Source organism: Trachypithecus francoisi, unplaced genomic scaffold, assembly GCF_009764315.1.
Source record: "Trachypithecus francoisi isolate TF-2019V2 unplaced genomic scaffold, Tfra_2.0 Contig01440, whole genome shotgun sequence".
NCBI lineage: Eukaryota > Metazoa > Chordata > Mammalia > Primates > Cercopithecidae > Trachypithecus > Trachypithecus francoisi.
Window position 1 is genome coordinate 10,066,822 of NW_022681431.1, and position 568,228 is coordinate 10,635,049.

The window sequence follows — 568,228 nt, forward strand, 5'->3', positions numbered from 1 at the left end:
GTGTCAGTATTACTGAAACCAGCTGCGGTAGTAGAAACTGACAAGAGTTGGGCCGGGCGCGGTGGCTCAAGCCTGTAATCCCAGCACTTTGGGAGGCCGAGACGGGCGGATCACGTGGTCAGGAGATCGAGACCATCCTGGCTAACACTGTGAAACCCCGTCTCTACTAAAAATACAAAAACTAGCCGGGCGAGGTGGCGGGCGCCTGTAGTCCCAGCTACTGGGGAGGCTGAGGCAGGAGAATGGCGTAAACCCGGGAGGCGGAGCTTGCAGTGAGCTGAGATCTGGCCACTGCACTCCAGTCCGGGCGACAGAGCGAGACTCCGCCTCAAAAAAAAAAAAAAAAAAAAAAAAAGAAACTGACAAGAGTTCAATGGTCTCCTTGTGAATTGAAGGTCTTGCTAAAGGACATTGGATAAGTGAGGATTTCCTGTCTTCTATATCAGTTACTCTTTAGGTTGAATGGTATTTCAGCCTCCATTAGCATATTTTGAAATGCAAAAAACAAGTGTTCAGATGTAGTTTGTGAATTATTTTCCCTTAGTTTGATTTTCAAGTCACAACCAACTAGTGAAGGAAATTTTGGGGCAACTTAGGCTCCCATTTTGGCCAGCCTCATCTCAGGATCCGTGTCATAATACTCATTGGTCAGCTCTGCAGTGAATGTACATGCCTGAGAACATTACATCAGAGCATGAAACATGCACATTTATGGCATTCCTTAGTGTTATTTGTGATGTGGCTGGCAGTCTAGCACTAAAGCAAGTATTTCAGACAGTAATACGTCATATTGGGAGTTTCCAGGAAACCAGAAAAACAAAGAACAACATAATTTTGGTGTTTTTTTTTTTCCCCCCAAAAAACCATACTTTTCATTAGAAGAATGAAGACTTAGCCCATCTATCTCTGTTTTCCTATACCTTTTTTCTAACAGTTCCTGATTTGTTTATGGCAGAAATCAAAGCACTCTTAGGGATTGGAATCTGCCTGCATGGATTGCTCCGTTAATAAAAAGATAGGAAGGAGATAAAGGATCTCTGAATGGGTTGTGAGTAAAACCTGTGAAAGAAGGGAGACAAAGTCTCTAGTAACTGTCTTTTCCTGATTGTCATTGAACCTAAATTGGTTATTAAGCACCTAGATATCCTTATGTTCCTTTCTCTTCCAATCCTAGGATTAGAAAAGAACTTGTCTTTGGAAATTTCACTGATGAAAGTCATTCCACATGACAGATTTGCAGAGTTGCTAGTACCTTATCCCTTTCTCCTTTTCATTAAGGCTGTTGTTACACATATACAATCCACAGGGAGAAACCACTCTTACAGGCCTCCATCAGCAGGCAGTAGTAGAAATAGTTACTGTAAATCCTTATAAGCAAAAAAGAATAGTTTGTTAGGGATGATTATTTAGGAATGGCTTCACTATTGTCTTAAAAAGCAGAATGATAGAGCAAGTTTCCTTGACAGAAGCATCACAGAATTATATACAGTACTTCACTGGTTCCTTCTGAGCTGTCAAGGAATCAGCCAGAGTAGAGAGGTTATGTGGTCCTGGTTCAAAAAAACCTGAGTGAGTTTTAGAGCAGCACTAACTTTTTTTTTTTTTGGTGAGACGGAGTCTCGCTGTGTCGCCCAGGCTGGAGTGTAGTGGCAATCTCCGCTAACTGCAAGCTCCGCCTCCCGGGTTCCCGCCATTCTCCTGCCTCAGCCTCCCGAGTAGCTGGGACCACAGGTGCCGCCACCACGCCCGGCTCATTTTTGTATTTTTAGTGGAGATGGGGTTTCACCGTGTTAGCCAGGATGGTCTCGATCTCCTGACCTCGTGATCCGCCCGCCTCAGCCTCCCAAAGTGCTGGGATTACAGGCGTGAGCTACCGCGCCCAGCCAGAGCAGCACTCTTAAGAGGAGGCTAGATGTGAAAAGTCTGTTGAATTCTAAAGGTAAAGTTATCCCTTCTGTTCTGTAGCTGTTTTAATGTAAAGAACAGCTTCCAAGGTGGCTGGACCCCTGCCCTGGGTTTGCTCTCAGGCCACTTTTCCTGCCTAGGGCCGTGATTCAACAGACATTTTAACTGCTGTTAAAGCTCTGCAGTCTTGGTGTTTTCAAAGTCTCTTCTGTTTTATTGAATGTTTCCCCCTGTGTGTGCGTAAAGATACTATAAACAGTTTTATTGTGTTCTCCGTCACAGGACCTTCCTTGTGGAAGGCCCATGGGGACCTTCTTTTTCTGCAACTTCTCCCATTTAGGAAAACAAAAACAAACAATTTCCCAGGCATGTCAGGACTCCTTTGTAAACTTTTCTGAAATACCATTTTGAAAATGTTGCTTCACATGGAGCCAGTTTCTCACTTTTGGTGACATACATATCACAGGACATTTAAATCGATCGGATGATTATTTCTTTTAAAAATTTGAAAACTCATCTAATGTAAGTTCAAAACATATATCCCTTTTTGATTTCTGCGTTCTGAATGTTTAGAGCAAAAGCAAAACAAGCCAAGGGTGTGTGTGTGTTTGTGTGTGTGTGTGTGTGTGTGTGTGTGTGTGTGTGTGTGTCTTTAATAGAATGCTGAAACAAAAATAGCCTTCGTTTTCCTTAAAATCTCAAAGTAACACTTTGGTTACAAGTAGAGACATTGCTGATTTGCTGGTCTTTTGTGACTGGATATTGATTGGCAAGGTAAGAATTGCTTATCACACTCTGATGAGCTTGATACTGCTCCTTGCCTAGGAGTAAAAGACTCAGCCTCTCCAGCAACATCAGTATTTTTCACATCTTTCATTGCCTTTTTTGGTTCTTCCATGAACAATTCAGTGAGGCAAGTTTCTATCAATAGCAAAGATGTGCCACTTTAAGTTTAGCTTTCTTTGCTGTCCTGATAACTTAGGGATGATTTCCTGACTGACATTGTTCAAAATAGGAAGAGAGAAACCCTTATTTGTTTTCTCAATAGACTATTGTTGAATGTCATTAAGGAGCAAGGGTAAGATTTTTAAAAACTGGATAACTTTGGGGCCTTTTTAGCCTTTTTGGCATTGTTCCTTAGATCCTCTACCCTCTGAGTGCTTTAAAAACACACAGTTTGAGGTGCAGCTGATCTCTATAGGAAAAATGTAAGCCATGCCTGCATGAGACACAGCTGGGCTTGCTGTTCATGGTCATCACTCAAGAGTCTCTCTAGCCTCAGAATGAGTACGGCTAAAATCTGTTCCCTTTACCCTGCCCTATTTTATGTAAATAAATAAATCTCCAAAATTTTCTACTGTACCTTATCTATAAAGTTTAAGCTCTTAAGAATTTTCATCCAAGCTGGGCACGGTGGCTCACGCCTGTAATCCCAGCACTTTGGGAGGCTGAGGCCAGTGGATCACGACGTCAGGAGATTGAGACCATCCTGGCCAACATGGTGAAACCCTGTCTCTACTAAAAATATAAAAATTAGCTGGATGTGGTGGTGCATGCCTGTAATCCCAGCTACTTGGGAGGCTGAGGCAGGAGAATCACTTGAACCAGGGAGCTGGAGGTTGCAGTGAGCTGAGATCACACTGTTGCACTCCAGCCTGGTAGACAGAGCAAGACTCCATCTCAAAAAAAAAAAAAGAATTTTCATCCTGACCAATCTGGGTGACCAGTTAAATTGGTTTAGGAAGAACTTGCCCTAGATTGGTTGATGCATAATTTTTATTTTTACTAATTATCGGGTTTTTCTCTCTGATCTCTGCATTGAAAATTATTTCCTAAGCCATAAAGATTTGTTGAGGTACCATTCTAGAATCCCCAATATTTATTCTAGTTGTTATAGTAACAGTGGAACCCAAGTTTCTCCTAAAGCATTACTCAGCTTTCCTTGCCCAGGCAGAAAAGATGTCAGAGGGAGGGTGAACCCAGGGCCCATCTGTGGGTATGGGCTCCAATTTCCTAAATTGTTTGCGGTTATAACCATGGCTTCCATCTTGTCTGGCACCCGGTCCACATCTTTTCTGAGATCTGCTAGAAGGTGAGTAAAGGACAGCATAGGAAGGCCCAACAGTGGATTGAGGAGGGTCGGGTTATCTGGAGGACAGGGCCCAAAACTGGCTTCCCACAGTCCCTTTCAGTATTGCTGTGATGAGATGCCCGGAGGAAAGCTGTCAGAAAGAGCAGATGTGTGTAGAGGAAGAAAGTTGTGTAGTGGAAGGACAGTGTTGTTCACTCTTATCTTGAGTGTGAGTAGAGAACTGTATTAACAATAGGGCTTTGTGCCATTGACAGAGTGTGAAAGAGGGAGCCTATATTACATTGGGGCTTGGGACCTGACCTGCCTATATCTAGCCAGCCAGAGTGAATGGGGTCAGTGTTAGCTGCCTTCATCTATGCAGTCACAAAGGTAAAGATGATACTGGAGAGTATATTCCCTCCCAGGAGGCCTTGGCCTCACACCCCTGCCACCTTGGCAAGACCTGCTAAATAACACCTTTGTCTGAGACAGGGTTATGCCTCATCTCCTCTTCTATGCCCTCATGACAAGTCTAGGTGGCTTCAGATCAAGAAGCGAGGACATGGACGCGGACTGTCCCTCTGAGCGGCTCTAAAGTAGGGCCCAGCACACTGCCTTCCAGTAAGTTCTTGCCCACATTCCTTCACTCCCTTGAGGTAGATGTCTCCAAATACTCTTAACATGAAATGCATGTAATGAGGAGCAGGCCTATCATAGATCTTGATTTGGGGCAATAAAGATGTGTTTTTGTCACAGAACTTTTGAGGATGACATTGTAAATCCCTAACTTTTCTTTTCTTGGTGCATGGTGACCCCAGTAGCTGTTTTTTTCCAATAGATCTGTCAACAGACATTTTCCAAGACGGGGTCCCAGTATTCCTTCCTAAATGGTGAGGTGGTCAGACGTCAGACTAACTGGTGGTATGATATTTTTTTCAGGGTTCTTCTGAATGATGGATTTTTTGCTTGTGCTTAAGAGATTGCCTACCTTTTCTTGCTTTCAGCTATGTTGAAGAAAGTGGGGGAAATGTTACTTATTGGCCGAAATCATCTAATGTCTTTTTTGTGAACAAGAAATTAATTTTTTAGGACTTTTGACTATAAATTAGAGGTCATCTTAAGATTTTAAAAAAAGAAGAAAACACCCTTAAAATTAAATGATAACTTTATTGGCTCCCTGTATCTTTATTTCCTATATTTTCTGGTGGAGGTACTTATATTTGGCTTTTACTCATTTAACAATTCCAGAGGCCAGGAGAAAACCTGGCTTTTGATGTCTGGCCTCTGACGATGCCAAGGAATTCCCCTCCCAAGGGAGGGAATCCCATCGCAATAAAAAGGTCCTCTTTCTTTCCTCTCTCCAGCCCTTTAGTTTTAAAGCAGCTATGGTGGTCACAACGTGTTTCTGTTCCTCCCAACTCAGAATCCACTCCCTAACCCTGGCCTCCTCCTTGCTCAAGCCCCAGCCCCCTCTGCAGCTTCTCCAATAGAGGCTGCTACTTGAAGAAAAGGAATAAAGACATCCCAGAAAACATACATTCTTTACCAAGGATAAAAACAGTTTTGTATTCTTGTAATATAATGACCGTGCATGTGATCCTAATAATAGACATGGTGAATTCCATCTTGGAGAAGTTAAGGCAGCCAAAGAGGATTTGAACATGGAGCTGGCCTACCAAGAACGGGAAGTGTCAGACTAGCCTTTTCATTCCTCTGAAAAGTAGAAATATGAGGTGCTGTGGATTCACAAGGATAAACAAACTCCCCTGCGCAAGTGGGGAATTGGGGATACAGAAAGAGCCGGGGCCCTGGAGAGTAAAGTGTGTCAGTGAGGGGACTCTACAGGTTATGGCAGTACAGGTAGAAAGGCTAAATCCAGCACTGCCAGGCCCCAGTGAGATGACTTTTACACTAAATACAGCCACGTTAAGGGCCACAGTGCAGTTTACAGGCCAGAAAACAGGCCCAGGTTTCTAATTTCCAATAAGATGAGTATGCATTGCGTTCTTTGTTATCCCAATGGCATCCTGATGTAGCAATGTCCCTACACCTGAGCTAAACCTTCAGTAAAATTAGGTAAGATTTGCCCATATTTCTGGAATTGTGGAAAGATTTTAAATAGCCTGGAAATGAAGGACTTCAGTGCAAATTCATATTAATCCGTTGTTCCATCTAGATCTGCTCCTTACTTGGTTGCCTCCTGCATGTAATTGCATGGTCTTGCTTTTTTTTTTTTTTAAATTACAGCTTTCAGGCTTTAGAAAGAAAATGTAATTTTGATACAGTGGATGAATAATTTAATGGTAAATGAAGCAGACTTTTTAATGTTGATGCTGTTAAGGAGAAGGTTAATCATAGAATTCAAGGAGGTGGGAATACAAGGTTATTCTTTGTTTGGAGGCCAGAGCCGTACTTTATGGTATCCACTGGGCCAGCAGATCAGCCCTCTTATCCTACCCATCGCAGTCTACCTGAGCTGGGAAAGAAGGCTGATGCAGACCTAATTTCCCAGCTCCTGGGTCTGTGCCCTCCTTTGTGGCTGAGTTGACTTGGCTAGGTTTTCCCTCTGAGGTCATCACTTATTTATCCTTCCCTTATAAAATCTACTTTCTAGAGCTGACAGCCACTTGTTTGTTTCATCTTTCCTGAGAACTAAGAGAGGTTCGCCCAGCTCAGTTCTTCTCAAAGACACCCCATCTGTGCATTGTGCTTATTTTCTCATCCATGAAAAGAGGAAGAGAGAACAGCCGTGGATGTGATGTCAGCATCAAAACTTCCTTGAGGACAGGCGGGATAAATTGGGCAAACGGCTGAGTTATCCCGCAGCCTTTGGGAGACTGGCCCTGAGAACCCAGAATAGATGCCTATTACATCATGCATGTGCTATGGAAAGGTCTGTGCCAGGCAAGCCTGAGAGCCTCATTCTCTATTCCTATGGGGTTCCATGCACCTATCCTGGCTGCCAGACTCCAACACTCACCATACTTGACCTGTATTTTTCCCCCAGATCCCTCACTCTGTATACAGTGACTCTACCAGAAATCTTGAATTCCAGATGAGCCAGGTCATGCCATTGTCAGCATAGAAGGCCCTTTGAAGCCCCAAAATGGGTCATTTGCACTCTCTTCTTCTGCCTGCTCCTGTTCCCATGAGTGGTTGGCATGGAAAGGGCCATCAGTAGAACTTGGCTGGCAACATTTGCAGGAGCAGGAATCAAGAGAGGACCCAGGAGAAAGGAATGGAGCCCAGGGGATGAAGCATAGTCCAGATTCTTGCTGGTGTGTCCATGTGACTTGGTTTCAATTCCTCACCATTGTGTCACTGTGGCCTTCTAGAGAAGTCCAAACTGCTGGAAACGGGCAGTGCTTTCTGTGCTAACCCCTTCTGGTCTAACTGCTCAGCTTAGAGGAAGGAAGAAAACACTCAGAATTCTAAGAGCAAAACCCCCAAAAAAATCTACTCAAAGCACCTGAAGTTCATCCCTGGGGAGGAGAAGAAAGGAAGAGCAGATGCCCGGTATCTCCACAGGGGTACTGAGGCACAGAGCTAGGGCCGCCTAGCTGTCCAGGGTAGATCTCAGAGGGTGACTCATCTGAATTGCGGATTCCAAGCACCAGAGCAAGGTGCTCCTCAAGAACTGAGTCCGGGTTCTTCTGGGACCCCTGGCTTCCCTCTTCCCACTTGAGAACTAAAACTGGGTGTTCTGCCCACCCCGCTCACCCCGCCTTCACTTCAGTGCTCTTTCCCCTCATCTGTCATCCTTGTTGACAAAGGTTGCTTTTCAGAGTGACCCGCATTCCACCACCTTCTCCCCCTCCCTGTGAAGAGCCACATTTACTGGTAGTCCCCTGGCTCATCCTCCCCTGCAGGTGGGGGAGGGGGGGCAGGGGATGTGGACAGACCCCTGTTGACAGTGATGTTGGGGACTACCCACAGAACAAAAGGTGCAGCCTCAAGGGCTTGAGCGGGGGATACTGGTGCCTGGGATCAGGTAGCTGGGAAAACAGGGCAGTTACGTAACTGTGTTTACTGTGGCTCAGGTGGCTCTGAGAAGGCAGAGGCAGCCCCCGACAAAGGGCAGTGCCAGAGGTGGGGAAGCGGCAACTCACAGGGAGGGAGGTCCCTCTTAGGGGAGTTGTGCTTGCAAAGGGGAGAGTGCAGTGGGATTTGGAAAGGAAAGGAATCTGTTCTGTTGTTGACAGCCAGCTGGCCAGCCGCCTTATCTAGGACCATCTTCCCAGCCTTAGCCTCTCCCTAACCATGCCAGCTGTGGAGGTAGCAAGGGGAGCTGAGCTAGAGGGAGGCGTCGGGAAATCTGACACCTGGTTCCTGGCTCAATCTCCAAACCTTGCTACCTTTCCCCCTTAATCTACTTTTCAAAGAGAACAAATTATTCTCTTTAGATAAGGGCAGAAAGGGAGGAATCAGTCAAATTTCCTTATGTTTTCCCTGCTCTGTGGTCCTCTGTCTCCCATCCTCTCGGCTGTGAGGCCAGATGGGCACCACGGAACACGGTGGATTCTGACCTGAGAGAGGTGATAAACCCGGCAGAGCCCAGGCCTAGGTAGACAGGCAGAAATCAAAGCGGCTCAGGAAGAAAGCTCAGGTCTCCCGTAGACCTACCCCGCCTCCTCCTACAAAGCTGTTTACTCAACTCCCGATTCCCATAGAGATGAAACTGGTAGCCAGTCCCCAGCTCCTTGCCCATGGCTGCCACCTCCCTTTGTGAGAAACAGGAAGTGGGGAATTTTGTCAGCTCAGCTGCACCCTCTACACTAAATATTTATCTTGGAGTCCAGGTCAGAGCCCTAGAGAATAAGAGAAGCTTGCTGCTGGTGAGGGGGTATGGCCAGGATTCCTGGAGTTGGAAGAGCTTCAGCTGCACCATCTTGGGAGAAGAAGGAAGAAAGTGAAAGTGATGTGGTCCTTCTTAGTCCCAAGGACCTGGACAGGTGGGAAAAATGCATGTCTAAGAAAATGGGCACCTATTTTATCCCTGAGGGAGGGAAGAGGCTACCTGGGGTGGGTAAGCAGGTATCTAAGCTTCAGGGGAGGGGCAATGCACTGCTGCCTCCCTCAAGAAGTGTCCCAGGGTTCCTCCCCCGCTCAGCTGTCCTCCACAGCAGTGCCCCCGCGATCTTCATCTCTCCGCCTTCCTGGAGAGGCAGGTTCTTGGAAGGAGTCTTGAAGGTCATCTTGTTCAGCTCCCGCTCAGTGCAACAGTTGCCTTTACATAGATGCCCCAGGATTGGCAGACCCAGAACCCCTGGAATCATGTAAAAATGTTTCCTGGGAAGCCTTGGACCTGCTTCCCTATGATGTGTTCCCCAATGGTCCCACTGCTGCTGGTGCGGCTGTCGGTGTCTACATGGCAGCCCCTCAGGCGCAAGAGGCCAGCAGGCCCATCTGAAGCTTCTCAACCCAAACCGCTCCTCCAGCTTTCACGTGTGAAGTCGTTTCAAGGCAACTGGGGAGAGCTCCTTTACCTGAAGGAGGGAGAAGATAAGACTAAAGCAGTAATGGTGGTAGGGACTGAAAATCTCTTAGTCTTTTCTCCACTCTCTTTCCTTCCAATCTTTGAGTTGAGCGGTGAGTTTGGAAGACACTCCAAAGCTCTTGGTGGCCTCTGGCACCAGTCTGACACCCAGTAGGAATGCAGGAGATGACATTAGTTTTCATAATTTAGCATTGATCACACCCAGCTCCTATCTAAAGTTGATCAGTAACTATTTGCTGGTTGGTTGGTTTGGGGCTTGGGGATCCCTGAGCCAACCCAAGGGCTAGAAAGGATTCCAGAGTGTTTCCAAGCCGGTCAATGCTCCTCAAGCATTCCCACTTTCTGAAGCAGGCCCTGTGCCACACAGAGGCTTGGGGCAGAGACAGGGAGAGGGGATGGCCAGAGTGGATGGGGAGCAAGAGGGCCAGGGCTCTAGGGACCCAGCTCAGAGCAGCGGGAACAGCGGAAAAGCAGGCAGATCAAAACAAACACAATGTCTGGGAACACCAAGACCCTCCTAATCCCATCCCCGAAAAAGGGACCCCACCCTTATCCTCTTTAGGGGCGCGGCACGCCCAGGGGGGCCGCTCCCTTGGGCTGATTTCCTCCCTGTGCCTGCACGTGTGTGAGCGTCCCCACGTTTGCAGTGCACGCGCGCCTGTTTGTTTGCACACGCCGGGCCGCGCGCCGCCGCAGGCACACCCTCTCCCCCAGCGCCGAGGGGCGGCGGGGCCTTCCCCTGGTCAACTCTGCCACTCTGCCCGCGGGGCGCCCTCATCTTGCTCCCGGCCTGTCCACCTCCCCTGGCTTGCCCAGTTCACCACTCCTGCCCCCTTGTCCGGGCTCCGCCCGGTTCACCACTCCTGCCCCCTGTCCTGGCTCCGCCGCGCGGCCGCTCGCTTCCCACACTCTGGAAATGTCGCTGGAAACTCTGAGTGGCCCGCGTCGGGCCGCCCGACCCCTCCCAGACGCCAGCCCCGCGGTAGGGGCCGGGATGGCTGCTGGGAAACCAGAGAGAGCTCCCCGGGGACCCTCGGCGGCCCCTCCCGGCGCCGCCTCCCCGCCGGCCCGGCCTCCTCTGCAGGGGACCAGTGTCCCCGCGCGCGCCCCGACGGACGGAGGGCACTCGCACGCCCCTCCTCTCCGGCCCAGCCCCGGCCCGCAGTCCAGATCCGAGACCCAAACTCCGCCCGCCCCGCCGCGCGACTCTCACGGTCCTGCCTCCAGCGCGCGCCCCCTCGGCCTCCCTCTTCCTCCTCGGGCGCCCAGCCTGGCCCGGCCCGTCCTGACCCGGTCACGAGGGCCGCGACGGCCCGCGCTTCTCCCTGCCCTTCTTCCCCGAGCGCCCGCGCCAGGCAGCAGCCGGGCAGGGATGCTCCTGCGCTCCCGGACGGCCTCCGGCCCAGCCACCTGCTCGCCAGGGAAGGTAGGTCCGCGGAAGGAGGGGCGGGGAGCAGGTGAGGCCGCGGGAGGGACCCATGCCCAACCCCAGGGGACCTCACCGAGTCCCTCCCCGGGGTCCGCGTCCCAAACTCTGGGAAGAGGTGGGAAGTGCCCCCCATCAGCCCTCATACCAGAAAAAGCGAAATTCAAGAAATCTGTCCTTGTACACGTGGCCTTGTGGCTGAGAAATACCTGGGTAAGTACTTAGGGCCAGGCCCGCAAGACCAGGGCAGTGTTCAGAGCAGGAAGGCCGGTGTCCACCCCAGCAGAGCTGCCTCCCCTCTGCCGCTCCCGGGACCTCGCCCGCTCCCGGGGCTGGCTGCCTGCGTGGAGGGGCGGCCTGAATTGTGGGAGGACCCCTCCGCTGTCTGCTACATAGGGGACCAGTCCCCAGATGCTGCCCTCTTCCTTGGAAATCCTCCCTAAGTCTCCTGACCAGGCTGCCAAGAGAAGAACTCGGACCACCCTTCCCTGGAGGTTCGGGGGCGGGGGGGGGGTGTCACAGGGAGCAGGGTTGAGAAGGGGCAGATGGAGGCACCAAGGGTCAGCAACCTCTGACTACAGGTCGTGGGGGACCTCCTGCCCTGCCCATCCTTCAAGAGAGCAGTTCTCACTGAGCACGAGGTGGGCGGGGAGGTCAGGGAAGGAAGGCGCTGTCAGCTGATGGCCCAGGCAGCGGCTGCTGACCGGCAACTTGGCCCGAAGCAGTCAGCTGGGCAGGGAGGGGCGCTGCGAGGAGCCAGCCTGCTCCAGGCCTCCTGAGTTTCCACCCCACCCTGCCTCAACTTCCCCCCGCAAGGGGAGGTGGAGTGTGGGGACTGGGGTGTGTCTGCATGTTTTGCTTTGGTGGGAGTCCTAATTGGACCCAGCTGGGGAGCTGCTCCTCCTCCAGCCTCAGCCCTCCACTTCCCGCAGTCAGGCATGGGCACAGAAGAGCTGTGTCGCAGCAACTCGAATGTCAGAAGTCCCCACAAACTCAAACCAGAGACAGGGAGCTGCCCCCAGCCTTGGCTGCACCCCCGCCAACCCTGGGCAGGAGCTGGGTCCAGGGGATGAGTCATCTCAGCCTTATTCTACCTTCATCCCCTCCGGGCCCCCCAACTCTTACACTGCTCATATGACTGCACCTCCCACCACTGTTCAGCTGACACCCCTCTGTACCCACAACCCCCGTGCAGCTCATGTGGTCTGCCCAGTAGCCCCCCCAGAAGTCATATTCACAGCTCTGCACCCAGATTCCAACACACACATACACACACAGCTCCTCCTGATGCATTTGCAGCCCTCCCTGAGAGCCCCCAAGGACCCCACAGGCACAGGCAAATCTAATTCCATCCAGTCCTGGGCAGTGGCAGAGCTTGGCTGTTTCTGGTCCAGTCTAGCAGCCAAGATGAGGAGGGATGGACACCATAGCACAGCGCTCTGGGTCAAAAAGCGCACTCGGACACCCCAAACTGGGAGCCCCTTTTTGTCCTCTTGCACCCACCCTTCTGAGCTCCCCTCTTGCCCCTCCATTCCCTGGGTGCCTGGGGCTCCCTTCCGCTTCCCCAGCCTTGGCATGAAGGCAGCCTTGGCAGAAGAAGCTGGCTGCGGGCAGGCATGGTGCTGTCAGGGAAGACCCTCCACTCACAAAACAGCCTGGAGTGGCGGGAGAAAGTGGAGCCAGGGTGCAGCGTGTATGTGCGTACACACGTGGTCACATGCAGAACACCCCAGGGCACTCAGCACCACCTCTCCGTGGGCATGAGCAGGTCCAGCTTTGCCCTCACCCACCGCTTCTCTCTACACCCACCCAGAGCCCTCTGAGTCCTCATTCTGTGAAGAAGGCCAAAGAAGGGCCCCATGCTCCCTGTGACCTCGCAAGAGTGGGTCTTCCTGCCTGGAAATGCCCCCCCGATGCTCCCCGTGGCCCTGTCGGGCTTAAGGCCCTGCTGGCTGCTTCCTAGAGGGCAGTGGGCGGGTGGCTGAGTAATCCCTTGTGCCTGCAGGCAAGAGATGCCCACACAGGGCCTGGGGGAGGCAGAGGGAACTGAAACAAAGTCCTGTGTGCCCAGGCCCCCGCTCTGCCAGCTGCCCCAGTTCCCCTGCGCCTTCCCTCCAGGGGAGTGGGGAAGCCGGCTGCACCCGTGCAGGAGAGCCCCACGGGCTCCTGGCCAGCCCCTCCCCTCCTCCTTACCCAAGCTCCCCCTCCCCCACTCCCACCCAGAGCTCCTGCCCTGGGCCTAACAAGTGGCCCATTGTGCCTCTGGGAGCCGGCAGGCACGGGCAGCCTGCAGGCGGGTGCCTGGCGTGGCCTCTTTCCTGGGTCCTTGAGCTCCCACCCAGCTGATCCTGACCCCCTCCCACAGCCAGCCCCTCCTCCCCTACCCCAGGGTCGAGCCAAGAGGGCATGGGCAGCCCGGCCTAGCAGGGCTTTCCCTTCCTTCCTCCTTCTCCACAGAGGACACGCAGAGGAGCAGCTGGCTCGCCCTGAGTCCTCCAACCTTAACCCAAGCATGCAGGGACCACCCCGAAGCCTCCCCGCTGGGCTCAGCCTGGACGACTTCATCCCTGGCCACCTCCAGTCCCACATAGGGTCTTCCTCCTGGGGGACACGGGTGAGTGAGTCAGTAGGAAGGAGGGTGTCTTGGGGGCCCAGAGTTGGTTGGGACGCTAGCTATTCAGGTGGGGGCAGGAGGATGAAAGGGATGGAGGGAGGGCTGAAGAGAGTTCTGGGGGGCCTCGCTGGTTTCCCACAAAATCGTCAGGTGGGCCTGGGACTGTCACTGAGGGGTATGGGCTGTGCCTAGTAGCCATCCCTCCCTCCCACCCTGCTGGGCCCTGAGCTGCCGCTCCTGGCCCCTCCCCACAGGTGCCCGTGATCCGGAATGGTGGCTCCAACACCCTTAATTTCCAGTTCCATGACCCCGCGCCCAGGACTGTGTGCAATGGCTGCTACACACCAAGACAAGATGCTTCCCGGCACCCGGGTAGGTCTGCTCAGGAGCCTCATGCCGGAGATGGAGGGTCAGGGCCCTGCCATCTGGCACTGCCTTGTATCAAGCGAGAGCGGCAGCAGCGGGAGATGGGGTTCTTGAGGCCATGAGGAGGTTCCTCAGAGGCCTCTGGGCTCACTACGAGTCCCTCCCTGCGGAGCCTGCTGACTCTGCAAGAGACATCATCCGCTTGGGGAGAGCAGGCTGATGCATCCCTTCCCCTGCCCTCCAGCCCGGTGCCAGGGAAAGGAAGTGTGCCGGAGCCCTGGGCGCAGGGGGACCTCCTGCAGGGACTGGAGATGGAAGGGTGGAGGTGATGTGGGTATCTGTTGGCTTGGGAAGGGGTGGAGACTGTCCCATTCAGGCCCAACAGGCTGCCCAGCAGGAGGTTAGAGAGGCAGCTCTAGGTCCCGGCCCAGAGGTCCTGGGAACTCCTGGGTGCAGGCCAGCCCTGAATATGTCTCTCCTAAAGTGACATCTTTTATGCAGCATTCCCCTGAGACAGGTGCTGTGTAAAGGAATTTATTCATTTAACAAAGTATCCAGCCTGGGCAATATAGCAAGACCCTGTCTCTATCAGTCTGGGTGACACAGCAAGACCCTGTCACTTAAAACACACACACACTGGGAGGCCGAGGTGGGTGGATCACCTGAGGTCAGGAGTTCGAGACCACCCTGGCCAACGTGGCGGAACCCTGTCTCTACTAAAAATACAAAAATTAGCTGGGTGTGGTGGTGTGCGCCTGAAATCCCAGCTATTTGGGAAGTTGAGGCAGTAGAATCGCTTGAACCTGGGAGGTAGAGGTTGCAGTGAGCTAGGATCATGCCACTGCATTCCAGCCTGGGCAACAAGAGCAAAACTCTGTCTCAAAAACAAACAAACAAAAAACACCCACACAATTATGGAACACCCAGAGCATGCTGGACACTGTAAAAACCCTTTACAAGGCTCACCTCATTTAACCCCTTGATATCCTGACAAAGTAGTGGTGATGATGACTGATAGCATCCCAGTAAGGAGTCCCGCCCACAGAGACGTTCAGCCACAGAGGCTGAGCTGCAATTCACACCCTTGTCCATCTGGTCTCAAAGCCTTTATGCTGCTGCCCTAGCTACTTAGAGGCTAAGAGTTATGGCTAAGTTGAGGACTCAGTCACAACCATGTCTAGGGAATGGGTTTCTGACCTTCACTGAGAGCCTCTTGACTGTGGGTCAGGCACTGTGCTGGGTACAGTCACACACACTAGTTGTCACTGAATCCTTGTCACGATGACCCTTGTTTTACAGAAGTGGAAACTGAGACACTGCGAGGGTGACTGCTGTGCCCCAGGCCTTGGCAGCCAGTAGGTGGCAGAGCTGGGGTCTGAATTCAAGTCTGTCCCCTCCAAGCCCAGCATCTTTACTGCCACACCCCAGCTGGGATGTCCCCTGCATTCTCTACAAGTAATGATTTCCAGACCTTATTCTGAAAGCACTTAGGATAGTCCCAAGAAAGAAGGATGGGGGTAGGGCCAGGCACAGCATTCTCAAAATCCATTTAAATTCACTTAAACAAACAAACTGAGTCATCCACTCAAACAAACGACGTGATGTTGAAACTTTGAACCCACAGAGATCCATGCTCTGAGGAGCTAAGGGACACACAGGTTCAGGTGGAGACCACTGCCTTTCACTAATGCTCTCCTGCACGCACCCGACAGACCCCATGTGTTATCAGACCTGGCCAGGCCCTGGGAGCAAGCCCTCTGCAAGCACAAAGATCCCTGCCTCCCAGCATGCCCAGAACTGGTCAGCCACGTGGACCAAGGACAGCAAGCGTCAGGACAAGCGCTGGGTCAAGTACGAGGGAATCGGGCCCGTGGATGAGAGCGGAATGCCTATTGCCCCGCGATCCGTGAGTCCAGGGCTGGGGGCCACAGAGAGATGGGGCCCAGGGATCTAAGGAAGCTCGACTTGTGTGCATTAAAGTGGGGGTGGGGCAATAAAGGCCACACCCAAACCATCCCAGACGAAGCAGGGGTTCAACCGTGGTGGGGTTCAGGGGCCGTAAACCTCATGAAGCTACGGACACCCTCATGTGCCTGAGTTACTCAAGTGGTTTGTGCAGGGTACAGATCTAGAACTCCCATCAGTGTCTCAAAGGTAGAGAACCCTGCTGTAAGGGATGAGGCTGCGGGGCACCCTCTCTTACTTTCATATCCCCAGGGCCTGTCACGACACTCATGAAATGGTTGCTCAATGAATGACTGACTGGCTGAATGAATGAGTCTTGTCTGAGAAGATCTCTCACTGTGGCAAGAGTGGAAGGATCTGGGGGTCCAATTAGGACTGGGGATACCCTTCCCTTTTCCATCCACTTTCGTGTCTTGACTTAGCTCTATTTTCTTTCTTTTGTTTTTTTTTTTTCTGAGACGGAGTCTTGCTCTGTCGCCCAGGCTGGAGTGCAGTGGCACAATCTCGGCCCACTGCAAACTCTACCTCCCAGGTTCACGCCATTCTCCTGCCTCAGCCTCCCAAGTAGCTGGGACTATAGGCGCACACCACCACGCCCGGCTAATTTTTTGTATATTTAGTAGAGACGGAGTTTCACCATGTTAGCCAGGATGGTCTCGATCTCCTGACCTGTGATCCACCCGCCACAGCCTCCCAAAGTGCTGGGATTACAAGCGTGAGCCACCGCACCCAGCGGCCAGCTCCATCTTCTCATCTGGAAATTGGAGATGGTAACATACCCTTCCTGCCTCCCAGGGCTGTTTTGAGGCTTGAATGAAGCAGGTGATGGGAAACACGCATCTCACTCCTACGTTATTACTGTCAATTTTGGCCCAGGTGCAGTGACTCACGCCTGTAATTCCAGCACTTTGGGAGGTCAAGGCAGGAGGATCACTTGAAACCAAAAGTTCCAGACCAGCCTGGGCAACAGAGTGAGACCCTGTCTCTACAGAAAATAAAATAAAATTAGTTAGGCAAGGTGGTGCACACCTCTAGTTCCAACTACTCAGGAGGCTAAGGCAGGACGATTGCTTGAGCCTAGGAATTGGAGGCTGCAGTGAGCTATGATCATGCCACTTCACTCCAGCCTGTGTGACACAGTGAGACCCTGTGTCCCCCAAAAAGAAAAATGTTCTTTGTAGAAACACTGGACATAAAGAAAAGCAAAGAGAAAAAATGTAAATTACCCCAAATCTCGTAACATCATTATTGCGTACACTTCGATGGACATCTTGCCATATATCTTACTTATATAGGATGTGTTACATGAAGCTATTGTTATTAAAGAGATCACAAGAGAAGCATTCCCCAGCTCGCCTATCGGGGGTTCAGGGGTGGCCAGAGAAAGGACTCATTAGGGAAAAACTTTTGTGGCTTGCTATTGGGAGGGTGAATAAGCAGGGACGACTGACTTTGCATTTTCTGATCCCAGAGTGTTGACAGCCCCAGAGACTGGTACCGGAGAATGTTCCAGCAGATTCACCGGAAAATGCCAGGTAAGATACCCTTCCAGGGTCCTCGCCCTGCCAAAGTGGATTCTGGCCCCTGGGGCTTGGAGAGACAGGGAAAGAAAAGGGGACTTAGCTGCTCAACGGGTTCCTCTCCACCTCCCCCGAGGCTCTAATGGGTAGTCCTGAAACTAGGCTATCCCCTCCCTGTACTCGGAGCCAGCAGCGCTCTCTAGAGCATCCCCAGAAGGACACTGACCAGTCACTGTCCCCCAGCGTCCTCTGAGGGGACTGAGAAACCATTCCTTTCCTGAAGTCCCTCTCTGATTTCCCTGCCAGGCTGGAATGCCACTGTTAGTGGTCATTTCCTTACTGGAGGCATTGTTTTCTTCCACAACTCAAAATGCAGCCAACCCTGGGGGTGCCTGTGAGCTGGCTCTGAGGTCACCCATTCATTCAGCGAGTCCTTGACCATCTATTGAGCTTGGACCACGTGCTGAGCACTATTCTAGGTGCCAAAGATCAAAGGAAGTCACACATTAAACACACACCTTTGACATGGCAGATGGTGGAAAGGGCTAGGGAAAAATAAAGCCAAACCAGAGGAATGCCCCAAGCAGGGAGGCTGCTACTTCACCCAGGAGGGGCCAGGAAGGCCACTTGTAAGTGGTGTTTGATCAGACCACGGAGGGAGTGAAGGAGTCGGCCTGGCAGAGCTGGGGGGAGGATTCCAGCAAAGGGAGCTCCGAAGACCCAGAGGTAGAAGCATGTTCTGGACTGGCAAGGAGAGCCTGGCCTGGAGCCAGGAGCATGTGGTGGGAGATGGAGTTAGAGAGGTGGTGGGGTCAGGGCATGTGGGGCCTCGTGGGCCATTACAAGGACTTCAGCTTTTACGGTGCAAATGAGGAGGAGCCACTGAACGGAAGAGTGCCATGCTTTGACAGGTAATGGCTGAAAAGGCTGTGCTTGGCTGAGGGGTGGGGAAGGAATGGTGGAAGCAGGGTGACCAGTTCCCTTGCCTGGTAAGGGCTAGGGAGAAAAGGCCACCTTTACAACTTTGCTTTAATCCAGGCAAGAGGTAATCGTGTGTTAGACCAGGGTGGTAGCAGTGGCCCTGGTGGGACAGGGTGAGACTATGAATACATTGCAGTCACTGGAATTTGCTGATGGATTGGACGTGGCATGGAAGAGACAGTCAAGGATGGTTTTAAACCTCAGCAAGTTGAAGACTGGAGTTGCCATTGGTCAAAACAGGAAAGCCTATAGGAGGAGCAGGTTTAAGAGGCATTCACAGGCTGGGCGCGGTGGCTCACGCCTGTAATCCTAGCACTTTGGGAGGCTGAGGTGGGTGGATGGCCTGAGTTCAGGAGTTCGAGACCAGCCTGAGCAACACAGTGAAACCCTGTCTCTACTAAAAAAAAAAACACAAAAAATTAGCTGGGTGTGGCGGCATGCACCTGTAATCCCAGCTACTCGGGAAGCTGAGGCAGGAGAATTGCTTGAACCTGGGAGGCGGAGGTTGCAGTGAGCTGAGACCATGCCACTTCACTCCAGCCTGGGCGATAGAGCAAGACTCTGTCTCAAAAAAAAGAAAAAAAGAAAAGAGGTGTTCAGTTTTAGACACGTGTTCCCTCTGAGTGAAGACATTGAGTGAGCGGATGAATATCCAAGTCTAGTTCATGGGACAAGGTCTAAAACTGCAGATGAAAATACCTGGGACTCACTCAAAAGAGATTTTGGGACCAGCCTGGCCAACATGGCAAAACCCTGTCTCTATCAAAAATACCAAAATTAGCCGGGAGTGGTGGTGTGCACCTGTAATCCTAGCCACTCCGGAGGCTAAGGCAGGATAATTGCTTGAACCTGGGAGGCAGAGGTTGCAGTGAGCTGAGATCATCCCACTGCACTCCAGCATGGGCGCCTCAGTCTCAAAAAAAAAAAAAAAAAAAGAGAGATTTTGATTTAAAGTTTCCCCAGTAATTCTAGTGTGCAGCCAAGATTGTGAATCATGGGAATAGATGGTGTTTAAAAGCCTTAAGACTAGCTGGGTGCGGTGGCACACAGCTATGGTCTCAGCTATTTGGGAGGCTAAGGAATTCAATTCAATTCCTGGGAGCCCAGGAATTCAAGTCCACCTTGGGCAACATAGCATGATCCCCATCTCTGGAAAACAACAATCCATAAGACTAGACAAGATCACCTAGGGAGATAGCGAGACAAACAGACCCCAGGACTGAGCCCCCATGCCCCTGGATGCTTAGAAGTTTGAGAAATGAGGCGGAACCAATAAGGCAACTGAGAAGGTAGAGCCAGGGAGGTAGGAGGAAAACGGAGAGATCTCCCCGGGGCCAAGTGGAAAAGGAATTCCAAAAGGAGTATGTGACCAGTGATGACAAATGCAGCTGATGGGTTGAGTAAGATGAAGACTTAGAATTGACCGTCAGATTTGGCAACGTGGAGGTCACCAGCATCCTTGATAAGAGTGGGTGGATGGGCAGTGGTGAGCAGAAGCCTGTTTAGGGAGATGGGGAGTAGGGGGATTGGAGATGGTGAGGTCTTTATGGTCACTGGTTACAGTTTGCTATGGGGGAAAGCAGACAAATCCAGGAGTCGGAGGAGGGTGTGGGGTCCAGTGAGGGGTGATGTGGCTGGTGTTTAGGCAGGTGCCATTGTAGCGTGTGTGTGTGTGTGTGTGTGTGTGTGTGCGCGCGCGCGCGTGCGTGCGCAGTGGGGAGCAGTGGGTCAGTAGTTCTTCCCAGGAAGAAATTCCCAGGCACCTTGAGGAGCTAGGAGTGGGTCTGGGCAAATGGGAAAGGAAAGCATGTGGAAGAGGGTGCAAGTCGAGGTTCCCCAGCCTGAGTGGTGAGGGCAAGTCCACAAAGGTCAGGAGAGGGTGTGTGTGGGAACGGGGAGGGAGGAGCAGGAGGGCTTGGGCAAGGCGGCTGCCCTCTTGGCTCGCTTAGGCCCCAAGCCTGCCAGAGGCATTTCAAGCCCTCCAGAGAGCTGCCCTCCTAATTCCTTCCCTCCCTTGGGACATTCTTCAGGCCCTGACTCAGTCCTTGGCCCCCTGCTCTAGGGATGTTGGGAGTGGCTGTGGTTGCCTCCCAGGGCACCCTGCCTTCGCTTTCTGCCCCGTCCCATGACCTGGTCCCTTTTGCTCCTGCAGACCTGCAGCTGGACTGGACCTTCGAGGAGCCACCCAGAGGTGAGTGGATGCGGGCCCACCTGCCTGCCATAGCTCTGCACCTGTGTCCATCCCTCCCTGGGGCTGGGACCTGCAGCGCCGCCTGGCTTTGGGGCTCTCCAGTTGGCTCGGTTCAACTGGAGAGGTTTTTATAGCTCATTTCCAGAGCACTTCAAATCCCCCAGTAGGTGGTAGTTAACAGCCTCAGCTTGTAGGGGGAATGGGCGCCTTGCCACTCCCTAGCTGGGATTTCTCCGGGCCTCCCTTTCCTCATCTATAAGATGAGATCATCACCTACCCGGAGTTGCTTTGAAGATTTAGTAAACGTTGTAAAGCTCTGGGGGCAACGCCCACGTTCAGTGTCCCTGAGCACCAACCACCCTGTCCCCGCCATCCACCCAGGAGCAAGGGGGTGGTGCTGAAACCCTAAATAATCACCCAGGCACCCTCAGCCCCAGTCCTGGCCTGTCTCCTCCCACCTTCAGTGGTTTCCTCGTGTACCTCCTCTGCAGACCCCAGGCATCTAGGAGCCCAGCAAAGACCTGCCCACAGGCCCGGCCCGGCAGCATCTTCCAGTGGGTGAGCATAGTGGGGAGGGGCCGAGGGCTGCCGAGAGGCGCGGCTCGTGAGACCCCATGGGATGGGCGCCCCCTCGTGGCCACAGCCGACACAGCCTCGGAGCAGCAGCCGACAGTGGGGTCTGACTTTCCTGTCCCTCTGGCCTCTGTCCCAACTCTGGGTCTCCACCACCCCCATAGACTCTTTTCCCTACAGGGCCAAAGGGGACGGGAGGGCAGGTGTGGCCCTGGCACTCGCTCCTGGCCAGGAACACCTGTGATGCGTTTGTGGTCAGCAGCAGGAACTCTTGCCCCAAAGATCCCACCAGTCTTGTGAGACAGGGAGCAGGGCGGCCATGGCAGCCATGGATAGAACTGTTAAGGGGAACTTGGACCTGGGGCTGTCCACTTTGAAACCTGAGAGAAAACAAGGGATGTGGAAGAACCCAAGTTCCTGCCTGATAGCACAGAGAGAGGAGCCCCTTGGAGGGACAAGGATGACATTCCTTTCCTCTGTACAAACCACAGCCCCCCCCCGGGGCTGCTGGGGCCCTGGCGGGGTCAGCACCACCGTGGGAATCAGGATCTTTGCTCTCAGAGTTAAATCCTTGAGTTTCTTATTCCCTTGCAGGGAGGGACTCATCTCATTAGCATGGCTGAAACTGGCCTGTGGCTCTGGGCAACGCTGATAAGGTTCAGAGGCAAAGGGCTCAAGATTTGGACACTGAGTTCTGGGTTTAAGCCTGTGCACTGCCACTAGCCATGTGACTGTGGGCACCTCTCTCAATCTGAGCCTCTGTGTCCCCATCTTTTAAGTGGTGATGCCCAGAGGGTTCAGTGTGATCATGTATGTATCACGCATCATGTTTTGCACATAGCAAGTCTGCACAACATTAGTAATATACAGGCTTAATTATGGTTACAGCTTCCTTAGGTTAGGAATGACACATTCCATTCTTACTGTCACTTTTATTATTACCAAAATCAGAATGGAGTCATAATTACAGCCAACAAATCCCAACCCTTGGTCAGACATTGCATTATTTGATAAGCCGATGCAGCAGTTCCTCTCGGTGGAAACTTTCAAACAGAGACTGGAACATTCCATGTAAGCCAGCCAGGAATGGGGCCCTGGAGGGGAGCTAAGGCAGATGTGACCATGCTGTACTGCAGGAGCTGCGGTGGTCTCACAGATGGAGTCACTGAATCTAGCACCCTCATGGAACTAAGCCCAGCGAGCAGAAATAACTTGCCCAGAGCTGCAGGGCAGGGCTGCCTCTGGCTTTCCTTGCCGTGGGTGTACGATCACTCAGCCACAGCACCCAGAAAGACCAGCTTCTTCAAAGCGGAACAGATGCACATAGCCACAGCCATGGGGCCAGACCAAACACACATGCAGGATTTAGCAAAATGGCCCGCAGGAGAGGGTCGGGCCACACCTGGAGCAAATATATGTGTGAGGCCTTCTCCCGGGCACCTCACACATGTTCTCTCACCAAATCATTTCTATATTACAGGTTCTGAGCCTGAGGCTCTGAGGGATCAGTAACTTGTTCAAAGGTCACACATCCACTAAACAATGGAGCTAGAATTTAAGCTTGGAGCTCACACACTTCCACAGTTTAACCTTGCTTCCAGAGTAAGGGCAAGGGAGTCAGAGGCAGAGTAGACCCCACAGCAGGGACAAGGGCAGGGCGAGAGGGCTGTGTGCTGGCTTCTGCCTCAGTCTCCCTAAAAGTAAGCTGAAGAGATGTCCTTCCCTTTCTTCAGAAGAAGCTGGGACCACTCTGAAGAGTTACCTAGAAGCACCTTCAGCTACAGACCTGGAGCATTCTCCACTGTGCTGCAGCCCCCAAATCAGGTAGCCCACCCAGCATGTTCCCTGGTCAGCCCCGGCTGTATGCTGTATGGCCAAGCCCCTGTGCCACAATGTCCTTTCAGCTGGAATCCCTTGGAGGACACCATGGGCCCACGGGAAGGGCAGGGGCCTGCAAGCCTGCATTTTGAGCCTGGCCAGTGTCCCAGTAGCCCTCTTCACAAGCTGACGCCCACCCACCTCCACGCAGGTGCCCAGACGCCGAGAAAAAGTAGACAATGTTTGGACAGAAGAGTCCTGGAACCAGTTTCTGCAGGAACTAGAGAGTGGGCAGAGGGTGAGTGCTGGCTGGCTCTCGGGGTGTGCACGCACCCTCAGCTGATACATTTTGGAAAGTGAGCTCACCTGCTCTGACACACCCTTCCTACCCTTCAGCCCAAGAAACCGCTGGTGGACGACCCTGGTGAGAAGCCCTCCCAGCCCATTGAGGTGAGTGCTGCAGGGTGCTGGGGACAGCAGCCTGATAAACCAGGGAGATTAGGGTTTTGGGGGCCCCAGTGACCATGGGCATAGGCCACGAACTAAGAGCTCTCTCTCCAGTCCCACATGGTTTATTTCTGTAATGCCAGCACTCGGGACAGTGGCTGGCATACAGGAAGTGCTCAGTAAACATAAATAAATGTATTATTTAACTCAGTTAAATAAATGTGTTGGCCAAAGCAGGAGCAGAGAAGGGAGTGGTCAGTGTGCACTGGGATTATCAGGAAATATTCTTGGAGGTGGAGCTGGACCCTTGAGAAGCTCTGAGGGCCTGATCTCGCGGAGACCCATAGCAGAGGCTGGCAGGAAGCAGCGTGAGGGTGGGGGCGCCAGTCCCTGGGGTGGCGGGGGAACCTGGATGGGCACAGTGAAGCCAGGCCTTGGAGGGCGGGAGAAGATGGGAGAGGAAATGGGGAGCCCCACTGGTGCTGGAAGAGAGACATAACTTGGCAGAAACTGGTAGAGCTGCGGAATCGCGGGATCAGGAAGCGCGAAGGCACTCCGGGGGCTTGCAGGGCAGGTGAGAAGCCGCGGCGGGGATGCCCTCTTGGCACCCCGGGCCACATCTCCCGGCAGGAGCCCGGCCCGTGCGCTGAGGCCTGTCCTTACGCCGGCCCAGTGCGCCGGCCTTGCTTCTCACAGCCGACCTTTGACCGCTGCCCCCACCCCCACCGTGCGCTGCCCCTCACTGCCCAGCCTCTCCCCGCCCCCAGGTGCTGCTGGAGAGAGAGCTGGCCAAGCTGAGCGCCGAGCTGGACAAGGACCTGCGGGCAATTGAGACCCGACTGCCGTCCCCCAAGGTGCCAGCCCCCTGGGTTCACCCGCGGGGCACCCCGTTGACCGCACGGTCGGGGCGGGCCCGGAGCCTTGGCGGCTGGGCTGGGCGGAGGACAGGCAGACGAGGTCAGGCCTCCAGCGGCGCGCACAGGCCTCGGGCCCTCCTGGGCGCTGGCGGGCTCGCTCCTCCATAAATAAAATACAGGGCGTCAACTTTCGCAAGTGACCCCGAGGAGCCTTTCTAAGCGGACTCCACGTCAGCCCGACGCCCGGGCTCCCGCCCCGTCCCGCCCCCGGGCCGCAGGCTCGGGGACCCCCGCCCCTTCCCCAGTTCCCGCCCCGCTCCCGGATCGGCCGCGCGGGCGCCTCTAGGACCCCGCGTCCCGCCCGCTCTCCTCCCCTCCCGAGCCGCGAACTTTTCCGGAGGCGGCGGCCTCGACTGCCTCTGGGTCCCGGGGTCGCGGGCCCTGATTGCGCCGTCTCCCCGCACAGAGCTCGCCTGCGCCCCGGCGGGCCCCGGAGCAGCGGCCCCCGGCCGGGTGAGTGGGAGACGCGGGAGGAGGAAGGGGGCTGTCCCGGGCCCGGCGGGAGGGAACGTGGCGCGGCCGGGCGGGGCGGACGGGGGCGATCGCGGGGCCCAGTCGGGGGAGGAGGGAACCGCAGAGCCCAGTGTCCGGGAGGGACCGCAGCGCCACTCTCTGCGGGACGCCGTTCCCGCGCCACCGAGGGCAGCTAACCCCGAGTGGAGGGCGAGGGTCGCGGCCGCTGGGGGCGCAGCGCGGTTGGGGCGGCCCCGCCACGGCCCAGGCACTCCCGCTGGGCCCTGCCGGGCCTCACCCTTCCCGGCGCAGCGACTCGGAAAGTAGGACATCCTGTGGAGAGCCCAGGACCCGGGAGACGCCCTGGGAGGAGGCGGCAGGGATGGGGGCGATGGGGGTCGGAGCGGTCTAGGGGTGACCAAGGTGGGGCACGGAGCGCCAGGCTGGAGGCTCAGTCTCTGTGCCCCGTGCAGCCCGGCCTCAGCCTGGAGCTCCAGCTCCCCGAATGCACCTTACCTGGGTTCCGCCCGGTCCCTGAGCCCCCGCAGAATGGCTGATGGAGGAAGCCCCTTTCTAGGTCGGAGGGACTTTGTCTACCCTTCCTCAACCCGAGGTAAGGACCCAGCCCTGCTCTGTTTCTTACGGAGATGCCCACCCAGCAGGCATGCTGGTGCCCCAGGGGTGGCAGGTCATAGAGCCCCTTGCTTCTGCCAGTGCCTGCCCTAGGTGGGGGTGCAGCCCCATTCCAACCCCATCCGCCGGGTTGGCCTCCCCAAACTGAGGTTGTGCTTCTCCACAGACCCTAGTGCCTCTGACGGAGGGATCAGCCCAGCCAGAAGGGAAGAGAAGAAGGTAAGGATGGGACCAGGGTGTGGGGGACCTGGAGTGGTCCCAAGGCTACCATCCTGGATCTGCCACCCGCCCAACTGAGGTAGCCCACTCTGTCCTCTCCCCTGCCTAGAGGAAGGCCGCCAGGCTCAAGTTTGACTTCCAGGCGCAGTCCCCCAAGTAAGTGCCCTCCTCCCTCTCCGCTTCCACCCAAGGCAGTCTCTGCCATCCCAGAGCGGGATGGGGAGGGGGACTGGGCTGCAGTGGGCATCCCCAAGCGGTGAGAGGAATAAGGTGTACTGGGAAGGGTCTGAAGGGAAGGAGGCTTGGGAGGGCCTCAGCTTACCATGCGGTCCTCACCTGCAGGGAGCTGACTCTGCAGAAGGGTGACATTGTCTACATCCACAAGGAGGTGGACAAGAACTGGCTGGAGGGAGAGCACCATGGCCGCCTAGGCATCTTCCCTGCTAATTATGTGGAGGTGAGCAGGAGGGACAAGAGCAAGAAGAGGTTGGGAGAGACTTGGTGCAAACCTTGGGTTTCCTAAGGCAAAAAACTGTGAGGGGCTGGGCCATGTCTCAGGATTGTCCTTGGCTCCCACAGGGCCTGGCCCAATGCTCTTCATGACCCCAGGAAATGTTTGCTAAATGAGGGTGGAGCCCAGCCAAGGGGAGGACCCAGCAGCCAGCTCCTCAACCCTCTGTGTCCCAGACTTTCACCATTCAGATCCATCTTTCTAAAGCTATCTTTGGGAATCATCCTAATGGCAACTAGCAAGAGTGGGAAGTATGCAACAGTTTATAAATCACATATACACACATAACCTCTTTCAGGTGTATTACTGCCCTGGTTCCTCTCACTGCCCAGAGAGTGAAAGTTTCTCTCTGTTTTACAGATAGAGATGCCAAGGTTCAGTGACAAGTTATTAGGTAAAAGATCTAGAATCTGAATCCAGGTCTTTTGATTCCAGAGACAGGTTCTGGGCTTGACAGATAAAGGGCAATAGGTGACTTTTAAGATATGTCAAGTTATCCAAATTACTGGCATAAAGATGTCCATTATAGTCTCTTACTATCGTTTTAATGTCAGTAAAATATGTAGTGATGTCTTCTCTTTCTTTCGTTTTTTGTTTTGTTTTGTTTTGTTTTTTTTGAGAGATGGAGTCTTGCTCTCGCCCAGGCTGGAGTGCAGTGGTGGGATCTTGGTGCACTGCAACCTCCACCTCCCGGGTTTGAGTGATTCTCCTGCCTCAGCTTCCCAAGTAGCTGGGACTACAGGCGTGCACCACCACGCCCAGATAATTTTTGTAATTTTTTTTTAGTAGAGATGAGGTTTCACTATATGTTGGCCAGGCTGGTCTTGAACTCCTGACATCAGGTGTTCCACCCACCTCAGCCTCCCAAAGTGCTGGGATTACAGGCGTGAGCCACCGTGCCTGGCCGATATGTTCTCTTTCATTCCTGATGTTGGCAATTTGTGTCTTCTCTTATTCTGGCTAGAGCTTTATTAATTTACTTGATCTATGGATTTTATTGATGTTTTTGTCTCGTTTTTGTTTTCAATTTCATTGATTTCTGCTTCTTTATTATTTCCTTATTTTTGCTTGCTTTAGGTTTAATTTGTTCTTTTTCTAAGTTTCTTAGGGTAAAAGTTTAGACTATTCATTTGAAACTTATTTTTCCCTAATGTAAGAATGTCAATGCTGTACATTTCCCTCAGAATGCTGCTTTAGCTGCATCTCACACATGTTAATTTTTCGTCAACTCTGACTGTTTTCTCATCTCCTTTGTGACTTCCTTTTTGACCCATGGGTTGGGTTGTTGTTTAATTCAGGCTCTTGATTTGATAGATATCATTAGGCCTCCCTTGCCTGCCCAATAATCCACTTGGTCCTGAAATTTCACAAAGTATATACAGTATTTCACTCCACCAGTCATTTCTGTCTTTGTGTGAAATAGTTGATTGGCTGCTTGATTTTTATGGGCAGAGTGAAGCAAAGAGGACATGAGGATTCTGGGCTCCTGCTGGGGTGGATGGGGAGGAGGAACCAAGACACTGGAACCCAGTGATACCCGGTTCTTGGCAGTGAGAAGAGGATGAATCCTCAGTTTTGGAACAGTTCCCCAAGTTCTCCCTGCTGCTTGGAATGCCTCATTTTCTTCTGTGGTCCAACTTAAACTCTCTAATCGGACTGGCTTCTATCTTTTCTCTTGGAGTTTTTCATTCAGTAGTGCCCACTCCACATACCCCTGTGGAAAATTTTTCTTCCAGGGAGCCTTCCCAGACTCCTCCCCATCCTCCAGCTGCCCTTGGCTGTACTCACCCCTGGCTGTCCTCAGGGCTTGTTTCTGGTGTTTATATCTTTTCTCTGCCTAGGGGCAGGCCCACCTTCTCTTTGCTGTCTCACAGGAACCCCCAGTCTGTGCTATGTTGATGCCCAGGCCAAATCTTTCGCATGACCTTTCTTCATGCAGGTGCTGCCTGCAGATGAGATCCCCAAGCCCATCAAGCCCCCGACCTACCAGGTGCTGGAGTATGGAGAGGCTGTGGCCCAGTACGCCTTCAAGGGAGACCTGGAGGTGGAGCTGTCCTTCCGCAAGGTGGGCCAGGCAGGAGATGGTGGGGTGGGTCCGGGCAGGCGAAGATGTAGGTAAATATGTGCACTAAAAACACTGTTTTTTGTCTTTCTGAGACAGAGTCTCCCTCTGTCGCCAGGCTGGAGTGCAGTGGCGCCATCTCGGCTCACTACAACCTCTGCCTCCCGGGTTCAAGCAATTCTCCCACCTCAGCCTCCAGAGTAGCTGGGACTACAGGCGCCCGCCACCACGCCCGGCTAATTTTTGTATTTTTAGTAGAGATGGGGTTTCACCATGTTGGCCAGGATGGTCTCAATCTCTTGACCTCATAATTCACCCACCTTGGCCTCCTAAAGTGTTGGGATTACAGGCATGAGCCACTGCATCTGGCCTAAAAACACTTTTTAAAAAAAGAGTCCGATGTACCTAGCTTCACCCAGGATTTCAAAATTTTCCCCAGTCTCTTTCATTATGCTTCCTTTAGTGTAGTCTTTTTTTTCTTCTTCTGCATTTTTTTTGAGACAGAGTCTCACTGTGTTGCCCGGGCTGGCCTTGAACTCCTGGGCTCAGGCGATCCTCCTGCCCCTGCCCCTATCCCAGTCTCCCAAGTAATTTTGGTCCATTTTTAAAAGATCATCGTAAACTTCTAGAGTTATATGTATTTTAAACTGCAGGTTGCAGGGGATCATAGTCAGCATTTTTAAAGGTATAGACAGAAACGTTAGCGTGCGTCACGGGCAGAAAGAGCACTTTATCCTACTGTAGGCAGTTCTGTGTACACACATATGTATGTATTCTGGGCTGTTATTAAAACGTTTTTAACTGTGGAGTGTGGTGAAACAAGTTTGCAAAACGCTGTTCTGGAAAGCAGAGAAGTGGTCTGCCTTTGGTTGATTTGGGGAGCAGCGACTATGCTTCCAAAATCAGCCAAAGACAGACCATAGTGAATGCTACCCAGAAGAGCTGGCCCCAGGGACAGAGGGGGAAGAAGGTGGCTGGATGGAGAGAGGTGAGGGCAGGAGAGAGCAGGGGAAGGCAAGGGCTGGAGGCCACCCTCCCAGGGAGTGGCTCTACCTAATGTCAGCCAGCCTGTGGCCTTGAGGACTCCCTGCCTGTCCTGGGGAGTGTGTTTTTGACACACCTATGACAGGATCCCCCAGCGTGAGGCAGGAACAGGACCCAGGCAGGGCAGTAGTGGTAGCACCTGTCCCGTGTGCCTAAGGAGTGGACTATTGATCTCGTTCACACCTCATAGTGACAGTATGGTTATTTTCACTTAACGGAGGAGAAAACAAGGCTCAGAGAGACAGAGCAGCCTGCCTGAGGCCACACAGCTTGACCTGGCGGAGCTGGGTTTGGATCTGCATTATTAGCCACGGGCTCACCTGTGATTGAAGCTCTGAGGGGGGACCTTGCTATGCATCCCAGATAAGGCACCCGTGGGTGCATGGCACCAGGAAAGCCCCACAGACACTGACTTTCCCCCCTCAGGGAGAGCACATCTGCCTGATCCGCAAGGTGAATGAGAACTGGTACGAGGGGCGCATCACGGGCACGGGGCGCCAAGGCATATTCCCCGCCAGCTACGTGCAGGTGTCTCGTGAACCCCGGCTCCGGCTCTGTGACGACGGCCCCCAGCTCCCCGCATCTCCCCGCCTGACCACTGCCACCCGTTCAGCCCATCACCCCAGCTCCCCCTCAGCCCTGCGCAGCCCAGCTGACCCCACCGACTGGGGAGGGCAGACCTCCCCCCGCCGCACTGGCTTATCCTTCTCCACCCAGGAGCCTAGACCCCAGACCCAGGTGAGGTAGCCTGCCTCCACCAGAGAGCCGAATTCCTCCCCACCCCCCATCCCCCACCCCAGTGACTCGTCCACACTTGGGAATCCGTCCCAGACAGCCCTGGGACAGACAAGTGGGGTGATAGGGCAGAAGCTAGTATGGCAGCCCCACCCTGGCCTGGGGAACCTCAGCCTACCGAGCTCTAGCCCAGGGAACTCTAGATGGAATCCCAAAGCCAGCCCAGGCTCCTCGGTGTTCTTGGTTCATCCATCATCTTCCTGCCTCTGACATCCCTTTCCTCCTGTCAATCCTCAGAATCTTGGCACCCCTGGTCCAGCTCTGTCCCACCCTCGAGGTCCCAGCCATCCCCTGGACCTGGGGACCTCTTCTCCTAACGCCTCTCAGATACACTGGACCCCGTGAGTACCATCTGAGGGCTTGATCAGACGTGGGGAGGGGTCACTGGCAGGCAGTGCCCCATATTCCACCCTCCCCCAAGTCCCCACCTGTGGATTTGGGAAACTTGTACCAGGTAGCCCTTGTCCTCGAAGAGCTTATGGTGATTTGGTGCAGGGAGGAGGCGCTGGTCTGTGATGTTCCCAATCCCTCCTGGCAGCTACGTGGTCTTGTAACCTTGGTCTCCTCATTGGGTTTCTAGCCCTGAGGTCAGTGCATGTATAATTGAAGTGTGGAACCGGTAGAATGGACAGGAAGGCACCAGGTGCTCAGAGGAGGCGAGGGTTCAGTGGCTTAGGGCCCAGAGGGCAGAAGGCAGGCCTGGGAAAGACTGCACTGAGCACAGGCAGAGTCGCTCCGAGGAGCTGGGGCAGCGGCTAGTGAGAGCGTGAAGGGACCCTGGGGCATTCACAGGAAGTGGCAACACTTGCGTTAGAGCCTCTGGGCCCGTTCTCCGGTGGCCATGATGATGCTTCTCGTAGGTACCGGGCGATGTACCAGTACAGGCCCCGGAACGAAGACGAGCTGGAGCTGCGCGAGGGGGACAGGGTGGATGTCATGCAGCAGTGTGACGATGGCTGGTTTGTGGGTACGTGGGCAGGCCGGGAGGAGGCATCTCAGGGCCCCAGGGGCTGTGGGTAGGCTGCTGCTGCCTGCCAGTGCTACTTCAGCAAAGATGCATGGCCGACCACCCCCCACTCAGCTTCCAACCGGGCTACTGGGGAGGGCCTGGCACCTGATGCTTCCCCAAAGCCAGCACTTCTGTTGGCTGCCTTCCTTCATGCCCTGAAGAGGCCGAGGCCCAGGAGGAAACTGGCACCAGTCCAGGGTCACCGATGGAGTCACTGGGGACCCAGGCCAGGGTTCTCGACCTCCAGAGCCCTGCCCCTTCCTCCTGCCTCTGGAGCAGCCCTCGGGGAAAGGACCTGGTGGAAAGGACCAGGACTGACACTTGTGTATCCTCCAACCCCTAGCTGGCTCCTCCAGCCTGGGAGGAAAAGGGAGTGGAGCAAGGTCCCAGCCCCTCAGGGCTGGCCCAAGGGCAGCTCTGACCAAGGACAAACGCAGGAAGCCTCAGGTTGGCCTTGGCCTGAATCAAGGTGACAAACCTACCAGGCTTCACATGGCCTCTTTCCCCAGAGTGGGCTGGCCCTGTGCAGGTCTCATCTTCAGAGGATGGGCCGTCCCCAGAGACAAGAGAGTGGCCAGAAGCCCCCTGCCCCTCCCCAAGCAGGTTTTGAGGCCTGAGGGGTTGGGGGGCTGCTTGGGCAGCCCCTTGACCTGGCAGCCCACCCTTCCTGATCTGATCCCTGTACAGCTGCCAGCCAGTCTCCTGACCCACCCAGGACCTTAAGCACTACCCTGTGAATGGCCCCTACCTTCTGGTGGGGGAGGGAGGCGGTGCTTAGAGATGTATTCAAATTTACTCGATATACTTTTGCTTTGGAATTTTTTTTTTACAACTACTAATAAAGTTTTGCAAATCTATGCAGACAAGAAGAGAAAGTACCACTTTTGTGTTATGAGCCACAAGTGCTTTGAGAGGAATGGGTGAGACTTGTGCCCTCTCTGGTATGGCAGCCACCAGCTGCATGCAGCTGTTGAAATGTAGCTCAAATGAAATAAACTAAAAATCCAGTTCCTCCGTTGCATGGGCCAATCTCAAGTGCCCAACAGCCACACGTGGCTAGTGGTGACGATTTTAGTTAGCACAGGTCAGGGAAGGCTTCCTAAAGGAAATGAGGGAGCTGGGCCTGGAAGGGCAGGGGAAGGATTTTGGGAGGCGGAGAGGAAAGGGAGGTACTCAGGGCAGAGGATGAGGGTGGGGGTGGGATGAGCATGGGCTGCCCCCAAGGAAGTCAGGGTGCCAGCCTTGAAGGGGAGGCTCAGGATCATCCATTCACCCAAGGTCAGGAGTGACGTTCATTTGAGTTTATATTCCTATTTTTCTATATATAGGAATATAATAATATTTATTACATATCTGTATTTCTATATTTCTCCATTCCCTCTTCCTCCCAGGCTGGAAGAACCAGCTGGGGGGTGTGGGGATACACAGGTGTGAGCTCTGGGCCTTTCCACCGGGAACTCTCCCCAAGTGCTGCTCCAGAGGCAGGGGTGTGCAGGGGAAAGGTGCAGGGCTCCGAAGGTCGGCAACCCTGCCCTGGGTCCACAGTGACTCCATTGGTGACCCTGGGCTGGTGCCAGTTTCCTCCAGGGCGTCACTCTCTTCAGGGCATGAAGGAAGGCAGCCAACAGAAGTGCTGGCTTTGGGGAAGCATCGGGTGCCAGGCCCCCCAGATGCTTTGCCCGCTGGGGTTCCCCCTCCTCCTCTTCAAGACATGAGTTTCTGTGGGGCTGTAGACCAGAGGCTTGGATCTGTGTCCCAAGCTTGCTCCTAAGCATCGGGATACTCTCAGGCAATTCATTCAGCCTTCTCTTAGGCCTTCCCACCCATCTCTAAGTGAGGGTGCCGTATTAGACCAGGGATGTTTCTCCCGATTTCAGTTCTGTGGTTCCTCCTCCTGCGTCCCCACTTTGCGGAGGAGGTGGGGAGTGACTGCGCGCTGTGTACAGTGTGATGCGCCTTTGTTGATGGCTCAGATTCTTTGGTTGTTGAGTGTGGGAAGTGTAGCTTTGCCCATCTAAGCTTCTGCCGCTAGGGGGCAGGAAGGAGGAGAGCAAATCCAACTCCCTCCCTGGGCTCCCCTACAGAACTCCCCTACAGTTCTGGGCACTGCCGGCAGGGGGCAGGCCCTCACCCTTGCATCCCTGTTGAAGAAGGGAGTGGGGAACGCTCTTCCTGCCTTTCCTCTTTCAGGTGTCTCCCGGAGGACCCAGAAATTCGGAACATTCCCTGGAAATTACGTTGCCCCGGTGTGAGTGGTCTCCATGGCAACTTGGAGCCAGCCAGGATGGGGTGGGGAGCGGTGGCACTCGTGGGAGGGACATGACCCCTGCCCACATCCTCCTTCCCCAGGACCTGAGCTCCCGGCATCTGCAGACGACCCCCGCAGCCTTTCCCTCGGACCCCCCTCGAAGCCCCCTGGACTGATTCCCACCCACGACTCACAGACATTCCTCCCACAGCCCTTTCATTTCCTCCCCACCCCACTCCCCAAAGACAGAGGTCCGCTTTGAAGTGGAGACCATTTCCAGGCCTTATTGAGACCAGACCCCAAGTCCCCCACCCCCATCCTGCTCCAGCGTTTCCTCTAACAGGGACCAGCGCTCCGCTTTGCCCCCAGGGGGTTCCTCTAACCAGGACCAGCTTCCTAGCCTCCTAGAGACCAAAGGCTGCCCCCGCCTGCTGGGGTTCCTCCCACCACCCCAGATTGCTGGCTGCCCACTTTGCCTTCTGGCCTCCAGCTGGGCATGGGGGGGCCGAGCAAGGCGGGGGACAGCAGCACCTTCTTAGCGATCCAGGCCTGGCAAGAGCTCTGGCCCCAAGGCTACCTCTTCCCAGGGGCTGCCAAGTCCTGGGCCTGGCCCTGGAATATCACCCCGCACTGTGGGGCCGGGCACCACTAGCCTGGCTCACATGTTCCCCAGGGAGACTGCTGTGTGCTGCCCACCTGCCTGCTGGCTCTCCCCCAGCCCCACGTCCCCTCTGGAAGAGAATGTAAAATAAACCTGGACACAAGGGACTTTGTCTCTGAGGCCTTTTCCTTGGGGTAGGAGATGCCTTCTTCTGTCTGGGAAGATGGGAATTCCTTCTGCTGGGGGCTGTGCTGGGAGACAGGTGGGACAGGTGTGTGTGTAAGGGAAGGATGGAAAAACACCGTTATTACCTCCAAAGATCTCTGCCCTTGGGTGTCAGGCAGGCTGGGATAGCCCCCACGATGGGGCAGCTGTGTGGCAAGAAGTGCTGGGAGAATGAACAGTGCCAGGCCCTGGTAGCAGGGAGACATCAGAGATGGGGGACTGAATGTGGCCTTGTTTGCAGACTGTTTTGATTGTGGAGCTGCCACCGTGGGGTTGCTGGGCTAGATGACATTTCTAACTGTTGTGCTGTTTTCCTTCTGTGTGCTCCATTTCCACACCGAAGCCCTTGGATGTGTGTTTATCCTCCTCTTCGGGCTCAGGCGTTTGAGCAGTCCTTTGTGGGAAGCTGGGAGTGGTGAGGCACAGCCAGCCAAAACTGCTCTTGAACAAGGGTTTTTTTTTTTTTTTTTTTTGTGAGATGGGGTCTCTTTCTTTCGCCCGGGCTGGAGTGCAGTGGCCCAATCTCGGCTCACTGCAGCCTCTGCCTCCCGGTTTCAAGCAATTTTCCCACCTCAGCCTCCTGGGTAGCTAGGATTACAGGGTTGCAGCACCATGCCCAGCTCATTTTTGTAGTTTTAGTAGAGACAGGGTTTCACCACGTTGGCCAGGCTGGTCTTGAACTCCTGACATTGGGTGATCCACCCACCTCGGCCTCCCAAAGTGGTGGGATTACATGTGTGAGCCATTGCGCCCGACCTTCAACAAGGTTTTATAGTCCTGGAGCTTGCGGGTCCCTGTGGGATGAGAGTGGTGGCATAGTCCAGGCAGAGTCCAGCCACTCTGCCAAGAAAGGCAGCTCGGTGTCTCAGCTGCTGCTGAGAGGTGAGCAGGGCACCAGGGCCTCTCTGTGTGTTACCTAACTTGAGCCTCACCATGGCAGGTTATGATTCCATTTTACAGAGGGAGAGACCCAGGCTCTGAGAAATTAAGCTTTCTAGGTCACATAATTATTCAATGCTGAAGTCAGGTCCACCTCACTTCCTGAAATCTACCAAATGCCCAGGCAGCCCTCGCCCAGGGGCCCTTGGAGAAGGAAGGCCATGTGTGAGGTCAGGGACTTCTCTAGGGCGGTCCAGGGTTGGGCCGCTTTTATGTTCTTCCTGGCAATCCTGTCTTCTAGGCCTGTCACCTAAGGCAGGTGTGAAGAGGTGGTGGCTGGAGTGAAAGGTGGTGGTGCCCAGTTCTGTCAGGATAGAGGGGAGGGGCTCGTGGTTGACAGGGCAGTGGCCTAGCCCTGGCTGGTTTCTTGAACTTGGGTGCGGCCTGACCCAGCAGGGGTTAAACAGCGGCTGGAAGAACGAGTCCTCCATCCACCTCCATTCTCACCCTGGTCTGGTTCTAAATGGGCAGGTCCAGCCCATCCTGGCCTGGAAACGACCATTCTTCAGAACCCACTGGCCAGGTTGCCGTTCCCCCATCCCAGCTCTTTTTTCATGAACTCCCTGATGCCCTCATAAAACATATCAGGGCTGAGGCCTCCTCTCCCTGGGACAGAGACCAACTCCACGCCCTCTCTTTGATGGAGCGCTGGCACCTCCCGCAGCTAACAAACCCTCCGACCCTGGCTGTCTGCACCACAGTCCTGCCTGAAAGATGCTTCTGTGTCTCGACCTGGCCTGAGTGGGGCGGGGGGGGGGGGGGGGGGGGGGGAGGGTGGTGGTGAAGGGAGGATCAGAGGCTGCTAGGGATGGCTCACTCATGAGAGGGGAGGGCGGTGACATGGCTTACCCAGGGCCACAGAGAGGCTACGAGCAGGACGTGTCCCTTCTGTGCCAGAGTTGTGCCCTGCCTGCATTCGCTGGCTTGTCTTTGTGGTGGGTTTTGTGAATTCACAACCCACCCATCAGAAAGCCCTGCCAGATGAACCTGGGGCTGTTTGTAGAGTCTGTCCAAGGCATGCAGGAGGGGCTCTCTGAGGAAATGATTGGCTTTTGTTTGGTTCACTCTCCATTCCCAGAGGCAAGCACGGTGCCTGGTGCTCAGTACTCACTGGTGCTCAGTACTCACTGAATGAATGCTGTTAGAATGATTGCATGGAAGAACTGAATGGATGAATTTCCCTTCCTTTGGGTCCCTTCCCAGGAGTCCCCTCCCCATGTGAGGCAGGGACTCTGTTTGACACCTCTGTGCCATCCTTGGCTTTTGTCCATGGCCAAGCAATTTTTACAACAGGAGGGTAAGCGGCACATTATCCCCATTTTCCACATGGGGAAACTGAGGCCTGGAGGAGCTGAGGAAGTTGCTGAAGGTCACACAGCCAGTGAGACACAGCTGTGCACTTGGGGGCTCGTGTGTGCCCCCGGGGCTGTGCTCACCCTGCCTGTAGTTGCCTCTTCCCTCAAGAGGCTTCCAGTCTAGTCAGGAAGGTAGAACAGGTGCAATCAGGCCAGGTGGTCATGCCAGGAGGCTGGAAACCAGCCAATGGGAGAGGAGTTTGCACACCCAGGACAGAGGCTGTGGGAGGAGAGAGGCCGAACTGTGAATGCAGGGAGGCTGAGAAGAGGGCACGGGCAGGTGAGGGGCGTGGGGAGGCCACTCTTCACAGAGCGAGCATGGAGGGAATGACTCACACCTGAGGCAGGCGAGGCACAGCTGCGCCCACAGGTGTGATCCCCTGAAAACACAGCAGCTTGGCAGCCAGAGGCTAAGTGGAGACCCAAGGAGAGGCGGCTCTGTGGCCCTGAGGTCCCCGGGGAAAGGGTTGTCAGGTACAGCTCCTCCTCCCTAAGTTGGCACCTGGGTCCCCTCCTTGGCTGCCCTCTCCTCATCCTTACAGCCTGAGCTCCAGATGCTTGAAAGAGGACGGGGGAGGGGGCAGGAAGCGGGGTGAAGGCCTGCAGAGAGGGTGAGGTGAGGGCCCACGGGAACGGGAAGGTACCAGCCTAGGGGTGGGGGTGTCCAGTGAACCCCCAGCCAGGAGGCTCTCTCTCCATCTCCTAGGGCCCCTGCGGGTCCCCTTTCCAGGCAGAGAAGTTCCAGGCAGAGAAGTTCTGCGCTGGCGAGAAACCAGCGCTCAGGAAGGGAGTTGGCGGGAGGAGGGTGGCCTTGGTTTGGGATTTGTGTGTGTCAAGGCCGCATCTGCGCCAGCTTCCGAGCCTGGAGTAGGTGGAGGAGCCAGACGGACCGCAGACGCACCCAGGCAGCCCACCCTGCCCAGGACTTGGGGATGCGGAGCGGGAGAGCGCGGCCGGCGTAGGAAAGCTTTATGGGGCTGCCCCCTCGGCCGTCTGCGAACTGGGGCGCGGGGCCGTCACTGGACCGGCTCCGCTGTGCCCCGGGCGGTCGGGGGTGTACGGGCGCTCCGGGGAGGATGCGGGCGCCACCGGCTGGACGGCTGCAGCCTGCAGGGGGCCCTGGGGACAGCCTGCCCCATCCCCCCGGCGGGCTCGGGCCAGGTGGCAGCGCCTGGGCTCGCCGCGCGGAGGCGGCGGCTTCCCGGGCCAGGGGCGGCGGCAGGGGCGGCCCCGGGATCACATGGGCGGAGGCAGGTCCCGGAGCCCCGGGCGGGCTCTCCCCGGAGTCGGGCAGACGGCAGCGGGAGCTGCGGCGTCTCCTCGCCCTCTCTCCCTCCCGGGCCTGGGCGCCCAGCCCGACAGGTGAGCGGCAGCCAGGTGAGCGTGCCCACCTGCGCCCCTCCGCGCGGCCCGCCATCCCCGGCGCCCGGTTCCTCTCCGCGCCCCTCTCGGCGCGGGACCCTGGCCTCGTCCCCGGCCCGGCTCCTTGCAGCCTCGCATCGGCGGGGGCGCCCCCGCGGGTTGCACTCTCCCCGGCCGGCGCGCTCCTCCTCCAGCCCCCGGCCCGCAGGGTACTTTGCCCTCAGAGCGAAGGAGGCACCAGAACTGGGAGAGCCGGGCCATCCAGCTGGGCACCTCCCCGCGGCGCCCGCAGCGCGGAGTCCACTGACCGGCTCAAAGGTCTGGGAATCTCAGGGCGGCCGCCGAGTCGCCAGAGCCGGCCTCGAGGACTGGGGTGGTGGCGGTGCGGGGTACAAAGGCCAGGCCTGGGCCCAAGGGGAAGGCAGCTGGGGATGGAGCGGACAGACCGCTGGTGCTCTTGATAGATTCTCACAGCGCTTGTGTCCCCGGGGCAGCCCCAGGATGGGTGCTGGGCAGGGTGGTGCCCAGCCGGGTACCGCGGCTTCCTGCCTGGGTTGGCTCCTGGTTCCAGAGCTAGAGGCTCAGGAAATCCCACAAGGGTCTGTCTGCAGGGGCACTTCCTTGCCCAGCACAGGGGCTGTGGATGGGAGGCCTGTCACCACGGCTGTCTGTTGGGCAGCATCAGGAATCTAGGGTGGGTGTGCCCAGTTTGACAGATGAACCCTGGCCTCCTTGCCCTGGCAGCAGGCCCCTGGGGGAGGTGGGGAGCCTGGTCTTGCCCGTGTGAGCCACTTTGCCAAGAACGAGGTGGGCAGCTAGGAGGCCCATGTGAAGACCCAGCCTCACCCCACCAGCCCCTCACCTGGCCAGTGACTTCCACAGTCTGTACCGGTGCCAGCCTGTTCCTCCCGCTTCCTGAGCCCTCCTCTCCCTAGGCCACTCACCAGCCCTCCCCAAGAGTGGAGAGGAAGTACCGTGCGCTGTGGGTTTTGGGGACAGGAAGCAAGGGCTAGTGGGACTGAGCCCTGATGGTGGAGGAGGGGAGATGGAGGCGGTGCTGGCATCTCCTCCACTTGCCAGCCCCTGCCCCCCATGCTCCAATAAGCCCCCCACCTGGCAGCCTGGGCCGCCCCCTCCTGGGAGTCGCTCCCTGGGCTGAAGCCTAAGGAAGGGAGAACACAGAGGCATGGCTTCCCAGGGTGGGGGGAAGTGAAACGGGGTGAGGGAGGGAGTTAACCACTTCCTCTATCCACCCCAAAGACCCTGAGTAACTGCTCCGGGAGCTGTCGTGCCCTCTCCTTCTCCCTTTGGCCCCTCTCCTGCTGCCTTACAGTACCCCCAGAGCCGGGTGGGGGCACGGACTTCACCTCCTGGTCCTGTCTTCCTCAGGTATGGTGCTCACAGTGGATGTGGCCGGGCCGGCGCCCTGGGGCTTCCGTATCACAGGGGGCAGGGATTTCCACACGCCCATCATGGTGACCAAGGTAAGGATGGTGGCTCCAAGAGGTGAGGGGGTCCTGCCAGAAGTGAGGTCAGCCATGTTCACCCCACTCTGCACAGAAGGCTTGCTTTTTCTGTTTTGGAGCCAGGGACCTGCTGCTGCCTGGCGTCCTGGCTGCAAGGGAGCCGTGGCCCTTTGCCACGGGGATGTGGTGGCCACTTCAGGAACAGACCTTGGGACTGAAAAGGAACTGGGCCGAGGACAGGGCCTGCTCTTGCCTCCCCAGTTGCCATCCCCACACCTGCAGGCAGCCATTTTGGGTGGTTACTAGAACAAGAGCCCCGGAGTTCTTGGCAGTCTCCTCTTGACCCGGGCCGGGCTGGGAGCATTCGCAGGAGGGCTGTGCAGGCAGTCACCTGCAAGGTGTGATTTGCACGGGCAAGGCTCTCTATCCAAAAGTATTTCCAAGCACAGTTCCTGAAATTCTGCCACTGCACATTCTTTGGGAGGCTCATTAGAATGCCAATGTGGGGGGACAGCTGATCAGTTGGGTGTCATGAGCAGGCAGAGGGACGTGTAGGAGGGTGCAGGCAGGCCTGGGTCAAGCCAGCCTCTGTGTTTCTTGGGTAGCAGAGTGGGAAGTCCCTTCCCCAGGTGGGCCACGATCTGAGCATGCCAGCTTCTCATGCCTACAGGTGGCTGAGCGGGGCAAAGCCAAGGACGCTGACCTCCGACCTGGAGACATAATTGTAGCCATCAACGGGGAAAGCGCGGAGGGCATGCTGCATGTGGAGGCCCAGAGCAAGATCCGCCAGAGCCCCTCGCCTCTGCGGCTGCAGCTGGACCGGTAGGGCCTCCAGCTCTGCAGAGCCTGTGGCATTCCCCTTCCCCCCGCCACCCCACGGAGCAGCCCTTGCTCCTGCCCATGGCCTAGAGCTCAGCCCTAAAGCGGCCTTCTTGGGCCCTCTCTGCACCTTGGTGAGAAGGTCCTGGGCTCTGCTTCCTGCAGCAGGGTGGGCTGAGGGGTGTTCCCGTGCCTGGTTGGGTAAAGGTGGGCGCCAGGCTGGGCGTGCAGTCACAGGCTGGGCAGGGCGAGCTGGCACCAGCCACCTGGAAGCCCGGGTTTGACTGGTTCCCAAGAGTGTGCAGGGCACAGGGCGTGGGCATGAAGTGGGTTGAAGAGGGGAAACTTCTGGGCTAGGTATGCCCGAGGCTGGTCCCCAGGACTCCTGCCTCCAACAGAGTATGGCCTTTGTTTAGTTCCCAGCTGGAAGTGAGGACGTGGGGGGCTCATTCCTCAGAGCCTGTCTGTTCCTCCCCATCATGGCTCTGGGCCCTGCTGGTGAAGTTGGATTCCCCATCCTGGGCCTTACTCCTAGGCTTTTGAGCCTATAAGCCAAGGTGGGGCCAGGGTGGGGCCTGGAGGCCAAGCTATAGGGGGAACAGGTGGCTCCGTGGGGTGGGGCTTCGCAGTGAGTCACAGATCAGGAATGCCAGGAGATTCCCAAGTCAGGAGAGCCCTCTACACAGGCCTGGAACATGAGTCAGACACCTCTTGCGTCCTGGCCACCCCCACATTGTCCTGCTCTCTTCAGCCCTACCAAGCCCCTCCTTCTCCAACTGCCCTGCCCTGTGGTGTGGCAGAAGCTGACTCCCTTCATGTCGCTCAGGTCCCTGGGTGTTTGCAGCAGTGGGACCCCGAGAAGGAGGGTAGAGAGCACCTCATGGTTTCTGGGAATAAGACGACACCGTCTCTTCCTCTGGGGTTCTCTGGAGGGTTCCGGGCTCCAGGAAGGTAGGTAGGCCTGGGCTGTAAGTCAGGCCTCTGGTTCTGCACCAGGCAAGCCCAGACTCCAGTCTTTTAACTTTTTTTTTTTTTTTTGAGACAGAATCTTGTTGCCAGGCTGGAGTGCAGAGGCGTGATCTCGGCTCACTGCCACCTCTGCCTCCTGAGTTCAAGCGTTTCTCCTGACTCAGCCTCCCGAGTACTTGGGACTACAGGCACGTGTCACCACACCCAGCTAATTTTTGTATTTTTAGTAGAGATGGGGTTTCACCACGTTGGCCAGGATGGTCTCGATCTCCTGACCTCGTGATCCACCCGCCTCGGCCTCCCAAAGTGCTGGGATTACAGGTATGAGCCACCGCGCCTGGCCCAGTCTCTTAACTTTTGCTGACGTGCCCCTCACATCTCCGGCCTCCTACCCTCCCAGGTGGCCTTTCTAGCATCAGAAGCCCTGGGGCAGGAAGCAGGGCTCCAGGCTGGAGCCAGAGCCTGCGCTCCCGTCACTCTGATCCCATGGCTCTCCCAGGAAGCTGAGGGTCCTGTTGCCCTACATCTCTAGAAGTAGAAGCAGCCTCACAGCCAGGAATGTGTGGCAGGATGGGACGAGGCAGGCTGTCCCCTAGCCCTGACTTCAGTTACCTCCCACTCAAGGCTCCAGCTGGGTTCCACTTTGGAAGAGGGTACCCAGGGAGCCGGGAGGGGGGAGCCCCTCTCACTGGTGGGGAGCTGGGCCTGCTTGTCTGGAAGGAGGCAGGTGAGTCTTACCCTTTGTTTAGCTGGGGAGACCCCCGAGGAAGGGATCAGGAGTGACGCTCTCAAAGGCACCCTGGCCTCCAGTGGGCAGGGTGCGCAGCTGGCCCAGTCACCATGGCCTCTAGAACTGGAGGCAGCTCACTTTCCCTCTCTGGGCTTCAGTTTCTCCATGGGTTAAAATATAAAGGAGTATTTCTATGAAATCAGTCATCGGGCCGGGCATGGTGGCTCACACCTGTAATCCCAACATTTTGGGAGGCCAAGGTGGGCAGATCACCTGAGGTCAGGAGTTCAAGACCAGCCTGGCCAATGTGGCAAAATCCCGTCTCTACTAAAAACACAAAAATGAGTCAGGTGTGCCGGCGGACACCTATAATCCCAGCTACTTGGGGGGCTGAGGCAGGGAGAATTGCTTGAACCCAGGAGGCAGAGGTTGCAGTGAGTCATGACTGCGCCATTGCACTCCAGCCTGGGAGACAGAGTGAAACTCCATCTCAAAAAAAAAAAAATGTAATCTTCCCCCATATCAATCTACAAACCCGAGGCTGAGCGATATCAGTGACAAAGTCCAGAGTGCAGGATAATGTGAGGACTCTAATAAAATGGAATGTTTGAACTTTCTGATGAAGTTATCTACATTCTACTTTTTAGAACCAAACTATCCTTTCTTTTTGGGGAGTGGGTTTTGTTGTTGTTGTTTGAGATGGAGTCTCTGTTGCCCAGGTTGGAGTGCAGTGGTACAATTTTGGCTCACTGTAACCTCTGTCTCCCAGGGACAGGCAGTTCTCCTGCCTCAGCCTCCCAAGTAGCTGGGATTACAGGCATACGTCACTATGGCCTGGCTAACCTTTTTTTTTTTTTTTTTTTTTTTTTTTTTTTTTAAAGTATAGACGGGGTTTCACCTTGTTGACCAAGCTGGTCTTGAACTCCTGACTTCAAGAGATCCACCCTCCTCAGCCTCCCAAAGTGCTGGGATTATAGGCGTGAGCCACTGTGCCTCGCCTTGGTGTTTTTTGAGACAGAGTCTCGCTGTGTTGCCCAGGCTGGAGTGCAGTGGGGCAATCATGGCTCACTACAACCTCCGCCTCCTGGGCTCAAGTGATCCCCCCACCTCAACCTCCCAAGTAGCTGGGACTACAGGCATGCTCCACTATGTCCAGCTACTTTAAAAAAAATTTTAGTAGTGACGAGGTCTTCCTATGTTGCCCAGGATGGTCTTGAACTCCTGGGCTCGAGGGATCCTCCTGCCTTGGCTTCCCACAGCGTTGGGATGACAGGCGTGGGCCACTGTGCCTGGCCAACTGTCCTTTCTTTTAAGAAACCATGGTGGTCATTGATGATAGTTGTTTGTCTTGAGTTTGAGAAAGTTAAAAGTTGACAACCTGATGTCCAAATTTTCTGTAGCTTTTACTGGTGTTGAGAAGCAGATCTGGGAACAGTTTTGGCCTCTTTTGGGGATTGTTGGGTGCAGGGCCCCGGTGTCACTACGTCCCTCTGTTGCCTCCTCAGGTCTCAGGCTGCGTCTCCAGGACAGACCAATGGGGACAGCTCCTTGGAAGTGCTGGCGACTCGCTTTCAGGTAAGCTGGTGCCCTCCCCTGGAAGCCTCAGCACCCTGATCGCTGGTGCATGAGAGTGAGGCCCGAGGGCAGGGCGGCCTTGGTGGGGCAGCCCTGCCTTTCTTGACATGGCCACTCTCTCCACAGGGCTCCGTGAGGACACACACTGAGAGTCATTCCTCCCTAAGGTCCTCCTACTCTAGCCCAACCTCCCTCAGCCCGAGGGCTGGCAGCCCCTTCTCACCACCACCCTTCAGTAGCCCCCTCGCTGGAGAGGCGGCCATCAGCCGCAGGTGAGCACGCCCGTGGGTGGGCATCTTGGTCGCCTGGGCTGCCAGCTCCAGGCTGGCTTTTTGGAGTTGCAGGAGCTCTGCTCAGAGGAGCCTGGGGCAGCATCCTCCCTGGGCAAGCTGGGGGTGGCCCCAGCACACACTGTCCCTTTCCCACTTTCAGTTTCCAGAGTCTGGCGTGTTCCCCGGGCCTCCCTGCTGCTGATCGCCTGTCCTACTCAGGCCGCCCCGGAAGCCGACAGGTGAGGCTCTGTAGGGGAGGACAGGCTGGAGGAACAGAAGCACCTCCTGTTCCTGTGGGTTGCCAGTGCCCCGGGACTGCAGGCAGCCAGGCCCACCTGGGCAGCCAGGGCCTCCTTCGCCTGGCGTCAGGCATGCTCTGCTCCTGAGCCAGGGAGGCCACGCTTCTGGTTGTGGGCCACATGTGCTGTGCCCAAGACCTGCCTGGCAGTGCCCAGTGGCCTGTCCATCTCCTGCACCCCTCTGACCACCCCTCTCCTCTCCCCTTCCCTCATCCCCCTCCCCTCATCCCCCTCCCCTCCCATCCTGCTGACTTCCTCCTGCCTGTGTGTTTCTCTTGGGCTGCGGCTGAAATAGTTTCGCTGCTGTTGTTGGGATGATTCCCTTTAGGCTCTGGCTGCATCTCTCGAATACATTCCTCCCCATTCCAAGACCCGGGACTGCCCGACTCCCACCCACACCCTCCTTTCCTCCTCTGACTCAGCCCAGAGATGCCCCAGTGGGACTGCAGTTCTGCCTGGAGCTGCTCTTGGCTGGTTCTGTCTCCTCCTCCCCCCACCCCTAATCCGACCAGCTCCCCTGGACTCTCTTCCAGCCAGGTCTCAGTGGCCACTGGTGACAGCCTAACCCCCTTCCTGGGTGGTATTTCTCCTCTTCAACAGTGGGGGATGGTGAGGGAGTGAGGCAGCCAACAGCCGTGGGCCGCAGCTGCTGGGGACGGCATCGGGGGCACGTCCAGCCTTTGGGGTGATGGGGATACAGCCCAGCTGCTGAGCCCTACCTTTGGGTTGATTCTGCATTACAGAAAGCAGAGCCTTTGAGGGTGGCCAGGGAGGGCACTAGAACCCAGGGGCTCCGGAGGAGGAAGGAGCAGGATCTTTCTGGCGTGGGGAGTTGGGGGGCTTCCGAAGAGGGGCTCCCTGGTGACCTGCTGCATGCCCACCCAGGGGCAGTCTGGCGTTGTGGTCATAGAGATGTATTCCATGGGTCCCCTTTGTTAAGGAATTGAAGATGCAGTTGTGGAGATAAGGCAAACTTGCAAAACAATTTTGGAGCAATTAGGCACTAAGCAGTGTGGTATTTTTTTTTTTTTTTTTTTTTTTGAGACGGAGTCTCACTCTGTCGCCAGGGCTGGAGTGCAGTGGCCAGATCTCAGCTCACTGCAAGCTCCGCCTCCCGGGTTCACGCCATTCTCCTGCCTCAGCCTCCCAAGTAGCTGGGACTACAGGCGTCCGCCACCTCGCCCGGCTAGTTTTTTTTATTTTTTAGTAGAGACGGGGTTTCACAGTGTTAGCCAGGATGGTCTCGATCTCCTGACCTCGTGATCCGCCCGTCTCGGCCTCCCAAAGTGCTGGGATTACAGGCTTGAGCCACCACGCCCGGCCAGCAGTGTGGTATTAATTACAAAAGCAGGAGGCATTCTGGTGGGGGAGTTGGGGAAGGAAGGCTGTGTGACGAGTATTGCTGGACATTGGAGGTGGCGGCAGGAGGGTTTAGGGAAGGATGAGCAGGAGGCCCGACACGCTGGGAGATGGGGAAACAGTGGTCCAGGCGAGGCCTGGTATACTGGGGCTGGGGGATTTTTTAGGGAGAAGCTTTGTTCTGAGACAAGCCAGGAATGAGCTTGTCTCAGGGCTAGTCAGTGTTAGTCCTGGCTCCTTTCCGCAAAGTCTCTGGCGAGCTGTGGTCTCAGCAGGACCACATGCTCAAGGGCAAGCCTTCCTGAGCTTCCCCCTCGTGTTGTCCCCAGTCCAGGAAAATGAACGGTGTGGAAGGTACAGAGGCATGGATCCCAAACCAGCGGCAACACCTGAGAACTTGTTGGAAATGCAACTTCCCAGGCTCCAGCCTATACCCGCTGAGTTGGGCATGGGGCTTGCGGGTCACGTGTCCAGAGCTGGATGTGGGGAGACCCACCTGGGTTGGTCCCACCTCTGCCATGACGACTTGGACCAGTCCCTCTTCCTCTCCCTGGGCCTCAGGTCAGACTAGACGCTCTGAGTTCCCTTCTCTGACCTTGATGACTCTGCTCATTCCTTCAGCAAATATTTGTCGAGCAGCTGCTTCATGTCAGACACTCATCTGGGCTCTGGGGACGCAATCGTGGAAAAACAGAGTGACACCTCTGACCTTATGGAGCTGACGTTCTAGTCTACAAATGACGCTGTGGTCCCACAGCTGCCTCTTGAGAATCACTGTGTAGCTGGGTGCTGTAACATGCGCCTGGAGTCCCAGCTACTCAGGAGGCTGGGGCGGGAGGACTGCTTGAGCCCAGGAATCCAGACCCAGTTTGGGCAACATAGTGAAACCCCATCTCTTTAAAAAAAAAAAAAAAAAAAAAAAGTCACTTACACTCAAGAGTCTTAAAAGTTCTAAGAAGTCCCATGGGAAAGAAACCCACTTAATTTTTCTTTAGATCCTAAACTTGTTGAACAGCAAAATTTCTCTTCTGTGAAGGCAAGGGTCCCTAACCCCTAACCACCTGGGAGGAAGGGAGGGAGGAGAAAGGCATTGCCTCTCTCAGTGGGGGAGCTAGGCTCCTTCTCTGGGCCGGGCAGTCTGGTGGGAGTGTATGGGAGGAATGCTGTGAGCTAGAGAGGCAGGAGTGCTGTGTCCTTGTGGCCTCCTGACATGGCCAAGGCTGCAGAGAGCCGGAGGCCCAGGACGCCCTTATGGTGCCTCTGGAAATGACAAGTTCCCTTTGCTGGTAATCACATGCCTTGGTGAACAGGGGCCAAGTGGAAAAAGCCCCTCTCCCTCTGGCTGGGAATGGGGACTTGCCTCATGGAGGGATCCTGGGCCGGTGCCCCAGGCAGGGCCCATGTGGTCTGTCTGGAGATGTGCTGTGGCTCTTGAGTACCTGCAGAAACTATCTCTAGGTCCTTCAGGTGACCGCACAGCCCCGGGCAGTTGCCCTGCAGCCCAGGTGTGGAGTCCCAGCCCTGCCTCTGATGCTTCAGGTGGCTTAGACCAGCCACTTTGCCCTTCTGACCTGCAGTCTCCTTACCTATAGAATGTTTTACTGAAGAACCCTGAGAGCAGAGGCATGTGAGGGGAACTGCTGGTGGGGCGAGGGTCTAGGGCTGTTTGCTTAAGATCCAGAAGTTTTTGCTTTAGCTTAAAGATTTATGCAATTTTCCATCTAGCTTCATAATTCATCCATGACTTTGAATTTTAAAATGGAGAGAAGTTGGCTTCCCAGGAAACGGTGCCCCTGGCCCTGGGCACCAGCCTGCCTGGCTGTCTCCAAGGCTCTCCTTCCCAGTGGCTGGTGCAGGCTTCTGGAGCTCAGTTGAGTCCCATTGGGGTGGCAATGGAAAGGGAGCAGGGGAGCGGGGAGTACAGAGATGCAGGCTGGAAATCGGCCTCCAGGAACAACGGTGAGGTTGAAGGTGAGATTTCCAGGTTGGGAGCACATGTAAGAGCCCCAGATAGACAGGGCACACCTGGAGATGGGCATTGCTGCCAGGGTGTGGCCCAGGGAGGGCTCGGCTGCCCAAGCTCCATGGGGCAGGCCCAGACCTCCCAGCAGAGCAGGGACAGGCTGGTCAGCCTAGACCCCCGCCTCTCGGGAGAGGAACCAGCTCTCCTTGGGAAGACAGCCTCTGCCCCCGCTGGCCCTGGTTCCCAGGGGACCTCGACCCCTTACTTCATCCCTTTATGTTTCCATCTCCTCAGTGTAAAAGGGCAGCATGCTTCCTCTCTGCTGGTTCTGTGGGATCGGAGCCAGGCCCCAGTGTGCAATGTCTTTGCACACAGATAATAGCGTGTGTGACAGAGGACTCTGCTTAGCTGTCGCCTGCTGCCTTCCTGCTGCCTGGTCCCCGGCAGAACCCACATGCCTCCCTCACCCTCTGGACCCTGGCAGTCTCTGTGCCCTCGCTCCAAGGGAAGGGGCAGGGGTCTTCTGGTCGGTGAGGGCCGGGGGCCCCCTGGTGTCGGGCCTGGGAACAGTCGGGCTAGGCCCTCCTGGGTGTGTTGGTCCAAGGCTCCGGCCCTGACTCCTCCCCGACTGCCTCCTCCCCGACTGCCTCCTCCCCACAGGCTGGCCTCGGCCGAGCTGGCGACTCGGCGGTGCTGGTGCTGCCACCTTCCCCAGGCCCTCGTTCCTCTAGGCCCAGGTACCAGCAGGCCCAGAGGGGCGGGTGGGGTCTTGGAAGGCTGGGAGGGGCAGGAGGGAGATGGGTTTTCCCGAGAGGGATGGGGTCCCCCAGCCCCAGTTGGTTCCTCCACCTCCCAGATTCCTCCCCTCCCCCACTCTCTTCTCCTGTCCTCCACCCCCTTGCTTGCCTAAGCCCCGACAAGGGACCCTCATTCCTGGCTGCCACCCACCCAACAGCGTGGACTTGGAAGGGGGAAGCCTCCTCCTGGACGAGGACTCGGAAGTCTTCAAGATGCTCCAGGAAAATCGCGAGGGACGGGCGGCCCCCCGACAGTCCAGCTCCTTTCGGCTCTTGCAGGAAGCCCTGGAGGCTGAGGAGAGAGGTGAGGGCCACAGGGGCTGGGGAGGGGAAGGAGATTCCCTCTTGTATCCCAGGCCCTGACTGGATGGGTCAGTGAACCAGTGTTCTTAAGTGCCTGTGAGGCGCTCACCACGGGACTAGGCATGGAGCCCAGAAGGGTGCGAAGCCCCAGACCCTGCCCTTAAGGAGCTGAAGGTCTGGGAGGGTCACCAGCGTGCTCCCAGACAGTAGTGGGCAGTAGCTGGCTGGGATGGGAAAGTGTCATTAGAGTGATAAAAACGGTGGCGGGGCCTGAGGCTGGGCCTCCAGGGAGGGCTTCTTGGAGGAAGAGGGATTTGACTTGGCCTCTTGGCCTCAGAAAAAAACATCAAGACTTAAACAGCATTAAGATGTTGGCAGGAAGCACTGTGGAAGGTGGAGGCTGGCGGCCAGAGGGCTTTGGGGTGTGGGAGCGAGAGAATGGGGGCCTGATAGCATGGCAGGGCACCAGTGGAGGCCAAGCCCCTGCAGTGAGGGCCCTCAGGAACCAGGCTGAGGAGTGCCCTGACCCAGGAGAGCCATTAAATACAGATGCCAGGCGAGCAAGACATACGGAGGCTTGCCAGAGTTCAGTTATTCATGTGACAGACACTGACTGTGTCCATCCGAGGGATCAGATGTGTGCAGAGTGTGGGGATGGAAGGTGGCCGTGACCCCACTCCTGCCCTTGGGGAGCTCCGTTCACTGGGGCAGACAGGCCTGGCCAGCTCCCATGGAAGTGGGCGCTGCTGTGGGGGTTCCTATAGACGCTCAGCACCAATGCCCTTTAGAACAGCAGGGAGAAGGGGAGGGAGGCAACAGGACAGGCAGGAGAGTGACCAGAGAGGCTGCATAACTCATCCATGACTTTGAATTTTAAAATGGAGAGAAGTTGGCTTCCCAGGAAATGGTGCCCCTGGCCCTGGGCACCGGCCCACCTGGCTGTCTCCAAGGCTTTCCTTCCCAGTGGCTGGTGTGGGCTCCTGGAGCTCAGCTGAGTTCCATTGGGGTGGCAATGGAAAGGGAGCAGGGGAGTGGGGAGTACAGAGATGCAGGCTGGAAATTGGCCTCCAGGAACAACGGTGAGGTTGAAGGTGAGATTTACAGGTTGGGAGCACATGTAAGAGCCCATGTGGACAGGGTACACCTGGATGTGGGCAGGTAGCTGGTTCTAATGCTGATGTTTAGCTCCAAGGGGCATTTGCAGAGGCATGGGGGTGGGGTGAGGTTTGGAGCAAATCTTGTCTGTTTTGACCCTGAGGCCTCAGAAGGTCCCAGGAGGCAGCACAGGGAGAGGGCAGTGCCTTTGCCAAGGGAGCCTCAGTGTCCTTAGCTGCAGGCAGGGGTGACAGCTGCCCCATAGCCCTGGGCTTCATCTTCGTGTGGCTTGAGAACTCACATGCGATAATGCATGGAAAAGCCCTTTGAAAGCCACACCGAGGCATTGCACTCCTGTTGCCATCTCGGGTTATTATCTATTTATTTTTATTTTATTTTATTTTATTTTTTGAGACGGAGTCTCGCTCTGTCGCCCAGGCTGGAGTGCAGTGGCGTGATCTCCGCTCACTGCAAACTCCGCCTCCCGGGTTCCCGCCATTCTCCCGCCTCAGCCTCCGAGTAGCTGGGACTACAGGCGCCCGCCACCTCGCCCGGCTAGTTTTTTGTATTTTTAGTAGAGACGGGGTTTCACTGTGTTAGCCAGGAGGGTCTCGATCTCCTGACCTCGTGATCCACCCGCCTCAGCCTCCCAAAGTGCTGGGATTACAGGCTTGAGCCACCGCGCCCGGCTCTCAGGTTATTATCTAATCACACTGTCACTACTGGGTCACTAGAGAAGGGAGCGCCTGCTTCACCTGACATGTCACACACTGAGCACAGACGGCCCCAGGTGGGCAAACTAGGCCTTGTACTTGCCTTCTTCGTGCCCTTGCCCAGCCTCAGCCATGGGTCTGGCAATATCACCTTCCTCCTTACCCAGTGCCACCGTCAGCGTGACTTTAGGGGTCCTCTTCTAAGGGTGCTTTCCAAGACCACCACCTTAGAGCATCTTTGGGAGGTTGCTGTGGTTGGTGGGCTCTCACCATGTGTCTATCTGCCCTGCCCTCAGGTGGCACACCAGCCTTCCTGCCCAGCTCACTGAGCCCCCAGTCCTCTCTGCCCGCCTCCAGGGCCCTGGCCACACCTCCCAAGCTCCACACTTGTGAGAAGTGCAGTACCAGCATCGCGTGAGTGTGGAGGAGGGTGGGGGACCTGAGCCTTGGCAGGGGAGTTGGGAGGGGGACAGGGCACTGGATGCTTTCAGGAAGGGCCGGGCCCATCGGGCTAGCACTGGGCACCCAGTCAGGGACCCTAGGGGAAGCAGTGTCCCACAGCTTTGAGGGCGTTAGTTACAGGCTTCTTAGGAGCCTGTGCTAGCTGCTTCCGGCTGCGTCTCCTCTGTCTCCCTCTCCTCCTTTTCCAATCCCTTTTGATTTCTCTTCGATAATTTCAAAGCCTCTGGAGATCTACCTGGAGGTACAGCACATCCTCCTGGAAAATCTTGATTTTTTTTTCCCCCTTCCTCCCCCTTTGGAGCAGGCAATGTGGCCTCATTTTTCTTGTTTTTCTTTTCCTTTTTTTTTTTTTTGAGACAGTGTCTCATTATGTTGCCCAGGCAGGAGTGCAGTTGTGCAATTTCGGCTATCTGCAACCTCCGCCTCCCAGGTTCAAGCTATTCTCGTGTTTCAGCCTCTCGAGTAGCTGGGACTACAGGCGCCTGCCACCACGCCCAGTTAATTTTTGTATTTTTAGTAGAGACGGGTTTTCCCCATGTTGGCCAAGCTGGTCTCGAAATCTTGACCTCAGGTGATCCTCCTGCCTCGGCCTCCCAAAGTACTGGGATTACAGCTGAGCCACCGTTCCCGGCTGAGGTGGGCTCATTTTTCTCATTGGGTGGCATTTATAATGCAACCACATTCTCTGGAAGGTTGCTGAACACCCTCCCGTCCCCCTCCCCCAACCCCTCTCTGGTAAATTTCTGAAGTGTATAGCATGGGAGGGGCAGGTGATTGACTTTAGGCAAATCCCTTAAACTTTCTGGGCTTTAGTGTTTTCATCTACAGAGTGGGAGAATATCCAGTTCCCCTGCTGTGCACAGATAGGGAAAAAGCATGTTTTCCATCCTGGTTCTCAAAGGTGTATGTGTCGTGTCCCTTGGAGGATTTGTTAAATGCCGATGGCTGGGCCCACCCCAGAGCCTCCACTCCAGGAGGCCAGCAGGCCTGAGAATGTGCATTTCTTATGAATTCCCCAGTGATGCCGATGCTGCTGGCTGTGGGACCCAGGACCACACTGAGAATCACTGCTCTGTGAAAAATCCAGGCAATGTGGGACAGACTCATTGGTCTTTGTGTGGGAGGAACAACTTTTTTAAAAAAACTTTAATATTTTTAATAGAGTTTCACTCTGTTGCTCAGGCTGGAGTGCAGTGACGCCGTCATGGCTCACTGCAGCCCTGAACTCTTGGGCTCAAGCGGTCCTCCCATCTCAGCCTCCTGAGTAGCTGGGACTACAGGCGTGTGCCACCATACCTGGCTAATTTTAAAATTTTTTGTAGAGATAAGGTCTTGCTGTGTTGCCCAGTTTGGTTTCAAACTCCTGGCCTTAAGTGATCTGGCCATCTGGGATCCCAGGCGTGGATTACAGGCGTGAGCTACTGGGCCTGGCTTTTTTTTTTAAAATTAGGTGTCCCAGCAGTGGCAGCGGTGGTGGGGGTATGTGTGTGTTAGGGGGTTCATCACAGTGAGATTCCTGTGTGCAGCTTCAAGAGTCAAGTCTCGGGCCGGGTGCGGTGGCTCACGCCTGTAATCCCAGCACTCTGGGAAGCTGAGGAGGGTGGATTATCTGAGGTCGGGAGAGCAAGACCATCCTGGCTAACACGGTGAAACCCCGTCTCTACTAAAAATACAAAAAATTAGCCAGGTGTGGTGGCACATGCCTGTCATCCCAGCTACTCGGGAGGCTGAGGCAGGAGAATCGCTTGAACCTGGGAGGTGGAGGTTGCTGTGAGTTGAGATCACGCCATTGCACTCCAGCCTGGGCAACAAGAGGAAAACTCCGTCTGAAAAAAAAAAAAAAATATCAAGTCTCTGAGAAGGCTTTGGGCTCTATCCAGATCCTGACGCTACAGTGGGGACCAGGGCCCCTGGGCGTGGTGGCCTCCTGCTTGGTGCTGCGGCTCTGAGCTAAAGCCTCTCCCTCCCCTGCAGGAACCAGGCTGTGCGCATCCAGGAGGGCCGGTATCGCCACCCCGGCTGCTACACCTGCGCCGACTGTGGGCTGAACCTGAAGATGCGTGGGCACTTCTGGGTGGGTGACGAGCTGTACTGTGAGAAGCATGCCCGCCAGCGCTACTCCGCACCTGCCGCCCCCAGCTCTCGGGCTTGAGCCCGCCATGCCCTCAGCCTGCCTCCCTGCTGGGCCAGGGTCATGCCTATATAAGTTGGCATGGCAGGGACAATGGTGGGCAGTTGCTCTTACATGAGCTAAGTTTGGAGACCTGAGGCCCCTTTGTCCTCACTGGATGGGCCAAGGTCTGGGACCTGTTGGACTGTGGGTGTCTTACCCTCACCTTGCCAGGCCTCTCCCCTGCAGGACTGGTATTGCACTAGTCTGAGGTGGCCACTGCCTTTGATCAACCTTTGTGTACAGTGGTCTAAGCAGGGTCAAACACAGAAGTGGAAAGGAGAGAGGTGGGCCAGGGGATAATGGTGTCACTGTATAAAGTTTTTGACTTATGAGCTGTATAAATGTATGAATATGGACAAAATAAAGTGGACGTCCCTTCCTTCTCTTTGCTACCGCCAGCCCTGGGTATGACCTGCTCCCACCACTGGGTGGAGGGTCTTTATTTATGAAATGTACATTTCTTCTTATTTTCCCTCCCTCAAATCCTACCCCTGCCAATTGCCTGCACCTCCCATTTCCCATGGAACGGCCTTGCCTCTTTTAGGTTGGGGGTCATGGTGTTCCTTAATCTTTTGGTAAAGATGCCTGTTGTACAGGAGGACCCTTGTGCTATGGAGGGAATGAGGTTGTCACTGGAAGCTTTGGAGGGGATGGTGGAGGGTGCCAAGCAGAGGGACAGGAGGAAGACCAGGAGACCCATCCAGCCAAGCTGGTGAGACAACCTGTGACCCTGAGGGCCGGCCACCCACCAAGGGTTGGGCCCCCAGGGCCATGTTGATCTACTGATGCCCTTCCACTTCTTTCCTGGGAGACTCTGCTGGCTTCATTGGTGATTGATTTAGAGGGGGAAAAGAAAGGGCAGGGTGGCTCAGGCTGTAGCCACAGGTACTGGGGAGGCCTGAGGAGCCCTTGAGCTCAGGAGGTTGAGGCTGCCTTAAGCTATGATCATGCCACTGCATTCCAACCTGGGAGAGAGAGAGACCTGTCTCCTGAAAAAAACAGGAAAACGAAAGCATGTGGCCAGTGCCAGGTGAACTGCCCTGGGGTGCACTTGAGTTGAGGCAGGGGACAGTGGTCCCCCCTGCCAGCCTAGGATTTTGGGCCTGATTCACCCACTACCCCTAGTGCTAGTCCCAGAGGCTGCTGTGGAGGGGGCAGCCCCAGCTTTCTTTTCAGAGATCAAAGCTGGGCTTCCCAGGGTGCCTGGCTGGTCCCTGCCGGCAGCTTTGTGCTCTCTGGCTCTGGTGGAAGGAATCTTGGCGCAGATGTTTGTGTTGCCTCCTCAGGCACCTGTAGATATAATTTACACCATGATATCATCGTCTCACCTATTGCCTGGATGGCTGCCTGAGAAAGGTCTTTATTTTTACAGAAAAGATCAAGGCTGTCTGGCTCAGGAACCTATGGGTCCCGGGCTGGTCAGAAACGGGGTAGCCTCTTTGGCGCCACCTAGTGTCTAGTGCAGCCCATGGCGGGGCCCATTCACGGGGCAACACTGGGCTTCTGGGCACAGTGGGAGTACGGAAGGATACAGCACTCCTCATGCCTTCCTGGAGGTAGAAGGCCAGTGGCAGCGACTGAGATGGCATGAATGAATAAGGGGACGTGGTAGTGAGCGCTAAGGGCTACCTTGGAAAGCACGGAGGAGCGTCCCGTGAGTTCAAAGCAGTGGCCATGATGCAAAAGGAGGGCTGGGTCTTGGAGAGGTGGAGAAGAGGAATGCTGAGGGATGGGGTGGCTGCTGGAGGGCTGCTTAGCTCAGAGCAGTGGCCGATGGGAACACTGAGATAAGATTGGAGGGGAGCTGACAATGCCAGAAGTGGTTTGAACTTCCCCTTGAGGCACTAGGGACACTTCATTTTGAGACAGGGTGTTGCTTTATTGCCTAGGCTGGAGTGTAGTGGTGCAATCTTAGCTCACTGCAGCCTCCACCTCCCATGCTCAAGAGATCCTCCTACAGCCTCCCAAGTAGCTGGGGCTACAGGAAGGTACCACCACACCCAGCTAATTTTTAAGTTTTTTTTTTTTTTTTTTTTTTAAGAGATGGGGTCTCGCTATATTGCTCAGGCTCGTCTCGAACTTCTGGCCTCAAGTCATCCCCCCACCTTGGCCTTCCAAAGTGTTGGGATTACAGGCATGAGCTAACCTCGCCCAGCCTCTGGGAACACTTGGAAGGTTGTAAGCAGAGAAGTGACAGGTTGGAAAAGATGGTTTGGATTACTGCTATGGATAGATTCCCAACTGTATGTAGCATGCCATACTGGGCCAGCAGTGTCATGGGAGTGGAGGGGGAGAAGTGGGGAGTGGGGACATGTGAAATGATGTGGTATTCTGTGAGGTGTCGAATGCCTTCCAAAGGCTTTGTAGGTTCCAGCTCACATCCCCCTCTGGCCCTTGTTCTTTGGTGTGGCAGCCAGCTCTCCTTCCAGGGGTCCTGAGTATTTCAGCACCAGGTTTTTCTGCAGCCACACAATCAGCCTGGGCTTGGGAGCAAACTCCCCTGGAAGAACGGAGTTATGAGTTGGTCAGCAGAGGAGGCTGGGGACAGGCAGTCTTTGGTCTTTTACCTCTGACCTTGTCCCCACCCTAAGCCAGCTAGCTGCATGCTCCCACTCCCTCTGCCACACACTGCCTGTGTTCCCTGGACTTTGTCCAGTGCGGTGCCCTCTTCCCTTCTTGCATTGTGGAGATTAACTGAAGTGACAGGTTAGAGTTAGAAGTGGCCCAAAGGAGCATCTGATACAACCCCCTTTGGTTAGAGAAGGGAAAGTGGCTTTTCCAAAGCTGCACAGCTAGACAGTCATAATGGCTAAGTTCTGGGGGTGCTTTTGATGTGTTAGGGATATTTTCAATGCTTTAACTCACTTAACCCTCACAACCCGAGATAGGTACTGTTATCATCCTCTCTGCAGATGAGGAAACCGAGGACCAGGAGGTTCAGTAAATGGTCCAAGTACTCCTAGCTAGTAAGGAATGGATCTACAGCCTGCTTCCCGGATTTCTGGCTTGTGGGGGGCAGAGTTTGTCCCTTTGTCATCAGAGGCAGCCTTCCGGGCACAGCTCTAGCCACCTCTGGTCACAACTGGAGGTCACCACAGCCCTTCCCAGCCCTCTCTAGGCTCTCAGCTTTGTACTTCCTCCTACAGGGACTAGCTCCAGCTGAGTTTGCAGGAAACCCACTTCCTGAAGCCAGGACTTCCCCATGGGAAGTGCAGGGGCCGCTGGACACCAGTGACCTCTGCCTGAGGGCTGACTCTGCTCTGGACACTGTGTCTCAGGAACTCAGGGCAGTGGCTTACCTTGTCAGGAGCGTGCGGAGGGGCTGCCCCTCCCATTCCTTCAAGCATCACTCAGTCCTGGCCTGGTTCTAGGCTTGGGGCTGTGGCTGCCACAGGAAGGGGGGTACCCCCCTACTTTGGGTGTTGGGTCAGATCCTGCCCCCGCGCCTCACAGGGCTCAGGTTCCTCTGAGCTGATCCTGGGCTAGGACGTATCTGCGTGGGGAGGGGGGAGGGGTGCGCCATGGCCTGGAGGGGAGTGTGTTGGGGTGTGTGTGTGTGTGTGGAGGTTCTTTTGAGTCACACACAAAGCATTGTGCTGAAACACTGCATTCCTGCTGGCTGGGCTTCCTGTTTCCAAATGCATTCCTGCCCCAGAGTCACCACAGAGACTGTTTGGAATCCTGCCCCACATTCTCCAAATTCAGGGCGCGATCTGGCAAAGGCTCCCTCCCCCACCCTCTTACTTTGGAGGGAGTCTGGGCTCCCTCCTAACCAGGGAGGGCTGGCAGGGCTCTGGTACGGCAGGGAGTGTGATGCCACACATCTTCGTGGGCTTGTATAAGGCAGTTCCTGGAGGCCCACCACTCTGGTTCTCTCTGCCTGTGGGAAGCAGAATGGGTACTGTCTAGGAGGACTGGGCTGGGAGGGGGCAACCCAGAGGACCCATGGCTAGCAGGGAAGGGCCTGGGCTTGAACATGACTCTGTCGAGACATGGCCAGCAATTCCAGCACTTGGCTGTCATTCAGCCGGCCTGCGCAGGGCTTGGCCGTAGGCCTCAGTTTCCCCATTTTATAAAGTTTTAAAATCTGATAGTTTGTGGCTATCTGATAAAGGCTCCTGCAGTGGGTGTTTGGGGACTGGTTCCAGAAAAGAGCAAAGGGAAGGGGATGCACAGACGGTCTTACACCTCCCAGTTAACAGCCACTTCCTTCCAGTGGCTCTGGCTCCAGCCTCCCCCCTCCCCTAGAGCTCCAGGTGCAAGTCTGCACGTCCGCCAGCTCCCTTATCTGCCTCCGGGGGATTTGGGTCCTGCTGGGATTTTTCCAGTCCTGTCCCCTCCCTCTAAAGGAGGTGCCTTCCTTAGAGGCCACCAGCCCCAGTCTGGTCACCAGGCTCTCTCTCATCTCGCTTGGGTTCCTTTTAGGATGGGGAGGGGTGGAATCCACGGGCCAAAGGCGGGGTGAGGTGGGAACAGGGGGACATTTACACTTTGGCCCAGTCTCCAGTCGGCTACCGGCTGGCTCGCGTCTTTCCAGACCCTGAGACCTAACCAGTCCCCAGCTTTAGGAAGCCAGGGACGAGAAAGAGGCACGGGACCGGGAGGGGGTTCAGATCTAGCCGAGGACACACGCATGTTCTGCAGTTGTAAAGGATTCCCCGGTGGGCAGGAATCCTTTCCCCTCCCATCGCCCAAGTTTCCGTGCGGCCAAGGGACTGGCCCCAAGCCACATGGCTGGGGAGCACCAGGTGCCCTCGTCCTGGTCAGGGCTCTTCCCACCGCCGGCACGTGGGGTTCCCATTTCCTTCCGGGCTCTTGTCCGGTCCTCCAGCCAGCCTCGGCTGTAAGTCCGCGGTAGGAAGACAGACCCTGCTTGTGAACCTGGGGGGCCGTGTGGCCCGGCACCCCGAGCCAGACGGCGTCCCCAGGCCGGGGCCGGGTCCTCGCAGAACAGCGGATCGGGACCCTTATTTTGGCTCCAGCCACAGTTGGGGGCGCCACCCAGTCCGGGCCTTCGAGGTGCTGGCCGATTATGCCCATTCTAGGCGACCCCGCCACCTGCAACCCCCACCTGGTGCCCTTCCCATCCCTCGCCTCGCCCCTCCTCTCTCTCTCCCTCGTTCCTCCCCTTCCTTCCCTCGCCTCGCCCCCTCCCTCGCCTCGCCCCCATCCCTCGCCTCGCCCCTCCCCTCCCTCGCCTCACCCCACCCTTCCTCCTCTCGCCCCTCCCCTTGCCCCTCCCTCTCCCTCCCTCCCTGTCCTCGCCCCCCCCCCTTCCTTGCCTCGAGTCTCTCCTCGGCTTCACTTCTCCCCTCCTTCTCCTCGCCCCTCTCCTCCTTTTCCTCTCCCATCCCCCTTCCCCTCTCCCCTCGTCCCTTCCATCCCTCGTCTTGCCCCACCCCCTCTCCTCGCCCCTCCCCTCCCTGGTCTCGCCCCTCCCCTCCCTGGTCTCGCCCCTCCCCTCCCTCGTCTCGCCCCTCCCCTCCCTCGTCTCGCCCCTCCCCTCTCTCTCCTCGTCCCTCCCTTCCTCGTCTCGCTCTCTCTTCTTCCTCTCCCCTCCCCCTAGGCCACGCCCCCCACCGTACCGCCCTCCGCCCCCCAGCCCCGCTGGGAGTGTCCGGGGGCCGCGCCCAGCTGGGTCGGGACGCGTGCCCTGAGCTGCCCGCGCTCCGCGGGGACTCGGGCCGGGATCCTCGGGAGGCTGCAGCGGCCGGGGCCGGGAGCGGGCCATGATGGGCCGGCGGCGCGCCTTCGCCGTGGACGGCCGGGGTGAGTCGCCCACTCCTAGGCTGGCCGGGCCCCCCCGCCCCGGGGCCGCCTCCCGCCCCCAAGCCGGGCAGCCTCGCTCAGCTCCTCGCCCAGCCCCGCGCACCCGGTCGGCGGCGCCCTGGAGAGGCGGTCATCAGGGGACGCCGTGCAGGCTGGAGCCCCTCTGGACTCAGGCGTTAAACCAGCCACCGCCTCCGCCCCACTTCCTCCGGCTCCGCTTCCCTCACCTTCCCGCTCCGTCTGAGGATGTGGGAATCCGCCTGCGCCCCCTCCGTGGCTGCGGACCCCTCTCCCACCCAGTGACCTCCTGGCCCACTTCCTTGCCCAGAGGGGCCTGGGTTGGCATCCGGCTCCCGCGTGCCCCGCAGGTCGTCCCCGCTCCCCCCGGCCTGTTTCCCGTACCGTTCATTCCGCCAGGACGCCTCGTCGCGAGAGGGCCTGGCGGAGGTGACGGTGAGGGGGTGCTAATGCTGCCCCTTCGTCCCTTTCACTTCAGTTCTTTAATTTTAAACTTCTCATAAAATCTTCACTATTCCTCACTTACAACAGAAACCCAAATCGGTGAGAGCGGTGATTTTTATCATTCTCCCTGTGAGCTGCAGGAGAGGCTCCCCCAGGGAGCAGATGGGATCCCAGGCTTTCCTCTCTGTCCCCTCCCCTCTCCCTGAAGCGGGACACAGTCCTACTCCCGCTTGGGGAGCAGCGGAAGAGCCTGTGGCTCCCCACTTCTGACTTGGGAGATGGTGGGCTGATCCTAGGTGGGAAGCGCAGGCGCAGGCCGTCTAAGGGATTGATGGATGTGGCCGACCAGGGCTTTAGGCCTACCACAGAGCTCAGAGCACGGGTTCCCTGTCGCTAACAACTGTTGTGAAGGGAATCCCATCCACACATCTCCCAAATAGCTGGGGCCATATCCGGGCGGCCCGTGGCTGTCCAGTCACCACCCTTTCTCACTGGTCAGGGACACTCCTCCCTGGGGCAGTGCTGCCAGCTGTCAGGAATGCTGGGGGGTGTTGGGGGTGGCCTGCCCAACCTGACACTGACTCTCCATGCAGATGGGCCTGGCGAGGGCCTGGCACGGGGCTGCATAGTGCCTGGAGTCACCAGCACCTACAGACGGATCCCAGACGCTGCCCACGGGTGCTCATCCTGGGAGAGAGGTGACAAGCTCAGAGGTGTCAGCAGGGAGGCGCTGTTTCTCAAACTGGCTTCCCGGGACTCAGGAGTGGAGATGGCAGTTGGGGACAGCCCCCTGGCCGCCTTACCGGGCCTTTCTCAGGACTCCCTGGACTTTGAATCCTCAGGGAGTCCCGAGCCCCCGGCCCATGTAGACCAGCTCCTGGCCAGCCAGAAGCTGGGGCAGGTGCTGGAGCGTTCCCACCGGCACCCAACAGCTCCCGCTAGCTTGTCAGGACAACACCGCTGCCTGCGGCCGCCCAGCAAGTGCGAGCGTGAAGTGCCCCTTTTTGGAGCAGGGGAACAGGAGTCCATGGAGGCAGACACAGACCTAGAGGCAGGCCTGGAAGAAGAGGCGGTGAGTGCTCACTCTCAGGCTGGGTTTAAGAGTGGGATGGACATCCTAGCTCCTCTGGTTCTCCCTGGAGCTCTCTCGGGGTGCGGCACTCTCTGCCCCTAATTGCTGGGTTGTGCCATAGATTCTTGCTGCACCCCACTTCCATTTGTGCGCGGCCACCTCCGCAGAGGAGCTGGGCAGCTACGGGCCCTGCCTGGCACCATGCCCCGCTGGGCAGTGGGGAAGCTGGCTGCGTGTGTTCCTCTTCAGGGCCCACTCCGCTCCTATCTGCTGGCTGAGCCCAGCCTGGCTGCTTGGGGTAGGGAAGGAGCCTGACTGAAATCTCCCCTATCTCACAATGTCCCACAGGTGGGGGGCCTGGGGCCTGGAGCCTGGGCCTGCCTCCCTGGGCAGGGTCTTCGCTATCTGGAACACCTGTGCCTAGTGCTGGAGCAGATGGCAAGGCTCCAGCAGCTCTACCTGCAGCTGCGGATCCAGAGGCCCCCAGGAGTGAGTGAGAGTCGAGTGGGGGTAGTCAGACCAGCCAGTGGGGTAGGGAGAGGACAGATGGGACCCCGGGAACCGTGGCTGCCCTCAGAACAGCCTCACCCCTCTAACCAGGCCCTGATCACCTGTCTCTCCTGTGCACAGGATCCCGGTGAGGAGGAGTCGGCCCGAGCCCCTTTACCATCCTCCTTACACACCCCAGGTAATGGAGGGCAGCGGCCATGGGAGCTGCTAAGCCAGACAGAGCAGACAGGTGAGGGGCCATTGTGTCTCCCTTTGTCCTGCATGCCTGGGGTCCCACTAGCAGGTCCTCTGAGCCGAAGCTTGATGGGGTGTCTTCTGGCCCTGGCCAACCTGATTCTTTTTCTGAAGGGGCAAAGTCTGCTTCACCCCCAAAGGTGGAGGTGCCCAGTGCCAACCCTCCCAGGCTGCCAGAAACCCCAGTGGAGCCAGCGTACCACTTGCCATCCTCCCAGGGACACAAGGTAGGGGACGGGTGTATGTGGGGCAGGTGGTGGGCTGGGGTGGGGGGAGGGGAGGTGGGGATGCATGGGCACCCTGGGGGCCAGCAACTCTGGGAAAATGACAGGATTGATTCCTGTTTGGAGCAGGCGACTCATCCTGGCTGTGGTGACAGCTGTCTTTGGGAGCTTGGTCGGGGGTCTGAGTGTGGGGAGGGCTCTTGGTGACCCCTCCTCCTCTGCTCAGCGGGATTTCTCCCACTGGGACAAGGTCAAGGTCCTGCTCAACCGGATCTGCCGGAGAAGCCACCACCACCCTGAGCCCCCTGCCCCTCCTGATGGCTCTGACCCCAGGTGAGCCCCGTGCCCAGCCCAGGTTAGGGCACGGAGAGGAGACTGATGAGCCAGGATGCAGAGATTGTCATGCCAGTTGTCAGTATTGTCCTCGCGAAACTTGAGAGGCAGTCTGGGAGGGGCTGCTAGAAGAAACAGTAGTTAAAACACCCTATTTGCAGATAAGGAGCCTGGGTTCTGAGTGCAGCTGGGGGTAGTTGCTTTTCCAAAGCCGCACGTCAGTGACAGCAAGGACCAGAATGTGGGAAATCTGCCTACCCTAGCTCGGCAACCCCTCACCCTCCATGCTGACATTTAGGCCACCTCCCAGGTTTGTGGGGAGAGCAAGGTGGAGCACAAAGGATTTCACAGTGGGTGAAGGCCATCATGCCTCGGGGCTTGTACCGAATAGTTCTCCAGGGGTAAGAAGTACCAAGTCATTTAACAGCCCCAGGTCACACCCCCACCCTGCTACCTGCCAGTAGATGAATCATGTTCTCTCAACTCTAGGGCCATTGTTAGTTTTATTTTCTCGTCCTAGCCTAATGTCTTCTTTTTATTCCACAGGATCGAGTCCAGGGACCTCCCTGAAAGGCCTCAGTGCCGCCCCCACCGGAAAACCTTGATGCCATCATTAGTGGTTAAGAAACAACGAGCACAAAACCTTTCTGTAGGCTGAGACCTCTCGGTGCACCTGGTGACCCTGGGTGGAGGGGACTTGCTGTGAAGTCTTCCTCGCCCTTTGCCCTGTTGCTGCTTCTCCACATTGCCAGGAAAAGCTGCTGACGCCTGCTCTCCTCTCTTGAGTGGAGGGTGAATCTTGCTCCTCTAAGCAGTCTGGTCAGGAGCCTGGTTTCTTGAGAGGCCCCCAAGATGCAGCAGCTCTAGGGCTGCTCCTCCTCACCAGAAATCCCTGGGCTTCCACAATGTGAACTCATTCATTATCAGGTGTCCGTGGAGTGTTTCTGGCACGGTGACCTGTCTGGGCCCGGCATGTTGCAGATGTGTATTTATGCACAATGGTATGCATATCTCTGTGTGACTGTCAGTGTTGCAAGCTGGCTGGATCCAACCATCTCTTCTGAAATAATGCATCCAAAGGGTTGATATTCTGGGGGAGGTCACTGCAGAAGGATGGAACTGACCTTTATTCCTCAGTGGGCAGTTACTGAGCTTTCTGCCTCAGAGCCGTGCTGGCAGCCCTGGGACAGAGAACAGCGTGGCTTTGACTGCCTCTGCATGGAGTCTTGCCCCAGACTCCTGAAGACTGCACCAGAAATGAGGAAGATCAGGAACAACCTGGGAACAGAAGAATAACTTTCAAAGCCAGTGCTCAGCTTCTCTCCCCTGTACTAGCATTTACAGGCCCTAACTCAAACCAGATGCCTGTACTAGTTTTTAGACCCTAAATCAACCTTTCTGAGCCACAATTTCCAGCTGGGAATAATGATGCCTGCCCTACCTACCTCACAGACTTGTTTTGAGGATAAAGTGAGATTAAACTGCCTCAAAGTGCTTTGTAAACGTTAAGTGAATAGGGACGGGGAGGGATGAAGGGGAGGTCGGAGGATAAGGGGGGCATGGGATTGCTAATGGGGACTAAAATGGCCGGTCTCTGGCAAGATTTTGAGGAGGCCTCTTAGATTTCATATTTGAGAATTAGGGCACTGATTCTTGACTGGCTATAGGCATGGGGGTCACTGGCTTGAGTCAGACACAGGAATGTCTCTTAGAAATGGCCACTGATAGGCATCCTCCTCCTCCAGTCGGGAGGGGCTGGTTCCCTTATCTGTTGCAGTCCCGACTGCCAGAGGGAGGCGGGCGTGGTAAGCAGTCGGGGATTCCTCGTGTTTCGGGGAGCCGGCTACCGCCGTCTTTGATCCCGGAACCAACGATCCGAAGCCTTCTTTTCTGATGGGATTCTTTAGCGAGGACACTACCGAGGCGCGACTTCCTGACGCGCATCCGATCCGGGAAGGCGCACTTCCGCTCCCCAGTTGCCGCGGGATAGCAGGCCGGCGTGGGGGAAGGGAGAGGTCGGCGGAGACGAGGGAGGGACCATATCCGGGAGAGTGGCAGCTTCCGACCAGTGGTCGCGCTTCCGGAGAGGCGCTTCCGGTGGCGGCGGCAGCAGCGGTTGTGGTGGTTCCGGGTGTCTTTGTCCCCCCGGTGTCGCTGCCCTGGCCCGCAGGTGGGTTGGGGGCCCCGTCGCCGCCCCTCTGCCCCTTCGCCCCTCCGTCCCTCCGCTGACTGAGGGACTGCGAGGCCCGGGCGGCGAAGATGCGTGGGGCGCGGAAGGGGCCGAGCCCCTCTTTGGACCGCAAGTCCCGTCTCCCTGGCAACGGCCTCGGCCTTGGGGGCGGGCGGGAGGAGGAGAAACCGCGCGCCTCAGTCCTCCCTCGGTGGCCTCGCCGCGGCCCTGTCGGGAGACCTGGCGCTGGCGGCTGCTGAGGCCGGAGCGGAGGGCCCGGGAGCGTGGGAGCAGGAGGGTGGCGCGCAGCCGGTTTCGCGTTCGGTCGACCAGGGAGCTGCCTTCCCACTAGCCGGTCGAGGAAACAACGGGCCGGGCTTCCGGGGAGAGGGCTCACACCATCTCCTCTCCGGCACCGACCTCCATTTTTCCGGGCCCTGCGTGGAGGGTTTTGGCGGATGTTTTTGAATGAAGGAATGTCATCGGGGCTCTCTCCAGCCCCTCACCCCGCCAACTACTCTGGGGGTGGCATGGCATAGTGAGAGGAGCGCTAAGTTGTTGGGTGGCCTGGGTGTGAGTACCAGTTTTGTCACTACCTGATTATGTGGCCCCGGGCAAGTCTCTTGATCGCTCTGAGCACCAGTTTCCTTGTCTGTAAAACAACATGACAATATGAGCCACCACTAGGTTATTGTGAGGACAAACTGAAACAATGTAATTTATTGTTTCATTTATTATCTCTCTATATTCTCTCCATCCATTGCCTTCATTCATTCTCATTACCCACCTCCCTGTTTTCATTAATATCCTTACTTAAGATTCTCCACTTTTCCGGGTATAGATGGAAATTTCCCGTGTGAGCTGTTAACTTCTTTCTTTTTGGATTGAAGGCTTTTCCCCACGACTCTGAAAGAGGACAGCGTTCCCAATGTCCCAGTTTAAGCGCCAGCGGATCAACCCACTTCCAGGGGGACGCAACTTCTCAGGTGATCACTTTTCTCCCTACCTGGCCTCATCCTGGAAAGTATGTGCTGTGAAGTTAGTTTGGGGTTTCCCTGGTGGAGAGCAATTTGCTGCTGATGTTCCTCTGGAAAATAGGAGATTCCCATCGTGGTTGCCAGTGAAAGTCCTGTGGAGGAGCTGGCTGGAGCTGTAGCCTTTGGATTTACCACATCCTTTGGTTGACTCTAGTGCTTAAGGTGGTAGGGGCGGTTCCTGGAGATTACTTCTCTTTCCCCATAGGCACAGCTTCCACATCTCTTCTGGGCCCTCCTCCTGGTTTGCTCACTCCTCCTGTGGCCACAGAACTGTCCCAGAATGCCAGGCACCTTCAGGTAGGTTGGGCATCCCTTGTAGTTTCAGCCCTTGGGACTGGATGCATGGAGGCCTGGTGCTCTTCATCTCTTACATAATAGTGTTTATCATTCCTGACCCCTCTCCTGGTAGTGGGCTAATATGGGGTTTCCCAGATAGCCTTCAGACTGGGGCATCTTCATTTTTCGCTCCAGGGAAATCTTTAGCATACGTCTTGGAATTAATGAACTGGAAGTCCTAGAAGAAGCTTGTGGGTCAAGAACCAGCTCAAACATGCCCCGACCCTTAATGATGGAGTATGCCCACCACACACCTGTACTTCACTCTGTGTGAACTCTTGATGCAGTACGCTGAGCAGGGGTGTGGGTTGAGATGAGACCTTCATGGCAGAGTGTGATTTTGTCCAGCTTCCTTTCTTTTACTTTTCAACTGCTCCCTTTTCTTACAGGGTGGGGAGAAACAGCGGGTCTTCACTGGTATTGTTACCAGCTTGCATGACTACTTTGGGGTTGTGGATGAAGAGGTCTTTTTTCAGCTAAGGTAGGCTTGAGGTTGGTCCCCTACTGGAAGTGCTTATTGGATTCAGTTCTGTCACCGTGCTGGTATTGCCCGCCCCCCTCCCCAAAGCCATTGCTTTGCTGTTTTTGTGCAAGGTGGGGGAAATCTTGATGGGAAAGGCCTCATAGGGGCAGTCAGGGTGGCTTGGCCGGGGTCCCTCTCCTAACGGGGCCTCCTGGCTTGTGTGCTGGCAGTGTGGTGAAGGGCCGGCTGCCCCAGCTGGGTGAGAAGGTGCTGGTGAAGGCTGCATACAACCCAGGCCAGGCAGTGCCCTGGAATGCTGTCAAGGTGCAAACGCTCTCCAACCAGGTATTCATCTCTCCTTAGCATGTGCATTGGAAAGGGGAGGGATGGAAGCCCCTGTGCCCTGACAGCTGGGCAAAACTCTGACTTTTCTCAAGGGGGTGGGACTGCATCTTTCCAAGGTAGTGAGTGCTTCAACCATGGGGTCCCCTGAATTTCCTGGCTCCTGTTCTGCAGCCCCTACTGAAGTCCCCAGCACCTCCCCTTCTGCATGTAGCAGCCCTGGGCCAGAAGCAAGGGATCCTGGGAGCTCAGCCTCAGTTGATCTTCCAGCCTCACCGGATTCCCCCACTGTTTCCTCAGAAGCGTGAGTACGAGTGGCACTATTGTTCAGTGTGGCTTTATGGGGTAGTCTGGATCAATGGACTTTCAGGTTGTTGCTGAAAGTCCATTAGCGTAGAGGTGGGTACTTCTGTGTACTGGAAGAAAGGTGGGTGATCTGGATAGGTGTTTAGGATTTTTTTTTTTTTTTTTTTGATGGAGTCTCGCTCTGTTGCCCAGGCTGGAGTGCAATGACCCAATCTTGGCTCATTGCAACCTCCGCCTCCTGGGTTCAAGCCATTCTCCTGCCTCAGCCTCCTGAGTAGCTGGGACTACAGACATCCACCACCTCGCCTGGCTAATTTTTTGTATTTCTAGTAGAGACGGGGTTTCACCATGTTTGCCAGGCTAGTCTTGAACTCCTGACTTCAAGTGATCCATCCGCATTATCCTCCCAAAGCGCTGGGATTACAGACGTGAGCTACTGTGCCCGGCTGGTTTTTAGGGTTTTTGAGTCACCAGTCATTTCCTTTCTGCAGCTCTGAGTCTCTTCCAGACATCCCACACACTTCACCTGAGCCACCTGAACAGATTTCCTGCCCGGGGCCCTCATGGACGGTTGGATCAGGGCCGAAGGTAAGAGGATGATGTCCCTTTTTTGGCCACTTGTTGACACTAACATTCTCTTTATTTTATTATTATTATTTTTTTGCCTTGGCCAGGAAGTGAACCCAGGTCAACTGCTTGGAAGGTGGCTATGCTTACCACTAACATTCTCTGCCTGCAGCTAGATCCTAGTCCCTTTTCTCTGAAGTATGTAGACACACTGAAATGTATATAAAAACATTGGAATTTTATACAGTGGTTTAGCAAGCAGGGAGCTGATACAGTTCATCTTTCAAAATGTCATGTTGAGATATTTCTTAAATGCTCTTTTGTTTCTAGTCCCTAAGTTGAGATGACAGGAATAGAAACTCGATAGTAACATGTCAAAAGTAACACTGCAGTATCTCTTTTAGTTGTTTAAAACGTTCCTTTATAGACACCATTCTCATAAGTATGCTTACGTTAGAAGGTGTATATTGTACTCTGCCTTGGACATGCAGGTAGCTTTCTCAGCCATGTGTGGAACAGGCATGGCTGATTAGGGCCTTTAGGGTATCCTGGTGATCCTGTCTCATCTGTAGCATTGGGGACCACCAGGAGCATGCTGTCCCATCCTCTCTCCAGTTCACATGTTCTTTCTTCAGTCTCACTCTCCCTGAGTGTTTTGCTTGTACCTCTAAAAGTTAAGCTCTAGCCTGATTTAAGACTTGTTCTAGTTCTGTCTTCATTTTAAACTTGTCATAGTGGAGAATTTTAGTATATGCAGGGTAAACAGAAAGGTATGAGGAACCTTATACCCATTACCCAGCTGCTTCAAGTATCAGCTACCATTCTTTTTCATCTCTACCTCCATCTACTCACTGCTCCCACTTGATTTTGTTAAGGTAAAAAAATTTAAGGTGGAACTTACGTAGATTGAAATGCACAAATCTTGACAATTTTGACAAATGAGAAATCTCATGCAACCCTTAATCCTATTTTTTTTTTTTTTTGAGACAAGGTCTTGCTCTGTCACGCAGGGTGGAGTGTGGTGGCGTGATCATGGCTCATTGCAGCCTTGATCTCTCTGGCACAAGCCATCCTCCTGCTTCAGCCTCCAGAGTAGCTGGGACTGCAGGTGTGCACCACCATGATTGACTAATTTTTTAAAACGTTTTTTGTAAGGCTGGGTGCAGTGGCTCATGCCTATAAATCCCAATGCTTTGGGAACCTATCTCTACAAAAAAATAAGTAAATATTTATTATTTTTGTGGGGGGCAGATAAAGGGTTTTGCCGTGTTGCCCAGGCTGGTTTCAAACTCCTGGGCTTGAGTGATCCTCCCACCTCAGCCTCCCAAAGCGCTGGGATTACAGGTGTGGGAATTCACCTTTGTGAATTCTAACTAGGGGGAAGCTTTGGGATTGTTTGCCATGGGGTTTCCACTACTTGAAACCCTGTGTCCATTCTCCATTGTAGACACCATATTCATAAGTATATAAGTATATCCAGTGGCTGGTATATGTTTTGCATTTACCCACTTCTCTTGTCCTGTGCATCTTACTGGTCCTCAGTTTCCAAGGACCTTCTACCTCTCACATTGTGTGAGTTTATTAAAGGCTTCATTACAAAATCACAGCAGGTGCCTTCTGAGACAGCGTAGCCTGGGTGAAACTCTGTGACTGCTGTGGACTTTCTGCTTTAGGGTTAATTTCAGGCTTTCTCTAGTCAGTTGAATTTGATTGTCCTGGATGTGCTGAGACCCATGCAAGGTCTGTTGTATTACTTTGGCCATTATGCTTCAGTGTCACAGCTTCTACAGAAAGGATGTACAGGTTGAGCATCCTAAATCCTAAAACCCAAAATACTCTCAAATTCAGAACTTTTTGAGTGCTGACATGGCACTCAAAGGAAATGTTTAATGAGCATTTCAGATTTGGAGTTTTGGATTTGGGATGCTTAGCCAGTAGGTATAATGCAAATATTGCAAAATCTGAAAAACATTCCAAACCCAGGACGCTTCTGGTCCTAAGCATTTCAGGTAAGGGATACTCAACCTATACCACCATTGGGAGGGAGATATTATATTAACATCAGTCAGTAGAGAGAATGTGCAGAGTGGGGCCCAGGGTGGTACAAAGGAGGTCATTCTGGGGCAACTTTTATTTATTTAGTTTTGCAACTTTTATGAAGGACTGAACCACATTAATGTTTTGCATGGAAGCCAAGCTTTATTTTGAGTTCCTGGCTTTGGGATGCAGAGAACAATGTCTTTATTGAGCAGCTACTGCTGAGCTGCGGTTTTAGACAGGTGTACCCTGGTGGGCTCTGCTGCTGTGGGTCCTGAGAGGTCAGCCCCTGGTGCTGCCTTATGACCTCCTGACAGTGTACAGGAAGGGGAGGAAAGTGACCACACAGTGTACAGCGTGGAGTGGATCATAACAGTTTAGCTAGGGGATCATAACAGTGTAGACATTACTGTGAGCTGGAAAGTTGTCACAGGGGCTTTGGCATGGGTCTTCTATTAGACACACGGGCTACTGACATCCCATCGGGGCTTGAGAATAAGGCCACTTTAGGATGCAGATGATCATGCACATGGAAGTGACCCAGGCCAACAGAAAAGAACAGGCCTCATGATAATCTGTTCAGCTTAGTCACTGGGGTGTGATGAATAGGGAAATGACCCAGGCAGGTCTAAAAGGCAGAACAGAAACCTTCCGGTAAATACAATCAGCTCAGTTACCGAGGCACAGATAAATGACAGTTGATTTTATTTCTCTCATGTGACATGGGGGGTTTTCCCCTTATCAGTCTGGCACTTTATAATGAATGGTCTAAAGGTTTTTTTCTTCTCAACTATTTTTATTTATTGTACCCATATCTATTGCATTTACAATGTAGTTATAGTGTAATACTGTAGTGACTTATAAAAATCTGTAAAGCAGTACATGCTATTATATAAAATTAAAATAATAGGAATATGTAGGCCAGGTGCGGTGGCTCACACCTGTAATCCTAGCACTTTGGGAGCCTGAGGGAGGCGGATCACTTGAGGTCAGGAGTTCAAAACCAGCCTGGCCAAGATAGTGAAACCCCATTTCTACTAAAAATACAAAAATTAGCCGGGCATGGTGGTGGGTACCTGTATTCCCAGCTACTCGGGAGGCTGAGGCAGGGAGAATTGCTTGAACCCGGGAGGCGGAAGTTGCAGTGAGCTGACATCGCGCTACTGCACTCCTGCCTGGGCAACAGAGGGAGACTGTCTCAAAAAAAGAAAAAAAAGTATATATACATACATATATATAAATATGTATGGTTTCTACCTTTTCTCTTTAACTGTTATTAACAGATAGGTATTAAAGAATTTCAGAAAATAAGTTTGAAAAGGAAAATCTCTTGCCACTCTTTTCTCCTGTGTTCTAGTTTAAATCTATACATGTGCATACTTTTTGCAATTTTAATCTTAGAGTTCAAATTATTTTTGTGTATTTATAAACAGTTTTCCATATTGCAGCATAATCCTGAGTGTTTTAATGGCTGCGTGATTGTTTTTATTTACTATAAAAATTTGGGTATTTGGTTTATGTATTTGGTTTTTTACTCTCAGTTTATGCTGCTTCCTATTTTTCCACTATGTGTAGCCTTTCTTCTTCTTTTGAATTAACTTTCTTGGGACAAATTTTCAAGAGCGGAATTATTGGAGCAAATGGTTTGAGTGTTTTTATGACTTTAATGTGTATTATTAAGGATTTGTAGCTGTCACTTTTTTTTTTTTTGGAGACAGAGCCTCGCTGTGTTGCCCAGGCTGGAGTGCAATGGCGTGATTTCGGCTCACTGCCACTTCCACCTCCCAGGTTCAAGTGATTCTCCTCTCTCAGCCTCCTGAGTAGCTAGGACTACAGACATGTGCAACCACACTTGGCTACTTTTTTGTATTTTTAGTAGAGACAGGGCTTCACCATGTTGGCCAGGCTGGTCTCGAACTCCTGACCTCAAGTGATCCGCCCACCTCGGCCTACCTAAGTGCTGGGATTACAGGCACCTTGTAACTGTCTCTTCTAATAAACTTTATAGAACGCATAGCATGGATTCATATAAAGTCCCTTGTTTTTAAAAGAGAAATCAGTTTTTTTCTCATTTCAAAAAAACATGTTAACTATAATTTATGAAGTGCAGAAAAATAGAAAATTATTTGTAAGCTTACTGGAGGCTTCCACCATTAATATTTTATTTCCTTTCAGTCTTCTAAAGTTGTTTTTGCAGTAGCTCAGGCCTACTGTGTATACAATGTTGCAGAGTGTGCTTTTTGCTTAACAGGAATGTTTTTCTGTGTTATTAAAAGAGTGTAAATATCCATTTTAATATCTTTGTAACATTCTGTCATATGGCTGTTAGCATGGCTTATTTTTCCATGTATTGAATGTGAGGGATTGCGCTTGTTTCCAGTTCTTTTGGTTCAGTGTGTATTGAATACATATAACAATGTGATTTCTTACTGTTGGTGATGGGTCAACCTCTAGCGATGACTATGACTCCAAGAAACGCAAACAGCGGGCTGCTGGAGAGCCCTGGGGTGCTAAGAAGCCAAGGCATGACCTGCCTCCTTACCGGGTCCACCTCACTCCCTACACTGTGGACAGGTGAGCGGCGAGGCTGAGGTGGGCTGAGACTTGCTGCTGGTAATAGTTTCTCATGTAAATGAGATGGGGTCTATGCAAGTGCACATGTGTGTTCTCACAGCCTTTTCTTACAAAACAAAAAACACATGGAAACCTGTTGTACATACTGTTTGGTGGTTTGCCTTTTCACTGAATGTACGTTAGATTTTATTTCATATGAACATTTATTAGATCCAGTTTTGTTTTTTTTTTTTTTGGCAACTACACAGTATTCACTGAATGGATGAACATGATTTATTTAACCAGTTCTCCATTAGCACTCTATCCTAAATTTTCTTGGAATGAACATCCTTCTACCTACACCTGTGTGTTTGTTGAGATCAGTTCCTAGAAATGGAGCAGCTGGCTCAAAGGCTTTGCTTTAAGCTTCCATAACTATTGCCAGTTCTCCCGAAGAGGCTGTGCCCATTCTGCTGTCACCAGTGGGGTGTGGAATCCTTATTTCCCCATGCCTTTGCCAACACTGTTAGCTGACTTTTTCATCTTTGTCTAGTTGGTGACACATGATAATGTGATTTGCATTTCTTTAATTATAAGTGAGACTGAGCATATTTTCATGGGCTTTTAATTCTTACGTATTTCTCTTAAGAACCTATTGATGTCAATTTTCTGTTTTAGGCTTTTGAACTTTTTGTTACTGATTTGTAAGTTCTTTTATATTAAGGCAATGACCCATTTCTTTGTCCTGTATTATAAGTGTTTTCTTTTTTCCCTTTCCTAGTTTGACTTTTGCCATCTAGAGGTTGTAAGTTAAGTGGTCAGATCTGATCTAGCTTCCTTGAGAGGTGCCTTACTTGAAAAGTTCTTTCTCAGACTAAAAAAAATTTGCCCATTTTTAAAACTCTTTGATGGTTTCATTTGTAATGTTTTAGTGTTTGCTCAGTCTGGATTTGGATTCCCTTGTTGTCTTCCTGTAGCCCCGTCTGTGACTTCCTAGAACTCCAGCGTCGCTACCGCAGCCTCCTAGTCCCCTCAGATTTTCTGTCCGTGCATCTGAGTTGGCTGTCAGCCTTCCCTCTGAGCCAGCCCTTTTCCCTCCATCACCCGAGCCGGATCCAGGTCTCTTCCGAAAAGGAGGCAGCTCCAGATGCTGGTGCTGAGCCCATCCCTGCAGACAGTGACCCCGCTTATAGTTCCAAGGTAAGCTGACAGGTGTCTGTCACTTAACCTGATTTCTGGAGGCTGAAGGCAGCTCTGAGTGTCTCCTCCTGCACAGGTACTACTGCTCTCTTCCCCGGGGTTGGAGGAATTGTATCGTTGTTGCATGCTCTTTGTGGATGACATGGCTGAGCCAAGGGAGACGCCAGAGCATCCTCTGAAGCAGATTAAGGTAAGAGCTGGGGGGCAGGAGGAGATGCATTCACTGGTAATGTCCAGAACCTGTCATGTTTTGAGTGCGCAACTCCTGTTCCTGAATGCACAGAAACGAGGCATCTCGGAGCCGAATGCCCCTCATTTCACCCAGGACGAAGGTGCAGCTCAGAGCTGTTCTGACTAGTCAGAGCTAGGTGGCTGGCTCATGTTAGCAGATAGAGACCTCACTGTGTGATGGACTTCCCCACTTCCTGCTCCCTTCATCCTGATGGGTGGCAGCCTTGCCCTGTAGTGGGAGACCCAGGTAACGGAGTTTTTTGCTTCGTATCCCTGATCTCTTTTTGCAGTTTTTGCTGGGCAGAAAAGAAGAAGAGGCAGTGCTGGTTGGGGGTGAATGGTCTCCTTCCCTGGATGGCCTCGACCCCCAGGCTGACCCACAGGTGCTGGTGCGCACCGCCATCCGCTGTGCACAGGCCCAGACCGGCATTGACTTGAGTGGCTGCACCAAGTGGTGAGTGGGCTTCCTGAGCCTCGGTTGCACCAACCCAGCAGGTTGGGGAGGTTTTGTTGGGGAGGCACAGTCCCTGCCCCTTTCTGCTGGTTAGCTCTCTTCTGCCCCCTAGTCCCGCTCCTGCCCCCTCTGCTGCCTCAGGCTAGCGTGGGGTGTATGCCAAAAGCCAGCTGAGCCCCAGGCTGCACTTGAGACTTCCTCGAGTTGTCCTCACACCTTGTAGGGTGCTTGTACGGTTGCGGCCTCCCCACTGACCATTTCTTGAGGACTTGGTCTGTAGCTTTGCTGTTGTGTTTTCAAAGCTTGGCTCACAGTATGTGCTTATTGAGTGCTGACTGGAAACTGAAGCCCTTGCCTGTGAATGTGGTGTCTGCGTGGAGTTGTCACTAAGGAAGTTAGTACTTCCTTTTGCTATGTGCAGGTGGCGCTTTGCCGAGTTTCAGTATCTGCAGCCGGGACCCCCCCGGCGGCTCCAGACAGTGGTGGTGTACTTGCCGGACGTCTGGACCATCATGCCTACTTTGGAGGAGTGGGAGGCCCTGTGCCAGCAGAAAGCTGCAGAGGCAGCTCCTCCGACCCAGGAGGTACCAGGGGTAAGGCTGTGCCTTAGCCAGCAGCGGGAGATATAGGTGGCCTGATCCTGGGACCCAGAGGGTCTCATCTTGGCTGTTGTCACAGGAAATGGAGCCTACTGAACAGGCACCGGACGCCTTGGAGCAAGCAGCAGACACTTCTAGACGGAATGCAGAAACTTCAGAGGCCAGCACACAGCAGGAAACAGACACTGATCTCCCAGAGGCCCCTCCACCGCCACTAGAACCTGCTGTCATCGCACGCCCTGGCTGTGTGAACCTGTCCCTCCATGGGATTGTGGAGGATCGGAGGCCAAAAGAAAGGATCTCTTTTGAGGCAGGTGTCAGAGCCTTGGGGAGGCTATGGGCTGGGATCTGTGGGCCTTGAGCAGTCTTTCTTCCTGATGCTCATGGACCCTGCCACCTCCCCGTCAGGTGATGGTGCTGGCCGAGCTGTTTCTGGAGATGCTCCAGAGGGATTTTGGCTATAGGGTTTATAAGATGCTGCTGAGCCTTCCTGAAAAGGTCGTGTGCCCACCTGAACCTGAGAAGGAGGAGGCGGCCAAGGAGGAAGCCACCAAGGAGGAAGAAGCCATCAAAGAGGAGGTGGTCAAGGAGCCCAAGGATGAGGCACAGAATGAGGGCTCGGCTGCCGAGTCAGAGCCCCCACTGGTGAGTACCCTGCCACCTCAGGCTGTCGTAGTGCTTACCGTGACCGTGCATCTTCACCCTGGGCTCTGAGTGCTTCCTGCACCCTAGCTCATTCCCCACTCCCTTGCTCAGCACGCACTGAGGCCGCACAGCTAGTAAGTGGCACACCTAGTGGAAGGGAAGGTGGCGCAGAGGAGTGCAGGGAGCATAGCTGAGCAGCCTGACAGCATAGAAACCCCAGTCACTGAGAATGCTTAGCAGAGTCGGGTGCTGTGATTGCCTGATGGTTAACTAGAAAATTTTGTAGGCGGGGTGTAATCCCAGCACTTTGGGAGGCCGAGGCGGGCAGATCACGAGGTCAGGAGTTTGAGACCAGCCTGGCCAATATGGTAAAACCCTGTCTCTACTAAAAATACAGAAATTAGCTGGGCGTGGTGGTGCATGTCTGTATTAGCTACTCAGGAGCCTGAGGCAGGAGAATCCTTGAACCAAGGGAGGTGGAGGTTGCAGTGAGCCGAGGTCGTGCCACTGCATTCCACCCTGGGTGAGAGAGCAAGACTCTCTCGAAAAAAAATAAAAAATAAAATTTGTAAACCTTTTCTAAAATACTGGTCTTTTTTTTTTTTTTTGAGATGGAGTCTTGCTCTGTCGCCCAGGCTGGAGTGCAGTGGTGCAACCTCGGCTCACTGCAACCTCTGCCTCCCCGGTTCAAGCGGTTCTCCTGCCTCAGCCTCTCGAGTAGCTGGGATTATAGGCACCCACCACCATGCCTGGCTAAGTTTTGTATTTTTGTAGAGATGGGGTTTCACTATGTTGGCCTGGCTGGTCTTGAACTCCTGACCTCAGGAGTGCTGGGATTACAGGCGTGAGCCACTGTGCCCAGCTGCTTTTTGTTTAAATACTATCAAATAAATGTAGTTTCTTCTGGGACCAAGATCAACTTCTGAGGAAAAAAGCCCAGGTGTCTGGTGATGCCCTGGCATGCTCTGAATTCCACTTAATGAAATTAAATACATGAAATGAGATGGTGTCTAGAGCCCTCCATACAGTGCCTGGGGCACAGTTATTACTCACGTGGCAGCCATGATTACTATTGGTAATTACGGTAACTGCCTGCCTTCTAATCACCTTCGTCTGCCTCCCTAGAAGGAGGATGGGCTTTTGCCCAAACCACCCTCTTCTGGGGGAGAGGAAGAAGAAAAACCCCGGGGCGAGGCTTCCGAGGACCTGTGTGAGATGGCCCTGGACCCAGAACTGTTGCTTCTGAGGGATGATGGAGAGGAGGAGTTTGGTATGTTGAGTGGTGAGAGGGGAGCTCACAGGCTCGGGATGTGGCTTTCCACCTGTGGCCAAGCTGGTTTTCATTTTCGGACTGTGGAGTTGGGTGGGCCCTGCTCTCCATTTATCTTGGGCTTTCTGTAGCAGGAGCAAAGCTGGAGGATTCGGAGGTCCGGTCCGTTGCCTCAAACCAGTCAGAGATGGAGTTCTCTTCACTTCAGGACATGGTGAGGCCTCTTCTCCACCTCTCTGGGCCTCAGTGGTGGTGAGGCTTGGCAAGGCCTCCGGCACACTCCTGGGAAAAGAATGCTTACCAGTGATTTCCTTTCTTGATGGACCCGACACACAGTGTGGTCCTTGGCTTATGGAAGGGCACGTTCATAGGCTCCAGGAGAACATTTCAGTGTCTATCGGGGTGAATGGGAGAGAGGTATTTGATCCTCTGCTGAGAGAGGAGCACAGGAGCTTTTGTGAAAGTGCCCCAGAGAGGAAGGCTGGCTTGGGCGTGATGAACATCAGTCAGGCTGCTTGATGTTTTGTGTTTTAGAGACGGGGTCTCGCTATGTTGCCCAGGCTGGAGCACAGTGGTTGACAGGCATGAACATAGTGCACTGCAGCTTCGAACTCCTGGGTTCAAGTGATTCTCCTGCCTTAGCCTCCCCAGTAGCAGGGACTTTAGGCATGCATCACTGCATGTGACCTGAGCTGCATGTGGCCCAAGCCACTGGATTCTGAACAGGCTGAATCCTGGGCGATAGAGCCACTGAGGGAACTATTTGAAAATCCTGCTCATCTTTGTTTTCTTTGCAGCCCAAGGAGCTGGATCCCTCTGCTGTGCTCCCCTTGGACTGTCTGCTTGCTTTTGTGTTCTTTGATGCCAACTGGTGTGGCTACTTGCACCGGCGAGACTTGGAGAGGATCCTCCTTACCCTTGGGATCCGGCTCAGTGCAGAGCAGGTACCTTCTTTCTTCTGCCGCAGGACATGGGCACAGGCCTGTACTTACTCCTGCTCCAGGTTCCTGCCCACGGCCAGGGTCGGGGACTGAGCCTTCTGGTCAGCAGGTGTCTGGGGGTGTGTTTTCTGCAGGCCAAGCAGCTGGTCAGCAGGGTGGTGACCCAGAACATCTGCCAGTACCGGAGCCTTCAGTACAGCCGCCAGGAGGGCCTGGACGGTGGCCTTCCCGAGGAGGTGCTCTTCGGTATGTCCTGAGCCCTGCAGCCTTCCTGGGGCACGGGTAGGGCAGGTTGCCCTCTCCGGAAACCCCATCCTGCAATCTTTTTCATGGTTCCCTCTAGGAAACCTGGACCTGCTGCCCCCTTCTGGGAAGAGCACGAAGCCAGGTGCCGCCCCTACGGAACACAAAGCCTTGGTGTCCCACAATGGCAGCCTGATCAACGTGGGGAGCCTGCTGCAGCGCGCGGAGCAGCAGGACAGCGGCCGGCTCTACCTAGAGAACAAGATCCACACACTGGAGCTGAAGCTGGGTGAGGGCCTGGGCTGCGTCCACCACGGGGGCACGCGCAGACCAGTAGGGAACCCGTTGCTTAGGCTCAGGCGCTGCCCTGTGCTCTGGGCCTTGATGGAGCAGCCGTCCCTCTGTTTCCTCCTCCACCTCGCAGAGGAGAGCCATAACCGTTTCTCAGCCACTGAAGTAACGAATAAGACGCTGGCGGCAGAGATGCAGGAGCTGCGAGCCCGGCTGGCGGAGGCTGAGGAGACCACCCGGACGGCGGAGCGACAGAAGAGCCAGCTCCAGCGGCTGCTGCAGGAGCTTCGCAGGCGCCTGACCCCCCTGCAGCTGGAGATCCAACGGGTGGTGGAAAAGGTAAGGTGGGGGTGGACCAGGAGGCAGCACAGCTCCTTTCCCTGAGCTCCAGAAACCCCCAGAAGGGTGCTTGCCCCTATGTCGGGAGTGACCAGAGAGGGCCAGCAGGCACCAGCTTCTTCCTTCCGTCGCTTGCCAGGCTGTGTGCCCCTGGTTGCAGGTTCTCTGGGAATTGAGCAGTCAGCAACGTGCAGCGGGAGCTTCCCAGCAGGAGACAGTCCGCAGTCCTCAGATCGCCTTGCCAGGCCTGATTCTGGGTACATCTGTTTCAAACAGGCTGACAGCTGGGTGGAGAAAGAGGAGCCAGCACCTAGCAACTGACGGCCTCACACGGAACTGCCATCCTGTGAGGGCAGCGGTGGCGCTCGGCAAAGTTGGAGCCCTTGCGGTACCAGAAAGCAGCGGGAGCGAGACCTGGGAGCCAGGGCAGGGGTGACTGACCCCATGCTCAGCCTCTAGGGGACGGCAGGCCATCAGGCTGGGGGCTGTGCTATGTGGGATGGATGTGTGAGGAACCCCGGTTCCAGTTACAACTAAATACAACATCTTTTGCACCCCTAGAATGTCATATTGCCCTCAACCTTGGTATTTCTCCTGGGGCCCTTTTAGTCTTGTGCTGACTTTCTCCTGTCCTTTTCCAGTTTAGAATAAGACAGGGGAGAAAAAGGCTTTTCAAGTGTGTGACAAGGTCTGATGTCAGTGAACTGAACTGAAGAGACAGACGTGGAGCCTGGCTGGGGCTAAGCACCCCCTCCTCCGGATGGCACAGGCTCTGCTAGGTTCCAGATGCAGGCTCCTGGGGGAAGGGTCTCCCTTGGCCATCACAGGATTGGAGTCCATGCTAGAAAGTGCTCAGTGTTGGGCTGGGTTTGCCAATAGAACACTGTGTTCCAGTCACCCCAGATTTGCCAGAAGAAACCAGCACCTCTTTCCCGTGGCTCCTGTGTTCAGAATGTGGTATTGGCTCTGGCCCAGCCTTCTCCCCTGTTACCCATAATTCTTGCCTCTTTCCATAATCCGTGGTTTCAGTTTGACTTTGTATATAAAGTTGGGTTTTTTTTTTTTTTTTGGCTTGTTTTTTAAATAAACCAAAGTCAAAAACAAACCGAGCGTGTCCTCCACAGCTCTTCCTACTCCTCTCCTAGGCTTGCCTGCGTGCCCTCCCGCCCAGCATCTCTGCTGGACCACAGTGCAGTTCACTCCTAAAGGTGGGGCAGGGCCGGGGAGGCACACACAGACCCCTGCGTGCTGGGCTGCCTGCTGGAGGGTGCTGCTGCTCAGCGGAGGGCAGCAGGCCCTGGAAGTTTCCCCTGCTCACCCTAAGTTACAACACAATACCATGTGGACATTTCATTGAAAACTTTACTTGAAAAAATAAAATTCCAAATACTCAGGTGAGACACAAACCCACTGTTTTTGCTTTGAGACCTGTGAATTCTTGTGGGACATTCTGTGTGGTGGGACAGTTCCACTGACAGTTTGAGGTCCCGAGGTAACAGTTCTCAGTGACCTCGGGAACCCCAACAACTTGGGTCCCAAAGTCACGAGGGTAGCTTTTGTCTTGCTGGGAAGCTGGCTGAGGGCCTGCCAGGGCTGGAGGACCAGCTCTCCTGGGCAGGGTTCAGGGCCTCTCCCAGAAAAAAGAGACTTAAGTGAAAAGGCAACGAGGGGCCAGAGGGCTCCCCAGGATGGGTCTTTTGGAGGTAGATTTGATGCCCACAATGCATGCAGGGCTAAGACCCCCAACTGAGCCGACGAAGCCCATGGCTTCAGAAGGGCTGCAGCTTGCTCAGGCCCTGGGCCAGGATGCATGCTGGACGGTTCTCCAAATAAAAAAGCCCCAAGGGTTTGTCTACACTGCTTACCTGCTGGGGCTGTGAGTGGGGAGACGGCGGCCTGTCTAGGGATCCTGGTGCGGGGCTCAGGAAGAGTCACTCATTGCAAAGGGCCGGCAAGTGAACCAGGGCCACCTCGGTCCCCAGCCTGTGAGAGGAGCAGCTAGCCCTGAGAAGGGCAAGGACGAGCGAGGCTGACCGTGTCACAGGAGTCGTCCAAGAGTGACGGGGATTCAGTCATCGGCCACAATGGAGAGGGCCCGGAGCTCACTGAGTTTGGCCTCGTTCTCCCGCTCCCGCTGCTCATCGGAGTGGCCTGGCTGGTCAAGCTGCTGGGTCAGGTCTCCAAAGATCTTGTGCATTTCCGAGTAGTACACAACCTGGGGGAGGCGGCGGGTTGGCACATGCTGGCTCCAGGGAACCATGTGCTTCAGGGGGTGAGAGGCTCACACTCCTCTGCTACCCCCTGCCCTCACCCACCTGGAGCTGTGTAGCAGCATGCCTTTGGGAATGTACAGGGCACGGAAAGGCTCTAAGACTGAACCAAAAGGAGCCGGGGAGCAACAGGGCCTCAGTGGCTGGAGGTGGAGGTGCCCCTGCTTTGGGCGCCTGGTTTCCCCAGCAGCAGGTGCAGGAAGGCATGGGCCTTCTAGGGCAACTGTGGGATGATGGGCACCATGACTGGAGTTTTACTGCTTTTTGTAAGCTAGGGGAGAACCCATGGCTTTTGTCTATGGCAGAAAGAGGGCATGGTAGACTGGTGGCTGGCTCCTAAAGCCCTAAGCCAGCTTTAGAAGCACAGGCGAGAAAGGGGATGCCCGTCTAGCCTTCCATTCCCTCCCAACTTGCATCCCACCCTTGCTCATGGCCCAAGCTGCGTGGCCAGGGGGACAGCTCAGAGGCCAGGTTCACTGCCAGGGTCCCTCTAGGGAGGCACCAGAACCGGGGTGGGAAAGGACGCAGGGATGAGGGTGGGGCAGGTGGAGGAATGGGGAGGCCTGTCAGTTCTCACACATGGCTGAGGACCAGGGGCTTCTCCACAGACAACAGGGGCCACTTCTGCCTCAGTTTCTATCTCACGACCCAGTGAACACATGCAGTTTCCTGAAAGCTTCCACGCTTTGCACTCTAGACACAAGGAGGAGCTCTAGACACTAAGGGGACCTTGTGGGAAATGCCAGGTGGGGCAGGGACCCACGGCTGACACTCCTGAGGCAAGATTTCTGCCGGCCGACGGGGAGCTAAAGTGAGCTGGTCTCAACACTGCTGTCACCTCTGGGCTGGGGGTGGGCTGTCCTACCCGCCCCTCCCTGCCCAAGCCACTGCGCACTGAGTCACCGGGGATGCTCACTTCTCCATGACTAATGGCAGCCGGGCGGGCGAGGGGGAGGCTGGGGCCCAGGAGGCAGTCAACAGCCCCCAGCAATGCTGCCTGGTTACAGGGCATCCCTGGCCTCCCATCTGCTCCAACCTGGGCATGCAGGAGCCTGGCACCCTGTGGCTTCCTCCTGTGAGCAACAGGAGGGAGGGTGTAGGGAAGCACCTAGGTGACAGTAAGGAAGGGGCAGGCCCAGGTCTCCCGTGAACCTGATGGGGCGGCTGAAGGGAGCCCTCACTGCAGGAGCAAGCGTCGGGAGAAGTCCCCACCCTCCTGCAGAAGGTTCTAGGTGTCACTGCTGCCTACAGATGGCACAGGACCAAGGACGTGGGTCACTGACAAGGCCCAGCCCTAGCATGAACCCTGCTCAGGCGTCCTGATTGGGGTGGGTGGCCACCCTGACTCTGGCCCGGCAGGGTGGGTGTGCGGGCCAGGGCTTTGTGGCTGTGACTGCGGGGCCTGCAGAGAATGGCCACTGGAGGGCGCCAGATGCCCACCCAGGCAGCGCAGCTCAGGGACCTGGCGCCCATGGCTGCCAAGGGTGTTGGGGTACTGAGGCTGTCGCTGAGTGTGAGCCATCAACAGGGTCCTGTGTGGAAGGGACCCGCTTCTGGCATGGGTGCCCACCCTTTTCTATTTTGCCAGTTGGGGGAACAATCTTTGCTAAAGGCTTGAAGATGGAGGAGGGTGAGGAGCGTGGGAGCCACAGGTGCTGCCACTCCGTGTCCTCCCATCCCCGAGTGGAAGGGGACACTGGGGCCTGGCCCGTGTCTGACCCCAGGGCCCTAGCAGCAGCCCTGAGTGTGGCTCTCCCCAGGGCTCTGGCACCCCTTCCCTAGTGGCTCCAAGGCAAAACTCCTGCCGTTTTCTGCTAAAAAGAAGACTGGCTCGGGGTGGGTAGGGGAGGGGAGCTGAGTCCTCAGAATAGGCCTCCACTCTCCAGATCCCTTTCTCCTCAGCACCACCCTGGGTCAAGAACCTGCACACCTGAGGGTGTGGGGCAGAGGGGCTACTTAGTGAAACGCAGAGAGATCCAGGGAGGAACTGCCGGACACAAGGGAACCTCGGCCATGCCTGGTCTGGGATTCACCAGAGCAACGTGAGGACTCTAGCAGCAGACAGGGCTCCCAAGTCACCGAGCCGGGGACTCTGGTACTAGAATGAATTCCTTTGGGGCTGTGCCTGGGGTGGGTGCCCTGTCTTTGTGGAGAATGGCTAAGCCACTCTTCCAGCGTGGGTAACAGGGAGTGGCATGAGCTATGTCCACCCAGGGGAAGAGCGCCTGGGCCTCACCTGTGCTCGGATGAGGGACTCAAAGCTGGGCTGGAAGTAGTCGAGGCGGCTGCCGTAGAAGCGCGGCATCTCCTCTAGCAGCTGCCTGTTCTTGGCTTCGAAGTCCTCCCGCACAGGCCGCAGCTCCTCGCGCGCCTAGGGAACAAGACCCTGGGTGTCAAAACGCTGTCTCACTGCTGGGTGTGGGATATGGGATGGGTGGGGTGGGGATGGCTGGTGTCTTGGTCCTGGTGCCCCCAGGTGAAGGGAGGGACTTACCACAGGTGACCACGATGGCCCATCTGTCCAGCCCCTGCCTGCCTGTCTCCCCCGGTACCTGGTGGAGCTTGGCCAGCACTGGCCCCGTCTTTTCCTTTTCCTCATACTTCTCCACCTTGGCCTGCAGCCTCCTGTAGTCCTGCAAGGCCTGTTCTCGCCGCTTCACCGCCATGTTGAGGCTCGGGAAGACGCTGCCGAACCTGTGGGACAAGCTGGCTGGAGATGGGCCTGCTCTTGGAGGGGCAGCCTGGTCAGCACTCACTTTTCCAAAAATGTGCCCTGAGCACCTACTAAGTGCCAGACCCTGCTCTAGGTCTTGGGGAGTTCACCGTGAACAAGACAGATGAGGCCCTGTCCCCCGGAGCTTGTGCGAAAGCGGACAATGTCGTGGGGTGAGGGCAGATGAGAGGGGGCAGGGCTGTGGGCCAGGTCCCGGCAGCACAAGGTGGCCCAGGAATGAAGGGTGCCCTGACCCCCACCTCCTGTGAGCTTTATCACACAATGGACTAGAGGATTGTGGGGAAAGTGCCTTTGAAGTCATCTGGCCAAGACCTCACTTTTAAAAAGGAGAGAAACTGAGGACAGAGAGATGACCTATGACTCATCCAAGGTCACCATTAGGCAGAGAAGGTCTAGAAGACAACACAGGTGTCCATGTTCTCTGTCTGGCACCCTTTCCAGCCCTCACAGTGGCACTGGCAGGTGGCAGAACTGAAATCTGAACTCAGTCCTGGCCCAGGGCACCTTCTCCTTCAAGGGCTCCTTGGCAACACGAAAGCAGCAGAAATCCTACAGTTCTGCCACTGGAACAGCCAAAGTGCCAACCAGCTGCTTCAGGAAAATGGCCTGAGGACCTCCTACGACCCCACCATGACTAGAAGGGACCGCATGGGAGACTCAGAAGAGGGGCCCCAGAGAGAGCAGCGGTGGATGTCGTGGTGCTGCAGGTCCACACGGGCCTCATCTTTGTGACCCATGTGGCCTCTAGTGACCAGCAGCAATGCTCTCCTAAGGCCCTCGCTGCTGCTGCTGCTGCTGGAGGGCTGGCCCTCGGCACGATGGCAGGGGGCGTCTACCAGGCAAGCCAGAGACCTTGAGCGCCCGGGATCTGGCTGTGCAGCCCAGGGAGCTCGTGACTCTGTGGCCATTCGGAGGTGACCCAGGACCAGAAGAGTTGGTTCCTCCTGGAGGTTTTTATGGGAACCCAGAGAGGAAGAAAGGCGAGGGCAGGAGGCAGTCACTGAAGCTTGGGTCAGCCGCTCACAGACTCACTGTCAGCTTCCAGGAGCTCAGACACCATGCGGAGCAGGACTTCCCAGATCGGCCTCTCAAAGGGCATGACCCAGAATCTGGTTTAGAGACAGAGTCTTGCTCTCTCACCCAGGCTGGACTGCAGTGGTGTGTGTGATCTCTGCTCACTGCAGCCTCTGCCTCCCGGGTTCCAGTGATTCTCACGCCTCAGCCTCCCAAGGAGCTGGGATTACAGGCGTGCACCACTATGCCCAGCTAATTTTTGTATTTTTAGGAGAGATGGGGTTTCACCATGTTGGCCAGGCTGGTCTTTAACTCCTGACCTTGAGTGATCCACCCCGCCTCAGCCTCCCAAAGTGCTGGGATTACAGGCATAAGCCATCGCGGCCGGCCTGGTTTTAAAAAGCCTCACAGGCCGGGCGCGGTGGCTCAAGCCTGTAATCCCAGCACTTTGGGAGGCCGAGACGGGCGGATCACGAGGTCAGGAGATCGAGACCATCCTGGCAAACACGGTGAAACCCCGTCTCTACTAAAAAAAAATACAAAAAATTAGCCGGGCGAGATGGCGGGCGCCTGTAGTCCCAGCTACTCGGGAGGCTGAGGCGAGAGAATGGCGTAAACCCGGAGGCGGAGCTTGCAGTGAGCTGAGATCCGGCCACTGCACTCCAGCCTGGGCGACAGAGCGAAACTCCGTCTCAAAAAAAAAAAAAAAAAAAAAGCCTCACAAATCAGGTGTCTATTTGAGGTAACAGTTTTGCCAGAGAATAAGAGGATATAAACTTTACCAAAGCATTAAATGCCCCAAACTAAGTCACAGACCCAGGGAGTAGATGTTGATGAAACGAAGGGCTTATCCCCAAGACAGGCTACTAACATGAATCCTCTACCTCAACAGTGTCCACAACTAACTCCCTGTCTAACAAGGTGCTAAGTGGGTGAAGCCACCAAAGCACCCTGAATTCTCACCCGTGCCCTTAGACAGTAATCAAACCAGCATCTGACCGACTTGCTGGGCAGAAGCCATGGGCCTCCCAGCACTGTGCAGAGAACGCAGGCCCCTCAGCGCTACGGAACTGAGGGTGGGAAGCAGACACCACCAGGACGCATGGTCACCCATAGCGTGGGCTGGAGTGAGACCACTGGGAGGAGCTAGGCTTCATGCTTTTGCCCAGGGCAGCTGCGTGGTGGAGCTGCAGCTGCTGGGGAGCCCCGCCCCCTTCCTGGGCAGCTGAGAGGCACATGCTCTGGCAGCAGGTGCAGCTGGGCCAGAGAGGATACCAGGCCGCCTCTCCCACCACCCCAAATGGCCAAGGGACCACCAGCAGCCACCCTGGTCCTCACCCTATCCTTGTGTTAGAAGCCAACTGCTGCTTGGATGGTCCCAGTGCCTGGGCCTTGTGGGTGCCTGGGAGCTGCCGGGTGGGTGCAGGCACTGGGACAGGGCATGGATGAGAGGCAGGCAGGAGGCAGCAGGTGGAGAGCTCTCTGGCCCTGGCCTCAAGCCCACCACCCTGAGCTCACATCCTCAGGAAGGAGGGCATCACAGTGTCAAGCCATGTGTGCGCAAGGCGCCTTCCACAGCGCGGGATGGGAGGAGCCCCATGCTCGTTGCTCCAGCAGCCTGACCCCCCACATCCCCTGTGGCACCCTCATAGCCTCCTTCCCACAGCTATCGGCTGGGGCTTATTTCCTGGGCCAGAGTCAGAGCCACCAGGAGCACTGACTACAGGGGAGTGCCGAGCAGGGGTGAGGGGGGCGGGAGGGGTGAGGGGGGCTGGGTTACAGAGCTTCTCGGGGAATGGGGCGGTGGTGTCTCCAGGTAGCCACCTGGCTGCATGGGCTCCTGCCAGCCCCCTGGAACCAAGACCATCTGCCTCTGCAGGAGATGTGGCTGCAGGCCACCTGCATTGTCCGCTTTCGCACAAGCTCCAGGGGACAGGGCCTCATCTGTCTTGTTCCTACCCCTGTGGGAAGAGCATGTCTTCACCATGAAAACCTGTTTCCCATGACAGCACCCCTCAGTCACCAAGAGGCTCTGCCTGCTCAGGCCACTGGAGGCGACTGCTGATAAATGACCACTGTGGTGTGGCGGAGGTTGGGTCCTGGGATTGGGATTCCCTAGGGGTAGGGACAAGTGTCACACCTTTCTACATTCAGGGGGAACTCACATCAGTCAGGGCGGGGCGCAGCTTGTGCCGAGGTGGCTGAAGAGTGGGGGACCAGGACTCTGTCACATCTGCCCTGGTCACCGACCCACTGAGGCCCCATCTCCCTGTTTTCTACTTCTTAGCAACAGAACAGACTTTGCCAAAGCCTCAGGGTGGACAGTGGACGTGCGATGGTGCTGTGTGGGATCTCAGGTCAGGGCTCAGGGTGCTGGCAGGGGAAGTGGAGACATGCACAGGCTGGGCCCCTGTGCCAGCCCCTCCCAGATATGCCCCTGGGACCCCACAGAGGCCCTGCTGACTCTACCCAACGACATCGGGGGCGGGGGGGCCTCTCCCCAGGCGTGAAGCCAGGACCCAGGCTCCACTCTGCTGTCCCAGCGCACTTCACCCCTCCTCTCTCCCTGCCCACCTCAGCCCACCAAAACCTCTCCTGCTCCTAGGCGCTGACTGTCCCATTCTGAGAAGTCAGTTTGGCTCTCTCCTTCCACATGTGAGGAAATAGCCTCTGAGGCCTGCTGGGGGCAGGTGGGACAGCCCACTCAGCATGCCCTGCTCCATGGTCGTGCACCATGCCTGGCCGCTGACCCGAGAACACGCCGTGGCTTTCCACTAGACTGTAAGCTACTGAAGTCTGTTTTACATTTATCCTCAAAGAAGGGGGCCAGGCTAGGCCCAGGCCAGTGATCAAAGAATTACCCATGATCACTGCCCAATTCTTGTCTGTCCTAAGGCTCAATATCAAACTCACTCCCCTGGGGATGGGAGGGGCGAAGAGGAGCAGGAGAGGGAAGGGGAGCAAGGCCGGCTGGGAGGTGGGCTGGGCGCAGCCAGCACTGGTGGGGAATGCCTGCCATGCCTTGGTCTGTGCCCACGCAGCCGGGAGCTTCCACCCACCAGGAAAGGGAAATTGAAAGCATCCCCATCCGACATGTGAATGCGGCCCAGAGACTGGGGATTAGAGGCCGAGCCCCTGCAGGGAGGCCGGGGGCGGTGGGGTGGCCATGTGGCCATGATCTTCATCAGAGGACAGGAAAGCTGGAGTTTCCTGTTTCCGGTGCTGGGGTCCCTGGGAGCTTCTCTTCTGGCAAGAGGAAGCCAATGGGAGGAGGCTGTAGGCTGCGCAGTTTTATGTGGTTGGGGGAGATCATATGTCAGCTGTGGGGACGCAGGGAGAAGCCAGCCAGGCAGGCCTGAGGGCTCACGCAGAGGTCAGCGGATCTGCTGCGGAGATGTGCGCCCCCTCTGCCACGCCCCCACCTTCCTGGCAGGTGGTGGGCCACCAGGGTGGTGGGAAGTGGCCCGGGTTTCTCTCCATTTGGGCTTTAGAAGCCAGGAATCAGATTTCAAGGGCGCCTTGTTGATACTGAAATTGAGGTGGGAGTCAGTTCCCCAGTTCTCTGAGTCCCTGCCTCACTCTGCTAGCCATGGGTGCCTGTAGCAGCCTCTGTGTCCGTCTCTGGGACCCGTGTGGCCCTGGCACAGAAAAGTCCTCTGTGGGCAGGGTCTGCTCAGCCTGCGTCCTTCCCAACCAGCCCTGAACAGTCTGTCCTGAAGCCCAGGACCAACACCCACAGCCACGGAGCTCTTTCTGCACCCCAGCTCCCTATGCAACCCTGTGGCTTGGGGCTGCACCGTTACCAGTAGGCAGGGGGTGGTGGATGCCCACTCTGGGGAGGCTGGGGGGCCAGGGCCGGAGCAGGAGGCACAGTCCCTTCCCACCCTGCCTTCTCTGAGCCTCCATGGTCCTGGCGTAGAAACAAGAGCTTGCTAGGGTCAGGCGGGCCTTTTCCTAATCCCAAACTTCAGGTCTGCACAGTCAACGAACAGCTCAGCAATCCCAAACACCAGGGGCTGCAGGATCAAAAACTGCTCCCCTCACTGCCCTCTGGGCCCTGGGCCAGGCCAGTGATAATTAGGCAGAGCCTCATTACCCGGCCCTGGCAAGTCACTGCCCGGGACCACCGCAGAAGAGGCAACAAAGCGCAGCTGGGCGAGCAGGAGCTTTCTAGGTCACAGCCTGCTCGCGAGAGGCCAGGGAAGATGAAGTGATTCCGGGCTTCAAGGCACGGCTCTGCCTGTTCCCCGCCCCGGGGACCGAGGGAATAGGCCTGTCTGATCGCTGACCAAGGCCTGCCCAACTGAAGATGAGTCTCACAGAAGCATTCCTGACCCCAACAGGTCACAAGCTAGGGGACCTTCCCGGGCCAGACCCCGCTCCAACAGGCCACAAGCCAGGGGACCTTCCCGGGCCAGACCCCGCTGCCACGCCCTCCCCGTGTGCGGCCACCCCCACATTTCCAAAGCCGAGCGCTGCAGGCAGCTGCTCTCCCAATCCAGCGGGGCAAGATGAAAGGCCTTGCTCATGTCCACTGAGGGCTGGCCAAGGTCTCTGTTAGCTCCATTCAGCAAGCCCTGGCCCCAGTGGCTCTCAATCAGGAGGAAGCGGTCAAATGACCAGCAGAGCAGCGGCGGTTGCTGGGCGGGGTGGGGGGCGCGGGGCGGTGGCAGGGTCCCCTGAGCTCGCCTGGGCCATGCGGGTGCTCTGGAGCCCCCAGGAGCATGGGCGCTTAGGCCACAGGTCACAGAGCTGACATCCCCACTGAGTTTCCCGTCAGGCCCCATGGGAATCTGGGGACAGGCAGCTAGAAATCCTGTTCAGTCCCCAAGTGGTCATTGACCTGCCTCTCCCATACGTGCCCCGAGGCTCCCAGGTGACATTTACTCACTTTTTTAAGGGCTCGATCACAGTCTTCTGGATCTGGTTCACCTGTCAAAGAAAAACCCGAAGACATTAAAACTGATAGGGAGGGGAGGACGACAGGCAAGGCAGGGCCCCTAATTACCGCTGGGCTAGGAAGTCTGAAGGGCCACAGGGTGCTGTCCTTGTCCTGGGCCTGGCCTTGCTCAGGGTGGATGGCTGGGTGGGCGGCCACAGAAGGCTCAGGGGCTGGGGCAAACAGGACTGCCGTCGGCGACCCAAGCTCGTGGAGCCTCAAGAATCAGGTAGAGCCAAGGCAGAACAGTCTGGAAAGAGCCCCGTGGGCTTGCAGCACATTGCAGCACACGAGGCCAGAGGGCTCAGAACCCCGAGAGCAGAGGGAGCGCACTCGGGCCTCCCCGCACAGTCCACCCAGAGGCCCAGACATGGGGTGGAAGTCATGCTTGCCCACCCCAGACCAAGACCTAGTCACCTTTTCCTGGTTGAAGGCGTCCATCCGCTTCATGGCCGTGTCCAGGGCCGTCACCATGCTCAGAAGGTCCTGGTCTTGCTCGCAGAGGGGGTTGGAGAGTAAGTCCAAGGATATCTTCACGGCAGATTTTGACATGGCTGTGAGAAGCCAAAGCTCAGTGAGCCTTCTACGAAGGGGCAGGTTTCACGGCCTTCTCTCCAGGACCCCGTCCTCCTAAGCCAGGGGCCTGCACCCTGAAGACCTCTTCCCACGGCCACGGCCGTCAGAATGGCGAAGTACCACACAGCCACAAGCTGCTGATCCCCATGCTTTAATGCTCATTCCCGACCCTAACACTGCTCTGGACAATTCTTTTGAGCGGCTTTACCTGTTCTCCAAACCCTGGGTTAGAAAAGGACCATCTGCATGGGAGGCTATAAAATATGTTTCTGGCTCCGAAGATTCTAATTCAGTAAACCTGATACCCAATATGCATTTAAAACCACCTCTCCAGGTGGTTTGGACGTGACACTTGGTTTGGGACTCCCAGAGGGACAAGAATAACAGTACTCCAGTTTACACATGCTTTTACTACAAAGGGCCCAACAGTAAGTATATCAGGCTTTGAGGGCTGCACGATTTCTGTTGCAACTTCTCAACTCTGCCGTGTGCTGTGAAAACTGGCAGCGACAGCACATAAAAAATGGATGTGGCTGTTTCAATAAAACTTTATTGACAAAACTGGGTCAGATTAGGCCAGCAGCTGTAGCTTGTCAACCCCTGGTTTCCCCGACATCCAGTAGGAAGAGATACACTGGAAACTGTGTTTTCCCCCGAGACTCACCCAGACACATTCTGCAGCTGGTACAGGCGACACTGGGACAGCAGGGCCCTCCTTCAGGGTCTCTTCCTGCTCCTCCAGAATTTTGTTTGTAAATAATGGAAACCTGGCAACTTGTATGGGACAAAGAGCTCCAAAGCTGCCAGCAGGTCCCCATCTTGGGGTTCTACCACTGCTAAATGAGAGTCCCAAGCACTCTCATTTAGGGCTCAAACAACCCAGGGGATGTCTAGCGGAAATGTATTTTGGTTCCATTTTAGAGAGGAGGCAGATCAGGTGCAAAAGGGTTCGTAATGCCTCCATGGTCAAACTGCTGAGCGTGCCAGCTGGGCCCTGACCCTTGACCCTGGGCAGCTGCTTCCCTGTTCACTGCTCTCCTTATGATGATCTGGCCTGGAGGAAGCCAGTGGACAGGTCCATCAAGCTCTGTCTATCAGGTGTCCACTGATGTTTTTCAAGGCACCCTGGTACCCAATCCCCACGAATGTGCCACCCACCCCTCTGTGCTCCTCCCTCCTGTGTTGACATTCCCTGCTGGGCAGATGGGAAGCCTGGGAGTCACAGGCGGCTCAGAGGCGGGCTGGAGACCTGCTGGCAGCTTTGGAGCTCCTGGTCCTGAACGTGTTTTCAGGCCTCCATTATTTCTAGATTCTAGAAACAAAATTCTAGAGGGGCAGGAAGCGGACCTGGAGAAGGGCCATGCTGGCCTGATGCTGTCTGTACCAGTGTCAGAGTGCGTCTGGGGCAGGTCTCAGGAGAGAAGACACATTGCAAATGCATTTCTTACCATATACATGTTACTGAATTTAAGATGCTCTTCATTGTAAGTCATTTATTGTATAAACTACTAAGAGAGAAAAAACTGTTGTCAATCAAACCAGGCTACACTTTTAGTACTTTCATTTCAGAGATGGTAACTGTGGAAAAAGTGTCTTAGGACCCGTGACATAAGGTCTGCCTCCCAGTTAATTACAGATGTGGCCTCGCCTAGCACTCCATGGCATGAACCTGACCCCTGACCCTGCGCTCCCCAGGGAAGGGTCTGCCTCCCCCAGGCCCCTTCACCAGCCAGCAAAGCAGTGCTGAGCGGACTAGCCCGTCAGGAGCACCCTCCTGGGGTTTTCTGGAATCTGGGAGAGTGCTACAGTCACCCAGCAAAAGGGCAAACTGTGGGAGAAGGCTGGAAATGTAAACTTTCCAGAAATGTTGAAGCAACGGAGGGAAAAACACCTCTTAAATTCTGTGGAGTGACCCTGTAGGTTTAGGAACAAACGTTATGTGTAACTTGATTTGATTATGAAATGATCACATACAGCATAATAAAAAGATAATAAAATTCTGGATAAAGCTGGAAATGTTTCCAAAAAATATCTTCTGCTATTTCTTAAAAAAAAAAAATCTGAGGAAAACAACCCAAAAAGCCAGAGGAGCAAGGAGACGTTCTTCCCACTTTCCCTTTTTTGTTTTTGATACGGAGTTTCGCTCTTGTGGCCCAGGCTGGAGCGCAATGGCATGATCTCGGCTCACTGCATCCTCCACCTCCTGGCTTCAAGTGATTCTCCTGCCTCAGCCTCCCAAGTAGCTGGGATTACAGGCACCTGCCACTACACCCACCTAATTTTTGTATTTTTAGTAGAGACGGGGTTTCACCATGTTGGCCAGGCTGGTCTTGAACTCCCAACCTCAGGTGATCTACCTGCCTTGGCCTCCCAAAGTGCTGGGATTACAGGCGTGAGCCACTGTGCCCGGCCCAGCCCCATTTTCTCCTTTCTTTCCCAAAGCTCTTGCATTGTCAGGAAGTCAAGGAACTGAGTGGGCTCAGTGGCCAGCCCTGGGCAGAACTGGGCCTGGAATCTCCGCCCAGTGATGCCCCCGCTTCTTGTGTGCAGAGCAGAGCTGGGATAGATGACACCAAGAACACCATGGCCTTGGCTGGGCGTGGCAGCTCATGCCTGTAATCCCTGTGCTTTGGGAAGCTGAAGCACGAGGATCCCTTGAGCCCAGGAGTTCGAGACCAGCCTGGATGACATAGCGAGACTCCGTTCTCCCTCAACAAAAATAAAGAACAGCAGGTCTCCATGCCCCTCTGGACCTGTGGTCCCTGCCCCAGCCCATACCTCTCATTGTTTCCTATAGGGTCTGGGAGAGGGGCACAGTCAGCCCGGCCCATACCAGGAGGCTGGTGGTCTTTGAACCTTAGAGAAAGTGAGGGTCTTGGACCCCACCTGGGTCTCTGGAGTCCTGATGCAGCCTCTGGAATGTAAGAGTCAAAGGTTCACCAGAGCACTCTGAAAGTAACATGAGTTTCTGAAAGAAAGGTCATCTTTTTTAGAATAACTAGGGATTTTCCACCTTGCTGGGGAGCTTAGGAAATTCCACGCTCAGGAAAGGCATCCTTCCATTCCCCTCAACTGTCCAGATCAGTGGTGCTCACAGTGCGGGCCTCAGCGTCACCTGGGAACTCCAGGGACACACATCTTCAGGTCTCGCCCAGCCCATGAGTTAGTTGGAGGCTGGAGGTGGGGCCTGGCGGCCTGCAGCACAGCAAGCCCGCCCACAACGCTGATGCCCTGTACGTGAGACTGACGTGGCCGTCAGGCTCACCTCAGCCCCATGACCAGCACCGTGGCTCTTCAGAGGCACTGTCTCTGCCCACATCCATTCCTGAGGATAGCAGTGCTAGGCTTCTGCAGTCACCCATCAAACTCTGGTTTCTCTGCTGGAAAACTAAAGCTTTCCACAGCCACAGACAGTGCATCACAGACCCCTGATGCCCTCCTTGGTTCCGGAGCAAGCCACTGTGAACACAGCACACCCTGGCTTCATTTATGCTCTGACAGTGCAGCTGTCTGCAGAAGCAGGAAGGAAAGGAAGCAACGGGTCACAGCAGCTCCCGAACTGGAAAGGCAGTGGGGACTGATCAAGAAAAATGTGACCCAAGTAACTCAGACCTGAAATAACTACAAAACAAACAACTGCACACAAACTCCCAAATCCAGTCCTTGGCTTGTGACACACATAGTTTGGCAACGCTAGAGGCCAGGAGCAAGGTGCATGTTCAGACCAGCCCACGGCCCAGGAATTAGCACTGGCATGAGAATTCACGGCACAGACCAAGATGGCCACAGTCCCTGCACCGGTAGTCAGTGCTCACCAGGGCATGGTGGTGGCAGTGGTGGTGACGGTGGCTTCCAGGGAAGGAATGTTTTCCTTTTGTGACAGTGCTTTGTAGGAAAGGGGTGTTTACACATCAGTTACTGGCTGAGACTTAGGAGCTGGCATAAAATGGGAACAAATTCAAATCACTGCCTCTATTAGGGACATTTCAAGGGTTTTTCTCTTAATTGCAGTACCAAGTAGGAGCAGGCTGGTCCTCAAATCCCACCCTTAGGTGCCCACTGCCCTGTGGCCCTTTGAATGGTGTCAGGAGACAGTGATGCTGCCATTTGCATAGGCTCATAGACAGCCAAGCCAAGAGTGGATGGGCCAGGGTTCCGGAGCAGGGCCTGTTTCAGTCGCCTTCTAGTGTGGCGGTGGGGGTGGGCAAAGGAAAGAGTGGGGCATGGGCAGCCTTCACTGGGGAGACAAGGCCCTGAACTTGGAGAAGAGAAGCTGAACTCTTCCTCCTTTATCAAATGGACATGCCCGCTTATAAAATGGGTGTGTCATGTGCCCCACCAATCTCAAGGTCAGAAGAGCTCAGGTAGGTGAAATTTCTTCACAGCCGTAACAGGGCATTATTCAGCAGCTGGAGTGGCTGAGGGGACTGAAGATGGCCTCTCCACTCTCCTGCTGCCTCTCCTGCATCTCTGGTCAGTGTGCACGGCCTCTGGGCCTCCGTGCTTGCTGTCTGTTTCAGGCCCTCTTCCCTTGGCTCTACTTGTGTGGGTTACTCATTCCTTCAGGACTCTGCCCAGAGAACACTTTCCCAGGAAGGCCTCCCTTGACCCTGTCACTCTTTACCTCCTTAGTTTTCTTGACCCAACACACCATGACATGTCATTTTAATACCGATCCACTTGTGGACCTCTTGCAGGGCTTCCTCCTAGAACATAAGCTCCCAACTTGTCTTGCTGTTGAGTCTCTAGTGCTGACAGTGCCTGGTACACGTGGGTTCTCAGTCAGTATCTGCTGAGTGAGAGGAAGTGGGCAGTCTTGGCCATACCCAAGTCTCTTTCAGGTCCCCGTCCCAGTGTGGTATATGGACACAGCCCTCCCAAAGGACCCAGGGAAGGAGCTGCAGAGGTCCACCCAGTCAGAGAGCCTTGCCGCCGACAACGATGACAGTGATGACAGGAGTGGACGCCCCGAGAGCTGACCCTTGCCAGGCTCTGTTCTCAGCGCTTTGCGTTGCTCATCCGACTTTATGTTCAACATGAGCCTATGCCACTCGGACTGGCACTACCTGTGCTTCTCGGGTGAGGGAATTGAGGTAGAGCTAAGTCGGCTGTCCAGAGTTGTGCAGGGAGTGCTGAAGCTATTGATCAACCTTTGGTCAAGTGATTGCTGCTCTGGGGTGGGAAAGTCAAGGCCTTGGAGAAAGAATCTCAAGGAATGGTCTCCATCTCTCCCAGTTGCTCGTTGCCTCCTTCCTGGGACATGGCCTGTGGCAAGGGCTCTGGACGCTCCCTTATTCCAGACCTGCCTGTGTCTCTAGGCTCTTGGGCCTAGTTCCTCCTTGTTTCAAACAAGAACTCTCCAGCCAAGAAACCTCCCCAAGGGCCCTGGCTGTTTCCCAGCACCTGCTGGTCCCCACTTCCCACGGGCCTCCCAGTGCCCTTTGTCAGACAGAATTATCTGGGGTATTTTTGGCCTTACACTTTAACCCAAGCTGTTTAAACACACAACAGCTTCCATTCTTGTTGCCACTGGAGCGCTCATCCCAGCAGGACAGGGAGTTTCGTTTCTGCAGGAGGAAACGTGCTTCCCTTTCCCTCTGGACAGCCTGAGCCGGCGGCCAGGATTATGAAGCAGTGGAGGCATCTGATGGCAGAAGCTTCCACCAGCTGCAGTACTGCCCTGACTGGAGTCCCAGGAGAGTCTTGCCCCAACACCCACATCCAGAGTGGGGCGGTGTGAGCTCTGTGCAAAGTGGGATCTGACTGGTGAGGGGTGACTGTCCTCAGGCTGCTTCTCAGGACACTGGGCACATGTTCTCTGAGTGCAGTGACATCAGAGCCCTTAGGGGGCTGAGGGAGGAGGGTGCCCACCTCTGCCCCACCTGCCCAAGCCAGTGGTGCCGGTGGAAAGTCACCTACCCAGGTCAGCGTCGGTGCTCTTCTTCATGTCTTTCTGCAGCTTCCGGGTCTGCTCTTCCAGCCTGCAAGGCAGGGGACAGGCTGCTTGGGGTCTCCTTCCTTCCCCCTACCTGAGCGAAGTCCAGGTGCTCTGGAGGGCCTGCCACGGAGAAGGAGAAGGGGATCTTCTCCGTGGGGACTTTTCCCACTGACAGAAGTGCCACTACATCCAAAAGCTACGAGTGAACGACTCTTGCGTGGCCATTGCTGGGGAACAGTTCTGGCAGCCTGGTGACCTGAACTGCCCTCGGCTTCCAGGGTACTCACGGGGCAGAGGGGCAGCCCAGGGAAGGGCACTGGGCAGACAAGTGAGACCTGGCAGGGGGCCCTTGTCCTTCCCTACCTCCCACCTCATCTTTCTGGGGTTGACACTCACTGCTGAAGTTTTCCATACTCCCTTTCAAAGTCTCTCTCCACCTGCAACGAGAGAGATAACTCAATTATTGGAGAAATGACAACACGGTGGAAAAAACCTTCCAGCCTCCTGAAACTCTCTCCACACCCAGCCCCAGTCCGCAGAAAACAACACGGTCCAGTTCACACAAGCACTGACAGATCGCTCCTGACACGGTATTCCTGTGTTCCCAAGTTAATTAAGTGTTTGATTTACGGAGGAAGGCTCCCCTCCCAGAGGGGCCAGCCAGGCAGGTGTCAGCGGACCGTGGATCTGCTCTTCCCAGCCTGGAGCAAGGCACTCGCTACGTGCCCTCCTCACCCCAGGCTGGAGGTGGTCACGGTGCTCACAACATGACTTGATTCTATCCAGGGAGGCAGCAGGGTGCAGAGGAGAGGGCAGGTCTGGAGTTGGGGGCTGTCTCTGCCTTTTCCTAGTTTCCAGGTCCATGCAGGGCACCTCCCCCCCTACCCTGCCCTCCACTCAGGACCACCTGCCCCTGCTGGGCTCAGGGTGGGTTAGGAACAAGCATGCACTTGTGCTTTGTGATTGGGATGCATCAAACATAGACACTATGACTACTGACTCAGGCCAGGCTCTCTCCATTCCTGACTGGATATCAACTCTCTCGAGAGCCAGCAACACTGAAACCAAATGGGTGAGTTCTGAACCCGGGGTTGCCCTTGTTGCAGAAGATGAAGTCTAGTACTTTCTTCTGGTGCCTAGACTTCACTATTTGTAAAACGGAGCCTCACGATTGGTCTCTTATGGGCGTAGAATGGGAAATAAATGACATCGAGAGGCAAAGAAGGAGAATAAGCTAGAGGCCAGTCCTTCCTGCTCTCCCTGGCCAGAGCTGCAGCTGTCAGGGGCCAGCTTCAGTCTTCACGCTCTGAGAAGTCCAAACCGCTAACTCACTTTCACAGAGCCCTCACTGTGTGCTTTACAAGAATGGGGTTCTCTGAACTCATCTCCAAGGCAGGTGTGACTATCAGACGATGGTACTGAGGAGGTCACAGAGAACCAGGTTATGTACCCTGGCCAAGGTCACCCCACTGATGAGGGGTAGGGTTGAGCACAGTGCGAATGGAACCCAGGCAGCCTGGCTCCACAGCCTGTGTTCATAACCATCATTCTCCTGGAAGGCATTTGCTGATAAATGAAAGCCCTGACCTAAGAAAGAAGCCTTCCTGGCTGCTCCCCGGAAATCCTGTCCCCAAGAGCCCTTGAGGGCTCTGAGGGTCAGCGAGTACATATCTGCAGAAACTGTCAAAGCCACGCTATTCCCACCACTGCCTTCCAGCAACGCTGACCTGATGAGAACATTCTAAGCCCATCAACCTTAGCATTCCACGTTTGGATTTAGATTAATTCAACATAGCCCTGGAATGACAAAACAGCATTCTTGTTACAAATGAGGAGCCTGAAGCCCAGAGGCAGGAGTAACTTCCCTAAGGACGCAGGACATTCCGGTGGCAATGCAAGGCTAGAATCCAGAGTCCTGGTTCAGGTCTTTTTGTTTCAAATTTCAACAACATTCATTCCTACGAACATGTATTGAGCACCTATTAAGTGCGATGCATTCTGCCAGGTTCTGGGGATGCCGTGGTGATTCAAACAGACATGGGCCCTGGTGGTGGAGATAAACAACAGCCACATACAAATCTATGTGCTGACTCTAATGGGCCTTTTGGACAGCAAGGATGAGGCCAGAGAGAGTTAGAGAGTCTGCTTAGCTCTGGCTCTCCAGGCACGACAACAGACTCCTTGCATAGAGATAGCTTATCTTCCTCATTTCAACTGTAAAATCCAGAAGCAGGAAAAAAATGCTCTTTTCCTTACTTTATGATCCTAGCATCTAGAATCTTCCACAAAACTGTGAAGTAAAATCCACCATTGGTGCCCCCACCTCCCATCCTACAATCTCTCTTCCTCTTTTTTTTTTTTTTTTTTGAGACAGAGTCTTGCTATGTCACCCAGGCTGGAGTGCAGTGGCCGGACCTCAGCTCACTGCAAGCTCCGCCTCCCGGGTTTACGCCATTCTCCTGCCTCAGCCTCCCGAGTGGCTGGGACTACAGGTGCCTGCCACCTCGCCCGGCTAGTTTTTTGTATTTTTTTAGTAGAGACGGGGTTTCACCGTGTTAGCCAGGATGGTCTCGATCTCCTGACCTGGTGATCCGCCCGTCTCGGCCTCCCAAAGTGCTGGAATTACAGGCTTGAGCCACCGCGCCCGGCCCTCTTCCTCTTTTCAACAGACTCTTTCTCCATCCAGGAACCCAATATTTTTATCATTACTTTCCTTAGGATCTAGCAAAAGCTACTCATAAGAAAAAAATTCAAAATTCACTCCCACTAGTGCACAAATGCTTGATGAGCATTTAAAGTGTTGCCTGTCCCAGGGGATTTGCAAGTTTGCAGGAACCAAAGTCTTAGTTAGCTAAAGGAATGGAAAGGCTGGTGTGACTGCAGGTGGGAAATTTGCTTTGGTGTGAAGGAGCCTTGTCGGGGCCCTTGAAAGTCTGTACTTTGGTGTCAGCCTAGTTTTCTGCAGCGGGGCAAGAAGAATGCAGTTTAGAGGCATGAGCAGAGACAGGTAAGATATGAACTCTGATACTAGTTGTGGAGCCTTGATAGTACTGAGCATTTTTTTTTTTTTTTTTGAGACAGAGTTTTGCTCTGTTGCCCAGGCTGGAATGCAGTGGTGGCATCATGGCTCACTGTAGCCTTGACCTTCTAGGCTCAAGGAATACTCCTGTCTCAGCCTCCTGCATAGCTGGGACTATAGGCATATGCCATTATGCCTGGCTAATTTTTTAAAATTTTTGTGGAGATGGGATTTTGCCATGTTGCCTAGGCTGGTCTTGAACTTCTGGCCTCAAGTGATCCTCTTGCATTGGCCTCTCAAAGTGCTGGGATTACAGGTGTAAGCCACCTCACTCAGCCAACTTTAGGTGGCTTACAAGGAAATAGCTGATAATATCTACCTTAGTGGTTCCTTTTGAGGATTAGGAGGCAGTGCGTGCAGAACAGACTGCAAGGCGCCTGGCCCACGGCAGTGTTCACTAATGTTAGTTTCTGTGTTTTTCTCCTGCTCACTGGGGTGTTGGGAAGACCAGAGCAATCTGGGGCTGCAGGCTGGGCTATAAACCTGTTCGCAGAGAGGAGGAGCTGCTCCAAGCACACAGGAAACCGGCAGCCAGGGAAACCCTGATGTTGGCTAAGGGTAGAGCCCCATGCTTGGGTGCTGTGACCGTGCCCTAGCCTCTTTACTAGACACACATTTTTATTTTTTATTTTTTTATTTTTTTGAGATGGAGTTCCGCTCTTGTCACCCAGGTTGGAGTGCAATAGTGCCATCTTGGCTCACTGCAACCTCTGCCTCCCGGGTTCAAGCGATTCTCCTGCCTCAGCCTCCCGAGTAGCTGGGATTACAGGCATGTGCCACCATGCCCAGCTAATCTTTGTGTTTTTAGTAGAGACGGGGTTTCTCCATGTTGGTCAGGCTGGCCTCGAACTCCTGACCTCAGGTGATCATCCCCCGTGTCTTGGCCTCTCAAAGTGCTGGGATTACAGGTGTGAGCCACTGTGCCCAGCCTGCTAGACACATCCTTTTATTCTTTTTTTTTTTTTTTTTTGAGACAGAGTCTCACTCTGTCGCTCAGACTGGAGTACGGTGACACAACCTCTGCTCACTGCAACCTCTGCCTCCCAGGCCCAAGCAATTCTCATGCCTCAGCCTCCTGAGTAGCTGGGACTATACGAGTGAACCACCACACCCGGCTGTTTGAATTTTTTTTTTTTTTTTTTGGTAGAGATGGGGTCACCATGTTACCTGGGCTAGTCTTGAACTCCTGGCCTCAAGTGATCTGCCTGCCTTGGCCTCCCAAAGTGCTGGGATTACAGGCATAAGCCACTGCGCCTGGCCCACATCTTTCTTCTAACTTTGCAGGATATGACAGCTGAGCAGCATCTTTACTTACTAAAAGTATTTATTTCCAGATAGAGAAAATTAAAACTAAGCACTACTTAGCCCAAACCAAACTCTTCTAGAGATCCAGAACACACAGGGGTGCTCTTTGGGAGGGGTGCTGAGTGTCAGCTGTAACCTGGGGCCCCAGCCTTTGGCTCCCTTCCTCTCTTTTGCAATCCCCCAAGTGTGCCGATGTGTGTGGGATGTCAGAGAACACCTGGTCTCCCTGGCTGGGGACTGTTTGGACTTGTATCGGGAGGGACTTCACGTTTTCAGCTAGGTTGGATCATTCTGGAAGCTGAGGAACTCGAGGTCTCACAATGAAGCCGAGGAGCAGGTTGGGGGCGGAAGTGCGTTTTCTACTTGGTGCCGCTCAAGGCCATCTGACAGCCTGAGAGGAGTTCGGACACATTTCACCTCCCCGCTTCCAGCAGCCCGGGTGGGTTGCTTCTCTAGCTCGCTGGTCCGAGAGCTCTCTCCTTCACTGGGGAAAGATGCACGGGGACACTGCCAGAATTCTAGCCTCTCAGATAATGGCTAAGGGACTAAAGGGACACACTGGAGCCTCATTCTGAGGAAAAGAGCCAGACAGAAAAGATCTGAACATCTTTGAATGCTTGATGCCTTTGCCAAAAAGGCAATTGGACCCCAGTCAACAATGCAAGTATAAACACATGTGCACGGACCGTCAGGGGATCAGGGCAAGCTGGGCCAGGCTGGCGAGGTTAGTGCAGGGAGAACCAAGCCCCAGACACTACCTTTGGCCACTCCCTGCATTCATTCTTCAAGGCCCACGGTGGGAGGAAGGGGTTTTGCTGTTCTCTGCTCTATTGGCAGTGCACAGGTCATGCCCTGGCACAGAGTGGGAACTCAGTATTAAGTGAATGAACAGGCCGAGTTCCCACCCAAACTTATGCTCATGGTGAAGTGAAAAAGGAAACTGGCAGGCAGGGCTGGGGCTCTGATCCCAGGGCTGAGGTGCATCTGATCGCAGTCTGAGAAGCCCAGAATCCTCAGCACTCTGGGAAGCCCTCTCCTTCAAGGGATGCTCTGGGTGGAAAGTAGGCTCCCTGTAGGTGTGTTCTAGCAGGATTAATGAGGCTAAGGGCCCTGTCACCTGGCAGGTGAAAATCCTTCTCCAGTGGAGGCTGCATGTGGCCAGACTCTCTTCGCCCTCACTTTGCAGCGCACCCACCAGGCTAGGAACCTTGGAGTGCATGTTCCTTGTTGTGCAAGACTCACAGTAACCCTTGTTTCAGGCGGACACAAAGAGCAAAGCTTAGAAGGGCTCTTCCATCTTCCCAGGTTATGCAGGAAGGTGCGGCAGCTTCTTTCTATGCTAAGATGCTCCAGCCACTTTATGGGACCTGGGGAGCGGGAGGGGACTGGGTGGAAGGTGAGGATCGGGATTGGGGGAGCTTTTGTTCCTCCATCTCAGTTCTAATGGTCAGCCCCAGCAGTAACAAGTCATTCTAGCCAAAGCCTTGACAATGATGGAATTCGTGTTAATAACCTGGGCACAGGAGAACAGTGAGGGTAGGGACACAATGCTGTCTTTGTGCCTGACAGTTGGGTGCCCTGAGCCAAAAACCTCCTGAAACTCCCTGAAGATAACATGAGCATTTCTTCCCATGACAGGGGCTCCATGACTTCCAGTAACCCAGGCAGCCACAGCTGCTCCCCTCCCTGAAAGTGCCTGGGCAAGAACAACAGAGTGCGTCACTGCTGTCCGAGGGCAGCTGCCAGAGATGCTGAGACAGCCGCACAGCCCAGGCCTGTTTCGGGGGCCGGGAGGGGGTGGTGGGTGGGGAACGAGACTGAAGAGGCAGGGTCTTGCTACTTCTACTTTAGTGCCTCTGGGGAGTGGAGGGGTCTAGGCCAGGGAAGCAAATAACTACTCCCAAGTTGTAGCTCAGCTGTGATTCCTTGTGAGAGATCAAAGGCCTAGCCGACTTTGTTGCACTGGGAAATCTAGCTGCCTGGGACAGGCTGAGTCCCTGATGGTTCGCAAAGAGGGTCAAATCAACCAGCTTCCTGTGATGTAGTTAATAGTAACTGGGGACTTATTTTGTGCCAGACACTGTGTTAGGTGCCTTCAATGTATTACCTTGTGTGAGCCTCAAAGTAACATCTGTGACACACGTACTGTCATCATCCTCATTTTATAAATGAGAAAACAAAGGCTCTAGAGGTTAAGAAACTTGCCCAAGGTCACAGACAGCATGTGGCAGAGCCAGGATGTGGACCCAGGGCGCCAGCCTCCCAAACCTGGCTTCTTAACCCCTACCTGACCCCCAGTCTATCAAGAGAGCAGATGCCATAATCAGAGGACCACAATTCCATCTCCAGCAAGACAGATGTGAGGAAGGGAAGAGAGACGCCCTGTGTGCATCTGCCCTCACTGTGAGTCCTTGCCACTCCTTAGATGAACGGAGCCAGAGATCTTGCCACCAACACACTGGCAAAGCAGCTGGTTTGCCTACACTTTCTGTGGAGAACAAAGTTCATTGTGATAAAGATTGGGGTGCTGGGAAGGTTTTCGTTTGTAGTGAGCATTCAGAGTAAAATACCCCTCTTGAAACCACTTCTCTTTCAGATCTGTCATGGATTAAACTCTGGAGACTCAAAGCCACACCTTCCCACTTCCTGCAGCCGGCTAGAGCCCAACATATGCACACCCAGATTCTTTGGACTTCAGCTGAGAGCCTCTACAGATGGTCAGCCTCTGCATGAGAGGTCATCGCTGAGTTGGTCAGCAATCTGCCTCTGCATGAAGCAGAGAGAGGCCCCCCTCCCCAGCTTTTTTTTCTTTTTTTAACAGACAGGGTCTCAGTCTATTACCTAGGGTGGAGTGCAGTGGTGCAATCAGAGCTCACTGTGGCCTTGAACTCCTGTGCTCAAGCAATCCTCCTGCTTTAGCCTCCCAAGTAGCTGGGACTACAGGCGTGCATTTTTTTTTTTGTAGAGTTGGGGTCTCTCTTTGTTGCCCAGGCTGGTCTCAAAATTCTTGCTTGAAATGATCCCCCCACCTAGGCCTTCCAAAGTGTTGGGATTACAGGCATAAGCCACTGTACCCTGTCAGGGTGCTTTTAACTTGGGCCTGTGTCCTCTCAAGTGATCTTACTTTGGATTTGCTAGAGATGGAGCCATTGGTCAGATGTGTGCCAAACTTCTCACCAGACTGAAGCAATCTCTTTCCTATGCTTTTGAGAGCTCTGCCAAGGAGGGGAGAAGCTAGTAAGACAAGAACTGTCAGGGGCTGGGATGACAGACGAGGGCCTCTGCCACCAGCACAGCACTGGACTTTCTGTAGCTGTCACATCAGAGAGGCTCTACAGTTGTGGTCTCCCACATTAAAACCAAGAGACCTACTCAGATTTGTGGGTCAGGAGGTTGAAAAGGCCATTTTGCACTGGGATTCCAAAACAATGGGAGGGCTTCACAGCCCAGGGAAGCATCAGGCAATGGAAAGAGTATCGGCCAGGGGCTCACGCCTGAGTTCTAACTCTAGCTTTGCCAGTGTGGGGTTTTTATAACTTGAGAAAGTCGCTGCAACTTTCCATGGGTCTCATTTTCTTCATCAAGAAAAATCAGGAGGTTGGACTAGATGATCTCTACGAGCTTCCAGCTCTAACTTCCCAAGAATCTATGATTCTCTTCCTTTCCCATTCTGGAGATAACATTCTAGGGATAAAAACTGTGGGCTTAAAGGGGGGTGAGATTCAACCTTCCCTTCCTGCTGAGTGACTCTGGGTCATGGCCAAGAATGCATTTGGAAGTTGGGACAAACAGGCTGAGGCCACTGGGAAAAGCTTCCTGGACTTTTCTGCAGCTGAGGTAACAGAAATAAACGCCTGGGCAATATCTTTGGTGGGGGCCTCTGTTTCAGGAACACTCTTAGGAAAAGTGTAGACTGCAAGCCAGTCCCTAGAGGTGGACTGTTCTAAAGCAATATCTTTCTCTACATTTTTGTAATCCACCTCTTCCACCTGCCCAAGGACGATAAAGAGCCCAGGCTAACCTTTCCTAGGGGAAATGTCCCAGGACAGGAGGCCCCTCTAAGCCCCAGTCTGTGTGAGGTTCTAGATCCGCATAAGCGGGAATAAGGCCCAGGCTGCCGTCTTCCCAGCCCCAAGATGTGTTGATTCAAAGCTTTGGTTCTACGCAAAGGCCATGTGATACAGAACTGAATCTCACAGCACAACAATCGAGTTACTCACTGTTTTGGGCACAATCTGTTTCTTGGGCTGCCCAATCTTAAAAGGAATCCTATAAGAGAAAGAGACAAAGAGGGATATTGTGAGAAGTGGGGAAGGATGCAGCTGAAAGTATCAGTACAGTACATGCCACTTTCCTCCAGGAGGGTGAGGAAGCGTGGCCATGGCTTGCTACTTGGTACTTGGACCATGTGCCCTGTTGGGCATACAACCACTGGCATCTAGGCTTGGTTAGAGAGAGGTCCTCCCACCTACAGTGTCAGACACAGATTGTTCTGCCCCAGAACATCTTTGCTACTGATAGTCTGTCATTTAAAGACAATGAAAAGGTGAGGACAAGAAGTCTGAGGCTGTAGTGAGCTATAATTGCACCACTGTACACTAGCCTAAGTGACAGAGCAAGACCCTATCTCAAAAAAAAAAAAAAAAAAAAAAAAATTCAGTTTGGTATGGCAGCTCATACCTGTAATCCCAGCACTTTGGGAGGCCCAGGTGGAGGACTGCTTGAACCAGGAGTTCAAGACTAGACTGGGCAATATAGCAAGATCCTATCTCAAAACAACCACCACCACCACCACCAAAAATCAGCCGGGTGTGGTGGCACATGCGTGTAGTCCCAGTCACTTGAGAGGCTGAAACAGTGGGATCACTGAAGCCCAGGAGTTCGAGGCTGGAGTGAATTATGATCATACCACTGCACCCTAGCCTGGGCAACAGAAGGAGACCCTGTCTCTTAAAGAGATAAAGGAAGGGAACAGAAGGGAAGAAAGAGGAGGAGGAGGGGAGGGGTAGGAAAGGAAAGGAAAGGTGAGAAGGGCAGGAAAGGGGAGACACCCTGTGAATAACAATAAGACCTTGTGTCTTGAGGAGTTGCAAACTCAGAAATTACAGACTCACTGCAGACTCACTATAATAGCTATCCTTGAAATCACGAACCACTATGGTCTATATTAGGTCCTTCGCTGCTTCTCTATAGAGGGGCAAACTGTGGATCTGTAAACCTTCTTGGGAGACTGGGGAGAGGTAATAAATAACAGAGGCATTAATGATTGGCCAGGCTGGATTCTTTCCCTGGGAAAACTCACAAAATCAAAAAGCTGCTAGCTTGGAAAAGAATCTGAAATCCAGCCCAAGTCTGCCTTGGACTTGCTATGAAGAGCTGCCCCTCAGATTCCCTACTTTACAGCATGGTACAGCAGAAAGAGGATCATGGGTCTAGGAGTCTCAACCTGAGCATTAGCTTGGCCTCTGCTTCCACTGAGCAGGCTGCCCTTTGGCAGGTGACAGCTGCACTGGGCACTAGGACTCCATTTCCTGCTCCATAAAATGAATAGATTAAAGTAGGTAATTTAGGAGCTTCCTTGAGGCACTGAGCATTCTATGATTCTCTGATTCCAGGAAGAAAAGCGGCCAGGCTAGAAAGTGCATCCCAGTGGCTATGGAAAGGGTAGGCTCTCGACCCCAGGTAGGAAGTGAGTCAAGAATCCCTGGGATCAGCTCTGGCAGAGGGCTCTCAGCCAGCCATGCTCATCCCTCTCCTTTTGGCTCTTCCATTCAAACCTCCCGCTTCCACAATGCACCAGACCCGCTCCACCAGGCCCAGGTCCCACCCTTCCCTCCACAACCCCTTCTCCCTGAGCCTGCTTTCCTTTGGCCCAAACTGACCAACACACTGTTGCTAAACCCAAGGGTGTAATTAACCACCGATAATGACCCCAAGCAGCGATCCAGTGGAGGGGATGGGCCAGCCTGAGTCACAGCAGTTTAAATTTAATTTCTGGAGGACATCCTGTTTATTGTTAACCCAGCCCCATAATTTGGGAGTGTTAACCCTTCAGGGGCTGGCTGATTCGCATCTTCTGTAAACAAATAATTTCTGGCTACATAATAACCAAGGAGGAAAGGTAAGGTCTGGAAATGAAAGGGAAAGAAAAAATGAAATTGTTTCCTTTCTCAGACCTAAAGAGGAAAGGTTCACAGGGAGATGGGTCCCTTCCCTGCACCCTGGTTACTTTTCCCATTCTCAGGGATTAGAGCTGACAGACATGATGGTTTTTGGACAGCGAGCAATTGCCCTCAAGGACCACTCTGGAGACAGTGCAAATGAGGTCCTGGTGGCATTGTAAAAAGACAGCCCATATTCTGTGGGAAGCATGCTGCAGGTGAAAGCGCTCTAGACCTGATATAAGAAAACCTGGCCTCTGCCTCCGACTCATTTTGTGATTTGAACAAATCTCAATCTCTCTGGAGCCCAGTTTCTTAAACTATGAAACAAAGGAGTTGGAATCCCTTCAGCTTATCTAAAACTGGAATTCTAAACTGAATCTCCACTCCAAGAATATGGGGAGTAGGATGAGAATTCTAAAGAAGTCTCAGAGTGGTCTTCAAAACGATTCTTGGAGTTTAGTACTGTAGACAATGGACCAAGAAATCAGAAACGTAGATTCCATTATTTGTGGTGCTACAGCCTCCCTCTAAACCTTAATTTAGTATCATGGTATTTTTAGAACTGTAAGTTACCATAGAAATTTTTTCCCCAGTTCAACCCTCTCCTTTTATAGATGAGGAAGCAGATCCAGAGAGGTTCAGTGACAAGCCCAGGGTCACTCTGCTGGCTCACAAGAGAACCAGGAAGAAGCAACCAGGACCCCTGCTGTCCAGCCCAGTTTTCTCTCTGCTACCCACAGTTCAATACTCTTTTCATATGAATTTGTTATAAGTATGTAATGAAAATACCTAGTCTTAAAGTCCTGTGGAATTCCAAGGGGCTCATTGTTCTTAAGGGTCTGGAAATGAACGGGAGGAAGTTTGTGCTGAACTGGGTGCTCTGGCACAATAAGGGGTGATGTACACCACACAGACAGAACAGGTCTCTCGTATTTTCACCACAGTTACTGACGATCACAGAGACCTATCATACTGTTCTAATTATTTTTCAACTCACCTGCTCGAAAGCCCTATGAGAACACTTTAAAAAAATCCTTCACATTGAAAAAGTTTTAGATTTAAAGAAAAATTGTGAAGGAAGTACGTAATTCCTATGTTGCCCACCCTCAGTTTCCCTTTTTATTAACATCCGATATTGGTGTGGTACATTGGTCACAATCAGTGAACCAACACAGACAGGGTCAAGACTATCCTTTCTTTAGACCTCCTCAGTTTTCTCCATGTCGTTTCTCAGTTCCAGCATCCCACCCAGGTCACCACGTCACCTTCAGTTGCTATGTGCCCCGAGGCTCTGCTTGGCTGTGACAGTTTCTAAATCTCTCCCTGCTTTTGATGACCATGTCAGTTTTAAGAAGTGCTGGTCAGGCATTTATAGAATGCCAACTTGGATTTGTCTGGTGCTTTTCTCCTGACTAGACTGGAGTTACGGCTTTCGGGGTAGATCACAGAGCAGAAGAGTCATCCTCACTACAACATGCCCAGGGTCCACGATGTCAACATGCCTTACCCTGCTGATGCGAACCTTGATCACCAGGCTGATCAGGGTCATCTTTCCCAGCTTCCTACTGTGAAGTTACTCCCCCTTCTCCCTTTCCCTACTGCACTCCTTGGGAGGAAAGCATCATGCAGAGTCCTATTTCTTATTTATTCAACCATTCAATATCAGCATGGACTCATAGATATTTAGCTTATATTTTGGGTTATAATCCAATACATTATTTTGATGCTCAAACTGTTCCAGCTTTCACCACTGGCAGCTCTTTCAGTTGGCCTGTGTCCCTTTGACATATCCACATCAACATAGGTATGTATGTATGTATGTACGTATGTGTGTGTGTTTAGTATTTCCTTACTTTCTGGCACTACAACACGTACCAAGCGCATCTTGTACATTTCCTGCCTCAGCCCTAGAATCAGTGGAGGAACTTACATTAGTATTCAACAGGCTTCTGTAATATGGTCTCAATCTTACTTTTAATTTCTTTCCTATTCACTCAGTACAACTGCCATGATTCAGCCAAGTGGCTGTTCATTAATCTCCCAAATCTAGACTCCTTATAATTTCCTGTCTCAAACCAGGACATTTTGGAGTACATGTCATCAGAACAACTTGGACTGCCCAGGGCAACCAGGACAAATGGCTACCCCACCTCTATGGAATGCTTTCTCTGCTCCCAGGAAAACTTCTTACCTTCTTCTTCTTTTTTATTTTTTTGAGACAGAGTCTCGCTCTGCCCCCAGGCTGGAGTGCAGTGGCGCGATCTCAGCTCACTGCAAGCTCCGCCTCCCGGGTTCACGCCATTCTCCTGCCTCAGCCTCCCGAGTAGCTGGGACTACAGGCGCCCGCCACCTCGCCCGGCTAATTTTTTTGTATTTTTAGTAGAGACGGGGTTTCACCGTGTTAGCCAGGATGGTTTCGATCTCCTGACCTCGTGATCCGCCCGTCTCGGCCTCCCAAAGTGCTGGGATTACAGGCTTGAGCCACCGCGCCCGGCCACCTTCTTCTAAATGTCTAAGACTTATTTGGCATTTAAAAAATTCTACCCTTCACAGTTAATTACAGTTCATCTCCTCAAAAAGTATTCACATGAGAAACAGTAACTTTAAAACAATTATATAGAAAAACATGCTCATTGCAGAAAACTTGAGAAATAAAAGGGGATGGGGTGGGTGGGGGGGATAAGGGAGGAAAAGAAGAGGGAGAAAAACCCAGCCATGATTTCAGATCTAAAATATGGCCAAGGTTAATGTTTTAGTGTTGTTATTTATATTTTTAAAATTTACAGAAAGAAAAACTGAAGCAAATATGCCAAATGTTGGTAGTGGCTAATTCTGGGTGGTGAGAATATGATTACTGTTTTCTTCTTTGCACTTTCCACATTTTTTTCAAATAAACCAAAAAAACCCTGTTTTTTTTCTTGACTACAAAAATAGCACCTGATCAGTGTTAAAAACTTGGAAGACACAGAAAACGCAAAGGAAAAAATGCATGCACACACTCACACACAACCCCAAAGGAAAACATTAATACCCTGACTCACACAGTGTGTACATGTGTGTGCATGTGTATATGTAAATATTCATGTAAGTTTTAAATTAAAAAGTGAAAGAAATATATATCACGAATGGTTTTAAGAGAATATATTATTTTCACTCTCCTGATTTTTAAGAGCTACAGAAGTAAAACGAGTGGTTCAGGTATACAATGGAAGTGTACCACTCGTTTTATTTCCGTAACCTCATCACTTACTGCTGGTCATTTCAACTGTTTCACATTTTTCTATTATGAACAAAAACTCTAATAGCTAAATCTTGGTGTGCACCAAGAGTCATACAGGATCAATTCTGTATTTGACAAACTGCCCTAGAGACAGATTGAAACATTTAATATTTTTGAAAAGATTGAAACAATTTACATTTTACTAACCACCCTTTGCTTTGTATAGCAGGACTTTTTCCCCCGGATCAGTGTTTGCCTTTCACTTCTGTACATGTTTGTGTTCAATGTACATAAGTTTTTGATGAGTATGAAATCAAATCTATTAAATCTGCCTTTTCTTTTGTGATTTCTTCTTCTGGTATCAAAATGAGGATGACCCGCTTCCTCCACTCCATCAACTTGCAACTATTCACCTATGTTTACTTACTTTTATGGCTTCCCTTTGTTAATCTAAACTATTTATTAGTATCAAAGTTATAGTGTGCATAGTCTAATAAGGCAACAAGATTTCTTAAGGAAAACCTTAGCTCCCAGGACTCCCTAATCTCATTTGCCAGAAACAACCACTTTCAACTCAACTGAATTTCTAGTATTTACCTTTGCACATCTAAAGATAAATGCTTATATTGCTACCTCTAGATTGTTAGGATTTTAGGCGCTAAAAAGCTACTTTAGCTATTGACTTTTTACTTTGGAAGATGAGGATTTAATTAAAATATTTTTGGGTACCCATCCCCACTTCATGAAGCCACACTTGCAGCTCTTCTTCTCAATATAGTTACAGTATAACTTGGTTAGCTCAATATTAAGTCAACTATTAGGAGGATATTGTGATTTTTCTTTCATCCTGCCCTTGGGAGCCAGCAGATTGTTCAGCCTCAGTTAAAGCTTTAGGGCACTGCAGTTGCAGCCGATGTACTGAGTAACAAACTCATGAGTTTCCAAGTCAAAGCTCGAGCTATGCCACTCCCAAATTCCTGACCAACAGAAACTATTTATTGTTGTTTCCAGCCACTAAGTTGTGGGATGTGTCATGCAGCAGTAATACATAATAACATGCATACTTTTTTTTTTACTTTCCCTAAAATTGGTAATTGTCACGTTTCTTTCATTTGGTTAATTGTCTACGTACTTATCCCCAATTCAATCTGTGGTCTAACTCTGGTTTCAATACATTCATCATATCAGGTGCTCTCTGTCTTGTATCTTCTGGAGAGTCTGCTCTGCAACTGCTGCCTGGCTCCAGCCTGGACTGGCTGCCTGCTCCCCAGCTGTGAGGCTCTCAGCCCCAGTTCTCCCTTCACCAATCTTTCTGGGATTCCTTTGACTTCTCTCTCATGAGTTTTCCCTGGTCCTCCTCTGGTTTACCCCTTATTTTGGTGGGAACAAAGTATGTGTGGGAGGTCATTTTTGAGACTTTGCACATCTTAAAACCTTTTGCTTCTACCTGCAGGCTAGTTTGGGCATAGAATTGAAGGCTGGACATAATTTCTGACAGAATTTCAAAGGCACTGCTCCCATCTTCTAACTTCCCAGTACTGCTGCTGTGGGAAAGTCTGAAGCCATTCTGAGTCTCATCCTCTGTAGATAACCCGCTTTTTATTTTCTTACACAATAAGAAAATATTGTGTTGGCCACGGTGTTGTATAATTTTACAACGATGTGGGTCTATTTCCATCCACTGTGCTAGGTACTCACAGGACTGTTTCAATTTGGCAATTTATAATCTTCAGTTCTGGGATTTAAAAATTTTGTTGTTGATTTCTTCTGTCTTCTGTTTCCTACTTCTGAAACTTACAATTTCGATGCTGACCCTCCTTGACTGGTCCTCTAATTTCTGTTTCTCAATTTTATCTTCTAACGCTTCTAGGAAGGTTTTTTTTTGTTTTTTTCTTTTCTGTGATCAGATTTTTAATTTCTAAGAGCTCTTTTACATTTTCCAGATGTGCTTTTAAAATGGTATCTTGTTTTTATTTCATGGATGCCTTATCTCTCTGAGGATCTTAACAGCTTTAATTAAAAAGTTGCTTCTTCCCTTTATAGTTTCAGTTTTCCTCCAAGTTGCTTTTTTTCTTTTTGTTGAGTCTTTATGTTTCATACTAAGTGCTTTGCTTGGATGTGTGGTAATTCTTGGTTGCCTACTCTCATATATGACTGGGAGACAAAAAGAGTTGACAAGAAGCTCTGAGCACAAGAACCATTGTTTAACTACTGGGTAGGGCAATCTGCAACCTGGCTGCACAGTTTTGTGGGGAACTCCCTGATGTCACTATCTTTCTAGTCTTTTCTCTTGGGCGGGTAAAATTCCTTAGAGAAGATTCTTCCAATCTCCTGCCATTCTGGGAACTCGGCAATGGAAGAGCTTGTGTGTGCATGTATGTGTGCACATGTGTGTCTGTGTGGTGGGGAGGGGAAGGGGTGTGCCTTGGCACTCTGAGGGCGTGCATTCACTTCATCCTCCTGACTTCACTAGGGCAGTCCCACCCTCAGCTGTGCTGGCTGCCCTCTCAGAGGCGGGTTTGAAGTTTATACAATTTTGTATGCCCCATTTAAAGAAAATTACAAATATACAACTAGGCATGAAAGTGAATATTTAGGCAGAGAAAAGAGCATAACAAATGCCAAGTTTTAAAAGCGAATACATGACATAAACATCAGAAAAGAATGTAGTATTTTTATGAATCATCTGCCTAACACACCTCTGTCTTTGTCTCCCTACATTTCTGGGCTGCTTAGGGTTTGGTTGCTTCTTCATGTGACACAGAGTTGGTAGCATCACTTTCTTAGAGTAAAAAAGATAATTCCCTCTTTCCTCTGGTATGGGTGTTTGAAATTTGTTTTCTACTACTGATGGTTTAGAAAAGCCTTTTTTCAGCTTACTGGTAATATCTAAATTTTAGGATTGCTGTAAAATTTAGAAAAATCTCATGTTTCCTCTGCAAATACACGAAGATGTCAGGGCACATTTCAAGGTTTCTTGTATAGTGACTAATCTTAAATGTTCTTTGAATTAATGAGTGACCAGTTTGTCATTAATGTCTTTGTAGGAGAGCATATTTTGAATTTTGTTATCTTCATTATGTCTTTCATGTTAAATCTGCTGGAAGTTTAAATGTTTTATCAATGTGTTCCTCTGATTTGTTCCTCCTCTTCGTTAACCGAGTTATCTAACAATCATCGCTCCTATTTAAAATGGATCTTGTTCTCTTAATGGATTACTCACTTTTGGTACAATTGGAAAATGTTTTATTATGCTTTGATTTCAGAATGATTTCTATATATTTAAGCACTCATCTTATCATTTTTGTTTTCCATTATTTTTAAATCCAATTTTCTCTTTAGTTAGGTAAATTTAAAATTGACCACAAAAGGTAACCTTTACACATTTCCAACTCAGGAGTCTGTGATTTCTTGTTTTATTAACAATTTCCAAAGATGTCTTTACAAAGTACAGTTAAAACAGTATACTCCCAATTCACCCTTCCCTAGTTCCATCCACCAAAAAAGCCTAGGCTACTCCAGGACTGCCTGACATGAGGGGTAGTATGAAGAAGTAAAAGCAGGAATGAAGATAGAGGTTTGCCAAACTCATTGCAATATAAATACTTTATGTTTCAGTTTACCACAACATAGGTACGCCTAGGGTTCCTTCTAGGGTCTTGGAAAAAGTTCATTTAAGTTGGGGCCCTGAGGCTTAACCTTTACAAGTTTTACACCTTAAATCCACCTTTGTGTCCCCTGGTACAGAATTCTTTGGAGGTGGGGGTTGGGGTGGAGGACTCTTCATTCTTCTGCTAGGGTGGGGTGGGAACAGTCTCCCAGTGATAAGGAGTTAGGGAGATGTTAGGGCTCTAAACTATTTATAGTTTTCAACCAGTCACCCTGATCTCAGCCCTTGGCTTCACCCAACTTCTAGAGGTACTTAGTACCAACTCCCAAACCTTTGAGAATTCTGTAAGGTGGGATAACTCTTGGTTTTCTCAAATGCCAGTTTGGGATTTGACTTTCTTGGAACTAAGTCAGTTACCTCATGTAACTGCACTCTAATTCCCGAATTTCGTTGTTAATGTCTCTTCTATTCTCCCTGAACTATGGATTTATGCCTTAAAAAAATTGCTTTACTGTGCTTTTTGTAGGATTTGTGAGGGAGATAAATTAGATGTATGTATTCAATCTGTCGTCTTTACTCAGAATCTGGTTTATTTTTACATAACATACCATAACATTCACCCTTTTAAAGTGTACAATTTGGGGTTTTTAGTATATTCCCAGAATCATGCAAAAATCACTGCTATCTAATTTCAGAACATTTTCATCACACCAAAAAGAAACCCCACACCTATTAGCAAGCAACTCCCCTCCCCCAGCTCTGGCACCCATTACTCTGCTTTGTCTCTATGAATTTGCCTTTTCTGGACAATGCACAGAAATAGAATTATATTTGTATGTGGCCTTTTGTGTCAGCCTCCTTCACTTAGCAAAATGTTTTTGAAGGTCATCCATGTTGTAGCATATATCAGTACTCCATCCTTTTATTTTTTTAATCACTGAATACTAGTTCAGGGTATGGATTTACATTTTGTTTATCCACTTATATGATGGACAGTTGGGTTGTTTCCTTTTTTGGGTATTAATGAATGCTGTGACAAACATTTATGTTCAAGATTTTGTGTGGATATGTTTTTATTTCTCTTGGGCATATATCTAGGAGCAAAACTGCTGGGTCATATGGTCACTCTGTTTAACCTTTTGAGGATGTGCCAGACTGTTTTCCAAAGTAATTGTATCATTTTACATTCCCACCAGTGGTATATAAGGGTTCCAATTTCTCCACATCCTGGCCAACACTTACTGTCTTTTTCATTTCAGTCATCCTAGTGGGTATCAGGTAGTGTTTCTGATGTGCATTTCTCTAATGACTAATGACGTTGAGCATATTTTCATGTGTTCATTTGTATATCTTTGGAGAAACATCTATTCAAATCCTTTGCTCATTCTAAAACTGTTTTATCATTATTGTTCTAAGAGTTCTTTGTATATTCTGGGTATTAGCCCGTAATCAGAAATATTTTCTCTCATCCATGGGTTGGGTTTCTACTTTCTTAATGGTGTCCTTTGAAGCACAAAGTTCTACATTTTGATGAAGTCCAATTTACCTGTTTTTTCTTTTGTCGCTCATGTTTTTGGTGTCATATATAAGAATCCTTTGACAAATCCAAGGTCATGAAGATTTACTCCTGTCTTTTCTTCTAAGACTTTTATAGTTTAGCTCTTACATTTACGTCTTTGATCCATTTTGAGTTAATTTTTAAATATGGTGTGAGGTAGGGGTCCAACTTCATTCCTTGGCAAGAGGCTATCCATTTGTCCCAGCACTGTTTGTTGAAGATTATTCTTTTTCCACTGAACTGTTCTGGTATCCTTGTTACAAATCAACTGTCCATATATGTAAGGGTTTATTTCTAGACTCTCAGTTCTATTCCATTCATCTACATGTCTATCTCGATGACAGCACCACACAACCTTCATTACTGTAGCTTTGTAGTATTAAGACCGGGGAGTGTGAGTTCTCCAGCTTTGTTCTTTGTCAAGATCATTTTGACTATTCTGTGTCCCTTGCATTTCCACGTGAATTTTAGTGGTTTATTTTTTATATTTAAATCTTTGCTGTATTTAGAGTTTGAGTGTATGACTAGTTAGGTGTTTTAACATAGTTTTAAAAAATTCCATCTTTGAAAAATTATTTTATCAACATTAAATGCATCTACTATTCCCTATCACAGAGTAATCTACTCTTTTGCCAATAACAGATTTATTAAGATGTATCAAAGTTCCTGATACTTAGCAAAGCAAATCCCTTATCATTAAATTTTTTTTCAGATAATTTCTTGGCTGTTTTAATTATTCAAGATAAATTTCACTAGCTGTATGCTCTCACTCCTACACCTAAAAACCCCTGATAAGGATATTACCAGAAGTGCAATACATTTATAGATTAACTTTTGAAGATCCTAGTTTTGGTTTGCTCATTCAGAGCCATATTTCTTTTCATTCATCCAAGTCTTTTTATCTCTCTTGGTCTTAAGGTTTTTTTGTCGTATCCATCCTCTACATATACTTTGTTAAATATTAAGATCCCAAAGTAACACATGTGAAGTTTTAGCTCTATACATGTCTTAGGTTCATTCCATGGAATTTTATATTTTTGGTTACACTGTAAATGGGATTCTCTTTTTCAATTTATCTTCCTGGCACATTTACTCTGTAGCCAGTCACCATACCTACATACTTAATTTATACAGCCTAAGAAATTCAATTGGAAAAGAAGAAAAATAACTAATTAGGCTTTCCAGGTAGACAGTCTTAGAGTATGATAATATGATAAAATTCATCTTTTCCCCCAATATTTATACGCATTTCTTGCCTTATGTTATTGTATTAGCTTGAAGTTATAGAAAATTTTTTTTTTTTTTGAGACGGAGTCTCGCTCTAGCCCGGGCTGGAGTGCAGTGGCCGGATCTCAGCTCACTGCAAGCTCCGCCTCCCGGGTTTACGCCATTCTCCTGCCTCAGCCTCCGGAGTAGCTGGGACTACAGGCGCCCGCCACCTCGCCCGGCTAGTTTTTTGTATTTTTTAGTAGAGACGGGGTTTCACCGTGTTAGCCAGGATGGTCTCGATCTCCTGACCTCGTGATCCGCCCGTCTCGGCCTCCCAAAGTGCTGGGATTACAGGCTTGAGCCACCGCGCCCAGCCAGAAAAATGTTTTAGACTTTGGTAAAAATGCTTTACATCTGATTCCTCACTATCAAATACGAAGGCAGCTCTTCTTGATTTCAGCCAGGAAGGTTCCTAATTGTAAGAAAATATCTTTCTGTTCCTAGTTTACTAAAAGTTACAAAGATTAGGTTTTTGATTTCCACCAATGCCTTTCACCATGCATTTAGATGACCAGTTTGTTCTCCTATGACCTATTATTGTGTTGAACTGTGTAAACATATTTCCTAATATTGAGCCATCCTTTCATTACTTAAGTAAACTCTGCATGGTAAAGGGTACAGGCTAATTAACTCTGATGTGTGAATGTCCTGCTTTCGGATTATGACACATAGCACCTCAAGGGCAAGGACTGTATGCCATGCTTCTTGGCAACCCCTGTTAAGTACCGTACTAGGCACAGTGCTATTTTCAACTTTTCATTGAATGAGGAAACATTTGTTAAGGGCCACCTTTGTTCCAAATACTATGCTAGGTTCTAGGGATATCAGGATGAACGAGGCAGATTCCTTCTAAGATCTCATGCAGCTTATAGTCTAGTTCGGAGCACACAGTAAGCACTGGATGAATAATGAAATGAATGACTAAAATAAGCACATTGCCCAAGGGGCCTGGAAAATAACATGCTCTGATTTAAGGTTTCTGAAGAAAGCTATGCTTAGGTAATGCTACATAAAGAACAAAGAAAGGTAGTATCATCGTCTTTGGGCGCCCAATCCTTACGTAACTAAAAAACAAAACAAAACACAAACAAAAGACCCCAAAAACCAAAAACTAAAAAGAATACCCACCAGTGCTGGAGTCCAGCAACAGTACATTCAGTGGAGACCAAGAAAATGGATTGGGCCCTTGGCCTTGAGAGCAAAGCCTGACGAAGTTATTGGAGTACGATGCGTTAAGGGAAAATACTTTACAGAGCCTGAGAGGATATATGAAAGGAGAAGAGCCTCCTGGGTTTATTCCGAGGCTGCCAAATGGCAGATGTGAGCCCACTCTGCCAGAGAAGTGGGCAAAAAACTGGGCAGGTGCCCTGATGGAAGGATCAGATTCTCCCTGCACTGAAACGGAGCATTCCTGCAGAAAGCAGTGAAAGGTGGCAAGGAAGGGAGAAAGGAACGGCAACACAACTGCACTTCAGCAGACTCTTGTGCCTCTTCTCCCCTTGATTTCCCATTTCATCCCCGTGGCTCTCCCACTGCAGGCACAGGGGACTTCCTTAGGAGAAGCAGCTGCTTTGGAGGGCATGGGGCAAGAGCGATAGTGCCACAGCCTGAGAGCAGCGGCCTTGGTACTGCCAGGTCACAGCAGCCCAGGGTTGGCAGTGCTCCACGGCAGGAGGCCCAACTGGGCTTCGGGACTCTCCTCCCTCCTCCTCACACTTGCCTCAATGCTCCCCTTGGAATCAGGGATGTGAGCAGAGAGCCAGAGTGAAGACAGGGCTTCCTCCCCAGGGCGTCTCTGAGTTCTGGAAGAAATTAAGAGGGTTCTGAGCTCTCTGCCTCTGGAGTAGGAGTCCTAGCTTGATTCTGCTTCCCATTCCATAAATATGAGCACCAGAGGGCAGGAGAAGAGATATTTTAGTCTCAGCAACAAAATGGAGAAAACATTTCTTTCAACCCTCCTCTTCTCCAACCCCCAACTGCCCCACCTCAAAAAAGAAAAAAAGTTCTGTGTGTACGGAGGGCAAAGGGGGGAAAGATTCTATTTTCTTTCATAATAAAGAAAAAGTCAACAGGATGTTCTCCAAAGCTACAAATATACTTTTTCAAACAGTAAATATCTCTATTAGCAGCATGATGCCAGTTGGCTAATTCTGTCTGTCTCAGTAAAACCTTTCCAAAAAAGCCCCTGCTCTTGTGTAATGTCTATTTACAAAAACAGCTCTTTTGCATTTTCAATTTGCTAGGTTTCTCTATCTTTTGTTTCCTCACCCGCTCTGCAGAGGCAGAGATAAAAGGCAGGCCCAGATGGCAGTTGGGTGGGGATCCCCTGGTCACCCCAGCAGAGCTCTTGTCCCTGCTTTCTTTGGAGAGTCCCACTTTCATGACAAAGAGTGGAAAGAGGCTGAACCCTAAACCTGCTTCCTGGGTCTTTGCTTGGCCTCCAGAATCCTACTAAATGTGAATAAGCCTCAGTCTGGCTTGGGGGTGGAAAGAACTCTGGAGTGATTCAGTCTGCCCCACCCCGTATCTTTCTGCTATCTCTAGCTGGGCAAGAGACCCACAGTTTTGGGGGCGAGGGAGGTAAGGGAGGTGAGAATGGAGGGAGGGCTGAGCAAAGAGTAGGCGGTGGTGGTTGATAGTGGCTGAAATCCTGGCTCCCCGGGGAGTGGTCTGGGCCTGAGTCACTGTCTCGGCAAGAGCAGGAAGGTGGGCGAGAGGCAGCAGCTCCAGCAGGCTGGAAGGACAAGCCCCTCCCCCCCGGGCCTTCTGTTACTCTATCCTTGGTTTGCTGCCTGCTCTGGCCTGAGGCCCCACAAGGCCACCACCACCTTAATGGTGGGAGAGAAACAGAGGGCCAGAGTCGGGGCAGGGCTTATCGAGAGCCATCTAGGTCCGGCAGAACAGCTGCTGGTTGGATGCCATCTTCTCTGTCTGATGGGCCAGCTGGCCACAATGCCAAAGGCCAAGGAAAGTTCAACCCAAGCAAGGCGGAGACCCCAGCAGAGAGGGACATGAACTAAGCTGGAAATCAGTCCTTTCCCCAGTGCTTATGACCACAGCCTCCAGCCCCACCTCAATCCTTTCTCTAAATTAGCTTGATCCAAAACCAGAACACACATAACTTGACCCCAACCTGCCATCAGTCCGAGGAGGTATGTGTGTGTTTAAAAATAAAAGGGATGACTGTGACTTGGCGGTTTGTGACTTGGACCAGAACAGTCTTCCAGCTCAGCTGTGATCCCTTCTTCCCCACTGCTCCACAGGCTGACCTCTGAAAAGTAAAGACAGGATGAAGCACCTAACATTAAGTCGCATGAGAGCTGGGAGATCATCTCAACAAAGCAACCATTTATTGAGCATCTACTATTGCCGGACTCTGCAGAGGCACTGCTGATACATCAGTTTATTTGAAGTGTCCACTCCTGCACTTCATGGGAGAGACAGCACATGAGATCAGGGGATGAGCGCAAGAGATCGGGGATGGACCCTGGAGCCAGACAGCTGGGGTTCAAATTCTCACTCTGCCTATTACCAGTTGTGAGACTCTGGGCAAGTGACCTCACCTCCCTGTGTCTCCGTCTCTTTATCTATAAAATAGGATGGATAATAATTTACTCATCCTCTAGGGTCGCTATGAAGGTTAAACGAGTTTAATGCTTAAAACAGATCTTGACACACAGTAAGCAGTCTGTTTTATTGCAGAGAAGGTGGTGGTGATATTTTGAAGATGATGACCAGCCAAGTCCAGAAGGGGTGACTTATAAGAAGTTACAGAGATAAGTAGATTCACCCCCGCCAAGAATGGTTAGGAAACCTGAAATTATTTGTTTGTTTTGGGGGCAAGCAGCTGACCCATACCATGATGCACCACCACCAGGCCCAAGTGATAAGTCTGCCTAAATTTGAGTGGCGACTTCCCCCTAAATAGTGAAAGGATTTTGACAAAAGTGTGGAGGCTGATGGAGCACCTAAGAGAGGAAGGCAGGCAACTCAAGGAGGCAGTTTGGATTTTTCTTTGCAGCCCCTTAAGAAGATCCTAATATCTGACAGACAAGTAATCACCTATTCTCATTCTAATCTGTAACATAAGAAGGGGTAGAATATGGGTTTGCATTTGGAGGTGAAAGGCTTGTCCTGCGGACTCCACAAGCTGAGAGAACCTCCACTGGTCTAATCTCCATTCCGATGGGCTGACAGTGGCTTAGACTCTGACAGCATCACACCGTCTGTTTAGCTTCTGAGGTACCATCTTTAATCTCATTTCGCTCCTGTCTCCTACCAATCAGCAATTATAAAGAGCTCTCACACTACCTTTTTCCTCTTCTCTGCTGAAAGTTTGGCCCCTAAAAAGCAAGAGGTAGAAGGAAGACGGCTGGATGGAAACTGACTTCTAGGCTCCCTCCCTAGATTGTCCCCACCCTGGGGTTGGGGGTTGGGGGAGCGCAGGCAAACATTCTCTTGCTATAGAAAGTGAGGTCTGCCCCAGCAATGATTTAAAAATTAAAAAAATATGAAATATTGTAAATACACACAAAAATACAGGGAATACAGAATAAATACTATGTGTCCACCACCTGGCTTTGTCAAATTCTAACGAAGCCATGCTTCCTTTAGATATTATTATTTAGGCAACAAAACAGTACAGATACTATTGAAGCTCCCTGAGTATCACACCCTGAGATTGTATTTCTTTCTTTTTTTTTACTTAGTTTTTTTGAGACAGGGTCTCTGTACCCAGGCTGAGGTGCAGTGGTGTGATCACAGCTTGCTGCAACCTTGAATTCCTGGGCTCTAGCAGTCCACCTGCCTCAGCCTGCCAAGGGGCTGGGATTACAGGCTTGCACCACCACCCCTGGCTAATTTTTAATTTTTTTTGTAGAGAGTCTCACTACACTGCCCAGGTTAGTCTCCAACTGCTGGACTCAAGCAATCCTCCTGCCTTGGTCTCTCAAAGTGCTGGGATTATAGGTGTGAGCCACCTCGGCTGGCCCCTGAGATTCCATTTCCTTCTCTCCTTCCTTGTTATCCTAGTGTAACCACTATTCTGAATTTAATACTATTCCCATACATTTACTGTGTAAGTCCATATGCAAAATATAGTATTGCTTTATAGGTCTAATGTTTATATAAATAGTGCAATGTTGAATGTATCATTCTTTTTTTTTTTGAGATGGAGTCTCGCTCTATCACCCAGGCTGGAGCGCAGCAGCGTGATCTTGGCTCACTGAAACCTCCGCCTCCTGGGCTCAAGTGATTCTCCTGCCTCAGCCTCCCTAGTAGCTGGGGATTACAGGCGTGCACCACCACACATGGCTAATCTTTGTATTTTTAGTAGAGATGGGGTTTCACCATGTTGGTCAGGCTGGTCTCGAACTCCTGACCTCAAGTGATTTGCCTGCCTTGGCCTCCCAAAGTGTTGGGATTACAGGCATCAGCCACTGTGACCGGCCTGCAATGTTGAGTATATCATTCTTATTTATTTGAATGTATCATTCTGAAGCTAGCTTTTTACATTCAGCATTAGATTCTTGAGATTTGCCTGCAATGGTACACAAAGCTCTATTTTACCCATTTTAACTACTACATTTTTTTTGTTGCCCATAATATTTCATCATGTAAGGACATCACAATTTATTTCCCCATTCTCCAGAGGCTGGGCATCTGGACATGACGATGCCCCTCACACTCCCGCATGTGTCCCCTGCTGCATGGAGGCACGGGAGTTTCTCTGGGGTAGGGGACAGCTACTGTTCCAACTGCAAAATCTCCAATTTACACCCCCTCCTACAGTGTATGTGAGTTCCTACTGTTCCTCACCCTCAGATACTTGGCATTGTCAGGCTTTAAAATTTCTGCCAGTCTGATGGCTGTGAAACGGCATCTCATTGTTGGTTTAATCTGTTTTTCCTGATTACTAATAGGACCAAACATCTTCGTATGAGCTTTTGTTCACTTGGGTTTTCTTTTCTGGAAAGCAATTGACAGTTTTCAAATCTATGGAATAAGTTCTTAGAAATAGCCAGTGTTCTTTACAGCTGCCCCTTCTGTAATTCTTATTAACCCAGTGAAACAACCAAATATACAAGCAACCCTATCTTCAGTTGCTGGAGTTAAAGATGTTAGCTTATAGTCTATTTGTAATGATATTCTTAGATAGGTGGTTTTCAAACTTGAGGTCTTTGTAGAACATCTATCACTCAAAGATCATTTAAACTGCTACACAGTCTTCCGTTGTACACATAGATCAAAATCAGTCATGAAATTAAAAAAATCATATGCACTCACCTCAGGAAGAAGGAAAAAAAAAAAGTCAACTGAGGTGGGTCATTCTTTAAAAAAACAAACAAGGTTGGCCGCAGTGGCTCATGCTTGTAATCCTAGCACTGAGGCGGGTAGATTACTCGAATCCAGAAGTTTGAAACCAGCCTGGTCAACCTAGCGAAACCCAGTCTCTACTAACAAATGGTGGTGCATGCTTGTAATCCCAGCTACCTGGGAGGCTGAGGCATGAGAACCGCTTCAACCCGGGAAGTAGAGGTTGCAGTGAGCTGAGATGGTGCCACTGCACTCCAGCCTGGGCAATAGGGCGAGAGCCTGTCTCAAAAAACAAAAACCACGAACAAGAACATAATAGAAAATATCAGAGTGCATTGCACACATACTGTGTGAAACTTTTATTTCAAGTATAAGAGTGTGTGTGTGAGTTGTGATATCAAAGATATTTCTAACTGTGAGTTGTGTTCAAAAAATTGTGGAAACTAGTCCAGGTGTGGTGGCTAACACGTATAGTCCCAGGTACTCAGGAGGCTAAGGCAGGAGGATCGCTTGGGCCCAGGAGTTTGAGACTGTGGTGAGCTGTAATTGCACCACTGCACTCCAGTCTGGGCAACTGTGAGATCCCCCATTGGAAAAAAAAAAAAAAAAAAGGAAACTATTGTCCAAGTTAGCGTCCTTGGCTCCATTCTTTCTCTTCTGAGTTATCCTGCAGGCCACTGCCAAAATAATCTGACTAAATCATTGCTTTGGCCATGCCACTTCCCTGCTCAAAAGCCTTCAATTTTCAAAAGCCTAGGCTCAATTTCAAGTCCTCAGCATGGCACTGAAAGCACTGTATAAGGTGGCTCTGAGGTGGAGTGCCAATTCTCCCCAACGCAGCCTCTACCCAAACCACTATTTACCACCTCCAAGCTGGCCTCCTGACAGTCCACACAAACACTCCTGACACATTCTGACTCCACACACCTTTTTCATACCATACTTCTAACCTGGATCCTTCTCTCACTCCCACTGAAACAGCACGTATTTGCTAAGTCAAGGTTCAGTTAAAATTACATCTCCTGCTTCAAGTCTTTCTTGATGATGCCACGCTGACATTTAGTGATCGGTTGTCCTTTTGAATCCCTAGCACTTTCCATACTCTAGTTGAAGACAGAGACTGACTCATGCAAGTCTTTTAAATGTTCCTCAACATTTAGCACAGACTTTTGCACATTATAAATGTTGAACAAGCATTAAATCAACAAATATTTGTTGAGTACCATGTATGTGCATCGCACTATACTGGGCCCTATTTGATGGATTAGCCACCAAAATCATGAGTTTGGGAAAACAACTCTAATAGGTTAACAGCTGACTCTAAAGACTACCCCAGCAGATTTCCTTAAACAGTATAATACATATAACACCTCTGACTAAGTAGCTATGGGACTCAAGACACTTGACTCTTTCTGACTGCTCCAAGATCTGGGAGACATCCTTCTCCTCTCATTAAACATCTGAAATAAGAGCAAGCTCACATACAGAATCTCACAGACATTTTATAGGGCCCCTGTCTTCAAGGCATTACTATGCTCTCCAGAGAGGAAGAAAAGCTTGGTGTGTCCAAAGTCACAGAGGACATGACTGGTGAGGCTGCCCCAGGCAGGGGCCCCATAGGTAGAAGAAGCTAAGCCAGTTACAGGACACCTAGAGGTCTGTATGGCACAAGGACTTCCTCTATCACTTGTGTGTGAAGACTGACAACTCCCTGTGATTCATTACCAACCTGCTAGTGTCAACACACCCCAGCAAAGCGAAATTCCATGATCCAGTCAGCTTGGGAATGGTCTGCCACTCTTCTAATATTCCTGATCACGGGGACAGAATACTCAGGAGATACAGGTTTTAGTTCCAGTTCTGCCAGGTATTGGCTGAGTGAATTCTAGTAAGTTGCCAAGGGGGATAATAAGACTGCACTGCTTGCCCAGACGTAAGCATGAAGTCAGACAAAGGATGGGAAAGCCATCTGAAAAGTTACAAGCACTCTACACATGTGAGATAGCAATGGTAATCATAGGGGAAAGGACTTGAATAATGGTTCTGTTTGACCCAGAAGTTTACCCTTCTTTCTTTACATTCCATTAATTTAACAATTACCTGTTAGATATCCACTATGTGCATGATACCCACTATGCGTACATAAAGATGAAGAAGCTGCATGTCACTCCTGTTCTCATGGGGTTGGTGTGGAAGGGAGGTGCGTGTCTGTGACACCTAGAAGGATGCAGAAACGCTATAGTAGAAGCACTATGGAAGTACAGAAGAAACCCAGTAAAGCAGTTTGGAGTGGAGGATCAGAGAGGAGTGGGGAGGAGAAACCACAGGCAGCCTGACCTGGAAGCCACTTGTGTCAGTCAATTTAACAACAGTACTTTCAGAGGCTCTTCATTTTAGGAAGTGGTTTGTAGGTTCTGCACGTTTTTATCTTAACATTTTTCCTGAGCTGAGGCAAGTCAGGAAAAGGGAAAAAAGGCCCCATTCATACATTTAATGAACACTTCCTGACTGCCAGGAACAGTGCTAGGGAATAGCGATGACCACAAGACAGTCCCCATGCTCAAGAACTCACAGACAAGTAAACCAGCCAACGGAGTACAGATGCTGATGAAGGTCAGAAGAGAAGGTCAGAGAGGCAGCACCCAGTGCAGCATGGCAGAGTGTGGGGGGCCATTCAGGGAAGACCCTCAGAGGAGGTGAAGCGTGGCCTGACGCTTGAAGGATGAGTGGATGCTGGCCTGGTGGACAGGGTGCGAGTGAAGGAGAAGCATTTCAGGCAGAAGGCACAGTTATCCAGAGGCACAAGGGCATGAGAGAGCAGGACAAGCTTGGAGGATGGCACACACACAGTGAAGACGGGCAGCCAGGCCCAGAGAGCCTCAGAAGCCCTGGCCCAGAGTTGGGCCTCTATCCTGAAGATGATGGCAAGGGAATACAGGGTGAGAACAGGAAAGAAACAAAAAGGATCAAGCGTGAGGAACACCAAAGTGCAAAGGGCAGACAGTGGCAGAAGACCCTAGAAGAGTCAGAAAAATATCATCACTCCACTCATTTCACAGCAGGCTCAGGTGGCAAACTGTTAGCGGGAATGGACGCTCCATGCCACATGGAGAAACCAAGACAGAGAACGGTTCAATGCTTGACCAAGCTGCACTGTGAGTGGCTGAGCCAGAACCTGAACACAGCACTCTAACTCCTACTCACACTTAGCTGCTCTGCCTCTAATTTCCTTCCTTCTCGTCAAACTACTGGACCCCTAGGTATAGGGAGATTTCTTCCAGTACTCCCTTTTCCTCATCGTTTAAGCCTAAAATCATCAAGGTGTGTGGTTCAACGGGAGGCTACAATTCCTGGAGCCAGCTTAGATTAAGATCCCTATTCTTAATTCTACTTAATTCTCCCTCCATACCATAATAAAGCCACCTGAGTATATGCTGGAAAACAGGAAAGAGAGAGACAGGAAGGGAGAAAGGGAGACAAGAGGGAGACAGAAATAGGGAGGGAGGGGATGAGTGGAGAGGAGAGAGAGAGAGAGAGAAAGTGGGGAGGGGGGCAAATGTGGGAAGGAGGTGGGGCAGAGAGAGGGAAAGAGAGCGAGCGAGCGAGAAGCATTTGGCTTGAGGCCAAGAAGTGAATCTGTGACGTGAGCTGTGAATATCAAATGCCTTCTTCCTAGTAGGACAGACCACTGGGTCACTCTGCTGAAAGGCAGATGGGTGTATGGGTGGTGGCTGAGTGGATGGGTAGATGGTGCAGGAAGACAGCAGGTACCCACTAAACAAACAGGGGGTGGGCGGGTTGCCTGCAGAGCAAGCAGGGAACAAAGGCCTCTCACTCTTCATGCAAAGTCCACAGTGTGCAAAGGGCATCAATATTGGACATTTCTCACTGTGACATTTTGAAAGCTCAGCCTAGCCCAGAACAATGGTTACCCTCTGGAGACCATGGGCCATGTGCCCCTGGGCCTTATTTAATGATGGCTTGGCACAGCCCATGTACTTGGTGAACTTGACCTTGGGCATCAGCCTCCCATGATGGCTCTACGTCACTCTGGTCTCTTCCCCTAATGAGAATTCCAGTCTCACATGAATGGATGGATTCATTCTGGGGGCAGGAAAACTGCTCAGGGAGTGAATCAGAAGAACCCAGCCCTGGTCTCCTTGCCAGCCATTGAGCTAGGAACTGAGTGTGATTGTGTGCCCAGGCGCCGGTGCTGTTCCTCTCTTTGAGAGGGTCAGGGTCCACGCAAGAGATGACGTAGAAGTCCTTTAAGGGGGAAGAGAAAGGAATCTCAGCTTTGAGGGACAAAGGCACCCTTCTGGTTGTGACTCTCAGTCTGAGGAGGTACCAAGATGTGCATGTACTGGTAAATTAAAGCTACTAGATGAAAATCTCAGCTCTTGTTAGACAGTTGTCAATTTCAATTCTCTCCAACCTGACAGGCTAACCTTTAAGGAATGGGCTACAATTTTTTTCAGAAGGGAAACGTTCTGTGAGACAGGTGAAAACAACCTGTTTCAGATCACCCAGAGAATCATTTACCTTTATTAGTTTCTGCTCTGCTCTTCTCCCAACTTGTGAAGCAAAGACAGTAAATGTCAATCTAGGCAATATAAAGCACCTGTACTGCCTGCTTTTCGCTTTGAAAAATTAGGCAAGAACACTCTAAAGATTCAAGACACAGCAGCCAAGAGGACATCTATATCCCAAGACTGGGGGCCCAGAATTACACTGAAAGGACGCAATTCCTCCAGGAAAGGGAACTGAAGAACTGCCGCTTTGCCCACCACTAACTAGGTTATCACAAGACAGGAAAGGTAGCTTTTTAAGGCTCCAGCCCCCTATTGGCCTCCTGGAGCAAATGGTGGAGGTAGAAGCAGCAGCTCCTGTGGGGGCTTATTAGGGCATTGCTTCGGGCTTCCCTCACGTGCTAGCGGTGATTGTCTCACATTTGTCCATCAATCTTGGTCTAAGAAACAGGTGGGGGAGGGGACAGATGGTTCGCATTTTACTTTAGAGCGCTATTCCTGACACTGACTGACATCAGCTGCTTGCGATCTCCACTGATGGCCAAAAGTTAAACTGCAAAAGTCTTCCTGAAGGATATTCTACCATTTTCATTCATTCGTAACTGGTTATCATGCACTTCGCATAAACAAGCACACTAGACTCTGAGGACAGAGTGGCAAATATGTTCCCTATGCCCATGGGCTGATTAATCTTGTACATCTCTGGGGGTCAATTTATTCACACATTATAGTTGAATCCCCTGAGTTCCAGGGTTGTGGCTACACAGGTCCTTGGGCCTGGCGGTAAGGTAAGGTCCTGCATATGAGTATCCTCTAAGAAAGCCCCAGGAAGGCAGGCAAGTCACAATTCTCTCTTGTGAACATAAATATTCGAGAGCAACAAATGGGGATTGCCTTTTGGGCAAACTGAGTCTTACAAAATAAATACACCATTATGAAGTGTCTACTATGACCCAAGTATCACATCATTCTGCAGCAACTGCAATTGTGACTCTAAGACTCCCTGGCTTCTTTTCTTATGGCATGATAGTTCCCATAAGTTTAAACTTAACCATGCCTATTTAGAGGCCAGGCAGTGAGTAACAGCCCTGGAATGATTAAAACCAGTCCAATCCCACAGTGGGAGGGTGTGTGCGGGGTGTAATTCTGGCCCCTTTAAGAAGAGAAGCAAGTTTTCCTTGTCTTTTGAAGACTGTTAAGTCGTGCAACGGGTAGTTACCCAAAAGGGAGTGGGTTTTGATTAGTGAACTGGGTCCAGGCTGCCACAGAGAGGGCCACAGCTCTGGAGGGATTGGCGCGGGGCAGAGATGCCCACAGGGGAGAGAGGCGACACTGACTCCACCTCAATGGGTGTTTAAAAAAGGAGGGAACAAGGAAGTCCCTCACTTCAAGGAGCTACGAAGACACGAGTCCGGCAAAACAGGGGTCAGACGCGGAGTCCCAGGCTAAGAGGATCCTCCGCCACTCTCCCAGGGAGTCCTGCTGAGAGATGGCGACTCCGGGAAAGCACCGAGGGAACGACCCTAGGGCAGGGGCTATCGGACCTTGCTCTGGGGTGGAGGGGTCGCGCGGGACCGGGGAGAGCCGGGACGCGGCACTGAAGCAGGGCCAGGGGCCTCGCGGGTCCCCGGGTCCAGCAGCTCCCGCCGCCCGGGCCTCACTCACCAGCTCATGGTCCCGAACCTGGGCCTGCCGCCGGGGTCCTCAGCCACAACTCGTTCCTCTGGGATCACTTCCGGATTCAGCCAGTCTCCAGGAAGTGACGTGAGCCCGCCCCTCTGCCCGGAAGAGGCGGTTGGGAGGCGGAGCCCGGCGCGTTAACCCTTCTGCTGCAGCGTGCTCGCTGCGGGGTTTCGCTTGCCGGCGACCCTCTGTGTCTGGCCTAGAACTTAAGAGACTCAGGCTGCAACGGGGGATGAGGGGGACCTCTGGGGCCGTTTTCTGCCTTCAACACTGACTCCTAAAGATCTCTTCACCGGACCACACGGGGCCCTTAGCTGGCCTGTTCTGTCAAGTGGTTTCTAATCCAGATACAGTGGCAGCAATTGTCTATGGGAGAATAAGCCATTGGGGATGGAGAAGGTGGAAAACTTATATTTTCTGAATGCTGTTTCCTATCTTTTACAGTTTGTACACCGCACATGCATTACCTGTTGCAAACAAATGGATGTTTCCCCTCCAAGGTGGCACAGGGCTCTGAATGTCAATACATAGATCCTTTTCAGGTTGGAATGTTCTGTAGATTTATTCAACACGAGAAGATGCAGAGTATGGGTTGCTCCCTGCCATTCAGCCCTTCCCTTCGGTCTCCTCTACAGGACTCAAATGATGTAAATTGCCCCATTCTTTCTATTCCTTCATTTAACTAATATTAGTTGTACTAATATTAGTGTCAGGTACTGAGCCAATCTTAGGATATAACCATCTCAAGGAAGTATCTGCCCTGCCCTTGTTCCTTCCCAGAGCTACTTTCCTGGAGGGAGAGACGAGCAGGCAATTACAGTATGCTATTTGATGGGATAGAATGAGGTGTGGTGGCAGCCTGGAAAGGGACCCTGAGGCAGCACGTGGAGTTTTAGGGAAGACTTCCAGGAGAAGCCAGTGTGTAAGCCAAGCCCTGAAGGCAGAATCAGGGCTAGCCAGGTGAATCTGAGATGAGGGGTGAGGAGGCTCCAGGCAGAGGGAACTTACCATGGCTAAGACACAGGTCCAACAAGCAGCTGACTTGCCTTGGGTCTCCTAAAGTCAGAATTCAGGGCCTTGTGGCTCACAAGTTGCCTGGGATTCTGGGCTGACTTGGTTTCCTCACCCCTAAGTACCTCCCCGCCTTAGAAGAGAGACAAGAAGGCAGTGAGGCCCATGCAGGTGCTGCTGGGCCCCCAGTGACCTTCTCTCTAGGAATTCTCCTTCCTAATATGGACCAGGAGTGCTTCAGGGACTGCTTAGGGAGTTGCTAATCAATGACCTAGAGCAAAAGTAGTGTATGATTTGTTCTGACCTCCTAGGGTGGAGTAGAGGGCTTGAGCAGGAGGGGTAGGAGGGTGGGCTACAGGATGCAGTCTCTCATTTGTGTTTTCTGTTTCCATTCTTGAGAGTCCATAGTTCGACTCAAAGTTTCCAATGGAGGTTGGGTCCCCAAGCACATCATGCAGATCAGCTTCATTACCATGTTGTTCCTCAGGAAACAGGTCAAAATGAGAACAAGAGCAGCCTTGAAGAGTAAGGAGGATGAGGAGAAGTCACCAAAGGGCAGCCTGGGCAGAGAGTATGGGTGAAGGGAGAGAGAGAGTCCTTGCTGCTTTGCAGAGTGTGATGGATGGAAGGGCTGTTGTGGGTTTAGGAGACTCCTGGCATTTAGCACCTGTGAATAGTTTTCCCACTTGCTTCCTCCCTTCCCCATGTTCTGCCTCCCTCGGTTATGCCCCACAGGGATAATTATTTCCAAATTTTAGCCTAGGTAACTGCCATATCCTAGGAGAAGCCTGTTTCAGGGCTGGAGGACAGCAGACACATCTTAGAGGTCTAGAATGGATAAGTTCTGGACTACAAGTCTGGAGGAGTCTGGGGCTCTATTTCCAGTTCTACCTTTGACACTGTAACTGACCTCAGATAAATCACATCCCCTTTGTGGCCTTGGTCCCCTCATCTATAAGATGGAGTGGGTAGATCACATCCCCAAAGTCTCCAACATTGCAAGGTTCCAAGTCAGCTGTCCTGTTGACTCTAGAGACCCTGGGGAAATAGGAGAATGGGAAAGGCAGGTGAACAGAGGGGCAAGCCCAGAGAATTGGGCAGGTCTGAGGAACTGGCGATATCTTGGATAAAGCTAAATATGAATTTTTCTGGGGCTGTGCAGTTGACAGGTCACCTCAAATCTTTAATGCCACCAGCAGGATCTTTGAGGTTACTAAAAAGAATGGTGTCCTCCCAGGAGTCTGTCTGGAATGTGCCTGCTTGGTCTCCTTACCTGTGGCTCATTCACTCAGCTAGAGGGGCACGGGGCTGAGGAGGGACAGTGAGGCATCCTGCTGTCCTGAGCCTGCTGTGCCATGAGGCATTGATCCCTGGGGAGCTGAACACGGAGACACACAAACACTTCCCACTGTTGTGAAAAACTCAGCCTACAGGGTCGGGAGCTATGTCTTTCTTATTTATAACCAAAGGGACAGCATGATACAGATTGATCCTGCCCCTGCAGGGAAGGAATGGAAAAGAGAAAATTGGGTTTCTAAGTAGAAGCTGAGAGTGGAGGCGCTTTGAGTAGAGGTGGATGCTCCTGGTTTCAAGCCTTGTAAATACTGATTCTTCCCCAGAAGTCTGAGCCTAAAGTTTAAGAGTGTTCAGGTGGTAGAGGTCTGCTCCTGGGCAAAGCTGTTTATGGGAGGAAAAGCAACAGCAGAACCTGCTCCGCCATCAGCCCCCAACTTTTCCTTGGAGTTTTTTACTCAGAAGTTGGTAAGCAGGTACTTCCCCCTCCCTGACCCTCATCTCTGGGATTGTCATGTCCTGTCCTCTCCCAGCCTTTCCCACACAGAAGTCTAGGGCTGGCCCCTGAGTCTTTCACCATGCCAACTCTCATTAGTAAAGAGTGAACATTCCCAGAACCTGGACTGGGCTGTCAGGGGCTTCATTAGAGCACCGGGCTAAGGCTGAGAAACTGAATGTGACAGGGCCAAATTGGTGGGCTCAGCTCTCTTGGAGCCCTAAAGGTCTTGATTCCTCAGGGAGGCTCCTGCAGATATTCAGACACAGGCCTCAGGTTTCTATACGGCCTCACTGCCCCACTTCTCCCTGCTCTGCACCTGCTCAGTAGGATGTCTCAGAATAATAGCTTTCCAGGGCCTTTGGGGGACAAGGACATAGGAGGAGCAAGCGTGGGAGAAGATGGAAGAAATCAGGTGAGATTTCCAGTGGCAGGAAGGCCACACAGACTGCTCAAAGGTCAGGGTGAAGTGACACATCAGAAGCCAGGCCAGCAAGAAGCGGGCAGAACCAGGAACGCCTGTCTGGCCTGTGGCTCTGCCTCCAAGTGGCTTGAGGGAGTCTTGTCCCTCCTCTGGACCTCATTTTCCTTAACTGCAACGGGAAAGGTCCAGGTTAGATCTGGGATGGTGAATGGATATCATCCCATATGCCTGCTCTGATTGTCTGCCTGGAATGCAGTGTTGAGGATTCTGGGGAATCTGCCATCAGTGGGGAAGTTCTGTGATTGATTAGTCATGTCTGCCTTGGACAAGAAAGGGCGCTGAGATGGTTTATATTCCACTTAATTGTTATTATTTTTATTATAAGTCAATAATAATTGAGCACTCATGACATGACAGGCACTATTCTCTGCAGTTCACATTTAATCCTTGCCACAACCCTGTGAGGTGGATACTACCATTATTACCATTTCACAGATGATGGAGCTGAAGTATAGCCATGAAGCTATAGTATAGCTTCATGAAGCACTGAAATGGGGTTTCTGACCTGAGTACCCTAGCTTTGATCCGTATGCTTTTGTCACTACAGTTTGCCATTTGACCTCCAACAACCTATGGTTCTGTCAAGGCACAGTCAGGTCAGAAGCCAGCAGGCAGATGGAACCAGGAGAAACACCGCTACTAAATAGCCAGGTTGTGGGTGGAGGGAGTACCACCCTACGACCAGGGTGCCAAGCTGGGCCTCATCCTGGGAGCTTTTATATGCTTCCTCCAGCACGGAGAGCGCCAGGCCAGCAGGTGGCAGCACCGGGCAGGGTGAGAGGAAAGGGCAGCCCCTGACATGGCATGGATGTCCTTCAGGGATCAGAAGGCCCAGATGTTGGGGAAAGCAAGAACAAATGCGGGTGTGGAGGAAGGATACCCAAGGGCCCAGAGGAGGAGGAGCCCTGGCCTCTGACCCGCAGGAGCTGCCACAGCCAATGCTTTGGTTCCACCCAGCAGTGCAGGCCTCTCAGCTTGCATCTCGTGGTGCCTGCTGTGGGCTTTTTTTTTTTTTTCCTCCACTCTGGGAGAATGACTAACTTTAAGGACTAAAAAAAAAAAGTGTTTTGATTACACTGCCTTTTTACCAACTGGGAGCATTAGTCACCGTGGATTGCTGCAGATAACGGGGAAGGCAAGCAGCACCCCCTCCTCCCCCTCCTTCTCTCTGATTAGCTCACAGAACCCAAGAGGAGACTCGAGTGAGGGAGAGTGCACCAGCAGGGAAAACAATCCCCCCAGAATGATATGTTCCCTGGGCATCAGGCCAAGGGTTGTCCAGGCTGGGCAGCCCCCTGACAGGTAGGCTCTAAGATGCCCCCAGACCCACAATAGGAGGTGCCCACTGGAGAGAACTGGCAGGAGGACCACTGAGTCCAAGGCTCCTGAGATTCTGAGTTGGGTCTGGATGGCCTGTTCCTCCAGGTAGCTCCAGGGTACACCCAGAAAGGGAAGTCAGAGGAAATCACTGAAGACATGGCTCCTGAGGTGGGGCTCAGGATGGCTGTGATGTGGGGCTCATGCCAGGCTGTGGTGTGGCTAAGGCTGCTGCCTTGAGCTGGGGCCCTCATGGCTCTAGCTGGGGTTGAGACATTCCTGGGAGGTGAGGTTGGTGCTCATGCCCCACTCCCCACCCTTTGGCCTTCTCCCTTCTTCTCCATCTCCATGGGGCAGTATCTAGTACTTTTGACTGATGTTCCTACCCAATGCGGCCCTGTTTGCTCCCACCTTGGCACTGGTGAGGCTGGAGAGCTAAGGTTCTGGTCTAGCCTGTTGGTGCAAGGTGTCAGAAGTGGGAGCTCTGGGCCCTGCTGGGGAAGGCGCTGAAGCAGGGAGAAAATGGTGCTGGGTTGCTTGGTTGTTTTGGGGGCAGGCTGACCTTGTCAGTCCTAGTCTTTTGGCCCAGCCCCTCAGCCCGTTCACCACCCACCCCCAAATGCTTCACTTTGGAAAGCAGACATTTATTTATCTGAGTGGCCTTTCAAGTGACAGGGCCATGAATATTTGTGTAAAGAACTTTAAGCATTAGGACAAATAACCTTTTTACTATAACAGGAAAGGAAGAGACAGAAACATAATTCGATTTCTGCATCTCTCAAGATCTGAGTATTTCATCTGGATGTAGCTCCTGCTGACTTTCTCTTTGCAAAATAAAGTATTCACAGGTATTTGGTGTGCTCTGGCCTCAAAAAGCTTATATGGCACCACGTTACAGGAAATGAGGTCAAAAGAGTGGGAGTGAGTGCTCCTAGATGGAGAAGGTCTGTGAGATGCCCCACCACAGCCTCCAGGATCTTAGCTGCAATAGAGAATGTCCAGCCCTGGGGCTGCCTGTGGTTTGTTCCCTCAGCCCCGCTTTGCTTTTCTGGGCATCCTAGAGCTGGCGTATGGATGCTCCCAACCCCCATTCTCTGCCCTTTGCAGCTCCCAATAATAATACCCACCATTGTAGAGTCTCGTTGGCACTGGGCGAAGCATTTTACATGTATTAGATCATGTATTCTGCAGTAACTTGGTGAGGCAGCTCCTCTGATCATCTTTTTACAGATGAGGAAACCGAGGCTGAACTAATTGCCCAAGGTCACAGAGTTGGCTAAGTGAAAAGGACAGGCATTTAAACCCAGGCTGCCTTGGAGCAGAAAATAATGTAGCAAAAAGGGAGGAAGCTAGCATTTATAGTAGACTCACTTTCACAGTCATCTCATTAGCCATTGCCACCTCCCTGAGGGAAGATGATGAGGCCTGGTGAACTGAAGGTCAAATCCAAGTCCCTCTTGATTTGGCTGTTGCTCTGTCCAGAGGTCAGCAGCCAGGGGATATCCCCTGACCTCGGAAGGCAGTATGGGAGAACAGGGTTTGGGCTGACTGTGGGTGCATAGAGTAGCCTCAGGACTTTTGTCCCCTGGCTGGGATAGCCATCCGCCTCCAGCTGAAGCCACAGAGTGTCCCAGGTGAGCATAGCTTGTAGGAACGCATGGCTTTGCTAGGGAATCCTTGCAAGTCCCATGCGTGAGCAGCAGGCTCGGGGAGAGGGCAGGACTGCCCCAGCCTGACCTTGCTGCAGGCCTGGCTGCCCAGTGTCCACCCCCTGCTGCTGTGGTGGAGACAGCCCCCAGACACCGGCAGGGCAGGTGGTAATTATCCACGGGCACTGATTACACCACAAGGCCGGCAGTGCCCCAAATAGCCCAGGAGCTCAGCCTGGGGGAGGAGAAGGGTCCCGCTGGGGAGGAAGAGGCAGAACCAAGGGATGCATAGTGTGTATGTGTCAGGAAGGACTACGGGGCTGGGGGAGGATTTCATACTAAGGCCTGCACCTTTGGGGCAAGCCAGGACCCTCAAAGAAAGGGATGAGGTCCCACTGCAGCAGCCTGGCCTAGAGAAATTAGATGGGGCACATGCCAAATCTGGTCACAGTGAAAAAGTAGTAACTAGCATGAGGGGCATACGGAGAAGGCCTCACTGATGAATAGGAGGAGACAGTGGTGCCACTGAGGCCAGGCCAGCTGCCACCCTTCAGCCCTGGCCTGCTGTACCTCTGGACTAATCAGGAAGGAATTCCCAAAGAAAGCACACAGCAGGAGGGAAGAGAGGCTAAACAAGCGCAGGAAGGCTCCCGTGGGCACCAACGCCCTCTGCCAGGAAGGTCAGGACAAGCAACTTTAGTCCGTGGTCCCCTTTTCCAGCCTCAGCCATCCTTTTCTTTTCATGGAACTGCAACTGGCCAGGCCCCAGGGATGGCAGCACCAGCAGAGGGGCCCTCCCCCGGGGTCCTCTTCAACCAGAAACAAGTCAGGCAGTGGTGGGCTTCACAGGTTGAAGGCCTGTGGCAAGGGGCCTCATGAAAGAACCATCCTCAGGGCAGGGAGGCCTGCGTTGCTGCCCCCTTTATTTCTTTCTTTTGTTTTTCTTTGTTATCTTTTTTTTTTTTTTGAGACAGAGTCTTGCTCTGTCGCCCAGGCTAGGGTGCAGTGGCTGGATCTCAGCTCACTGCAAGCTCCGCCTCCCGGGTTTACGCCATTCTCCTGCCTCAGCCTCCCGAGTAGCTGGGACTACAGGCACCCACCACCTCGCCCGGCTAGTTTTTTGTATTTTTTAGTAGAGACAGGGTTTCACCGCGTTAGCCAGGATGGTCTTGATCTTTTGACCTCGTGATCCGCCCGTCTCGGCCTCCCAAAGTGCTGGGATTACAGGCTTGAGCCACTGCGCCCAGCCTTCTTTTTTATCTTTTTGAGACAGAGTGTTGCTCTTTACCCAGGCTATAGTGCAGTGGCGTGATCATAGCTTACTGCAGCCTCGACCTCCTGGCCTCAGCGATCCTCCCCCCTCGGGCTCCCAAAGTGTTGGGATTACAGGGAAGCTCAGTTTCTCAAGCAAGTGGTGGAGTTCGGTGGGCTGTGCCCTGTAGGCCCTTGGGTGGCATAAGAGGCAGGCTCCTTTGGGGGTCTCTCTGACTGTCCCCAACACTGAAGCTGGATCTTTTTGAGGTTGCTTCTCAGCGAGCAGCGTGAAGGCCTGGAACAGCTGCGTGGGAGGAGGCATTGGATACAAACAAAGGGAGAAGAGAGGCACCCCTTCTCACCATGCACCCCATTTTTCTTCTTGTATAAGCACCAGTTCTTCTGTATTGGTCCCCTTCCCACATAGAGAGCCTGTATCCTTTGCATCTTCTCCACCTGTCAGCCAAGGGAGGGGGCTGAGCTGCTGCTCCCCCATTCCAGAAAAGTTACAGAGAGAAAGCCAGGCCTGAGGTTGTTCCTGATATTTACCAATGTGGGCACAAGGCAGGCTCACACCTGGTTTCCCAGGGGTCTCTGATTGAGGAGGTCATGGTGACCCCAGGGTGCCCAGTGCCTGTACTCCTTCTTGCCACCCCAGAGGACGCAGCACCCATCTGGCAGTGCCCACTCCAAAGCCACCTGTGAGTTCCCTGGACCCAGGTCAGGGAAGGAGGCTGTCAGCGGCTCCAAACCACCTCTTGCAGCAACTCTGCTAATCCAAATAAGATAGGGAAAAGGCAGTGGGAGGAAATGATAGTTTCATGGTTATTTTCAGAAAGGAAACAAAAAAAAAAAAAAATGCAAACAGGAGCACACCCTGCATTTTGGTACAAAATCTAGGAGTCTCAGGGAAAAGAACCCACAGTTCTTCCTTCTTCTTGTCCTCTCACCAGATGCTGGGGAGGGCCTGCCCGGGCTGTGGGGGCCTTGGGCTGCTTTTGCCTGTAGAGAAAGGGAGGTGAGGGGCTGCAAGAAGCCAGCAAAGACTCTTCCCACAAGGGCAGGCCTGGAGAAGCTGAGGCATCTTAGTCTTGTGGGCAGACAGGGCCCACCCTTTGCGGGTGGAGGAGTTTGAGAGATGGAGTGGAGGGAGCAAGCAGGGAACTGGGAGATTCTTGAGCTGATGCTTGTAAAGCGCAGTGGCGTGTGTAGGATTGGTGGGCTGGGAGGGTGTGTTCTGGGAGCACAGCTCAGAGAGAGAAATAGAGAAGGGGGAGGGAGAGCAGGAGAGCGTGTGCTCGTGGGAGAATTGAGTAGGGCTGCTGCCTGCATGTGTGTGCAGGGCGTGCACAAAGATGGGAGCCACAGAGCCCAGGTTGTATACAAAGGATCATCCTGGGCCCTGCCAGCTCCAGAATGCTGTGCGAACCAAGGACAGAGCCTGGCTTCTTGTCCCCAGAGGGAATCTGGACCTTGCTGTGTAACCTCTGGGTTTCCCTGGACAGTGTGGGCTGGAGCAAGGAAGGAAGACGTGGCCTGAACTTCTAGGCGCTTTGTCTGCAGTTCCTGTTTGGTGGCTGTCACCAAACCAAGACCCCAAGCGTGGGAGGATGTGGATAGGAGAGAGGTAGGAGCCAAGGACAGAGCCGGTGGCACAGAGACTAGGCTGCATAGTGACCTAAGAATCCTAAGTGCTTGCAGATGAGGTGTTCTAAGAGTAAGGGAGAGGGAGGGAGCTGAGATGAGCAGCCTAGGGGAGCTGGAGGAGGACCATGGGATAGTAGCAGCTCCGCATCCTCCCCTGGGGCGGGAGAGGTATCATTATCCCCCATTTCACTGATGTGTCATCTGAGGCCCAGAGAGCTTCATTGCTGTGTCCAAGTTTCCATGACTGGTCACAGAAGGAGCTGGTGTGGGGAGACGGGCAGTGAGCAAACTCAGGTGGGTGATTGGGTGGTCTAATTGGTGACAGAGGGTGTTCCGGGAAAGAAAAAGTTAGGCTCAATACCAGGAAAATCCTGGTCCCAGGAGGCTGCCTCCATGGAAGAGATGGAGGCTTCCCTCCCAGCCTGCTAAACCAGCCCAATTCCTGAGACCTGGGAGGGTTGGGAGGAGATGGAGGTAATGACTCAACTCATCCAACACAGGCTTGACCTAGGGGAGGTTGGGTAACTCAGCAGACGCTCCAGTGGGGTGAGGATTGGAATAAATGGGTGATGCTGGAGATAAGGGCAAGAGGGCGTGCTGGCAGGGAGGGGCTGCTGGTTCCGGGCAGAGTTTGGGAGGAGGATAGGGTGGGGCACACTTGGGCTTTGTGGATGAAAAGAGGGATGAGCTTCTAGGACCACTGGGTCCTTTCCTGAGATGAAGGAGGGACCTGTGATGGTGATCTGGGAGGAGAAACCCAGCAGGTAGGGCAGCGGTTCAGATGGTAGATTTAAGGCTGAAATCCCAAAATGGGAGACTCCCAGCAGCAGGAATTCTCAGGAGGGCCCCAAAGACAGAGACTCTGAGCCTTCTGGGGCCCCTGCTGCTCCCTCACTAGAGCAGAAGCTGCATTCAGGAGCCTATCAGTCCATGGAGCTTTCCAGTCCTCAGAGAGGAAGTGATCCGAGTACCGCAAACCACTGTGAAGCATTTTTGGCATTGGGTTGAATGGGATCCCAAACCAGAGGATTGCGTTGTATATCAGTTTCTAAATATTTTTCAGGCAAATATGAGAGAAAATGGGTTTAAAAACACAATCCAAGATACAAATGCAGTCACAGAACATTGCCCCATTGGCTCAGGCCAGAAGAAACTGGAGTCAGGGAAAGAGGCCGGCAGACTCAGAGCCCCAGGAAGCCAATAGCGCCTTGGAGGCTCTTGGGGCGGGGGGGGGGGGGGGAGGGAGAGGGAGAGAGAGAGAGAGAGAGAGAGGGTGCTTTGAGGCAATGGGAAGCAGGATCTTTTCATTTGAGTCTCATGCTAGCATTGCTGAGCCGTGGCTCAGTCCCCAGCTGTGACATGGGGGTGGGTCTTGCACAGAGTGACAGTCTTGGGACTTCTGCCCTTTAGGACTGAAGGTATCATATGGATTCTCCAGTGGGACCACTTGATTTTCTAACAGGGACTTCAAGGCCCAGAGAAGAGCTGTGACTTTGCAGATGTCATAGAGCTTTGCTCTCATGTTAGAGCCAGGACTAGAAGCCAGCTCTCCTGATGCCTGATGCAGTGCAGTGCAGAGGGTGTATATCTGTTCAATGATCTACATCCTCATTGGATGGAGATTTCCATGTCTTAAGACCCAAAAAATACAGTTTCTAACAGTGAAGCAGGGATTATTCCTGAGCTTGTCACCTCTGAGCCATCTGAATCCTGTGTGGTCTTCTCACTTGATCTAGTAAGAATAGTGACTGAGTTCAGACGGGGCTTCTAGCTCCACCTAGAAATGTCTCCCCGTAGTATATTCACCTGTCGAAGGAGAAGAGCATCGCCCACCTCCTCCTCCAGCAGTCTTCTTTTGGCTTTTTGGAAAGGACAGCTCTTTTTCATAATTTACATTCCAGTGGATCCTCTCAACAACTCTGTGGAGAAGGGTATTATCCCCACTGTCAGATGGGAAAATAGAGGCTCAGCCAAGTTAAGAAACTGACTCAGGGTCTGATGCACAGAGAGAGGCAGTGCTGGAACTGGAGCCACAGCTTGGTCTTTTATCTGATCTCTTCAACCAACAGCACAGGAGAAGCAGGTGGATGGGCTGAGAGGGGGGAAGGTGGAGGTTGGCCATGCTTGGAACTGTGGAACCTGACTCTAAGCACCCCGGGAAGAAAAGCACGTCTGGTGCGTTTCCTCCCAGCTCACCACCTCAGGTCCTGGGCTGCGAGCTAGCGCCTACAGAGCCATGGTAGGTGGAGGTCACCTGGAGGGATGTTGTACCTGTATCCAAAGAATCCAAAGATGGAGGCTTATCCTTCCCCAAACTCCAGAAAACTCTGCTCTGTAGCAAGGAGAAGGAGCCAGAATGTAACACAGGGACATGTCATCTGGGTTGGACAACTTCCACTAAGCCAGCTGGGCATACTCCAGAGATGCCAAGCTGCTCTGTTGTTTCCTGGGGCCTGTGGGCCACTGGGATTTTCTCTTCCTCCTCCAGGAAAAGGACAGAGTGAACAGCCCCACAGGTTACCTGGTGAGCACCCTGGGGTAGTTCTACTCTACCTAGAGTCCAATGGGATAATACATGTCCAACCTTTAGCACAGCACTTGGTGCATAGGAAGTCCTCAGCAGCTTAGTGGTTTTGTTATTGATGTGGGACTTGAAAGAAGACTGAGAGCCTCCAGGAAGCTTCCCTACCCCACCCTATCCTTCCCACTTATCCCCAAACTCTGATTTAGGTGCCTTCCTGTCAGCATGAACCATTATCATGACATCAGTCCCAGTGCATTGAAATCATCTGTTTATCTGTCTGCTTCCCTGACAGAGTGTAAGATCTTCAAGGACTGTGTGTTGTTCATCTTTGGACTGTGACCACCCCACCCCCATGCTGAACATTACCTGGCTTAATAGTTTTGCTAAATTCATGGATGAATGAATGAGATGTGAAGAAGCTCTGGATGATGCCAAGTTGCAAGGGAAAGCCAAGAACTGAGGGGAACTTTTGGGAGGCATGAAATGGAAGACCAAAAAAGGTGGGGAGAGGGAGGAAGAAATGTTTTTTTCTCAGGCACGAAACTGCCTAGACTAGGTTACAGAAATGATGCTACTAGATGGAGATTTGCCAGAATCCAGGGAAAAAGAGAGGATGTGGCAAGTGGCATTGTGGATCAAGCGATTTTTGGGGTACCATCTTGCCTGCTCAGGGCCTATGGGTGAGAATGTGACCGTATTGGAAGAACCTGACCATCCACCAGCTTTCTGCCAAGGGAGGGAACATGGTCAATCTAGTTACAGACAAAAGAGGGAGCTGGCTTTGCAGGAGCGATTTCTGAGAGATGAGGCCAAGGGAGATTCCCACTCCTAGGCTGGGCAGCAGGAAGAGTCATTCATCTCATTAGGAACTTGGTACCAAGGCACATGTCAACAGGAAGAGAGAAGGCTCTCGGTTACAGTTCTCAAAGGAGGCACTTCTGTCTCTCCTTGGCCAGGCTGGAGTTTAGGAATCATTGGTGGTCTTTGACATCTCAGATGTGAAAGAAAGGCTAAGGAGCTGGCAGTCAGGGGATGACAGAGCCAAGCAGAGGAATGGGGGCATTGAGGGTTGAAAGGACAGGGTGCCCGCAGCCCAGGGCTGGCCTGGCAGTTCAGTTAGTACAGGTTGGGGCTCTGCTCAGGGGTCGTGGGGCCTTTCCCTCACCATTAGCCTTCAGCGTTTGTTTGCTTCTTTTGGACACATTCATTTCCTTTAAAGCGTTCCTGTGACCTGGTCCCATACTGTCTCTCCGACTTCATCTCCTATTGTCAGCTCCCTTCCTTTCCAGCCACTCTGCCTCCATGTTACTCCTCGAACTTCCAAGAACACCATCATCCCCTGAGGACCTTTGCACCTGGACAGCTCTTCCTCAGATGGCCATGTGGTCCATCCTGTCACTTCCCGGGCCTGTGCTGAAAGACCCCTCCCTGTGAAGTCGTCCCAGATCACCCGTATGTGATTGTAATCCCCTTCTCCCAATGCTAGCCATTCTCCTTCCTCTGTTGTATTTTTCTCCATATCACAATGGGACACAACACATATTTGCTTCTTTGTTTTTCATCTGTTTCTACCCTGGAGAAGGTAAGCTGTGACAATGCAGGACTTTTTGTTCACTGCTATAACCCCGGTGCCTAGAACATGTTGCACATGGCAGGCCCTTGACACATATTTAAATAAATAAACGAAGCAATTAACCTTTCTGCAGGACCTTCCACGGATCGGCGGGATCTGAATTCTCAGCTCTGCCCTTCCTCGAGGTATGAGCTTGGACAAGTCACGAACCTCTTTAGGCCTCTGTTTCCTTATCCGAAAGGGAGACAGTTGGACTAAATGGCATCTTAAGGTCTCTTATGACTAAAATTTAGGGGGAATCACCCAAGGAGGTGGGACCTTGAGGTAAGGGCCCTGATGTCCATGATTCTCTCACAGAATTAAAGCCCTGCATCCCATTAAAGCCCTGCATGTCAACTCTGCCCCCAGACCAGGCCTGGGCAGAAGCAGGGCCACCAGCCCTGCAGCTGGAAGCTAAGAACTAGCCAGAAGACTGAGATCAAGGACTGATGACTAAGATGAAGGGAAAGAGATGGACGGGGCAGAACTGGGGCTGCTGCGTTTTATTTAAATCCCTGATAAGGATCAGGAAGCAGGCAACAGCCCGATGACACATTAATTAACTTTGCAGATGATACTGGATCAGGAAGGTGTCCCATCCACCCATCTCAGCGAGAGAGATGGGACAAAAGGACCTGAGGAGGGGTCAGGAATTAGGCCAGGAAATGACAACAATGAACTTTGGCTGTGGCCAAGAGGGAAAAGGACTCATGTTCTCTCGAGTGGATTAGCGGGTAGGGTGGAGAGGATCTATTTTCAGAACACAGATATGCAGTGGATGGTAGGGGCTGGGAGTGGTGGCAGGGACGGCGAGGTCCCCTGGCTGTTTGAATTGATGTACTGATCCCCAGTGGAGACAGAGCCTGTTTTCTTGCCACTCTGTTTGGAGGATGGGGACAGGGGTAAGGGACCTGGAAGATAAATGACATTGATGGAGCACCCACCATGAACCAGGCACCATACACAGTATCTCATTTAAACTCTGCAACAGCGATGATAAGACAAGAGGAAATAATGGATCAGATAGACTAAGAACTTGCTGAGAGTCACACTGCCAGAAAGTGGCAGAGTTGAGATTCAGATGTAGGAGGGAGGTGATGGTCCCAAAGTGGGTTAAGGGCCCCAGGAGAAAAACTACAGTAGCTGCTGGGTTATCAAACTGCCTCTTTATTTTTAGGACTGAAACCTAACTAAGTAACAAGTACCCAAAAGAAGGCTTTCATTAGTACCCTGGGGTTCCATGGGTACTGGAAGTTTTCTTCTGTCCTTCCTGCTGGACCAACCTGACCTTCCTAAGCAGTGCAGAGAAAGGAATGGGGAGGAATGGAAGACTGTCAGGCATCTGGACAATGTGGAAGGGTGACGCTAAGGTAAAAAGTGTGAGAGCTCTTGCAGCCTGTTGTGGAAAAGATACCAAAGGACCCAAAGCCTCAGTTCTGTTCTGGCCACTAACCTCTCTCTCTTTGGTGAGAACAGGGTACTGACAGATTCTAGGTGAGTGAATGGCCACCCCTGGGGTGAGCCATTTCAAGGAATACAGGCCCACAGACAAGGGTAACTTCCACTGAAGAGGGCTTGGGGTGTCCCTAGACTCAAGGGTGACAGACATCTCTATTCCTCCAGGGAGCTGAGAGCTGGAGGCATTCCTGAGACTCTAGCTAGGAACTCAGTGGGTGACCCAAAAGGGAATCCCAAGCAACAAATCTATCATTGAGCAGTCTGTTTCTGGTTGGGTCATGATGCCACAACAAAAGACCCAAGCAGAGAAGGCCACAGGCCGTGGGCAGGTCTGGTGGAAAGGGCCAACCCAAAGGACAGCCATCATGTTCCAAGCAGCATGAGCAGGGCTCAGCTCAGGGGCACCATCAGAGCAAAGATAGGATTGGAGGGTGTGGAACCCCAGAGTTCCCCTGGAATGGGATGAAGGAGGGGTTGATAGGAGTAGCACGGGGTACCTAGGGGCCTGAGAAAGCACTTCTGAGGCCCAGAGGAAGGGCCTTCCTCATCCAGGGACCTTGGGTCTCGGTAAACCAGAGAAGCCACACATGTCCTGAGAGAATGCACTGGGGGCCTCCCTGGAGGAGGCAAGACCCAGAAGCAGGTAGGCAGTATGAAAGAAGCTGTATGGAATCACAGTCTGGCGCCCACCCAGCCTAGAAGTTAGAACATTTTTGTTGACATTCTTCTTGTTTGCAGCTCTGTAGCCATGTTCTGTTTGCATTAGCTCCCTGGTAAAATTGCTCAGAAAACATCCTTCTAGGCATCTGTGTGTTTGCTAGAGGGGAAGAAATAGTGTTCCCAGCCTGGGGTCAGAGGCTGGTGGAAGCCAGGAGAGGTGGTGGCAGGAACTGCCCCAATTCCAGGCTAGAGAGGAACCAGCTGTGACGGGGATGGGGACTCTTCTGGAGCAGGAATAGTCAGGGCCTGGTCCTATCCTGCCTGGGCATGGACACGTCAGAGGCTTTACTGCAAACTGGGGAAAGCTTCATGACACTATCTCCCACCCTGGCCTACTCCTGCTCACATGGGGCTGTGAAAATGATCAATTTTAAAAAATATTAGAGATGGAGTTGATGGAAACATTCAAGTCAAAAGAATAGTGACACTCCAGAGCTGACATGCTGGGAGAAGGCTGCAGGGCCAGGGGCTCTCCTGGCCTCTGCGGATGTCTGACCAGTGAGTGAGACTGTGTGGTCCATGGGGCTGAACCAGGGACTGCTCTGATCAAGGGCCTTCTTCCCTTTCCTCTGGAGAACGCTCTCCTCTCCGCACAAAGAATGGTTATTCTGGAAAGAACCCCTTGGGATAGATCTGAGACTATGACCTATTTTTAAAACTCCATGGCACCTTTTAGACAGTCAGTTATTTCCCCTTTGTCCTTAAGATTTTGCCAGTATGATTTCTAGCTCTTGGGACACACAGAAGCCTCCTGCTTTCCCCAGGCTTATTGTTCCAGAACACCAGGTAAGCCAATCAGGGGCAGGAGAAGGCAGCTCACAACCCCCTCATCTATGACAAGCAAATTATGGATTAGCAAAAGGAGATCAATAACAACTGACCATGAGCTATTACTTTCATTCACCAGAATCCACCTTGCTATTCTTTTTGATATGCTTGTGAATACAGACACACTTGCACACTCGCCACTACCACTTCCACCACACACCACACAAAAACATATACCATGCCTTGCCCCATGTTCTATCCAAGTAATTCACTTACACTCAACCCCAGTTCACCAAGTACAATTTTGCAAAGAGTCATCGCTTTCAGTACACCACTCCCAAGGTGTGTGTGTGCACGTGCACGCACGCGCGTGTGTGGGGCATCCTTTCATTCATCCCCAAACACCCCAGGGGTTCTTGGAAGGAGCTATGCCTCTAACCCTTCCATACTTTGATGCCTGATTTTGCCCCAGGGCCCAGGGCCTGTTCATTGCAAAGCATCTACTAATTCCCTCCCATGATAGCCCCATCTAGGCCTTCCCTCCACCTTCTCCCTACTTCATCCCTGAGTTTCAGGGTTGAGTCTCCTCTCCCCATATTTACAAAACCCAGGCGGGTTGGGTAGCTGGTGTGATGCTATCTGGGACAGTCTTATCTAGCTACAAAGTGTGAATCAGTGATTACACCACACAGGGTTGGTGCCAGCCAGGCGGACTGCCATATTGCCAAGTAACCCAGTGGTTGAACCAGGTTGGGTTGAGTAATATCCACCAATGGATAGTGAGTTTGTTAATCATGCAGCATAGTACACTGTTGATGAAAGTGTAACACCGAAGGCCTGGTTTGATTGGAGAAGGTGCAGGTGGGGCTGGATGCTGACTATGAAGACACTCAGGGACAGTATCTTCCTCCCATACTACTCACTTGAGAAACACATAGAAATCTGGAAGGAAACATCTAGTTTAGCAAAGAGATGGACTATATGCTCAATTGTCAGGACCTTTCTGCCATCTTGGATTCCCTCTGTTAAAAAGGAAGGATACTTCTATGAGGCTATTGAAGCCTCAGTCTGAAATTTAAGTTTCATGAAGTAAGAGAAGGGAATTCATGATGGCAGCCGGTGACCTAAAATTGTGTGGGTGGGAAAATTTAAGATTCCATACTGCATTCTCCTTCTTCATCTCTCACTTCAAAAACATTCTTTTCTAGGGCCACAGCCTACCTCCTCCACCCAGGTCTGGCCTCAACTTCTTGGTAACTATAGCCAACCAGAAATACCACCCATATTTTTCTCTGTGGTGGGCCTGCCTTGGGGGTGCCGAAGAGCAGTTTCTGAGCAGGGACACGGCATTTCTGTTGCTTTGTGGCTGACCTGGTTTGCACCTCAGGGTCTGAGACACAGACCCCAGTCACAATCTGGTGGAGCATTTACATAGCGCAGCATTATACACCAGGCCCCTAAACCTGGATGAGGCAGATCATATGTGAAATGAACTGCAGAGGAACCCAGGTGAGTTTTTTTTTTTAGAGGGCAGGCAGGAAGAAGGGGAGGCAGCAGGGAATGACTTGTCCAAAGACAGCTCTAGAATAAGCCTCAAGGGATAAAGTCTTCTGAGGACTATGGGGAACAAGGTGAGGGGTGCAAAATAGAGATGCAGACACAAGAAGGAAGTGGAGGATACATTTTCCTCAAGAGAAATGGAGACAGCTCTAGGGCTGGCAAATAAACTAAGTTAAGGAGGAGGAATGTTCTAGAAAGACAGCTTGGAGGACAGGAGAAGCATTGCTTTTATGGGAGGTAGAAATCATAAGGTACGGCAGTTTGAGGCTATGCAAACATTCCCCGTGTGTTCTCCAAATCCCAAATATTCTTTCTTCCTTTCAAGGCATTGGATCCCTGGGTCATTCATAGGAGCTGGTTTTCAGCGAGGTTCACCTTTACCAGGCAGCTCCAAATAGTGAGGCCTAGAGGAATCCAGTCCAAGCGGGATTAAAGTTGTAGAAGTTTAAAATCTGATTTTTTCCAGTGATCTGACCACAGAAGAGCTGCCAATCTCTCTGGTCATCTTGCCAACCCTGAAGAACCTTGGTCAAGTCTCCACCTGTTTTTCAGGCTTCGAAAGCTTTGGCAAGAGAACTACTCAGTGTGGCTGACAGGCCCTCCACTGTCCTGTTCTGGCGTTCCCTAGGACTGTCTCTAGAGCAACTGTTAATAAACCAGGAGATCTCCTCCTTTCTACCCCCAAATATCCATTGGAAACTGGAAAGAAGGTTCTAGAAGATTCCCAGTCACCAGCCCTGACTCCCATGAATTTACCTAACCCGTCCGCCTAACCCCTCTGGCAGTGTGAGGTTTACAGAAGGGTGGAGGGAAAGCCTATTTTCCTGGTACCACAGTAAACACTAAAAACTATTTGAAACACCAGAACCTTGCACAAAATTCTGACCTGCTTCCAATAACACCAAGTTCCACATTTCCACTTTGAGAGTTTTCAGAGGAAGAATGGCACAACCAGGCATAACAACCTATCAAACAAATCACCAGCCAAAAACAAACCAAGACAAAAACCAGGCCAAACTAAAGCTTTATGCTATAAAAACAAGAAATAAAATAAGGAGATTTATAGGCCGGCTGATTGTCAGCAAACACAATATATTTACTGTATTAGCATTTGCTCACAGTGCAAATGGTACAACATTACACCATTTCAATATTTCGGTTTTTAAAAATGCTGTTTTCATTAACTATATTATATTGGCATTACAATATGACAAAGGAGCAAATGAAATGTTGGTGAAGAATTTCACCTTTTCACAATATCAAGCATATTTTTTTTAACCTTAGTATAAGGTACTATAAATCCAAGAAATAAAAACATCCACAAAATATATTACATCTGGTTTGTCTTTTTTCTAAGTACTCAACTTTATACAAAAGTCTTTCAAAAAATATCATTCCCCATAGGTTTTCCTGTTTAAAACCTGATTTTTTTCTCTCAGTTCACATAAGTTAGAGTGCATTTTCTTTTGTTGCTTTTTTTTTTTTTAAACATGCAGACATATAAAAAATCTGGATAGCACAACCTTTTGGCAACAAAGTTATTTTTCTCTTAGTTTAGCTTAATGTCTGAGAACAGTTTTATTAAAACAAAGGAAAACTCAATTATCATGCAGTGACATGCATATACCAGAAGGAGCGAGGAAAAAATATTAAAGGGTATCTGATTCCTCCTTCTAGCTTGGAAGTGACCAAAATTTTTGCTTTTTTAATAATCATCACATTATAAAAAGTATTCAGCAAAATACTGTCTCTGCAAAGAAAGATTTTACCCTTCAGCTGAAAAAATATGGGCCCTCCTGGCAAACTTCATCTTCTTCTCTCTCCTTCTACAAAAAGTCCAAGTACCTGGATATTCACAACCCCCTGCTCTTCGATTTCCCCCCTTTTCACTAGAGTCCTTTTAGTATTATTTATCCACCACCAAAAATCAAAACAAAACAAAACAAAAATGGTACTTCTTTTCCTTAAAAAAAAAAAAAAAAACAGTGGAAAACGCATAAAGTGACTTTAAAAACAGACATTCTGTAAACTCCAGACCTTTGTTCCTTCTCTCTGGGCAGCTTACTGACCACAGGAGAAATAACGCTAACAGGAACAGTACATTCAGTCAAGACCGCGCTGGAAGCTGTGGCAGAGAGCAACCTTCCCTACTACTCCACTTCTAAGGAGCCACCCTGTGCGAGAAGGGTTGGCAGGACAGCTGGGAAAGAGGGGTGCCTGAGAAGAGGTGAGGTAGGGTGGGGAGAAGGTGAGACTGGGTATGGAAAGGAGACACCTCATTCATCAACATGGATTCATGAAAAAATCCTCATATCTTTGAGGAAATTTTGGACAGAGATGTGTATATGTGTATACACACATATCCGTACATATATGTGTATATGTGTACACATGTACACTCATGTATATGTACGGATATGTGTGTATCTACATCCACACACATAACACACGTATGTAGATATAATCTCATCAGTTAACATTTTCATAAAAAATAAATCATTTAAAGCTGTATACGCCTACAAATTCTCTTTATTCCGGTGCACTGCACTGGATAACCAAGTACCTTAGAGATTTTATTTTGCTAGGAATACATATTGTGTGTATGTTATGTATATGTATGCATGTGCATTTTTATACACATGCATGCATATACATACACATACATAAACACACACACCATATACATATATTTAAATTCTATCTGTTGTGTTGGTGATGACAAAGGGCAAAAGCAGAGCCAGCTTCCCCATGATGGTGGGAAGGAGAAATTGCTATGTAATTGAGAGAAGACACAAAGCTGGAGTGGCTGGTTGAAGCCTGCCTTTCTGGGAAAAGATTTTGAAAGAGATGGGAGAAGGTTTAGAGGGGAGAAGGGGAAGAAGGGGGAGGGCAGAGGGCAAACTCAGGAACGTGGATTTCTTAGAGTGGGGCTAGGGAAATACACATATATTTTAAAAGGCAGATTCAGCGATGGCTGCTCTTTCTCCCCACAGATCAAACTGCCCTGAGGCCTAAGAGGGAAGCGCTCAGAAAAGGAGGGGTTCTGAGGGGCCAAACCCGAAGCGGCGGCAGCAGCACCGCGTTGGCGGCATCCGAGGCATTTCTCTAAGAAACATGATTTCAGAGCGGATGGAAGACCACCTCTTCCAGCCACGTGCGGACCCCCAGCCTGGGACATCTTCCAGCGGCTTGGGGACCCGAGGTGGGGAAGAGTTTGGGGTAAACACAGCCCAGTTCAGCTCAAGAGTCTTACACACACACGCTTGCGCGCGCACACACACTCACACACACACATACACACACACGCGAGCACGCACACACTCGCGCGCAACCCCGCACGCAGGCGCGCGTGCGTGCGGCGGGCAGCAAGCTCTGCGCTTTGGTGCGCTCCTTACCCCCTCCCCCTCTCGAGTCTTCGAGGGGGTACAGAGGGAGACGTGGGGGAAACAATGAGGTGTTTGGGTCGGGCGAGGGTTGGATGGGCTCCGCCTTCAGTCCCTTGCAGGTCCTTGGCGCGGCCCGGCGGCCCCTGGATCAAGGCGATCCGAACTGAACAAAGCGGGCTAGACGCCACCTTTCCGCCCCCAAGCCTTGGCTCAGTGGGGGACCGCGAGGGGAAGGCGCGTCCAGCCCTGGCCCCTGACCGCTGGCCGGCGTGAAAGGTTGGGAACCGAGGGCATCGAAGGGGAGCAAGGGGCCGCACGTCCATGGAGAGGCCAGGGCGCGGCCCCTGCGCCTCCGTGGCTGGCTTTCCCGCTGCTTTCAGGCTAGCAGCCGGGAGGCACTGGAGGGGAAAAGTGGGGATCTGGGGGCCCGATCCTCAGGCGCAGGTGGTGACCACTGGGGCCAGCGACACCGGGGGCGCTGAGGATGCAGAGGGTGCACCGCCCTTCTCCGCCTTCTTCTCCTTTTGCTTGAGGTGGATCTTGGCGTGGCGCTTGCGCTCGTCACTGCGCGCAAACTTGCGACCGCAGAACTCGCAGGCAAAGGGCTTCTCGCCCGTATGAGTGCGGATGTGAGTGGTGAGGTGGTCGCTGCGGCTGAAGCTCCGCATGCAGATCCGGCACTGGAAAGGCTTGTGGCCAGTGTGGATGCGCAGGTGCCGGGTCAGCTCGTCCGAACGGCTGAAACGGCGGTCGCAGCCCTCGGCCGGGCACGCGTGGGGCCGTTCGTGGAGCGGGGTCTTGCTAGGCCGGTTGGGGTACTTGCGGGGCCTGATGGGCTTGAGGGTGAGCGGCGGCTGGGGCAGGCTGCCAAAGCCCGGGTGGATCTGCTTGTCTTTGAATGCCTTGATGGTCTCCAGAGGGGTAATAGGGGGCGGGTTGACCCGGATGGGGTCCATACCCTGGAAGGGCTTGTGCTCCGGAATAGAGCCCATGTCGTTGGGGTGGTGGTACAGGTTGTAGTCAGGAATCATGGGGAAAAGATTGCTGTCCAACGCCGGCTTGGCCGATTGGTAATCCTGGGGGGAATAGGCGAGCCCGGGGTTGCCCTGCGGATCGTGGAAAGACACGGGCTCTGAGTAGAGGTCGCCGCAGTTGGAGTAGGGGGGTAGCGCCGGATACATGGCCTCCACGTCACCCTGCGGTGGCTGCACCATGCTGGCAGTGGACGTCTGCGTGCTGAGCGCCCCTGAAGCCGGGGGCACCCCCAAGATGCCGGCGCTCATGAGGCTAATGATGTTGTCCTGGCACCAGTTAGAAGGGGAGTCGAAGGCGAACTTTCCCAAGTAGGTCACGGTCTTGTTGCCGGGGGCTGGCTGGAAGGAGCCGGAGTAAGAGAGTTCCGGGTTGGGCTTCTCGTTGGTCAGACCGATGTCCATTACATTCTCTGCGGAGAGCGGGGGAGAGAGGGGAGGGGTGAGTGAAGCCGAGCCGGCTCCGGGCCACGGGGCCCAGGTCCTTGCCCAGGTGCGGAGGGTGCGGCCGGGTGGAGTGCGTAGCGCATGGGGTAAGAGGAACGCTGAGCCCGGCGCAAAGCGGGCGGTGCCGCGCTCCTGGGAGCAACCTGGATATAGCAAAATACTACGGATCCGGGTGTGGAGTGGCTGCTGCACACACACCGCACAAGCCGCGCACACACTCACGTACCACACACACACGCGCGCGCGCGCGAGAAGCATTGTTGTTCTTCCCGAGGTGGGGCGGGCAGGTAGCTGCAGCTACAGGTAGTTTCAGACCCGGAGCGCGCTGGGCTCTCGCTCTCCACCGCACACAACTCGGCCTCTTCCCTTGGCCCTGTCCGCTCCAGGACGCCGCACCTTTCCCTCCCCGGCGATGCCCCCCACGCGCGCTGCTCCCGGGTCGCGGACCCAGAGCGCTCCGACGCTTTGTCCTCGGAGCGTAGAAGGGTGCCGCCCTCAAAGGGAGCTCTCCCTTCACCTACCCCAGCCCCAGCCTCCTCGGCATGAAGGAGCTTTAGGCTCTTGCTGAAGGGGAAAAGCCTAGCCCCAGCTAGGGAGGGTGGAGAGCGACGGAAAACCGGCCGGTGTCTCCATGGCGGGAGCGGCCGCCCTTCCCCAGCTCCCCGGCCCCGAGATCATTCCCCGTGGCAGGCCCTCACCCCGCGGGTGAGCCCCCTCCTTTTCCCCGCCGTCCCCACACCCCCACGGCTTTGCTGAACGCCCCGGAAAGGCAGCGTCGCAGTACCTCTCCCACCGCGGGGACTCCACGCCGCACATGGCTCCATCCCGGGTGGGAGGCTGAGGGAGTAAGGGGGGAGAGCGCGGGTGAAAAAGACGCCGAGCTCCTCCCGGGAAGGGGGCGACAGCACCACGCCTTGCGCGTAGCCCGGCGATCGGGCCCCCTGCGTGGTGAGGGAGAACACCAGAGCCGCTCGCACCTACCTCCCTCCGGTCGGCGGCTGCCCCCACCCGGGAGAACCGAAGCCTCTACCGTGGCGTCGCCAACCTAGCCTTCTCGATCGAGGAGGGCGGGAGGAGTGGGTGGGAAAAGCAACTCGCCCCCCGCAAAATTCTCAGCGCGCCCCCATCTCTCCATCCATTTATCCATCCATCCATCCATCCATCCATCCATCCATCCATCACCAGGTCGTCCCCTCCTCCTCTTCCTTTCCCCTTCCTTCCTCGCTGCCTCGCCGCCTCCCCGCCGCCCTTACCTGTAGCCATCTGATTGTAATGGACTACCGAGTCGCTGCTGCCGGAGAAGAGGTTGAGCGCGCTGGGGATCTCCTCGGGGTACAGATTGTCAGGCAGTTGGTTTAGCAAACTGCTCATGGTCACCGGCAGCTTCTCGGCGAGTTTGCCGGTCATAGCACTCCCGAGCTGCCGCCGCCACCGCCGCCACCGCCACCGCCGCCGCTCGCTCCTAACGCAGCTTCCAGGCAAGCGGCATCCGAGAGGCGATCCGTGGTGCAGGGGAAAAGCATGCGAGAGGGAAAGTTCGGGGGGAGGGGGGAGGGAAGAAGGGAAGGGATGGGCCAGGAGAGGGGATCTTCTCTTTTTTGGGGGGCGGGAGGGGGCCCAGGGGGTAATCCTCTTGGGTGCCTCAGCTGGTGCGGTAAGAGGCTGGGTCGTGGGGGGGGGGGGGGCGTGTGCGAGGGGTGGGGTGGGGGCTGGGCTGAGGGGATCTCGGCTCAAGGGGGTCGGACGCGGCCTCAGTATTGATCTCGCAAACAGACACGCGCCCGCCGCCCCCCCGCCCCCCGATCTGCCACCGCCACCGCCACCGCCGCCGCCGCCGCCTCTGCCGCCGCTGCCGCCGCCGCTACCACCACCACCAGCCCCGCCGCTTCCTAGCAAGCTCACTGCTGCCCAAAAGCTCCCGGCCAGGGAACTCCACCAGCCTATTTATCTGAGCCCCGGGAAAGCTCCGTGACGTAGCTGCCCATATATGGACAGACAAAGCCCAGCCGAAGGGGCGCGACGTCACAATGGAAGCTCCTCACAATGGAACATTAGAAAGCAGGAAGCGGGCCGCAGCCAACGTGCGGCGCCCGCACCGCTCGCGGCTCTTGAAAAAAAGAAAGGGAGAAGAAAGAAGAAGAATGCGAGAGAGAGGAAAGAAGGTTACAGCTGCATGCAAAGCGCAAAGCTAGTAGCGTGGAGTCGAAACGCCAGTAACTCATTGTGTGTGTTTATTTGAGGTTTGCATTAGGAGAGCGCATTGGGGGATGGTGGGCGATGGGGTGGGGTTGTTTGCAAGTGGTCTCCAACACCCTAGCAGTTAGAAAGAGAGTTGAAAACACCTGGCAAAGTCCCTTTGCAGCCCGGGAACTGCTGGGGAACCCGGAAGGCGTGCGTTGCGCCACTGCTACCGCAGCGGCTCCAGCGTTCGGGATCCTATCCGAGATTAAGAGAAAGGGAGTGCTTCCCTTTGTGGGGGGAAGGAGGGCTGCGCGCAGGGTTGGGGGGGTGTTCCAACGTGTCAGAATTCCTTGGTCCAATATCCCAAGAACTTCTGTGCCAACTTCACTCTGATTCGCCGCCTCTGCCCCTCCCTGGGCCCCTGACCCGGCGCTGACTCCAGGCTGAGCGCAGTGGTGAGGAGATTCGGAGCACCCCAGCAGTTGCGCCAAAGAGCCCCATCCATCTGGGGTCGAGAATGTGCGGTTTTGGTGGTGAAGAGGAAATAATGAAGTTGAAGGGATAAACACGTGCACTGAATCCCCAGTAAATTCCCTAACGGTTCCATGCAGCCTCTGTGGCCACAGGATGGCAGGAGGGCCCAGCAGGCCCGGGCGCAGTCGCTGTCTACTGCTGCCTGCGAAGGGCCCGCCACTGAGTGCCAGCAGGAGGACGCCGAACCCACAGTCTCTGAGCCACTGGCGGTCTCCCCTAGTCTCTGCCCTCCTCCTCGCCTTCCACAGGGCTGTCCCCATTGCTGCCTGCCGGCGCTCCGCAGTCAGGGGCGGCCTGTGTGCCGACCCGGAGCGCTGTCACCTCCCGGAGCGGCAGCAGATCCCGGGGGCGGCTGCTGTGCTCCCTGGGGCCTGCTCCCAAGGCGCGCACAGCCGGCCCGCGGGCGAGGGGGAGGAGAGGGCGGGAGCATGGGGGTGCGACCCCAAATCACATCGGCTTGGCGGGGGAGGATTCCCTCCTCGGTGGCCGCGTGGGCGCGGTGAATCCCTCGTCCCCTGCTGGGGAGTCGGGGTTGGGGGAACGTGCATTGCTCGGGGGGAGTGGGAGTGTTGACAAGGAGGAAGAGAGGATCCCCGGGCCGCACGCAGTGGGAGGGCCACGCGGGCCGGGGACGAGTGGGAGGAACTCCCGAGCTGCACGTTGTGGTGGAGGTGGATGACAACCTCTCTCCCCTCCCCTCCTCTCCCCTCTACTCGGTGTAGGGCTGGGGACAGGAGGGCCCGGCCTCCCCCCATCTTCTCTAGTTCTTAGGAAAGGAGGGATTCCCGCCTCCCGCGAGCCCCCTTTCTCCACCCCCGCCGCCTCTCCCGCCAGGCTCCCCACTCCTATACTAGGGAGCCACAGCGCCCCCGGGCTCTCCTCCGCCCGCGCGGCTCGGGGAGGGAGCGCGCTGCAGCGGTCCCGCGCTCCGGTCAGAATCAGGGCAGGCTGCGCCTCCCGCCCCCGGTTCCCTCCCGGGGGGGGGGCGCGAGGCCGGTCGGGGGGCGTGGGCGGCGGTGTGAGCCGGGCTAGGTGCGGGAGGGGCCCGGGCGGCTGCAGGGAGGGTCGCGGGGCGGCGGGCCAAGCCGGGAAGAGCCATACAAGGAGCGGATCCGGTGACGCGCCGGCCGCGCCCCTTCTCCTTCTCGATTTGGCTGCAGATTCCGGTCCCAAGATTTGCATATTTTGGCATCCAGTGGAAAAGGAAAGAAGAACGGAACCCGCAGCCTTTAAAGGAACCGCACAGGCTGTAGCGTCACCCAGCGAGGCGGTGGGGGTGGGGGTGGGGGCGTGAAAAATTAGCCAGCGGCTCTGGCCTCTGGCCGTAGAGCCAGGCAGTAGGAGAGGGCCGGGGAGGGGCGGCGACCAGCGAGCTTCGGGCGCGCCAGTCCCAGACCTGGCCCCTCTAGGATGATTCCTGCTGCGCGTGCACCCGGAGGTTGCGGAGGGTCTCCACGGGTTCCTGCCTGGGGCCGGGAGACACTGTGGGGTCCGCGGTCCTGGGCGAGCTGCAGGCCCGAAGCCTGCAGTGCCCATGTCTCCCCGCGCGAGGCAGAGCTCAGCCTGCGGGGGTGGTGGGAAGGAAGTGAGAGGCCTCCGGGCCGCCCAGCTCAACTCCGGAGGACCCCACCGTGATGCACCCACTTTCCACCTGTCAGGATCTCTCCCTAGGAGGGGCTGCAGAGTGAGGAGCTAGAAGCCCTCATCCTGTTCGATTGGGGCCTGCGTTGGGAAAGGCAGAGGAAGTGGAAGCATTTGGGATCCTAAGCTTCCAGGGCCCCAGAGGCGGTGGAGTGCAGCCACTCCCAACTGGAGGAGATGGCTGCTCTCCCGACACCTTTCGGCTCGCTGGACTTGTTGCTCCCAAGTAGAAGAACATGGGGCAAGATTTGCCGACCTGCACCAGGACTTGCTTACCCGTCAGCAAGATTGGATAGGAGTCTGGGGACACGATTCCTTCCTTCTCCTTTCTACTAGTTCTTTGCATAAAACGGGAGCCTTTAATTAAAATCTTCATTAAAGCTTCACTGTGACCTTGGGCAAATGTCTGTATTTTTTTTTTTTCCTCAGCCTCAGTTTCCTTGTCTGTAAATTGGGATAATACCAGTATCTACCCCTTAGGAAGAATTAAATTAGATAATCCTCATAGAGTACTTGCCAATCCCTTAAGCAAGCACCCAATCAACTGCAATTGCTGTTAAACTATTCTTCCCCACCCTGCCATGTCACAGATATGCCCTTCCCTCTCGTGTGTGGCAGGAGTAAATTTAGATGATATAGGTGGTAAAAAAGGCCAGGTATGGAACTCCATCACAGACCAGCGTGATCATATGCAAGAAGTATTAATAATGTTGATTATTTAGGGGGAAAAGGAAATTCCTATCTGTGTGCCTAGTATCTCCTGGGTACTGCCCCAGTCTAGGGATGGTTAAGGAATGGCCCCCGGTCTGAAGGAGCCCAGACACCAACTGAGCTGAGCCCTCAACATCTGATGGTGACACAAGGCAGGGTTCGAAGAAGTCACTCAGTTGCTCTCTAACACTCTAGAGCAGCCTTTCAGACATTTTTCGGGGGGTGGTGTGGCTCCCGGGGTGGGAGAGAGCCTTTTCTCCTCTGCTGGAAGGAACCATGCTGGTGAAGTCCTGTCCTACAAGGTTAGGCCCTCAGTGCCCAGTGCCTGCTCAGGTTGCAGCCTGCACAGATGTCCCCTGTCATCCTCGATGATGGTGGCAGATGGAGTCCAGGGTTCTGTGGCAGGAGGGGACAACCCTGGGTGTGGGGCAGGAGTGGGGTGTTGGAGTGGCTGCTTTGTAAATGAATCCTCCCTTCTGGTTGCCAAGTCTTAGAATAGAAAAAAGTTTTCCTCCTTCCCTTCCTCCCTGTTGGTTTCCTCTCTCCCTCCTGAACAGGAGCTGAAGGTGTTTGTCTGTTTTATTGGCGGGCTCAGGTGAGACTGCCAAGGGCCTAATTACCTGAACTCTAAGCCCTGAACTTGCTGGGAAGCGAGTAGGCACTGGTTCAGGGCGTCCTCGTCCTGGAGATGGTGAAAGCAGGCCAGCTGCTCTGCAGCATAGCCAGGGCTGCCTGCCCCTGGCCGCTGTCTCCTACAGAGTCCAACTCATCAGCTGCACTTACGAGGACTGCTGCTACTTGTTGTGGGCATGGGCGTGTTTGTCTTGATTAAGGACAAAGGAGGGAGCAGATGTGGTCCCTGAAATCCACTGAAGAAAAATGCAAAGTTACAGCTGTCTTGGTCCTTTTTCTATAGTCACCTCTGCCCTCTGAACTTTAGCTGCTCTGTTTGCTAAAGATACCTAGTCCTTCTCTGCTATCTTACAATAAAGAACTCCCCATACCCTGAATTAATTCAATCTGCGGTGTGAGCAATCTAATTACTGCATTGCCCTTCTCAGAGGGTGTTTGCATTTTAAAAGAAAACACTTAGGGGTGGTAATATATAATCCAGAGGAATCAAGCCCAATACTCAGCATGGTGCCTGGAAAGTGGTAGGTGCTCATGAATCCTGGTGAAATGGCATCTGGTTGTGGCATATCAGAGACAAGGAGTGGGAGACTTGGGGTGCAGAGAGCGTCTGGGTTCCTCCACTCATACCAAGCACCTGTGTACGGAACCCACCCTGGTAGGACTGCTCCTGAATGGCAGTTATCTTGAGGGTCCTCAGTTGTTTTCCATTTTGGGGTGTGCCACAGGGCTTCATAGGTGACAAACAAGTCACAGTGGAATCCTCCTGGCCAGTCCTGCCTGGCGTTCTAGAGGTCATTGTCATTTCTTGGATAATGACAGCCAACTCAGAGACTAGGCTGGTTTTGCCTACAAGTTTTAGGAAGGGAATGTTGTTGGCAGCCCTACAGATTCCCACAGGCTTCATGAAGACCTTGAGGCTGCTGCTTCTGGTGGAGTCGGAGCTGAGCCCAGTCCCGGGAGCTGCAGGAGCTTCCGGGCTGTAGCCATGGAAGATGGGGCGACTGATATCTGATGCCTGCCTTGGCCAGGCCTTGTGGACACATTTCATTTTCTTCAGTTTTCTTTCTTTCTTTTTTAAATAGGGTCTTGTTCTGTTGTCCAGGCTGGAGCACAATGGCATGATCATGGCTCACTGCAGCCTTAATCTCGTTGACTCAAGCAATCCTCCTGCCTTAGCCTCCTGAGTAGCTGGGACTACAGGTGGGTATCACTATGCCCAGCTAGTTAAAAACACTTTTTTTTTTTTTTTAGTAGAGATGGGGTCTTGATATGTTGCTCAGGCTGGTCTCCAACTCCTGGCCTCAAGTGATACTCCTGCTTCAGCCTCCCAAAGTGTTGGGATTATAGGCATGAGCCACCATTCCAGGCCCTAATTTTCTTCATTCTTTACAACAATCCTGTGAGAGGAAGCCTTTAGGGTTGTCCTTTCAAGTCTTAAGAGTTCAAGTAGCTTACTGGAGGCTACGTGGCTGGTCTGACATTTGAATTCATCTGTGTGACTTTAAAATGAATGCTCTTAACTCCGTCCTTTGTCCCCATTATGACTGTCAAGGGAAAGAAACAGGGTAGTAGAAATGGGTAAGAGGAGGAATCAGGATGAAGCCTGTAGAGAAATCAATGTGTGGGAGAAAGGCAAGCTTGAATGGTGTTACCCCAGCACCCCCTTGGACCCAGCATGGAGGCAGGGGAGGAGCCATAGCCCAGGGGAGAGTAAGGGTACTCACCATTCCCATGGGAATCAGGGAGGAACTGTTTCCACCAGGGCCTCTCAGTAGGTGCAATGGCCACTGTGCCACTCTACACCTGGCTACCCCTTTCCTAGGCTGTCTCAGGGGCCACGGGATCCTCTCCAAGCCAATTACATACTTCTCTTCTAAACAACTGTTTGTGCCTAAATTCAAACTAATGCATAATAATGATGTTGAAACAAGAGTGTTTTTGATTACACTTTAAGCAATTTCAGGTAGAGTCCAGTGACCAAAGAGAAAATGTCTTGTTACACAGTAACATTTACTGAAGGGATGAGGTGGCTCATGCCTGTAATCCCAGCACCTTGGGAGGCCAAGGTGGGAGGATCACTTGAGGTCAGGAGTTTGAGACCAGCCTGGCCAACATGGTGAAACCCCATATCTACTAAAAATACAAAAATTAGCTGGGCATGGTGGCTTACTACTGTAGTCACGGCTACTTGGGAGGCTGAGGCAGGAGAATCATTTAAATCTGGGAGGCAGGGGCTGCAGTGAGTCGAAATTGTGCCATTGTACTACAGCCTCGGCAACAGAGCAAGACCTTGTCTTAAAAAAAAAAAAAAAAGAAAGAAAAGAAAAAAAAAGAAAAAGTAATTTTGTTTTTAGATGACGTCTCACTCTTGTCCCCCAGACTGTAGTGTGATGGCGCGATCTCAGCTCACTGCAACCTTTTGCCTTCTGGGTTCAAGTGGTTCTCCTGCCTCAGCCTCCCAAGTAGCTGGGATTACAGGCGCCCACCACCATGCCCAGCTTTTTTTTTTCTGAAACAGAGTCTCATTCTGTCACCCAGGCTGGAGTGCAGTGGCATGATCTTGGCTCACTGCAACCTCCGCCTCCCAGGTTCAAGCAATTCTCCTGCCTCAGCATCCTGAGTAGCTGGGACTACAGGTGCATGCCACCAAGCCCGGCTAATTTTTGTATTTTTAGTAGAGACAGGGTGTCCACCATATTGGCCAGGCTGATCTCGAACTCCTGATCTCGTGATCTGCCCACCTTGGCCTCCCAAAGTGCTGGGATTACAGATGTTAGCCACCGCGCCTTGCCAATTTTTTTTGTATTTTTAGTAGAGACAGTGTTTCACCATGTTGGCCAGGCTGGTCTTGAACTCGTGACCTCAGGTGATCTGCCTCCCTTGGCCTCCCAAAGTGCTGGGATTACAGGTGTGAGCCACCGCGCCTTGCCAATTTTTTTGTATTTTTAGTAGAGATAGTGTTTCACCATGTTGGCCAGGCTGGTCTTGAACTCGTGACCTCAGGTGATCTGCCTCCCTTGGCCTCCCAAAGTGCTGGTATTACAGGCGTGAGCCACCGCGTCTGGCCAGAAAAAGTACCATTTACTGAAAAGTACCATTTACTGAGAGAGACAGGTGCCCAAAGTGGGTTGTCCTGGAGACCTCTTCCAAGATACAAGTCAGTCGCTGCCTGGGGTAGTCCAGAGGTCCAGAGATAAGAGTTTGGGGCTGGCTGGGCTAGGGTGGGGAAGGAAGGAAGATCTTAGAAGGTGAGACTTGTGCAAAGTGTGGTGTGTGGGTAAATGTCAGATGTTAGCCCTGGCCTGCAAATCAGGAGTTCTGGGTTCTGCTATGAATTAGCTACGATTTTAGGCCAAGGCCTTCTTTTTTTTTTTTTTTTTTTTTTTTTTTTTTTTTTTTGAGACGGAGTCTAGCTCTGTCGCCCAGGCTGGAGTGCAGTGGCGCGATCTCGGCTCACTGCAAGCTCCGCCTCCTGGGTTTACGCCATTCTCCTGCCTCAGCCTCCCAAGTAGCTGGGACTACAGGAGCCCGCCACGTCGCCCGGCTAGTTTTTTGTATTTTTTTAGTAGAGACGGGGTTTCACCGTGTTAGCCAGGATGGTCTCGATCTCCTGACCTCGTGATCCGCCCGTCTCGGCCTCCCAAAGTGCTGGGATTACAGGCTTGAGCCACCGCGCCCGGCCAGGCCAAGGCCTTCTTATTCCTGGTCTTTAGTTAGGGGTTGGACTGTGATAAACTTCCTCTAAGTTCCTCCCAGCTTTGTTAATCCATGAGTTTCTGGTTCTATTGCAGAAGGGTTGAGAGGAGATATCTGTTAGAGTTCCTAATCAAATTTAGGGGCTCTGTAGGGCTTGGGCTGGGGTCTTCAGGGAGAAGGAGGAGGGATGAGTGCTTGTAGTGGGAACTTCACTGTCTTAGCTCAGGGGTTCAGGGAGGGTAAGTGGGGTCATGTGCTCCGAAGGGCCTGATCATTCCCCCTGGGGGCCACTGGGACAGCCCCTTCTCAGCCAGCAGGGACGGGTGTCTTTACAGAAAGGACTCTCTGGGGATGGGGCTTTTTGGAAAGAGGAACTTTGTGATTTGAAATGAACCAGAAAAGGCGTGAGTGTAGGGGGACGGTGCGGGAGGCAGTCAGGGGAAGCAAAGAGGGAGTGAGAGAGAAGAGGGAGGGTTAGAGAGGAAAGAGATGAGAGCACGTTCTCACCTCCATTGTTTACCACATAGCTGGCTTCTTGCTGGATGAAGGCTTTGCCCATGGGACAGGTGCTGAGTCCAAAGGCTGGCAGATTCCTCTTCTCCCTGCCCTGTGAGAAAAAGCTTCAGGAAACCAGAGAGAGTTGTAAACCCTAGATCATTGTCTCTTATCAGCTCTCAACCTTAGGAGCCTCCTCAGCCTAAAACAATTAGGTGTTGGCCTCATCCACCCAGGTGAAGAATTGGATGGAGGCTGACTTTTGGTTTCTTCTTTGCTGTTCTGTGCAGTCAAAACTCTGGGATCCAGGGAACAGCAGTTAATGACTCTTTGGGACCCAGAATTGGAGCTCCTTTGTGGCATTTGCAACCTCTTTCACCAGGTGGCTTAGGCAGGGCTTCCCGACCTTTGTCATGCTGCAGTTCTCATAGAAAATAAAACTCTTTACAGCCACTGCAGTAAAAAACCAAGACTGCCTCTGGCCCCTGAGGCCAATATTGGCCCAACTGGAACCCACTGGAGGGCTGCACGTTGGCTAGGAAGCTCTGACTGATGGCGTGGGCTTCCCTGTCAGGGCTCATGGTGCATAGGTGAAGGAAGAGGGGTATGATCTCTCTCAGACACTGAGAATTATTTGGGTTGCTCCGAATTACTTGGCCTATGGTCACCCAGAAAGTTACTGAAGACAAGAGACGGTATCCAAGCTCCCCGATGGCAGGGACTGAATCTCACTCATCTTTGTCTCCCCAGTGCCTGGCACCGTGCCCGGCCCCAGTCAGTACTCAGTAAGAACTTGTGGACCCAATTCAAGTGTCCTAGTTGATGATTCTGAAGGATGGTTGAACCTAGTCCTTTTACTTCTATCCCCACATCCCCTGACTCTCCTAACCCTCACAGCATAGGATGGGGGGCCTCTTGACCACTAGAATTCCATTTTGGGGTGCGTACGGGGTTCCCGGGTCTGGGCCTTAGCGCTCTCATTTCAATGAGGGCAACATCTACAGAGAACTCCTGTGCATTCTTGGTGGAAGGAAGCAAACTTGAGACTTGGAATCTGCTGCCAGGGAGCAGGCAGTTTAATGAGAAGTGTGGAATGAGGCTCAGTGGAAATATCACATATGAGACATGATATGTGTCCAGAGGAGGTACAAGCAGGAAATTCTAGTTGGTAAGGGCCACTGCAGGCTTGGAGGAGAGGGATGTTCAGGGCAAGGGGAAAGCCCTATAGAAGAAGGGGCTCGTGACCAAGACCTTGAGGAGGGGCTGAGGCCATTAGAAGGGGAGAGGAGAGGAAGGGTGGGGGTTGTTCACGTAAGGCACTGTGATCATTTCCCCTCCTCTTTATGTTAACTTTGTTGTTTTCATCTCTGAAACTAGAACCCATTAGCATTGTCCACCCAGGACTGTGGTGCTTGGCCTAGGTCTGCCCATCGTTTGTCTGAATGAGGAACCCTGGGGGGAGAGGTGGAAGGCAGAAGGAAGCCCTTGACATACACCAGATCCCACTTAGACATTTGGGCACCTACCAGAAGGTGAGCTCCAGGAAGGCAAGGGCTTGGGTCTGTGACCTTCACTGCCCTGCCCCAGCATCTAGCCTCTGGCTTTGCCGGGAGCTCAACAATACTTGTTGAAGACTGAATGTGGCAGACACTCTTCCAGCACTGGAGAGTACTGGCAGGAACAGGAAAGGGGCTAACTCTATGTATGAAATCCAGGAGAAAGAAGGAGCCTGCAGGAGTCCAAGGAAGGGGCATCAGGGGGCAACACGGATCCATGGCAGGGGGCAGGGGGCAGATTAATCAGACCTAAACTCCAGTGGTAACAGCTCCATTAATTGAGTGGTAATGATCCTTGGTATTTTTCATCTTCAAAGCCAGGAACAAACTGTGATGAATACTCTCGCCACCCAGGGGCAGGGTGCGGAGGGTGGTGTGGAGAATCTTATGCTACTGGTACTCAGTTGGGGAAACTGAGGCACTGGCAGAAAGATGGTCCTTAGGAGAGCGGATGTGAAGCCCAGCAGAGCTTGGAATCTTCAGGGGTGTCTTGAACACACCAGAGAGAGGCCTCTCCCAAATCCAGGCGCCTGGGGAGCCCAGGCCATGAGTAGGGAGGAAGGTAGTGCTGGAACCCCTTGCAGGCCTGGTTAAAAGTTGCAACGGAGAACTCTGTCTGCAGGAGGCTTGGCTGGTGTGCGCCGGGTTTCCCAGGGTGGGTCGGGGTGCCCGGGGCGTAGACCCCGCGGCCCTGCAGCACGCAGCCGCGCTCTTCGCGTTCCAGCGGCGGCGCGGGAGTGGCGCGCAGTTGGGAGGGCACCCGGGCGTCCTTTGCGCCCTGCGCAGGCCGGCGCGCAGCACACTCACTGTGACTCACCGGCGGCTCCGAGATGCCTCCCGGTTTCCTCATCACAGTCTGGCTGCCCTGAGCCCCGAGGGCGTTTTTCATTAGGGTGATTACCCTGCTGTCATTAAAAGCCGGTAAATAGCACCCAGGGACGAGGCCGCGCGGCCGCGTCTGAACTGCAGCCCGGGTTCACAGGCCCCCGGCCGCGGGCGGCGCCGCTCGGCCTCCCTGGCGACTAGTTCGAATCCCTTGTGTCCGGGTGCCAGGGGGAGGCACTCCCCGACGCACCCGGCACCACGCGGTGCCAGGTAGGGGCCGGGGCCTTCACAGAGTCAAACCCCAAGCATCCGTCAATCTCCGCACACGGAAAAGCCTTCCCGGTGTACCCTCTTCCAGGTGTTACCCCAAATATCTCTCCTAGGTTGCCCGAAATCCTCCCTAGTTACCTTTCGATATTTACTTGTGAATCCTTTGATAAATGTCTGTCTCACCCTCCTCCCCCAAACGTTTGTTCCACAAGGGCCAGAGCGCCTGATTTTGTATTGAATTGCCCATCATACCCCCCAACTCTCCCCTCTGGAGCCCCATTGCACCCTGATAATGGCACCAGAGGCTAGGGTAGAGCCGCCGAAGCAGTTTTGAATTTACAAGTCACATGAGACAAGAGAACTTTCTGATGACCTCTCTTTCTCCCATTTTTTCCTAACATTTGAGAACTGTTTATTGTGCACCTACTGTGTGGTCAGCCACTGGGGATATGGCACTGATGAAAGCCAAGTCCAAGTCCTTCCAGTGGGGAAAGTCCAGGTCTAATGTGTGTTCAGGGTGGACACAGACAAACATACATATGTGAGGGCTGATAAGTGGTGTGAAGATAAATAAATCGGGATGAGGGCACAGAGGGTGATGGGGAGTACAAGCTGAGATCCTGTAATTCTTCTGCAATCCTTGCATTTTGGAGCTAGCATTGATAGTCATTAAATGACTGAGTCTGAATATGTGGGTCTGTGTTTTGGTCCAGCTATGGCCTCATTTACTGCGTGCTCTTTGAAAAATTCTATGAAAAGATAATTAAAAAAAAAAAAAGCATCAAAGTTCACAAGGGAAAGTCTGGTCTCTGAAGGCAAAGTCACCTGTGACATGTCCCTTTCCCCCGGCATCAGCCCCTCTTCCCCTGGGTGGGCTTTGCCACCCTGCCACCAGGTGGCCCGAGATGAAATTCTGACAGTGCGAGGACAGGGTTGTTTTCAGAGGCCACCTGTTGGGGAGAGATGGCAGCGGAAGAAGGGTGACTGCCTCGCTGCGGGTTCCCCCAGCCCCAAATCTCAGAGCGGCACTCCCCTCTCACACAAACACTCTCTCCAAGCAGTAGGAAAGCTGCTTCTAGACCCCAAACGAAAGAAAAAGTACACCGCAATGGAAACTCGAACTAATCTTCCCCTCTTGCCCCACTTCCCTCCCGCGGTCACACTTCCGGCGGCCACCACAGGGTATTTTAGGTTCGAAAACAAAGCGTCAGATCTATTTGAGCAACTTTTGTTCCATTGGAGTAGAAGACCAGGGGCCTGTGGCTGCCCTGGGCTCGGTCACTTCCCCAGGGAACTGACGCGTTTCCCCTTCTCTGCCAAGGTCCAATTTAGCAACTCAGACTGGCCACTTTTAGCTTCTCCTTTCCCTGGCCTGGCAGCAGGCAAGGGGCCAGAGGTAGGGCTGCTGTGGAGAAGGGCATGTGTCTGGGTGCCTTCCTGGTGGACTTCAGGGAAGGCCTTGTTCCCTTCTTCTGCCAGAACCTCCCCTTTACCTCCACCAAACTCCTCCCAGTCTCCCCCTCCATGAAACCTCCACTGCCGCTGTCAAAAATCCACTCGCTGCATCAGAAGATGTAAAGTGATGGTTGTGGTTAGGCCGTGCCTAGTCCTCAGTCTAATCCACACAGAGGTGTGTCTCTGTATCAGTGGTGGGCTGGGGTGTGTACAGGTTGTGAATGAAGTGGGTGTGCATATATGGAGATCACATGTGCATGCAAATTCCATGTCAGTATTTGTGGATGATGAGCAATGCATGTGTACACAGCCTGCATGGATGTCTAGAGAGAGCTTGGCAGAGTTGATTTCCTGGAGTGTCTAGCGGGTGCATACACCATGTGATTTTGTGTGGGCTGTTGTATTTACAGTAAGCATGTGCAAGTTTCATAGAGTAGAGGTGTGTGTCAATGTGTGCACGCACACTTGTCTATGTGTGGACAGGCAAGGCTTGCCTCTCAAGGGGTGATGAAGGAAGACAGGTAGGCTCTGGACAATGGTGACTGGGGCCCATGTGAGCAAATACTGGGCTGTAGGTGCCCTCAGCAGATCAGGGCTTGAGGGCAGGTTAGTGAACTGCAGCTATGAGCCTGGGGCCAGCAACTCTTTTGTCCTTTATTTTAGGCCTCTCTCTTCAAGCTCCCTTCCCCCTCAATAGGCTGCTACATCCCCTCCCGTCCCCTCCCATCTTGCAATGCTCCCTCCTCCCTTGTTAGCCAGCCTTCCTATCCCTCTCTTTTGGCACTTACCTCTTGCACAGGCGTCACCGTCAACACAACTCTTGGCCACCTCTGGGTCTGTCCATCTTCTCTCCTACCACACTGGAAGAGCAGAAAAGCTTCCAGAAGGCAGAGACCTAGTTTCTTTCTTTTCTTTTCTTTTTTTTTTTTTGAGACGGAGTCTCGCTGTATCGCCCAGGCTAGAGTGCAATGGTGTGATCTCTGCAAACTCCATCTCTCGGGTTCAAGAGATTCTCCTGCCTTAGCCTCTCAAGTAGCTGGGATTACAGGTGCCTGCCACCATGCTGATTTTTATGTTTTTAGTAGAGGCGGGGTTTCACTATGTTGGCCAGGCCAGTCTCAAACTCTGAATCTCAAGTGATCCACCCATCTTGGCCTCCCAAAGTGCTGGGATTGCAGGTGTGAGTCACTGCACTTGGCCAAGAAGGCAGAGACCTAAGTTTTTTTTTTTGTGGTGCATTCAATTCTTGGCTCATAGCTGAGCCTCCCTAAGTCCTGCAGAAGGGCTGACTGTGCGCTGGCTTCACAGCCACAGCATGTGTGCGACGTATTGGTTTCTTTACAGTGATTTGAAGGTGCATGTCCAGCTGTTCTGGCATGCTGGTGGGTGTGGGGGGTCGTGGGGGTAGGGGAAGGGTGTTAAAACTTCCAGGGTGCTTCCCAGGCCCCTATGGCCAAGTCCCTAAGGGAAGCACACTTCGCTGCTCTCTTACTTCCATCATGGGACTGGAAAGCAAGGTTAGGACTCAGTGGCCTTGCTGCTCCTCCTTCATGACACAGTCAGCCTCTTCCCTTTTACCCACGCCTCTCTGCCCAGCTGACTTACACCAATGGTGTGAAGCCCAGCTCATGAGGAATACAGGGTGTGCTCCTGCATCCTGCTCTCCATCTCTGCGTACAGACCCATGCCTATGCACTCCTCCATCCTCCCTCCAAGAGGTGCTGAGAGTCTCTGAATGGGTTTTCTCTGGCCTGGGTTTGGGGGAGACTGGCCCGTCTGCTGCTGCTGGGAACTCCCAGGGTCTTCAGCTCCCACATCTGTAAACTTCTTTTAACCTGGGCCTCCCACTAGGGAGGGCTTTCTGGCTCCTGTAGCCAAATACACTTGGCTCTCTTTCATTCTGGATTCTGGAAAAGGTCATTCTATCTGTTCTAGTGGGTTCCACTCACTCTCTGCCTCAGCGAGTGGTCATAGCTTTCTCTTCCACTCCCCATATAGAATCGCAGAACATTCAGCTAGAGGAGGTGTCAGAGAATACCTGTCCCAAATTATTTTATCAGTGAGGAAACTGAGACCCAGAGAGGGTGGCTGACTAACCCGGGCTCACACAACAGTAAATGGTGAAGGTGGCACTGGAATCAGATCTTGACTCATGGTCAGTGGTTCTTTTCAGGCTAGACAGTCATGTTTTTCTTTTCTATTTCCTTCTGTTTCCCACTCTTGCTCGAACTTTCCTTTACTATTAAAACATTTCCTTTTTTTTTCTTTAAAATGTTCTGTGTTAAGCAGGACAATTTGTGCCTGGAGGCTCTGAGGTGGCCCTTGGCACTGAGACCACTGTCCCAGTATGGGTTTCCTTGGTCCTTGTAAAAGCCCTTTGTTGTCTTTCATCCCCTAAGATACCTTGGGACCCTGTCCTTCCTTCTCCCTGAACCATCGTTTTCAACTCTCATCTCTCTTTCCAAATACCAGGGAGGCAGCAGACAGAACCCCTCAAAAAATGGGCTCCTTTCACTAACCATACTTTTCTGATCTTTCAAATGGAGAGTCTCAGAAGGAAAATATGGGCATTCGTGTGTGTGTGTGTGCGTGTGTGCGTGTGTATGTGTGCATGTGTGTGTATCTCACGTGTCTCCCAGGAGCTCCTGGGGGTAAGTGGAAAAATTAATTAGCACCAGGATGAAAGGTGTTCTGGGATAATTGCAGGTAATATCAGGACAGCCAGGAGGGTGAGGCAAGAGGCCTCTAGATGTCCTGGGGACTTGGATAGGCCCCCAGCCCCACTCCTGCAAAGCAGATCAGACACCTGGGGAGGCTAGGGGGAGGGAGCATCCTGAGTGAAGGGTCTTTGTCTTTACAGGGAAATTCTTGTTAGTTGCTAAGGAACTGGGTTGTCTTTCCTGATCCAAGCCTCCCAGTGTTTTGCTTAGCTTGGGAGGGGGATGCTGGGCTGAGGCTTGAGGCTTCCTTGGCAGTTGGTCCTTTCCCTGGGGCTGCCGAACCTCTGATGGGTCCCTGGGAAAGGACTCTCTTCTGGGAGACATGCTTCTTTCTCAGTATCCTAAGTCTCACTGCTTGCTCCAGCCAAGCTGAGAACAGGTGAAGTGGAGGCAGGGAAAGAGAGGAACATGCACATTTACTGAACAGCCTGCATGCCAGGCATTGTGCTCAGATGACTTCCCTGTTATCTCATTTAACCATTGCAACACATCTTTGGAGGAAGGCACTTGTTTTCATTTATTTTCATTATACTGCTTTTTTTTTTTTCAGTTGAAACACAGGTCTGGAGCAGTTGCCAAGGTCACGGAGCTATCAATGGTAAAAATTCTATGTGAATTTAGATCTGCTCAGTAAGAAAACTTGTGTTTTTAAATGGCATCACTGAATGCATGTACTAGGCTTTCTTCCTATCCCATGACTGCTGAGTGCTGACACCTGGACCCATTGCTGTTACCATTATCATCACCATCACCATGATCATCACCATTACCATCACCGTGATCATTATTACCATCACCTCATCATCACCAATACCATCACCATCACCATGATCATCATCAACATCACCATCATCTCATCATCTCATCATCACCATTACCATCACAATGATCATCATGATCACCATCACTTCATCGTCAGCATTACCATCCCCCATCACTATGATCATCATCGCCACCATCACCATCACCTCATCACCACCATCACCGTGATCATCATCACCATCACCATGATTATCATCATCACCATTACCATCACCTTATCATCACCATCATATCACCGTGATCAACACCATCACCATCACAATCACCATGATCATCATCATCACCACCACTATCACCATCACTATCACCATTGCCATCACCATCACCATCACTTCATTATCACCATCACCATAATTATCATCATCACCATCATCTCATCACCATCACCATCATCAGCATCATCACCCATTACCATCATCATCACCTTCATCAATATCATCACCCTGGAGCCTTTCTAGGTGACTTTCCCTTCTTTTCTACCTTTCTTCCTTACCTAAGAGCAGTTATCACACAGGAATGATGGGGAGGGAGAGGGGTCATTCCATGGACTAAGGATGGTAAACTGTTGGGGTAGTGGCTGTGGGCAGGTGGGGAGGGATGGTAATGGCCTTGGGCTGGGCCAGGCTATTACCTTGAGTATCCAGGAACCCTAGCCATCCCTACAAATCACACACGGTCCAGGATGGCTTAACCTGGAGTAAGGAAAGACACTTGGAGAAGAGTCCCCTTAATTTCTTCTGGAACTTCCAGCCCTCTCTCTTTGTCCCACTCCAGATCCTGATCTGGCCTCTATCTTATATAGCCAAGAGAGTAAAATTAGAGTACAGTTTTCCTCTAAATACTACACCTGAGGAGGCTTGAGTTAACACCAGATTCCACCATGACTAGTTAGGGAATAGGGAGTATGTTCCTTAACTTATGGGAATGTCAGTTTCCTCATCTCTAAAATAAGAATAACACCCACTTTATTAGCGTGTTGTGACAATCAAATGAGAGAACATATATGAAGGCCCCCAGAAGGCCATGAAGTAGCATGGGGATGCATTCAGTGAGATACCATACATTAGACATTTTGTGTAGTACCTGGTATGCAGAAAGTGCTTAATAAATGCATCTGATTACAATGATGATAATAATTATGTCAGTTCTCTTTATCCTGGTAAAGGAGTCACTAATGCTCCCTTATATTTTTCTTAGCTGCTTCGTTGGAGATCTCAAAGCAATTTAGATGTTCATCTTGTTTCTTCCTGGAGGAGGTGGTGCAAAGAAAAGGGATGAGAGGCCCAAAGTGTTCTGCAGACAGAAAGCGCCATCAAGGCTGGGTTTTCCCCAAGGTCCCCGTGGCCTCCAGGTTTCCCCTCTCCACAACTGGGACCTCCTTCTCTGTGGTTTCCAGGGATCGCCTGGCCAGGGCTGGTTTCAGCCTAGAGCCTAGGCCAGCTTTGTTCTTTTTTCACGTTTTGGGGCCAGGAGGGTGGGGGTCTCTCCAGCAGCTAAACTCAAAGCCCAAAACGTCAAGTCAAAAGGAAGGAGGGGGTTGGGGGAAGGAAAGAAAGCAAGCCGATAATTTCCTCGAAGGATAAACATCCGATTTTTTTTCCTCACCCAAAATAAACATGCTAGCCACAATGAATTAAAAGCAGAAGAGGGGAGGATGTGTCTCGATTTGGGGCTGCTCTAGGAAGCTGACCTTCTATTTATCCTGGCCCTGGGCACCAACCGGAGCTGCCAATTACATTCTGAGTATTGTGGGGTGGGGGCTGTGGGGAGAAGGTCCCAGGGATTTGGGGACCCAGAAAGTCCCTTGCGAGGCTGCCTTCCATGGCACTGCAAATGGACACTTCCTTTTGCTTCTTATTTTAGGTCAGCTTGCAGGCTTGCCTGGTGGGGTAGAAGGAAGTGGGGAGGCTCCACAATTTCTACTGCCCAGGTTTCCTTTTACCTTGGGCTGGCATAAAATGCCCTTCTGGAGCATCAGAATTTGGTGCCCTTTACCTGGGCAGGGAGCTGAATCTATCAATAAAGGGGGGATCATTCAATTCTCTCCCATTCATAAACTCAACCTTCAGCCCCACTGTATTCTTCAGATCCCCACCACTAAAATTGTTCCACTAGTTAAAAGCGTGCTCAGCTGGGCCAAGGGTTCATCTAGGGCCCTCTGCCTTCCGGCTAGCGAGGGGCAGGACTCTAAGAGGGTAAGAACCCTGTACCCAGGTGCAGCTTGTTCTTTTCATCTGGGGATCTCAAAGCACTTTGCACACATGAGTTACCAATGTCGCTGCATGCTAGCCAAGGAGAGGTGGTTATTAACTCTTTGAGGGAAAACGAACTGAAGAGGGTGTTAGGGGTGCTGAAAGGACTGGAGTGGTGGTGGGGAGGTGAGGGGCCTCCAAAACTTTAGGCTGGGAATGAGACTGTAGCAGGGAGGGGTCCCCAGGGGTCCTTGGATGGGGAAGTCAAGAGGCCTGCAGAGAAAGCCCAGGGAAGTTAGATGGCAAAAGTCCTTTCCTTGCAGATACCAAAGAATTTATTCACGGCTTTCTTTTCTTTTTTTCTTTTTCTTTCTTTCTTTTTTTTTTTTTTTTGAGATGGAGTCTCACTTTGTCACCCAGCCTGGAGTGCAGTGGTGTGATCTCGGCTCACTGCAACCTTTGCCTCCAGGGTTCAAGTGATTCTCCTGCTTCAGCCTCCCAAGTAGCTGGGATTACAGGCGCCCACCATTACGCTCGGCTAATTTTTGTATTTTTAGTAGAGACAGGGTTTCACCATGTTAGTTAGACTGGTCTCAAACTCCTGACCTCAGGTGATTTGCCCACCTCGGCCTCCCAAAGTTTTGAGATTATAGGTGTGTGCCACCGCACCTGGCCTTATTCACCGCTTTCTAAAAGCATACATCTGATTATGCCATCTGCCCCTCCAATCTATTTTTATTTTATTTTATTAATTTTTTAGAGATGAGGTCTTGCTCGGTTGCCCAGGCTGGAGGGCAGTGGTGCAATCATAGATTCACAGATAACTGCAGTCTCGAACTTCTGGGTGCAGGTGATTCTCCTATGCCAGCCTCCTGACAAGCTGGGACTACAGGCATCCACCACCATACCTGGCTAATTTTTTATTCTTATTTTTGGTGGGATGGGGAGGGGGGTCTCCCTATGCCGCCCAGGCTGGTCTTGAACTCCTGGCTTCAAGCAATCCTCTGGCCTTGGCCTCCCAAAGCACTGGGATTATAGACACAAGCCACCATGCCTGGCCCAATCTACTTATCATTTAATGATTTCCCATTGCTTTTTGGATACAATCCAGAGCTTTAACATGGCAACAAGGCCTGGCATGGTCTGGCCTTTGCCCACCCGTCATGCTGTTCTTGCCCTTTCATACTTGGCGGTAGCCACACCACGGGCCTTTCATTTCCTGGAAGATGCCATGCGTGCCCCTGCCAGCCACAAGAGCTCGGAGGAGCTTTGGAATGTTCTCTATTCCTGTCTCCACTCACCTGGTAACCCCTAGCCCACTTTTCAGCCCTGAAGTTAAACATCAGGGCTCTGCCTGAGTCTTCAACCCTTCCTCTCCATCAGAAATCAGGCCCCCTTTGCACCCTCAACATACTTATCACAGTTTATCATTTGTTGGGGATATTTTCATCTGCTGCTAGACTGGAAGCTCCATGAGGTGAGCACCACGCTGTGTCTGCCCTATCTACCCATGCATGGGGATGAGGCAGGCATGCATCCCCAGTGCCTGGAGGAAGGCCAGGTGCATCCCACATGCAACAATAGTTGCTGAATGAATGTTATCAAATGTCAGACCTGGAAAGGCCCATGGTAATAAACCAACCACCCTCTCCCGCTTCTTCCTACCTCCGTGTCACAGCCAAGGGAGCAGAACTTTGGGGAGGGTAAGAGGTTTCCCTGAGGTCCCACAGTGACTCAGTGACAGTTCGGGTATAGGGATCACTATATCCTGCCTGTCCGTCTATTTTCCCCACTCCCCACCCAACCCCTTGCATTTACAGGAAAGCCTCAGTCCCCAGTGCTGAATATTGACCGATTTCCTCTTGTTGCTTTTCAAATGAATACAAGTTAGGAAGCAAAGCACCAAGCCCTGGATGGTTTTTTTTTAATTTGGAAAAGAAGGGGTTCTGTATCTAGAGGGGCTTCCATACCCACATCGTCGGTGGCCACGTGCCTGGACGGCGAAGCCTGCCATCTAGCAGGCGGCTATCTCCACCTGGTTTTGTGTTTGGGCTTGCTGGCCCCTCCTCTGGGAGCCTGGAGGGTTGGTGAGTCCTGGTAGTTCTGGGTCATGAACTGGGTGCTTGCTTCAGGTTCACCCAGGTGGAAGCGGTTCAGAAATATGTCCATTTTCCAAGAGCCTGGAAGGACAAACAGACCATAGGGAGGCAGTGAGAAAGAGCCATGGACTTGACAGCTAGCAGGGGCCTGGGAGGGAGGCCGGCTCAGGGGAGCGGAGGCAGCAGGTGATGTGATGGCCATGGAGCGTAGTGGCTGTAGGAGTTTCTGGCTCCTGTCGCAGAGGCAGTCCCCAGATGTTAGCAGAGCTTCTGAACAGCAGCAGAGCTGCCTGCTCTCCAGAAGGCAATGGGGACTGAGAGCCCAGCCCAAGTCAAGGATGCCTGAGTCTCCTTCCCCAGCGCCTCTGTTTAGCAAAGCTACCTTCTCACTCTCGGGCAGAAAGGAAGCCCAGTCATGTGGGCTGCCCACTTCCTCCACTCACGCCCTCTCCCTGCAGGCTCCCCTGACCCTAGGATGGGAGGTTTCACCACTGCTTTCCTTCACACCTGCTCACCCCTGCTGCAGGGGCTGAGATTGGGGCTGAGATTGGCGGAAGTATCAGTGCTCTTCTTTCAATCTTCTCCACTAAACCCCACCAACCTCCTCCTCTCTGTCCTAGGACAGGGCGTGCACCAGGGTGCCTTCCCTGTGGCAGAGGTGGAGGGGCAGCTCCTGGACCCTGGTGGGGGAGCTGGGCTTGCAGAAGCCCAGACAGTGCCCAGGTCAGAGGGGTTCCTCCTCAGGGCGGGAAAACACAAGTGTGTACAGGGAGGCGCATCTTCTGGGGCGAGTGTGAACAGGCCTCATGGCAGGGCGAGGAGGGCACAGCCCGGGGCATGGAGTGAGGCTGAGGGAAGTGGGCAGAGGCATATGCCCATGTTCTTGTTTCCCAAACCCTGGGTGTCAGGCACTCTGGGCAGATGCTTGCCAAGAAAAGGCAGGAAGTAGTTCAATTTGAATCTCAGATAAATAGCAAATCGTTTGTTGGTGTGAGTGTGTCCCACATTCTGCATGGAGCATACTTAACACGAATTTTTTTTTTTCGTTGTTTATCTGGAATTCAAATTTTACTGGGCATCCTACTTTTTTTGTTGTTGTTTTTTGCTAAATGCAGCAACCTCCCTGGGTGGAGACAGAGTGCCTGGGGAAGACCCTGTCTGGAGCAGAGCTAGGCAGTGGCCGATATACAATGGATTAATGGGGACCAGTCACCTCTGATACCCAGACAGAAGAAGGCAAGGGGCTGGCAGCTCTCAGAGCCTCACCTGAGGCTCACGGGCCACCCACCCTCTCACCTACCTGTCTCCTTGGTCAGCACCCACCACCCTTTTCATAGCAATTAAGATAGCAAGCCCATTGAAGCGTTCCTACCTCCCAGAGGCTGCTGACATTTCAAAGATGTTTTCAAGGAGAGGATAATTTTTAATCCAAAACCCAAAATAACAATAACAATAATGCAAATAATAATAGCAGTAACACCCCAATTTCTGTGCTTCCTATGTGTTGGTACTACTCTAAGAGCTTGACACATAATTCGCTTAATCCTCACACCAATCCTAAAAAGGGAGGACTGTTCCCATTCCCAGTTCACAGATGGGATGACTGAGGCACAAAGTGGGGTACTGGCAAGGAAGCTTCGCAGGGGAAGGGATGGGGGAAAGGCCTTTGCAGATTCCCTCAAATCCTATCCGACTCAGTGACTGCATGCTCAGATGGGGCCCAGAGGGGCTGGAAAGCAAGGGGTTCCAGGAGTTCTTTTGCAGAAAGTGTGGCCAAGGTGCTGAGAAAGCCTCTCCCGCTGGAGGTGTACTGACTGCAGCCGGGTTCTCCTAGGAGTCTCAGTGTTACCTGAGTGTTCTTTCAGAGGGGCTGTGCCTGAGCCTCTGCACCCCAGGAGCCCAGCTGGCTGGAAGGAAAGGAATTATGGTATTACGACCCTGGGAACGAGTGTGTACACACACATGTGTATGTGTGGGTGCATGTGTGTATATGTGTGTATGCTGGTGTGTGTGCACGCCAGGGTAATAAGGGCTTATGGGTGAATTGGTGTGTGACAGGAACAGGGACGAGGGGGCCTTCCCCACCGTAGGGCAGGAAGGAACCCGCATGGCAGGAAGGGAATTGAAACCCATCACGAGGCCAGGGCAAGCTGTGGGGAAGAAATCCCCTGCGTCCAGAGCGAGAGCTGGCTCCCTTCGATAATTCGGAAGCCTCTGAGCCTTCAGTGCCCTGGGGACCTCGTGGTTCCTTTCCAGTCCCAAGTCGACAGCCCTGTGGTTCTCGGGCTCCCTGGCCAGCTCCTGAAACCCAGTCCCCGTGCCGGCTAGCCTCTTGCTGCCTCCTTTCCTGGCTCGCCCGCAACTCCTTACACCCCCTGTTTCCTGCCACACAGGACAAGTTCTAGAAGGCAGAGGGGGTGAGTCAGGCCCTTGGGGTGTGTGGGGAGAGCTGGAGAGCTAGGAGACTGTGGCTTCTGTGGTCACCACTCAGAGGAAAGCCCCTTCCTGTATGGCACTGCTGTCCCTGAGAGGCAGAGAGTCCGCGGCCAGGCAGGAAGAGGGCAGCGCTGCTGTCTGTGCTTGGGCCACTCCACTGTATCATGGACGCACCCAGGCCAGGCTCTTCCTGGGATGAGGGCAGGGGCAGTGCAGGCACTTCAGAGGCCTCTGTGGTGGGAGGCCTTGGCTAAAGGGAGAAAGGAGGAGGAAGCTGTCTGATGCCTGTCTCATGAGCCACCTGCCCTGTGACTGGGACACAGAGGCCTGGGTGTTTCAGGACAGGGCTGCCGCATATGAAGTACAGGTTGATCCCTGCACAACCATAGGGGGTACCGTTCTCATCCTGCATAGCCAGAGGCAGCGGCCCTGGAACTCTCACTTACTGGTCAGTGCTGATAGGAAAGATGTTAGTGATGAGAGATGTTAGATTTCAGCATTGTTCCAGATGGGGGCCAAGGGGAGAGTCTGATAACCTTATCTAAAGCCACCAGGGGGTTTCTGGGCCACCACTCTGTGCCTGGTCTCCTATTAGGCTCTAGGGGGAAAGATGTCCCCTGTCTTCAGCAGCTGGGGAAGGGTCTCCTCCTTGGAGCTTTAGTCCTAGGGACTGTGATGATGGCAGGAATGTTTGGGAATGGCCCTGGGGCAGGTCTTGACAGTCACTCTCTCCACGCCAAGCTTCCCAAATCTGTAGGGCTGGCTTTCCACCATTTGGGAGTGGTTTGTTACATGCATCTGGACGGCTCCATTGGGCCAGTCAGGGCTAAGCAGGCATCCGAGAAACTGAGAGGTGCTCCACCAAGTCCAGCTGACCCTGGCCCCCTTGCAGGACTTGGAAGAATGAGGGGTCTGCTCCCCTGCCAGAAGTGCAAGCTCTTAGATGAGGTCAGACCCCAGAGCCCCTTTAACACTGGCAGCCATCACCCTCGTCCTCTGCCAGGCATGGGGTCAGCGGAGCTGCCTCGTTTCACCTCCCGCCCTCGGCGAGTTTCTAATATAATACAAGTAATACTAAACTAATCACGGTCTGGTCCTTCAAAGAGTGGCCTTGGCCAGCAGTAGAACTTTGTAGTCTGGGTCCCTAGCAGACAAGTTCCCCACCCCCAGTGACACCCCTGGCTTCCTGTCAGCAGGCCCATTCTCTAGGCTGGGGTGCAGTGGCACTTTCACTGATCATTACAGCCTTGACCTCCCAGGCTCAGGTGATCCTCTTGCCTCAGCCTCCTGAGTAGCTGGAGCCACAGTTGTGTGCTACCACACCTGGCTAATTAAAAAAAAATTGTTTGTAGAGACAGGATCTCTTTATGTTGCCCAGGCTGATCTCAAACTCCTGGCCCAAGTGATCTTCCTGCCTGGGCCTCCCAAAGTGCTGGGATTACAGGTGTGAGCCACCGAGCCCAGCCAGGCCCACTCTTAAGACTTCCCAACAGCCGAGGACAGCACTTCCTGGGTGACCCTGCTGTAGCCAAGGGACGTTTCCCACCTGACTGGTCACTTGGTCCTCAGTATTTCCATCCTGATGAATTTCCCTCTTAGCCTGGGAAGTGGGGTAGGGAAGCTCCTCACCCCAGTTCCATTCTCCCATGGGCCCCTGTTCGGGTGGACTGGAGAATAGGGAGTGGGTTGCTGAGCCCCCGAGGTTGGAGCTGCGGCAGCATCTTGTCCCAGGGCAGTCTCTGTAAGGACAGGGCCCACTGGCTCTGGCTCTGAACAGCCCTGTTCCTTCAGCTGGTGATCTGTATCTACCCAAGGTGGTCACCCTCTTTCCTGGCCTGCCTGCCTTTCCCGTTAGGTAAGGGTACCACTGCTTCTTGTTGGGGGATGGTGGCCCTGAAGAAAAAAACAAAAACTCAACTCTAGCCTAATAACCGCCCCACAGAGAGCCCGGCTCAGGTCTGTAATTTGTCTGGCTCATCACGAGACCAGCCACATTGATAGAAGCGCTGATACCTTTCTGCCAAGATTAATGATGTCCTGGCGGTGGTAGGCGGGAGGCCTGAGCCTTTTATTTTTTGTGCCATTAAATGACATCCAGAGACTTCTACTCAGGACCTGAAAAGCCCTCGTTCCATCACATCCAATTACTCCTGGAGGAGATTTGCTGAGTGGCTGATCCTGCGGGCTCGAGAGGCTTTGGGGTAGTGGGGGGCACTGTGACTTTGGCAGGAGGGAGAGGGTGGGGATGCCAGGGGAGTTTTGGGGTGGTGAGGGGACCCACATCTCCTTTGGAGAGAGGACCCAGGAGGGCTGAAGAGTAGAAGCTGGTTCTAATTATCCAGCCAGTGCATCTCCTAGGCCTCCTCCGCCCTTCTGCAGCTGAGGGTGGGACACGAAAGGTATCAGGAGGATGGGAGACTCCAGGCTGCCAGTTTAGCTCCCAGTGATAAATTCCAATATTTGGTAGTGGTGACAGTTGGCTGGCATTTTGGGTAGAATCTGGGGGCTTATCTGTGGTTTCTTCATGATGTGTTCAATATTGCTCGGGACGGCTGATGTTTGGCTGGACTGGGACTTGCTTCTTGAGGAGGTCCACCTGGGGCTCATGGAGATTTCAGGTGGTTCCCAGCCTGGGCGCCTGTCTGAGTGTTGCCCGGGATGGCCCCAGCTGGGTGGCTGCCAGGCCCCCAGTTCTACCTGCTTGGCCAGGTGGGTGGGGCCCTTTGGAGGAAGAGCGCCTCCTGCCACAAGCCCACACAGTGATCAGGGGCTGGGCCCTGGGGGATGCTGGGGCTGGGCCAGGTGAACCACCATGGGAGGTCACGGGGGTGGGCTGAGTGTGTTTGTGTCTGTCTGTGTGTGCGCTGGTGGGGGGCAGTCTGAGGGCGGGGGCTGCTCTCCAGGCAGGGCCTCCTTTCCTCTCAGACCTCTTCCCTCCATGCTTCCTGACACCATGAGCTGCTGTGTTCTGCTACCAGGCTGGTGGATTTCCTCCCAGCCTTATCCCTCTGCGGCAACACCGCCTACCCTTGAAGCTGCGTGGGGCTCTGCTGCCCTTGGCCCCAAGATTCCCCTTCTTTCTCATGCACCGAGGCCTGCATGCCTTCAGATGCCACAAGCAAGACTTCAGCCCCCTGTGTGGCAAGTCCCTGCCTGTCTCTCCTCTCTGACCCCTGTGGGTGGGTGGCTCCACCTCTGAGCTGCTGAATTTGGGTGCCTGTGGTGCTAGGGAGTGGTTTATGGCTGCCTGGTCCAGGACTTCCATTTTGCAGTGAACAAGTTTCCCCTCTGAAGGCCCTGAGGGCTGCTCTGGAGGTGGTGACCAGAGCCGCTCTTGTCTGTTAGTTTCCAGCACGGTGACACCATCCTGGGCACTTGGCTTTGGAGTGGCTTCTGGAGCAAGCTGTGGCATGTCCTCTCGTGGGGCAGAGAGGGGATTTCCCCTGCTCGCTTGCAAGAGGAGTGTGAGACTGGCTGGTGACACCTCTGGGTGAGGTGACTGAGGTGTGGTGTGGCACAGACCATAGCTCCCCAGGAGTCTGAGGCTCAGCCACAGCCAGGGAGGGGGCATGTGCATGGACCATTCTGGGCAGCTGCTGCTGGCCAAGGAGGCCCGGGACAGCAGGATGCAAATGCACTCTGTCTGTATCCCCAATGGGGCTCAGAAGTCTGGTGGTCTGGGTCAGGAGAACGGGGATGTAGGCAAGACGGTGGCAGGTGCAAACAGCCCTTCCCTGGAAGTCAGAAGAAAGTCAAATGGCTCTTAACTGTGGATGCTCTTGGTAAGTCATGCCACTCACTGTTTCAGGCTTTGCTTTCCTCATTTGTCCCGGGGTAGGGGTGATGGCCACTGTCCTGCTCCCTTGACATGGTTGGCAAGGGGAAGGCCAGGGAGGGTCAGGGAGGCTGGTGGAGAGGCGGGACAGGGAGAACATGGATCAGTGCAGAGACTGTCACTTGTGGGCATGGTCCTCACAGAGGTGGCTGCCTTCTCAGGTGCTGAGGGAAGCTGATGTGTGTTTGTGAATGTGGGGGTGTGAGAACGTGTGTGAATGGCTTGTGGATGTGCATACGTGGGTGTGTCCCACACACAGACACACTCATTGACTGAAAGCCTACAGTGGGTTGGGCACAGGGACAGGTGGGAGAAGGGAAAGAAGGCAGAGGTGAGCACTTCTCTTAAGGAACTGATAGTCTCATGGTGGAAGGGGGGCCGCCTCCAGCGGCAGGTGATTTAGGAATACAGAAGAGATCAAAGCAGATGTCTGGGGAGGCACGACAAATGCTGTGCGAGTAGAGAAGACGATAGAGACTAGAGATGCCAACAGCAGGCGGGAGGAAGCCTGGCTGAGCGGATCAGCTCTGTAGGGTTGTTCCAGAGGGCGTGATGGAGGGCCAGTAGGGGATACTGATGCTTGGAAGGTGGGCAAGGCATTGCGGGTCTGGGAAGGGGAGAACAAGGTGCCCAGATGGGCAGTGGTGGGCCGGCAGATGTGAGCAAAGAAGTAGTTCAGGGATGTTCTGGCAGTGTGCTGCACACAAGGGCAATGGTACAAGGTGCAAATGAAATCTGCCTGGAAGGGAAGATGTCCCCCTCAGAGGGGTGTTCACTTAGAATCAGAGGGAGAAAGCCTAGCATGTCACAGGCCTGAGATAATGGTGACTGCAAATCTGGAAAGGTAAAGTGTGGCCTTTGGGACATGCGTCGCACAGCTGTCCTGTGATGCTGGCCAGCCAGCCCTTGTCAGAGGCACCAGTTAAGGCTGTTTAGAGTTCAGAGTCTGTGCTCCTCCCGCACTGGGGACCAGTTATGCTTGTGCTGTTTGAATATCTTCCCTAACTGTCTCAGTGAGCACCGCCTATCCACAGAGCTACACCAGGGTGACTCCACACATGCATGAGAGCAGGGACACCATCACGTGGTGACTTCTTACAGCACCCAAAACAGTGCCAAGCACACACTAGGCGTCTGGCATCAGCTGAGCGAATGCAGAAGGCATTACTCAGTTACGCCAAGCGTGGTTCGAAAGTGGCCAGAGAGGAAGGAGCTGTGCAAAGGTAGGAGGAGTGGGATAGCAGGGCAGGGTTTCATCAGCTAGAAGCAGGGTAGCTCTAAGCCCCTCTGGGGCCCTTGCTGTGCTCCTGGCCTCCTGGGGTCTGATGGAAGACCTCTACTAGGAAATGTCAGGGTTGGCCGGGAGAGTCGAGCCTCATCAGCTGGTCCCTGCATTTATTTGGGAGAACAGAGAGGTAAGGACAGCCCAGGAAGCTGGGAGCAAATCAATTTCAGGTCATTCAGTTGCAGATCAACTAGTCCAACCCCTTATCTTGATGAAGTCAAAATCAAGGCATAGGGAGGGGAGGTCACCCAGCCAACATCAAACAATCAGAGTCGGGATGTCAAGATCTCATTTGCTGACCACATGTACATTGTCCTGGAGTCACAGTAAAAAAAAAAGGAATTCTGGGAAGGGTTTCACCTCCTTGGGTCTGACCAATGCCATCCCTACACCCCTCAACATAGTCATGACAGGCTCTACTAGAATCATCTCAAGCTCTCTTCTTCACCCTAAGCCTGTCATTCACCCATAAGATCCAGGGAGGGAAGAGGCCTGAATAGGATGGGGTTCAGGGGCCCATCTGCCATAGACACCCCTCTACCTGGTTCCTGTAGGCTGACCTTTCCCCTCAAGTCTCTAGAAGCTTTTCCTGCCTGTTCACCCGGGGGACACAAGCAGCTGGTTACACCACACTGCCCCCACCGCCACCCCGCCCAACCCCTGGCATCCCACTTCCTCCACGGATTCTCTCCCATGGAGAGAAATCTAGATCAATGCAAGTCCTGGGGCCTGTGTTCATTGGCAGGGCCCCATGCTCTGGCCTCCCAAGCACTGGTCCAGCCCTGGGCTCCATAAGTCCCCAGGCACTGTCCAGGTGCTTCAGAGAGCACCAGACCCTGAGTGTTTCAACACTGTGCAAGGACCTGGGGTTTCTGCTTTTGCAATCACCCCTGGGTTCATCCACACCTCACTGTCTCATGTCTCGACCCCTCTGGTGGGGTCCTGTCCTCTCATTCTCCTCAGTTCTGCCTGTCCCTCCAGGTTCATCATCTCCAAAGAGTGACTTTTGAGTGTTGCTTCTCCGGTAAATAATCTTGAATGGCTTCCCAGAGTCGACCCACAAAAGCCACTCCTCTGCCAGACTTTTGAGAACCTTGTTTTCCCCCTTCCCCTCCATTTTCTCACTGAAACACACACACACACACACACACACACACACACACCACACACACACACACACGATTTCTCCAACCCAGAGCTCCCTCTTCCTTCACTCAAGGATTCAGCTCTCCTCCTTCTCTAGGGCCCAGCCCTGCTCCAACCTCCTCCCCATGGCCTCAGGGCCAGAGAAATTTGTAGATCACCTGGAGCCAACCCCTCATTTTCTAGATGAGGAAACCGAGGCCCAGCAAGGTTCATTCATTGACCTCAAAGTGAAATCACTAACTAGAGAGAGGGGAGTCCAGATTGCCTCACTCTACAATAAAACACCTTTATACCCTCTCTGGCTGGAGAGGGCACAGTGTTCTGGAGGGAAGGGCATAGTAGGAAGGGAAGAGATCTATTCCTGAGTCCACAGACTTCCAATTGTCCTTACAGTTAGAATCACACAATTAAGTGTTTAATTACAACCTGCTCTGCATTGTTATTTAATTATTTCCAAAGCAGACTGTAAGCCGCTTGAGGGCAGGGAAAATTTCTGGTGCCCTTGATTGTGTCTTCTCTGAAGTTCCCAGCACAGCGCTGGGCACATGGAAGGCATCCTATGGCAAGACTGGGACCTTGGCTGGGGCTTTCATCTGGGAGGGCCATTTTAAACCCTGTCCAGATGCAAGTCCAGTTTCTAAGTTCCCCATGGACGAAAGGTGGGTCAAGGGGTGGGGTGGGGAAGTACACAAGACCAAACAATGGGTTTCAGGCCCAGTGTGTTTTGGCTTCCTTGCCTGGTCACCAACATCCTGGGAGGGGTGGGTCAGGCCTTTGCTGGTACCTCAGGCCACTGTGGTTTCTGGAAGACAGGCTGCCGTCGAGCCTCAGGAGCCCCAGCACACAGAGTAGGGAAGCGTCTTTGGTGTACGCACCTCTCTTATTCCCTTGTCTGTCCCTCCTCATGGCATCTCCTGATGCTCTATCCTTGCCTCCATCCTGCCTTCAGAAGGCACTTACCCCACGAGAGGCTCCTGCCCTGGGCATAGGCATGGTAACCCCAGAGTCTCATGGTGGGACTCAGAGGCAGTGCCTCATTTTATGAGAACCCCATGGGTGGGGGAATGTCATAGGCTGAGGTCCTGACATCTTTGGTGAGACTGGTAGCCAGGGTGCTGGAGACAGTTTTTCTTGGTCTGGGCAAGATACATAATTGTGTTTCCTTCTCTCTGCATCAAAACTTAAAAGTGTGTCTTTGGCAAAGCCATTTAAACAGATTCATGGATTGGCAAGGCGCTGAGGGCACCTGGGGAAGGTTCACCGGTGGAAAGTTTGCACCAGCTCCACTCCCGGGGTGGCCTGGAGCCCTCTGTGATTGGTAGGCCCTGCTCAGCACATCTGAAAGGCCCAGTCGCTCAACCTGTGCCTTTCTGGGCTCCATGTTCCTCTCCTCTGGGGCCTCCGGCATTGCAGCTGTAGCAATACCTGTGTCGGCTTCCCAGTGGGTGGATGTTTGGTCAAGGTCACTGGGTGAGAGGCAATGGCTGATGACACCCACCCTCCCAGTTGCCTTCCTGCCAGCCTGGGGGACATGCTCCTTGCACTCTCAGATGGCATTTGTGCAGTCTCTATTGTCTTCCCTTCCCTAAAATTGGGGAGATGATAGAGTGCAGGGGTGGCTTTATTTCCCATTTTCTGGAAGAGAAATCTAAGGTTCAGATGGCGGGAGGGGGAGTGGGGGGCATGGCTCACACTGGGTCAGGTGAGTCACTTGTGGCATGTTGCAGTGGCCAAGTGGCCACCGCTCCTGCTCCCTGGCCCTGGTGGCGGGAGGACCGAGGCCAAGCAGGCAGGGTTCACCATTAGGAGGCTATACGGAGTTGGTCTGCTCCAGAAGCCAAGGAGGGCTGCTCAGAGAAGCTAGTGGAGGGGGGATGGTGGGGGACATCTTCACCTCATCACTAAGATGGCACAGCCGACCCAGTAATTAGCAAACCGTGAGGATAGACCGGCAGGGTGGCATTCCAGTGCCCTCTTGCCCAGATCAGACTCAATTACAGAGCACAGTGACTTGCCAAAGTTCAGCGGCAGCTGTCTGCACATGCCATGCAAAGTTTCGGGGCACTCTTCTCCCTGGCTCCAGTCACCCACTTTGAGACCCTGCCTTACATAGCAACCCACTCAGCTAGAGCCTCCACATTAGTCTGTGGGGCTTACTTCTCAAGGGAGACCACATCTGATGCCAACATCTTTAAGGAACTCCTTCCAGTTTGCTCCCAAGAAACACCAGCCTTTGACACCAGTCTCCAAGGCTAATGAGTGGGGGTCAAGGCCGTAAATTCCCCATAAATGCATGAAGCATTGGTTCCACCCCAGAATTCACCCTGGAGGTGGATGGAAGGATGGGAAGGTCTTACCTCGAGTTTTGTTTTCCTTGGGAAGGAGAGAGATGACTTTTCCTTCCTGAAGATAGACAAAGAACTGGTAGCGATGGAAGCCACTGTGTGGTGGTGGGGAGGGAGCCTGGTAGGCTACAGGTAGAAGAAGGAGAGAGGTGGGCATCAGCATCCCATATTACCCAGGGCAGATCTCTCTGTCTTCCCATGGTCCTGCTGATCTCCCTGGGGCCCCAGATCGGGACTCACCCATGCAAACCATTAGGATTTGTATGTGGCGGGATCTCAGCTTCAGTATCTTCATTTAAGAAGTACATATTTTGGTGGGGGTGAGAGTGGGGGAGGAGGTGGTCCGAGAGGAAACACCCTGAGCTGGCTTGAAGGCCTTGGGTGCTGGCGTGGCTCCCAGGCCTTTATGGGCCGGTGGGTGTTAGCATTGTCCTGTTTTTGCTTTAGTCTATCCTGATGGATTTCCTGCCTCAAGAGAAGCCCATTTTCCTCTGCGAGTGTGTTTGGCAGAGGATTTTTATTTATTTTTTCGGCATTTGCTTATGAACTCAATCCCCAAAGAAGCCAATTTCTTGGCTGCGTCTGGAGGATCTGGAAGTGGTTACAAGGGTGGGTGGGACTGGGTTCAAAGGTTTGATCATGGGAGCTGTAGGAGCTGGGCGCTTGGGGCACCGGGAAGAAGGCCCCTCTCCCACTCCTTCCCTCTTCCTCCAGGAGGCTGGGCTTTTTCTTGGTGGGGGGAAAGTGGGGTGGGGACATCCCTCATTCTTTCCCCAAGTACATGCAGAAAGACAAGATCTTGCTGGCCTGGCCTGGGTCTTTCAAGGTGGGCCTCTTTCCCAGCATACTTCAACCCTTCCCACTCCCCTTCCCTCTCTCCATTTTCCTTTCCATGGAGGAGAGCCAGGCTGGAGCCAAGAATCTTCCTGGGTGGGTGGGAAAGAAGCATTTGCAATGAGGATGTTGGTGGGAGGGTGTATTGGTCCTTTATGGCCATCTCCCCTTCTTTTGTCTCCCGATCATTAAACAAAAGCACGACTTGCTGCTTGGAGCATTGGAAGAGTCCCTCACTGTGTACTTCCGGCCACTGGTGGCTTCCAGCATGCCAACAGCCGGGGAATTCCTGACGATTCATCTTTCCCTGCATTTTTGGATCGCAGATCAGATGTGTGTGTGTGTGTGTGTGCGCACGCGTGCGCACTCAGAGTGAGAGCAGAGCTGGATGTGCTTGGAGCCATGTGAGTGTGTGTGGTTGGAGGTCTCCACTTGGGGTGGGTGTGTGCACACGAAAAGCCAGTGTGCAAACACCCTGAGGCTGTTTTGGAGGCCCTGTTAGTGTGTGTGTAAATGCAGGTAGGGAGCATTTTTCCTCAACACCACCAGTGCTGAGAAAGTCTTCTGAGCACAGGTGGGTGCCAGGGAGTCTCCTCGTGCGCAAGTCAGTGTGGGCGAGGTGGGTGGGTATGTGGGCTGTGGAGTGCACTGCACCGTGGGCACACTTGACGCTGCCCAAAACTGGTGACCTCGGTTCTGTGCAGACAAGTCTGAAGTGAGAACTCACTGGATCTGTGCAATGGAGAATTTATCCGCAAGGGAGATAGAGACTAATGCCTCTCACTAGGGCTTTCCTCAAGAATCCCCCATGCAAAACCTCCAAAGGCAGAGAATTGAGGCATGAGGAGGAGGGGAAAGGGTTCACACATGCTAGACTACTTCTCCGAGCCAGGCCCTGGGCTGTAGGCCTTCACTTATGACATCTCCTCCATCTTCCCATTTCCTGGAGACTTGAGAGGTGAAGCCAGGCCAACAGTGAGTGGTGGGGCTGGGATTTGAATCCAGACCTGATTGGTGCCAAAGCCCGCGCTGCTTCATGGAACTGCAAGGCTAAGTTTGGTGCCCAGTCCTGTGCCAGAGGCCAGCCCACTACCTGAGCATCCCTTTCAAGGTAGGTTGGGGGCACCATCCTGGGGCAGGGATCTGAGAGAGGGGAGCTGGGGGTAGGATGGGGGTGGACAGGCATTGCAAACAGCCTCCAGTCAGATGGCCCCCTGCACTGTGACGCTGGCTGCATTCCTTACTAGCTGTTCACATGGCACAGGATGGTCTGTGCCTCAGTGTTATCCTCTTTAAAATGGGGACACTGATGGCAGTGACCATGAAAGGCAGTTGTGGAGATGAAATCAGGGCATCCAAGAAAACTCTTAGGCTGGTGCTAGCACACGACAAAGCAGCACCACGAGGTTTTGATTCCTGTGATCGTCACTGATGCCCTGGCTGGGGGAAGGGGTCCCTAGGGTCTTACTCACCCGATAACTCCTGGCCCTGAATCTTCCCTTTCTTCAGGTTGGTGCCCTGAAAGAAGAGACAAGCAGGGCTGTAGGTTATGCCTTGGGCACACTTCAGGCCACGTGGGCTCTGTGGGATTGCTTCTTTCTCTGCAGGAGGTGGATGGGAGAGGAAGGAAGATGGGAGAGGAAGGAGGATGGGAGAGGAAGGAGGATGGGAGAGGAAGGAGGATGGGAGAGGAAGGAGGATGGGAGAGGAAGGAGGATGGAAGAGGAAGGAGGATGAGAGAGGAAGGAAGATGGGAGAGGAAGGAGGATGGGAGAGGAAGGAGGATGGGAGAGGAAGGAGGATAGGAGAAGAGGAAGATGGGAGAGGAGGAGGATGTATGGTTGCTTTTGGGAGACAGGGCAGTGAGTGGGGTTTTGGAATGGGTACCTCAAGGGATCCAGGGAGAGAGGACAGACACAGGTGTTGCTGAGGGTGGCAAATGGACACCTTCCCTCTAGAGAAGCCCTGTAGGACACTTCCCAAAGAGCTGTTCCATGATCCCCATCGGTGCCTGAGACTGGGTGCTCGACATCACCTGCAGGGTCTGGTCAGATCTAAGGGAAGCGCTTAGATCTGCAGTTCTCTGGATCTTGCTAAGGAGCCCATCTTCTCTGGAGGGAGGATTCTGCTCCCTTTGGAACCTTTAGAATATTAAGCAATGGGCTCTGAGCAACCAGTGGGGGAAGGGAAGGCGGGAGGAGGCTACACTGCCTGATTCTGTGGTAGCTTCTCCCCACCCTCAGTTAACTTAGCCCACAACTCTGGGGCAGTTTCTTTGGCCACTGGGACAGCCTCAGTTTCCCTCCTCTCTTTCCCTCCCTCCTCCCCTCCACTTGGTGTCTGTGGGATAATGAGGTGACCCTGGGGGTGGGTGCTAATTACTGTTTGTGCAGGACCAGGAGATGCTCAGATGAAAGAGACTGGAGCCGGGCCCCTGGTTCTGTGCCATGGCTCATGGCCCCCAAGCCATGCCAGGGAGCCCCGAGGCCCCTAGGTGTGGGGTTTTATAGCCTTAATGAAGGTGATTAGCGTGACTCTTAATTGAGTCTGCCGACACCTAACTGTGCCCTGGCTACCTTTTCACCAAGCCTAGAAGAGGGGCTCATGGGTTGCTGGGAGGATGGGGGAGAGGTGGGAGGCCCTGCTTGAGGTGGGGGCAGGGGTAGGTGAGATCCAATCCCCTAGCTTGTGGTTTACCTTTTATAGAACTAAAGTCCTACTTGCCCAGTCCAGAACCCACCAGATCTCCTCCCCTTTGAACTGCAGCTTCTCTATTACTGTCCTCACTTTGGGCCTCTTGGTCAGATATCCCTCTTCCAAGGCTGGTTCCCATAGACCTAGGTCTCATTTGGTTGGAAGAAGGAGCAGGAGACTGTGGAAGGATCGACCCTTCACCCATGAGCCCCTTGTACTTTGTCTTCTTCACCTGATGCAGGTGAGATCCCCTTCCTTCCTTTCTTCCTTCCTTCCTTCTTTCTTCCTTCCTTCCTTCTTTCTTTTTCTTCTCTTCTCTTCTCTTCTCTTCTCTTCTCTTTTTTCTTTTCTTTTCTTTTCTTTTCTTTTCTTTTCTTTGGAGTCTCGCTCTGTCATCCAGGCTGGAATGCAGTGGTGCGATCTTGGCTCACTGCAACCTCCGCCTCCTGGGTTCAAGTGATTCTCCTGCCTCAACTTCCTGAGTAGCTGGGATTATAGGTGCCCACCACCAGGCCTGGCTAATTTTTGTATTTTTAGTAGAGTCGGAGTTTCACATGTTGGTCAGGCTGGTTTCGAACTCCTGACCTCCAGTGATCCACCCGCCTCAGGCTCCCAAAGTGCTGGGATTACAGGCATGAGCCACCATGCTCAGCCAAGATCTTTCTCCTTTAACTTCCTTCCACTCTCCCTGATCCTGTTCTTTTCTGCTCAGCAGAATCTGGGCAGCCTTCAACGTCAGGTCCCACCCATACGGTCATGCACAGTCCAGCTCTGTCTCACTCCCCTTTCAGTGCGGTCCCCCAACTCCCCATATTTTGGGCCTGGCATTATCCGGGGCTGGCATTATCCAGGCCCAGGTGTGGCCAAAGGGCTGCGGCCCACAAGGCTAAGGGATTGGAGAATGGAAACCTATCTCCTTGACGCCCATCTCTTCCAGGAGAGGAGGGAAGGCCTTGACAGATGCCCAGCAGCCACTCTCCCTGCAGAGCTCTTCTGCCACCCTAGCAAGATGGAGAGTTCTGGGGCTGAGCTCAGGGAAGACCCGCCCAGCCTGACTTATTCCTTTCCAAGTCAGTCCAGCCAGCGGATTGTTTAAACAAAACAACAGCAACCTAAGCTGGCTGTTTCTTTTCAATTCCCCCCAGGCTTGGGTCCCACTCAGAGTGAGGCCAGGGAGCGGGTAAGGGTGGGGGCTGGGGCCGGTCAGATCAGGGAGCTGGTTTGTGCAGAGCCGCAGCGGGTGGAAAGGCTGATCTGGCGCCTTGATGGGGTGGGAAGGCTCCCTTTCTTCATCCTTTCACTCTGGGGAGCTTTCCTTATCAACCGGGGCCAGCATAGGCAAAGGCTCTGCAAATCCTTACGCTGGGTTTGCTGAGGCAAGCCACTGGCCCTTCCTAGTCACTCAGCAGACCCTGTGCTTGACTGGGGCACTGATGGCAAATGGACTGTTCAGGTCCCCCCCCCCGGAGCTGGTCCCACAGACAGGTGCTGGTCCTCACTGGCAGAAAGAACGGGGGAGGACCTGGTGGCAGAAGGGCCCCCACGTGGTGTGGGGTCAGAAGCTGTGATTGACTTGGATTGTCTTAAGAATTGCCTAAATTCCCTTTGGCCATAAACCTTCCCTCATTGGTCAGTCCTAGAGGGGCTACAATTTCTACCATGGAATCAACACCTGGTAGGGGCCTTAGGAAACTAAATTCTAAAAGGTGAGAGAGTTGGGCTCCAGAGAGGGAAAACCCCGGAATGTTCAAGGAGAATGAGACCTTGGACCTTAGGCCCTTCAACATCAGCTGACTCAAGGTCTCATGCCTTTTGACCTCAGTGCCATCCTGTGCTCTTTCTGTGACACCATGACAATCCCAGCATTTCTATGGGAGGCATCATTTTCCAAAGACCATGATTAAAATACGGAGATATTATCAGGAGGGCTGGGGCTGCGGTGAAAATGGGGACCCTGCCACCTGACTTTAGATCTTCTAAAAGATCTTCATGATGGCCAAGTGCAATGGCTCACACCTGTAATCCCAGCACTTTGGGAGGCTGAGGTGGGCAGATTGCTTGAGCCAAGGATTTTGAGACCAGCTGAGGCAACATAGCAAAACCTCATCTCTACAAAAAAATGCAAAAATTATCTGGGCATGATAGTCTACACCTGTAGTCTCAGTTACTTAGGGGACAAAGCTGGGAGGATCACCAGAGCCCAGGGAGCTGATCCTGAGCCAAGGTGGTGCCACTGTACTTCAGCCTGGATGACAGAGTGAGACCCTATCTCAAAACAAATATATGGATTAGAATGTCACTTCTAGCCTGTGATCACACTAGAAAGCTGAAACTCTTTACGGATGGATGAGATTCAAGGAAGTTTCAGGAGGTAAGAGGGAGAAACCTGTAGTTTTGAGCACTGCTCAGGGCTGCTGGGCTAGGAAAGTGCCCAGGGAGGAGGGAGTACCAGCCCAGCGTTTGAGGAATACAGCCACCAGTCCTGTCATGTCTGAGAAGAGACAGGCTTTGGAAGGAGACCCTGAAGGAGGCTGAAAGTTGAGCTTTCTCACCTTTTAGAATTTAGTCTCCAAAGGCCCCTACTAGGTATTGATTCTATGGTAGAAATTGTAGCCCCTCCAGGACTGACCAAGGAGGGAAGGTTTATGGCTGAACCTGCAGGGTCTGCTAAGAGCTCCCCCACACCTTGGGCCTCCTCACTTTGACCCTGCTGCCTCCCCCAGCCCAGACTCCAGATGTGCTCTTGCCTCTTGAAGATGGGCTGAGCACAGACCAAATCTCCTTTCCCTTCCTATAGCTAAGACAGGCTGACATTTTCAAAAGGAACTTGTTTAAATGCTAAGGTTAAAAAAAAGAAATATAGTTGACCCTTGAACAACATGGGTTTGATTTGTGTCAAATCAAAACCTATAAACAGAAGTTTTTTCAACAAAAGTTACAGTGAGTGTGCCTGCCTCTCCTGCCTCCCCTTCCATCTCCTCTACCTCTTCCACCTCTTCAGCCTTGGCCACCCCAAGACAGCAAGACCAACCCCTCCTCTTCTTCCTCCTCCTCAGCCCACTCAGTGTGAAGACGATGAGGACAGAGACCTTTATGATGATCCACTTCCACTTAACAAGTAGGAAATATATTTTCTCTTCCTTAGAATTTTTAAAATACCGTTTTCTTTTCTCTAGCTTACCTCATTTTAAGACTACAGTATAGAATACATATAACATATGAAACATGTTAATTGACTGTTTAGGTTATTGGCTTCCAGTCAATAGTAGGCTATTAGTAGTTAAATTCTGGGAGAATCCAGTTATACTTGGATTTTTGACTTTGTTGGGAGTGGCACCTATACCCCCTCATTGTTTAAGGGTGAACTGTAATTATAGAAATTATAGACAACATAGATGTAGTTCAGTTTCTCATCCTCAAGAATGCTGAAAAGTCCAGGATGGGTTTTTCAAGCGAGAAGGCCAGGAACACCGAGGTATTTGGGTAGTGTGCCTAGGAGGACATTCTGGGCCTTTCTAAGTCTGGGACTGGAGGGCCTGGGGAAGGCAATTCTTCCTCATCAGCATCCTCTGGAGATGGGGAGTCTAAAATACCCATGAGTCTCCTAGCAAGGGAAGGGAGGAGGAGGTGAATTCCTTAGAAGGACTCTTAAATGCTCAGGGTATAAGAAAAATAGTAGTCATCACATGTTCTCACTTATAAGTGGGAGCTGAACAATGAGAACACATGGACATAGGGAGGGGAACAACACACACTAGGCCCCATGGTGGGGGCAGGGGGAGGGAGAACATCAGGATAAACAGCTAATGCATACGGGGCTTAATACCTAGGTGATGAGTTGATAGGGGTAGCAAACCACCATGGCACACGTTTACCTATGTAATAAACCTGCACATCCTGCACATGTTCCCCGGGACTTAAATAAAATAAAATTTCAAGAAAAGAAAAGAAAAAGAATAGCAGTCACTCCTTTTTCCAAGAAGCTGGCCCCAGTTGTGTGTGTGTGTGTGTGTGTGTGTGTGTGTGTGTGTGTATGCATGTGCACATGTATGTGAGTGTAGGGTACTGGGTTTGTTCATGACTGCTTGGCACAGAACTAGGTGCAAATTATTCTAACTGCAGAGAAGGGGGCTCAACACTGTGAACACTTTGGAGGTGCTTCTGGGTTCCTAGAACATGAGATTTCCTTTCTAGCTCTCTCCCACCTCAGAGCCCACTGCTTCTCTGGCAAGCTAGCCTGGAACTGGCAAGTAAGATACTCAGGGAAAGTTGTGGCTCGACTGAGAGTCATAGCAACCCCATTCTCAGTCCAGGGTGATGCAGACTGTCTTCCCAGACTTGTCCCATCTGGGTCAGGTAAAGAGCGTGGTGCTGGAAGCCAGGGGTCTATCCCCACTGCTATTACCTTGCATTTGTAACAGGCTTTCAGCCTTATTCTCCAGGCAACCATCCAACCGATTGGTCTCACAACATCCCATTCAGGGGAAGGGCAGAGATCTTTAGCCCCACTGGACAGGAGAGAAACCACAGAAACTTCAGCTCCTCAAGGGTGGGGACTACACCCTTCCCATCTTTGTGACCCATAAGATGCTCTGCACATGGTGGGTATAGTCAAAGTCCGTGGGTGCCCCGGCCCAGCGCCCAGCCCTTGCAACTTGAACCATCCCTACTTAACAAACTTTATCCTTTGGGTGTCCCCATAGGGACAGAGAGCTGCATTTTCTGAGGCCTTTCATAGACTTGCGGGTCCAGCGACACTCCTCCCTCACCTGGGGAACCCCTTACATAAAGGCTCTGGCTGGATTTGGTGTGTAAGGTCTGCAGTGTGGGGAAGGGGTATGGCTCAGTGCTGGTCTCAGCAAGGATGCTGGCCCAGTTCCCTCATTCCCCTTCAATTACCTGTAGGCAGCGGCCCACCCACCGGGGCGTTTGTGAAGGCCACGAAGGCTCATGGTCCCTCAGAGCAAAGGGTCAGTCGCACATATCCTCGAGTGAGGGAGATGATTTAATCTCTTTTCCCACCTCTTCCCATTTGCACAGGAGGATTCAGTCTTCTTCTGCCTGGGTGCAAACCCCCGTCAGAGTGGGAAGTTTTGCTTTTTGATCTCTAGGTGAAAGGTGGGAGTGGGGATGGGGGGATTGGGGAGGGTGGGGATGGGGGAATTGGGGAGGGTGGGGATGGGGGGACAGGCATCAGAAGAGTCCCTAACTTGAAAAGTGAGGCACAGAAAGGTGTCATGGAGATAAAGGAGAGTAGACAGAGAAGTTAGCAAAACAGAGCATTTGAGGGTGGGGAGGAAGAAATGAGAAAAAAAGGGAAAATGAAAACAGAGTTCCAAGCTCTCTGACACTGGCACCAAACAAGAAAGCTCCTTGCTGTTTTGCACAGCTGCCTGCAGGCTGCCAAGTGGCAAGGGATCCAGGAAAAGGCACAGAACTGGAGAGCGCTACCCAGCAATCTGTATATTCTGCAATTCACAAAGGGTAAGTGAGCAGAAGGCACTGACAGCTCCCAGGCTCTGAGGTCCCCAGGGACCACCTAACACCAGCCTAGAGAAGACCCAGCTCTGGAGACTACTGCCTGCTGCCAGGGAGAGGCTTCCAGTCAATTAATCCCACGGCCTTCTCTTTTGCCCTGGGGTTGGGGAGAGGAAGGATGGCCACTGAGGTGGGTGGAATGAAGCCCGTGGGAAGTGGAAGAAGGAGGCGCAGATCTAAGCCCTCCTAGGAGCTGAGTACTTCTGGACTCCAGGGTGTAGGATGGCCAATTATTTTGTGGACCACTTTCCTTCCAGAAATGTCCATACCAAAGACTTGGTAGGCCTTTTCCTGGCGCCTTCATGGGCAGTGGGGACAGCTTGGTGAATATCATCTTAGGAGATGCCAATGGGTGCATGGCAGATCCTAGTATCTTGGCGCAGACTGGCGATGGGACTCCTGGGTTTTGATTCCTAGTTTGGCTTCAAATCTGGAATTGGTTACTTCTCTGGATCTCCAGATGCCAAAGTGGGGTTGGGCACTATTGAAAGGAGGCTAGATTTTGGGGCCTTGAAGGATGTGTAGGAGCTTTTCAGTTCTCCAGTGGACAAGATAAGGGAGGGGAAGGGCAGCTTAAGTGGAGAAAGCTGTCTAAGCCATGGATCAATGTGCGGTTGAGGGAGAATGATCTGCTTCTTGGAGTAAGGAGCTTTTGAGGTTGAACCCAGGATGGGAGGCGCTTCACCCAGAGTGTCATCATCCTCCATGACACCAGGTTAAGAGACAAGATTTCCCAAGGCCCAGGATGTCTGAGTCTTGAAAAGTACAGGCTTTCCAGGCCCTTTGTTCTGGGTCGTATGGTTGCCAAAAATGTCACACCGTCTTGCAGCTGTGTGTGTGTGTGTGAGATAGTATCTAGCACAAAGCTGGCCCTGAGGAATAACAATGACAGGCCTAAATAATTGAGGCCTAGAAGCCATGCTTGGGGAGCAGAGAAGAAGAGATAACTGCTTGGGGGTAGCGATCAGAGAAAGTTATTGAAAGGAGGCTAGATATGGGGACTTGAAGGATGTGTAGGAGTTTTCCAGTTCTCCAGTAGACAAGATAAAGGAGGGGAAGGGCAGCTTAGGTTGAGAAAGCTGCCTAAGCAATGTATAAATGTGTGCATGAGATATGAGAACATTTCAAATGACCTCGCTGTCCGTTGAAGCCAGAACCAGCATGTGTGTCTTCAAGAATCTCAAGAGAAGGCTGGAAATGCAGGATGGGGTTAAGACTGGAATGGCAGGCAATGCCTCTGATTTCTGAGACTCAAAGCTCTCAGCAACCTAAACTCTGGGTCCACAGATCCCAGGCAAGGCTTCTTCTCTTCTCCAAATGATCAGTAACTGTGTCCCAGGAGGACCACCACAGCTGGCTGGCTGAGCTGCCTAAACCCCGTCTCTACTAAAAAATACAAAAAAACTAGCCGGGCGAGGTGGCGGGCGCCTGTAGTCCCAGCTACTCGGGAGGCTGAGGCAGGAGAATGGTGTGAACCCGGGAGGCGGAGCTTGCAGTGAGCTGAGATCCGGCCACTGCACTCCAGCCCCGGCGACAAAGTGAGACTCCGTCTCAAAAAAAAAAAAAAAAAAAGAAAGGACATGGGTGGTCCCTGCCTTGGGGACACTGCCCACGTGGCGGGTCAGAGCAGGATGCGGCTGAATTTTGTCATCAATGGCCTCACTCAGAGCAGGTAACTCTTGGACCCCCAAACCCAAACACCTCCCTTTTACAAACAGTAATTTTTGTTTCAGGTTGTAAAAGGGCTACACGTTCCTTGTAGAAAAATTGTAAAACACACAAAGGCACTAGAAAGAAAAAGCATTCCCTGGATCCTACCACATAGAGACAATTGCCCTGAGAACATCCTTCTTTTCTTTGCATTTTGGTTCCAAAGCTTCTTGTCACACAGATGGCAGCTTCAAGCCCCTGGTCCCTCTGGGGCCTGTACTGGCTGGGACTCCCAACTGTCTGCCCTCGGGGAACTTCTGCTTGGGGAAACTTGCCCAAGTTACTTTCAGTCCCTGATACTCAGAGAGCAGGCTGAGCCATAGGAAATTGTGGAGCCACCTCCTTTTGACCCTTGCCTGTCATGGGTCACTCATTCTCTGGATGGGGTTCAGGGGTGGGGTTAAGAATAAGGAAAGAGATAAAGAACACAATATATGGTCTTATTAAGCCTGTTCCTCTTAGAAATAGACAAGAATCGGGGTGCAGTTTCTCATGCCTGTAATCCTAGCAGTTTGGGAGGCTGAGGCAGGAGGATTGCTTGGGGCCAGGAGTTCCAGACCAGCCTGGGCAGCATAGTGAGACCCCATTTCTACAAAACATTAAAAAAATTAACCAGACGAGGTGGTGTGTTCCTGTAGTCCTGGCTACTTGGGAGGCGGAGGTGGGAGAATCACTTGAGCCTGGAATTCGAGGCTGTAGTGAGCTATATTGTCTCACCACTGCATTCCAGCCTGGGTGACAGAGTGGGAGTCTCAAAAAAAAAAAAAAAAAAAAAGTAGACAGAAATATTAAGTTGAAAGCAAATATCAGGAGTTTGTTGCTAAATATGATTACTATGCACTGATATCACTTTAAACTGAAGACTGCCCTTTCTAGACAACTCAGAACAAAAGTAGCTTTTGATATCAACCTCAGGTTGCCAGGATGCCTCAGTTATCTGAAGTCATATAGGGAATTGGGTATTCCTCATAAAAACATTTCCCTGATATCTCAAATCTTATATTTTTGCTCCCCAACTCCTTTTCTCTTACCTATTTTGGATAGCCATCTTATTAGAACACTAGTTCTTGTCTTCTTATGTGATTTTAAATACCATTGTGGTTGTCACCGTGGATGCCAACTTTGCACCCAACTACGGCATGAGATCGCAAAGCTGAGAAGCAAATAAAGGCCGGGCGTGGTGACTCACACCTGTAATTGCAGCACTTTGGGAGGCTGAGGCAGGCGGATCACTTGAAGTCAGGAGTTCGAGACCAGCCTGGCCAACTTGGCGAAACCCAGTCTCTATTAAAAATACAAAAATTAGCCAGGCATGGTGGCAGGTGCCTGTAGTCCCAGCTACTTGGGAGGCTGAGGCAGGGGAACTGCTTGAACCAGGGAGGCAGAGTTGCAGTGAGGCCAGATCGTGCCATTCCACTCCAGCCTGGGCAATAGAGTGAGACTCTGTCTCAAAAAAAAAAAAAACAAGTAGAATGGGCCATTCAGCTTTCCACCTGCCCCAGCCTCCTTAGGAGCCAATAATTGAATGTTTATGTAATGACCATCAGGCAAAGAAAGGGGAACCACCTCTCGTGGAGTGCCCGTGGTGTGCGGGCATCTCGCCAGGGTCTTTACGTGAGCTCGCTCATTCAGATCCCCGCCCTCCAGGAAATTCCCCGCTAAGGTGCAGGATCCCCCCACTCTCCACGCCTTGGAGAGCAAAGGCTTGCTGCCCTGCTTTGCTGATTTCTGGCAGCCACAAGAACGATGGAAATGGAGCCATCCAGTCAAAGCAGCCTCAGTCAATGAGCAACTCAGCGTCTAATACAGCCATTCTCCTACAGGGCAGCCTGGGCTTCAGTCCAATGTCATTACCAATTAGCTTTGAGCAAGACATTTAATTTCACAGCGTCTCAGTTTCCGTACCTACAAAGTGGCGATGATAACGATACCTGCCCTGGTTTCTTCACAGAGCTGTTGTGAAGGTACAATTAGGAAATGGAATATTCTAAAGTCCCGCAGTGCTGTCCAAGTGTAAGGGTCATTGCTGGGCTGAGCTCCTGGCTGGACCCTGGAGGGAAAGGCTCGGTGGCTGCCGGGGAATAGATGGTGTGGGGGCTGAGGATGGGGATGCTGCCTCCGTCCACCCTTGGAGCCCTGGGAATCCATCCTGTGAAGTCTCCTGGCAGGGCCAGCCTCCTGAGGCTGATGGCTGTGCCGTGGGCTTGGAGGTTACTCAGCTGTGAATATCGGGCCTGCCCCGCTGGGCCTGTACTCAGCCAGGGTGTGCAGAGCGAGTGGCACATCATGTTTATTAATAACCCTTGATGAGGGGCATTAATAGCTCCTAATGACACCATCTGAGCCCGGCCTCCTTCCTTCTCTCACTCCTCACTCCTTCCTCTTTCCCTCCATCCCTTGGAGATGCATGATCCCACATACAGACAGACACAGGCAGGCTCAGCTCAGGAGAGAGAGTCAGAGATGTTGTCCAGCAGGTGGGGCCTCTGGAGAGGGGTCTGGCCTTGGGGGTCAGACAGAGGATCCTGGCTAGAGAGCAAGTAGGATACTGCTGGCTCTGCGGTCAAGTGGAAACTTGGCCAGAACCTGCTCGGTGATGGGAGCAAGGGAAGCGCAGCAGTGGGAAGAATTTTCCAGAACTGGTGGGAATGGGAGTGGCAGGGTGTGAGATGGGAGAAGCTGGAGCTGGGACCAGAATAAAGCCAAGGGGGCTTAGGGGCAACCTCAGGCTGGGTCCGAGAGGGCCAGAGACAGGAGAGCACAAGTCACACACACGCACACACTTGCACACTCATGATATACTCACAAGGCACATGCTCACATCTACACACTCACATATACACACATTCACACGCTTACACTCCCAACACACTCATACTTGTAGCATGCTCACACACCCACACATGCATGCTCTTGCATGCTCACACTCACATGCTATCACACATGGACACACAGAGGCACAAGCTCACATACATGCTCGTATATCCACGTGTACACACAGACACACACATGCTCACACACACATGCACTCACACACTCCTCTCCTAGACTGCCTTTCACTGGGTATGCCTGGGGATGGGCATGGTGGGGAGGACCAGAAGAAGGGGGCATTTGGGAAGGGGTTGGCGGCCAGGCTGAAGCTGGGACCATGCAATTAGGAAAAGTGAGTGTGGGAATCTCCAGGCCCCGGGCAGGGGGCCAGGACAAACAGATGACTGATTAGCACTGAGGTCTGTGAGTGAGACCTAAGCTGGTCTGTTACCCACCCAGGGACTGAGAACCAGTGGAGCTGGGCTGCATCCAAGCAGAGGTGGGAGAGGAGGCAGTCAACCAGGAGGCAGGGCGGGGGGCACCCCCAGGTGCTGCCCTCCTCCCGTGCTGCATGTAGGAGGCTGCAGGTCACCTTGCCTGCCCTGCCGCAGCAGAACAATTAGGAAATGGGTACAGTTAATCCCTAAGACAAACAGGGCTTGGGAAACTGCAACCCAACTGGAGAGGAGAGAGCTGTAGGGCTAACTCCTCAGCCCGACTCTTATCACTCCCCATCTCTCATCCAGCACCCAGTCTTTCCGGCTGGGTGGCTGCACCTCCAAGAGGGAGAGGAGGAGGAAGTGGGGGGACCAATACACTGGGAGGAAGTGACCTGACCAGACCTTTGCTCCCTAACTCTGGCTGGAGAGAGGCAGCCCAGCAGCCCCCTAGCATCCATCTGGCCTGGGGAGTGGTACCCCAGGGCTTATGAGTGAGCTGGAACCCCATGCCTTGGGCTGTGACTGCTGAGTGATGCCCCCACTCCCTGCCGCAGTTCTGGAGAGTGGTTCAGCATTCTCCCCCAGCTCCAGCCCTAGCAGTCCTCCTGTCTCCCCTCTATTTGGGTAAGAAGGGCCCCTCAGCCCCCAACCCTGACCCATCCTGTTCTCTACTGCCAACCAGAAGACGGGTACTGTCTTGGCTTACTCTGCCCTCCTCATGTGCCACCTATGAGATGAGGTGTCCTTGGGAACCCAGGCCACAAAGGCTGGGCTGGGGGGATGGAGGGGGAGGGAGTGCCCAACAGCCAAGAGCCTCAACTGTGGCTCTTTGGGGAAGGCTGGTAGCAGCAGGTGGGAGTCAGATTCCTCGTTCTGTTCTCTGCTTTGTCTCCCTCCGTTGCCCTATTTTAGGTTTCCATACTTGGCTCTGGTGGGAAGAGAAAACATCATCTACCCTTTGGAGCCTCTTCTCTCCCTCCCCACCAATGGGCCCAGGCCTGGGGCTGCCTTGTGAACAGAAGGGAAGAAAGGAAGGAAGGATGGATGGAAGGAAAAAGAGACAGAGGGACTCCGGAAGAAAGGTCAGGAATTTCTAGCAAGAAAAGATGCTGGTGAGATTTGGAAGCTCTAAGAAATGCTATGCTCATTAGAAAGTGTGACAAGAAGCAGAAGCATTCTACGTCTTATTCAAATCACGGCTTGCTCTTTTTCAAGGGACTGATGGTGAACTTGGCCCCAGTTCCCCAGCCCCTCAGAGCAGCAGCAATGTGTCCTGGGAGCTTGTCAGAAATGTAGAATCTCTCTCAGGCTCAACCCTAGACCTAGTGAACCAGAAGCTTCCTCTTAACAAGAACCTGAGGCGATTTCTATGCACACTAAAGTCTGTCAAACCCCGCAGTGCCACCACAGCAACTTCCTGCTCTCCGAACCTTCCTGCCTGATTCCCCAGGGCAGGGAAGGGGACTCCTCATCAGACCTGTGGTGGCAGCTGTGGTGGGAACCATCTGAGCCCCAGTTCCTGATGGTGCCTCCTTTCCTGTTCCTTCTGGAGGCCCCGCCCCAGGGCTCCCCTTTCCTCTGTGGCCTCAGCTCTCAAGTCAGACCCTTCAGACCGGTTGGGCTCCTGGGTGTTCAGAGGGCCTGGGCCAGACCTGAGAAGGCAGGAGGCACAGCCCTTTTCCTTCGCCCCTGCTTAGAGCCAGGGAAAGCGGCCCCAGGTTAGCGACTCTGGGTGTGCTATTCTGAGCCTCGAAGTTCCTGGGGAGAAGGGCAAGGGCTGGGCACACAGAGATGTTTGTTAGCTCCTTTCCCCAGATCACGCTCCCCGCACCTACCCTATGTGAGGAGGGAGGGTTGCTTGTCCTCCAGGCATTCAGGGACCTCAGGGTCTGGGAAGAGACAGACGGGATGGAAGAGGCGAGAGAACAGTGGTTCTTCCGTGTTGCCTACAGACCAGAGGAGGGCACGGGGCAGCCCAGGTTTGCAGGTCAGGATCAATTCTAGGGCCCTGGCCCCAGCAGGAGGCCAGCAGTCAGGTGACTTCCTTGGGTCTCCCTCCTCCGAGGTGCCCAAGCCAGCTGCCATCTCTGCTGAGCTGCCGTTCTCACGTGCCTTGGTCATGCCAAGGCCTGTGTGGTGGGCCTTCGTGTCCCTGCCTGCCTGTGTTAACCCAGATTCATTTGTCTGAGCCAACGGAACAATGAATGTGGCCCACCAGGGCCTGCCGGCGTCCAGGGCCCTGCCGCTGTCTGCCAGGCCTGGGGACTGTTCTCTTTCTGTTGTGGCACTTTTACAGTGCCCAGCAGGCAAATGCCAATCTGGGGAGCTTGGCAATCACAGCAAAAATCTCTGAGCCTGTGCTCAGTGAAATCTACCTGGAGCCCACAGTTGGTCCCATGTTCCGGGAATGCTTTGGGTACTGACTGAGCCCCAGGAGAGGAAGGGAGGACCACGGCTCTCTCAGGTAAGGCCAGTGGAACCTGGGCCACTGTGCCACTCCACCAGTGGGCGGCTGTCTGTTAAGGGCCGCTCAGCTGAGTCCCTTGGGGGCAGGAAGGTTTGTGTGCAGAGGAGGAACCCTGACCATCTCGGAAGCCAGTGCCACTGTCTCCCCGGCAGTCAGGAGAGCAGGGCTGGGGGCAGCCCATACTGCCTGGCTTCAAGTCCCCATGGGGAACATCGTCCGTCTCAGAGTGTGTTGAAATGAGTCTTTGCACAACCATGACGGGGGCCCAGCTGTTCATGGTGACAGTGCCCAGGGACACGAAGAGATGGGAGGAAAGGGAACAGGGTCACAGCAGAGGGAGGGACCCAAAGAAGATCAAGGGACAGCTGCTGACTCTCCAGGCTGCCCCATCCGGGGCTCCCCTGCCTCCTTCCAATCAAAGCCCACCGTGCTGTAGGTCGAGGGCAGGGCCTCACCCTCGAAGCTAGGCCTTCAGAGGCCTTCCCCTGAGGAGTCTGGGATTCTAGGACACCAGGCCTATCCCTAGGCTGTGCTGGGGGGAGCTGAGAGAAACTTCTCCCCAAAACTTTTTGCTGTGAGCAGTTAATTGCCCTGGCATCTGAGGCTGCTGTGCACACAAGCAAGGGGCCTTTAATGAATGCAAACGACAGTTGATTAATCTGCCAGCTCTTGCGCCCCTGGTCCTCACTGTGGGGTCTGGCTACGCTCTATTCAGCCTCGATGGCCTGCACCAGCAGGGTGGGCTCCAACCTATTACCAGTGGTGCTGCCAGCCCTAATGGGAAAGAGGGTGAGCCCCCGCCCCTCCTCTGCCCCCATCGGCCTGCGGTCCTGTCAAACAGGAGAGGCTCTTGGGACTGGCCCTGGAAGTGTGGGCTTGACCCTGCTGGGCTTTGTCACCGGGTGTTTCCTATAGTGATGTGGTCACCCTCTGGGGACAGAAAGGGGCTGATGACAAGGGGAGACCTGTCTAGCTGCTCAGTGGGATTCATGTGAAGGGATTAAATTTAGGAGGTAAGGGGGCGCTGCCTAGACAGTGGCAGAGGATTTATTTTTCAGTCACTCGCCGACTGTGGCCTTGAGAAAGCAGCCAGGCCATCTGATCATCACCTTGTGGAAAAACACACAGAGAGAGGAGTTGAGGCTAGGAGAGAGTCCCCTTTTTCCACCCCAGTTCATACATCCTACCCTGGTTCCTGGCTGATGTCAACTCAGCCCACCCCTATGGAGTTCCTGCTACGTGCCAAGCGTGGTGTCCCTGTGTGGGGTGGCTTACAGTCTGGCAGGACACAAGAGTCAAGAGATCATTACAGCTGTGATGAACACTAGGAAGAGGAGGTGCAGAGAGCCTTAGGGGAGCCGGGAGGGCTTCCTGGAGGAGGCTGCATAGGCTCTCTACCAGCTACTGGTGCTCGGTTGGGGTAGGGGGTGAAGGGCTGTGTGCTGGCGAGCCAATGCTCTTACGCCAGACTCCAGTGCCCAGGCCTCTTATGCCTGCCTCCTGTCCCCAAGAAGCCCCAGGCCCTTATCAGCACTTCCTTGGGCTACCTGACCTCCCTTTGGGCTGCCCAGCTGCTGGGGCTGGGGAGTGAGCAAGGGCAGTGAGAGTCAGGCCTGCCTGAGAGTGGAGGCTACTGACCTTCTCCTGGGCGGGACCTCCTTCCCGGAAGCAGAACCGAGCTCCCTTTGGGGGAGAAACCCCCTCAGTTTCTACTGTAATAAAGAAGGGGCCTGAGCTCTTGCTGGAGCCTCTAATGACGGGGTTGAGGTGTAATGAATATCTGTGTACTCATAAAACAGGCTAATGACGGCTCTCGGCCCTCATTTCATGGACGCCTTTCATCCTTACTTGTTCCCAAACCAGAAGGGACCATCCTGGGGTGTGAGCCAGGAGCCTGCTGGCAGCCCCAGACCACAACTGTGTGGAGTGGGGGCTAATTGGTTCCTGAGCCCGAAGCCCCTTGGAGCTGCCTTTTCCTCCTCCATCCCTTATCTGGTTGAGACAACCTGAGGAATTTAGGTCAATGGCTGACAACAACCAGCCTTAGGAAATGGGCAGGGGACAGGGAGGGAGGAAGTGCATCCACCCTGATTCTTAAGAAACAACACTTGTCACACATGGAGGCCAGAAAGAGCATTCAGCCCCTGCTGGTGGCACCACGCCCCTTTCCTCTGCCCAGGTACTGATAGGAGCTCCCTGAATCATCCCAGTTGCAATTCCAACACCTGAGCAGAACTAGACTCCGTAGAGGGTGGGGCTGGCCTGCTGAATCACCAGCAACACCTGTGTTTTGCTTGGGAGGTCTCCCTGCTCACTCGGGGACCAGCCAAGCCTGACCCTGTTTGGCTTCTCGGAGCTTGGTGAGATCACAGCCTGGGGGTTGTGGCTGCAGGCCAGTGTGACCTGCTGTGCAGGGAGTATTTTTAAAGAGATACTTGCCCTGTGTTCCCAGGACCAGCTTCCTGAGAGACTCAAGTTGTTCTTTGAATTCTGCCTCCCTCTCCCAATTTGATTGTAGACATTGGTCAGGGGAACATAAAATCACTTGGGATAAAGTGTGTAGTGGAAATCAACATGCAATCTTCTAGCCATAAACAAGCCCCTGGTGGGTGCCCAGGGAGTCTTGGTGACTGGTAGCGCCTGAGGGAGGTGGGATGGGCAGAATCACACTCCCTAATCCCCTTGAGGATGAAGAGATGGACCCACCTGCTTTCCCCAGAATTCTAGAACTGCTTAACTGTGGTCTTCCGGTCAGAGCCTGGAAAGGATCCACAGGCCACCATGACAGGGTCTGCTGGTGGAAAGAGACTCATGTATGAGTCAGTCTTCAGCCTCGGTTCCCAGCCAGGCGCGGGCCCAGCCCTGCCTACAGGCCAGCTGCCGATAATTGGGGTCAGTGGAGGGCAGAGAAGCCCAAGCATGCAGGTTCCTTGTGCCCCTAACCAAGCTCCCCGTTTCATGTCCTCTCTTCTTGCAGACATCGCCTTCTTACAATGCAGAACAGACAATGCACTGTCCCAGGTCACTCTTAGCCTCCTATGGGGGCACGACAGAAGGGGAGGAACATTTAGAGAGGTACAGCTCCTACATCCTTGGATGGGGATACTGGAGAACAAACAGGCCAGGTGAGTCACCTGGGGGTTGTGCCATGGTTGTTAGATGGTAACAACAGTCCTGGACCCGTATCCAGCACTCTCCACTCCAGGGGTTTCAGGCCCTTGTGCACTGCTGTATCACTTAACCCTCCTTCACCGGGAGGCAGAGAGGGTAGCATTTGCAGATGGGGACACAAGCTCTGGAGAGGTTAATGACTTGCCCGAGATGGGAGTTCCAGTCGGCAGCAGATCAGCAAATGGAATGCAGGTGTCCTGGCCCATGATCTAAGTCTCCTGATTCATAGTCTAATGCTCTTTTGTCTACACCTCAGAACAAAGAGGGGCTGTGTTCAGAAAATCGATTCTGAAGGGAAGGGAATATTTTTTTCCCTTTGCTGGAATTTCTCTGGAGACTTTGGACTTGCTCAAGTTGGATAGAAGAGCCCGTCTAGATCTTCCCAGCTCTCTCCTGGGTTATGCCCGGGCCTAGGGGCAGAAAGCTTTTGAGACAGGGACAGGCCACGTTCTCCAGCACCCTCTTGACTTAGGGGACCCTGTGCACTGTGGGGGGGAGGGCTGAGAGTGGTATGATGAGTCACCAAGTCCCCAGCCTTGGGTCCCACAGAGGCATTGGGGGATTGAGCCCTGCAGGGATATGGGGTAGCCCTGGTGATTCAGGGCAGGGGCAGAGGCTGGGGCCCCGTGGCTAAAGGTTTCACGGATCCCAGGCTGAGACCTCTCTCCAGAGCCCCTGTCTAGCTCAACTGAGAAGAGCTGATGAAGTTCCTTGTGAGCTTGGCTCATGGATGGTCTCAGTCTCAAGAGCACTACTCTGATTCTCTTTATCTTTCCAGTCCAGTTCACACTTCTTTCCTCTGTGAAGCCTTCCTTCTCCCACTGTTCCCTCCCCTCACCCTACTGTGCTGTGGCCGCCACTCGGCCTGGGACCACAGCCATTTGTCCTTCTGCCTCTCCTCTGCCTGAGAGCAATGTGAGAGGATCCCTTTCCTGTTCTCCATATCTTGCCCATAACACAAGAGAAAGACACACAGGATGTATTTGGGGAACAAGGGGAGGAACTCACATCCCTAGAGCCCGCCTTACCCATGAGCTCTCCTTCCGCCACAACAGCCTGCAAGGCAGGAAACTGAGGCTCAGGGAGGCAGCGCCTTGTCTAAATCATTAGGTGGCAGAACTGGAATTTAACCCAAGTATTTCTGACTTCATAGGTGATGCTCTTTGCCAAGACCAATGATGCTGCTCAAATGTTTGCTTAGAAGAATATGGGAGAAAGTGACAAATGGACTGCTCATGTGTCTGTGGAATTGAATCAAAGTATTGTCCTGTGGTCTGAAAAATGCACCCATCTCGTGGCAGGAGAAGCCTTTTCATATTACTATATTCAACTTTCTTTTTTTCTCCTGCAAGAGACATTTTTGCTGAAGTGAATATGAAAAGGACCACAGGGTCCTCCCTGTTAGATCTGCCCCGCCCCCAGAGGAACAGAGCAAGGAGTGTCTCTCTGTGAATCCAGGTGCTGAAGTGTGGAGACCACCCTGGGGGTAGAGAGAGCTCTGGGTACAAGGGCTGATCAGTTTCACTTTGGGTCTGGAAAGCCACCAGGTGCCGTCTCTTTGGCCCCTGACTGATTGCGGTATCTGTGATTCTGGGCCCTGGCCTTCTGGACTAGGATGGAGCGTGGGGTGGGGAGAGTGTTAGTCTCCCCCGGTTCAGTCTGATCTCTGCCAGAGCTGTGTCCTCTCTCCTTCCCTTCACCACCTTCCCCTTCTCTCCGATTCCAGCCTCTTCCTCCCTGTCCGCTCTCTTCTCTCTGGCCTCTCCCCGTCCCCTCCTTTGTTCTGCCCTCTCCTCCTCTTCTCCCTCCCCTCTCTCCTCCTCTCCTCCCTCCTCTCTTTCCTCTTTCCTTCACAGAGGACCTCAGCCTTCCATTAGAGAACAGATTTCTTCTGACCATCCGATCCCCAATCTGCCTCCCTCCAGATTGGCGCTGTCCAATGCGACATTCTGTGATGGTGGAGATGTCCTCTCTTTGTGGTGTACTGTAGAGTAGCTGCCAGCTGCCTGTGGTCATCAAAGTTGGGAGGAATGGAGTTGTAAAAAGAATTATTTAACTCTCGTTCTGTCGCCCAGGCTGGAGTGCAGTGGCATAATTACGGCTCACTGCAGCTTCAACCTCCGGGCTCAAGTGATCTTCCCATGTCAGCCTCCCAAGTAGCTGGGACTATGGGTCTGCATCACCACACCCAGCTAATATTTATAATTTTAAAATTTTTTTAGCGATAGGGGTCTCACCATGTTGCTCAGGCTGGTCTTGAACTCCCAGGTGATCCTCCTGCCTTGGCCTCCCAAAGTGCTGGGATTATAGGCATGAGCTACCACACCTGGAATTATTTATTATTTATCATGGGCTGCCACATGTGAAATTATTTAATTTGAATTAATTTAAATTGAAATAGCCACAGGCAGTTAAGTGGCTACTGTAGTAGATGTCAAAGCTCTGGGTGATAATAAGTGCTGGACTCCTGGGAAGTCCCTGGGGGTGCCCCCACTTTGTTCAGGCTCTGTCCCTTCCTCAAGTGCCACTGTGTGGATCCAGGGTCTCTGCTGTTCCCAGCCTCCTGTACAGCGCCCGTGAGAGGCCACAGACTCCAGGGTTCTGGACTTGAACCTGGGTGACCTTGGGCAAGTCACCTGATCTGTGGGTCTCTGTGGCCTCTTCGGTAAAATAATGAAGATGATTTCTTGCAAGCCTCAAGGTTTGTGCTTCTTTGGGCAGGAGCCTACTGTGATCAGAGCTGGGTGAGCCAGTGTGAGCAGCAGGGCGAGTGGGGCGTGCATGGGTGTGCATGCACATGGGGGCAGGGCTTGAGGGGCGGCAGGGGGACCCCAGGGGATGTTGCTTTTCAACCTGGCCCTGCCTCACTGAGCAGCTTGAGACTAGGAAAAGGGTTAAAGGATTCGCAGTGGGAAGGTTGCAGCCTGACTCCACTCCTGGCCGGCGTTTGCCCGCTGCCTGGCCCTGGCTGTTCCAACGATGGACTTCCTTCCTCTTTGGCCATAAAAGTCTCCCGGAAAGCCTTCCCACAGAGGCCCCAGGGGCTTTCTCAGGGAATGTGTGAGTGTGTGCTCACACAAGCACTGTGGAGCAGGAGCCCGGGGCCGCGTGCAGGCTCTCCCACAGAGCTGTGGGTCCTGGCGCTGGAGGAGAGGTTTGTCCCAGCCTGGGTGGAGAGTGGAGGAAAGGCTGGCCCTTGCCTGGACTTGGGCCCTGGCTTATGCAATGCTCAGACTCTTAGTCAACTTGAGCAACTGGGGCACATCCACATGCGTGTGCACACACATGCAGGCACACACCCAGGCAGGGAGGTGTGAAGAAGGCAGACCAATAAGCCTGTGCCAAGCTCTGCTTACAGATCTCCCCAGATCTGGAGAGAAAAGGGGAGCCCTTCTCCAAGAGGGGGCTGCACTTAGGCTGCTTGGGTGCGATGATGGCTCCAAGCCTATGGGTGAGGTTGGATGGACCATTGAGAGGAGCCCTCCAGGGTGAGGGGACAGAAGTCCATCAGTCTGTATTGATGGAATGTGGCTGCAATGTGGAGAGAAGAGGACACTTTCTCTTCCTGCCCCAGAAGGTGCCCAAGCCTCTGGGAGGCTGGGTCACAGAACCCGCCTGGCAGAGAGTTGCATCAGAGCGAAACTGCATACTAGATACCTGGGGGGGAGAGGGCACTGAGGGCTTGTGATTCTAATTTCCCAACCTTCAGCTGCTCAGGGTCAAGTCCTTGGGCTCCACTTGCTCTTCTCCCCATCCCCAGCATTCTTCTGTACTGGATTGCACATGATGGGGGTGGTCTGGGGGGAGAACAAGGAGGGGGTGTGACTCAGAGTTCACCAGACTGTCAGTAGTCCTGAGTCAGAGGGAGGGTGGGGAGGTGGGTGGAACAGCTTCTGGTAGTCTTGGGGTTCCCTGTAAGCAAGAGCATCCCAGAAAAAGAGAGCCCCCCTGGAAGCTACGAGGCTCCCACATGCAGGGTAGGCCTTTTCTCGGCCACCACTACACACCCCAGGAGGACAGGAGAGGCCTCCATGAGTCCTGGATGATTTAGGCGCAGACTTGCCTGGGGGAAGGGTGTTGGCCCAGAGGACCCCTTGGGTACCTCTGAACTCTGGGATTCTGCAGAGAGGCCTCACCACATCAATGCTTTTTGCTCTGTGTACCCAGATGGGTCTGCGGAGAATTTAGGTGGTGCCACTGCTGGGACTGGGGAGATGACAGTCCTGGTTCAGGGGACTGGGGTGGGTGTGCGATGTGGGAACAGGAGGGGTGTCCCATAGCACTCATGGAGTTTCTGCATCTGCTCCAGGGCTCTTGTTTTCCTGGAAGTAGGAAGGAGAGTGGCGACGGCTGGAAAGTTCTGAAAATTGCTTTTTGCTTATGTGTATGGTCTTGGCAAGGAAGCTGTGGGGTGTGTTCCTCCTTTATCATAGCTGGCAGCCCTGACTTCCCATAATACAATGATTGGGAGGCCAAGGCCTGGTTACTTGGTGCTTCCTCCATGTGTCTCTGTGGACCTCTCTGCGGCTCTTCTTGTTTTAGCTCTGTAGGCAAGACATCCCATCGATGTAATGTCAGCCTAGGAGTACAACTGTCTTCCCGGGCTCACGGCCTCCACCTACCCAGCTAGAGCTGGAGAGCCACGCCCACCCCAGGCCCTGCATCTCCTCCCTCCCTGGACAGGGGTGTCAGCACCAAGGGTACGCCCACCAAACACAGCATGTGGATCAACTCTCTGAGATGGCCTTCGTTTGCTCACTGTCTGAACAGAGCGTTTCCTTTTCTTCCCTTCCTGTGAGGCGATTCCCCATCCAGGTGGGTAGCTGCGGCCAGCTGTGCAGGCACCAATGAGCTGCAAGGGATGTCAGCCACCCTTTAGCCAGGTCCACCCCCTGCCTTTTACAGAGGAGCAAATTCAGGGCCACGGCATCCACAGGACCAGTCACGGGCAGTGGTATGGATCTGGAACCTGCATCTCCTGATTCTCAGTTTGTGATTCTTGATGATAAATTAATGCTTTCATTTTCCCAAGAGCTTGGATGTGCATGGGGCTGGAATTGGGAAACATTTATCTGGGCAGAAATTTTTCTTCTTCCAAAATCAAGGTGGATGGTTCTGGGCACATGGCTGGTGCTCTGTAGGTACTTGTTGACCTGCCCATCGGGGTGACTCCTGTTTCACCTTCTATGGGAAGGAAGGGAATACCCCGTGGGAGCTTGGTTTTGTCCTTCACTGTTCTCATCCTTGTGATTGTGTTCTGGCTGGGCAGTTAGAAAGGAGGGGGTCAGAAGGGCCACTCCCCCATCCCTAGGGTCAAGCTTCACTCTCTCAGTTACCCTTGGAACTAAGACCTGAGCAAAGGGGTCGGTCTGTGCAGTGCAGCCACCCTGACTGACTTAGAGAAATAAACAAGATGTTATTGTGCCGAGGGGAGAAGAGTTACATCAAAAGTATCTCAGAGAGGAAGAAAGCCAAATTTCTTTTTATATGAGATGCATGGATAGGGGGAGAGAGAGAGAAAAAAATGCCTGGGTAATTAACTTAATAGGTTTCTTAAAGAATGCCCTTGTGAGTGATGTTCAACACATTCAAGTGTTGACAAGAAGGCATTGAACTTGACGCCCACGCAGCGGGCAGAAGCATGCTCTCGGCTCCAACACACCTTCTTTGTCTGAAACTTGTGGTAAAACTCAGTGCTGGGTTGTGAAATCTGTCCCAGGGAATCCATGCTGCAGGAGCTCCAAGGTCAAGCCCTATGCTTCTGGGTAGGGTTGGGGCTGGCAAGCGTGACCACTCGGAACTAAGATTCCACAAGTAGGAGAGCAGAGGAAGAGACCCTCAAGTCAGACGCCTAGAGATGCTGCCATGCCTGGGAGAGACCTGTGAGCTCTAGGGCTCCCACGACAACCTGCCACTCTTGGGGCTGGTGGGAACAAACCCCTGCTTCTTCTGTGCAAATCCCAGTTGCCTTGGGAAACTTGGGTCTGACGTCCAGGAACATGTGTGAGATCTTAGGTCTTCCCTATCTTAATGAACTAGGGGAGGAATCCAGGTGAATGTGTGAATGTGGATTTTCCCTTTCTCCTAAATCTGCGGTAGATAGAGAGGCCCCAAATCATTGCTGGGCTGCTGAAACAGGAGGCTGTGACTTGGAGAAGGAGGAGTGTGTGTGTCTGTGTGTGAGTGTCTGTGTGTGTGTTGTGCATCTATATATTTGTATTGACAGAACATTTTGGGTTGCTCTTGATTGAAACCACAAGAAGCATAAATCACTGTTCCTAAAACAAAGCCGTCTCCTCTGCCAGGCAGCCTGCCTCAGAGGCCCCAGATGTGGATGGGGCCCTTGGCCTCTTTGCCTGTTGCTGGCAGATCAGCCTGCCTTCCTGCTGTCTGTCACCCACTCCTCTCATCACCAGCCATCCACTCAACCATCCTCTCTTTCTTATTGTTTCTTTTTTGAGACAGGGTCTCATTTTGACACCGAGGCTGGAGTGCAGTGGTATGATCATAGCTCACTACAGCCTTGAACTGCTGGGCTCAAGTGATCTTCCCACCTCAGCCTCCCGAGTAGCTAGGACTACAGGCACACACCACCATGCCTGGCTAATTTTTTTAAAAATTTTATGTTTTATAGAGTTGGAGTCTTGCTGTTTCTCAGGTTGGTCTCAAACTCCTGGCCTCAAGCAATCCTCCTACCCTGGCCTCCCAAAGTGCTGGGATCACAGATGTGAGCCACCCTGTCTGGTCCTGTGCTCCCTGTCTGTTACATTAGGCTCAGGCTTATCAGGAGATGGGGGTTTTCAGGCTGGGACCTGAATCTCAGGGACTCTGTCACAACCATAGTGGCCAGATTTGTAAAATGGAAAAAAAGGTGACAAGAACGCCTTTGTGAAAGAACTTTTCTTTCTTAGACACTTTACCAAATAAAGCAACCTAAGTCTACAGTTGCCTGGCCATAGACCCTGTGGAAGCTCACTTTAAGGGAGCAATCCAAAAGGCCTGAATCCATACCCTTGGTTAATGGGTTTCCAGCCTGGGAGAAGGACCTGCACTGCCTCTCACCCAAAGTCGTATATCAAGACTGTGTGTGTCTGTGTATGCAGCGGGGAGAGTGGGGTGAACTAGAATCATTTACAATCAGTGGTCACAGAAGGGAACCTCCTCTTGCAACCAGAAAGTCTGGGCTAGCTCTCTGCTCCTGTTATTGGCCCCAGCCCTTGCTCTGGGGGCTCATTTCTGCCTGCAGAAGCTGGTTCCCACCAAGGCAATGCCATTATTCTGGAGATACAGGATTGCAGAGTTTGCAAGTCCTCCTGGGGCATTTCTGTTTCTAGGAAAAGGGAAGAGGTTGTCATCTTTCTGCCTAACTCCCCATGCATTAGGACATGACATTTAAGAAAAGACTGTGGGTTTAGCTGGGGATGCCCGTTAATTTTACAGTCCAATTTCTCCTTCCTTCACCACCCCATCCCTTCTCCAGGCTAGAGACGTATTCCTGCTTTGTCTCCTCTTTTCCCCATTGCCCAAGTTGAGTCTCCTAAGGGCAAATGGAGAGGGTTAATCAGATACCTCACTTGCCTGTTTGGCCCGGGTGTGTGGTCAGGGAAGTATCCTGGTACCTTAGTTCAGTGCACATTTATCAAGTGCCTACCATGTACAGAGCCAGGGCTGGGTGCTACAGGGGATACAAAAATTAATAGTCTCACTATTAATAGTTCCTGCCTTTAAGGAGTATTCATTCCATGGGAACCACACAGCTGCCTGCACCATCTCTATATTCCTAGAGAATAGATGCTCCCTGCTCAGGAGCCAGGAGGGAGCTGTGAGCATCCCAGAGACAAGCAGATTTCCAGAAACTATCTCTCAGCAATGCAGAACCCACCTTCCAGCATCAAAACTGGGGGCCACATGGATTCTGACAAGGAGACAACAATCAAGGTGGGACAGCTTTGTGCCTCAAACTCTCTTGAAAATATAATTTTCTTCCCTTGGATACATCTGGCTCGAGTGAAGCAGCCTTCTTTTAATTTTGACAAAATAATGAAATCAGATCAGTGATATTGGCGTGTGTCATGTGGACACATGGCGCTGGGAGAACTTCAGAGCTAGGCAGCTCTCACGACTGCCAAGAGACTGAAGCTGAACTTCAAGGCAGAGTCCTCCAGAGTGGCCTAGGCAAACTCTCCACCTTGTTGAAGGCCTTCCCGGGCCACCACTCCTTGTGGGGGAGTGGGGAGGGCGGGAGCCAGCGTCCGGGGCTTTGCCGGGCTAGTGGCAGCCTCAACATTGGCTTTAGGATGAATCTCAGGACCAGACTTCCCCACCCCTGCGTGGGAGGTGTGAGGGGCTGGAGCTGGGAGGCAGGAAGTGAGCGCAGATGGGCTGCCGCCGGACAGCTGTGCGGGGAACAGAGCACATCTGTCTGGGCATGAGTGGGGCCCCTCCCCACAACCTCTGCTGATTCTACATGTTTTATAGGGTGTGGGCTGAGGGTATGGGCTGAGGGTCCCAAATGGGGAAGAAGATGGGAAAGTCTGATGATAGAGCAGGAACGAGGGGCTGCTGACGGGGTATGTTCAGATGGAGGGAGGGGAGGGATGAAGATAAAGTAGAAAATGAAAGCAAATAGATCAAATTGTATCTTTCTCAGGATGGGCTCTGGGCTTTCAGAGGCTCTCCAAGCCTCAGGGTCTGATGTCTGTATCTCTGGGAAGCTGCCCTAGACCCCTGGCCGCCCCACCCACAGGGTTCTCCCTTTTGGTGCTTCCAGTATCTTACATCGTAGCTATGAGAGTCCCTGGGATAACTGCTGATTTTTCTACCTTACCTACTGGACTGCGGGTGTATTTAGATCAGAGACCTTATCTCTGTGACTGAATCCTCACTCTGTTGACGTGTGTTGAGTGAATGAATGATTTTTATGGCCTTAACCAACACAAATTTTTCTATTTAATTCCTTAATTTTTCTCTAATTGGCTTTCAATATTGCTGGGAAAGCTTATGCCAAGTAGATGCCCAGGAGATCTTTGGGAGTTAGAAGCTGGAGTAGACTTCTCATCAGAAATTTGCCAGCAGGCCTAGGAGTGAGTGAGCCTTTTGCTCTTTTCAGGGAGCAAAGCAGAGAGGAAAGGCTCTTCTAGAAACTGCACACCCTGACTTGGCTCCATGGCCATTTGTGTGGCCTCCTTGGGGCGGCTGGCCTCCCTCCACGTGAAGCTGTCATCTGCCTGATAGTGAGCCAGCTAAGCAGGGAGTATGGATCCCACAGACCTCTGCAGGCTCAGGAGGCGGATAGTTTCCCCACATTCGTCCCCTCCCTCACGTCTCTCTGGTTTTCACAGTGTAATAAAAGGATGTGGGAGTTTGAGACCCATCTCTGCTGTGTGGCCCTGGGTGAGTCAGTTCTCCTCTTCGGGTTTCAGCGTTCTCATCTATAGAATGGGAGGGCTGGACTGAGACTCCTTCCGGCTCTTAACTACCATGAATCTGGTAGGCTAATGAGGAGGCAATATGGCCCTTGGTGGTTATTACTGTCTCCTGAGAGCCTGGGCTGGGGCTTTCCCTCAGGCATGGGAAAGGGAGGAAGGGCCCAAGAGGCTGTCACCCCACTCCTGGATTTCGAACTCACTCCTGAGTTCACCTGCTGCTATAACGGTGACTCTTCTTGGATGATTCAGTTGAGTCCTGCCTGGAGTCCGAAGATCTGCTTGAGTGATTCTTAAATGTTTCTCAAGCTTCTGCTCCTGGCTTTCTATTGTCTAGTGGAGTGTCAGAAATGCCAATAGGCAGGAAGGAAGAGCTGAAGTTCCCGGGGCTTTGGGCCAGAATCGTATACTCATTTCTCTCTCTTTTTTTTTTGTTTTGAGACGGAGTCATGCTCTGTCACCCAGGCTGGTGTGCAGTGGTGCGATCTCAGCTCATTGCAACCTCTGCTTTCTGGGTTCAAGTGATTCTCCTGCCTCAGCCTCCTGAGTAGCTGGGATTACAGGCACCCACCACCACACCCAGCTAATTTTTGTATTTTTAGTAGAGATGGGGTTCCACCATGTTGGCCAGGCTGGTCTCGAGCTCCTGACCTCAAGTGATCCATTCGCCTTGGCCTCCCAAAGTGGTGGGATTACAGGCATGAGCCACTGTGCTGGGGCAAAATTGTATACTCTTTTCTAACATCATTTTTGTCATTATCATCACCATCCATTACTGATGTTAGACATTTATTGTTCTTTTTTTTCAGCCATGTGCAGTGGGTAAGTACATCAGCAAGGAATCTGGCCTCAAGAATCCCACCCTATCCTGGGCATCTGGGGTTGAGGCTGGCTGTGCCAACTTTTACATAGGGTTTCAATCTGACCTCAAGCGGAAAACGGAGCCACCTGCTTAGAGTTCCTCTCTCTGAACACGCTCTTGCCTCTGGAGGAAAAGCATTGCAATCCCAAGCTCCTGCTGCTGCCGTACATCTGCATCTTATTCATCTTTGTAGCTCCTACAATGCCTCCAACGGGGCCACAACTAAAGATGCTTGCTAAATACTTATTGATAATAATCATTATAATGATGTATCATAATAGATTCAGTGGGGAAGTGGGCTACTGAGCTGCCCTGAGCTGAGATCCATATTTAACTCCTTGTCTGAGCATCTTCTGTGCTCAGGCCAGAGAGACAGCCTTGCGAGGCTAGCGTGGGATGGTCTGGAGACAAGGTGGCAAGACTCAGGCAGGAGCTGAACAGCTGGCGCCTCCTTCTGGCCTCGCAGGGCTGGAGCAGGACTGGGGAGGGCAGGCTTGTGCGAGAACCTTTGCCCCTGGGCTCCCAGGATGTGACCCTCCCTGCTAGAGACCCTTAACCCCGGAGAGCCCCAGCTCAGGAGAGCTAACAGCAGAGCGAGGGAGGCTGTTATGTAACCGACTGAACTCGTCAACACTGGTGACTAATTCCGACAGTCTCGTCCAGTTGTGGCTGATTCTCACACCCTCTGCTGGATGCATCTCTCCGCTTCCTCCCTGGCCTTGGCCCCGGCCCCACCAACCTCCACCACTGTCCCATGCTCCTCCGCACGTGGACTGGGGATGATTGGGGAAGCAAGCCTTTTCTAGATGCGTCCAGCCCCCAATCTTTGCATCCCTTCCTGTCTTAAAAAGATGCCAGGAGCAGATTGTCCGTTTCTGTCTGTACAAAATCCCAGTCGCCTGGGGGCTCACTGAGGCCCTTCTTTTGCTCCTGGGTAAGGGAGAAGAAAGTGGTTGCTGGCAGGCTGGGAGTTTCGGTTTGCCAAGGCTGGGACTGTTGAGTTCAGAAATTGTGGTGACCAAACTCTACCACTTACCAGGGGAAAGGGACCCGGGGAGTACCTGACCTCCCCCAGTCTCTGGACCTAGGACCCCTGGCCCTGTGGGTCACAGGTTCCCTGGGTGATGCTGGGGAAAAGGCCTGTGTTCATTGCCTCAGTTCTAATTTTTCTTTTTCAAAAGGAAGTGCTCAGAATGCCCAGCTATCCCCACTGCAGAAGGCGCTCCCTGGAAGGGCACAGGTGGAGGATGTTTGCATTTATCTGGAGATAGTTCATGGAGAAACACAAAGAGGTGTCCTGACAGGACACCAGGTCCACAGCAGTCGTCATAATGAGCCCTCGCCTATGCCAGGGATCATCTTTTCAAATCCTTAGCCAAACAACCAAACTGTGGTTGGGATTATTCTCTTTTTATAGGTGAGAAAACTGAGGCCGAAAGCGACTGGGTTGTTTGCCAAAGTTGGGAAGTAGCTGAGCTGGGGTTTGTACTCACACTGTGGTGACTCGGAAGCCCAAGCCGGTTCTGACACACTGCCTTCCCGTGACATTCCCACGACGGGTTCCCGAGGTCGTTGGAATGCTTACACATTTCAGCAACTTCATGGCAACTGCCCAGCTCAACCCAGAAGATAATACTACCTTGTACTCCCCCTGCCGCTTCCTTCCGCCAGGCAGCCCACAGACATGACCTCATTCCCTCTCCCAGAGTCCCATAGGGGTGAAGGACGAGGTGGGGATAGTTCACTCTGCTACTAGGGAGGGAAGGGAGGCTCAGAGAGGGATTCTGGCCCACCCTGGATCATCCAGCCAGCTAGTGGGAGAGCTGCAACTGGAAATCAGGCTTCCCTGCCCTGGGGGACAGTTATTTAGCCTGCTGGATGTGAGCTAGAATCACCCCTGAGATGCAGCAATTGGGGTACTCCTCTTAGGGTACTGGGACTCAGTGGCTGAAACAGCTCCAAGAGAGTTGGGCCTGTGCTGAAAACAGAAATCTGAGATGCATATAAATTCAATCCGTATGAAAAGAGCAGGGTGGCCTGGGAGGCGCGGTCACTGCAGTGGCTCCGCCTTCTGCCCAGCCGCCCACAGCCCTGCCTGGGTTGCTCTTGGTCTCTCTGTGCCCAGCTTCTCTGGCCGGATGCCCTGGGGGCCAGAGCAGCCGCCGTGTGATGGAAAGAACACTGGCCTTGAGGTCATGGGACCTGGGGGGGATATTCACCAGGGACCCCTAAGTTAGTCATTTTAGCTCTCAGCTTTTCCATGTTTCATTCAAAAAATGGGGACTCTAACTCCGTGAAAGAGACATTGTGTGTGAAATATTTCATCATAAGCTGTGAAGCCTGCAAAGAGAGAAACTCCTGGTGTTCTCTGTAGCCTGATTTCATCACTACTAGACACTATTTTGAAAATGGTTTTGAAGCTGGTGGGTCACATAGAAGGATGGCCTGAGCGTCCTTCCATCTTCCCTCTGGTGACCGTTTCAGTTCGTGTCTGTGATACCCAGTGCCTGGTACTGAATGTTCCTGGGTGGCCCTGTGGTACGGCAAACTTTCTGGAAAGGCCCAGGTAGTAAATATTTGACGCCTGGTGGGCCACATACGGTTTTGGTCACATGTTCTTTGTTTGTTTCTTTTCTTATAACCCTTTGAAAATACAAAAACCATTCTCAGTTCACAGGCCCTACAAAAACAGGTTGATCTGGCCTGTGGGCTATAGTTTGCAGGGGGCCGGTTTACCTGGTGGAAAGTGGGTGGTGGGAGTTTGGAAATGGACAGAAAAGCCTGCAGCCCAGTTTTGCACTTGCCTGGCTGTATGCCGTTAGACCACTCACTTGGCCTGCCCCAGATTTAGTTTAATGGTCTGCCTATGATTCTAATGATGCCTACTTCAGGGGCTATCATGAGAATAACACATACCCCATAGCAGGCTCTCAGCAGATGGGAGCTGATATCATTGCTTCTGTCCAACAAGCATGAGAATGCAGGGTCCAGGGCTTGTCCACCCTGTCTGCGGTGTGGTGGGGTGGACAGTGCTTTCCCAGGGCTTGGGATATTTTGTTAGGGAGCCAATGTCTTGCCTTGGATGAGAGAGGTCCCCAGGCTGGGGTTTCATGATGGAAAGAGGAGTGAAGTCCGGGGCTTATGGCAGGAGCTGGTCAGTGCACACTGGGGGAGCATGGACAAGTGGAAGCCAGGGGAGGGGAGGACCGTCTGTAGGGACGGTGTGAGGGTGGGAAGAGAGCTGTGGGAAACAGCTGTCTACCTGTTTTAGGCAGCTGTGATGGGCTCTGCTGGCCTTGGGGGAGCAATCCCAGGTGGCTGGAGTGGCCACAGCAGTCTGGTGGGCTCAGGGAAAGGTGGGGGTGGATGTGAGGTGCTGGAGAACTGGGCCCCAACATGGACTTTGTTGTTGTCAGGGGTGGGAGCTGGGAGTCTTTGAGGCTAGAAGAGACCCTGCATAGACGGAAGCCCAGGGCTTTGCCAAGAGAGGATACCCAGGGAATACCCAGTCCTCTCGAGTCCTGGCTTCTTGTCAAGTGAAACATTAGACAATGACAGCCCCCTTTTATTTTTCCTGAACAAAGGGTGGACTGGAGTAACTTCTCCCCATAATAATGAAAGCAACCATGTCCAGAGTGCCTTCTGTGTAGCGGGCGCTGTGCTGGACCTTTGTGCACCTTGGTGCCCCTCCTCTCAACCAGCCTCTGCCACCATGAGGGGTGGAGGTGCCCGCTCCATGTCAGGGCTGTGGGGCTGCAGCTGGGGTGAGAACTGGCTGGAGTCAGTGGTCCTGCCTTCTCTGTGCCCCACCACCTCCCTGGGAGCCTAGCTCTGCCACGGGTTCAAGTTGCAGTAGGATACCCAGGCCGAGGGGGTTTGCAATCGTGATTCCTTTCTTTTTGAGAAATACAGAGAGCAGCAACTAGTTCCTCGAGAAGACCCCATCACCACCCAGCCATGGAGACCGCTCCCTTCCGCGTACCTGTGCTGTCTCATGGCTGGTTCTGAAGGGCTCAACTGGGAACAGCCTCCCAGGCTGTAGCACAGCAGTGTGAGATGGAACTCAAGGCAATGTCTCAGTGGTTTACTCATTTCTGCACCCCCTGGCATCTGTGTGTGCCCTTCCTCTATCTAGACAGCACTTCTGTCACTTCTCTCCTGGTAAACTTCTATTTGGTCCTTTAAAACAGAGCTCAGATGTTACCTCTTCTGGGAAGCCTTCCAAGACCAACTAGGCACAGTTAGTACTTCCCTCTTCTACCTTCAGACATTTTGATTGTGCTCCTATCGTTGCATTATTTTCAGGGACACACATTGGTTGAGCACTTATTACACCCTAAGCTTTGTGCTAGGCACCTCACTGCATTATCTCATTGAATACTTACGAAACTATGAGGTGGATATTCTCACCCCCATTTTATAGACAAGGAACCTGAGGCTTAGAGCAGTTAAAACACCTGCCCAAGGTCACCTAGCTGTTGAGTGGTAAGACTGGGAAGTGAACACAGGCAGTTTGACTCCAGAAGAACTCCCTCCTAACCACTAAATTATATTGCCTCCCTTACATGACTTAAAATTGCCCCAAACTGTAATTATACGTTTATGGACCTGGTAAATGCCTCACAAGCAGAGACCATGACTTATTTATCTTAGCTGCCCTAGAACATAACACATAGTACAATGCATACAGTAGGTGCTTGGTGGATGCTTATGGGATGCACAGTGAATGAAGAGGCTATGGGCGTTAAGGCTGCTGATGGAAGGTGGGGTGACTGAGGCCAGGGAAAGGAAGATGGCAGGGGGGCAGTTGAGTGGACAACATGTGTGTGCGGTGGGTGCAGGGAGAAGGCTCCAGAGGCCTGGGAAGGTGGTTCCTACAGGGCCTGTGCCATGCCATTTTGGAATCACCAGTCTACTACTTAGTAAGCGTCTTCAATAGGCTAGGAAGTACTTCAGACATGGGCATTCTAAGTCCACAATAAAAGAAGGCTTGTTCAAACCCCAGACAACTAACTCACACAGGAAGAGCCTAGACCTCAGTCCTTGCAGGATGAACTCTGGCAAAGGTTCCCCTGAACGCGAAGTCTGGACCAGGTGACCTTGAACATGACTCTGAGCCTTGCTGGCATTCTTTGGGTCTAGGCTGTTCAAACAGGTTTCGTGCACACCAATTCCCCTGTGCATTTGTCCACTCTTGCACCATGTGACTCTGTCATAGCAGCCTGGCTTCCCAGAGGGAGCAAGCTCTAGGGCCAGCGGGGAGGCAGGCATCAGATCTCCATCTCCTCCTGGCCCCCTCTGCCCATGGCCCACAGGAGGTGGGCCCCTGCCAGGCCCCAAAGCCCAGAGCCTCCCCAGCAAGCACAGGTGGGCTGTGAGGTCATGCTTCTCAGACCTGAAAGGAGACAGCTGTCACATCTTGCAGGTGGGCCTGCCCTGGGGAGCTGTGGGGTGGTGTGTGTGTGAACACCTCTAGCCTTATTCACAGTCCCCTCTGGGGCCAGGGGCGCCCCTTGATGCCAACCGGAAAGCACTTATCTTGCCCGGAAGAGGTCCAAAGCTTGTGTGGCTGCTGACATGGCGAGGGGAGGCTGGGAGGAGGCGGGGGAGGCGGAGAGAGAGAGAAGACCCCCCTGCAAGCCGTGTTCATACAAAATGCATTTCCCAACGTATCCCTCTGGCCTGTCGGAGCCCCTTCTGCTCACTGCTCTGTTTATACATGATAGACAACTAATTAACATCCAAACCTCTTGAAAGGTCTTTTCAGAGGTAATGTTCTGACAGATTATGTCAGCAAGGAGCACTGATTTGTCTAAGCATGGATCACATTGTTTCAGATTGAATGAGGTGAATATTAAACTGCTTTAAATGTACTCTTCATAAAGTACTAATTACACACTCCCAAGGGAGAACAGCCAAGGAATACTAAACAGTAGAGAAGTCAACAGAGGGTTCTTTTTATAGTATGTTGCTGGGCTCTGTGTTTTTCTGTCTCCTTCTTTCTCGCTCTCTCTCTCTTTCTTTTTTTTTTTTTTACAGTAAAATCACAGCACGCTAAAGAATACACATTTATAGCACAATGCTTCTCATCTAATTATATGGCAATCATTAGTTTTAAGCTGGATGCATTATATTTTCTTTGATATATTATGCCTAAGGCATAACTCTGCATTTATTGTTGCTACTGGCAGATTTTAGTTCCCCGCCAAAGCCCCCTTTTCCAAACCCCAACTCCTCTCTACCCCCCACCTTTTAACAAATTATTTAACCCCTATGTTAGTTTGCTTATTGTCCCAGAAAAAAAAAATCACAATTTAAATTGGCAAAAAAATGGGGAAACAATACACCCTTCATTAATTTAAAGAAGAGAAATTGCATGTGTTCTGGGGAGCTGTGCAATTTTTATTAACCAGGTGATGTCCTGAATACACAATTTCTACCTCCTACCCCAGTGAATTTCCTTTGCAACAAATTCTACCAGATCACACTGAATTCCCTCTTGGCTGAGACTCCTTGTCCCTCAGGGAAAGAGATATTTATATGTATATAAATATATATCTAGAAAAGCAACACAGGGTGGAAAACCATGTGCCAAAGAGCATTCCTTGAAAACGCCTATCCACAGATGTAGCCAGAATTCTGCTCCATCAGTTTTTCTGGGTCTTTCTGACATTAGCTTTTGCCCATGGTTGAGAAAAAGCAGGGTCAATTTTGAGGTGCCCTAGACTCTCAGATTCTCAGTCCTGAAGAAAGGAAAAGGCCAAGTTCCCTGGGGATGGATGATATTGACCCATCTGGTTTCTTCTCGGTCAGGCTTCCAATTCCCATGCCATTGCAGATAAAAGAGACTGCAAGTCTCCGAGAGGTAGAATTACTTCTCCATAAGTGGCAAAGTGGGGCCACGTTCTCCTGCACTGTGACTTTCTCTTTCCTTCCCCACTCCAAATCAAAGAACTGTGGAGTCTTGGGGTTGAAGGCATCAGAGATTTCCTTTGCTCGTTGTGTTACATCCAGGGAATCCTGGCTGAAAGGGGTTTTGCGTGTCCCCTAATATCACAGAGCTGCCTGCAGTCAGGACTGGACTCCAGGTTCCTGACTCCTAGACCAGTGTCCACTTCAGACAGAGAAGTTCCAAGCAACTCTTCCTACACAAGAACAACCAAGGGTCAAGGAGTACAATGACAGCAGCATCTTTTCTGTGGGCTGAAAGAAGTCTTTTTTTTTTTTTTTTTTGAAATGGAGTCTTGCTCTGTCTCCCAGGCTGGAGTGCAGTGGCATGATCTTGGTTCACTGCAACCTCCGCCTCCCGTGTTCAAGCGATTCTCTAACCTCAGCCTCCTCAGTAGCTGGGATTACAGGCGTATGCCACCACACCCAGCTAAGTTTTGTATTTTTAGTAGAGATGGGGTTTTGCCATGTTGGCCAGGCTGGTCTCGAACTCCTGACCTCAGGTGATCTGCCCACCTTAGCCTCCCAAAGCGCTGGGATTACAGGTGTGAGCCACGGTTTCCCGCCGGAAGAGGTCTTAAACCCCTTGGGTTGCTTCTTGAATCCCACTCCACAATGTCCCCAACCAAAGACTTGTTCATGCTTGGCTCTGGGCACTGCCCCCAACCCCCCATAGTTGTCAGATCATCACTATGTAGCTCTCATGGTTTAAAGTAAGTGTTTAAGAGCAGTGAATGCTGGCCCTAGAGTGTGCAGCTTCGAAGCTTGCACTGCCACTCCCTGGACTTCTGACCTTGGCTAAGAGACTTAGCATTTCTTTGCCTCTGTTTCCCCTGTATCTATAAAATGGGAACAACACAAGTGTCTGCCTCACAGGGTGTTTTGAGGATGAGACTAGGTAATGTATATGTAAGAGGTGCCCAGCCTACTAGGCTAATTAAGGTTAGCTATCATTATTGTTAGAAAGTTCACCTTCTCAACCAAGCTCTTTCTCCCCAAAATGACTACCATGAAAGAACTATCTCACCTCCAAGAACTTACCATGGTTGTAAGTCTGCCTGGCGCCCCATGGAACAAGATGAAGTTTTCTCCTACCTGACTGCTTTCAACTGTTTCATTCATTCATTTCACAGCTTTTGCTAGGTGGCCCCTGCATGCCAAGTGCGCAATGCCAGGTGTGGAGAGAGCCATGAGGAAGACCTGGTCCCTACTCTCAAGAGCCCATACTCCAGAAGGACGTGTAATTTGTCTTCGGAGCTTCTCTTCCCCAGGGGAAACGCTCATCAGTTTCTTCACATATTCCTCACTTAACATGATGTCAAGCCTTTCCTGGCCCATGTTCCTTATGTGAAATGATCCAAAGACATTGACCAAGGATGAAGAAAAAATGGCAGCGAATCTGGGCTTCCATTACCCAAACATACTCTATAGCACCCATTACTCAGGAGATTGGGATTCTATTGGGCTGGAGTGGTCCCAAGTATGTTGTTTTTTTAAAAAGCTCCGCACACTTGAATCTAATACACACACACACACACCCTCCATCCTGAATAAATGGAGAACGATACACTTTTATCTCCCAATGCTGATCTCCACCTCCTCCAGGGTCTCTTTTCAAGTCCAGGTTACTCTCTGTGGAGGTGTTATTTGATATGTGAAGGTGTGAGTTGCTGATCTGTGAACGCTTCAGGGTGCACTAAGTTAGCTGGCAGTCCCACTGCCCACCCCGTATGCCAACCAAAATCCAGGGACCAGAGCTGGCTTTGTGGGCATGTGACCAGTGTAGTTGCCCAGTGCCCTGTGCTTTGAAGGCCTTTATATTTTTAATTTAATGCCCCGTGTTTGCTGCCGAGTTCCTAGTAATTTCATCTTTGAATGTGTGTTTGGTAAGTGAAGTATGATGGGACTATGGAGCGTGTGGTGGGGATGTGGAGCCTCAGCTGGCTGACCCATGGCCCTACTCTGAGGCTGCTACTGCCTTCTGCTGTCTGTGGGAGCCTGGGTGCAGGTGCAGAGTGGGGATCAGGCATACACCCCATGGCATCTTAGAGTGGGACAAACATTGGCCGCTCCTGTCCCCAAATGGCAACATTCAATGGATGATTTGGCAGAGGCCTCTCACCCACTCCCTATCCAGGTTCCAAGCACATCTGGGCATAGAGGTTGCAATCCTTGGGGATTCCCCTGGCCATGAGGACCAGTGCGGCACAGAGAGGAGGGGATGGACTTCCCCTGTCCCAGGCAGGGCACCACATTTCCAAATTGCCCTGGGTCCTGCAAATCACGGTTCTGCCAGAGAACGAGCCAAGCTCTCCCTCTCTCACACCTCTTCCCATCCCATCATCACTGGGTCCTCAGTTTCTTTTTCCTTTGTTTTTTTTTTTAATCTGAGACAGCGTCTTGATGCAATGTCCAGACAGGAGTGCAATGGTGCAATCTCGGCTCACTGCAACCTCTGCTTCCCATGTTCAAGTGATTCTCCTGCCTCAGCCTCCCGAGTAGCTGAGACTACAGGTATGCACCACCACACCCAGCTAATTTTTGTATTTTTAGTAGAAATGGAGTTTCACCACATTGGTCAGGCTGGTCTCGAACTCCTGACCTCAAGTGATCTGCCCACCTTAGCCTCCCAAAGTGCTGGGATTACAGGTGTGAGCTGCCGTGCCTAGCCCGGGTCCTCAGTTCCTTAGGAACACCTCCTCTTAGGGACGAACATTGTCCCTCACGAACCCATGCCTGGATGACTGGAATCACCGTGGAGGAACCCCCTGCTTCTGTTCTCTCATCCCTCCCATCACGGATGCTGCTAAAGCTAGCACAATAGAAAACAAATCCAACTTTTTCATTCTCCTGATAAAACCCTGTCCACAAGATTCCCCATCTACTCCAGGATAACATACTGTGTATGTCAGTGCATAGGTTCTAAGCACCTAAACAGATGTTCGCTCCATGCTGTGGGTGGGCTCTCTCCACACAGCCTGTGGATCACCGCCATTCGTGGGCTTTACACATCTCCATTTCTACATTCTGACACCATGAGTGTATTTTATTCATTTGTTAAATGCACAGCCTGACACAGTGCCTGACACAGTGTGGGTCTCTGATACCAAGTTTGGTGAATTGCCACGCAAGCATTGACACTCAGCATTTAAGACCAAGGGAGTAAACATGTCACAGTGGAATCTGGGCAGTGAGGATGCTATTTTCGAGGAAGAGCTCTTGCCTCACACCTGTAGACAGAGGTAGCCAGCTCCTTGGCCTAAATTGATGGACTCCCTAAACACCTCCTCTTCCTTACCAAGCCTGTGTCTCCTTCCTCACCCTCACGCCACAGTCCTGGCCAGTCTTGTCACGGTGAGGCCATCAGGTGATGAGGATGTGGTATGGAGGATGTGCGTTTCAGGATCGGGCGGACCCAGCCATTCACGCCTGTGGGACTGTGGGTGGTGAAAGCCCACCGACAGGTCACAAGTATCAGGGAAATGCCAAACAAAGTGGAAGAAGCTGGCCTTGGGTGATGACCAGTTCATAGATGGCCTCTGACCTCACGGAGCCTGCAGCCCCTTGGCGATAACATAACCCTCTGAGCACTGGCTTTCACATTTGCAAAAGGAGACTCTTTCCTCAGACTGAAATAATGCACAGAAGCTGCATGGTATGAAATTTCTGAAGGGGTATTCTTCCACAGCCCAAGAGGTGTATCAGGAAGCTGGCCCTTCAGGGACAGGAACACCTGTGCACCATATCGCTGCGCTGATGCAGCCTGCTGCCTGTGACACATCCCTGCACCTGGCTGTGGAGGTAACCAAAAACAGAGGGGTGGGAGCCAGTGGAGGGCATGCCAGTATCTCAGAGGCAGCAGCACCCAGGACGGCGGTGGGGAGAATGGAATCCAATATGAAGATGGGTCTTTTCTTTCTCTAACCCTTTACTTCATGCCCTGTCACTTTTCTCAGCATGGCTTCTCCCTGCACTCCTTGCTTGCAAATGCTCAGTACTTCCTGTCCACCCAGGTGGGTCGCAGCACAAGCTTTGGAGGAAGCCAACTAAGCTGGGTTGGAATAATTGCCCTCTGCAAGCTAACAGCCATGTGGCCTTAGGTGAGTTATGGGACCTCCCCATGCCTCAGTTTCCTCATGGACAAAGTGGGGGATGAGAGTATCATCCTCCTTACCTCACCGTGGGGGTCTACAGTGTGCTGCAAAAGTGCCTGGGTGAGACCTGCTTCCAGTTTCTCTTTAAGCCACACAAAGGGGCATTCTAGATTTCACCGATTCTCACGTCAGGTGTACTTGCATTTTCAAAGATGACCCTGGGGCTGCTTCATACAGCACAATAAATTGACTGGGGCGAAGCTCTGGGGGGAAGCAGTGGGGTAGACGAAAGATATTTTGGGGGCAGGAAATGACCTTCCTTTACTTCCCAAATCATACCACTTAGACTAGCAGTTCTCAGCCTCAAAGCTGTGACACGCTGGTGTGGGACCAGCAGTTGTGAGACGTATCACAAGCAAATATGCTGCCAATAACAAAGTGCTGTGGTTTTCGAATAATCCCCCCCACCAAATTTTTCTTTGTAAATCAGAGGGAATTCAAGATTATCCCTATAATGTTGTCATGTCCACTGTCATTCCTATGTGATTTCTCGAGTGGGAAAGAAGAGTGAGCAGGAACCACTGCCTTCTGCAACAACACAGGCGATTTCTACGATAGAATACTATGATTCCATTTACATGATGCTCAAGAACACGCCTGATTGACAGTGATAGGAGTCCAAATAATCTCACCTTGCCGGCGATATATGGATGGGGAGGAGGTGTGTGGGAGACTCTTGGGGTGTTGGAAATATTTGCTATCTTGATCTTGGCGGTGGTTACTAGGGTAAATAACCATTAAATTTTATGCTTAAGACCTATGTACTTGATGTATATACTTGTAACTGCATAGTTTTTCATTCTCCTGATTCTCCTGCCTCAGCCTCCTGAGTATCTGGGATTACAGGCGCTGCCACTATGCCCAGCTAATTTTTGTATTTTTAGTAGAGATGGGATTTCTCCAGGTCAGGCTGGTCTCGAACTCCTGACCTCAGGTGATCCACCCACCCCGGCCTCCCAAAGTGCTGGGATTACAGGCATGAGCCACTGTGCCCAGCCTATAAATGTTTTTTGAAAAGTATCTTGGAATTCCAGGCAAACACCTACAAAGGGTTTTCCTATGGTGCCTGTTGGAAATTCCCTAAATGCTCTACGGTCTTGGGCAAAGACAGTGGGGTGACAGCATTAATGCAGGAGTCTGGGAGCACTGGGGTCCCTAGCAGGCTGTTTCCCCTGAAGTGACTGCCCACAAACACTTCTTGTGCCCCTTTGCCCCCTGGTAGATGCCTTTTTGGGGCTGAAATCTCAGCCTTATTAGTGCCAGTGCTTGCAGAGACAGGACCCTCTTTGGATGTCTTATGTCTCCTGGCCACACAGCCCCTAGCACAGTAAGAGCATGCATACTACCATGACATGTTGTGAAGCATTTATTGCCTGGTGTGGTTTGGGGTGCTCATGGGAGCCCCCCAGGACAGCCTCAGTGAATGAAGCCAAGCAGACCCTGCTATCCCCTGCCAATCCAAGGCCCTACGATGCTGAGGTGACAGTTCCCGGGCCTCCGGTGTGGAGCTCATTTTGTTTGCTTTGTGTATTACTTTTCACCCAGCCCTTCAGTTGCCAAGGAAACAGTGACGCAGCCTCGGGTGGGGCCTCGGCCCAGTCAATACGGAGCCTTTTGAGGCAATGGTTCAGGGAGGCCAGCCGGGTGCTGGGGAGGGTGGCAAGGAGGTAGGGGGTGGGTCAGGGCAGATTGGGGAGGGGAGTGGGGGTGGGCTTGTTGTTGGCCCGCAGATGGTGCTATCAGGAGGCAGCGTTCCACTTGCAGCCTCCGGAGACCCACCCTTGGCTGTGTCACTGGCAGATGCAAGGCAGAAGGTTCTAGAGGCTGAAGGAAGCGCCCTTTCCTATCCTGGTGTTTGTGTGGCCTGGGACAGTTGCCTCCCGGGCTCCCCCAGATGTCAGGCCTCTGCAGAACTCAGTCACACCAGGAGCTGGGTAGAGTGGGTTTCTGGGGGCTGAGAGCATTTGTGGACATTTGGGGAGTGGGGGTCAGCTGGAAACTAAGATGCAGGTGGATCCTTTTGATGTGAGAAGCAGCTCCTGTGTCCCCCAGGGATGATCTCCCTCCCTCTCCACCCTCACGTTGCCACCACCAGTGACATGGGACCCTTGGGAGCTCCCAGACAGCTTGGTCTCAGTGCCGCCTCAGCGCCCCTCAGCCTCACACTCCCTGGGCACGCTATTGAGGGTCACTCCTGGGTTCCTGCCTTCCTCAGGCCCATGCTCTTGGCGCCAACCAAGCAGCCCAAGTTTACAGGCCGGGAGGTTACCTGAGGGTCCGGCCCTCTGGGGCTTATCTCACAGCCTCTGTTTTAAAGACTCCTCCAGAGAGGCAGGGCCCCGTTATTATGCTTGGTCCTGTCTCAGCGGCTCTGGATGCAGCCTTTCGGTAAAGATAGTCTGAGTTCTGTTCTCAACCCTAAGCTGCCCTGCAGCCTGGTAAGTGAGCAAAGACCCTCCCTGCTATGTGCCTCAGTTTCCTTTCTGAGACCCTTCCTTTCCTGCTGCGTGGATGCTCTCCCATGTCTTGCCTGCAGCCTAGAGAGGAATAGAACAGGGCATTTTCCCAGGCCCCGCCTCCCCGCCCGAATGCCTGTTCTCTGTCATCTCCCCATCACCCAGCCTCTTTCTCCTTTATCACCCTTCCCCAGTCACTTATCAAATTCTGTCAGCTCTTCCTTCAAAATGTCACCAGCATATGTCCCTTCCTTTTTTAAAAAATAAATTCCATTGTTTTTCTTCGTATGAAAGAGAAATATGCTCAGTGTAGAAAATTCAGAAAATACCAATAACCAAAGAGAAAAAAGAAAAGACAGCCACCCATCCTTCCTCCCGCCATCACTACAGTCATTATTTTGAGACACACAAGTCAGTCCCGGCCTGTGCTCACGAACCTGCACCTCCTCTTTGTTTTGTGACTCCCTGTTCCTGTCACTCTGCTGCCCTCAGGGTCCCCTGACTCTCTCCTCTTGTCCACCCCGCCACCTTTGCCACTCTAACCTTCTCAAACTCTGCCTTCAAAATGCTTCAGTTTCCTACACGTCAAATCCTGGGCAGCCATCGGCTCCCAGGAAGCAGGCGCCCCTCTGGGTTGAAGCCCACAGGGTAGCAGGTCTACGGCGGGCACCTTTGTGTGGATGAGAAGGAAGGCTCCTCTTCCTTGGGGCGGAGGAAGCTCTGGGACTGGGTCAGTGGCTTGGTGGGCAGACAGCAGCTAGTTGGCAGCCCCTACCTGCTTCTGCAGCAGGAGCAGTCAACAGCTGTGGGAAGTAGCCCTGGTGAAACCTGCTGTCTGCCACACGGTTGTCAAAGCCTCCCTTATCAATCGTAGCCCCCCTTCCAAAGCGCCTATCCTCCCTCACTGCCAGGCCAGCCTAGTCCCTGCTTCTCAAATGCTGTGTGTTTGATATCCCTCCGGCCTTGGCCGAAGCTGCACCCTGTCCCCTCTCTCCCCACCCTCCCACTGCGCATCCTTGGAGGCCCAGCCCAGGGGTCCAGGCAGGTCTCCTGAGTGAATCTGTGGGTAGGGTGGGGTCTGGGGTGAACGGGAGAGGGCCTCAGCTGGCCCGATCTTCCTCCAGGTTATTCATTGTGACTGTGTGATTTTTCAATGTCGTCTTCTCATTCAGCTCTTAAAGACACCCTGCCCAGGCTGAGGGAAGTTGTTCCATTTGTCCTCTGAAGATTTCTATGCCTCCATCCCATCTCTCCTTGATCAGCCCTGCTCCTCACATAGAGAAGCATGATCTTCACATTGGCAGTTCGGGCTGTGTGGTTTAATGGAAAGCACACGTATCCATGCATCCGCTCAACATGTATTTATTGAGTGCCTTCACAGGTTTTGCAGTAAAAAATATCTGGGCTTAGCTGCTGATTCCACCACTTTCTTGAGCAAATCACCTAAATTTTCCAAGCCTCATTTGCCCACCCATAAAATAGGATTAAAGTTACTTCTCAACTCACTCACTCGTGAGAAGGCATTGAAATCAGATATGTGAAAGCATTTTGTAAACTGTGAAGCTTGGGAAAATGCGATGAGCATCCCATCACCTTTGTTCAGGGTGTGCTAGTCACACTGAATAGTGTAAGCTAACCCCCACAGTACTGAACACATACCAGGCATTTGATAAATACTTGCAGATTAGTTAATAAAATGCATTGATTTTATTAGAAGGTACCATATCTACCTTCTTCAGTAGAGAATTTGTTGGCTGGGTGCAGTGGCTCACACCACTGAGCACTTTGGGAAGCCGAGGCGGGTGGATCACTTGAAGTCATGAGTTCGAGACCAGCCTGGCCAACATGGTGAAGCCCTGTTTCTACTAAAAATACAAAAATCAGTCCGGCATGGTGGCGCATGCCTGTAGTCCCAGCTACTCGGGAGGCAGAGGCAGGAGAATCACTCAAACCTGGGAGGCAGGGGTTGCAGTGAGCTGAGATCGTGCCATTGCACAACAGCCTGGTTGACAGAGTGAGATTCCATGTCAAAAAAAAAAAAAAAAAAAAGAAAATTTGTATAGATGATAACAAAACCATATGTGATGAAATAATAATAATATTGACAACGCTAAGTAATCATTGGATGGAACTCTGACTCCATGCTTGGCACCATTCAGGCAGAAGGTGAGACTTGACTCCAGACGCGGGGCTTAGACACTGGACCAAATTGAGGACTAGCTAAAACAGGGATGGGGTGGAAGCTGCTTTCCATGAGACACGCCCAGCAGCATACCATGTCAGTTTACCATTGCCATGGCAACATCCAGGCATTACCGCCCCTTTCCATGGCAATGGCCCAGCCACCCAAAAGCTACCACCCTTTCCCTAGAAATTTCTGCAGGAACTGCCCCTTAATCTGTGTGTAATTAGAATAGGTATAAATATGACTGCAAAACTGCCCTGAGCTGCTATGATCAGCACAGTGCCTATGGGGTAGCCCTGCTCTGCAGGAGCAATCACGGAGCTGTAATGCTGCCAGAGTTGTGACACTGCCACTTCAATAAAGCTGTTTTCTTCTGCCCTACCACTGGTTCGCCCTTGAAGTCTTTCCAGGGTGAAGCCAAGAACCCTCACAGGCTAAGCCCCACATTAGGGTTCACCTGCCCTGCATTACTGTGATAAGAGCCTTTGTAATCATTGTCTAATTTAACCCTTCACAATACATCTACAAAGAAGGTACTGGTGTTACCCCTATGACATAGATGAGAAAACTGAGGCTTAGTGCAATTAAGTAACTTCTCCAGGGTTGTCTAGCTGGTGAGAGGTCTGGGCAGGAGAGGGAACAGGGAAATAATTGGACGCAGTGCATCAAGGCTTTGGGCTGAGGTAATTCTGCATACACAAAGGCATCTAGAAGAGTCCCAGGCAAACTGTAAGCACTCAGTAACTCATACTAATTATTCCTGGGTTCCAAGCCCATTATATACCTTATTTTATTTAATTAAATCCTCACAACAACCTTGATGGGCAGGGCAGGTATTCTCTCTCTCTCTCTCTCTTTTTTTTTTTTTTTAGACAGGGTCTTGCTCTGTCATCCAGGCTGGAGTGCAGTGGTGTGATTGTAGTTCATTGCAGCCTCCAACTCCTGGCCTCAATTGATCCTCCTGTCTTGGCCTCCCAAAGTAGGTATTCTTATGTCCATTTTCCAAACGAGGAAACCAGCTATTAGAGCGATTCAGGGCCTCTGCACAGGCCATAGAGCTATGAACTGAGAGGCTGGTCTGGGACCCAGGCCCTACTGTAACCTCTACCTGAAGGTAAGCTATCTGAGGCCCACAGACCTTTTCTTAGACAAATAGGAAAGATTCTGCTTCCCGTGACATTGCTGGCCTTACTTCGGTGAGCCTCTTAGCTGGAAGGTCCTTGTGAAGGCCTTCAAGGCAGCCTCCACCAGAACCCACCTGCCTCTGAAATACCTGCACAGTCTTGGCTGCTGTGAGCTGGGCTCTCAGAGCTAACAGGGGCCCTCTCTTTAAACTTCAAAGGAACAAAGACTTAGAAACCCATCTTGGCCTTCCCCACCCCCTACCCCTCTTTCCCCCCACCCAAAGAAAAATGAAAGAATCTGATAATTACTTCTATCTACCACCCAACTGTACTAATTACCAACCTATTTCTTCACAGTATGACAGACACCAGCTCTGGAAAACACATAGAGATAAATTAGCACTAATTGGTTTTCCTCTGGCTGTTTGAATTAGTATTTAAAGCTCCAATTACAAAGCAGAATAATTGCTATTAATGTCCTATCGCAGCACAAAAGGCAGTTCGCTCAAGCACCAGCCCAGGTGTATTATTACTCTGATTACAGCATATTTAACCTGGCTCGTTAAGAGGGAGACACAGGGGACAGTTTCAATATGGCGGACAGGCCACTTCCTGCAGGGCACAAAGCTGGAGGAGACCTGTGACCCCAGGGAAGAAAGGCGGGGAGGGAGGCAGGGAGATGAGGGGATGAGGAAGCTGGGCCTGGAAGCCTGTGGGATTTCTCAGCAAGCTCCTGGGGTCTCTTCCTGCGGCTCTCACTGTCTCCTGGGGACCTTTTCCTGGGTCGGCCTACCCCTCTCCCTATAGAACAGCTGCCTGTTCATACTCCAAGCCAGCAAAGTCATCGACAGGCCTTCCTGGCCTCTGAGAGGGTGCTCAGGAGGGAGGCTGCTGCCAGAAGGACCTGTGGGATGTTCCCAATGTTGGCATCAGGCTTGTCACTAGGGAGTGGGTGGGGGCTCTGCCCTCCAGCCACACCTCTGTTCCCTCGGGGGCCTCAGTGGGGGGATTTAGGATGCAGGGTTGCTCGCTGTTCGCACTGTGGGGGTCCTCGCTTTACTTCCTCCACCCTTTTCTATCTTGTTCCTCTACCAGGGACCTTCCCTGTTCTGACCAGAGGACGGTAGGAGAGCTGGGGCGAAGGTGAACTCCGTGCAGTCCCCTAACGGGTGCTGTACACAGCGGGTAGGGTAGAGAGCCCTGGCTGTCCCACTCACAGGCTAGATGGCAAGTCCTCCAACCTCCGAGATACTCAGGTCTCTTCAACTATAAAATGGGCACCACAGCCTCCCTCTTGCTGGCTTCACGGAGCTGTGAGATTCAAGCCAGGATGGAGGAAAGTGCTCCGTCTATCACAGTGTGTGCTCCTGAAGGAAGGAGGCCATGGCTTGAACTGGATCTGCCTCTTGACACTCCTTTCTTTGCTCTCATCTTCCCTTTCAATCACTTTCCTTCCTCTTCTTTGTCTCTTTCTCTGCTTCCACTTCCTCCCTTCCTTTTGGGCTTCGGCATCTCACTGTCTCCCCATTCACGCTAGGATGTTAAGGACTCAATGAGTTACCCTTTCCTAGAGCAGCTGCGTTTAAGAAGGGAGGGCTATGTTTAACCCAAAGAAATGAGTCACTAATGGTGAACTTTCAGGCAAACTGAGATGATATTTTGTGGGGGAGAGGGAGGATGTCACAGTACTCTTCAGAGCCCCATAGGCAGCTGTCTACTCACTGACACACAGGTTTGGCGCCAGCCTGTGCCAGGCTCAATTTTAGCCAGAGAGGGAAGGAGGCCCCGCAGGGAGGAGGCAGCAAGACGAAAATCACTGATAGGGGGTGGGGGCCGAGGCCCGCCCACCCGGCAAACCCAGCTGAAGTTGTTGACCCTGGATGTCGAGGTCATGATATGAGGCTTCAGGGACTCTCCTTCTGGAGGTGCAGACAGGGAGCCACTCTGGCCCAGCTGTCCCCACCAGGATCGGCTGCTAAGTCCTGGCCATCCCCGAGGCTGTCCTGAGTTCAGCCTCCTCTTGTCTGTCAGCGCCTCTGCCTCTTGTCCTATTTCCTTCTGTTGCCATATGGAAAGAAAGTAATCTGACCTTCCCCTATGGTCTTCTCAGTCTGTTTCATCCCTTTTAGGTCCCTTGTCCTCCCGTGCCCTCCAGTCTCTCCCTGGCTCTTCCCCAGGAGCCCGTCTTTCCTTGGTCCTGCCAGCTCCTGGGTGCCACCATCCTGGAGAGATGCCACAGGACAAGGGGCAAAGTGGCATCTATGGAGCCGAGACCCAGCTTCAGTGCAGCTCTGCAATAAGTTAGCCATGTGATACATTTTCCTTCACCTCTCTGGCCTCAGTTTCCCCACCTGTACCATAAAGGACAGGCCCTAAGTTCTCTTCTAAGGTCATGTTCTAGGTTTTAGGGCTCCCCACTCTTCCTTCTCGATATCAACCGGCCCCTTATACCCGAGAAGCCTGCCTCTCTCAGCAGCATCCTCCAGGAACCCGGAAGCCCTGAGCGTCTGGCAAGGAGGTTCCTGAGGTGGGCAATGGGAAGGCCGTCAGGGCCCGTCTGCCAGGGAGAAGCCTCTGGGTGGTCTCTGCTGGGTGGGCCCAGCTGTCGAGGCCCAGGCAAGGAGCGGCCTTGCCAACCAATCCCTCCTTTACAACCATGCTGGGAGGGGTGTGCAGGGGCCCGTGGGTGGTGTTCACGTATGGAGGGGGGGGATTTCTTTTTAAGAGACAAGGTGGGTGGAATGGGGGAAGCCAGCTGGCTGTGGGCTCTATTTCTACTGACAAGGCTTTACCCTGTAGGTGTGAGGAATTCCAATTAAATATGCAGCCTATTTGTCTGTGTGTGGGAGAGGGTTTGCTGGGAAGGAGGGGGACGGAGGCAGCGTCTCTGCGGCATACCAGCAAACCAGAAATTAGCTCCGTTCATCACAGGCACACGGGGCTTCCCTCAGCCCTCCTGTGCACTCACAGGAGGCTCGAGGAGACAGACAGAGGAAGCGAGAGAGAGGTTGGGGAGGCGGGTTCTCCAGGCTGGAAGGGCTTCCGGAATCTCTGAGTGGGCAGGAAGGATTGCCCGACTCCTTGGCTCTTGGGGGGGTTTCCCGTTCTGGAGGCGCCGGCAGTGAGCTTCTCCGGGCCATCTGTCCCTACCAGGGATGGCCAGGGTGGTCTGGGCTCACCCCTGGAATAATGGGGGCTGCAGATGCACACAGAGGAGTGTCTCCAACCAGAGAGGCAGGTGTGTCTGTGGCCGGGGCTGCCCGGGGCAGGCAACATTACCTCTGCAGGGCCCTGGGGACCACTGGGACCCTCCCCTTCTTCATCTCTATGCCAAAGTAATACTCAGAAAGCTTTGTGAGGGGCAGCGGCTTCTTTGAAGAACAGAATCCTGAGATGCTGACGCTAGTGCTCACATCCTTCCTAGCAGAGAGATTATGCCAAGGTTTTGGTGCATGCATGGGTCTCCAGAAGTCATTGCAAACCCTTTCCTTTCCCCTTTCTTCATTTGTCTTTTTACCGATAGATGAGATTTGGTAGAAAACATGAAAGTTCTCCGGGGCACAGAGGCCAATCTATGTTGACGCTGATAGATTTAGTCTTTCAACAGTAAAATTATGTGGTTTGAGGGAGCTTTCCGTGGTGCCCGGCATATGAGTCCCTTTGAACCTCCGTGTTGATGATTGCAGGGTCTGTGGGCCTCCTGGTTACCCCATTGGTCTTGCTCTCAGCCTTCAAACCACTGGTCTTTCATTCCGGCTGCCACTATCTTCTTACATCCTCCTCCCACGGGTTTCTCCATCAGCTGAGTCCTCTCTGCATTTTTGCTTATCTTTTCTTGATGCTGTCTCTCTCCCTATCTGCAAACACTGATTCCTCCCTATCTCTAATTTCACCATCTATTCCCCAACTGACTAAAACATAATCACTCGTTGACTTAAGGAGCTAAGTGGCTTGATATGGATGTGAGAAGGAGAATGGTTGGTTAGCCATTTTTTTCTGATCGAGGCATCCCAGATATCGGTCAATGAATCCCATGCCAGCTGACTCCTCCTCCTCAGAGCAGCCCCGAAGTGAGGCCTGCGGAGCTGGGAGGTGGTTGGCACATGGCCTGATATCATTAGCCAGACTGGCCTGAAGGTTGGCATTGGGGTACAACCAGGGCAGCATGTGATGGGTCCTGGGGGGGCAGGCTTGGGTGGGGACATGGGAAGGGCACTGGTCAGAATGGTGGGTTGGGGCAGAAAAACACCAGCTGAGGTCCAGAGGGAGGGCGCTACAAAGGAGGTGAGTGTGCAGAGAAGCAGGTGGTGTGGGCCAGAGAAAACAAGTGAGAAACTGGGAAAGACATGCAGCAGTGATCTGCTCATGGAGGAGGAAGGGTGCTGGCCCCTTCCTCATTTTCCCTGATTTCCCTCTTTCCTTATGCTTCCCCTCAGGGCCCCCCCGGTTCCCCCTCCTCTACTCTTCCACTCCCCTCACTTCCTCCATCGGCATCATCTCTCACATTTACAGTGTGGAAGAGGAGGGTGTGGCTACCCCAAGAGAACTTTCTGGGATGGAGAGGACAAGACCACAGTGGGCAGGCTGTTGGGTGGGGCCCTTCTAGGCTGTGAGAGTGACCTGGGCTGGAGCCCAGGGTGGGCCTGGCCTGGAGCATAAGAGTGGCAGTGGGGACGGGGAGATGCAGCCCTGGAACCCTGGGGAGAGGCAGGCCCTGAAGGAGATGAGCAGGCTTCAGCTGAGGCCACATTGACAGGACCTCTGGGTGACAGCCTGAGATGGCCAGGACACTCACCCCCTGGCTGCCAGCCTGCCCTAGCTCCACTGGGTGCAGGGTTCTCTTCTCACTCACCCTGCACAGCACTTCTGTTGCCCCAGAGCAGGGAGTGGTGGCTGGGGCACCGGGAAATGTTATGAATGGCAGCGTTGCTCCGAGCCCCCAGCCTTCCTCTTGAGGGGGAGGAGAGAATCCGACCATGAGGTATTTTCCTGGCGCTAAGGATAACCTTGTAGGAGGCAGAGGGAATCCAATTAGACATGCAAGGCTGGGGAGGCTGAGGGAGTGTGGGAGAAGGCTGCTTTTCACTTTCTGGCTTCCCCGCGCCCTCAATGAGAAATTATAGCTTGGCTCCTTCGTTACAGCCCCCTCCGCTCTCCTCTTTCCTTTCCCAGGACCGTCATCACACTCTGCTTTCCCCACCACCAGCCCCTGCACAGAGAGGGAAACAGAGTCCCACAGTGATGGGACCCGCGAGGCAGCAGCACTCCCGGGCAGTGCCACCACGATTCCCTTCCTCTCTCTAGTTGCCCCTGGAATTTGGGGGAGGTTGCCTCCTGTACCCCTGGAGTTGGCTGCCCATCTACACCTGTCTCTCCTGCTTGTCCTGAGCTTATCTGAGCTCTGCAGTGATTGTCCATCTCACCCCTCTCTGCCTGGGCTCGGCACATGTAAAGCAGCAAATGACCTCATTCCTCCCAGATCCAAAGTCCCCAGCTGCCCACAGTGGACAGATTCACGAGCTTCCATGCGAGACTGGATCCTGTTGCCTGGAAGACGCCCCACTTAGTCCTCTTTAGAGGCAGTTATGGGGAGACAGTGTGAACTTTTTTTTTTTTTTTTGAGATGGAGTTTCGCTCGTGTTGCCCAGGCTGGAGTGCAGTGGCGCGGTCTCAGCTCACAGCAACCTCCGCCTCCCGGGTTCGAGTGATAACTTGGACAGGCTCCTGGGCCTTCTTGGGCCCTCACCAAGCACGCCCACTGATAGCAACTGCTCCACCCAAGATGCTTTTCCTGCCTTCCTGTTGTCCTTGTTTCCCTCGCCTGTGATCCGGGGATGGGAACCAGGCTTCTGCTGATGGAGCGGGCCTGGGGCCACCCTGTGGACTGGGACACAGAGGCCTGAGTGGAGAGCTCCCCAGCAAAGCCTCCTGGGAGAAGGTTCTGGGTGTGCTGTCTTGTGGATGCTGGGCTCCTGGATGGCTCCCAGACTTCCTTCTGGTCCTATCCTGGCCTTGTCTCCTTGCTCTGCTGAGGCTGTCTGAAGGGGGCTTTTTCAGGGAAAGCAAAATCCTCTCAGCCAGTTTTAGTGCCCTAGTCAGTCAGGGGCTGCGGCCACCAGGGCGGGCTCCTCTGTCATGTTGTCGGAGGCTGTCCTTGGAGGTGTGAGGAACTCCAATTAAGCACTCAGCCCGTCTGCCTGCGTGGGGGGCACGGGCTGCATGGGAGGCGGTGACTAATCCTCACAGCACTGATCAGAGGTGGTGGGAAGGTGGGCGGGGGAGGTGGGGGAGGAGGGGGGTGGGGTTTCCTCACCAAGTCATCTGGCTCCCAGCTCCACGCGTGCGATGGTGCCCAGAGGAGGGTTTGGGATCCTGAGAAGGAAAAGCCATGGGGACCCTGGCTCCCCATAGAATGATCCAGTCCTCGTGGGGTTCAAGGTACCCCATATTTGGATTCACCTCATATTTTCCAAAAACCTCTGATGAACCAGGCACGCATGCTCCCCACAACCCTGATGCGGCTATTATTGGCCTCAATTTACAAATAAAGAATCTGAGCTGCAGAGAAATAAGTGACTTGTCAAAGGTCACCAGGCTAGGAGGTGGTCAAGGAAGAGGTCCCACACCAAGGCCAGTGGGTTTTTTATGACGTCATGGAGGTCGCCAGACAAAGAGCTCTAAGGGTCTTTAGCAGAGCATCTGGGTCCCAGGTCACAAATGTCCCCACCCATACCCCCATTATATGGAGAGACAGAAAAGCACAGGGAGAGAGCTGGGCTGGTGCCATGGTCCCCCAACCCTGTGTTCCACTAACAAGAAGAGTCCTTTGGAAGGCTGGGTGGTGTCTCCACTGGGAATGTTCATTCATTTGGCAAATATCTATGAACCACTGATATGGTGCCCTTAGCACTGTGTTTAGCATCGGGGAGGGTGAAGAAAGTCAGGTCTGGAAGAGGAGACACTCAGCAGGGCTTCGAGTATACGCATGTAGAAAGCGATTGGCTATTTTTATTTCCCAAGAACAAATGGGAGGAAACAGGGCAGAAATCATCACATGGGCGACTTAGATTGGACATGTAAACACTTTGGAGGGGACGACTGCTCAGTAGTTCGCCAGGGAAAGTTAAAAGCAGCATGGATTCCCAGGCATCTTATTGTTTTAGAATCTCTCTCTCTCTTTTTTTTTTTTTGAGACAGGGTCTCACTTTGTCACCCAAGGTGGAGTGCAGTGGCATGATCATGGCTCAGTGCAACCTCTGCCTCCCTGGCTCAGGTGATCCTCCCACCTCAGCCCCCAAAGTAGCTGGGACCACAGGCATGCACTATCACAGCCAGCTAATTTTTGTATTTTTTGTAGAGATAGTGTTCACCATGTTGCTCAGGCAGGTCTCAAACTCCTAAGCTCAAGCAATCTGCCCACCTTGGCCTCCCAAAGTGCTGGGATTACAGGTGTGAGCCACTGTGCCTGGCCCTTTTAAAAATCTTGAGGCAAGAGAGGAATTACACGTTCTTTCCTCATTCAGGCCTGGGTTGATTTCACTGGTGACCGAGGTTGTTGTTTCTCTATCTTTTCAATAGCTTTCTGAGGCTTGGAGTAGTTCGTACCTTGAGGTTCATTTTTCCAGGGCACCCTACCTGGTCCTCTCCCCTCCTTAAGCACAGACAGTAGGGAGAACCTCCCTGGGGAGCCATTTGCATTTCTGCCTTAACCACAGATGAAGGTTTTGTGGGCTATGACCTTGCATGGATCCTTTGAGGTTCCACTCAAAGGCTGCTCTGGGCTGCTCACTAGAGGATGCCTCCTGGGAAACTAGAAGAAAACCTGCAGTGGGAGTTGTAAGGCCTGAAGGCATTCACTCCTCTGCCACGCATCCACCAGGAAGTAAAGGGGTCTGGATCAATGGACCTTCGGCAGCTGGAAGGATGTGGACAGAGGGCACTAAAGTGATGGCCGGACTCCTCCAATCCTGAAGGCATCTAATGCTCAGCCTCAGGTCTTCCCTTCTGTAAAAGGACGAGACGGTCTCTAGGGTTGCTTTTGGCTAAGGGGAGGGGAAACAAACATGCCCTGAGTGCTTCCCACATGTCGCCCTGTGCCCTGAACTGCACACAGGTTGTCTTTCTTAGTGAATCACTCCAACAGCCTTGTGGAGTAGACACTATCTCCCATCTCCAGCTGAGGAAACTGGCTCAAAGAGACTCCGTAACTCGTGAAGACAGCAGAGTTAGCAAGCAGCAGCCTCGGGGTTCAGATCTGAAACTCTTTGTCTCTGAAGAGGATGGTGCCAATTGTGAGATGGCAAATGACCCTTTGCCCCCTGCTGGACTGACCCCAGGTGTCCTGTTCAGAGCAGAGGTGACAGAACCTTTGGGGACAGGCCCCAGCATCTCCTTGTTGGTACCCTGTCCTGCCCACCATGTTTGGATGCCCTTGGCAGTGAAAGCCCTGCTTGGGCCCAGCCCCACTGCCTCGCAGTCCTGTGGAGGAGTAGGGAGTTCCGGGAGAGCCGGAGGGGGAAGGGGCTGGTGGAAACTCCCAAGGCAGCAGGCACCGGGGCTGGGAGTGGGGAGGAGGGACACGGGGGTGGGCTCCAGGCTTTTCCCCACACTTCCTCAGGGATCGCTTTACATAACCAGGGCTGCTTAGTCACCGCTTTTTACTTTTTTTTTGGAAACAATTTTCTCAGCATCACAGCTCCCGTCTCCATCCCTTACTAGTCACCAGTGCTAGGGAAGTCCCTTTTCTTCCGTTCCCTAGGCAACCCAGCACATTTGCCTTTCAAATGATCCAAGGCCTGGGCGGGGGTAGGAGTTCCCTCCCCCTGTACCCGGGCCTCCCACACAGCCACTCCTGCCTCAGTTGGCTATGTCATGTGGCCCAGCCACCCGAAGACATCTGGGAAAACCAGACTCCTTGCCTGGCCTCTGCCCCCACCCCAGACCCTCACATGTTTGGTCTTTGTGTTTGGCTCAGGTTCAGGGACCCCAGCTCATGGGTGGAGGGGCCCATGTTGGACTTCAGATATGGCAGGCTCTCCCCCTTCCTCCCTGGGGAAGAAGGGGAGCCGACCAGGCATCTTCTGCAGGTGACAGAGCTGGGCCTCTCTCAGCAAGACCCAGGAAACCCGGGGGGCTGAAGCCACCCACTCTGCCACCACTCCCCAGGAACAGACCTGCCGACCTCAGCTCCCCCTCTTTAATCTCAGCAGCTATAGTGGACGAGAGGATCTGAGATTCCGTCTTGTTCTTTCAGTCGCTCTGTGGCTTTCTCACTATTGTTCATGTCAGCCTTGACTGGACAGAGGTGTTTCAGTGCTTGGGAAACTGAGACTTGAGATGGGAGTGAGGGTGGTTGGGGAAGAGGTCTCTCAGGCTGGGTGCCAGAAACACTGCACAGAGACTGGATGGGCCCTAATACACTCCCCTTTAAAAGGCCATAATGTTGATCTTAGTGATACAAGGCGCCTTACCAGTGGGCTTGATAACTATGAATTAAGAGCAATCATGTGAGCTATAAAAATAGAGTAGTGCAAACTCACAGAGCACGTGGGAACCTCTCCCTCATTCATTCAACACACACTGTCGAGCACCTACTCTGTGCTAAGCATGGTGCGAGTCCTTGAGAAACCATCAGATCCAGACCTCTGCCTTTGGGGGTGTGAAAATACCCGACCCATCCATCAGAGAGCTTCAGGGAACTGACATTTTTAGAAGGTCAATGGACCACATACAGAAAGAGAAAGTCTCATCTGGGCACCAGGGAGTGCTAATTAAGAAAAAAGTCTCTTAGAATGTCTTCTTCAAGCAAGAGTTCTTAACCTAGGACTCATGAATAGTCTTCGAGGGGTCTGCAGATGACCACAAATTGCAAAATTGTACACCTTTGTATATGCTTGCATGTATATTTCCCTAGGGAGAGCCCAACCACTTTCACCTGACTGGCATCTCTGATCCTCCAGGAGGTTAAGGACCCTTTCATTAGCAGCTGGCCCAGCTTTGGAGGCAGCACGGTTTAGGGTATCCTGAGAGTGACAGCCCACATACACATCACACCTGGAGGTTAATGTCCTCAGTGGTAATTGAGTAACCAACCTTCCAGGACTCCTGGCATTTGCTTCTGCCAGAGTCATAGGGACGACCACCAGGTCCCTCAGCCTTCCTGCCTAGACCCATAATGGGGAGCAGCAATCCCGGGAGGTTCCAGCTGTCAGCAACCACAGGTTCCACCTCAGCCAGAGGGTACTGGCCAGGCACCTGCTCCATGCAGAAGCAGCGCACCTGGCTGGGTAGGGCTCCTGAGGTTTGGGTAGGGGTACATGGGCTGGGTCTTACACTTCCCTGGGGGAGGGTTGGGGCAACCCAGGACTTCTCAGGGCTCTATCTCCCCCATTCCAACCTAACTTTTATTTTGTTTCTATATTTAGATCCTTTCTCAGTCCTTTCTTGAGAATAAGTGAGTGATGCTTAGCAATGTTCTTTGTGCTTTCATTCTGCGTTCCCTCTGGGGAAGGATGGGCATGGCTGTCTAATGTGGATGGCAGATGTCTATGGATGAACGCCTCCTGGGATTTCTGTGTGACCAGCTTTCTCTTGCCTTTAGCTCAAGGCTCGACTTCCTCACTGGATGCTGGTGCCCGGAACTGCCCTGTAGGGATGAGGCCCTCCAAAGGCAGTGGCCCAGCTGCTCCTGTGGGTACTCAGTGGCTTTCTTATGGTGGTGGTCAGGTGCTCAGTGAGAGGCCTAAGGTTCTGGGTGGAACCAGATTCCAGGATTCAGTTAGGATCCAACTAGGGTCGTTGTTTTCAGCGAGATCTCACAGCAGCGACCATCGTGATGACAGTAATGAATAATGCCTCCCTAACACATGCTGTGGTGGGTTTTTTTGTTTGTTTGTTTTTTGAGACAGGGTCTTACTTGTTACCTAACCTCTCATGCTCAAGTCATCCTCCTGCCCCAGACAGGCAAGTAACTGGGACCACAGGCACATGCCAGCTAATTTTTTTGTGTGTTTTTGGTAGAGATGGAGTTTTGCCATGTTACTCAGGCTGGTCCTGAGCTCAAGTGATCTGCCCACCTTGGCCTCCCAAAGTACTGGGATTACAGGAGTGGGCCACCACGCTTGCCTGGCTGACACATGCTATTTTCAGGCACTTCCTGCCCACCAGGATGGGAGAGAGCACCAGCTTTGAAGTTATAGCAGGAGGTTGAACCCCTGAGTGACTCTCTTTGGTCCAGTGACCTTGGGAAGGTCACGCAACCTCTCTGGGCCTCAATGTCTACATATGTAGTAGGAGGCTGGGGACACCTGACTGCAGGCGTTGTGGGGATTATGGACACAGCCCCTGACCCACAGCAGGTGCCCCATCTTTGTTGGTGTTCTTCTGTCCCTGTTACCAGCACCCCTGCAACCTGCTACCAAACTGAGTAGATGATGATATGTAAGTGGAGAGGGTGTCAGGGTTGAAGGAAGCTCTGAAGGTTTTATGGAAGAGGTGGAGCTTGCGTCGAACAGCAACAGCAATAAACACACACAGCACACTTGGAGTGGGGGATAGGGTCAGGAATCAAAGACAAGAACAAGAACCAGAGAAGGAAGGAAGGGAAGGGACAGAGTGTGGTTATCTTGGAGTTGCTTTTAAAATTTGTCATTGATGCCTTGATTTGAAGGAAACTGAGGCAGTGGAGTGGCTGAGACAGGCCTCCTAGTCTTTAATTCTGGCCCTGCTGCTAGCGACTGGATGTGACCCTGTAGCCAACCTCCCGACCTCCCGTCCCGGGAGATGTGCCAGGCTTGGGTGCTGCCAGCCGGGAGCCTGATTTAGCGTACGCCTTGTTAGGAGAAGCTAATTAACAAACCTGCATTTAAATAAGCAGCCGCCCGGGTGTTTGTAACCACCGCCTTATTGAATTGTGACAAGTTATTAGCCCTTGCATGTTAAATGAAACAGAAGCATCCAGGAAAAACCCCTAAATCCAATCTGCATAAAGCAGATTCCTGCTGAGAAAATGACGGCAGCAAAAACTGATTCACTCACCGCTTTGGGGAGAACTCCAGGCCTCCCTTCCTTCGAGGTTACATAACCCTCTGTCAACAGCGACATCAGGAGAAAGGCAGCGAGCTGGAGCGGGGACCGTCAGGGACGCTCTGGGCTCCATCTGGGCGTCACCTTTTGTGGGTGCTGGGGACACGGTTTGCGTGAAGGAACAGGAACAGGCCACGTGTGCACAGTTTGTGCATGTGAGCTGTGTCCGGGCCTGCTCCTCAGACCCCAGTGTGTCCAGAACACTTTGCTGCCCACTCTGTCCCCACTTTTCCCAGGCCTAGGTGCTGCTCCCATGGCAGTGGGATGACAGGGCAGCTCAGCACAGACCCACGGGGGCCCGGCAACTTCTCTCTGCATTTCCTCAAATGAGGAGAAGCTAGGAGCAAGGTCAGCATGTGGTGCCCTGACAATTCTTTTTTGGAGGAAAAAAGCTGTTGGCCCTCAACTGTCTTCAACCAAGGATACTGGAACCGGAATTGAGTGCTGCTGTGTCCTCAGTTAAATTCCTGTCCTCCTGGGGACACCTATGGGAATCTGGCCCAGGTGCCCCTCAGCATTTCCTGCCCAGTGCCGAGGACAGAACCACAGCCATATCGAGACCCCAGATGTCCTCCAACGTGTCCTCTCGGAGACGCCCTATCTCTGGAATGGGGTAAGGCTCTAAAAGGCACATTGAGGTCGGTGGTCTGGTTTGGAATAGATCCGCCATGTGCTCCCTGGCCACAGATCCTGCTCCTGCTCCCTGAGAGAGGAGGATTGAGACACAAGTCCAGAGAGGGAGGCAGGGGTGATCGGGGTGTGAAGGAGTCAGATGGGCTCTGCCACCTGCTAGCAGCATGGCCTGGGAAAGTCACTGATCCTCCCTAAGCCTGAGTCCTCATTCAAAACAGGAGCAACAGCGACCATGCCAGGTCCTCGGAGAGGCTACGGCAGTCTGACATTGAGGAAGCTGTCAATGACTGTGAATAGAGGAGGAAAAGAGCAGACCGACAGGCAAACGTGGAGCTGCATTTTCTGGGCTTTGCTGCTGTTCCTCCTGGAGACAACGGGGCTACTCTAAAGAACGTAGGTTTAAAATCTCAGCTCTGCTCCTTACTACCTTCTGTAACCCTGGATAGGTCGATTCATTTCTTTGAACCACAGCCTTCTTGTACGTCAAGTAGGGTCAGTGCTTATTTCGCAGTGTTATAGTGGGAATGAAATTGATAAGCATGTTTAGAAAGTGCCCAGCGTGGAGTAGAAACTGAACACATCCTGGCTCTCTTTCCCTTCCTCCTACCCCCTTCATCCGGCTTTTTGTCTCCCAGCGATAGAAACACTAAACCGTTCGTTCTGGAGGGGCTCTGGATTAGTGGTACCAAGGAAAGAACATTCTAATACATTATAGTATTCTGGGGCATGTGCTCCTTTGAGTTAGGATGGGACCTCTGGTAAGAGGCTAGGTATATTTCTTTTTCTGTTTTTTGAGACAGGGTCTTGCTCTGCTGCCCAGGCTAGAGTGCAGTGGTGTGACAGCTCACTACAGCCTCGACCTCCTGGGTTCAAGCAATTCTCCGGCCTCAGCCTCCTGAGTAGCTGGGACTACAGTTACACGCCACCATGTCTGGCAATTTTTTTAGTTTTTGTAGAGATGGTGGCCTTGTCATGTTGCCCAGGCTGGTCTCGAGCTCCTGGCCTCAAGCAATCCTCCCACTTCGGCCTCCCAAAGTGCTGGGATTATAGGCATGAGCCACCATGCTTGGCCCCTCTGGATTTTGAAACCCTGTCTATTAGTGGCTTTTTAAAAAGTTGCTAGGGCAGCAGCTTGGGGGAGCAAAAAGGAAGCCATCTCTTTCTCCTCAGTCCTTCTAACAGTCATCAAATCTTCATTTGAGTGATCGAAGCTTGTTCACCAGAGCACACTTCATACAAAGCTCCATGCCAGGGACTGAGGGATTGTCAATACCGAGGGACTCCTATGCAGGAAAGAGGGCTGGCCCCCACTCCCACTTTTTTTTTTTTTTTTTTTTTTGAGACAGGGTCTTGCTCTTTCACCCAGGCTAAAGTGCAGTGGTGTCATCACGGCTCACTGCAGCCTCAACCTCCCAGGCCCAAGTGATCCTCCCACCTCAGCCTCCCTAGTAGCTGGGACCACAGGTGTGTATCACCATTCCTGGCTAATTAAAAAAATTTTTGTAGAGACAAGGTCTCTCTGTGTTGCCCAGGCTGGTCTTGAACTCCTGGGTGCAAGCAATCCTCCTGCCTTGGCTTCCCAAGGGTGCTGGGATTACAGGCGTAAGCCACTGTGCCCGGCTGAAGGCTGGTCCCTTCTAATAGGGATTCTGATGTTTGGGCAGGAGAGGAGTCTGCAGGGGTAGGTTCCTCTAGGAACACTATCTTGGAGGGTGGTAGGATTTGCACAGGTGAGGAGAGGGGTCGTATTTTTCTAAAAGAATGAAATATAATGACTGGAGTTGAAGAGTTGGGGTCTGCCTTTAGATACACCAGCCAGGTTAGCATAAAGAGTTTGTTCTGGAGAAGTGGTCAGAGGGCAAGAATTACCTTGAGTATTAAAATCTCAAACTGATCTGGCCTTGAGAATGTTCCTTCCATCAGGTCTGGAAATTGGCAGAGGCGGGGGAGGGGGAATACCAACATTTTGATGGGTGAGTTTTGTCCCATGGCACCCATACCCTCTCCTTGTAGTCAGAAATGACTCAGTACAGATTTCCAGTTGGCTGGTGATGGCAAAGAGAAAAGAGGAGTTACCTTCTAAGGATAATACTTGCTCCTCTCTGCCACTGCTTATTCAGTCAACAAACAGTTGTTGGGGGTAAGGCCAATTAAACATGGCCTCTACTCTCAAGTACTTGAGTCTGGTTGGGGAGTCAGAGAAATAAACCACCACTACTACTCCTACGGCTACGACTATGAGTAATTGCATGACGGTGCTAAGTTCCCTGATGGGGAATGTGGGAGTTTCCTAGACGAGAGGGGGCTCAGTGCTGCCCCAAAGAAGCTGGGTCACAGGAGGGCCTTGTGAAGGGTGAAAAGTTTCAGCTCAGCCTTAAAAGAAGATCTAGGTAGATGAGGGGGTCGAGGTGAGGGCTGGGGAAGGGAAGGGTTTATGTTTCATTGCTAACGCATTGTGAATGGGCCTGTGGAGCGTGCAGCGGGAGGTGTGCAATGGGCCCGCAGGCTTGGAGCTCTGGCAGAGGAAAAGTGGGTGTGGCTGGAGACTTCAGGGATGCATGGGCTCATCCTGGGAACATATGAACGGAAGGGGGATGCTGGGAGAACCGGGAGCATCAGGCAGGAAGCCAGGTAGAGGGAGGGAACCTGGGAAGGATGTTGAGAAGAACTGGCCGAAAGGGCAGGTGGCAGTGGGATCCAGGTAGCTGAAAAGGGGGGGCATTCAAAATGGGAGAGGGCTTCTAACTATCACAGAGAAACCCCTGGGACAAGAACTGCACACTTCCATCAGAAGCGGCTGCCAGGGGGACAAAGAAGGAGCAGGGAAAGACAAATGGGAAGAGAAGAGGGAGAAATGGCAAGTGCAGCCTGCTCTTAGGAGGAAGCCATGTGGCTGTGAGGGCCCATGAGAGGTGACACAGGGAGGGAAGGCTTTAGAAGCCCTGAGTTATGGCAGTGGGGACCGAGGTTGGCAGACCAGGGCACAAGCAGGGTCCTGGCAGTGTTCAGAGTCTCACCCATACTGTGAGGAGTGCCCAGGACAAATACCTACGCACCTCCCAGCCTGGGCCTCAGTTTCCTCACCTGTAAACTGGAGGGGATGGACCACAGCCTTGCTAGGTCTCTTTTTAACTCTAAAATATGACTGTCCTGATGGTTATTCATATGCTATGAATTCTAAATTGATACAAGGATTCTACATTGATAGAAATTCTAAATTCTGGATGGCATTTTAGTAACATGTACCAAAAAGCCTTTGAATATGCAAAACCTTTGACCTCTGAGAATTTATTCTCAGAAAGTCACCACAGAGGTGAATGAAGAGTTATGTATTCACAACTTTGTTCATTGTAGCGTTGGTGATAATATAAAAAAAATAGATACAACCTAATGTCCAATAGTAGAGGATTGGCTGAGTAAATTATAGTACATCCATATGGTAAACTACTTCTGCACTAAAAATCATGGTTTAGAAGATTATGTGTTGACATGGGAAAATGTTAATGATATATTGCTAAGTAAGAAAGCAGGCTACATTGCAGAATGTACAGTATGATACATTCATTTTCAAAATTTTTGATTAGGACACAGACCAAATCTTTAATTAATGTCATTTTTTTTTCTTTTCTTGGCAAGCAAGAAGAGTATTATCTAGAATAATGTAACTAAAAAATGAAACAGAAAGACAGTTATACACTAAGTGTGTTCACAGGAATTTTTAAGTCATTAGGATGGAGAGTAGGCTGTCAGTGAGTCAAGGAAGCGGAGAAATTCTGGAACTATAGAATTTTAGAAGCGGAAATCACCCCTAGAGATCGTCGGGCCCAACCTCACTTTTTTCAAGACGAAGAAATTCAAGCTCCTAGGGAAGTCTAGACAGTGACTAGTCAGAGATGGGGGTGGGTGCCAGCCTCGAACTGGAGTATTCCAACCTCCAGTTTATGCTGATGTGTTTGCCACCCCTCAGAAAGACCCCGTTGATACTTAAGAGGTGACTCTATTCCTAAGCCGCCGAGGTGGGGCTGTGGGCCCCTCTCTTCCTCCCAGCCCCTGAAGACCTATGCAGCTCAAAGCTGCTCCAGGCCATAGGAAGGTACCTGGGCCCACTGCAGAGCTCTGGAGCAATGTCTCCAGCAGCATGGGGGTCCTCTGCGAGCTGATCCAGTGCCCCAGAGGGAAATCAGTCTCTGGGTGACCCAGAGCTAGGTTTCACTGCCTTCCCAAGAAATGGATGCTCACCTTGTCAAACACTTTGTGACAGACATGATTCTCCTTCCTCCAAAAAAGATTCCTCTCTGCCTCCCACTCTGCTAACCCTCCAATGCAAAGACAGCACTTCATTTTCACTGAGCTCAACTTTCGGGGGACAGGTGCAACGGCAGATGCCCTGTAGTCCATGTTGATTTGGTAATTCTGTAGCATGCTTTCCCATGCAAGAGAGAGGGTGTTGGGCCTGGCCTTCCAGGATGGGGAGTCCACTGCCTCTTCTCTGGTCCCATGGCCTGCTCACCCCCATGGCCGCTCCGTCATCCCTCTCCCAGGCCACTGCATAGCCTGCTAGCAGATCTCCCTGCTTCTCCCTGTCAACCCTCTCTAAGTCTCAGCTCCAGAGCTGTGGTCTTTATTTCATAGGCCTGTTAACTCCCTTTTGTCATCCTTCAACCATTGCATGGGCTGTTTGATGATTCCTTCCTTCCTTCCTTCCTTCCTTCCTTCCTTCCTTCCTTCCCTCCCTCCCTCCCTCCCTCCCTTCCTTCCTTCCCTCATTCATTTATCCATCACACATGCAGGCAGAGAGCTAGGTGCAGTTTTGCCCTTAAGGAGGTCACAGCCCAGAGTGGGGGCAGAGACCTATAGAACTTCTTATCCTCAGGCCATGTGGAAGCACCTCTTAAGGGGGTAGATACAGGAATTCAAGGGATGAGGAGAGCCTTGATGGCTGAGGTAGACCAGGAAGCCTGCGTATATCGGTGGGATTTGAACCGCGCCTTGACATACGGTTGGGGGAAGAGGGGCATGGAGGAGGAAGACATCCCTGGCAAGGCCCCCAAGCATGGCAACAGCTTAGCAGGGGCAGAACACACCAGGGATAACTCGGGGTTGCTGGGGCTGGTTGGGATGATGGGATTACGTGGGGTCGAGGCAGAAATAAAAGCTGGGCTGGGGCCTGACCTTGAAGGGTCTTGTGGCTACCTTTGAAGGCTCAGTGTTCTAGTTCCGAATTTGTACATTTTACAGGCTTCTGGAGAAATGAAGAGTTGGCTCCTTTCTCAGCAAACAGACGGGGTTTAATTGCTGTTACTGTCAGTGTAGTTGCAAATATCATATAAAAAGGGCTTTTTGGCTAATTGTTTTTAGAAGAAAAATTCAAGAACTATGTATAGATATTATGCATCCAGGGTACTTTAAAGATCAAACTGTTTATATTACCCTTAAATACAGTCTTTAGCAGGCGGCACTGGGCTCTGTGAGTAACTGGGACACACGATGACCCCCCAGGGCTTAAGATGCTGGAACAATATGACAGCAGTTACTTTACTTCTGAGGGGAGGTGGGGGTGGTCAGCCAGTACCCTTTGATTGGCCAGAGGACCACAGGAATAGAGATCTAAGCTGGGTAATGTTGCTGCACCATTGCCCTAAAGGGCTGCCTCTTCACGCAGACAATCAACCTCCCCACCCCATACACACACAGAAAGAGCCGGATTCCACAGGCTTCTGGGGGTGCAAGGGGAAGGGGCTGCCATATCTAGTGGGCTCCTGGAGAAGCTCGGGCTGAGGAGCAGAGAAGGGAGCAGCCTCAGAGCTTCTCATCTTGTCTCCGGTCCTGCAGTCTTCTTTCCTCACCCGCAAATGGTACAGAGAGGAGTTCTGAGCCGTACAAATAAAGCAAATTCATATCTGCTCGTTGCCATCCTGTCCTCATGCTCAACCCTCTCTCAAATTTTAATTTGGGAGCTTTTAGAAAGGCAAATTTATTTGTGACACCATCCAAATTCTATTTTATTGGAATCCTCTTCTCCAAGGGTGCGATTGACTACCGAGAAAGCTGTGGGCTTCTCCTTTTGATATTTTCCCAAGCTCTCTGTGCGTTTGCGCGTGCTTGTGTGTGTGCGCGCACACGAGTGCACATTCATTTTAGGGTCCTCTACATATTTGACGTACAAACACATAATGCATATTCACAAGGCAGCCACAGAAGTGTATATATATTCATCACATGTATGTGTAACTCAGTGCAGACTCCTGGAAGCCAATATTTAAGTTATCGTATTTAATTTATTCAACAAACATTTAATAAGCACTTACTCTTCATTAAACACTGTCCTAGGCCCTGGTTGTACAGCAATAAACAAGTCAGACAAAGCCCTTGCCTTAAGGGGCTAACATTTGAAAGCACTGTTTTCTTTTTAGACAGGGTCTCACTCGGTCTCCCAGGCTGGACTGCAGTGGTGTGATCATGGCTCACTGCAGCCTTGAATTCCTAGACTCAAGTGATCTTCTCGCCTCAGCCTCTGGAGTAGCTGGGACTACAGGTACATGCCACCACACCTAGTTGATTCAAAGAACTTTTTTTTTTTGGGTAGTGACAGGGTCTCACTATGTTGCCCACACTGGTCTGGAATTCCTGAGCTCAAGGGATCCACCTGCCTCAGCCTCCCAAAGTGCTGGGATCATAGGGATGAGCCACAGCACCCAGCTTGGATTTTTAGTACAAGGTTTCCAAACACATGTGAGGGAATCTGTGTGAACAGTCACAGAAGGAGCTGGCTAGGTCAATAGATCAGCACTCCCTTAATCCAGGAGACAGCCATTTGGGTGCAACAGTCCAAACAAAGGTGGCATTCGGGTTCCCTGCCGCAGGTGATGTCTCAGGGCTGTGGGGCCTTACCCCTATAGAACACTTCCCAGTGCTTGTAAGGTGGAGATGAAAGAGCTGGGGACGAGGGTTGGTGGGTCCCCTGCTTTGTGGCCTGGCCTTGGATATTTACCCTACAGTGATATCAGGCCTTGTCCTTGGTCATATCCTTTCCATGATTCCAGGGGATTTTCAATGCCTTCCTCTTCCATAGAGCCTTCCCTGCTCATCTCAGTCATAACCAAAAATGCCTTCTTATGAGCTCATCCTACCTACTGTCTGATTCACCCAGCACTTCACATGTGCTGCCTTATTTTGATAGGTAGCAAATTTTGTTCTAAGTATATGTTGCTCTTTCAAGGGACACTCATGGAACTTCTATCGACGTGGAGAGGAAGGACCCTGGCTTCTGCCCATAGGAGCTGTTGGCCTAGTAGGGAGACCAGCAAGCTAATCTGTAATCGCAAGCAGAGAGCCAGGTATATGTCAGCGGTGTGTATAGGGTGCTATAGGGGCATTGTGGTGGGTGGTGGGGGCAGGTGATGCTCAAATGCTCCCAAAAGAAACCACAGATTCCTTGGAGTGGGGCCCTTACTTAATTCTTTTTATATTCCCCACCATGATTGTAATAATCAAATTATCTTGCCCAGCAATTTAATTTTTAAGGACAATTTTAAAATTGGATTACAAAATGATATATATTATAGAAAATTTGGAAAAACAGCTAAGCCCAAAGAATATAAAAATCACTCATAATCGTACTATCCAGACCTAACTATTATCAACATTTCGGTGCATACACTTTCCAGTTTCTTTTCTCCATACGACGAAAATGAATTGTGCCCTAATTATTTTTCATTCGCTTTTTCTTTTCGTGTAAAAAAATGGCACAAATATTTTTGTCATGTCCTTCTATATTCATCTTCAACCATTTTAATGGCTGCATAATATTCTGTTTTCTTTTGTTTTGAGACAGAGTCTCATTCCGTCACCCATGCTGGAGTGCAGTGGCATGATCTCAGCTCACTGCAACCTCTGCCTCCTGGGTTCAAGTGATTCTTCTGCCTCAGCCTCCTATGTAGCTGGGATTACAGGCATGCACTACCACACCCAGCTAATTTTTGTGTGTGTGTGTATTTTTAGTAGAGGTGGGGTTTTTAGTAGAGGTGGGGTTTCACCATGTTGGTCAGGCTGGTCTCGAACTCCTGACCTCAAGTGATCTGCCTACCTCAGCCTCCCAAAGTGCTGAGATTTATAGACACGAGCCATTGCACCTGGTTGGTTGCATAATAGCCTATATAGTGCAATTTATTTGCCAACTGTGTCTTGTTGGACAAATTGGTCATTTCTAATATTTTGTTATTATAAGTAACACAGGGATGAGTAGCATTGTGGATGAATTTTTGCTCACATCCATCACAATTTCCTTAATAATTATCTAATACATAACATGTCCTGCCTTATTTTGATAGGTATCATTCTTTATATAAATTTAGTGTAAATTTCTAGAAGGAGATTGTTGGGCTGAAAGCTATACACATTTTAAAGGTGTTTGAAGTTCAATACACACAGTCAAATAACACTGCAAAAGGGTTTTTAACAATTTACACTCTCACCAGCACTCTATGAGAAGACATTGGATGGCATTTTATTAATTAATTTTTTAAAAAAACAAAACAAAACTCAAGCATTGCCAATTGAATGGCCACAGTTGGGGAGGGGTAGGGAGAGGTGGTGGTGATTTCTTGTTTTTGTTTGCATTTCCAACTGCCAGCGTAGATTTTCATTTTTCATATCTTTATATTGTATGTCTTTTGAAAAAATTTCCTATTCACGTCATTTGCTCATTTTTTTACTTACTATTTTTCTATTGGTCAAAAACAAATAACAGCAAACATTTACTGAGTGCCTACTGTATGCTAGGTATTGTCCTATGCACTTTATAGACTGCCTTATTTCTTCTTTCAACAACCCTGTGAGAGGTACGTACAATTTTTCTTTTTTCTTTTTTTTTGAGACAGGGTCTTGCTCTGCTGCCCAAGTTGGAATGCAGTAGCTCGATCTCGGATCACTGCAACCTCTGCCTCCCGGGTTCAAGCAATGCCTCAGCTTCCCCAGTAGCTGGGACCTATGCCAGCTAATTTTTGTATTTTTAGTAGAGACAGGGTTTTGCCATGTTGACCACCCTGGTCTCGAATTCCTGGCCTCAAGTAATACACTCGCCTCAGCCTCCCAAAGTGCTGGGATGACAAGTGTGAGCCACCACACCCAGCTGACCACACAACTATTATCTTACTGATTTGTAAGAGCCTTACGTGTTGAAGACAATAATCCTCATTGTATATTTCACATTTTTTTCAATATGCTTGCTGCTTTTTAATTTTACCTTGAGAGGTTTTTACTTACAGAAGTTTTGAAGGTTTTATGAGCTCAGATTGGTCAATTATTTCACTTCTGCTTTTGCAGGTACATGTGAAGTGGTATTTTCCTATATTGAGATCAGAGAAATATTAATGTCTGTTCTCTTCTGATTCTATTATGGTTTAACTTCAAACATTTAAATAGCTAATCCATTTACTTACTTTGATTATGGTCTGAGAAAAAGTGTCAACATTTATTTATTTATTTCCCAAATGGATAGTCAATCATCCCTAAACCATTTGTGGAATAATCAGTCCTTTCTTTTCAGTTTTTCATGGCTTCTTTATTATACTCTCAATATATATTTTAATCTATTTCAGATCTTTCTATTCAATGATATGTCTGTGTATTCTCTCACCAGCGCCTACTTTTAAATTATTATATATATATGTGTATATATATACGTGTGTGTGTGTGTGTGTGTGTATTTTTTTTTGAGATGGAGTCTTGCTCTGTCATCCAGGCTGGAGTGCAGTGGCACGATCTTGGCTCACTGCAACCTCCACCTCTTGGGTTCAAGCGATTCTCCTGCCTCAGCCTCCCAAGTAGCTGGGATTACAGGCACGTGCCACCACACCTGGCTAATTTTTTGTATTTGTAGCAGAGACGGGGTTTCACCGTGTTAACCAGGATGGTATTGATCTCCTGACCTCGTTATCTGCCCACTTTGGCCTCCCAAAGTGCTGGGATTACAGGCTTGAGCCACCACACCTGGCCTAATTATTATATTTTTATAACAAGAAGTGCAAGTGTTCTATTCTACCCTTCTCTTATTAGTCTTCTTTTAGAACATTTTCTCAAATATTCTTTATGGGTTTTCCCCATCCCGTGTGAGCTTTAGAATCACCTTAAGTTCCAATAAAAATCATTTTGTCAAGTTACAATAAAAATTCCTTTTTTGTCAATAAGGAGCACATGTGAAAATTAATTTGGGGAATGTTGATTTGTGAACTTATGATGTATCTCTCCAAATATTCAAGTCTTTCACATTCTACATGAAAGATTTTTTATCCATTTAAATGCTTCACATTTATTGGGTAATATTTTAATGATATTGTATGCCACTTGTTAGTATAAAACATAATGAATTTACCTTATTTTCTGAACCAAAAAATCAACACACACGGATAAGATTTTTTGTGTGTGCGTCTAAGTGTCAAAGACATTTTAGGAGCTGTGTTTGTATGCTGAAATGTGAGAATTTCTGAGCATTTCCGTGGTTAAGAGGTTGATAAGGTGGGAATGTTTACAATTGGAATGGTATTGAACAAATCCCAAAGGTATGCTCTCCAAGCCCAAAGTGGCCAGCACAGAGTCCTCCAACATGGTGGACACTCAATACTTACAGGTGGCCTCACACTGCTGTGTTGGCAGACACTTAGAGTCTAATGTTGGCAAATCCAAAATAAGGGATTAAAAGCAGTGACTCACACTGGTACAAATATCAGACTCTTGAACCTACAGATTTGTCCAGTTTTCTCAGCAATTCTCAAATGTGTGTGTGTGTGTGTGTGTGTGTGTGTATGCGTGTACGTATAATTCATTTCCCCACTGGGTTTTGAGTTCCTTGAAGTCAGGAATTTAATCCTACCCTTCTAGAGCCCCATAAAGTGCCCAGCAGAGTGCTGAACTCAGAAGGTGTGCTCAGTAAATCATAGTTAAGTTGAGCGGAATTGTCTCTGTTATTACTGTTGACAGTGCAGTCAGTAATCAGCAGCTGGGAAGACTTCCTCCGGGCAGCCCTCTGGGCTGGCTCTCAGGGAAAGATATGCCAGGCTCAAAAGCCCTATTCTCTGCCTGCATGCTGCCTAAGAAGAAGCCCTTGCCGCACACCAAGGAAGTGCCCTATAGACAAAGTCAGCACCTAACATGGTTAGAGCCAAAAGGGGCCTAGATTATCCTAAGTGAAATGACTCAAACAAAAAGTGAAAAACCACATGTTCTCACTTATAAGTGAGAGCTAAACAATGGCTCCTCATGGACATACAAAGAATAATGGACACCGTAGACTCTAACAGTGGGAAGGAGGGAGGCAGGAGAGGGATGAAATACTGCCTATCGGATACGATGTACACCGTTTGGGTGATGGGTACACTAAAAGAACAGACTTCACCATTACACAATAGATCCAGGCAACATAACTGCACTTGTACCCCTAAATCTATAAAAATAAAAATTTAAAACACTTGTACCTGTAAACCTATAAAAATAAAATTTTTTTAAAAACCCAAATTGGCCGGGCACTGTGGTTCATGCCTGTAATCCCAGCACTTTGGGAGGCCAAGGCAGGTGGATCACCTGAGGTAGGGAGCTCGAGACCAGCCTGACCAACATACAGAAACCCGGTCTCTAATAAAAATACAAAATCAGCCAGGCGTGGTGGCACATACCTGTAATCCCAACTACTTGGGAGGCTGAGGCAGGAGAATCGCTTGACCCGGGAGGCAGAGGTAGTGGTGAGCTGAATTGCGCCATTGCACTCCAGCCTGGGCAACAAGAGGGAAACTCCGTCTCGAAAACAAACAAACAAACAAACAAAAAAAACAAAAGGAAAGAAAAACAAACCCAAATCAGAATATCCGAGTGCAAAAACAAACGAACAAAACCCACCACCAACAAAAGGGACCCAGGTGATCACGCAGGCCAGCTCTTCTCTTTACCTGGGAGGACACCGAGGCCCAAAGGAGATGAACAACTTGACTCCAAGTCAGTGAACTCATTGGCAGAGGGGATCAGGGCAGTTCTGAAGGTGATGTGGTGGCCTTTAAGCAGGGTTGGGAAGTCGTGAATAACTTTGTTTTGGGAGAGAAGGGAAAGGATATTCGGGGAAGGGGATGATAAGTGAAGAGGTTTGGAGGTAGGAGTAAGTAAGTTGCTGATAGTGAGCAGCAGTGGGAGGTCCGTTGGTGGAGGGTGTATATTTGTTGGAGGAGGCTACTGGCAGACCCCTGCAGGGTCCATGTGATCAGAAGGAACTGGGGGAGGAGAGTCTTGTTGCTGTCCATCACAGGAGCAATGATGCATTGTATCATGACAGTCCACCGACTTTGAGTCAAATTGTTAATCTCCCTGGTTCTCAGTGTCCTGATAAGAGGATGAAAAGTCAGGTGGTCAGAGTGAGTGCCCTGACCAGGATGGTGGCCGGAAAGGGCTAGCGCCAACACCAATGGCAATGCTCTGGGTACAGGGCTGGTTGTGCACGGGCGCAGGAGGGAGGCGAGGAGAGTCTTCCCTGGAGGCTGGGAAACTAGGGCAAGTGCTCTGGGACAACTAGGAAGCAAGGCAGCGTGGAATCAGGTGCTAAATTGTGCGGCACAGACTAAGTGCTAAGAGGGAGGCCAGAGAAGGAGAAAGGGTTTGGAGTCATGGAGTCATCAGGAAGGTATCCTGAATGAAGAGTATTTTGAGCAGAACTTTCAAAACAGAGCGGCACTCAGGTAGGAGGGGGTCCTAGGTATATTCATCATGCTTTTTATTTTCTGGGTTTTATGATGCTTTCACATCCTGGCACCTTGCTAATACTGGAAAGAATGCTCTTTCCAGGGCTAGCAAATTCCTAGAGAAAGATAGTAAACAACTTGCCGGCGAACACACTTTCTGTACACAAACTAACCAATCCAGAGCCCATTCCACCAACCACCTCCTTTATCTACTCTCACACTCCAAACCAATATTCCCCCTGCCCTAAATCACCCCAGGGCCAGCTACCAGACAGCTAGGGATCACTCCTATGGCACAGAGCCTGCTGACATTATGCAAACAAGCCAGTCCTAAGCTGTTCAAACTTGCTCACCTGCATGCCCATTCCTTCCTGCGGAACCCACAATAAAGGCTCCGGGCCATGCTTTCCTCTTCCTGATGACCCTGGTGTTTCCCCACAGAGCCCTCTGTGGCATGGCCCGGCGTGCCTCCTCTTGGGAACTGTGAGTAATAAACTTTCTTGAATGGCATTGATCTCCCTGTGTCATCACTCGGTCATGTCTATAAATTTTTTTTTCTTTTTTCTTTTTTTTTTGAGATGGAGTCTTACTCTGTCACCCAGGCTGGAGTGCAGTGGTGTGATCTCGGCTCACTGCAACCTCTGCCTTCCAGGTTCGAGTGATTCTCCTGCCTCAGCCTCCCAAGTAGCTGGGATTACAGTTGCTCGACACCATGCCCGGTTAATTTGTGTATTTTTAGTATAGACGGGGTTTCACCATGTTGGCCAGGCTGGTCTCGAACTCCTGACCTCAAGTGATCTGCCCATCTCAGCCTCCCAAAGCCCTGGGATTACAGGAGTTAGCCACTGTGCCCAGCCATATCTATGAATTAAGACCTGAATACAAGAAAAATAGTGGGAAAGGGAGCAGCCTCCTGTTTTGGAGCAGCTGGTGCAGAGGAATGTGCATGGACTTTGCAGGGAGACACAGTGAAAGGGAGATCCCCTCCTTTCCTTTGACCTCCCCCTCCTACCGTCCTCCCTTCCATGTCTCTCACTTTCTGCCATTGTATGGTGGCTTCCTGCTCTGTTTTCCTTTGAGTGGCCCAGCCAAAAGTCCGATGTTGTCTACTGTTGCTTGGAGTTTGGGGCTTAAGCCAGTCCATGAACTCTCCCCCTGTGACTAGCCCTTTCCAGCCTTATTCTCTATGGTATAAAGCTTTTCCTGCTATTAAGAAATTTTAGGCATCTCTAAAGCCAATGGGGAAGATAATTTGGGAGCTGGGGTTGGGTAGATTGGGATAACTTTTCTGAAACTTCTAAAATTGCAGTCATCGGCAGGGGCCAAGTAAGGCTCACAAAATGCCAAATTTTGCTTTTATTATTTATTTATTTTATTACACTTTAAGTTCTAGGGTACATGTGCACAATGTGCAGGCTTGTTACATATGTATACATGTGCCATGTTGGTGTGCTGCACCCATTAACTCGTCAATTACATTAGGTATATCTCCTAATGCTATCCCTCCCCACTCCCCCCACCCCATGACAGGCCCCAGTGTGTGGTGTTCCCCACCCTGTGTCCAAGTGTTCTCATTGTTCAATTCCCACCTATGAGTGAGCACATGCAGTGTAAGGATCTAGAACTAGAAATACCATTTGACCCAGCCATCCCATTACTGGGTATATACCCAAAGGATTATAAATCATGCTGCTATAAAGACACATGCACACGTATGTTTATTGCGGCACTATTCACAATAGCAAAGACTTGGAACCAACCCAAATGTCCATCAGTGATAGACTGGATTAAGAAAATGTGGCACGGCTGGGCACGGTGGCTCAAGCCTGTAATCCCAGCACTTTGGGAAGCCGAGACAGGTGGATCACGAGGTCAGGAGATCAAGACCATCCTGGTTAACACAGTGAAACCCCGTCTCTACTAAAAAAAAAAATACAAAAAAAAAAAAAAACTAGCTGGGCAAGGTGGTGGGCGCCTGTAGTCTCAGCTACTCCGGAGGCTGAGGCAGGAGAATAGCGTGAACCCGGGAGGCAGAGCTTGCAGTGAGCTGAGATCCGGCCACTGCACTCCAGCCTGGGCGACAGAGCGAGACTCCGTCTCAAAAAAAAAAAAAAAAAAGAAAACGTGGCACATATACACCATGGAATACTATGCAGCCATAAAAAAGGATGAGTTCATGTCCTTTGTAGAGACATGGATGAAGCTGGAAACCATCATTCTGAGCAAACTATCTCAAGGACAAATTTGCTTTTAAAAGAGAGGGGTGAGAGCTGAGCAGCCCAGGGTAAACTTTTGCTTTCTTCTTTGTTGTAGTCTGACCTAAACAATGCTTGTGGTGTCTCAGTACACCTGGAGTCTTGGTTAATCACCCAGGGACTGCCCTGGGCCTGCTAACCAGAGGCTGGATGGGGCAGGAGACAGAAGGAGGAATAGTATTAAGAGTTGGGACACCTCGATTTCGGTCCACACTGTGCACTGATAAGCTTCTATGACCCTGGGCTTCAGTTTCTTCATCCATAAAACAGAAGGGTAGAACTAGATGGATTCAAGGGCTTTTCTAGCTCTACAGTCTAGAAATCTATGATGCAGAGAAGTGTCCCTCATCTGTGCCATCAGCCCTGTCCCCACTTCAGGCATGTGTCCTGACTCTTTACTCCTCATGGCAAAGGGAAATAAATGTCCCCTCATTGCTGTGCCCACCCTGGCATAGTCCCTGGGCAGGCTGGCTCCGTCTTGTCTCCCTGGGCAAACTGTACCTCAGACTGCAGGGACTCCATTGCAGAGCCTCAGGACAGTTCCTCAGAGCCCCTGGGATAAGAGTCTCGGTTTATTCCCTGGGATTACAGCAGGACTGGGGCAGGTGGCATGATACCTGGAGCTGAGTGTCCTGCCCAGGGAGGGGCTGCAGAGGGCAGCAGACGTGCTTCTTGGAGCCAGGGCATACAACTCCCAGATACTGTGGGAGAACGCCAGTTTTTTTTCTTACATAACCTTTCGTAACCTAGGAACCGTTCAGATTTTGGTTGCCTTTGCCTCAAGAGATGAATATATGCCCCCCTTTTCTTGGACACTTTCCTCCCTGCCTATCCCAATCCTACCCACCTTCGAGGCCCCACCCAACTCTGCCACTCCACACCCTCCCTGCCCACCCAACCTCCCCAAGGTCAGGCTCTTAATCCTAACCTTCTTCTATACCTCCCCCAGGACCTAGCAGAGCACAGAACTCATGGAGAGTAGAAATCTGTTGACCAATGAGATCATGCTGGGGAAAGATTAACGCTGTGGTTGATTAACAACCTTTTTGCAGTCACAGCTGTGCCTGAGAAGAGTGAGCCCCTAGTCACAGCGGGGAGGGTTGGGGAGAGACTTCAGGTCGACGTGCATGATCTCACTGGAGCCTCACATCAGCCTTATGGGGTGCAGGGTGTCTTTTATAGACTGGGGCTCACAGAGGCAGGTGACAGCTTCGGAGTCACAGAGCAGTCGTATGGACCCAGGTCCACCTGGTGTCAATATCCCTGCACCTACCACTGCACCACACCACCTCCTGGAGCAAAGAGATCCCTGCTTCCTGGCTGCCAGGTCCTCAGGGAGGTACCTGTTCCTGATGTGAAGCAGACAGGAAGATGCATGCAGAAATGGAGGGGAAGGTAGTTGGGGAAAGGGTGAGGGGTAGCGTCAGGGATCCTGGCCTCTACTGCCTTAAGGCTGGTTCCCAAAGAGATCAAGGATATATTTGGGGAGGGGGGGAAATGTGTATTTATTAGGGAAAAGGCAGAACCTGAGCTTATCCCTTGGGAAATGGTTTTGCAAAAGCACACATAGATGGACATCTACACACACGCAATGCACACATGCATGCACACACATATGCCTCCACACCCAGAGCCACAGCAGCCCGACTCCCAGCCACCGTGGCCCTCCCCCACCAAACTCCGCTCTCCCTCCTACCCTATATGTGCAATCTTGTGAAAACTCCACCACTCTTAAGGTTAATAAGGCTCATTTGCTTAAGATAGCACCTGTTTCTATGGTGACTCCTGCCACCCAGAATCTGTTCATCAACTGAGACAAGAAAACAGTGACTTCCACCCTCTTTGAAAGGAAAAAGCCAATTCTTAGTCAAGGGCTTGATGGGCCAGCAGCTCGGGGAGGTCTGGGCATCTGTCCTTCTACCCTGTTGAAGTCCCTCCCTGCTGCCCCTTCCCCCACCTCCCAGCATCTCCAGATTCTTCCCAAGTGCTCTGGACGGTGGGTTCCTCCTCCTTGTCTCTCTGCGATGCAACAGAACCCACTGCAGGAAGAGGGTGTTGCTGTCTCCTGACTCTGGGCCACTGGCTAATTTGCCCCTCAGTCTCTGATCTCTCCACACCAGCTCCACTGTGGTCTTTCAGGGTGGAGGTTGGCAGGGGAGTCCCAAGAAGCCCCTGGGCCTTCCCACCCATCCCCACTACTCCCGTGCCAAGCCTGTCTCTCACCTGGCACGGCACGCCTGGATTCCTGTAGCCACCCCCAACACGTGTCCTTCTCCAGTTTCTGCAGAAAGCTGCTAGCTGACTCCTTCTCCTAAAATGAGAGCTGTTCAGGCCTCACCCCTGCTCACTGGCCCACTCTGGTCTTCTGTGGTCTGTAGCTGAGCTTTGCAACACTGACCTGACACTCATTCCAACCACAGGTCACAAATCACTAGAGAAGTAGATTTCCAGGGAGGTGTTGCTAATAGTAAAGCTCCAGTGAGTGATTTACCTTCAAAAATAAATGAGAGTGGCTTCCACGTTCTCCCTCTAATAACGCCACCCTCATCAGTGTTCCAAGACACTTTGCTACTGGGAGAGCAAGCACGTAGGGAATCGTGGGGAACTTGGAGCTTGTTTTATGTGTTCTGAGGCCCAGGGGAGTGTGTTGTGCATGTGAACATTTTGGCAGAAAGAAAAGTCGAGGGCTGCTTAGTGGAGGATCAAGTATGGAATTATAAACTATCAGAGCCTGGCATTATCACCAAAATCTACCTCCCTGTTTCTGTTTGTAGGTGGGGTAATAGAGACCCACAGAACGGCAGAGACTGGAGCAGCATCGCCAGCTAGCAAGTGGCCCAGCATACATGTCTTCCCCATTCTGGCTCCAGGCTTTTTTTTGAATATCACTCAGTCTCCTGCTCAGTAGAGCAAATCCCTCATGGCCTCCGAGGCCCTGTATCGTGAGACCTCCCTGCCTCTCCTCACTCTCCTCCCAGGATGGTGCTCTGTTCTAGGTGGGCTGGGGTTAAGCTTGTTTATAACGTCGCAGCACCTGGGGGCCAATCTAATCCGACCTCTTGCCCAATCCCTGGCAGACTACTTCTCCTTGAATATCTCCAGACACAATACACAGCCCCTGAAGAGACAGCAGCCCTGTGGCTGCAAATACCACGTTCGTATCCCAAAGCCAGGCCACCCGTCTTGGTCTCTCCTGGGAGTTCCAGGCTCATTTCAATCTCTCACTTAAAATCTAAAAGGCACCTCTGGCCGGGCACCGTGACTCACACCTGTAATCTTTGTCTGTAAAGTGCTGTAATCCCAGCACTTTGGGAGGCTGAGGCGGGTGGATCACAAGGTCAGGGGAGATCGAGACCATCCTGGCTAACATGGTGAAACCCCATCTCTACTAAAAATACAAAAAATTGGCCAGGCATGGTGGCGGGTGCCTGTAGTCCCAGCTACTCAGGAGGCTGAGGCAGGAGAATGGCATGAACCCGGGAGGTGGAGCTTGCAGTGAGCTGAGATCGCGCCACTGCACTCCAGCCTGGGCGACAGAGCAAGACTCCATCTCAAAAAAAAAAAAGTGCAAGACAGGGTCTGGGTGCAGTGGCTCATGTCTGCAATCCCAGCACTTTGGGAGGCCGACGTGGGAGGATTGCTTGAGGCCAATGGTTCAAGAGCGACCTGGGCAACATAATGAGGCCCTATATCTATAAAAAATAAAAGTAAATAGTCAGGCCTGGTGGTGTGCACCTGTAGTCCTAGCTACTTAGGAGGCTGAGGCAGGAGGATGAATTGGGCCTAGGAGTTGGAGGCTGCAGTGAGCTATGATTGCACCACTGCACTCCACCCTGGGCAACAGAATGAGACCCTGTCTCCTGAAAGCAACAACAAAAATGCAAGAGAGTTTTTACCCCCTGCTGAAAGTCTTCCCATAGGCTGTGTGCCAGACTCCTCGTCCAGGCCTGGATAAAGACCCGACATTGGTGGTTCTCAACCCCAGATGCATATTTTTTCTTTCTTTCTTTTCCCTTCCTTCCTTCCTTCCTTCCTTCCTTCCTTCCTTCCTTCCTTCCTTCCTTCCTTCCTTCCTTCCTTCCTTCCTTCCTTCCCTCCCTCCCTCCCTTCCTTTCTTCCTTCCTTCCTTCCTTCCTTCTTTCCTTCCTTCTTTCTTTCTTTCATTGTGATAAGGTCACTCAACATGAGATCCACCCTCTTTACAGTTTTTAAGTGTACAGTATGGTACTACTAACTATAGGCACCATGTTGTACAGCAGATCTCCATGACTTCATCATCTTGCATTACTGAAACTTTACACCCGTTGAACAGCAACGCCCCATTTCCTCCTCCCTTAGCCCAGATGCATGTTCACATCCCCTGAGGAGCCTTAAAAATAAGGATGCCTGTGCTCCATCCCCAGAGATTCTGATTTAACTGGTCTGGGCACAGTTAAACCAGGTGGATGGGTTAGAACCACCATCCTTCCTGGTCTCCCCTGCTGCCTCATGACCTCATCTCCTCCATGCTGTCCCGTGACCACCCTGCTCCAGCCACACCAGTCCCCATCTGATTCTGGAACACGTCAGCTCCTTCCTGCTATTCCCTTGGTCCGGGTGCCCTGTCCTCACGGGATTTCCTGGTGAATTTCCACAGTGCTCACAGGTTTCCTTCTCTGGGGAATTTTCCCCCTGCCCTCCTTCTCATCTCCATGGTTCTCAGGACTCAACTCCATCCTAACACTCCCCACTCTGTAATGGAGTCATGGATTTTTCTCCTCTGCTCCCCTCACCAGACAGGGAGCTCCTTCACGGAAAGGATGTCATTATATACAGGTCAGCACAGAGGACTTTTAGGGCAGGTCAGCTGCTCTGCATGGTACTATCATGGTGGGTACATGTCATTATGCATTTGTCCAAACCTATACAACATACAACATCAAGAGTGAACCCTAATGTAAACTATGGATTTTGGGTGATCATGATGTAGGTTCATGGATTGTTAGCGATCGCCAGTGTTTTGTTTTGTTTTGTTTTGAGACCGATTTTTGCTCTTGTTGCCCAGGCTGGAGTGCAATGGCACGATCTTGGCTCACCACACCCTCTGTCTCCCAGGTGCAAGTGATTCTCCTGCCTCAGCCTCCCAAGTAGGTGGGATTACAGGCATGTGCCACCATGCCCGTATAATTTTGTAGTTTTAATAGAGACAAAGTTTCTCCATGTTGGTCAGGCTGGTCTTAAACCCCCAACCTCAGGTGATCCTCCCATCTCGGCCTCCCAAAGTGCTGGGATTACAGGCATGAGCCACCATGCCCAGCCATGATCGTCAGTGTTAAGTTCATCAGTTATAACAAACATACCACTCTGGTGCCAGATGTTGATAGTGGAGGAGACTTGGGGCAGGCAGCAAGTATACGGAAATGCTCTGTACTCTGCTGTCTTTTGCTATGAATGTAAAATGCTCCAAAAAATAAAACCTTTTTTTTTTTTTTAGTAAAAAAAAAAAAAAAAAGGGATTTGATTGTATAAACTTTTTGATCTGCACTGCCTGAATGAAACCTATTGCCTAAAATGTGCTAAGCACATGCTGAATGAATGAATGAATGAATGATCTCACAGATGCACAGAAAGGAGAGGTATAACTCTTCAATGGTCTAAAGCCTTTACTTTTATTGATGTGGCTTAAGATGATATTAACTGTCTTAACTCTCACACTGTGGCTTGACATTCTATTATTAGCTTAAAATTTAGATTAAAATTAGCTTCAAAACTAGCTAAAACTCCTCTTGATCTTTTCCCCTCATGAACCTCTGACATGCCAGATCTTCCCCCTTCTGTATGTGTGCAACTGATTTAGAACCTAAATATAGAACTTTAGATTAATCCCTATTAAATTTAAATTTCTCAATGCAGGCACATCCTTTTGATTTGCCAAAATTAACTGTTTTGTGTTACCCATCAAATTAGCTATTCCTTGAAACTTTGACCTAAAATTTGGTGAGCATGCTATCCATAAAGATATTGAACAAGCTAACCGGGTGTGGTGGCTTGCACCTGTAATCCCAACACTTTGGGAGGCCGAGGCAGGCAGATCACCTGAGGTCAGGAGTTCGAGATCAGCCTGGCCAATATGGTGAAACCCTGTCTCTACACAAAATACAAAAATTAGCCAGGTGTGGTGGCATGCACCTGTAATCCCAGCTACTCAGGAGGCTGAGGCAGGAGAATCACTTGAAGCCAGGAGGCGGAGGTTGCAATGAGCCAAGATCATGCCACCGCACTCCAGCCTGGGTGATAGAGCAAGACTCTGTCTCAAAAAAAAAAAAAAAAAAAAAAAAAGATATAAACAAGATGAGGCACTCAGGCCAGAATCTTGTGGCATGTCACCAGGGACCAACTTTAGATTGGTACTAATTCATTTGTCACCTCTTCAGGAATGATTTCTTAACAAGTCACAAACCCCCAACTAACACAACAGTCATTGAAGCAACATCTCTCCCCCTTGGCCAAAAGGTTACAATTGACTTGTTCTAATGCCTGGCTCAACCAAGCTGTACTGTGCTTACTGACAGCATCTTCCTGGTCCAAGGGGTCAGTGCATTTCCCAACAAAGAAATCTGAGTGGTCAGGCATGATTTGTTTCCGGTGAATCTATGCTGACTCCTAATGTGCACTGTTTTCTTTGCTATATTGTCTCAGACCATCTGCTTATTAAACTGTTTTTGAATTTCGATGTTTTGATGAGGACTGATATTACACTTACCAGCCTAAATTTGGGAATCCACATTTTCCTTCCCTATTTCTGGAAATGATTTCGTGATTGCAAATCTAAGCTCTTTCTGGACCTTGGAGGTGTAATTTATCTAGCAAACTCCACTCATTTAAAGCAACGGCCTGTTTATGGATTGCAGAAGGGTTTTTGTAAGAAGGGGCAGAGCAAGTAATAGTCCACAGAGGCCTACAAGGTCTGAGCAGGTCTGAGACACTACAAGCAGATCAGCAGGAGACCATGAGGGCTATGGGGGCAGGCAGGGCCCAGAGCCTCAAAGGCCTTGAATAACACACTGGGGAGAGGGGTCTCTGTCCTGAGATACTGGGGAATCACTGCAGGGCTTCAAATAGGAAAACAATATGATCCTATTTAGATTTTAGAAAAATCATCCCATGAAGGAAAGATTCACATTTTTGTAGGCGGTGAGATTATAAGAGGGGAACCTGTTAGTAGATGTTTGCAATAACAACCTAGAGACATCTATAACAATCAAGGGCCTCACTTAACTCACCTATCTTGGCTTTTAATTTATGTTTATGATTCTTTTTTTCTACACCATTAAAATGTTGAGCTTTTAATTACGCTCTTCCTTTCCTGAAATGCAATTGCTTGTATCCTCTGGCTTTTCCAGGGCTGCTCATAATTTCAAGGCCCAGGTCAAGTCTTATCTATATGGTTAAGATAAGAGTTGATAAGAGTTGATAAGAGATGGGGTGGCATCACTCTGTCCACCTACCAAACCTCCACTTCCATCCATTCATCCATCCATCCATCCACCTACCCAATCTCTATCCATCCATCCATCATCCATCTACCCACCCACCCAACCTCTGTCCACCTATCCATTCATCTACCTACTCGACCTCTATCCCTTCATTCATCCATCCATCTATCCATTCACCTAAACAATGTCTATCTATCCATCCATCCACCTACCTACCTAACCTTTATCCATCCATTCATCCATTCATGCATCCATCCACCTACCCAACCTCTATCCATTCATTCATCCATCTATCCACCCACCTACCCAACTTCCACCCATTCATCACTCCATCCATCTATCCATGCATCTGTCCATCCACCTATCCAACTTCCATCCCTCCACCCACCCATCTACCCAATCTCCATCCATCCATCCATCCATCCATCCCTCCCTCCATCTATCTATTCATCCATCCATCCACCACCCACCCACCTATTCAACCTCCATCTATCCCTCTATCCATTCACCTACTCACCTCTATTCACCCATTCACCCATCTCTTCCTTCATTCTTTATTCATTCATGCATTTCTTCATGCCTTTATTAATTCTACATTTACTGAGGGCCCTTAATGTTCTGGGCTCAGTGCTGAGAATATAAGAAGACACATTTCTGCTCTCCAGGAACTCATAGTCTAAGAGGGAAAAGAGACTCATAAATAATAATGAGGGCACTAATTGAGGTTTGACTGAGTGTGGCAGCAGCATGGCAGGACTGACTAAGTCAGTCTGGGGGTGGTAGAGCAAGCCTTTAGGCAGAGGTGACATCTGAGTTGGGCCTTGAAGTAGGAGGAGTTGCCTCACTGAGAAGAGGAGGGTGCTCCCAATTTCCACAGCAATTTGAGTCTAAAAAGCCCACTTGGAGTTGACAAAACCATTGAGTACTGCTCTCTCATTATTTCCTATATGTTGGCCCTGTCTTTCCAACTGGGCAGCAGAAAAACCACATTTTAAATCCCTAACATGTACTCATCAGATTTGATTTGATTTGATTTTTATTTATTGTATTTCATTAGTAGCCACAGTGCTGAGAGCAGTGCGGGTCAAACAGTCAATCCTAACAGCTCCCTGTTAAGTCTGATGCCCACTGGTGGCTTTTCTCCTTCAAGGTCTTTGAAGCGATAACCACACAGGCAGCTCATTCTCCTGGCCAGGCCCTGTCCTACCTCTTGGGAGTGACATATGTTTTGTACCATCGAAGGCTCGACTTTCTAAGCTTCCTATGGAGGATTGAGGGTGCTAAAGGATGGAAGGAGGAGAGAGCCAGCATATACATAGCAACTACTAAGCGCCAGGTGCTACGTGCTGGGTGTTTCACAAATGTTATCTTGTTAAATCCTCAACATTCCTGTGAGGTCGACGTTAGTTTCCTCTTATACAGACAAGGAAACAGATTTAGGGAGGTAAACAATTTGCTCATAGTAAGTCAGAGAATCAATCTCCTGCGTCCACACTGCACTTGGAGCCCCGGTCCAGGGCTATGCATGGCTGAAGCAGGTGTGGCTAGAGGTAGAGGGGCCACCAGTCTCAAACCAAACTGCTTACACCAGCACCACCACCTCTTAGCCCCCACACATGGCCCCAATATCAGCTGTCACCTGGGCAGGGCCTAGGTAGTGGGTGTGGAACCCACTTAGACTCTGGAGTAGTAATATGGCCTCATGAGTAGGCATGTAGGTTTTGGGCTCCAATCTCAGGCAACCACTTGCTAGCTGTGACACCTTGGGCAAGTTGCTTACCCACTCTGGGCCTCAATTTCTTATCTCCATTACCTCCCTCTTTTATGAGGACTACATGAGGTGCTTATGTAAAGCACAGCACTTGGCATTACTTGCCAAGTGCATCAATGATGTTTTTTCTTATTTTCCTTCTTCTTCTTCCCTCTCTCCTTTTCCTCCTCCTTTTAATTCTCTCTTCATTAGTTATTGTTGTTGTTAATATGTTCTACGGATATGAGCTATAGGAAGAGTGTCTGTGGCCAGGAGAGACAATATGGCAGGTGGAGACACTGTTGGAGATGCCAAGGGGCACACCTTACAGTCACCTGCACCAGCCTTCTACCCAGTGTGAAAATTCTCTGGGTCACCCATGGATAATTACTGTCATTCACAAAAGCCTGCTCCTCAGTGGAATATATGCGCAGTTCTTGAGCAGTTCAAATTCTTAGAAAGTTCTATCTCATAAGGGACCAAAATGTGCTTCCCTGGAAACTTCCCCCACTGGTCCTGATTCGGCCTAGTGAAGTCCGGCAAGATCTCTTCTGTTTTCCAATGAGATTTCCTTAACTCTTTAAAGGCCATTCCTTCTCATGCGTCTGTAGTTGTTCCAATAGGCTAGCCTTTCCTACTTCTTTCCACTGCTGCTGACCTGAGGTGGTTTCTACCAAACCTGACCATTCAGGTTGCTTTCCTATGCTGGTCACTATCCCTCTTAAATTACTGCAGCCAGAACAGAAGACATTATTCCAGTGTGGCATAAACAATGCAAACAGATAGAACTTTCTAAGACCAAGGAAGGATCATCATGCTTCAAAGATGCTGCCTGCCCTCGCCCTCTCCTCTCCCCGCTCCCCAACCCCATCGCTTCCTAAGAGCATCTGTTCAGGGGTGAGTGTCTGAGGCCCAGAGGACAGTGACAAGCCCAGGTTCCTCATGTCAGGGCAAGGGTGGATTTGGGTTTCTGGTCTTATACATTTTCTGGGTTTGCCCATGAAGGAGTGCCAGGAGCCACCAGCTACCCCCTCAGAGCTGAGTTCAGAGTTGGGTGAGCAAGACACCCTTTGGGGTGTCTCGTGGAGGTCTGGTGTGTGTGTGTGTGTGTGTGTGTGTGTGTGTGTGTGTGTCAGAGAGAGAGAGAGAGAGACAGACACACACAGAGAGAGAAAGAAAAAGAGAAAGAAAGAGTGAGTTTTCTGCCTGATCCAGGAATTCTCCTGGATGGCAGAATTGGTTTCCATAACGACTTTCTGATATAAACATATTTGATAAAAATAAGTTAACAGCGGAGCTGTGGTGGAGCACAGAATCTCAGAGTGCTGAGAGAGAGAGAGAGAGAGAGAGAGAGAGAAAGAAACCTCCTAGAAGAACAGCATTTTCTTTCTCTTTCACCCCACCTAGTCAGCCTCTCTATACACGCTTGCCATAAACCAACGAAAAAGCTTTGTTTACAATATTCCTGTAAATACTGGCTCCCTTCCTGCATGTATACCTTATTCATATCCACAGTCTCTCTTTCTCTCTCTCTCTCTCTTTCTCCTTAGTTACCTGAAGCACTACAGTATGTATGGGATAATATGATAAATTCATTTCCAATTCACTGCATTATCCCTTGAATATTTTAATGACTCATTGAATGAAGTGAAAAAAAGCTATTTCAAATGAACAATTATGCTGCATTAGTCTAAGGGCTGATTATATTTAAACACTGCTCACATGGATAACAGGACACAGCGACCTCAGCATACGAGAGCTAATTTGGCTCTTATCTCCAAATAATTTCACATCGCAAATTACCATGAAAACCTAAAGGGCTTTAAAAACATTCATCAAAAGATAATATTCCACTTTGTAGCAACATTTTATTTAAATTATTTTGAATGGGAGCAAAAGCATCTCTGGGGCGGGACAATGACAGCAGAGTAGGACTGTGAGTGATAAGGAGATGGCAGGGGCACTGGCTTCTGTTAAAAATAGAGGTGGGAAGTGTTAGAGAGGAAGGGGCTGCAGCCCCAAATGTGGGCAGTGCACCATAGGCCTGGCTGTCACTTGCAGCCCAGCATCACACCTGGGCTGTGGCCTGGGATGACTCCAGGGAGCCTGCTCTGGTCCAGGAGATCACAGGAGATCCCTGGAGATGGAATGATGGGACTGACTGAACCCTTCCAGGCCCCAACATGCTTTGGTTTCCACAAAAGCCAGCTGGGGTCGTGTTAGGTCCTCCAGGCTGGGCCTGGACTCATCTAGTTTCAAAGGGCAAAAGGATGAGCTGTGTTGGGCACTGTCTAGAATCTTTACTTTGCAAAATATGAGTCCAATTGTCTAAGGGAATTTGCTAAATCATAAGTAGCTGCTATGGTCAGATGTCAAAGTTGGGGGTTGTTGGGGAGATAATTACATTTACCAAGGTCCTACTATTCTGTGTTAGAAGGCTTAATCTCATTGAACGCTGGGAAATAGATATTATTAACATGCCCATTTTAATGATGAAGAAACTGAGCCTCAGAGGCTTCTCCTCTTTGCATATGTAATTTCCTTTTTCCTTGTCTCCACTCTGAAGAGTGAGGATTTCTGTCAGGTTCACAGAGGCGAAGTTGCACTCTCAGAGAGGTCAAACAACTAGCACAGTGGTGGAACCGATCACTCAGGCACAAGTGTCCTGGCACGTGCTACCCACATAACTAGAAAGCAGGGAGCTGTAGTTCTTGCCCTGTTTATTGGATTTCCCATTATCTCATTTACCTAATGCACTTAGAGGTCCTTCCCATCTGGAAGTGGCAGAGCCTGGAACCTCCTCTCGTTCATCTGACCTAAAGTCCAAGCTCTTTCCCTTTCCCTTCAGGGTGGCCACATACAAGTCTGGTTAATAACCACCTGGTTTATGGCCACCTCTGTGCTGTCTCCATCAGCAAGCACTCTTTATGGCCCATAGATCTGAACATATGTGTTAGGGAGCCTAAGCCATGCCTTTTAGCTGCTTATTACTTAAAATGGATCCTCACAGTGCAGGTCAAAGCATGCATGGAAATTACACAAATATCAGTGGCAAAACTGCAAATACAGCTCTAAAGAAAGAAGTCATTATTAATCCCATTTCCTTGGTTTGACCTCTTCATCTGAACTTGCAGGCCTGATAAAGATTGTTTATTCTGTTTATTATCATTAGCGGGCTTCTGGATATATAGAAAATGAGATTATATCATTATTTTTATATCGATATATTTAAATTTCTACAGACTCTGCCGCTCCATTGATTAGGAACAAGGATACACGTGCCGCTTCCTATAGTGCCTCTCTCTAGGGAGGCTTCTCCTCTTTGCATATGTAATTTCCTTTTTCCTTGTCTCCACCCTGAAGAGTGAGGATTTCTGTCAGTTTCACAGAGGCGAAGTTGCAGTCTCCGAGAGGGCAAATAACTCTCTCAGCAGTGGAACCGATCACTCAAGCACAAGTGTCCTGCCACGAGCTACCCACATAACTAGAAAGCAGGGAGCTATAATTCTTGCCCTGTTTATTGGATTTCCCATTATCTTATTCACCTAATGCACTCAGAAGCCCTTAGGAAAAAAACCTCTAATTATGGAAAAATTTAACCCTACAGAAAAGTAGACAAAATAATGACCCTTTAGAGACCCTTTTAATTCAACCCAGAAATGGTTGCATTTACAGTTGCCAAAGGTTGAGGGCACTGAATGAAAGGGAACCATGAACTTGCCAGTTTCCTTTTCTTTCTTAAAACAAAAAAGATATTCAGGGCAAATTTTAGAATCATTGACGGTTTCTAGGAAGATTTTCTTTTTTGGAAGTAAAAAGGTACTCTTGTCTCCTTAATTGTTCTTAGTGTTCTTTGTCACCAGTCACGATATTCTTTGTGGAAAGTATTAATATACCATCTTCCTGTGTTCAATATTCCCATTAACAATAAAAAGTCTAATGAAAATATCTGCATGAAAAGCCCTGAACACTAATTTCAGAGACAAATAAAAGATGAACCAATAAGTGTTTCTTTGAAAATGAATGATGCAAATTAATTGATATCTTAATGAGCTTTCAGCATGACGATTATTAGTTAGATGGAATCAGAACTGGAAATCATCTTTAAGGAAACGCTAAGGACACTGCAGTCGAGGAGAAAGATGTTATCTGTCAATGCTCAGTTAGAAATCTCTCTTGCTCAATGAGAACCTTTCAAAGAGGGAGCCAAGTGGGACAGCATGTCTTATGTATCCGTGTCTGCCTGTCCTAGCCTGGCCAGGTTTGGAGACTGGAGCCTAGTCCTGTTCCGGAGTTGATGGAAACCCACAGGTATAGGAAGTTCCACCCTAAGCCAGCCTCTGGGGGCCTCGTAATACCACCACTGAGTTGTGGATTCCTTCCTTGGTCTCTAGAATAGAAGCCCTGTGAGGGCAGAGCCTTCCTCAATTTTCTTTGCGTTTGTGACACCAGTGCTAGCCTAGCTACCTGATTTAGAGCAATAATAAGAATATAACAGCAAGTAACAATGTAGAGCTTACTGTGTTCTGGGTATTGCTCTGAGCACTTTCCTTAAAATAACGCGCTTAAGCTTCATAGCAACAGTGTGAGGTGGGCATACTACTATCTCCAGCTTATGAGTGAGTATATTGAGACACAGAGAGGTTGAGCAACTTGCCCAAGATCACACAGCTAATAATGGTAGATTAGGAATTCAAACCACAGCAGTCTGGCTCTGGAGTCTTCGCTGTTAACCACTGTGCTATACTGAATAGTGTTCTATATCTATTTCTTGAATTAAATGAACAAAGGGGTACTATGAATGGATGCCTTGTCCCTATTGCCAGGCATCTAACTTTTAGTTTTTATTTAAGTTATCCAAAGTCCCAGAGCTTTATCCTACGCTATACTAAACCCTGCCAGCCCCTCTTTGGAATGGAGGTTGGGGGGTGCCACAGATCTTTCTTGTATTCCTAAAAACTAGTTGCTGTCCTGTTTCAACCCAGATAGGCTATCAAAAAATTGTCCCTACTGAAGGGCTCCTATGGCCATGGCCTGATGTACCATCCAGTTTGACCTGGCCCCCTAATATCAGGGTCAGCTGAAGTTCCACCAAGTCTGATTCTGTGGTCATTGTGAACCACAGGGCCATGGCCACTCTCTGTCTGCAGAGACTTTATGGCAGGCTTTCCTACTGAGGCTGCTTGGGTAATGATGGTGCTTAGGGTGTAGCATTGTGGGGTCCAAAACACTTACCTAGCGTGTTCTATTTAACAAGATAGTATTCCCTGGGGACAGTTCCCTGGAAGCATCTAGTCAGAAAAAGAACTCTGGGAGTGAGCCGGGGGGTGGTGGAGGGAACCACAGCGATGATGCCTTCCACGTTACAGAGAGGGGATAGTGGCTCCTTGTCCTTGTGGAGTTGATGGGAGAGATGTGGTTTGAACTCAGGCCACATGGTACGGCAGGAAAGGCGTGTGACTTGGGGTTAAGGGGTGTGGATTAAAGACTCACTTCTCTAACCCACTAGCTAAGAGACAGCATCATTCAACCTCTCTGGGCTCTGCTTTCCCCATCTATAAAATGAAGATTATGTCTATTTCACAAAGTGGTGTTGAGCTTCAAGAGTTTTAAAAGTGCTTTTCACTTGAAATTGCTCCACAAATGAGTGATGTTAGGAACGACCAAGGCATCCCAGCTCTACAGTCTTCCTTCAATCTGCTCAATCCCTCTGGATGCTTGTTAAGCCGGAATGCCATGTTCTCCCCAGACCGACGGAAGGGGCGGTTCTGCAGGTGGGGTAGTGCCTGGGCAGCTGCATTTTAACAAGCTCGTCTGCCAATTCGAACGCACTCAACTGTTTGAGACCCACTTAGCAGAGGCGAACACCAACACAAAGGAAGTACTCTGGGTTTGATCACAGCCTTCGCTTCCTCTGGTCGAGGTCTAGAACCTAAGACCTAAATGAATTTGGTTGACACCGTCTCTGTGGTTGGCGGAATTTTGGGGAAGGTGGGCGGGGCCAAGTGGATATTGCTGCCGCTTCCTGCTGAACACTCATGAGGGAAGCGGTGCAAATGTGACGGAAACCCAAGCCTCCTCCGGCCTGAGCGGGAAGGCCGAGGGCCGCACCCGGGCAGGTGGCACTGGTAAGCTCTGTGGCTTAGCAGCCTTGCCGGACAGCTGCCACCTGTCACCTGCCACCTCTTCTACTTCTAAGCTGGGCTGCCGAGGCTAAACTCATGTTTGGTGCACAGAGCTCCTGTGAGATGTGCCTTATGAGTATGGGGGTGAGGGGAGTGGAGGAGTGGGGGGTCTTCAGGCTTGGAAGAGAGGCAGCCTCATGGTCCCAAGTCGTCTCAATTCTGAAGTCATCCCATCCCTAGCTGCTTTCGCACTTCGGCCTCAGGACTGCCGAGCAGAGCTCCCTAACAGGAAGCCCTGTGTGCCTGGAGTGGCTGTGAATGTGACCTTCAGAGCAATACTTCTCTCTTGGGTGTTTCACCCCTGAGACTGCTGGGGAGGCCTAAGTTCAGAAAATGACAATGCTCTAGCTTTGGGGGGTGAAGGGGAGATACCAGATCTTTCTCTTTCATGCTCACCGCTCTCCTCCCCCTTCCTGATAGCTCAAACCTCCCAGCTCTGTCCGTTTGTGTGCTTATGGTGTTTGGCCAGGGAAGTGTGTGGAGTAACAGAGGTGGCTCCAGCACTGCCCACGAAGCTGCTGCTCGGGTCTCCCTTGAGGAAGCCCCTTCCAGGGCCATAGGCAGGGCTGCCTCTAAGGATGGCTGTCCATCCGAGCTCCCTGGGAGGGGCCCTGGTCACTGGGCCACCAGCTGGTTGCAAGGGTAACTCCCCTGTCACCTCCCTACTCCCACCCAGTGGCTGTGAGAACCCTGCCTTGCTCAGAATGGTCAGAAGCTAGTTCAGATTTCAACCCCTTCCTCTACCCACAGTTCTAGAAGGAAAAACACAAACCCCTCATAGTTGCAGAATTGTCTGTTTTCCAAAGTGCTATCGTAAGTCATTGGCTCATCACGACAATCACAGCAAGTCAGCAGCACGTTTCCGATATTACAGAGCAAGATGAAATGTCCAGAGGAGCCGACAGAGGTCACTGAGTTGGTAGCCAGCCAAGGTCCAAATCACATCCAAACTTTGTTTTTCTAGTTCTCAGTTCCCACTATCTTACAGGGTTGATGCCTTTGTACACTCTTTGCAAAGCCCATCTGCAGGTGTTCTAGGCACAGATTCGTGACTGTTTGAGGCTAGTGTGGACTTCCCCAAGAGTACTGCCAGGCACTCATGAACAAAAAGATTCAATAATCAAATGTAATTGGGAAATCAGTGTATATGATATAGTGCATATTAGGCTAGTAAAATCTCCAAAAGCCCTTCAGTTAGAAACAGAATGAGTTCAGTTCAACCCAGAGTATCCAAAACTTGTTTGGCAACACAGCCTTTCCCTCCCACATAATGGCACAAACAAGCCACCAGATTTGAGGACCCTCCCTGAAGAGGGTGAGCCAGGCTCCTTCACAATTATCATGATGACAAAGACACAAAGATGAGAGGCGGCCACTTGTTTCTGTACACAAAGAAAAGGAAGTTGCTGTGCCTCTCTCATGCCCCGTGCCCCATCACAGGGAGGAGCTCCAGGACTTCCTTGGCCGGTTCTGCCACCTGCACGTCTCAGAATCCCCTCAGTGCCCCCAAATCCAGTGGTGTGCTGAAGCCAATTGTTAACGTTTCAGAAACAGTGTGAGTCAGTTGTTAAATCATCAGGAGCTTGAAATTAAATCACCACTCCTGTGGTGGGAGTATTTATTTATACCATAAAAATCAGCAAACACTAGAAATCAGGGCTCCCCCTCCACTTCCAGAAGGCTGGGTTACCAGCATACCACTGGCCCTGGGACACTTTTTGAAATTGTTGGAAAACTTGGGAGGGCTCTGACAGCTGAGTACTGGGGGAGAGGGGACATAGAAGTCCTCGCTCCAACCCTCCTGGATGAGAGGTGGAAATGGCACTGAATAATAATCTTCCAGCTACAACCCCAAATGAGTCAGAGAGTGCCTCCTGGCCTGCTTACCTCAATATCTGTTACCAGCCAATGTCTCCAGAATTTCTGTGTGGGTTCTGCTCTGCTTGGGGCATCTGGATCCACCATCACCAGGATATAGGTTGCGCCCTGTAACACATGTACCAAAAAGTAATGTAGCGTCATAGCTGAAATAGGAAAATACCACGGGGCAGACCTCCTGTTCCCGCCATTCCAACTGAGAATGGCTGAGTAGCCCCTGTGGCATCCTATCCAATTTATCCTTGCTCTCATGACATCCCTCTCACATCACATTTATTCTCAGAGAAATGGCATCTGTGAAGCAGACAGCAGGACTCTTGGCTTCCCCTTTGTGAGGAAGAATAAATCCAACAAGATATATGTACCAAGCACCTGGGAGTTCCGAGCGCTGTGCTGGGTGCCGTGGAGGAATTAAGGAAACCTAAAACAGGTCTCTGATCCTCAAGAAGCATCCAGTGTAATTGGAGTGACTTGCTTATCAATTCAACAAATATATGAGGACTTATTGTGTGCCAAGAACGGCACCCATCATGAAGAATACCAGGATTCATTCATCCCTTCAACAAGCCTTTGTTGAACACCTACTATGTACCAGGAGCTGCTCCAGATGCCAGGAGGGCAACAGAGCACAAGACAGTAAGGTTCATACTTTCAGGAAACTTCTATTCTAGGTAAAAGACATAGATAATAAAAATAAATAAATAAGCAAGGGAACATGTGAGTACTGCTATGATGAAAATAAAACAGGGTGGGATGAGAGGTGGGAAGTGTTCTGGAAGGAAAAAAATAGCTGCTATGAAGGTCTTCAGGTGGGAAAAAAAAGTAGGCTTTGAGGAGCAAGGAAGAGCACCACTGTGGCCAGGGACAAGCCGGGGGAGGGTGGTCATGGCAGGTGGGGGAGGGAGCAGAAGCCAGGCCACAAGGGGCTCTCTAGGCCTGGGTAGGGAGTGGGGTTTTGTTCAAGGTGCAACACAGAACTGCTTCAGGGTTTTAGGTAGGACAGTGATATGCTCTGATTTATGTTTTTAGAGGATTCTTTTGGCTGCTGAATAGAAAATGAATGATCTCCAAAGGCCAGAGAGGAGGCCAGGAGGCCAGTTAAGAGACTCGCAGTAGCATGTGAAGGATGATGGCATCTTGGACTAGGACGGCAGCAATGGAGACAGAAACAAATAAATGGGTTGGGTGAGTATTTTTAGGTAAAATCGGCAGGGTTTGCTGATGGATTCAATGGCAGGGCAGTAAGGAGGGGGATGGAGAAAGAGAAATTGAGGATGAATCCTGGGTTTCTGGCTTGAGCAACTGGGCCACTTAATGGCACAGATAAGACTTGGAGAGGAAGCTGTTTGAAGGTGAACATTCAGAGTTCTGGTTTAGACATCTTGAGTCTGAAATGCCTCTCAGAAGACAATCAGGTATGCATGTCAGAGTCTGTAGTTCAGAGGAGAGATCAGGATTGGGTGAACAAATTCGGTAGTCATTGATATAGAGATGGTCTTTAAATCAGTAGAGCAGACACAGAGAAGAAAAGAGGTCTCATGGCTGAACTGCAAAACATGCTAACATTGAGAAGAGGGGAGAATCAGGGAAAGGGGACTTTGGAGCCAAAAAGGTAGGGGGAATACCTGGAGAGCAGGTGTTACAAAAGCCAGGATAGAAAGCGTCTCAAGGAAGAGAAAGTGATCAGCTGTATCAAATGCTGCTAAAAGGTAGGGCCAGATGAGGACACAGATGTGACAATCCGATTTGACAACTTGGATATCACTGTTATCATGATAAGACCGGTTTCAGTGGAGTAGAAAGGACTGATGCTTGGTTGGAACAGGCTGAGCTGAGACGGGAGATGAGGAATTAGAGATAGCTATTAAAGATGATCATAAAAAGGAAGTTTTGGTAGGAAGGACAGCTGAGACATGGAGTGGCTGTAACTAAAGAGGAAAGAAAAGTCAAGATATTTTTTAGAGAGAGGGATGATGTTTGTAGACCAATGCAAATGGTCCAGTATAGAAAGGGAAATAGGGATGACAGAGAGGAGGAAGGGGATCGTCACAAGAGTGGACTTTGAGAAGTGGGGAGGGGACAGGATCCAGAGTGAAAGTGAAGGGCTAGGTCTTGGGTAGAAGCAGAGGATGTGGGTTCTGATGCAAGAGAGTTGGAAGGTGAGATAGTGAGGAATGAGAAAATTGTCTTCCAATTGCTTCTATTTTTCAATGAGTTAGAGGCAAGTTCATCAGGGGAAGAGGGACTGTAGGAAGTTTGTGGACACAGAAAAAGGTGTGAGATCATCATTTAAGAGAATGAGAAAATGAATATACCATAGATGTGTAGTAGGTTACTAGATAGTATTACATTTCATAGTTGTGTGCTTTTTAACTGTTCAAGTACACGTGCTGAATATGTGGTAGTTGGGTTTAACTTGGATAGGGACTTAGGTGTGAGTATGATGGAAGAGAGGGAATTGAGAGAGAAAGAAGTGAGTAAGATGAATGGAGTAAATGGAGAAGGGTCCTGGCCCTCCCCTTAACAGGGAGAGGCAGGTACACCCTGTTGTTCTAAATGCTTTCTGGCGTTCTAAATGCTTAAGTAGAGGAGCATTTATCAAGCATGTACGGGACAGGGAAAAGGGAGATTAAATCTCTCTACCCCAGTAGTCCAGGAAGGCTGCAGAGTTGTCTTTTGAGCTTAATCTCAAAGGCTGAGCAGGTAAAGTATCAGGAAAAGCACTCACTAGGTACAGGTAAGGGTGTGTGCAAAGGCAGTGGGGGGTGTTTGGGGAATGGCTGGGCCATAAGGCATCTGGAAAGAAATAGTAGGTGACAAAACTGAAATGGGTATTGGGACCAGGTAACAGAAAGCTCTGCATGTCATAAGTTGCTTAGAATTTATTATGCAACAGGACCCACTGAAATTGTTTGAACAGGCAACTCATATCATCAAACGTGTGCTTTGGGGCTGGCCATGGTGGCTCATATCTGTCATCCCAACACTTTGGGAGGCTGAGATGGACTGATCACTTGAACCCAGGAGTTCAAGACCCACCTGGGCAACTGGCAAAACCTTGTCTCTACAAAAAATACGAACACTAGCCAGGCATGGTAGCCCATGCCTATGGTTCCAGCTACTAGGGAGGCTGAAGTGGAAGGATTTCTTGAGCCCAGGAGGCTGCAGTGAGCTATGACTGCACCACTGTACTCCAGCTTGGATGACAGAGTGAGACGCCGTCTCAACAAACAAAAAATAACACATGGGCTTTGGGAAGGCACATGATGAGACATGGTGAGGATAGAATAAAGGATGAAAAGCAGAGCAAAAAATCCAAACAAACCCTGAAAACTGCAATACTCTGGAGAAAGACCACAGGGATTTCCATTCAAATAGTAGTAATAGAAAGGAGAGACATGTGTACTGCAAAACTCACAGCGTGAGGTGACCAGGTAAGGCAGATGTGGGAGAGGAAGAAGCCAGGATGACTCTGAGATTCCGTCTTGGGCAGCTTGGTGATAATGGAGCCATGGATATTAGGGGTAGCAAAGTCAGGGGACAGTGAGGCAGTGAGTTTGGTGTTGAAACCTACAGGGAGAGATGCCCTTTAAATGAGGTTGGAGCTCTCTCAAGACTTGGCAGATGGGCTGCGGACATGGAGAGGGACAAATCTATAGATTCATGGATTGTCCAGGAAGAATATGTAGAGTGAAAATGAAAGAAAGACTGTGGTGGAACTTCAGTACTCAAAGGGGGACAAAGAAGGGAGAAAGAAGCTGAGGAGAAGAGAGTTCGGCAGAGAGCCAGGGGAGTTAGTGTCATGGATGCCAAGAGAGAAATGAAGGAAGGGATAAAGGTTGTGTCAGTATCACAGTCATCAGGGCAGATGAGGGCCACAAAGTGACTGTTGGTTGTGACAATGAGGGGATCGTGGACACCTTAAGATGAGTAGTTAGAGGTAAAAATATTGACTGTTGGATTTTAAGACCTAGAAGAAGCCATAAACCACATACTAGAGGCTACAGGAACCTAAATCAGAGAATGAGAAGATAAACCCAAGAAAATCTCCAAGGACTCAAAAGAAAAGAAAATAGTAAGTGAAAAAAAGGAATATATACTAAAGTGTGTGTGTCTGTAAAATCCCAATAGAATCCCATCAAGAGAAAACTGTACATAGTATCTGATACATCCAAGAAAGTAATAAGAAAATAAAAAGAAATGAAGTGTAAATATGGTAAAAGAAGAAATGAAGAAATAAATAAAGTCATATACCCTCTCTCTTTTCCTTTCTTATTCTTGTTTTTGTTTTGTTTTGCAAATGACATGATTGTCTACATGAGAAATTAAAAAAAAATCAACTGGAAACAAAAGCAATATTCTGTAAACTATTACAAATTGTACACAAAACTAGTACTTTCTACATATTAATAATAGTCCTAAAGTACACATTTAAGATCCCATTAACAATGGTAACAAAACATGTAAAATAAGTAAGAATGAACTTGATGGCAAATGCAAGATTATACAAAGAAAACAAAAACATTATTGATGCACATAAGAAGGAAACTTGAATAGGTAGAAAAAGAAATACAATGCTTTTAAATTGAAATAATCATTTTGCAAAAATGTCAATAAACCTTCAATTAATTTTTTAATCTAGCACAATTCCAATCAAAGTCCTAAATATTCTGTGAACATCACAGAATAATTCTAAAGGTCATAATAATGTAAAAAACAAGTAAATACAAGAAAAATAATTATCCAAGGCAATATTGTAAAAGATAAAATAGGGATGGTATTAATTTTGGAGATATTAACGTATCTTATTAAGCTACAATAATTAGGACAATATGGTGTTGATTAATAAAGTAAAGGAATCAAAATAGAAAATCCAGAGAGAAAGTCAAGTTTTCAATATATGTATATTTACTATATGATAGTTATCATTTAAAATGTTATTTAATATATGACATAGTTATTTCAGATCAGTGGGGGAAAATAGATTATTTTATAAATGTTATTGGGAAAACTGGCTCACTATGTGGAATAAATAAACTTAGGTCCCTATTTCTTTCAGACACCAGAAAACTTCCTTATTTAAATATGAAAATGAAAAACAAGCTTTAAAACTGGTTTAATAACATAATATTAAATTTATGCAATAGAACACTCTGTTAGAATTAGATCCTTATATACTCATATAAGAAATTATCTAAAATATACTAGTATGTGAAATAAGTAAGTTACAGAATAATGTGCATGATGTCTCAAATGTGCAGGAAAACTTTATATATCTAACTATATATATATATCTTTATAGATATATTTGCATATGCATAGAAAATGTCTGAAAAAATACACACCAAACTGTTAACAGTAAATGTCATGAAGGGAAGATTGATATATCTAACTAGATATAATTTCGACTCTTTTATATGGCAAAAAAAGTCCAAAATAAAATTCAAAGGCAATAAACTGAGGGCAAATATTTGCAATATCTATGAAAAAATGTGAATATCTTTAATATACAAAGTACTCTTTAAATCCATAAGAAAAAGACTAATAACTCAATAGAAAAATGGATGAACAGCATGAGTAGGTAACACATAAAATAAAAAACACAAATGATCAAAAGCCATTTGAACAAGTTTACTAGTCATGAAAGGTAAGCAAAGAATAAAATAAGATCCAATCTTTGACCATAAAATTAACAAAAGTTTTAATATTCATCTCCAGAGTTTTTAAGGTATGTAGAAACAATGGGTAGATTGCCAAATCCTGTGAATTCTATGTCATCGTCTATTTTTTAAAAAAGGAGAGAAGACCAAAACCACATATTGTACACATGTATGTGACTCTATGGAAAGAAAACTAGAAAAATAGAAAGTTAAATGCTGACTGATGATCTCTAAATGATGGGATAATGAGGAACTTTATTTTCTTCTTTGTGATTTTTTGCATTTCCCGAAGTTTCTGCAATAAAATGCATTGCTTTTATACTTAGACAAAAAGATTTGCACTCAAGGAAAAAAAAGTCACGGTGAGAAGTCCCAGAACCCTCATTCTTCTCCTATTTGAACAATAGCCAGGGGAAGTCTTCTCAGTGGCAGACGGCTCTCCCTTGCTGCTCTGATATTCCCTGTGGCCCCTCCTGTCCCTAACCCTACACTGCTGCCTGATTCTTTAGGACAGCACTCCCCAACCTTTTTGGCACCAGGAACTGGTTTCGTGGGACAATTTTTCCACAGATGAGGGTGGGGGGGGGGGATAGTTTCAGGATGATTCAAGCACATTACATTTATTGTACACTTTATTTTTATTATTACATTATAATCGATAATGAAATAATCATAAACTCACTGTAATGTTGAATCAGTGGGACCCCTGAGCTTGTTTTCCTGCAACTAGATGGTCCCCATCTGTGGGTGATAGGAGACAGTGACAGATCATCAGGCATTAGATTCTCATAAGGAGCATGCCACCTAGATTCCTTGCATGTGCAGTTCACAGTAGGGTTTGTGCTCATGTGAGACTCTAATGCCACAGCCAAACTGACAGGAGGTGGAGCCCAGGTGGTAACAGGAACAATGGGGAGTGGCTGTAACTAGAGATAGAGACTGTTTTATACTTCTGTAGGGGTATAGACCTAGTAAAATGCTATCCTTTAATAGGTGCCCATGAATTCTTATTATACCATGGATTGGTGGGTCTTAGCTAAGTCCTCTTTTCTGGCTTTCTCCTAAAAGATGTGGGTGCTGAGCCAGGTAATCTACTTGCCCTCGGCTTCTAACATCTATTTGGTGGATTCTGAGCTATCTAGACACACTGTAAAAATAAGACTGCTTATATGATCCAGCAATCACACTTTGGGGGATAGAAATCCGAGTGTTACTGCAGCACTATTCATAATAGCCAGGATGAGGAAACAACAGGATGTCTATCAACAGATGAATAGATAAAGAAAATGTAGTATATCCATACAAAGGAACACTATTCAGCTTTAAAAAGGAAATACTGCAGTTGGTGACAACATGGATAAACCTCGAGGTTATTATGCTAAGTGAAACGCGCCAGTCACTGAAGGACAAATATTGTGTGATTCCACTTACATGATGTATCTAAAATAGTCAAACCCACAGGAGCAGAGAGGAATGGTGGTTGCCAGGGATAGAGTGGGATGGGGAGGGGCATGGGGAGTTGCTAATTGATGAGTATAGACTTTCAGTAATGAAAGAAATTCTAGAAAGCTTGGTGTACAATATTGTGTCCATAGTGAACAATATCATATTGTACACTCAAAAATCTTTTGAATAGATCTCAAGGTAAGTGCTCTTATTGCAATAAACCAAAATGAAAATAAACTAATCCCACTTGAAGAAGGCAGGATGAAATCCGAGTTCTTTCCAAAGACACTGCACATCTAGAAGCATGACCGCACACTCTGCTGGCAAGGCTGCGGGGAAACTGAGGCTGCATGCATTGCTATAGGAATGCACAATATGAGTGATATGCCTTTTGACTCAGTGATCCCATTTCTGTGATTTTTCCCCCTAAAGATATCTGCACACTTATGAAATGACTTGTATATAAGGTTATTCATTTCAGCCCTGTCTGTCACCGTAGAAACTAAGTGAAAATTGTTGGAAATAACTCAAGTGTCCATCAGCTGGGGATTGGTTGATAAATAATGATAAGTACTCACAGTGGAAAACTTCGTAACTGTAAAAAACAATGATGATCTCTAAGATCTGATATGAAAAGCTCTCCAGGATAACTTTAGTGTAAAAAGCAAGGTACAGAACAGCATATCTATTACTTTACTTTTATATAAGAAGGAGAAAATAAGATATTTATTCACATTTGCTTGTATTTACATAAGCAAACTCTCGAAGGGTGCTTAAAAAACTAACAGAGGCTGTGGGTGGTGGTATTGATATGGGTAGATGAGATAGATACATCTATATGTGTGCTCTATCATACTGATTTTTAAAGCCATGTGAATACATATTACCTGATAAAAATAAACCAAACTTATAAAATAATGTGGAATGTGCAGCAGTCACATAATATTTTGGAGGTGTATCATCGTTATCCTGGAGATATCAGTCTCTAGTGCGCTTTCACTGATGCTGAGAGGTAAAGAGGGATGGCCTTGTCCCTTTGCAGCAAGGAGAGCTCGGGGAATCCTCATTCCACTTTTGAAGGTTATTTGGGGGAAGGGCAACTGCTGGAATAGGACCCTGGGCACTATGGAGCAGGGCATGAGCAAGGTGCAGGAAGCCACACTAACAAATCAAAGTACTTTGGGATGATGATGATGACATAGAAGCAGAATTAGATCTGGATTTGTCTAGATAAAGTTTTAAAAAACAGCTATACGGAGGCATAGTTTACATATAATAAACTTCACTCCTTTTAGGTATACATTTCAATGATTTTTAAAAAAATTTACAAAGTTGTGCCACTGTCACCATAATCTAAATTTAGAACATTTTTATCACCCCAGAAAGGAATCTTGTACCATGTGTGCAGTCATTCCCTATTGCCCCCGCCAGCTCCAGGCAACCATGAATCTACTTCCTGTCTCTGTAATCTCCTTTTTGCCCTTCCTGGACATTTAATATAAATGGAATCATAATGCTTGTGTTTTTTTGTGTGCTGGCATCTTTTACTCAGCATAATGTTTCTGAGGTTCATCCATGCTGTACATGTATCAGTACTTCATTCCTTTTTATTGTTGAATAATATTTCATTGTATGGAGAGAGACCACATTTGTTTATCCAGTTGATGGACATTTGGTTTATTTCCACTTTGGCTATTGTGAATGATGCTGCTGTGAACATTTGCTGTAAGTCTCTGTGCAAATACTTGTTTTCAATTCTCTTGGTTAGATGTCTAGAGTGGAACTGCTGGGTCATACTGTAAATTTATGTTTAATATTTTAAGAAACTACCAAACTGTTTTTCAAAGCAGTTGCCCCATTTTACAATCCCACCAGCGGTGTATGAAGGTTCTAGTTTCTCCACATCTTTGTCAACACTTATAATTGTCTGTCTTTTGATTGTGGCCATGCTAGCGGGTGTAAACTGGTATCTCATGTTTTTAATTTGCATTTCCCTAAGGACTAGTGATGTTGAGTTTCTTTTTGTGTCCTTATTGACTATTTGTATATCTTTGGTGAAATGTCTATGTCAGTTTCTTGCCCATTTACAAATTGGATTATGTATCTTCTAAAATTGGATTATTTATCCAGAAATAATTTTAATAGGTGTGTCCCAACTGGGAGTAAGGGAAAATGGAGGCAGCAGGGTGAGTGGAAAGCAAGATGGCAGCAAATATTTCCATAGATGGGAGAGGGGCTACCCAGTTAGAACTCTGCTCTTATCAGCTGTCAGGGCTGGACTTGCCTCATTCTTGAACTTCTGGTTTGCAGCCTCAATCCCCATCTGTACATGGGGTTGTACAAAGCCTTTTCCACTCCTGCCTTCCCAGCCATCAGTCCTCAACCACATCATTGTGCCTGAAATGTTCTTTTCTTCTTTGTCTCTGAGCCAGTCCTATTTTCCTCCTCTACCTCTAAGCCCTTCCGTTCTTTGCTCTGGAGCTGCCACTGACAACAAGCCATCTCCCCTCCATCCTCTCTCTCCAACAATTGCTCTCTACCTCTTTGTGTTCTCCTGGCTTTCCCCTGAAGATCCCTTTCCCCTCACTGCTCTCTTGTGGTATGAGTTCTCTCACATCCCATAAAATCCAGGGTCAGGAGGTTGGGTAGACGCCATTGCACCCTGCTGCCTTCTCTGTGACACAGGCCATTAGTTGAATACATCCTCTTTCTGTCTTGGTTGCTGTCACCTATGACTTCTTGGTTGCTACATTCGCCAAAGACAGTGGCACCTGCTCCCAGTCTCCTTCTTGTCCTTGAGTCTTGCTCTTACTCTGGTGAGTTTAGTAAACATGTGGAACACCCATCCAACACCATGGCCTCTCTGGTTCCTGGGTCTTTCAATCTCAGGCAATCTTTCCCTCTCTATCTCAACTATCAACTTCCACAGCCACACCCTGAAGCTGCTTGTCATCCCCCAAACTGTTCCACCTCCACAACTCACTAATTCCAGCCATAACCCCCTCTCTCTCCAGGTTTCTTCTTCAACTAAGTCTACTGGGAGTAGTCTTCAACCTCAATGAGGACCTCCAGGCCACTGATAACTCCTTTCTCAAAGCCCATCAGTGGGAGCGAATAATTTTGCATGGCAGTGATTTTCTTCACTTGTGTCCTAATCAACTTAAATGGCCAGAACCTAAATTCCCTTGTCCTCTGTCATTTGAACATTTTCCTGACAAAACCCCAAAGCTGGGTAAATCCAGCTTTCCTTTACTTCCGTGTATGACCTGAGCAGTGAGTGCTGCAGGAGAAAGTCACATCACAGAAGAGATCGGCCCCACCCTATAGTTTTGGCTACCAGCTTCATTACAGGCCCTGAGTGCCACTCCAAATTTCTCTGGTCAACTTGCCCTCCCACCCTTACTCATGACTTTCCAATATTTCAAACCTTCTCCAATATCCCTAAATCTCCAACCTGCAATCTCCCCTAACTCCCCTGACCCCTCTTTTATCAGGTAACATTCTCATTGATGACTTCTCAGAGGAAATTGAAGCCATCAAATAGTAAGTCCTTCAAGATCTTCTTCAAGGTTTGCAACCCCCCAGTGCATCTGCCCCCAACCTCTTCTTCTCCTCTCCCATTGTCTTAGAGAAGCTGAGTGGCTCAAGCCCCAAGAAGGAGGAGATCGCTTCCTCTGTCATGCTTTGGATCCTCTCCCCATCATCAGCAATACCTTCTCTCTGTTGAATATTCCATTTTCCTTTTCCTCCTCATCATTAAAACATGACCAAGTCTCTTTCATCTTTAAAGACATCTTCCTTGGCCCCATATCCTCCCCTGCTTTTCCCCTATCCTTGTCTCCTCCCTGCTTCACAGACAAAATCCACGCAAGAACTGTCAACACCCTCAGCCTCTGTTTCCTTACTTCCCACTAACTCCTTAATCCAATCTGCCCCCATCGCTTCTGCTGCAGCCCTTGCTAAGATCACCACCAAATGTCACCAAATCCAATGGATGTTTTCCAATCCTCATCACACTTGGCATCTCAGCTGCAGTTGACATGGCAGCCCACCCCTTCTTTATAGGAATACCTTCTTCCCATGACTTCTGTGCTTCCCTCCCATTCTTCTTCAACAAGCCTTGTTTTCCCCACTGCTGGGTCCTGGGCTGTCTTTAAAAAATTTTTTTTTTTTTAAACAGAGTTTCACTCTTGCTGCCAGGCTGGAGTGCAGTGGTGCAATCTCAGCTCACTGCAATCTCCACCCCCCAGGTTTGAGTGATTCCCCTGCCTCAGCCTCCCAAGTAGCTAGGATTACAGGCACGCACCACCATGCCTGGCTATTTTTTTTTTTTTTTGTATTTTAGTAGAGATGGGGTTTCACCATGTTGGCCAGGATGGTCTCAATCTCCTGACCTCGTGATTCACCCGCCTCGGCTTCCCAAAGTGCTGGGATTACAGGCATGAGCCACTGTACCTGGTCAGCTATCTTCGTTTATCACCCTAACCTCCGTCTCAGGAACATAAACCCACAGCCACATTTATTTCTCTAAACCAGAGCTCTCCTCTGAGATCCAGACCCTATGTCCAATGACCCACTTTCCATCTTCCTTTGGCTGTTTCAGAGCACCTCACGCTCATTATGTCCAACAACATTGTCTGGTATTTCAGAGTTTCCTATCTTGGCAAATAAAGGCACCCCCTATCTGGAAATGCAAACTAGAAACCAGGGCACCATCTTTGCCATGCTCCTCCCTCTTTTCCTCCTCTTCCAATCCACCACCAATTCTTGTCAATTCAGCCTTTCAAACAGCTCTCAAATCCACCCATTTCCCCCGCATCACCACTACCACCACATCAACCATCATCTTTTGTCTTAGCTACTGGAATAGCCTCCTAACTGGTCTCTTTGAAACCCTAAGCAATTTTCTACCCTGATCCAGAGTGTTTTTTTTCAAAACACAAATAGATCATGTGATCCTGCTCCTTAAAATCCTTCTCTGGCTTCCCTTGGATCCTTAATGTGTTCTACAAGGTGTTGCACAATTTGACCCTGCAATCAGCCCACTGTCCTTGTCATCTTGTACACATTCTCCTGCACTCTGTATTCCAGTTTCATGGGCCTTTCTATTTCTAGGGTTCACTCTGCTCCCTCCCCACTCATCACCTTTGCATATGTTTTCTCTATGTCTAAAAACTCCATCCCTGGAACTAGTTAACTTTCTCATTCATACCTCAGAATTCAGTTCAAGGTCATTTCTCTGGAAAAGTGTTCCTGAGCCCCATTCTAGGTTATGCTCCTTTGTTAATCATCCTTGCATTTCTTTCACTCTGATGCTCATCTCAGTTTATAGTCAATAATACATTAATCAGCATAGTGTTTGATTAATGTCAGTGTCCCCCACAAGAGTATGACCCCCTTGAAAGCAGGGATGGCATCTATTTCTGCTTGCCATTATATTCCCAGTAGAGCACAGTGTCTGCACACAGTAGACACTCAATAAATATTTTTGAACAGATAAATTATGTATTGTGTGTGGCCCAGGTAGTTCCATTGTTCGTTCGTTCATTCATTCATTCATTCACTCAACAAGCATTGACTGAGCCCTTTTCATATACTAAGCACCATGCTAGGGGTTTGGCATAAGAGATGAGAGAGGCACAGCCTCTGCCTTTGAAGACATAGTAGCCTACTGGGGGAGTTGGATATGTGTGCAGAGGGTCCAAGGACCCTCTGTGCTGTAACCAGGCATATATCTAGCACTGGAGAAGCAAACCTAAGGAAGTGATGAACCCTGCTCATGGTGACCAAATAAAGACCTGCAGAGGATGCTACCACTGAGCTGAGCTGGTCCTGTGGAGTGGAGTGTGCCCAGGAGGGAAGGCCATGCCCGGCAAAGGAAGCAGCACATTCACAGGCAGGGAGCAGCATGTTGTGTTGTGTGTCTGGAGGGTGGAATTCACAAGGCCGAGAGGTGAAGTGGAGTGGCAGTGGATGAGCCCAGCAAGATTGATGAGGGCAGATGAGCATGTGCCAGGGGAGGTTTATAGATGCAGGGGGTGGGGGCAGGGGACGAGTAGGGGGTGACATGATCAAGGCTGGATTGTAGAGACAGAATTCCTGCATATGATGCAGTGGGGGTGGATAAGAATGGGCAAATAAAGGCCAGTGGGGGCTACCAGACCAATTCGTATGAGGGATGGGTCAGCATGGCACAAAAGTGGTCATTCCTGGAGGCAGACCAGCGTGCCACACCCTCTGTAGTGCAGCAATGCTGACAGGGGCTGCATGTTTGCATCTCCAAAAATGCATATGTGGAAGCCCTACCTCCCAAGGTGATGGTAGTCAGACGTGGGGTCTCTGGGAGGTAGTGATAAGGGTGGAACCCTTGTGATGGGATAGGTGCCTTCATAAGAAGAGATGCTAGATAACTCACTGCCTCCCTCTCTCTCTGCTCTCCACCAAGTGCACACACAGTGAGAAGGCTAACTACAAAGCAGCAAGCAGGCCCTTGTCAGACACTGAATCTGCTGGCACACTGGTTTTGGACTTCCCAGCCCCTAGAACTGTGAGAATAAGTGTGTGTTGTTTAAGCCACCCAGTCTATGGTATTTTTGTTATAGCAACCTGAGCTAAGATGCTTAGGGAGAGGGGCTTTCCTGACACAGAAAGAAAAATCTCTGGGGCCCTCTCCTGCCTTGCCATTGGGGAGTCTTTGTGTGTCTGCCTTCCCCAAGAGGAGAAATGAAAAGTATCCTTAAGATGGAATGTGATCAGATTTCAGCAGACATTGAGATAGTCCTGAGTCCTAAAAGCACTGGCAAGGTGGGGACTGTTTTTATTTTCTGATGCTGTGACACCTGGAGCCTTGCTGACCTAGCGAGACTGCTCTTCCCAGGGCTAATTCCTAGAGATAGCAAACACCTACCCCAGAGCACATTCTTCAAATGCCAGCCACCCACTCAGAGCCCCCACCCTCACCCATCTCCTTTATCAGGCTGGGTCACTGTCCCTAGTCCCAATCATCCCTTGACCAGACACCGGACAACAAGAGGCAGACCTTGTGCCCCAAAGCCCACCAGAATTATTCAGACCAGCCAATCCTAAACCTATCTACCCTGCTTACCCTGTCTCATCCATGCCTTCTGGCAAAAACCACAATAAAGGTTCTTGCACACACTTCCCCTTTATTCCCTCTGCCTCCTGACTGACCCTGGTATTTCCCCACGTGGCCCTGTGTGGTGTGCTGTGCCTGCTGTTTCTAGACATCTGTGAGTATAAACTTCCTTCATCACCATCATGTCCCTCTGTGTGTCTTACCATATCCAACAAGAAGAAAGTCCCATTATGTTTTAAAACAGGGCCCTTGACTCCTTAAGACTCAGATATCCATCAAGCCTGTCTGGAGCCTACAGGAAGCTGAGGACTGTCTAGCACATCATGATCCCTCTTCCTGTTTTGTTTTGTTTTGTTTGAGATAGGGTCTTGTTCTATCACGCAGGCTGGAATGCAGTGGCGTGATCTCTGCTTACTGCAACCTCCACCTCACGGGTTCAAGCTATTCTTCTGCCTCGGTCTCCCAAGTAGCTGGGATTACAGGTGCACGCCACCACACCTGGCTAACTTTTGTATTTTTGGTAGAGATGGGGTTTCACCATCTTGGCCAGGCTAGCCTCAAACTCCTGACCTCAAGTGATTCGCCTGCCTCGGCCTCTCAAAGTGCTGGGACTACAGGCTGTGATGTGATTTTGAATGTGGGTTATTGTCTCCAGCACTCTCTTGTCCTTGAATAGGAGACTGAGCTGACCTGGCTAGGTTAAGGTTCACAGTCATGATTAGTGGAGAGCCATTTTCTCCAAGGCAATGGTCTCACCCCTGCCTGAATGTGAGAATCACCAGAGGAACTCTTCAAGCTACCAAGGCTGGGCCCCACTGGGTGGAGGTTTTGATTGATTGAAGGAGTCTGGAGTGGGGCCGAGGTGTTGCTGTTGCTTTATAAGTTTCCCAGGTGTTTTAATGTAGAGTTAAGGACCAGAATGACAACCCTAAAGTCTAATTCCCCCAAAGTCCATAGCCAAATCTATCACTGACTACAACCCGGATTTCTCCCCTCCTCATCAGTGAGCTCAGTTCAGTTCAGAAGAAGACTATGTGTCTTCTTCATAAAGAGGACAATCTTTCCCTGACCTTGGCTGGGGACCCTTGTGTCCTGGGTCCTGGAGATGAAGGGGCTTGAGCATCCAATTGAGAAACTGAAGTCACAAACACAAGTCGCCCTGCGCTCCCACTATTCGTGATGATGTTGGTTGCCATACAAATTTAGCCCATAGTGGGCTGGTTGTGTTTGAGCCTCCCCCACCAAGTTCTGTATGGGAAATCTAGTTAAGAGCCTTCTTCCTGGGGGAGGTTGAGTGTAACAGCTGCTCTTCGCCAGGGCTGATGGGCCCGCCAGGATGCAAGCCGGGTGCTGCCCCTAGAGCCGAAAGCCTTTCATCCCCAAGGACGGGTTCAAATTTCAGGCTGGTGTCCAGCAGCCAGTCTTCCTCTCCACAGCTGTGCACAGAGACACATCCTAGGCTATGAGGACAGAGGCACCTCCACCCAGGAGCTGGGGTTTGCAGCATGCTCTGCCACACTGAGAATGAGGTATTGTGTACTTGCTGTGGATGAGGGATCCTCCTCCCTTGCTTGCCTCCATTCTAGAAGCTGAAAACACTGGATTTCCCAGCCTCTACTGCACTGAGAGGCAGCCATATTCTGTCCCAGAACATGGAGGAGAAATCCCTAGGGAGGGATCTCTTCCTGAATAAAGGCAAAGTCTCACTTGGAGAAGAAAATCCTTGGTGTCTTTTGTCCCCTCACCCATTTCCTTCTTCTTGCCTGGAATGTGAATGTGATGTTGGTGTATTGCAGCCGTCCTGTGACTGAGAGGGGACAAGTGTGTGGCTGAAGACCTATGTGCTAAAGATGATAAAGCAAAAAGATGGGAAGAGCCCAGTCCTTGAGGCTGAAACAGCCCAGGATTCAGCCCCTAGACTTCTTGTTGCATGACACAAACCAATCTCTTAGTCTCCTATGATAGGGATTTTTCTCCCTTGTACCCAAACACATTTTTATTAACACCTAGGTCACTTCTGACAAGTGGGTGCCAGAGGCTGGTCTTCAGAAAGGCAACCTAACATTGTGAAGAGGTTATTCAACTAAATAAGTAAATGCTGGGGGCTGTGGATTCCAGCCCCAGTTCTACATAGAGGCTGTGGCTTGGGGAGTTATTTACTCTTACTAAGGTGTAGTTTACTGATCTCCAAAATGGCAGTACTACCTGTCTCACACAGCAGGGTTATTGTAAAAATAAAATGAGTTAAAAGCATGGAAGTATTTTTAAGACTGTGAAGCAATGTCTGTGGGTCAGGTTTTGTTATTGTGAACAAATGGCATCAGCAATTCTTCCCACTGGTCCCTGGAGCAGCAATGACCTTGAGAGCTGGAAGACTTCCTCCAAATGGTCTATCTCCAGCTGCCTGGAGCCAGAGAGACTGAGCTTCCCAGCCTCTCTGGTGGGGCTAGAAAGAAGTGGCCCGCGAACACTGGTGCACACGGAGACACAGCATCTCACAGGCAGCCCTCTGGTCCTCTCCCTGTCCCCAGGGTGGACTAAGCTCACCTGGGAATGGGACTATTACAGAATCCTGGAACACTGGAAGGAATAGGGGTCATGTTGCCTTTATGGTAAACCTAGCAGGAACCATCCAGGATCTTCCACGGCCTCCCAGCAATGGGTCCCCCACTATCCTGGGAATGCAGCTCATTCTGGTACAGCTCAGATTGTTAGAAAGCGCTATGTCCCCTGGAGCCCCAGAATGCCTTCTTCAAACTCACACTGTCTCCAAGAATGACATTAGAACAGGCCCTGTCCTGCTCGCGCATGGCAGCCCCTCAGATAGTTGAAAGCCGTTATCACAGCTTTCAATGATCTGCTCTTCAAGCAAAAGGTTCCAGGTTCTTCACTAGTTCAGCTCCTTGGGGCTCCAACCTACATCCTGCCTCGAGTGGCTCACAGTTACTGAGGGAGACAGACGTGTAAACATCAGTAGTCTGATGCTAGGAAAAAGGGGCCACTGCAGGGAAAATCATCTAAACAGACACTATCATTCTGAGTCTATAAATGGAAAAATGGAGGCTCAGAGGGATCAGGGTATCTGTCCAAGGCAGTGAACTTCAGACATGAATCCTACTCAGCTGCTGTGCAGCCTTAGGCAAACTGCCTAAACTCTCTGGGCCTCAGGTTCATTATGTATAAGATGGAGATAATAATCATAGTGCTTTTCTCTCAGACTGCATGCATACTAAGTGAATACACGGCTCAGAATAATGCCTGACATATGTGAAGTGATCAACAAAAGTAAGACAAGTGAATGGCTTCACTGGGGTTCAAAATCATATCCCTTGTCTCCAAATTCCACTCTCTTCCCCCTGCTCAGAGGGTAGAGGGACAGATTTGGAGCTGACTTTTACCCACAACAATATGGTATTTATTTTTGTGTTGCAAATTCCTGCACACCTAGGTCTCTGGACACTTGTGCAATTTAAAACATCCATGCTACAAACATATACTTGTTGGCAACATGTTCCAGCGTCTCCGAATCAAGTGCCTTCTGCCACTGTGCTGCCCAGTCCTCTGGGGAAGACAGTCCCTCTAGAGCATCTGCCCACTCAAGATGGCTGGGGAAGGAACGCTCTCGCCTGGCTCACATGGCTCTGGCTGTGTGCCAAGGGGTGTGGGCCAGCCGGGTGGCGAGTTCAAATCCTCATTGTACTCTGTCCCCTCTTCAAAGCCTGTGCTGTGTTCCCTGGGTCACTGCAACTTTTTTGTCTTAACAAAGCTGAGAAACGTATGTAAATTTCAAAGCTTCATCCGCAGCCAAGCAGGCAGCAAAAATCACTACATGTCAAATGATGAATTAAGATATTATCCATACTGCATGAAAGGGAGAGAGAAGAGGAAACTGATGGAAAAGAAAGAAAAAAAGAGCTCCTAAGCAACAAAGGGTGTGGATGGTTTCTTTAGTAAATTAGCAATCAGACAAATATCTCTATCTCCCAAGCTACATTCATATCCACCATCCTAACCAGTTCCTCCTCAGACTTAACCTGTTTCTATGAATGGCACTACCATTTTGTCAAATTCAAAGTATGAATCATCTTTCAACTCTTCCCTCTCAAAGTCACACCCAGTTCTTACAGATTTCTGAGTTTACAGTCTCTGGATTCTATCCTCACCTTTCCCCATCCTTTCTGATACCCTTGAGCACGGTCTGTGCCAGCTCTTGCCTCTATCTCGATAGCATCCTGACTGGCCTTCTAACCTCTAAACCTCTCTTCCTATTCACTGCGTGCTTGCTTACCATCGGAGTAAGCTAGTGGTGTTTTGGTAAACTGACTCTCTGGGGAAAAAAAAGAAAAATCAGGCTCTGACTTGTAGCACTTGTTCATTTCCACAGGTGATATTCACACCATGGTCTGTCCAAGCTACCAACGTGAGGTGAGTGGATGCAGAGTTGGAAAGATGCAGAATTGGCATTTGCAATCTCATTGCTGCCCGATAATCTTCCTAAAGAACAGCTCGCTACAGACTTAGGCCCTAAATATAAACTTCATAACCTGGCATCTGTGGCCCTGCACCTCTAGCTGTCAGTCAGCCTGCCCAGGGGACCCATCATAGCCATACACGTGCCCACGCAGATGGAGGATGTTTCTGATCTCCAGCGTGATTGTTACTTCCCCACCTCTGTGCCTTTGTGTAGTCTCTCTGCCCATCAGAAAATCCTTCTCCTTCCTCAAGACTCATCTCATCTATGAATACTTCTTTGAAGTATTGGACCAGAGAAGCCGTCCTCATTCTTTGAACCCCAATAGCATTTTGCTTGCACCTTTGCTGGGGCACCTTCCATATTCTGCTATGTATTTGGTTCTGTGTGGGCTTTTTTTGGCCTCTCTTATTAGATTATTTCATATATATATATATAATTTTTTTTTTGAGACAGGGTCTTGCTCTGTTGCCCAAGCTGGAGTGCAGTGGTGTGATCTCGGCTCACTGCAACCTCCATCTCCTGGGCTCAAGCAATCTTCCAACCTCAGCCCCCTGAGTAGCTGGGGCTACAGGCATACACCACCACACCTGGCTAATTTTTTACTATTTTTTGTAGAGACGGGGTCTCCCTGTGTTGTCCAGGCTGATCTCAAACTCCTGGGCTCCAGCGATCCTCTCACTTTGGCCTCCCAAAGTACTGGGGTAATACGTGTGAGCCACCTGCCTGGCCTTCAATTATTATATTCTTGACAAAAGGACTATTATTTCTTTCTTGCTCCTGGAGTGCCTAGCACATTTTCTTGCAAATAGTAGGTGCTTAAGACATGTTTGTTGAAATGAATTGTACCCATTTTCTCTGTTAGGAAACAGCTTTTTTTTTTTTTTTTTTTAATGTTCTAGAAAGGGAAAGAGATTTTTGGCCACAGAGCTGGATGAGCCCATTGGACTGCTGGCCCTGACACTGTGTTGCTTGCTAAGGAGCCTGCACCTTGGCTTGGGAGACCCAAAGCCTCTGGCCCTTCACTTACTCCCTCATGCATGACACTGCCTTCAGGGAGTCAAGACCAGCTCAGCAGACCTAACACTCCCTCCCAAGAGCAGCCATAGAAAGCACTGGTGGGGTTGGCTCCTGGCTAGGGCTGGCAAGTTCAGCGTTTGCCTAAAAGCTAGACCTGGGCCTCAGCGGACCCAGGAAGCCTCAGCGGTGGAGCCAAAGCCGGGGTGATGCCGCCAGGCCTGGCGCTGAGCTGCGGCCCGGCCTCCTCTGCTCTCGGCCTAAGCCGCCGCAGTCGCCAGGGCCCCTAGTGTGAAGGAATTTGAGTTCTAACTTTAGGTGGCTACGTGGCTGATGGCTGTGTTTGTGAATATCTCATTCCTACTTTGGTTGCCCAGCTGGTGGGAACAGAACGGGTAGTCATGGGACTGTCATCGTGTGCTGTCCAGGTTAACATGTAGCATTTCTATTACTATTAACAGACTTTCTGCTCCTCACTCCATCTGTTCTCTGAAATAATTGCAGTTGTACAGACCATGCCTTCGCTACAGGCAAGCTCTGGGGAAGAGGATAGTGCTTTTATGAGAAAAAAAAAAGTGTTAAAAAATAACAGCAAACATGAGAAGAGAGTGGGGATGGAGCTAGCAGCAGGTTTCCAATTTCTTTCAGATTCCGGCCTGCAAAGGTGGCGTTTTTCACACTTGTTGGGGATGACCAAGCCCAGATAGATGGGGGTGAGAGGCTGGGCTGGCGGCTCAGTCTTTAGGACGTGGTGTTGGTTGTCACGGGATTCGGCCCCAGTTGAAGTGGGTGGACCCTTGGTTGGGCTACCCAGCTGGGAGGGGCGGGGCTCTTAGGAAGAGGCGGGGGCTTTGGGGGTGGCATGGTGGTGCCCTGCTCAAAGGAGCTAGATGGGCTCAAGGCCTGGGGGAAAGGCTGGTGGATCAGGAAGGGCTGGTGGGGAGGCAGAGGTTGGAACTAAATGACTGGTCCTGTCTTGGCCTCTGATTCCCCACATGCAAAATGGGAGAGGTTCATCTCAATATCTTGCTTTCTTGAAGGGCTGTTAGGAGAATGAATGGGTTACTACAACATAGTGAGGGTTCTTCTGGCGAAAAGGACTACAAGGGATGATGAAGACTTGGTATATGAAATACAATAGCTACTGGCGGCACAAAACAAACACTTGCAGGGTTGAAGCCTCTGGTTTCTAAGCCTAGTGTGTGTGGGTTTCTGTCTTCTCATAGGGTGCTAAACAAGGCATAACTGAGAACCACAACCTGACAGACCCTCGTGATTTGTTCTGGTTCCTTCCCTCCCACTGCCAGCTCTTCCGCGTGAGGGGCCCATCTCATCCTTTGAGGCTGAAAATGGTGATTTTACCCCCTCGCCCAAACCCCAATTGGAATGGCTGAGGAGGGAGGCAATGTTGAGCTTTTTAGGAGTGAACTTGTTGGGGAAAGAAAGAAACGAATTAAGGGAAGACAGCCATGAGATTTCTAAGTCTTCTTCCAATTTCAAGGAAGTGTTTTCATTTAAAAGAAATCCACAGAATGTGACCGGTCTGCTGTAAATAAGACATTTGTTGGGGAAATTTTTTTCTGTGTGTGGGACACTATACTATTCTCCATACCCATCAGAAGATTTTATAAGATTCCAGAAAGGCTCAGAGAATCAGATGAATGATATCTAACCATGATCACAGTGTAAAACATTGTTCAGGTTTCGGGTAGATTTTGCCTGTCTTCTTTACATCATATTACCCTCTAAACTGATCAGCGTGGCCTAGATCTTCCTTGAAACTAGGTTCAGTGGAGACTGGTGGGCCTTTAACAATTAATTTTTTTTTAACACACAGGTGTGGATGAAAATGTGACCCTGTTGGCTAGGGTGTCCCAAAAGAACATGGTTCTTTTCTTAAAATTTTTTTTCTTCTTTTAATTAATTTTCTTTTAAAGATGGAGTCTTACCATCTTGCCTAAGCTGGTCTGTAACTCCTTGGACCCAAGCAATCCTCCCGCCTCGACCTCCCAAAGTGCTGGAATTAGACATAAGCTACCGCGCCCAGCCCTGGTTCTTTTGTTAGGGAATTGGAAGGGGGAGAATTTTGAGTAATTCCTGCCTATTGACAAATTTTCAGAGTTACCTTGGGAACATCCACACGTTCTCCTTGGGTCAAAGACTTCGTTGGAAGAATGTGGGAAAATGTGAATCAGTTGCTGGAGAGAATGTCTGTGTTAAGGGCGAGTTACATCGCACTGGCTTTTGGTGTGTTTGCTCCCATCACCACCTTGTGATCTCTGCCAGGGACTGGTGGCTGGCTCTTAGTGTCCTCTGCTGAGTACTGTGGCCCAGTGCCTGACACACATGAGATAAACAATAAATGTGCATGCTGAGTGCAAGAACAAAATACAGGAAATATAGAACTAACGGTACCAATTGCTAAGTAGTTTACCACCAAGTAAGTGCCTTTTCCATGAAAAGCAAACCCTGGATGTATAAATTGATGTAATCAGCAATAAAAGATTCTCGAAGAAATAATAGCTACCATTAGTCAAGTCCTTTTCTACTACATGCCAAACCCCTCATATCCCTTGACGCATTTAATTCTGCAGCCAACACACCAGCTCAGCACTATCATCTCCATTTTAAAGAAGAGAAAACTGAGGCTTAGGGAGAAGATTGAGTAACTTGCCCAAAGGCACATCATGAGTAAGCGGCAAAGGCAAAAATCAAACCCAGCTCTGTCTGACTGTGAAGCAGTGGCTCTTAGCCACTCTCTTCTGCGGCCCTTTGAGGGGGTGGAAGCAGGATTTCTGTAAAGTACAATCATTCCTCCTTCATCTGTCAGAGTTCTTTAGGGGGTAAATAACTTAGTGGGAAAGGCAATTGTATTTAGTTTTTCAAAAGCTTTTGACAAGGTTACTTTCAAAATTAAGAACCTTTGGTGCCAAATACTTTGTCACTGATAGGGAACAGCTTAGAGACAGCAACTAACAAAACAGCAAACGGGTCCCTTCTCTGTTCACTTCTAGGTTGCATTCTTTTGGGTTCAACTCTAGGCCTATTTATTCTACACCTTCACAGAAGAGGAAGTGTGCAATGAGGCCCCCAGGTAATCGGAGGATCAGGGAGGCCCTCCGCATGTGCAAATGCCACCTGGTGCAGATAAATCCAGGCTGACGCCAAGAGGCTATGTGAGAACAGAGAAACTTGGTAGCCCTGTGCTAGAATGAACCCTGCATGTAGTTCTGGGAGGACAACTTGGAAAAGGATAAGAATGGCTACAGACTGTTCCCTAAAGACACTAGCCCAAAGGACCACTGAAACCTGAAAAGACAATGAAAGGTCAGGCTTCACTGAGAAGGAAACATGCAGATACTGGTGCACTGCCGTCACAGAGAACCACTGTAGGCCTGCCTAGAGGTGCTGTCTTTGGTTTCCAGTGCTGCTGCAGAAAAGGCCACTCAATGGCCAAATATAAGAAATGAGCGAGAGAGAGGGAGAGGCCACGTAAGGACAGAAGAAGGAGACGAGGTATGTTCAAAGTATTTCAAGTTACTAGGAGTATAAATGTTCAAACACAGTCTTGATTATCAAACCCTGGAAGGCAGAACTAGAGCAAACTCTTGACACTTGAAAAGGAAGCAGTTAGTACAGATAAAAGGAACTGCTAACTTACACAGTGGGTAGTCAACTCGTCTAATTCATTATCCCCAAGAGGTGAGACAGGTTGAAAATACAAATTGTTCTTTAAAACGTTTGGAGAAACTGGCGGGTGGTCGATTCACAATGGATTCTTGGGTAGATCGTGACTTTTAGGAGGGGATCCGTAAGGACTGAGAGCAGAGAGGAGAACTGTGGTCATTAAAAGTCTGGGTACTGTGGCCAGAGGCAGCATTCCCAGCCGCATGGAAAATGGTTCATTTGGACCCAGGGTGCCAATTCTGATGCTCCTGTGGGACTGAAGGAGGTAGGAAATATTATGTGCATATTCTGAGTAGAGTGAATATGGCTTACAAAAAGTAATTCCTGCTCCCTACAAAAACATGAGTCGTGTCATCAGGGAGAACCTAAAAAATCTGAGGTTAAAATCCATGGTGCTTTGGAACACTCTTGCGATGAAATGGAAGGAGCATGACTGTCATGAGACCAGGATCCCAACAGGCCTACACTGCTGTAGGAAGGGTGTCCAGGCCCATTCCTACTGCCATGAGACACAGGGCTGGCTTCACGTGTGTGCAGCCTCTGTAGCTGTACAGGCCCTACACTTAGAAGGGCAGCTACTTGGTTTAATGCTCTGCTGTTGCCATCTTGAAATTCTTGATACTTTTTGAACTACAGGCCCTGCATTTTTATTTTTATTTTTATTTTTTGAGATAGAGTCTCGCTCTGTTGCCCAGGCTGGAGTGCAGTGACGCTATCTCTGCTCACTGCAATCTCCGCCTCCCAGGTTCAAGCGATTCTCATGCCTCCACCTTCTGAGTAGCTGCAATTACAGGTACGCACCACCACACCTGGCTAATTTTTGTATTTTTAGTGGAGATAGGGTTTCACCATGTTGGCCAGGCTGGTCTTGAACTCCTGACCTCAGGTTATCCTTCTGCCTCGGCCTCCCAAAGTGCTGGGATTACAGGCGTGTGCCATCATGCCCAGCTACTTTTTTGTATTTTTAGTAGAGACACGGTTTCTCTGTGTTGGACAGGCTGGTCTCGAACTCCTGACTTCAGGTGATGCACCTGCCTCAGTCTCCCAAAGTGCTGGGATTACAGGTGTAAGCCACTGCACCTGGCCAGGCCCTGCAGTTCTATTTTGTTCTGGGCCCCACAAATTATGTTGCTGGTTTGGTTAGGAACTACTCGGTTGATCTCATAGTGGAGGGGCCAGAGAAGGACCAAGGAAGAAGGCCAATCAAGGCAGCTGGATCCAAATGATACCAGGAAGTAGGACATGTATAGAACGAACAGTTTCCTAGGAAACGGGTTGCTCCATCTAAGTGTCATACACAGGCTTTGCTGAAAACATTTCCTAATGTCAGGGAATCAACCAAGAGAAACCAGGCCCGGGAGAACCTGGGGTGTACTTGATGGTGCTCGACCACCTGCTGCATGGCCACACCATGAATGGAATCATCTAGGAAATTCCTACATCATCTAGCAAAGAGAGAGAAAAAAAATTAGCCTTATTGGGCCTGGTCTTGAATGGATGTTTGGAAGTTGAATGGCAGCCTTGCCCCAGACACGTGTGTTTTTCAGAAATATTCTTAAGCCTATGACAAGGGCCACTCCTGAGTTATCTGGCAAGCTCGAAGAGCCTGGATTCTGGATCAAGGGTGAAGACGATGAAAGAGGGAAAACAAAGACACTCACAGGAGTGAGGCGATGCCCCTCCGCTCCTCTCACCTCTCCTCTGACGGCTCTGAAGCGATATTTCTAACAAGCACTTCGCTCTTGGGGACTTGGCTTTTCCATCTTCAGGGAAGTCAACTCAAATCCTCCTTAGAAAGCACAAAAGTGCCGATTCGGTTGGAAAAGGGGGGAAAAAACACCACTACTGAAATAATTAACTGGAGTGCTCATATTGTCACAAAATAATTACAGAAGAAACACTAAGATGGGGCCCTGGAAATTCTCCAAAGACGCTCCTGCCTCTATAAACCGGCATTTTCCAGCTGACAGAGAACGAAGTTGCTATAAATTAGGATGAGACCGTACTAAAGGAAATCCTGGATTGCAAGGCTGTACCTGGTCAGGACATTTCTTTCTTTCTTCTTCTTTTCTTTTGAGACGGAGTGTCACTCTTGTTCCCTAGGCTGGAGTGCAAAGGCGGGATCTCAGCTCACCACAACCTCTGCCTCCTGGGTTCAAGCGATCCTCCTGCCTCAGCCTCCTGAGTAGCTGGGATTACAGGCATGCACCATCACACCTGGCTAATTTTGTATTTTTAGTAGAGACGGGGTTTCTCCATGTTGGTCAGGCTGGTCTTGAGCTCCCGACCTCAGGTGATCCTCCCACCTCAGCCTCCCAAAGTGCTGGGATTACAATAGGCATGAGCCACCGCACCCAGCCAAAAATTTCAAGTATCTCAATAAGGGGTCCCCTGCGATTTTCTTCCCTTTCACTTACTGTATTCTCTTTTCTCTCTCTCTCTTTTGTTTTGTTTTGTTGTGTTTCTGTGCAGAAAATTGGTTCTGTTGGGGATATATTCCTCCAGGAGTACAAGGAGAGACCACTCCTTCCTGGCCAAGGGCTTCAGAGGTGTGCCTTGGCCCACTGGTGGGGTTGCTGCTTTGCCCCCAGCCAGAAGCCAATGTATCTGGGATCTGACTCTGACTCCTCTCCCTGCTCAAAGTTATTGGTCCTTAGTTGATTGGACCATGGTGGGCACTTGACCTGGGGCAGCCAACCCGTAGCCAGCCAGTATATGCCCTGGCACAAGGAAAGCCAGGCTACTGTCAGCCCTATGAACCAGGGCCCATTAGCAGGCGGTGGGAGAAATCAGGGTCATGGCAAACTAAAGCCCCATGCAGGCAGGGCCCCCAGGAGCCAAATTACCCAGGATGCAAGGGGGAGAGCAGCGGTATAGAGGAGAATCAGTTTCCTGGACCGCCTGAGGCCTGCCAGCTCTCCATTCTCCGTCTGGTCCTCACGCATCCCCTATATCAGCTTTCTAGTCCTTGAAGGATGAAGGAAGACCTTTCAAGAGTCAGCGCTGAGCAGCCCTGAAATGGGCTGCATGGGAATGAGGGTGGGGTTAGGGAGGAAAGTAAATCCATCATCAGACCAGACGCAGTGGCTCAGGCCTGTAACCCCAACACTTTGGGAGGCCAAGGCAGGAGGATCACTTAAGGCCAGGAGTTTGAGACCAGCCCTGACAACACAGGGGGACGCATCTCTAAACAACAACAACAACAACAAAACAAACAAACAAACAAACAAAAATTGCTGGGTGTGGTGGTATGTGTCTATAGTCCTAGCTACTCAGGAGGCTGAGGCGGAAGCATCACTTGAGCCTGGGAGGTTGAGGCTGCAGTGAGCCATGGGTGCACCAGGGCACTCTAGCCTGGGCAGCAGAGAGAGACCTGTCTCAAAAATAAGTGAATAAATCCAGCAGCACATGGTAGAGATGTTGTAGGGAAGCTTCAGGGCCTCCTCTGATCTTGACATTCCATGAGTCTGTGTATTTTGGGAGGCTGGTCAGCTCTACATCCATCTCTGTGGCCTGCTGGGGGAAAACGCCTTGCCATTCTTCAGGTTGAGAAATCTATTTTCAATACCACAGGTATTCCACCCACAGTCATTCTGCCCTCATGCCCCATAAGGTGCCTCTCACCTCCTTAAGCCACTATCAGGCATTATTGGTTTAGAAATCTGTCCTCTGATCAGACCACAGGCTCATCTGGGCAAGCTGCTCAGCTCCTCTCAGGACCTGGTACAGGCCTGACCTGGCACAGAATGAATGCGTGAAATAACTGGCATGGTCAGCCAGGTCCTACTTGTTGGGGTTGGGCCCGCCTAGGGTATAGCTTGGATGACAGAGACTGGGACAGCTTCTAAGTTGGGGTGCATCTAAAAGAGCTAGAGATGCCAGGAGAAATGTCCTTCTCCTATGTGAACCTCCACCTTTGGGCTGGTGCTGGTGGGTTCTTCCTCCTATCAGTGTCCTCAGAATGCCACCCCACATGCACCGTGTGCAGAGATCAGGGCATCTGGCTCCCTCCCATGGTCAGTGGCCTCTCCCAGGCATAAGGGGAGGCTGCACACGGGGAGGCAGATTAGGAGAAGCAACAGCCTGGGGAGTCCTGGGCCCCAGAGTTCTGGTCCCGCATGACCAGGGCTGGCCCCTACCCCTCCCTGTGCCACCTTCTTCCGAGTGGAAAAAGGGAAATGCTCCTACTTAGTAGTAGGAGCTCTTGCTTGTAAAGGCACTAAACCCTGGACTGGGAGAGAATCTGGTGGCCTTCATCAAGCTATCATGGGATCCTCATGACTCCATTCTGAGAAATTGCATCAGGGTCCCCCGCCCCACCCTAAACTCATCTTTTCACTTGGCTGCTGTGCCCGTGGTGACTGAAGTGTCACCACTGCGATGCCCACAGTTCTTCTCTAGGAGAGGAGAAGGCCAGGGTGACGGGGAGTCTAGGTTAGCACCCCAAGCCAAGTAAGAGGTTGTGTCACTGATCCCCAAAGCATCTCAACTCCACTCCCTCATGAAGGTGGACCCACTGGGCGTGGGGTCTCCAGTTCCCTGCCCACATCTACTACAGCCTCACAGTGGCCAACACTGGTGAGTTGCAGAAAGGGGACTGAATACAAACGTCACCAAAAACTTGTAGTGTTTGGGTTTGGGCCAAATAGAGATTGCCTGTGTTGGGACAGTGGAGGGTCATAAAGGTAACATAACCAAGAGGGTACTGGCAGGGCACGATGGCTCATACTTCTGATCCCAGCACTTTGATAGGCCAAGGTGGGAGGATCGCTTGAGCCCAGGAGTTCAAGACCAACCTGGGCAACCCAAGGAGACCGCGCCTCTACAAAAAAATTTTAAAAAATAAAAAAAGGGGATCCTGGTAAATTGGTCCTCAAGAGAAAGATGACATCACTTCCATCACTGTGAATGATGTGCATGTCCAATCTACACCCCCACAAAAAGTCATTTTTCTTTACGTTATTCCTTGACTCCGCAGAAGGTGGGTTGGCTGGGCCCAACCCTCTGAGGCGGAGAAAGGAAGTAGGGGAATGTCAGCAAGTCCTGTTCAAAGGTCAGGGGTCCTGGGGCAGTCGGGTCAGAGCTGGAATTCAGATCTGTCATCCTCTCCCGTCCTACCCTGGCACACAGCCCTTCAAGGTGTTGCTTCTGCTTTACAGATCTCTACATTTAAAGTATGTCCTTGGAAAAGAGTCTTCTACTCTACCTCCATGTTTTCCTCTGCTCTCTTGAAATCTCCATTTTCTTGAAGATTTTATGAAGCCTGTCTAGTTGGACATTCAGAACACCATCATGGGGTGGGAGGAAGACCCCCAAGGGACAGGAGACCCTGGCTGCAGTTCTGGTTTTGTCCCTAACTAGCTGGGTGACTTCGGGTCTTCTCCTTGATAAGATGACAGGCTAGGTCCCCCTCTGCTTCTCATAGGCTTTACTTTGAAGGCTAACGCGGCCTGGGTTTCATGAGGCAAGAGAGAGGCAACAGCCAGCCCCAGGCAGCAGGTCCATGGGGCAGGAGGGTAACCCCTAGCCCCTGTCCCCTTCCCTACAAAGATGGTTGTTACCCCTAGGAACAGCATCAGGGAAAACTGGGTGACTGGAGGAAGCTGAGGATGGTCTGAGTTCTACATGCCCCCTTGAGCAACACTGCTCAACCCCAGCCCCCAAAATGCTCCAGGAAAGATGCCTGGACCTCAGGTGGCTTCAAGAGAATGCTTGGAACCTGAGCCTGCCACTCTCAGTGGGGGTAATCGCTGAACTCTGTGAGCCAAACACCTAGGAAGAGCTGAAATGACTTTAAATGCCTAAACATTTTAAAACAAACCTTACAACACAAGGCTTTTATTTTTTTTTCTTTTGCCCCAGTGCTAAAGCACTCTCTCTCTCTGTCGCTTTCTCTTTTGGGGGGAATTCAAAAGCCGTTTTATGCCTCATTACCTGCACACTGTGAGTGATGTCTGTCGGTCCATGTGCTGTAAATACCTTAAATCATGCTTCATTAAGAATATCTATGGTGCTATTAAAGAGCTATAATAGACAACGAGTTAACAGATGATTAAAGATGAATTCCATTTGTGTCAGTCACCAGCCAGAGAGAGACGAGAGGCTGTAAGTTCTCAACTCATTATCCAAGGGAGTGCAGCTCTTCCTGGATTTGTGAGGAGTAGGCAGGCAGGGGAGGGCTGTCTGCCTGCCGGGAGTGGAGTATGGGGCGGGCAGGGTGGTGGCGATGTGGGCTGTGCCAGGGGAGGATAAGTGTGTGGGACCAGCTGAGGGGGATAGGAGAGAGGAAATCCTGTGTAGGCTCAGAGAAGGGGAAGTGTGTGTGTGTGTGTGTGTGTGTGTGTGTGCGCGCTCACTCCTGTGCAGGTGTGTCAGGAGCTGTGCTGTCTGACAGTGCTATCAGCCCTGCCTGGCTGTTTCTATGCACATGGTCAAATTCCACATGGAACCATAAGAAACAGATCAATTTTTGGTAGCCAGAGAAAAATAGGCAGGAAGGAGGAGAGAGAGTTGCAAAGGTGGAGACAGGACTCTTAGTAGTAGCTGTGGCAAGGAGGAAGGACGGAGAAATTTCCTTTCTTTTACTGCATTTTCAGGGAAGAGATGATGATGAGTGTCATCAAGAAGAAAGGCAGCTGAGGCAAAAGGCGGACTGCTGAAGGAGCAGAATTGTTTCCCTTTGAAGAACCATCCGATAAAGACAAACATACACTGTCTAGTCTCTAAACTCATCTCAGAAGCACTAGCCACCATCATTCAAACAGATATCCTTACACCATTTTCTCCTACTAGAGTCCAGTGGCAGGAATCTCGAAAGCAGCAAGTACCAGCTCCAGGCAGCATGTCCATGGAGCAAGAGGGCAACCCCCAGCCTCTGTCCCCTTGAGATCTTAAAGTGCTTGGGACTGTCAGTTCTGTATTTGGGATCCTAAAGACTGTAGCAAGAATGGCTGGGTAAGGTCCCAATTGGAAATGAAGATGAACATAAAGCAGTTCTAATAGATGACTTCAGCATTCTCCATGGCTATTAAACTTTTTCTTATTCATCCTTTAGAAGGTATTGTAATTATTCTCCCATTTTACAAATGGAGAAGCTTTAGAAGGTATTGTAATTTTTTTTCTTATTCATCCTTTAGAAGGTATTGTAATTATTCTCCCATTTTACAAATGGAGAAGCTGAGGCACTGAGTAAAAATAGATTATGGCTATCAATAAGTTAATAGATATTAGGTGCCTTCTACTGGGAGATGCGTTTCTGGCATCTAAGACCTGGTTCTTGCCTTCAAGGTGCTTTACAGCGTAGATAGGAAGTGGGATGTCCCACCGCACAGGCAGGGAAAGGAAAGCTACTAGCCTGAGGTCAGTTAGAGGGCAGAAAGAGGGGGTGGAAGACACGGCAACTTGGTATTAGCAGCCTTGGTTGAATCTGTCTGTTACTTTGCTAATGATAACACACTAGCTCTTCTTGGCATCTTCTGACCCAGACGGTGTTTCCGTGCCCACTGCCAAGTTATCCTGGCTCTGCTGGCAACGCTGATGTGTGGCATTATGTGATTCACGTCCCCAGTGCTGCTGTCACGTTCTCTGACATCCTAGGTGTTACCTGCCACGCTGTCTTGAATATGCTACTTGGCCTGGGGTGTTACTACAACTCTTCACTCTTCACATCTACTTTATATGAAAAAAAAGGTTAAAGATGTCAAAATCTGATGCTTCTGATTCCATTCACATAGAGTCAACCCAAGACGTTCACATGTCCATGGCTTTAATCTGTCATTTGTTGCTGTGGAATGCAACTGGTTTGTGAGTGGGGATGGGAGAGAGGACCTGAGTGTACTCCATGAAGGAGGCAGCACATGTGGGCATTTGGTAAATGCTGGGTGGAAAGAAATAGTGATCAAATTAGGGTGGGGGCAGTGAGCACAGAAGAGCTTGTGTATGACTTGTGTTTTACAGTTCACCAAGTATGTCCACACATAAGGACTCCTGGATCCCCCAGGAGCCCTGTGATAGAGGAAGATGCCATCCTACCCTTTAAGAAAAAAAAAAAAAAATCTGTGGCTTAGAAGAAATAAATAGTGGGCTTGAGGACTTGCCCAGTGAGTGATTGAGCTGGGATAATTATTGTTCTTCTTCTTACTGCAACATCTCCCCTGGTTTAGGGTCTGAGTTTATGGGACCCTCCTGAAAACAATGGAGAAGGTGAACAGGCAAGAGTGAATGGGATGAATCCTTGCTGGCCAGCATCTTGAATCAGGACAACCTGACAAAAGGGACTGCCTGATGGTGGGAAGGGACTGAAGAGGGACTGGAAAAGGAAGAAAGCCAGGGGCTTCCTGGAGCAAGCTGATCTTCTGGGAGAACTGGGAAGTCAGAGAGCAAAGTCATGTCCAAACAGCCAGGTGAGGTGTGAGCTGTGATAGGGCTGGGCAGCGCCACTAAGAGGGGTTGTTGTTGGTCTGAAAACATCTCCATGGCAAGCGTGTGTGTGTGTGTGTGTGTGTGTGTGTGTGTGTGTGATGCTAGAAAGAGCAGGGGCTGTGAGCCTAGCTCTGGCTGTGTAACCTGCCATTTGTGACGTCTAGTCTTAGTTCTTCATTTATCTGATGGAGATACTCATCCTTCCTCCCAACATGGTTTGAAGATAAAATGAAATCCGGATGTACAGAGCTATGTCTAGGCTCATAAGCAGGAAGACTGCTGCATATAGTCAGTGCTACTAACAGCCACAGCCTCCCAGGACCTCTGGGAGGGGTAGGAGGAAGGGCCTCTCATTGCAATGTGATCCAAGTTTAGAAAGGAGTTGGAATAGACTTGGGTTCAGACACGGCTTCATGCCATGTCCCACTTCCAGGAAAAGAAACGGGCTTGTTGGAAAAAGAAAACAGACTCAAAAAGCATCTTGGGCATCCAACAGTTCTTAGGAAACAGCATTTGGGCAAACATCATTGAATCAGCAACACTTGGATCCAGTTTCCATTGACAGCCTCACAAACTGAAGATCGAGAGGCGGGGGACCTGGAAAGGCAGCCTCTTCGGGACAACGTCCAAATGGATCTTGCCCCGGGTGACAGTCTCCACTCCCTTCCTCCCCTCCATATTTGGCTTGCATGGTGCCTCTAGTAAGTTCTAACATGCCGGACTCCACTGAGAGTCCTGGGCTTCTGGAAGAAGGAGGTGAAAGACCCGGAGCCCAAAGCCGGAACATCTGGCTTGAGTTCCAGGCGCACCAGTTATTGGGGCACTGAGTGGCCTTTGTGACTTTGCGTTCCAGTTCCTTCTGAGTCGATTCTTGAGAATGAATATACTCCCATCAAGGAAGTGCTTTGGGGCCCTCAGTGAAGCCCACTTAAGGTAGACACTTGGGATTTTGGAACTAGACGATGAGACCCAGAGATCATCTGGTATAACTTTATTACAGGACAGAGGAGGAAACTGAGCTCAGGAAAGCTAAGCAACTTGCCCAACCACAGCAAAAGCAGGGTCTTCTAACTCACACTGTGGTGCTCTCCCAGGGCACCACCCATTGCACATTAGAGTTACTCAGGTCCTCACACTAAAGCTGACAACGAGCAGAAAAATCCTCTCTCTTGCTTATCAGAATCCCATTACCCATAGTTGCTGGGAAAAGGGGGCATCAAACAGCTCCCCAGAAAGCACAAGTGAGGACTTGGGGGGAAGAGGGAGCATGCATCGGCCCTGATAATTGAATCTCGGTGCAAAGAGACAGCCGGATGCACTGCAATTAAGTGGAAAATGGCATTTTCGTATTGTTAGGAGCCTTCTCAGTCCAAGGCCCTGATCATTTACTCCGAGCACCTGGTGGTCTTGCACATCTGACCCAAGCGCCCAGCTGAGCCACGGGCCAGGTGGGATCAGCTGCGTGGGGCAGGGAAAGAAATTAATTTTCAATCCTTGGGGACTGCAGTTGGTAGCTCAGCAGCCAAGGATTATATAGACCTGGAGAGAATAGGGCATCATCCCTCTGGGGGAGTTGTTGAACTCCCAAGCGCTGGTGGGGAGGCGGCAGAGGAAAAAGGGAGAGGGGTTGAAACAGTCTTTACTGGGAATTCCATCACTGAGATTTAATGGACATTCTGTTGCTGGAGATTTGGTCTCTTGCCGATTTCTCTTCCGAATATTTAATTTCAAACTCCTGCCCTCCACCTCCAAAGTCTCAACCCCTAGAGTATAGAAGAAGTGAGTTTCTTGTTCTTCTTTTTTTCCCTACCTGTTGTAGTGAGGCAAGAAGTTGCTTTGGCAGAATGAGCATGCTCTGATTACATGAACACATTTGCAGATTCCGGCACCCTCCCATCTTCAACGACCGTCTCAGGAGCACAAACCTCCCATTTCTTTCCTGAACCCATGTAAAAAGGAGCAAGCCCGGGTCTCCTTTCCCTCCGAGCCCACCTTTTCTAGTCGTTGGTAAATGAACAGCAGCGAGAAACACACCACAAGAGCGTCCAACCAGAAAGAGCCTAGAAAAAATCTGTTTCCCAACACAAACTTGGTTCCAACGGAGTCTTTTGTGAGTGTGAAGAAAATATGAATTATAGTTCCTGGCCGTGCAAAGTCCTCACTAAAAAGAAAAAAAAAATAAGAAAGAAAGAAAATGCTACATCTGTTTCCATTTCAGTTGCTCACATGTTTAAATACATCGATGAGGCATCCGTCTAAATTTACCAGGTCCTGAGCAATTAACAATTAAAAAAAAAGACTAAAAGATGATGGCAACGTTTGAAAAATGCAAAATGCTAAGATGCGTGTGTTCATGTGTTCATTTCTATCACACTGCATTCCTTTGCAATCCTGGCACTCCAGGAGAACTGGAGCAAGGCCTCTAAAAAGGAACAGGGCATCATTAGCACAGCCAGATCCCTATCTTAGCCTGCAGCAATTACCATCCTTCCAAGCCAGATACGAAGCGCTTTCATTACTGGGGGACTGAGGGGTCCCTCACCTGCAGCCCCCATCTTGGGCTAAAACAAGCATTTTCCAAACTAAGCATTCCAGTTTCATTTCAATCTGTAATTGCTTTGATTTCGGTATGTGTGGCACACGGAGGCTTCATGACTAAGAATTTTATTAGTCAATAAGTTTGCTACTTTGATGAATCATTAGCCCTCGTTTTACTCCTTTCCCATACTGGCCTGAACCAGTGTGACAGATTTCTTTTGTCCTCCTGTGGGGACCAGCGAAAACACCCTGCAAGACCACCTGTTCCAGGGATAATTGGTTTCTCCAGGTCACAGAGGTGGGATAAAATCAGTGGATGTAAACCTGGGGCATTATTTCTGCTTTCATACTAAAGGAAGTCAATGCTGGACACTGGAGTTTATTGCAGAGTTCTTACATTTATTTAAAGTTTTAATATTTTCAAGCTCCTTAATATCTATTAGCTCAAAGCCCTGTGAAGTAGGTAGGAAGGTGCCCTTCTTTTCAGAGAGAGGGTCAAAAAGCTGCTGATCAGAGTTAGGTAGGAACAGAGGGAGCCAGGGCTTCCTACCTCAGTTCTGACGTTCTTTCAATTCTACAACTTGCCTCACAGCAAATTCCCTTCACGGGAGGAAATCCAGAAGGTGAGCCATTAGGGAAACAGAGCTCAAATCCTGGACTCTACTATTGCCTCCTGGAAGCCCAGCGCTCCTTCTTTGGGCCTAATAAATGACGGCCTGAGTCCGTGGAGGGTTCTGACCAGGAACTTGTCAGGACAAAGGCAAAGAAACGTTTCCTCCAGGCCTTAGGAGGACTTGGGATCCGCAGATGAACAGATCACAGGAGATGCATCTTGGTGGGGACAACAATTATGCCAACTGCTTATTGTTTTTGATAAACTGGCCACAGATCGTAATTAGCAAGAACGACAAACCTCACCAACACCAGAATCCAGAGACCATAAGACCAAAAAAAGAAATTCATATAAGAGAAAAAAAAGATCCATCCCCAATATAATCAGTGCCTGCAATGCTGCACACAGATAGGTGCTCTCACAGCCTCACTGCTTAAGAATCTCAGTGCATGACTCCAGGTGCTAGAGGACTGGACATGGCTCTACCCTTCAGGAATCGACCAAGTTACAAAGTCGCTTTGAGATTGGCAGTAGCCTCTAGGTAAGTGAGGAGCTTTGCTGGTATTTATTTTAACTCCAATTTCCATAGGAGATGAAACCTGACTGGCGACTTCCTTTGTATTTCCCTACGCCTCCCAGGACAAATCTTTTTGCAGAGGGCCCGACCAAAATATGTATATGCACTACATATCTGCTTCTGGGACACTATCAGGTTTGGCACCCACTCCTCCTACACAACATGCATACACAATAGTATTATAGGGGGAACGATAAAAATAAGTAGTCTTGCCGTAGGGACCAGTCTCAGGAACGTGTCTGATGGAAATGAATGTAATCGTGCCTTGATAACAGCTAGGAATACAAACCACCTCCACGACTGCCAGTAAAGGACAGAGAGATAAGCAGGGGCTGGGGCAATGAGGGAGCAAAGGAGTTAATGTCTTTTCTCCCCGTCTTCACTTAGGGAATTTGAATTCTTGATCAAGCGATTTGTCAGGATTGTTGTGTATTTACTGTAATTACAGAACATCAAATGTGCATTGACGTAATTACCATAAATATGTGTAAAGACATTATAACGTGTAATTATGTCATATAATTCTTTAATAAAGCATGCAGAAGAAAAATTACTCTGCACATGCGCAATGCATATCTTCTCCTGACTCTTTCTACTGAAGGTTTTATTTGCTCCCTCCCCCTCCCTCTTTTCAAATTACAGAGACAGTTTCTCCCATTTAGGATTAACTAGCAGAAGGGTGAGATTAGAACGTGTGTGTGTGTGCATGCAAGCTTGTCCAAATGAGCATGTATGTGTGTGTTCACACCATGTCTGTTCACACCATGTTCACACCATGGTCCAGGTGTGAACAGCATACCAGTCTTGCAGTCAGTGTTCCCATGACTGATACAGAAGAATTTTGTGACCCAGGATCAACTCATCCTCTCTCTCTGCAATTCTCCCACCTATAATTGCCTGGGTGACCTGTGCCCTGCATGGGGTCACACCGTGTAGTGACACTGAGAGCTCCTGGGAGAGGGGTGCTTGGGAAGATGTTGACATTATCCTGAACCCAGGGAACTTTTGTAAAGATCTGAACAAAAAGTAAAATCCCCCAGATGAGATCGTTAGGGGTGTTCAAGTGGAGCCCAGATTGTCCCCAAGACTAGAAGAGATTTAAAGTCCTTCCCCAGCCCTCAGAGAGTCTATTAGATGTGGGGTCTGTGTCATGATCTGCATTTTCACATTCCTTCCTCTGGCCCTGCAGACAATTTGGAGGCTGTGCACCCCTGAGGTTAAGGCTTCTGTAGAGAAAATTGCTGGAAGTATTATGTTTCTAGAACTCAGCATTAAATCAAATGAGAAAGAATGCCCTTATGAGTGCAGAAGACCTTCCCAATGATGATACCAAAACCAAAATTATAAAGGAAAATGACTGATTAGACTATGCAAAAAGGTACAATTCCTCTACATACAAATACCATAAATATAGTAAAAGGCAGCTAGGCATGATAGCTCACGCCTGTAATCCCGGCACTTTAGGAGGCTAAAGGGAAGGATTGTGTGGGCCTAGCAATTTGAAACCAGCCTAGACAACAAAGTGAGACCCCATTTCTACAAAAAAATTTAAAATTAGCCAGGTATGGTGGCACACGCCTGTATTGCCAATTACTTAGGAGGCTGAGGCAGGAGGAGGATGGCTTGAGCCTAGGAGGTTGAGGCTGCAGTGAACCATATTTGCATCACTGCACTCCAGCCTGGGCGAGGGTGAGACGCTGTCTCAAAAAAAAAAAAAAAAAAGAAAAGAAAAGAAAAGAAACCTAATATAATAAAAAGCAAACAAAAGACCAAGAAAATATTGGCAAATATATGATGAAGGGGATAATACACCTAATGTACTAAAAAGCTCTGACCAATCAGTAAGAAAAAAGTCTAAATAGAAAAAATGGGCAACAATGGATAGAAAAATCACAAAATAAATACACACCGCCAAAAAGCACCTGAAAAAATAACCGGCCTAATTTATAATCAATTAGAGTACTATTTTTTCTTGTCAAATTGGTAATTATTTTAACAAATTAAAAAAATACAGTGTTGATGAAATGTTGACAGTATGATAATAGAAATTGGGTCTTCTTGGGACAAGTTTGGCAATGAATATCAAAAACCTTGAAAAGGGCTGAAAGAGGTGGCTCACACCTGTAATCCCAGCACTTTGGGAGGCCGAGGCAGGCGGATTACTTGAGGCCAGGAGTTCGAGACCAGCCAGGCCAACATGGCGAAACCTTGTCTCTACTAAAAACACAAAAATTAGCCAGGCGTAGAGGTGCATGCCTATAATCTCAGCTGCTGGGGAGGCTGAGGCACGAGAATTGCTTAAGCCCAGAAGAAGAGGTTTTTGTGAACCGAGATTGCCTCATTACACTCTAGCCTGGGCAATAGAGGGAAACTGTCTCTCAAATAAATAAATACATACAAACATAAAAATCCTTGAAAAGGTGCATACCCTTTGATCTGTTAGTTCCTCTTCTAGAATCTTACCCTCAGAAATTAAAAATAAAGTCAAAGATTTAGTCTAAGTTTCCCTGACACCAAATTATTTATAATAGTGAAAGAAAAACGTCCCCAGAAACAACCCAATGTCCAACAAAGGAGAACTGGGTAAATGAAGTAAGAGTCTGAACTCCACAGAACATAATTCAGCCATTAAAAATGATAAGTGAGTGTCTGATGACATGAACTGATGACAACTGATTATTATGTTAAAAAAACACAAAATTATAAGTCAGTATGTGAAGTAAGATACAATTGATAGGTATAAAAACATAGAGGAATTTATACCATGATATTAATACTGGCTTATCTTGTAGTGTGGGAGTAGAGACATTTAATTTTTTCACTTTCTTTAAAAAAAAAAATCTGGGTAGTCCAAATTTTTATAGTGAACATTTGGGCTACCTTAACAAATGGAATCTACACACGCACACGCACATACAAACACACAGTTACTCACTCACACATTTTGGTTTAATACCCTGAGGCAGTTTACAGACAAAGCATCTATACCATATGGGGCTCCATCGCCTACCAAAGGCTATTTGCTTCTCTCAGCCTCTTGCTCCCCATCACACATTCCAGAAACATTTGTGGCCAGAGCCAAGTTCTTGAAGGACCGGCAGGAGTGGAAGAGTCAGTGCACAGTATATGCTAACTTTTAAGCGGCGAGTGAGATTCACAGCAAGCAAACAGCAGAACTGGAATTGGAAGCTAAGATGACTGCAGGCCAGGAGCTGGCCTGGGTTGGTAGAGTCCTTGAACCCAGAACTGATGTGAGGAGTCTTTCATCTGAAGTCACAGGAGAACCTGAAGTTGGGGGAGCAAGGAGAGTTGATTCTAGTGGGATGCAGAGTCCAAGATCAAAGAGGGAGGTGGAAGTGGGTTACTAAACAGAAAAGCCAGAAGCCAGTATCAAATACCGAAGCATTCCTCATAAGCTTTTCTCTCTATCTATCTCACTTTGTACATGACATGGTTAAGGCAGCATACCGAGTTAGGGAGCAGTGAGCCGTGGAGATGAGCAGGGGGCAAGGGATGGGGAGCAAGAGGACAGCTGTCCATGAGAACTACCTGCAATAGTAGGAATTGTCCGTCTCCTGACTTACATGCCCCTGGGGTGCATGGTGTGTTAGGAGATGCTTCATGGACCATCCACAGGGCAAACTCTTTGTTGCTATCCCAAACATCTCCTCCACCATTTTTCAGAGTGTGGAGACCATGGGGTAGAATTCTTCTAGGTGCAAGGGCTGAGGCATTTTGTTCTTGCTGCTGTTATAACTAAGGTGGGGTCCTCTCCATGTCCCAGTGAGAAGGGGTAGCTTCAGTAGCAGCCACAGACCCAGCTAGTCAAAGAGGGATAGTGTGGGTGTTGAAATGGTAAAAGGAATCATCCATCTTCCTGCATTTCTTCTTAAGTTCCTTTCTCAGATGTTGGGCAGCAAAATAGTGAGGGCATCTGAGGAGTGTAGCTGTTTTTAGCAATGTGGCTTAAGAAAGGAGATAACATGACCTCATTGTTAACCCTTATCGTCAATCTCAGAATGAGAATTTCCTTCTTCTCATTTTGGTAAACGCAGAGATAAGGAGCATACAGAGTATATCCTTACTGTCAAATGCTTGACCGCAGCATCCTGGGAGAATGCAGAGTATTAAGTATCTCATCCTGTTATTCAGATTTCAAAGTATGGCATCTGCTCTACCCCATTCATGTTCTCAATATCCTTAGAAAGCAAGAAAGGGATAATTAGACTCATCTTAGAGATTAAGAAACTGAGACTTTGAGATGACAACTGAAGCCTAAAAGTCTCATGTTAAATAAATAACAGAGGCTGGGTGTGGTAGTTCACGCCTGTAATCCCAACACTTTGGGAGGCCGAGGCAGGTGGATCACTTGAGGCCAGGAGTGCAAGATCAGCCTGGCCAACATGGTGAAACCCCATCTTTACTAAAAATACAAACATTAGCTGGGCATGGTGGCAGGTGCCTGTAGTCCCAGCTACTTGGGAGGCTGAGGCAGGAGAATCACTTGAACCTGAGAGGCAGAGGTTGCAGTGAGCCAAGATTGCACCACTGCACTCCAGCCTGGGTGACAGAGCGAGACTCTGTCTCAAGCAGCAACAACAACAACAACAACAACAACACAGAACTACATAGAAGGGACTACCTGTGGTCATCTGGTTTGGACTCCATTTAGAAGTCAGCATGGCATGGGTGTCCCCGTAACACCCAAACATTTCAAAAAACCCAACATGCTGAACTCATTTCTACTTTCAATAAGTAAACTTTTGTCTTAGGCTGAGAGAAACCCAGCCTATAAAGCAAACTACAGCAGCAGCACCTATCTACCAGGGAACACTATCACATGGTCATCAGACTCCCCTGTGGAGCCTGCACCCCAGGAGAAAGTCAAAGATGGAAAATCCAAGTAGTTTCTGAGGCAGAGCCAGCAATTCGCCAAGTGGTGAGCTTACAGCACTGAGGTTGCTTACAACTATTCATTTGGAAAAAAGTCAGGCTCATCAGGCTGGAATCTCATTAGTTTTCCCTTAGTGAGCTGGAGCTTGAATACTCCAGAGGGGTCAGTCTAAAACAAAGCCAGCAGAGAAAGCAGCCAGAAGTGTCCAGGTGCAATGGGCCATCTCTGGCCCAGGTGAGATGAGCCTCGAGACCTATTTAGCAGAAGAGGTTGGGTTGGGATAGAACTGAGACAGCAGCTTGGCACACTGGTCCACAGAGTACCTATGACAGCTGTCTAGTAGCCAAGATTGAGCATATTAGAAGACCCACTTCAGCAATGTATGGAATCAAAGCCTAAATTTTAAACTCCACACTCCTTGACATGGCATTCGAGGCCCATCTGGTGTCCATCCTGCCTCATCTCCTATAATGTCCCTCCCTGTACTTTAAGTTTGAGCCCTATCAGTCCAGCATCCTTTCCTTGAATACAACCTACACGCTTATGCCTCTCTATCTTGCCTTACATCTTTGTTTTTGTAGATCCCTTCCCTATCTTTTTTAAAAAAATATTGTCTTTGGGAGGTTGAGGAAGGAGAATTGCTTGAGCCCAGGAGTTGTCTGTCCCTGGGCAACATAGGGAGACCCCATCTCTACAAAAAATTTAAAAATTAACTGGGCATGATGGTGCACGTAGTAGTCTCAGCTATTCTGGAGGCTGAGGTGAGAGGACCGCTTGAGCCCAGCAGTCAAGGCTGCAATGAGCTATGATCATGTCACTGTGCTCCAGCCTGGGTGACAGAGTGAGACTCTGTCTCATAAAAGAGAAAAAGAAAGAAAGAAAGAAAAAAAAAAAATATATATATATATGGTACCAGAATACACATATCATACAATTTGCCATCCTAGCCATTTTCCAGTGTCCAATTCGGGACATTCACATGGATATGCAACTGATCTCTAGAATGCTTTCCATTTTGCAAAACTGAAACTCTTTACCCATTAAACAACGCCCTCTTCCCTGTCCCCCCAGCTCCTGGCAACAACCATTCTGCTTTCTGTCTATGAATTTGACTCCTCTAGGTATCTTGCCTAAGTGGAATGGTACAGTACCTGTCTTTCTGTGACTGGCTTATTTCACTTAGCATAATGTCCTCAAGTTCCATCCATGTGGTAGTATGGACCACAATTCCCTTCCTCTTTAAGGCTGAATAATCTTCCACTGTGTGGATATACCACGTTGTGTTTATGCATTCCCATCTTTTTTGCCCTCTCAAAATCTGACTCTATCTTTGAAGCTTAAAACCCAGGATACGTACTCCATGGACATTTCCTCAAGACCCTCCATTACAAGCCAGTCACATACAAACATCTTTTGAACATCTGTTCCATGCCAGGCAACAGGGACACAAGAATAAGTAGCCACAGTCTCCCTGCATGGTCCATCCAAGCCCAGCTTACTGAGCACACTGCAGGTGACTCAGTGACAGCCCTGACTCTCCATGTTCACGACACACTGTGCTGCCAGGAGGTCTACTTAATGGTTTCTGTATTAGTCATCTCATTTGGAAGCTCTTGAGGACCCGGGCTACATTTGATCTCAGTATCCCCAGTGCCCAGCACAGTGTATTGAACATAGAAAATGCTCAATAAATATTTGTTAAAATAGAATTAAATTTGTACTCCTTGGAATGTAGGGATTCTTGACTTCTAAGTGACTGGCCAGTTGACACAATAAGCTGGAAGTCAGTGCCCACGTATTGCCAGAGCTGCTACCTGGTTCTTGTCCAGGGCCTCAGGTTTTGATTCGAAGCCCTCACCAGTGGAGTGGAGAACTTTATAGAAGAATTTCACTTTAGCCTACTGAAGTCAGCAGAGGGAGAAGTGGAGGTTCAATGTGCCCTATTACAGCTAATAATAATAGCTCAGCGTTTCATGCTGTTTCCATGTACCAGACTTTCCAAGGGCTTTCCATAGACTAATTGAATCCTCACAACAAGCCTAAGAGATAGGTTTTTAGCTAGGATAGATAAATATCGACTACTATCCCCATTTCGCAAATGATACAACTGAGGCCCGGAGAGGCTACACACCTTACCTGCTGAATACAGAGGAAATTAAGTCATATGGCCAGAATGCAAATGCAGGCGGGCAAACTCTCAATCCTGAGCTTTTCTCCTGGACTTTCTGTGGCAAGATTTGACAGAGATTACATTTAGCAGCACTCCTTGGAGAATCTCTTTAAAACATTAAAAGGGGGCTTGACCAGGGCTCTGAGATGTCAGGGATCTATTTTCTGTTTTGGCTCTCATTCTGAGTCTTGCAGCCCTTCTGGATTCTGAATTTCCTTAGGTCCAAAGGATGTCAACTTGATTAAAGAGAAATAGCAAGAACTAAGAACTTCTCTTGACAGAGAGGTGTGGGGTAGGGGTGGTGGACAGGAGAAAATGAAAAGAAACAGAGACAAAATGGGTTCAGTTGCCACTTTTAATAACCTAGACTCAATCTTGTGCTTTAGCGATAATATCTTAGGAGCAATTTGTGAGGAGGGTTTGAGCAGCATACTGGTTGGATCGGGAGCATGAAGTCATTCTCTCTCTCCCCACTAAGTCTGAACCCTGAATTAATTTCTCCTGCATGTTTAGCTAGCACCAAGTGAGTGATGCCAATACAAAAGTGGCCACTTCATCAGGAGTAATGATGGGGAGAAGAGAAAGAAAAGATCAAAAGCACTCCAGCTGAACTGAAGGTATGGGGTGACAGCAGATCCCAGGGAAAGCTGGTAGCATTGTTCAGGAGGCCACAGGAGTTGGAGGCCTGGGATCCATCCTCAATCTTCCCCTAACCACACAAGTAACTCAATCTCTGGATCTCAGAAAATTTCAAGCCGGAATTAGTACCCCCGTGATGTCTTCCAGCTATAACATTCTATGATTCCATAGCCTAGCCAATTATCTACAGGAGTATCTCATCTGCATAAAAAATGGAATGGTTCTCCTAAATGAAGTATGTTTTCCTGCCCCAGAAGAGTGATTCAGCGATTAATGACAGGGTCACTGATTCCCTCCCTAAGTATCTAAGACTTAAGGGAAGGGACTAAGGGAAGATTTCACAGGATCCGAAAACAGCAACTTGTGTAGATCAGCCCGGAGAGGAGCTGGAAGTACAGTCATAACAAGTATAGGATAGAAGGCTCTGGCAGTATTCAGAGCAATTACTATTTATTGAGCATTTACTAGGTACCTGACACCATTCTAAATGCTTAAACACAAACTCTTTTAAGCTTCGCAAGGACTCTCATATATATTCAATCTATAGGTGAGAAAACTGAGGTTTCAAAAGGCTGAATAAGTCACAACCTCTCTATGGCCAGACAGCTAGCAGGAGTGTAGGTACTGGGGTGCAAACCTAGACCAGGGCCCACCCTCATAACCTTTTTTTCTTTTTTTTTTTTTTTTGAGATGGAGTCTCATTCTGTCACCCAGGCTGGAGTGCAGTGGCATGATCTCGGCTCACTGCAAGCTCTGCCTCCCAGGTTCACGCCATTCTCTTGCCTCAGCCTCCCAAGTAGCTGGGACTACAGGCGCCCGCCACCACGCCTGGCTATTTTTTTGTATTTTTAGTAGAGACGGGTTTCACCATGTTAGCCAGGATGTTCTCGATCTCCTGACCTTGTGATCCGCCCACCTCAGCCTCCCAAAGTGCTGGGATTACAGTAACCTCTTCCTTTATTGTCACAACAGACTGGGATTTAATACTGGAAAGATGACCCTGGATGCTATTGGCAGTGAAAGATGGCTGTGAAAATGTCCAGGCACAATAATAACAGCATGGAGAATGAGATGCACAAAGACCCCACATTCCTACTGCCCCAGTAGACAAAGCTGCTGAATGCAGGGGAGTCCCTCATGCTCCCTTCCTCTCTGTGTGTCCTAAGGGCCATTATCCAAGCCCACCTTCTGCACAGCTGGCTCCAACTGGAACACAATTCAGGTGTTCAAAAAATGACACTGTAATTTTTTGGTTGGAAAGCAGGGCCTGAAACTGGTAAGGAGGCTTCCTACAGCTTCTGAAGCCTCAGTCATAGATAGTTGGCAGCATTTTCTGATTTATGGTGAAGGGCGTGGAGGGAGGGTTAGCTTCCGGCTGAAGTACGCACAGGGCTTTTGATGAAGATGAACAGTGGTTACGGTCCTGCCTCCCTGCATCCTTCTATCTCTATACGCCTCAGATACCAGAAGAGTACTCCCCACCCCTTCTCATTGCTCTGATCTGTTCAACGCACATTCATTCATAAGCTCAGACAGGCACTGTGTGCATCGGTGGTAGTTGCCATGGCAGAGACAGAGGGTGGGTCTCTGCCCTCCAGGAGTACCAAGTGTCCAGCACAAAAGAAAAAAGAGTTCCATCTACGCGGTGATACCCTGGCTGAAGGACTAGGGAGATGTTAGGCCTGCCTAACAGCATGCTACAGGAGAAAAGAAGGATGTGTCACTCTGGATCTCCAGTTAAGGAACTGTCAAATGTTTCTCAAATGTACACTGTCCTCTCCAAGACACTTCTCCACGACGTCTGGTCTGGACTTTTATCATCTCTTGCCCCGACTACTGTAAGGGCTTCCTAACCCATCAAGCCTACCCTCCTCACAGCCACCAGAATGATCTACTTAAAACTCCAGTCTGACCAGATCCTCTCCAACCCCGCCTCCCTCCTGGGCACACAGAACATCTTCACCTCCAACTTCATACTGCTTTTTTCTGAACATCGCGCTTTTGTTCATAAACTGCCCTCAGGCCCCCTGCTTTGTGCGTGATTAATTCCAATTTCAATTATAGTCTCAGCTCAGGTGTCACCTAGGACGCCTTACTTGATTATAAACAGGACAAACACAGGACCAGCCCCTTCCCTCCCCTGCCCAGGGGAGAGTTCTGGCCCTTACGACATCGTGGGCAGAAACAGCTCTGTTGGGCCACCTATTTGTATTGTGATGGTATGCTGCTAGGCTCACCTCTTCAGCTCTTTGAGGACAGGGACTGTGTGATCTCTGAACCTAACCCAGGACCCAGCACTGACTGAAGAGGAGTGAGAAGGCTCTGGTGAAGATAGAACCACCAATAGGCCACAGCAGACAAGGGGTTCTCTCCCAGCTGGATCCCATCCGCATACTCTAACCCCATGCCTCAACTTCCTCCAGGAGAAAGTGTGGGGGAGGGGTGAGGAGGAGCAGTAGGAATCGAAGTGACTCGGAGGAAGCGGCTTCCATTCATTAGCATTTGTAAAGGGCTCTGAGCGCTGCAGATGGAAGCTGCTCCGCCAGGCAGCTTGTTAGGACTAAAAATAGAGTTGTGTAGCACCTTCTCGGCAGAGAGCTCAGGAAAGGGTGGAAGGGGTGAGAAAATAGGTAGCCAGAGGTGGAAGTAGGTGACCAAGTGCTAGCGGGTAGTGCGAACCACAGTAAACCACCACGGGGGCCGCCGGGCACCGCCGAGCGCCAGGCTGGTGAACTGACCCCGAGCGCGCACCATCTGTGTGGGAAAGTCGAGGCAGGGGACCCAGGGCAGGACGGTGGTGCCGGACCCTGATGAGGCCCCTTCACAGCCACCAGGGGGCAGGGGTGCGGGGCAGGTAGCGTGAGGGGGCAGGCGGCGGGGCCAAGGGGTAGGTCACCAGGCGGGGACCTGCGGGGACAGACGCGGAGCCCTGGTTGCGGGGTCGGGGTAGACAGAAGGGCTGGGGCGGCCCGGGGAAGAAAGAACCAGTGCTGGACGGGGCTGGGGGCCCACGTTCTCCTGTGACTCAGGTCTGACTCAATGCCATTTCTGAAACAGCCTGGGGGGCGGCGGGGAGGGAGAGGGAAGGTGTTTTTGCGAAAATGACAAAACAACTCCTTGCTCAGGGCAGCCCAGGAAGAGCGGCGGGCGGATGGGAATCACCCCGGGTCCCCCTGCGGCGTCTCCCGCTGCCCACCCACGGGCGGTGACGGTGGCGGTGGCGGCGGCGGCGGCGGCAGCAGGACCCGGGGCCTGGCTGCGCGCTTCACCTGCGCCTCCCGGGCGCGGGGCGGGGGCCGCACTTTACCCGCCGCGAGGTGGAGCGCGCCGCCGCCCCCCGGCTGCGCCGCAAGAAGGAGCCTCGGGGAAGAGCTAAAAAAGGCAAGGCGCTGCTGCCGGTGCCGGTGCAGCAGCCGCCGGGGAAGGAATTCCCTCCGCCCGGGCGCACGCGGCCCCCCGCCCCCGCCCCATCCTGCTCAGAAAAGCTTCGGATGCTGCCCGGGAGGAGGAGGCAAAGGAAGACTCCGTTCCAGCCACCTCCCGCCGCCCGGATCCCACAGGAAAGGGGAGAGGAATCTCCCCACCGGATCTGGTGGGCGGAAGACGGGCCACGCGGGAAGGAGATCGGCGGCCACTTCCCGGGGCGCGAGCGGCGGCGCCTAGAGGGCCCCGCACCCCGGGCTCGAACTCCAGCCAAGAATGAGCACAGGGCGCACCCCGGCTGTCCCAGCTCGGGCACCCCAAGCCCACAGCTCCCACTCAGGACACGCGCCCCTAGGTGTGGCCCGGTGCCGGGCGGTGCTGCCGGGAGAGCGCGCAGCCCCAAGCCGGCCGCGCCAGCGCTGCGCCCACTCTATTCTCTCCCAAACCCGGGGCATCATCGACTCCAGGCCTGTCCCCTTCAGAGCCACAGACAAGCCCCAGGAAATCAGTAAATAACGTCACTTGCCAAATTTTAGTTTTCAGAGCAGGTCCACGACATCGTCTTGGTTGCCTCACAGTCACCCTGGCGTCTCCATTTGACAAATGAAGAAATGGAAGCCTAAGAAAACTTAATTATCGACCTGCGTTAGCTAATATATGTAAGACACAAGGCCACGTAGGCCAATCTTGGGTCCTGTGGTTCAGGAACTTTCATCTGGTCCTTTTCTCTGAGTATCATTCTCCGGGGTCTTTTCAAGCATTTAACATTTTGGGGATGCCTGTTATGTACCCAGCAAGACGCTGAGGACAGAGAGATGAACAACAGCCACTCTCTGACCTCAAGGAACTCTCAGTCCGGTGAGAAAGAGAGAAAACAAAATTACAGATTAAAATATGCTGTAAACCACACTGTTCTAAACACGGAAACAGATTCAGTAACTTGCCTAGGTCTCAGTATTGTAGTGGTGCCACCAGGATTTGAACCCAGACAGTCTGACTCCAGAGGCCACCCACACATAACCACTATACTAAACTGCCTCTTTTGTGCTTAACTATATAGCCTCAGGTGGGGGCGGGGGTGGGGGGAAAAACAAATCACAAAACAGTATGTACAGTATGCTCCCAATTAAAATACATATAAACATACAGAAAAAAAAACATGTCAAAATGATGAGTGATTTTTGTTTTCTTCTTTTTTTTTTTTATAAGCGCCTTATTTTTCTTCACGGAACATGAATTTTATAAGAAAAAAAGCAATGAATGTTATTAAAATACAGCTTGAATGCAAAGCTTTCAAAAGGTGGTGATGTGTGAGTTTGCCCTAGTGGAAGTGGAGGAGCTGGTCCGGCTGGGAGATGGGGAAGGGGACCCCAGGAAGGAGAACTTTGTACCCCAGCTGTGCAAATGAAAGGCAGGAGCATAGAGGCGGGTTGAAGAAATTGCAAGTAAATCTGTGTGATAGGAATGAAGAGGGGAAAGGGTGCAGGAGATGAGGCCTCAAATCCCATTTCTGGGGAAGGCGCTCGAGTAGGTAATTCCAGATCCCTAATATTATCTTAAAATCTGCCCTTTCTCTTGAGGACCTAAGAGAGCCATCCTGGAGTGGGTTGAGATTCCTGAAAGTTATTATTGTGTTATAAATCTTTTTCTATCTTTGGAGGTGAAAAAGCTGGATGTAGGACATTAGACTCCGTCAACATATTTGGGTCAGAAGGTGCCAAAGTGCTGGGTGGAGATCATTGAGGATGGGCTGTTACCATGCACATTTTCATTAATCGGGCCCGCTTCATAACTCAGGTTTACTCTTTCTCAGATTCGAGCTTGCAAAGACGTCGTGTCAATAACCCCCCAGCCTTTGTGCCGTTCTGCCCGTCTCACGGAGGTCTCCTTAGCACACCAGCTTATTAAAGCACTAGATTTTCAGGTTGCAGAAGGCAGATCTTGTCCTCCACACCTGGTCCAGCTTCTCAAATTGCCCTGGTTCCCCCTTTCCATGCTGGGGAACCTGGACAAAGGCCAGTTCACTGCCCTTCCCCATCCTGGCTCCAGCCTTCTGGAAGCAAGCCCGACCCCTCCTCCAACCCCACCCCAAGAGTTGCAGCATTCAGTGCACAGAATGCAGACTAGCAGCTTCTCCGCAGATTCCGAGTTCCAAGCTGGAAATAGAGGGGCCTTTGCTCACGTCATTGCATGAAATTCACCATCTGCCACTTCAACGAGAGACTCAGGGATGTTGAATGTGAAAACTCGGCTCTTGCTTGGGCAGTTGACTGGATTTCAGGGTGAGGACCACATCTGGCACGTTAACCCTGGGACCTGGGTTACCAATATTAGACATTTGGCCTGATACTGGTCCAATAGGTGATGATCCCATAGTTACAGATCACCTTTTAAACAGACACCTCTGTGCATGCAGAGACCACAGGTAACAGGACCTAGCCCAGCCTGGCTGGCAGGAGTCCAGGGTAAATTTGGCTGCTTGATAAGTGACTGCGGACAGAGTTGAAGCCACTGCCCCAGACATTGGGGGTGGGTCCCCCTCTGTTTAGCTGCCTTGTCAGTGGAGAGGGAAGACAGACAGACCATGAGGAGCCATTGTGATCATCTTTGCAAGTAGGAAATGTCTATGCTCTTGCTGCTGGAGAAGGGAAGACACCTCCCTGGTTTTCTCCTCTTACTGCTTTTTAGCAGTGAGCAATCAAGGTGTTTGGGGATTTGTCTTTGTGATTGTCTCTTTAGTGTGATTTTTGGTAGCCTGGATTTGTTCGTCTGCTTTCAAGCCTCCAGGGAGTCTCAGAAAAGCTGCTTTCCTCTGGGTGTGCCTGGTGTGTGTGCTGCCTGCCTGCATTCTCTCCAACTCCCCCCAAGTAAGTCCTGGGTAGAGGTAGGGGTGGGAGGAATTGGGTTTTATTTTTCTGTTTTATTCCCCACAGAACTCAACCTAATTTCATATACACAAACAACCCTGAACTCTAAACCCATCTGCCCAACATCTGTGTGCCTGACTTCTCCAGCAGGATGTCAAACAGTGTAAACAAAACATGTCCCCCTGACCCCTAAACCTGCTCCTATCCATCTCAGCTAATGACAACTCCATCCTTCCAGTGGTTCAGGTCAAAAATTTTGGCATCATCTGGGATTCCTCTTTCTCTCACCCCCATATTGAATCTAGCAGGAAATCCCATTGGCTTGACATCTGACCATGTCTCACCGACTTCACCTCCTCTGTCATCTCCTACCTTCATTATTACACTGGCCTCCTTCCTTCCATTTGGGCATCCTGGGCAGCCTGTTTTCAACATGGTAGCCAGAGAAGTAGTGTTCAAACCTAAGTGAAGTCATCTCGCTCCTCTACTCAAATCCTTCCCATGGCTCCTCATTTCTCTCTGAGCAAAAGCCACCAGACCCTACAGGATCTGCATATACCACCCCCAAATCATCCTACATCTTTCTCCTCCATGCTACTCATTCCAGCCACACTGGCCTCCTTGCAGTTCCTCAAACACACCAGGCACTCCCCTGCCTCGTGGCCTTTGTACTTGCTGGCCCCTCTGCCTTCTTTCTCTGCCTTCTTGGCTCCATCTTCATCCACTTTGCTTAAATATCCCTTTCTCAGTGAAGCCCACTGTGCCATCCTATTCATGTTGTAAATGTCCCCTGTGCCAGGGCCTCTTGTCTCGCTTTTCTTGCTCTTACGCTGGACTGGGTTCCAGATTGCTGTACAGTATACTTGTGTATGTTTTTCCCTATATGTCTCTATGTTTGTTTATTTATTGTTGTATATGTCTCCCCTACCAGAAAGTTATCTCCACAAGACTTGGGGCTTTGACTCTTTCCTTCACAGATGCATCCTCAGGACTTAGTGCCGGGCACAGTGCAACTGTTTAAAGAATAAACAAATGTGGGTTCAAAGTGAAAGGTGGACACAGACTCATGGACTCTCCCCAGGAAGCCACGCTCCCCCACAGCTGCTCTTGTTTTTGGCACCTCTTTCATAAGGAGCTGTGAATCTGCTGGACACACAGGAAGAGGGAACAAAATTGAATGGGGCCACAGACTGGGAGAAAATACCCACGGAGAAAGACAGACTTGATAAAGGACTGGAATCTGAAACATACAAAGAACTCTGAAAACACAACCATAGGAAAATGAATAACCCAATTAAAAAATGGGCAAAAGATCTGAACAGACACTTCACAAAGAAGATATACAGGTCCCAAAGAAGCATATGAAAAGGTGCTCATGATATGTCACTAAGGAATTGCAAATTAAAACAACAATGACATACCACTACACACCTATTGGAATGGCCCAAATCCAGAACACTGACAACATTAAATGCTGGTGAGGATGTAGAGCCCCAGGAACTCTCATTCATTGCTGGTGGGAATGCAAGATGAGATATCTGCTTTCAAAGACAGTTTGGCAGTTTCTCACAAAACTAAGGATACTCTTACCATACAATTCAGCAGTCATGCTCCTTGATATTTACCTAAAGGACTTGAAAACTTTGGTTTCAAGACACAAAACCTGCACTAGCCAGCCTGGAACAAATCCAGGTTTCATACAAAAACCTGCACACAGATGTTTATTCATAATTGCTAAAACTTGGAAGCAACCAAGATGTCAATGAATGGTTAAATGCACCATGGCACATCCTTGCAATGAAATATTATTCAGCACTGAAAAGCGATGAGCTATCAAGCCATGAAAAGACACAGAGAAATCTTAAATGCATACTACTAAGTGAAAGAAGCCAATTTAAAAAGGTTACATGTGGTAGGATCCTAATTATACAACATTCTCAAAAAGGCAAAACTGTGGAGATACTAAAAGATCAGCGGTCACCAGGGGTCAAGAGTGAGGGAGGGGATGACTAGGTGGAGCACAGAGGATTTTTAGACAGTGAAATTGCTCTGTATGATATTACAATGGTGGAGACTCGTCATTATACATTTATCTAAACCCATAGAATGTACAACACCAAGAGTGTAACCTAATGTAAACTATGGGCGTTGGGTGAAAATGACGTGTCAATGTAGGTTCATCAGTTGTAACAAATGCACCCCTCTGGTGGGGGATGTTGATAGTGAGTGGTGGGGAGCGGGGGAATGGGAGAAGTCAGGGGTGTATGTGGGAACTTTCTGCAGCTTCTGCTCAGTTTTGCTGGGTACCAAAAACTGCTCTAAAAAGTAAAGTCTGTTGAGAAAAAGTTGAATGAGACATAGGTCTTTTCAAACAGTAGATCTTCAGGCTCTAAATGGCTACTTCTCACCTATCCAGAGAAGCCCTTGGGGCCTCTGCCAGAGAAGGGGTTTTGTTCTGGAACAACCTTCATCTCAAGATTCTCAGGATCAAAGACGGCCCTAGATGAAGGTGGAAAGGGAACGTTCTGGAGGATCCTCTGCAGATGCACTTGGACTTCTTTCCTGCTCAACCCAGGAAAATAAAAGAAAGACTTCCTGTTGCTACCCCTGACCCCCAATCCCAAAGTCAGGTAAAGCAGGATCCTTTAATCCATTGAAATGCTGCTAGGCCCTGGGGTGTGAGGGGTCGGGGCTGGGTAGAAAGAGAAGCAGGAAGAGCTGGGATAGGTGACCCCAGAAAGCAGGAGCAAAAGTCCAGCCTCTGTCTAGAAGTCAACGTCAAGCAACCTACTGGTTTCTCTCTGACAGCAGTTCTGTCCTAAAGACAGTTCCTCTCCAGGCTTGGGCCCACATTTTGTACCCCCATCACTGCTGTAGGAAATGTAGTTTCATTTCTGCCCATGGGCACTAAAGGACCTCGGAAGACCTCTCTGGAATAGTAATAGTCACTACAGATTTAGCTCCTCGTCCTGTACTAAGCGATTTACATATATCATCATAATTAGTCCCCATAACATTCTTTTTTTTCATTTTTATTTTTATTTAAATAGGATTTGGGGTACAGGTGGTTTTTGGTTACACAGATAAGTTCTTTAGTAGTGATTTCTGGGATTTTTGTTTTTTTAATTTTTGAGATGAAGTCTCACTCTGTTGCTGGGCTGGAGTGCAGTGGTGCGATCTTGGCTCACTGCAACCTTCAACTCCCAGGTTCAAGCTATTCTCCTGCTTCAGCCTCCTGAGTAGCTGGGACTACAGGCACATGCCACCATGCCCAGCTAATTTTTGTATTTTTAGTAGAGATGGGTTTCACTATGTTGACCAGGATGGTGTTGATCTCCTGACCTGATCCACCTGCCTCGGCCTCCCAAAGGGCTGGAATTACAGGCGCGAGCCACCGCACCCGGCCTGATTTCTGGGATTTTAGTGCACCTGTCACCCGAGTGGTGTACGCTGTACCCCGTATGTAGTCTTTTATCCCTCACTCCCAACCTCCCCCGGCAAGTCCCCAAAATCCATTATATCACTCTTATGCCTTTGCATCCTCATAGTTTAGCTCCCACTTATAAATGAAAACATATGATATTTGGTTTTCCATTCCTGAGTTATTTCACTTAGAATAATGGCCTTTAGCTCCATCCAAGTTGCTGTGAAAGACATTACTTCATTCCTTTCCATGGCTGGTTAGTATCCCGTGGTATATATATACCATATTTTGTTTATCTGCTCACTGGCCTATAACATTCTTATAAGTATGACATATGTATGAAATCAAGTAGCTTAAGGCAACACAGCTAGAAAATGATGGAGTCAGGATTTGGACCTGGGTCTTTTTAACTCTACCATCTACTGTCAGTAAAGTCATGCGTGTACTACACAGTGGCCCTCGGGCAAGAGGGTGACTAAAATCCAGCCCCTGTCCCCCTTGCCAAGCCATGCCTCCTGGCCTAGGGATGAATCAGGTCAAGAGGCAGGACCCTTTTTTGCAGTTTGCACAAAGGTGCTGAGGATGCTGGCTGCAGCCCTGTGCAGTGGAGCCTGCTCTCTGGGACTTGTTGGGGCCATGTGTACCTTTCCTGTTAGGACAAGGGAAAGGGAAAGAAACTTAGAGTCTTTTGTTCAGTACCTGGAAAAATGAAGAGGCAGAAAAGTATTCTTTCCAATGCTGTAAATGACAAAGGCATTGCCTTCAACGATTTTAAGTTTTCCTGACTGTTTACTCTTAGCTACTTTGATTTTCTAACTAAAACTTTAAAATTTTTGTTTTTGAGACAGACTCTTGCTCTGTCACCCAGGCTGGAGTGCAGTGGCACGATCTGGGCTCACTGCAACTTCTGCCTCCTGGCTTAAAGTGATTCTCCTGCCTCAGCCTCCTGAGTAGCTGGGACTACAGGCATGTGCCACCACACCCGACTACTTTTTGTATTTTTAGTAGAGACGGGGTTTCCCCATATTGGCCAGGCTGGTCTCGAACTCCTGACATCAAGTTATCCGCCCGCCTGGGCCTCCCAAAGTGCTGGGATTACAGGTGTGAGCCACTACGCCCAGCCTACATTTTGATTCCTGACTTCCAGGGTATTTTTACTAGATCAGGGAAGATTAGACATAGAAAAGAGAGTATTCTTATAGGTGAAGTTAAATTACAGCCTAAACTGAGTAAGTTCTCACCAAAATCATTCTTCCCTGGGTGAGTATAAAGAGAAAGGGGCTGGAGAATCTCCCGAAGCTGGTACAGTTATTGGCAAGACTGCACCTGTATTGGTGTTTTTAAACCCATTGCAGTCTTAGTTATATTTTTCTTCTTTGTCTTCATTGTCAGCCATGGAGGAAAGGACACGATGAAAAGATGTCTTAGGAGACAACTTTATATTTTTCCATTCAAGTTAAGTGCACCAAGATAACATTTAAAGTAACCCTGCTGGCCAGGCACAGTGGCTCATGCCTGTAACCCCAGTACTTTGGGAGCTCAAGGCAAGGAGGATTGCTTGAAGCCAAGAGACCAGCCTGGGCAACATGCTGAGATACTATCTGTACAAAAAATTAAAAAAAAAAATTAGCTGGGCTTCATGGCACAGGCTTGTAGTCCCAGCTACTCAGGGGGGCTGAAGTGGGAGGATCGCTCAAGCCCAGGTGTTCAAAGCTGCAGTGAGCCGTGGTTGCGTCACTGCACTCCAGCCTGGGCGACAGAGTGAGACTGTCTCAAAAATAAACAAACAATAGAACAAAGTAACCCTGTGAATTGAGCTGTGGATTAAACATACTATATTCATTGTAACATCATCATTGCCTGCTTGAGAAATTCATGCTGTCCTTAAGATACTGATACTCATTTTAATTCCTGGGGAGATTACTTGCAGCTTGATGGGTACATGTGGAACATGGGTCGGGGTGTAGTGGGGAGTCCTAGATCTTGACCTTGGAGGTGTTGGGGAGATTTCAGAGTTCCCCTAGTGTGTAAACTTCAGGATTTGTAGGATTGGGGCCCCTCCCTGTTCCTCTGGCTTCCCTCAGCTGGCTGGTTAACCCATTTGTCCCTAGCTCTAGGGGCAATCAGTTTGCTAAGCAAATGGAAGTGAAAAACCCAGCAAAAACATTCCAGGTCTTGACATCTTGGTCTTCCTAACTAGCTCTGTGTGTGTGGAGCCCATCCCACAGCAGCTGTGGCCTTGGGGAAAGTGTGCAGGCCCCCAGAACACAGATGCCAGAAGCCCTGACTTGTGGAGCTCAAAAGCCTGAGGAACTTCAGTTAAAAGAAAATAAGGTTAGAATAGTAGAAAGGGAAAGAAGTCGAAAGCTCCTATTTAAGTACCTGGGAAAATGAAGAGGAAAAAAAATTATTATTTCAATTACTATGAAAATGTATTTTATTAGAAGATGGGGATTCATCATTGACACTCAAAAGCCCGAAAAGCAATATCCCGCACTATAATACCCCTGTCTCCATGCAGGGAGAATGAGTTATTAAATTGGAAGATGAATGTTTTGCAGTTCAGTTAACTGCATCTGTTAAAAAAAGAAATAGTTATAAACTTGCTGTGGGCCCCCAAACCCTCCCCACTAAAGCTGTCTTTTGCCATCCCCCAACCCTCTGTATCTTCAAGGATTTTGACATGACGCCCCTTTCACATTTCTATGGCGTATGAAAATTCAGGAGTAAGAAAGAAAAAAAGTCAGCAAATTAAATGCAAACCAGAGGTTTTTATTATTATTATTTTAAAAAACCAGTTGCATATGGTTCAATTGTGGCAAAGTGCGACAATGTAAATGCAGTGCATTCTTATGTATAACAGCTTTTCCTCCGCTCCCATGGCAGCCTCAATAACGCAGCGCTTCTGTTCTGCATGAATAAATATGTATAAAATGTAATGCTGCAAAGAAATAAAATCCGATAACTGAAAGATACCATTGCTTAGATTCCGGGAGCAACATGAGGCATCAGCTTTTCTGATTCTTTGGTATTTATGTGAGGAGCCATTGAAATGATAATTTGGAATTTATTATTTTTTTTCAGGGGCAAGTAATTTCCAGCTGTCCATTGGGGCTTTAAGAAATGGAGGTTCTGGTGGTCTACCTGCCCATCCTGTTTTCTGGGTGGGGTCTGTGGCTTCTTCTCTGCTTCTCCATTCAGCCCATATACTCACAGCCTGACCATCCTCTTCCTTCGCCACCTCAGGAGTCAGCCTCGTTAGTGAAATAATGAATTTAGCCCTCTGAGCCAGCTGTGCTTTCTCACCCCTGAGACTCATGTGCCTGATGAGTTGCAAGCTCAACACAATTCCCTGCTCACAAAAGGGGAACTCCACTCTTTCCTCTCTCTAGTCTGGAAATCATATAGGATAGTATTTTAGTAATAAGGGATATGGGAGCCCCTTTTATTTTCTTTTTCCCCTTTCTTCTTTTTTTAACTTTTATTTTAGGTTCAGGGGCACAAGTGAAGGTTTGTTACATAGGTAAACTTGTGTCATGGGAGCTTGTTGTGCAGATTACTTCATCGCTCAGCTATTAAACCCAGTACCCTATCTTTTCTGCTCCTCTCCCTCCTCCTACCTTCCCCCTCAAACAGACTCCAGTGTCTGTTGTTCTGAGCCCCCCCCCCAACCTTTTTTTACTAAAAGAGGAAACTGCGTACAAACTTTGGCACTTCTTGTCCCTAACATTAATACTTGGGACCCTGCTTCCCAGTTAGTCTTGACTTAGTTCCCCGTCATCTGTGAAGGTTGAAGCTGGGAATTATTAGGGTCCAGGTTGTCTAGTTCCAGTCCCCAAGGCTTTCACAAACTGGCCCCAGCCTACCCTTCCTGCCTGTCACCCAGCACGTCACCCACCCGCACTGTCCAGAAACCCTGCGAAGTCTCAAGCTACACCTCTACTTGCACCCTGGGCTTTCCAGATCAGGGGATTGCATTGCGGCTTCCTTCTACTAGCAACGCTTTTTCTAGATTTAGAGTTTTTAGCCTTCAAGATTCGGCTCAGATGTCACCTGTTCTTTTTTTTTTTTTTTTTTTTTTTTTTTAGGCAGACTCTCACTCCGTCGCCCAGGCTGAAGTGCAGTAGTGCGATCTTGGCTCACTGCAACCTTAGCCTCCCGAGTTCAAGTGATTCTTGTGCTTCAGCCACTGGAGTAGCTGGGATTACAGGTATGTGCCACCATGCACGACTCATTTTGGTACTTTTAATAGAAATGGGGTTTCGCCATGTTGCCCAGGCTGGTCTAGAACTCTGGGCCTCAAGTGATCCACTTGCCTCGGCATCCCAAACTGCTGGGATGACAGGTGTGAGCCACTGTGCCTGGCCGACAGATGTCACCTGTTTTGCAACCACTTCTTCCCTTATTACCGCAGCTGCTAATGCATCCCATGCATACAACAGTGGTGTGTCTACTGGCTCTCTCTGCCAGCCTCCTCTAAGGCGGAGATCAGATCTCAACACTTTTCGCATCACCAGTGCATAGGGTCCATGGTGAAATTAACAACATCCAGTGTGTGTTGAAGGACTGAAAGGATGAACCACCCAGAACAGACAGTATCCAGCGTATTCTTCCAGTGCTAAGGACTTTCCTTTCGGCCTCATTCCAGGAGAGGGTTGCCAGGACAATACTTGGGAGCACTTGAAAAGCAAGCAACTCAGGAGAGAGGTTACCATCCAATGATGAAGGTACTACCAATGATGCCATGTCCTGTCTCTAACTCAACTTGCAGCCCGGGGGCACCTCACAATCGTGCTTCATCGATGACAGTGTGTGTTTATAGCGCTTGTGTTGTGAAAATAAACAGCCCTTGAAGTGTAAAATTAGAAGTAAATAAATGAGTTAGGAATTATTTTCTCCACTGTTTAAACAAAGCTACTTCTCAGGTGGGACGTTAGCTGCCTTGGAGCAAAGCCAAAATCTGGCTTGGTTAGCCAGAAAATGTAAACACATTTCTGTTAATGTTCAGAGTAGAAAGGAAAACTCCAAGTTTTAAGGAGAAGCTCTCCTTTAACTGCTGCGTGAGGCTGGACTAGTTATTCAACCTCTCTGGGCCTTGGACCCTTATGTTTAAAATGAGGCTAATAGTGCCTCCTTCATTAAGTCTTGGCCAGGACTGAAATATATGCATTTCATAGCATGATGCTTGGATGAGAAAAGCACTCCATCCATATATATTAGTTATTTGAATTATGATTTGGGTTTCAGGGAGTTTATTCCGCCCTTATAAACATATCAAGTGGACACCATGTTTTGGTCTTTTCTCTCCTCCTTAAACCAGGCTGTGCTACATGGGAATCCTCAAACTGAGCCCTCAGCCTCAGGGATAAGGTGTCCCAGCCATTTCCTCCGTATGGGCGGCTCAGAGCCCTTTTTGTCCACTCTCTCCCTGTCCTCAGTTGTCCGGGTGAGGACAGCTGACTTTGGAATAGAAAGATGATGGGGCTACATGTCCTTATTGTGAATCAAAACCTGGGGTCCGTGTTTTGATTCTGAGGTCAGAATCAAACCAGCCTGCTGGGTTGGTTGGCAGGTCCTTAGGACTTTCATGCCTTGCAAATGTCAGGTTCTTTGCCCTGACTCCAGTAGCCCAGCACGACCCAAGTACTACACTCCTGGGCAGGGCCAGCCAGAGCCAGGAGGCACTGACTGTGTCTCTCCGTAGCCAAAAAACTAGCCGGGAGGAGAGGAGGTAAGGCCAGCAGCTTGTGAACACTCGGCTCACTGGTGGCAGCGGGGAGGAGGCTCCTGGGCTGGGCCGAGACCAGCCGCCCTCACCCCAGGGGCCCACCACCCCACCTCCCCCTCTTGTTATGAAACCCACGGGGACAACCACACATGTGGGCAGCCGGGGGCTTTCCTCAAATTGACAACAGCTTCTCGCTGTCGCTCGGCAGAACATGAGCTGCTTATATAAACACTGCCTCAGAGACACCTGCAGTGTGGGACGCAGGGAGTCGGAGGAGGGTGGAGGGAGAGGCAGAAAGCTGCAGGGTGAGAGAACGGCTCCGCACCCCACCATGGAGGGGCCGTCTGTGCATCCATACACTGCACGCGCGCGCGCGCGCGCACACACACACACACACACACACACACACACGAGGTTGGTTACCTTCTCATCTGTAACCAGGAGGCAGGGAAGAAGGCAATGCAGTCCTCCTTTAGAGACTCAACCTGTGTCCCCAGCCCTCCCCATCTCCTCCCACACCCCCCTCCAAACTCAGCTTGGCTGGGAAAGGAAACTCCCCATTCTGCTGTGTTCCTGCAAGCTGAGTGTTTGCAGGTGAATCTACTCCAGGTACAGGAGCAGCTCCTGGGAGAAAGTGGGTGGAGGGTAAGCATGGAGAGGGAGGGAGGGAGGGAGGGGCGGAATCCCTGGAATTTAAGGTTAGAGAATATAGTAGGGGACTGGCATGGTAAGACGGTATTTGGGGGCCTCTATGGAAAACACATCCTGCAGGTCAGACCAGCATGGGCTCTGTGGGAGAGGGTGGAGGGTCAGTGCATGCTCAGGGAGAGGGCTGTGAGAGGGGGCAGGACCCGGCCAGCCGTGTGGCAGTGGCCTCGGGTTTCCAGGTGGCACTTTCTCACTTTTCTATCTGTCCGTTTACCTGACTTACCAAGTGAGCGAGATTGCTGCCTGCGAGTTACCCCGCTGCTCACATCTAATCACAAAGCGCAGACAGGTGGGGAGGGCTTCCCTCTCCAGGCCTGACACCTCTGGGTTCGGGTCCCCTGACCTCCTTCCTCTGGGCTGCTCACTCGGGCTCTTTGCTCCTGGCCAGCCTGAGCAAGTCAGCAGAGCACAGGATCTCCAAACAGGGGTGCATTCCCTGGCTTCATCAGAGAGGAGGCTTGGAGCTCAGGGAACAGAGAGCAAACTGAATGTCCAGGCCAAGCTGGATGCCGAGGGGAAAACAGCCCTCCTTTTGAAAGTATTCTTGCATTTTAACTGTCATCACAGTTAAGCCACCATGGGCAGACCCTGGAGGCTGGAAGAGGGCATCCAGAATGATGTTGGGCTGGTTTCTTATCACAGAGCACCGGGTAGGGGGATGAGCTAAAAGTTATAGTTCTTGTTCCCAGCTTAGTGTGGCTATGGGGCCGGTGGTATCTCCTCTGTGTTCCTCCATGTCTTTTGAGGCAGAAAGAGAGGACAAGCCCTTCCCTACGGGAAACGCTTTACTATGTTCTAACGTAATCTTACTCTCAGAGCCCACTCACAGCGAATAGATCTCAGCTAGGAGGGGAAGCAGACATCCCCAGGTGACAATAAAGACCAGACGCAGAGGTTTAACTGATGTGTGTGAGGTCACAGAGTGAGAGCGTGGCCTCCGCGATCTCAATGTTGAGAGAATGGCATTCAACATATTGTATTGTGACATGTCTGCTTCTGGGCCGCCTATCCCACCAGGCCGTGAGTGCCCCAGAGGTAGGAACTGTATCTTAGTCACCCTTGTACTTTCAAGCCTCACAATGGGGCCTTGAACGTCTCGTGAACACATGAATTGGTGAGTAGCAGAGATGAGATTTCAAGCCAGTGGGGAGAGATGAACACCCTCAAAAGGAATGTTGACTCCAAGAAACATCAAAAGAGGGACAGAACCTTGAGATTTTCCAATTCCAGCTCTTCAATCTACAGAAGCAACTGAGGTCCAGATAGGCTAGATCACAGGCTCATTCCCACATAGCGAATTCGAGGCAGAGCCAGGACTACCACCTGGCTATTCTCACCACGTTATGCCACAAGCGTCGGGGAGGACAGGGGGCCTCACACTGGGGGAGATGTGATTTCAGGCCTTGAGGCACACACACGCTTGAAAACACAACTGCATGATTCAACAAACATCTGCAGAAGCAATGCAATTATCTCTGAGATCTAAGCGTTGATCGATGGGAGTTTTAATTACCAAAATTTCTTCATCCTCTTCCACAGAAGAAAAAAATTTTCTGATGTGTTTATTTCATGGCAAAATATGGTACGATTCTACAGCACACAGAGGGGTACGTTGCATTTGGGAAAAGGGTGTTAAGCACCATTTTTGCTGTGGTGGTTGTCTCTGCAGCTGAAAATATTGTTCCTTTTGATCTCTCAGACTGAAAAGCAGATTGCCACATGCATCCAAGTTTGGCTTCAAGTGGGAATAGCTCTACCCAAAGTCGGGCCTGAGCAAGGGGATGGGGAGGAGTGAGTAGCCTGGGGCTCTGCCTGGGGCCAGGACCCTGAAGGCGGTGGATGATGGGGAGGGGTAACAAAGCACAGGCACTCGAGTCTGGGAAAGACTTAGCTAGAAGATGAGACATCAGCCCTGAGTGGGCCCCACCTCTTCAATGGGTGCCCATGTGACCTTAGCCACCTCAACTACGGTCCCTGCCATTTACTTCACAGGGCTTTTGTGAGGGTCAAATGACATTAGAACTTGCTTTGAGAAGCTCAAAGGGCTCTATAAATGTGACATATTATTATTTCAGCAGGAACATGCAGGTGGGGGCTGTAGATGGCCGCCCTGGGGTTTTAAAGGAAAAACTTGTTCAAAACTGCTCCCGAGGCAGCAATCACCTGCTTTACATTCACATTGACTTCTCTTTCAGGGCAGCTGTTGGTGTATGTGTTTTGTTTCTGATGCTAAGGCCCTTCCTGAACTGGATCTCCATCCCTTCATTGAGCAGGTGCCTGCTGTGTGGCAGGTCCCTGTGGGCTCTGGGGACAGCTCCAGGTTGCCTGTGCCCTCCTCCCCGCCAGGTGCTCTCCCTACTTGCCCTTCCCTATACCTTCCTCCCCATTCTTCAGTTTTCTTTTGGCCATGCAGAGATGGACATGGAGTGGCCCAGGTGGACCAGTGAGGGTGGGGAGGGGCCACTGGTACTCTAGCAGGGGCAGCCTAGACCCAAACTCTGCTTAAAGCCACTGGTTCTCCTGCCCACCAGGAGTTTCTATAGACCTCAAGACCTTGATGCAGTCCCCAAACAAGGGGAGGCATGGGGCCAGGGCTGGGGCCTGGGCCCGCTTGCCCTCGCCAGGTCCCATAGCCCTTCCTGCTTTGCTCTGCTCCGCCTAGGGGAGGGTGGGGACTGACCCCCATGGCTGCACTTCCCAGGCTTCCCGGGTCCTCTGGATTTAGTTTGAGTTGAGCCATCTAGAGGCATTGGTGGGAAATTAAAGGGCAGGAGGGAGGAAGAAGCTGGGATAGTCCTACCTCTCCCTCTTGGCGTCCAACAGTGACTGTGGCCTTGACTGTGTGCATGGGGCCCCACAGGGCTCCAGTGTCCCCAGGGATGCCCCAGCTTCTGGACTCTCCAAACCCCACATCCTCCCTTTCTCCATCCAGCCTAAGGGCAGTAGTTGCTCATTTTGGGGTGCCTCTCACCCTCTTTTTTTGACTTCTGAGACCTTCCTATCACCTACAAGGACTTGTGCCTTTGCAAGTGTCCAAGGTTGGCCAACTTGCAGACCTGGATGCAGACAGGGCAGAGCCCCTCAGACTCGGGCTTCCTGCAGCTACTATATTTATCTGTTCACTTTTCTCATGTCTGTCCTGCTCCACTAGGCTGAAAACTTCCTGAGTGCAGGACTGGGACCATCTCATTCACAGTTGTATGTCCCCAGTGCCTAGAGCCATGCCAACTATCTAATAGACAGAAAATACTTGTTAAAAGAAGAAATTAGTGGAAACCACTTAAGTTCCAAATAGCGTTCTCCCCATGGGGCAATGCTTCTCCTTTGGGGGTCACCCTCCCTCTTTGGAAAAACTCCTCCTGGGATGAATCTCTGTTGCGGCCTGGATCACACTCAAGCCATTCAGTCCTATGTGGATGATCCTGCCTGCGACAGAGGGAGGCAGTAGCGTACAGCAATTAGGGATGAAACTGTGGGGTGGGAGGCCAGGCTCCACTACTACTTGTGTGGCCGTGAGCAAGTGGGGACTATTGACTTAACCTCTCCACACCTCAGTTTCCCCAGCAGTAAAATGGTGCTGAGAGTGGCGACTCTGTCCTTGGGCTGTTGTAAGAATTACACGAGGTAACAAGCGTGGAAGCCTGGCTACTTCGTAGGCGCTGAATCACTGCCGTCCCTGAGAGCGTCTTGGCTCAATGGGGCGGATGAGGAAGGGGTTGTCAATGAGACCTGGGAGGCTTCTCCAACATGTGGTCATCACTGGTTTTCTGTAAAGATTAGAGAAGCCCCCGGCCCTCCATCTCATTCACCTTTTTCTTGCTTCTCCCTATCCTTTCCCCAATTTTTCAGAGAAAATAAGCATTTAGAACTGGGATCCATCCTATCACTTTTCAGGGAAGGAAATGGGGATACAGGAAATCACAGCAACCTTGCCAAGGCCCACAGCCTGTTATTGGCAGAACTGGGGACATGGGGCATCTTAGTCAAACTCTAGGAAAGCGTAAATCATCAGCACCAGTGACCCAGGCAGTGCTGGCCACACCCAGGCAGCCTTGGACTGAGCAGAGGTGGGAGGAGCCAGCAGGGGGTCCCAGTTGAAGGGAGGTGGGTGCTTTTCCCTCTTGACCTCACAGATCCAGGATTTGGGGTGGTGTGGAGAATGTACCATGACTTTCTGTCATGCACACATGGTGATGCTACCATGCCCTATTTTGATCTTGAACAGAGGGAGGTCTCAAACTGGCAGAAAAGGGACCACAGCTCTAGGAAAGAAAGCAGCTGCAGATGTGAAACTATGAAGGGGTATTCATCGTGTCTTTTTCTTCTGTAATGTTTGTGCTTTGACATTTTGGGGCCTCGCTGATCCTGGGGCCACTGCCCCTCCCAGGGCTAATTCCTAGAGATGGTAAACTCCTCTGAGCACCATTTGCTTATGAAAACCAACCAGTCCAGTGCCCATACTACCAACCACCTCTTCTATCAGATTTTTACACTCCAGGCCACTATCCACCTGCCCAAACCATCCCAGGGTGGGTACTAGACAACTGGGAACAGTCCTTATACCCAGAGCCTGTTGAAGTGATTCACACTAGCCAACCCTAAGCCTGCTCACCCTACCCCACCTGTTCCTCCCACAATCAAGACTCCTACTCGGGTTTTCCCCTGGTTCTCTCTGCCTCCCAACCGAGCCTGGGGCATCCCCCATGTGGCCTTGCAAGCCATACCCCCCGCCTCTAGGGATCTGCGAGTATAAAACTTCCTCCTTCTTGAGAGCCATTTCTGTGTCTGCATGTCTTCCCACACCTGATTAAAACAAATCCCAGACACCATCAAAACAATAGGGGCATCTATACAAAGCAGATATTATGATGCTTGTTTAAAGGTTCAGAAATTCGGACCTGGAAGGACGCTTATCACAATTATCCTTCATTATATCCTTGATCCAAACACTTTCTGATGTGAGAACAGTCCCAAGGAGTCAGCAGAAAGTCCCATCAGTTTCTCACGCTGAGATCAACCTAAATAGTGCTTACCACATCACCACTGCTTTGCATCACCTATTAACACACTCAGATCACTCTCCCAATACTCAAACCCACTTAAAAACCCACACCAGGGATCTGACCTCCCTGTGCCTCAAGGGGCTCTGGCCAGATCTCAACCTCCCACCCCCACATCCCTCTCCAGAGAAGGTTGTGTCCGCACACTTAAAAAAAAAAAAAAAAGTTGAGCTGAAGATGGCACAAAATTAGTTCCTTCGACAGACAAATTTGCTCCTGAAACACTCTGCCAACCTGCTAATGAGTCGTCTTGAACCTTGCGTGGTGTTACCTCTAATTTTGCAGCCTGCTAGGATTTGAGTTCTGTGGACAGCCTCACATTTGCTTTGGAATTATAGGCTGAGTTGCTGCTCACTCCTATTATTGTGCTGTCAATCTTGTATTAGCGCATTATAATATGGTACACTGAATGCATCTGTTCTGTGTATCACAGGGCCTCATTGTCATTTGTTGAATCATTTTGTCTTATATGATTGTTAAGCAATTATTTCATCTCAAGTGGCTTAAATTTTGATTACTGTATACTACTTGCGGGGGATACAAAAAGAGTGGGGTACAACTCCACCATCAGCTAATTTCACCAATTCTCCACTCCAGGGTTCACACATATTTATGTTGGAGTGCAAAGGCTTCTGATGCCCGGACATGTGTCCCCCAATCTGAGAAGGGAGCCAGGAAAGGGGCTGGAGTTGATGCATCTTGACTTAAGGGCTGAAGAGTTGGCGATTTTGGAGGCCAGTGAAGAGCCACATAGAAAATGTCCCGCTGCCTGCCATCGCCAGCAGCTCCTCTTGCTCCTGTCCTGCAGAGAGGGTTCCCACACAGATGGCAGACACAGGGCCCTCTTTAAAATGAAGATGAAGTGCACCTGGTTCTACCACCTAGTTAGAAGCAGTTATGAAGGTTGAAGAGCTGTTATCTGAGATTTATAGCCCCAAATCTGTGAGATAGACTCTCCTAATTAATAAGACAAGGAAGACTAGAAAGTTGCGAAAACTACCTGGCAGGGCTTGGAGCCTGCTGTCACCACCACGATGATAGCACTGTCTTCGCTTCTGAGCCTATTAGAATGTCAGGATGTGCTTTATCCTCTCCTAGTGGGATGGCAGGGTTCACTGGCTATTACGGAGAAGCAAGTGCAGATCACGACTTAATGCTCCAGGAGGAGAGTTAATCAGGGAAGAGCTGGTTAACAAGACTCACTCAGCACATGACTTGAGAACACCAGGAGGCGGAAAGGGAGAAGAAAGAACCTCTTCCAAAGGCAGCATCCACACCCTTGACAAAGGGCCATTTCCCCCAGCCTGGGTTGCTTTCTGACTTCATCCCACCTGAGCATTCGCTTCCTTGTCTCCAGCCTTCACCTGATAAGTTCAATTGACATCCTCTCTCTCTTCTCCCAAGGTCCTCTCCTTAATTTCGCTGCATCCTTCAATGTGAATGTTTGCCTCCCAGTCTGGGATCTGTCTTATTCCCTTTATCTCACCTGAAAAAGCTTTCTCCTTTAATCTCTGCTCATTCAAGTCCCGCCCATCCTTCAAAGTATGGCCAAGCTCACCTCTTCCAGAAAGCCTCACCCTGTGGTGTTATCTCCATCCTGAATCACAGCAGCACTTACTGTGAGATAACTATCCACTTACATCTAACAGAGTTCACTGCACTCTCCCCAAATGAACTGGACACCTGTAGGCAGTAAGAAGAGAATCTTTTTGACCCAGTGGTGCATTCAGTGCAATGCAAGGAAAGACTATGATAATACTGGAAAATGAGTATTACCCAGCCCCAGGAGATGGACACTGTCCTTGCTTGATGCCAGTTCACAAAGAGAGCTCTTGTTTATTGAAAGCTTATGAGTGCCAAGGAATTCACATAAATCATCTCATCTAAATTCTCCAACATTCATGAGATGGTTTCTCTTATTTCCTCCTTTTACGCATGAAGAAACTGAGGCTCAGGAGGTTAGATGACTTGCTCAGAGTCACACAGATAGTACAGGGCTGACCCAGAATTCAAGCCCAGGTCTGGCTGACTCCAGCACCCGCCCTTTCCCTCCACGACCAAGCACAAGAAACAGGCTGGCACTGGCCTTTCCCTGCCATGACTGCCAAGCTGGGTTACACCTGCTGCTGGTCCCCAACACCAGGCACACGACGCAACTGTGAGTCCTCTGGAGTCTGTGAGGGAGCTGGCACTCGCCTTCTGCCTGAAGCAAAGGAGCTGTGCTCTTCAGTTTCAGTGTGAAAAAGCCTCAGAAGATGCCCAGCTTAGATGGACACAGGAGACAGTCTATGGACATCGTCTCCACTCCCTGGCTTCCTCAGCACCGTTGCTAGTGAAGCTACTCTACCCAAGGTCTCCAGTGAACTTCTGAAAGAAGTCAGGACTTCTGCATACAGATGAATACGCCTCGTGGGTATTCACTGGGTCCTCTTGGGAAGCCAGCTCTGTGTCCCAGGCACACCATCTGTGTGCAAGAGTAGGGGAACACCTGAGTTTGGGAATTGCTTTCATACCAGCTTACAGGCCACTCCAAGAACCGGCCTCCTGCTTCATAGTCACAGACTGCCTGCAGGGTTGACTTATGCATCCTTTTGCAGGAGACAGGCTCACTTCTCTCCTGTGACTAACATGGAATTACAGGTTAAGGAGGGAAGTCGTACTCACCTGTTGATTCATTTATTCACTCACTTGCTCACTCATCAATCATTTCTTCAACAATGAAACCCTTACTAGACAAATACTGACTCCCTGCTCCAGAATAACTCTCTGTTCGGTGCTAGGACTGTCAAATGAGTAAGCATTTCTTCCCACAGGCGTTCAGGGTCTATTTCTGCACTTTACAGACAGGCAAGACAGAAGTGATCAGAAGCGGCCACCAACCATGGAGTTCAGAAACACGGCACATTTCTGGAAGAGGCAAAAGGCAACTCTTCCATCCACATTGGTCAAGAGGAAATTCAACACAGCTCACAGCCGTTGAATCTGACCCGGCAGCGTGTGATACATCCCATCGTCTTGTCAGTTAGCAGCTGTGGGACCTTGAGAGCTTCTTAAATTCCCGAGTCTAGACTTTCTTATCTTTAAAATGCAGCTGAAAACAATGCCTGTCTCATGCAGGCGTGGGTTAAATGGAATCGTATATAAAGCATTCAGCACATGTCAAGTCCAGGTCAAGGCCGGCGTGCAGAGGCAGGGAGAGGTGTAACCTCCTTCAATTTGGAGCCATGCAGTACCCTGCCATTTGCAGCCCTTCGGGGTAAGGCTGTAGCCCCCAAACAGCCTGCTGCCCCAGAGCAGTGGCCCAGCAGGTGCGCTGACAGCTCTGGTGCACCTGGCATGCCCCCACTCCTCACACGGCAGCAACAGGGACAGTGACAGGGACCTGAGATGGGGTGGCCCACCTGGCTGGCAGCTGGCACTGGGCACATTGCCCAGAAGGTGGAGAGTTCTCAGTGAGGGGCAGAGGTGGGTGGTTGAGGGAGCAGTTAGCAGCACTGTCTACTGTGGCAGGGGTCTCCTGGGTAAGGTCAGAGGGATTTGAGGAGGCCCAGGGATCACCCCAGGGTGGGGCGGGAGGCTGACGCTGCTGAAGTCAGAAAGTGAAGTTGCAGGATGTAGGGGAGGGGGTGGGACTGTTAGTCTAATTGTGACTCATCTCTCCTTATTTTTCTCCTTATCACTTGTACTTAATTTTTTTTAATCCTCCTAAGTTACTGGGCCTTGAGGACACTCCTAGTGTGTGTGTGTGTGTGTGTGTGTGTGTGTGTGTCTGTGTGTGTATTTCTATACATGTAATTTTTTTTTGAGACAGAGTTTCACTCTTGTTGCTCAGGTGGAGTACAATGGAGCGATCTCAGCTCACTACATCCTGCACCTCCCGGGTTCAAGCGATTCTCCTGCCTCAGCCTCCTGAGTAGCTGGGATTACAGGTGCCCGCCACCACGCCCAGCTAATTTTTGTAATTTTAGTAGAGATGGGGTTTCACCATGTTGGCCAGGCTGGTCTCAAACTCCTGTCCTCAGGTGATCCGCCCACCTCGGCCTCCCAAAATGCTGGGATTACAGGCATAAGCCACCACGCCCAGCCACTCCTAGCATATTTTTATAATATTGAGCAAATAAGATGGGGTGGTGGTCCATGCCTGTAATCCCAGCACTTTAGAAGGCCAACGTGGGAAGATCGCTTGAGCCCAGGAGTTTGAGACCAGCCTGGGCAACATGGAAAAACTCCATCTCTATAAAACCTTTAAACATTAGCCGTGTGTGGTGGTATGCGCCTGTAGTCCCAGCTACTAGAGAGGCTGAGGCAGGAGGATCACTTGAGCCCAGAAGGTCGAGGCTGCAGTGAGCCATGATCGCATTTGCCAGCCTTGGTGACAGAGCAAGACCATCTCAAAGAACGTATTTACCAAATGAAGTTTTATGATGTTCTCTAGCACTTTTTAGTTTATTCTCTTTAAAAAGAAACCCTCTGAAGTGTCTCTGGAGAAGACAAACGCATGTGCGCGCGCACACACGCTGGGAACAGGAGCTGCTTCGGTAGATAACAGTGGGAGGAGGTTAGCTTTTCACTGTGACCCTTATCTGTACACCTGCTAACTCAAAATAATTTAATAACAACAACAATGACAATAAAAGGGGAGTGAGTGCTCTCATTTTAATTGCTTTCTATTTATTTCCAGTTAATTGTCTTCCCTGTGGTGGCCTGCAGGGGACTCCACACATCTTCTTTAGGACATAACTTTAGGTTGCAGGACCGACCTAGATGTTTGGCCAACCCACCCACTTCTTCTTCTTTTTTTTTTTTTTGAGACAGTCTCTGTTGCCCAGGCTGGAGTGCAGTGGTGTGATCTCAGTTCACCGCAACCTCCACATCCCAGGTTCAAGCAATTCTCCTACCTCAGCTTTCTGAGTAGCTGGAATTACAGGCGCATGCTACCAAGCCCAGCTAATTTTTGTATTTTTAGTAGAGATGGGGTTTTAGCATGTTTGCCAGGCTGGTCTCAAACTCCTGACCTCAGGTGATCTGCCTGCCTCGGCCTCCCAAAGTGTTGGGATTACAGGCGTGAGCCACCGTGCCTGGCCCCAACCCATCCAGTTCTAAAAGGACCGGCCACAGGAGAACCTTCAGTCTTGGCCTCTGCTATGAGGGTGGGGCTTGTAAGTGAGGTGGCCATGGCTTCTGCCTGTCTCTGGCCAGACTCCTGGAGCCCTCCTGGGCTGGACCACACCGGTTTGCTCAGGGGCACTGGTACCACGTCCCCAGATTTCCAACCAGGATCTCATACATCACTATGATATCATCTTCCTAAACCATTAATTTCATGCTATTCCTGTGCCCAGAAAACTGCAATGCCTCGCTCTGTTCCGATCAAATCTCAGCGTTCTGGGCCTCTGCCACCAAGCCTTTGTGTCCAGCTGGCTGGTTCCTCACTTCTGTCCAGCATGCCACCAGGCCTCCTCTTACTCCATGTCAGGAAGTGCTGGGCTCAGGATTCTTACACCTTATTCCCCATGCTGGGAGCTCCCGTCTCTCCCCTTTCCCGGCTAACCCAGGGCTAATCCCGGCCACAGGCTTACTCCTCCAGGAAGCCTTCCGGGCTTTGTAAAACTCCCATATGCTCAGTCACTATGTGATTTAACCACTGAGAAGTAGTTTATTCAAAAGTATGTTCATTTTGTCTTTCTCAAGTGGATCATAAGCTCTCTGCATTCCCATAGCACCAGGCTTACTGCCAGGCACAATCTTCAAACCTCGAAAACGACTTGATTTGATTTGGAGTCAAAAGACCTGGGTTTGACTTCTGACAGCCTGAGTTTGCACAGTTATAAAATGGGGATAATTTTCCTACCACACAGGATTTGTTGAAATAAGAGCTCGGGAGCGGGAGACGAGCTCCATTTTGGAGCTGAGAAAAGGAGGAAAAGACGACCATGGGGGTGAGAAACAGCAGGAGGCAGAGGCTGGGCCATCTGAGCGCCCTCAAAATCCAGACCAATGCAGGGGCTGAGAAGAGGATGGTGGAAGCTGAGCTTTGCGAAGAGACCCCAGTCTCCATCGGAAGATGCTACCCTGTTCTCCTTTTTGTTGTAAGGCTCCGGGGAGCTCAGAGTTTAGGGAGATGGTACATGGGAGAGAAAAATTAAAGGCAAGAGAAGTCTAAGGAAGTCGTCAAAGCACAGCCAGGCAAACAGAACCCTTAAAGGAGGTAAAAGGTAATGCCATAAATTACAGCTTAAAAGCCTCGTTTTGGGCAAATTGCTTTTTAAGAAGCAGACAAACTCTATCAATAGCATCTACCGTATGTTTTTATAAAGTGCAGAAATATGTTTTTAAAAGGCCAGTAAATAAAGTTCCTATCGATTTGAACTCAAGTGTAATCTGTTTTTCTGTCTGCCACCAACACTGGTAATAAAGCAGAATCATGTAATACGGTATTTCAGCTAATGTGACTATACATCACTGCAGGGATGCCCTGTGACCATCTATCATTTTCTATTGGTATTGCTTAGCTGCAGAATTTATAAACTTGCTCCAAATTGATGCAATGTTCAATTTTCTTTTCCAATTTATTTTTGGTTGAGCCAAGCGATATTGAGGTTTCTGAGCAAGCCGCTGAGCACCACCAGATGTTACCTGGAAGACCTCACACTTCTTCATAGGAGTGAGGAGAACATGAGCCAGTACTTGCCACTCTCAGCAGGCACAGAGACGGAGGGCCCTGGAAGGAGATAGGTGATGGAGAAGAGGTAGCTTCCTCCCCTGAGGACCCAGCAACGATTGTGCTCCAGGAAATCCAGGGGCTGAAGGTGAAAGGCAAGAGAACATCCAAGAGAGAAACTGCAGTAATGAACACTCAAGAGTCTGGGACTTTCACTAAGGTACAGACATCAGTTCAGTAGGTCTCGATGGGGCCTGCAGTGGCACATCTCTAACAAGTGGTCAGGGAATACTGATGCTGCTGGTCCATGGACCTCACTTTGGGCAGCAGTTCTCTCGAATTTTAGGAACTTTATGTCAATAAGCAACCTCAAGTCATAGACTTACAAATTTCAGAGCTGGAAAGATCCCAAGGTGAAATCTGGTGCATTCTCCGTTGTTTACATGGGGAAGGTATTATTAGCCCTATCTTTCAAACTCCCAGCTTCCCCTCTCTGTGCCCCAGTAGCACTGTGGGGCACACCTTTGTAGTGGCACTTGCCACATCATACTGTGTTGTCCACCAGACAGAGAGTGTCTAGAGGTCACTATGTTCGGAGGCCGCCTGGCAGGTGGCAGGTAGCAGGGCAGTGTGGTGGACAGAGTTTGAAATAAGACAACATGGGTTTGAATCCTGACATTTACTGGCAAGCATGCTTGATCGTAGGCAAGTTACTTTACCTTCTTGAACCTCACTAGTAACTTGGGAATAAAGTTCTTTCCTCAATATCTTCCTTTTTTTTTTTTTTTTTTTTTGAGACAGGGTCTCACCCTGTCACCCAGGCTGGAATGTAATGGAGCAATCTCAGCTCACTGCAACCTCTGCCTCCCGGGGTTCAAGTGATTCTCCTGCCTCAGCCTCCTGAGTAGCTGAGATTACAGGCCTGCACCACCACATCCGGCTAAATTTTTGTATCTTTAGTAGACATGGGGTTTCACCATGTTGGCCAGGCTGGTCTTGAACCCCTGACCTCATGATCTGCCCGCCTCAGCCTCCCAAAGTGCTGGGATTACAGGTGTGAGCCACCACTCCTGGCCCTTCCCATCTTATTAAATAGGATAACATATGCAGCAAAATGACCTTGACAAATTACCAGATGTCCAACAAAAGTCAGCTGTTTATATATTTCTTCAGTATGCACTTGCCAGATGAATGAATGAATGAATGAATAGTTACATGGCAGCTGAGGCAAAGAAAGTATAAGTGGCTCACACATAGGAAGAGGCCAGGGAAGAAGGTGGGGTGGAAGCCATGGAGCCAGGCTCCTCCTGCCCTCTGTCCTACCTCGCCTGCTGTCTCCCACATCCTCACTTCCCTCCAGTGAAACCCAAGTAACAAATCCAAAACGTGCTAATTTTGGCCTCTTGGGCTGGTGTGATTCATCCCACCCAGAAGGTAAAGCTGTTTAGGGGAAGGAGGAGTCTGGGTGTGGGGATGACAATATGGGATAGTACTGTCTCTAGCACACAACGGGAAGCTTCTGATGCAACATTCAGGGTCCTTTGGGCAAATGTTCCATTTATTTATGGAGAAGTCTCAGAGAGATAGCTTAAGCCCTTAGTGAGGCCCACTTAGGTGGGCCCGCCTCAGACAGCAGAGGAGGAATGGAGCTGGGATTATAACCGGGTCTTCTGACCCTTCCTCATCATCCTCCCACCATGGGCCACAGCCTCTTTCTCAGCTTAAGAAACCAGGGAAGGAGGAAGTAGAGGGACTAAGAGTCACACTTCATTGAGCCAAGTTGTGAGAAATAAAACTTCAGTAGTCAGCCTATTTCATGCTGAAATATCTGAATAGTTTTCTAAGTAATATCTTTTCTAAATTATTTTTAAATGGCATGTATGAATTGTTTTAAAAATCATGGCATAATATACATAATTTAAAATCTACCATCTTAACCGTTTTTAAGTGTATAATTCAGTAGTGCGAAGTCCACTCACACTGTTGTGTGACGTCACCACTATCCATCTCCATAATGCTTTTCATCTTGCAAAACTAAAACGCCATACATACCTCTGGTAGGCGAGTTTGTTGACTCCATTCGTGGTGGAATAATTCCTGGAGGCCTAAGCTACAGCACACTTCTCAGCCCATCTAACAATTTTCTATATTAACTAGTTTTCTGCTTTAAAAAAAGCTAGAGTATCATTTCCATTTTCTCCAAGTAAACACGGACTGACATCATGTTTTGGAACTAGAAGAGGTTGTAGGCTACAGAGCCTCATGTTTGGGGTTGGTTATCTGTCTGTTTGGGTTTGAAGACAGGTAAAGATTTTCTGGTTCCAGCCAAGATAGAACATCAGGAACCAGATTCACTCTACCACCCGAAACAATGAAAACACTGAACAAAATATGTGAAATAATGGTTTCCAGATTTTGAACTTCAGGCAGTGTGGGGCAGTAATCAGCAAAAGAGGGAAAACAAACGAGGAAGATCTTATAATCACCCCAACTTACTTCCTGATGGAGTTTCTAGGCAGCAGTACAGAGAGAGAGGGAACCCAGGGAACCTGGCAGTCACCCTGAGTTGAGGAGATAGATCTCAAGTCAAAGGAGGTTAAGGTGCTCACAATTCACAGAGTAGAGACAGCTGTGCAGGGACAGAACTGTGGAAATTGCAGAAGGTCCTCCTTGAGTCTTCAGTTGAGTACAGATCAGCATGTGCATGTGAGGAAACTGAGAGCAAGGAAATAATTTCCCGAAAGAAACAGAGAGTAAAGTCTATAGGGCTCACACAAGGCTGAGAATAAACTTGTATTTTCACCAGGCACAGTAAAAAAGCTTCAGAATTCCTGGGGCAGCAGCGAGCGTATTCAGCAGTGGGGCAAAATCACCCCTAGAAAAAGGCTGCTCGTGTCCTGTTTACCAAAGTTTAAAAGCAAGCTTGAGAAGGATCAGACTGCTTTCAATGAACCTAACCATATGCCAGATCACAGCTCAAAAATATTTATGAGATTATAATGACATTTCACACCTAATGAAGTAAAAATTCACAATGTCTGGCACCTAAAAAAAATTACTAGACATGTAAAGAAGCAGGAAAATAGAAACCATAACAAGGACAAAAGGCAATCAATTGAAATAGACTGGGAAATGATACAGATAATAGAATTCATACACAAACATATTAAAACAGTTATTATAACTATATTGCGTATGTTCAAGAGGGTAGGGGAAGGCTTACATATTCCCAGAGACATAGAAAATATTTTTAAAGACCCAATTCAGATTTGAAGAGATAACAATTTCATTGTCTATGATGAAGAACACACTGGATGAGATTTAACAGAAGGTTAACTATACAGAATAATATATTAGCAAACTTGAAGACACAGCAATAGAAACTATTCAAAGTAAAACACACAGAGAAAAGACTGAAAAAAATCCCACTAGAATAGCATATCAGTGAGCTGTGGGACATCTTCAAGTAGCCAAATACACATGCAATTGGAGTCCCTAAAATTCCCTTTGAGGGAATATTAGAAAAATTATTAGAAGAAATAATGGCTGAAAAATATCTAAATTTGATGAAAACTGTAAACCCACAGATCTCAGAAGCCCAACCAAAGAAATGCCAAGCACAAGAGACATGAGGAAACTACACCAAACACATCACAACCAAATTGCTTAAAACCAGTGAAGATGAGAGCACAGGTTACCATTAGCAAATGTGTCACCGGCAGCCTGTGGCATATAGTAGCAAAATAATCTTGATTATCAAGTGTGATTACCTAGAACGAAGTCCCCATTGAAGAGAAGAGTTTGGTGGAGTTGCACGATAGATGATTATGTCAGAATGATGAATACAAAGATGTTGGAATAAGATGACTTCTTCTGCCAGAAGTGGGAAAAGTAAATAAAAATAGTTAGAAGCTTGAGGTTTAAATTCTTGGCACAGCCAGGCATAGTGGCTCACATCTATAATCCCAGCACTTTGGGAAGCCAAGGCAGATGGATGGCTTCAGCCCAGGAGTTCGAGACCAGCCTAGGCAACATGACAAGACCCCGTCTCTACAAAGAAAAAAAAAAAGCAAAGCACAGTGGCATGTGCCTGTAGTCCCAGCTACTCAGGAGGCTGAGGTGGAAGGATTGCTTGATTCCAGGAGGTCAAGCCTGCAGTGAACCATAATAGTGCCACTGCACTCCAGCTTGGGCAACAGAGTGAGACCCTGTCTCCAAAATAAAATAAAATGAAATAATAAAATAAAATAAGTAAAAATTCTTGTCTCAAGCCTCAATCAGAAGAGCAGGGAACAGTTAGGACTATCCTGAAAGAATCTCCTATGGTTTGTAGTTTCAGGGCCAACAAAACTGAAATCAGAAGTGGAGTCTGACTCAGCAGGTTGTTGAATTACAACCTAAGTTAAGTTCACAGCCTCATCAGGTCTCTTATGGGAGAGGGTTTTGACTGGGAAAGATGGAACCCTGTGAACTGGGATGCTGAATTCAGATAACTGAGACTTAGACCCTGCTGAGCCTCCCTTTCCAGCAGAAGCTGCCCCTTCTCCCCAGGTCCTGTCTTGCAAGAGAATCCTGATTCTTCCTGATGTCCACATTTACCACGCCTGGCTGCTCCTGACCTGTTCTAGAATCAGGTTTCAGCACAGCCAAGGGAGACAAGCACGAACTCTGATTCTGAAACAGTGGACTTTCACACCAAAGTAGGTGCCATTTGTTTTTAAATATTTATTGGCAGAAATCTGAGAAATATATAGTAAGGTGCTGATCACAGAGGAAAGAAGATCATTTTCAATTGGGCCTTATTGATCAATATGGATTCTGGATCCAAGGTACTGGCTGGATCATCTGGGTATGGTTCTGTTTGCTCAGTGGGTTATCTGAAATGAAACCTGAACTCAATGGCATCCTATACTAAATAAAGCTAAGGTGACAGAAATTCCTTGATATAAAGCAAGGAATCTTAATACCTGGAGAGGTATAATAATGTTGGGATGGGCTTACACATGTGTTCCCCACATGCCCTCCTTCACTCTGTCCCATAAGAACATAGTTCCTTCATGAGCATTTAGACACGTTTTTGGTGAGGGGGATGCCAGCATTCTTTTTTCCTTGGTTTTCTTCAGAGTTTATCTTTGGTTTTTAGCAGTTTGATCATGATATATCTGGTCAGATTTTTAAAAAAATTCTGATTAAGGTTCTCTGAGTATCTTGGATCTGTGGTATGTTGCCTTTCTTTAAGATGTTCTTGGCCATTATCTCTTCAAATAGTTCTTCTACTCTGCTCTCTTTTCTTAATGAGATCCCAACTATACATATGTTAGACCATTTTATGTTGTCCCACGGTTCTTGGGTGCTCTGTTTTGTCCCCCAGCCTTCTTTTCTCTCTTTATATTTCTTTAGATAATTTCTGTTGCTCTATCTTCAAGTTCACTGATTTTTCCAGTTTACATCTGTTATGTCTGATTTTCTGAGAAGCTTAAGTTCCTGTTTCAGTAACCTGTCTAGTTTTCCAAGTTTGTTAGAAGTTCTGCTTTTTGGGGCACATTACCTCCAAGGGGATGAGACCCATCCTTGAACCCAGCCTAGGTAGCATTGGCCCTGCTTCCCATGGGCAGGTTTCTTCATGCCAGTCTCTCTCTGCCTGTGCTCCCAGTTACTCCCTACCTAGTGCCCCCCCTGCCATGGGGCAGATTTGCTGTGTGGTATCAGACAGTTGCCTGAAAGTTGCTGGTAATGTGGTTGGAGAGATGAGATATGTTCCCAAATCCCACATCCTGGCATCAAGGGAGACAAGTGCCACTGAAACTTAGAATGACGTGGGAACCCAGAAGAAGATGTGCTAATCTGGGAGGAGAGACAGGGAGTGGAGCTTGGACAATCACTGTCATAGCTGGAGTATGATCTGATGAAGATCTGAACTAGAGCAATACATAGGCCAGGGTAATACCAATTAATCAGGAATGACTGAGTTTTGCTCCTGCTGACCTATCAACTCTTACTCCAATGGCTCCTTTAACCGATGGCTGCAGTGTTCAGTGAGGGTATTATCCAGGCTCCAACCTGCTTGCTCAGAGCCATCCTCAGGCTAAGGGGAGTCTTCTCTGATCTCCCCTCTTCATCCCAATAATGGGGTTTCTCCCATCCCTCCTGCTAGGGGTTTCTTGGGGCTCACTCAGGCACACTCCTACTCTCACTTTCCTGACATCTTGTGTTTCTGGTTCAGTGTTTTCTGGTTCTGGGTACCTGGAGAACCACGTTATCTATTTCTCATTTCCCCCACCAGTCCTTGGCCTCTTTATTATTGTTCAAACTGAGGCTCAGGAGTGACACAGACTCTCCCAATGCCTCATTCAGTCCTTAGTAGAACCAGCATTACAAAGAGATTGCAAGGTGACAACTTATGATAAGGCAGAATTTTGAAGGTGTCAGGTGCCTCAACTATGTCACCACCTGTTATATGATGCCTTAAAATCCACAATTAGTGTCTCTTCCCTGTAACTCACTAGTTCTCAATGTGTATTGATGTACATGATAGTTTCTCTCTTCATCTCTAATATATATGATATATATGGTATATTTGGATATTTTTATATATAACATATTTAGATATATATAGCTAAATCTAAAATGGATAATATACCTATACCTATCTATATATATTTGTGTGTTATATATATACACATATATATGTATGTATGTGTATATATATAATCCAAATATACTACGGCTTAGTGTAGACATTGAGATGTGGGAAAGATTTTTTGAAGCATAGGAGAAACGTTCAAAATTCAGTAAAAACCTGCTTTTTCTGCTAATTGAGAAAATACAGCCCCTTTTCTTCTCCTCCTCTTCCATCTTCTTTAAGTTTAAGACTGTTCAGACTCTTATCATGCCAAGTCCCTGGGGACAGATCACATTGTAAGCTGCTATCAGTCACTGCACTGCAACGGGATGTGATGTATTCAGAAGCACAGACATGGATGGAGGAGGGGAGGTAGAGGAGAATGAAGATACTGCCTGTCGAAGGGGAAGAGAGCTGTGGGAAAGGACACACTATTAGAGTATTGAGGCACCAAAAACAAACGCTTTCATAGCCTTACTCAGGCTTATCTCTGCCATTTGACTCTTAAGACCTAGCTCTCTGGTTTTAGTATGTGTAAAACCACCACTGAGTATTTTTGCTTTCCTTATTCAAGCCTTACAACAAACGTATGAGATGGGTATTACTAATTCCATTTTATAGTTGAGTAAACTGGCTTGGAGAGGTGAGTTTCAAAACCATTTCTATCTCCAGCCCAGATGTTTCCTTTAAACATCAAACTCATTTAAAAATACTTAACATCTCTCCCTGGACTCACACACTCACCATGTCCAGATCAGAGGCCCTGAGCTCTTGTACTCATCTCCTAAACTTGCTCTTCCCTCGGCCTTTCCCATGTGCTATGAAATGAACTGTGTCTCCCAGAATGCTCTGTTGAAGTCCTAACCCCCATTGTGATGGTATTTGGAGGTGGGGCCTCTGGAGGTGATTGGGTCATGAGGGTGGGACCTTCATGATGGGATCACTAAACCTATAAGAAAAGACCCCAGAGAGCTCACTCTCAACCTCCACCATGTCAGGACACAGTGAGAAGGTAGCCATTTTCAAGCCATGGAGGGAGCCCTCATCAAAAACTGAATCTTCTGGCACCTTGATTTCATAATTCCAGCTTCCAGAAGAGTGAGAAAATAAACATCTGTTGTTAAAGCCACCCAGTCGGCCGGGCGAGGTGGCTCACGCCTGTAATCCCAGCACTTTGGGAAGCTGAGGCGGGTGGATCACCTGAGGCCAGGAGTTTAAGACTGGCTTGGCCAACATGGTGAAACCCTGTTTCAACTAAAAATACAAAAATTAGCCAGGCATGGTGGTGGATGCCTGTAATCCCAGCTACTTGCAAGGCTGAGGTGGGAGAATCGCTTGGACCTGGAAGGCGGAGGTTGCAGTGAGCCTAGATCACGTCGCTGCACTCCAGCCTGGGCGACAGAGGGAGACTCCACCTCAAACAAACAAACAAAAAAAGCCATCCAGTCTATGGTATTTTGTTATGGAAGCCCAAGCTAAGACACCATGACAGAAAATGGTCACTCAATCCTCCCAGCCAGCCATCAGTGGCTCAATCTAATCTGCCGTCAGTGGCAGGTTCTCAATCAAAGTGCTCCAAGCTCTGGTTTGCAGTAAGTTTAGAAAGATAACCACAGACATTCATGCCCAAGGGAATGTTCCCCTCACGCCCTGCACCCCTAGGTGAAAGCTAGAGGTGGCCCCTTGGCTGTTAGCTCCTCTTTGTCCCTTTCTTTATCCTCTGTACGTCCTTCTCGATGGTCTGGCATAGCGGAGATGCTGCTTATAACAGAAAATATGTGGTTGAAATCCAGGCTGAGGGGCTAGACAGGTCGTGGGATAATAAAGGGGTGAATTTGGAGGGGCTGGGCCCTGGGGAGGCCCCCTTACTGCCCGAGACGGAGAAGTTCAGGAAGGCAGAGAGGGACGGGCCCCATCCTGTAAACTAGGCCTGGCAAGGAAACTGAGTCTCAGTATCCCTTTGCTAGTCCCTGCTGTGGAGAGCTCCAAGGAGGTGTGGCTTGGCTAAATAAAGTCCATTGTCCCAGACAGGCGGTACAGCACAGTGGTTCATTCACAGCCTCTGAAGTTCGAGAGCTAGGACCCAGGGCAAGCTACACATACCTGCTTCCTCATCTGGAAAATGGGGGAAGTAGTGGTACCTACCTCAAAGCATTGTTGGAAAGATTAAATGATGATGATACATAAAGAATATAGCCCTGCTAGCCCAGCTCTCTGGAGGTAGAAAAGCTGCCCTATGCAGGCTGCACACAGACTCAGGGAGCCAAGGGCTGCCGGGAGCATTTGGCCATCATTGCCCCTTTCCCAACCCAAGGCTCTGCAGGCAAGTGCCAGCTCCTGTCTGTGGAGCCTTGGCCCATGGAAAGGCAGAGAGAATGGCTCTCGTGTCCCTGAGGGTCCCAAAGAGCTTCCATGAGGGAGATGAGCCTTCAAAATCATTAATTCTGAAAAGCCACACATGACAAGGAACCTGCTTTTGCAGGGGAAAAAGAAGTGTGTTTGTTAGCATTCTGTTCTGGGAGGTTCTTTAGGTGCACCCTGCTTCTCAAGCCTGATCCTGGGCTTCTGGAACCTGCAACTCACCCCGTTACCATGGTGTCTGCTGAGCAGCACCTGGCAGTGGTGCCTCTCATCTCAGCAAAGTGGCTATGACTACTGGCTACTTTTCCCCTAGCCAGGGTGAGGAGACGAGAGAAGAGGGTGCAAGGCATCTCATCTGCTCAGTGCTAGAAAGGGAATTAAAATATTGCAGAGAAATCGCAGAATTCGTGAGTGCACTGCTTTTCATTTTTCAAAGAGCTTTTGTGGGCATTATATCACCTGAGCCATCTAAGAACCCTGGGACAGCAGGGATGACCAGGAATGTTTAATTTGCCCATGTTATGCATGAGGAGATCAAGAACGTGGAGAGGTTAACCTTCTCACCCGTGGTCAAAGTTAGTGACAATGGGAGGAGCATAGCACAGAGAAATCTCAAAAACAAGAAGGAGACCTGGCTTGTGGTTTGGGCTCTATCACCACCTGCCTGCATGACCTCGGGCAAGAGCCTTATCTATGCTTCAACTTTCTTGTCTGCAAACTGAGGAGCAGGAGACCTGCTGCACCAAGCCCACAGGACTACCATGAGACAAAGCTAAGGGGTCGGAAACAAGTAACAGGCTCTCTAAATGTAAGGCATGGTAAGAATGACTTACCAGGAGGTCATGCATCCCACAGCACAGCTGAGAATGGGGAGGGGTCAGGGAGGGGTGTGAGACGACTTTAGTGAGCGCCTACTACAGAAAGAGCTCCATGTATGCTAATTGGTTCCTTCAAGTACTTTTTCTCCCTTGATCCTCTTGGTACCCCATTACAAAGATATTATCTCGACCGAGCGTAGTGGCTCACACCTGTAATCCCAGCACTTTGGGAGGCTGAGGTGGGTGGATCACTTGAGGCCAGGGGTTTGAGAGCAGCCCGGCCAACATGGTGAAACCCTGCCTCTACTAAAAATACAAAAATTAGGCAGGCATGGTGGTGGGCACCTGTAATCCCAGCTACTTGGGAGGCTGAGGCATCAGAATCACTTGAGCCCAGGAGATGGAGGTTGCAATGAGCCAAAATCACGCCACGGTACTCCAGACTGGGTAATGGAGGGAGACTCTGTCTCTGTCTCAAAAAAAAAAAAAAAAAAAAAAAAGATATTATCTTATTTACTTTTACAGATGAAAGAACTAAGCCTAAGAGGTTGAGAAACTTAAGCTAGATGGATACAGAACTCAGATCTGAACTCACATCTGTCTATCCTATGCTGATTTCCTGGTCCCACCTCTGAAAAATACACCAGAAGCCATTTTATATGTGTCACAGGGCTCACAGGCTACAGCTCAGGCACTTGCCTCACATCCTCATTCTAAGCCTATTTACTCTTAGTTTAGACATAATTCTGACATACTCAGCTCTCAGGTTGCCCACACCACCACACATCAGAAGGACCATAAGGACACTAGTCATCCTTGACAGCAGCAAGAAGTGACAGATGACAGGAGGATGATAAAGTGCTTAAAAATAATTTTAGCAGTTTGGTGTGGTTTTGTGTAAGAGCAAATAGCCCTACACATTTCCTTGATCCTCACAGATATCACTGCGCATTATCTAAGAAAAGTTCTGCCTTCCTTATGAACATAAAACAAAACCTATATTCCACGGGCAGGCCTGGCTCCAGAAGAAGAATCTTCACATTGGGTGGGGCGGCTGGTGAAATGACAGAGGCAACACGTATTCACTGAAGACTTGCAGGCAGCAAGATGGAAGCAAGAGAAGACAGTGACATGAAATAGATGATCTGGTGTAAAATCGCCATTGACTTATTATAGACATGACCAATGAAGATGGATCGGGACTCTTTCTTGTGTCAGCACAGTCCTAGGCCTCGGGGATTCAGTTATGAGGTTGACTCTCTCTGCTGTCTTGGAACTACCTAGGGTCGGTCCTGCAGGGAGTGTGTCATGTTGATCTTCAGCTTCTAACCTCTGGGGAGGGACGTAGCCCCTCCTGGTCCACCTAAAGTCATCTTTAATACTGCCCACCCACTCTCCACACTGTGCAGTTTGACTAACGCAACCTCCAGAGTTCTAATTCCCTGTCATAGATGATTGAGAACTAGGGCAACCTCCTCTCCAGGGCAAGGCCAAACCTGCTCAAAGGATCCCGGGCTGGGGGCGTTGCAGGCTGTGTAGGAGCACAACAACAGAACCCCAGTGAGGATACAAGTCAACAACTCTGGCCACTGCTGAAAAGAATTGCTTGTACTTAGCGACAGATGTTCTGTGACAGATGTTTACAATGATGACACTGCATCATTTAACAAAGGTTAAATCACGTTCACTAGACTCTGTTTAAGAAGCCATGGCCATGCGTCCTGTTTTAGAAAGACTGCCATTACAAATGATTCAAATAAGAAGATTGAGTACATGAATGAGCCAGGGTCAGCTATCCAGAAGATGAGCTTAGAAAGAACAGCTCATTCTCAAGTGTGGCATTACTGCATTGCCATTTTTAATTTTAAAAACCTATGCAAATTTTAGCTGGGCGCGGTGGCTCACGCCTGTAATCCCAGCACTTTGGGAGGCTGAGGCAGGTGGATCACCTGAAGTCAGGAGCTTGAGACCAGCCTGACCAACATGGAGAAACCCCGTCTCTACTAAAAAATACAAAAATTAGCCAGGCATGGTGGCACATGTCTGAAATCCCAGCTACTTGGGAGGCTGAGGCAGGAGAACTGCTTGGACCTGGGAGCCGAGAACTCACCATCACACTCCAGCCTGGGCGACAAGAGCGAAACTCCATCTCAAAAAACAAAACAAAACAAAACAAAAACAACCTATGTAAATTTAAAAAACCTACATCCTAACTCCAACCCCCATGTCATTTCCATCATAGACCACACCAAGTTCCCCGGATGCCCTGGTAGCCTTATGGCATGAGGCAGATAGAGTGCTCTCATGTGTCCATGAGACCTTGGTGAGGATATGACAAGCCCCATGTTGCTTCATGTAGGATGTGATGCCTGGTTAGCCTCTCCCCAGGAGACCTCTTCCTCCTGCACAGTCTGCGTGGCCTCAACACCTGGACTCTAGCCTCAGCTCTGTCATCAGCCCCAGGCCCAGTGAATGCTGAGATCTCAGCTCTGGTCTCTGTCCAGCTCCTGTCTCTGCAAACTTCCCCAGGGTCAGAAACAGCTTCTGCCCAGGACGAGTTACGTTTCCAACATGTCACAGAGGATCAGAGAACCCTGAGGGTTCTGCTACATAAATAATCAAGGGAGTTTGTCAAAAGGCAGGTCCCAGGAGCCCTACTAGAGGGCAAATGCATTGGATACACCAGGAACTTTTCCAGAACAGAAGCTCCAAACTCGGAGATCCCAGATCCTGCAGTATAGCTTTGCGTTCCCACACGCTGTAGGGGTGGGGGAGTGGGGTGGAGGTGGGCATTGAACCTTGGACCTTTCTCATTACACCACTGGGACCTCATAAATAGGAAGGCCTTGTAATAGCCTGATGGCCCTGAAAAGATGGCAGTGGTATTTCAGGTGCAACCTGAAACTTGGATTCCATCTCGCTCTGATAGCCTTCTACTCCCATAGCTTAAGCAAGAAGAATCACCCTGGAAATCCCGAAATGTTGAGAGCAGGACTCATTTACCTGTTATCTGAGAGCCAACCATGATGTTGTGATTAAATCTGGGAAACAGACAGCTGGTGTTCAAATCCTGGCTTCAACACTCACGAACCGTGTGACCTTGAGCAAGTTGCTTAACCTACGTGTGCCTCAGTTTTCTCATCTATAAAACGGGGATAATGATGGCTGTGAAGAGTAAATGAGCTAATATTTCTAAAGCACTTAGAACAGTGTCTGGCACACGTCAGTGTGTGCTAAATAAAACAAAATAATTGGGCAAAGGCGGGGGATCGAAAGATGCGGCATTTCTAAGAAACGCAGCTGAGGTTCAAATGCGTGGAGTCTGTCTCCTCACCCCCAGAGGCAGCAGTTCCTGAATGCGGCTGCAGGGGAGGGAGTGCGTGAAGGGTTAAACCCCCAAGTGTGCAGAAAAACAAGTTCCATCTGGTCCCTGGGACAAAGCAACAGCCTGCAAAGCCCCCAGCCCGGGCTCCTGCTCAAAGGACACATTGCTTTTTAAAATTCCAACTTGTAGCTGCCTCGATCTATAAATCAACCCGTTCTCTACACCCTAGAGCTCCGAGCAGCATTCACAAATGGCAGCAAGATATCCATGCTCCCAGAATAGCCATAGGAAAGTGCCCTTGCAACTCGGCCAGGATTACCTGGTACCCAGCCTCTCTGCTTCCAGGGCTTCCTCCTTGACCTCCTTCAAGGCAGGTGTTGCTCTCCCATGGCAAAGAGCAGGCAGGCAAGACAGAGCCAATGGTCAAGGTTCCAGCTGGGAGTGGGACTTTTGCTTAGATGCCCAACTTCAGTGAGCTGCCCCTGGACTCAGTTGAGTTCCTGTCTTTGTTCATCGTCACAAAAAGAAAGCTAAAGCTGCTTGCCCTGCCTCCCGACACTGTGACTGAGACCCTATTTTTAGATACCAGGCTGAGAGTGGGGCAAGGTTGATTAATGAGAAACATGAAATACTCCACAGAGGCTGGGGGAACCTTACTTAGAGAAGCCACAGGCTGCTTCCCGGCTCCCTGGCTGATCTGCACACGGGGCAGCTTGTGCTCATACCTGCTGTGGGACCCCGGCGCTCTCCGTACCCAGAAGAGGAGAAGGAGCCAGGATAAGGCTGAGGGGGCTTCCTCGTGGACCTTGGCTAGAAGCAGAGTCCTTCAGTTTTTATCACCCCTAGACCTGTGCCCACGCCTGGATGATGCTGAATCCAGCACCAGCATTAACCCTGCAGGGCAGGAAAGTAATTCACAAAAAGTTGGGCAATTCAAAGTTACAGTTTCCACAGCAACCAGCACTCAGACCATTTGGGTAGCTGAAGCCTTTTCCTCTTAGCATTCGCCGCCCCCCCCCTTCTCCCATAGCATTTTTTCCTTCTTATTAAAGTAATACACATTCATTGGAGAACATATGGAAATTACAGACAAGTGTAAAGGAGAAAATAAAAATCACCCTTAGTCTCAACCCTCAAGGAGATCCAATGTTAACATTTTGATATATTCTCCATTCGCCTTGTTTTTTATTTTTGCATGCATAAAAGATACAATTTTTGAAAATTGGAACTATTGTTAAATGACTATTTTATCATTTGGCTTCCTTCGCTTAAAAATATATTGTGAGATTTTCCAATAGCCTTAAATATTCTTCGAGAACATGCTTTTTAATGGCTATATGGTACTTTTCATATGGATAGAGCACATTTTATTTAACCAATCTATTGTTGAACATTTAAGACGATTTTCTTTTCTTTCCTGCTATTTTAAATAACACTACAATGAACATCCTTTTACATAAATTTTTGTGTGTTTCTCTGATTAAGTAATCAGATTAGAATAAATTCCTAGAACTAAAATTACTGCTCAAACACAATGGACATGCTAATGACTTTGATAGGCATTATTGAATCATCAGATTCATCTAGAAAAGTTGAAGCAATTTGTACTTTTGCCTGCAGTGTATACTCTTTTAAGAAAAGAACACAAACTGTCATTTAGTTGGTTTCGGAATGAAACTTCCCCCATATTTTTAATGAACGTTTTTCTTTCTATAATCACCCATTAACATCCTTTTATTTGTTTTAAAAAAAATAGGGTATTCATCTTTTTCTTGCTAATTTATAAGAGCCCTTTATGCATAAAGATAATAATGCGTTGCTTATTTGTGGCACATATGTTCTCTCAGTTTGTCATGGGGTTTTCATTTTATTTATGGCAATTAAAGTGCAGCAGTTTCAAATGTTGTTGTAATTCACATCCCTCTTTCTTTTTATCACTTTGTCCTTTGATTTTATACCTAGGCAGACCTTTTCTCTCCTGAGATCAGCTATGTATCTACTTGAATGTTGTTGTTCTAGTTATTTTGTGGCTGTGTGAGTTTGGTTTTCTGTCCGCTGCTCTAAGCCACATAGGCTTCAGGTAGAGGCAAGGACTGGCCTTCACTTCTCTAGGGGTCCGGAGGTAGGAGCTCACCTGGACAGGTCAGAGGCAGTGGCCAAAGAGACGCAGGACCCGACCTGCCTGCTGCTCCCACCTCACAGGTCTCAGCCTGGCAGGCACCTCTCCATGAGGCCCTGGGATGTTGCTGGTGAATGGAAAAGATGAACGAGGAGGAGGAAATAGCTGTTCCACGATTACATACTGAAAAAGGTACACCTCACGTGGCCCTATTTCCCATCTGAGGTGGGGGCGGTGGAGGATGGGAGCGCCAGATGTATGGAAAGCTGGCAAGTTGCTTCACTCTTAGCACGTTAGAAATCAAGGAATCCAATTCCAAACCTGAAATTAACCATCACGCTATTTGCAAGATGAAGAGTATGAGGCACTTGCTGACATTGCATATCCCCAAATACCAGGTTTTCATCTAGGAGAAATGCTAACCTCGGGCTCTCCAGAGATGCAGGTCTTCACTTCAGCCTCCCCCCAACCCTCACTCTCCAGGGACCCTAGACACAGCAAGTACCAGGTGGGAGGGGGTGATGCTGAACAGAAGGTGTTACCTCAGGACACCATCCAGGCAGAGGACACTGTAGGCTGCCTCCTCTGTCCAGCCTCGGGAGAGTGTGCCTTCCCGCATCCCTATTTCAATCCAGCCTTCAAACTTTTCATCAAGGCTGCCTGTCAAGTTTGCCAAGTCAGTTCTGCAAGGGATTTGTGCATTCACCCCACAGGTTTACTGAGCATCTACTATCCGCATAGCCCTGTGTCCAGCCTTGTAATTTATTCCTCTTCAACCAGGGATAAAGTATTTCCTGCAAATCTCCCTCTCCCCTTTGTCTCTCCTTAAATCCTTAAATAAATAAATAAACCCTCTGTCTTGAGTTCTGCATCCACTGGCCACTGCCTTGCCTCGACTGTCATGTTGCAAGGCTGCAGTAGTCACCCGGGTGGCCGAGACGACTGTCCATCACCATCACCACCATCATCCTCATCTACCGAATGCTTCCGGAGTTTAGCATTGACAGGTTAATATACATGATCTCTTGTCATCTTCATCTAATAACATTTTTTCAACAAATATTTACTAAGTGCCTACCATGTGACTGAGACTGTTCCAATGCTTGGTGTGCACCAGCGAATAAACCAGACAAAGATTCCTGCCCTCATGGAGCTTACATTCTAGCTGTGGGGTGGGGGTGAGAATAGATAAAATGAACAAGCAAAAAATATTTTAAAAAATGAAAAAATGATATAGAGGTTAGAAGGCGGTAAAGGAAAGTGGTGAAGGTTAGAAGGTGAACACGAAGGAAAGAAGTTAAGAGGGATAAGAGGTCTCTGGGCTGTCAACGCTGGGGGATCTGGAAGGCCTCCTTGGAAGGTAACTTTCAAGCAAAGACTTGAAGGAGAGGAAGACATGAGTTATGAAGCTATGAGCGGGACCAGGGGAGGCAGGCAGATACTATCCTAGTGCAAAGGCCCTATAGAGCGTGCCCTAAGCAGTCAAGAAACAGAAAGGAGGCTGGGCACAACAGCTCATGCCTGTAATCCCAGCACTTTGGGAGGCCAAGGCGGGCAGATCACTTGAGGCCAGGAGTTCAAGACCAGCCTGACCAACATGGCGAAATCCTGTCTTTATTAAAATACAAAAATTAGCCAGGTGTGGTGGTGCACACCTGTAGTTCCTGCTACTTGGGAGGTTGAGACAAAAGAATCGCTTGAACCCGGGAGGCAGAAGTTGCAGTGAGTCGAGATCGTGCCACTGCACTCCAGCCTGGGTGAAAGAATGAGACTCCATCTCAAAAGAAAGAAAAAAGAGAGAAAGAGAGAGAGAGAGAAAGGAAGGAACGAGGTAAGCAAGGGAGGTGATGAGCAGTTAGTAGGTGAGGTCGGAGAAGTGAAGAGGTGATGGGCTGGCTCACATCAGGTCTGGGAAGCCACTGTCAGCACTTTGGCTCTTACTCTTGTGAAATGGGGAGGAATTGAAGGATTTTGAGCAGAGCTGATCTGACCTGCAGATGTAAAGGCTCACTCTGACTGCCTGGCTGAGAGTATGCTGGGCGTTGAGGCAGGCAGAGGTGGTGGCAGGGAGATGGGTTAGGAGGCTGTTGCAATGACCCGGGTCGGAAGGATGGTGACCCTGGCCAGGGTGCTGACAGTGAATGAGAGAGGTGGTCAGCTCTGGATATAGTTTCCTGGTGCATTGGCTGCATGGTGAGAGAGAAAGAAAGTTCCAGTGAGCCAAGATTGTGCCACTGCACTCCTGCATGGGTGACAGAGTGGGACCCTGTGTCAAAAAAAAAAAAAAAAAGAGAGAGAGAGATACTGATGACTCCAACATGTCCAGCCTGCACAGCTAGAAGATTGGAGTTGCTCTTGACCAAGATGGGGCAAGACTGAAGATGGAGCAGGTTGGGGCAGGTTGGGGTTGGGAGTGATGACTGGGTGCTTGGGGCTGGACATGTTTCATTTGAGGGGCTTATCAGACACCCCAGATGCATGTGAGCAGGAAATTGTTGTTATGTGGGTGAAATTTAAAGTCATGACATTGGATGAGACCACCCAGCAGAGGAAGTTGGGAACAAGAAAGGAGAAAAGGAGACACTGAAGTGAGAGCCAGAAAGAGTGAAAGTCAGTCCAGAGAGTGTGGGTCATGGAGGCCAAGGGAAAAAAAAAAAAAAAAACTGTCTAGGAGGACGCAGTGACCCACTCAGTGAAATCCCGCTAATGGGTCAAGAAAGATAAGGACTGAGGATTGACCACTGGCTCTCACCCCTGAAATGGATATTCCACCCATTTTAAGGTGAGGAAAAGGAATCTCAGAGTGAGGAAGTAACTTGCCCAAGGTCACAAGCTGCAAGCAACAGCGCTAGGATTTAAACTCAGGTCTGTGCAAAGCCAGGGGCCTTGGCGCTTCTCAAACTCACCCCTTGGGCTCCAAGTATTCCATGGACCAAGGAAGGCAGCACTGAGAGGCAACAATTCGTGTTCCTGCTAGGTATTCGTACTCAGGAAGCCTGAGGGGAGGGGAAACTGCAGGTGAATAGGGGACTGACTGTTAGTGCAATTTTTAAAATCTTTTCAATCCAGGGAGAGGTGTGAGAGGCACGCTCAGTGCTGGGCCTTCTTTTCTTGCAAATGACCATCCCACCCAGCTAACTAGGGGCTTGACCCTGGAAGGCACTTCCAGTTAGCGGCTGAGGTTTAAAGCATTGCATCCCAGGGATATTTGCATTTTAACGGCAGAAGGGCATTTCCACAACCAAGTGACAAAGAGAGACGGGGCAGGGGTTGCAGAGACAGGTGAACCCACCCGACCCAAATCAGGCATCCTCTATTTTTTCACTCCTTGGTGACCTGCCCTCTGCAATGCCTTCCTGCATCGGTGGCCCCAGCCATTCAGCCAGCTCTCAGGTTCCTGGGGCGGATGACGGTCACCTATCTCCCCCTGGTGTCTGCTCTTTCCATTGCAGCCCCAGGAGACAGAGGGCAATCTCCGCCTACCCGCCAGCGAGGCCTGGGGAGCCACACCTAAGACGCTGGTCCAGGGTCCTCCTCCCTACCCCACCCTCTGCGGCTCTACACTGGGCCATGGCACAAACCCTCCACATTGCCAGCACCTGGGAGTTCAAATGTGTAATGGCTTCTTCTCACTCAGTCTCAGGTTAGCAGTGCAGAACTAACCCGCAGTAAAGAAATGAGGGTCCCTGATTTGCACACACCACTATACCCCCACATCATTCCCTCGGCTCAATCACTTGATGTTGCTGGGCCACCATTAGCCCTTTTGTAAAGGGAGGTGACAGAACCAGAAAAGTCTCACAACCCACTCCCCTTCTCTGTACCGACTTAGGGGGCTGGCTTCTTCCCTGGGCCTGGAGTAGTCCCTGGAAACACCTCAGGACGTTTGGGGTGTACTGCAGGTTGCTCTCTACCCACTGAGAAGCAGTACTGTGGAGTGGTTAGGGGCAGGAGCTTTGGAGGCTGCACAGACCTGGGTTCAAATCCTGACTTTATTGCTCATGAGCAGTGGGAATTTTTCTGTGCCTCAGTTTCCTCATCTGTGAAATGAGGGCATTCATGCCTTCTGTGCTAGGTGGCTGCAAGGCTTAAGTGTGATACTGTTCATAAAGTGCTTAGCACAGAGCCTGGCCACGTGGTGAATGGCCAGCAAATGTCGTCGTGTAGTAAACATTGGGGACCAGAGTGCTAGAGTAGCTGGGGAAAGGGCTAGAGCCAGGGGATCCAGGCTCTAGTCTCATCACTCCACACAATACATCTGTACTTTAAAGCAAACTAATGTCTGGCAGGTTGTAATGAGGCTCAAATGAGGTACTGAGGCAGGACGCCGATGGGTGCCAGGTTCGGAGCCAGCCCAGCTACACTCTCCTGCTGATCTTGGAAGAGTGGCTTTATCTCTAAGGGCCTTGGGTTTCTCATCACAGACAAGGATTAACACCCGCCTGACCCACCTCTCAGGACTAATTGGAGATAAGGAGTGTGAAATGACAGCACGGACATGCTACAAATAAAACGGACTGTCATGATAGGGAAAGTGTTTTGAAAATTGTACAGCTTACCCCATTGTTAGCAAGAGACCAAGCCCCCAGCCTCCTGCACTCGCTCCATATCACGGCACGCATCTCCCTGCATGGGATCTGCCTATTTTCTTGCTGGTCTCCCAAGCATACAGAGGTCTCTGCCCTCAAGGAGTTTATGTTCTCATTGGAGAGACAAACAAGAAAATGAATGGTGAGAACCCAGAACCAGGGGCAGAGGTAGGCAGTTCTCCATCCACCTGGAAGCCTTGCTAGAAACACCCAGTGAAGGAAGAACAATTCTCAGAAGGAAAGCTTAGCCCCAGGGCAACTGCCCAATGGCTTGGCAAAAATGGACAGGGTTACAGAACCCTTGTATAGCGAAGAAGGTGCTGGAATGGAAGTCAGGAGGCCTGGGTGGTAGTCTTGGCTCTCTATTAATTTGAAAAGACTCCATATTGTATGATTCCAACTTTATGACATTCTGGAGAAGGCAAAACTACAGAGACAGTGAAAAGACCAGTGGTTGCCAGAGGTCGGAGGGAGGCATGAACAGGCGGAGCACGGAAGATTTTCAAGGCAATGAAACTACTCTGTATGATACTATAATGCCATCACGCATTTGTAGAAGCCCACAGGATGTGCAGCACCAAGAGTAAGCCCTAATGTGAGCTATGGATTTGGGTGATAGTGATGTGTCAGTGTAAGTTCGTGGAGTAGAACAAATGCACCGCTCTGGTGGAGGGTGCTGAGGGTGGGGGAGGCTGTGCCTGTGTGGGGGCAGGGGTACATGGGAACTCTCGGTACCATCTGTTCAATTTTGCTGTGAACCTAACACTGCTCTAAAACATAAAGTCTATTAAAAATAAACAAATAATTTTCCCTGATCTGTTGTTTCCTCACCTGTAAAACAGAGACACTAATACTTGCTCTGCCCACCATGACACCCACATGGCCACAATTGGGGTCTAGTGGACTTTGTGAGCATGAGACCAACATGTCACGGGTGTGCTGGTCCCTGGAAGAATGAGAGGTGCCCTCAAAGTCGGGATCCTATGACAACTGCCCCTGCCAGCGCAACTCCCAGTAGCTGCTGCAGCCCCCTCCTCGGGCAGTTGTCACCTCCCCGCCAGGCAGTGAGGGTTTTGGACTGCAGTGGGCACCTCCTCCCAGCAGCAGCTCCCCACTGCAGTGCTGGGAGCTCCACCCACCTCCTTCTCTCCGCCCCTCACCCACAAGCCTGCAAGTTTTAACAGATAACACAGGATGTTGCTCTTCTAAAAATCTGCAAAACCTTTCTAAAAACTCCCTTTTAGGCCACCACCTTCTTTCCCCGGTGAGAGCAGGCAACAAGTCCCTGTAGCATTCAAAATGCTCTTCCTTGTAAATGGCTCCGACAAAGGCCGGCAGCTATTTTAAAATCCAAGAAGCCTTTGCTGACACTCCCAACATACCGCTGTGAACAGATCCCAAACATGTGAAGAGCCCTACACAGACGCTTGTTCAATGCCTTTAAAACAAACAAAAAACAAACCAAAAAACCCAGGATGCAAATCCATTGAGTGCTCTTTTCAGGTCCCATGTGCCCCCTTGGTAGATCAGCCCACACAGTTTTTTCAAAGAAACAGTATTTGATCTGAGAAACATCTGGAACCTGTTTCCCCAGCACTTGACTGGGAACTTTCAGTGGACGTCAGCTGCCCAGTCGCTGAGCGTGCACCCTGCCCGCCTGAGCTGCCGGCAGGATCCTTCAGATTGGGGGCGGCGGGTTGGGTGAGGGAGGGTGCTGTTTGATTAAAAGCTGCTGGGGGCAGGCTCAGGTCTGACCAGAAGTTCTAGAATGACAGAGAAGGCCACGAGGATAACAAGCCCTGGGAGTGAAGATCAAGACTGGGAGTCCTGCTAATGGAGCTGCCCTGAGTAAGACGGTCGCCGGAGCACGTGGCCGTTCTGTTACAGTTTCCCTCAACCATTAAGTGTGTAACAGACAAGTAATAACAACAACAATGAACATTCTCACTATTGCAAGATGCCCATCACAGGCAGGGCAGGGATGCGTTCTGTGTGTATCTCTCACTCCCGGAACAGTATCTAGCAGAGGGGCAGAGAGTGGAGCTCCATCCAGATCTCCTCCAGCGAATACATGAATGAATGAATGACATCCCCTGTCCACTGTCAACATTACAGGCCTGTTTTCAGAAATCAGGGGATTCTGGAGGCAAAATTACTTAGGTGAAAGGGTAGCTGACTGCAGACCAGGGAATCTGCCATCCAGGGCTGGTTCTCCCATTTCCCAGTTTCGTCAAGCGTGACCTTGGGCAGCACCCCCATCTGTCATCAAGGGGATAATTCCCCCTCTGTCCATCTCCCCATGTTGCTAGGAGGATCGGTCCTGTGAAGTCCTGCAGAGCAAGTGTCTTTACCACCTGAACATCTAACTGCAAAGGTTAGAAATGCTGACAATCCTCACTCCCCTTTCACCCAGTCCATTTGTACCCAGAGGAGCCCCGGATGACCTGGCTGGGGACCTGGGCTAGAGTGGGACAGAGCTGAGTGATTTTAGCACTTTGACTACTTGCACTGAAGCAGCCAGGGACAAAGGAAAAAATGACCTGATGCGTCCTTGACTGGGTGCTGGGCGCCCTCCTCACCTGCCTTCCCAGACCTGGCTCCACCTGTTACCACCTGAGCCCTTCATTGACAAGCTCAGCGGCCTCCTGTCCCCTGTGCCTCTGGGTCTCAAACACATACAGGTCTCCTAGAACCTCGGGAAGTCCAACTCTTCTTCTGTGTCTTCTGCCCTTCAGACTACAAACCCATCTCTTTTTATGGTAGTGACAACTGATCCCATCCGTGAAACTCCAGTTAGGTGCTCGGCACCAGATACGGTGGAATCTCATGAATTCTTCCCTAAACCCTCACTTGATGCACTGGTGATCTCCCCAGGGTGGCCCCTTACCCTGTCCTGACTTTACCTTCTGCTCCCAGCCCACAGTCCTGGAACAATCCAGATCCAGTGGCTCTTCCCCAGCCTGGCCCCATGGCAGCCTCTTCCAGCAGTGGAGCCTGGTGACTCCCGCTCCCCATTCCTGCCTCTTCCCTTCACCTCTTCTACAATGCCCATGACATCAGCATTCCCCACGCTCTGCCCCAAAGTCCTTTCATGCTGCAATTTCATGACATTGCCTCTTCCCTCTGCAGTAGGGGCTCGGCTGGCTGAGCTCCAGCTCCCAGGGCAAGCACAGGGCAGCCCCCTCCAGCCCCTGCTGCCGTGCCTGCACCCCTCCTGCCCACTATCCCCTTCCTCCTCCTCTTCCCTCAGAAGCATCTCCTGCACCTCCCACCCCTGACTTCCAGTCAGTGGCCAGGTCCCATCGGTTCCAAAGGAGGTGGACAACCTTTGAAATCTCCTCCTCTCTAACCCCCACCATCCATGCTGTTTATCACCTAGGAATGAGCATTGCCAGTCGACACCTCAACCCCTCCTTCTGCTACATTTTAACATTGCCCTTTTATTGGCTCCTTCCTGCCAGAGTTTACTTATTTATTTAGAGTTGGGGTCTTGCTCTGTTGCCCAGGCTGGAGTGCAGTGGCACAATCATAACTCCTTAGCTTACTGCAGCCTTGAACCCCTGGGTTCAAGTGATTTTCCCACCTTAGGCTCCCCAGTACCTAAGACTACAGGCCTGGCTTTTTTTTTTTTTTTTTTTTTGAGACAGAGTCTTGCTCTGTCACCCAGGCTGGAGTACAGTGGCGCGATCTAGGCTCACTGCAACCTCTGCCTCCTGGGTTCAAGTGATTCTCCTGTCTCAGCCTCCCGAGTACCTGGGATTACAGGCATGAGCCACCACACCCAGCTAAGTTTTGTATTTTTAGCAGAAATGGGGTTTCACCATGTTGGCTAGGCTGGTCTTAAACCCCTGACTTCAAGTGATCTGCCCACCTCAGCCTCCTAAAGTGCTGGGATCACAGGCATCAGCCACCACGAGGCCTGGCTAACTTTTTCATTTTTTGTAGAGATGGGTTCTCTAACTCCTGACCTCAAGCAATCCTCCTGCCTTGGGCTCCCAAAGTGCTGAGATTAGAGACGTGAGTCACTGTACCCAGCCCCTGCCAGCATTTAAATATTCCCAGGCATCTCTTCTCCCCTGGCAAAGCGGTGGGGTGAGTAGCCCATTCCACGGGATCCACTCCTCATTCACTCCTCGGTCCCCTCACGCGGGTAACCAGTGGCTTGCGGGGGTAAGGCAGTGTGTGCGTTTCCTGTGGGCTAACCCGACCTCTCTAGCTAGCTGCTCTTGAGCATGGCAGAGCCTCCCCTCAGGTAAGCCTGTCCTCCTCTCAGAGTCCACCCCTGCTGGAATGCTGAGGATGCAGACCCAGGCGCCCAGCCCTGCCTCTCAGGCGGCTACCTCTGGATGCTACAGCCTCCTCAGACTCCATGGGTCTCTGTGCAGAAGTTGTGCCAATGGCAGCCATCCCTGTAAACCCAGTGTTTCTATGCGTCCCCTTCTTGGTGAAGGCACCATTATTAGAGTTAACATATACCCCAGCTTGCCAGTGCCATGCCCAATGACACCCATTGTCCTGGCATAACTATTAACAGCACCCCCCTTCACTCTCAAAAGGGTCCTGTCTTAGATGAGAAAGTATATACTCAGTCTCACTGTTACCCACTTGCCTGCCCATCACAGAAACCTGAGGGTCATCTGGACTCTCCCCCTCCCCAATATCCCCACAGTCCCCAAGCTCTATGGGTTCCACATCCTTAATATCTTTTAAACCCACCCCATGGTCCATGCCATCACCTAGTTTGCAGGGTGGAATCTTACCTTTCTTTCATCCACCTGCTGCTGGAGTGACCTTCCCAAATTGCAAATCTGATCACATCTACCAGCCTAAAAATCAAATGGCAACCCACCTCCCTGAGCCACCAGCCAAGCTTCAAGATAAACTCTAAACTCCACACCAAGGCCAGGAAGTTCTTGGCGCCTCACTACGGATGTGCCCCTGCCCTGCCCGCCCCGACCCCCAACCCCACCACAAGCCTCATCCCTCACTCCACCATCCTGGCTCCCATCTGTCCCTTGCTGGGTCCTGGCTCACTGACACCCTGTGTCCCCATGCTTGCCTGCTACCTTTCTGTCTCCCCATCTATACTGCAAGCTCCGTGATAGTGTCTGTCGTCTCTGAATCAAGAGCACTAACATGGTGCCTGATGCACAGTGTGTGTTCAATATTTACGAAGCGAATCAGTTCACATCCTTAACACCAAATAGTCCACGGTGGCTGCAGTCCCCTGAGCCAGTGGGCCTGCACTTGACCGTCTCCACGTGTAGGCACACGTGTGTCTACTGGAAATGCCTGCCTGTTGGCCTCTCTTTACTCAGACAAACGTCTCTGCTCCATCCATTAGGGGCTGTTCTTCTAGAATTGCTGTGGGTGTTGGGAGCCCTGTGTCCTTTCTTGGCTAATCATTTTGTGACTGCAGCAGCCTGCATTTTTCTGCTCTGTGTATACAGAGAAGGGTTGGTGGGGGCGGTGGACCTGTGAGTTCCGAGGTCTGTTGCAGAGAGGAGAGTTCCAGGCCTCTAGAAAATTTGTGTTGAAACTTGTGTCTCCACTATGGGCCAATGAAGGCAAGAAGGTGCTCCCTGGGAGACTGCGACTAGAGGCCCGGGCTGGCACGAAATGTGCTGGCCCAGGTGGGTAGGGCACTCAGGGCCACCTGCTTTGTGAGGAGAAGAAATAGGGCCTGTGCCAAGCCTGATTGGAAACTCGAGGGACAGCGGGACAGAACGAGGCAGCCTTTTGTTCCCTCCCTGTAATGCAATGCACATTCCCCACTTAAAGGCAATTTCTGCACTTCAAAAGGATTCCAGCTGGCGAAATTTAAGGTGGAGAATAAGCCCCCAGTCAAGAAGCTTCTCAGGGGCCTTTCAGTTTTCCTTGGCTTGAGAACGGGATGCATTTTTAAACGTTTGCCTCTTCATGTTTGTCAGAGCGCCAGGGGAGAAACGCTTCCTCTTACTTCCACACCTCTCTCGCTCAGTCATAGCTGGCACGGGAGCCAGCCACGTTTTCCTGTGCTACTTTGCCTTCTCATGAACCTGCCTGACTTCCTCTCTTTCTCTGCCTGCTTCCTCACCCACCCCCCAGCTCACACCTCACCCCTTGGGGGAGGAGAGAGTCCTGCCGCCCCGAGTCCACTAGGCTTTCCTCCAACAGATGCTGAAAGGGCCAACAGTTAGGCTGACACACCTCATAGCTGACACTCCAGGACATGCTCTCCCAACCTGCCATTCATTCATTCATTCATGCATGCATGCATGCATGCATTCACCTGTTCACTCTCTCACCTGTCATCCAGTCAGCCAGCATAGGATCTGAGGTGCTGGGGGGCCCGCAGGTGACTCAAAATCAACACACAGTCTTTCTCTCCTAGCTTACAAAGTGCCTGAAGCTTTGAGAGATAGGAATGAGCAACTACAGCACAAGACAGAGGAAAGTCAAAACCCAGTTTAGAGGGTAGGGACATTTTAAAAGCACAGAGAAAGAAGAGATCAGCCAGGGATGTAGGTGGAGCCCAGACGGAGGCAGTCAGGGAAGGCTTCCTAGAGGAGGAAGCACTGTGACGGGAGCAGGGTCTAAAGATGCCAAGGCTGGGGAAGTGGCCAGTGCCAGAATATGGAGGTGGGAAGCTCTCTGCTGGGCACAGAGGCACAGCTACACCCCTCTTTCCAGGGCTTTGGAGTTTGCTGGGAGGTGGGGGGGCTTCCTGGGCATGTCCACTGGCAGTCACCGCTTTCGTGGCATTGCTTCAGTCACCTTGGAAGCAGCGCGCCATCCCCACATAGCAGTCACCAACTCGTGCCCTTCTCCATCGGGCCCAGAGGAAATACCTCCATGCTCTTCTCTGTCCTAAACACTCAGGCTCCCTGCACCCTTTTCTTGAGGGATCCAGATAGCACTTGCTCCTCCAGCCTCACCAGTCATGCCCTATCCCTTAAGCAAAGCTCCAACTACCACCTTCCCTAACAAGGACTATCCTTCCTGCCCACCCCCTTCCATTCTAACCGGGGAAACTTCCCTTTGGCCAGCCCACCCCTGCCTGTGCCAGCACCCCCTGGTGTCTCCCTTAGAGCCCCTGCCAGTGGTCCACTGGCCACTGTGGAGTTGGGCAGACCTGGCTTTGACCCTGGCTCTGGAACCTTTCAGCTCTGTACTTGGCCAGATTACTCACTTCCACAGGACCTGCCCTGGCATTTCCTACCTAACATCCTTTCACCCTTATCTGATCAATCACACTTTGACTCGCATTCAGGGCAACCATCCTCCTCTGCTCTCAGTCCTCGTAGATTAAGGGGAGCTGTAGAGGGTCACTGCTAGGTTCAGGGATAGGCACGAGACCAAAGCGAGACCAATCCTGTGACTTTTGGTGGATGGAAATTCCTATTTCCACTGGGATTGACAAACTGGTCAAACACAAACCTAAGGCTGTTCGGGCCATCTTTGTCACCACAAGGAAAGAGTCTATTTACAAATAAAAATAGCACAGAAAAAAACAGTCAAGAGACAGATTCCTGGTGACACAAGCACCTGGATCCAGCCTTGCCTGAAGTTATCCCTGGAGTTTTCAGTTTTGTGAGCCAATAAGTTTCCCCCGCTCTTTCGGCTCACACCGATTTGAGATGACTTTTTGTCACATGCCACTAACAGTCTTGATGAAAGAAATACTTAATTTGGAGACTTAATAACAGAATTAAATGAAAGGCCCAAGCAGTGCCCAGGAATAAGGTGGCACTCAATGACCACTTTTGGCAACTCTCTCTGAATCTGCCTTCTCATAGGTCTGTTACATTTCCATAAACTATCGTTCCATAGTAGTAGAATACATGTTTTTCTTCTTCCCACAGCTTCGATCAAATCTTCCTTTGTAAAATCTTTGCCCTCCCTGACTTTCTTGACCACAGCTCTGTGTCCCTCATAAATCTCTATGTTTCACATCCGTTTTCCCCCCACCCCACCCCTGGGCTGAGACAGGATGGGTTTAACAGTGCAAGACTTCAGGATGTGGCAGGGGTGATGTCGTCTTTGTGTTATGTGCTGATAACCCAGGGCGACAAAACCAAATCAAACCAAAGACTTTCCCAACAGGCTTCAAATCCCTGCTCTGAAGGACACCAGGTGCTCAGAAAAGTCTACACTGCCATCTAGTGGATGTCTGCAGCATCATCAGAATGCAGAAGGGAGCCCTTTGGGAGAATCCCCTTGGGGTTGTCTCTGGCCTGTGAAAGCATCTGACTGACCCTCACTATATAAGGGACAAACCCCAAGAGAAGTGAATGGATGGTGAAGCCGGGAGTCCTGTCCTGCAGAGTGGCATATACTCCTGTAAGAGACTGGGTTACTGCCCAGCCTCTGTGGCCCTCTACCTCCCATCCCAGGAGTTAGAATCAGCAGCCTTCCTTTCTCTGCTCCTCTTGGCTGTTCACAGGTATGTCCAGTCCAGGGGTTTCCAGGGAGGAGGGCTGATGTTGTGTGCACATGTGTGTGCATGCAAATGTGTGTGTACATGTGTACACATGTACATGTGTGTGCTTTATTGCTTGTCTTCCCAAAGGAAAGGGTGTTTATCATGTTGGCAAACAAGACAACCTATCAAAGCTTCATGCTAGCAGCCTCTTAACTTGTGAGCTATATCACAATCTATTTGCTCTCTGATAGTGAAAAATGCTTCAAGGAAGAGAAGAGTCTATCCCCCGCATTGGAGTAGCCTGTGTGCTGCCGCCCTCCGGAGCGTATTGTTCTACTGGGCTTAGCTGACTGCGTGAGGCCTAACCAAGGCAGCACTGAGGGGAAGGTAAAACCCCTTATGGCCCCTCTCTGCCACCCTGCTCAGAAGGGACCAGAAGGTCAGCCTTGATGTGTGTACTTGGTCACATCCCAGCCATGACCCTTCCATCTCCACACATTTGTGACCCGAGTCCTGCCTAGATTGGCACCAGCACCTCCTTCTAAAACACAGCAGAAAAGAGGCCAGTCTCCATCATTGACACTCTGGGGGCTCAGTCTGGCCCAGGAGTCAAGAAATAAAGAAGCGGAGACCAGAAGGCCAGATCAGCTCCCCAAAACACACTCCGCAGACCCATTTCTGTGACTCTTCTGTGACTCTTCCCCAGGCTTCCCAGACCCCACAAGGAAAGCTTCCAGAATAGTACTAATCACTGCCCACTAAAATAGTTTTTCCCAATTCTTAAAATGCTTTGTTCTTCTTTTACACAACTTTGGGCAAAAGAAGAGCATGTCTCATGTTGCAACAACAAAGTGTCAGGATGCACTGACCTCTGCCTGTCCTGGTAAATACCAGCTTCTCTCCAGCCCAGAAGTCATCTGAAGACCCAGACACCCCGCATCTTGGGCGAGGACTCCTCCCATACCACCCCTTCTTCCACTTATCTGCCAACTCCAAAGCACACACCAGCTGGTCTCCACCAGGCTTGGGGGCCCAGATCTCAGGGGCAGCCAAGGAACTCCCAGAGCAGGGGAGTAGGAGGAGACCTGGGCAAGTGGCCTCAATCATCACAAGTTTCCAGTCTGCAGCCCTCCCACTGGCCCCCAGCCTTCTCCTTAAGTCCACTCGAAGGAAGGCACAACTTTATGTCAACAGCCACCTGCTGCCACCAGACCCAACCCAGATGGCTCTGCACGCAGCTTCAAGTCACCCAGATGAGCAAGCCTGGAGGAACATTAAGACCCCCAACTCTCCCCCGCCCTGCTTTAACACAGCCCTGCTCACTCACTTCCACGGCCCCCAGGAACTTGACTGTCGGCTCCCTCCAGGAGGTGATCTTCTGTCTGTAGTTGTTACAATCAGGAACAACCTTGCAGCCAATGTTCCCCAACTCTGGGTAGAAAACTTCAAGGCCCCTATGAAGAGAAGAAGGTGGTTGCCCTGTGTCAGGGTTTTAGGGGAGCCTGGGGTTCCCAAGGCTTCAGTCTAGCACTATTGGGAATGTAAAGTGAAATGGGATTAAATCCTAAACCTGCCACTAACTAGTTGTGTGGCCCAAGAGTTACTTGACCTCCTTGTGCCTCAGTTTCCTCATCTGTAAACTGAGAACAGTAATAATTCCTCCCTCATGGAGTCAGTGTGAGGAGTAAAGTGGCGGTCAATGGTCAGAAGAGAACCTGGCATGTTGTAAGTCATCAGAAAGTGTAATATTAATTATCATCAGTGTTTACTTCCTTAGAAGAATAGATATCCTCAGGCAAACTTAGTGTCTTTAAAGTAGGATTGAGTTTATAAAAACAGTACCTATAGATTGCTTTTTCAGGAACATTCTTATTACAGAAAGAAAGGCTTAGCAAGTCAGCATACCTTCCTTCAAAGGCATAGACGTTCTCTCTCCCCTAAACAATCAAGAGCTCCCCATGCCTGAAATCCTGCCATCAGGTGAAGAATTCGCTTCTTCGGGTTAAGCATTGACCATAGCCTAGGTTCTCTTTCAAAATGCAAACATCCCTCGGGGGTAAAACATTGGCTCACTAAGACTGTAAGTATGAATGAACTGGTTCATCTATTTGCTCCCTGAGAAGAATGGCCCGAACAGCACCAGCGTTCTGAGAATGTGGCTTCCTGGAAGGGAAGAAAATATGATACAGAGCAAGGTGACAGTCTGCAGGGCGGGGCACGCCGGGCCGGGCCACGACTGCATCAGGCTGGCCTTAAGTGCATCTTATATTTGAAACTCAGAAACGTAGGTAACATTTTTCAAAGACATTTTTAAAAACTGTTTTTTCTTGCTCTTCTATTACATTTTATCTCCACGACCCAAGGCCTCTGTAGGGTTAATGTGGGTTAAGACATCACTGAGAAGGGGTGTGGGTATGGAGTGGGTGTTGCAGGTCCCCAGCCTTTCCTAACAGCCTTGCATGGCTAAGCTGCTCTACAGCCTGCCAGTAGCCACCCACAGCTGTCCACAGTGCCTTGCTGCAGGTGATGCCTCAGGGGACCCTGTGAGGATTTAATGTGGAGAACAGTTCTGGAGGGAGAGCTCCCTGAAGCTGGGGCCTGGGAGTGGGCCAAGAGCAGCTTCCTGGTGGGGAGCCCTGCATTCCCCCTCCCGCCTTCTACCTCCTACTCTTCCAGTGGCTCCTGAATTCCAGCCTTAAGCAAAAGGCCGCTGAGCCCCCAGCACCTGGCAGCTGAGGACCAGGACACTTCGGTGGGCCAGCATCCCCAATGCCAGAAGTCAGGTGCTCTGGTCTCAGAGGGTGGAAGCAGGATGAGTCAAGGTCTTGCTGAGCAAATTTGTGTCTTCTAACTCTTTGGACATTTACAGCAATTCTTGATGGATGGCAAGATTTTCACAGCTTTTGGGGAAGTTTTAGGGGACCAGTTTTATTTTCCTAGCATCATCTTAACGACTGTTTGGTTTGTTTCTGCTGCAACTCCTTGCTGCTGCAGCTAGCGCGATGCGAGGCAGAGAGGGGACTCTCCAAGGGCAGAGAGACAGAGAGCAAGCAGAACAGCACGGGAAAACGAGAGGCACGGAGGAGGGAAACTGAGGGTGGAGGGACGCCCTCATGCCCACAACCCCTCACCCCTTTTTATCAGAGTGGAATTGTTGTAAATATCAAAAGAATCAAAGAAACAAAATCAGCAAATCGTTATTTGGTGAGGGGAGTGCAGAGCCACAGAGAGTGCCCTGAAGGACACGGCACATGCCAGCGAACCAGGGATTGGGTCGTGTCCCTGCCCCTCTCTTCACACCCATAGGGCACTGCCAGGCCAGCGTTTGAAGATAGCATATTGCTCCGCTTAGGATGACAGGAAAGGGGGCATGTGCAGGCCTCTGCCCGGCTCAGCTGCTTTAGCAAAGGCTTGGAGAAGGACACAGAGAGAAATTTATTTGATCTGCAGATGGCACAGAGCTGGTGACCAACAATTCTGATTATCAAATCGAGTTACAAGATGATCTGGACAAACCTGAGGTGAGCTGAATCAAAAATTAAAGTTAGTGAGAAAATATACTTTAAAATTTGCATTCAAGGCCAGGCACGGTGGCTCATGCCTATAATCTCAGCCCTTTGAGAGGCTGGGGTGGGAGCATGGCTTGAGCCCAGGAATTTGAAATCAGCCAAGGTAGCATAGTGAGACCCTGTTTCCACCAAAAATTAAAAAAAAAAAAACCAAGCAGGGTGGTGCATGCCTATAGTCCCTGTTACTTGGGAGGCTGAAGTGGAAGGATCACTTGAGTCCAGGAAGTAGAGGCTGCAGTGAGCCATGACTGCATCACTGCACTCCAGCCTGGGGACAGGGCAAGACTCTATCTCAAAAACAAACAACTTGCATTCAAGCCAGAAAACCTCACAGGTGCCACCTTCCTGTGTGCCCTTGCTGCTTGTGGTTTACCTGACATGGAATTCATTCTAATTTCCATCCAGAGTTTGGGGATCTCCTGATCTCCATGACAAGACTTGGAGGCACCCTGGGGAGTGGAGTGAAAAGATCAGGGGCCCTGGCCCGAGCTTTGCCATGAACTAATGCTACATAAGGGACTGGGGACGAAGGGCATGACTTTTACTGGGCCACCCCAATAGATCAGGGACATCACATATGTAGGATTTAATTTCATGCAACCATATCTTGAGGCAGCTCTTAACACTATTCCCATCTCCAGATGAGTAACTGAGAAACTGCAGGACAACACCTATTTGCAGCTGCTACGTGTTGGAGTGATCTGTTGTGTACAACAGAGAACGCGTCCAGTAGGCTTGGCTGCACTTTCTTCCCTGCACCACACATTTTCCCTAGTGAGCTGTTTCATTCCTCCAGGCTTCAGTTTGAGCTAGGTGGTCATGTGAGTCTCTGTCATGGCAAGAATTAGATCACAAGGGCTGGTCGTGGTGGCTCAAGCCTGTAATCCCAGCACTTTGGGAGGCTGAGGTGAGATGATCACTTGAGCCCAGGAGTTAACAGACCAGTGTGGGCAATGTAGTGAGATCCTGTCTCTATAAAACATAGAAAAAATTAGCCAAGTGTGGTGGTACGCATCTGTAGTCCCAGCTATATGGGAGGCTGAGGTGGGAGGATTGCTTGAGTCTGGGAGGTCAAGATTGCAGTGAGCCATGATCCTGCTAAGGATCAGCCATGATCCTGATTCCAGCCTGGGTGACAGAGGGTGACAGAGTGAGACCCTGTCTCTAAAAACATGGCTTCTCAGCTGTGCCTGTATGAAGGGCTTCGAATTTCAGCTGCCCCTCAGTGAGTGCTATTGCCTGAGCGTTGGTGTCTCCTCAAAATGTATATGCTGGAATTTAATCCTCAATGTGATGATATTAACAAGCAGGACCCTTATAAAATGCACTCTCATAAAAGAGGCTGAAGGGAGCTACCCTTCCCTTCCACCAGGTGAAGTTGCAGCAAGAAGGCGCCGTCTTTGAAGCAGAGAGCAAGCTCGCACCACGCACTGAATCCAGTAGCACCTTGATTTTGGCGCTTCTCAGCCTCCAGAGTTGTGAGTAATATATTCCTGCTGTTTAGAAATGACCTAGTCTAAGGTATTTTGTTACAGTAGCTGAACAGACGAAGACAGTGAGGATGACAAAAAGACACATGGGATATGAGGCTGCCTTGAAGAGGGGCTCACTGTGAAAGTGTGGGTCACCCCACTTGAAAAACAGCAAGCTAGTTTTTAAACTGTTTTGTAGAGATGGAGTCTCTCTTTGTTGCCCAGGCTGGTCTCAAACTCCTAGGCTCAAGTGATCCTCCACCTTGGCCTCCCAAAGTGCTGGGATTACACACGTGAGCCACTGTATCCAGCAGTGCATGCCTGTAATCCCAGCATTCTGGGAGGCTGAGGTGGCAGGATTGCTTGAGCCCAGGAGTTTGAGACAGCCTGGACAACATAGGGAGACTCTCAACTCTATGAAAAATAAGAAACTTAGCCAGTTGTGGTGGCATGCACCTGTAGTCCCAGCTACTCAGGACATTGAGGCAGGAGGATTGCTCGAGCCCAGGTGTTCAAGGCTGCAGTGAGCTATGATCAGGCCACTGCACTCCAGCCTAAGTGACAGAGCAAGACTCTGTCTCTGAAAGAAATGTATTTAAAGAGAAGAGTAACCAAGGGCCCTGAGAGAGACTGAAGGACTGGGTGGGGATGACTGCCCAGGTTGGGGGGAGCTGGGGATGAAGGGGCAGGGCATGGCATCTGTCACCACACACATGAATGACCACAAAGAAGATGAGAAACTAGACTAGTTTGTGCACCTCCTGGATCTGCACTGGAAAAGGTGGGTTGATGTTCAAGAAGAGCAACAGGGCCTTGGGATAAGAATACATTTTCTGAAGAATGGAGCTTTTCAACACCAAAAGGCAGGACGCTTTGAGCAGCAGCTCCCATCCTCAGGAGAGCTCGCAGGGCTGACTGGATGGCAGCAGCAGGAGGGGTGTGTTGAGTGGATTCACCTCCCAGCTGCAGGGCTGGAGGATCACAATTCTTTCAATTCTGCAACTGAGCCCAGTGTTGGGACTCTCGGTGGTTTTGCTGGTCTGGTCTAGGGTATCTCAGAAGCAGGGAAGGTCTGATTCCCGAGAAGATTTTCTCTTAACAACGTCTCACTGCTTGTCACAGTACATAAAATTCCTCCCTTACAGATGAATACTTTTAGGCATTAAGTCCAATCTTTAAGAGTTCCCTGGTAGACTCTAAATGCCCACGAGAGGAGTGCCTTCTCTGGGGGATCTCTTGCCAAGGTCAGAGCCTGAGCTGAGTGGGGATCTTGAGGAGGGCGTCAGTGCAGGAGGTCCTGCTGTCTCCTCAGGGGTCCTATCTGTCCTTGACATATTTTCATTTCATCATCATTCATGATGATCTCTTCCAAACAAAAATCTTCTGTGGCAATAAAGACAAATCTCCTCTTTTGCGATGATGGCTTGAAATCAAAAGACATCTTCCTGGCATGCAACCTTAGGGTCATAAATCTGTTTCTCAAACTGGGGACGTGCTGGCATATTCCGGGAGTCCTGAGAATGGCTCCCCTTGACTCGAGTCTGGGAGCCCTGGACCCGGGGTGAAGGGCGTCAGTAGAAGCAGATAGGGAAAGAGCATGAGTGTGGAGTCAGACAAGGGCACTAGATCTTGGCTCTGCTACTTTTAAGCTATGTAAACACCGTGGGCAGATTTCTTAATCTCTGGGGACTCTTCATCTGCAAAATGGGGGTGCTAACATAGACTCTGTAGGTTCATCACTGACAGTGAGAGAAGTCAAGGAGTCCAAGCACCAGCAGAGCACCTGGGACACAGAAGGTGCCCTGGGACTTCCCACGTGTGCCCCCATGCATGGGTCACCAGGGCACCAAGATGTGATCTTGGCAGGGCAGAGCCTAGGGCAACCAGAGCCTCAGGCTGGTCACCTCCAGCAACCCTACAGACATCCTAATTTCCCACAGTGTGGGAAACACCAGGAACCGCGGAGGTCCTCCTTAAGGGGCCATTATCACAGCCCAGGCCTGCTGTACCCTGGCTCAGCTGACCTCCCCTGCTTATGAGGGCGGTGACCTTGCACTGCTCAGAGTGAGAAGCCTGCCAGCCCCTCGACTCACTCAGCAGAGCACCTAGAAAACTGGATCCCACTTGTGAGAGGCAACCATGTTTCTCTTCCTCCTTCCACATGAAAACTTCACCCAGAACTGTTTGTTTTTTGAGACAGAGTCTTGATCTGTTGCCCAGGCTACAGTGCAGTGGCACAATCTTGACTCACTGCTACCTCCGCCTCCCAGGTTCAAGGGATTCTTCTGCCTCAGCCTCCTGGGTAGCTGGGATTACAGGCGTGCACCACTATGCCCGGCTAATTTTTTTATTTTTAGTACAGATGGGGTTTCACTGTGTCGGTCAGACTGGTCTCAAACTCCTGACCTCGTGATCTGCCTGCCTCAGCCTCCCAAAGTGCTGGGATTACAGGCGTGAGCCACCGTGTCCAGTCTACACCCAGAACTGTTTAACGAGATTTTTCAAAATGTACTGACATGAGCAAAGTTTGTTACTTTTTTTTTTTTTTTTTTTTTTTTTTGAGGCAGAGTCTGGCTCTGTTGCCCAGGCTGGAATGCAGTGGTGTAATCATGGCTCAGAACAGCCTTGACCTCCTGAGTTTAAGCGATCCTCCCACCTCAACCTCTTGAGTAGCTGGGACTACAGGTGTGCATCACCATGCTTGGCTAGTTTTTAAACTGTTTTGTAGAGACAGAGTCTCTCTATGTTGCCTAGGCTAGTCTCAAACTCCTAGGCTCAAGTGATCCTCCACCTTGGCTTCCCAAAGTGCTGGGATTACACACGTGAGCCACTGAATCCAACCAAAATGTTACTTTTTAAGAAGGCTTCAACTACATAACTTTAAGAGAAGACATGTATTTATGGTTCTAAAAGTCATGTTTGTCAAAAATGTTTTAAATAAAAAAAAAGAAAAACAAACATATTTTCATGAACAGTAATGTTTGTGCAAATTCAAAGGTACAGAAGAGAGTAGGTCGTCAAAGTTCTTTTTCCTCCTGCACCATTTCTCACACATGGGCTCAGCGGGGTGTCTCCCTCCTCAGTCACTAAACTGGCAGGGAGGTTTGGCATCAATTTGGCCTGGGGAGTCCTCAGGATGACCCACAAGTCCAGATAAATGAAGGCTTGCTTTCCAACCAGCAAAGTCGATGAGGAGAGAGCCGAACGCCAGGCTTTCCAGCTTACCCAAAGTAGAAGCAGCTTGTGCCCTTGGAAGGGAAGAAGCCAGCCTCATCACCCAACTCCACCCAGTGCCATGATCCCTAAAGGGCCCCTACACAAACACTCCTGGGTCCCATCATTGAAAAACACCTCTCACACAGGAAGGGTCTAATCACACACCTTTTTTCATTAAAATGCCTCTTGGTCGGGGTTCTGGGGAGAGGGGCATTCAGGCTATAGGGAGGGACGGTCTCTCTCTGGGTCTCTCTCTGAGGGTCTCAGCCTCCTGCCCCTGCCAAGACCCCTCAGGTTTGGAGGGCCCAAGCAGAGCCGACCATGTACACAGCCCTCCTGGTCCTGGGAGAGGTGCATTCTGGAAGGCAGGAAGGAGTCTGTTTCTAAGTCCCTTTCTCAGCGCCATCCTCCATCAAGGTGGTCTCCAGACCTGACATGTGTTCTGTCTTCCCCCATAAAATCAGGCTCAGGAGATGGTGCTCCTTGGTTCTGGAAATACCCCTCCCTGCGATCTACCTGCCTGGCAGCCTCTGTGCCTCCCGCCTCCAAGCCTGCCCTGACTTACTGGCACACAAGGGCGTCCTCGTCCAAGAGGGCTTCTTGGGCACACGAGTTGTTCTCGTCCTCGTCTCCAGTGATCACCATCACAAGACCCAGTAACAGGGCTGCTGTGACCAGCCTCATTGTCCAACCCATGGGCACCTGGAACAGAAGGAGCTTTAGAGCAGCTGGATCCCCTGCAGGGGATTTCCTGCCAACTACCTGTGCCCCCCACCCCAGGGGCCCACTTGGCAGGATAGAGACCTCTGGTTAAGCACAGGGAGAAAGGCAGGCAGCTTCCAGGGCTCCGCAGCTAATCCAGTCCACCACCCGGACACAAGTACTTTGGGAGGACCTGGGCCTCCTCCAAGTTGGACTCAATGTACATTCCTGGCAGAGGCCCCTCCCCCTGGCAAGACACAGCTTTGTTGTCACTCTTGTCCTGGCTGCCAGGGCAGATAGCAGGCTGCGAAGTAGAAGTGCTTATATAAGCTTCTCAGTGCAGCTCCTCATCCAGTCCCTGCTCTTGGCCTGGGGATGGTCAGCTGGCCAAAGGCCAGCCTGCCCCTTGGCTGTAAGGCAAGCCCGGGGAACCGGTTAACCCAAGGTTCAGGGCTAGGAGTTGTGCTGTGCCCCTCAGACCGGCTCTGCCTCTCCTAGCCCCCATTCCTCCACCTGTCTCCACAGCCTGTGAGCTTCCCCAAGGTGGAGGTGGTTGGACACAGTAACCCTGTGTAGGAGGGACTGCTGCAGTGGGTGGGGGCAGGCGCACCCCAGCCCGAGGCCAGCTCCGAAGGGCCAGCTGAGGACAGAAGGGTGCGTCTGGCTGCACCTTGCAGCTGTGCTGAACTCAGCACTCTCCCAAAATAATCGTCTCTGGAGAAGGAGGTCTGGGGAGCTGCTTGGGGCTCAGAAAGGGGTGGCCTGCCCCAGCGCTGCACCGGGAAGAAGGGGAGCTGGGGACTGTCGCCTGCATTCCCTTAAGGAACAGTCCTGCCACCAGGTGCACGTGGGACTCTGGTTAGAGCCTGAGTGGGCAAGGAGAAGAACAAAGGCGGCTTGCCACAGCCTCTCCAATAGCTCTGCTCTCTGCTCTCTGTTTCTCAGAGGCGGGGGTGGGAGAGACATGCCAGCAACTCAGGACTCCTGGCTTCTGCTCTGAGCTCTCTCTGGATGCTGGGGAGGCCACTGCATCTCCCTAGAACGCACCACTTTTCCTTTTCACAAACAAGTAAAATAATTCCTGTCACCGTGGTGCCTTGCTAAGGAATATGAGATCATCGCTGTAAAGTACACGCAGCTAGATCTTTAGAGAAACTACTTTCAGCATAGTCTGCTTTCTGGCTTAATTCCTGCCTCCAGGATCCCAACCTGTAGCAAAAAGCCCCTCTTTGGGGCTACATATTAAACACATTTCTCTATCATTAGGCTCCCTGAAATACAACCAGGACTCCCCTTGCCCCCAACCAGAAAACGTATTCCCAAGATCTCCCCTACTGGACAGAGTCTAATAGTAGCCTCCTTACAAGATCATTGTGAGAATGAAATCAACCAGGTTAAGCCCTCAGTAAGGTGCCTGGAACATAGTAAATGCTCAATAATTTATGAATAGTCTAAGTATTCTCTCACAGATCCATCCATTCATTCATTCCTTTGCAACCCACTTCACTTATAGGCATTAAGCACCTCCCATGTGCCTGCCCCATGTTGGGCCCTGGGGTATAGGTTGAGCATGGCCTTGTCTGCATGCAGCTCACAGGACAGCCACAGTCAAGGAGATGCTGCCAGAAGGGCTGCCCAAGACCAAGAAACTCATCTTACAAATGGCATCCACTAGAGAAGCCTCAACTTTCCTGGGTGTCAACTCTTTTAGCACAGTGATGGTGGCCTGGAGGCAGGGAGAGCCCACAGTGCAGGTTGCTGCTGTTGAGCCCACTTCCAGTGGCAGTTCTTCCTTATTCCACGTGCCAGGCACTTTTGTCTCCAAATCCTCATGCCAATCCTTGGAAATAGGCACTATTATCACCCCATCTTATGGAGGAGGAGATGGCACAGCGACATTAGCTAAAACCTGATCTTGTTCACCAGGAAGTGGCAGACCTGGAATTTAAACCCCAGGCTCTGGTTGAACCTGTTGAAACTGGGTTGAGTCCATTGAGTCCATGCTTTTTTTTTTGAGACAGGGTCTCACTCTCATCTCCCAGGCTGGAATGCAATGGGGTGATGCCGGCTCCTGCAACTTCTGCCTTCTGGGCTTCAAGGGATTCTCCTGCCACAGTTTCTCAAGTGGCTGGGACTACAGGCACACCACGGCTCTGGCTAATTTTTGTATTTTTTGTAGAGACAGGGTCTTGCATTGTTGCCCAGGCTGGTCTCGAACTCCCAGGCTCAAGTGATCCACCTGTGTGCTCCCAAAGTGCTGGGATTACAGGCATGAGCCACCACACCCAGCCCAGAGTCCACGCTCATAACCACCTGGCTCCACTGCACTCTATAGCTGCTCCATTGCCTCTTACTCACTCTCTCTACATTCCTTTTGTTCTTGGGAGAAGGACCCCCAGAGTCCTCCACATGGACCACAATGCCCTGCGAGATCAGACTTTTCCTGTCTCTCTAGCTGACTTCCTCCTCCTCTCACATGTTACCTCTGGCGGGTTCCTCAAGCTCCTTTCTATCCCAGGGCTGTGATAGGCACCGACCCCACTTCCTACCTTCATTAGGGGGGTGGGTAGCTGAAATGTCATTTCCTGAGAGAAAGTTGCTCTGATCCCTAGCATCCATCAGATTCCTTCTATAAACAATCAGAGCACCTCACTGCTTTCTTCATTATTCTTATATAGTTGTAATAAATTATTTTGTAGTTATTTGCTTAGTGATCGTTTCTCCCTCAATCCCCCAGCCTATAAGCTTCTGGGAGGCAGCACGGAGACTGTCGAGCATTCTGAGCACCTTACGTGGAGTATCTAGAGGTTTAATAAAATTCTTGTTTAAGTGCATAACACATGCCACTTCCGTTTCTGATCATCCTTATTTTCACTTAACAGCTCATAACTCTGTGTAAACATCAGTAGGAAACTAATCACTCAGGTTGGCCCTCAGCCCTGGATGCCTTTTGCTTATTTATCTAACCTTCTGTGGCTTGTTTTTTTGCAGAGAGATCTGGCAGAATGCAGTGGTTCTCGGGATTTTCAAACCCGATCTTTCTCTTGGGGATTTTCAGGACTTTGATTCATATGTGAAATCTAAGATCTGAAAGCCGTGTTCAAGCTTGCGGAGTGACCATTCTCCCTCCCCATCACCAGCTGGTTTTGCTTAATTCTCTCACCCTGGAAAGTCCCATTGCTAGATTTCTTGGTGCCACCCTTGAAGTCCCCCTCTCTTCCTTCAGTTACCTGGGCTGGGACCACCTCCAGACACCACCATTCAAGCCAAACCTGTGGCTTCCAGAGACACATTGGTCCCTCCAGCTACTGAGATCTGTTGAACCACTGCTGCTGAAACTCTCCTTCTTACCCCTCCAGGCCTCCTGTGCCTGACACCCTCCAATCATTGCCCAGGCCTCACCTCCTTTTTCTACCCAGACACAGACTCTTGTTCTTTCTCTCCCTCCTAAACCTTTCCACGTAGGCCCTCTGGAATCTCTGAACTATAGTGAACAAATCCCCCTGAATTTTTTCATTGATTCCTAATAAAAAATTAATTGAGATATAATTCACACATAAAATTCACCCTTTTTTTTTTTTTTTTTTTTTTTTGAGGTGGAGTCTCGCTCTGTCGCCCGGGCTGGAGTGCAGTGGCCGGATCTCAGCTCACTGCAAGCTCCGCCTTCCGGGTTCTCGCCATTCTCCTGCCTCAGCCTCCCGAGTAGCTGGGACTATAGGCGCCCGCCACGTCGCCCGCTAGTTTTTTGTATTTTTTTTTTAGTAGAGACGGGGTTTCACAGTGTTAGCCAGGATGGTCTCGATCTGCTGACCTCGTGATCCGCCCGTCTCGGCCTCCCAAAGTGCTGGGATTACAGGCTTGAGCCACCGCGCCCGGCCAAAATTCACCCTTTTAATATGTACAATTCAGTGGGTTTTCGTATGTTCACAAGCTTGTGCAACCATCACCACTACCAAAGTACAGAGCGTTTTCATCAACCTAAAAGAAGTCCTGTACTTATTAGCAGTAACGCCCCATTCCTCCCTCACCCCGGCCCCTGACAGCCCTAATCTATTTTCTATCTCTATGAATTTGCCTATTTTGGACACCTCTACCAACGTTTTCCCCTCCCTCCTTTCCAACCTCCCTTCCCATGGCCACTTTCTTGGACACTGTCATCACTACAAATATTAAATCCCTAAAATATTAAATTCAAGCAGTTTTTTTTTTTTTTGAGACGGAGTCTCTGTCGCCCAGGCTAGAATGCAGTGGCATGATCTCAGCTCACTGCAGCCTCTGCCTCCTAGGTTCCAGTGATTCTCCCGCCTTAGCCTTCCAAGTAGCTGGGATTACAGGCACGCACCACTATGCCCAGCTGATTTCAAGTAGCTCTTCTGATCACCATCTCTTCTCCTTCCTCTACCCTCTTGTTACTTCTCTGCACTTAGTCTTTCATTTGATTCTAAACTCTGGTCCCTTGACCATTCTCCTTTTTCCTTACCTATTCTGACTACCTTCCCTTTGGTACCTGGGTCTTGCAAACCTTTGTACTATTCACTTGCTAACATCTTCAATTTCTTCCCCCTTATCTTCGCATTGCAGCTGTTGGGTGCAACTTCAAATTTGGACCAGTCCAGTGATCTGGCTACTCCGTCATGCAATCCTGCTCCCACTCTACTCTTAGTATCCTGTGCCTTCTACAGAGCCCAGGGTGGGGGCCCAGGCAGCATGGGGGAAAACATTGTGCTAAGTGAAAACAGCCAGTCGCAAAAGAGGACATATTGTACGATTCCATTTATATGAAATGTCCAGAATAGGCAAATATATAGGGACAGAAAGTAGACTAGTGGTTGCTAAGGCTGGATGTGGAGGTGGGGTAAGATGGGAATGAGAGGTATGGGATGATAGCTAAAGGGTATGAGGTTTCTTTTAAAGGTCATGAAAATGTTCTGAAATTGACTATGTGATGGTTGCACTTATCTATACATATACTAAAAACCACTGAATTATACACTTCAAAATTCATGAATTGTGAGATATATGAAGCATATAGCAATAAAGCTGTTTTAAAAAATCATCCTGGGGATGTCAGCAAAATGGATGACTAGGAAGCTCCAAGCTCTTTTTCCCTCATGGAAAGCTAAACAGACACAGAGAGAGAGAGAGAGAGAGAGAGGGAGGGAGGGAGGGGGGGAGAGAGAGAGAGAGAGAGAGAGAGAGAGAGAGAGAGAGAGAGAGAGAGGGAGGGGGGGAGAGAGAGAGAGAGAGAGAGGGAGGGAGGGGGGGAGAGAGGAGAGAGAGAGGAGAGAGAGAGAGAGAGAGAGAGAGAGAGAGAGAGAGAACTGGCTGAACTAACTTTATAGGAGCTCTGGAAAACAGCCAAAGGTTAGAGCAGCCAAGTAATGCCCAGTCAAGGAAAGCCTCCTTAACTGCACCCTGGGTGAGAAATGGAGACCCTGTCTCAAAATTTTTTCAAAAGCCTCCTTCAAAATAATAAGAATTTTTCCAGACACAGTGGCTCATGCCTGTAATCCCAGCACTTTGGGAGGCTGAGGTGAGCAGATCACCTGAGGTCAGGAGTTCAAGACCAGCCTGTCCAGTATGGTGAAACCCCATCTCTACTAAAAATACAAAAATTAGCCAGGCATGGTGGCAGGCACCTGTAATTCCAGCTATTTGGGAGGCTAAGGCAGAAGAATCACTTGAACCCAGGAGGTGGAGATTGCAGTGAGCCAAGATCGCACTTGTCAGGTCTCTGAGCCCAAGCCAAGCCACCGCATCCCCTGTGACTTACACTTCTTTGTCCAGATGGCCTGAAGTAACTAAAGAATCACAAAAGAAGTGAAAATGCCCTGCCCCTGCCTTAACTGATGATATTCCACCACAAAAGAAGCGAAAATGTCTGGTCCTTGCCTTAAGTGATGACATTACCTTGTGAAATTCCTTTTCCTGGCTCATTCTGGCTCAAAAAGCTCCCCGACTGAGCACCTTGTGACCCCCCTACTCCCGCCTGCCAGAGAACAACCCCCTTTGGCTGTAATTTTTCTTTACCTACCCAAATCCTATAAAACTGCCCCACCCTTATCTCCCTTCGCTGACTCTCTTTTCGTACTCAGCCTGCCTGCACCCAGGTGATTAAAAAGCTTTACTGCTCACACAAAGCCTGTTTGGTGGTCTCTTCACACGGAGTGCATGACAGCACTACTGCACTCCAGCCTGGGTAAGAGAGCAAGACTCCGTCTCCAGAAAAAGGTTGGAAATTTCATTTTCTTTCTACCTTGTTCCACCTCCACTGCCAGCAGTATTGGTCTGGAGATGGTAGCTCAAGCCCTAGTTCTCTCCCTTAAACTTAAAGAAGCAGAGCTAGACTCATCATGTGCAATGCTCTAATCTGTCTGGGGTCTGCCTACAGGACTAGTCTTGCTTTGCCTAAGGGAAAAGGGGCAGCATTGCTCATTAAAACAGCAGAGCAACTACAGACCTTCAGACACTGAAGACAAAGATTACAGATTGAGACATACAATAGACCATCTAAGGCCCCAAGAAGCTCAAGGAATTTCGAGTAAAATAAACTCAAAGAGACCTACACTGAGACACATTAGAATCAAACTGTTGGAAGTCAAAGACAAAGAGAGAATTTTGAAAGCAATAAGAGAGAAGACTCATCATGTACAGAGATCCTCAATAAAATTATCAGTCAATTTATCAGCAGAAACTTTGAAGCCCAGGGGGCATTGGGACAATATAAAGTACTGAAAGAAGAAAAGTTGTCAATTAAGAATTCTATGTCCAGCAAAAATATCTTCCAAAATATTAATAAGAGAGAAATTAAGAAAGTCCCAGATAAACAAAAGCTTAGAGAGTTGATTACCATTAGCGCTGCCCTGCAAGAAATACTGAAACTAGACCTTGAGGTTGAAATGAAAAGCTGTGGTAAGTTGAAACTAGGTGAAGACATATATCAAGACCTTTGTTTGAGGTAAACACACAGACAAATAAAAAAGCCAGTATTATTGTAATTTTGGTTTGTAATTCCACTTTTAAATACAGGATGTCTTAGTCCATTTAGTGTTGTTATAAATGAACACCTGGGGCTGGACAATTGATAAAGAGGTTTATTTGGCTCACAGTTCTGCTGGCTGGAAGACTGGGCAGAAGAAAAAAGCCTTGGCCTTTTCTCATTTTAGAAGGGAAAGGAAAGCTGGAGTGTGCAGAAATCACACAGTGAAATAGAAAGCAGGAATGAGAAATGGGAGGTGCCAGGCTCTTTTTAACAACCAGTTCTCATGGAACTAATAACGTTGGAATGCACTCCCCTGGAAATGCATTCTACTCATGAAAGATCTGCCCCCATGACCCAAACACCACCCATTGGGTCCCACCTCCAACACTGGGGATCAAATTTCAACATGAGATTTGCAGGGCACAAATATCTAAACTATAGCACAGAATTTAAAGACAACGAATAAAATAATTATAAATCTATTAGTGGGTATATAATATATAACAATGTAAACTGTAACATCGGTAACACAAAATGGGGGGGCATGGAGCTGTATAAGTAAAATCTTTGTATGCAATTGAAGTTAAGTTAGTATCAATTCAAATTAGATCATTATAACTTTAGGATGTTGTATGTAATTCCCATGGTAACCACAAAATGTATTTATAGAATATACACAAAAGGAAATGAGAAGTGAATAAAACATGTCACTACAAAAAAATCAACTAGATGTAAAGAAAGGTAGAAATGGAGGAAATGAGGGACACAAAAAGCTGAAAAGCAGCCAGATACAGTGGCACATGCCTGTAGTTCCAGCTGCTTGGGAGGCTGAGGTGAGAGGATCATTTGAGCCTAGGAGTTTGAGGCCAGCCTGGGCCACATAGTGAGACCCCATCTCTTAAGAAAGCAAGCAAGCAAGCAAGAAGAGCTAAAACATACAGAAAACAAATAACAAAATGGCAAAATAAGTCACTGAGTCATTGTCTATCAGTAAATGCATTCAAATTTAAATTTAATTGGGTTCAATGCCTCAGTCAAAAGTTATAAATTGGCAGATTAGATTTTTTAAAAATGATCCAATTATATACTGTCCACAATAGACTTGCTCTAGCTCTAAGGACACAAACAGATTGAAAGAGAAAGGATTTTAAAAGATATCCTATGTACACAGTAACAAAAAGAGAACAGGGATGGCTATATTAATATCAGACAAAACAGATTTTAAAGTCTAGTTCTACAACAAGAGACAAAGAAGGGCATTGTATATTGATAAGAATCAATTCACCAAAAAGATATAACAGTTGTAAACCTATATACACCAAACATCAGGGATCCAAAATATATAAGCAAACAAGGATAGAATTGAAGGGAAAAATAGGTAGCTTAACAACAGTAATTGGAGATTTCAGTACTCCACTTTTAATAATGAATAGAACAACTAGGCAGAAGACCAATTAAAGAAATGGGAGACTGGCTGGGCGTGGTGGCTCACACCTGTAATCCCAGCACTTTGGGAGGCCGAGGTGGGCGGATCACTTGAGGTCAGGAGTTCAAGACCAGCCTGGCCATGGAGAAACCCTGTCTCTACTAAAAATACAAAAATTAGCTGGGCATGGTGGCGGGCACCTGTAGTCCCATCCCAGCTACTTGGGAGGCTGAGGCAGGAGAATTGCTTGAACCCAGGAGGTGGAGGTTACAGTGAGCTGAGATCACTCCACTGCAGTCCAGCCTCGGTGGCAGAGTGAAATTGTCTCCAAAACAAAAATCACAATACATCCCAAGCCAAAAATTTGAATTCTAAAATGCTTCAAAATTCAAACTTTGAAGGCCTATGGAATACCACAAGTGAAAAATCCTACACCTGACCTCATGTGATGGGTCACAGTCAAAACTTTGTTTTATGTACAACATTATTAACAATATTGTATAAAATTACCTTTAGGCTGTGTATAAGGTGTATATAAGCATAAATAAATTTCATGTTTAGACTTAGGTCCCATCTCTAAAATATCTCATATATGCAAATATTCTAAAATCTGAAAAATTTGAAATTTGAAATACTTCTTGTCCCAAGTGTTTTCGATAAGGGAAACTCAACCTGTATACCAAGATGTATGGGATGCAGTGAACTCTGTATATGCTGTAAAATAGCTATAAAAGCTTACATTGAGAAGTTGTAAATGTTTACATTAAAAAAGAAGAAGGATCTCAAATCAACAACCTAAATTTACACCTTAAGGAGGTAGAAAAAAAAAAAAAAAAACAAGATAACCCAAAGCTAGCAGAAAGAAACACTAAAGATTGCAACAGACATAAAATAGAGAACAGAAAAACAGAAAATCAACAAAACCAAAAGTTGGTTCTTTGAAAAACATCAGTAAAACTAACACTTTCAGCCAGATTAATTAAAAAACAGAGAAGACTCAAATTACTAAAATAAGAAATGAAGGTGAGGAGATTACTCTAAAATTTATAAAAACAAAAATATAAATAAATAGTATTTTACAGAAATAAAAAGGGCGACAAAAGATTAATATAAACAATGGGTAAGGTTGTTGGTTATGTAATAAATTTGATAACCCAGAAGAAATGGACAAATTCCTGGAAACATAAAACCTACCAAGACTGAAGCAGTAATCAAAAATACTCCAGTGAAGAAAAGTCCTGAACCTGATAGTTTTACTGGTGATTTCTACCAAACATTTAAAGAAGAATGAACACTAATCCTTCTCAAACATTGGAGAGAATACTCCCTGATTCACTCTGTGAAGCCAGCATTACTATGATACCAAAGCCTACCTTCTAACCAAAGTTAAAACCACAAAGCAACATCCCTTAGAAACTCTGATGCAAAAGTCCCCAACAAAAGATTAGCATAGATCATTTCAACACTGAAAGGATTGTACAACATAACCAAGTGAGATTTATTTCTGGAATGCAAGCATGATTCAACACATAAAAACCAATCAACATAATAACACCATATTAATAGAATGAAGGAAAAATACTACATGGTCATCTCAATTGATGCAAAAAAAGCATTTGACAAAACTCAACACACTTCCAAGATAAAAACAAACTATGAAGGGAAAGAAGCTTCCTCAATATGATAAAGGCCGTATACAAAAAGCCCACAGATAACAACATACTTAATGGTGACAGACTTCAAGTTTTCCTCTAAGATCAGGAACAAAACAAGGATGCATGCATTTGCCACTCTTATTCATCATATATAGAAAGTTCTAGCCAGAACAATTACGCAAGAAAAAGAAGTAAAAGCCATCCAAATTAGAAAGGAAGAAGTACAATTATCTGTTTGCAGATGACAATCTTACATACAGAAAACTTTAATTTCTTAAAAAAGAAAAACTGTTAGAGCTAATAAGCAAATTCAGTAAAGTTGTAATTTACAAAATCAACCAACAAAATTCAAATGTATTTCTTTACTCTAAAAATGAAGAATTCAAATAGGAAATTAGGAAAACAACTCTATTTATGATTACATAAAGCAGAATAAAGTAGGAATAAACTTAACCAAGGAGGTGGAAGGCTTGTACACTGAAACTACAAAATTTTGCTAAAATAAACAAATGTAAAGACATTCAATGCTCATGGAGTGGAAGACTTAATTTTGTTAAGATGACAAAGTTACTCAAAGTGATCTACAGATTCATTGCAATCCCTATCAAAATGCCAAAATTTTTTTTACAGAAATAGAAAAATCCATCCTAAAATTTATATATAATCTCATGGGACCCCAAATAGTCAAAACAATCTTGAAAAGAACATCGTTGAAGGACTCATACTTTCTGATTTCAAAACTAACTACAAAGCTACAGTAATCCAAATAGTTTGGTACTGGCATAAAGACAGATAAATAGGCCAACAGAATAGAGAGCCTAGAAATAAACCTTCATATGTGTGTATGTGTGTATGTGTGTGTGTGTGTATGTGTATGTGTGTATGGGTGTGTGTGTGTGTATGTGTGTGTGTGTGTGTGTATGTGTGTATGTGTGTGTGTGTGTGTGTGTATGTGTGTATGTGTGTGTGTGTATGTGTGTGTGTGTATGTGTATGTGTGTATGTGTGTGTGTGTGTGTATGTGTGTGTGTGTGTATGTGTGTATGTGTGCGTGTGTATGTGTATGTATGTGCGTGTGCTCAAATGATTTTCAGCAAGGGTGCTGAAAATGATTCTGGGACAAGTGGATAGCCACATGCAAAAGAATGAAGTTGGATCCTTGCTTTACACCAATGAGGTTGGAACCTTGCTTTAATTCAAAATGGATCAAAGATCTAAATGTAAGAGCTGAAACCACAAAACTCTTAGCTAAAACACAGGGGAAAAGCTTCATGACATTGTATTTGGCATTGATGTACATGAGACACCAAAAGCAGTGGCAGCAAAAGTAGACCGACAAATTGAACTCCATGAAAACGGAAAACTTTTGGGCATCAAAGGACACTATCAAAACAGTGAAAAGACAACCTGTAGAATGAGAGAGAAAAAAATCCCAGAAACTAGTGTTCTCTAGAGCCCCCTTTGGCAACACTGGCCACTTCATCCTCCTCACTGTGTAGACCTCTTGTTCAGCCTGTGTGGACTACTGTCCATTTTCCCAATCAGCCATGCTCTCTCCCACCTCTAGGCCTTTTTGCACAAGCCGTTCTGTCTATAAGGGGTGCCTTTGTCTCCTGCCCCATGACCCACCTGGCTTACTTTTGCTCACCTTCATGTGCTATTTAAACATCACTTCCTTTAGGGTACCTTCCTGGGTATCGTCATATCTGCAGACAGCCTCTGCAGGACTTCCACCAGGATAGAATAATATCTGGCCATTTTTGTTTATTTACTTGTATTTCTCTGTCACTAGGCTGTTACCTTCGTGGAGGAGAGACCCCAGGTAGCCTAGGAATTGCTGTGTCTGCCACCAGCACAGTGCCTGGGACCAGGCGGTGCTCCATCACACCTCGGGGGTTGGGGAAGGGAGAAAATCAGAGAGGGAGGGGTGGATATTGAATTCCTAAAGGTCATGCTTCCCCGCCATGATAGATCTGGGTCTCACTGAAGCTCCAGGAGCAGAGCTGCTCCTCCCACCTCCCATTCATTGATTTCTGCCTTCTGCTCTACTTTTCTGTGCACATATTTCATCCTGTGAGGGACCCATTTGTCTCTGCACTCCCCACAGCACTATGAACATAGCAGATGCTTAATAAATCGTTACATAAATAAGCACGCACATGTAAAAACCGTATGTCATAAAGGAACTATTCTGACCTTTGATTATCCTATTTAAAGACAGGGAAAGAATTCCAAAGTCACCCAATGTGCACTTGGGCCATCTTTTGTTATCAACTCTTGGTTGCTTTTCATGCGCCTTTCATTTCAGATGACCAATCTGAAAATTGTCCTGAAATGCAAAAGTATAAAAATATAACTTCCTTTTTTTTTTCTCGGGGAGGGGGGCTTATTCTAAATGAACAATGATAAGAATTACATCAAACTTCCCATCAGAAAGCAAGTGAGAAGAGAGTGAAATAGTTTTAAAAAGTTAAAACTTCCATCAACCTAGAATCTGTTTCCAGCGGAATTTTTCTTCAAAAGTGGAGAGGATATGAAGACAAAGAAAAACTGAGAGAAGATTTTGCCAGTACACCTGCCTTGCATGAAATGTGAAAAGAAACCCTTCAGTGAAGAGGAAAGTGAAACCTTGGCTCTACATGAAGAAGGGAAGAATATCGATGATGGACTAAATGGAGGTAAAGAAAAATATTTTATTTTTATTATTCTTAATTGGCCTTACAGATAACTGTTTCTTTAAAATAGTTAAGAACAAGAATGCCTCAAGTGATTATGGCTGATCGTTAAGTGCATGAATGCTAGCAATGTCTAAGAAACAGAAGGAAGGAATGGGGAATGCTCTGTTACAGGATGTCTGCACTTGCTCTGTTTTAAGAGATGTTGCTTTCCTTCTATCAAACAGAAGACAGAGGAAGTCATAGTGGCAATGATGGGGCTGGCAAAGCGAGCTCCAGGGCTGGATTTTCCCAACAATTATATTCCCCAGGAGTCAGGAGAGTGACCCTTTCCCTCACCCCTCCATTTATCCAAAGGTCCTGCTAGACCTCGGGCCAGAGGCTGGGGGCCAGGATATTTCCACTCTAGGGATATAAGTTCCTCTTTTAGGTAGCCCCAGCTTGTTGGTCTCAGCAACCAACGGTTGACTTAATAAACCCATTTCATTAACAGGTGCACATTGCATCTATTAATGAATCACTTCACCCATGGAATGGCAGGCTCCAGAGGGGCTATGAAATGGTGGTGCCTCACGCATTCACCTGCCGTCATGTCACCCTTGAAAGGTTGAACGTTTTGTCCATCTAGTGGAGGTGAGAATTGAACTTGGAGCCTACTGAAGCTATGTATTTACCTCGTCTCTCTTTGCAGGGACAGTCAGTCTCTGGTTCCCTCTAAATTTCTCAGGATAGGAGGAAATGGGGATCCTTCTTCCTATATCATGAAAGGGGGAATGAGGACCTCACAAAGGAAAGAAACTCACTAAATCTGTCAGAAGTAAGGCCTGCCTGAAATCAGTGAGGCTCATCACAGCCCAAAACTCAGGCAGTGAGAAATTCACCAAAGTGGCCTTTCTGAGGAGAATTAGAGAAATGTTTGAGGCTCACAGACAGGCACCTAGAAACACCACAAACAATGTCACAAATAATGCCTCAAATGATGTGCTCAAATCACACTAGAGTGAAAAAATCGGAAACACCACTTTTACCACGAATTTCTTTCTTTCTTGGCTCACGGCAAGCTCCACCTTCCAGGTTCACCCCATTCTCCTGCCTCAGCCTCCCGAGTAGCTGGGACTACAGACACCGCCACCACACCCAGCTAATTTTTTTGTATTTTCAGTAGAGACGGGGTTTTACCATGTTAGCCAAGATGGTCTCAATCTCCTGACCTCATGATCTGCCCGCCTCGGTCTCCCAAAGTGCTGGGATTACAGGCGTGAGCCACCGTATCCAGCCCACGAATTTCTTTTTTTTTTTTTTTTTTTTTTTTTTTGAGACGGAGTCTCGCTCTGTCGCCCAGGCTGGAGTGCAGTGGCCGGATCTCAGCTCACTGCAAGCTCCGCCTCCGGGTTTACGCCATTCTCTCGCCTCAGCCTCCCGAGTAGCTGGGACTACAGGCGCCCGCCATCTCGCCGGCTAATTTTTTTGTATATTTTAGTAGAGACGGGGTTTCACCGTGTTAGCCAGGATGGTCTCGATCTCCTGACCTCGTGATCCGCCCGTCTCGGCCTCCCAAAGTGCTGGGATTACAGGCTTGAGCCACCGCGCCCGGCCCCAGCCCACGAATTTCTAACAGCTGCCTAGGCCAAGGTGTTTTTTCTCTCTCCTCTCTTAGTAAATTCCTACTTCACACAAACAGGGGAGAAGAGCCCCTGTCACTTGCCCAGAACAGTGTGGGAGCTGTTGGGTGCTGGCTGCAGGAAAGTACATACCTTGACAGGTTTCTGGCCTGGAGAACGTGGGTAGAAAATTCCCTCCAGGGTGCCCCTCAGTTTGGGCCCTTAAGGTAATCAGAGCCTGCGGATGTTGAGAGTTCGAGAGGTTCAGGAAGTTTCCTGGAGCCACAGGAGAGGAGGCAGCCGTTGGCGGTTGGGGAGACAGTTGGAGAAAGTTCCAGGGGAGTTCCAGGGAGGAGCTGATATGTAGGGCAGGAGAGAATAGGAAAAGAAGAATGGGTGGGTTTGCCAGCATTCCTCCTTCCAAGGATTCTAAGGAAAAGAGTGGAAACTGTGGAGACAATTATCTTACCATTTCTCCTGCCTTTCAAGATGCAGAGAGTCAGGCAGAAGGGACACTAGAGATGCAGAAAAAGAAGGCTGCAGAGACAGGTGCAGAAGGTTGGAGGGAGGAACCACTGAGACCAGCGTCCAGGGAAAGATGTCCAACATTTGACCACAGAGAGCAACAGGCCCTCAGCCACAGACAGGAGAGAGACTGGGACTGACAACTATCTTCAGAGCTCCCAGCTGGGGCACATTGATTAAGGCGGAGTTTAACTCTTGTTGCCCAGGTTAGAGTGCAATGGCGTGATCTGGGCTCACTGCAACCTCTGCCTCCCGGGTTCAAGCAATTCTTGTGCCTCAGCCTCCTGAATAGCTGGAATTACAGGCACCCACCACCACGCCCAGCTAATTATTATTATTTTTTTTTTTTGTAGTTTTAGTAGAGATGGGGTTTCACCACGTTGGCCAGGTTGGTCTCAAACCCCTGACCTCAGGTGATCCACCCGCCTTAGCTTCTCAAAGTGCTGGGATTGTAGGCGTGAGTCACCCACCGCACCTGGCCACTGGGGGGGGATTTAGAATCGTCCCCTTCCCCAACAAGTGTGGCCTGGAGCCTGCAGAATAATGGAGACCACCACCACCTGGTTCAGACCCACGTCTTCCAGGCTGGCTCACACTTGGGTAAGGTTCTACCAATCAGGTAACTAAGCCCAGGGCAAGTACTTGGTTTTTAGGTCCTGGGTTTCCTGCTGTGTTTTAAATGACCACACCTGGAACCATCCCCTTACTTTCTTTCTAGAGAATTCCTCACAGGAAAATCAACAAATCAATGGGAAGTCAAACACTTACCCAGTGGTTCTACACAGTAGACCACCTGAGGAACTCCTGAAAATCACCAGTGCCTGGCCCCACCCCAGGTGAATTAGACCAGAATCTCGGAAGGTGAAGCCTAGACATGGAGGGTTTCAAATGCTTCCCAGATGATTCTCATATGCAGCCAGGCTGGAGAGTCCTTGTATTCAATCTAGACAAATAGCAGGCACATGGCAGGTGCTGAAGGTATAAAGATGAACAAGGTGAGGATCCCGCTCTTGATAAGCTCACAGCTTAGGAAGGGAGATGAGCATCCAAAGAAACAGACAGCCAGGTGTGGTGGTTCACACCTGTAAGCCCAGCACAATGGGAGGCTGAGGCGGGAGGATTGCTTGAATTAAGGGGTTCAAGACCAGCCTGGGCAACATAGTGAGACCACTGTCTCTACAAAAAAAAAAAAAAAAGGAAGGGAGGAAGAAAGAAAGGAAAGTTAACCATGTGTGGTAGTGCACACCTTGAGGCCGAGGAGGGAGGAATGCTTGAGCCTGGGAGGTAGAGGCTACAGTGAGCCATGTTTGTGCCACTGCACTTCAGCCTAGAGTGAGACTCTGTCTAAACAAAACAAAACAAAACAAAAAAACACAGCAAACAAAATCACCAACTGTGGGCCGGATGCAGTGGCTCATGCCTGTAATCCTAACACTTTGGGAGTCCATGGCGGGCGGATCAGTTGAGGTCAGGAGTTTGAAACCAGCCTAGCCAACGTGGTGAAAACCCATCTCTACTAAAATTTCAAAGAAATTAGCCAGGTGTGGTGGCACATGCCTATAATCCCAGCTGCTTGGGAGGCTGAGGCAGGGGAATCGCTTGAACCTGGGAGGCGGAGGTTGCAGTGAGCCGAGATCACACCGTTGCACTCCAGCCTCGGTGACAGAAGGAGACTCCATCTCAAAAAAAAAAAAATCACCAACTGTGTGCTGAGTTCAGTCATAGAAGCACTCTCAGATTAAAGAGGAGGGTGTGTTAATCATGTTTTTTTAAAATTTTTTTTGGAGGATAGGATCTTACTCTGTTGCCAAGGCTGGAGTGCAGTGGTGCAATCTTAGCTCACTTCAGCCTTGAACTCCTGGACTCCAGGGATCTTTCCACATAGTTAGGACTACAGTCTGCACACCACCATGTCCAGCTGATTTTTTTAATTTTTGCAGAGATGGGAGTCTTGCTATGTTACCCAGGCTGGTCTCGAACTCCTGGACTGAAGCAATCCTCCTGCCTTGGCCTCCCAAAGCACTGGGATTAGAAGTATGAGCCCCTGTGCCCAGCCAATCATGTTTTGTTTTGTTTCACTCTTATTGCCCAGACTGGAGTGCAACGGCACGATCTCGGCTCACCACAACCTCTGCCTCCAGGGTTCAAGCGATTCTCCTGCCTCAGCCTCCTGAGTAGCTGGGATTACAGGCATGTGCCACCACCCTGGTTAATTTTGTATTTTTAGTAGAGACGGGGTTTCTCCATGTTGGTTAGGCTGGTCTTGAACTCCTGACCTCAGGTGATCCGCCTGTCTTGGCCTCCCAAAGTGCTGGGATTACAGGCATGAGCCACCATGCGTGGCTATATTTTTAATTTTCTGTATTTTATGATGGTTTGACATCTTGGGGGCCCTGCTGGCCTGGAAGAGACTGTCCCTCCCAGGGCTAGCTAATTCCTAGAGATAGTACATAACTTCTGTGAACTTGCCTTTCATGTGCACGTCAGCCAATTCATTCCCCAACCCCCTACCACTTCCTTTATCTACTGTCACACCAAGCCAATACTCCCACTGCCCTGAATCACCCCAGACCACGAACATCATGCAAAGCAGCCAATCTTAAACCAGCTCAGCCACTCAACCTGCCCTTTCCTCCCTTCCTTCCCATAGGAAACACAATCAGGGCCCTACTTTGTCCCGGCTCCTCCCGCCTCCTGACCTACCAGCTGCTTCCCCATGTAGTCCTGCAGGATGTGGTGTGTCCCTTTCTCTTGGAAACTATACATAATAAATACTTTCAGTGGCATTGGCCTCTTCGTGTTGTCACTTGGTAACCTCTGTCGGTTAAAATCCCACCAATACAATCAAGACAGAGGGTATGATTCTCTTACGGAGTGAGGATCAGAAAAGGCTTTGCAAGAGGGACAGGAGGCGGTGCGAAGGCACTGGGGCAGAAGGGCAAGGAGGCTGGTGGACGAAGAGCAGGATGGGATTGTTAGAGAGCACAAAACACAAGGGACCAAGAGAGGTGGGGTGGGGACTGCGTGCAAGTCTTAGACTGGATGGGGGAACCCCGGGGCAGCATGGGATGCCCCTCTTTGGTATTGTCACTCAGCCTTACAACATCTCCAAAAGCTGGATAGAAGACAGGAGACTATTCCACAGATGGGAAACTGGGGCATGCTGCAGAGTTCATTGTTCCTTAAATAAGAGCTGACTTACGCACTTGTCTTCTCTCCAGCAAGTCCTCCAAACTAACCCATTTCTCAGTGTGGGTTTCTGTGAGGTTAACAAGGTCATAGTGGAGAGCCTTCAGGCTGGCACCAACATTCCTGGCCAAAAACTATGGGAAGAGAGCCTATACTGGCAAAACTCCTTTTTCAGAGAGAAGACATGTGCTTTGGGCATGGACCTACCACTGCAAGCTTGTGCCTTAGTTAAGCTTCCTATTCTTTCTATTCCTGTTTCCTCATCTTTAGAGTGGGTGTACTAACCCATGGGTCATGCAGACGAGGAGGGGAAAGGGTGAGCACAGTATTTGACACATAGTATGTTTGATTCCATCTTCTCCCTCTTATTTCTTTATTGATACAGGATCCTGCTGTGTTGCCCAGGCTGGAGTGCAGTGATGCGATCACAGCTCACTGCAGCCTTCAACCCTCCAGGCTCAGGCAATCCTCCCACCTCAGCCTCCTGGGTAGCTGGCACTATAGGCACATGCCACCACACCTGGGTAATTTTTTTTTTTTTTGGAAAGAGGGGGTTTTGCCATGTGGCCCAGGCTGGTCTCGAACCTCTGGGCTCAAGCAATCCTCTCAGCTTGGCCTCCTAAAGTGCTGGGATTATAGGCATCACCCACAGTGCCCGGCCTTATCTTTTCCCTCTTAAACCAGGAAAAATTCTAACCCTGATGAGAACAAAAAAAAAGGGGATCCATCAAAACTGCAAGACAGCAGCTCAGGAGGTGCCAAGGGATGATAGTTCAGTAAGGGCGTCTCTTCCAGGCAATCAGTGCCATAAGGTACTCCTTGGGGCTGACGATCTGCGGAGGAACCACAGGATCTGCTCAGCTAGCCAATATCAGCTTCCGTCATCTTGCTGTGCTAAATAAGGCCTGTCACTTGCCTGGAGAGCCTCCAGAGAAAACTGCAGGGCAAACAGATGTTGCAATAGGCCCAAGGAGCTCAGATACCCGCCTGTCCTGTTTCCTGAGCTTCTCTGTAGAAAAGCAAGGCTGGGGATAGTCTTTTCCATCCCCACTCTGCCTCCAGGTCCTTTGCTCCACGTGGATGCTTTGTGCCCCTAGAGCTGTTCTGATGACAACAACAGCTTTTATTGACTGAGCACTCACCGTGTGCAAAGGAGTATGTGAGCACGCATAACCAGCACCCTTCCATTTCCTCCTCCCACAGCCCTGTGGTGTGGGGACTCTTATCCCGCTTTACAGCTGAAGCTTGATGGGACTGAAAACTTTATCCAAGATCACACAGCTAGTGAACGGAAGAGCTGGATCCCAACCCAGATCTGCCTGAATCCAAAGCCTGTATGCTTCCTCCCTGCACGAGGGTGTCCTGGGCCACTTGCTTTTTCCAGCCTCAGTCCAAAGGCCTGTGGTCAATGAACCTTTGTTGTGCAGGCTGCTTTGATTCAGTTCACCCAAACTGTGACACTTTGGATCTTCCCTCTTTGATACCTCTCCTGCATCTCATCTTATTAATTCATGCATGCATCTAATCAACAGACTCCCACTAGGGTCCTCTGCAGGCCAGGTGCCGAGTACCTGTGAGGCTGCATGGCCCCTTCCCACTATACCAGTGTGCAATTAGAGAAAAAAAAGAAGTGGTTTCAGCTGGGTCTAGAATGGAGTTTAGCTGATCCCTTCTGAGAAAGGTGAGTAGAGTAGCTGCCCATGCAATTTAAATATCTATGGGCCAACTGGGCAAGGTGGCGCACATATATAATCCCAGCAGATTGCCTGAGCTCAGGAGTTCAAGACCAGCCTGGGCAACACGGCGAAACACCGGTCTCTACTGAAACACAAAAAATTAGCTGGGCGTGGCAGCAGGCGCCTGTAGTCCCAGCTACTCAGGAGGCTGAGGCACTAGAATTGCTTGAACCCGGGAGGTGGAGGTTGCAGTGAGCCGAGATCATGCCTCTGCACTCCAGCCTGGGCAACAGAATGAGATTCCATCTCATTAAAAAAAAAAAAAAATCCTTTCATAGCCACGTACAATGCAATGTCCTAAGCTCTGGGGTTTAATACCACAATAAATGCCACACAATATTCACTTCCACAGTTTAATGGGAAAGACAAACATTTATGTAACCAACAGCAAAACAAAACAGCCTGTGATAAGGCTACAATAAAGGGGTAAACTAGGAGGGAAACTTGTGAGAACAGAATTGAGGAAGACTTCACCATAGAGAAGATATTTTGCAATGAGTCTTGGAGGCTGTTTACTGTGAGCTCATCTTTTCCTCTGTGAGGGGGACTAGAACTTTTGCATCGAATGCTTCAAGGCCTGAGTCCCAAGCTCTGACATCTGATTCTGTATTGCTGCAGAGTCTCATTAGAGCGGCCCTGGCTCTGAAGCACCTCTTCAATGAGTCCTCGCATCAATAGCAGCCTTCAGTTTGAGAACTGATGGTTGTCACACTGCCCGGTGGAGGAGTGAAGGCAGCCAAGTCATTAAGCCCGAAGCCACCGACAGCAAGTGTGCGCTGGGAGCTGTGAGAGGCTTGGCCTGTGTGTCAGAACATTTGCAGACACCAGCCAAGGAATAAAGACCAGGCCTGGGACAAGGCCAGGTTCTTGCTCTTCACTGGGAAAGTCATTTGAGAACTCAGGAAACACAAGACCGGCTTTCCTGAGCCTTTTGACCTTCCTTCCTCGTTACCCTGGCCTTATCCATGATGCTTGCCTACCTGGGAGGGAGCTTTTTTAGGAAGGTAACTGCTAAGGTCAGGGTGGGCTGTTGTGGAGCTCACTTTGTCTTTTTTTTTTTTTTTTTTTAAAGACACAGTCTCACTCTGTCACCCAGGCTGGAGTATAGTTGTGTGATCTTGGCTCACTACAACCTCCACCTCTGCAACCTCCACCTCCGGGTTTCAAGCCATTCTTGTACCTCAGCCTCCCAAGTAGCTAGGTTTACAGGGGCCTGCCACCACACCCAGCTAATTTTTGTATTTTCAGTAGAGACAGGGTTTCGCCATGTGATCAGGTTGATCTCGAACTCCTGACTTCAAGTCATCCACCTGCCTCGGCCTCCCAAAGGGCTGGGATTACAGGCATGAGCCACCATGCCTGGCCAACTGTTTTCCTTTTATATGTAGCAATCATCTCCCAAAGCAACGCCAGATGGGTGCAGGTGGAAGGGTTGAGGGAAGCCTAGTCCTCTGTAGCTCCAGAGGGGAAATGGATGAGGCTACCCAGAGGCAGGTTTCTGCCCAGCATCAGGTCAGCCACCACTGATGAGATGACTGGTCCCTTGCAGGACCACCTGGGAAACCATAAGGGACCCATCAACAAACTGTTTAGATACTGCCCAGGGTGGGGAGAAATGGCAGGAGCCAGCCTAGGGGAGTGTGAGGAGCTTGGGTTTTCACTATCCCTGGCAGAGGAAACAGCTCAGCCCCAAGCTCTGTCACAGATGGCAGAAAGGAGCTGGCATCCTTCCAGCAGCTCCGTGCTCCCAACACGATCATCTGGGAGGGTTCTGGTGGGTGTGAATATCTGGCTTTCCTACAGAGAGCCCTCCTTGAAGGGGCCCTCTGCGGGTGCTATGTCCTGCCAGGAGCATTGCTGAAGGGATCCCACTCTTGAGAATAGGATGCATTTGGAGCAGTGATTTTTCCATCTGTGCTCTAGGGCGGTGCTTCAAGAACCATTTTGGATGCAAAGTGTGGGGAGGGAAAGCTGACTGGTTAGAGCTTGGGCCTGTACAAGCTATTCTCCAGTAATGTTCTGTTTGGGGTATATTTTAAAGAATAAGGCTGGGTGCGGTGGCTCATGCCTGTAATCCTGGCGCTTTGGGAGGCTGAGGTGGATGGATCGCTTGAGGCCAGGAGGTCGAGACCAACCTGACCAACATGGTAAAACCTTGTCTCTACTAAAAAAAATACAAAAATTAGCCAGGTGTGGTGGCACATGCAGGTAATCCCAGCTATTCAGGAGGCTGAGGCAGGAGAATTTCTTGAACTCGGGAGGCAGAGGTTGCAGTGAGCCGAGATCACGACACTGAACTCCAGCCTGGGTGACAGACATTCCACCGGGGCAAACACCTACCCGGGAGTGCTCTCAGGATCCGCTTGCTCAAGCTGGCCAGAGTCCCCCGCAGGGATGCTCTACAGGGCAGGCATAAGCTGCCTAAGGGACTGCCTCGACCCTCCATTAATCACCTCGTTTCCCGGTCAGGGAACCAAGAAATGTAGCAGGATGAGCCGCAGACAAAACTCCTTAGACACCGGATTAAAGAAGGAAGAGGTTTTTATTCAGCAAGGAGCCTCAGCAGACTTGTGTCTTAAGAGCCGAGCTCCCCGAAAAAGAAATTCCTAGCTCTTTTAAGGGCTTGCAACTCTTAAGGGGTCCACGTGAAAGGGTGGTGACAGATCAAGTAAGCGTGAGGAACGTGACCAGGGGCTACATACATCAGCTAACAGAATGAAAAGTTTTACAGTGCTTTCTCATACAATGTCTGGAATTTATAGATAACACAAGTAGTTTTGCTCAGGGGTTAATATTATTATTATTTTAACTACCAGGGCCAGGTGGTGGCTCCAAGGTCATCTAGCTATTTATCTTACTTCTGTTTCTTTCCAAGTTTTTGCTTTCTCCATTTTCTCCTGTCTTATAAACTAGGGAAAAGGGGAGGTAGGAGAGAAGCTGGGAAGGACAGCAGGAGAAGTGGTGGTCTCATTCCGTAGCAACACTGGATGAATGCCCCTGAGTTGACTTCACGGCCGATCCCGCTTCCCAAGTCCTGTGTGTCTCGCTTCGGAAGTGCAATCCCGTGGGGCAGGAAAGCAATCTGATGGAGGGAAGGGGACTTCCCCAAAGGCCGGCCTGCGGCCCAGCCTGGGCATATGTGCAGCCTGGGTATTTCTCCATCGATGTGAATGGGAAAGGCTTCTGAAGTGAGTGGCCTTGGGGGGACTTCCTAGGCTGGTTGTCTAGGGAGTAATAACATTCCTGAACAATCAGGCTGTCCCCAGTGCCCTGTCTCTGGGCCTCCTCTAGCTCCCTACCCCACTGTCTGGGGCCTGCCTTGGGAATGCTGTCTACCCCCGTTACCCGGCTACCAAATCCCACACCACCTAGAATGCCCAACTCTGGCCCGGTGCCTTCTTCAAGCTTTCCTAATGTTCCCCTGGGCCAGCATCACTCAGGCTGAGACATCATTATAGACAACCCCCCGGTTACAATGCTTTATGATTTTTCAACTTTATCATGGTGCAAAGGCAACACGCATTCAGCGGAAACCATACTTCGCATTGTGAATTTCGATCTTTTCCTGGGCTAGCAGTATGTGGTGGCATACTGTCCTGTGATGCTGGGCAGTGCAGAGAGTGCAGCTCCCATTCAGCCAGACAATCATGCGGGTGAACAACCTGATGCCACACGCTGCTGTGTCCTGCATGCGTAAGTTACATGAGAGAGACAACACTTTGTTATAAAATGGGCTTTGTGCCAGATGATTCTGCCCAACTCTAGGCTGATGTAGGTGTTCTGAGCACGTTTAAGGTAGGCTAAGCTGTGATGCTCAGTGGGTTAGGGGTATTAGCTGCATTTTCGACTTATAATATTTTCCATTCATGATGGACTTATCAGAATGTAACCCCTTCATAAGTCAAGGGGCATCTGCACCTGACTTTCTACCTGTGCAGATCTTGTCTTCTCGAGTAGGTCATATATTTCTTTTTTTTTTTTTTTTTTTGGGGTGGAGTCTCGCTCTGTGGCCCGGACTGGAGTGCAGTGGCCGGATCTCAGCTCACTGCAAGCTCCGTCTCCCAGGTTTACGCCATTCTCCTGCCTCAGCCTCCCGAGTAGCTGGGACTACAGGCGCCCGCCACCTCGCCCGGCTAGTTTTTGTATTTTTAGTAGAGACGGGGTTTCACCGTATTAGCCAGGATGGTCTCGATCTCCTGACCTCGTGATCCGCCCGTCTCGGCCTCCCAAAGTGCTGGGATTACAGGCTTGAGCCACCGCGCCCAGCCGGTCATATATTTCTTGATGGCAGCTTCTCTGTCTTGGTATTGGCAGGGGTCCTTGGGAAAACTTTTTTTTGAGGGACTTGGGCTTCCCAAGAAAATATCACTTGACAATGAGACCTTCTCCCTTTGGTCACCAGGTTGCCTACTAAATTAATAGAGTCCACAGGCCTTGAATTATAAACAGACGATGCCATGGCTTCCCCTGACGGGGTCCCTTGGAGGAAGGTTTTTCTGGAGGACCCACCAGAACCCTCCCAGATGATCATGTTGGAAGCATGGGGCTGCTGGAAGAATGCCAGCCCCTTTCAGCCGGCTGTGACAATGTGCCCCTGCCTGTAATGTTGAGGACAGAAGCTCTTCACTCTCTTCAGGGTTGGGCTCCCCCCATTTCTCCCCACCCCTATCTAAGATGGGCAGCAACACTGCAACTTGCTGTTGGCCCACTCTATCTAGTGAATATATTCTCTCTCTTAAGTTGTGTCATTTCATGATACTGAAGCGGCAACATTGTCTGGCGTAAATACCCAAGGTTTGTCGTCTCATGCCAAGAAGGTTAAGGACACAGACACACACCAGGAGGGAACTTAGGAGTGGAGGTTTAATAGGCAAAAGCTTTCTCTCTTGCCACAGAGACAGGGGCCGCCACGGGAATTCCGGCCTGCGCTTGAGTGCATCGGATTTTATAGACTGGCTTGAGGAGGTGGTGCCTGATTTACACAGGGCCCACGGATTGGTTGAACCAGGTGTGACATTAACATAACACGCAGGGTAGGCTGGCTACCCTATTCTAATCTTATTATGCAAAGGGCTTTCCACTTGGTCGGTGCTATGTTGTCTGCTTCTTACTGTACACATGGCTGGCAAAGAGAAGGGAACACAGAGCCGCCATTTTGAACATGCCTAGCTCCAGGTAGCCTTTTCCTATTGGCACAACTGCCGGCATTCACCTGTGCAAGCTTCTAGCTTACTTATCTATGTCTGCAGCTTGATTTTATAGGCTGCTCTTTATTAGAAAAGAAAATGATTTGGGGGCTGCTTTTCATTAAAAGAAAAACCTTACCAAGGACTTCCTTACCCTCACTATCTGCCTAAAATAATTTCTTAACTCTGACATCAATACTGTAACATAGCCTATCCTATCATGATGTAACTGAGTACCTCCAGTTTTCTAAGAGAGAAAGGTTTTAAATTTTTTTCCCTCTCTTCTTTTTTCTTTCCTTTTCACCATGTTCTATTTAGTTTTTTGTTGTTGTTGTTGTTGTTTTTTGAGACGGAGTCTCGCTCTGTCACCCAGGCTGGAGTGCAGTGGCGCGATCTCAGCTCACTGCAAGCTCCGCCTTCTGGGTTCAAGCGATTCTCCAACCCCAGCCTCCCGAGTATCCCGCACGTCTGTGTGAAGAGACCACAAAGCAGGCTTTCTGTGAGCAACAAGGCTGTTTATTTCACCTGGTTGCAGGTGGGCTGAGTCCAAAAACAGAGTCAGCAAAGGGTGGTGGGATTATCATTAGTTCTTACAGGTTTTGGGGTAGGCAGTGGAGTTAGGAGCAATGTTTTGCAGGCAGGGAGTGGATCTCACCAAGTATATTCTCAAGGGTGGGGAGAATTACAAAGAACTTTCTTAAGGGTGGGGGAGATTACAAAGTACATTGGTCAGTTAGGGTGGGGCAGAAACAAGTCACAGTGGTGGAATGTCATCAGTTAAGGCTATTTTCACTTCTTTTGTGGATCTTCAGTTGCTTCAGACCATCTGGATGTCTACGTGCAGGTCACAGGGGATAGGATGGCTTAGCTTGGGCTCAGAGACCTGACACTGAGTAGCTAGGATTACAGGCATGCGCCACCAAGCCTTGCTAATTTTTGTATTTTTAGTAGAGACAGAGTTTCACCATGTTGGCCAAGTTAGTCTCAAACTCCTGACCTCAAGTGATCCGCCTGCCTCTACCTCTCAAAGCGCTGGGATTACAGGCATGAGCCACCATGTCTGGCCTCTACTTAGCCTTTTAGAAATGTAATCATAACCTTTACATTCCCTTCACCAGGCATTCCCTACAGGGCAAGCTTATCTAACTACGTGCTTACTTAGAAGCTCCAGAGCCAGAACGCTGACCCACTGGGAGAGACAACAGTCAATTTACCATCTGAAGTATATGCCCTTGACCCAACTCTGTCCCACCTGGAGAGCATCTTGAGACAATAGCCATTGTACTAAGGGAGGAGACCACCCCTCATATTGTCTTATGCCCAATTTCTGCCTCCAAAGAAAGAAGAAGTAAAAACTAAAAGGCAGAAATGAAATCCACCGGCAGACAGCCCGGCACCACACCCTGGGCCTGGTAGTTAAAGATGGACCCCGGACCTAATTGGTTCTGTTATCTATAGATTACAGACATTGTATAGAAATGCACTGTGAAAATCGCTATCTTGTTTTGTTCCGATCTAATTACCGGTGCAAACACCCCCTGTCACGTACCCCCTGCTTGCTCAATCAGTCACGACCTTCTCACACGTACCCCCTTAGAGTTGTGAGCCCTTAAAAGGGACAGGAATTGGTTACTCCTGGAGCTCGGCTCTTGAGACTGAAGTCTTGCCGATGCCCCTGGCCGAATAAACCCCTTCCTCCTTCTGTAACTCGGTGTCTGAGGAGTTTTCTCTGCCGCTCATCCTGCTACAGTACAACCTAGTTCTGCTTGTGGTGGCACCAGCTGAACCACCTGGTAGGTAAGGCACCGAAGTGAGTCATGCAGACCTCCACCTGCTCACTCCCTCCTCTGCATGCCATGCATGGATGCCAAGTCCCCCTTTAAAAGCCCCTGATTTCTGCCACAAAAGCAAAGCGGTACCCCTAAAGGCAGGAGTCTGTACTTCTTCCCCTAAGCTAAGTCTTGGAATAAAGGCACTTTCTTTATGGTGAATCCATAAGGGTCTGCAGCAACCTAACTTCTTGCCTCCTTAGAAGAAATTTACCTGAAGTACATAAGGCAGAGTGACAGACCAAGACAAGTTTTAGAGCAGGAGTGAAAGTGTATTCAAAAGCTTTTGAGGCCAGTTGCGGTGGCTCATGCCTGTAATCCCAGCACTTTGGGAGGCCGAGACAGGTGGATTACCTGAGGTCAGGAGTTCGAGACCAACCTGATCAATATGGTGAAATCCCATTTCTATTAAATACGAAAAATTCGCCGGGCATAGTGGTGCATGCCCGCAATCCAGCTACATGGGAGGCTGAGGCAGGAGAATTGCTTGAACCCAGAGATTGCAGTGAGCTGAGATTGCACCAATGTACTCCAGCCTGGGCAGCAAGAGCAAAACTCCATCTCAAAAAAAAAAAAAAAATTTCAAGCAGGAACAAAAGGAAGTAAAGTGCACTTGGAAGAGCACCAAGCCAGCTACTTGAGAGATCAAGTGCATGGTATGGCCTTTGACTTGGGGTCTTATACGTTGCCATGTTTCTGGGGAATTGCATCCCTTCTCCCCTGATTTTTCCCTTGGGGTGGGCTGTCCACATGCGCAGTGGCCTGCCAGCGCTTCGGAGGAACCACATGTGCAGTGTGTTTACTGGAGTAACACACACGCTCATTTGAGGCACTTTTCCCTTACCAATTGAGTGTTTCTAGAGGAACGTCATGAACCAGTTACACTCCGCCATTTTGCCCCATAGAGCGCATGCTTGAGCTCACTCTCCCAGCTCCTGAGACCTTATAGGGAAGTTGCCCATCACCTGCTTCAGGTGTTTCTATCTGTTGAGAGACTGCCTTTCCCTAGTGCAGGCTGCTACCAATTATTATTTTAGAGAGACAACTAACAACTGCCTGATCATCACTTGATGACCAGCTGACATTCTTGGGGTGGGGTTGGGGTGGGGGGACCCTCTCCTGCCCTGCTCATGTCTGCCTGACAATACTAGCCTTGTACTTGTTCATTGCATTCTGCAAGTGATGAGTGACTGAACTTGCATTTTGGTTGCAATGGTAACCCGTAACCTATCTTTCAGTGTAGGGTCCATGTCGTTCTTCCTTTTGAAATTAGGAAATTAATTTCAATCAGATCGAAAAGACTTATTTATTTCCCTACTGCATTTTAGCACTGAGTGCTGGACATCATAGGCACTCAGTAAACATTTGTTGAGTTGAGTGGGTGGAGTATGGAGGTCCGGGAAAGTTCACGACTTCTGCTCTGTTCAGTCAGGCTCCTTAATCCCAGATGTTCAGAGTCGATTATGCAATCCTCACGATGTTGAAAAGCTTCCTGTAATGTGATGATACACAGAAGAATACGAATGGTTTGTTTCCCTGGCCTGTCAGAGCACTGCCAGATGTACAAGGCTGCCTTTGTACTCAGGGCTTGGCTGCTGATAAAATGGTCTAAACATTTGTAAATTGGATCCTATTGTCATGTAGGAAGAGCTTATATAAGTGAATAATCGCTATCTAATTGATCCCTTTGTGTTTGCTTCAAGCTATATGCCATTGATATGTGACTGTTAAAGGGTGATTTCAAAAAGGGTGAAATCATCACTCTCATACAGACATAAAATGAACACAGGGTAGATTTATTTTTTTATTTTTTTATTTTTTTTGAGACAGAGTCTCGCTCTGTCACCCAGGCTGGAGTGCAGTGGCATGATCTTGGCTCACTGCAAGCTCCATCTCCCGGGTTCACGCCATTTTCCTGCCTCAGCCTCCTGAGTAGCTGGGACTGCAGGTGCCTGCCACCACGCCCGGCTAATTTTTTGTATTTTAATAGAGACAGGGCTTCACTGTGTTAGCCAGGATGGTCTCGATCTCCTGACCTCGTGATCCACCCACCTCGGCCTCCCAAAGTGCTGGGATTACAGGCGTGAGCCACCGCGCCTGGCCGGTAGATTTTTTATTTAACTCATCATTAATGAGGGAACTGGTAAGCTCTTACAGGGGCAATCCAAGGAATGGACACATTGATAGATCTGAGATATTGACATGAACATGAAAATGGCAGCAAAACTAACTGGCTTCTTCCACAGCAGGAAAGGGAATCTCAATTGAAGCTCCACCAGAAATTTTTTTTTTTTTTTTAAAGTATGTATAGACAAAAATCAATCTTTTGGCTACTAGTTATCTACAATGTATAAAGTTGTAAAATAGCTTAATCCAATGAATCACAGAACCTGGAAGAATGAGCTCTAAGCTATGTATCATTTTCTATTGCAGAAACTTAATCTTTTTTGCTTATTACAAGCTTCCTTGGCAGAGGTGACATTTCAAGTCAATGGGGAAAAGGACACAGTATCCAACAAATAGTGTTGAGACAACTGAACTCACTACGAAAAAATAAAATCATGTTCTGATGCCATACTTTACACGGAATAAATTTCAGGTGGATTAAAAAATGAAATACTAAAATAGAAACTTTTAAATCTTTAGAATAATATGCAGGAGAATATCTTTAGTACCTTAAGGTAGGGAAGGAAATATGACAGAAAAAAAAAAAAAAAAAAACACTGTACCAAGGAAACCATAGATTTGACTATATCTAGAACAAAAACCTTTTCTTTTATCACGATACACCAGATGGCTGGGTGCGGTCCAGCACTTTGGGAGGCTGAGGTGGGTAGATCACTTGAGGTCAGGAGTTTGAGACCAGCATAGCCAACATGGTGAAACCCAGTCCTACTAAAAATACAAAAATTAGCTGGGCATAGTGGCCCACACCTGTAATCCCAGCTACTTGAGGGGCTGAGGCACGAGAATTGCTTGAACCAGGGAGGCACAGGTTGCAGTAAGCCCAGATTGCACCACTGCACTCCAGCCTGGGTGACAGAGTGAGACTCTGTCTTAAAACAAACAAACAAGCAAACAAAAGATACCCCAGATAAAAAATATTGCATTGCATATGGCCAATAAAGGATCCACTTTCCCAGAATGTATAAAGAGCTCCTACAAATCAAATCAGAAAAAAACCTAACAACCCACAAAAGAGAGGAAGCTCTAGGAAGAGACTGTGAGTACAAATGACTCTGCATTCCAGCAGCCCCTGCGCCGCCTCTCGGAAGAGCACTTGCATCCCAAACCATTAAAAGGAACCTACTGGGACAACTGTGGCCCTAGAGGTTTACCCAATGCCAAGTTTATCCCCATTCTGGCTCCATGTCCTCCAGGACTCTAGACCGATGCACAGACTTTAACAATTGCAGTTGCTCTGAAGATTCTCATTGTGGAGGTCAATTCTGCTTCCATTGTGGAAACCAGAATCTCATCCATCCATCAAGTCATTCAATAAGTCTTTTTCTCTCTTTTTTTTTTTTTTTTTTTTTGAGACAAGGTCTCTCTCTGTCATCCAGGCTGGAGTACAGTGGCATGATCATGGCTCATTGCAGCCTTGACCTCCCAGGCTGAAAGGATCCTCCCACCTCAGCTTCCCGAATAGCTGGGACTACAGGTGTGCGCCACCAGGACTCACTGATTTGTGAATTATTTGTAGAGATGGGGTCTCATTACATTGGCCAGGCTGGTCTCAAACTCCTGGGTTCAATCAGGCCTCCCAAAGTGCTGGGATTACAGGCATGAGCCACTGTACCCAGCCACTCAACAAATCTTTAGTGCCCACTCTGTGCTGGGTACAGAGGATATGGAAGGATGCCACCTCCTGGAGCTTCCCCCCAAAGGGGGATGAAGAAGTTAAATCCCAAATGGAGATGGGCACTAAGGAAGGGCTCTTTCTCCCTTCTTTAGGAAGGGACCCTACCTATGGTCACCTTTGGTTTGCCCCCCAACCCACCCCTGTGAGTTAATGGGGTGTATTTTCTCCAGTTGATTTCATACTTTCAGAGAAGTTACAGAAACAGCACAGAGAATTTCCTATATACCTTACAACCAACTTCACCCAGTGATAGCTAATGTCTGGCATAACTATAGAACAGTTACCAAAGCTAGGACATTAGCCTTGGTTTTATACTATTCATGAAACCACAGAATTTATTCAGTGCTCACAAGTGTTCCCACTATTGTCTTTTTCTGTTTCAGGTTTTGATATGGTTTGGATTATGTCCCCACCCAAAATTTCATGTTGAACTATAATCCCCAAAGTTGGAGGTGGGGCCTGGTGGGAGGTGATTGGATCATGGGACCAGTTTCTTAGGAAAGGTTTAGTACCATCACCTCAGTGCTGTTCTCGTGATAGTGAGTTCTCATGAGACCTGGTTGTTTAAAAGTGTGTAGCCCCTTCCCCTCTTCCTCCTGGTCCAGCCATGTGAAGTGCTCACTTCCCCTTTGCCTTCTGCCACAATTGTAAGTCTCTTGAGGCTTCCCTAGAAACCACGCAGATGCCAGCATCATGCTTCCTGTACAGCCTGTGGAATCATGAGCCAACTAAACTTCAGTTAAACCTTTCTCAATTACTCAGTCTCGGTTTTTTTTTTTCTTTTTTTTTTTTTTTGAGACGGAGTTTTGCCCTTGTTGCTCAAGCTGGAGTGTAATGGTGTAATCTCGACTCACAGCAAACTCCGCCTCCTGGATTCAAGCGACTCTCCTGCAACTCTCCTGCCTCAGCCTCCCGAGTAGCTGGATTATAGGCATGCACCACCATGCCCAGCTAATTTTATATTTTTAGTAGAGACGGGGTATCTCCATGTTGGTTAGGCTGGTCTTGAACTCCTGACCTCAGGTGATCCACCCGCCTCGGCCTCCCAAAGTGCTGGAATTACAAGCTTGAGCTATTGTGCCCAGCCTCAGGTATTTCTTTATAGCAATGTGAGAACGAATTAATACAGGTTCCAATCCTGGATCCACACTGTAGTCAATGTTACACGTCCTTAGTCAGCATTAGTCTCTTCAGTCTTTCCTTGACATTTTGAAGGGTACTGGCTAGATACTTTGCAGAACTCTTCCTTTAGGAAGAGTTTGAGGTTGAGGCGATATATTATTGCAGTGGACACCACAGAGGTGACGAGCTCTTCTCGGTGCTTCAGATCAGAAGGGTGTGGGATGCCGACGTGTATTCCTGGTGAGGCGACCTTCACCGCTTGGTTAAGGTGGTGTCTGCCAGGATCTTCTACTGTAAGCTCACTATTTTTGTCTTTTGTGATCACTCAATATTTGAAAGGAAATACTCTGAGATCATGCAAATATCCTCTTTCTGCTGAAGTTTTGCTTTGGGCTGTTTTTTCTTTTTCTTTTTTTTTTTTTTTGAGACGGAGTCTCGCTCTGTCGCCCAGGCTGGAGTGCAGTGGCCAGATCTCAGCTCACTGCAAGCTCCGCCTCCCGGGTTTACGCCATTCTCCTGCCTCAGCCTCCCGAATAGCTGGGACTACAGGCGCCCACCACCTCGCCCGGCTAGTTTTTTGTATTTTTTAGTAGAGACAGGGTTTCACCATGTTAGCCAGGATGGTCTCGATCTCCTGACCTCGTGATCCGCCCGTCTCGGCCTCCCAAAGTGCTGGGATTACAGGCTTGAGCCACCGCGCCCGGCCCTGTTTTTTCAAACACATCTCTGGTTTGGGCTTCATAAGCCTAATTATCCCTGACAGCCAGCCCTTCTCGGCTACTCAGCTGAGAAAGGGCACTTGCCGCCCCTTCCTTTTGTCCCCTGCCCACGGCCACAAAGGAGCCACACTGTTCCCGCCTGGGGCAGCATGTGCGTTCCTGCACCAAACTGAGGTTTGGGCTGCTTATTCTTGTGGCCCAATAACGAAATGCAGATGAACTGGGAAAAGACGGAGTTTATTTCTGTAACTGGGCACAGGAAGAAGGCTTGGAAAATATCGTCAGACCGACTCAAAATTACAAAGTTTTCCAAAGTTTATATACCTCCTAAGCTATATGTCTATGTGTAAGAGTACATTCATCTAAAGACATAAGTGATTAACTTTTTTTTAAATCTATAACTAAGATCTGAGCCCTGAAGACCTTCCTCTGGTGCCTCAGTAAATTTACATAATCGAAATGGATCCAGGTGCTGGGCTGATTATCCTTATCTTGTCTCCTGCTAAGCCATGGAGGTTTGGGGAGTTTCTTCAGACCCCTAATAAATGTGTTTAATTCTAAACGGATCCTGTTAAGAATTTCTTCATTATCTTGTCTTGCTTTAAGGCCCAGGAAAGGCCTAGGCAAAACTGAGTTTGTGGGCTTTTATTACATCCCAGTCTTTGTAGACATGCAATGGTTCTTTCAGCCTCTAATATTTAACTTCACCACTCAGCCAGTGCTGAAACAGTTGTGATGGAGGCCTGTCTGTTCAGCCGTTAGGGAGACCTGGCCTGGCACAGGTGGGTGCTCTCCCCTCTCCAAAGATGTGGGAATACTCCAAATGCCTAGAAACAAGACAGCCTGCATGACAAGGAGCTGGGAAGAAATTTCAAATGAAGATGAACTACATAAGTTAGTCTTTTGCAACGTGGATAAGTGAAGACTGGAGGGGGTATAACAGGGTAAACACGAACTTTTGTTTGTTTCTTTAAGTGCTGGCAAACTGGGGCATAGTGTGGAGTAAGGAGAGCTTGAAGCTTGAAGGAACTTGTTTTAAATATCAAGGCAAAAACCTGGACTCTCTAGCATGGGAAAGACACATATGAAATTAGTTACTCAAGAAGCTAAACAGCCAGGTGCAGTGGCTCATGCCTGTAATCACAGCACTTTGGGAAGTTGAGGCGGGAGGATCACTTGAGCCCAGGTGTTCAAGACTAGCCTGAGCAACATAGCGAGACCCTGTCTCTACAAAAAAATTTAAAAAATTAGCTGGGCCTGGTGGTGCACACCTGTGGTTCCGGCTACACGGGAGGCTGAGGTGGGAGGATTGCTTGATGCCAGGAGGTGGAGGCTGCAGTGAGCTGTATTTGTACCACTGCACTCCAGCCTGGGTGACAAGAGTGAGACCCTCTCTGAAAAAAAAAAAAGAGGTTGAATATCTGAAGTATGCTCTGAGGCTATGGGTACACATCTGAATGGGACCCAGAATGGGTTAAGCCAGCATCACACAAACACAGTAGCCATACTCTCTGGCCGCAACTGGGGCCACTATGTATACTAAACATGTGTGTGGCCTGGAAAGTCTAAGGCTCCAGGGTAGACCAGCAGTCCTCAAGCTTTTGTATGAAAATGATTGGGACTCTGCTAGTCTTCCAGGTTTGAAAATACATTGTTCACTCTCCTTAATCCCCTTAGGGGACGTATCAGAGGCAACAACATGTGCCTCCTTGGTCTTTGCACTGTATGTAGCCTGCCATAGCATTCTCCCACCACCCCACTACCCCAGCCACAGGCCCATCCAACCACATCCTCGATACCCTTTTTAATCTTTCTTTTTTTTTTTATTTTTGAGACTGAGTCTTGCTGTATGGCCCAGGCTGGAGTGCAGTGGTGTGATCTTGGCTCACTGCAACCTCCGCTTCCCAGGTTCAAGCTATTCTCATGCCTCAGGCTCCTGAGTAGCTGGGATTACAGGTGCATGCCACCATGCCAGCTAATTTTTTTCTTTTTTTTAAGTGGAGATGGGATTTCACTGTGCTGGTCAGGCTGGTCTCGAATTCCTGACCTCAACTGATCTGCCCACCTCAGCCTCGCAAAGTGCTGGGATTACAGCCATGAATCACCATGCCTGGACTCTTTCTAGGACTGAATTCAATTGCGACTTTCCCAGGAAGAAATAATTCTATCTCAAGATCGGGTTCAGTCTGGAATCTGCTTCCTGTTATCAGCTCCTAGTTATCCCCAAACTCTTTGGGTTTTAGGCACTTTGACCACCAAAATCTCATGGTCTGTCCCAGCTCTGCTCTGACCCCCTCTGGTTACCTTGTCAATCAAAATTAAGGCTGTGGAGGCAGAAAGAGTTTGATAAAGGTTTATTGGACGCCAAATATGAGGACTGACCAGGGAAGACTCACCCACAGATTTGGACATATTCTAGAGTTTGTTACAAGTTGAAATGCTGACTGGGCGTGGTGGCTCACGCTGGTAATCCCAGCACATTGAGAGGCTGAGGCGAGCAGACCACTTGAGGTCAGGAGTTCCAGACCAGCCTGACCAACATGGTGAAGCCCCATCTCTACTAAAAAAAAAAAAAAGCACAAAAAAACCTAGCCAGGCATGGTGGCGCACATCTGTAATCCCAGCTAATTGGGAAGCTGAGGCAGGAGAATCACTTGAACTTGGGAAGTGGAGGTTGCAATGAGCTGAGATCATGGCACTGCACTGTAGCCTGGGTGACAGAGTGAGACTCCATCTAAAAAAAAAAACAAGAACAAACAAACAACAACAAAAAAAAAACAAGTTGAAATGCTTTTATAAGAAAGTTTAGAAGGAAGAGGAACCCTTTATATCTGAGTTGTCTTTTTTCTTGTCTTGTCTTTTTTTTTTTTTTTTTTTTTGAGACGGGGTCTCACTCTGTCACCCAGGCTGGAGTGCAGTGGCCGGATCTCAGCTCACTGCAAGCTCCGCCTCCCGGGTTTACGCCATTCTCCTGCCTCAGCCTCCCGAATAGCTGGGACTACAGGCGCCTGCCACCTCACCCGGCTAGTTTTTTGTATTTTTTAGTAGAGACGAGGTTTCACCGTGTTAGCCAGAATGGTCTCGATCTCCTGACCTCGTGATCCACCCATCTCGGCCTCCCAAAGTGCTGGGATTACAGGCTTGAGCCACCGCGCCCGGCCTTGTCTTTTCTTTTGTTTTGAGATGGAGTCTTACTCTGTTGCTCAGGCTGGAGTGCAGTGGTGCAATCTCAGCTCACTACAACCTCTACCTCCTGGGTTCAAGCGATTCTCCTGCCTCAGCCTCCTGAGTAGCTGGGATTACAGATGTGTGCCGCCACGCCAGTTAATTTTTGTATTTTTAGTGGAGGTGGGGTTTCACCATGTTGGCCAGGCTGGTCACGAACTCCTGACCTCGAATGATCCACTCACCTTAGCCTCCCAGAGCACTGGGATTACAGGCATGCGCCACGCCCGGCCCCTGAATTGTCTTTCTTCATTGGAGGGTACAATCGTTGGCTACAGATCACAGTGCACAGCTAAAATGTTCTACGTGCAAGACAATCGGTAAAACTTTGTGATTCCAAAACAAATCAGTGTCATTTTTAGTGTCAGCAGGTTACACATGAATTAGTATATCTTATGGAACTCATGATAAAATTTCAGGGACTCACAGTCATTTTCTTTACTCAGGGACAGATTGTAAGCCATGAATTGTAAGACCTTCCCTGGGCGGTTCATTGGGAAGCCTGCCAAATGTGACCTGTAGGTTATCAGCTTCAAATCTGAGAAGTTATTTCTAGCCCTGATCCCCTACTTGTTAGCCTGCTTGTAACCATGGAGATCATAGATTCTGTTAAATTAATCTAAATTTGGCCTAAGAATGCTTCAGTACCTGAGTCCTTACTGAAGGAACTGCAACCTAACTTTTTTAAATTAATTTTTTGTAGAATTGGGGGGGGGGCTTCTCCCTCTATTGCCCAGGCTAGTCTTGAACTCCTGGCCTCAAGCAAGTCTCCTGCCTCAGCCTCCCAACGTAATAAGATTATAGGAGGGAGCCACTAAGTCAGGCCCTGTAACCTTAGTAGTAAACTACCTGAAACTCTAATACAGGAATATACTTTTATAACAAATAGCCCAGTCCCAACCAATCACAGCCTCTGAGCTCCAGTCAATCACAAGCAGCCAACTAATCAGACCATGTTCAAATGAGGCAAACCTGGAGCTGTAACTGATCAAGCTGTTTCTGTCCCTCTCTCCTATTTTCCTTTTATAAATGCCGCCTGCCTGCCTGCCTTGGGGAATGGAGTTATCTGAACCTCTGCTGGCTCTGAGGGCTGCCTGACTCTCGAGCCCTTCTTTGCTCAGTTAAACTCTGCTAAATTTAATTTGCCTAAAGTTTTTATTTTTAATAACTCATTGGTCTTTGTTTGTGTCCTACCTCATAGTGTACAAAGAGCTAAAAGGTGCGTGGGGAGGGGAGAAGTGAACACACAAGGACTCCCTGTGTGTCCACAGCGGCTCTGAGGTTGTCTTTGAGAGCTCAGCTTTGCGTCTCTCTCTTCAGACTTCCCAACAATTCTGTAAGTTATTTACTGCACCGACATGATTTCCTTTCTACTTACACCAGTTATGGGGACTCCTTTTCTGCAACCGAAGCTTGACAAATGCAATTGAAAGAGGGAAATGAGCAACAATGTAAGGAAAAGTATACGGTCATAGACAAAAAGGCATTTAAAAATGGTGAATAAAATGCATAACGCTATGCTGATACATTTGAAAAAAAAATGGATACATCTGATAGTTTCTCAGAATATATAAGTTTTCCAGATTTACAAAAAAACCAAGCGTGGTTGCTGGTGCCTGTACTCGCAACTACTCAGGAGGCCAAGGTGAGAGGATCACTTGAGTCCAGGGGTTGAAGGCTACAGTGAGCTGTGATGGTGCCACTGCACTCCAGCCTGGGCCACAGAGTAAGGTTGTCTCTAAAAACAACAACAAATTTACAAAAAAAAAGGGGGGGGGGAAGAAACCCACAAAGAGACAAATTAAAATGAAAAAAAGAAAGCTATGAAAGAATTATCTTCTGGATATCTACTAGGCCCAGGTGATTTTACGAGAAAATGATTTCAAAAATGGGATATTTTATTTTACATTAACTGATGTACTTTCCATTAAAATAACTCTTACTTTCTCTTAGTTGCCCGGCAGCTCATTGTTCTTAACTCAAAGGCATTCACCACTTTGAGGATGTGGCAGTTCCAAGAACAAGAAGATGTTGCTAAACTTTGGGTTTCAAAGTGGGTTTTACTTTACGGGAGAGAGAAAGCCTGAATGCCAAAAACACTTGATTTTCAAGAGTCAGATATCTGAGAAAGAAGTTATTTTTATTTTATTTTGCATTCTAAAAAACTTGACTTTACAATTAAAGGCTGAATGAAGCCTCTCAGATGAAGCCGCTGAGAACATAGAGTGCGTGATCATATAAGAAAAGGACAGTTTTGGTGACATAGAGAGACATCAGACAGAGAGACTCTGAGAGTGCTCAGCACCCTGACTTCCTCCTGGTGGATACTGAAGAGCAGGATGAGAAAAACCCAGATCGTTTTAGTGCATCCCAGAGCAGAGCCATAGGCTGGTTTCCGTAGCCCAGCAAGCCTCAGAGGACACAGAACAAGGGTGGTAAAAGCAAAATGGTCGAGTGGACCACCTGGGTGGATGGAAGCCTCGTTTGCTCCCATGCACCCCTGGGCAGGTGAGGGAAAACAGCCAAGCACTAGTGGCCACAGAAGTGGTGAGTAGAGAGGTAGACAAATTCAAAAGGTCCTGTCATCAGGACAAAGATATGCAGTGCTCCTGGGCCCATTGCCCACTAGAGACTATAGCAGGGCTGGGCACCTCTGCTTCAGCACCAGCATTTGGCAACAGGAGCCAAAGGACGTGACGCCAGGACCAGATAACCCACCCTATGCTAGAAAGATGAGGAAGCCTACTGGAATTAAGATCACCATGGGAAAGAAGAGGGGAAAGGGAGACAAATGACTTAAAGTTTATACTCTGAATTGATACACATCAAAAGCAGCTAAGATTTATAAAAGTAAGTTTTCTCTCATCAGCAGAAGTGGGCTATCCTGAACTAAGTATCTGTTACAGAGAAATGAAGGCACATATTTATATCTCTAAGCCTGTGTACAATTCACACCTGCTATACAAATGAAATAGGTAAAGATATTTCCCTTGCTACAAAATATAATTTCACATTAGAGAAAAGCACAGGAAGTTTCTCAATACAGTTTACAAAGCTAATGCAAGTGTAATACCAAAACTTAACAAAGTGGAAAAAAGAGAGGAATTACCAACTGTATTAGTCCGTTCTCATGCCGCTGATAAAGATACACCCGAGACTGAGCAATTTACAATAGAAAGAGGTTTCATTGGGCTTACAGTTCACAAAGCTGGGGAAGCCTCACAATCATGGTGGAAGGCAAGGAGGAGCCAAAGTCACGTCTTATGTGGATGGTGACAGGCAAAAAATGAGAGTGCTTGTGCAGGGAAACTCTTATTTAATTCATTAATTTATTTTTATTATTATTATTTTTTTAAGAGGAGTTTTGCTCTTGTTGCCCAGGCTGGAGTGCAATGGTGTGATCTCGGCTCACCGCAACCTCCACCTCCCAGGTCCAAGTGATTCTCCTGCCTCAGCCTCCCAAGTAGCTGGGATTACAGGCATGCATCACCATGCCCAGCTAATTTTGTATTTTTAGTAGAGATGGGGTTTCTCCATGTTGGTAAGGTTGGTCTCAGACTCCCGACCTCAGGTGATCCACCCACTTGGCCTCCCAAAGTGCTGCGATTACAGGCATGAGCCACCACGCCCAGCCTCCTGGTTTTTTTTGTTTTGTTTTTTTGTTTTGTTTTTACTATCACATCTCATGAGACTCATTCATTATTGCAAGAACAGTGCAGGAAAGACCTGCCGCCAGAATTCAATCACCTCCCACCGGGTTCCTCCCACAACACAAGGGAATTGTGGGAGTTACAATTCAAGATGAGGTTTGGGTGGGGACACAGCCAAACCATATCATGTTTCTTATGAAAATAAAAGCATTCCAACATTCATTCCTAATATTAAAAACACATCTGAATGGAGTTCATAAGTAAGCAGACCATATTCTGTGGGGCAAAGGTGTTCCATGTAGCAATCAGAAAAATATACAGTGACAATCTTGTTTTCTGCAAACAAAAAAGACCGTTTATTGTGCTATTGATAAATCAGCTTTCTGTCCTGCTCAGTGGGCATTTTCAGCACCTGCTCCTATACCAGTCCTCCTGTTAGAAAAGACCAGTGCCATGGTGATGCCATCTGTGATTGTCCCCCAGCACCAGTGAACCCTCAGGGGACTCACATGAAGGCTCCAAGGCATCATACAATCATGTATGGTCAGTGAAGATCTGTTAGTTGGTTTTGGGTGAGCAATACCTTTATTATATGAGTTGTTGTAGCATCTTAAGAATTATACATGTATTTGAAATACCGGAACTAAGCTACACTGCTAGTAGTTAGCTTAATTTTATTTATTTATTTATTTAATTTATTTATTGAGATGGAATCTCGCTCTGTCACACAGGCTGGAGTGCAATGGCGCAGTCTCAACTCACTGCAACCTCCACCTCCTGGGTTCAAGTGATTCTCCTGCCTCAGCTTCCCGAGTAGCTGGGATTACAGGCGCCCACCACCATGCCTGGCTAATTTTTGTATTTTTAGTAGAGACAGGGTTTCACCATGTTGGCCAGGCTGGTCTCGAACTCCTGACCTCAGGTGATCTGCTCACCTCAGCCTTCCAAAGTGTTCGGATTACAAGTGTGAGCCACCACACTCAGCCTAGTAATTAGCTTTAGAATCTCATTTCTAGGCTGAATTTGAATCCATTTTTATTGTCTTTTGTATCTTGGAAATTAGAGACTTGCTACAGACTAACCCAAATATTTGTCAACATCATAGCTGACTTTAAAAATAATGGTAATACAATTAAGCTATTTGATTCAAAAAGAAAATCTAAGTGGAAAGACATCTTTTGTTCATAGATTGGAAGCCTTAATGTTGCTAAGATGTCAATACTATCCAAAGCAATTTAATGATTTAATGCAATCCCTATCAAAATCCCAATGATGCTTTTTTGCAGAAATAGAAAAAAAATTGTAAAATTCATATAGAATCTCAAGGGACCCCCAAATAGCCACTACAATCTTGAAAAAGCAGAACAAAGTTAGAAGACTCATACTTCCTGATGTCTAAACTTACTAAAAAGCTGCAGTAATCAAAACAGTGTGTCACTGACATAAAGACAGAACACCAACCAGTGGAATAGAGAAAAAGCCCAGAAATAAACCCTTGCATATATGGTCAAAGGATTTTTGACAAGGTTGCCAAGACCAGTCAATGAGGAAAGGATAGTCTTTTTAACAAATGGTATTAGAAAAACTGGATATCTACATTAAAAAGGATGACATTTTTGTCTTTTACCAAATATAAAATTAACTCAAAATGGATTAAAGGTCTAATTGTTAGAACTAAAACTATAAAGCTCTTAGAAGAAAACATAGAGGGAAAGCTTTATGGCACTGGATTTGGCAATGATTTATTGGATATGACATCAAAAAGACAGACAACAATAAAAATAAACTGGACTCCATGAAAGTTAGAAACTTCTGCACATCAAAGAACACTATCAACAGATTAAAAAGGCAACTCACAGAATGGGAGAAAATATGTGTAAATCACATACCTAATAATGGATTAATACTCAGAATATATAGAAAATTTATAAAACTCAGCCAGGTGCAGTGGCTCATGCCTGTAATCCCAGCACTTTGGGAGGCCAAGGTGGGCAGATCACTTGAGGTCAGGAGTTCAAGACCAGCATGGCCAACATAGTGAAACCTTATTTCTACTAAAAAAAACACAAAAATTAGCTGGACGTGGTGGTGTGCGCCTGTAGTCTCAGCAACTTGGGAGGCTGAGGCAGGAGAATTGCTTGAACTCAGGAGGTGGAGACTGCACTAAGCCGAGCTGGCACCACTGCACTTCTGTCTGAGTGACAGAGTAAGACTCTGTCTCAAAAAAAAAAAAAAAAAAGAAAAGAAAAGAAAAAAAAAAGAAAACTTATGAAACCCAACAACGAAAAAACAAAACACCCAAGTAAAAAATGGGTAAACGACTTCAACAGATTTCCTAAAGACATACAAATGGCCAATAAGTACCTGAAAAGATGCTCAACATCAGGCCGGGTGTGGTGACTCATGCCTGTAATCCCAGCACTTTGGGAAGCTGGGGTGGGAGAATTGAGCCCAGGAATTCAAGACAAGCCTAGGCAACATAGCAAAACCTTACCTCCATGAAAGGAGGAGGGGGGAAGGAAAAAACATCAACAAAAATGCTCAATATTATTAATCATTAAGGAAATGCAAATAAAAATTACAATGAGATATCACTCTATATCCTATAGCTATAGTAATTAGCTTTAGAATCTTGTTTTTCCTAATGTTATCCCTAATATTAAAAACACATCTGAATGGAGCTCATAATAAGTAAGCAGACCATCCTCTGTGGGGCAAAGATGTTCCATGTAGCACTCTATGATGTCTACTACATATATTTTTAATACCAGAAAATAACAAGTGTTTAGAAGGGTGTAGAGACATTAAAATACTCTGCACTACTGATGGGGATGGAAAGTGATGTAGCTGCTATGCAAACCAGTATGGTAGTTTCTCAAAACATTAAAAAATAGAATTACCATAAAATCTAGCAATTCCTCCTCTGGGTATATATTCAAAAGAATTTAAAGCAGGGTCTTAGAGAGATGTTTGTAGCAGCATCATCCCATTGACTTGAAGCAGCCCGAGTGTCCATCAACCATCATCATATGTATGTATCCATTCAGTGAATGAATGGATAAATAAAATGTCATATATACGTATAGTGGAATATTATTTAGTCTTAAAAAGGAAGAAAATTCAGACATGCTGTAACATGAATGGGACTTGAAGGTATTATTATGGTAAGGGAAATAAGCCAGTCATAAATGGGTAAACATTGGCCAGGCACGGTGGCTCACGCTTGCAATCCCAGCACTTTGGGAGGCTGAGGTGGGTGGATCACCTGAGGTCAGGAGTTCAAGACCAGACTGGCCAACATGGTGAAACCCTGTCTCTACTAAAAATACAAAAAAAATTAGCTGGGTGTGGTGGCGGACGCCTGTAATCCCAGCTACTTTGGGAGGCTGAGGCAGAAGAATTGCTTGAACCCAGGAGGCAGAGGTTGCAGTGAGCCGAGATCACGCTACTGCACCACAGCCTGGGCGACAATAGCAAAACTTTGTCAAAAAAAAAAAAAAGGGTAAATACTATCTCACTCATATGAGGTACTTAGAATAGTCAAATTTATAGACACAGAAAGTAGAATGGTAGATGCCAGGGGCTGTGGAGAGGGCAGAATGGAGAGTTATTGTTAAAGGAGTATAGAGTTGTAGTTTCACAAGATAAAAAAGTTCTGGAGACAGATGGTGAGGATGGTGGCACAACAATGAGAATGCATAGTACTTAATGTCAGTGAGCTGTTCACTTAAAAATGGTTAAAATGGGGCTGGGTGCCATGGCTCACACCTGTAATCCCAGCACTTTGGGAGGCTGAGGCAGGAGAATCACTTGAGTCCAGGAGTTCAAGAGCAGTCTGGGAAACATGGTAAAACCCCACATCTACAAAAAATTACAAAAAACAGCCAGGCATAGTGGTGTGCACCTGTAGTCTCAGCTACTCAGGAGGCTGAGTTGGGAGGATGGCTTGATCCTGGAAGGTTGAGGTTGCAGTGAGCTATGATCAAACCACTATACTCCAGCCTGGGTGACAGGGTGAGACCTTGTCTCGAAAAAAAAAAATTTTGTTAAAATGTTAAGTTTTATGTTATGAATATTTTTCACAATTAAATAAAATTTTAAAACACTAAAAAACAATTTAAAAAATCTTAGTTAACCTAAAATGGAAGTATTTTTCTTAACAAATTAAATAAAGTATATATGAAATAATAAATATATATGGAGAAAGTGATAAAATTTAATGAATTTTATTAAAGAAATCTTAACTTTTAAAAAAATTATTGAATTAATGGAGATACTTATCTAGTTAGTTGAGAAGATTTAATATTTCAAGAATATCAGTTTTCCTTATGAATTTGTAAAAGTAATTCCAGTAAAAATTTTGAGTTTTTAGTGCAATTTTACAAAATAAGTCTAAACTTCATTTGGAAGAGTCAATGTAGCAGAATATTCAAGACATTTTTTGAAAAAGAAAGTTAATGGACTGTGGAAGGGAGAGTATTATGCCTTATTAATAGTTTTCCTGTAAAGCTACAATAATTAAAACAGTATGATATGTTACAACAATAAATAGCTCAATGAAACAAAATTGAAAGTCCAGGAATAAACCCAAGAATGAGTAAATATTTAATATATGATAAAAGTGTGATTTAATTAAGGAAGCAAAGACACTGGGACAACTGACTATTAAGAAAAAAAATCAGATAGTTCAAAGAGAAAACTATAAAATAATGAGAAGAATGAGAAGAATAATATAAAATACTTATACGATATTGGAGAAGGAAAGGCCTTTCTAAGAATAAAAGAAAAAAAAGAAAAAAAAACCCTAAACAAAAAATGGATCTTTTGCAAGACACAAATCTGGAATTACTGAATGTCAAAAAACCGTATAAAAGTCAAGCAACAAATTAGGTGTATTCGTTTGTTTTAACACTGCTGATAAAGACATTCCCGAGACTGGGTGATTTATAAAGAAAAAGAGGTTTAATGGACTCACAGTTCCACATGGCTGGGAAGGCCTCACAATCATGGTGGAAGGTGAAAGACACGTTTTAAATGGCAGCAGGCAAGAGAAAGAATAAGAGCCAAGAAAAAGGGGTTTCCCCTTATAAAACCATCAGATCTTGTGCGACTTATTCACTACCGCAAGAACAGTATGGGGGAAACAGGCCCCGTGATTCAATTACCTCTTGCAGGATCCCTTCTGCAACATGTGGGAATTGTGGGAGCTATAATTCGAGATGAGATTTGGGTGGGGATACAGCCAAACTGTATCACCGGGAAATAACATTGACAACAGATGACAAAAAAATAATAATATATAAAGAAAGCCATTATAAACCAATAAGAAAAGTAGCATTCCACTCGAAAAATGTGTAAAGACCATGAGCAAATAACCACAGGGGAAGAAATAAAAATATGACTAAAACAATGCAAAATGAAGCACTATCACTCAAAGCATGCAAAATGAAGCCAGGTACATTTTGATACATAATGCCTATCAAAAGCCTTAAAATGTTTATGTAATTTAACCAAGATATTCGATCTGGAATTTACCTTAAGGAAATACCCAAGTATAATTAATATTATCTATAATAGTAATAATCTGAAAACCATATCAGTTTAACAATAGGAAATTAGAATTTTACAAATTATAGTTTTGTTTTCTGTGTCTTGAGACAGGGTCTCACTCGTTGCCCAGACTGGAGTGCAGTGGCGCGATCAGGGCTCACTGCCACCTTGACCTCCTTAGGCTCAGGTGATTCTTCCACTTTAGTCTCCAAGTAGCTGGGACTACAGGCGTGTGTCACCATGCCCAGCTAGTTTTTCTATTTTTTTGTCTAGACGGGGTTTCCACATGTTGCCCAGGCTGGTCTTGAACACCTAGACTTAAGTGATCTGCCCACCTCAGCCTACTGTACCTGGCCAAATTATAGTATTTTATACGGGAGAATGCACCACCACAACTTAGAAAACACGCTGTTCTTAGTCCATTTGTCCTGCTATGACAAAATACACAAATGGGATAATTTATAGAGAACAGAAATTCATTTTCTCACAGCTCTGGAGACTGGAAAGCACAAGATTAAGGCACCGGCAGTTTGCACATCTGCTGAGCACTGCTCTTTGCCTTCAAGATGACACCTTATTGCTGCGCCCTCACATGGCAGAAGGTGGAAATACAGGAGGAATGAACACTGTACCAAGCCTGTTTTAGAAAGGCCTTGATCCCTTTCACCAGGGGGGAGCCCTGATGACCTACTCACCTCTTAAAGGCCCCACCTCTTTTTTTTTTTTTTTTGAAACGGAGTCTCGCTCTGTCGCCCAGGCTGGAGTGCAGTGGCCGGATCTCAGCTCACTGCAAGCTCCGCCTCCCGGGTTTACGCCATTCTCCTGCCTCAGCCTCCCGAGTAGCTGGGACTACAGGCGCCCACCACCACGCCCGGCTAGTTTTTTGTATTTTTTTTTAGTAGAGACGGGGTTTCACCGTGTTAGCCAGGATGGTCTCGATCTCCTGACCTCGTGATCCGCCCCTCTCGGCCTCCCAAAGTGCTGGGATTACAGGCTTGAGCCACCGCGGCCGGCCCGCCCCACCTCTTAACACCATGACATTGGCCATTATGTTTCCACAGATGAATTTTGTTCAGACCATAGCATACACCGTTAAAAATAATGTAAGCTGGGCATTGTGCATGCCTGTGGTCCCAGCTACTCGGGAGGCTGAGGCAGGAGGATTGCTTGAGCCCAGGAGTTCCAGGTTGCAGTGAGGTATAATCATGCCACTGCATTCCAGAACCTGGGCCACAGGGCAGAACCCTGTCTCTAAATATATATATATATATATACTTTTTTTTTTTTGTAGAGACAGTATCTCTCCCTGTTGCCCAGGCTGGAGCTCCTGGGCTCAAGTGATCCTCCCTCCTCAGTCTCCCAAAGTGCTGAGAACACATGAGCCCCTATGCCCAACCACAAAAACTATTTTTAAAAAAGCCATCAGTCTCATACTCTGTTCTTGTTTAATTTCCTTCTTTCCACACACAACTCCACAGATGATTGCCGCTAAACTGTGACGGTCTTTACCTCCACCTGGCTCCTCAATGTTGCACGGTTTGATTTGTAATTTTCTAGTGCCTTCTCCCATTCTCCACCATAATCATTACAAACCTTCTGCACCCTCAACAAACCTCCCTGTGTTTCTGGGTCCTTTCTACTTTATAGAGAAAAATAGAAGTTACGAGACAAAAACCACCTGAAATCCTCCACCTCCCTCCCAACATGAGCGAGAAGCCATTTCCCCTTGAGTCGAAGGCTGAGTTTTCTTCCTGTGCTTCAACTCTTTCCTTCCCACCCTCACTCAGTCCATATTACTTCTCTCTTTCCCTTTTTTCTTTTTCTGTATTTTTTTTTTTTTTAAGAGACAAGGTCTCATTCTGTCACCCAGGCTGCAGTGCAGTGGCATGATCATGGCTCACTGCAGCCTTGAACTCCTGGGCTCAAGAGATTCTCCTACCTCAGCTTCCCAAGTAGCTGCAGCTACTGGCATGTGTCACTATACCCATCTTTTTTTTTTTTTTTAAGTAGAGGTGAGGTCTTGCTATGTTGCCCAGGCTGGTCTCGAACTCCTGGGCTCAAGTGATCCTCACATCTCGACCTCCCAAAGTGCTGGGATGACACACATGAGCCACTACACCTGGCCCTATCTCTCTCCTTTCCTTCACAGCAGACTGCTTGGAAGAGCAACCTGCACTCACTGCCTCCACTTCTACAAACCGACTTGCACAGCTCCACTGGTTCTGAAAGAACAAGGCCATCTTGTTCACTGGCAACTCAATCTGAAGGGCATGCTGTACTGCCCATTGCTGAACTTCTCTGCAGCATTTGACACCTGACTACTCTCCCTTGAAATGCTCACCTCCTTTGGTGTACCCGAGCCTTTCTGGTTTTCCTTCCACCTCTCTGGACAGTCTATCCTTTGAATGTGACTTTCCCTCAGGTTTTACCCACTGGATTCATCTTCTTACTTTCTGCAGGATAACCTCCAGTCTTCTCCTGCTTCAGCTACCCCCTTGCTGGTCATGATCTACACATCCTATCTAAGTTGATTTACCCCCTTGCTGGCCATTATTTACACATCCCTATCTAAGCCCGAATCCTGGTATCCAGCTGCCTCCTTGACGTTTCCACTTGGATGTGTCTCAGGCCCCTTGCACTTGAACTTGCATGAAGGAATTGGCCTCATCTCCTTCTGCAAATCTGCTCTTCCTCTGTGTTCTCAGTTTCAATGGACCACCTTCTGCCATCCAGGACCCCAGCCCAGATGGTGGGCATCAGTCACGATGCCCTCTCTCCCTCTTCCTCACATTCCATCAAAGGCCACTTCCTGTTGAGAGTAGAGCCTGGATGTTCCAAACCAACTCCTCCACTAGGCACAGCACTTAGGGTTCATGGCACATTTAGGGGCTCATGAAAAAGTTTTCATTTCTTTTAAAATTAGAAGAATAAAATTAACATAATCTGGCCCGAAGTATATTCATTTTTATACCAATGCAGTCATCACACATAATTTTAAGTACTGTTTAATGGAGGAAGTGGTCCACAAAGTCACAAGTGTCCAGACCCTACCAAAGTCAGCGCATGGCCCTGCTAAGGTTTCTTGAATCTGGTATATTTCTTCATGTCCACTGCCACCACTGTCAGCTCTCTGGGGGCGTTGGGTGCCACCACACACCCTCCTTCCTGCTATGCCTCCAGCCTCACCCGCTTCCATACCACTTTCTGCCCTGTAACCAGAGAGATCTTCCTGAGCTGCTTCTGCACTTCCCTGGCATAAAAACCTTTTGCTCAGTGGTTCTCAAACATTAACAGGCATGAGAGGCGCTTGGAGCAGGCTGTGAAGACATGGAGGGTTGGATCCTACCCCCAGCATTTCTGACTCAGTAGATCTGAAGAGGAACCTGACAACTGGCTTTTCTGACCTGCTCCCCTGGCTGCTGACCATGTTTGAGAACCTCCTGCTCTAGCAGTTTCCCAGTTCTGTCAGGATGAAGTCCACACTTCCTCACAACGCGCTTCCAGATATGGCCTTCTTTTTCCTTCTCGGCCTCATCCCTCCTCCTGCCTTTCTGAATCTGCCATGCAGCCATCCTGCAATGGGTGCAGTTTCCCGGGAAGGCATGCTCTCCACCGGGCCCCTGCGCCTTGGCACAGGCATAGGCTCCCTTGCCGGGAATTTCTCCAGCCTTCACTCCCTTCCCCGGACCTGGCAGGCTCTTTTCAACCCTCCTGCTTGTTCTCAGAGGTCTCTTGTTCAGGAAAGTCATCTTGGTCCTCCACCTGCCCCCAAGACAGTGCCCCTCTAGGGGCTCTGACCCCACCCTGTGCTCACCTCTCCTGGCTTTTATTTCCCTGAATTCTAACACCCTGCTTACTTTTTTTTCTTACATTTGTTTGTTTGTTTATTTATTTACAGACAGAGTCTCGCTCCCTTGCCCAAGCTGGAGTGCGGTGGCCCAATCATAGCTCATTGCAGCCTCAACCTCCTGGGCTCAAGCAATCCTCCCCTCTCGGCCTCCCAAGTAGCTGGGGTCACAGGTGTGTGCCGCCATACAGGACTAATTTTTTTATTTTTTGTAGAGATGGGGGTCTTCTGGGCTATGTTTCCTAGGCTGGTCTTGAACTCCTGGCCTCAAGTGATCTTTCCACCTTGGCCTCCCAAAGCACTGAGATTACAGGCATGAGCCACCACACCTGGTCCTGCTCTCTGCTGTATCAAACCATGAGAGACTCTGGAGGGCAAGCAGTGGGTCTCATTCCCAGCCGTATCTGCAGTGCCCAGCCCGGGCCTGGCACTTCCTCACTGATGAAATGATCACTGAATGAATGGAGAAATGGGTGATGGGAGGGAGGCCCCTCTCTTTCATAATATAATGGAAATTCCCCTCCGTGCTGAGGCAAAGATGGAAATGTCAGAGGCAGAGGCTGCTTGGGGGACAGAGGGAAGAGGCAAAGTCTGTAGGAAGTGGGTAGCACAGAGGTACCCTCCTTCCTGGAGGCCTCTTCTATCTCTCAACAGACCAGAGCAGCAGCCTGCCTCATGGGCATCTTCTCAGCCATCTCAGCCCATCACTCTTGCCACCCCTCCCACGCCCCACCATTTGAGTCAGATGAGACCCACCCCAGGCACCAGCCCTTCCAGAGAGTCACCTGACCACTTCCGGAGCTCCCAGCCAGCTCTGCTGGGAGCCATGTGATCGCTTAGGTATGCACGACCAGCTCCTCCAGGGATGCTCTGAGGGGTGACCTTGCTGTCCAGAACGGGCCCAGCTCCCTCCCTCAGAGTTTGCTGATGTGTGGTGGGCTGATTCCTGGGTCTAGTGTGGGGGCATGGAGGTAGGAAAGCCAGGAGGAAAGGGCAGGGGAGGCTGGCTTGTTCTCTGCAGACATCTGGCCCTGATTTCCAAGCCTGGGTTACGTAACACCTGAGGAGAACTGGGCTCCCGTCACCCACACCTTTTCCCTTTCTGTGGAGCATTTCACAACTGCAGCTGCTTCTCAGAGGTCTATTTTGGGAGCTGTTTTCATTTGACCTATATTAAGCACAGTCACAAGGCAGAGGCAAAGTGCGGGGTGCAGGGTGGCCTGCCGGCTCTTTGTGCCGTTTTTAGTGTCTCGGGTGAGACAACTAGACAAGCTGGGGACCCACAACACTCGCTCCAGTGCAGGCCAGGCCTCTGCCCCATTTCATAATTCTGATTTTCCTCCCCCTGAGGCCCAGCTAAAAGATAATAGACCTTAGTCACTGCCACGTTGGTCAGGGAGAAATTTCGTTTCCCTGAAGGCCTAGAAGTTATAAGGCCAGGCCAGATTGCATCCTGGGCCTGTGGAGTGCAGTTTGTAGAGTGTTTAATTGGCCATCAAGCCCCTCCACTGGGAATTCCCTTTCCTGAGTTAAAAATTAAATCACATGACCAGCAGGGGGAGAGAAAGGGCTGCTGGGAGCTGCATGGCCCAGGTACTGTGCTCAGGGAGGTACTGTGCACAAGCAGATACTGTGCTCAGGGAGGTACTGTGCACAAGCAGATACTGTGCACAATCAGGTACTACTCAGAGTTCCTGCTACACGAACTTTAAGGACCCGTGCACAAAATGACAAGGGAAACGCCTCACCCACTAAGCGCCCCAATTGTCCCTCTTCAGCTGAGGTTATCTCCTGGATCAATGTTTTATCCCTTGAGATTCTTTCTATCATCTCACTAGACATCTCTTTCCAGGGCCTAAACATCTCCCCTCATACTGCTGACCCCAAATCCTACATGGAAGGCGCCTCCTCTTTCGCAAGAGAGTCAAGCCCACTCTCCACACAGCTGTCTTCCTGGCACATCACAGGTAAAGGGCTCGAAGTGGAACTGCTTGCTTCCTCCCCACCCAAACCAGCCCTCTCCCCTCGGATGCTGCTCTTCTTGGGGGTCTTTCATGTGCCCCACCCTGTTTCTTCCTTAGAAGGGGTGGAACGGGGTCTTCTCTAGCTAGCTGGGGAGATCCTGGCTTTGCATTTTCTTGGAACTGCCAGAAAAGACTGCAGGCTGTGGGATAGGCTTTGGTGGGAGTTTGTCAAGCATACCAAAAGGGTCCCATGGCTCCCTCCCACCAGAGTTGGCTAGAGGCACCGCAGGAAGTGGAGAGGTGAGTCCCTTGGGAGTCAGTGCACGGGGTGTGTTTCATATGACCCGACTGCTGGAGGCCTGAGGTGGCTGACAGGGCCAGGGGGTGTGAACTAAAATGCAGAAGCGAGAGGAGATAAAAAGCACTAGAAAGTGCTAGAACTAGGCCTGGCCTAGAGGGTGTCAAACCGGATGGATGGGTAGAAACTTCTAGGCACACAGCCCCCAGGTAAGATCAGAAAACGCACCTCACACAGGATGTGTGTGAAACCTGGAGAATGCAACAGGCTTGTTGGAGCAAAAGGTGGGATAGGCAAGAAAGAGGGAACCAGTCCAAGGGGTCCTGAATTTAAACCTGTCTTTCCAGCTGGGTGGCCCCTTCCCTCCCTTCTCTTCCCAGATCTCTCTCTAAAGACCACTGGGGGCCAGGTGCAGTAGCTCACACCTGTAATCCCAGCAGTTTGGGAGGCTGATGTGGGCAGATCATGAGGTCAGGAGTTCTGGACCAGCCTGATCAACGTGGTGAAACCCCATCTCCAATAAAAATATAAAAATCAGCCAGGTGTGGTGACACGTGCCTATAATCCCAGCTACTCAGGAGGCTGAGGCAGAAGAATCACTTAAACCCGGGAGGCGGAGGTTGCAGTGAGCGGAGATCACTCCACTGCACTCCAGCCTGGGTGACAGAGCAAGACTCCATCTCAATCAATCAATCAATAAAAATAATAAAATAAAACAAAAAATAAAGACCACTGGGGACTCCTGGGGGAGAAGGGCAAGGGTCAAAACTATAAAGTCCTTTATTTAAGCCGAGATTATGAAACCACCTCAGGCAGAGAGCTGAGGACCACCAGTGGGTCTCACAGTTTGAAAACAGGCTGTCTCCCAGGACATTCTACTGCAATGGTTCCCAGACAGTAAATATTTCTGCTTGGGAGGTGAGGAAGACGATACAAAAAGAGCTGTGGAAAGAACCTGGAAGCAGAGCCAAGCAAGGCACTTGAGGGGTTCAGGAAGAAAAATCCACTTTAGTCATCAAGGAATAAAAAGGCAGTATTGTTTTCTACCCAATGAAGTGCCAAAGAAGAAAAGTAAAAGGGAGTAATCCCAATATTGGGAATACCGCCATTTTTAGTTGGGGTAAATGTCAGAAGCACTGTTTTTGTTGACATAGCATAATCCATGGAAACTTTTTTTGGATACAGTCTTATTCTGTCACCCAGGCTGGACTATAGTGGTGTGATCTCAGCTCACTGCAACCTCCACCTCCCTAGTTCAAGTGATTCTTGTGTCTCAGCCTTCCAAGCAGCTGGGATTACAGGCGTGTGCCACCATCCCCAGATAGTTTTTTTTTTTTTTTTAAGTAGAGATGGGGTTTTGCCATATTGGCCAGTCTGGTCTCGAACTCCTGATCTCAAATGATCCACCGGCCTCGGCCTCCCAAAGTGCTGGGATTATAGGCATGAGCCACTGTGCCTGGCCTAGAACAATTTTTTAATGAAGATATACATATCACGATGCAAGCTCCCGGGCAGGTACAGTGGCTTATGCCTGCCATCCCAGCTACTTGGGAGGCTGAGGTGGAAGGGTTGCTTGACTCCAGGAGTTTGAGACCAGCCTGGCCAACATAGCAAGACACCATCTCTACAAAATTATTAATTAATTTATTAATAACTCCCACTATTTAACTCAGGTTCCTCCTTCAGCTAATTTAGTAATACTTCAATGAAGAACAAAACCTCCTTGTCCACTAACTACACGCTGCACAAAGGTAGGAGCAATGACTTTCACCCTACACTTCTCAGCACCCAGCACTTTCCTGGAGCACAGTGGATGCTCAATGAATATTTGTCGAAGGCCAACTTCAGTGACTCATGCCTGTCTTCTCATCAATTTGGGAGGCTAAGGCAGGTGGATTGCTTGAGCCCAGGAAGTCAACATCAGCCTGGGCAACATGGAAAAACCCCATCTCTACAAAAGATTAGCTGGGCATGGTGGTGCGTGCCTGTAGTTCCAGCTACTCAGGAGGCTGAGATGGGAGGATTGCTTAAGCCTGGGAGATGGAGGCTGCAGTGAGCCGAGATCATATCACTGCACTTCAACGTGGGTGAAAGAATGAGACTCTTCTCAAAAAAAAAAAAAAAAAAAGCTGTTGAAAGAACAAATTTGCAAAGAAGCTCCTTGATCACTGAGAAACTGAGAACACCTTAAGTAGTAGGAGAACTGGTTAATTCCATCATGGTATACCCATTGACAGTAATCTTAGGCAACTGTTAAAAAGGTATGAGTAAGAAAATAGCTATAGGCCGGGCGCGGTGGCTCAAGCCTGTAATCCCAGCACTTTGGGAGGCCGAGATGGGTGGATCACGAGGTCAGGAGATCGTGACCATCCTGGCTAACACGGTGAAACCCCGTCTCTACTAAAAAATACCAAAAAAAAAAAAACTAGCCGGGCGCGGTGGCGGGCGCCTGTAGTCCCAGCTGCTCGGGAGGCTGAGGCAGGAGAATGGCGTGAACCCGGGAGGCGGAGCTTGCAGTGAGCTGAGATCCGGCCACTGCACTCCAGCCTGGGCGACAGAGCGAGACTCCGTCTCAAAAAAAAAAAAAAAAAGAAAAAAGAAAATAGCTATAAAAATGTGTGGGGACATACTGGGATATATGGCTATCAACTGGGTAGTACATAATACTGGGGAATTTTTATTAATTTTCTTAAATGTGATGGTGGTTTTGTGGTTATATAGGAGAATTCATGTTAAAATATTTAGGAGTAATGCCCTGCATGGTGGCTCAGGCATGTAGTCCCAGCTACTGGGGAGGCTGGAGTGGGAGGATTGCTTGAGCCCGAGAATCCTGTGCTGACCAGTTGTCTGCACTAAGCTCCACATCAATATGGTGACATCCTGGGAATGAGGGACCACCAGGTTACCTAAGGAGGGAAAACTCCTGTGCTGATCAGTAGTGGAATTACACCTGTGAATAGCCACCGCACTCCAGCCTGGGCAACACAGCGAGACCCCATCTCTAAAAAAAGAAAAATATCTTATTTTTAAGTCTTTTAAAATAAAAATGTTAAAATAAAAAATCAGTATTTAGGAGTAAAGTGACATGATGTCTACAAGTTATTGTGAAAAGTTATGGCTCAAAAAAATACGCCAGAACTTAACAATTGTTAAGTTTATTAAAAACGTACCCCAAAGCTTGGCAACTGTTAAGTTTAGGTAAGGGGAATATCAGTATTTAATGTACTTTTTGTTTTCTTTTTAGTTTTTTGTATGTTTGCAAACATTTACAACAAGAAGTTAGAAAACAGAATGTATTGCATGTAATAGGAGGCTGGAAGAAAGAAAGGAAAAATGTTTCTGTATTTATTTCTAATAAATTGTAACTGCATGTTCATTGACTGTTTTTACTTGCTAGAAATCATTTACGAGTAAATACCTGATAACTTAAAAAGCAAAAAATGTATAAAACTTGTATGACATGCAAACAGAATAACTGAAAATAATTGGCATTGAGATGTTGAAATCATGTAAGCTTTTTTAACTTAACTTCCTCTTATGTTTTCTTATCTTTGAAAGTATGTTTAAAAGTTATTTACAGAAAGTAATTCCCTGCCTGTCTTCCTTTATCTTATATATGGCCATGATATATACACATATTCACATCTTTATTAGAATCTTTTATGAACCAAGTTATTTAACATACCAAGTTGTAACTTTGTGTTTCAACTTGGTTAAATTACATTTTCTTTTATCACTGACCTTTGGGATGCAATAAAATAATTAAAATACTGTTCTTACCCTAAGAAAAAAAATCCACTCATATTTTTTGCTTTAATGACATTTTACAAGGAAAAGAAAAGATCTTTGCAAACATTTTTCTTTCTTCTTCCCTTCTTTTCGTTCTTTCAAAATAATTAATTTGCTTATTATTTTGGTAAATAAATAAACCTGTGCTTCTCTCGAACACTCCAATCTAAAAGTGTTGCATACATATTGTAAAGATATGGAAAATATAAAAATATACACAGGAAAGAAAATTCTGAGACCCATAATTTTACCATCTAGAGATAACTACTGTTTATGTTTTGCAATAGTTCTTTCTATCCTTTCTCTTATGTATGAATTTTTTTTGGTTTTGTGTACAATCATGTACTGTGTGTGTGTGTGTGCATGCATGTACCACACACATTCTATCTTATGGATATGCCATTATTTATTGAAGACATCCCCGCTTGGAGGACAGTTTATTTTTTTCTTCATTTTTTTCCCCCACTATCATTCGTGTTTATGAACGTCCCATACATAAACCTTTTCCTGACTTCTGATTATTTCCTCAGATTTTGTTTTTAGAGTTTTCTTGGGCCAAGTATGGGAATTCTTTTTTTTTTTTTTTTTTTTTTTGAGACAGTGTCTCGCTCTGTCACCTCGCTGGAGTGCAGTGGCGCGATCTCGGCTCACTGCAACCTCCGCCTCCCGGGTTCAAGCGATTCTCCTCCCTCAGCCTCCCAAGTAGCTGGGACTACTACTTGGCACCTGCCACCATGCTCAGCAAATTTTTGTATGTTTCAGTAGAGACAGGGTTTCACCATGTTGGCCAGGATAGTCTCGATCTCTTGACCTCGTGATCCGCCCTCCTTGGCCTCCCAAAGTGCTGGGATTACAGGTGTGAGTCACTGCACCCAGCCAGGTATGGGAATTCTTTTAAGCCTCTTAATATCTATGTAGAGGAGCAAAAAATAAAACTTGTCCTCTACCCTGTTAGGGTCATTACTTGAGGGCTGTAAATTGAACTGACAAACGGCAGATTAATAGGAGAAAAAAAGGTTTGTTTATGTGCATGTGGGAGTCAATAAAAGAAGTAGCATGTATCATCTGATTAGTTTCCAGATGTATTTTACTAATTTATACTCTTACTTAGCAGAAGGAGTATTATCACTCTTTAAAATCCTTACAAATTTGATAGGTTAAAAATTAGTCTAATTTTCACTTTAAAAATTACTAAGTGAGGCAAAACCTTTTTTAATGTTTGCTTCTATATTTATTTCCTTTTTCATAAATTATAACTGTATGTTCATTGCTTAATTTTACTTGCTAGAAATCATTTACTAGTAAATTTAAATCCTTCAGATTTTACATATTCAATTGTTACTTTAGAATATTTATGAGGCTAAACAGTGAAAAACTTGCGTATTTATCTTACCAGTGTGAAGAGAAATAAGAATTCATTTAATCACCAAATTCCTTAGTAATTTTGAAAAACAGAAGGGCCAGTTCATTTAATCAGGGCAATTTTGATTGTTATGCTAGCTGTCTTCAAAGTGAAATTCTGAACTAATGTCCAATACCAAGTTTTTTTAAAAAACAAACTCTGTGGATATTTAAAATTAGAGCTCTAAATTCCAAGGAATCTAATCTTCTAACAACTTCGTGCGATGTCCCAAATACTTTAGAAATCCCAAATTACAACTTCGTGTTTCAACTTGATTACATTAAGTGCACCTCACCCCATAGCTGTGCCACAAAAACAATACTTTTAAATTTGCTCTCGTCTCCTATATTTAACTTTCTCTTTCAGTCACAGCCAATCAAAAGAAAACACCAAATTGCCTGGTGATGTTTCTTCTTCCAAGTATGATACGTTATCTGTTTGTAGAGATTAAAGCAAAAGAATTTCTTCACAACTTTTCCAATTTTAAACCACCAACTGATTTGTCTCTGAGATTTATACATGTATTTTCCAGAAGTCTATTTCAGTACATATAAAAGGTCTGCTTGTCAGATTACATATTCTTTTCTTACGATCTCATTTCCTGTTGTAAAGCAAGTTGTCAGTGCCTGGCACACCTGCCAGAACTCATTCAAGAAATGCTTACTGGCTGGAGTTGATCCAACCACCCAGTAAAAGTGAAATGTCTCCTCATGTCTGGTTGCGGTGACAATCATTTTTAGACCTAGGCTGAATTTTATCGATATTCGAAAGAAGGAGAGCTTGGATGAGTGTGGGGGAGCTACCCTCAGCTCATCCCTGGTATAGGATACCCTCACTCTGGCTACTGCTCTTCTTCGCTTCAGTGGATCCCTAAGACATTCTCTCTCGCACCAGGGCAGACCCCTCAAGACTGTTTTAAGTAGGCAGGTTTTGAGAGCTGGGTCTTTTGCCAGCCAGATTCATTTGAATAAGCTACCAGGTCCCTGCTTCGAATTAGGGAATTCAGGAATTTGCAGCTGTGGCTAGTGCAGGCTCCTTCTGCGGGGGTTGAAAGGGGGCAGAGGTGGGAGGTGGGGTAGGGGTGAAGCTGAAAGGGACAGAGGTAGGTGCAGTCAGCTGCCCTGTCCCCCCACTGCCTGCCCCTGAAGCAACTCAGTGTGTTCTCCCAGTGTGTAGAATGAGCAATAGGCCCACTCCTGGCTGGCATGCTCTTACAGCAAAGTGCCAGTTTTTCCAGACGAGTTTAGGGCCTCAGCTTGGCCCTGAGCCCAGTCAGCTGAGCACCAGCTGCAGTGGCGCCTTGCTGCTGCAGCCTGGGCGGTCCCATATCCGGGCCACTTTACACTCAGGTGCAAATGGCCCCTTGGCTCACCTGCCCCCGACCCCAGGCGCCCCCACCAGGATCTTAAAGCCTTCAGTGTATCAGTGGTGGTGACCGTTACCAGAGAGGCTGAGCCCTGGGACCTGCCCAAGCATTTCTGCAGTAGACTAGAAGAGAGCAGCCCCCGCTTGCTCCATTGACCTCTGACTCGGTCCTCCCACCACTGCAACTAACCCAAGTGCAGGAAGACTCAGAGGCCACTGGTTCAGTGCCTCCATCCTTATGCCATCAAGTAGCAAAGGAAGGGCCTGGGCAAGATGGCAGTGTGTTTTAAACCCGTTCCTGGCTTTCCACCTGCTTCAGGAGACACTGCTCTACCATCTGCTTCCAATAATATTCTTGCCACTCCTCATTCTCAAATCTCTCTTGGCCAGGCGCAATGGCTCACATCTGTAATCCCAGCACTTTGGGGAGACCGAGGCGGGTAGATCACTTGAGGTCAGGAGTTCATGACCAGCCTAGCCAACATGGTGAAACCCTGTCTCTACTAAAAATACAAAAATTAGCTGAGTATAGGCCGGGCATGGTGGCTCACGCCTGTAATCCCAGTACTTTGGGAGGCCAAGGCGGGAGGATCACGAGGTCAGGAATTGAGATCATCCTGGCTACACAGTGAAACCCCGTCTCTACTAAAAATACAAAAAAATTAGCTGGGCGTGGTGGCAGGCACCTGTAGTCCCAGCTACTCGGGAGGCTGAGGCAGGAGAATGGCGTGAACCCAGGAGGCAGAGCTTGCAGTGAGCCGAAATTTAAAAAAAAAAAAAAAAATTTGCTGAGTATAGTGGTAGGAGCCTGTAACCCCAGCTACTCAGGAGGGTGAGGAAGGAGAATCACTGGAACCCAGGAGGCAGAGGTTGCAGTGAGCCGAGATGATGCCATTGGCAAGAGGATCACTTGAGCCAGTGAAGTTGAAGCTGCAGTGAGCTGTGATTGTGCCACTGCACTCCAGCCTGAGAGACTGAGCGAGACTCCATCACAAAAACAAACAAATGAAGAAAACCCCACAAATCTTTCTCACATACTATCTTATTCCATTCAGGCTGCTCTAATAAAGTACCTTAAACTGGGTGACTTATAAACAGAAATTTATTGCTCGCAGTTCCAAAGGCTGGACAGTCTGAGATGAAGGTGCCAGCTGATTCAGTGTCAGGTGAGGGCTGGTTTCTCAAAGACAGCGCCTTCTGGCTGCTTCCTCTCATGGCAGAAGGTCCAAATAAGCTTCCTCAAGCCTCTACTTCTTTTATGAGGGCACTAATCCCATTCCTGAGGGTGGAGCCCTCATGACCTGATGACCTCCCCCAAAGCCCCGCCTCTTACCACTACCACATTGCAGATTATGTTTCAATATATGAATTTGGGGAGTACACATTCAGATCATAGCAGATAACAACATGGAACTGCCCAGTAAGTTAGATTTTCACTTCCATGTGCAACCCAATTACTGACACAGGCACTGTCTTGAGGATGGGGAGGTGCCTCTGATGTTGGGTTAGAAATTCTGGGGTCCGTGGTGGATTAGCTCTACTTGCAGTGTGTAAGGGGGAATATGGACAACATGGAGATAAATCTGCACCAACGTGTGACTACTCTTACCTTGATCCAGTGAAAAACAGTTCAAATCATTTAGTTAAAAAAAAAGAAGGAGCAAGGCCAGGCATAGTGGCACATGCCTGTAATCTTAGTTACCACTTTGGGAAGCTAAGGCAGGAGTTTGAGGTATGGCTGGGCAACAAAGTGAGACTCCCATCTCAAGAAAAAAAAAAAAAAAAATAGAAAAGAAATGAAACTCTGAGGCTGGCAGTTCAGCCAGAGTAAAGCATGAGTAAAATGTGGAGAGTTACTTAGTTTTGGTGATGGTTATCATAACCTAGGTTTTACTTTTCTACCTTGAGGGAAAAAGGTTTTGAGTGTGCAGAAGAAACAGAGGCATGACTTTTTTATCACTTAAATAACTAGTTTCACATACTTTGGATAGTTCTGATAAATATTCAGCAGTGTAACTTTTTTTTTTTTTTTTTTTTTTTTGAGACAGAGTTTTGCTCTGTCACCCAGGCTGGAGTGCAATGGTGCCATCTTGGCTCACTGCAACCTCTGCCTCCCAGGTTCAAGAGATTCTTCTGTCTCAGCCTCCTGAGTAGCTGGGACTACAGGCACCTGCCACCACGCCCAGCTAATTTTTGTACTTTTTAGTAGAGATGGGGTTTCGCCATGTTGGCCAGGATGGTCTCAATCTCTTGACCTTGTGATCCACCCACCTCTACCTCGCAAAGTACTGGGATTACAGGCATGAGCCACCCTGCCCAGCCAGTGCCACGGAATCTTACACTGCAGTGGGAATGAAGTCACATCTATTCCTATCAATGTGACCAGGTTTTAGTAATGCAAGACTGAGTGCAAAAAAAAAAAAAAAAAAAGGACAAGAATTGTTGTATTGTTGTACATGTAGTATAATACAGTTTCTTAAAACTTAAAAGCAAGCCAACCTAAACAGTATATGATTCTGGGATGCCCACATAATATGATACAAAATATCTTCAAAGACAATATCACCATCAAATAAATGACAAGCACAAAATACAGAACAGGGCTGGCTCTGTTGGAGAGGTCGGAGGTAGGAATTGGAAGTCACCACACAGGTGCAGCTTCAACCAGGCACTGTATTGATTGTGCAATACATTAAGGTTTCATGGTTGATTGGGTCCTTATTGTGTTCTATGACTTTTATATGTGTAATATTCTTAGGCACCATATATTACATCACTTAAATATGTTAATGACTATAGCAGAAGGAAACATGAGGCATATTCAAAACGTGTAAGTGGAACATCTTCAATTTAAACCCAGACAGCCGGACTTGGGATTCCAGACTCTTTTTTTTTTTTTTTTTTTTTTTTTTTTTTTGAGACGGAGTCTCGCTCTGTCGCCCGGACTGGAGTGCAGTGGCCGGATCTCAGCTCACTGCAAGCTCCGCCTCCCGGGTTCCCGCCATTCTCCTGCCTCAGCTTCCCGAGTAGCTGGGACTACAGGCGCCGCCACCTCGCCCGGCTAGTTTTTTGTATTTTATTTTTAGTAGAGACGGGGTTTCACAGTGTTAGCCAGGATGGTCTCGATCTCCTGACCTCGTGATCCGCCCGTCTCGGCCTCCCAAAGTGCTGGGATTACAGGCTTGAGCCACCGCGCCCGGCCGGGATTCCAGACTCTTAAACCCACCTGATCATGATGTAGTGTTGTCTTTTTAAAGGTGTTTCTGGCCGAGCGCGGTGGCTCACACCTAGAATCCCAGCACAGTACTTTGGGAGGCCAAGGCGGGCAGATCACCTGAGGTGGGGAGTTTGAGACCAGCCTGGTCAACATGGCGAAACCCTGTCTCTACTAAAAATACAAAAATTAGCTGGGTGTCATGGTGCATGCCTGTAATCCTAGCTACTCAGGAGGCTGAGGCAGGAGAATCACTTGAACCTGGGATGTGGAGGTTGCAGTGAGCCGAGATCGTGCCATTGCACTCCAACCTGGGCAACAGAGTGAGATTCCATCTCAAAAAAAAAAAAAAAAGTGTTTTCAATTTAGCAAAAAAAATCTGTTATAGTCCTTGGTGTAGAATTAGAGACCCAGACTCATTTTCTTACCCCCACTCCTTACTCCTTTGATCTTCCCAAATGATCATGGTTCCCATGGGTGCGGCTAAGAGGGAGTGTTGGGGACAAGCCTCAACACCACCCATAGGGTACCCGAAGTCCGGTGGTGACAAAGGACTGAGAACAGACAGGTTAAGAGTTCATAAAGGTGGGAGCCAGGGGGCCAGTTGCAAAATGGAGGCGGCAAAAGGCCCAGAGTTCTGGTTCCACACTATTTATTGAGTATAATCACTTAGATCTAAGAAGCAGATGTTCAGGGCGAAACAGTCAAAGGGAGACAGTGTGTCACAGGCATAATCTGCAGCAATAGCAGTTTAAATGAATCTCCTTTGTGCTCAAACAGCATATCTTTAACTTATCGGAGAGGAGCTAGTGGGAGTGGGCTTAACCAGAAATCTGTACATCTGTCCACATTCCAATGCTTCAAAGGAGTATCTTTCTCCTTGAACACAGTGTTTGCAGATAAGAGAGCGGGTCTCGCTCTGAGCATGGGAACATGATGGCAATTAGGAGGATTTCCTCCTTAGAGGCCTCTTGTGACTTTCCACAACTTATTGTCCCATATTTTTATGGCCAGTTTATGCAGGCACCCCACAAGTCCTTTTCCCAACAGGGAGGAAGGTAGAATGGAGGGCTGGAAGCATGCTTTTCCAGCATTCCCTGTAGAACATTCCCAGCCAGACCTGCCCCATGAGAAAGCAGAGAATTGACCAGACCCAGGGTGTGTCTTCACAGACACTCCAACGCCCCTGACCTGGCCAGCCGTTCCTCTGCCTGGAGTCACTCTTCTGGCTGGAGTTACACGTAAGGGCATTGTTTCTAGAAGCCACTCAGGATCTCCCCTGGCCTACCCACCAGTGCAGCCATAGGGGTCAGCCCAGCAGGCAGCACAAAGCCCTTCTCAACAGAGGCGCTAGCAGGTGCAGGAGCAAGGCTGGGACCCCTCAAGCCTGGGAAGCTGGAAGGAGGAAGGAGGTCAAGGACAGTTAGGCAAGAGGTGGGAAAAGTAGTTGCCTTCCAGAGGAGTGGAGAACCAGGGGACCTCTGCCAGTGACTGCAGCGAACATCAGAGACCCATGGGAGGGGACACTGCAAAGACGGTGGACTTCTCTCTCTCTCTCTCTGTCTCTGTCTCTCCCTCTTTCTCTCTCTCTCTTTCTTATTTAACTGATGAGGCACTTGGTAGGGGGTTGCCAGGGAATGGGATGCTGGAAATGAATCCAGGTCTTTGATTTCCAGCCCAGTGCATTGCTGTGTGTGTGTGTGTGTGTGTGTGTGTGACAAGGTCTCACTCTTTTCGCCCATGTGTGCAGTGCCTTACAGCAGCTGCAGCCTCGACTTCCTGGGCTCAGGTGATTCTCCCACCTCAGCTCCCGGATAACTGAGACTACCGTCATGGACTACTACGCCTGGCTAATTTTTTGTAATTTTTGTAGAGATGGGGCTTTGCCATATTGTCCAGGCTGGTCTTGAACTCCTGGACTCAAAGGATCCACCCACTTCAGCCTCTCAAAATGCTAGGATTACAGGTATGAGCCATCGTGCCTGGCCCTCAGTGTATTGCTATAACAATTTTCTTTCTCTCTTCCCTTCTCCAGAATTCTATCCAGGGCCAACCCCTCAAAATATATTGAAAATGGAGAGAAAACAGAGCTCAAGCCATTTGGAGTGACAGGGAGGCACCATCACCCCAGTATAAAGGTCCTTAGCACCCATAGGAGGAGCTATCAAACCTATAGGACTCACAAAAAGGTAAACTAAGGTCCAAAAATCCACTCCAAGAAGCATAATGGCCAGTCTAGATTTTATACTGGATCACTCCTGCTTCGTATGTTTCCTGGCTGGCCAGCCCTGGATGTCTGGCCACTGTGAGCCGATAGCTTTTCTGCTGTTTGCTTTCTACCTGTGTGCAGGTGAGCAGAAGCAGGAACAAAGCCTCCTCCCATCAACCAGCAACCACCCATACCTTACTTCTTCATGGCCTTCCCTCTCCCCAGCTTCCACAGCCTCTAGCTCAGGTAGCCGGAATTAATTACCGGTGGGGTTGAAGCCATAGCTTGTTCCCTGGCTGTAGGCCAGGCTCTCAAGATGTGCATCAGAAAGGCCAGTGAGTGAAATTCCAAAGCAGTGTGAGTCACCAGGGGCTGAGAAGGATAGGTCAGGACAAAAAGAGCAGGAGGTGGACCAAAACAGTGCCCTGAGGGCCAGGGGCTGGGCCAGGCAACAAGAATGCTCAACTGGCCAAAGATGGGGAACAGGGCCTCAGGTCTAGGTGGTTTATCTCTGGGCTCTGCACAGCCCTGGAGGACGAGGGAACTAGCCAGTAGGTCGGTCCTCTGGTCACACCCCTGGATGCAGGAGTCATCTCCCTCATCTGCCTTCCCATAAGCTGGACTTTGGATCCCAGCCCTTAAAACCCTTGTGTTATTTCTTCCTGCAGACCTGGTCCAGAACACTGCTTCAGGACAGGGAGTAGTGACAGGCCAGCGGAGCCCCAGAGGCGAGGCGGCAGGTAAGTCTATAATCCTTCAGCCCTTGCTCTGTGCCCAGGGAAAAGAGAGAAATCTCCAAGCCCTGGCTTCTCTAACCTGTCTTCACCTGGTCACTCACAGCACTGCACAATTTCCAGTTCTCAGGACCAGATTTCTTCTAAAGGAGGGGTGTGTGAAGGGAGCATGAGGGGTAGGTGCGATCAGCAATCAGGCATCTTCCCCATCAAGGTGCAGCGGCCCCTGGACTGTGGCCCAGCAGCAACCTGTGGCAGCCAGATCTGGGGCAGGAGGTGGAGGGCAGGAGGTGAAGGGCAGGAGGTGGAGGGCATGACCGTCATGAGGGTGTCCAGGGGAAGTGTCCACAGTCGCCATGTGCCAGCGGCAGGCCTGGATGCCACTCTCTCCTTGTGACCCTGGCCAGGACGGAAGGGAAGGCCCCTGAGATCAAGTAGATGACACTGCCTCCCACCCCCCCACAACCCATTGAATCCTATCCATCCAGAGGGGCCACTGGCCAAGAGGAGCACAGGAACAGCTTGTGATAAAGGGCCACCTCGGCCTTCTTGCCCACTCTAGCTCCTGCCCCTCCCCAACTGAAGGCTGCTTTCCAGCACCTCTGTTGTCCTGTTGCTCCTTCCTCTCCTTTTTTTTTTTTTTGAGAGGGAGTCTCACTCTGTCACCCAGGCTGGGGAGCAATGGCGTGATCTCGGCTCACTGCAACCTCTGCCTACCGGGTTCAAGCGATTCTCCTGCCTCAGCCTCCCAAGTAGCTGGGATTATAGGGGCCCACCACCATGCCCGGCTAATTTTTTTGTATTTTCAGTAGAGACGGGGTTTCACCCTGTTGCCCAGGCTGGTTTCGAACTCCTGACCTCAAGTGACCTGCCCACATCGGCCTCCCAAAGTACTGGGATTATAGGCGTGAGCCACCGCGCCTGACTCCCTTCCCCCTTTTCTTACTACTCACCCCCATGTCCTGGGTAGCCCATTCACGGCTCCACCCCACTCTGGGAGCTCCCCATCCTTTAGGCAGCAGGATCCGTTTATCAAGAGAAACTGAGCAGCATCCCTAATCCTCGCCCTCTCTTGCCCTCAGCCCCCCAAATTTTGTTCCTTTCTGTAGCCACACTTGGCCAGGAGCTCTCAGGCTTACTGTAGAAATTCCTTCCAGGGCAACAGAGACCCCCAACCACTCCCCCACCCACAACTCAGCCAGACTGCTGTCACTTCCTCGCAAAGGAGTAGCTGAATGTGTCACCCTAGCTTTTGGAAGGGTTGGGGCTGAGACAGATGCTAGCTAGGCTATGATAACTCAGATAAGGGGCTGAGGCTGAGAGATGGACATCCCAGGCATGGACACAGGTGGAGAAGGACACAGGCTCTGCAGAAGTGGTAGCTCGGCTGATTTGGGCCCTCTCACCTCACCATGTAAGGATCTTCTTGGCCCTGGCTGTAAGTTAAAGAACTTTGTATCTTCTCCCTCTTCCCCGACCTCTAGGGCATATTTCTTCATCTGCAACTGCTAAGACCTGTCAGTTCCTCTGATGGCCATCTCTATCAATACACGCATACTTTCCTTCAACTGAGTTAAAAGTCACGTGCCTTGAAGCAAGAAAACATTTCCACTTTCTTTTTTTTGAGACTGAGTCTCGTTGTGTCGCCCAGGCTGGAATGCAGTGGCACTGTCTGCAGCCTCTGCCTCCTGGGTTCAAGCAGTTCTCCTGCCTCAGCCTCCTAAGTAGCTGGGATTACAGGTGCGTGCCACCATGCCCGGGTAATTTTTGTGTTTTTAGTAGAGACAGGTTTCATCCTGTTGGCCAGGTTGGTCTTGAGTTCCTGACCTTAAGCAATCCACCAGCCTTGGTCTCCCAAGTGTTGAGATTAGAGGCGTGAGCCATGCATCTGGCCACATTTCCACATTCTTAACTCCCTACTGGGCAAGGATTGTTCCCTGGGGTGCTTGTGGGTGGGGTAGGGCTCCAGGTCTAGTTTCAGCTGAGCCATTCCTGCCTCTCTGTTCTGTCTCCCTAACATGTCTTAGGCTAACATCACACAATCAGAATTTCAGAACTTGAGGATCACTTAAGGAAACTGCCTAGGTTCAGGCAAGCAAAAGGAAACTGAAAGCCATAGGTAAAATCTGGCATCAGAACCATAGCACTGGGGCCTGACGCAACTGCCAACTAGCCGTGACTTTGCGTAGGGGTTGGTTTGCTCATCGGTAAGATAAAGAGGGTGATTTTGACATAAATTAAGAATAACGTGCTAGGGCACGAGGCCTCATGGCTGTGCTGTGCGTCTGTCTCCCTGAGAGAATCTGAGCCAGCTGCCTGGTGAGAACCCTAACCCTGCCTGCTTGCTTTGCAGCCCTGGCAAGTCACATCCCCTCTCGGAGCTCCATTTCCTTCTCTGCCAAATGGGGATAAGAATAGTTCCTCCATCTCATAGGATTGTTTTGAAATTTAAATGAATAGTACATGCAGCACAATCCCAGGCATGTAACAAGCACTCAGTAAGTTATTATTAGTATTATTATTATTAAACTTAGGCTCCTTGACGACATGATAGCATATCATCATTTTATCATCCTCACCGTCTCTTGCACAGCAAGAGCTTAACATGCATTTGATAAATGAAAAAAAGAAAGGATAAATGAAGGAAGGACCAAACAAGCCTCATATTTTTCAGAGAAAAGGGGGACCCAGGTTAAGCAAGGGGACTTGGGATGCTGCACAGGCAGGTCAGGTGTATTCTGTCCCGGAAGGGCTGCTGGTGCCCCCATGCCACCTTTGCCCTCCACACCCCCACCACCCCACCTTACAGGCCTGCAGCTGGGAGGCAGCCTGCATGCATGACATCTTGGCTGGACTTTGGACTTGATACCTCCTAGCCCCCGGCTCCCTGAGCCTCAGTTCTGCATCTGTGAAGGTGTGGCCACTGTGAGGCTTTGCAGAGGTGGCAGTGCGTCAGTCCACTCTAGGGAGACTCTCTTCTCCAGCCAGGCTTCCACCAGCAGCTCAGGCTCCCACCAGCAGCTCAGGCTCCCAGGGGGCTCTCTGTTGGTGCCTCCCAGAAGGAGGAGGAAGAGAGGGTGGGTTGGGGGGAAGATCATGTGACCCAGAGTGAATGTTTCCAGGCATGTGGTAAGCCACAGACAACCAGAAGGTTGAGGCGTGTATTTAGTGGCCTTTGAGGCACCCTGAACCATGTGTCCAATGGGTGGTACCGCCCTGCTGCTCAGCCCAGGCCCCGCATCCCAGGCCATCTGGGGTCCAGCCTGTTCCACTGAAAGCTTCCAACTCAGCGCGGGCTTCTTGCCTCTCCAGTTCCTGCGTTGTCTGCCTATGGTCTGGCCTGCTTGCCTGCCTCCTCCCACCTCAATTCATGCCTTGCGGAGAGGTCAGAGACTGTGGGGGTGGGAATAGCCATGTCCTGCGGAGCAATGCTTTGGCTGTGACAAGTCAGAGTGGACTCTCGGTTTTCTCCACCCAAGCCCTTTCCCTCTTCTTAGCTTAAAAATTGTCACTCTGGGAGGGGGTGGGATTCCCCTGGGTGAGCTCAAATGTAGCTGCTAAAACTTGGGCTGATGGGAGCCTGAGAGAGGGCTGTGGGTCCAGAGAGGCCAAAGCAAAGCAGCTGCCCTGTGGGCTTCTCGTCACTGTCACCACCTCCGGAAACTTCTGGCCAGCTTTCCCTGCCCTCGTCCATCCAGGGCCCATCCAGGCCTGAATACTTCCCACCAGGGCCCCTGGGATCCTGGCCGTCCCAGCCTGCTAATCTGTAAGCCGTCCAAGCCAGGGCCACGTGCATTTATTTTTATAGAAATCTCTGTTCAGGAAGTGGGGAAAGGATAGGACAGATAAACAAAAGGGAGGAGAAGTGAAGAGGAAAGGAGGAGAAAACAGGGACCTGTGCAGATGGGTTGCAGGGTCTTTGATGGTTGAATGAGTCTGGTGGAAAACACAGAGTCCTGGACAGTTGAGGGCATTCTCTTCTTCCAACTAGAAAAGTCAGGGCCAGAGACTCCTCAGGTATCATCCAGGCCGATGACCCGTTTTCCTGAAGACCCCGTGGGGACAGGAACTCAGCTCCTGACTCCACTCCATGGCTTTTACACCATTCTCTGACTTGCATTGTCATTTGGCAGTCCATGTACCAAGAAGGCAGAGGGTAAGGGGGATGGCTGGGCAGGGTCCAGCCTGGGACTCTGCAAGAGAAGCTCAGAGCACGAGTGAGAACCACAGCCCTTCCCAGATGGCCCCTGGCAATCCTCTAACCTGGGTCAAAAGCAGCTACAACCCTAAATTCCTGCCTAGTTACTGACATCCAGCAATGCCCAAGGGAAGGGTCAAAGTTCAGGATTAGCTGACCTTGATAAGAACGCTGACTCTTCCAAGTGTTCACTACACAGATTCTGCACCCCCACTCAGACAGCCTAATTGAAACCAGCCTCATTGCAATGTGATCATGTTTTTAAGCCTGTTCTGTTCCACGCACTCCTTTATCTGGAAGCAGTAAACAAGAATACACACGCTCAGTGGACCATTTCTGAAGGTCAACAAATAACTTTCTCATCCCTGACATCAACTGTTATCCCTGTGAGCAGAACCAACTATCAAAGGAGAGAGAAGGGTCAGAGGAGAAGAGACGGGGGCTCCTGGACACACACCTCCCCTGCCCCCTCTAAATACTGCAGCCACATGGAAACCCGTGGCGAACAGTTGGGGCTTTTTATAATCTTTATTTGTTAACAGTTCAGGCTATTTTTTTTTCCATGCTGCAAGAGATGCTAATGCCTCATGAAAAAGTTGTGAAAAAAAAAAAAAACAAGTTTATTTTGGGGTGATCAGCTTCCTCAGAGCTTCTCACTCCCAGCTCTGCAGGGCTTAAGGAATGAGGTCTGCCCTCTCTCAGGAGGTCTGCAGCTTGGCCAAGCAGAAGGATTCTTAGACCCGGAAGCCCTGGATGTAGTTTGCATTTTTGTCTCCCTCTTGTACCTTCTTTGCCTAGAAAATAGGGTAGAAATCACAGGATCTAGCTTTTTCTGTTGCAGGCCTGCCTGATGGTGGCTTCCGGGCCCTGCCCTGCGATATCACCATCCCAGGGGACTTGGAGTAGATCAACAATCATTGATATATATCATGCATTTCCTTTGCATGCAGTGTTTCATGGTATTAAGGGTGGTACTTGGAGCTCTTGAAAGACAAAAACCAATGCCCCAATTTCTTTACTGAAGCCAGAGATGCTTCAGAGATGCAGTAAATGTTTCATGGAGGCCTTGTGCAGCCGTGACTTCCCGGGAGGCAGGGCCAGGAGAGGGAGGATTGGGGGAATGGGCACAGGGCTCTGCATGCCTACACTTCCGCCAGCAGGGACTAGACGAAGCCTGGCCAGACCGGACTGGAAGTGTATTCTTCAGATCCTGCTTGGAGCAGCTCTGCCAGCTGCACAATGTGACTGTAGGATGGATGCAAGAAGAGGCTGGCCAGCCGGGAGGACCCCACTGTCAGAACTCTGACTGGTGCTCCCTGTTCTGGGCTTCATTTTTCCGGGAGACCCACAGGCCACTAATGCCAAGTTGTGCATGGGATTTTCCTCTTTTCTTTCTTTTTATGAAAGGGGAATGGATTCTTGCTCTGTCACCCAAGCTGCAGTATGGCGGTACGATCATAGTGCACTGCAGCCTTGAACTCCTGGGCTCAAGTGATCCTTCCGCCTCAGCCTCCAAAGTAGCTGGGACTACAGATGTGCACCATGGCGTCTGGTTCTACATGGGATTTTTTGACCTTGGGGGATTAGACCCTTACCCTCCATGCTGTCTGCCCTCTACACACGACCCAGATGGCAGAGACACAAATGGGAGGTGGCTCCCCCTTTACCCAGGGCATGGGGCTTAGGTCTGTGAGGGGGAGCAGGCAGAAGTGGAGAAGGAGTTAGAAGGGTTTCAGTGCTGGAAGGTACAGGAAGAAGGTCATGTAGCCACCCCTGTCTTCAGGTAAGGGATAATGTGATCTCCCCAACGGGAAACCAGAGAGATTAAGGGTCCTGCCCAGTCACACAGCCACTTCCAAGGTTGCCACCGAGTTCAATGGTTGCTCCTCCTCCTTGGTTTCTTTTCACTCCTGGCAGCTTCCTCTTCTCTTGGCTTCTCTGGCTTCCCTGCCCCTGAAGGGTTGACACAGAAGTGCCCTTCCATCCTCCCTGAACTATACAGTGCCAACAGTCTCCAGAGCTGTCTGCCTGGCATCTCTAATCTCTTCCTTGATCACTTCCAATCTCTCCTGAAATTCTAGACTTTTCTTTGGCTAAACTGGTCCCAAGACTGTGACTGACCATTTAAAGAAACTGAAGGTGGGGACGATTGCAGAATTAGATTCTCTTTCTGTCTCTTACCATGTGTTTAATCCGCACTCTCTCTCCAAAAACTACCTCCTCCTTCCATTCTCAGCCATGCTGGCCATCAGCTGGTCTTTTTCTGAGTCTCAATTTGGGTCAGGAGATGTTTCAATGAAAAGAATGACCAAGAAAATATAGACCTTCCATACTAGGCACCTACAGAGGATATCAGGGCCAGAATGAGTCTTGGAGGTCACCTGATCTGGCCCTTGTCCATGAGAAAGTGAGGCCCAGAGAGGGGAGGAAATTGTCCAGTGTCAAGCAGCTTCGTGCAGGCAGAATCCAGGTCTCTGATGCACGACTGACTGCTCTTTTCCAAATCTCCAAACCAGCTCAGAATCTGCAAATGCCTGAGGCACATGATGCACAAGGACCCCAGTTTCGGCCTCTCATCTAGTCCCTTGACTCCCTGGGATGACCTTGGTCTTGGCCCCCAGGCTGGGGTCTCACCCCCCGCTGGGCCCGGACAGCAGGGGCCGCTCTCTTGTCTTGAGTAGGGCCCTCTATCTGAGCTGAGCGACCGTGGAGTAATTCCCAGCGTGCTCATTCCCTTTCTCCCCTCTGTCTCCCCTGCCCCGCCCCATCCACTCCTGTCCCTCACAACCAGGAGCCTGCAGGGAACACAGAGCAATGCAAGCCTGGAGAAAAGGCCCGGATGGCCCCCGGAAGATCCCTTCGGACAACATGTGAGTAAATACTGTGTACTGTGCTCTCCTTTCCCAAACATTGATTCATCCATCGAGCATTTATTAAACATCTCCCAAATTGTTTATTGAAGCACTAGACTGCAGGCACTAGACTAGCATAAAAAAAACCTTTTTTTTTTTTTGAGACAGAGTCTTACTCTTCACCCACTGCACCGGAGTGCTGGAGTGCAGTGGTGCGATCTCGGCTCACTGCAACCTCCACCTCCCAGGTTCAAGCGAGACTCTTGCCTCAGCCTCCTGAGTAGCTGGGATTACAGACACACGCCACCACGCCCAGCTAATTTTTGTATTTTTAGTAGAGAGAGGGTTTCACCTTGTTGGCCAGGCTGGTCTCAAACTCCTGACCTCAGGTGATCCACCTGCCTTGGCCTCCCAAAGTGCTGGAATTACAGGTGTGAGCCACCAGTCCAGGTTCAAAATACCTTTTTGAATAAGCATTATCCTTTACAAAAAATTTTAAAAAAGTTTACTAGAGACAGTCTTATTATATTACCCAGCTGGTCTCCAACTCCTGGGCTCAAGCTATTCTCCCACTTCAGCCTCCCAAAGTGCTGAGATTACAGGCATGGACCACCACACTTGGCCTGAACAAGCGATTGTAGTGTTGTTTCCTGGCCTGTGAGCAGGAACCTTATCTGAGGAAAGAGAAACCTCCACCCTGGCTCTTAGGAAAGCTCCCCTGCCAGCCCCAGGGAGTTCTCAGTACAATCTAGGAAAGAGAAAACCCCAATGATAGATTGGTGTGATTGATATTATTAGGGGAGCACAGGGGAAGAACAGGAAACTTACATTTTGTCAAGTGTAAGAAAGTATTCATGGAAGGCTTCCTGGAGGAAGTTATATCTAGACTGAGACTTGAAAGATGAATACACATTTATCTGGTGAAAGGAGTAGAAACAGAAAGAGTGTTCAGGCTGAGGAAACTGCTTGTGCAAAGTCCCAGCAGCTTCCTGTATCCTTATGGGGACCCGATGGTGTCCCTTAAGCCCCGGGCAGGGAAGCCGAGAGACTCTAGGCTTTCCAGATTCAGTTTCTTCACCCTGCTAGGGCTCTGCATCTTGAAATGCCTCTACTTTTGCTCATGGCTGGTTCTGAACTTTGCCCCAGCTGCAGGGAAGGGACAACACGTGCCCCAGCCTGCACATGGCACGGGGTGGGGGGGCGGAGCTCATGTCACAGGGCCCATGGGCTGGGCTCCGCAGAGGCTCTAGTGTTCCAGGAGAGGGGTGCCATGAAAGCGTGCTTAGTACCCTGCAAAGTGTTGAAGGGTAAAGCTGCCTGTGAAGCAAAGGGAAGGTGCAGGTTGGAGGAGGGGCTGAGCCAGGGGGTCTGCATTGGACTGGCACTGGGGAGGGGCCTTCAGAGCCACAGGGAGAGCAACGCTGGTGGGTCTGGCCGGGAGCCTGCTGCATGTGCACTTTCCTAAGAGCCAGAATGGAGGTTTCTCTTTCCCCAGATAAGCCTCCTGTTCACAGGCAGACATCTGCCCAGCTTCAGGAAAATAGCAGCCACGTGATGGCCTGGAGAAGGGTGGTGTGGGGAGGCATGAAGGGGGTGCCTTCTGGGGACAGGTTCCAGGAGTTTATGTCACTGGGGAGGTGGGTCACAGAGGGATTTGGTGAGGGAAAAGATGCTGGGGTTGGGCAGGGGCAGGAGATTGTAGAATGGAACTTGACTCCATGCTACCAGGAAGCCCTCGGGCTACAGCCACATGGCTGGGCACGTGGCAGGACATTGCCAGACCCACCAGTGGAAGCAGGCTTAGGAAGCCAAGGATGGTGGGAATCAGTGCTCAGGCTCAACTGCTCCTCAGAATTACACCAGTGTTTCCAAGCTGCAGCAAATGGGCTGAGAGGGCTGGTGTGTGTGTGTGTGTGTCTGTGTGTCTGTGTGTGTCTGTGTATGTAACAGAATGGAGGAGGCAGAGAAAGAAAGGTCAGGAGCTTTTGTCTCCCACCCAGGCCTGCCTTGAGAAGTCACCTGAATCGAGGAAAATGGATTCCTCAGGGCCTGGGGTGGGAGGGTGCAGTGAGGAGAGTGGGAGGCTTCCTGTGCTGTGAGATGCTGCTGCCTGCTGGGTGCTAACAGCTGGGGATGGGGATGGGCATGAGAGGGCCCAACAGCTCCTTGCTTGCTGGTGGGGAAGCCTGGCCTCTGGGAATGGCCCTGTTTTCCAGGATTTAGCATTGGAGAGCTGGACAAAGATGAAGGGACATGGCAGATCCTTGGCTGAGGTGCCAGGGGCTGGAGGCTGTCTTGAGTAGCAGGAGTGGAGGGCCCAGGGCAGTCCTGGCCAGGGCTGGCTGGGAAGAAGGCCTGGTTTTAGCCACAGCTGGGGCACAGGCCGACGGCTGGAGCTTGCTGGTGGTCTGCCCCTCGCACAGCCGGGGAGACGCTGCCGTCTGTGAGTAGTGAACCGCTGGAGCTCCTCGCAGGCTGGCCTATGGAAGAGGTCTGCGGAGGTCCCCAGACAGCCTAGGGTGGGACATGGATGGGGCGGTTTGACAGTGATAAGGGGCTGCAGAGGACGGGCTGGGGGACACTGGTTGGAGGAGGTGGGGACGTGGAGGAACCCTGAAAATAAGAGGGGACTGAGTGGGCCGCCAACCATGACAGCCGAGAGGTGAAATGATGGGGAAGGACTGTGGTTTGAAGAAAGGCTGAAAGAGGGAACTGCGTGCAAAAAGCAGGGCTGGGAATTGAGGAAACCTCCCCAGCAAAGCTCCTGCCTCTGCCTGAAACAGTTCACTGAGTGTGAGCAGGGCGGGAGCTGTGGGGGTGCAATTTCATTTGACAACCACATTTTTGTCTAAGACCCTTCCCCTGCAATCAACACTACACCTTGGAATTCGCACAGTCCAGCCTGGCTGAGGTTTCCAGGCTGAGCTTTTTCTCCCAAGGCAGAAAGGGCATTGGCTCCAGCTTACAGGCCGAGCAGCCGCCCTCTCCTGCTTTATGACTTTGGGTGGAAGGGAGTTCTGTCTTCCTACTCCTTGCTCCACCGGGACTATGCCTCCTGCCAGGACAGGTGAAAGGTGATGTCAACTGGCATCTGGCACTCAGCTGGTCTCTGGAGGTAGGTGGAGGGAAAAGGGTGTCCGTGGGAGAGACCCTGGCCTGCCGTGGGAACCATGCAGAGAGCTCATGTTACGATTTTCTCTGGCGCAGGGGCTCTCTTTGGCACACAGAAGATGGGGTAAGGCTCTTTAATGCCAAACATGTGGAGGAAGAACATATGTGAGCATGGTTTAGTTTCTCTCCTAAATATGTATTCAAATAAGTACATTCTGGTTTATGGAGGGTGATTTCTAACCAGAAATGAGAAGCAAGTAGCACTGTCAGTCATTGTTAACCTCTTGGCTAGCTCTGGGTAGATTTAGAAAGGGGTGAAAGAAGCATCCTCCAACAATTGAGCAGTTCCTGTACACTGACCAGGTAGGTAGGCACGTTGATCACAAACACCTTGATGGACAGCTTCCAAGTATGTGCATTCACAGATGAGAAGCAGGCTTCAGACAATACAAAATTCATTTTTAACCCGGCTTTCTTTTGGCAGTCAATTTCTCTTCCTAATCATATTTTGCATAAACTAATATTAGAGTGGATTTGCATTTTCAGAGCACAAGATGGAGGAGTGGTGGAGGCGGTTCAGGTAGGCGGCATGCCAGTCTGGGCTTTAAAAATTGTCCAGAGGTAACTGAGGAGTTGAATCAAAACAGATTGAGCTGACTACTGTAACACTAGCAGTCATGATCATCCTGGCTGGGCGCGGTGGCTCTCACCTGTAATCCCAGTACTTTGGGAGGCCAAGGCAGGCAGATCACCCGAGGTCAGGAGTTCGAGACCAGCCTGGCCAAGGTGGTGAAACCCCGTCTCTACTAAAAATACAAAAATTAGCCGGGCATGGTGGCGTGCACCTGTAGTCCCAGCTACTTGGGAGGCTGAGGCAGAATTGCTTGAACCCGGGAGGTGGAGGTTGCAGTGAGCCGAGATCGCATCACTGCACTCCAGCCTGGGCAACAGGGGAAGACTCCAAAAAAAAAAAAAAAAAAAATTATCCTGATGAAACCAGCCTTGAATATGGAGAGTGTCTTCTAAGGACCACTCAGGTTATAGATGTTATACCTTAGAATCTCTCTATTTTACAGAGGGGTAAATTGAGGCAGAGAACCCAAAGAAGGCTTAGGGACGATTTTCTAGGCTACTGTCTTCATGGTGTTTCTTTCAGAGATCAGCAGCTATTACTGAACTCCAGGAGGCAACAGGAGGGAGGTGGGATGGAGGTGGGGACCCGCTGAAGAAGGCCTAGTTGGGAGACAGGTAAGGTGGTACAGGTACCCATCCCACAACTCATTAAGGGCCATGGAGAGAGGAAGGCTCTCAAATGCCACGAAAATTCCCAAGGCAGCAGAGGGCTCGTATGGAAACGCCTGTTCTTCGTTCCTACCCACCCCCTGACTGCCCCTGCCGTCGCCTCCCTATGGGCAAGTGGTGGGGACCTGGGTTTACAACCACACGTTCTCCTCCAACTAGCATCCCTTCCAGGGCGCACTAGGATGCCTCTCAGAGGTTCTTCCCTGCCTCCCGAAGGAAAGGGGAAAACAACGTGGGCGTCCGGGGAGGTTTTGCGCCTTGCCAGGTGGAGGGACCTGCACCACCCAGACCGGCGAGCCGAGACCCTCCTCGCTGCGTCCCTGCTGGAGGGGCGGAGGAGCGCGGGCGGCGGGAGGGATCGGTGCGGCAGGGCGGGGTCTACGGAGCGTCCAATCCCCTTCTTCTCTCGCCCGCCCCCTCCCCGCCCCCCGAACGCTTTCCACCAACCGCGCGCAGCAGTGGGCGGGGCCCGTCACGGCCGTCGTCTTGGGTGCGATTTTTTTCTCCCCCCTTTTTTACCCTCCCTTTTTTTTCTTTTTTTTCCCCTATCCTTTTTTTGTGAATGAAAAAAGGAGGTCGCGAGCGGTCCCTGGGACTGCAGCGCCAGGTGTCTTCGCGGCAGCGCCTTCGCCGCGGGCCCGGGCGCGTAGCGGCGGCGGCCTCGCCCCTCTCCCGGCGCCCCTGCGCGCCGCCCGCAGCCTCCGCAGCCCGGCTCCGCGCGCCGCCGTGACATTGGGCGCCCGGGGCGCGGGGCGATGCTGATCCGGAAGGGGCAGCGGCTGCAGTGCAGCGCGCGCGTCCGCTCCTGGGCCCACGTCCGGCCTGGGCTGCCCTGCCGGAGTTTCTGAGCGGCCGCGAGCCGGCCGGGAGGCTGGAGCCCAGCAGCAGCGCGGCGGCGCCGGCGTCGTCCCAACTTGCAGGCGCGGAGGGACCCTCGACATTTCACTAAAATGAGTGTGCTCAGCAGGAAAAGATGTGTTCCTCACGCTAGAAGCCACCCCGTCACATGTAGTGGTGTAAGTAGATGGCTGCTCGCGGTTATGGCGGGGTGGCCAGCAGCCCTTGCAGACGCGCCGCGTCGCCCTCCCGGCCCTGCTGCGCCCCTCGCTATGTTTCCTGAGCCCCACTCTTCCCTGGGCTCTGGCTCCGGCAACTGGGTTCAGAGGGGCTGGAGACTAATCCTTTCCGGTGTTTCTAGGGAAAGGAAGATGACTTGATTGCCTCGGCATGTCGTGCCCCTCCCCCTTCTCGATGTTTAACAAATTTTAAATTTCTGTTTTGTGTGTGTGCAGAGTAGCGTGTCAGAAAAAAAGAAACACGGTCCAGAGTGGTGGAAGTGATTCTGTTAAGAAAACAAAAGCAAAACAACAGTGGAATTGGAGTGTTTTGCTGGCGGTTCTGGAGCTGGTTCTTTGAACTCAACTCCATTGCAGTCTATGTAACTGAGTTCTGTGAAACTATTGGGGAGATCCTTGGCGGTGTTTGGTGATGTGTCCACATTTTAGGTTTGAGGGGGCTTATCCCGTGTTTAGGCTTGTATTTCTTTAATAGGACCATTCAGGGTCCCTTTGGGCCTTGCTTTCTGTTGGATCTGCATGGGGCTCCTTGCAATGCCAGCGACCCCCGTGGGAGCCTCCCCGAATTCGGAGTCCACTCTCTCTTTGTTCTTCTCCTTCCATTTTTCCCTTCCAACCCATCTCCCTTGATTTTACCTTCATTTTCAGGATTTTCCTCCCTTTCCCATTTTGTAAGATGATGTGGGATATTGGTTGCTAGGAGACAAGCCAGGCTCCCAGGGAGATTCTGTTGTTTCCTTGACAACCAGACTAGGGCAGCCACAGATGAACAAGCCTCCTATCAGCTGTGGGATGGAAAGGGGCCCTTTCTGAGCTCTGCAAAGAGTGTGTGTAGGGGTGTGGGGGTGGGACTGGGAGTGCACGAGGTTTGTAGCTAATTTCAGCACACCTTGGGTTTTGGCTTGCACCAAGTACAAAGAGCTGGGAGAGCGGTGGGCAGGAGGCTGTTTTTGGAGAGGGGCAGAGGGATCATGGGACAGGGATGGAAGGAACACATACCAGTGACTTTGCGATTGTCATGGAAGAGGAGTGAGTTGGGAGTTGTGATGCCCAGGGCCGGGTGGTGCAGAGGTCATAGTTTATGGAGGTTGATTGAGTGGGGATGAGGCAATTGAGGGAGAGTCTGGAGTCACGGAAGAAGAGAGAGCCGGAGGGAGAGGGGAAGTTGAGAAGCTCAGTGAGTGGGCTATATCACCATACATCAGCCATGATACAACATCAGCAACATCTTAGGGCAAAAATTGTATTACTCTTGGCACACTCTCTCCAGGATAGGATCCTCATTTAAGACAGGCCTGATTAGACTAAGAGTTTTGCCGGCTGAGTTGGGCCAGTCTGTATCTTAAAGAGAGATATAATTACACATATAGATATGCAATCTAGCATTATATAATACCACATTACATAAGAAGACAAACACCTCCTTTCAGCCCAGCCTCCCTTGGCACAAATTATCCATGGTTCAGGAGACTCTTCCAGTACCTTCATACCCATTTCCCAGAGGGGGAGACTGATATCCAGAAAACTGAAGTGACTTGCCCCTTCCTAGATAGGACAGTGAACTTTCCAGTCAGGCAGTTGGGACAGGGTAGAAAGGGTGAGATGATATCAATGGAGAGGCAGCTGAAGGACAAGCCGGGGATGGCTGAAGGGGCTGGGGAATGGATGGAAGGGGTCGCGCAGCTTGGGAAGCAACTCAGCAGGTCTGGTGTCTAAACTCATGGCACAGTATTTGTCAATTTCCACTTGTTGATTGGCTGACCCCTGCTTGACCCTAGAGGTGACATAGCACAAAGGGTGCACCAGCGTTTTCATCACAAAGTAGCTGAACTTGGCCCAGCACTGCTCTGCTGGTGTCTTGGCATTATTCTCATTGTCAAGGTGCTCCTGGATTTGAGAACCGGCACCCTCCATTATGCCTCCTCATTCCCCCGCTTCGGTCTACAGACCTATATGCTGCGAGAATCGAAACTTGAGAAAGAAGTTCTTTTGGCTCTTGGGTTTTAATCTTTATCCTCCAGCTGCACATGTTTTGTATTTGGGATTGTATCTGTTTTGGTATTCGCTTGACAAAACAGAAACCACAGCCCAGGTGCCACCTCCTGGTGCCAGCACATCGCTCAACTTGAGACCAGGAACTGTGAAAGTGGGGTTCCCGGTCCTCAGCTCAGGAGAGAGAATTGGGAGGAGGAAGCCTGTGGTTAGAATAACAGTTCTCTGGGCCAGGCGTGGTGGCTCATGCCTGTAATCCCAGCACTTTGGGAGGCCAAGGCGGGCAGATCACTTACGGTCAGGAGTTCGAGACCAGCCTGGCCAACATAGCGAAACCCAGTATCTACTAAAAATACAAAATTAGCTGGCATAGTGGCACACACCTGTAATCCCAGCTACTTGGGAAGCTGAGGCAGGAGAATCACTTGAACCCAGGAGGCGGAGGCTGCAGTGAGCCGAGATCATGCCACTGCACTCCAGCCTGGGTGTCAAGAGCAAAACTCAGTCTCAAAACAAAAGCAAAAACAAAAATCAGTTCTCTGCTGAGGGAGGGTGAGGAGAGACAGGGAATGATACAGTTTCCCTGGAGACCGCGAGGGCACTGCATGGAGACCTCGTTGAAGGGTCCAGATCCTGTACCATTCCAAAAAGGAGGAGGAGGTTGTCTCATTGAGAAGTCCTTGCTGCACTTTTTGCTTAGGTTGCTGAGATGCATCCACTCGCGCGAATCCCAGTTGCTATCGTCACTTGGATAGTTCCGTCTGCATCCCTGCATGCTGGCATCCAGTTACAGCCCAGCAGGAATGGAGCCTCCCTGTTGCTGCTGGTGGCCTGGCTCTCAGATGGATGGCTCAGCAGCCAGGGTGCCTGGGCAGCCTCCAGGACTCAGAGCTCAGCCTTCCTTGGCCTAGGAGGGATGACTCCGGGTGCTAAAGCCCCCCCAGACAACTTTCATACACACAGGGAATGTGAGTGGGGCGGGCAGATGATGCTGGCGAAACCAAGATTCCTAATAATGCCAGCCCTGCCCCTGCTCCCTAATCCTAGGAGGGTGGATGCCAAGGCCAGGGCCTCCTGACGACAGATTTTTAAACACTAATATGACATTTGACTACAGAAGTGCTTTCTGTTTGTTCATTCAAGCCATCCCTCTCTGGAGGTGGACAAGCCACTTCCTCTCTGCTCAACATCGAAGGCAACTGAAGCAAGAATTTGCCCAGAAATGTAGGCTCAAGTTTTTGATCCTTTGCTTCCTGGCAACCCCATCACCCATGTAGCCAGTTTAGTGAACATCACCCAGGAGTGCCAGCTGCCTGGGATCTTCAGCCTGAGAATTGTCCTCCCTAGGAATGGGAAGGGCAGAAGAGGGTGGAGGTGGATCTCACTCTCTCTGAGGCTGGGGGCAAGGTGCCGGGAGGACAGCCCCGTGTCGGGGAAGTAGAGGCCCATTGGCCACTGACTGTACCATCACAGGCCTGTGGTTCCCCTCACCCCCATCTCAAAGCTGGACCCATAGCTGAGCATGACACATGGGCAACAGGACAGACCCAGAGTAGAGAAAGGGAGGCCCCTGGGCTGGTCAGGTGCATCCAGGAACCTCCCCATCCCAGAGACGCTGGGAGGAAAAACTCCTGCATCTCCATAAAGGGGGCTGGGGTCTGGGGTTGAAGGATGCACTTAGGCAGGCTAGTGCTTGGAAATCCACCACCACCAGAGAGGGCGAGGGAAAGAGTGGAGGCCGGGAGAGCCGCTGCCCAGTTCTGACAAGTCCATTAAATTTTAAAGTGCCCTGCCCCCAGGCATGCTGGGAAGGGGTGGGGACCTGGCCGACTCTGCTTCTCTCAGCTGTTTGTTGTTCTGCTGCCACTGCCCTGCTGGGGAAGGAAGAGGAGAGCAGATGAGAAGTGAGCTGCCCTCTCTGGAGAGGGGACAGGGCAGGGCCTCGGCAGGCCCCACTGGTGATCTCGTGCAGGTCTCCTCCATCCAGACGCACAGCTGGAGGATGGTGGGAGCAGGAAGGGGACAGGTGGCCCATCTGGTGGCACTGCTCCTCTCAGCCTGAATGAGCTTCTGGCCTCTTGGACCCTCGCAGAGCTCTTGCCCAGAACATTGCCCGCTCCTTCTTCCTCCTGTCAGCTCCGGGGCTTGCAGAAGGGCAGCCTGACTGAGGAGAGCTGCGGGTGCTGGCCCTGGCCCATGGCGAGCTGGCATGCCGTGCCGTCCTGACTGCCTCCCTCCTCTCCCTCAGGTCCCGTTTAATGGATTCTGACATGGATTATGAAAGGCCAAACGTAGAGACCATCAAGTGCGTTGTGGTGGGGGACAACGCCGTGGGCAAGACTAGGCTCATCTGTGCCCGTGCTTGCAATGCCACCCTCACCCAGTACCAGCTGCTGGCCACGCATGTGCCCACAGTGTGGGCCATCGACCAATATCGTGTGTGCCAGGAGGTAAGGCTGCAGGGCTACCTGGCTGGGGGTCCAAGCCATGAGTCTGGGCTTGGGGGCTTCCTGAGGCACAGCTTGGTATCTCCGGAGCTCACAGGAGCCCTGCAGGGGTGGGACAGGGTGGGGTAGGGGCAGCTGAAGAGGAATGAGCCCCTGGAGAGAGGTTTGAGCCAAGCCTGCCCCAGGGGAGCGTCTCTGGCTGGTTGTGTTTTCAGGGACTGAACTGGTGCCTGAGACTCCAGCTTTGTCTGGGGTACTGCATTGTATGTAGTCACAGCCCTAAGTAATGGGGAGCACTGGGGGACTGGGACTTGGAAGAGATACAAGCCGAGAGAAGCAAAGAAGCTGGCAGCTGATAGTGAAAGACCAGAGGCTCCCAAACATGCAGTTTGCAGGGAAAATGAGGAACAAGGGTCAGCTCCCGAAGAGGCCCCTTCCACACCCATAGCCGTCCCTTAGGGTCTCTTCCACCTGCTTAGGGTCTCTTCCACCCCCTTAGGGTCTCTTCTACCCTCTTAGTGTCTCTTCCACCTGCTTAGGGTCTCTTCCACTCCCTTAGGGTCTCTTCTACCCTCTCAGTGTCTCTTCCACCTGCTTAGGGTCTCTTCCACCCCCTTAGGGTCTCTTCCACCTGCTTAGGGTCTCTTCCACTCCTGGTTGGCTTGGAGGCCACCCTTGGTATTGATTCTATGTAGATTTCTTGTGGATGAAAGTTGTGCAGGATGCATAGTAGGTGATGCCGGCCCTGTCCCTCCATCCCCGGTGCTGTCTGGAGCCTCCAGGTGTCAGCCGGCGCCTATCCTGAGCTGGCACACAGAGGGCCCCAAAACTGCTGCCTTCGAGTCCCACTCTTCCTCCCCTGTCCCAGGTGCTGGAACGCTCCCGAGACGTGGTAGATGATGTCAGCGTCTCTCTGCGCCTCTGGGACACCTTTGGAGACCACCACAAAGACCGTCGCTTTGCTTATGGGAGGTAGGGAAGGCCTCTGGCCGCCTGCAGAGAACCAACAGGGTGGGTTTTTTCCTGCTTTTCCCAGGAACCAAACACCTCTGTGAAATTTCGGCTGGCAAGAAGGAATGGAGAAAACCGCTCTGGCAGAGCCTCATGGGGGCTGGGGCAGCTGGGGCAGTGAAGGGAGCCTGGGCCCGGGATCAGGAAGCCTGGATTGAGTTCCAGCTCTGTGCCTAGTAGCTCTGAGATGATGTTTCTCAGTTGGAAGTGGTAAAAATGGCCATTTCTAACTCACAAGATAGCTGTGAGGCCAAAACAAGTCTTGAGCTCTAAAATGCCACATAAATTGGAGGTATTGTAATTGTACGCTTTGTGTAAGAGCACGTGAGCAGATACCTAAACCAGGTGTGGGAGTGTATGGGGCTGGGGTGGGACAGATGTTCCAGGACCAGGTCAGCTACTGCTTGCTTCTCTGCTTGTAACCTTACTCTCCCACCCGCAGATCGGACGTGGTGGTTCTGTGCTTCTCCATTGCCAACCCCAATTCCCTCCACCATGTCAAGACCATGTGGTACCCAGAAATCAAGCACTTCTGCCCCAGAGCACCTGTCATCTTGGTGGGCTGCCAGTTGGACCTGCGCTACGCTGACCTGGAGGCTGTCAACAGGGCTAGGCGACCCTTGGCTAGGTAGGAGGTGCTGGTACCAAGGAGACAAACAGGGATGGATACCTCACCATGGCTCCCTGCTCGGCCCTGGGGGAATTCCACTGAGCCTCATGTCTCTCCCTCCATTTGGAGCAAGCTTGCATCGGGAGTCAACAAGCATGCTCATTCATTCATTCATTCATATACCTGTTGCACACCTCTGGTATGGGCAGTGCTGTGTAAAACACCATGAAGAAAGACAAAGAGGAAGAGGTGATATTTGCATGAAAAAGTCCTATAATTTTGCTGAGGGATAAACTAAATATGTGAGCATGTTAAATATCCATGTGAAGCATTGCCTGCTAATTGCCAGAGAGGCAATGCTGTCACGACTTTGCACTGGAGCGGTCACTGGGGCCTGGCATAGTAGGGAAAGCTTTCTGGAAGAAGGAGGGCTTGGGGTGGACCTTGAAGGAGCTTGATGGGATTTGGCCAGACAGAGCAGGGCAGGAGTGGGTAGGGACTGGCACCCAGATCCTGAGCAGAGTCCCTCCAGCCTGTGAAAGAACAGGCAGCCTCTCTCCACCACCAACACAAGCTTGGTTTCCTTCTTGAACCCACCAGGCCCATCAAACCTAACGAAATCCTGCCCCCAGAGAAGGGTCGGGAGGTGGCCAAGGAGCTGGGCATCCCCTACTATGAGACCAGCGTGGTGGCCCAGTTCGGCATCAAGGACGTCTTTGACAACGCCATCCGAGCTGCACTCATCTCCCGCCGCCACCTGCAGTTCTGGAAGTCCCACCTCCGCAACGTGCAGCGGCCTCTGCTGCAGGCACCCTTCCTACCCCCCAAGCCACCGCCCCCCATCATCGTGGTGCCCGACCCCCCCTCCAGCAGCGAGGAGTGCCCCGCCCACCTCCTGGAGGACCCGCTCTGCGCGGACGTCATCCTGGTGCTGCAGGAGCGGGTGCGCATCTTTGCCCACAAGATCTACCTCTCCACCTCTTCCTCCAAGTTCTATGACCTGTTCCTCATGGACCTGAATGAGGGGGAGCTGGGGGGCCCCTCGGGGCCAGGGGGCGCCTGCCCAGAGGACCACCAGGGCCACCCTGATCAACACCACCACCATCACCACCACCACCATGGGCGAGACTTCCTGCTCCGAGCAGCCAGCTTTGACGTATGCGAGAGCGTGGATGAGGCTGGGGGCTCCGGTCCTGCTGGCCTCCGTGCTTCCACCAGCGACGGGATCTTACGGGGCAACGGAACAGGGTACCTGCCGGGCAGGGGTCGTGTGCTCTCTTCCTGGAGCCGAGCTTTTGTGAGCATCCAGGAAGAGATGGCAGAAGATCCTCTCACCTACAAATCCCGGCTGATGGTGGTGGTGAAGATGGACAACTCCATCCAGCCAGGGCCCTTCCGGGCCGTCCTCAAGTACCTGTACACGGGGGAGCTGGACGAGAATGAGCGTGACCTCATGCACATTGCCCACATTGCTGAGCTGCTCGAGGTCTTTGATCTCCGCATGATGGTGGCCAATATTCTCAACAATGAAGCCTTCATGAACCAGGAGATCACCAAGGCCTTCCATGTCCGTCGGACCAACCGGGTTAAGGAGTGTTTGGCAAAAGGCACCTTCTCAGGTATGCAACATGCTTGGAAGGCGAGGGGGTTCTGCATTGGTGCTATTAGCATTGCCTGTCGGTCTTAGCTCCTGGTGTCCTGGAGCTGCGGCTGCCATGCTCTTGAAGCCTGGTTTTCCCCAGCTGGTAGTGGGGTTGTTCCATGCCCTGAATCTTCTGGGTTTAGTAGAAGGCTCCATGGCTCCCCTTGGGGCTCGTTCTCCCACCTTCTTTCATCGGTCCTCCTGTGATGCTTCTTCTGGACAGATGTGACCTTCATCCTGGATGATGGCACCATCAGCGCCCACAAGCCCCTGTTGATTTCCAGCTGTGACTGGATGGCTGCCATGTTTGGGGGGCCATTTGTGGAGAGCTCCACCCGGGAGGTAAGGCTGAGGACACAAAGCGGGAAGGAGGGAGTGAGACATTAGCACCCTTTACATCTGAGGCACTGCCATTCAGGGTACTTTCTTCATCACTGACTTTGTGCTAACCACAGGGTGATGGGCCCAAGAGAGGTTTATGAGGTGGTTCCTGGAGCTAAGGATTATGCAATACACCAGGAGAGGGAATTACACTAACACCTCATCGTGAGAGTTTAGCAAGCACTTTCGGTTCATCATCTCATTGAATTCACACACAACTTACACATGTGCCGCTCCTACCACATACTTAGGAAAGGGAGCCCCTGAGAAGTTAAGTGACTTGTATGAAGTTGGAAGTAGAGTTAGGACTTGAACTCAGGACTTCCATTCCTTGGCTCTTTACGTTGTACCTTACTGCCTCCCTGACCCACCTGAAACAACTGGATCCATCACTGTTTTAAAAGGTAGGTTTTATTATTATCGAGGTGTAGAGAGGCCCACAGATTGCGAGATGGCTGTCATTGATAAGACAACTTGTTACAGATCCCAAGAAGACGGGGCATGCCACACCACCATGGCTGGGGGTCACATGGGGAAGCTCTGGGGTCAGTCAGGAGGCAGAGGGTTTCCATGGGAGGGAATGGGCGAGGCAGGTTGAGCAGGTTTGGGATTAGTTGGTTTGAATAATGTTAGCAGGCTCTGGGGCCTGGGGGGGGCTGTCTCTCGTTGTCTGTCACCTGGCTCTAGGGGGATTCGGGCAGGGGAATAGTGGCCTGGAGTGTGAGAGCCCATAGGGGAGGTGGTGGACTGTGGGCTCTGGATTGGTTGGTTTGCATAAGAAAGGCACGCTTGCAGGCAACTCCTTCACTGTCTCTAGGACCTGGCCAGCCCTGGGGAAGGCAGTCCCTATAGGGTCAGCAAGGCTTTAGTTGTCAAAGCATCAAAATACAGAAAATAGGCCTAGGCGGTGGCTCACACCTGTAATCCCAGCACTTTGAGGGGCTGAGGTGGGAGGATTGCCTGAGCCCAGGAGTTTGAGACCTGCCTGGGAAACACAGACACCATCTCCACAAAAAAAAAAAAAAAAAAGAGAAAAGAAGGAAGGAAGGGAGGGAGGGAGGAAGGAAGGGAAGGAAAAGCATACTTAGTAGAATCACCTGCCCCTCTAATCAGTGCCCCTCCAGCTCTCATGATGCCACCACTTTCTCATGCACCTAGACTGGAAACTTAGGGTTGGAAGAAGCCTATCAATGTGTCCTTAGAAATATTCTCTTAGATTTGGTCTCTCTTCCATTCCAAGCAGAGTAGCCTGGGCAGTAGCCCTTGGTGTGCTCTGAACTCTTGGACCTCAGTTGCCCATCACTGAGTGTCGAACCTTGTAGTTAACGAGGTTCTACTTCTTGCAGGCGCGTGGAGTTCTGAACATCCACACAGTTTTCCCTGCTATTCTGTAACTGCTTCTGAGCGCAGGGACTGGGTCTTTTTCCTTCTGCCAAAAACCCTCTCAGCGCCAGTCTCTTAGGAAGTGCTCACCAAATGCTTGAATGAAAAACAGAACCAAGCACGAGGCTGCGTCACATCCTGTGATGGGGCGTGTGCATTTTCTAAGATTTCTGGGAAGGAATTACTTAAGGAAGGCTAAGTGGAAGCTGTGGGAGTTGGTCTCTGAAGTGGGAGTAGGATTTGGATATACAAAATGTGAGACTAGGAGCTCTCACAGGCCCCAGGGGCCTGCCAGCCCCAGGCACTTCTCGGTACTATAGACGCCAGCTTTAAAGCTCTAGCCAGTTCCCAGCACAGCCTGGAGAGTCTGATGTGAAGGCAGTTTGTGTTGCAGCGCTGCTCTCAAGAGATCCTGGAGGCCCAAAGCAGCAGCTTTGAGCAGACAGAAAGAAGTCAGCTGCCATGGGTCTTACTTATTCTGTATCCCACTTCTGTTCCCTGCAGGGATGGGAGGGGCTGGGGTGTAGGTTGAGGTGACCAGAAGGCCTCCTTCAAGCATCCCGCGAGCAAGAGCGGCTTCCAGAGGGTGCCAGTGAGTAGTATCCAGGTCCCTTTGGAAGAATTTAGAAGCTGGACGCCATGGCTTGTGCCTATAGTCCCAGCCACTGAGGAGGCTGAGGCCGGAGGAATGCTTAAGACCAGGAGTTCAAGACCAGCCTGGATGGCATAACAAGACCCTGTTTCTAAAAATAAACACATAAATGATAGTAGAGTCCTGTACTCTGGTGCTGTAAGCAAACTGGGGGTCGGCACAGGTTGTCGCTCTAGGGGCCAGATGTTGGGGTCTTCTTAGCAGATACACACACAGCACAGGGAAGGCTGCCTGTCTCAGGGAGCCCGGGTATGAGGGCCAGAGCGCTTTAGTTTCTCAGGGCTGCGTTCCTCTTCTCCTAAGCAGGACCTCATTGCTATCCGCTCACTACTTCCCGCCCTAGGTGGTATTTCCCTACACAAGCAAGAGCTGCATGCGGGCCGTGCTGGAATACCTCTACACGGGCATGTTCACCTCCAGCCCCGACCTGGATGACATGAAGCTCATCATCCTAGCCAACCGTCTCTGCCTGCCACACCTGGTTGCCCTCACAGGTAACTAAGCAGCGCGCCTGGGGACCTCCCCGCGGGAGAGGCCAGGGAAACCCCAAGGTGTGATGTTCTCCTCTTACCTCTCTCCTCCTGGGGGACAAGCCGATGTCCAAGGGGCTCAGCATACATGAAATGGAATCTGTTAATGGGCACAGAGTTCTGGATGAGGACATAGAGTGAAGAAGGGTGTGTGCGGGGCCTGTTTGATGGGGTCACCTGAGAGGCTCTCTCCAAAGGTGATTTCAGCCCAACCAAATGGAACATAAGTCTGGGCACAGTGGCTCATGCCTGTAATCCCAGCACTTTGGGAGGCCAAGGCGGGTAGATCACTTGAGGCCAGGAGTTCAAGACCAGCCTAGCCAACATGGTGAAACCCCGTCTCTATTAAAAATATAAAAATTAGCCATGTTTGGTGGTGGGCACCTGTAATCCCAGCTACTTGGGAGGCTGAGGCAGGAGAATTGCTTGAACGCGGGAGGTGGAGGTTGCAGTGAGCCGAATTTGCGCCACTACACTCCAGCCTGGGCGACAGAGCGAAACTGCATCTCAAAAACAAACAAAAAGTGGACCATGACAGTGCTTTATGGTCTTTGCTTGACTTCACTTGGACAAGCTTAAGAAGTCAAAAAAGAATAGAACACAATTCCCACATTTCTACCCTGTGGTTCTCCTCCTTCTTCCTTTCATTTTCCTTCTTCTTCTTTTGCCTTTTTGCTTCTTCCCCTAACTTTGACATCACCTTTTCTTCCTCCTTCCAGAAACAGCACACAAACATCCCTGCCACTCCTTAGTCCCTGCATGGATTGTGCGAGCTGGAGCTCAGCTTTTAGTGTGGACCAATCCCAGGGGCTCTCTGAGGTGGAGCAAGAACTGAGTCATGGGGGAAAGCCGGCGGCAGGCAGTCGGGGTCCAAGGAGCCAGGGAAGAGAAGTGGTACTCATGGGGTGAAGGGAGCCTGGGGCCAGAAACCCAAGCAGGCAGACGGCTCTCGTTCATGTTAGAGTTGGCATTTGAGTTGGTGGTGGTGGTGGCATGGGTACCAGTGCTGGTGTTGATGCCGAGGTTAATATTCTTGCATAGGTTGGGGGGCAGAGAGCAGATCCTCACATACTGAGTTGAGGTTCAGGGAAGGACCCAGTGTCAGAGCTGCTGGGGTCCAGGCAGATGATCAAGATCGGGGTTCGGATATGAGGGAAAACAGCAATCCTCTAAGGAAAAATGAATGATGAGGTAGGGCTGGGTTATGGAAAGAAGGCAGAAATCATTGATCAGAACCAGAATATTAAGAGCAGAGGCTGCAGAGGGAATCCAGGGTCCCCAGAAGGGGATAAAGGGGACTTTGGGGCAGATAGTAAGAGAGGCTTCTAAAGATCCCAGCTACAACAGTGTATCTTTTATTGCTGTCCATGAAAAAATGGTGTGATCTTCCCAGAGCACATAAAACTTCAAATTCCTAGATGGAATAATTCCACTTTTAAAAGACTGTCTCCAGAGAAATGACCCAAAGGGGAAAAACGCACAAAGTTATTTCTAGAGGTTCATTTCATCATGGCAGGCAGTTAGAAGCAAGACAGAGAAAAACCGTTGGTTAAGCACATGCAGGCAGTTTTCACATGGTAGTCATTAAAAATGTTAAACTGGACTGCTGCGTGGAAGGGCTTATTGAAAATAATGTTAAGTAACTTTTCTTGAAATTATCGATACACACTAGGGAACATATACAAAAATGTTTATATCTGCCTTATTAAGGATCAGTGGAAGATGCCAAGTTTGATATAATTGGCGATGGTTTAAGTTTTGTGAGATATGCTTCCTGTGAGGCCATTAATTCAAGCTGAAAACTTTTATTCAGTAGAACACAAACACGTAAAAGCACATTAATATGTTCAAGTTACTGAATTATTACCGTTATTATGTTTTTTTTAGAGACAGGATCTTGCTCTGTCACCTAGACTGGAGTGCAGCGGCCTGATCATAGTTCACTGCAGCCTCAAATTCCTGAGCTCAAACGATCTTCCCAACTCAGTTTCCCAAGCGGCTTGGACTATGGGCCTGCCTCATCACACCCAGCGAATTTTTCAATGTATTTTTATTTTTTATTTTTGACAGAGTCTCACTCTGTCGCCCAGGCTGGAGTGCAGTGGTGCAATCCTGGCTCACTGCACCCTCTGCCTCCTGAGTTCAAGCGATTCTCCTGCCTCAGCCTCCTGAGTAGCTGGGACTACAGGTGCACGCCACCACACCCGGCCCATTTTGGTAATTTGAGATGGGGTTTTGCCATGTTGGCCAGGCTGGTCTTGAACTCCTAACCTCAAGTGATCCACCCGCCTTAGCCTCCTAAAGTGCTAGGATTACAGGCGTGAGCCACGGCACCCAGCCTAATTTTTAAATTTTTTGCAGAGATGAGGTCTCACTGTGTTGCCTGAACTGGTCTTAAACTCTAGCCTCAAGTGATCCTCCCATCTCAGCTTCCCAAAGTGCTGTGATTACAGGCGTGGGCCACCAAGCCTGGCCTAGTTTAATGAATTATTATAAAGCAAAATGCCTTTCTAATCATGACCTATGTCAGGAACTAGAATCTTGCCGGCCACCAGAAGTCCTCTGCCTCTCCCTCCTCTCTCACAGACTCCTCTCTCCTCCCTAAGAGGAAGCACTTGGCCTAGTACTCCTTTTTTTTATGGTACTTTTTATGGGCGTATTTCCTTACTTTACTTTATAGTTTTATCATCCAAGTGTGTGTCATTAAACACTACAGTATGGTTTTTTACATTTTTTTTTTACTTTTTAAAATTATTTTTGGAGATGGAGTCTTACTGTCACCTGGGCTGGAGCATAGTGGCATGATCTTGGCTCACTGAAACTTTCACCTCCCACGTTCAGGAGATTCTCATGCCCCAGTCGCCCGAGTAGCTGGGATTACAGGCACATATCAACACGTCCAGCTAATTTTGGTATTTTTAGTAGAGACGGGGTTTTCACCACGTTGGCCAGGCTGGTCTCAAACTCCTGGCCTCAAGTGATCCACCCGCCCTGGCCTCCCAAAGTGCTGGGAGTATAGGCGTGAGCCACCATGCCTGGCTGGTTGTTTGTTTTTGAAGTATTATTATGATCTCTTAGATTTGAACATTCTTGATTGGTTTCAGTTAATTGCAGTTATCCTCACTGAAGCTCAAATCCTGCACTCTTTGGCTTGGCTCGAGTCTTACGAGCTTCCTCTGTATCTGGAATGATGGGATGTTCTAGGTTCCTCTTGAACGTTCTGTGCCCTAGACCTGGAATCAGCCATTTCTCCAGGAAGTCCTGGTTTCTTGTGTTAGAAGTGGAACTGGTATTTGTGTGCACTAGGAATGCTCATTGTACTGGGAAGACTGTTGTTTCTAGGTCTTTTCTGTGGGCAGAGCTGGGAAATATATTGATCTTTTTAAAGATAAGATACCTCATGAGTTTATACTGATGCTTCTAATTAAAATTCAGAACCAAGGGTGTTTACTTCTTCAATATAAATGTTTTAACTTAAAATGCAAGGTTGGTACACAATTTGTTACAAAATGTAAATTAAAGCAAACAACTAAACTTAACTCCTAGTTCTAACTCACAGTTCTCAGCCTTTTTCTGTGATCAGCAGACATGAGGTTTCACACACTCTCCCTTTGGTATCAGAGGCTGGTTCTATTGGGAACTTTGACCCTACCTATATCAGATTATGTCTCGGGACATACGTAGTTTGAAAAATCCTCTTAAGATAATTCTAATGTCCTCCTACTCTTCCTACCCCACCCCGTTGAGGTCTTGCTCTCCTCCCTGGGGTCCCCCTGGTGGCAGCAGACGTCATAGCCTGAGGCCTTTCCAGGCCTGTGAGGACCTGCCCGGGCCCTGGTTTTCCTTGCCCTGAAGTGAGCTGGGGGACGTGGAGGGGCAGGGTGAGCGCGGGTCATGTGCTTCTTCAGCTGATTGGTGGCCGTGTGTGTCACAGAGCAGTACACAGTGACCGGGCTGATGGAAGCGACCCAGATGATGGTGGACATCGATGGGGACGTCCTTGTGTTCCTGGAACTGGCTCAGGTATCATGGCAGGGGAGGGAATCTACAACAGTCTCAATTCTACACTCTGCCTGCCCATTGGCTGTGAATGGGAAGGGGTGGAAGGCAGTGTATGTGGGAGAACCTATCATCGGACTGGGCTCTTTGTGCAGAGCCCATCTCCTCCTCCATGCCAGGAAGCAGCTGGGGAACTCCCTGATGTACCCGGAGGGGAGCTGGCCAAGCAGGGAAGGGATGAGACTTTAGGCAGCAGTAGGGCTGGGGAGGGAACCCCAGGCTCAGGCTTACACATGGTTGCTGCCTGCCTGAGGTCATTTAAGGGGCAGTGAGGACTCTCCATCTGAAATTAACCGCCCACTCCCTTAATCCCAAACAGACAAGCCAAATCTCTCACACTGGCCTTCACAGTGCCAGAAATTCAGTCACCAAAGATTAGCGTGTGGAGTGGAAGCATGGCTCACGCAGGGCTTGCAGACACCCCTGGGAAGGCAGCTCCCTCAGCTCATTGTCAGTGCCTTGGTACAGGCTGCCTTGGTCCTGGATGCGGAGGAGAGGGAAGTCACGTGGGGTGAGATCTGAGGAGGGCAGATGCAGTATGAAGCCACCACATAGGGCTCTGAAGTCTGCAGCGAGGATGCCGGGAGTGGGCAGAACAGAGGTGAGACGATGGCGGTGCTGGCGGTGGCGCCAAGGAGCCTGAGGCAGCATCATCCTTCTCAGTTTTGTGTGGCCTTGCCTCTGGCATAGGCTGTCTAGGACTGCAGGGCCTCTGCCCGCCCTGCACCAGAGCTTCAGCTCTGAAGGCAGCTGGAGGTGTCCATGCAGACCCTCTCCCCTGGGGATTTCAGTACAGATGCTCTTCCCTTCTGTCCCCAGTTCCACTGTGCGTACCAGCTGGCCGACTGGTGTCTCCACCACATCTGCACCAACTACAACAACGTATGCCGCAAGTTCCCCCGAGACATGAAGGCCATGTCCCCAGGTGAGCATCAGGGCCAGCCCTGGCAGTACCTGCTGCCCTCCTCTTAGGGGTCCACAGCTCCCACGTAATCCCAGGGACCCGGAGGCTGCCAGTGATCCTTGACCTTGGGGCTGGGAGCAGCCTGTGAAGGAGCCTCCAGCCAAGCCATGGGGCCCCAGGAAAAGCGCTGGCCTGGAGGCTCCTCACCCTGCCTCTCTGGCTTCTCATTCTCAGAGGTATGAAGAGGACACTGGACTACAGTTGGTAGATTTCAGACTTTTCTGGACAGAATACCATAATAAGAAACACATTTCATCTTGTGACCCAGGACACATATAGGAAAATATATACATCTTTTTAATCATGCTCATGGCCCACTAAATTGATTGTACAACCCAGGAATGGGCACAGGCCACAGCTTTGACCACCCAGGTCTGGGCATCCTCCGAGGCCTCCTGTCTCTTCTTGATTAATTTCTTAGGCCCTAGAGCTCAACAGGAACTGCACAGCCTCCAGGGAGGGGCATCCTTGACCTCCCTGAGGGATCTGCCACTCTTTCCATGGGGACCTCTCTGGGCTCCCTCCGCACTGCCATGACCCTCCTCCCTGCTCCATGTTTTTGCTGCATGCTGCCAAGTCTTCACCCCGATCTCTCCTTTTCACTACTACAACCCTTAAAAAAAAAAAAATTATTTATTTTTTTGAGACAGTCTAGCTCTGTTACCCAGGCTGGAGTACAGTGGCATAATCTCAGCTCACTGCAACCTCTGCCTCCTGGGTTCAAGCTATTCTCATGCTTCAGCCTCCCGAGTAGCTGGGATTACAGGCACCCACAACCATGCCCAGCTAATTTTTTTGTATTTTAGTAGAGACGGGGTTTCACCATGTTGCCCAGGCTGGTCTCAAACTCCTGACCTCAGGCAATCCATCTGCCTCAACTTCCCAAAGTGCTAGGATTATAGGCATGAGCCACCACACCCAGCCTAGCATTTTCTTTCTAAAGCACAGGTCCAATAGCATCACTCCCTGGTTCCAGACCTTCCATTGAAACAGTAGTCTTCCATGGCCCCCCGTACCCTGCAGAATAAGGCCAGCTGTTCCTGTGGTCTGCTGCTGTGTCCTGCTGTGCCCTGACTCCATATTCCCCCTCCGAACCTCAGCTCTGGCCAGACACTTCCACTCTCATCCCCTAACCATGCTGGCCGACATTCGCTTACCCCTTCTCCCTTATCCTTCACCTCTGTCTGTTTCATTCCCAATGCACAGGCAGCCCTTGTTAGATCGCTCCCGTCTTTGGAAAGGAACTCAGCTTCCCTAGTGCTGACTTTCAGCCCCACTTTTTGGGCACTTTACTTGCCTCAGGGGCTTATGTGCCGTGGGCCATGGGAATGTGTTGGGGGCTGGGCTGGGGGCCTGCTGCCGGCCTCGTGGTGGGGTGGGGCTGGTGTCCCACCCTCCTCTTGTTCCTCTGCCTCCTTTCTAACCAAACTGCACTGTTCTCTGTTCCAGAAAACCAGGAGTATTTCGAGAAGCATCGGTGGCCACCTGTGTGGTACCTGAAGGAGGAAGATCATTACCAGCGGGCACGGAAGGAGCGTGAGAAGGAGGACTACCTCCACCTCAAGCGGCAGCCCAAGCGGCGTTGGCTCTTCTGGAACAGTCCGTCCTCCCCGTCCTCCTCGGCAGCCTCCTCCTCACCCCCGTCTTCCTCCTCGGCTGTGGTCTGAGATGCTGCCACCCTCTTCTGACCCTGCTGCTGTTGTCCCCATCCGCCCTCGCCCCTCTGCTCTTCCGCATCACCCCATCCACCTTACAGGGACTGGGGGCCCATGTAACCAGGACCCACAGGGTGCAGCTCTTCTTACCAGCCATCGTGGCTCAGCCAGAGAGGAGCCGAGCCCTGTGGAGCAGAACGGGAACCACCTGCAGAGGTTCCCATACCCAAAGCAGGGCAGGAGACAACTGCTTGGAGGAGCAAAGAGCTCTGGCATTTTATCTCTGGGTTTGAGAGCCCTAGAGTCAAAGGGAAAGCCTCCCACCCTCGAGGGCTTCTCTGTGTGTCTTGGTTGCTGCTCTGGCCAGGGAGGCAGCCCCCCTCCCAGCAAGCAGAAGTGATCCTCGAGGGTCCTGGCCCTGTTGGCCATGTCTTTCCACCAATGGACTTGAGTGTTGCATTTGTTTTGTGGACATTTCCACACGAAGTCTACTCACATCCTTACTGGAGAAGTCAGGGTAGAAATTGAGCCTTCAGAGCCCAACTCAAGGCTTCTACATCCCGGGGTCCAGCTGCAAAAGGCCAGACATGGAAAGGCCTGCATCCTGCCAGCATCCCTCCGTCCTGGGGGCTGTGCTGGCACAGGCCTGAGAATGGGGACAGAGGTCATTCGGAGCTCCAGGCCTGGAAGCAGTGCCTCTTGGTGCAACAAAAAACTTCTCCCTCACCCCTCCTTTACCCTCAGATTTGGAGATGGGAACCAAAGAAAGCAGCTGGGACAGGTGGAGAAGGAAGTAGGAATGAGTGCACAGCGACCCCGTGCTCCTCAGGGCCCTCCCCTGCCTCTGGGTGGCACTGCTTTTTATAGGGTGGGGCAAAATTAGCAAAAAACAAAACCCAACAACAACCAAACTGAAACCGAAACAAAAAGTCACCAACAAACACTCTGTCCTCTATCCCTCCAAAGAATGAAAATCAGAAAAAGCCCCTGCCTAGCTCACATTTCTATAAACAGAAGCCCCCATGATGAGGAGGTGAAGATTTAGGTTGCAGAATCGACTTCAATGCCTTTCAAGAAAGGACTCGGTACTTCTTTGACTGCGGAGGCCCTGACCCTGCCGGCTGGCTCCGAGGGCGGCACAGGGGCCTGGCCTCCAGAGGGCTGGTGATTGAGGGGCCGGGGCTGGCAGCAAAGAGAGGTTTGGTCTCCGGGCTGAAATGGCACCGGACTCTTGCCTTTGCCCATCTGGAGACTGCAGGCTCCCTTCCTTGCCTTCAGAGGATCACCCCAGAGGGTGCTTATGGTGGGTGTGTTTGGGGGGGCTGCAATAGGGGCCAAAGGTCAGGGGAAGGGGCACGGCCTTATTACTGCTGGGGTGGGATAAGGGGAAGGAGAAGAGGGAGAATGGAGCAGGAGGAAAAGCAGGGTTGGTCTAGAGAGGAGGATGGCGGGGCTGGAGGAATGTGGGGGATTGAAACACACTCCCAGCCCCCATGGGGCAAAAGCTGGGCCACAATTGCCCCTTTCTGTTTTCTAACCCGACTCAAATTTCACTACCCACACCCTTTTTAGGTGTAAAAATGGAGTCCCACGGAGGAGGGACAGAGCCAGGAGGCAGTGGGGCTGTGGGCTGGGAGCTCAGGAGTCGCCTCGCCTGAGAAAGATGTTCTAGCTGAGAGGGCCTGGCCCAGGGGTGGGCTCCAGCAAAACGCTGGTTAGGCCTGGTATAGAGCTAACCCGAAACAAAGGCAGCCGGCAGGACCTAGTGACCAGAGGTTAAATCCCCATCAAGAGAGAGCAGGCGACTGGAGGACAAGCGGCTCTAACCCTGGGGGGAGCCATGTTGTCCAGGCCCAGGCTCCTCCAGGACTGTGGCTGCCTCCCCTCCGCGGCCTCCAGGGCGGCTGGCTGGAAAGCCATGCGTGTGCTGCCCTCTACAGGCTGCTCGGCCTCCCTGCAGCTCAGCGCAGCCCAGGGCTCCAAGTGAGGCCCAAAAGCCCACAGGCAGGGCAGCGGGAACGGAAGTGGGAGCCTGGAGCATCTCCACCTCCCCTCTAGGGAAGGTGGACAGCGTTGGGGAACGCCTGGGCCTCCCAGAAGCTGTGGATGAGGGAGAGTGGGTCCTCCAGGGCAAGGGGATGGGAAATAGGTCTAGGTGCCTCCAGGGCTGAGCAACCTGGGTACCCTGATAGGGATGCAGGGAAGGCCGGGGCAGAGAAAGTGAAAGTCGGCCCAGGGCTGTAGGAAGCCGTAGGAGAGTGACCACGGGACTCCCTGAGAAACAGGGCCGGCCCCCCAACTTAAGGGACCCACCGCCCCTTCCCTGAGAGCTGTCGGAACCAGATGCAACCCGGCAGCCCAGAGAACCCTCCTGGGAGGCTGTGGGTAAACCAGACCAGCAGACAGGTGTCCCTGTCCCCAGAGGGAGGAGCAGGCAGGAGAGAGAGGGGAAGGAAGTATGAATCCCAGGCCCCAGGAACCAAGCTCTTTGAACTCCAGAGAATTCCTGGATGCAGGAAAACACCCCCAGCAGGCCAATCCTGAAAACAGAGGGGAGGGAGGAAGGAAGGAGACCCAGCAGGAGCACAGCCCTGGCCTCCTGTCACTCAAAAGCTGATTCACAGGAGGGGAGGTTGGGGGGCGGGAGACAAAAACCACACCTCTTTTTATATAAGGTTTCATATTTAATTTGGTCATGAATTCATAAATACATATGTATTTTGTACACAATGTGCTTCCTTGTATTGTTTGTACTATAACACATTTCAGATAGGGACCTTTGACAGGGCAGAAGCATGAAAGGACACCAACCATGAGTGACATACTGTAAGTGGCTGTCCTGTATAACATGCTATTTGGCCTGGGAATATAGCAAAACCTAACGTAACTAAACAACAAAAAACCCCAATTATTTCATGTTGTCCGGAAGCTTACTTTAAAAGAATAGCTTGGCCTGGCGTGGTGGCTCACGCCTGTAATCCCAGCACTTTGGGAGGAAGAGGTGGATCACCTGAGGTCGGGAGTTCAAGACCAGCCTGACCAACGTGGTGTAACCCCGTCTCTACTAAAAATACAAAAATTAGCCAGGCGTGATGGCAGGTGCCTGTAATCCCAGCTACTCTGGAGGCTGAGGCACGAGAATCGCTTGAACCCGGCGAGCCAAGATCACGCCGTTGCACTCCAGCCTGGGTGAGAGTGTGATTCTGTCTCAAAAAAATAACAAATAAAAAAAGAATAATCTTAAACACTGATAAGGCTGACACTTTAGATGCATCTTCAAGGAAGGCCTCTGTGGAAGGGACAAGGGAGCTGGGACCAGACTGGCTCCCTCTGAGCCCTGAGGCTGAGCGTCCTGCACAGAAGGCGCAGCAAAGGCAAAGGCCAGGAGGTAGCAGCAACTAGAGCATTCCAGAAGTGCAGGGGACAACGCGTGGGACGCCAGATGGAAGTGGGATAGGATGGAAGTGCAAAGACCAGAAAGGCCACCCCCTCCTAAAACTCCACGGACACAACAGTCTGAATGTGTGATCTTCAGGCAATTCCAACTTTGTCCCAGCCAAACCAGTCCCGGAACAAAACTACACACAATGCCTTGAGACAGAAAAGACCAAAAACTCCTGGAATGACTACCTGCATAAATGATCCTGCCATGACTGAAATACTGTGGAGAAGAGTTTGTTAGAAAGAGGCTGAAATGGTTACTGAGGTCTTAAAACAATAATAGAACAGGACACAAGAACAAAACCTTAATGCATCAGCCATTCTAGGTCCTGTTGCCACAGTGTTTAAGAACTGATATTTCTGAGATGAGTCGGATGCTTACAGAGGGGCCAAGCTCCTCAAGTAGGGAATCTGTACCCTAAAATGCAACCCAGTGACTCAGGGTGACAGATCACCAGAAGCGAGCTGGGCCATCTACTCCTGAGATGGTAACCATTTCATACAACTCCCAAGCACCATCTGTTCTTCCCCCTTGATGCCATGGCAGACGTCGGAGACAGATTTTGTCCTCTCTCTTTTGAACCCAAACAGGACTCAAGATCACTACATTCACTGGAAATAGGATATGACATAGACCCTATTTGTTGCGTGTGATCTAACCTGTCTGCCTCAGTCCCAGCCTGTCCATAGATGGGGGCTACAGGTGCAAATGAGACGGCCCAGGTAGGGACCAGTCACACACAGGACTTCACATGGATCCAGTTCTCTTTGGTCCCGACTCACATGTAAACAACTACATATAAATAATACTCATATACTTGTAAGGTTGTCCAGTCCAAAAGGCTGGTGGTCCCTTTAGAAGTTGCCAGTCATTGAAACCAAAGTACATCTGAGGGAGAACGGGAACCCAGACAGTGACATCTTACAGAGGACTTTTTCTTCTTCCCCCATTGTACATCTCCTCAGTTTATGTTTACCTAATCCATTCACATAATGATGTAAACAAGTACATTTACTAAAGTTTCTTCATATTCATAAAATAATCACATACAGAATTATAAAAGTAGAAAGGTAAGTCCAGGTGCGGGGGCTCATGCGTCTAATTCCAGCACTTTGGGAGTCTGAGGTGGGTGGGCTGCTTGAGTCCAGGAGTTCAAGACCACCCTGAGCAACATAGAGAGCCCCCTCATATCTAGACAAAATACAAAAAATTAGCTGGGCGTGGTGGGACATGCCTGTGGTCCCAGCTATTTGGATGGCTGAGGTGGGAGAATTGCTTGAGCCTGAGAGGTCGAGGCTATAGTGAGCCAAGATTGCACCATTGCACTCCAGCCTGGGAGACAGAGTGAACCACTCCCCTGCCCCTGAAACAAATTCACATCATATAGTGTCAAGTGAAGTTGGACATCAACTGCGTAGATGTTAAGGCAGATGGATCTTGCAGTGTAGCCCACATAAATAAATAAAGCGTTTATATTAGGATAAAGTGCTGTAAAGACAATAGGACATCCCAAACCAAATCTCAAAATGTACACAAACATAGAATGATCTAGATATTTACATAGTGTTCTTGTTATCACATTCCGCTTATAAAAATAATTCTACGTGCAGTGAAAAAGTCCCAGGATGTTCCATCCACTGGGTGATGTTGGATGGGAGAGTGTCTTCCAGTACCGGTCATGTGGCAATTGTGGCAGTTTCCTACTGGCTGGAGTCCAGTTGGGCTTTTTCCAGAAAAAAGGTAACCAGGGAAGGTCTGATTTCCTCAAGAGATTCACACTCAGGACATGGCAGAGTCTGCATTATCTTCTAGATACATGAATTTTCTGGAGCTCAACAAGCGGTCCTGAATCTTCTGCTTGGCAAGTCTCTCTCCCAGCATCTCCAAGGCATCCAGCAGGGTATTGACAGAGGCGCTCCGCCCGGTTTTGTTGACCCACTTTATCAGCATCGCGTACAAGGTGTCCCTGGAGCTTGCTGCCTCAGCTTTGGCCACCTTTATCTCATTGTCCGTGAGGCCCAGCTGCCTCACGAGTGGCTCCCAGGAGTCAAAGGGCACGATGACTGCAAAGTCATCGAAGCACTGTCTCAGAGCTGGTGGAGAAAGCCACAGAGACAGCCAGGTGAGTTGGGACTCAGAAAGGGCAGAGGATCCCACATCAGGCCCAGAACCCAAGGCGGGGAACCTGGACAGCCCTGTGTGTCGGCAAACCTGCCGCTTCAGCACCCACCCACTTCCAATCCACAGAAAGCGCGCCCACACTGCTTGGCCTCTCCCGCACCCAAGGTGCTTCGGGGAGTCAAGGTCATCAGAGAATCAGCCCTCATACAGAGCTGAGAACCCACCAGGGGAGGATGGATGAACCCTACAGAGGCAGAAAGCAAAATGGGTGAGAGCCCGAGGGAGGGAGAGAGTGGCTGCAGCGGGAGCTCAGAGGAAGGAGGCTGCCTAGGCTGCGCTTGCCATGGGAGCAGGTCCCAGGGCGGCCATGTCTGCATCTGTGCAAAGCACAGGGCCTGGGACAGGGGACCTCTGTCTTCACCCAGCTCAGCCTCATTTCCTGCGGCTGGGGCAGAGCTAGGTGGAGGCAAACAGACTCTGAGCAAGAAGCGAACCCAAAGACTGAGCAACGCTGCCCAGATCCCGGGACAATGAGGGGTTAAATGAGATGTGTGTGCAACATGATGCACCCTGCCGTCCTTAGAGATAGACAGGGCCAGGAACAGGAGGCTATGTTTTCCAACGGCCTCATTGAAAAAACGTCAGAAACAAGCGACATTCATTTTAATGTATGGTACTGAATATATTTAAAATATAATTTAATATACAACCAATATACAAAAATTATGAGTGAAATATTTTCCACTATTTTCTGCATTAAGTCTTTGGAATTCATATGTCGTTTACACAATAGCTCTGCAAATTGGGCTTAGGCACAGGTCAAGAGCTCCTTAGCCCCCTGGGGTTAGTACTGCTGTGCAGGACAGGCCAGCCCCTCAGGAGGTCCCTGGGGCAGGAGCTACATCAGTCCCTGAACAAAGGAGGAGAGAGGACAAGGGGACGGACAGAGTCATTAGGGTCATTGATAGGGTGCAGAGAGGATGAAGTAGAGTGGGGAGAAGAGATGGGAGAAGACAGTTTGGGGTCCAGATGGTCTATACTGCAGGACCCCCTGCTTCCTCCATGGAATACTCTGGAAGAATCCTCTCACCTATGGGGACAGAAATTAGGACACTGTCCCTATTCCCTCCATTCCTGCTGCATCTCCAGGAGCAAAACACTTACTCTCAGTGGGGTCATTTTCATTCACTGGAACCAGCAGCCCCCTCCTCTGAGGCCCTTCAGCTTCTGCCCGTTCCTGTAACACACAGTGTGGAACATCCTGGTCAGAGCCAGGAGTCCTGCAGTCCAGTACTGAGCCAGACCACCAGCCAGCCCTGAGACCTGCAGCACGTCACTTCCAGAACATTGTTCTGAAAGTTCCGGCAACAAGACAGGAAACAAAGAGGCAAGACTCTCAGAAGGAGGCCAATATAGCAGTCAATACTTTAGATTAGGAGTGTATATTTTTATTTTTTAATTTTTATTTATTTTTTATTTTTTTATTTATTTTTTTTTTTTGAGGCGGAGTCTCGCTCTGTCGCCCGGACTGGAGTGCAGTGGCCAGATTTCAGCTCACTGCAAGCTCCGCCTCCCGGGTTTCCGCCATTCTCCTGCCTCAGCCTCCCGAGTAGCTGGGACTACAGGCGCCCGCCACCTCGCCCGGCTAGTTTTTGTATTTTTAGTAGAGACGGGGTTTCACCGTGTTAGCCAGGATGGTCTCGATCTCCTGACCTCGTGATCCGCCCGTCTCGGCCTCCCAAAGTGCTGGGATTACAGGCTTGAGCCACCGCGCCCGGCCAGGAGTGTATATTTTTAAAACCCCAAGGTTTAAATTGTAATACTTAAAAATGAATACATCCTGATGACTTTTTTTTTTTTTTTTTTTTTTTTGAGACAGAGTCTTACTCTGTCTCCTAGGCTGGAGTGCAATGGTGCGATCTTGGCTCACTGCAACCTCCACCTCTGGGTTCAAGAGATTCTCCTGCCTCAGCCTCCCAAGTAACTGGGATTACAGGTGTGTGCCACCATGCCCAGCTAATTTTTGTATTTTATTTTTGTATTTTTAGTAGAGACAGGGTTTCACCATATTGGCCAGGCTAGTCTCAAGCTCCTGACCTCAAGTGATCCGCCCAGCTCAGTCTCCCAAATTGTTGGGATTGCAGGCGTGAGCCACTGCACCCAGCCCTGATGAATGTTAAAACACATAACAGAGGCTGGGCATGGTGGCTCACACCTGTAATCCCAGCACTCTGGGAGGCTGAGGTGTGAGGATTGCTTGAGCCCAGGAGTTTGAGACCAGCCTGGGCAACACAGTGAGATCCTGTCTCTAAAATAAAATAAAAATAAAATAAAATATAATATAAAATAAAATAAGAGCTGGGTGTGGTGGCACGAAACTGTCGTCCTAGCTACTCAGGAGGCTGAGGCAGGAGGATCACTTGGCCTTAGGAGGTCAAGGCTGCAGTGAGCCATGATTGTACCACTGAACTCCAGCCTGGGTGACAGAGTGAGACCCAGCTCAGAAAAGAAAGAAAAGAAAAGTAGCCGCAGACATAATAAGTTAGAAAATGGACTTACAAGAAGACCCGAAATGCAAAGAAACATCTTTGATGAGGAATAGGAATAATTTTTCTGAAATAAACCCCCAAATCTTGACTGAGTTATAACAAAAGACTTGAAATACTATCTTCTTTGATAATAAAATTGAACGTTGAAAGGATCTCAATCATTCCTAGAACCATTTATTAATTTAAATTAATATTTTTTAACATCCAGTGATTATGTGGCGGCAGGGGGGTGGGTGCTGGAGAAAATCTTGTAATTCTTTTTTTTTTTTTTTTTTTTTTTTTTGAGACGGAGTCTCACTCTGTTGCCCAGGCTGGAGTGCAGTGGCCGGATCTCGGCTTACTGCAAGCTCTGCCTCCCGGGTTTATGCCATTCTCCTGCCTCAGCCTCCCGAGTAGCTGGGACTACAGGTGCCCGCCACCTCGCCCGGCTAGTTTTTTGTATATTTTAGTAGCGATGGGGTTTCACTGTGTTAGCCAGGATGGTCTCGATCTCCTGACCTCGTGATCCACCCGTCTCGGCCTCCCAAAGTGCTGGGATTACAGGCTTGAGCCACCGCGCCCGGCCGAAAATCTTGTAATTCTAAATTTTATCTAATTCTAAATTTTAAGATGTGTAAAAATAATTTTGAAAACATATTTGCTGTCTAAGATATTAAAACATATTAGACAGTTTTGTTTGGTGTTGTACATGATATAATCCTTTTCATGTCAATACCACATATATACATATGCATGTATGTACACAGATGGCATATGCATAAAGAGCTTAGCAAAGAATCTCAAGAAATTATCCACTGTAGTTACCTGAAATAAGAAGGGCCAGAAGCCTGGGGAAAGAGTGAAGAAGACTCTTGATATGATCAAGTTTTTTCATACTCTGGTGGATGTGTGGCTAATGGGTGACCTGCTTTTTAAAAATGATCAGGCCGGCCGGGCGCGGTGGCTCATGCCTGTAATCCCAGCACTTTGGGAGGCTGAGGTGGGCGGATCACAAGGTCAGAAGATCAAGACCATCCTGGCTAACTCTGTGAAACCCCATCTCTACTAAAAATACAAAAAAAAAAATTAGCTGGGCGTGGTGGCAGGCGCCTGTAATCCCAGCTACTCAGGAGGCTGAGGCAGGAGAATGGCGTGAACCCGGGAGGCGGAGCTCACAGTGAACCGAGATTGCGCCACTGCACTCCAGCCTGGGCGACAGAGTGAGACTCTGTCTCAAAAAAAAAACAAAAACGAAAACAACAACAACAAAAAATGATGAGGCCAGGCATGGTGGCTCATGCTTGTAATCCCAGCATTTTGGGAGGCCAAGAAGGGTGAATTGCCCGAGCTCAGGAGTTCGAGACCAGCCTAGGCAACATGACCAAACCCTGTCTCTACAAAAAAATACAAAAGTTAGCTGCACACGGTGGCACATGCCTATAGTCCCAGCTGCTCAGGAAGCTGAGGTGAGAGGATGACTTGAGCCCAGGAGGTAGGGGTTGCAATGAGCCAAGTTCGTACCACTGCACACCAGCCTGGGTGATACAGTAAGATTCTGTCTCAAAAAAAAAAAAAAAAAAAATGTTCAAAGTGATTAATAAGCATGGAGGAAGTATTGGCATTATTCATTTGTTTCCTTTTAAAATCTCTTCTCTTTATTAAGAAGAAAGTGGTATAGATGCAAGGAAGAAACAGAAACAGTCTAGGTGGAAGAGATCACTGCCCACATAAACATTTGATATTTTCAAGGACAAGATCTAGTTTAAAAAAAAAAAAAGAGTGAAGAGGAAGACAGAAAAAAAGTAAACATTTGACATGTAGCAAAGGAGGTGGCAAAAGGGCAAAGGCAGAGGGAAAAGGAAGAATTGGTTGCTAAGTGAGCTTGGAAGAAGGAAACAGCGACTCAGAACAATTCAGGGAGTTCCTCAGCTTATATTGAATCAAAAATTCAATTCTGTTTAGATTATATTGTGGTATGTTAAAAATCAAATCATTAGCCGGGCGAGGTGGCTTACGCCTGTAATCCCAGCACTTTGGGAGGCCGAGGCGGGTGGATCACGAGGTCAGGAGATCGAGACCATCCTGGTTAACACGGTGAAACCCTGTCTCTACTAAAAACACAAAAAATTAGCCGGGCGTGGTGGGCGCCTGTAGTCCCAGCTAATCGGAAGGCTGAGGCAGGAGAATAACATGAACCCAGGAGGCGGAGCTTGCAGTGAGCCGAATTGCGCCACTGCACTGCAGCCTGGGCGACAGAGTGAGACTCCTTCTCAAAAAAAAAAAAAAAAGAAAGAAAGAAAAATCAAATCATTAAAAATAAAACACTGCAAGAAAATGGATAATCTCATCCTATGTTCGAGGGAAGGACTTTCAGTGCTTACGAGCAATGAACAATAAATGTATATACAGATTTCCCACCTACTCAGTATCATATCAAAACTAATGGATTGATATGAACTGATTATGTGCGAGTGTCCAATACAAAGGCCCTCTGTGCATCGACTCGGAATCCTGCTTTTTAGAAGCTGCCATACAAACTTTGAAATATGTTCAATGTAATAACAATTTCAGAGTAAATTTAAAACTCCTGCTGTTATGAGCAGGGGCTCCTTCAGTTCTGTTAGCAGCACACGACGGAGACTGTGCAGCCTTAGTCAGTTACCAATGAACCCTGTGACCCCTACTCTGTGCCTGTGGAGCTCCAGGCTCTGGGGACACAGCAAGGACAGGACAGGGAGTAAGAAGCAGATGTCCCGCAGACTGGCACAGTCACCACCTCAGTGCAGCTGCAGTCCCCTGCAGTCCCCTGCAGTTCCCTGTCTCCTTCAGGATCCATTTCCCCTGGGCCAGGAGAGCTAAGGCACTGCCCTCTTGCACTGTCTATGAAATCCCAGGTAAGCAGCGGGCCGGGAAACAAAATGACCTGTCCCCCACTCACCAGCAGACGCTCTGACTCCCCTGGGGACAAAGTGTTGACATCTGTCTGCTCTGCTGGCTCCTGGATTTCCATTTCCTGTTCAGGGACCTGGGTGGGCTGCAAGATACTCACGTTCTCATTGAGGGCATTGTCCTCAGCCCCAGGCCGTTGTGGGGAACGTGAGCTCTGGAAAAAACATTGGGAAGGCAAGGAGTCGACTTAGGAGTCCACACCTGGGGCTCGCTGCAGGGTCCCCAGTATGCAGCTGGACCCGCCATCCCCACCTCCTCTCAGTGAGGTCACCGCAGGCAGCCCAGTCTCAGCACATCCAGGACCTGCTGCTGGGGCCAGAGCCCCAGTGCTGTGCTCAGGCAGACACCCCATCCCCAGAGTGCAGGCTGTGGGGTGAGGGTGTCACCTGGGCTGCAGCAGGGCTCACCAGCACATGCGGTGCTCAAAACAGCCATGTGTCCCCCACAGTCAGCCCAGAACCCCCAGGCCACTTCAGAGAATCAGGGCAGCCATGAGGACAATGGGGACCCATCCACCCAGGTTCTGCTGTCCCAGGAAGCAGTTCCTGAGCCCCTGAGCCCCCAGCTCCTGGAGAAACCTACTCACACTGTCCATACGCCCAGGGTCCCCGCCACCACCTAAAAGAGAAGGACTCTCCTTAGCAGGAGGGGTGGGGCCCACACAGCACCTCCCTCCCAGAGGACAGTGGGGCACAGGAGTGGGCTGGGGGCAGGGACACTGGACAAGGAGCCCCGGGCCTGGGGACAGGAATGGGGTCTTACAACTCAGAGACACCCTGAGGAAGGGGGATGAGAAGGGGAACTAGAGTAAAAACAAACACGTGGAAAATCTCTGTGTTCTGCTCTGACCAAGGCTGAATAAATCCTGTGACCACTTCTCATCCTGACCCTTGTCACCCAGTTGAGGAGCCAGCTGCCCTCTGCCTGGCTGGGCCTGAAGGTGGGAGGAACTGGCCCTGCCTTCCTGGACTTGGCTGGGAGATGAGGGGACCCCCAGCTCCAGGAGAGGGACTGATGAGATCAGTGTTCTGGGGTGTGCCTGGGATGTGCGGATGGGGGTGACCACAAGGAGGAGGATATAGCCAGGCTGGAGACACTAAGACTTGGGGGAGGGGCAGCCGTTTCTGTCTGTGGGAATAGAGTGGGAGGGGGCAGGGCAGAGAGTGCCCAGTGCCTCCGCCCTCAGCCGGCACCTACCTGAGCAGACGCCTTTCAGGTAAGGAAGGACTTTCTTCCACAGTGAAGTCTTCCAAACAATCACAGCCACAACCATGACGACTGCAACTGTGACCCCTATGATGATGCCTGAGAGGGAACAGGGAGAGGCAGGAGTCCCAGGGCTGGTGGTCACTGTCTTCTCCACAGCTGGGGCTTCCCCAGTGTGCTTTGTACCTGATTCATTGTGGACACACTCGATGTCACTCCAGGGCGTACAATCCTTGACCTTGACCATCCCTCTGGGGCACCTGGGTACACACAGAGAGGGAGAGGGGGGACTCTTGATGGAAAGCTGGCCAGGTGGGATGAAAGAGGAGCCACCCTCCCTCCCCAGTGTCCCTGAGAAGATGTCAGGGGAAGGGCAGGTTCCTCGTGTCTGCAGGGAGTCCCACTATCCTCCCTTGTTGAAGCTGGGGAAGGATCTGAGCATGCGCACTGCAGCCCCCTCGGCCTCCCTGCTCTGGGGTCAGAGCTGCAGCTCCAGGAGCCTTCTGTGCTGGGCACACACTGAGCTTCCCTGGGCTGCAGGGGAGGCTGCGTTAGGAGGAGCCACACTCCAGGGGAAGGTCACAAGCCCCTATGGCCACAAGCTGAGTCCGGTCTTCCAGTCAACCACAAAAGTGAGCTCTTGTCCCCACCTGTCTGCCCATTCCTCCCAATCACAGCAAATACTAGGGGGGCCAGAGACGAGCAAATTACCCTTGGCCCCTAAAACCCAAATAGAGAAAAGACAGGTCTTATTGAGGGATCGGGGCCAGGGGCGAGGCCAGCTGGGTGGGCTCAGGTCCTCATGGGAACTTGAAGGAGCTCCACCCACGGCCTTATTATGCCTTTTGTGGGCTGTGGACACTTTCGTCTTTATGGACCCCTGCCTGCATAAAAAATGTTAAAAATTACATTTTATTGCTGAATTGGTATAAAGACGAATATATCCCTGGCTGCATTCTACTCATTCTTCTCATTTCAAAAGAAATTAAATCATTTCATGGGCCCCTAAAAGTATCATGGGCCCTACGTCATGGCCTTCTGTGGTCAGTGAACAAGTCAGCCTGGCCAAGGGGACTCATGCCGGGGAGGGGTGGGAAGGGGCTGGTGCAGGGGTCGGAGGGGGCGGGGACAGGCGGAGGGATCAGGAGGGGCAGCCGCAGACTCAAGGATGCCCCATGGGGGTGCTCTCAGAGGACAGACAGGGGTACAAGGAGGCTTGGGTCTTCTTGGGGTTCTGTGGAGCTGCTGGGAGCCCCTGGCTGCTGTCTCACCCTGTGCGGCACTTCCGGCAAATCTCGGGGGAATCTTCTTCCCGGAAGGTGCCTTCTTTGCACTGACACACCGTGTTTCTGGTCGTGGTGCAGGAATTCACCTCCACTTCACCTGACGACAGAGCACAAGGTTTTGGGATATGTTTTCCTGATGTGTCCCTTGACCCTTCCTCCCCACCCCAAGACCTTCCTACTCAGCTTAATTCAGTTCGCCAAGGAGTTCTGAGGGCCACTTTCTGCACCAGCACACTCGTGGCTCATACAGGACGCCCACCCTTCAGCTGTCACCAACACTCAGAGTCATACAAAAGGACCACAATTCATTATTTATTACATTAGATTAGGGGAAAGCATTGTTTAGGGAACAAGTATCGTTTAGATCACACGGTCAGTAGCAAGGGAAGTGCAAGGCATCACCTGAGAGACCGCAAGGAGAGGAGCCCTTGGGTGATTTCCCCAAGGCCCGGCCTGCTGGGGAGGAGGGAGAGGCCTGAGAACCGGAATGATGAGTGAGGCCGAGCACTTGCCAAGAGCACAGAGCACGGGGTTGAGAGCCTGGTCCTGAAGCAGACCCGTGCCACCGCTGAGACCCAGCCCTGTGCACTCGGCCAGGCTCATAGCCCCACCCCTTTGCAGCTGACAGTCTAGAAGGTTTCCTTACCATGTAGCATACATTATACAAATAATTTCTGTATTATTATTATTATTATTATTGAGACAGGGCTTTGCTCTGTTGCCTGGGCCGGAGTGCAGTGACACAATCTCGGCTGCCTGCAACCTCCACCTCCTGGGCTCAAGAGAGCCTCCTGCCTCAGCTTCCTAAGTAGCTGGGAATACAGGCACACACCACCATGCCTGGCTAATGTTCATATTTTTGTAGAGACGGGGTTGCTTATGTTGCCCAGGATGGTTTCAAACTCCTAGGTTCAAGCGATACCTCCCAAAGTGTTGAGATTACAGGCATGAGCCGCTGTGCCTGGCCTGTTTTATTTACTAAAAAATTCGAAGACAAAATCGTGGAACAAAGTATGACGAAGACCAAGGTGGACCAGTATCTAGGTCTCCTGATCCCATTTTAGCTACGACTTTTATGTCATCACCCTGCATTCCACCTTTAGGCATGGGGTCCTTATGTTCTGTACCTGAGTCACACTTGGTGCAGCGCAAGCAGAAAAGGAAGTCATTCCAGTGAGTGCTGTAGTCCTGTCCATATTTGCAGGAGATACAATCTCTACTGTCTTCTGAGATATGGTGTCCTGGGAGGGGAGAGAAAAGCTGGTGAATGAAATGTCACAGGATTCCCAGAAGCTGGCAGTGGTGGCTGGGGGACTGCTTTTTCAGGGATGTGTGGAACTCAAACAGGGAAATCTCTATTTAGCTTGGTCAGTTTGTCAATTCTGCATTTATACACCTTAAACCAGCACTGCCAAAAGAAATATAAGCCACACATTTATTTATTTTATTTTATCTTATTTTTTACTTTTGAGACGTAGTCTTATTCTGTCGCCCAGGCTGGAGTGCAGTGGCACGATCTTGGCTCACTGCAACCTCCGCCTCCAGGGTTCAAGCGATTCTCCTGCCTCAGCCTCCTCAGTAGCTAGGACTACAGGCACGCACCACCACACCTGGCTAATTTTTGTATTTTTTTAGTAGAGACAGGGTTTCACCATATTGGCCAGGCTAGTCTCGATCTCCTGACCTTGTGATCCACCTGCCTCGGCCTCCCAAAGTACTGGGATTACAGGCGTGAGCCACTGCGCCCGGCCTATTTATTTATTTATTTAGACAGGGTCTTGCTCTATAGCCCAAGCTGGAGTGCAGTGGTGTGATCTCAGCTCACTGCACCCTCGACCTCCCAGACGCCCCCTCTCGCCCACCCACAAATAGCTGGGACTACAGGTGCACACCACCACACCGGGTTAATTTTTTGTGTACTTTTTTTTTGTAGAGACGAGATTTCACCATGTTGCCTAGGCTGGTCTCAAACTCCTGGGCTCAAGCGATTCACTCTCCTTGGACTCCCAAGGTGCTGGGAATACAGGTGTAAGCCACGTGACCAGCCCACATATGAAATTTAAATTCACACTCAGCACATTAAAAAAAGTGAGAACGGGTAAAATTAATTTTAATAATGCATTTTAATTTAATGTACCCCAGATAATATCACTTAAATATGTAATCCATGTAAAATGCTGAGATATTTTACAGCATTTTTTCATAGTATGTCTTCAAATCCTGCATATATTTCAACTCAAGGCACATCTCAATTTGCAGTAGCATATTTATTTCTTTTTTATTTTTGAGATGGAGTCTTGCTCTGTTGCCCAGGCTAGAGTACAGTGATCTCAGCTCACTGCAACCTCCACCTCCTGGGTTCAAGCGATTCTCCTGCCTCAGCCTCCCTAGTAACTGGGATTACAGGCACCCGCCACCGCACCTGGCTAATTTTTGTATTTTTAGTAGAGACGGGGTTTCACCATCTTGGCCAGGTTGGTCTTGAACTCCTGACCTCGTGATCCGCCCGCCTCTCATATTTCAAGTGATTGGCAATCACACGGGCCTAGAGACTACTATATTAGACAGTGCCATTTAGACCTTTAAAATGCACAGAATAATGTCCTAATACCTGTTCTGAATGAGCCCCTAGCCAGGGGAAGATACACCAGGAGCAGAAGTCATAGAACAATGGGAAGAGCCTTCAAAATTTAAGCTCACACCATCAGCCATGGGAAGAAAATGGGAGGAATCTCTACAGAGCCAAAGAATGATTCGAAGAGGGACTAAAGCTGCCCTGGCAGGAAGATGTGTTTCACAATTGGAAAGTGTGAGTCCCGCCAACTCTGCTTTTCTTTGACCAGATTGTTTTTGGTCAGTAAGTCCTTTTTAATTCCATACGACTTTGAATATAAGTTCTTCCATTTTTAAAATAACACCACTGAGATTTTGATAGGGATTGCATTGAATCTGTATATTGCTTTGGGTAATTTAACACCATTTTGATCTATGAACATGGAATATCTTCCTGTGTATTTTGGTTTTCTTTAATTTCTTACAGCAATGTTTGATAGTTTTCAGTGTAAAAGTTTCACAGTAGCAAAGAACAATCCAAAAAGGAAATTAAGAAAACACTTTCATTGACAATGACACAAAAACAAATAAAACATTTAGGAATAATATTTAATAACGAGGTGCAAGACTTTTGAAAAATATTTGTCTACATATCCAAGAAGCTCAATGATCTCCAAGCAGGATAAGTTAAAAGAGAACTACACTGAGACACATTATAGTCAAATGGACAAAAGCCCAACACAAACAGAAAATCCTGAAAGCAGCAAGTAGCCCACTCAGTATGTACAAGGGAACCCCAATAAGGTTATTAGCTAATTTCTCACCAGGAACCATAGAGGCCAGAAGGGAGTGGGTAACATATTTAAAGTGCCAAAAACCAAAAACACACACAAAATCCTGCAACCAAGAATTTGATATCCAGCAATACTATCATTCAAGAATGAATAAGAAATTAAGACATTCTTAGATAAGTGAAAGGTAATGGAGCACATTACTAGTAGATCTGCCCTGTGAAATGCTAAAAGGAGTCCCTTAGGAGGTAATGTAATGACGTTAGGTAATAGCTCAAAGGCATATGAAGAGATAAAGAATACTGGAAAAGGTAATGATATAGGTAAATATAAATGTTGGTACACAGCTACTCAGGCTGCTATAATAAAATACCATAGACCAAGTGGCTTAAACAATAGACATTTACTTCTCATAGTTCTAGAGATGGCCACCATCTTGCTGTGCATTCACGTAATCTCTTCCTTGTGCACACGAGAAGAGAGAGAGTGCTCAAGTTGTCTGATGTCTTTTCTTAAAAAGGCACTAATCCCATTATGAGGGCCTCACCCTCATGACCTCATCTAAACCCAATTACTTCCAAAAGGCACCATCTCCAAATACCATCACACTGGATAGTAAGGCTTCAACATATGATTTTGGGAGACACAATTCAGTCTGTAGCACAGTATTGTGGTACATTTGGCTTGTAAATCCTCTTGTTTACTGATATGATTTAAAGAGCAAATGCAGAAAACAATAATTACAAATTGATGTTAATAGGCACACAATGTACAAGGATGTGATCTATGACAACAACCAGATGGAGGAGGAAAAATGGAGAAGTACAGGAGCGCAGTATTTGCATACCATTGAAATTATGTTGGCATTACTAAAACTAAGCTCAAGTCCATCTCAGAAAGGGGCCGGTGGGTCCCCAAACCCATCCTGTCTGATTTCCCCATTTTAGTATGCATAATTGGAATAGACACACACAGCAGCTGGCACAATCCCTACCTTCATTCCCTGACATGTGAAGTGAAGACTATTATGGTGGAAAAGACCAGGTGGAAGCCACCAGATTTGCATTTACTTAAAAAAAAAAAAAAAACCAGTACATCAAAAGCAATACCAGATGGGCATGGTGGCTCATGTCTGTAATTCCAGCACACTGGGAGGTCAAGGCAGGAGGATTGCTTGAGGCCAGGGGTTTAAGACCAGCCTGGGCAATGTAGTGAGACTCCATCTGTACACACACATACAAAATTATCCAGGTATGATGGTACATGCCTGTAGTCTTAGCTGCTCAAGAAGCTGAGGCAGGAGGATTGCTTGAGCCCAGGAGTTCAAGCTGCAGTGGGCGCTGATTATGCCACTGCACTCCAGCCTGGGTGACAGAGTGATACCCCACCTGTAAAGCACAAAAAATCAAAAGCAATGCCACACTCCTGGAGGGATTGCAGAGATCATTACCACCATCCAGGATGCATCTGTGGTGATTCCCACCACATGCCCATTGAACTTGCCTATTTGACTTGTGCCAAAGACAGTTGGGTCTTGGTGAATGACAGTGGATTATCACAAGCTTAACCAAGTCGTGATTCCAGTTGTAACTGCTGTACCAGATGTGGTTTCATTGTTTGAGCAAATCACCACATCCCTGTCACCCTGGTACCTGGTATGCAGGTAATGAACTGGCAAATGCTTTGTTGTTTATACCTGTCAATAAGGACTCCCAGAGAAGCAGTTTGCTTTCAGTTGGCAAGGCCAGCAATATACCTTCACTATCCTATCTCCGGGATGCATCAACTTGCAGCCCTATGTCATAATTTAGTTTGCAGTGCTTTTTTCTTTTTTCTTTTTTTGACAGAGTCTTGCTCTGTCGCTCAGGCTAGAGTACAGTGGCATGATCTCAGCTCACTGCAACTTCCACCTCCTGGGTTCAAGCGATTCTCATGCCTTAGCCTCCCAAGTAGCTGGGATTATCCACGTGCACCACCACATCCAGCTAATTTTTGTATTTTTAGTAGAGATGAGGTTTCACCATGTTGGCCAGGCTGGTCTAGAACTCCTGGCCTCAAGTGACCCATCTACCTTGGCCTCCCAAAGTGCTGGGATTACAGGCATGAGCCACCATATCTGGCCTGCAGGGATATTGATGGTCTTTCCCTTCCACAAGACATCACACAAGATGATCCATTACATTGATGACATTATACTGATTGAACCTCATGAGCAAGAAGTAGCAATTACTCTTGACTTACTGGTAACACATTTGCATGTCAGGGGATGGGAAATAAATCTGTTAAAATTTTAAGGGCCTTCTACCTCAGTAGAAGGACAACAACTAGGAAGCAAATTCCTAGTTGTTGAATGGTGTGGGGCATAAAATATTCCTTCTCGGCCAGGCGCGGTGGCTCATGCCTATAATCCCAACACTTTGGGAGGCTGAGGCAGGCAGATCACGAGGTCAGGCGATCGAGACCATCCTGGCGAACACGGTGAAACCCCGTCTCTACTAAAAATACAAAAAATTAGCCGGGCCAGGTGGCAGGCGCCTGTAGTCCCAGCTACTAGGGAGGCTGAGGCAGGAGAATGGCATGAACCCAGGAGGCGGAGCTTGCGGTAAGCCGAGATCACACCACTGCACTCCAGCCTGGGCGACACAGCAAGACTCCACCTCAAAAAAAACAAACAAAAAAAAAAAACAAAAAAACATATTCCTTCTCTTCTAAGACAGTCTAAGATAAAAGATAAATTGTTGTATCTGCCACCCCCCACCCCCAACAACCAAGAAAATGACACAATGCCTAGTGTGCTTATTTTGATTTTGGTGGTAACATAATCCTCATTTGGGTGTATTGCTCTGGCCTATTTATCAAGTGACCTGAAAATGTGCTAGTTTTGAGTGGTGCTCAGAACAAGAGAAGGCTCTGCAACAGGTCCAGGCTGCCGTAGACATTTTTCTGTCACTTGGGCCATACGACCCAGCAGACCCAATGGTGCTTGAAGTATTGGTGGCAGACAGCAATACTGTTTTGAACCTTTGGTAGCCCACTCTAGGTCAACCACAGCACAGGCCCTTAGGTTTTGGAGCAAAGACTTGCCATCCTCTGCAAATAACTACTCTCCTTTTGAGAAACAGCTCTTGGCTTGCTTCTGGGCCTTAGGGCAGACTGAATGTTAAGCATAGGCCACCAAATTACTCTACGACCTGACTGCTCATCATGAACTGAGTGTTATTTTGCCTACCAAGCCATAAGTTTGGGCACATACAGCCTGAAATTTCCATTTCCATTTTCAAATATAATTAGTATATATACAAAATTGGGCTTAAGCAGGCCCTGAAGGCACAAGAAAGTTACATGAAGAAGTGGCCCAAGTGCCCGTGATCCCCACTCCTGTGATATTACTTTCTTTTGCCCGACCTGCACTTATGGCCTCATGAGAAATTCGCTATGGTCAGTTGCCAGAAGAAGGTTTACAGATGGTTCTGCACCACATACAGGTAATACTTAGGGTGGATATTTGCAGCATCACATCCACTGTTTGGGACATCCCTGAAGGACAGTGGTGAAAGGAAATCCTCTAGATGGGGTGCAGTGGCTCACGCCTGTAATCCCAGCACTTTGGGAGGCCAAGGTGGGCTGATGACCTGAGGTCAGGAGTTAGAGACCAGCCTAACCAACATGGTGAAACCCTGTCTCTACTAAAAATACAAAATTAGCCAAGCATGGTGGCATATGCCCGTAATCCCAGCTACTTGGGAAGATGAGGCAGGGAAATCACTTGACTCCAGGAGGCAGAGGTTGCAGTGAGCCAAGACCACGCCATTGCACTCTAGCCTGGGCAACAAGAGCGAAACTACATCTGAAAAAAAAAAAAAAAGAGAGAGATCACTCCACTGGGCAGAACTCTGAGCAGTGCACCTGGTTGTTCATTTTGCTCAGAGGGAAGAATGGCTAGACATGCAGTTATATACTGATTCATGAGCTCTGGTCAATGATTTGGCTGGACAGTCAGAGACTCAGAAGGAAAACTGATAACAAGGAAGTCTGGGGAAGAGGTGTGTGGATAGACCTCTCTGAATGGATAAAAAAGTGATCTTAGCCGGGAAGGATTTTAATAATCAGGTGGATAGGATGACCTGTTCTGTGGATACCAGTCAGCCTCTTTCCCAGCCACCCCGTTATCACTCAATGGGCTCATGAACAAAGTGTGCGTGGTGGCAGGGATGGAGATTACGTATGGGCTTAACAATACAGACTTCCCTCACCAAGGCCAACCTGGCTGCAGCTGCTACTGAGCGCCCAATCTACAGGCAGGAGAGGCCAACACTGAGTCTCTGAGATAGCACCATTCAGAGGGTCAATCTGCCAGCTACCTGGTGGCAGGTTGATTATTACACTGAACCATTTCTATCATGGAGAGGGCAGCATTTTTACTGGAAGAGAAGCTTATTTTGCACATAGACTTGCCTTCCCTGAACGCAATGCTTCTGTCAAAACTATCCTCTGTGGACTCACAGAATGCCTTATCCACAGTCATGGTATTCACACAGCATTGCTTCTGACTGAGAGACTCACTTGATGGCACATGCATTGCCCACTGTAACGGGCCTGTGCTCATAGAATGACTGGTCTTACCATGTTCCCCACCATCTCAAAGCTGCTGGCTTGATAAGATGGTGGGATATGGCCTTTTGAAGACTCACTTATAATGTCAACTGGATAGCAGTACCTTGAAGGGCTGCAACAAGGTTCTCCAGGAGGCTGTCTATGCTCCGAATTATCCTCCAATACAGGGGGTTGGTTCTTCCATTGCTAGGATTCATGTGTCCAGGAATCTAGGGGCGGAAGTAGGAGTGGCCCCATTCCACATTACCCTTCTTGGCCCGTTAACAAATTTTTTGCTGCCTGGTTCCTCGACTTTATGCTTTGCTAGAACTCTGAATTTCAGAGGGAGGAATGATTCCATGAGGAGACACTACAATGATTCCATGTAACTTGAAGTTAAGACTGCCACTTGGCCACTTTGGGTTCCTCATGCCTCTGAATCAACAGGCAAAAAACAGTTACACAAACCCTCCTGGCTGGATTGACTGATTCTGACCACAAAGGGGAAATCAAAGGGGGAAATTAGACTGTTATTCCACAGTGGATGTAAGGAAGAGGATGTCTAGAATGCAGGAGACTCCTTAGGGCATCTCTTAGTATTAGCATGCCCTGTGATTAAAGTCAATGGAAAACTATCACAACCCAATTAAGGCAAGACCACTAATAGCTCGGAGGCTTCAGGAATGAAGGTTGGTTCACTCTACCAGGCATAGAGCCATGACCAGCTGAGGTACTTAGTGAGGGCACAGGGAATACAGAATGCACAGCAAAAGAAGCTTCTTATAAATACCAGCTACAACGACACGACCAGCTATGGAAACAAGGACTGTAATCATTATAAGTATTTCTTCCTTATTGTGTTATATGTGTGTACTTATGTGTAAATATATGGTAAGCAAATATCTCTGTTTTCTTCCTTCTCTTATCCCCTTGTTACGTGACATAAGATATTTTGAATTTATGTCATAGTATTTAAGTATTGTTTACTCTATAGTATTTATGTTCCAGGGTATCAAGGAGAGGAGTAAACACCACTCAAGGACTTTGCATCCTTTTCTGGAGAAAGGGTTAGTGCATTTTCAGTTGTATACAGGATAGCTGTATTATGTTAGGTGGAAATACAATCTTATTATTTCCGTTACTTGGAAATTAAGTATGGTTTAAAAGAATTTCAAATCTTTAAAAATTCTGTATTAGTCAGGGCTCTCTAGAGCAGGGGTCTCCAACATTTTTGCCACCAGGGACTGGTTTCCTGAAAGACAATTTTTCCACGGACTGGAGTTAGGGGAATGGGGATGGTTTCAGGATGATTCAAGCATGTTACATTATTGTGCAGTTTATTTCTATTACTATTACATTGTAACATATAATGAAATAATTATACAACTCGCCATAATGTAGAATCAGTGGGAGCCCTGAGTTTGTTTTCCTGGAACTAGACGGTCCCATCTGGGGGTGATGGGAGACAGTGACAGATCATCAGGCATTAGATTCTCATAAGTAGTGTGCAACCTAGATCTCTCGAATGCGGAGTTCACAATAGGGTTCGCGCGCCTATGACATCTAATGCTGCCGCTGATTTGACGGCATGCAGAGCTCGGGCGGTAATCCTCACTCATCTATACAGTTCACCTCCTGCTGTGTGGCCTGGTTCCTAATAGGCCACGGACCAGTACTGGTCCATGACCTGGGGGTCGGGGCCCCTGCTCTAGAGAGACAGAGATTTATCCTAAGGAATTGGTTCATGTAACTGTGGAGGCTGGTAATTTCAAAAGGTACAGGATAGGCCAGCAGAGAAGACTCACAGCTCAGGTCTGAAGGCTGCCTGCTGGCAGAACACCTTCTTTCTTGGTGGAGGTCACTCTTTTTTTCTATTGAGGCTTTCAACTGATTAGACGGGAACTGGCAACATTATGGGGGTAATCTGCTTGACTCAAAGTCCACTGATTTAAACGTTAATCCCATCTAAAAACAACAACAACAAAAAACACCTTCACAGAAACATCTAGGATAATATTTGGCCAAGTATCTGGGTAACCAAGTTGACATGTAAAATCAACCATCACAAGTCAGCCTTGCTCCATACATATACATGTCCTTAAGATCGACGTCAGTGGTCACACAGTGTGCAAGGATGTGATCTATGACAGCAACAACAGGAAGCTGGAGAGATGGAGCTGTACAGGAGCACAGTATTTGGATTGCAATGAAATTATGCCGGGATTATAAAACTACCTTTTCAGATACTTAAGAAGGTAATTGTAATCTTCAAGAAACCAGTAAGAAAATAAATTTTTGGCTGGGTGCATGGTTCACGCTTGTAATCCCAACACTTTGGGAGGCCAAGGCAGGTGGATCACTTGAGGTCAGGAGTTTGAGACAGCCTGGCCAACATGGTGAAACCCCGTCTCTACTAAAAATACAAAAATTATCAAGGCGTGGTGTCTACTCCTTGTCTCAGGAGGCTGAGGCAGGAAAAACGCTTAAACCCAGCAGCCATAGGCTGCAGTGAGCCGAGATCGCAACACTGCACTCCAGCCTGAGTGACAGAGCAGACCCTCTCTCTCTGTATATATATAATATATATATAAAAGATATATATGTTTAAGACAAATATATACATACATATCTTTAAGATATATATATTAAAATAAGTATATATTTAATATATATTTATTAAAGATATACATATACAAAATATATGTTTAAGAAAAAAGAAAATACATTTTAAAATATGCAGAAAAGAAAAGAAGTAAGTGAAAAATGGTACATGCCAAGAAATAAACTAAAGTTTTTTTAAAAGGTGGTAAGGGAGGAAAAAATATATATAAGACATAAAGAAAACAAATAGTTGGCCGGGCGCGGTGGCTCAAGCCTGTAATCCCAGCACTTTGGGAGGCCGAGACGGGCGGATCACGAGGTCAGGAGATCGAGACCATCCTGGCTAACACGGTGAAACCCCGTATCTACTAAAAATACAAAAAACTAGCTGGGCGAGGTGGCGGGCGCCTGTAGTCCCAGCTGCTCGGGAGGCTGAGGCAGGAGAATGGCGTGAACCCGGGAGGCGGAGCTTGCAGTGAGCTGAGATCCGGCCACTGCACTCCAGTCCGGGCGACAGAGCGAGACACTGCCTCAAAAAAAAAAAAAAAAAAAAAAAAAAAAGAAAACAAATAGTTGAAGAGCAGAAACAAATCCTTTCTTGTCAATAACTATGTTAACTGAAAATAGTTTAAACTCTGCAATTAAAAGGCAGAGATTGGCAGAGTGAGTAAAACAAAAGCAAAAAATAGACCATAATCATCTATATGCTACCCACAAGAGTCCTGAATTATTTTTATTAATATTGAAAGACATTCTAAAAAACCCAAATTACACAAATCTTACTTAATAATGTACCATAATGATACATTATTATCATACATAATGTAAGTATCATACATAATGATAGTGATTCATGTCACTGATAAAAATGTGATTATTTAATAATAGTGTTGGGGCAACTAAAAAGGTGGCTGGAAAATAATAAAGTGTCTTCCTTACTTGCCTCTTACAACAAAATAAAGTCCAGGTGGCTCAATGACTTAATTATAAAATAGAAAACCACAAAATGACTGCAAATATATATGAAAAAAATTTTTTTTTTTGAGACAGGGTCTTACTCTGTCATGCAAGCTGAAGTGCAATGGTGCGATCTCAGCTCACTGCAACCTCTGCTTCCTGGGTTCAAGCAATTCTCCTGCCTCAGCCTACCAAGTAGCTGGGACTACAGGCACGCCACTACACCCAGCTAATGTTTGTATTTTTAGTAGAAACAGGGTTTCGCCTTGTTGGTCAGGCTGGTGTCGAACTCCTGGCCTCAAGTATTCTTGAACTCCTTGCCCACCTTGGTCTCTCAAAGTGCTGGGATTACAGGTGTGAGTCACCACGCCTGGCATTATATGGGAATTTTTGTTAGAAGTTTGGACCCGGCGCAGTGGCTCACGCCTGTAATCCCAACACTTTGGAAGGCCGAGGTGAGGGGATCGCTTGAGCCCAAGCGGTTAAGGCTACAGTGAACTATGATCCTGCCACCGCACTCCAGCCTGGTCAACAGAGTGAAATCCTATCTCAATCAATCAATCAATCAATCAATGCATAATTTCCCTAATCTGTAAGAATTCATGTGACTCAATGATTAAAACAAACAAACAAAAAAAACCTAAACTCTTACAAGGAGTGAAGAAAACCTAGCAGAACCCGTGTACAAATGGTGTCTGTGTCACGAACAGATTCTTGACCTCATTCACAGGAAGAGAAATGCACATTTTGAGGAGTTTCCACGTCTCAGTCCTCGATGCTTGCTATGGCCTGCTCCCTGTGGTTGGAAGAGCCATCTCCCCTCTAGGATGGAAGTTCTCCAACTGCTCCTGCTCAGCCCATTGCAGTCCTGTCTCCCTGGTCTATCGTCTCCAACTGCAAATCCTAATGGGCTCAGTTGTGTCCCTCCTTCTCAGTATTTACAGCTTCTTCCAGGTGGACACCCTCAAGACAGAGGCTTCAAGCATCACCTATGTGCTACGGTCCCCAAATGTGCACTGCTAGCCCTGCCACACACTGTCCCCTCAGAGGCCAAGTTACCCTGAGCAGTTGAGTTTGTTGCCTTGATTGTCCTCATTCCCCACATGTCATCCATCCACACCCCAAATACTTCTTGAATTCTTCCTATTCCTGTCCTGCTCCCTGGTCTTGACTCTGGACCACAGCGATAGGAGCATTTACAGATGAGTTTGTGTCTGCTTCACACTGGGTTCTTCCTTCTCCATGCTCTGCTCCTGACAAGCCCACGCATGCAATGTGAGAGTTTGCCCTCAGGCAAGCCTTTCCTTTGGCCCTTAGTCATGGAAAAGAAATGCAAATTTGTAAATGGATTTAACAAGCCACTTCTTGCCATACTTGCCAGCCCTGGAAACCTTCATGCAGCAATCGATTCTTACCTCATACATGCAGGGGAAAGAGGGAAAGAAGTGCGAGGTGAACCAAGCATACTTCAGGCCAGGGTCCTGCTGCATCTCTCGGGGCTCAAATGACCTTACAGGGCACCACGTAACATCCCAGGGGAGCACCTCACACTCAAGGCCCTCCACCTGCTTCCTGTCTTGCTCTGCTTCAATCCAGGAGTGGGCACTTAGGATGCACATCCAATGCTGGTGGCCCTCTGCTGAAAACTTCTCAGGGACATCCATCACTCGCGAAATAAAATCCAACTTCCTCTGTGTAGGATTTGAACCCACCTGTCTCTCTAACTTCGTAACCCTCCACTCCCCACAGTAGTCCCCTGCCGTTGCTCCATCTTCCCCAACCCCTGACCCCCGACAATTGTTCCAGTGGAACCCTCCTAGGAACACTCTTCCTGGTTCTCTGCACCTCTGGCCCTGCCCACCTCCGGATGTCAACCCAAAGTCACCATTGCCTGGAGGCCTCACCAGCTCCATCTCTGTTCCACTCAATTCTCCCTCAAGGTGCCTATCAGTCTCTTTGGCTGTCTCATTCATTTGTGTGTCTTGATACCATCCTAGCAGGAAGGCTCCAGAAGGACAGAGCCTAGAGCTGGAGGCACCCAATGCCTCTCTGTGGCACAAAGAACCAGGAAGTGCAAGGGAAACAGACTGGAAGCTCATGGAGACAAGGGGAGGAGGGGCAAGGATCAGAGACCCATCTTAAACATACCAGGCGGACACAATCCCTCTGTGGGGCTGGATCTCTTTTGTTGTGGGGCCGCTCTTCGATGGGGAGCTGGGGATTGTCGGGTGATCAGAGCACAGTCAGCTGAGACCTGTGGGGACAAAGCAGGGATGGGTGTGAGTGGCTTCCAGAGCTCACCCCTCCCAGGATCCACTCACATTCCCTTGACCCCAGGCACGCAAGCTAAACAGAACCCTCATCCTTCTTGCGGCTCTCACCTCTCAAACATCCTTTTGTGTTTGTTCGTCCCTTCGTATTTCAGGGAAGGCCAAGTAACATTCACTTGAAAAACTCATCTAAACATGTTTACGCCAGAAAATGTGGGCAAGGAAAGTTTTTAGAAGAATACACAAACCACACGTGATAATCTCAGCTAAAGATAGCATCCATTAATATTTTGTCTCATTTAGTTCCACTATTTTTCCATAGGTATGCCTATTCTCTCTCTCTTTCTCTCATTTGCTCTCTCTTACACAGACACACACACAGACAGACACATAGGCACACATACACATTTTTATAAATGGGGGTTATAATATAGCAAACTTAAAAAATTGGGATACAGGATCAAACATTAAATAATGAACTTCTGATTTGAAAAGGTGCCTGACATATAGACCAATGGACTAGATCAGAGAGCCCAGAAATGAACTTGCACATACAGCCATGCATTGATCAACATTGTTCTGAGCAAAGGGTTGTTAGGCGATTGTGCTGTGTGAATATCAGAGAGTGTGCTTACACAAACCTAGATGGTGTAGTCTATGGCACACCTGGCCTATATGGTATAGTCTCTTGCTCCTAGGCTATAAACCTGTGTAGTATGTTACATAATTGCATGAAGCCACCATCATATATGCAGTCTGTTGTTGGCAGAAATGTTGTAATGTGGTGCATGACTGTATATACCAAGTAATTTTTGGAAAAGGTACCAAGACCATTTAATTGAGAGAGGACAATCTTTTTTAAAATGGTCTTGGGAAATATAGATATTGACTCATCACAAAACAATGACCTCGGACCTTTAACTTACATATATACAAAAATTAACTCAAAATGGATCCAAAATCTAACATAAAAGTGAAAACCCTAAAACTTAGGAGAAAACATAGGAAAGATTCTTCATGACCTTGGATTTGGCAATGATTTCTTGAATGTGATCCCCAAAATACAAGCAATATAGGAAAAAAATAGATAAATTGCACTATATAAAAAATAAAAACTTTTGTGCATCAAATGATAATCAATGGTAAAGGGGCAACCCACGGGAAGAGGAAAACATTTACTAGCCATATATCTGATAAAAGGTTAATATCTAAAATATATAAAAAACTCCAACTCAACAACAACAAGCCAACAATGTGGTTAAGAAATGAACAAAGAACTTGAATGGTAACAAGCTCCTGAGCAGCCAATGTGTCAAAGAAGAAATCAAAAGGAAAATTTAAAAATATATTAAGAAAATGAAATGGAAAGATAACATAACCAAATTTATGGGATGCAGCAAAAGCAGTGTTAAGATGAAACGGCAATAAATGCCTACATCAAAAAAGAAGAGAGATCTCAAATACAAGACTTAATGTTGTACCTCAAGGAAATAGAATAAAAGATACACTAAGCCCACAGTTAGCAGAACAAAAGAAATAATAAAAATCAGAGCAAAAATAAATAAAATAGAGGCTAGAAAAAAATACAAAAGACTATCAAAATTCTGTTAGTTATTTGAAAAAAATAAATGAAATCAACAAACCTGTAACTAGACTAAGAAAAAAGAAAGAAGACAAACAAATCAAATAAAAAATGAATGAGGAGGCCAGGTGAGGTGGCTCACACCTTTAATCCCAGCACTTTGGGAGGCCAAGACAGATGGATCACTTGAGGCGAGGAGTTGGAGACCAGCCTAGCCAACATGGCAAACCCTTATCTCTACTAAAAAAAAAAAAAAAAAAAGGCCAGGCATGGTGGAGCACACCTGTAATCCCAGTTACTTGGGTGGCTGGGGCACGAGAATCGCTTGAACCTGGGAGGTGAAAGTTGCAGTAAGCCAAGATCATCCCACTGCACTCCAGCCTGGGCAACAGAGGGAGACTGTCTCAAAGAAAACAAAAAACAAACAAACAAACAAACAAAACCAAGGAGACACATTACAATGGATACCACAGAAATGCAAAGGATGATATGAAAATATTATGAACAATTATATGCCAAAGGATTGAACCACCTGGAAGAAATGGACAAATTTCTAGACGGATACAACCTACCAATACTGAATCACGAAGAAAGAAAAAATCTGAACAGAACAGTAATGATTAAGGATATTGAATCAGTAATGAAAAGTCTCCCATCAAAGAAATACCCAGGACCTAGATGGCTTCACTGCTGAATTCAGCAAAACATTTAAACAAGAACTAAAATCAGTCCTTTCTAAACTTTCCCAAATAAATTATAGAGGAGGGAATACTTCCAAACTTATTTTACAAGGCTTGCATTACCTTGATACCAAAGCCAGAATAGAACACTGTAAGAAAAGAAAATTATAGGCCAATATCTCTAATAAACACAGATGCAAAAATCTTCAACAAAATACCAGTAGACAAAATTCAATAGCTCATTAAAAGAATCATTCACCATGATGAAATGGAATTTATTCTGGGATGCAAAGATGGTTCAACATATGAAAATCAATAAATGTGATATACCATATTAACAAAATCAAGGACAAAAACCATATGATCACCTCAACAGATGTAGAAAAAGCACTTGACAAAACACAACATTCTCTCATGATAAAAACTCTCACTCAACAAATTAGGTGTAAAAGGAATGTATCAACACAAAAAAGCCTTATATGACAAGCTTACAGTTAATATACTCAGCAGTGAAAAGTTGAAAGCTTTTCCTTTAATATCAGGAACAACACAAGGATGCTCACTCTCACCACCTCTTTTCAACATGGTCCTGGAAGTCGTAACCAGAGCAATTAGGCAAGAAAAAGAAAAGAATTATTAGATATTCAAATAGAAAAGGAAGAAGTAAAATTGTCTATTTGCTGATGACATGATCTTATATATAGAAAACCCTGAAGACTCCACCAAAAAACTGTTAGAAATGGTAAACAAATTCAGTAAAGTTGTGGGATACAAAATCAACATATGAAAATCAGTAGCATTTCTATATATTAATAATGAACTATATGAAACAGACATTAAGAAAACAAACCTATAAGAGCAATGACCAAAAAAAAAAAAAAAAAAAAAATTAGGAGTAAATGTAATGAAGTGAAAGACCTGTACATTGAAAACCATAAAACACTGATGAACAAAATAGAAGAGACAAATAAGTGGAAAGAGATACAAACGCATGGAAATAAATGCTCATGACTTGGAAGAACTAATATTGTTAAAATGTCCATACCATCCAAAGCAATCTATAGACTCAATGTAATCACTATCAAAATTCCAATATCATTTTTCACAGAAATAGAGAAAACAATTCTAAAATTCATATGCAGCCATAAAAAAAACCCAAATAGCCAAAGCAATCATGAGCAAAAAGTACAAAGCAGGAGGCACCACACTACCTGATTTCAAACTATTCTAGAAAGCAATAATAATTAAAACAGCATGGCACAGGTATAAAAATACACACATTGACCAATGGAACAAAATACACAGCCTAGAAATGAATCCACATAGCTATGGTCAATTGATTTTTGCCAAAAGTGCCAAGAATATACGATGGGGAAAAAAAAAGTCTCCACAATAAATGGTGTTAGGAAAGCTGGATATCCACATGCAGAAGAATGAAATTGGACTCTTATCTTACACCATATACGAAAATCAACTCAAAATGGATTAAAGACTTAAATATATGACCTGAAACCATTAAACTACTAGAAGAAAACATAGGGGCTAAGACTACACAACACTGATCTGGGCAACACGTTTTTAGATTTGACCCCAAAAGTGCTAACAACAAAAGCAAAAATAGACAAATGGAATTATATCAACATAAAAAGTTTCTGCACAACCTGAGGTCCGGAGTTCAAGATCAGCCTGATCAACATGGAGAAACCCCATCTCTACTAAAAATCCAAAATTAGCTGGGCATGGTGGCGTGTGCCTGTAATCCCAGCTACTTGGGAGGCTGAGGCAGGAGAATCGCTTGAACCTGGGAGGTGGAGGTTGTGGTGAGCCAAGATCATGCCATTGCACTCCTGCCTAGGCAACAAGAGTGAAATTTCGTCTCCAAAAAAAAAAAAAAAAGTTTCTTACAACAAAGGAAACAACAGAGTGAAGCGATAAGCTACAGATTGGGAGAAAATATTTGCATACCATACATCTGATAAGGGGTTAATATCTAAAATATATAAGGAACTCAAATAATTCTATTCAAAGAGAACAAATAATCTGATTACAAAATGGACAAGGGACCTGAGTAGACATTTCTCAGTAGAAGACACACAAATGGTCAATAGATATATTAAAAAAAATTCAACATCACGAATCATTAGGGAAGTGTAAATTAAAACCACAATGAGATATCATTCCATACCCATCAGACTGGCTACTATGGAAAAGATGAACAATAACAAGTGTTGGTGAGGATACCACAAAAAGGGAACCCTTGCTCACTGTTGGTGGGAATGTAAATTAGTGCAGCCATTATGGAAGGCAGTATGAAGGTGCCTCAAAAAACTAAAAATAGAATTATTATATGATCCAGCAATCCCACTTCTGGGTATTTACCAAAAAGATTTGAAATCAGTATGTCAAGGAGATATCTGCACTTCCATGTTCATTGCAGCTCTATTTACAACAGCCAAGTTATGGAATCAACCTATGTCCACCAACAGATGAATGGATAAAGAAAATGTGGTATGTACACAATACAGAACACTATTCAGCCTTTAAAAAGATAGAAATTTTGTCACTTGCAACAACATGTATGGAATTGGAATACATCATGCTAAGTGAAATAAGTTAGGCACAAAAAAAGAAATACTGTATGTTTTCATATGTGAAATTGAAAACAACTAGGCTGGATGCAGTGGCTCATGCCTGTAATCCCAGCACTTTGGGAGGCTGAGGTGGGGTGGGTCACCTGAGGTCAGGATTTCGAGACCAGCCTGGCCAACATGGTGAAATCCTGTGTCTATTAAAAATACAAAAATTAGCTGGGCGTGGTGGTGGGCACCTGTAATCCCAGCTACTCAGGCGGCTAAGGCAAGAGAATCACTTGAATTCAGGAAGCAGAGGTTGCAGTGAGCTGAGACTGCACCATTGCATCCTGGCCTGGGCAACAAAAGCAAAACTCTTGTCAAGAAAAAGAAAGAAAAGAAAAGAAAGAAAAGAAAAGAAAGAAAAGAAAAGAAAAGAAAAGAAAAGAAAAGAAAAGAAAAGAAAAGAAAGAAAAGAAAAGAAAAGAAAAGACAACCGAACTCAGAAGTGGAGAGTAGAATGGTTACCAGAGTCTGGGGGTGGGGCAATGGGGAGATGATAGTCAAAGGTACAAAGCATCAGTTAGGAGGAATAAGGTTTTTGAGATCTGTTGCACAGTGCAATGAATATAGTTAATAACAGCATAATGTACATTTCAAAATTGCTAAAAGAATAAATTTCAAATGTTCTCACCATAAAAATGGTAAGTATTTGAAGTGATGGACATGTTAATTAGCTGATTTAATTATTCCATATTGTATGCATAAATCGTAACATAACTTTGTAACCTATAAATCCCCATAAATACATACAATTTATTGGGACTTGCCATGTTGCCCAGGCTGGTCTTGAATGCCTGGGATCAAGCAGTCCTCCTGTCTCAGCCTCTCAAAGTGTTGGGATTACAGGCATGAGCCACTGTGCCTGGCCATAATTTCTTAATTACAATAAAATTTTTTTAAAAATTTAAAAAGGGCAAAGGACTTGAAAGACAGTTCTCCAGAGAAGATAAGTAAATGGCCCATAAGCACATGAAAAGATGCTCAACACCACTAACATCTGCTATATTAAAAACAACAGCATGGAAAGTAACAAGTGCTGGTGAGGTGTGAAGAAACTGGAACCTTTGTGCCCTGTTGGTGGGACTGTAAAACGCACACTGTGAAAAACAGTACTGTGGCAGGCCAGGTTTCACTAACTCAGCCCTCCATCACAATTGTGTCGGTACTGACTGAGCGGTTAAGTTAAATATTAAAAGCTAAAAAAAGCCAGTGCCCTTATACAAAGGCTGGGATGTAACAAAAGCCCATCAAGAGTTTTGCCTAGGCTTTTCCTGGGCCTTAAAGCATGACAAAATAACGAAGGAATTCTTAACAGGACCCATTTAGGATTAAACAAGTTTTATTGGGGGTCTGAAGAAACTCCCCAGGCCTCCACGAACAAGTGTATGGGAAGTCTGAAGGAACTCCCCAAACCTCCATGATTTAGCAGGAGGCAAGAAAAGGGTAACCACCCCAGCACCTGGACCCATATAGATTAAGTAAATTTACTGAGGCTCCAGAGGAAGGCCTTCAGGACTCAGACCTTAGTTACAGATTAAAAGAAGTTAATCATTTATGTCTTTAAGTGAATGCACTCTTACACATAGGCATATAGCTTAGAAGGGATATAAACTCTGAAAAGCTTTGTAGCTTTGAGTTGGTCTGGCGATAATTTCCAGGACTTCTCCCCGTAACCAGTTTCAGAAATAAAAACTCTCTTCCTCCCCAGTTCATCTACATCTCATTATTGGGTGACAAGAAGTAGCAGCCCCACCCTCAGTTTGGTCTGGGAACAAAAAACTCTCCTGCCAGGAGATAAGAACAGTGCTGTGTTCAGCAGCTGGCAGCTTGCAATGAGACAGTCTTCAGGAGGATCCCAGCAGCTGTCGGGTGATGTTTCCCCTGGGAACCTCCAGAGGGCTGTTTATGTGCAAATCTGCACGTCCCTTTCTCTACTGGGGAGGAACGGAGATAAAGAGCGGACATGCTCAAAGAGTAAGTCAATGGGATCCTATGCCAGGAGCCTATTGTTTTCCCATTTGGGCTTGGTAAGCCATTTGTCCGGTACTGCCAAGGGAAGCAGTAGGGCTGGCTCATACACCCACTTTCCCTTTGGTTGATAGCAGGTTTTGCGTTAGTTTTGAGAGTCTGTTTTGCCGTAGTGCACTTCCCCTTCTGTTTTTCTGAAATGTTTCCATGTGTTTGTGTGTCTGTCTTGCTCCTTTCGATAACACGTAAACTTGAAAATGGGAAGTATTGGGTCCATCTCTGCTGAAAGGCCTCTGAGAAGGAGAAAGGTTTTTTGAAACTCAGTGATTGAGAGTCAGCTTAATTAAAGGCTAACATTCAAAATATGTATGTACGTGTGTGTGTGTGTGCACGCGTGAAGGCCTTTAAATGGCCTTCATGATTTTGGTTTTATTTCTCTCTCTCCTAGGGCCTTACCTTACGGTCAAACATTAACATCGGGTAAATGTGTCTATAAGGTTTTATTAAAAATTGGATTTAACATTAATAGTACACTAATGTAAAGGTGAAATGTGGCTTATTTGATATAAAAATATACAGGAAGCATTGTTAAACATGAAATGGTGTTTGGCTTTCTTTGGGCTATATGTGCATAAATATGTTATTGGTATGTGTTCCAAGGTTATGGAAGACTCCTATAATTCTGATATATCTTAGTGTATGTTATCAGTAGTAATTATAATTGTTATATTAAAATTATTGTGTGCCACAGAGGTAACAGATAACCTTGTCGTCAATTGTGTCTTTAACTATGGCTACCCTAAAACTTTTTGTCATCCATAAATTTGTTGTCTTGTTTTGGTCCTCTTTAGAAGGTAGTTTTATAATTAGCTGTAAAGCTCTGACAGGTGCTCTTGAATGCAGGTTTCTGATAACTTTGGAGGCTGTGACATCAGAATAGAGGAAAAATGTTCACAACTCTTGAAGAGTTAAAATGTTCATTAATATCAAACAGGACAGGAATTAACTGCATGAACTAAACTTATAGGAGACTGAAGTGATCTTTTTGACTTTTGGCTTAAAATGTTGCTAATCCTTTGTTTTGCTTTTCAGAGTCAAGGAAAACTTCTTTTGAGCTATTAACACCTTTTAACAATTAAGTGTACAGTATACTTCTATGAACAAAATTTGAAGCATATTTGTTTCTCTCTACCTGATTTTCTCCAGAATTTGGAAACTATTTGTGAGTATTCTTAAGTTATGGCAATATAGTTATTTGCATAAGTGCAGTAAGAATCTGTTTTCTTTTGTAACAGGACACGATTGGAAAAACTGGTTATTTTACCAAGGCTTTGACTTTGCTCTCCTTTAAGGAATCAAACTTGACTTATGAAGCCAAGAAAGCCCTTGGAAACTGGCTTCATATTTTGTGTACATAGACCCTGTACAGGGTTTCTGACCTGTGGTAAGTAAAGAATGTCACTTTCTGATGGGCCGGGAACCCCAAGTTATCTTGAAACCTCAAAAAGAGAGGAATTCGCCCAACTCATAGGTATTTGATGGTACAAATCCATGGTTGGGCTCGGCTTTAAAAGGGTCTTATCTCAGATTCCTTCTACGGAACAAAGTTCTATCAAAGCCAATTTAAAAGGCGTACGTAAAAATAATTATTCTTGCTGCAAGGTATATAAATAATTAGGACGAGTACAATAAAGCAAACCAGTCCTACCATGATTTGTCTTTTAATAAAAATGGGAAACTAGAGAGAAAAAAATTATATTTCAAAAACTATAGTTACACCTGTTGTTAAATTCTAGTCTTCCTCAATGTTTTTCAGTTTTTATTATTTTCTACAGTTTGGATTAAATTCTAATTTTTCTGGCTGCAAGTCTCAAAAATGTTTTCAATTTTTTCCTTTCTCTTTTCCTTTTTCCCCATTTTCCCTAACTGGAAATCACTGAAACCTAAGCTGTGCTTTCTTAAAGCCCTGTGAACTGAAAACTAGGTGTTTCAGCAGGCGCTGCCTCTAAGCCCCTAAAACAGAGTGCTACCGGGAACAAATCGACCTCCTCCACTCCAGCAGTGCATTTGGTGCCCCATAACGACGACCCTCTCTCAGCAGGAAGTAGCCAGAAAGATTATGACGCCCCATCTCCCTATGATTCTCATGATAAATAAATATACAAGCATGATAGAAATCATGCACAAATTGACAGTGGGGATTGTGGCAGTCCAGTTTTCACTAATGTAGGCCTCTATCACAACTGTTTCAGTACTAATCAAGTGCTTAAGTTAACTATTAAATACTTAAAAAAAAAAAAAAAAGCCAATGCCCTTATACAAAGGCTGGAATGTAACAAAAGCCCATCAAGAGTTTTGCCTAGGCCTTAAAGCATGACAAAATAATAGAGGAATTCTTAACAGGACCTATTCAGGATTAAACCAGTTTTATTGGGGGTTTTGAAGAAACTCCCCAGGCCTCCACAAACAAGTGTATTGGAAGTCTGAAGGAACTCCCCAAACCTCCGTGGTTTAGCAGGAGACAAGATAAGGGTAACAACCCCAGCACCTGGACCCATTTAGATTAAGTAAATTTACTGAGGCTCCAGAGGAAGGTCTTCAGGACTCAGAGCTTAGTTATAGATTAAAAGAAGTTAATCACCTATGTCTTTAGATGAATGCACTCTTACATGTAGACATATAGGTTAGAAGGTATATAAACTCTGAAACACTTTATAATTTTGAGTTGGTCTGGCAATAATTTCCAGGCCTTCTCCCTATAATCAGTTACAGAAATAAAAACTCTCTTTATTCCCAGTTCATTGGCATCTCATGATTGGGTGGCAAGAAACAGCAGCCTGACCCTCAGTTTGGTCCAGGAACAGTATGGTGGTTCCTCAAAAAATTAAAAGTAGAATTACCAGATGATCCAGCAATCCCACTTCTGGGTATATATCCAAAAGAACTGAAAGCAGGGTTTTCATGTTTATAATTTCATTGAAGCACATATATACTGTCCTTAGAGTCGTCAGCTTTAAAACTATAAATACAGTATTGCCTAAATGCCCTACTATAATAAGTAGATTTACTTTGTTTTTTCAGGACTTGTTTTTGCCTGATAAGACTCAGGAATTCCGAAATGTGAAGGTAAGTGTCTCAATTCTTTTTCTTGTAGCATGAATCAAGTGTATTTATCAATAACACTTATGACTATAGAATATAATAATTTGGCATATTATTCATATTACATATATATTATTCATTTATTACTTTTATTTTAAAAATAGTTTAATTATGGCCGGATCCAGTGGTTCACGCCTGTAATCCCAGCACTTTGAGAGGCCGAGACGGGTGGATCATGAGATCAGGAGATCGAGACCATCCTGGTCAACATAGCGAAACTCTGTCTCTACTAAAATACAAAAATTAGCCTGGCGTGGTGGTCCATGCCTGTAATCCCAGCTACTTAGGAGGCTGAGGCAGGAGAATCGCTTGAACCAGGGAGTGGGAGGTTGAAGTGAGCAGAGATTGTGCCACAGCACTCCAGCCTGGTGACAGAGCAAGACTCTGTCTCAAAAAAAAAAAAAAAAAGTTTAATTTGAGCTTTTTTTTTTTTTAACAAATGAGATTATGGACATTAATGTATATTTTCTGGTAGGTATCTCTCTTTTTTCTTTTTTTTTTGCTATGACGATTCCAACTTCCCAGAGACCTCCCATTTGCCTTTTCATTAGGGTAAAAGCTTTGCTCTCATTAAAGTACAAAGGAATTCTTTGGAAGCAGATTATTTTAGTTTTATAGTAGAGATGCATTTGATCATTTTATGTGTAATCTTTTTGCCCTATTCAGGTATAATTGTTTTCCTTTCTTTTATAATGCATAAGTTTTTGTGTTGTTGTTTTTTGAGACAGTCTTGCTCTGTCCCCTAGGCCGATGTGCAGTGGTATGATCTCAGCTCACTGCAACCTCTACCTATTGGGTTCAAGCAATTATCCTGCCTCAGCCTCCCGAGTAGCTGGGCTTACAGGTGTGTGCCGCCACACCTGGCTAGTTTTTGTATTTTTTGTAGAGACATGGTTTTGCCATGTTGGCCAGGCTGGTCACGAACTGCTGGCCTCAAGTGATCCACCCGCCTTGGCCTCCCAAAGTGCTGGGATTACAGGTGTGAGCTGCCATGCCCAGCTATAATGCATACATTTTCTCACCTTTGAGTAACAGTAAAGTTCATTTATATGTCCATCCTAAGATGACTTCAGTGCAAATGCTTCGAGAGCACCTGGCTCTACAGGTCTTACTTGGCCTCTAAATCCTTATTTTATATTTATTTATTTATTTATTTAGAGACTGAGTTTCCCTCTTGTCGCCGAGGCTGGAGTGCAGTGGCGTGATCTCAGCTCACTGCAACCTCCACCTCCCAGGTTTAAGCAATTCTCCTTCCTCAGCCTGCCGAGTAGTTGGGATTACAGGCATGTGCCACCATGCCCAGCTAATTATTGCATTTTTAGTAGATACAGGGCTTTACCATGTTGGCCAGGTTGGTCTCAAACTCCTGACCTCAAGTGATCAGCCCACCTCGGCCTCCCAAAGTGCTGGGATTACAGGCATGAGCCACCGTGCCCAGCCCAAATCCTTCTTTCTGTTATTAGTAGAAAAACAATATAGAGTATTGGAATATCCTTATTCTGTTTTGAGTCCTAATTACTCATTTAGGTTTTCTTTTTCTTTTTGGAATCCTAGTTGCCTAGATGTTGGTTTTTGTTCAATCCCACCCAATAATATATTTGATTTGTTCTTTTCTGCCTAACCTGACAAACTTTCTTGTGCTCCTTCTTTGTTGGTTAGCTTTGTGAAAGGAATCATCATTTAAGACCACTGTTTACTTTTTTTTTTTTGAGAAGGAGTCTTGCTCTGTGGCCCAAGCTAGAGTGTAGTGGCATGATCGGGGCTCACTGCAACCTCTGCCTCCCAGGTTCAGGCAATTCTCTTGCTTCAGCCTCTCAAGTAGCTGAGATTACAGGCGCCCACGACCACGCCTGACTAATTTTTGTATTTTAGTGGAGATGGGATTTCGCCATGTTGGCTAGGCTGGTCTCAAACTCCTGACCTCAAGCGATCCACCCACCTCTGCCTCCAGAAGTGCTGGGATTACAGGCTTGAGTTACCTCGCCTGGCCGAGATCACTGTTTCTATGCTTGTTTTACACTTCATGTATTTTGAAGTGCATTAATTTATTTAGCATTCATGACTTGAATAATTTCACCAGATAAATACTTTTTGGTAATTTGTAATGAGTTCTTCCAGTTCTTATACTTTGCTTGGTACTTGTCATATATATGTAAAGGTAAAAGAAATAATTTTTCTGTATTCTGGCAAGCATAATTTTATGTAATGAATCATTCGTTTTTTTCTTTAAAAAAGTAGAGTTTCAAACAGATATTGGTACACCCATGTTTATAGCAGTATTATTCACAACAGCCGAAAGAGGGAATCAATCTGTCTCCATCATATGAATGGATAAATAAAATGTGGTAGGTACATGCATACAATGGAATCTTATTCACCTTAGAAAAAGGAAATGCTGACAAATGCTACAACATGGATGAACCTTGAGGATATTACGCTACATGAAATAAACCAGTCAGAAATGATGAATACTGACTGGGCGCGGTGGGTCACACCTGTAATCCCAGCACTTTGGGAAGCTGAGGCAGGTGGATCACCCGAGGTCAGGAGTTCAGGACCATCCTGGCCAACATGGTGAAACACTGTCTCTACTTAAAACACAAAAATTAGCCAGGTGTGGTGGCGGGCACCTGTAATCCCAGCTACTCGGGAGGCTGAGGCAGGAGAATCATCTGAACCCATGAGGTAGAGGTTGCAGTGAGCGGAGATCACACCTTTGCACTCTAGCATGTGTGACAGAGCAAGACTGTATAAAAAAAAAAAAAAGGCAAATACTGTATGATTCCAATTATATGAGGTACTTAGAGTAGTTAAATTCATAAAAACAAAGCATGGTAGTTGTCAGAGGCTGGGTAAAGGGGAGAATTAGAAGCTATTTAATGGGTACAGGATTTCACTTCTGCAAGTCAAAAAGTGTTCTGGAGATTGGTTACACAACAATGTGAATGTTAACACAGCTGAACTGTACATTTAAAATAGTTATGATGGTAAATTTTACTAAATATGTGTAGTAATTTTATCACAAATAAATATTTTTTTAAAAACAGGTATCTGATAAGCTGTCTCCAAAATATCCTGTCAATGCCCCACTAAATACCAAAGAGTCACAGACAAGAGAAAACAACAGTACAGCTATTCAGGAGAGGATCTCTGTGCTATAAATGACATAAGAGCTATTGGAGAAGTTTGTTGGTGGTGGTGGTGGTGTGTTTTTTCTGTTTTCTGTTTTTTATTTTTTTAGATGGCGTCTTGCTCTGTCACACAGACTGGAGTGCAATGGCGTGATCTCGGCTCACTGCAACCTCCGCCTCCTGGGTTCAAGCGATTCTCCTGCCTCAGCCTCCCGAGTAGCTGGGATTACAGCTATGTGGCACTGCACCTGGCTAATGTTTCACATTTTTGGTAAAGATGGGGTTTCACCATGTTGTCCAGGCTCGTCTTGAACTCCTGACCTCAAGTGATCCTCCCGCCTTGACTTCCCAAAGTGCTGGGATTACAGGCATGAGCCACTGTGCCCACTATATTGGAGAAATTTGAATATAGTCTGAGGATTAGCTGTAGTAATGTGTTGATGTTAATGCTCTCATTTTGAATGCTATGTCATGGTTATGGGGGAGAACGTTCTTATTTGTACAAAGTATGCACCAAAGTGTTGAGGAATGATGTCCATGAAGTCAACACCGAGTTTTCAGATGGTTCAGCGAAAAGTATTTGTGTAGTTTTTGCAAATTTCCTGTAATTTTGAGAATGTTTTAAGATAAAAAGTGAAATTTAGACTCTAAAAGTCAAAATGAAAACATTTTGTTGAGCTCAGTTCAACTGCCTGAATTTAAGCAAGACAAAATGCAGCCCTCTTCCATAAAAGCCTGTCCAGTATTTGGTGACAGCGAAGCTAACATGTGTCCCTCAAATTGTCCCTTCCTCTGGCTGGGCCCTCCCTGGCTTCAGACATCTATGTCCCCTTTCTCTGCCGTCACATTCCTATTCTCTCCTGTCTTCCCTGGCTCTCCTTCTGATAGGTTCTCTCCTTCGACATTTTATTATGAAAATTTTCAAGCACTCAATAAAGTTTGCAGATTTGTGCAATGAATACCCACAACAGCAAAATGCGTATATTTTATATATATATATATATATATATATAAAATATATAATTTAGACTGTTTGTATATATATTCAGACAATTTAGACAGAGTTTCACTCTGTTGCCCAGACTGGAGTGCAGTGGCATGATCTTAGCTCACTGCAGCCTCCGCCTCCCAGGTTCAAGCTATCCTCCTGCCTCAGCCTCCCAAGTAACTGGGATTACAGGCGCACACCACTATGCCTGGCTTATTTTTTTATATCTTTAGTAGAGATGGGGTTTCACCATGTTGGCCAGACTGGTCTTGAACTCCTAACCTCAAGTGATTGAGGCCTTCCAAAGTGCTTACAGGCATGAGCCACCATGCATGGCCAAAATGCATAATTCTCAAGTGTACCATTCAGTAAGTTTTGATAAATTCATACACATGTATAACCCAAATCCTTTATTTAAAATCATACAACATGAGGATAACCACAGAAAATCCCTATAGCCCCTTCTCAGATAATCCTAATTGACAACACCGCTCAAAGAAGTGATTAGTTTTTCCACGATCAATCAGTATTGCCAGTTCCAAAATCTTGAATACATATACGCATCTTCGTGAGCCTTTTTTTTTTTTAAACGGAATCTTGCTGTGTCACCCAGGCTGGAGTGCAGTGGCGCCATCTCAACTCACTGCAAGCTCCGCCTCCCAGGTTCATGCCATTCTCCTGCCTCAGCCTCTCGAGTAGCTGGGACTACAGGCGCCCGCCACCACGCCCGGTTATTTTTTTGTATTTTTAGTAGAGATGGGGTTTCACCGTGTTAGCCAGGATAGTCTCGATCTCCTGACCTCATGATCTGCCCGTCTTGGCCTCCCAAAGTGCTGGGATTACAGGACATATGTTTTCAATCATCTTCTATTTGGGCTGGGAGCAGTGGCTCAGGCCTGTAATCTCAGCACTTTGGGAGGCCAAGGCGGGCGGATCATTTGAGGTCAGGAGTTCAAGACCAGCCTGACCAACATGGACAAACCGTGTCTCTACTAAAAATACAAAAAAATTAGCTGGGCATAGTGGCACATGCCTGTAGTCCCAGCTACTTACAAGGCTGAGGCAGGAGAATTGCTTGAACTCAGGAGACAGAGGTTGTAGTGAGTTGAGATCGTGCCACTGCACTCCAGTCTGGAAGACAGAGTGAGATCCCGTTTCAAAAAAAAAGAAAGATTTTGTCCATTTCACCCACGTTACCAAATTTATTTATTGGCCTAAAGTTATTGATAAGATCTCTTTATTATCCTTTTAATGGTGCATAGTTTTTAATAATAAACCATTAACTCCTGATTAACACTGGTACTTTCTGTTCTCTTTTTTTCTCTGTTCGTCTAGTTAGAAGGTTATTAATTTTGTTGATCGTTTTAGAGAACAAACTTTTGATTCAGTTTGATTCTTTTTATTGTTTGTATTCGATTACATTGATTTTTAACCCTCCTTGTTATTTCCCTTGGTTTTAATTTACACTTACATTTTATAATTTATTAATGGGGTTCTTCAGGTCATGGATTTTATTCAGTGCTTTTGTTCTTAATAGCTTTGGTGAGGTCTAATTCACATAAGTAACAATTATATTCACATAATTCACTCATTTAAAGTGCATAGCTTAATGGTTTTTAATATACTCATGGAGTTATGCCACCATCACTATAATCAATTTTAGAACATTTTCATCACCCCCAAAAGAAACTCTATATCATTGAGGGTCATTCTCCATTTCCCTTAACTCCCATTCTTTTAATAGAACCATTGAAAGCTACACATTTTACTCTAAGAACCATATTAGTGGCCGGGCGTGGTGACACATGCCTGTAATCCCAGCACTTTGGGAGGCCAAGGCAGGTGGGTGATGAGGTCAGAAGTTCAAGACCAGCCTGACCAACATGGTGAAACGCCATCTCTACTAAAAATACCAAAATTAGCTGGGTGTGGTGGTGCGTGCCTGTAATCCAGCTACTCAGGAGGCTGAGGCAGGAGGATCCCTTGAACCTGGGAGGCAGAGGTTATAATGAGCCGAGATCACACCACTGCACTCTAGCCTGGGCAACAGAGTGAGACTCCATCTCAAAAAAAAAAAAAAAAAAGAGAAACATATTAATAGCTTCCCCACAAGTTTTGATAAGTTTTCATTATCATTTATTTTGAAATATTTTTGAATTACTTTTTAATTTCTCCTTTGAACCATGGATTATTTATTTATTTATTTATTTGAGACGGAGTCTCACTCTGTCGCCCAGGCTGGAGTGCAGTGACCGGATCTCAGCTCACTGCAAGCTCCGCCTCCTGGGTTTACGCCATTCTCCTGCCTCAGCCTCCCCAGTAGCTGGGACTACAGGCGCCTGCCACCTCGCCCGGCTAGTTTTTTGTATTTTTTAGTAGAGACGGGGTTTCACCATGTAGGCCAGGATGGTCTCGATCTCCTGACCTTGTGATCCGCCTGTCTCGGCCTCCCAAAGTGCTGGGATTATAGGCTTGAGCCACCGCACCCGGCCCATGGATTATTTATAAGTGTGTTGCTTAGCATCCAAATTTGGAGGTCTTTATAGACATTCTTATCTACTTCCAATTGAATTTCATTGAGATCAGAGAACATACATTATATGAGTTCTCTTTTTTAAAAGAAACTTTACTTAGACTTATTTTATAGCCCAGAATATGGGCTATAAAATGAGTGAGGGTACCATCTTCACTGGAAGAGAATGAGTTTTCAGTAGATGCATGTGTGCTCTATAAATGCCAATTAAGTCAAGGTGGTTCAGATCTTTTATGACTTTACTAATATTTTTGTCAAATTGTTCCATTAATTGCTTAGAACAGTGTGTTATAATTTCCTCTGAATTTTGTAATTTTTTTTTTTTTTTGAGATTGGAGTCTCACTTTGTTGCCCAGGCTGGAGTGCTGTGGCATGATCTCGGCTCACTGCAACCTCTACCTCCTGGGTTCAAGTGATTTACCTACCTTAGCCTCTCCAATAGCTGGGATTACAGGTGTACGCCACCACACCTGGCTACTTTTTGTATTTTTAGTAGAGACAAGGTTTCTCTATTTTGGCTAGGCTGGTCTCAAACTCCTGACCTCAGGTGAATCCGCCTACCTTGCCCTCCCAAAGTGCTGGGTAAATTTTTGCTTCATTTATTTTGAAGCTCTATTATTGAGGACATATACTTTATGCTCATTATGCCTACTGGATGAAATAACTATTTCAACACTACAAAGATCCCTTTTCATGTCTTATAATATTCTTGGCCTTAAAATCCACCTCATATGATATTAAGATCATTACTTGATCTTAATATTACTTGATATTAAGGCTTATTACTTGAATGGTATCTCTGTTTTCATCCATTTGCTCCTAATGTACGTGTATTTTGCTTTTAAATTCCATCTCTTGGCTGGGCACAATGGCTCATGCCTGTAATCTCAGCTCTTGGGGAGGCTGAGGCAGGGGGATCACCTGAGGTCTGGTGTTCAAGACCAGACTGGCCAACATGGTGAAACCCCATCTCTACTAAAAATACAAAAATTAGCCAGGCATGGTGGCACATGCCTGTAATCCCAGCTACTTGGAAGGCTTAGGCAGGAGAATCACTTGAACCCAGCAGGCAGAGGTTGCAGTGAGCTGAGATCCCGCCGCCACCGTACTCCAGCGTGGGCAATAGACCAAGACTCTGTCTCAAAAAAAAAAAAAAAAAATCCATCTCTTATAAACATTATGTAGTTGAGTCTCACTTTTTCATCCTTCTAACCATATCTACCTTTGAGTTATAGTCTTTGGTGGATTTACAATTAGTGTAATTATTAATATAGCCAAAATAATTCTATAATTTTACCATTTTTTGTCAATTCTATTTCTTTTACCTGTTCCTTCTTACTTGCATATTTAATGTTAATTGAGTATGTTTTAGAATTCCATTTTAATTGTACATTGGCTTTTTGGTTTTTTTTTTTCAGATGGAGTTTCGCTCTTGTTGCCCATGCTGGAGTGCCATGGCATAATCTCAACTCACCGCAACCTCCTGCCTCCCAGGTTCAAGCGATTCTCCTGCCTCCGCTTCCCGAGTAGCTGGGATTACAGGCATGCGCCACAATGCCTGGCTAATTTTGTATTTTTAGTAGAGATGGGGTTTCTCCATGTTGTTTAGGCTGCTCTTGAACTCCTGATTTCAGGATATCCACTTGCTTCGCCCTCCCAAAGTGCTGGGATTACAGGTGTGAGCCACGCCATGCCCGGCCTGTGCATTGGTTTTTTAAATCAACAATATTTCCATTTTATATGTAATTGTTATAGTGACTATAATAAATGCTTTCTTCTAAAAAAAATTAAAACTAAGGTAAATTATATATAATATGAAACTTATCTTTTAATCTTTTAAAGTATGTAGTTCAGTGACACTACATTTATTAATGTTGTTGTGCAACAATCACAACTATCCATCCTCAGAAGTTATTTCATCTTCGCATTCTTCCCTTCTTACAACTCCTGGCATCCAACATTCTACTTTTGGGTTTTGTGAATTTGACTACATTAGGGACCTCATATAAGTGGAATCCTATTTCATTTGTCCTTTTATAAATGGCATTTTGCTGAGCATGTCTTTAATGTTCATTCATTGTGTAGCATGTGCCAGTATTTCCTTCCTTTTCATGGCTGAGTAATTCTCCATAGTATGAATATACCACATTATCTATTGATCTGTCCAACCTGGGTTTCTTCCACTTTTTGGCTATTGTGAATAATACTGCTATAAACGTGAGTGTACAAACATCTGTTTGAAACCATGCTTTCAATTCTTTTGGACATATACCTAGAAGTGGGAATGATGGATCATCTGGTAATCCTGTTTTTACTTTTGAGGAACTATCAAACTGTTTTCCACAGTGGCTGCACTATTTTACATTCCCATTAACAGGGCACGAGGGTTCCAACTTCTCTACAACCTTGCTAATGCTCTGTGTGTGTGTGTGTGTGTGTGTGTGTGTGTGTGTCTTTGAGACGGAGTCTAGCTCTGTCGCCCAGGCTGGAGTGCCGTGGTGCAATCTGGGCTCTCTGCAAGCTCTGCCTCCTGGGTTCATGCCATTCTGCTTCAGCCTCTGGAGTAGCTGGGACTACAGGTGCCCGCCCGCCACCACGCCAAGCTAATTTTTTTGTATTTTTTTAAGTGGAGATGGGGTTTCACGGTGTTAGCCAGAATGGTCTGGATCTCCTGACCTCATGATCCGCCCGCCTCGGCCTCCCAAAGTGCTGGGATTACAGGCGTGAGCCACCGGGCCCGTCCTGTATGTGTGTTTTTTATAATAATCATCCTGATGGGTATAGGATGGTATCTCTGTGGTTTTGACAGCAGTTCCCTAATGATTAGTGATTAGAGTATCTTTTCATATACTTATTGACCATTTGTATATTTGCTTTGGAGGAATGTTTATAAAAATCAGTTGCCCATTTTTAACTGGGTTGTTTTTCTTTTGTTGGACTATAGGAATTCTTTATGTACTTTAGATATTAAGACTTTATCAGATATATGACTTACAAATATATTCTCTCACTCTGTGGGTTTTGCCTTTTTATCCAGTTAATTATATCTTTTGATGCATACGAGTTACTGATTTTCATGAAGTCCAAAATATGTATATTTTCTTTCGTTGCCTGTGTCCATGGTGTCATATGCAAGAAATTATTGCCAAATCCAATGTCACAAAATTTTTATCCTATATTTTATTTCAAGAGTTCTGTAGTTTTAGCACTTACATTTACATCTTTTTTTTGTTTTTGTTTTTAGCTTTTTTTTTTTTTTTTTTGAGGTGGAGTCTCGCTCTGTCGCCCAGGCTGGAGTGCAGTGGCGCGATCTGGGCTCACTGCAAGCTCCGCCTCCGGGTTCACGCCATTCTCCTGCCTCAGCCTCCCGAGTAGCTGGGACTACAGGGGCCCGCCACTGCGCCCGGCTAATTTTTTGTATTTTTAGTAGAGACGGAGTTTCACCATGGTCTCGATCTCCTAATCTTGTGATCCGCCCGCCTCGGCCTCCCAAAGTGCTGGGATTACAGGCGTGAGCCACCACGCCCGGCTTTTAGCTATTTTTTATATATGATGTTAGGCTAAGATTCACTTCAGTCTTTTGAATATGGATATCCAATTCTCCCAGCCCCCTTCATTGAAAAGACGGCCCTTTTCTCCATTCAACCGTCTTGGCATCCTTGTGAAAAATAATTTGGCCATATATGTGAGGGTTTATTTCTGGCTGCTCTACTCTATTCCACTGATCTATTTGCCTGCTTTTATGCCAGTACCATGCTGTTTTGATTACTGCAGCTTTGCAGGAGATTTTGAAAATCAGGAAATATGAATCCTACTACATTTTTATTCATTTTCAAGATTGTTTTGGCTATTCTGGTCCCTAGAAATTCCATATGAATTTTAGAATACATTTTTTCATTTCTGCAAAAATGTAATTGGGATTTTGATAGAGATTACATTGAATGTATAGATCACTTTAGGAAATGTTGACATAATTAGTCTTACAATCCATAATCATGGCATAGCTTTCCATGTATTTTTGTATTCTTTAATTACTTTCAGTAATGTTTTATAGTTTTCATTGCACAAGTCTTCCACCTCCTTGGTGAGTTTACTCCTATTTTATTATTTTTGATACTGTTGTAAATGGATTTTTTCCTAATTTCTTTTTTTGAATTGTTCATTGGTAGTATATAGAAATGCAATTGACTTTTCCAGTTGATTTTGTATTCTGCTTCTTTGATGAATTCATTTTAGTACTATTAAAGAAAAATTAAAAACACAGTTTAGATATACCCCATGGCAATCACCCATAACCATGTAGCCAAAACTTAAGACATCCTGATATCCCTGAAACGTTAGCTGTAATCATGAAAAAAACCCACAAAATGTAAGTTTTACACCTTCGCCATGATGTAATATGGTTCAGTGAAATTAAATCAAGCAGCTATAGAAAAATCAGCTTAAACAGCTCTGATTGCCTTTAAAAGGAAAGTAAATTTATAATAGTCAATCATGAAATTGTCAAAATATATCCTCCTTTATAGAGTGTCCTATACCTGCTGTAAGGCAAGTTTGTTACCACTTGGTAAGCTGCCACTTGCCTCCTTCATGATAATGCAACCTGACTCTCACCCTAACCACTAGGACCCATCCCAAATGCTGCCCAGGCCACACTTGAGGTCACTCATCTAATCCACTCTCCACTGGGTGAACAATGATCTCTAAAGGGTAGATCTGATGGGGGACGTGCTCAGTGAAAACTTGACAATGGCCTTGGTGACTCTGGATGTGACTCTCCACACTCTATTCAGATCCTCTGTTCTGTCCTCAGCCTGCCTGCCACACTCCCCACCTCTCATGTTCAACGCACTCTATGAGCAGGCTGAGGACATGACATCTGCATTAGTGCAGCTTCCTAGAATCCACATTACCCATTCATTCACTCATGGAAGACATGTAGGCGCCTGGCGACCATGTATGCAAGGAGCCATGGCGTATCGGGAACACGACACAGCCCTTCCTTTCCTTAGCACAGTTTCCATTCACAGGAGCTGAGGCACAGCCATCATTAACCCCAAAGTCCACGAACTTGTGAAGAGTCTGGAGGGGCTGCTCAGGCAGAGGTGACAAATGCCATCGGTGGTAGGGACAGTAGTGGACATAGAGGAAAGAGTTCATGCAAACAGAATCCCAGACAGACAGGAAGCCAGTGTAATGGGGGAGGGGAGTAAAAACAAGAGCGGTACTGCTGAATTAATGTTGTAATATGATTACAAAATGTAGGAGAGTTGAAATAATATAGATCCATTCATCACCATTCACTCTTTCTGCTGTGTAGGACGAGGCTGTGCCATCCATGGGCCTCTCTGATTGAGGGAGAATGGGCATGTGGCCAGAGATGTGTGATTGTGTTGGGCCACAGAAATGGGCTCATGGGGGTGTCCATGGGCATGGTTAAGAGAGAGAAGGAAAACAAGAAGAAGGGAGGGCAGGGGTTTGGCTTGATCAGTTCTTGACCCATCGAATTCTAGGAACCCTGCCTCCTCCCGGACATGAGTCATTGGCGGGGTTTCCCTGTCTTGTGACTCACCCACCTGTGACACAGGCTCCTTGCTTTATACCAAGTTTGAGCCTAACGCCTGCTAATATTTCTCGTCAAAAATTAACCCGAGAAACCTTCTCTTTCTTCTCTGAGTCACCCACATCCTTAAAACTACCCTGGATAATCACAGTTCCTACATAGGTTGTTGTGTGAACTGACAGTGTTAATATGTATGGAAAGCGCTTAGAACACAGAACTTAAACACATGCTCTGATTACTATGATCATTACCCGCAATGTTGATTTTAAGCAAACCATATTATCCCAGCCAAACTACCATGACCTGCAGCCTTGGGACTGCACAGCCTCCCTCTGTCAGTCAAATATGGAGGGATGACATCTCTGGAGCCAGCACAGCCACTCTGGAGGTAGGGGAGGTGACAGTGGTGGGACCTCATGCTTCCTGATAGTTATTGAGGTCCCTGCTGTCATCTGCTCCACTGGACTGTGGGCTCCAGGGAGCAGCATTCACACAGGGCTCATTTGTCCTTCCCCAGCTCAGGCACAGATTTTCCCAGAGTAAAGAGCTCCTCGTCTACCTGATGAATGAATCACTCCCACCCCCGCCGCCAAGCACAGACAGTGAGACTAGCTATGGCCTCAGCTCACTGCATAAGGACAGCCTCCAGCTGCAGCAGGGGCAGAGGACCCTGTAGAGCTCTGTAGACTCTGTTGAGAACCACAGGCAGGAGCTTCCAGAGGTCAAGTGCAGGGCAGAGACTGGGAGAAGCAGCTGCTCCTTGCAGAGGACATGTCCAGTGTCTGCTGAGACTGACTCTGGGTGCCTGAGAAGAAGCCACCCAGGGAAGGAAAGACTAGATTGTGGCCCACGCAGGGCTGAGAGATCTGCATGTTCCTGTTCCCCTTCCCACAGTGGACAGACCACATGCCAGGGGTGCTGGCTAGTTACCATCGGAAGTTGACCACTATACCCTTAGTAGTTAACTAAATGAGCCTCTGAATAAGGAAAGTGAACACAAGGCATATGGTTATACGTAGTTAAAAGCTAGTATCAGAGGAGCAAACTGATCCTCAGTTTTCTAATTGTGACCAGAGTAATACCCAATAGACTTTGAAAAAAACAATGATGTTCAGTACCTAAGAAAGCAAAATTCACAATGTCATGCAATAAAAAATTACTATGCATGGAAAAAAACAAAAATGTCCCCACAGGCAGGAAAAAAAACGCAAGCAACAGAAACAGTGGTGTGATAACAGATATAATGGTGTTGCTACATTAAAGACCTTAAAACAGGTCATCTAAAGCTTACAAATGTACTCAAGGATATTTAAAAAAGAGAAACAAAAAACACCGCCACCAAACTCATAGGCTGGGCATGGTGGCCCAGGCCCGTAATCCCAACACTTTGGGAGGACAACATGGGAGGATTCCTTGAGCGCAGGAGTTTGAGACCAGCCTGGGCAACATGGTGAAACCCGGTCTCTACTAAAAATACAAAAATTAGCCAGGCGTGGTGGCAAGCGCCTGTGGTCCCAGGTGGGACCGAGGTGGAAGGATCACTTGAGCCCAAGAGGTTGAGGCTGCAGTGAGTTCTGACTGTGCCACTGCACTCCAGCCTGGGTGACAGAGTAAGACCCTGTCTCAAAAAAGAGAAACACAAAGAAGATCAGGAAATAAGTGAAAGATACTAAAAAAGCCAAAAGAGAACTTCTAAAGTTCAAAAAAAAAAAAAGTCTGATATACAGTAGATGAGATTAACAGCAGGTTAGATTCTGCAGAATCAGATCAATGAACTTGAAGAGCCCTCACTGGGAACTACCCAAAGTGAAGCATAGAAAATGATGGGGCAAAAAAAAGAACAGATACTAAGTTAACTCTGATACAAAATCTAACATTCTAACGTAGATGTATTAAGACCACGTTCACCAGAAGAGACAGAGTATTTGAAGAAATAATGGCTGAAAATCTTCCAAGCAGAACTTAAACTCGGCCAGGTACGGTGGCTCACGCCTGTAATCCCAGCACTTTGGGAGGCCGAGGTGGGCTGATCACGAGGTCAGGAGATCGAGACCATCCTGGCTAACACTGTGAAACCCTGTCTCTACTAAAAATACAAAAAATTAGCCGGGCATGGTGGCAGGCACCTGTAGTCCCAGCTACTCAGGAGGCTGAGGCAGGAGAATGGTATGAACCCGGGAGGTAGAGGTTGCAGTGAGCTGAGATCGCGTCACTGCACTCCAGCCTGGGCGACAAAGGTGACACTCCATCACAAAAACAAACAAACAAACAAACAAAATTAACTCTAAAACCCCAAATCCAAGAAATTCAACATAACTCTATTGTGGCTTCCTTCCTTCCTGCCTTCCTTCTTCTTCTTTTTTTTTTTTTTTTTTTTTTTGGAGTCTTGCTCTTGTCTCCCAGGCTGGAGTGCAGTGGCGCCATCTCTGCTCACTGCAGCCTCTGCCTCCCGGGTTCAAGTGATTCTCCTGCCTCAGCCTCCCAAGTAGCTGGGATACAGGCGCCCGCCTGGCTAATTTTGTAATTTTAGTAGAGACAGGGTTTCACCATGTTGGTCAGGCTGGTCTTGAACACCTGACCTCATGTGATCTGCCCGCCTTGGCCTCCCAAAGTGCTGAGATTACAGGCATGAACTACCAGACCCGGTTGTCATGGCTTTCTTTACAGAAAAATCTCCAAGGAGAACATAAACTCTAAAACCCCAAATCCGAGAAATTCAACACAACCCAGTTGTGGCTTTCTTTACAGAAAAATATCTTCCAAGTAGAAAGAACATAAAAGTCTAAAGCCAAAAATCCAAGAAATTCTTTATAGAAAAAACCACAACAGGGCAAACAAACCAAATCACTGCAAACCAGTGCTAAGAAAAATCATAAAAGCAGCCAGAGACCAAAGATCCACCACCCACAGAGAAGCAAGAGGCCCTGGGAGCCCTAGGCCCACGGAAACCACAGCAGGAAGGGGAGGCCGAGGCCCCTGCACACCTTCCTCATCAGGACGATTCCGCCCTCCCTCCACTCAGAGGTGATACCAAGGACACACAGTGGTGTGGGGTGGAAACAGTGAACTCAACATGAGGTGTGTAACAATATCCCATAAAACTCCAGTGCTTCACACTGATATTCTTTAGGTCAACACCAGCATTCTCTTGACCTTACTTTCACGGTTCCTCCTCTCGCTTCCAGCCCCTCTGTACAGTCTTGAGTTAGGTCTGGGCCCACACTCTTCCCCTCGCTGAGCTACGGTCTCCCCCTCTGTAAAATGTGATGATTCACAATCTCTCCGGGCGCTGAGCACACCGTGCCGTTCCCTACAAAGCCGACCCTGTGTCCCTCCCCATTATCACAGATATTTGCCGAGAGGTGGCAAGAAAGGCTCTTGCCAGACCAAAATGCAGCTGCTGCTATCAAGCAGGTCAGGCCCCAAGTGCCACAGACTCCCTTCTCCTAAATCTCATTTTCCCAAGGAACCCCAAACACTGGCATTGGCGATGAGCGGCCCCGCGCGCGTAGGGGTGCAGCCGCTAAGGAGGGGAAGGGTCCTCTCCAGCTGCCCCCGCGACCGCTCCCGCGCGCGGAACGGAACCACTGGGACGCAGCAACCACAGGGGAGGTCTTCGCTGGCCGCGGGTTCAAAGCGATCTGCAATGAGCACCTTTAGGAATTCATTCGAAGGCGCAAAAGGAAAAGAAATTAAGGCAGGAACTGAGCGAGGAAGGAAGGGAGGGAAAGAAAGAAAGGAAGAAAAAGAGAAAGAAAGAAAAAGAAAGGAAAGAAAACAAAATCAAAGTCCGACGACGTCACTGTGGCTTCACCCGGCTTACTCGGGAATTCCCACCTTGTCGCTCTCCCTCACTGGATTAGGGAATTTACACCGAGTGGAACGCGCGCTCTGCTCCTTCGCGGCCCCGGTCGCTCCTGCCCAGCCCGGGGACCCGGCTCTTCCCCAGACTCCGGCGACTGGTACGTCTTGCCCGGACATGCCCGGCCGCGGGCGACACGGGCCACGCACCCCCGCCGTGTCGCCCTCTCTCCCTGCCCGCTCCCGGCGTCAGGAGCGCTCTTCCCCAGCCAGGGACCGCGGCGGGGACTCACCAACATCAGTACCGCGGCGGCGACGACGACGAGCACAAGGGTCTTGAGGATGCCGAGCCCAGGCCTGGCTCCCCGCGCCTCCCTGGGTCCTGGGCCGCGCCCTTTCCGGGCCCCCGAAGCGGCCGGGGCGCTCTGTCCCCGTTGTCCCATGGCAGGAGGGAACGCTCTTCGCCCCCCAGGCCCGTAGGTTTCAACTCTTAAAGTAGATCGGACGTCAGTCCGTGTATTTTGTGGGCACAGAGATTGCGGAGTTCGCGGGACACGTGCTGATTTCTGTGTCCAGGCAGAGTTGGGGCGGCGCGGCTGTACTTTCACTGCCCCCAGGCAGGCGTCATTCGGGGCGGGGCGAATCAGAGCCAATATGCAACTGCAAATTCCGCCACAGGTTGGTGACAAAAAATAAATAAATAATAAGAACCTTGTCAACGTAACCCTCTGCAAGCGCGTCCAAGTGGGGCGGAGAAGGGAAGGTATCGAAAGTAACCTTCGCCCTGGCGGCTACGCCCGGGTCTGTGGTTTGTTTCTGGGTCCTGTCTGCGCCAGGACAGGCACTGAAACTGGGGGAGAATGAGTTGAGTGAGGCGCCTAGGGGAGTTGACGCCTCCCAGGGTCGCGCGCTTGGCTGTGAACAGACAGGGTCTTGAGGTTCAGAGTCCGCTTTCCAGGCGCGTCCTGATCCTCTCCCCTTCCCAGCGGCACCTGTCCTTCCTGTTCTCTCGTTCTCTCTCTTTCTTTCTTCTTTCCTTCTTTCTCATTTCTTTCCTTCCTTCTTTCTTCCTTCTCTTTCTTTCTTTCGTTCTTTCTTTTCTTTCTTTCTTTTTTCTTTTCCTTCCTTCCTTCCTGCTTACTCTTTCCTTCCTGCCTGCTTTCTCCTTCCCTCCTTCCTTCCTTCCTTCCTTCCTTCCTTCCCTCCTTTCTTTCTTTCCTTTTCTTTTCTTTCCTCTCTTTCTTTTCTTTCCTCTCTCTCTTTCTTTTTCTTTTCTTTCTTTTGTGTGGTTTATTTTTTGAGACAGTCTCTCTGTGGCTCAGGTTGGTGTGCCCTGGTGTGATCCCTGCTCACTGCCACCTCCGTCTCCCAGATTCAAGCAATGCTCCCATCTCAGCCTCCTGTGTAGCTGGTACTACAGGCCTGCACCACCACACCTGGCTAATTTTTGTAGTTTTAGTAGACATGGGGGTTCACTATGTTGGCCAAAAGACCACTGACCTAAGGGAGGAGACCACCCCTCATATTGTCTTATGCCCAATTTCTGCCTCCAAAGAAAGAAGAAGTAAAAACTAAAAGGCAGAAATGAAATCCACAGGCAGACAGCCCAGCACAATGCCCTGGGCCTGGTAGTGAAAGATGGACCCCTGACCTAACCGATTACGTTATCTATAGATTCCAGACATTGTATGGAAAAGCATTGTAAAAAATCCCTGTCCTGTTCTGTTCTGTTCTGTTCTGATTATCGGTGCATGCAGCCCCCCAGTCACGTACCCCCTGCTTGCTCAATCAATCACAACCTTCTCACACGGACCCCCTTAGAGTTGTGAGCCCTTAAAAGGGACAGGAATTGCCCACTCGGGGAGGTTGGCTCTTGAGACAGGAGTCTTGCCGATGCTCCCGGCCAAATAAACCCCTTCCTTCTTTCACTCCGCGTCTGGTGGGTTTTGTCTGTGGCTCTTCCCACTACAGAACCCAACTTACGCTCACATCTAGTCCACAGATGTGTCTGTGTCCCTGCAACCTTGCTACACTTAGCTTTCATTTGTCACTAGTCTAGGAAATAAAACATGATACATCACATTGTTAGGTATTTTCATTCCACATGGTACTAGGGATTTTCAAGGATACAGGAGTTTTTGGTACTGGGAGTCGATGACCAGGGGATCCAGACAAGACAGCAGTGGAGGGCGGCAGGGAAGACTGAATTCCCAGCTGTCCACTTGGAAAACCGTGGTCAGCTGGGGCCAGTCCCTGCCACTCACTATGCCTATGAATGGAGATAAGGTCTCTGTCCTCAGGCTGTCAGGAGGACATCAGATGAGCCTAGAGCTGAGCTCAGTTCCTGACCCCAGGTCCTAGGTCTGTCAACGTTGGGCTGGTCCGATCTCTATGCCAGGTCCTTCCACCCCATCCCTCTCTTTATCAAAGTAGGAATTAAGAAGATCCGAAGGCTCAGGCTTTCAGGTTGTCAGAGTACTGAAACTGGAGGCTGTGGATGGCTGGGCCCTGCCATGCTCCCAGTCCAGCTCCGTGACTCTGGTGTGGCCCCAGCTCCTTCCTGTAAAATGAGGAGATAAAAATCTTCAGCAGCCCTGTGTAAACTTCTGCAGGCTCTGTTAACAGGTCTGGGAGGACAAATTGCATCCTCAGGGCTGGTGTCAGTCACTCTGGACTCTGGATCCCCAGGGCACATGTCCTCTACTCAGCAGAGGCTGCACCTGCTCCTACCTGCACCTCAGTACCAGCTCTCTGAGCTTAGGTCAGAAGCTTCTGAAGACTGGGGTGGAGCACCATGTGGAGAGGCCATGGAGGAACAGAGGAGCCAGAATTCAAATGAGGACAGCAATTGCACTGCAGGGTCACAGCCTTGTTTACCTGCCACGCTTCCAGTTGTCCTTCTGGTGGGCACGCAGCCCATGCCCCAGTTTGAAGAGTGAGCAGGAAAGGTCTCAATCCACGTGGCCACAGATGGCTGTTCACCCAGCCTCTACTGAGAGACCACAGTCCCAGTTCCGATCCTCTGCCCTGTATCCAGGAGTGGCAGGGCAGCGAGGCTCTGCTTCCAGGTTGGGGATGGGGAGAGGGGACAGTGCCATGCCCCGAGTCTGTGCTGTTGGGCAGCTGGTGTCCTGCCCCCAGCCAGAGACTGCACATCTTCATGTAGTGTATTTTCCTAACAACCTGGGGAGATGAGGGTAGATCGTTTTCCATGTTTTACAAGTGGCAAAATGAGATTCAGGAGCAATGTCTCCAGCATTTTTGGCCTCACCTTCTGTATAATAGCAGCCATATTTGGGCCTCTGCAGGGCTAGAGTTCTCTGAGCAGCTGCTTCTCTGATCTCTGTCCTGCACTTGGCCTCTGGGAGCTCCTATGGGTCCTCAGCAGAGTTCACAGGGCCCTCCCTGTGCTGCAGCCTGGAGCCTGTCCTTAGGTGGTGAGCTGAAGCCACCATTGCACTCACCTCATGGGTTTTGGGGGAAAGTGATTCACCCAGGAAGTAGACAGTGAGCCCTTTACTCTGGGAACATCTATGCCTGAGGTCTGCTGGAGGCAGGGAGGACCAACAAACCCCATGTGAAGCCTGCTCCCCGGAGCCCACAGGGTGGAGGGAGAGGTGACACCAGGGGTCATATAACTAATAGGAGGTAGCACAAGGGAGGCCTGAGATCTCACCACCCTGGCCTCCCCCTCCTCCAGAGAGGCCATGCTGGAGGGAGGCCGTGCAGTTGTAAGGCCATAGGATGTGGTATTGTTGGCCTGGAAGATGTGGTTTGATTACAGCCACCAATGAGGGTCATGGAAGGAACCTAAGTTCCCCTTTAAGGGTTTGTTTGTTTGTTTGTTTGGCTGGGCCTGAAAATGAAATTGACATAAGACAGGTCCACAGGAGAAAAGCACACAAATTAATATAATGCAAATTTTACACGGCACAGAAGATACAGTGAGAGTCAGTTACTTATATACTGAATTAGACCAAGTAACTTGTGAAGAAGCAATAAATATGTGGAGGCTAAAAAGATGAGTGATTCTATTCTTTATTTTTAAATATCTGCTCCTTTAAGGAATAAAAAGACAAGCTTACCTTTTAAAATGTATTTTATATATGTATACAATCTAAATTTATTTTTCTCTCCTTATCCCTGAATACGTTATTATTTTATTTTACTTTAAGTTCTGAAATCCATGTGCAGAACATGCAAGTTTGTTACACAAGTATACTTTTGCCATGGTTGTTTGCTGTACCTAACAACCCATTATCTAGGTTTTAAGCCCTGCATGCATTAGGTATTTACCCTAATGCTCTCCCTCCCTTTGCCCCTCAGCCCCTGACAGGCCCCAGTGTGTGATGTTCCCCTCCCCATGTCCATGTGTTCTTATTGTTCAACTTCTACTTATGAGTGAGAACATGAAGTGTTTGTTTTTCTGTTCCTGTGTTAGTTTGCTGAGAATGATGGCTTCCACCTTCACCCATGTCCCTGCAAAGGACATGAACTCATTCTTTTTTATTGACGCATAGTATTCCATGGTGTATATGTGCCACATTTTTTTATCCAGTCTATTATTGAAGGGCATTTGGGTTGGTTCCAAGTCTTTGCTATTGTGAATAGTGCCACAGTAAACATATGTGTCCATGTCTCTTTATAGTAGAATGATTTATAATCCTTTGGGCATATACCCAGTAATGGGATTGCTGGGTCAAATGGTATTTCTGGTTCTAGATCTTGGAGGAATCATCACACTGTCTTCCACAGTGGTTGAACTAATTTACACTCCCACCAGCAGTGTAAAAGTGTTCCTATTTCTCCATAGCCTCACCAGCATCTGTTGTTTCCTGACTTTCTAAATAATCGTCATTTTAACTGGCGTGAAGTAGTATCTCATTGTGGCTTTGATTTGCATTTCTCTAATGACCAGTGATGATGAGCTTTTTTTCATATGTTGGTTGGCCGTATAAATGTCTTCTTTTGAGAAGTGTCTGTTCATATCCTTCACCCACTTTTTGATGGTTTTATTTTTGTTGTTGTTATAAATTTATTTAAGTTCCTTGTAGATTCTGGATATTAGACTTTTGTCAGACAGGTAGCTTGCAAAAATTTTCTCCCATTCTGAACATTGCCTGTTCACTCTGATGATAGTTTCTTTTGCTGTGCAGAAGCTCTTTAGTTTGCTAAGATCCCATTTGTCAATTTTGGCTTTTGTTGCCATTGCTTTTGGCGTTTTAGTCATGAATTCTTTGCCCATGCTTATGTCCTGAATGGTATTGCCTAGGTCTTCTTCTAGGATTTTTATGGCTTTGGGTTTTACATTTAAGTCTTTAATCCATCTTGAGTTAATTTTTGTACAAGGTGTAAGGAAGGGGTCCAGTTTCTGTTTTCTGCATATGGCTAGCCAGTTTTCCCAGCACCATTTATTAAATAAATCCTTTTAATAGATTGTTTGTTTTTGTCAGGTTTGTCGAAGATCAGATGGTTGTAGATGTGTGGTGTTATTTCTGAGGTCTCTGTTCTGTTTCATTTGACTGTATATCTGTTTTGGTACCAGTACCATGCTGTTTTGATTACTGTAACCTTGTAGTATAGTTTGAAGTCAGGTAGCGTGATGCCTCCAGTTTTGTTCTTTTTGCTTAGGATTATCTTGGCTATACAGGCTCCTTTTTGGTTCCATATGAAACTTAAAGCAGCTTTTTCTAATTCTGTGAAGAAAGTCACCGGCAGCTTGATGGGAATGGCATTGAATCCATAAATTACTTTGGGCAGTATGGCCATTTTCATGAAATTAATTCTTCCTATCCGTAAGCATGGAATGTTTTTCCATTTGTTTGTGTCCTCTTGTATTTCCTTGAGCAGTGATTTGTAGTTCTCCTTGAAGAGGTCCTTCATGTCCCTTGTAAGCTGTATTCCTAGGTATTTTATTTCTTTGTAGCACTTGTGAATAGGAGTTCACTCATGATTTGGCTCTCTGCTTGTCTATTGTTGATGTATAGGAATGCTTGTGATTTTTGCACACTGATTTTGTATCCTGAGACTTTGCTGATGTTGCTTATCAGCTGAAGGAGGTTTTGGGCTGAGATTATGCGGTTTTCTAAATATACAATCATGTCATCCACAAACAGAGACAATTTGATTTCCTCTCTTCCTATTTGATTACCCTTTTTTTCTTTCTCTTGCCTGATTGCCCTGGCCAGAACTTTCAATACTATGTTGAATATGAGCGGTGAGAGAGGGCATCCTTGTCTTGTCTTGTGCTGGCTTTCAAAGGGAATGCTTCTAGCTTTTGCCCAGTTAGTATGATATTGGCTATGGGTTTGTCATAAATAGCTCTTATTATTTTGAGAGATGTTCCATCAGTACCTAGTTTATTGAGAGTTTTTAGCATGAAGGGATGTTGAATTTTATTGAAGGCCTTTTCTGCATCTATTGAGATAATCATGAGGTTTTTATCATTGGTTCTGTTTATGTGATGGATTATGTTTATTGATTTACGTATGTTGGATCAGCCTTGCATCCCAGGGATGAAGTCAACTTGATCTTGGTGGATAAGCTTTTCGATGTGCTTGCTGGATTCAGTTTGTCAGTATTTTATTGAGGATTTTCGCAACTATGTTCATCAGGGATATTGGCCTGAATTTTCTTTTTTTGTTGTGTCTGTGCCAGGCTTTGGTATCAGGATAATGCTGGCCTCATAAAATGAGTTAGGGAGGAGTCTCTGTTTTTCTATTGTTTGGAATAGTTTCAGAAGGAATGGTACCAGCTCCTCTTTGTACCTCTGGTAGAATTCGGCTGTGAATCCGTCTGGTCCTGGGCTTGTTTTTTGGTTGGTAGGCTATTAATTGCTGCCTCAATTTCAGAACTTGTTATTGGTGTATTCCAAGATTCAACTTCTTCCTGGTTTAGATTTGGGAGGGTGTAGAGGTGTTTATAGTATTCTCTGATGGTAGTTTGTATTTCTGTGGGATCAGTGGTGATATCCCTTTTTTTTGTTGTTGTTGTTGAGACGGAGTCTCGCTCTGTCGTCCAGGCTGGAGTGCAGTGGCCGGATCTTAGCTCACTGCAATCTCCGCCTCCTGGGTTTACGCCATTCTCCTGCCTCAGCCTCCCGAGTAGCTGGGACTACAGGCACCCACCACCTCACCCGGCTAGTTTTTTGTATTTTTTTTTTTTAGTAGAGACGGGGTTTCACCGTGTTAGCCAGGATGGTCTCGATCTCCTGACCTCGTGATCCGCCCGTCTCAGCCTCCCAAAGTGCTGGGATTACAGGCTTGAGCCACCGCGCCCGGCCAGATATCCCTTTATCATTTTTTATTGTGTCTATTTGATTCTTCTCTCTTTTCTTATTAGTCTAGCTAGTGGTCCATTTACTTTGTTAATCTTTTCAAAAAACCAGCTCCTGGATTCACTGATTTTTTTTAAACGGTTTTTCATGTCTCTATCTCCTTCAGTTCTGCTCTCATCTTAGTTATTTCTTGTCTTCTGCTAGCTTTTGAATTTGTTTGCTCTTGCTTCTCTAGTCTTTTAATTGTGATGTTAGGGTGTTGATTTTAGATCTTTCCAGCTTTTTGTTGTGGGCATATAGTGCTATAAATTTCCCTCTTAACACTGGTTTAGCTGTGGCCCACAGATTCTGGTACATTGTGTCTTTCTTCTCATTAGTTTCAAAGAACTTCTTTATTTTTGCCTTAATTTTGTTATTTACCCAGTAGTCATTCAAGAGCAGGTTGTTCAATTTCCATGTAGTTGTGCAATTTTGAGTGAGTTTCTTAATCCTGAGTTCTAATTTGATTGCACTGTGGTCTGAGAGACTGTTATGATTTCCGTTCTTTGCATTTGCTGAGGTGTGTTTTGCTTCCAATTATGTGGTCAATTTTAGAATACGTGCTTTATGGTGCTGAGAAGAATGTATACTCTGTTGATTTGGGGTGGACAGTTCTATAGATGTCTGTTAGGTCCACTTGGTCCAGAGCTGAGTTCAAGTCCTGAATAGCCTTGTTAATTTTCTGTCTCATTGATCTAATATTGACAGTGGGGTGTTAAAGTTTCCCACTATTATTGTGTGGGAGTCTAAGTCTTTTTGTAGGTCTCTAAGAACTTGTTTTATGAATCTAGGTTCTCCTATGTCGGGTGCATATATATTTAGGATAGTTAACTCTTCTTGTTGCACTGATCCTTTTACCATTATGTAATGGCCTTCTTTGTCTTTTTTGATCTTTGTTTAAAGCCTGTTTTATCAGAGACTAGGATTGCAGCCCGTTTTTATTTATTATTATTATTATTGATTTCCATTTGCTTGGTAAATATTCCTCCATCGCTTTATTTTGAGCCTATGTGTGTCTTTGCATGTGAGATGGGTCTCCTGAATACAGCACACAAATGGGTCTTGACTTTTTATCAAATTTGCCGGTCTGTGTCTTCTAATTGGGGCATTTAGCCCATTTACATTTAAGGTTATTACTATGTGTGAATTTGATCCTGTCATCATGATGCTAGCTGGTTATTTTGCACATTAGTTGATGCAGTTTCTTTACAGTGTCATTGGTCTTTATATTTTGGTGTGTTTTTGCAGTGGCTGCTACCAGTTTTTCCTTTCCATATTTAGTGCTTCATTAGGGGCTCTTGTAAAACAAGCCTGGTGGTGACAAAATCCCTCAGTATTTGCTTGTCTGGAAAGAATTTTATTTCTCCTTTACTCATGAAGCTTAGTTTGGCTGGATATGAAATTCTGGGTTGAAAATTAGTTTCTTTAAGAATGTTAAATATTGGCCCCCACTGTCTTCTGGCTTATAGGGTTTCTGCCGAGAGATCCACTGTTAATCTGATGGGTTTCCCTTTGTAGGTAACCTGACCTTTCTCTCTGGCTGCCCTTAATATTTTTTCCTTTGTTTCAACCTTGGAAAATCTGACAATTATGTGTCTTGGGGTTGTTCTTCTTAAGGAATATCTTAGTGGTGTTCTCTGTATTTCCTGAATTTGAATGTTGGCCTGTCTTGCTAGGTTAGGGAGGTTCTCGTGGATTATATCCTGAAGTGTGTTTTCCACCTTTGTTCCATTCTCCCTGTCACTTTCAGGTACACCAATCAATTGTAGGTTTGATATTTTCACATAGTCCCATATTTCTTGGAGGCTTTTTTCGTTCATTTTCATTCTTTTTTCTCTAATCTTGTCTTCATGCCTTATTTCATTAAGTTGATTTTCAATCTCTGATATCCTTTCTTCCACTTGATCGATTCAGCTATTGATACTTGGGTATGCTTCACAAAGTTCTTGTGCTGTGTTTTTTCAGCTCCATCAGTTGATTTATGTTCCTCTCTAAACTGGTTATTCTAGTTAGCAGTTCCTGTAACCTTTCATCAAGGTTCTCAGCTTCCTTGCATTGGATTAGAACATGCTTCTTTAGCTCAGAGGAGTTTTTTATTACCCACCTTCTGAAGCCTACTTCTGTCAATTTATCAATCTCATTCTCCATCCAGTTTTGTGCCCTTGCTAGAGAGGAGTTGTGATCATTTGGGGAAGAAGAGGGATTCTGGTTTTTGGAATTTTCAGCATTTTTGCACTGGTTTTTCCTCATCTTCATGGATTTATCTACCTTTGATCTTTGAGGCTGATGACCTTTCCATGGGGTTTTAGTGTGGGGGTCTTTTATGTTGGTGTTGATGTTGTTGCTTTCTATTAGTTTTTCTTCTAACAGTCAGGCCCCTCTTCTGCATGTCTGCTGCAGTTTGCTGGAGGTCCACTTCAGCCTGTGTTCACCTGGATATCATTAGTGGTGGCTGCAGAACAGCAAAGATTGCTGCCTACTCTTTACTCTGGAAGCTTTGTCCCAGAGGGGCACTGGCCTGATGCCAGCAGGAGCTCTCCTGTTTGAGGTCGACCCGTGGTGCCTGGAACCCCTGTTAGGGGATTTCTGTCGACCCCTGTTGGGGGATTTCTCCCAGTCAGGAGGCACAAGGGTCAGGGACCCACTTCAGGAGGTAGTCTGTCCCTTAGCAGAGCTGGTGTGCTGTGCTGGGAGAATCCCTCTTGTCAGGATCACTTGCTGTCTTCAGAGCCGGCAGGCAGGAAGGAATAAATTCGCTGAAGCTGTGCCCACAGCCGCCCCTTCCCCCAGGTGCTCTGTCCCAGGAAGACAGGAGTTTTGTCTGTAAACTCTTGACTAGGGCTCTTGCCTTTCCTTCAGAGATGCCCTGCCTAGTGAGGAGGAATCTAAAGAAGCAGTCTGGGCACATCTGCTTTGCCATGCCCACCCCAGACCTCCCAGACTCCTTAGCACTGTCATGGGAAAACTGCCTTCTAAAACCTCAGTAATGGCAGACGTCCCTCCCCTAGCCAAGCGCAATCGTCCCAGGTCGACTTCAGACTGCCATACTGGGAGCAAGAATTTCAAGCCAGTTGGTTCTTAGCTTGCTGGGCTCTATGGGAGGGGGACCCGCTGAGCGAGGCCACTTGGCTCCCTGGCTTCAGCTCCCTTTCCAGGGGGAGTAAACAGGTTCTGTCTCGCTGGGGTTCCAGGCACCATGGGTCAGAAAAAATACTCCTGCAGCTAGCTCAGTGACTGGCCAAACAGTTTTGTGCTTGAAACCCAGGGCCCTGGTGGTGTAGACACAAGAGAATCTCCTCATCTGCAGGTTGCAAAAACCGTGAAAAACGTAGTAACCTGGCCGGGTAGCACAGTCCCTCAGGGCTTCCCTTGGCTCGGGGAGGGAGGTCCCTGGCTCCTTGCACTTCCCGGGTGAAGTGACACCCCACCCTGCTTCTGCTCACCCTCTGTGGGTTGGACCCACTGCCTAACCAGTCCCAATAAGATGAACTGGGTACCTCAGTTGGAAATGCAGAAATCACCTGCCTTCTGCGTCGGTCTCGCTGGGAGCTGCAAACGGGAGCTGTTCCTATTGGGCTATTTTGGCCCCTCCCTCCAAGCCGACACTCCCAAGAGTGGTTCTGTTCTAACAAGGTCTGTGCAGTACTCTCTTGGCCTCTACTTCTCATCCTTAAAAACAAAGAGTTTGTCTGATGTGTCCCAGGGGACTTTCATGTCCTGCTTTTAGGAAACACGAAAAAGGTCAAAAGGATCTTCTTGCACATGCTGTTTTTCACTTGATCTTAGCCAAGGGACAAGAAGCGATGCACCTGTTATTTTTCTTTTTTTTTTTTTTTTTTTTTTTTGTTGAGACGGAGTTTCGCTCTGTCGCCCAGGCTGGAGTGCAGTGGCCGGATCTCAGCTCACTGCAAGCTCCGCCTCCCGGGTTTACGCCATTCTCCTGCCTCAGCCTCCCGAGTAGCTGGGACTACAGCGCCCGCCACCTCGCCCGGCTAGTTTTCTGTATTTTTTTTTTTTAGTAGAGACGGGGTTTCACCGTGTTAGCCAGGTGGTCTTGATCTCCTGACCTCGTGATCCGCCCGTCTCGGCCTCCCAAAGTGCTGGGATTACAGGCTTGAGCCACCGCGCCCGGCCACCTGTTATTTTTCAATAGCCTTTAATTCATAATAGTCAATTGGCCAGGGTGGGCAGGGTGCAATGGCTCACACCTGTAGTCCTGCCAAGGCGGGCAGATCACTTGAGCCCAGGAGTTCAAGACCACCCATCTCTACAAACAACAACAAAACCCACAGAAAATTAGCCTGGTGTGGTGGCATGCGCCTGTAGTCCCAGCTATTTGGGAGGATCACCTGAGCCTGGGAGGTCGAGGCTGTAGTAAGCCGTTTTCACACCACTGCACTCCAGCCTGGGAGACAGAGTGAGACCCTGGCTCAAAAAAAATTCTTTTAGTAATGATTATGCTATTCAGAGTGTGCACTGAAATATAGCACATCCCATAAGTCAGGCTCTATTCAGACGCCTTCATACAAATTCACACATTTAATTCTGACAGCAACCTGACTGTGCCAGAACTATGATTAAGTTGGTTCTCTTGTGTGAGACACGGGTCAACTCAGTAACTTGCTGAAGGTCACACAGCTATTCTCAGGGTGGGGGGTGGCTGGCAGGAGCGGGGGCACTGGGGGATGGGTGAGCCAATCTCAGGGGAGCAGCACCCACTGCCCGACTGGCTTCTGCTGCCTTTCCCAGGGGAGAATTTGGGGCTCAGCTCTTTCTGGGTCACTGCTGGGAGGTCTCCAAGAGCTCATTTAATGACACTTCCTGTTTTCAGAAGAGAGAAACATGAAGTTTCTCTCTTCACGTTTAGAAAGGAAGGGAAGTGACTTCCCTGGACTCCTGCATCTCTTTAGTGGCTGGCCCTGGTCTTGTACAAGGACAAAAAGAAACTCCATAAACCTCAGAAGTAGATCCCAGGCCACAGAAAGACTGAGAGAACAAGTCTGAGTTGATGTCTGGTCTTCTGAGTGACTGCTCAGTTCAGGGTCAACTAGCAGCTTTAAAGGTGTGTGTGCCCTGCAGAGGAAAGAGGAGCCTGCTTGGCTTGAGGGAGAGTGAGGGCCACACTGGGCTGTGGAACCACCTACCTATTGCATCACCAGTGGGGGATGTGCATAACCAGGAAACCCCCAGCTAATGACTCATCTGGAGAGGAGCCTGGATCTGCAGAGCCTTGTAGGAGAGGACCTGAGCAAGCCTCCACCCTTCTCCCTCCTCATTCTCCTTCTCTCCCCACCATGCCTCTGGCATGCTGCTCGCTCACTCTCTCTCTCTCTCTCTCTCTCACACACACACACACACACACACACCAGGAAACAGTTCAAGTCTGACACAATTCTATGGACTGACAAAGTCACACATCTCTGGCCACACACCCGTTCTCCCTCAATCAGAGGCCACATCCTGCACAGCCTTGTCCCCACCTCACTTGTTTTTACTTCCCTCCCCCATTACTTTGACTTCCTATTTGTCTGGGATTCTGTCTGTGTGGACTTTCCCCACTATGTCCATTACTGTCCCTGCCACCGATGGCATTTGTCACCTCTGCCTGAGCAGCCCCTCCAGACTCTTCACAAGTTCATGGACTTTGGGGTTGATGATGGCTGTGCCTCAGCTCCTGTGAATGGAAACTGTGCTAAGGAAAGGAAGGGCTGTGCTGTGTTCCTGATACTCCATGGCTCCTTGCATGTGTGGTCACCAGGCGCCTACATGTCTTCCATGAGTGAATGAATGGGTAATGTGGATTCTAGGAAGCTGCACGAATGCAGATGTCGTGTCCTCAGCCTGCTCACAGAATGTGTTAAACGTGAGAGGTGGGGAGTGTGGCAGGCAGACCGAGGACAGAACAGAGGATCTGAACAGAATGCAGAGGATCACCCACATCCAGAGTCACCAGGACCATTGTCAAGTTTTCACCAGAGACATCGCCCATCACATCAGCACTTCAGAGATCATTGTTTGCCCAGTGCAGAGGGGATTAGGTGGGTGACCTCAGACATGGCCTGGGCAGCATTTAGGATGGGTCCTAGTGGTTAGGGTGAGGGTCAGGTTGTATTATCATGAAGAAGGCAAGTGGCAGCTGAGGTGGATCTAAGGGAAATGACGATGATAATGCAGGCCGGTGATGCAATGGATTTGGTAAGAAGAGGAAAGAGGTTCAAGGTGGAATTCTGGTTTTTCTTTTTTTTTTTTTTTTTTTTTTTTTGAGGCGGAGTCTCGCTCTGTCGGCCGGACTGGAGTGCAGTGGCCGGATCTCAGCTCACTGCAAGCTCCGTCTCTCAGGTTTACGCCATTCTCCTGCCTCAGCCTCCCGAGTAGCTGGGACTACAGGCGCCCGCCACCTCGCCCGGCTAGTTTTTGTATTTTTAGTAGAGACGGGGTTTCACCGTGTTAGCCAGGATGGTCTTGATCTCCTGACCTCGTGATCCGCCCGTCTCGGCCTCCCAAAGTGCTGGGATTACAGGCTTGAGCCACCGCGCCCGGCCTGGTTTTTCTAATCTGAGATTTGGCTGAGGTCGTTACCAAATAAGGAGTAAATGGGCGTAAAGTGGCTTTAAGAATTAGGAATGTGGGCCGGGCGCGGTGGCTCAAGCCTGTAATCCCAGCACTTTGGGAGGCCGAGACGGGCGGATCATGAGGTCAGGAGATCGAGACCATCCTGACTAATACGGTGAAACCCCGTCTCTACTAAAAAATACAAAAAACTAGCCGGGTGACGAGGCGGGTGCCTGTAGTCCCAGCTACTCGGGAGGCTGAGACAGGAGAATGGCGTGAATCTGGGAGGCGGAGCTTGCAGTGAGCTGAGAGCCGGCCACTGCACTCCAGCCTGGGCGGCAGAGCAAGACTCCGTCTCAAAAAAAAAAAAAAAAAAAGAATTAGGAATGTGAATATGATTTTGGAGATGCTATGGACACTTCATTGCTAGTAGACCCACAGGACACAAAATGCTTCAGGCCGAAGAGATCTGACACCAAATGGAAACCTGGATCTGAAGGAAGAAAGGAAGGTCACCAGAAATATAAAGTTGGGGAAAATGTAAAGGATTATTACTTCTTCTTCGTTTCTTGAAAATATGTACTATCAATGATGATAACATTGCTGTGAGGTTTGTAAAGTATGCATAGTTAAGGCTTAGGAATAGTGGGTGGTGATTAATGGACCTATCTTGTTGCGAGTCTCTTAAGCTTTCCATTAATATCACACAATTAATTCAGCAACACAACTCAACCATGAAAAGGAATGCAGTACTGCTGCGCATGGCCACAGGGATGGATTTCAAAATGATCATGTCATGTGAAGGAATCCAAGCAGAATGCATACCATCTGATTCTATTTCTTATTAAAATGCAACTAATCTCTTGTGACAAAAAGCAGATGAATCGTTGCTGGGGACATAGGAGCAAAGCAGAAGAGAGAATTACATTGAAGAATGAAGACATTCTGGAGGTGGCAGACATGTCATTATCTTATTGTGGTGATAGTTTCATAGTGTATCCTTACATCTCTACCAAACTACACATTTTAAAAATGTGCACTTTGTTTTATATCCATTATACCTCAATAAATTCATTTTTAAAAAAACTTTAAATAGAATATAAACACTTGAGTGTACACTGTATTCCCTATAGCACTTGCACACAGATCAGGAAATATGTACATACTAAAAGTCAGTATCTGGTCAGGTGCAGTAGCTCATGCCTGTAATCCCGGCACTTTGGAAGGCTGAGGTGGGTGGATCACAAGGTCAAGAGATGGAGACTATCCTGGCCAACATGGTGAAACCCCGTCTCTACTAAAAAATACAAAAAATTAGCTGGATGTGGTGGCACAAGCCTGTAGTCCCAGATACTTGGGAGGCTGAGGCAGAAGAATCACTTGAACCCTGGAGGCGGAGGTTGCAGTGAGCCAAGATCGCGCCACTGCACTCCAGCCTGGTAACGGAGCAAGACTTCGTCTCAAAACAAAACAAAACAAAAACAATAAAAGGCAGTATCCAATTAAAATGGAATCCTAAAAGGTAATTAACATTAAAATGTGCAGGGGAAAAAGGAGCAAAAAAATTAGACTAGACAATCATTGCTTAAATGGTAAACTTATACATCTATTTCAACTGTATCAGTTATTGCACTAACTGTAAATCCACTGACCACTACAGTTCAAAGGTAGAAATGGTTAGAAGGGCTGAGAAAGCAACCAGATCTTGTCTATAAGAGATGGGACTAGGCCGGGCGTGGTGGCTCAAGCCTGTAATCCCAGCACTTTGGGAGGCCGAGAGGGGCGGATCACGAAGTCAGGAGATCGAGACGATCCTGGCTAACACGGTGAAACCTCGTCTCTACTAAAAAATACAAAAAAACTAGCCGGGCGAGGTGGCGGGCGCCTGTAGTGCCAGACACTCGAGAGGTTGAGGCAGGAGAATGGCGTGAACCCGGGAGGCGGAGCTTGCAATGAGCTGAGATCCGGCCACTGCACTCCAGCCCAGGCGACAGAGCGAGACTCCGTCTCAAAACAAACAAACAAACAAACAAACAAAAGAGATGGGACTTAAAAAGGAAGACACAGATGCTGTCTGTTGAAAGTAAATGGATGGGAAAAGATATGTCATGCAAATCCTAAGGCCAAGAAAACTGCTATGGCTATCTCAGTATCAGACATAGCTGATTTTGTTAGCAGTGGATGAGATCCGAGTTACCCTACCTTGATGGTGGCGAATCTGGACGGGTCCACAGCAACTTCAGCTCTTCGCCTCCTGATAAGAAAGAACTATAAGGCAGAAGGAGAGATGGAGGCAAGTTTTAGAGCAGTTGTGAGTTTATTAAAAAGCTTTAGAACAGAAAGGAAAGGAGAAAGGAAAAAGGAAAAAGGAAGGGAAGGGAAGGGAAGGGAAGGGGAAGGGAAGGGAAGGGGAAGGGCAACTTGGAAGATGGCCAAGCACGTGACTTGAGAAGCCAAATGGGCAGCCTGACCTTGTGACTTGGAGATTTATACGTTGGTATACTTCCAGGATCTTGCCTTGCTTCTCCCCTGTCCTGAAATCTTGTTGGGAAGCTGCTGATCAGTTTCAGGTGCTTTCTATTTATTAGGAGCCTGCCTTTCCCTGGCATCAGCTGTAACTAGTTACTACTTTAGAGAAACAGTTAAAAACCACCATCACCTGATATTCACTCAACCCTCCTAGTGTAAGAAGCAGGGGGAGCCCTGTCCTGCCCTGCTCATTCCTGACTAGCTATGTAGGGTAACAATTGTAGGACATAGAATATTACGGGAGATCAAAAACAACCTTTGCAGTTAAAAGGTTAATTCATCAGGGAGTATAATAATAATCACAAATTGTATATGCCTAGTAATACAGCTTCAAAACACTTGAAGCAAAAATGGAATGAAAATGAGATTAAATCAGCTCTTCCTCTGCAATTGACAGAACAATCAGATGAAAACACTTGCAAAGTGGCAAGCGACCTGCACACTGTCAACCACCTTGATTTAATTGACATTTATTTATTTATTTATTTATTTATTTATTAGTAGAGATGGGGTTTCACTGTGTTAGCCAGGATGGTCTCGATCTCCTGACTTTGTGATCCACCCGCCTCGGCCTCCCAAAGTGCGGGGATTACAGGTGTGAGCCACCGCGCCCGGCCACCAATTTAATTGACATTTAATGAGCAGGAGTGGAACATCCACTGAAGACTCATTCTTTTCAACTGTGGTTCTTTCGCCAAGATGGAACACATTCTGAGCCATAAAACATGTCTAAAGAAATTTAAAAGCAGTGAAATCATATACGATATGATTTTTAAGCTTAATGAAACTAAACTGGAAATCAGGAACAATATCCATAGAGAAATCCAAAATTTGGATATTGAACAACACAATTCTAAAATATCTGTGGTTCAACAAAGAAATCAAAAGGGAAGGTTAAATATTTCAAAATAAATAATAATGGCAATAGAACACATCACAACTTGTGGGAAGTGGCTGACAGTGCTCAGGGTGAAACGTGCGTCTTTCAATATTTCTATTAAGGAATTGGAGGTTGGGAGATGGGGAGTTACTACTGAAGGGTAAGAAGTTACTTTTTGGAGTGATGAAAATATTCTAAAATTGATTATAGTAATGATTGCATAGTTATGAGTGTATTTAAAAAACTATGGAAATGTAGGCTTTAAATGGGTGAATTATATGAATAATTATAACTATTAATTATGTGAATTGTGCCTCACTAAAACTGTCAAAAAAAGAAAACACATGAAATCTATGACCTGAATATCCACATTAATGAATCATAAAATATAAGCGTAAATTTAAGCCAATCAAAGTAACAAGGAGGAATATAAGTTAAGGAAATAGAATACAAACCACAGAAATAATTGACAAAATGGACTTGTTATGGTGGCTTACACCTGTAATCCCAGCACTTTGAGAGGCCCAGGCAGGCAGAACACTTGAGCTTAGGAGGTAGATCAGTCTGGGCAACATGGCGAAGCACCATCTCTATAAAACGTGCAAAAATTAGCCGGGCGTTGTGACACATGTCTGTCTGTGGTCCCTACCACTTGGGAGACTGAGGTGGGAGGATCGCTAGAACCGTGGAGGCAGAGGTGGTAGTGAGCAGAGATCATGCCACTGCCCTCCAACCTGGATTACAGAGGGAGACCCTGTCTCAAAAAAAAAAAGAAAGAAAGAAGAGAGAGAGAGAGAGAGAGAGAGAGAGAGAGAGAGAGAGAGAGAGAGGGAGAGAGGGAGGGAGGGGGGGAGAGAGAGAGAGAGAGAGAGAGGGAGGGAGGGGGGGAGAGAGAGAGAGAGAGAGAGAGAAAGAAAAAAAGAAAGAAAGAAAGAAAGAAAGAAAGAAAGAAAGAAAGAAAGAAAGAAAGAAAGAAAGAAAGAAAGAAAGAAATTGACAAAATGAAAAGCTGTTCTGAAAGGGTCAAAAAACCTAATAAACCCCTTGTTAGATGAGAGGGAGTAAGGGCGCAAGAGCAGAGAAAGAAGATGCAGACATTGCCTGAACCTAGAGGGATCCCAGCCCGGAAAAAGGAGGGTTTAAGGGCCACACAGTAGCTTCACTGCCACCAACTACTGGACAAGCTTTGATGTGGAAGAAGGCTATATTTTGCCTTATTTAGATCTAGGCAGTTGAACTGGGCCCAACATAAGCAACTTTCGTTGTAACCATTTTGGTTTTGCTTAAATTAATTTGCTACTTTAAAACACTCCCAACTTAAAGAAAAGTTACAAAAAGTATACAAAACAACCAGCTGAAAAACAGCTGTTGAAATGATGGACACTATTACTGAATTCTTCAGTGTGTACTCTCTACAAACAAGGAAATTAACATCAACACGTTACCACTATCTAATATGCAGACTCTATTCTGATTCTCCAGTTGCCTTCTAGTTGTCATTTACAACATGGAGATCATAGCCAGGATCTCTGAATTGCTGTTTCATCTTTTTCTGTCACTCTTTGATATTTAGTGGGACATGAACACTTTGATATTTAGTGGGAACAGCTTGTCAAGGTCGTTTGAAAAGCAGAAATTAATTAATGTTTGATGCATATCCTAACTTTCTTTAAGGTTATATATATTATAACCCTCATTTGTAAAAATGCGTATGTTTATGTGTGTGTCTGTGTGTGTTTGTGTGTGTGAGAGAGACAGAATTCACACATTGGTCAATCAAACACTTCGTCAAACTAAATATATTAGATAGTATTTCTGCCTGAAAGGCTCATATGTGTTTTTTTTAGTTATTCTTATAAAATATTTTCTTGCCAACCACAGTGGCATGTGCCTGTTATCCAAGTTATTTGGGAGACTGAGGCAGGAGGATCACTTCAGGCCAGGAATTTGAGCCTATAGCGGGATATGATCACACCTGTAAATAGCCACTGCATTCCAGCCTGGGCAACATAGCAAGACTGTATCAAAAAACCAAAATAACTTCTTGTTCACATTTTCTGGGGTAAATGTATTTTATGTTATAATATGAGAAAAGGATACAGAGGTATTTTTCTTTATAGAAAATAGCTGCTGTAACAGGCCAAGGAACAAACACAGATGCAAAAGAATGAAAGTTTGGAGCTGGAAAAAAGTCCAAGCTCTGATGGGTTTTCTTGCCTGAGGTGAAGGGAATGGAGCCTGGGAGAGGTGGGATCTGGAAACCACTCATGCCCATCTCTGCCTTGTCCTCACAGGTCCAAGTTGACTCTGCCACCTTCCCCCGGCAGGACGAAGTTCTCCAGCAGACAGTGGCCCCACAGCAACAGAAGCACAGCTTTGAGGAATATGAGTGTCCAGCAGGTGCACTCTTATTTTTAAAAATCAATTTGTTTTTAATTGACAGATAAACATAATTGACAGACAAATATTATATATATTTATAGTGTACACCATGATGTGTTTACATTTTTATACATTGTAGAATGCCTAAATCAAGCTAATTCACATATTTATCATGTATTTGTGGTAAGAACACTTAAAATCTGCTCAGCAATTTTCAGCTGTACGGATACACAGCCCTGGGATAAGCCCTCTTTGCCCTCCTCATCTGTGGGTTCTGCATCCATAGTTGCAACCAACACTGATCAAAAATATGCGGATACTTTCCACCCTTTTCTTCCTTTCCTATACCTGTACCACGTGTTTTTTAAATCACAAGAAGTTAAAAGGAATGAAACAAACAAAAAATGTCAACAATTACTACACACTGCTGAATCACGTTGCACATTTGTTTTTTAATTTGCAGAGATCCCGTCTTGCTATGTTGCCCAGGCCAGTCTCAAACTCCTGGCCTCAAGTGATCCTCCCACATTGGCCTCTCAAAGTGGTGGAATTACAGGCATAAGCCACTGCACTCATCGAAATTGCATGTTTTTTAAAGGTGATAAATGCAGAGTCACACATCTACCATACTATAGAAAGGCACTCAGTCATCGTGGGAGTTCCCTAACACGTTCTCTAGTCCCCAGCCCTTTTAAATTCAGGTAAATACAACAGATAATTTCTAGTGAATCTTTGCAGAAATCTTTATGCATATGCCATCTATATTCATACATGAATATGTACCTTTTATTGACATTATGGTGATTATATCATATGTAATACACAGCCAAAGGAAACTTTTTTTCATGTTTGTTTTTTCCTTTTTCAACTTTTATTTTAGATTAGAGGGTATATGTGCAGGTTTGTTACCTGGGTATACTGGGTGACGCTGAAGTTTGGGGTATGAATGATCCCATCACCCAGGTAGTGAGCACAGTACCCAACAATTAGCTTTTCAACCCTTCCTCCACTCCCTTCCTACCCCTTCTAGTAGTTTCTAGTGTCTATTGCTGCCATCTTTATGTTCATGAGTACGCAGTCTTTAGTTCCTACTTACAAGTGAGAACATACAGTATTTGGTTTTGCATTCCTGCATTAATTGGCTTATGATAATGGCCTCCAACTCCATCCATGTAGCTGTAAATGATATGATTTCATTTTTTATGGCTGCATAGTATTCCATGGTGTGTGTGTGTGTGTGTGTGTGTGTGTGTGTGTGTGATATATATATATATCTCACATTTTCTTTATCCAATTCACTGTTGATGGACACTTAGGTTGATCCCATGTCATTGTTGTTGTGAATAGTGGTGTCTTTTTGACAGAATTATTTGTTTTATTCTCTATATATACCCAGTAGTGGATTTGCTCAGTTAAATAGTAGTTGTTTTTAAATTCTTTGAGTAATCTCCAAATTCCTTTCCACAGTGGCTGAACTAATTTACATTCCCACCATAAATATAGGCCAGGCACGGTGGCTCACGCCTATAATCCCAACACTTTGAGAGGCTGAGATGGGTGGATCACAAGGTCAGGAGTTCGAGACCACCCTGGCCAATATGGTGAACCCCTGTCTGCACTAAAAATACAAAAAAAAATTAGCTGGGTGTGGTGGTGCACACCTGTAATCCTAGATACTAGGGGGTGCTGAGGCAGGATAATTGCTTGAACCTGGGAGGCAGAGGTTGCAGTGAGCCGAGATTATGCCACTGCACTCCAGCCTGGGTGACAGAACAAGACTCTGTCTCAAAAAAAAAAAAAAAAAGTATATAAATGTTCCCTTTTCTCCATAGCCTGGCTAACATCTGTTGTTTACTGGTTTTCTAATAATCACCATTTTGACTAATGTGAGATACATTTCTCTGATCTGTGCTGATGAGCATTTTTTCATGTGTTTGCTGGCCACTTGTATGTCTTCTTTTGAGATGTGCCCGTTCATGTCTTTTGCCCATTTTTAATGGGATTATTTGTTTTTTGCTTGTTCAATTAAGTTGCATATAGTTCCTGAATATTAGACCTTTGTCAGATGTATAGCTTACAAATATTTTCTCTCATTCTGTAGGTTGTCTGTTTACTGTTGATAGTTTCTTTTGGCTGACAGTTTCTTTTGCTGTGCAGAAGCTCTCTAGTTTAGTTAAGTCCTGCTTGTCAATTTTTGTTTTTGTTGCACTGCTTTTGGGGACTTAGTCATAAATTCCTTGCCATGGATGATGTCCAGAAGGGTATTTCCTAGGTTTTCTTCTAGGATTCTTATAGTTTGAGGTCTTACATCTAAATCTTTAATCCACCTTGAGTTAATTCGTGTATATGGTGAAAGGTGGGGGTCTAGTTTTCATTCTTCTGCATATGGCTAGCCAGTTATCTTAGCACCATTTATTGAATAAGGAGTTCTTTCCGCATTGATTATTTTAGTCCACTTTGTCAAAAATTAGATGACTGTAGTTGTGTTACTTTAATTCAGGGTTCTCTGTTCTGTTCCATTGGCTATGTGTCTATTTTTGTACGAGCATCATGTTGTTTTGGTTACGGTAGCCTTAGAGTATAGCTTGAAGTTGGATAACATGATGCCTCTAGCGTTGTTCATTTCACCTAGGATTACTTTGGCGATTCAAGCTCTTTTATGGTCACATATGAATTTAAGAATAATTTTTCCAATCTGTGAAAAATGACATTGGTAGTTTGATAGGAATAGTGTTGAATCTGTAGATTGCTTTGAGCAGTATGCCCATTTTAATGATATTATTTTTTCCAATCCATGGGTGTGGAATGTTTTTCCATTTGTTCATGTTATCTATGATATTTATTTATTTATTTAAGATAGAGTCTTGCTCTGTCGCCCAGGCTGGAGTGCAGTGGCATGATCTTAGCTCACTGCAATCTCCGCCTGCCAGGTTCAAGCGATTCTCCTGCCTCAGCCTCCTGAGTAGCTGCGACTTCAGGCACGCCCCTCCATGCCTGACTAATTTCTTTTTGTATTTTTAGTAGAGACGGGGTTTTACCATGTTAGCCAGCATGGCCTCAATCTCCTGACCTAGTAATCTGCCCACCTCGGCCTTCTAAAAGTGCTGGGATTACAGGTGTGAGCCACTGACACCCGGCCCCATCTGTGATTTTTTTTTTTTTTTTAGCAGTGTTTTGTAATTCTGCTTGTAGAGATCTTTTACCTCCCTGGTCAGAGGTGGGTGTGTGTGTGTGTGTGTGTGGGTGTGTGTGTGTGTGTGTGGGTGTGGGTGTGTGTGGGTGTGTGTGTGGGTGTGGGTGTGGGTGTGTGTGTGTGTCTACTGTAAATGGGATTGTGTTCTTGATTTGTTTCTCAGGCTGAATGTTATTGGTGTGTAGATATGCTACCGATTTTTACACATTGATTTTGTATCCTGAAATTTTGCTGAAGTTGTTATCAGTTCCAGAAGCCTTTTTATGGAGTCTTTAGGGTTTTCAAGGTATAGAATTATATTGTCCATTAAGATAGATCTTTGACTTCTTCATTTCATATCTGGATGCCTTTTATTTCTCTCTCTTGCCTGGGTGCTCCGACTAGGACTTCCAGTACTATGTTGAATGGGAGTGGTTAGAGGGAGCATCCTTGTCTTGTTCCAGTTCTCAAGGGGAATGCTTCCAACTTTTGCCCATTCGGTATGATTTTGGCTATGGATTTGTCATAGATGGCTCTTATTATTTTAAGGCATGTTCCAATGGGAACTTTCTAATGTGTTTTAATATCCAAGAGAGCAAACACCTCTTCCGTACTTTTTCAAACTTTATTATTTTACCCAGATAAAGCTTATAATTATAAGATTTCTTCCCTCCCCTTCCAAAGAAAATCAGTGGCATTTTTAACAATTTATCTTAAAATTAAAAATTAATCTAGAAATACTTAATATCTTATCAATATTCAGTATTTCCTTATCCAGTTTGAAGTCAAGTATTTTATTATAACTGAGTTGTGATTTCTGCTCCTCTTCAGATAAATGTATTCCTATTTCTTCTCATGGCTGTTTGGTATTTTGTAATCATTATGAGTTGTATAGCCTTGTAATTCTGTTTGCTAATTTATTGCATCTCCTATGTTTTTAACATTCCTTCAGATATACATTTATATTTCAATATCGTTGTTTCATTCTTAGGGTTGTTTGTTTGTTGTTTGTTTGTTTGTTTTTGACAGAGTTTGGCTGTGTCGCCCAGGCTGGAGTGCAGTGGTGCGATCTCGGCTCACTATAACCTCCGCCTCCCGAGTTCAAGTGATTCTCCTGCCTCAGCCTCCCGTGTAGCTGGGACTAATTTTAGTAGAGACGGGATTTCACCACGTTAGCCCGGATGGTCTCAATCTCCTGATCTTGTGATCCACCTGCCTCGGCCTCCCAAAGTGCTGGGATTACAGGCGTGAGCCACTGCGCCCAGCCAGCCCCATTCTTAGGGTTTTTAAGTGACATTAAATACAGTGATTATTGTGTCTGCCCCCTTCCAAGAATCTTGCCTCATTTTTGTTTTCCATCTTGTTGCACAGGCCAGAAATTTCAGAACCATGTTCAGCTGTGCTTAGGGAAGGCAGGTGTTTGGGTCCTGATCTGATTTCCGGGGAAGGCCTCTAACATGCCACCCTTAGGAATGATGCTCACTTTTGGTTTCATATAGAAAGAAATTCACATCATCAAGAATGCAGCCTCCTATTCTAAAGGGGTTTCAAAAATTCAGAATTGGTGTTTAATTTTACTAAATGTCTTTTCAGCCTCCATCGAGACTGATGTTTTATTTCCTTATTTAGACTGTTGATATGGTACAGTATTGATGATCAAAGAACTTTTGCAGTCTGGGAATAAATCCTTTTGTTAGATTTTTTCTGGGTGCTCTCAAACATAGTCCTCTGTTGAGACTTCTGTTGGTAAAAGTTCTGTAATGAAGTGATCCTCTCCTGTCAGGGTGGGTGGAAATTGATGAGATGGGGAAGAACGGGACTTTCTGGGGTGTGGCAGTGTTCTATGTCTTGATCATAGGATGATTACACAGGTGTATACAGTAGTCAAAGCTGGACAGAACACTTATGAAGTGAGCATTTACTACCTGTCACATATGTCTCAATGAGTCACCAGCACACAGAGCCCAAGAGCTATGCAGAACCAGAGGTTTGTCTCCATCTCCATGGAGACCCGAGAGTGGAAGCCCTGCAGGTCTCTTGCTGGCTGGTGGTCGGGGTCAGTACTGGACTGCAGGACTCCTGACTCTGACCAGAGCATTCCTCACTGTGTGTTACAGGAACAGGCAGAAGCTGAAGTGTGTCAGAGGAGGAGGCTGCTGATTCCAGTGAATGGTGCTGACCCCACTGAGAGTAAGTGTTTTGTGCCTAGAGATGCAGAAGGAATGGAGGCAATAGGGATGATGTCCTAACTGCTGCCCCCATAGCTGAGAGGGCTCTTCTGGAGCATTCCCTGCTGGAAGTAGGGGGTCCTATGCTGATCCTGTGCTGATTGTCTCTGGAGCATCAAGACCCTAAATTCCTCTCTTCTTCAGTCAACACCTTGCTGGAGGCCTCACACACTGAAAGACATGCAAAGGAAATAATTCAGGACCAACGGGTGGGCTCCAAAAAGTTCTTCTATGAAGAAGGTGATGCAGGCTCTGCTGCATCCTGCGTGTGAAAGAATCTCTTCAGGAAACCAGAACTTCCTTTGTTTACCTTTTCTCCTACAAAGGGAAGCAGCCTGGAAGAAACAGTCTAGTACTTGACCCATGCCTCCATTAACTCTACCATCCAATATGGTGCGGCTTACCAAAGGTCCTAGAACTTTGTCAATGCACTTGGAGTAATTTTTATGAAATATTGTGTGTGATAAACTGTGGAAATTTATATAAGATGTTGGTGGCACAGAGTTATATGATTATGTATTAAGGGTGGTTTTAGGATGTCATTTTTTTCAGTTCATCATGAGAGAAGTCCTTTTTATGAGAGAAGTCATCATGAGAAAAAAGCTTTCTTATATTGTAAGTCCCATCTATACTGGTATGTGCATTTAATGACATTTAACTACAAATGGTGTAATACCACAGTGGTTTGACTTAGAGTTTTTTTACTTTATAACTGGTTTATCTGGGTATTACACGCGTTTTAAATGCGGATCTTTCAACATGATGAGATTATCAAGACATAGCCCCATGCTAAGTCATGAGCATGTGGACTTACGATGGTTCAATTTAGATTTTTCAGCTTTAAGATAGGATTATTGGGGCTTACCTCCATCTTAAGTAGAGAAACATCTGTATTGCCTAAAACTATATGATGTACATCTTTCTGTTTTCCTATTTTTGTGCATGTTGATGTAAGCATGGAAAAATTTTAGGAAATGCATTTGTTAGGCTGTTTACATGGGCTGCCTGGTGCAAATCAGCAGTCAAAAATAACTAGATATATGACTAGCGATGAGAGGAGAAATCCTCCCTCTGGGGGAGGCACTGACTGTGTTCCAGTTCTCCCCTCTACGCCCTCAGAGTGGACCAGGGTTTGATGGCTGGCAACTTCTCAAGGGGCTGGTCTGTCTTAGTTGATGATTTTAGAGGTATATAGAGGTATTTATTTACAAATAAACAATATTTATAAATAAACAAATATTTATATTTATTTATAAATATTTATTTTTAAGTAGACGTTTACATATGCCCAGGATTTTGAAGAGTGTGGTATCTATGGGAAGCCATGTGTCTGGTTTGTCCTTCATGGAACTGCATCTTCCTACTTGTCCACAGCAGATGAGGACAGTGAGAATTATGTTAGATCTGAGACTGTGAAGAGCTTCTCTTTCAAGCGCCATTACAGTTGAACCCTGGGCCTCCTTTGGGCTCAGGGCAGAGCGAGTCTTTATCTGCCCCAGTATCTGCCATGGCATCAAGAGGGAAGAGTGGACAGTGCTTGGGAATGGTGTGAAATGTTTGCCGACTCAGGAGTGGATGGGCCCCTCTCGCTTCTGGTGGTCTGTGACCCCAAGTCCCTGGGCTGCATTTTACGGTAGAGATTCCTGAGCTGCATTTTAGGGTACAGATTCCCTATCTGAGTCACTTGGCTTCCCTGTAAGCATCTGACTCATCTCAGAAATATCAATTCTTAAACACTGTGACAACGGGACCTAGAATGGCCGACACATTAAGGCTTTGTCCTTGTGTCACGTCCTATTATTTTAGTTAAAAACTTCAGTAATCATTTGGCTGGGTGCGGTGGCTCACGCTTGTAATCCCAGCACTTTGGGATGCCGAGGCGGGTGGATCACAAGGTCAGGAGATCGAGACCATCCTGGCTAACACGGTGAAACCCCATCTCTACTAAAAATACAAAAAAAAAAAAAGCAGCTAGGCATGGTGGTGGGTGCCTGTAGTCCCAGCTACTCGGGAGGCTGAGGCAGGAGACTGGTGTGAACCCAGGAGGTGGAGCTTGCAGTGAGCCGAGATCACACCACTGTACTCCAGCCTGGGCAACAGAGCCAGACTCTGTCTCAAAACAAAACAAAACAAAAAAAAAAACCTTCAGTAATAATTTTAGTCTCTTTCCAACAAACGCTTCTCTATAGTAGCCCAGTTGTGGTAGGATAAATTACGGACGTAGTCGTTCAAGGAATTTTGGTCTTTTCCATCTAAAGGCATTGTGTGTTGTCTTGTTCCGGGACTGGTTTGGCTGGGACAAAGTTAGAATTGCCTCAAGATTTAGGCACATTCAGAGTGTTGTGTCCGTGGAGTTTTAGGAGGGGGTGGGCTTTCTGGTCTTTGCACTTCCGTCCTCTCCCACTTCCATCTGGCATCCCACGTGTTGTCCCCTGCACATCTGGAAGACACAGGGTGCTGCTGCCTCCTGGTCTTTGCTTTTGCAGGGCCTTCTGTGCAGGACGCTCGGCCTCAAAGCCCAGAGGGAGCCAGTCCAGCCCCAGCTCCCTCGTCCCTTCCGCAGAGGCCTTCCTTGAAGATGCATCTAGAATGTCAGCCGTATCAGTGTTTGTTAAGCTTATTCTTTTAAAGTAAGCTTCCTGACAACATGAAATTGTTGGGGTTTTCTGGAGTTGTTTCGTTTGTATAGGATTTGCTTTATCCCCAGGCCAAACAGCACATGACACACGATAGCCACTTAAGATAGTGTGTCACTCGTGGTTAGTGTCCTTTGATGCTTCTGCCCCATGGAACCTATTTGAAGACCATGTTGTAATATCAAACAATACAAGGAAGCACGTCATACAGAAAATGCTCATATGTTTATGAATTTTGACCAAAATAAACATGAAATCTTATATTAAAAGAGGTGTGTTTTCTGTTTTCTCCCTGTTCTCTCATCCTCCTGTGAATCAGATCTGAGTGACAGGCCAGGGCTGTGCTCCTGCTGAACTCCTTCCTTCCTTCCTCCCCTCTCTGCCTTCACGCTTGGCCTACTGGGGGTGTTTCCTGCAACTGATTCCCCCGAGTTTAAAGTGCCAGGTTCCTGGGGACCGGAATTCATACTTCCTTCCCCCACTCTCTCTTCTGCCTGCCCCTCCCTCTGGGGACAGGGACACCAGTGCTCGCCTGGCTCACCCACAGCCTCTCAGGAGGGTTCTCTGGGCAGCCGGGTTCCTGCATCGGGCTCTGATAGCTGTCGGGGAAGAGTCAGTGGGTCCCTGAGAGGCGGTCGGCCCTTGTCGCTGGGGGAGTCCCATGGACACTTTCCTGTGGCTTCCTGCAGCCCTGGGCTAATCTTCACTTTCTCTGCCCCGGCCTTCCCTGCATCCCCATAAGTGTACCCAGATTGCTCAGCCCTGCAGGAACCTGACAGACACATATCCCACTCCCCTTGCCCTGGAGAACCCGCTCTCCCTCTCGCCCACAGCTCTCAAGAGGCCCAGGCGTACCCGGACATTGTCCGCCTTCCCCAGAGCGGGGGAGGGGCTGCTCCGGGGCTTCCCCTTGCCCTGCCCGCGGGCTTCTGGGCCTCACTTGGAACCCTGGGCTGGGCTGAGCTGCAGGGAGGCTGAGCAGCCTGTAGAGGGCAGCACACGCGCGGCTTCCCAGCCAGCCGCCCTGGAGGCCGTGGAGGGGAGGCAGCCACGGTCCTAGAAGGGCCTGGGCTTGGGCAACATGGCTTCCCCCAGGGTTAGAGCAGCTTGTCCTCCCACCGCCCGCTCTCTCCTGATGACCAGGAGTTATCAAAGAACAGCCTCTGAGCTGCGTAGAGAAAGCCATGGAGACAGCCAGGTGAGTTGGGAGTCAGTTCAGAAAAGGCAGAGGGTCCCACAACAGGCCCAGAACCTAGTGGGGGAACCCGGAGAGCCCCCTGCGTGGGCGAACCTACAGCTCCATCGCCCACCCACCTCCAGTCCACAGAGAGCCCGCCCACACTGCCTGGCCTCCCTGGCACCCAAGGCGCTGCCAGGAGCCTAGGTCACCAGAGAATCTACCTCAAACAGGGATGAGAACCCACCCGGGGAGTATGGATGGACATACAGAGGCAGAAAGCAAAATGGGTGAGAACCCGAGGGAGGGAGAGAGAGTGGCTGCAGCGGGCCCTCAGAGGAGGAAGGAGGCTGCCTGGGCTGCACTTGTCATGGGAGCAGGTCCCAGGGCGGCCATTTCTGTATCTGTGGAAAGCACAGGGCCTGGGGTAGGGGACCTCTGTTTACACCCAGCTTAGCCTCGTTCCCTGAGGCTGGAACAGAGGTAGGTAGGGGCAAACAGACCCTGAGCAAGAAGCGAACCCGAAGACACAGCAACCCTGCCCAGATCTGGGGCCTGTGAGGGTACGAACCCAAAATATCTGAGACAGGTGTCAATCAAGTTAGAAAGTTTATTTTGCCAAGGTTAAGCAAGCGGCCATGACACAGCCTTAAGCCGTCCTGACGACATGTGCCCAAGGTGGTTGGTGTCAGTTTCCTTTTGTATATTTTAGGGAGACATGAGACATTAATTAATATGTGTAATGTACATTGACTTGGTCCAGAAGGGCGGGACAACTGGAAGTGGAGGCTTCCAGATCATAGGTAGATAAGAGACACAAGGTTGCATTCTTTTGGTCTTCGATCAGCCTTTCACTGAATACACAACATATAGTAGGCTATATGGGTAGAGGTAGAGGAATAGTCACTTATAGTCACTTATGCCTTTGGCTCAGTGAACTTGCTTTTTTTTTTTTTTTTTTTTTGAGGCGGAGTCTCACTCTGTCACCCAGGCTGGAGTGCAGTGGCGGGATCTCGGTTGACTGCAAGCTCCGCCTCCCGGGTTCAGGCCATTCTCCTGCCTCAGCCTCCCAAGTGAACTTGCATTTTTACATAAACAATAGAGCGGAGGAAGCAGTCAGATATGCAATCTCAGGTGAGCAGAGGGATGACTTTCTGTCCCACACCTGTGAAGATCAGCTATCAATGTACATTGCCAGGGTGAAACTCAGCAGAACTGTTTTAGGGTAAGGATCTTGAGGCCCACAAAGAATTTCCTTGTGGGCAAATTGGGAAGGAGCTATGTAGCTTTTCTATCCTTGTAGCTATCTTATTTAGGAGTAAAGTGGGAGGCAGGTTTGCCTCACAGTTCCCAGCTTGACTTTTCCCTTTGGCTTAGTGGTTTTGGTGTCCTGGTGTTATTTTCTTTTAAGAACAGATTAAATGAGATTTTGTGCAATGCACTGCACACCACCTTCCCTATAGACAGAGAGGGCCCGGAATTTGAGTCTGTGTTTTGTACAGCCTCATTTAAAAAACATGAGAAGAAACAGATGACTTTCACTGATATTAATTCATCTATTTCACCTGAGACCCTTCAGCTTTTAGGTGTCTGTGAAAGACAATGGAGAATCTCCTTAGAATCGGGAGTCCTGGATTCCAACCGTGACCCTGAGAAGCAGCCAGTTGTAGTACCTGGCACAGGTCACCTCCCCTCCATGGAAATGAAGATAAACCTCCCATCCTGTAGAGTTCACCGATTCTCTGTCCCTGTTTGCTCACTGAGGCGTAAGTTACATGCAGTAAACTGTTCACTTTAAAAGAAAAGAAAAAAACAAAACAGGGTCTCACTGTGTCGCTCAGGATGGAGTGCAGTGGTGCGATCTCAACTCACTGCAACCTTGGTCTCCTGGGCTAAAGCGATCCTCCAACCTCAGCCTCCTGAGTAGCTGGGACTAGGTGCACACCACCACGCCTGGTCTTGAACTCCTGAGCTCAAGTCATCTGCTCACCTCAGCCTCCCAAAGTACTGGGATTACAGATGTGAACCACCGCACCTTGCCTTCACTGTTCACTTCTTTTTTCATTTCATCTGTGACAACTGTATACTCACATGTAACCATTATGCAATCAAGACACAGGAAATTTCCCCCACCCCCAGAAAGTCCTTTTCTGCCCCTTTTAGGCAATTTCCACCACGTCGACAAGAGATAGCTACTTCCTCACCGGCTTTTAGGAGACTAATGACTTTCATATATCTGAGGGTACTTAGGAAAATCTCAAGTAAAAACTTATTCCAAGAATGTAAATGTGTTCAAAAATAAGGTACCATAACAATAGTATCAATAGGCAAACATAGAGTCTCAATGGAGGCTGAAAAGGCATTTAGGATAATCAGACACCTATTCTGGCTCTTAGAACGGAACAGGAGGACACTTCACAATGATGAGAATTTCTGTAAGACAGCAAGAGCCAATTAATGTTGAAAGGCCTAAGTTTTCCCAATGAAATCAAGTCAAGATCAAAATGCCTGCCTTCGCTAAACACCCTTCAACGTTGTCCTGAGAGTTATGACCTATGCAACATGATATAGAACAAAAACAGAGGCAGGTCTCCTAAAAGGGAGAAGAAAAAAAAATCATGATATGAGGTATGATTGCATACTTAAAAATTGTAAGTTATAACAATAGTAATTTAAAACATGTATATGTGGATGAATGTACACAAAATATAGCAGATAACCCTTTAGAAAATGTATTTACAAGAGCATTTATTTCATAAGGGTTACAGAACACATAATATACAAAGAAACAGCCTTAGTAAGAAATAGAAATAATTGGGGTGGAGTGGGGGAGGAGAGCATTATGAAAAACAGCACATTTTAGTACAATTGTTTTACTATTTCCCTACTAATGTGGGAAGTCCCTTAGAGCAGGTACTGCATATTTTAATCTTGGCATACATTTTGCCTGGTATATAATCAGTTCTCACTAAGTACTTGTAAAGTAATTGTATGCAGGAGGTAATAAACATTTTCTGTTATTGTTACTCCTCGTTAGATAACTCATTCCTAGCTGGGCACGGTAGTTCATCCCTATAATCCCAGCACTTTGGGAGGCTGAGGCAAGTGGATTGCTTGAGTTCAGGAGTTCAAGACCAGCCTGGGCAATACAACAAAATATTGTTCCTACAAAAAATGCAAAAATTAGCTAGGAGTGGTGGCCTGTGCCTGTAGTTCTAGCTACTCAGGAGGGTGAGGTGGGAGGATCTCGAGCCCAGGAGGTTGAGGCTGCAATGAACCATGATTGCACCACTACACTCCAGCCTGGGCAACATAGTGAGATCCTGTCTCAAAAAACCAAAAACAAAAAAACCTCTTTCTTCTAGGTAGAGTTTCTGCCTTCACAGTGGTTTTTAATGCTGATTCATAATAGAATCTCTTTTAGGGAGCTGTGAAATAGATGCTGGGTCTACAGAAAAGATTGTTGACGTGAGTGGAAGATAAGGCACTTCAGCATACATATAACTATAAAAGAAGAACCAAATGGAAATTTTAGAACTGAAAATTCCACTCTCTGAAATGAAAAATATATTTGGATTTTCTTAAGAGAGATTGAACAGGGCTGGGTGCAGTGGCTCACGCCTGTAATCCCAGCACTTTTAGAGGCTGAGGGCGGGTGGATCACCTGAGGTCAGGAGTTCAAGACCAGCCTGGCCAACATGGTGAAACCCCGTCTCTACTAAAAATACAAAAAAATTAGCTGGGTGTGGTGGCAGATGCCTGTAATCACAGCTACTCGGGAGCCTGAGGCAGGAGAATCGCCTAAACCCAGGAGGTGGAGGTTGCAGTGAGCCGAGATCATGCCACTGCACTCCAGTCTGGGCAACAAGAGCAAACACTCCGTTTCAAAAAAAAAAAAGAGAGAGAGAGAGAGCAATTGAACATTACAGAAGAATGAGTGAACTTAAAAAGAGATCAGTGGAAACTATTCCATCTGAAGTACAAGGGAAAATGGGACTGAAAGAAAACAAGGAAGTGAGTCTCAGTGACCTGTAGTAGAAAATCATGCACTACACATCGAACCAGGGACCAAGAAGAAATGGCTGGAAAAGATGAGGAAAAAAGTGGTTGATCTATTCTCAAATGTAGTGAAAAAAACATCAACTTACAGATTCAAAAAGCTCATAAACCCCTCAGAAAAATAAATGTAAAGAAAACCCTACCTGGATACATCATAGTCAATCATATAGAGTAAATGTTATGCATTCACACAGGGAACAGAGATATGAATGACAGCTGACTCAAAACAGCAGAGGCTCAGGATGTGTGAAGTGGTGAAAGAAAGCTGTTGACTTGTTATTCACACCCAGTGAAAATATCCTTTAAAAACAAAGGAGAAAGGAGTACGTTGTGAGAGATTGTATTTTCCAAATTTGGCCACGACAATAAATGTAACCAGAATAAACAAACCAATTAAAAGGAAGTTTCCCCAACTGGAAAGAAAAGCAGGCTGAAATTATAAACTACCTAAAATATATGCACCTTAAATATAAAGCTTCAGATAGATTGAAAGTAAAAGATGGGGAAAGATATAAAACCCAACTATTAAGCATGAGAAACCTAGTGTGGCTTTCTTAATGTCAAAGAAGGTAGATTCAAGATAGGGCATATTAGCAAAGATGAAGAGGGATGTATCATGATAAGGGTCAGTTCATCAGAATGACGGAATACTAAAAAAGTGTGTGTACGTAACATGGATGCAAAGAGGGGACAACAGACACTGGGTGGGGCCTCTTAAGGGTGGAAAGTGGGAGGAGGGAGAGGATCAGAAAAAATAACTATTAGGTACTAGGCTTAGTACCTGGGTGATGAAATAATCTATATAACAACCCCCCATGACACAAGTTTATGTATATGATAAACTTGCACAGGTACCCCGGACCTAAAATAAAAGTAAACATATTAAAAATATGTGTGTACCTAATAAGAGAGCTTCAAAGATTTGCAGCAGAAATGGACAGAATTAGTGACATAAATAGATACATGCATAATCATAGCTAGAGATTTTTAACATCCCTTGCTGAACAACTGATAGAACTAGTTAAAAAAATAAAAAATAAAAATAAAAATCGCCCGGGCGCGGTGGCTCAAGCCTGTAATCCCAGCACTTTGGGAGGCCGAGACGGGCGGATCACCAGGTCAGGAGATCGAGACCATCCTGGCTAACACAGTGAAACCCCGTCTCTACTAAAAAATACAAAAAAATTAGCCGGGTGAGGTGACGGGCGCCTGTAGTCCCAGCTACTCGGGAGGCTGAGGCAGGAGAATGGCGTAAACCCGGGAGGCGGAGCTTGCAGTGAGCTGAGATCACGCCGCCACTGCACTCCAGCCTGGGCGAGAGAGCCAGACTCCATCTCAAAAAAAAAAAAAGAAAAAGAAAAAATCAACGAAGTCATAGACAATCTGAAACAATTATCAACCACCTTGAGCTAATAAACATGTATAGAGTACTATATTCAACAAATGTAGAATGCTCATTCGTTTTGAGTGCATATCGTGTGTTCACTAAGGTTGACCCTATTCTGGACCTTAAAAACAGTCTTGATAAATTTAAAAGAATTGAAATTGTACAGAATATGTTCTTTAGGTTGCAGAGGAATTGAATTAGATCAGTAAGAATAAGATATATAGAAAAGACTTTCATATTTGCAATTTAAACAACCATGGGCCAGAGAAGAAACCTTGTGGAAATCAGAAATATTTCAAACTAAATGATAATGCAAAATATCAAAATTTATAAGATGTAACTATAGGACATAGAGAGTATGAGTGCTTATATTAGTTAAAAAAAATAACACTTTGGGAGGCCGAGACGGGCGGATCACGAGGTCAGGAGATCGAGACCATCCTGGCTAACACGGTGAAACCCCGTCTCTACTAAAAATACAAAAAAACTAGCCGGGCGAGGTGGCGGGCGCCTGTAGTCCCAGCTACTCAGGAGGCTGAGGCAGGAGAATGGCGGGAACCCGAGAGGCGGAGCTTGCAGTGAGCTGAGATCCGGCCACTGTACTCCAGTCCAGGCGACAGAGCGAGACTCCGCCTCAAAAAAAAAAAAAAAAAGATAGAAAACAATGATCCAGGTTTCCACTTAAAAGCTGGAAAAAGAAGAGCAATATAAACCCAGAATAAGTACAAAGGCATGGCCGGGCACGGTGGTTCACGCCTGTAATCCCAGCACTTTGGGAGGCCAAGGCAGGCGGATCACGAGGTCAGGAGATTGAGACCATCCTGGCTAACACGGTGAAACTCTGTCTCTACAAATAAAAAAAATTAGCCGGGCATGGTGGTGGGAGCCTGTAGTCCCAGCTACTCGGGAGGCTGAGGCAGAGAATGGTGTGAACCCAGGAGACGGAGCTTGCAGTGAGCTGAGGTCCGGCCACTGCACTCCAGCCTGGAAGACACAGCGAGACTCCGTCTCAAAAAAACAAACAAAAACAAAAACAAAACAAAAAACCCACAAAAAACAAAAGAAAGGCAATAATGAGGAGAGGAAATCTATAAAATAGGAAACAGGAAAACTCTGAAAGTAATAAAGACAATTAACACAGCAAAGCTATTTGGAACGAATAGCGACATTTATAAATCTGTATTTCGGAAGAAAACTGTAGGATTAGATTAACCTGTGATTCCTGGGTGGTCACGAGGTCACCCATGGCATGGAGCTGCCTACAACACCCCTTCTCAGCATGAAGCATCCTGAAAGATCCAGGGCCAGGTTCCTCAGGATTGGGGAGTTGATAAGTAGAAAGGAGGACTGAAACCAGCCCAAATGTCCCATAGAGCTGATGTTTATCATTTCTTTGAAAAAACATAGAAATTTATCCTCCCGGTGTTAAAACTTGAAAAAGTTATGTTTGTCTTAACTGAGTTCCTTTATCAGGAAACCCACCATCAAGCTTCCCAGACAGTATCAAGGAGCTGAAACTTCCTGAAATCACTGCATCTAAACAGCGAGATGCCAGGCCCCTGACCACCGTAATTGCCTAACCAACCACATGCTTCCTGTTGACCAGCCTCTCTTCCTCACCTGCTCTCTAATTCCTGTTTTCCTACACATGGTTACATTCCTTACCCCTCTCTAGTTCCTGTTTTCTCACACATGTTTACTTTCCTTGCCCCTAATTCCTGTTTCCCACACATGGTTACATTTCTTGCCTGCTGTATACACCTTTAATTTTCCCTGGGAATACTCATCTCAGTGATTGGCCATCTGTGCATCAAGAAGCAGGACCTACACGGAAACTCAGGTGTTTCAGTAACAAGAACAGCTTACCTATGGACAGATTTCATGCCTGTGGCCCTATGGGTTGCTCAGAAAGTTCACCACAACAACTAATATAAACTACATACCAGGAAATTCATCAAAATTACTACTTTTTGTCATTCCTCCATCTAAAGATGCTTCAAGCCCAACATCTAGAAATCTCAACAGACTGTCCTCTGGACTGAAAAACTGGGCTTGTGTAATTTGCTCCAACCACTAACCTTTACTTTTGTTTCCATAGACATGCCTCTTATTAAATACCTCACTGACCACACCATATAGAGGCCTAACCTAGATGAAAGACCACCTATAACATCACCTCCTGAAATGAGATACAACTGCTTAACCGGATAAAACTCGTCTCATGACTAAGAGACTTACTCGATAAGATATGGGGCAATATATTTAGACTTACGTCCTGCCTATTCCAATTTATATTCCTGTTTTCCTTTATCGGTCTCTTGCCACTCAGTTACTAACATGAATCTTCTCTCCACAGCCATCCACTCGACTTTTAATACATGAAACTTCTCAGGAAGTTCCAGACGAGGGAAATGAAGGGGTTAAAAAATGCTATTTTAGCATATTGACTATTTAAGTTAAAGATACTTGAAAAACAGCAAGTGTGAAAAGATCACGCCCTGCGAGTGGGACAAGGGAACTTTTCGCATTTCATAAAGACACGAGCTACTGGGTTTAGGGCCCAAACTTATCCAATATGACCTCTTCTTAAGCAGTTATATCTGCAAAGAACCCGTTTCTGAATAAGATCCCATTCACAGGTACCAGAGTGTAGGGCTTCAAAATATGCTTCGGGCGGACACATTCAACCCATAAAAGCATACCAAGAAAATACGGTCTACCTACAGGGAAAGAAGAAATTGACAGATACCTCGGGAAGCTCAGACATTGGACTTTTTGGGCAAATGCTTTAAATCAGCAATTTTAAATATGCTCAGATATTTAAAGGAAGAGTGTGTGTGTGTGTGTATTCTAGAAGATTGCGGAGGATTAAAACAGTAGCTCGCAGCCCATGGCTTCCAGAGTGAGGCTGAGGAACCCATGGGCAAGGGCTGGAGGGAAATATTCTAGGGAAACCCAGAGCAGCACCTACACCTTTCCTTTGGGGAAACATCGATGCATCTATACATATGTATACTTACCTGTATGAACATATAGAGAGTATCCATAAAGAGATAAGAATTATTAAAAGGTCCCCAATGGAAATCCTGGGGCCAAAAAAATTAAAGTAGCTGAAGTAAACGAGACAGCAGAGGGATTCCACAGCAGATTTGATCAGGCAGAAGAAAGAATCCGCTCATTTGAAGACAGGAGAAAAGAACAGGCCAGACAGACTCTGCGGTGTGCACAGAGGGCAGGAACTGCTTCACAAAAGCAGACCTTCCCTTGCTTGTCTTTTCTCACACTAGAGAAAGCAGTAGATTATCCTATCTTTGAAGAGTGTGTTGTTAACATCAAGCATAAGAAGAAGGCAATTAGGGGTGAAATCCTGAGATATGTATGAGTTAATGACTAAATTAACTATGGAAACTTACATAAAAAAAAATAGAGGCTTTGTTTATTTTTCTTTTTGCCCCTGTCCTCCCATTCTCCTCTGAAACAGCTCTGAGTAACACAGGCTGTGTTCTTGCTGTGACTCACACCTCCCTGCCTTCTCTTCCTTCAGGCTTGCTGAAGTGGATGGGGGTTTGTTTCCTGCCTCTCACTCCCTAGAATTTGAAGTGACAGAGTCTTGGGGACTGGAATCCAGCACCTCCTTCTGCCCCTCCCTGTGGGGACAGGGACACCAGCACTGGCCTGACTCACCCACAGCCTCCCCCGGGGTTCTCTGGCTGCACCTGGGGCTACTAAGTGCTGCAGTCCAGCTCTGATGGA

The 568,228-nt window shown here is 49.1% G+C and overlaps 10 protein-coding genes and 4 long non-coding RNA genes across 59 annotated transcripts in view; 9 read left to right on the top strand and 5 right to left on the bottom strand.

Annotated features, from left to right (window-relative positions):
* The first annotated feature begins 3,610 nt into the window (after nucleotides 1-3,610).
* Nucleotides 3,611-34,033, top strand: SORBS3 (sorbin and SH3 domain containing 3). 15 transcript variants are annotated; one of them, XM_033228098.1, is made up of 24 exons: nucleotides 3,612-3,997; nucleotides 4,469-4,597; nucleotides 8,776-8,928; nucleotides 13,357-13,513; nucleotides 13,768-13,885; nucleotides 15,592-15,785; nucleotides 17,316-17,379; nucleotides 20,498-20,536; nucleotides 21,001-21,094; nucleotides 22,843-22,933; nucleotides 23,139-23,225; nucleotides 23,324-23,377; nucleotides 24,142-24,228; nucleotides 24,698-24,744; nucleotides 25,218-25,357; nucleotides 25,544-25,596; nucleotides 25,706-25,752; nucleotides 25,939-26,053; nucleotides 28,047-28,172; nucleotides 29,640-29,951; nucleotides 30,246-30,349; nucleotides 30,869-30,975; nucleotides 33,208-33,265; nucleotides 33,367-34,033. In XM_033228098.1, exons 3-24 carry the CDS (start codon nucleotides 8,822-8,824, stop codon nucleotides 33,371-33,373), a joined length of 2,208 nt encoding a protein of 735 aa, XP_033083989.1. In that variant the 5' UTR covers nucleotides 3,612-3,997; nucleotides 4,469-4,597; nucleotides 8,776-8,821; the 3' UTR covers nucleotides 33,374-34,033. The 15 variants fall into 15 exon arrangements, with proteins under 15 accessions (XP_033084059.1, XP_033084068.1, XP_033083989.1 ...); XM_033228168.1 differs by having other exon boundaries at nucleotides 3,611-4,597; nucleotides 13,813-13,885; XM_033228177.1 differs by lacking the exon at nucleotides 4,469-4,597 and having other exon boundaries at nucleotides 3,611-3,997; nucleotides 13,813-13,885.
* Nucleotides 34,034-36,840: 2,807 nt separating this feature from the next.
* Nucleotides 36,841-53,125, top strand: PDLIM2 (PDZ and LIM domain 2). 9 transcript variants are annotated; one of them, XM_033228332.1, is made up of 10 exons: nucleotides 36,841-36,859; nucleotides 39,137-39,231; nucleotides 39,884-40,035; nucleotides 43,237-43,306; nucleotides 43,433-43,578; nucleotides 43,739-43,817; nucleotides 47,860-47,936; nucleotides 48,155-48,300; nucleotides 50,404-50,521; nucleotides 52,544-53,125. In XM_033228332.1, exons 2-10 carry the CDS (start codon nucleotides 39,139-39,141, stop codon nucleotides 52,719-52,721), a joined length of 1,059 nt encoding a protein of 352 aa, XP_033084223.1. In that variant the 5' UTR covers nucleotides 36,841-36,859; nucleotides 39,137-39,138; the 3' UTR covers nucleotides 52,722-53,125. The 9 variants fall into 9 exon arrangements, 8 of the variants coding, with proteins under 8 accessions (XP_033084223.1, XP_033084166.1, XP_033084187.1 ...); XR_004441089.1 differs by lacking the exon at nucleotides 36,841-36,859 and adding an exon at nucleotides 37,284-38,065 and having other exon boundaries at nucleotides 48,111-48,300; XM_033228275.1 differs by lacking the exon at nucleotides 36,841-36,859 and adding an exon at nucleotides 37,284-38,065.
* Nucleotides 53,126-58,269: 5,144 nt separating this feature from the next.
* On the top strand, nucleotides 58,270-62,841 carry CUNH8orf58 (chromosome unknown C8orf58 homolog). 15 transcript variants are annotated; one of them, XM_033228428.1, is made up of 7 exons: nucleotides 58,277-58,511; nucleotides 59,567-60,045; nucleotides 60,394-60,534; nucleotides 60,676-60,733; nucleotides 60,904-61,016; nucleotides 61,264-61,346; nucleotides 61,893-62,841. In XM_033228428.1, exons 1-7 carry the CDS (start codon nucleotides 58,472-58,474, stop codon nucleotides 62,002-62,004), a joined length of 1,026 nt encoding a protein of 341 aa, XP_033084319.1. In that variant the 5' UTR covers nucleotides 58,277-58,471; the 3' UTR covers nucleotides 62,005-62,841. The 15 variants fall into 15 exon arrangements, with proteins under 15 accessions (XP_033084246.1, XP_033084236.1, XP_033084274.1 ...); XM_033228418.1 differs by having other exon boundaries at nucleotides 58,279-58,511; nucleotides 61,240-61,346; XM_033228435.1 differs by having other exon boundaries at nucleotides 58,279-58,511; nucleotides 60,676-60,682; nucleotides 61,240-61,346.
* On the bottom strand, nucleotides 61,835-63,999 carry LOC117095935. Its single transcript, XM_033232768.1, has 2 exons — nucleotides 63,916-63,999; nucleotides 61,835-63,772 (listed from the first exon to the last, which is right to left on the bottom strand). The coding sequence occupies exons 1-2, from the start codon at nucleotides 63,997-63,999 to the stop codon at nucleotides 63,023-63,025; spliced, it is 834 nt and encodes a 277-aa protein (XP_033088659.1). The 3' UTR covers nucleotides 61,835-63,022.
* Nucleotides 63,378-78,475, top strand: CCAR2 (cell cycle and apoptosis regulator 2). 5 transcript variants are annotated; one of them, XM_033228239.1, is made up of 21 exons: nucleotides 63,378-63,516; nucleotides 64,407-64,502; nucleotides 64,759-64,850; nucleotides 65,279-65,370; nucleotides 65,583-65,697; nucleotides 65,869-65,998; nucleotides 66,492-66,588; nucleotides 71,059-71,178; nucleotides 72,135-72,357; nucleotides 72,434-72,547; nucleotides 72,879-73,042; nucleotides 73,464-73,635; nucleotides 73,721-73,951; nucleotides 74,050-74,286; nucleotides 75,412-75,556; nucleotides 75,688-75,770; nucleotides 76,354-76,500; nucleotides 76,632-76,743; nucleotides 76,841-77,029; nucleotides 77,165-77,370; nucleotides 77,647-78,475. In XM_033228239.1, exons 2-21 carry the CDS (start codon nucleotides 64,445-64,447, stop codon nucleotides 77,689-77,691), a joined length of 2,772 nt encoding a protein of 923 aa, XP_033084130.1. In that variant the 5' UTR covers nucleotides 63,378-63,516; nucleotides 64,407-64,444; the 3' UTR covers nucleotides 77,692-78,475. The 5 variants fall into 5 exon arrangements, with proteins under 5 accessions (XP_033084130.1, XP_033084148.1, XP_033084159.1 ...); XM_033228257.1 differs by having other exon boundaries at nucleotides 75,691-75,770; XM_033228268.1 differs by having other exon boundaries at nucleotides 73,464-73,626.
* A 237-nt stretch (nucleotides 78,476-78,712) lies between these two features.
* BIN3 (bridging integrator 3) lies at nucleotides 78,713-127,670 on the bottom strand. 2 transcript variants are annotated; one of them, XM_033228481.1, is made up of 9 exons: nucleotides 127,556-127,670; nucleotides 103,446-103,494; nucleotides 95,238-95,278; nucleotides 94,823-94,884; nucleotides 88,745-88,881; nucleotides 88,280-88,320; nucleotides 82,193-82,334; nucleotides 81,877-82,011; nucleotides 78,713-79,585 (listed from the first exon to the last, which is right to left on the bottom strand). In XM_033228481.1, exons 1-9 carry the CDS (start codon nucleotides 127,561-127,563, stop codon nucleotides 79,439-79,441), a joined length of 762 nt encoding a protein of 253 aa, XP_033084372.1. In that variant the 5' UTR covers nucleotides 127,564-127,670; the 3' UTR covers nucleotides 78,713-79,438. The 2 variants fall into 2 exon arrangements, with proteins under 2 accessions (XP_033084372.1, XP_033084381.1); XM_033228490.1 differs by lacking the exon at nucleotides 103,446-103,494 and having other exon boundaries at nucleotides 127,556-127,655.
* An 18,768-nt stretch (nucleotides 127,671-146,438) lies between these two features.
* On the bottom strand, nucleotides 146,439-152,144 carry EGR3 (early growth response 3). Of its 3 annotated transcripts, XM_033228508.1 has the most exons (3): nucleotides 151,484-151,603; nucleotides 151,015-151,067; nucleotides 146,439-150,196 (listed from the first exon to the last, which is right to left on the bottom strand). In XM_033228508.1, exons 2-3 carry the CDS (start codon nucleotides 151,052-151,054, stop codon nucleotides 149,187-149,189), a joined length of 1,050 nt encoding a protein of 349 aa, XP_033084399.1. In that variant the 5' UTR covers nucleotides 151,055-151,067; nucleotides 151,484-151,603; the 3' UTR covers nucleotides 146,439-149,186. The 3 variants fall into 3 exon arrangements, with proteins under 3 accessions (XP_033084399.1, XP_033084395.1, XP_033084407.1); XM_033228504.1 differs by lacking the exon at nucleotides 151,015-151,067 and having other exon boundaries at nucleotides 151,484-152,144; XM_033228516.1 differs by lacking the exons at nucleotides 151,015-151,067; nucleotides 151,484-151,603 and adding an exon at nucleotides 150,457-150,929 and having other exon boundaries at nucleotides 148,777-150,196.
* A 19,718-nt stretch (nucleotides 152,145-171,862) lies between these two features.
* PEBP4 (phosphatidylethanolamine binding protein 4) lies at nucleotides 171,863-397,816 on the bottom strand. Of its 2 annotated transcripts, none has more exons than XM_033228542.1 (7): nucleotides 397,694-397,816; nucleotides 383,066-383,202; nucleotides 375,571-375,697; nucleotides 274,915-275,013; nucleotides 185,414-185,459; nucleotides 183,120-183,233; nucleotides 171,863-172,141 (listed from the first exon to the last, which is right to left on the bottom strand). In XM_033228542.1, the coding sequence occupies exons 2-7, from the start codon at nucleotides 383,194-383,196 to the stop codon at nucleotides 171,987-171,989; spliced, it is 672 nt and encodes a 223-aa protein (XP_033084433.1). In that variant the 5' UTR covers nucleotides 383,197-383,202; nucleotides 397,694-397,816; the 3' UTR covers nucleotides 171,863-171,986. The 2 variants fall into 2 exon arrangements, with proteins under 2 accessions (XP_033084433.1, XP_033084422.1); XM_033228531.1 differs by lacking the exon at nucleotides 397,694-397,816 and adding an exon at nucleotides 383,305-383,414.
* LOC117093395 lies at nucleotides 333,994-344,002 on the top strand. Its single transcript, XR_004441127.1, has 4 exons — nucleotides 333,994-334,170; nucleotides 336,480-336,557; nucleotides 339,942-343,225; nucleotides 343,657-344,002. It is a non-coding gene; the product is annotated as an uncharacterized LOC117093395 (long non-coding RNA).
* LOC117093392 lies at nucleotides 395,903-409,550 on the top strand. Its single transcript, XR_004441126.1, has 4 exons — nucleotides 395,903-395,942; nucleotides 396,433-396,572; nucleotides 400,716-400,801; nucleotides 409,295-409,550. It is a non-coding gene; the product is annotated as an uncharacterized LOC117093392 (long non-coding RNA).
* A 49,599-nt stretch (nucleotides 409,551-459,149) lies between these two features.
* RHOBTB2 (Rho related BTB domain containing 2) lies at nucleotides 459,150-479,547 on the top strand. The gene is made up of 10 exons (XM_033228590.1): nucleotides 459,150-459,434; nucleotides 463,735-463,936; nucleotides 464,802-464,905; nucleotides 465,387-465,572; nucleotides 466,155-467,173; nucleotides 467,420-467,538; nucleotides 469,956-470,106; nucleotides 474,077-474,165; nucleotides 475,021-475,126; nucleotides 476,615-479,547. The coding sequence occupies exons 2-10, from the start codon at nucleotides 463,745-463,747 to the stop codon at nucleotides 476,830-476,832; spliced, it is 2,184 nt and encodes a 727-aa protein (XP_033084481.1). The 5' UTR covers nucleotides 459,150-459,434; nucleotides 463,735-463,744; the 3' UTR covers nucleotides 476,833-479,547.
* Nucleotides 479,484-530,965, bottom strand: TNFRSF10B (TNF receptor superfamily member 10b). Of its 2 annotated transcripts, XM_033228683.1 has the most exons (10): nucleotides 530,452-530,965; nucleotides 503,996-504,101; nucleotides 491,480-491,593; nucleotides 490,338-490,449; nucleotides 489,253-489,326; nucleotides 489,058-489,165; nucleotides 488,447-488,478; nucleotides 487,850-488,014; nucleotides 483,548-483,620; nucleotides 479,484-482,355 (listed from the first exon to the last, which is right to left on the bottom strand). In XM_033228683.1, the coding sequence occupies exons 1-10, from the start codon at nucleotides 530,599-530,601 to the stop codon at nucleotides 482,042-482,044; spliced, it is 1,248 nt and encodes a 415-aa protein (XP_033084574.1). In that variant the 5' UTR covers nucleotides 530,602-530,965; the 3' UTR covers nucleotides 479,484-482,041. The 2 variants fall into 2 exon arrangements, with proteins under 2 accessions (XP_033084574.1, XP_033084565.1); XM_033228674.1 differs by having other exon boundaries at nucleotides 489,058-489,326.
* Nucleotides 510,857-514,170, top strand: LOC117093457. Its single transcript, XR_004441151.1, has 4 exons — nucleotides 510,857-510,986; nucleotides 512,073-512,202; nucleotides 512,333-512,424; nucleotides 514,062-514,170. It is a non-coding gene; the product is annotated as an uncharacterized LOC117093457 (long non-coding RNA).
* A 27,917-nt stretch (nucleotides 530,966-558,882) lies between the features above and the next one.
* The window catches only part of LOC117093445, a 10,396-nt gene continuing 1,050 nt past the window's right edge, over nucleotides 558,883-568,228 (top strand). Inside the window, exons 1-2 of the long non-coding RNA XR_004441144.1 lie at nucleotides 558,883-559,050; nucleotides 566,574-568,228. The exon at nucleotides 566,574-568,228 is cut by the window's right edge and continues 1,050 nt beyond it. This is a non-coding gene — a long non-coding RNA (uncharacterized LOC117093445). The remainder of the gene's footprint in view (nucleotides 559,051-566,573) is intronic.

What these genes read in the sequence shown, in the direction of transcription:
- SORBS3 (XM_033228090.1), top strand. Translation starts at nt 8,822, where the DNA reads ATGGCCAGGATTCCTGGAGTTGGAAGAGCTTCAGCTGCACCATCTTGG. An exon ending in TGCCTATTGCCCCGCGATCC is followed by an intron (nt 15,786 to 17,315) that starts GTGAGTCCAGGG and finishes TTCTGATCCCAG; the next exon opens with AGTGTTGACAGCCCCAGAGA. An exon ending in GATTCACCGGAAAATGCCAG is followed by an intron (nt 17,380 to 20,497) that starts GTAAGATACCCT and finishes TTGCTCCTGCAG; the next exon opens with ACCTGCAGCTGGACTGGACC.
- PDLIM2 (XM_033228275.1), top strand. Translation starts at nt 37,357, where the DNA reads ATGGGGCTGCCCCCTCGGCCGTCTGCGAACTGGGGCGCGGGGCCGTCA. An exon ending in CTGCGGCTGCAGCTGGACCG is followed by an intron (nt 40,036 to 43,236) that starts GTAGGGCCTCCA and finishes TTGCCTCCTCAG; the next exon opens with GTCTCAGGCTGCGTCTCCAG. An exon ending in AAGTGCAGTACCAGCATCGC is followed by an intron (nt 50,522 to 52,543) that starts GTGAGTGTGGAG and finishes CCTCCCCTGCAG; the next exon opens with GAACCAGGCTGTGCGCATCC.
- CUNH8orf58 (XM_033228345.1), top strand. Translation starts at nt 58,472, where the DNA reads ATGATGGGCCGGCGGCGCGCCTTCGCCGTGGACGGCCGGG. An exon ending in CTTCGCCGTGGACGGCCGGG is followed by an intron (nt 58,512 to 59,566) that starts GTGAGTCGCCCA and finishes CTCTCCATGCAG; the next exon opens with ATGGGCCTGGCGAGGGCCTG. An exon ending in CAGGCCTGGAAGAAGAGGCG is followed by an intron (nt 60,046 to 60,393) that starts GTGAGTGCTCAC and finishes AATGTCCCACAG; the next exon opens with GTGGGGGGCCTGGGGCCTGG.
- LOC117095935 (XM_033232768.1), bottom strand. Translation starts at nt 63,999, where the DNA reads ATGACATTCCTTCATTCAAAAACATCCGCCAAAACCCTCCACGCAGGG. An exon ending in TCGGTGCCGGAGAGGAGATG is followed by an intron (nt 63,773 to 63,915) that starts GTGTGAGCCCTC and finishes CTCCGGCCTCAG; the next exon opens with CAGCCGCCAGCGCCAGGTCT.
- CCAR2 (XM_033228239.1), top strand. Translation starts at nt 64,445, where the DNA reads ATGTCCCAGTTTAAGCGCCAGCGGATCAACCCACTTCCAGGGGGACGC. An exon ending in AGAATGCCAGGCACCTTCAG is followed by an intron (nt 64,851 to 65,278) that starts GTAGGTTGGGCA and finishes CTTTTCTTACAG; the next exon opens with GGTGGGGAGAAACAGCGGGT. An exon ending in CGGTTGGATCAGGGCCGAAG is followed by an intron (nt 66,589 to 71,058) that starts GTAAGAGGATGA and finishes GTCAACCTCTAG; the next exon opens with CGATGACTATGACTCCAAGA.
- BIN3 (XM_033228481.1), bottom strand. An exon ending in GAGTATGGAAAACTTCAGCA is followed by an intron (nt 94,885 to 95,237) that starts GTGAGTGTCAAC and finishes CCTGCCTTGCAG; the next exon opens with GCTGGAAGAGCAGACCCGGA. An exon ending in GAGCACCGACGCTGACCTGG is followed by an intron (nt 88,882 to 94,822) that starts GTAGGTGACTTT and finishes GGCTTCTCACAG; the next exon opens with CCATGTCAAAATCTGCCGTG.
- EGR3 (XM_033228504.1), bottom strand. Translation starts at nt 151,637, where the DNA reads ATGACCGGCAAACTCGCCGAGAAGCTGCCGGTGACCATGAGCAGTTTG. An exon ending in TTACAATCAGATGGCTACAG is followed by an intron (nt 150,197 to 151,483) that starts GTAAGGGCGGCG and finishes CGCTCTCCGCAG; the next exon opens with AGAATGTAATGGACATCGGT.
- PEBP4 (XM_033228542.1), bottom strand. Translation starts at nt 383,196, where the DNA reads ATGGGTTGGACAATGAGGCTGGTCACAGCAGCCCTGTTACTGGGTCTT. An exon ending in AGTTCCTGGGGGCCGTGGAA is followed by an intron (nt 275,014 to 375,570) that starts GTGAGTGAGCAG and finishes CATGTGTTACAG; the next exon opens with GGCGCAACCTATATCCTGGT. An exon ending in TCAGGGCCAGGAGTTATCGG is followed by an intron (nt 183,234 to 185,413) that starts GTGAGTAAGACC and finishes TTCTACCTGTAG; the next exon opens with CCTACCAGGCTCCCTCCCCA.
- RHOBTB2 (XM_033228590.1), top strand. Translation starts at nt 463,745, where the DNA reads ATGGATTCTGACATGGATTATGAAAGGCCAAACGTAGAGACCATCAAG. An exon ending in CGTCGCTTTGCTTATGGGAG is followed by an intron (nt 464,906 to 465,386) that starts GTAGGGAAGGCC and finishes TCCCACCCGCAG; the next exon opens with ATCGGACGTGGTGGTTCTGT. An exon ending in ACACCTGGTTGCCCTCACAG is followed by an intron (nt 470,107 to 474,076) that starts GTAACTAAGCAG and finishes TGTGTGTCACAG; the next exon opens with AGCAGTACACAGTGACCGGG.
- TNFRSF10B (XM_033228674.1), bottom strand. Translation starts at nt 530,601, where the DNA reads ATGGGACAACGGGGACAGAGCGCCCCGGCCGCTTCGGGGGCCCGGAAA. An exon ending in ACCCTGGGCGTATGGACAGT is followed by an intron (nt 488,015 to 488,446) that starts GTGAGTAGGTTT and finishes TGTTTTTTCCAG; the next exon opens with AGCTCACGTTCCCCACAACG. An exon ending in GGGAGTCAGAGCGTCTGCTG is followed by an intron (nt 483,621 to 487,849) that starts GTGAGTGGGGGA and finishes TGTGTGTTACAG; the next exon opens with GAACGGGCAGAAGCTGAAGG.